General features: G+C 40.2%; 18 protein-coding genes, 2 non-coding genes and 1 pseudogene across 45 annotated transcripts; 9 read left to right on the forward strand and 12 right to left on the reverse strand.

Moving 5' to 3' along the window:
* The first annotated feature begins 28,951 nt into the window (after positions 1-28,951).
* Positions 28,952-110,907, forward strand: cntn3a.1 (contactin 3a, tandem duplicate 1). 2 transcript variants are annotated; one of them, XM_086278973.1, is made up of 24 exons: positions 28,952-29,487; positions 39,238-39,381; positions 52,895-53,027; positions 53,643-53,723; positions 56,047-56,222; positions 67,545-67,640; positions 79,652-79,855; positions 80,179-80,281; positions 80,845-81,029; positions 83,441-83,580; positions 87,176-87,305; positions 89,311-89,461; positions 93,929-94,056; positions 96,370-96,545; positions 100,817-100,934; positions 102,343-102,501; positions 102,686-102,835; positions 103,697-103,767; positions 104,273-104,507; positions 105,835-105,950; positions 106,211-106,397; positions 107,473-107,585; positions 108,556-108,724; positions 109,529-110,907. In XM_086278973.1, the coding sequence occupies exons 2-24, from the start codon at positions 39,327-39,329 to the stop codon at positions 109,618-109,620; spliced, it is 3,168 nt and encodes a 1,055-aa protein (XP_086135099.1). In that variant the 5' UTR covers positions 28,952-29,487; positions 39,238-39,326; the 3' UTR covers positions 109,621-110,907. The 2 variants fall into 2 exon arrangements, with proteins under 2 accessions (XP_086135099.1, XP_086135100.1); XM_086278974.1 differs by lacking the exon at positions 53,643-53,723.
* A 1,902-nt stretch (positions 110,908-112,809) lies between these two features.
* On the reverse strand, positions 112,810-162,395 carry LOC147304978 (band 4.1-like protein 1). 5 transcript variants are annotated; one of them, XM_086276404.1, is made up of 24 exons: positions 162,074-162,395; positions 146,398-146,486; positions 145,966-146,115; positions 133,276-133,380; positions 132,303-132,345; positions 132,087-132,162; positions 129,151-129,369; positions 128,954-129,041; positions 128,706-128,858; positions 127,492-127,589; positions 124,613-124,788; positions 124,128-124,354; positions 123,466-123,504; positions 122,344-122,373; positions 121,764-121,919; positions 120,326-121,393; positions 119,100-119,150; positions 118,288-118,695; positions 117,177-117,398; positions 117,029-117,088; positions 116,758-116,847; positions 116,562-116,642; positions 115,762-115,878; positions 112,810-115,653 (listed from the first exon to the last, which is right to left on the reverse strand). In XM_086276404.1, the coding sequence occupies exons 2-24, from the start codon at positions 146,467-146,469 to the stop codon at positions 115,648-115,650; spliced, it is 3,735 nt and encodes a 1,244-aa protein (XP_086132530.1). In that variant the 5' UTR covers positions 146,470-146,486; positions 162,074-162,395; the 3' UTR covers positions 112,810-115,647. The 5 variants fall into 5 exon arrangements, with proteins under 5 accessions (XP_086132530.1, XP_086132531.1, XP_086132534.1 ...); XM_086276405.1 differs by lacking the exon at positions 162,074-162,395 and adding an exon at positions 153,327-153,638; XM_086276408.1 differs by lacking the exon at positions 122,344-122,373.
* On the forward strand, positions 161,629-167,498 carry LOC147304979 (uncharacterized). Of its 4 annotated transcripts, none has more exons than XR_015126556.1 (3): positions 161,629-162,280; positions 165,270-165,776; positions 165,877-167,498. XR_015126556.1 is itself a non-coding variant. In XM_086276412.1 (3 exons), the coding sequence occupies exons 2-3, from the start codon at positions 165,738-165,740 to the stop codon at positions 167,144-167,146; spliced, it is 765 nt and encodes a 254-aa protein (XP_086132538.1). In that variant the 5' UTR covers positions 161,629-162,313; positions 165,270-165,737; the 3' UTR covers positions 167,147-167,498. The 4 variants fall into 4 exon arrangements, 3 of the variants coding, with proteins under 3 accessions (XP_086132538.1, XP_086132537.1, XP_086132539.1); XM_086276412.1 differs by having other exon boundaries at positions 161,629-162,313; positions 166,421-167,498; XM_086276411.1 differs by having other exon boundaries at positions 166,421-167,498.
* Positions 167,499-173,724: 6,226 nt separating this feature from the next.
* edn3b (endothelin 3b) lies at positions 173,725-182,998 on the reverse strand. The gene is made up of 4 exons (XM_086278435.1): positions 182,572-182,998; positions 182,239-182,443; positions 179,094-179,246; positions 173,725-177,314 (listed from the first exon to the last, which is right to left on the reverse strand). Exons 1-4 carry the CDS (start codon positions 182,639-182,641, stop codon positions 177,290-177,292), a joined length of 453 nt encoding a protein of 150 aa, XP_086134561.1. The 5' UTR covers positions 182,642-182,998; the 3' UTR covers positions 173,725-177,289.
* Positions 182,999-195,314: 12,316 nt separating this feature from the next.
* Positions 195,315-200,487, forward strand: ttll9 (tubulin tyrosine ligase-like family, member 9). Of its 3 annotated transcripts, XM_086277297.1 has the most exons (14): positions 195,315-195,477; positions 195,902-195,933; positions 196,001-196,096; positions 196,251-196,362; positions 196,459-196,644; positions 196,785-196,853; positions 196,936-197,026; positions 197,184-197,224; positions 197,310-197,397; positions 197,659-197,717; positions 197,838-198,034; positions 198,436-198,549; positions 198,755-198,879; positions 198,972-199,494. In XM_086277297.1, the coding sequence occupies exons 1-14, from the start codon at positions 195,463-195,465 to the stop codon at positions 199,040-199,042; spliced, it is 1,296 nt and encodes a 431-aa protein (XP_086133423.1). In that variant the 5' UTR covers positions 195,315-195,462; the 3' UTR covers positions 199,043-199,494. The 3 variants fall into 3 exon arrangements, with proteins under 3 accessions (XP_086133423.1, XP_086133422.1, XP_086133424.1); XM_086277296.1 differs by having other exon boundaries at positions 197,659-198,034; positions 198,972-200,487; XM_086277298.1 differs by lacking the exons at positions 198,436-198,549; positions 198,972-199,494 and adding an exon at positions 198,586-198,669 and having other exon boundaries at positions 198,755-198,869.
* Positions 199,420-203,849, reverse strand: fam217ba (family with sequence similarity 217 member Ba). The gene is made up of 4 exons (XM_086277295.1): positions 202,767-203,849; positions 202,556-202,655; positions 202,345-202,409; positions 199,420-202,254 (listed from the first exon to the last, which is right to left on the reverse strand). The coding sequence occupies exons 1-4, from the start codon at positions 202,871-202,873 to the stop codon at positions 200,820-200,822; spliced, it is 1,707 nt and encodes a 568-aa protein (XP_086133421.1). The 5' UTR covers positions 202,874-203,849; the 3' UTR covers positions 199,420-200,819.
* ppp1r3da (protein phosphatase 1, regulatory subunit 3Da) lies at positions 203,162-206,621 on the forward strand. Its single transcript, XM_086277299.1, has 2 exons — positions 203,162-203,757; positions 203,997-206,621. Exon 2 carries the CDS (start codon positions 204,025-204,027, stop codon positions 204,916-204,918), a length of 894 nt encoding a protein of 297 aa, XP_086133425.1. The 5' UTR covers positions 203,162-203,757; positions 203,997-204,024; the 3' UTR covers positions 204,919-206,621.
* Positions 206,622-207,336: 715 nt separating this feature from the next.
* sycp2 (synaptonemal complex protein 2) lies at positions 207,337-224,799 on the forward strand. Of its 6 annotated transcripts, none has more exons than XM_086276702.1 (47): positions 207,337-207,477; positions 207,874-207,932; positions 208,037-208,177; positions 208,263-208,392; positions 208,480-208,586; positions 208,678-208,702; positions 208,917-209,002; positions 209,099-209,193; positions 209,327-209,361; positions 209,447-209,589; positions 209,714-209,766; positions 210,008-210,053; positions 210,262-210,360; positions 210,489-210,549; positions 210,671-210,819; positions 211,031-211,084; positions 211,463-211,549; positions 212,307-212,403; positions 212,823-212,869; positions 213,121-213,171; positions 213,628-213,691; positions 213,813-213,858; positions 213,975-214,054; positions 214,213-214,613; positions 214,727-214,854; positions 214,933-214,972; positions 215,112-215,176; positions 215,266-215,311; positions 215,421-215,455; positions 215,557-215,614; positions 215,699-215,864; positions 215,982-216,046; positions 216,131-216,319; positions 216,780-216,902; positions 216,994-217,110; positions 217,660-217,801; positions 219,089-219,375; positions 220,484-220,768; positions 220,896-220,947; positions 221,108-221,236; positions 221,684-221,859; positions 222,065-222,159; positions 222,612-222,711; positions 222,867-222,925; positions 223,635-223,713; positions 224,003-224,059; positions 224,276-224,799. In XM_086276702.1, exons 2-47 carry the CDS (start codon positions 207,909-207,911, stop codon positions 224,330-224,332), a joined length of 4,671 nt encoding a protein of 1,556 aa, XP_086132828.1. In that variant the 5' UTR covers positions 207,337-207,477; positions 207,874-207,908; the 3' UTR covers positions 224,333-224,799. The 6 variants fall into 6 exon arrangements, with proteins under 6 accessions (XP_086132828.1, XP_086132829.1, XP_086132824.1 ...); XM_086276703.1 differs by having other exon boundaries at positions 214,936-214,972; XM_086276698.1 differs by having other exon boundaries at positions 208,263-208,586.
* A 12-nt stretch (positions 224,800-224,811) lies between these two features.
* phactr3a (phosphatase and actin regulator 3a) lies at positions 224,812-259,188 on the reverse strand. 2 transcript variants are annotated; one of them, XM_086276705.1, is made up of 12 exons: positions 258,906-259,188; positions 237,220-237,384; positions 235,551-235,718; positions 234,517-234,729; positions 232,099-232,327; positions 231,602-231,852; positions 230,786-230,939; positions 226,787-226,842; positions 226,541-226,602; positions 226,301-226,441; positions 225,900-225,976; positions 224,812-225,449 (listed from the first exon to the last, which is right to left on the reverse strand). In XM_086276705.1, the coding sequence occupies exons 1-12, from the start codon at positions 259,006-259,008 to the stop codon at positions 225,434-225,436; spliced, it is 1,635 nt and encodes a 544-aa protein (XP_086132831.1). In that variant the 5' UTR covers positions 259,009-259,188; the 3' UTR covers positions 224,812-225,433. The 2 variants fall into 2 exon arrangements, with proteins under 2 accessions (XP_086132831.1, XP_086132830.1); XM_086276704.1 differs by having other exon boundaries at positions 234,517-234,732.
* A 790-nt stretch (positions 259,189-259,978) lies between these two features.
* pigt (phosphatidylinositol glycan anchor biosynthesis, class T) lies at positions 259,979-273,566 on the forward strand. Its single transcript, XM_086276474.1, has 11 exons — positions 259,979-260,453; positions 260,956-261,133; positions 262,020-262,147; positions 264,554-264,654; positions 264,813-264,987; positions 265,085-265,182; positions 265,409-265,565; positions 265,765-265,965; positions 271,040-271,205; positions 271,336-271,419; positions 271,555-273,566. Exons 1-11 carry the CDS (start codon positions 259,979-259,981, stop codon positions 271,802-271,804), a joined length of 2,013 nt encoding a protein of 670 aa, XP_086132600.1. The 3' UTR covers positions 271,805-273,566.
* Positions 273,567-273,991: 425 nt separating this feature from the next.
* Positions 273,992-284,749, reverse strand: LOC147304987 (uncharacterized). 2 transcript variants are annotated; one of them, XM_086276477.1, is made up of 14 exons: positions 284,602-284,749; positions 283,773-283,886; positions 283,459-283,596; positions 283,128-283,241; positions 282,814-282,951; positions 282,483-282,596; positions 281,643-281,756; positions 281,329-281,466; positions 280,063-280,176; positions 279,749-279,886; positions 279,058-279,171; positions 277,811-277,948; positions 274,407-274,544; positions 273,992-274,307 (listed from the first exon to the last, which is right to left on the reverse strand). In XM_086276477.1, the coding sequence occupies exons 1-14, from the start codon at positions 284,705-284,707 to the stop codon at positions 274,174-274,176; spliced, it is 1,752 nt and encodes a 583-aa protein (XP_086132603.1). In that variant the 5' UTR covers positions 284,708-284,749; the 3' UTR covers positions 273,992-274,173. The 2 variants fall into 2 exon arrangements, with proteins under 2 accessions (XP_086132603.1, XP_086132601.1); XM_086276475.1 differs by lacking the exons at positions 273,992-274,307; positions 274,407-274,544 and adding an exon at positions 277,273-277,708.
* A 7,762-nt stretch (positions 284,750-292,511) lies between these two features.
* LOC147304988 (uncharacterized) lies at positions 292,512-294,120 on the reverse strand (annotated as a pseudogene).
* On the reverse strand, positions 293,874-301,853 carry LOC147304989 (WAP four-disulfide core domain protein 2-like). Its single transcript, XM_086277904.1, has 6 exons — positions 301,799-301,853; positions 295,138-295,284; positions 294,892-295,023; positions 294,590-294,727; positions 294,254-294,391; positions 293,874-294,152 (listed from the first exon to the last, which is right to left on the reverse strand). Exons 1-6 carry the CDS (start codon positions 301,851-301,853, stop codon positions 294,130-294,132), a joined length of 633 nt encoding a protein of 210 aa, XP_086134030.1. The 3' UTR covers positions 293,874-294,129.
* Positions 301,653-304,997, reverse strand: LOC147304990 (uncharacterized). Its single transcript, XM_086276478.1, has 7 exons — positions 304,697-304,997; positions 303,880-304,011; positions 303,586-303,723; positions 302,779-302,910; positions 302,485-302,622; positions 302,006-302,143; positions 301,653-301,904 (listed from the first exon to the last, which is right to left on the reverse strand). Exons 1-7 carry the CDS (start codon positions 304,710-304,712, stop codon positions 301,888-301,890), a joined length of 711 nt encoding a protein of 236 aa, XP_086132604.1. The 5' UTR covers positions 304,713-304,997; the 3' UTR covers positions 301,653-301,887.
* A 7,214-nt stretch (positions 304,998-312,211) lies between these two features.
* LOC147304991 (uncharacterized) lies at positions 312,212-316,117 on the reverse strand. The gene is made up of 5 exons (XM_086277795.1): positions 315,948-316,117; positions 315,470-315,607; positions 315,135-315,275; positions 314,499-314,639; positions 312,212-312,732 (listed from the first exon to the last, which is right to left on the reverse strand). The coding sequence occupies exons 1-5, from the start codon at positions 316,057-316,059 to the stop codon at positions 312,584-312,586; spliced, it is 681 nt and encodes a 226-aa protein (XP_086133921.1). The 5' UTR covers positions 316,060-316,117; the 3' UTR covers positions 312,212-312,583.
* Positions 316,118-323,809: 7,692 nt separating this feature from the next.
* Positions 323,810-338,628, forward strand: ccdc30 (coiled-coil domain containing 30). Of its 5 annotated transcripts, XM_086277792.1 has the most exons (29): positions 323,810-323,887; positions 324,606-324,805; positions 325,471-325,653; positions 325,841-325,961; positions 326,155-326,345; positions 326,568-326,648; positions 326,739-326,813; positions 327,422-327,578; positions 327,835-327,906; positions 328,961-329,076; positions 329,190-329,293; positions 329,385-329,577; positions 330,533-330,631; positions 330,836-330,964; positions 331,157-331,294; positions 332,271-332,449; positions 332,694-332,961; positions 333,067-333,171; positions 333,550-333,720; positions 334,187-334,396; positions 334,797-334,954; positions 335,062-335,227; positions 335,720-335,841; positions 335,947-336,088; positions 336,210-336,346; positions 336,658-336,775; positions 336,992-337,056; positions 337,152-337,353; positions 337,908-338,628. In XM_086277792.1, the coding sequence occupies exons 2-28, from the start codon at positions 324,791-324,793 to the stop codon at positions 337,345-337,347; spliced, it is 3,711 nt and encodes a 1,236-aa protein (XP_086133918.1). In that variant the 5' UTR covers positions 323,810-323,887; positions 324,606-324,790; the 3' UTR covers positions 337,348-337,353; positions 337,908-338,628. The 5 variants fall into 5 exon arrangements, with proteins under 5 accessions (XP_086133918.1, XP_086133916.1, XP_086133919.1 ...); XM_086277790.1 differs by having other exon boundaries at positions 337,152-338,628; XM_086277791.1 differs by lacking the exon at positions 323,810-323,887 and adding an exon at positions 323,917-324,062 and having other exon boundaries at positions 337,152-338,628.
* Positions 338,629-370,926: 32,298 nt separating this feature from the next.
* LOC147304993 (TOX high mobility group box family member 2-like) lies at positions 370,927-453,750 on the forward strand. 5 transcript variants are annotated; one of them, XM_086278119.1, is made up of 9 exons: positions 370,927-371,508; positions 399,815-399,907; positions 410,477-410,536; positions 429,653-429,916; positions 445,539-445,769; positions 447,992-448,072; positions 449,864-450,262; positions 450,947-451,086; positions 451,999-453,750. In XM_086278119.1, exons 1-9 carry the CDS (start codon positions 371,404-371,406, stop codon positions 452,042-452,044), a joined length of 1,419 nt encoding a protein of 472 aa, XP_086134245.1. In that variant the 5' UTR covers positions 370,927-371,403; the 3' UTR covers positions 452,045-453,750. The 5 variants fall into 5 exon arrangements, with proteins under 5 accessions (XP_086134245.1, XP_086134246.1, XP_086134247.1 ...); XM_086278120.1 differs by having other exon boundaries at positions 452,002-453,750; XM_086278121.1 differs by lacking the exon at positions 399,815-399,907.
* A 4,952-nt stretch (positions 453,751-458,702) lies between these two features.
* Positions 458,703-470,994, reverse strand: LOC147304994 (large neutral amino acids transporter small subunit 1-like). The gene is made up of 12 exons (XM_086276750.1): positions 470,849-470,994; positions 469,655-470,091; positions 468,633-469,166; positions 468,386-468,511; positions 466,716-466,821; positions 466,585-466,629; positions 466,092-466,215; positions 465,875-465,978; positions 465,585-465,681; positions 461,393-461,542; positions 460,083-460,257; positions 458,703-459,859 (listed from the first exon to the last, which is right to left on the reverse strand). The coding sequence occupies exons 2-12, from the start codon at positions 469,716-469,718 to the stop codon at positions 459,783-459,785; spliced, it is 1,602 nt and encodes a 533-aa protein (XP_086132876.1). The 5' UTR covers positions 469,719-470,091; positions 470,849-470,994; the 3' UTR covers positions 458,703-459,782.
* Positions 470,995-472,049: 1,055 nt separating this feature from the next.
* On the reverse strand, positions 472,050-472,309 carry LOC147304995 (RNase MRP). Its single transcript, XR_015126761.1, has one exon.
* A 945-nt stretch (positions 472,310-473,254) lies between these two features.
* LOC147304996 (Nuclear RNase P) lies at positions 473,255-473,563 on the forward strand. Its single transcript, XR_015126762.1, has one exon.
* Positions 473,564-478,664: 5,101 nt separating this feature from the next.
* Positions 478,665-500,086, reverse strand: LOC147304997 (N-terminal EF-hand calcium-binding protein 1-like). Its single transcript, XM_086276364.1, has 12 exons — positions 499,676-500,086; positions 494,855-494,879; positions 489,174-489,282; positions 487,808-487,833; positions 487,431-487,528; positions 483,061-483,319; positions 482,865-482,944; positions 481,943-481,996; positions 481,731-481,843; positions 481,490-481,567; positions 481,248-481,339; positions 478,665-479,833 (listed from the first exon to the last, which is right to left on the reverse strand). Exons 1-12 carry the CDS (start codon positions 499,790-499,792, stop codon positions 479,805-479,807), a joined length of 1,080 nt encoding a protein of 359 aa, XP_086132490.1. The 5' UTR covers positions 499,793-500,086; the 3' UTR covers positions 478,665-479,804.
* Positions 500,087-501,867: the final 1,781 nt, after the last annotated feature.

Consider the following 501,867-nt stretch of genomic DNA (forward strand, 5'->3'; position numbering starts at 1 on the left):
TTTGAATTGAAAACGCTAATTTAGCGTAGTTTGCCCTGAATTCAGCTTTGACAACAAATATGATCGACTGTTTCTAGTAGAATTCCAAAGTTGTCATCTTGGACCCTCTCAGAGTACCCCCTCTGTATGCTTGCAGAGACCCCTACAGTAGGGAAACATGCAAAACGGTGCCCAAACCTTTGTGTTTTAGCTTTATTTATGTCTTACACAGCATCCCAACTCTTTAGCTGACTTAATAACTTTAGCTAAAGTGAATAGTTAGTCTAATTCATTAGTGCAGCATTACTGGATCACCTCTGTTTGAAGTGATATAATATGATATACAACTATCACTGAAACAGCAAACTTTGTAAATAAGCAAACAACACTTCTCATTCTCTAAACGTTTGGCCACAGCTGTAGATTACACTATCAGTGCTTGTTCACTCTTGACAATAATTACATTTCTAAATTCTCTTTGTGCATTTACAGGTAAACAATATCTAATATTTTATCTAAATGACTGCTTTGTCTTTGAAAAGGGTGAAGAGCCTGAGGCCGGTGACAGTCCAGTTCTACTCTAAGTACATCCTTACTGTGGCTCACAGGACAAGGCCACATTCCTGTCCTGCCAGAAGAGAAGACAAACTTCAGAGTCTTCATGCAGTTCAACCACATCTGTCATATTCCATATGACAGGGGTCTCAAACTCCAGTCCTCAAGGGTGGACTGGAGTCATGCAACTTTTCCATGCCCTCGAGGACTGGAGTTTGAGACCCCTGCCGTATGGTGTTCATGCTGTTTTCTACCCCACAGTTACAGCATGTCTGACTGCCTGTTCAGCATATGCAAAAATATATGAGTTTAAGCATGTGATGACTAAGGCCTTCCATTATGGTGTTTGTCATCACATGTCACAGACATCTGGATGATCATTTGGAATAAACTAAAAACTTGTTACTTCATCTTTTATCTTTATTATTATTATTATTGTTGTTCTTATTTTACACTTTTCATGGTTAGGCATTAGGTTTATTTGTAGTAGTCCTTTCCAACGTCTTTCCCTCTTCCATGTTACTGTGTCAGCTTGTCAGCATCTATTTGGGTTTGGAAGTGGAACGGAAAGTCAGGAAATCCAAAGTGCCATTAAAACCAGAAGAGGTTCTTATATTTCAGAAGAAGGGATTAATTCAAAAGAAATGACCTCAATGCCATATTTTATTTAGGAACACTAGAGAGCACTTTGCAAAATAACACATTCTTATAATTTCACCCTCAGATGAGCCAAGCTACGACTGTCAGGGAATGTGATGTAGGTACAGAGCATATGAGAGTGGTTAAGTTAATGTCTCTTGTCTAGATGAAGGCACAATAGGGATCAATGGCAAGGCGTAGAGATTCAGTATCTTCAGTCTTCAGTGGACACTCCATTTCTGGCACAAAACAGCTGTAAAAGATGGTCGATTTAGGAGGTGACCCGACAACTTCAGCCTGTCAAACATAGTAATGGAGCAGCATGTTTAAAAAATATATCTAATTAAGCATGCACTCAGTACCCTAAGAATTATTATGGTAGTTAAACACAGTGATAGTTGTATATCATATTATATCACTTCAAACAGAGATGATCCAGTAATGCTGCACTAATGAATTAGACTAACTATTCACTTTAGCTAAAGTTATTAAGTTAGCTAAAGAGTTGGGATGCTGTGTAAGACATAAATAAAGCTAAAACACAAAGGTTTGGACACCGTTTTGCATGTTTCCCTACTGTAGGGGTCTCTGCAAGCATACAGAGGGGCACTCTGAGAGGGTACAAGATGACAACTTTGGAATTCTACTAGAAACAGTCGATCATATTTGTTGTCAAAGCTGAATTCAGGGCAAACTACGCTAAATTAGCGTTTTTAGCTAACAGCTACAATAAGCATAAAAGTTACCTTACGGCTATCTTTTGTTAACATGACGCTTGTTCTTATACATGTCATACATTTATTACCAACCTGAGAGTTTATCTGCTGGTCATTCGACATGACGAATGACTTCTGAAGTCTTAATTCAGCTCAAGACGCTGTAGATTCCCGTCGGTAACACTTTCGGTCCACTAGTAAAACGTAGTTCTATTAATCTGCGCTTGAACCGGAACCGGATGTAAGTTCCAAAAAACTGAATTTTGGAACTGAAATTGAATTGTAGAACTGAAACTGAATGGTGAGAAGTGAAACTGAAATTATTCGAGAGCTGAATTTTTAAAGGATAAAATGCAGTTTCAAAGCAAATCAATTCATTTTCAAAATATAAATTCAATTTCAATTTAGTGATGATCATTTTCAAACCATAAATTCAATTTCAAATTAGACTAATTCAAATTCAGTTTTCAAAAGCATTTATTCAAGTTACAATTCAGATTCAATCGGAGCAATTCAAATTCAAATTGAACTTATTCAAATTCAGTTTCTGATGGCACAGATTTCTGCCCATACTAAACGTGGAACAGCAGAAAATAAGGCCAAAGTGGTTTAGTGTCAGAGTGTCTGGATATCAGTGTTTAACCTCAGAATCTCATTTTCACATACTGCTAACTTTTACCTACCTCAACCAAGTGCTTTATACATTTTTCAGCCACTTTTGTATTTCTGTACCATTATAATAAAGGACAGCTTTTTGGAAATGGTCAAATCTAGGCCGAAGAACCAGAGACAACTTGTCATACCTGGTTCCTACAATGCATCTTATTTTGAGACTTAGGCATTTCATGATTATAGAAGCAAATCCATCTGCATGATGTCACTGTTTTCTACAGGTGATAGCATCAAATGCACTCAGAGATCCATTTCATTTAAAATGAAACGTTACAATTGCTTGCAATGATTCAATATTGGCGTGCCCACTGACATCCCCCTACCACACAAGTACCCTCTCCCAATGTCCCATCAGCCACCTCTGCTGCCCATTAATCATGTCATGCGTCCTTCTCCGGCTGTACCCCAGGGATTGCTGAGGGGATCAGAGGACTGAACTGTACTTGAACTGGAAAAAAACGTAATAAAGCAGTTCAAGCAGATGAACCAAATCGTGTCTTAAGAAAATTATGTATGTGTGTGTGTGTGTGTGTGTGAGTGTGTGTGTGTGTGCGTGCGTGTGTGTGTGTGTGTGTGTGTGCGTGTGTGTGTGTGGAGGGGGACAAGAGAGACATTAAAGTGCTGTGATGCTGGCTTAACTAGCAGTACTGTCCAAATGGATATGCTTGGCTTTTAGTAATGTCATTCCTTCTGAAGTGCTTTCTTAATCCCAAAGAGTTTTTTCCTCACTGTGGCCACCCTTGCTGATTCTGTTTCACAGAGGCAAAGTGGGCACAGACATATCACATTATTTTTGCTGGTCATCGAAAGTGATCAACTGAACAGCATCAAGAATGTATGGAAGAGGATAAGGGCCACTGGGAAAAAAAAAGAAGTGAGGACGTCTTTTTTTCCCCAGAATTCTGAGAAAAAAGTCAGAATTCTGACTAAACGTCAATTTCTTGGTTTCCTGGCATGAGGTTATTGCGCTGTTGTTTCATGGATGAAAGTAAATTAATGCTCGTATTATTATTTAAATCTTTTTCTGAAGTTGGGTTAAATTTCATGATGTTTCATCTGCATTTTTGTTTGGGATTCCAGTTCAAGCGGGTTTCACTCCATACTCTTTTTTAGAGACAAGTCACAAAGGAGGGTCGGCTTACACTGGTTAAACCATGAGCTGACAGGTGGCTTGGCCTGGTTCACCAGAGACACTTTACTCCTTAAAGCTACAGTTACAATGATTTAGATAGGCCTGTTTTAAGAATTCATTTGTTCAAGCACTGAACACCTCTTAAAGTATAAGACTGTATTCCCAATTAAGATCCACAGGCATTAAAAACAGCACTTGCAAGTTGGTAATTTTAACTGTAATTTCTCATCTGATTAATAAAAAAAAAAACCATTCCTATCCATTTGAATCAAATCTCCATTGCTTCCCACTTACTTTACCTAGATCATTGTTATGGGTTGCAAATGATGATGATGATTTAGTGCTGTAAGACAGACAATGATTTGACACTGTTCCAATGCTGGATCAATAGCTTTGTTGACAGAGAATCCAGATGAGCCAGCATTGCCCTAACAGTACAGGGCCTGCTCCATTATGCTAAACCCAAGACTTGGGAGGGCAGCAGTAATTGTCTAAACAACACACCCCACATTCCTCAGTTGATACCGCATTGACATCTAACATATTGGATTCCATGCTGGAGCAATCAGGCCAAGACTGCAGTGTTGGGGCACTCGAAGATGCGACCAGGAGCCAGGATAATTAACATTTATTGATACATGACTGCTGTAAGCCTGTTTGCCCAGTGAATTAAACCAGCTCATTACAGGCTTAATGGTGGGTAGGGGGGATAAATAATAGATGCTGGTCCACTCACTGCCACTTTAGAATGCATCAGGAGACCCCCCCACTGCCTCTCCTCCCCACCATTCCTGACATCAATTTGCCCCACACAAAGTCAAGGCATCCTCCCTTGAAACCAAAACTGACATCGCCACTTTAATCCCATTCAAATGGTCTCATGTGGGCTTGGTTGGAGACTTTAATGATGGCAATTGTGCATTAAAGGTTAGATGTGCTGGATACTAAATCAGAGTTCGCACACAGGCAGGCACATTTTCAGTATATTGAGGATATGATAATTAGCAGTGTAAATTATGTTTAGGTTACATCTCATAGATTTTTTGCACCGTGGGGAGGATTTAGAGATAAAAACAAAGATGTCAAGATTGAAAAAAAAGTTATTTATAGGTGCAAACATCACAGAAAGGCTGTTCACTTGCTCTGTTGTGTGCTCACTCTCTGCTGCCTTAGCTCTGCCTGAAGAAATGAAAAAACCAATACAGCAAGGCATCCTCACAAACAGATGATGCTTTTTGTTGTGCTTCTTACCTTCTGTGCCTCTCTTGTCCTCTCCCATTGTTCTCCTCCCTGACAACATAACTTTCACCCTGCTGCTTCCTCTCCTCCCTCCTGTAACCCCACATGAAATCCTGCCTTGTCGAGCTTTAACCTGCACAGCCTTGTGCATTTCACTCACTTCAGAAGCTCATAAACATACTGAGAGCAAAGTGCGGAAGAAAGTAGCCATGCTTTAGATGAGTGTTTGATTTTCCTCTGTGTGCACACCACTGCCTGATCCAACAGTATCTTCTTTTTGGCTATGTTGCAGGCTTTTTTTTGCAGAACATTACAGGATTGACACAAAAAATATGTGGATTTTAAAGGCAGGTCCATGGCATTTTGTTGATACAAGGCAGCACAAATACATTATGCATCAGGAGTATATTTTTCTTGCAGTTTGTAAATTGAGCACGATTTATCAATATGAGATATGTTGTACTTTAATGTCTTGTGAATATATCTGCTGTGTGAACAGACTGGCTGTAATCTCATCAAAAATACAAAACTTTACACAGGGATGTTTTATAAATTATTGGAAAACAGTCTAGGAAGTTAATGATTTTTTTTCTTGTTTTATGCAAAATTACATTAAATTTAACGAACTGGGAAAAAAAGATAAGAATAAGAACCCTCCGGCAATAAGAAATCTATTGTTGTTAATAGCATTTCCAATAAGTGTGGGAAGATGAGAAGAGTTGCCTGTTCTGTAATATGTAAAGATTTCACAGATATATTCCTCTATTAGATTATAATCACATCGTTTTTTCAGTCGTTCTTTATACTCTTAGACCACTTTGTCATCAATGACAAACTAAACCATCATTTCAATCTGGAAAGTTCACCCTAAAGAAAAACTTTACAAAAGGCTTAAGAGCCCCACTATTCAGTAGCATCTATTCTTGAAACATTACCACAGCAGCCACATAGTCATTGTGATGTCAAATGTATTGACGCATGTTTGAATTGGTTGTTGCATAAGCACCAGAGGTCAGTAATAAGTGGATTTTCATTTACATAACTTATAACGTAGGAACCCTAATCTACTACTCAGGTCCTCCCTGATCAGTTGGATCCTGGACTTCCTCGCTGTTAGACCCCAGGATGTGAAGATGGGCAGCTCCACTGGCTCAGCGCTGCCTCTCAATGCTGGATCCCCTTTGGGAATGGGTCCTCAGCCCCATCTTGTACTCACCGTTCACACATGACTGCACAGACATGCGCAACTCACATGCCATGATTAAATGCACTGTCACGACCTTGAAAAACAGATGTTCTACAACTTAAACCCTAGACTTCAATGTGCCATGACAACAACCTCCAAGGTGCTTATTGAGGGCTGCAGTTAAATGACACACGCGCGCACACACACACACACACACACACACACACACACACACACACACACACACACACACTCTTACATAGAGGATGGCACACCCTTATTTTGGATTTTAGAGGAACAAGTCAGCAGCTTCAGAATCCTGACTTCATGTTAGTGGGGTCCTTTCCTCACTCATTTCATCGTCTGCACGATAATGAGTCAGTGGTCCCTGTTTAAATGAACAAATCACACTGTGCAACTTTTACTGATGCACCATTAGGAAGATACTTACAGAATGTTTGACCACCTTGTAATGCAATGGCATTGCACCTCAGCAGCAAAATTAAAATGCAGACGTAAGAACAGGACAACCTGGCCAACATGAAGTCTAGATTGTTAGCAATGGAGAAATTCTATGCCCACGAGTTCAAGAGAAAGGTTAAAAATATTGCCAGGTGCATTAGAGTCTGAACTGATGCTGTCAGCCTGAATTTTGCCATCAGGTTTGGGAACAGGGCAAGCATCTGAACTTTTGAACTATACCAACATCCTTTCAACCAACACAAACAAAATCACTAAGCTCCTACTATCATGTCACCTCTTGCTCTGTAGGTTGTCAATACTTACTATCTGCACAGCATATTAGCACTGCTGGGATTTTGAATTAGATTCTGGATTTAACACAGAGCCTGTGAAGAGAAGCCAATATTGGAGAAATATCTCTAGTCTCTGTCAGTACTCTTGCTGCAGCATTTTGGATCAAATGAAGGCTTTTCAGGGAGTTTTTGGGACATCCTGATAATAATGAATTACAGTAGTCCAGCCTAGAAGTAATAGATGCATGAACTAGTTTTTGAATGTCACTCTGAGACAGGATATTTAGAATTTTAGAGACATTGCGCAAATAAAAGTATTTGTTTGATATGTGCATTGAAGGACATATCCTGGTCAAAAATGACTCCAAGATTCCTGTTTCTGGAGGCCAAGGTAATCCCATCCAGAGTAAGAATCTGGTTATAGACCATATTTCTGAGATTTTTAGGACCAAGTACAATAACCTTAGTATTATCTAATTTAGAAGCAGAAAATTAGAGGTCACCCAGGTCTTTATATCTATAAGATATTTCTGCAAGTTAACTAATTAGTATGTTTTAGCAGACTGCACGGGCAGATAAAATTATGTGTCATCTGGATAGCAGTGAAAATATATGCTATACCTTCTGATGATGCTGCCTAAAGGAGCGCAGAACCCCGTGGAACTCCATAATTAACCTTAGTGTGTGAAGAGGACTCTCCATTTACATGAACGTATTGGAGTCTATTAGGTAGATATGATTCAAACCACTGCAGCGCAGTAGCTGTAATACCTACAGCATGTTCTAATCGCTCTAATAAAATATTATGGTCAACAGTTTTGAATGCTGCACTCTTCAAATAAGCCATTTCTCTGCAGATGATTAGCTAGCTGTTTTACGATATGTCAGTGGTACTGAAAGTAGCCGACATAATGTTACACCTGTGAGATCATTATGAGTAATGTTTTCTCTAGTGGTTAAAATCTTATTTGTGAAGAAATTCATGAAGTCATTATTGGTTAATGTTAAAGGAATGGTTGGCTCAACAGAGAGCTAACTTTTTGTCAGTCTCCAATTCAGTGATCTTGGCCTCCAGAGCTGTGAATAGACTACATTTATTACAAGTATCATTTTTGCTAAAGGAGGCCGAGGAGTAACTAAACATCTGACACAATGAACAAGAAAGTGCAAGAGGAACAGGTGAAGAGGCCGTGTTGCTAGAGAGGCAGCTACTAGCTAAGAAAAGATAGCAAATCTCTAAAGACACAGTGAATGAATACTGTGAAAACAATTAGCGGGTACTTAAAGCACGTGAAGATTGCACTATGAAATAGGATGTTATCAAAAAAATTTCAATTAGACCCTGTGCATGAGAAAACGCTAACTTCCTGTTTAAAGACTGGATGTAGGGTTGTACATTTCCGGTAGCTTTATTTTGCAGTCAATTGCTACTGCGAAGGTGGACTCAAACATCATGTCCAAAATACAAAAACGGAAAGATTACGTTGAGTTAAAAACAGCAGAGGGTGGGAACACTCACCATTGCTGTGTCATAAAAAAATCAAATGATCAATTTTGATGTTTGAAGAGCGTAGATCGATTGTTTGTTTATATCACTCAACACAAGCAGAACTGCATCACTGCATGCAGAAGACACATCGTCCACATTCAGAAGCACATCTCTGTATAGTGACAGCTGTTATGATTTAAGCAGGAAAATGTCCAGCATTCAAACTACAGGTGAAAAATAGTCAAAGCCAGATGTTTCCCCGTTATGTCGATATCAGTACACACCTACACAGCATGTCAACAAACCGTGAAAAAAAGGTTAAAAAAAAAATAAAATGAATGATTGCGGGTAAGGGTCTCTATATGTTAGTATTTACGAAGGGTATGTTGTGACTTATCTTCACAATTACAGTGGTCCCTCGCTATAACTCGGTTCATCTTTTGCAGCTTCGCTGTTTTGCGGATTCTTTTAGTGCAAGTTTGCATGTTTGTTTGTTTTTAAAGCGCCTTGTGTTCTGCATCCCGATCGGCTGTAGATCATTGTCGATCTCCTCCATGCCGTGCTCTCCTGTACAGTACAGAATCGCTACATCGATCACTAGCAGTGTGACTCTGAAGTGCTGTACTGTATGTTTGTAAGTTTTCTCCCCAACAAACGCAACAATGTCAACGAAACGTTTTACACCGTCAAAGGCACCTGCGGTAGCACCATGCACAAAAACTTGGACTTCTGGACATGCCAAAGGAAGGTAGAAGTTACCGTATTTTTTTTTTTTTTACCATACCGCGCACTGGATTATAAGGTGCATTAAGCTTAAATTAAGCAATTAAGCTTAAAGTTAAATTCATTAGTTCTAAAATCTGTCATTATTATTTATAGAAAAACAAATATACTGAGAGTTTTTTTTACGAAGGTTTGAACTTTGAGAGTGTTTAAACAAGACAGAAAAGTGTGAAACTGTTCATGCCTGTCTGAGAAAAGTGTATAAAGTGTTTAGTGACGAGTTTTACAGCCTTAAAATATTTTTAAAAAGTAAAGCTGGCTACTTCGCAGATTTTACCTATCACTGGTTATTTTTAGAACATAACACCCGCGATAAACGCGGGAAATCTATATACAAATACTGAGAAATGTCAACCCTCTCTCTCTTTTGCTCTGAGGCGCGAGGGAAAAATGATGAACATCATCTACAGATATATTCGGTAAATGCCCAAGGCATCTTGAGAAATGTAATTCGCCACTTGATTCATCAATTTGGTTGACTTCTTTTTTTGAAAACCCAACCGTAAACAAGACGCGAATATCACACCGGAAACAAAGCGCCCTACAGGAATTTCCCCACCGGAAGTAGCATATGCTGAGGTGCACATAGTCTACTGTAAGTTGTTTTAAAAACTGAGCTGAAAGATGTGTTGCACATGAATAGTGCTAATAAAAAGCCAGAGAGGGCTACAGTGACCACTGATTATTGTTAGGGGGTGTGTTTATATTAAACAAACAAAAAAAGAAGCATTTCCACAAGTTAAAATGACAACAGCCTTAATAGATGCATTTTTATAGCATTTTAACCTCCATTTTTCTATTTGCACTTGTTTCTACAGTAGAATTGCAGGGATGATTTGTTGAAGTCTCTTTGGTTGGTTTTCAACTCTACTTTGTGTTGTTGGCTTTGATTTCAACCTTTAACACTAAAAGAAAGTATTTCTTCATTAGTGTAGGGATTTGTGTGAGCTAGTGGCACTCTAGCCCAAGGTTTGCTGCTGATTATGTACCTGTGAATTTCAGTCGGTGTTACAAAGCAAAGTAATATAGCAAGTATATTATTTTCCCCATTGAGTAGTTAAATAGTATAACGTATGATTTTATTTTGAAGTAATGAGTGTGTAATTTGTACCTTTGTTGTTTTGTTTTTTAATAACTGACCCCAAAACTGATAGTTCTAGTCCCTTAATTGTCATATATTTTAAGTCCCAGCAGCCCCACAAAAGTTCTTTTTCCAGTCTTTTAAACTGTTGGGACAGGTGCAAACCCACTGGCAGCTATGACCGCAATGCCTGTAATTTCTCAAATCTTGAACCTCAGATGTTTTGAGCATTTGTAGGAGTCATATTTCAAAAGCAGACAGAGGCTCAAGCCAGTACTTTACTACTCACACTTTAGCACAAATGGTGTCTGATTTGCACTTCAATTGTTTTTGAAAACAGTGAAGGTCAGCTGATGGGATTTCAATACTCCAACCATGTTTCACGGGTGCAGATAAGAGAAGAGAACTTGTAAGAGAAGTGCTCTCATTGTCCTCATTATGTCACTCCTGCCATTGGTGGGGCTGTTGCAGGTTTGTTTGTTCTGGCTTGTAGGGGGACTCCTCTGGTTCTGCACATGAGGGTCTATGAGCATGTCAGAACTCTGAGACATTTCACCAGCCTTAAACCTGCACTGGGAATGTACTGTCAGACTCATATGAGTCATAACCAGACAGATCTAAGAGACTTCTGTAAATGTAATATTTGTGGTCTTTTTTTTAGGTTAGTATTTATCCAGGATGTGATTTGGCTTCAGCTGAATCACCATTTTCCCAATTTTTGAGTAACACGAGAATAATTCTACACAGCAAAATCTCCAGTGTTAAATTAACACTAGAGAGTGTCTATATGGGTCCACACCTCTGAGTGTTAAATAAAACACTGTTGAGTGTTAAATTAAATCCAATCCATTATTATTATTATTATTATCATGTTCTCATTGTATTTAATTTCAGACATATAATCAATATTGTATTTCTAAAACTAAAAAAAAAAGGGGGGGGGGGTGTAAATACAGTGGAACCCCGACTTACGAATACCCCATTTAACAAAAAATTCAAGTTACGAAGGCACTTAACAGCAATATTTCTGCCCGTGTTACGGCAAAATGCCCACATAACGAAATCCGCTTGTAGAGTACGCTTGGGGAGTGTGATCGTGTGTACAACGTCTCTTTATGTCTGTCTCCACGTTGGTTGAGTGTGGAGTAAGTGCATATGAGAGCATGAGGGTGGGAATGGATGTTTGTATCTGTGTGTGCCTGTATGTCTGTGTCTATATGTCAGGTTGGGTGTCAGGCGCCACCTCTCTGGGGACATCTCAGGCCCTCCAAGGTTTGGAGGCCTATCTCCCCCTACCACCACTTCCCCTGCCAGTGGCGGACCCCCTCAGACATCGGTGCGTTGGTGGTTCTTTGTGTCCGGGGATGGGCGTCCAGGTACACACCGGCTCACTCCTTGGCGGCCGCTTATCGGGGCCTGGAGCCTGGGGCTCGCTCGGGCCACTTCGGAGGTGGGGTGCCCCCGGCCTCTCGGCCTGGGGCTCGGTCACTCAGGCGCAGCTGGCTGCCGGCGGAGCTCACGGGCGCGTCACTGCAACTCCCCCTGGCTTCTGCTCCGCGGCTGCTGAGTGAGCCCTCATCTGGGACTCTCCTCAGCTCTTTCCGGGACAGTGGCGCAGCTGCCCCTCTGGTGGTCTTCCTTGGTCTCTTGTGTTCTGGGGGCCTCTGGATGTCTGGAGTTTTGATCTCCTCCACACCTGCTTCACGCCCTGGAGGACGGGGCTGTGGCCCCCCCCCCCCCCCCACACCCTCTAGCAGATTATTACATGAAGGAACCTTTTAAAAAACAAGCGCGTCCATGCTCACAGGTGTACACACGGGTGATCACACCCACAAACTACACCCTTTTTGGCTCCTACCTCAAAGCACACTGTGTTCTGTTGATCTTATGTGCTGCACAATAATGTTTAATATTTAGTATTTACTGTCATATTCCCATATATCATTGTGATGTTGTTTATTCTAGTACTCTTGTTCTCTTCTGCTTGCTTTCTTTTTTCTTTCTCAGCAGGTGATCCAGGTGATTGGTATATGCATTTTTTTTTCTCTGCCCGTTCTGTTGGTTTTTGTCTTTTGCCCTTCTCCCCCGTCCCTCTTCTCAGCTGTTTCTCTTTCCCTCTTTCTTTCTCCCCTTCTTTCCCCCAGTCAAGTCTGTCCCGTATTCAGTAAGTGAAAATAAAATAAACAATAAAAGGTGAATCAAATGGACCATTACGGCAAGGCTGGGATGGTCAGTTTGGTAAAGTAAATCCGTTGGGCATCTTTCTTTGCCTTTAGACAACAATTCTGATGGCAAAAGAGCCAAACGGGACAGGCCAAAAAAAAAAAAAAAAAAAAAAAAAAAGAAATCCGCTGGCTCTGATTGGCTGAGCCTACAATGGCCACAATGCCTTGTGCCTTGTGCATTGGAACAACAACGTATTGTTGTTGCAGTTAGCAATTAACCTATAGCCTATCGTTCACTCAAAAGGCGCGATGGGTGCTTCAACTTACAAAAATCTTCGACTTACGAAAGAAACAAACAGTAACTGGCTTCTCCTCTTTGTCAGTTTATCATATCATATGCTGTAGCTCAGCGCATAAGGCTCGAAAGAAGAGAGCGCATATTGTATTAAAATACTACATAAAACAAGCATAAATGCTACGCATACTTCCATCATTTTTATCCATTCATGCTAGTGTTCAGCTTGTTGTAGAAAATTAGCACTGCCAGATATTTCTCTCGCTCATCAACGAAAATACACATTTTCATTTCTCAAATGTCGTTCTCAAAGTTGTTTAGCGACTCTGTGACATGATGACTATCATGGCGTCGCTGTAGTTTTTGTGCTGTGTTCATGCACTTGGCTTTCTGAAGGACATTTCTGCATAGCTTGGATGGTACTTTTTTTTTTTAGAGCCAATACTGTCACTAATAAGGTTAGAAGCAGTCTTTGCTGCTATCAGCACCCAGTTATAGGAGGCATTACAGAACAGGTGGCTCTTCAGTTGCTTTGGCTTTGAAGATTCTTAACTCTGACAGGCGGAGATGACTTTTGCTGAAGTGGTGTCACCACTGTGTTTTGAACATTTTAGCCATTCCAAGCTCTGTTGGAACTGCCACGGCTGAGTCTGTGTAATATCGCCTGTGGGTGCATTTCTGACTTTTACTTTGCTCCTTTTTGCTTTCTGTCAGTGCTTCCTTTTTTGTGACCTGAAACAATTTTTTCCACTACAATTTTTTCCTACCATCTTTCCAAGTAATCCACGAAGCAAAAAATGAAAAGAAAAAGATACTTCAAAAAAAGCTCCATTCCAGCCTTTTTAATGAATATATTTGTAGTTTAGCTTTATATATCAGGCCCTCATCCAAATAAAAAAAATGCCCTGCTCCTTCCAAATAGATTTCATAGTTGACATCAACAATCATCTAAGGTTATTTACTTGCACTTGATAGGCACTTGAATTCCATGCAGTAATTATATTTCAGAAATTGATCTATTTTTATTTGCTTATAAGAGTTCTCCATAAAGAATATTCAAAGTAAAGAAAAAGCAGCATGTGCTGCACTGTATAAAGACTCTACCAAAGGCTCCAAATATGCAGATATTGTACATTAGTTATTTATGTTCAGTGCCAACTGTCAAATCCAGTGTGGGAAGTAATGTGACATTTGTAGCGCAGCGAAAATAAGGGTGTGAAGGACAGGGTGATGGAAGGCCTATAACCATTTGCCTTCAAGACAGCTAGATCACCTCTTCTCTCATAATAACAGTTAGTGCTTACATGACTAGTGTCTCTCTCCATAAACCTAACTGACTCTGGGTAGACTGAAAAAAGGAATGTAAAATTTCTTCCATCTTGTGTTCTTCCACAAAATGTTTAAGATTATAACACTGAAACTTTAACCTCCTTATTGGGTAACAAATTTCTGTTTAATACAGTTCCTGTCATTCCTATGCAACAGATGATTGCACTTCAGGCCCAGGCACAATTTATTCCTGTGAACTACAGGAGTGAACCAGATTGGATACCTATGTAGATTTCAAAGGCTTTCAGTCTTGGCATCTTACACTGTTTACCATGAAAAGATCTTAAATTTTCTATGAGAGGCTGAAGAATAGGTTAAAAGGCTACTAGAAAATATCTTTTCCCCAATTTAATTGTACTGTTATTGGGGTTTATTGATGTAGCTTACTGTAGTGCCATTGACTCTGCAGTCCCATAAAAAACTAAATACACCCCATGATTCAGTAGAACCACCTATTGCAGCAGTTACTTGAAGTAATTCTTTTTGTATGACTTTATCAGGCTCTCACATCACTGTCGAGGAATTTTGGCCCACTCTTCTTGTTGCTTCATTTCGCTGAGGTTTGGAGTTCATTTGTTAACCTATAAGGTCCCTGTACACCATTTCAATCAGGTTGAAGTCTGGACTTTGACTCGGTCATATTGCAGCATCTTGACTTGCCTTTTTAAGCCATTTTGTCGGCATTTACTTCTGTGCTTGGGATCAGGGTCCTGTTGCATGATCTAATGTGGGCTGAATTTCATCTATGGGACAGATGGCCTCACATTTGACTCGAGAATACTTTGGTATACAGAAAGGTTCATCTTTGACTTAATAGCTGTGAGGAACCCAGGTGCTTTGGCTGCAAAACAAGCCATGATTAACACCTCCTCCACCACTGGGCTTTATCAGTTAACGGTTGCTGGTGCCAGTATACTGTGTTGTGTTTTGCCCAAATATGGAACGGTGCATTATCCACTTTGGTCTTGTTTGCTGACGGGAAATAGTTCCAGAAGGTTTTGTTCATATGCAGCTTTGCAAACTTAAGCTGCGCTGCCATGGTTTTGGTCTGACATGTGCTGGAAACCCTTCCAAAAAAAAAGCCACATTTTTTTTTGGAAGAGTTGAATTTTAACATTTGACATGCTAAATGTAAGATCTGTAGAGTCTGAGATGTGGTTCTTAGGGTTTTTGCAATTTGTCTGAGCATTGTCTGACCTTAGGGTCAATTTGCTGGAAAGTTCACTCCTGGGAAGATTGTGGCATTATGTTAAGACATCTCTGAATGCTGCAAATTTAGAAAACTGCCAAAACATCAGCACCTTATTAGCAGTTCTCAATAAGATTGTTCTGCTAAATTATTCTTGATTAAGCTCATTGCTGTGAAAGACAAGGTTAAAATCCTGGAATAACTCACTTCACCTTAACAACAGAGCTTCACCTCATTTAGATGATGTGAAGACTGGCAATTTTTTGCAAGCAGGAGAACAAATGTAAATTACAAATTCTACATTAGCCATGCCTCACTGGTTTTAACTGCACAAAAGAACAGACGGAAACCGGTGGCCACTGCTGCTACTGCTGCAAAGTAATTTTCAAGAGACATGCTGGTCAATCTCTGCTGAACAGCAAAACAACATGCATCCTACAGCTTTCCATTTGAAAACTAATGGAGCTGTTGGGGCAAGATGTTTGAGACAAGTAAACCAAATGACACCAAAACAGCTGCTGAGGTGTGGCAACAATTTACATCTGCACCGCGGGTTACATGAAACAAGAACACCGAGAGTAACATACAATTTCACACTCTTAGACTCATGAACACTCGTGCCGTGTGCACATGCATAGACGCAATCCACTCAAAGGAAACACCTCCGCATCCTTCTTGGATGTTTTTATCATTCACTGTTTGATCCCACTTTCCTTGACTGTGTGTCTAACTTTAAGCCTGGCCAATTCAAGTGGCCAGGTGCAACCTCTTCAGAGTAGCTAATACAACAGCCCTCCAACACCACAATCATATGCAACAAATTATTCTGCCTTTTCACATTGCAGGACATTGAGAAAACATCAAATCAGCTATCCAATTTTTCTTCTTTGAAATGTTGTGACCAACTGTAGCAGTCACACTGACATCCAAGAGACTTTTACTTTTCCTTCTCGCTCAGGACAATTTACAATAAGATATTTCTTGCTGTGTCAGTGGAGATGGGGAGGGGTGTTTGTAAAAGATCCAGATAGGTCCTTTCAGAGTTAGCAATGGCTAAAAACAGAGCAAAAAATATGAATACCTATCCAAGTAGCAAAAACAACTGCTGGACATGTGAAAAGGCAAATGTTTGTTACATGTTAAAAAACATTGCTGTCTACATATGTTGCAGACTTCAGTTTAAATGCCTGGTTCGGATATTTTCAGAAATTCAAAAAATATTGTTCACTGTAATGTTTTTGCAAGGTCAATTTAGTGATCCCACAGCAGAGCCTTCAGGCTATTCCGCCCCATGCCTGGTTTAACTAACAGCTGATCGGACTGAATGGGGTCAAATAGGAAGGTTATTGGGATAAACACCAAATCTGTGCCTTTGCTATGCACTCAAGCACATCTTATGACTTCTTTGTGGCTCCAGCTGAAATGAAAACAAAACAGGATGCATCTGACATTTACGCCCAGACAATGATAATATGAATCCATCCCAGTAACAGTTGCCACCACAGCAACCACCACAGCTTCATCGATGCGAGCTAAAGTGTTACACAATCCCCAAACAACATCTGTTTAATTACATACCATTAAATCATTAGCTGATGTTCACGTAATGAGGTCATCAACAGGGATGTTCTGCCCAACACACACCTTTCCCCTCGACCACACACTGACTTCCCTTTCAATACAGCCTCACTTAGAGTACAGCACCACGACACAAGTGTGCCTCTTTCACCCACCACCACCACCATTTCTGTCAGCCATTCTTCTGCTCTATTGAGTCTAAAGCCACTCTCGCCCCTCTTGTTCTCAACTCAAGCAGAATCATTGGCACTGACATAATGTTCCTCAATGAGTGCTCCACCTTTAGCTGAATGTTGTAGCCTACGGGAGGATCTTTGTGCTGACCCGCGCTTGCGTTTTGATTGTCCACTCCAGTGAACCCCCACCCCCCTTCTGTTTCTTTTAGACTTTTTTGGGAAGCTTTTAAGGAACATAAACTACTTAAAAGTGCAAAATAGTTTTTAATAATATGCCGAGGTCAAAATGACTACCAGAAAGATGAAAATTAAGAATTAAGAGTATTACTGCTATTAGCGCTTCCTTTATCTAAGTCAGCCATTGAAGCAAACATTAAACCCTAAGATACAACTAACAACGACGCAAGAACGATGCTTAAAATATGATTAAGAACAAATATTTTGAGAATTACACAGCTTATTTGTACAGTCGCGTATGAACAGAACAAAAAGGTTAGAGTGTGGTGCAGTGGCATTTTTAATAACTTACCTTGTAAAGATAAACAAATAGATAAATAAATCTCAGGTACACCTTACAAATCTGCTGCAAATTTGTCCAGTGGAGATCTTTTCTCGTCATTTTTGTGACAAAATAAACTACCAGATAAGAGGCAAGTGCTTTTCCACTATTTAAATCAAATGATATTGTGATGCATATTTCTATTATATATGCAGCAGCTATAGTTTAAAGTGCATGAATAACTAATCCTTAAAAAAAACCTGAGTGTTACACACGTATTGGCCTGCTGCTTAATGTAAATTAGTACCTTCTAAAATGTAAGGGACTAATATGCATGAAATATTAAACCATGGGCAATCAGAGACACACTGTCACAGAGTCTGTTGGGGGCTTAAGTGTTCATTAGCAGTACTGGGCTTTGAGAAAGTCTCCTGCAGATTTCAAAAATTAACGCTTTGGGTCTTCTGTGATTTTTTCATAATGATGATCTTCCAAGAAAAGTCAGGCATGGCTTTGGGCAGACGTCGATATATACTAAAAGTATTATTCCACCAAATGACATACAGCCTATAATTACATATCCATCTTGAACATTGACATAGCAACATAAATAGTCACATTAAGTTTGCTAAAATCAAGGACAGAAACAATAGAACAATATGCAATGGCCTACTTATGCATAATGTGGAATTTTGGAGGTGCGTCATTGATATGGCTCTGGTTAAGAAGCATGTGGTGACTTTGACCTTTGCTAACCTTGGCTAGATGATGCTATGGCCAACTGTGTGGCCGGCTGTCTGTCTCTCACTGGGTCTGTGTCTGTAGGTGACAGGCCTGGAAATGTTGCCAGCACATTCCTTTATTCAGAGGAAGAATATCTGAAAGGGTTCACCAATGCATTTCCATGACAACATCTTTCTTGCCAAGATAAAGCAGCTGTTTTATTAATCTGAAGAATGAAGATCACACTGTGGTTTTACGGAAGCATAATCTTGCTTATGCTGACGTTGCTCGCTGTAAGAACAGCACATTTTTATTTGTGCCATTAAATGTTGTTTTGCCTGCTCTTTAATGGAAAAAAATGCTCAGGAACAGATGTATGTGTTGTCAGAAATGAGCCCATGCAGGGCCTTGGTAGCTCTGTGGTCTGGGTTCACCTGCTCACTCTGTTACTGCGTCCAGGAGGCGTGAGAGATATTTGTGACAGGTGGATTGCCATGTGGCCTGGTTGGTGGGCGCGCTTTTGTGTGCTCAAGGTGAGTTATCGCCTACCTATTTTTTTGTGTCTTTGAAGATCTGAATAGGTCAAACAGAGAAGCGGTCACCAGTGCAGCATCATGCTAGCACTGTGCGCTATTTTTAAAAAAAATATTTAATACATATGTAATCATTCATGTGGAATCATATCACTAGTAACACTTCATGGAAACCGTAAACAACACGCCATTTGTTTCCTGAAAAGAATGTGTATTTCAAAATAAAGCATATTGTGGAATGTAAAAACAACTTTCCTCTTAGAGGCAGGGAAAAACTAAGTGACATGCAAATTAGAAAAGCGAGGTGACTCATGAAAGCTAATGTGACCGTGTGTGTGTGTGCGCACATGCATGTGTGTATTTAGGAGGAAGTACACCTGTAAGCCCTGCACTCACTGGTGCAAAGCCTATTAGAACAAGCATAAGACATATCCCTCAGTCTGTGAACTGAGAACACACACACACACACATGCACATACACAAACACACCCAAACCTATTTTAGGGAGACAAGACGTTGTACAAAGCAGGCATGAATTACCATCCTGATCATACCCACGGCAGTCGTTATGTCACGCAAACTTATTGTTCTGTCTAATGCTGGGGTCACCTTCATCAAGCCAAGTCTGGATGTGGTATTAGGCTGTCTGCAATTGTGATTCTTTGTACAACTTGGAAAATGTATTTCTTGTTAACTGCGAGGAATCTGTGGGATTTTCACTGGCAGGCCCATTGTTCTGCTTACTACAGAGGGTGTGGGGCTCTGGAGATCTTGAGTTACTGTAAACGCAAATGGTGGTATTCCAGAAATCCACTTAATATTACAGTGATGCATTTCCAGGCGCAATGTTTATTTCTAATCCTTTCTAAAAGATTAGTCATTCCATTGACAGCAAACCGCTGTAACTGTCTTGCATTTAGCATCTCAGGCTCTTTTGTGCATTGTCCAATATTTGGTGCTGATTAAATATTGATTTCTATACATTTTGGAACACAGTGAAAAATGTTCTCTCGAGTTGGATTATATGGGGCGTTACTGGAGGCCACTCATCATTTTTCTGATTCCTGTAATTTGACTCGAGAGGTTAGAATATACCCTATACTCTGTTTTAACATTTCAGTTATTTCAGTATTCAGCAAGCCTTTCTTTTATGACTTGTCCCTTTAGTAGAGATGAAACTTCACTAAACTTACTTCCCAGAGCAAAAAGTCCTTTAAAGCAATCAAGGATAAGGAGAAAATAGACAATCTCCAAGAGGGTATCTCATTCTGATTTTCTTGCAATGCTTATCCAAATAGTCTGGCTTCTTATCAAATTGGATTGGTTTATTTGAATAGCAGTGACGTCCCTTTTGGTCAGCAGAAGATTATTATTGATTTAATCTAAAATTGTTAAATATAGGGCACACGGTGACAGTAGAAAGACCTTGAATTCTGACAGCATTGTCTGTTACAATACATTGGTGTCTGCCTTTTTGCACAGAGGCAAGGCTTCTGTAGACTATTAAAGTGCATTCCTCAGACAGCGATGTGACACAGAGACCAGGAGCAGTCGTAGACAAGGTGTAATTGTGCACTACTTTGTCCTTTTTATGTACATTTCTGTCACATATTGAAACTGTGGACAATATTCAGGGTTCCCAGAGTACTAAACTAAATCAACAATAAATGATATTGCTAGAAATTGCTGACCTAGAGTAGAAGATATAAGATTTCATTATCTTTAAACACATTTCTGACCAAATAGAGTTTTGTAGCTCTAATATCTCGCAAATAAACAAACAAGCTGCTCTTATTCTCACTAATATGGTGCTATGATTGCAATAGATGTTACATGTAATGATTTCTCCTGGGTGAGCAACGTAACTGATTGTGGAAAAATGAGAATTGGTTTCATCTGCTGTTTCAGCGCTCTTGTCCAAAGCTCATTAAAAGCTCTCTCCGGGTGCCAGTAGAATATTACACAGGATTTACTGCAAGCCTTCAACTTAAATATCTTAAGCCACAGCAGGGCCATGGGTCAGCTAGCTGTTTTGAAAATGATCACAGCAAAACTGGGGCTTAGCCAGGATCAAGATCTGTACAGCTGAATTTCTAATTAGAGATACCATAAGCGCATTGATGACGTGGCCTCTGCTTTCATCTGAACAGCAGGTAATGAACTCCAGAGTATCCACGAGAGCACTACAAGCTTGATGCTTGCCTTGTTGCTGTTGTTCTTTTATTCCCCTATTCCCCTATTCCACACACAAGGGCAGTCTTTGAGCCTCCGCAGATGCTCGTGAGAGCCAGGAAATCAATCCACTCAAACAGGGATAACAAGGACTTGGTTTTGGATAACTCCGGGTGTCTTATTGTGCATTATTCATTAGACAGAAGAGAGACACTTGCGACTTCTGCCATTGCAGAGCTATACTAGACAATACGAATTAGCTTAGCCATGTGACTCCCTAAATCACCAGAATATTGTAATTCCTGGTGTTTTGGGTTTTGTCCTGCTTGCTTAGTGTGAGGGCAGAGTTTCTGAGGATGTTGGAAATAAAACATCCTCTTCAGCTGCACTCCTGAAGAGTATACTGACTTAATGTGGTTAACGTAATGCAAAAAAGCCCCCAAAACAAAACAAAAAATAAAATATAACTTTGAATCTCATCAAATAGCATTATTTAACGTAATTATGTTGACTGACATAATTTCTGCTTGAATCTAGGTGTTATCACAGCAGTTTTTAATTTGCCCTGCCAATAGCTCCATTTTAAGCTCAGAGATGAGAAGAAGAAATCTAATCAAAAACAGAGCATGTAGCTAATTCACTACAACAGCAGACAAATCTATTTTGTATTCAATTTGAAGTCACCTCAGCTCATTAAGTTCAGGCTAAATACAGTGTGTGAACATATTATTCATGCTGCTCCTATACAAAATGTTCCAGGAAGTGGGTGCCCTTTGTATGCTCCAAGAGATTGGCATATATCCAAAAACATATATAGCAAATACTTACAGATCAGTAAAAACACCTCAAGGGAATCACTCACACATTTTTTATGCTCAGTAAAGGTTGAAGTTGTCATTCTGTCAGTGTCAGTTTGTTCTTTGAAATGGTATCTGTCACTTCAAATCTGTATTACTTACCTACCAGAGTGACAAAAACCTCAAGGGGATGGGTATCATGTAAATCCATATGCAAACTGAGGGCAATGTGTTTAATTTGCACACTTCAAAATTTTAAGAGAACGTCTTCATGCAGGTTCACTTTGAGTTACCATCAGTGATTTGCCACATTTCATATTTCCAGCTATCTCATGCTCCCACTATTTTACGACTAAAGTAAAATGAACTAAACTGTTAATTTGTCACTGCATCAACTGTGTTTCAACAGCTTCGGGACATTTCATTTAAAGTTCTTTAAATCACAGTTAGCTCCGCCTAGTGTTTTCTTCATGTAAGGATACAGTTTTGAAAGTAAACCTTAAAAAAACAAAAAACTTAAACAACAACTATAAAAAAACAAACAAAACTAAACTCTGATAATGATTCTATCCTTCGTGACATTTGCAATGGCAATAATTGATTAATCTTGAAGTAGTCTGGGTTGTAACCTCCTTTCACAGGGACAACTACCTCTATTTCATGGTTCAAGAACTCAGCTTTTCTAAGTGAGAAGACAGATTGGCTCAAGGTTAAATGCTTTGGCAAGATGGTCATTAGTGTGCAGCAACCGAAGGCTGGTGGCCAGAGAGAAAGCCTCTACCTCTTGATTTTCTACGAGATAACTCCCACACAGACAATTTGGCCCATGGAGCCAAGTCACAAGTCAATCTGAAAGCCCTTAAACCATTTCAAACTAACAGGACTAATTACAGAATAAGAGTCAAGTGCATTCATTGACTTATTTCTAAGTACTTGCTTGGTACTATATTAGATAACAAGTATGCCTGTCAGAAGACTAATGTTGCCAAACTAAGCTCATTTTAGTCAGGCTGCATTCATAAAGACTGCCACGGAGCTCAGGTGTACTCTTTCAGCGTGTTAACTCAATAGTTATGAGCAAATTACAAACTAATAAATAATGTGACTCCTTTAGGTTTGCTTATCACATGATCTACGTCAGGTGCATCTCAGCTATAAGTCAAGGAATCTCAGTACATGTGTCTGTGTGTTCTTCATGTTTCTCAATAACCCTTTATCCAATCCACCTGGATGAAGGGAGTTTATTTATGTGGCAGAGCAAGCTAAGTGTCAAGTTTCAGGTTGATTGAATAAGCTGGAGTCATTTTAAACTTGTGGTGCTAGGCAATGAATGGGAGATTCCAACCCTGAAATCTCCAGGGTTAAAGAATGAAGGCAAAAAAAAAGTTTCAAAAACTTCAGGTACGAGATTGGCAACTTGATGCTGGCTCCAAAAGCAAATGAATCCCCACAAACTGAAAAAGAAGATTTCATTATTAGGGGCGTGTCCTCTTTGACAGGTGCGTGCTTTCTAAAATATAAAAATCAACCATCTTTTGCTCATTTACAATATAATAAAGAAACATTCTTAATAGTGAATGTATAAGCACTACTTTTACATTTCATGTTCATTACAGCAGCACACACCTATATTATTTCCCTCACAATTGACATTTTTTCGAAAGTCAATGCAAGAGTGCACAGTCAATGTCTTTTGTAGTCCACGTGTGGTTCTTTTCCCCTCAAAATGTGTAAACACTTTGATGTTGCAAATCAATGACGCCCCCCTTGAAACAAGTCAAAGCAGCACTTAAGACTCAAAATGTGTTGGATTAGGTTTAAAGCATCAGCACGCGACGGAGGCCAAACAGCAACTGTGCTGTCTCCTGAACACGTGTTGATTGTAGTATCTGCATTTGCCCATAATCAATTTTTACTTTCAAATAAAGTGTATTTTATGCTATTGCTGCGTACACATGAAGGACACTCTCATTCTGTACCTCTGTGACTACGGACCCCTGGCGTTCACCTTTTTCACAACAAAGCCTGATATAGATCTGTGTTTCCAAGCCCATCTTTTCCTACATCTCCCAGCTGAATAATACAGTCAGCACCAGCCTATATTTTTTTGCTCCTTGTTTCTCTGCCAGAATCCCATCTGTGGACCTGTGCTTTCAACAGCATTACCCTGAATATGCTCCACGGCAATGTGTTGCAGCTGTGCATTGCTCCCTCAATGAGTGGGCGGTTATAGGACTATCTGACAGTTTGAAGGCAGCTACCTGTCAAACTCCAGGCTACAAGAACAGATGAACAGCCATGTGTGTTTTCTTGCTCTCAAACTGTACATCAGCGCATATATGTCCTAGTGTGTCCATCCAGCTTCTTCTGTTAATAAACAGTTTTATGAACAATGGGTGTCAACTCCAAAAAAACTAAAAAGTCTGAAAAGTCAAGATGAGTACACTGTGTCTTTGACTTGAACTATAAATAAGAGAATTTTATGCCTGTAACTAATGACTAGTGAGTGTTCACCATTTGTTTTCATTTTCGCAGTTTTCATGATTCATCCTCTGTAAGCTGGTCTACAGCAGAAGCAGCAGAGCAACCAATTTTCGTATCTAAGAAGCTGAAATGGGCAATTTTTCTGTTTAAAAAACACTTTAACTTTTTTTGTATAGTAAAAATTGTGTAGTTAACTGGTTGTTTCAGCACTTTGCATTACAGTGTTTTCTAGCAACCAACCTGCTGCTTCAAATGCACTCTTGCATGCTATCTGCTGCAAGTGAGTAAGTACAGGTGATCTACAAAGCACTTTTCACAGACATGCAGTCACAAAGCACTGAATAATCAAAATAATAATAAAAATAATTATTGATCCCAGATGGAAATTCATATGTCTGACATGGCTCATCTGCTATTTGTATAAGAATTAAAAAGCCTGATCACTGCGGGTTAAAGCTTTCAAAGCTAGGGATAACTACAATAAAATATAATATAAACTTAAAATACAATTAATATGAATACACACATGCAGACACATACTACACTAACTGCTAACTATTAAGCCTGTAGGGACAACAGTCCATTTTTTTTATGGTTTTACGTGTAGCCAGGTTATTTGGAAGGCAGATGTGGACTATCTGGTGAGTTTGAGTGCAGTCAGATGGAGATTTAAACATCCAAACATGAACTTCAGTCAACATCAGATGATAGCCAAAGGTTTAAAGGCCTGCGCAGACAGTTTGATTAAATGTGATTGATTAATAGAAGTCAGCTGACAAATGGAAAGCTTCTAGTACCAAAATGCTTGTCCAGTGCCTACAGCCTTTTCTATCATATCCAATTATCACTTTGTAGCTTTTACTCCATACATAACTATAGAAACTTGATGCCTTTCAGGTTTCTGCTGTCACCAGCATAAAATAAAGATGAAAATCTAAACAGATCAAGTAGGATATTCTACCCATTGTAGTAAAATGCCTTACAAGCACTGTAATGCATTACAACAACTTGGGGGTAAGTATGAGAGAGTACCTTGACACAAGGTATATGTCTTGGTTTTAGCTGTACATCCTTTGGCCTTAAGAAAAAAACTCCACTGTGTTGTCTGCATTGCTGAGCAGCTGCTTGAGATGCTGGCTGTCCTGCATTTGATTCAAACTGAGTGACATCATGCCGAGACAAGGGCAAGGAGGATTGCCCTAAGTCAGTACTGCACACCCAATCCACCATCTGTTGCAGTAATATTGTTCTAACAGAGACTTCAAATCTGCTTTCACCTCAGTAACATTTCACACAAGCACAAAAAGTCTGAACAAAATGCAATTTAACAAGATTGTGAAATAAGCAGAATTCTGAAGTAACAGCAAGAGACATAAATTAGATTACAGCCTACACACATGATTTCTTTTCTCTTTGTTGCTTTTATGTTCAAGTAACAAATGGTATGTTGTGAAACAGGCAGTACTTGCTAATGATGAAAGTACTAACTTTAACTGATCAAACACACACATCCACAAATGTGCGATAACACTAATGTACAATAATCTTTTCTGGCATCGTTGTATTTTTACTCAGTTGTATATAGCATTTGTATTCTATTTTTATTTTATTGTATATTTTATTCTATTTTATTCTACTGTACATAGCATTTTATTTTATTCTATTCTGTACAGTTGTTTACTGTATTTATTCTTATTGTATTCTAATTTTTGCTTCATAACTTTTGCACTCTCCACTTCCTGCTGTGACAAAACAAATTTCCCACGTGTCGGACGAATAAAGGTTATCTTATCTTACTGCCTTTTTTTAAAACAAGAAAACAAACAAATTAAATCTCAGAGATCAAGCAGATACAAGATACAAGAATTTAGATAAATGAAATGTTGTTTTTTTAATTGGTTTATTTGGGAAGTGAAAATTATGAAACAAATCTATACCTCACACCTTCCCAGTCATCACAATGCATAAATTGGCAAAACAGCTGCACCACTATGTTCCTGTTATTGCAAAATATACTAACAACATTAACAATACGGTACATACTAGTAAGTATCATTGCTTATGATTCAAGACAGTATTTTATTTAAGCGTTGTTTCTCTTTTGATTTGTCTGGAAGAAAAGATAGAGAATAATCTACCTTTTCCGGCTCTTCAGTCTCCTGACAGTATTGGCAAGTTTCTCATTTCAGCATCTCGTTTATGGCCTCGGGACAAACAGAATTCATGTATTTAACTGACACCTTCCAAACAACAATGAAAAGTTCATCGTTGCATAAAGATGGTGGCATTTCTCTCAACGTATTTCTCTCAGTGGAGAGCACAGGGAAATGAGTAAAACTACATGAGGTAAAATTCAGTTAGTTTTTCTTTGGAGAGAAATCATCACAGTAAAACGATTTGAAAATTTCCCTCCAGCCATGAGCATTAAAGAATTCATGAAATATTCAAGCCTAGTTGCAGATATTTGTGTTTAGAGTGGCTATACTATTAAGTGTTCCTTGGAGCTTTGATGTGCCATTATTAGCTGCGTGCATGAATGACTAAGGAATACTAAATGTTCATTCAGTAGGTTAATCCAAATATTCTTTTTTCCCCCATTGCCTTTCCAAGGCTTAGTGGGGCATTCATTAATTTTGTCTGTAATTATCATTTTACCATTGGCTCAAAAAGAAGTAGAATCTTTTAAATCCCCCTCAACATTATGAGCAGCTTGTGAGCCAGAGGCGTAGCGTTTGTAATAAGTCCTGACTGAACTTTATGAGCTGGCAGTCTTTCTAGTTTTGTATACTACAAGTAATGATGTATGATTAACTGAAAAAATCTTGGAGACAGCTTAATGTCTCCTGAAGTACATCAGAATACACTTAAAGTATATATAAAAAAGTCACTGTGAAAGATGGTCCCTTTCATGAGGTAGACTGTACACAGAAATGCACCAACAATAGTAAATGGACCTCTAAATTCTTTAAAGTGGCAGTAAGCAACTTTTCACCTGTGAGTTTTTGGTTTAAAAACATCCAGCATTACCATTCAAATAAATAGGAAGGTTTGATTTCTTTAAAAAAATGTCAGCTGAATGTTGCCTTTAAATCAGGTGAAATTCTATTTCATGTTCACTCTTGTTTGTTTTCCTGTCCCTTTCTATCACTTACCCTTTTTATCTTCTTCGCTTCTTCCAACAATTGGGTCTTTATTGTTTGACACAGTTACTCTGGTTGTTCCACCTTAAGCTATTTCAGCTACCTGGGGAAAGCTACTGGGAAACAACGAGGGCAAAAGTGAGAATTTAACTTTTCCAACGAAGTTTCTTTTCAGAGTTACATAGTGAAAATAAAAAGCAATCCACACACACACACATACACACACAGACACACACACAGAGCATCTTTTGACACAGTGCCTGACTATAATGAACTTACAGTGGGGCAAAAAAGTATTTAGTCAGCCACCGATTGTGCAAGTTCCCCCACCTAAAATGATGACAGAGGTCAGTAATTTGCACCAGAGGTACACTTCAACTGTGAGAGACAGAATGTGAAAAAAAATCCATGAATCCACATGGTAGGATTTGTAAAGAATTTATTCGTAAATCAGGGTGGAAAATAAGTATTTGGTCAATAACAAAAATACAACTCAATACTTTGTAACATAACCTTTGTTGGCAATAACAGAGGTCAAACGTTTACTATAGGTCTTTACCAGGTTTGCACACACAGTAGCTGGTATCTTGGCCCATTCCTCCATGCAGATCTTCTCGAGAGCAGTGATGTTTTGGGGCTGTCGCCGAGCAACACGGACTTTCAACTCCCGGTGCCACAATCGGTGGCTGACTAAATACTTTTTTGCCCCACTGTACCTGATGCTCTTGTACAGAACAGTTATAAGTTACTTCTGTGTTTGAGTTCTCTTTCATTAACTATTAATTGTGTGTTCTTTGTGGCCTTAGACTGTAAGTCAATAAAAAAAAGGGTTACAAGTCGTGCCTCCACTTACATTAAATAATTATATATTAGAATAATTTAATATTTCCACACTCATAAAAGCGTGCTCTTCACATGCACGCAGGTGTTTTCAGGTATTCTGACTCATCAGCAATGGCGTCATCACATTTTGCAGGTTTTAGAGTAGAAATGTTATGGCTTACTGGGATACGTATATGGAGCAGATCTGTAGCTCGCTTTATAGCAGACACACTGGCTTGTGGTACCACCAGGAAAAACATACTCAGAACTGATACTGAAATTTACTCCATTAAGGTGAGCTTATAAAGTGTGGCACTGTGCATGTTAGCTCATTCTATTAACTTTTCAGCAATGAAATCAGTTTTTACGTAATTTGCATAATTGAACTTTTTTTTTTTAAATTGGCTTCAAAGCCATTTTAAGATTTTGCGTACAATAAATGGCATCACTTTAGAAAATATGACCCATATTATGTATAATAAGTACCAACTAAACATCAGAATGAAACCATTAGCCCACGAATTTGCGGCAATAGCTTACAGGTCAATTCTGCGTAATTAGCAATTTTGGTGCTTAAGAAATACATTTTTTTAGACAATCCTCATTATCCCCCCAAATAAAATGAATGTGTGCATACATAACTCCCGTGCCTTATTGCCTTATCAGCCAGAAACAATAAAACTACAGTTACTTTATACAGATCCGTTCTGCTGTACCCGGATAGGTGATCATGACATTTTGAGGAAATGTCGAAGACCTGCAGCTTGGAAAAAAAACGCAGGCCAAACCCTCCTGCATCCACCTCTGATGTCCCGTGTGCCAGCGGCGCCGCGCGCGCAGGCAGTTGGAGTCCTCACCGTGTAGACGAGCTGGACTCGCGCATTCAAAAACCAGTTTTAAGCTGCTCGCGAACTCTTTGTGTTCCTTAAACGAATTTACCCAACAACAATTATTTCAACCTCAAAACGTTCACTACGCAAACTACCACCGCTAAGGGCTTGGTTTAAATCCGCCTGCCCGCGGTGCATGCGGGACCATCGGGATATCCTACATTAATGTACCAGTGAGGAGAGCGGAGGACCGAGGTGCTGGTAATTACTCAGACGCTGAAAACACTGGGACCGACGATGAAAAGAGTAAGCGCTTACATTTAGGGTAGTCTGCCTCAAGAAAGGAGAAAGAAAGCAGTTTGGGTGTATTTAGAGAGAGCAACACCCGCACTTTGAAGAGACCAACTAAACTGTAGTCGTCTACTCGATCTGGGGACCTGCTTGGGTGAAGGAGTGAGGAGATGCGCGGTGTATCATGGATATACGAGAAGGGATGAACGACAGCAAACACCAGAGGATATGTATTCCGGTAAGGAAATACATTTATTTACTTTATTCGGTATTCTACGGAAGCTGCAGTATTCACTATTCCCGATACAGTACTGATTATTTCTTATGCCTGTGCTACGAGGTTGTTGTTATCACCGGTCTACAACTTCCACTTCTGAAATAAACCACAGTAAAGTGGAGTAAAGCTGAATATTTTAGGTATTTACCGAAACGTGATGTCAAAGAAACTGCCTTGCTCATTTTATAATATGCATTTGTTTTTGAAGTATCCCATCAATAGTACGGAGCACACATTCACACCCACATATTAGACATTCAGCGCTCAATTGCACAAGTGACGGCATTGTGTCCATGCCATTATTGCCATGCATGAGTTAGAAAACTAACAGCTTTGAAATCCCAGCTGACTGGTGCCATTTCTCATCAGATAAAATCACATTCTGCGTCTCCTAATTGGCCATGGCCATCATTTATACCGTGCAGCTTTTTCTGTGAGGCACAAATCCAGACCATCATTCCTCGTTCATTTAAAACCTTTTGGCAGAACACATTGCCGTCAGTGATCACCAGGGGATTGGAATCAGTCCAGTCTCATCATCTCTCCTTTTCTTTGATTGCACCGCGCTCCTCGCTTGATTGGTTCGGATTGTCTAAAGTCCTTTAGCATCCGACTCTGCTGGAAATAGTTAATCTCGTGAAATCAAGCGTCCATATGTTTCATATGGATCTTCTTTGCTTGTGATTCTGCTATTAAGTAAATTAAAGTGCTTTTGCTATTAAATATATTAGAGGTGGTTTTGATTATTAACTCTTCCCTTTGTCAGTGTTTAGTGTTGCCCCTCTCTTAGGGATACCTCAGGGGATGCTTCACAATACTGTTTTTGTTTCATGTTGGCATACATTCAACTGCATGTTTGGGTATAGTTTTGTTGATTTTGTTGTTTCCACCGAACTGGAAGTGCAGTATCTCCTTTTTAAACATTTGTATTAAAGTGACTGGAATTGTAGAGTTACTACACATCTCCTTGGGGAAGTGAGCTTATGGCTGGGCAGGTTTCTGATGATGTCACCGGGACAGAAAAAGGAGGAGGGTGAACATGAAGTTCATAGTACCCCGCTGAGCCTGGTCTGGATGAGGAAAGAGGAGTCTGAGTTGGCAAAGACAAAAGTACCGCATGTGCATTCTGATTGGTTCAAGTAGGGGTTGCCTTTTTTTTTTTTTATTACTTTAACAAGTAAGCAAATCTATTTGGATGAGTCACTTGGTTTCTTTAAAATTCTGTTTCAGTTTTGTGTTTCTGCTGTTCATACTTGTCTCTGAGTTCACATGCAAAGAAGTGCAGACTATGGACATTTTACCTGCAGAGCTAAACTCTTTAGTCTTCATCTTTTATTCAGTTGTCTATGCAATAAGTAAGTGGGACACCAGCAGTGCATAAGCTAATCCGTGTGGACAATATGCTTACCTATTGCATTAAAAAGTAAAAAAACAAAACCAAAAGAACTGACTGCTTGAATTTCTTCTTATAGGAATATTAATAATGACAACTGTAATACATCAGTATTCAGTTTAGTGAAATAACGCAGAATTCTTGCATGTATACGAGAAGTTACATTGACAAGGCGCAGTTGCTCTGAGAACTGGAAGCAAAGTTTTCTGCATTATGAACCCCAATGAAGCAGCAAACAAGCGCATTAAAATGACATTTTATATACTAGTTTTAAACATGACAAATCTGTAAAAAGACAAAATTCTGTCAATCTGTGGTTGTGACAAAAATGAGCTAGACATGAACTGTGAGAAAGCTCAGAAAATTAATTAAGTAAATAGGCAAGTTTTTTCAATTGTAGTTTATTGACATAAATACATAATTGCTTATCATTAAAAAAGGAAATATATGTCCACACTGATAAAAAAAAGTGCAAGTTTGTGCTTTAAAGATATTTTCTAGACCAACACTATAATATATGCATGTGTAAAATGTTTAGAAGGGGAATTGGCCTCCTCTGGATGTGATGCAGGTCACACATGGACTGCACAAGTGTCTCCATTCCTGGAGTAGTGCATCCTGCAGCTGTGCAGTGGTCATTCATCGAAGCTACCACTGTTGAGCACATCAACACATCTTCAATAAAAGACGTATCCGGACTAACTGCTGGCTAATGAAGCGTCCGGATATGATTGTGATCCTGAAAGTCCTTCACTATTCCCACTGTGGGCAGGCAGGTATTGTCCTTTCTAAACAGCCGCAGGGCGGGGTTCTGCTGCAAGAATGTCACAAGTACAGATGGGAGCACTTCATGTTGGTACCGCTATCATGGACATGCAAACCTGCCATCATGGCAGTAGTCAGGTCAACTTAAGTCAGTCACGGCAAGTCAGCACCCATTACAGTGTTGTGTGACCACTGGCTTGTGAATATCTATCTATCTATCTATCTATCTATCTATCTATCTATCTATCTATCTATCTATCTATCTATCTATCTATCTATCTATCTATCTATCTATCTATCTATCTATCTATCTATCTATCTATCTATCTATCTATCTATCTATCTATCTATCTATCTATCTATCTATCTATCTATCTATGCTTTAAACAATGGTCCTTACGGAGACTTAAAATCTGTCTTAGAGGATCTGTCTTCCTTGCAGTAATAGCAGTTTGCCTTTTCTCCATCAAGGGCAGAAAATTACCTCCCATGATGACAGCTGAGATCAAGCAAGTGCTAAATTAGTGTATTTAAAGAACTATTAATTGGGAGGCTTTTATTATCCTAATTGGCATCCTTAATTGGTAATTTAGTAAAAGCATGTGCACTGGGATTGTCAGCTTGTGCCTAAAAACATTTATAGAGTGTTAAAATTACTTGTAAGAGAAGGCAAGGCAGGTTGATTTGTAGAGTTCATTTGCTCGAGGCAATGAAATTTTGACTCTCTGGTTATAAAACACAAGAAGGCGTTAAGATCTAAAAAAAACATGAGGTAAAATTAAAGACAGTACATAATCAGTACTTATTATCTATCTACATATCTGTTTCCCAAAACCATGTATATATCTTACTAATTTCAGACTTTTTCAATTAATTTGTTTCTATGGGTTTAACCACGTAAGCAGCAATGTTTTTAAGGGTTTTTAGAAAATGTTGAAATGGATTTAGATGCATGGCTCTATTCTCGGTTCTAAATTATTACCACACACTGGCTCATTATGCTAAAATCTGGTCTTGGAGCATGTATGCAAGCAGGGAGAACCTTTCAACATGCTCAGTTGCTCTTGTCACAGGGGAGATTGGAATGAGCGCGTTAGTGGAGCGCTCCTGGTGCGGTCTGGAGAAATGAAAAAGCTGGCATGTGTTATGTCACGCCTGCAGCTTGTGTGCTTAGATCAAAACACTATTAGTCTCTTTGTCTTGTGCCACTATTTGAGGTAGAATCTTGGCTGGGGAATACACTGGCACTTCCTTTGCCTCCTGCGGTGTGCCATTTGTGGGAAAGACGGAAAAAAATATTTGGGCATCATAAAATCTTTAGCTAAAGAAAGTTTTGTTGTTACTCATCATATGCAAATAGATTCTTCTGTGCTTCGTCAACATTGCACTTGTGTTGAATTCTTATACGTAGTACAATAATTAATACAGTGAGAAGTACAGTCACATTTAAATTGTGCAAGGGGCTACAAATACAGATATGGCACCATGTTAAAATTTAGCAAAACCCATAGTGACAATGAAAACAAAGCATAGTCAATATCTACATACCTTTATAAAAATAAAGTAAAAAAACATCTAAAATACATGTAGTGCAGTGAAAAAGTATATTTAATACTTGACAAAAGGAACCTGTGAAAAAGCTAAATGCAGTTTTGAAATAATCTTTTCATTAATAAGTAGGTTAAAAGATCTAAAAAAAAAGTGACACATCAACACACGAAGTCACCGACGTCTGTCAGCTAGGAAAAGGTTACAGAGCCATTTCTAGCCATTACTCACACATGAAGAAAACTAGAGAAAAAGTAGTGAGCCTTCCCAGCAGTAGCCAGCCTACCAAAAATTTAGTATTACATGACTCATCCAGGAGATCACAAAAGAACCCAGAACAACATCTAAAGAACTGCAGCCATACTTGCCTCAGTTAAAGTCGTGACTCAATAATCAGAAAAAATGGGAAATATGGAATTCATGGGAGAATTCCAAGGAAAACAAACACTGCTGACCAAAAAGAACACAAAAAATCCTGATAACCTCGAGACTGTTGGGTAAATATTCTCTGGACTAATGAGACAAGAAGGTTTGAGTCCCCTTACACCTGATGTAAAACTAACACATCATCATTATATAATAAGAACATCATAGTAACAGCCATTTATAGTGGTGGTAGTGTGATGGCCTGGCTGCTTTGTTGCTTCAGGATCTGGATGACTTGATGGTACCATGAATTCTGCTCTCTACCAGAAAATCCTGAAGGAGAATGTCCGGCCATCAGTTTTTGCCCTAAAGGTCAAGCTTATTTGGATTATGCAGCAGGACAATGATCCGAAGTACACCAGCAAGTCCACCTCTGGATGACTAAAAAACAAAACCAAAAAAAAAAAAAAAAAAAAAAAAAAGAAGGTTTTGGAGTGGCAGAGTCAAAGTCTGGACTTCAACCTAGTTGAAATGCTTTGGCATGGCCTTGAACAGGCCATTCATGCTTGAAAACCCTCTGATGTGGCTGAATTATAACAAAGAAGAGTGGGCCAAAATTCCTCCACAGTGATGTGAAATACACACTGCCAGTTATCATAAAAGCTTTATTGCAGTTCTTGCTGCCAAGGGTGGCACAACCAGGTAGAAGGTTTTGGAGGCATTTACTATTTCACATAGAGCCAGGTAGGTTTGGACAGCTTTTTTTTTCTCTAATAAATTGAATTATCATTTTAAAACTGCATTTTGTATTTACTTGGGTTATCTTTGTCCAATATTAAAACTTGCTGGATAATGTGAGGCACTTAAATGTAACAAATATGCAAAAAGAAATCAAGAAGGGGCCAAAGACTTATTCACCGCACTACTATCTACTCCATTATTAGTGGCACTTGTCTGGGAGGTGCTTGTTAAACTTTGATTTGTGTGTGGTGAATCCAAGAATGCAGGACATAGAAATAATTTCACATTTGCTACTACTACCAGTCTCAAGTTGAGCATCACCACAAAATAAATTTTGAATGACCGGAGGCACTCGGAGCTGTGAGATGAGCCACACGTGCAAGGAAAACACTGATCGAGCTGGTGTCTGCAGATTAAGTGAAGCCACAGCTCAGGTGATTAAAGATGCAGCATTGTATGCCATTCCTCCTGGTCTTGTCTCATTCCTGCAGAGTGTGGGAGTCTGGCCTCATTCATGATTCAGAGCTTGGGGGCCGGGAGGGGCTGGAGGGAGTGCATGTGCGTGTGTGTGGGGGATGCTCTTGCTTCTTAGTGTGAATTTTATCTTCATCTGGACTCTCCAACCACAAAAGGGACCCAGAGTAACCTTCTATTAATATATTTTTAAGCCCTAAAAACTGATGACAGCTGAAAGATCGGGTGTAGGGGAGAGGGTCGAATCAGTTGCCATCACTGTCAAAGTGTGCGGTTTACTGAACTGTAGTCTATGGTTTATAAGCTCCAGCTGGTGCTGTCAGAGAACAAGAGGATGAGTGGTGTCACTTTGACAACGCTGAAATTTGGAGGAGTGCTTTGTCTCTACAAATCTGAAGCTTCCCTGGAAGCAGCTGCGTATCCTCAAAAGTAAAACGAAACACTCGGTTTTGCATTCAAAGTTCTTTCTGCTGTTCTCTCATAAGCTCCTTTAAGTCAGAGAAGATTTCAAGTTTAACTCATTAGCTGATTGACAGAAACCAAACAAGCGCGATTTAGTCACTGAAGTAAATTTTTAAGCAAAGATGCCAAATATTTGATGGGCGTAGCTTCTTAAATGTGGGTATTAGCTGATTTTCCTGTCTTATATGCGCAAATAAATTCCGTTTCCTTGGGTTTTAAAACAGACAAGTTCACTGGGTGGGTGGATGCTTGAGCATTTGGCTGCTGATAAGACTGCTGGTTTGACATACCATATGCCAGAGACACACTAAGGAAAACGATGGTTGGAGCTCATTAAAATTATTGTGGCCATGTGTAATGAACTTGCTAACTGTCTTTGAAATGGTTGCCTTGAAGACAGGGATCTGGACTTTGCCCACTTGCAGTCAGTTGCCATCTTCAAAGTGATTTTGGTTCTTTAAGATGGTGCTACCACAGCAATAAGGTACTCAGTCTGCTATCAGTTTCAGGGGTCAAGTTGGCAATTATTGCAATCCGCTTGTCATAATATGACAATTAACTGTGATAAATAAGTAAAAGACACAAATCTGTTGCTGTCTATATATGGCAAGAATCACACCAACTACTTACATTAAGAGTCCAACCAGAAGCTCATAGTTAAATAAAACAGAGATTCAGAAATTCCTCCACAAATAGTGACATAGTTGCTGTAAGCTGGCAGTTTAACTGTATGATAACATAGGTGCTCAGCAACATTGCTTTAACGTAGGGAAATACAACCAGCTGGCAGATAGCTGAGCCAAGTCGTTGATGAATTATGCTCATTAGTGCGGATTGATTGCAATGTGTTGTCTTAGTCACACAATGATTGGAGAAAGGTTGTCTCCCACCCAGCAACCACTTTCAATTGCCTTGCTATGATATACAGTGATGTAGCTGACTAAAGAAAATCTTGGTGAAGTCATGCCTAAGTTGGTTGATTGGTTACAGAAAAAAAGAAGCTTTTTGTCTGTATTTAACTAAATCTGCCACATTGCAGATTAATTAAATGTAGAGCCTTACTCTTTTAGCTTAAATTAAATAATTTACAAAATCCAGTGTTGTATATTAAAGAATTTCCACATAGTTATTTTATTTCAGTCATAACAACAAACTCAACATATTCTGGCTCATATTTGTATATATTACCAAAAATATAATAATGCAGACTCAATTCTGGATCGCAGTACAATAATTTTGAGTAAAACTGTTAATCAGCCTCATGTCCTGAGCCGTAACAGTTCCTGTTGTGTATCGTTTTCCATTTGATGGCAAACCGTCCAGCTTGGTTTGAACGCGGCTGCTACTCTAGTCTCTTGAGCCTTCAAAGCTGTGTAGAACAAATTTAGACCAAACAGCAAAATATGTCAATTCAGATATTTTCAGTCTCAAAGCTTCAAAACTTTGCAGGGTTTTCTCTTTATCAAAGTAACATGGACGATTTGGTTGGATGAGCTCTTGTCAACCAGCCGACCTGAAAGCTTCAGGCTAATAACTTGACGAGTGACAAGAAGAAGACAGCGCTGTTAGTGAGTGTTTGCGTGTCATCTCACTGCTTGAGAGAAGAAATAACAGGGTCCCCCAGCTGGTACTGGTATAAGGTTATTGTGGCAAATGAGTATGCAAACCATTTCAAATATTCTGATTGGATTTGTACTGAAAAACTGGTTAAGGCATTAGTCAAAAAGAAAGAAACCATACAAATGTGTGTTCTTCATTACATGCAGTGCACCTGTTTTATTCTCCTTTACTTTCATCTGCATATGTGCAGTGAGAGGCTGACTTTGCGGCTGCGTTCCATTTAAGTGTTGTTGAGTTTGTGCAAATTGGGTCAGGAAATGTTTAGGCCAGGACTGTCATTCCAGGCCTTGATCATAATCCATTTTTCAAACACGGGCTTTTTTTCCAACAACATGAAAGAGGTTGAAACTTGAAAGGCAAAGTTTGAAAGCCTTCCTTATCATTAACTTTCATCTGATAAAGCAAACAAATGAGAGAATCAATTTGTGATGAAAGTAAGTCATTGGCCTTGTCGCTACCACTTAAGGTCACGAGGCTAATCGATTTGCACTGAATAGGAAGTCAAATGCTGGCCACGACTCAACTCCCCTAGACATCATCTTAGTGCTGAGCTTCTTTGGATCAAAAGGCTTTCTTTTGTCCCTCCACTAACCCTGTTGTCTGATGTCTCGTGTCTCGAGGCTTGCAGCCTAATAGAGATCAAAAGATTGGTGTTAGAGGCCAGCAGATAGTAGCTTTTTTGAATGGGGCCTCTCAGTAGTTCACACATTCCGGTCATGTTCAGTTGTGTTGCTGTCAGGGCAGGATAAATTAATTTTAGATGACCAGACTGTAAAACGTTTAATGGCTGACAAAACAATTACTTGAACATTTTTTAAAAAAACATGAAGTGTTTGTCGAAATGCGAGTGTCAAATTGCAGTGACAGTTCAATCTGCAGCCCGTGGTGACACACACGTTTACTTTAGTAGTCAAATTAAAACTGTACACATGCACGTTACATTAGATGTCGCCCGGACATTGAAGTAGCAATGCGCAAGTGTGCGGCTGGAATTTTTAACGACTCCTATTTTTTCAATTAAAGACATAATGTTGAGTAATTTATTCAGCACATTTCTCACAATTATTCACTCAAAGGAGGCACATTCCAAAAATATCCAGGAGCCCTTGGAGGGATTTGAAGTGTCTCTGTTTTATTAATGAAAGCCAACATTTACTCCTGACATTTGCATCGTAATAACTGCGAGATAAGTTGGAACTAAGATGACTCTCTAAACCCAATCTCCATAATGAGATTTATAGGGGAAAAGTGTTGCCTTTAATGGTTAAGTACATGCAGAAGGAGGAATAGTGTAGGCAAATGTGTCAGGGACGCAGTTGATATATTCACATAAGCATCAGTATGCTCTATCATGCTTTTCAGCGGCGCAAGGATAGAAGGCGCGCATATAACTGAGAAAGCGTAATCGTTCAGTTGTCTCTGCTTTTTTGGCACGCGGCTCCTGATAGACTACACTGTATGTTCTTATTAATTCCCCCCTCTCATTTATTTCAGCATGCTTATGGTTTGGAGTCAGAGGAAGCTTTACCATCAGTCAGTTAAATGTTCCAGGGAGAGTCGGTTTGAACAAAGGCAATGGCTAATTTCCCCCCTTCATCCTTTTTCACTCCATACGCAGCCTCACGTACGCAAACATTTATCTGCTGCTTTATCAGAAAGGATCTTGGCTATCACCATGTTAGGGATGTATGTGTATTTAAACAAATAAACAGGCTGCATCATTGTTTATCAGTGACGGGAGGAGTGCAACTTATTCTCATATCACAACTTGTTTGGGACTTCATTTAAGTAAGAAGGAGAGATAAATTACAGTTTAGCCTTTGAGAAAATCAATTGCAAGTCTCCCAGGGGGACTGAAAATGTTTTTGTACTGTGTACAGTCAGCGCTTTGTGTCAGACGTACATAATCCCCCTCGTTCAGGCAGAATCCAGGAGCCAGGACGCTACTTTATTACGTGCTAGGGATGTGTCTGACAACCAGTGTGCTTTTTGTTTTGTCTCAGTAAGTTTGAGCACAAGTGAGCAATCCCTTTATGTTTCTCTCGCAGCCATGATCCCTATTATGAAACGTTGAGCACACTTAAGCAAACTCTGCAACAGTGGAAGCCTTTTGTGCACCACAAGATCTGCAGCTAAAACAAAAAGCACCTGCCAAATATTACCTGTTACCTAAAATACGTTTTCTACATGTTAACATTAACTTCTTGTTTTATATGTCACAAACATGGACAGTAATGGTTCTCATGAAATCCATCCAACTCTTTTGAATCGAGATTAGAGATTTTGAATGTTTAATGGTTTCCTCCCCTTTGCTTTCTTTCTTCTTCTTTTTTTTTTGACAGAACAACAGTGAAAGTGCTGGAAAGGACAAAGCTGTGATTCTACACACCTGTGATTGGAAGTGAGCTTTTATTGACCTGAGACCATTAAAATGAAGTTGCTATGGAAACTGATAGTGCTGCTGTCATTGGTGGAACGCCTGGCAGGTAAGCCTCCCAAACGTGTATTCTTGTCTTGATGCCTATGGTCTATGTTGAATTCAGAACAGATGGCTCTTAAAATTAAAAGAGAAAAATAAAAGATTTTTTTAAGGAAAAGAGTGCCCAAAGCTTTGAACAATTTTACAAATGTTAGGAAATGTTCATGTTGCTGTTCCTTTCATTGGCAGCTCAAGGCAAGAAAATCGACAATCTCTCAGTTGTGCATAGCAACTATTTCTCTCTTTCTCTTTTTCTTTTGTTTTTTCCCAGGCATTGCATCCTGTTGCAAAAAACAATCAGCCAGGTTTCCATCTCTGAAAGGCAGCCTCTTTCTATCAGTTGAGCGTGCAGTCATTCATTTTAAATAGCGCCTCAATTGTTACCTAAATGAGATCGCGCCGGTCGTAGTACTGGAATCTTGCTTTGTGATCTTGCTTTTAATGAGAAACCTAATTTTCCTCCCTTACAAATTTTTCGGGGTCAAATGGTAGCTCTCTGCAGAATGTCAGAGTTTGAAACTGAGAGCAAGATGAATAAGGGCTTTGTTGCATGAGCACAGTATCTTGAGGAATGAGTAATCTTTCATGTTGCCTTGCTCAAAATAGCAGCCCCTCCTCACAGCTGGGACCTAAAATAATTAGTGTGCGTGCATGTGTTTGTGACTGTCACTGTGTGAATTTACGTGCACACGCGGGTCTTTTGTTTTTTTCTTTTTCAAAAGCGCGACGGCATGTCGGCACCTAAAATTGCCTACATGGCAATTAGCACCACTTATCACTAATTCCAATACACATCAGTGGACGTCTAATGAGGCTTTCCTCGGGGAGCTGTGACTTGCTATGGGATTACAATCTATACCACAATTCTGGACTGCATATTATGGCCTACTTAGGCATTCTCTTAAATATACAGACAAGACAGTGTCTTTGACATCGATGGAAACCCTGGAAGAGTTTTGATGTCAGACAAACTGCCTACAGGAGACAATTTAGGGCTGCAGTCTGCGCAGTCACAAAATTTGCTCTTGCAATCACGAGCTGCAGAACCCACATTCAGACGTTGCTATTCAAAGCAATTTAACGCTTAACAAAGGAGCAGAGGGCAAATCGTTTCTGAAAAGCATTGTGTTGCACACCCCTTGCTTCAGTCCTGAGCCTGACATTCACAGTTGGTAACACAGAGTAACTGAGCATTAATATTCAGTGTGGAGTTACATTACATTGTTCTGCTTACGATAGAAAAGCATGGTGCAATGTAAGTACAGACCTCCAAAGCCTCTGTGTTCTACAGAAGACATGATCATTCTTTCAGCATGCAGACTTGAAATACTTGGTAGAGACAGTACTTGGTAGGTTATTTATCCAGACTCTGTGTTCTTTTTAAGAGTAAGCATTGGCTGTGTGGGAGAGCAGTAGGGCCAAGGGGAAGTTATTCCCATAGTGAGTTTATCTGAAGTTAACCGCCTCTCCCCCTATTGCTCTCTGAAGGTTTCAATGTCTGGTTGCATGGGTGTGCACTATATACAGGAGTGAGTGAGTAAGACAGAGAGCAAGAGAGCAATCATGATGCAGTTTGCCCACATAGATGCAGCTAACCTTCATACTAGGGATACACCAGTCCAATATTTGGATTGGTCTGATCCTCAGAAAACACATTTGCATCGTCTATGGGGCTAAACTGAATTCTAGGATTTCAGTGTTTACGAAGCTATGCTAAGTAAAACCACAAGCACTGCATGTGGTTGCTAAAGGCAGAGCTATCATATCATAGGGACGGGGTCAGCAGTTGAGGGTATTTCACACCTGCAGTACTGACAGGTTTTTGACTTGATGCCAAACTTTGGTCAAGTGAGCGCAGTGAGATTAGGAGTAAGGAAATGAGGAACTAGCATGATCATGAATGGCAGCGGCCTGCATTAACCTAATGACTCTCACACTGAGCTCTAACATGTGAATAATATATATTTTCAAATTGTATTTATTTTTGTTTAATTAATCAATCAGATGGTTTTCATTACATGTTCATTGCACAATTTTCCTTAAGAGAAAGAAGTTAATGCTGTAAAAGGTTTCCACAGGTGACCCTGTTAAAGGATGAGTTATATTTGCAGCTGCCTCTGTCTCTGGATCACGGAGTGGACTTTTTTTCACTCAGTCTGCTTTTGGTGTGGTGCCGCTGAGCTATTGGTAGGCTGTCCGCTCTGCATCGCTCTCTGTGTGATTACTGTGCAGATTTCATGAGGAGCACGAGCATGTTGCCTCAGCTTCTGGTCTGACATCTGAGGTGGGGGTGTCAGTTGCTCCTGTGGAATGGTCTTTTAGGTCAAAAATACCCATACAGCGTACACTATGTCCTCCACCATGTCCACCTGTTTTTTCCACAGTTTTTTTGTAATTTGTTGCATCTGCTCTGTCACGTTCCTGGGTCTGTTGATCCAGCGTTTTGAGTTTTAGTTTATTTGGATGTTATGTTTAAGTTCTTTAGGCTAGCTAAGTTCATTTGTTTATTAGTTTTGTTTATTAGTTTCTCTTTGTGTTTTCTACCCCTGTGTTTAAGTTTCCCTCTCCCTGTTTCCCTCTTCTGTTGTCAAAGTTTATATTGTCTTGTCTGCGTCTCATGTTTCCTGTTTTATTTTGAAGGTCTGTGTCCTATGTCAGTGTAGTCAGCTTTGCTTCCTTTTTCTGGTTATGTCAGACTAGTGTCTGCTGTTTCCCCATGTGTTTCCACTTCCCCTAATCACCCTTGTGTGTATTTAGTCTGTGTGTTTCTGCTCATTCTTTGTCAGGTCATCTGTTGTTCACGCCATGTTTCTAGGTTTCATGTCCAGGTTTTTCATGTTGTTTGTTTATTTCTCCCAGTTTAGGTTAATGTTAGTTTTCTTTCAGTTTGCCTTGCCCTTTGGACTTGGGCGTTTCAGAATGGCTCTAGCACTCCACCTATGCAGGTTATGTTGAAGTACTACAGACACACAGTTTGAGCTGAATGAACGAAATTTATTGCATGTATGTAACATGCCAAGATGGACGAAAGAGTCCATGGAGACCCCATGATCCAAACCCAACACGAAGTCCAACATTTTGAATTGAAAATGGCAATTTTTGCAATTTCCAGGCATTGTACTTTTGTGAACTCCTCCTAGGGATCAACTTCAACTTCATATTCGGTCAGACTAAACTACAGACCTGGGCCACATTAAACTGCTTTTCAATTTTCACCACGTGGCACCATAGCGAATTTCGATAATTTGCCATGATATTTTAATTTGTTCATATTCCCACATGCATTGTCCAATCTGGACCAAGCTTCTCAGGTTTGCGGCTCTGCTCCTGAAGACATTTCAACTGCAATATTTTACAGTGTTCACAGCATCACCTAGTGGGAACAGGAAATGTCATGTTTTACACTTTGGGGTAATGTTTCAAGGCGGATGATCCCAACAGCCTCAAATTTGTCCAGGAAAGCCTTAATGAGTTGGTCTTAGGTTACATTCAAAACTGTGAGCCTTCGTCGAAAGGCGTGGCCCTAGCGGCATGGTGAATTTTGATGTTTTACCATGAAGCACAAAATTGCTAGAACTGAAAGAAATGTTGGCCAATCTCCCCCAAACTTCACAGGCATGAGTCCCACCCTGAACAGATTCATATGACCATTGCCAGAGTGGTTAGAGCGCCACCTAGTGGGAGCACTTACTGCTCCACTTAGATTGAGCCCCTCCACCAAAAAAAACAGTGAACCTTTATGATGCTTCAGTGTGAAAACCGTGAGGTTTCATTGAACGGCGCACCGTGGTTGCCATGTAAATCACCATGAAATAGGACATAGGTTTTGAAGGACTTGGAAAGCTCTAAAACTCATGAATCTTGACACAGACCTCCAATGTGATGAAGGCTTTCATGTTTTATGGTCGCTTTCAAATTTGGCAGCCTTATGTAAGAAATGAAGACGTAAAAATTAGTCTATTGGAACCACATACTAAACTTAACAGGAAATCATGTATTTAAAATTTAATTAGCAAATTTGGCGACATTTTTCTCCATTTTAAGGCCTCAATCTTTCACGAAGAAGTCCCCCTAGAGATTTCATCAGATCAACATGATATTGTGCGGAACCTGAAGACCTTGGTCATGTTAAATTGTGAAGCTTTTGGGGTTTTGTAAAATGGTGTGGTCATGGCCGCCATGAACTACTAAACTGCTGTAACTCAAAGGCACATTGTCCAATGTCTCCCAAACTTCACAGGCAGGATGAGAATCGAGCCCCGAACACATTGATATGCCATTTCTCAGCAATAGTTAGGACACCAGCTAGTGCGAAGTGGAAATGCACAGTAGGTTATGATCATCATTCGATCTAGATGAACGTTTAACTGGTGATTCCACAAATGGCATGCATCAGTGTGACATGTTGGTAAATGGTATTCTCCATTGTCACCTAGTGGGCATAGGAGATGTTGGGCAGGGCTCGACTCCACCGCAATGCGACGGCCCTCTCTGCTTTCAGCTTTAATTTAAAATTGCTTTTATTTGAAGTTCAAATAAATCACATGTAAAATTATCCATGTACTATGTTAAATAATATGTAATTAATAGTCAAAATGATCGTTTTTATGGTTTAAGCCTTACTTTGTCCCCTTGTATCATATTGATACTCAGCGTTGACAGATACCCAAAGCCAAAGATTACACCTGATGAAGCTGGATTGTTGTATCACTACTTAACACAGCAAGCAACTTCAAACACTGGGTCAAAGGTTTTTATGTGACTCTGTGGTTCTGCCATACTGTCTTAAAACAGTCAGTGGAGCATCATAAAAATTTATTACTCATGTTTTATTGAGAAATTCCATTTTTATTATGAAGTAAGTCATTACACGTAAAGCCTTGAAGGAAAAGATTGAATTTCTGCTTAATTAAAAACGAAATTCTGAAATATTCAAATGAATCAAAGGGGTAGTGTACAGCAATCTGGTCATTAGGGAAAAAAAATACTCGTGTGTCTTTTGTCATTTGCTGTGGATAGCAGCTTGCCAAAAATGATCTTCTATTGATGCAAAATATTAATTTGAACACTTTATTCAAAGTTCTACAAATTTACAAGCATCTGCCTAAAAATAATTGGCAGGAGTACAATCCTAGAAAGATCTATAGTCGGCATTGAAGGAGAACAATTTTAGCAAAGCTGGATACAAAAACACATAATCCCATTAAGCTGAAAGGTTTAACCAGCAATCAAATGTTTGTTTGTTTTTTCTCTTCACAATAACTGAGAAATAACATTGGAAGAATCTGCCTTACGTGTCTTCACCTTTTAAGAAGTCATATATTTTGACTTTCATTGTCACAGCCAAAATGCACAGCCAGTAGCTTGGCAAAGCAGTGGTGTCACTGAGGCTTGCACACGATTTTCTTTAGTTTATATGTTGTGGAAACCTGTAAGAAACCAGTGAAAACAACAGTTATGAGGGATTGTGTTTCAAATTGAGGGACCAGGTTTGAATGAACACATAATTACCTTGGGGCATCTTGGAGTCCTACCTGATATAAGAGTAACCACAGACAAATACTCTCTGATCAGCAGGTTAGTTGATAAAGTTGGCTAATTTGGGCTCACAGATCATTTGGGCATTTCAGCCATGCTAAAATCAGAGTTTTAGCTGTTTATAATCCCTGTTTGACAGCCAAAGCATGATGTGGTATACAAACACCAAACAGGTTTCAGTGCACCAACTTAAAGGCTCACCCAAAAATCAGTTTTATTACTTGTTTTTCATAGTTGAGAATAGTAAACTAATGCCCGACACAGGTTGCTTAAATATAATCAGGATTTTGCAGACTGCATATTGATATGTTTACTTTTCAAAGCATATCATTATAAACATATTTATGATTTTTAGCAAAACTGCGCTCCCCTAATTGTGTAACGGGGGATCCATTTGCTCTGCTTGCTGCATAGCTAAGCTAAGTAGAAGGGAAAAAAAAAACTTTTATTAAGAAAAAACAAAAGGGAAAATAAGAAACACACACACAAACACACACACACACACACACACACACACACACACACACACACACACATTAATGTTGCTTACCTCGTTTATATGCATTTGTTTCATTTGAACATACTTTGTTGGGAGTCTTTGCTGGGATTTTTCCTAAGCTCTTTGTTTCACTGTGCACTTTGACAAGTGTGCAAAGCCCCTTCTCTTGACACAACAAGCAGAGGACGACTGGTAAAATTAAGATAACAATACTGATTGCTCCAAGTGCTGTAAATACTGCTCTTTACTGCATTTAGCAACAAATGACAAGTGCAAAACTGATCTGATACAAAAATTAAACAACAGCCAGTGTGTTTGCAATTGCCATTTTATTTGCCAATAGGATAGTGGCAGTCAACAAAAGCTCACATAATGAAAATGTTTGACTGAAATATGGATTTGTATTCCCAACAAAACTTTTTAGTGTAGATTGGGTTCTTTAAGATTTTTTAAGATAAACCTGAATTTTGTTTTTCGTTACAGCCAGCTATTACTCTAAATTGAAAACATGTTTTAAAATACACATTTTACTGACTCCAAATGGCTTAGTGACGCAAGTGAAAATGAAACTTTTAGCTAGCAGTCTAATACAAAGTAATGGAACATCTTTCACTTTCCTTTGTACCCTCATGTATGAATCTAAGACGTGAGTGGAGTTTCAAATATTGACTCACTCACTGATTCATCAGTACATGGCAAAGCCTTTAGGAATCCTCAAGCAAGATCTCAGAGTGTCTTTGAAGTTTTCTATACAGATATGTAAAGATGTGGACTGTTCCTCCCTGTGAATATTCCTCCCATCAAGAATAATAAATAACAATTTTGAGAATCTATCCATCCATTCATTTTCAAGTCACAGCAGCAAGAGACTTAACAGGGTATTCAAAGAATCCCCCAAACACCTGTTTCTAGCTTTGTTTCGGGAACCCTAAATGTTCTGTGGGTCATACTCTGGGGTCTTCTCCCAGCTGGATGTGCTCAGCAAGCCTCCAATGGAAAGTACCCTATCCTAATCAGCTTCCTATACTACCTGGAAAAAAAGCAGCGTCTTTACTGTAAACTCCCTTTGGAAAGCTGGTACCCGCAACATTATGGAATAAAATCAATTTGAACCCAAAGGTCACGATCTTAGGTCAGGAACATAAAAGCGATCCTTGGCCCAGGAGCCTGTTGAATACTTGAAGTCAGAGCATATCCTTAGTCACCATCATGAAGAGAGAGAAGTTAAAAACCTGACAATCTATCATCCATTGGAAATGTACCTGACTTTGTACCACTTTGGTTACACAAGGAGTGGGGTAGGGCTGTTCGATATAACAATATATATCGGATGACGATATAAAAACATCTATCGTTTCATTTATGCTATCGTCTGTTTCGTGGTGTCGCAAAATAAACTGTTTACAGCAATATTTTTTCATCTTTTTGATGGTCACTGTAGTGGCTATATTAATTTCCTAAAGTTCTCTCTTTCTCTTATTCTCTTATATTTTATATAACCACACTACTTATGCGTTGTCATTAGCAACAACGACGGTAACACCATCGCGTGTCCGCTTGTTTATGTTCCACATAAACCTTTCACAATAAAGCTCAAGATCCTGTTGAGACTTTTTCAAAATAAACTGAATCACATGAAAGAGCAGATTATTTACAGATGAGAAGTAAAAAAAGAGCCGCCAGGTGCTAAAAAATAAACCTTAGACTCAAACGTTAGAACAGGCTTTTCCCCGCAGCACGTCTTTACAACTTATGTCTAAAAATGTATCGTTTCATGCATCGGTTAAAACACTCGACTCCAGCTACATGACGCCCAGCTGGAAACACTTCACGCAAGTCGAGCTGCCCGAGATTCACAGAATTTACAGAAAATGTTACATTTTTGTGATTTATATCGTTATCAGGGCGATAGAATTGTTATATCGGGATATGAGATTTTGGTCATATCGCACAGGGTGGATATAGTTGTAGCACTCCTCACAAAACTTCCCACAGTGTAAAAGAGCCCACTGTTCCATGGCTGCTGCTTCTCCTGAGCCCACAGCTTGACAGTCAGTTGAAGCCTCCTTTGCATCACCCTGGAATAAAACTTTAGTGAGGCTAAGCTGTATGACTCCCTGATAACTGGATCACATCAACCCTCCCTCTTTTTACATGCATCTTATAAATACATTACCAGTAATATATATCTGCGATGGAAGAAAAACAGTAGCTTGGAGAACTGCTGTGAGCAGACATTGACTTTACTTTTTGCGTCACAGCATGTCAGCATTCCTGTGCATGAATGTAAACAGCTTATGTTTGTTACCTTGTGTAGCAGCAAAGATGCAATTGTACTTATTTTCTTAAATTATCATCAAATTAGTTTTTATTTGAAAGAATGAATGAAAATGATTGTTTTCCCCAGTCATTTATTTTCAGGGATTTCTTTGTCATAACTGACTCATATAGCGTAGTTTAATTAGAGCGTATGCAATCATAAACAAGACAAATACAATATTTTACACTATATTCCTATATAGAAAAGAAATAGTAAAAACGTATATGATTTACTCATGAAAGTGGCCACTTTGTCATTACTTTCATATATTGTTTTAGTAAGTTTCCAAAACATACAAGTTTCATTATATAATTCTTCAAGGGATCTTATACCTGTTTTCACACAAGACAGATACAAACTTTATAAGATTTATATATATCTTTTCCATATGGGTTATCACTGTATATTAGGTTTTTAGTCTGTAGAGAAAGAAAGAAATCTATACTACATTGACGAAAATTAAAACCAAAAATGGTCAGGCATTCGTGGCTGTGGTTAAAAACATTCTACACATTTATAATAAATATCCCTATTACTATATCTTGACATCTGATGGTTGACAAATGACCTTCTTACTCATGTACAGGAGGAAACTTGATTAAACTAGATGAAAATATCCTTCTCAAAACAATATATACCTGTCTTTATGTAGACATTCAATATACAACAGAGAACAACAAAGAAATAACTTTAATTTGTTACTCCCGTATATGGGCTTGGACCTAATCAATTCTGTTTCCCCAGTGTACACAGCTCTGGAAACACTTGGTGCAATTGGTGATATTGCATTTGAGATGCAGTAGCTTTGATTTGCTAGAAGATGTGGTGACATGGTTGGAACATTCATGTCACATTTCTCTTACAAAGACAGTGTAAGTGAAAATGCAGCACAGCACAGCACACCCCAGCTGATAGTCACAGCAGTATTGGCTGGCACATTTTTTTATTAGCTCTGTTAACTCCTGTTTTTCTTTTTATGTATTTGCAGTATTTCTCTGTAAGTTTGTAGCACTTGAATCACAAGACTGTGTTAATTTTCCCTCTCTTTTCTAGTGAAGTTTCTAATTATTTTATTCTTTATAGTTCAATATTTCGGTTTTTCATGAATTAAAAAAAAGACTACCACATTTTTCAAGCCTTTGAATAAGATTTGATCAAACTCATACTGTGCTTGAAATAACCTGAACCAAACTGAGTAGCATTTGCTGTTCCTAAATGACAGACCTTAAAGATGTACCTTATCGGCCTGGACAGCGGGGAAGATGCCTTAAAAAGCAAGATTGGCTTTTTTTCATTTTTTTTTTTATTTGATGCATAAAACCCTGAGCTGAAACTAATGGATTTGGGGCCTCACAAACGGCCGATACCTCCCCCACAGCTGACTCCCCATATGCCTATTTATTCATGCTGAGGTAAGCTGGAGGAATTCATTTGCTGTCAGCTAGTATTGAATTTGAGATTAGTTTTTATTTCAGCCTCTGAAACAGCTCTCTCTGCCTTCCACTTTTGCTCCGATGCTGAGTCTTGTGTTGTCTGAGGAGTCTTAGAAAACACGCGCGTATCACCATCTGGCAGCAGGTGACAGATATGAGCAAAGCCGGCTTATTTCATAATGACCTCCAGCTTTATCCTGCGGCATTCCCCAGCCAACTTCCTGTTAGGATTCTGGATCACTGCGCTTCTCTGATAGAGAACTTTTATCTTTTTACTTTCTGTATTTTATGGGTCTTGGTGTTGGACCTGCTATCAGATTTTGACAGCCTGGTTTTAGCATGACTTTGACTTTTTTTTTATGTCTTACAAGGCGTAACAGTCTGTCAACCAGAGTGTCAGTACTGATTTTAAATTGAAAACTTTCTGTTGTCCAGATGTCTTTGCAATATGTATCTGTTCTCTTTTTAGGCCAGCAAGTATACCTCCAAAATAACGCCTTCCTGGGAAGAAAAGAAATTTCTCACTGATTTCTTGGGCCTGTGGATTTCAGACTGGTGTAGCGTGTAGAACCTTAATGTTCGATTACCAGAAAGCAAGCTTGACAGTCATTCTGCATTCCCTACCGCATCTTGCTTTCATTCCCGTTAAGGCAACGAAAGAGTTTCAGGGAGTTTGCATCAGTTTGAACTGATCCCCCTAGGCACAGCCCCAGGAACTCAATCCCTTCTCATTATTCTTATTCACCCTTTTAATAACAGTTGCCATGGTGCTGGCAACGATCAGGTAAGTTTAGCACCATAACCAAACATACAGTACTGTGCAAAAGTCTGGAGGCACCCTCCAATTCTTTGTATTGTAGTCCCAAAGAGCCAGACCTTCTTTCAATTTTTAAACTGGTGTTAAACAAGTTCTCTGGCCTTTGTGAAGGTCTTTCAGAGTTTTCCTTTGTTGCTTTTTCACTCATTTTCAGTCCAGTCCTTGTACCTGAAATGATTCAGAAGAATAATTTTGTTTGTTTATTAAATCACTTAACACTGACCTCTGAATCAATCAAAGAGAAAAAGGCATCCAACTCAATTTATGAACCAATGCTATGTCCACACATAACAGACAACTGAGCAAAGAATATTTTTTAAATGGTATCTTTAGCAACTTTAATACTAGCAGCCTGTCACAAAAACAGTTGAATGTATAAAAAATGCTAAAGATAACACAGTTTGACAGACATAAAATATTTTTTTACACGAACAAGGTGATTTTCAAAGAGCTATTGGTCGAAATTTTGTCATATCTCGCCATGGTGTGCAAAGTGTACTTTAAAAAAAATGAGGAAACTGGATAAGTGGAGGACAGAAAAAGAAGTGGCATACTTAAAAAAACAACAACCCAAAAACCCCAAACATCTACAGCAGATGAACAGTATTTGGAAATCATGTCCTTAAGAAATAGGACAATAAATTCCGCCCCATCGGTTGATCCATCTACTGTTCACTGAAGCCTTAACAGAAATGGTCTCAGTGGAAAGGTGACAGTTGAGAGGCGATTCTTAAGGAAGCGAAACCAGGAGAAACAGGTGAGATGTTACATGGGAACTAAACTGAAAATCAGTCGCAACAGGTTTGATTAAATTATGAATCAAATTTGAAAAATTTGATTCAAATCGTTGTCAACATGTAGGGAGGTGAGGAGAGAGGTACGACAGTGAGTGCCTGCAGCCATCTGTGACACATGGTGGAGGCTCTGTTATGATATGGGGCTGCATTTCAGCCAGTGTTGTTGAGGATCTTGTCATAATTGATGGGATTAGGAAAAAAGTGTCAACACACTAACAGTGGAGTAAAAGCGGACTTGGATAGAAAAACACAAAGAAGAACACTGGGCTGGCCTCCCCAGAGCCTAGACCTGAACATTATTGAAACAGTATAGGATCATCGTGACTGAGAAGAGAACAAAAAGCATCCAAAGAAGAAGAAATCTGGAAAGATATTCCTGAAGACTGTTTATGCAAGTTACAAGAAAGTTTGCTTAAGAGATTTCATGCTATATTTAAAAATGCAGTTGGCTTTCAAGCTCCAAGGATGTTTGCACATGCTTTAGTAAATTACTTCATCCATTTCCCATTTTCCTTGCAAATTCAAAGAAATGTGAGGTGGCTTAAGACATATGTTGAAGATAAATGTTTATCTTATTGAAATCAGAATCATAATACTTTATTAATCCTTAAGGAAATTATGTGGTTACGATTGTTACAAGACAATACAAACAGTAACAGACTGAAGTAAATTAAATAATAAAATATATTACAAAGTTACAAAATATAAGAAATAGCTGTACTATACACAAATAGCACAATTATAAATATTCAGAATATTACAGATATTAAAAATGTGGGATTTTACTCTTAAATGTAAACTGCTAAACTTTCTTATCCTTTATAGTCACTTTAATAAGCCAAATGATTCATCTCATGTTTGTCTTCCTTTCAAGTTCCCGTGCAATTTTATTTTAATAAAGGCTGCACAATAAGGATCTTCTAGTAATCATTCATCTCTCCTTTCTGCTTTGAGGGACATGCTACATGTAACAAAGATTATAATTAGACAGCCTTTTGTTCTGTGTAACTTTCTTGAAGGGTTATGCTTGCAGAAAGGAACAATGAGGTCCCTTGTCAAACATCTCCACCCTTTCAGAGAGTTATTTTGAATCTTGAGTACTCCCAGGACTCCAGAGACGCGAGGATGATACCTGTCTCTCATACAGATTAGTTGCCCTAATGATGAAATATTCCAACTTCTGTGCCATTACTGAAATGCAAATGCTTTGTGGTAAACACAAATGAATTCCCCTTCCACCTTAAAAAGAAATGTTTATTGTAATGAAGCACTGACTACCACAGGAATCACTCTTATGCTTTTGATGAATAACATGTAATCTCTGTTGTACCTTAGTAATTAACCAGGAAACGAATGTCACACATGCTCCTGTCCTTGTTGTCTATGTTTTTTGTTCTTGTATTAAATTTTTTTTTAATCAAGGTTCTCTATTATCACTCCAGGAATTTAAATACACTGTTGTAATTAATATATATGTATTGGGTGTTTCGTCCATATAAAGCAACACATAAGGAATGAGTATTGTAACAGTTCTCCACCATCAACACAGTGCATTAGTGCACAAATACTTTAAAGTGTAATTCAAGGTGATGTGTAAAAGCACACTCACACCCTCAAATATTTCCTCCCTCTCAACTTTGGAAATCAGAGAGTCTTTTACTTTAAGTTACGAGGGTACAATTTGACATGTCAAATGAGAGAGAAAGATTCAAATTAAGTGTTTGTTATGGCATTTTACTTCAGATCTTTTATTGGCTGACATCCCCTGGGAAGGCTGCAATAGGTTTGAAGGGTTTAAATTAAATTTAAGTGTGGTGGCAGTGTGGTTTGTTTTTGACAAGTCTGTACCTTCAGATGTTTGCATTAAAGTTTTATGAAGGTTACCAGCTGATTATGCAGTACTGCAGGGATCAAGCAAGTTCTACTCACATGATCGAAAGATCCATGCATGAAATGCGTACTGTTTATGCTTCTCCTGCGTAGAATTTTCCTCCCTCGCTCCCTCGCTAGGACTTCAATATCCACTTGCTTGCAGAAAAAAAAAAACCCTGTGCAAAGTGGTTTTCAGTTTAGCAGGACATCAAAGCTGATCTAGTTTTGTTGGTTCTTCACCCAGGAAGCGGAGTCCTGCTGAGGCCCATGTTTACCAAACAACCTGGCAGTGTGGTGTTTCCCATTCGTTCTGGCGAAAGTCGCAGGGAGGTGGTGTTTAGCTGTGAGGCCCAGGGACACCCACCTCCTTTCTACAGGTAACAGCTGCAGACATGGCTTTATGCATGCTTCCCAAGTAATATTCCAGAGACGGAAAAGGTAGCCAGAAATTTTCTTAAAAACTGTACAGTATGGATATTTTTTTTATTTTTATAAACTGTGACCACTGTGATTTGTAGATGCTTGCCTCCTGCAATAACACATTTGTGTCTCTCTCAGTCACAGCCAGTACAGGCTTATTACAGTTTCCTAAGCTTCATCTCCCCTAATTCCAGTAAATTCCAGTAACTGAGTTGGACCGCTTGTATTTTTGTGCTGTTTGTGCCTGTTGGAGCCTTTTTAATAGAATCTAATAGAAAAACCATTTCTATGTTCCACTTTGGGTAAGTGAAATTCTATTAATCTGTTACTTAGCCCTAATTAAGAGGTCCTTGCATCACAGCCATACAGTTTATAAATGCAGCTTGTTAACCAAGCACACGAGTGTTGGCTGCTCTATTTTGTCATTCAAATAGTTCACTTCAAAAGCAACATAACATTAATAATAAGGCTTATATTAATCTATGGTAAAAGGATTTATCGCCTTAATAAAACTGATTTGATGTCATTGCTCATTCTTTGTAAATTATTAATTATTAATTAACTGCCCTTAGTTGCAGGTGTTTTGTATATTTGCTCTGGGGTGGCTGTAGCTCAGGAGGTAGACTGAAGGTAGAAGCTACAATCTGCAGAAGGTTTGTGGTTGTAGTCTGCATGCCAAATATCCTTGAGATACTGATTCCAACTTGCTCTCCAATGCATCCACTGGTGTGTGAATGTGTGTGAATGTTAGACAAAAAAACACTTGAGCATAGAAAAAGTGCTTGTATGATTGAGTGAATAAGGCATGTTGTGTAAAGCGCTTTGGGAGCTTCAGGAGAATAGGAAAGCACTATATAAGAATCAGTCCATTTACCATTGACAGCTTGACATTGATCTATACAGTTCAGTGAAAGAGCTTCCTGTCGTTGCTATCCCTGACCAGTGAAAAGATCAAGAGAGTCAAGCACCACCTCTCTGATGTCATTGTTGAGACTGGGTGATAGAGCGACACATTAATGGAGTTTCTTTCACACAATAGGAATAATATGACAGAAACTGTCTTTCTGCTGTAGGCTTTCTTTACAGTCCCACTGGTAAAGATGCACAGACACTGCCACGGGGCATCTGATCTGAGGTTATCACTATGATAAACATGATGCAAATCACTTGACGGATTGAGGTGCAGTAAACAGTTGCTGCAGGTTGTCTTTGTTCAGTACACATACCCTGTGTAGCTGAGGAGTCCCAGTGCTAAAAAAAAAATTAATGCACAGTTCTAAAATGTTGACAAATTAAAATAAATGAGAAGCAATGATTTACTTTAAAGTGCATCAAGTGCATAAGCTATTAATTTATAATCTATCAAATGGGGCTACATAGCTGTTTTCTGGCAGGGTAATTAAATACAAATCGCAAAAACCAAGCATTTAATGTGTAATAGCTCAAAATGATCCCTCATACATAAGCATATGCGGGCGTTAATGTAGCTTGAAAATCCTTGGTGTTATGCCTAATGGATACAAATTGAAATGAATGTACAAGATGTTATCACTTGGATCGGCTGGAATACTTAATAAGCAATTGGTCATTTTAGTTTTTAAACGAAAACTTGTTTACGAGTTCAGATCTGCAAATTGTTCTGCCCTTCTTAGTTTAAGTTCTGAGGGCACGCCTGGATTCACATAAAATCAAATTTTGTTTTAATTAGTTCTTTAATTATAGCAGGTGCCACCAACTGTGGCAGTTGGTACACCACATCAGTAACTGATTTCCAGATTGATGACAGCTGCTGTGATATCTCTTTTGATGATGGGGCTGATATTTAGACAGACATATCGGGGGCATTGTTACGGCCTGTTATTGTCGTGTGCCAGCTAGCGGTGGTTTTGATTTAGCGTGAGGTTTAAGATGCCACATGTTGAAAGTTTGTTTCAAGGTATCAAGGACAAATTAACTTGTCTATAACTACCAAGCTATCACGATGTCACGTGGCCCCTAAATTTGTGTCATCTCGACTTCTGTTCTAGCTGCAAAACAAATCGTTTAATCAGTCCAGCCAACATATCTGCTGGTGAACGCCGCACTGCTGCATATGGCCCCGTTCCCTCGCTCCTTCAGTGGTGTCCCTCTCTCCGTTTGCCTTAATCCTTAACACTGTCCGTAGCAAGAAAGTCTAAAATAGAAACCTCAAACTTCCTTCTTTCTGCGAGCTGTGATCATCTAATCAAATCTGCAATTCTGCATTATTAGAATTTTTTAATACCTATTTTTTCTCAGTTATTCTCCTGACTCTAAGTGCCCTGTGTACACTAGCATTGGCTGACTATAAGGCAAAAACCATCATCATCAACTCTTAAACTGACCACATTTATCTAAATGTAAAAGTAGCTATGAAACAGAGTGGAACAATTTTATCCTTTGGGTCTGTTTTTTTTTTTTGCAAAACATCGATTGTAGAACATTTAGGGGATACTCTTAATGGAAACTTAACCTTGAAGTCTTTGCAATCATTGAGGAGGTAATGGTCATGTGATGCATCATGAACTCGACAGGTTTCTTAGTACATAAACCTTAATTATGCAAATCAACTTAAGTCGCCCAAAGATTTTAAATATTGAAAGTCGATCATGTTCCTTGTGGAATAAATGGAATAGAAAAAAAATGATCATGAAGCATTTGAACTGAAAGACATAGAAATAAACAGCTGTTTGAAATAACTGTTGATGATTGCTTCTCATTTAAGTATATTTATTCAGGTTTCCTGCAGCAAACATCAGTCACTGTCATTTCTTTTAATATTTATTTAATCCAGTATGAATTAAATGGATGCATATGGCTTTGTTTCTGAATCCCTAACAGTCTGTGACTTTATCATAATCTTATCACCAGACACTCTTCTTATGTGCATGACATTATTATGCAGATCAAATTATTTTACAAAGGGTTTTGTGATGCGTCGTGCGCTTGCATTCACAGGTGGAAGCTAAACGACTCTTTCATCACGCCCAGACCGGGGTCTCGTTACTCTCTCATGGGAGGAAACTTACACATCGCACATCTTAATAAACAGGAGGACGTCGGCATCTACCAGTGCATGGCATCGAACTCTTTCGGCACCATCGTGAGCAGAGAGGCCAGCCTTCATGTTGCATGTAAGTATATTCGCAGTTTTTTTTCGTGTCCGGATTTGCCAGTCGTTTCACTCAGTGGAGGTTGGATCTGAAGACTACAATTTGGATTCTGCCCAAACATTGCAGCTGAATCTGGCAATCAGGATTTGCTGTGAGTAATGTAGGTGCTATTTTCACAGTTAATAAGAGAACGTAGATTGAAAAAGGTAATTTAGCCGGTCCTGCTTGTTGATCCTATAACACCCTTGTGAGTATGGCATATATACTGTGAGTAGAAGTGCACTCCTTGGTAGAGTACTTTTATAAGAAAGCTGCAGGATACCGGGTGCAACTTTGGCATGGTTACGTCCAACAAAGCCTTTAATTCAGCATTTGTCAACAGTTTATATTCTTTAGTCTTTTATTGTTTCTCTTCTGTTGTGTTAAGGTCACTCAGATTTGACTTCACTTCATTTGAGTTTAGTTCAGTCTATTCTGCCTTAGAAAAGTAAAAGCTTCATTGAACATCAGACCCTGCGGTTCACTGAAAAGTATAATGCCCCAGTAGAGTTCTCTGGAAATTGTTTGTTGGCAGACCTGAGCTTTTTTAACAAAAACAGCCAGCAACAAGAGACAGCAGGCTCATAATGTTGAAATTATTAATTGAAAACCCAAATGAATGGGCCATTTTTTTTATGTCCTTTCATGATTGAATCCTTTGACCCTGATTAAAGCTCCAGTGCTAGTGTTTACTCTGCTAGGTGTTTCTAAACTTCTCACACTGCTGTGATGAAGACTGCAGTCGCGTTGTGGGCTTTGACAGATCCCTTATAGCTGATTCTTTACGGCTTTTATCCATCACATTTTATAAGACCACAGTCTAAGGCATCTCTCGTGGCAAGGTGAACTTGAGTCCTCCACTCTTGATGGGCAGCCCATATCAAATGACAACCCTGATATCTGGGAACAGATGGTGCGGCTAGATTGGATTCTGATGTCTGTTTCTCTGCCACAGTAGACACAGTGATGATCCTTGGCGGGAGAGCACCAGAGATATTCATCTTGCAACTATTTGGCAATTCTTTGTCGCAAAGCAGCATTAAATCTTCAGCATATAGAGCAAATCTGTGTGCTGAGTTGCCAGTGGGCTGTTGATCATATTCACATTTCCTATCAATTTTTGGGGACAGGCTTGAACTGTATGTCATTGTTATTGGTCTCATCCATCGCCCGGGCCTGACCTGAGACCTGCTGCTTTTGTCAACGGATGAGGACAAGCATCAGTGGTGATGTGTCGTACATCTTATTTATTGCTCTTGGTTTAACTTAATTAAGTGTGCTGTGTGATTGAGTGGGTTTCAGGTCAAGGGAATCATTCACAGAGGAGCAGTCTGTTATGAAAGTCAGCATCATGTCATTTGTAACAGACTGTGACTCAGAATTGCTGAAAATGCTTTCTCAGAAATCAAGGGGATTGCACTCCTTCTTCTAATAACTTCAGCAGACAAAGACCAGGTAATGGCGTGAACAGAGTGAATATAAAGATAAACGTTGCACACAGAGCTTTAAGGCACTGCCGCTGAAACAAATCCAGAACAGTGACGGCAGAGTTCTCCTAATTGAATATTTTGCTCTCTTTAACAATGCAATCAGTCTTTGTTGTTGGTGAACAAGATTAAAGTCTTAGATTTGCACCATCTAATGGTTCTAATATCATCAAATTTGTATTTCATGGAAGTTTATTGCATATATAATAATTGAGCTGGCCTACATTTTTAATCCTTTGAAAGATGGATGATGTAACAGTTTCTGTTACCATCTGGTAGGGGCTTAAATCTCTAAAAGTAGAAAAGGGTCCTGATCCTGTTGACAATACACAGTTCACGTTTAAAAGGTTCTGCTTGCCTGCTGGGAGTGCTGGAAGGAATAATTTAGTTGGTGATCGAGCCAGATTAAGTTTCTTAATCCCCAAGGGATGTTTTTTTTTTATGTAAGTGAAAGGATTTCCACTGATGCAAGATGCAACGTTATATAACAGATTGCAAGGCCTGCAAACGAAGCAAAGTGTATTGAATGTGTGTCCTGAAGACGGAACATGGTGCTGCCTAGATTCTTTGCTGCTTATAGAGCCACAAGGGTAACACAGTGTTTAATGAAGGGTGAAATAGCTGTATTTATGACCGCAATCTAGGATGTATTTCCCTTGTATCTCGGTGCCTGTGATTTCTGAGCAGATTCACGTCTGTAATTGCATACGACATGATTATTTTAATGCCTCCTTCATGGAGATAACCCTGACCGGAGTTGTCTTTAGGTTGTCCATCAGGGCAATATCTTTTGAGTCTTTCAGGGAATTTCTTCAAGTTTTATCATAAAGTTTAATTTGTACTCAAGTATGAAGTTCCTAGATTTTGTGGCCAAAGCTCAAGGTCTCTGTGACCCCACTTTATCCTATTCTTAGAAGCACTTGCAGCGAATTTCATCACATCTGTGACAGATGTTTCCTTAAACTCAAGCATGAATTGATTAAGATAAGATAAGATAAGATAAGATAAGATAGAACTTTATTAATCCCTCGGGTGGGTTCCTCTGGGAAATTCGACTTCCAAAAAGCACAGCAACGACCGAAGTTACAGTTACAGAATTGTTATATATATATATATATACACACACACACACACACACACACACACACACACACACACACACACACACACACACACATATATAAATACAGAGACAAATATAAATAAAATATACAAAGGGGATAAATAGAATAAATAGGAATAAAAAATAAAAATACAAGTGAATTGCACATTTCAAGTATTGAGTCTATTGCACTGTTGACTATTTACAAAAAGTATTGCACAAGGTATTGTACAGTGAGGTGAAGAGGCACTACAGCTTAGTTGTTCCCCCCTCCTTTGTCCTCCTGTTTCCCCTCCCTCTCCCCTCCAGAGAGGAGTTAAACAGTCTGATGGCGTGTGGGACAAAGGAGTTTTTAAGTCTGTTAGTTCTTGTCTTGGGGAGAAGCAACCTGTCACTGAACAGACTCTTCTGATTGTTTATGGCCGTGTGCAGAGGATGCCCAGCATTGTTCATAATGTCCATCAGTTTCTTTAATGTCCTTTTCTCTGCCACTGTCACCAGAGTGTCCAGCTTCATGCCGACCACAGAGCTAGCCCTCCTGATCAGTTTCTCCAGCCTGGATGAGTCCTTCTTTGCTGTGCTGCTCCCCCAGCACACCACAGCATAGAAAAGTACTCCAGCAACCACCGACTGGTAAAACATCCTCAGGAGCTTCCTGCAGATGTTAAAAGACCTCAGCCTCCTGAGGAAGTACAGTCGGCTTTGGGCTTTTTTATACAGGTGCTCTGTGTTGCATGACCAGTCCAGTTTATTGTCCACCCACAGCCCGAGGTACTTGTACTTGTTGACCACCTCCACCTCCTCCCCCTCTATCTGAACCGGCAGTGGACCTTCTCTGGACCTCCCGAAGTCCACAACCAGTTCCTTAGTCTTTGAGGTGTTGAGTTGCAGGTGGTTTGTGTGACTCCATGCGACAAAGTTCCTCACCAGACTTCTGTACTCCTCTTCCTGATCATCCCAGATACACCCCATGATGGCCGTGTCATCTGCAAACTTCTGAATATGGCATAATTCAGAGTTGTAGCAGAAGTCAGAGGTGTACAGGGTGAAGAGAAGAGGGGACAGCACAGTTCCCTGTGGTGCTCCTGTGCTGCTGACCACAGTGTCAGACGTGATGTCCTTCAGCCTGACGTACTGTGGTCTGTCGGTGAGGTAGTCGGAGATCCAAGCCACCAGGCAGGGGTCCACCTCCATCCTGTTCAGTTTTTCTTGAAGCATACAGGGCCGGATGGTATTAAAGGCACTGGAAAAGTCAAGAAACAGTATCCTGACCGTGCCTTTTCCCCCATCCAGGTGTGATTAGAATGGGGTTCTCGGAGATCAAGGTGTCTGTCAAGTTATTTAAGTATGTGCAGCTTCCTCGCTTGAAATAGACTGATGCGTTTACCCAAAGGTCACCTTCCCCTGTGCTTATACAAACCAGCAATCTCACACATACAATCACTAAGCCTAAATAACGGAGCCACATGTAAATGGCAGCCCACCTGTGGCATAAAGGCAATGCTACGTAAGCTAGCGGCGCAGTGATTTTGAGCAGTCTTCTCAAACAGTCTTAGTTAACAATGACTTTCCTTACAGCCTGTCTTCCTGGGCTTTGCACCATTTCTGCACCATTCTGTGCAGCAGTAACAGCTTATCTTAGCAGTGTAAATCTTAGCAATTTATTGATGCTGTATAGCTCTCCTTTTTTATGGTCTGGGCACAAAGCAGACCTTCGCTTCCACCTGGCTTGCTTTCCTGTCTGACCTTAAAAAAAAGCCGCCAAGAATGAATTTTCTAATTACTTTTTCACACAGACGTGTAATTGAATATGTCGATGGAGTGAATAGCCTTAATAGTTCAATGTCACTGTGACATCATACTGTTCTGCAAAACTGTGACCATAATTTCATATTTATGAGGCAACTAGTTACACTAATCACTACATGTTTTCTCTGCCAGTATAACTGGAAACCCATGGAACAGTTTCATACTTTCTCACAGTCCTTTCTTTGTGCTGCCACTTTTCAAAAAAAGTGAGGACACAGTCTCACAGCTTCTCACAGCTTCTCTGAGCTTCTAAGATTTCCGTGTCTTTCTTTTGTTTGCTCCTCTTATTTCCATCAGCTCTGTGGCTTCTTCACTGCTTTTGACAAGGGTGAAAATTAAGACTTTCTTTTTTTTTTTCTTTTTTTTTTTCTTTTTGCAGAAGAAAGGCCATGTGCACTTAACAGTTGTACTTGTCAAGAGACACCAGCGGTGAGAAATAGGCTCCTTTGATGTTTATCACTCCTTAAATGTCATGCATCACACGCTGTTAGGGTTTTACTCAATGATTCTTCTCTGAGAACAGAGATTGGAGGGGAGGCAAGAAAAGACGCAGACAAAATGAGAGAAGATGACGGTTTCACAGCAGTGGTCATCGCAGTTAGTTATTTATTTGGTTTCCTCATTGGTAACTTGCAATTCATCGTCTGCAAGATAGTTGAACACTTATTATGTAGCAACTAGATAGAAAGAATTTATACTGATGAGTAACCCATCTTTCTACAGTTGAAATAATTTTTTAGTCGCTCTGTTTTTTCATTCTTCAACAGAAAATCATACAGTATAAAACTATTTACTGTAGTGTGAAGCTGTAATTACATAGCATATTATTTATTGCATCAAAAACAACTAAATGTTAATGGCAGTGCTAAAAAGTAAATAAATGGGCTGAGAAATGGTAACACAGTATAATATTTTTATAGCTTGACATCAAACTTATTACCTGGCTAGACTCATACATGATAGTGATGCCAAACTCCACTGAATGTACTAATCTGGAACTTTAACCAGGAAATACTAATCCGCCCTTTTTCAATCTTTTCTCCAACATTAACAAGATTTAAAAAAAAACAGTCATCTTGGCAAGGCACATCATTATGTTATGGCTTTGCATCACATATACTATTGTGTTAGCTAATAGGATTTTATCTTACCTCGACATTTCATCTTAGTCTTCCAGAAGTTTAAAGATGCTCTTTGTTGTCAAAATGCAAAATGGGTGACACATTTGCTGCCAGCATCACATGTGACATTTGTTACTGCAATCCTAAATCCAGGTGTGAGGTGGTAGGTGCAATTTCTCTGACAATAAAAACTCTGTTATGCCTTTTGTCTAATGGCTGGGGAAAAAAATTGAGCTGCAGTTCTGACAGAGTAGTTTCACTTTTTGGTTTCTCTATAATTTCCTCTTGTTCATTACAATGGGTCACATTGAAAGAGTTAGCCCAAAAATGCAAATTCATATCCAATTTCATGGATCTGAAAACACTCCAAATAGCCTGAACCCTGCCACGGAGAAGCAAAAGGAGGTGCAGTGTGATGGGCTTGATAAGATGATGCACGTGGTGCCGAACAGCTTGGGTTGTCAGGCATTGTTGGCTTTTAGTGCGTCTAGCTCATTTATGCCCCGCTATACACCAAAGGAATACTGATCAGGACAGACTCACTCCCAGTGTGAGCTGAGCACCTCTGTTTTTTTTTCCTAATGTATGAGCCCAGAAATTTTTGAAACATAGTATTATAAATAAATAGAATATATTTATATATCCACCATACTTGCAACAGTTACAGCCTTGCAACTATTTTCTTAACAATGTGAATGCAGTAAGTAGTTCTTTTTTTAGCGTTGTGTAGCCGGTAAATTAAATCACAGTTAGATTGACAAGAAAAGTGACACACTAGTGCGTTTCGAACATTTCACATCTTCTTTCAGAAAAAGAAATTTAAACTGCTTTACAAAGGAGAAAGAGTTTTGCACCTACATTTTATAGTGATCGGGACATTACCATAAAATGTTATTTTTAATTTTCATCATTACTTTTAGAGAATTTAGGGGGGAAAAGTTCCTAAAGGTACATTATTACTTGCTGTGCTCTAATAAAGCCCTACGACGTGGGAGAATAAAGATTTCGAAAAGTTGTATTATAGGAACTATAAGGAAAACGGCTCATTTTGTTTAATATCATTGCAAGTCCACAGGGTGTTATAATTTTTATAATTATAATATTTCTTATCTTTAATAATGTGTGATTCCTCACACTATTAACTGCATCAAATCATTCAAAGTATTTGCAAATGAAGTTGCTGTGATACACTGTCCAGTCCAGCAGTGGTAGTGGCTCTGGCAGGGCATCCAACATCCATTAATTGTACCTTTATCCTCTGAATGATCAGCTGGAGCATATCCTAGCTGACAATGGATGAAAGGCAGGGTGAAGTCAATTACACAGAGACAGACTCACACCTCTGGCCTAAATAGAGCCTAACCTACTGAGCATGTCTGGAAGAATCAACACCCAGAAACACAGGGTACGTGAGTACGTGCAAACAGCACACATAGAGCAGGTTTAAAAGCTCCTGCTCCTGCTGTGAGGCTATCAGAGCAGGTCTAGCTTTAAATGTCATCAGATAGTTGGTTACCTTTCTCACTATAATAATGTAGGAAGTTTAGGTAGATGTAAAAGTTTTGCTCCTTGCTTTTCAGCTTGCTAGCGCTGTCGTCTTAAGAATGATAATCATCCCTACGAGAACCATGGGTGTAAATCATAAAAACTGTTATATCTATCAGGATCCTTCTTTTGCTCGCGGTCAGTCGTTCTTACACTGTGCCATGTTTTGGTATTTAGTATTTATTTATTTATTGTCATTGTCAAGAACAATGAAATTGCGTTTGGGGCTTCCATACAACCCCAAAAAAAGAAGAAAATAATAAATACCCCTTAAAACCCAAGTGTACATATTTAACCCAGTGTGACTCCAATGCAATAAGACAATCCTTAGCAATAATGTTCGTAGAAATTCAGACAAAGACCTGAGAAACATGACAAAATACAACAATGCAACCCATTCAATATTATTGTACTGTGAGATATGATATCAGATATGATAGTTATCTATTTAAGAAAGAGGGGGGGGGGCAGGAGGGGGAAGAGAATAAAGATATGATGCACCAATGCAGACCAGTTCATTGCTATTAAGAAGTTGGATATGGTTATTGTCCGTGAGAGGGGGGCAGAGAGTTCAGGAGCCTCACAGCCTGTGGATACAGGCTGTTGGCCAGTCTGGATGTTCTGGCCTGTATAGACCTGTACCTTCTCCCTGAGGGCAGCAGATGGAAAAGGTGGCGCGCAGGGTGATGTTGGTCCCGCAGGATACTGTGCACCCTCCTCAGACAGCGAGTGGGGAAGATATTACTGATCTCTGGCAGACTTGTTCCAATAATTCTGCCAGCTTCTTTCACCACCCGCTGGAGTGCTTGCTGATCGGCCTTGGTGCAGCTGGGGAACCACACTAGAAATCCATACGTCAGAACGCTGCTGATGGCACAGTTGTAGAAGTTCAACATCAGAGATCTGGGAATGTGTGCGCTCCGCAGTCTCCTCAGGTAGTAGAGGCGCTGTTGGGCCTTCCGTACAACTGAGGTGATATGGTTGCCCCAGGACAGGTCCTCGGTCACAGTTACCCCCAAGAATTTAAAACTGCTCACCCTCTCCACCGCCTCACTGCCAATGAAGAGAGGCAGATGGTTGTTATGGCCCCTCTTCCGGAAATCTACAATGATCTCCTTGGTCTTTTTGGTGTTTAAGACCAAGTTATTGTCGTGGCACCATGACTCTAGTTGTTGCACCTCTGTCCTATAGTTTGTCTCATCATTGTTGGATATAAGTCCGAGCACTGTAGTGTCATCTGCAAACTTAACAATGAGATTGGACGCGCAGGAGGAAATACAGTCATGGGTGAAGAGAGTGTATAGCAGAGGGCTCAGAACACACCCCTGAGGGGCACCGGTGTTGACCACAAGGGTGGAAGAGGTGTTCTTACCCACTCTGACACTCTGTCTACGGTTAGTGAGGAAGTCCACAATCCAGTTGCACAGAGAGGAGTTAAGTCCCAGTTGGTGGAGTTTGGGACGGAGTTTGTATGGCCGGATGGTATTAAAAGCCGAGCTGTAGTCTACAAAGAGGAGCCGTGCATAGGTGTTCCTGTGTTCCAAGTGCTTCAGTAATGTGTGCAGCACTGTGGCGATCGCATCCTCGGTTGACCGGTTCTCCCTGTATGCAAACTGGTGCGAGTCCAGGGATGGTGGAAAAGCAGCTCTGATGTGTTTAATGACCAGTTTCTCCAGGCATTTGGCGGGAATGGGGGTGAGTGCCACAGGTCTGAAATCGTTCAGACATGTGACATTTGACTGTTTTGGGATGGGAACGATGGTTGCTGCTTTGAAACAGGATGGTACCAGTGAACAGGACAACGAGGTGTTATATATAGAGGTGAAGACGTCCGCCAGGTCCGCAGCACAGTCTTTTAGCACCCGGCCCAGCACTCCATCCGGCCCGGCCGCCTTCCTGGTGTTAATGCTCCGGAACACACGCCTCAGCTCATGAGTGCTCAGGACCGGAGCAGGGTCGGTTGAGGGGAGAGGGGACAGGACAGGGTCGGTGTTCTCCCTGTCAAAACGGGCATAAAAGAGATTTAGATCCTCAGCCAGAGTAGAACTGTCGGCTGAGGGTGATGGTGTTCTCCTTTTGTAGTCCGTGATAGCCCTGATGCCCTCCCAGACCTGCCTTGGGTTTGTGTTGTTCTCAAACCTGGCCTCGATACGCCTCCTGTGCTGCTGCTTGGCAGTCTTGATGCCTCTTCTCAGGTTGGCCCTGGCAGCACTGTATGCCTCCTGGTCCCCGGATTTGAAAGCGTTGTTCCTTGTTCGAATAAGTTGTTAAACTCCGTGTGTCATCCAGGGTGGATTATTAGGGAACACACGGAATCGTTTCCAAGTTGTTACATTGTCCACACAGAAACAGATGTAGTCCAAGACAGTGGAGGTGTAACTGTCCAATGCGACACGATTGTCAGTGTCCTGCACCTTGAATACATCCCAGTCTGTGCAGTGGAAACAGTCCTGAAGCATCGGAATAGCATCCTGCGGCCATGTTCTCACGGTTTTGGTTGTAATCCCAGTGCTCTTGATCTTTTGTGTGTATATTGGGTGTAGCAGAAGGGAGAGATGGTCTGACAGAACACTTTGAAAATGTCTGCTGTGAAAAAAGGCTTCATGTCTGCACTCATGTAGGTGTTGAACTCCACATGACTTTCATGTCCTGTTCATGATGGATTGTAATCACGTCCATTTAAAAAAATCACTACATCACTAAAATTTTCATTTGTCCAGTTCCTGCACTAAAAAAAACCCCTAATAACTCTTGTGTGCATTCCTACATCCTGAAACAAGATTAACTAACCTTGAGTCTCCTAAACAAATGCCTTTGCTAATGCAACAGGCATGTTTTCATTCTGACACTAGCCATTATCTCATTGTATAGTCTGAGAAAAAAGCATGCCTGTGAAGTTGTGTTGTTCAGATTCTACTAAATCTCAATATATTCAGTGAAGCCGATAAAATTAGATGAAACTTGTATTTTCGGATCAGCCAGAAACGGTCATTTTTCCAGGCTTACCAGTGTTTTAAATTGCAATGGTCTTAAAAGTTTCGTTTCTGTTCAGTGTGAAATAGATAATAGATGTGAAGAAGAAGAGATTCAGTGAAATTATATCTTATAGTTATTATTTTGTTATGGATTTTTACAGTGATTACTAGCATGAATTATTATTTTTATATAATATGACAGTGTGTACTGCCTAATATAATATAATATAATATAATATAATATAATATAATATAATATAATATAATATAATATAATATAATATAATATAATATTTTCTAGATTGCCTCAGCAGCTTGTGGTAGTATTTATGTCTTGGATGACCAGAAAGAACCTAAATGTTGCTGCATGTAATTGTCAACCATAGCTCATCCTGAGTTTAAGATGGTCACGAAGCATCCATTAAACCTGTCTGTTCCAAATGAAAAAAAAAAGTTATGATCTGCTAATTAATTTGTGAAAGCCATACAGGAGATTTTCATAAAATCATTTGTGAACCGAAACAAAAGCTCTCAGTTGTGATAACATTCTGCTGGATGCAATTTTTCCATTAGTCACAAGGTCTGAAAAGATCACGCTCTGCTTTTATTTTGCGAACGCTCATCCTACTGTGCTCGCACACAGGAGGTGTCAGTTTTGCATTCTTTCGCCCTGTTTTTGAATTCAGTCTTGATTATGTCATTATATGGCAGCTGCGTATTTGGCTGCTATGCCTGCGATATCTCCAAGAGCCGCAGCAGGCAAGAAAAGGCAAAGTGTTCAAGGATTGCTGTCTCTATTTGCTTTCTCTCAGCAGGTTGTCAACAAGTAATCGGCCTCCATACAAATGATGTTTCAGTCTTAGTCATTTAATTGTTGCTGGTCTGTGTGCAGTGGATGAAACACAGAAAGTGATAACAATACGCCGTTCCAATTAAATTCACTCATGTGTGACTTATACTTGAAGAATTGCTTTCTGCTCCAGTCAGAAGTGTTTAGGACTTTATAGAACCATGTCTGCATTTATGCAAAACTACCACCAGTATTTCACAGCAGGCATGCATATCATATAACACCGTTAAACTCTGGTCACTTGCCGTGCGCTAACTAGATATGAAATTATTGAGCAACCACATATATGAGTTGCAGTGCATTTCTTTATTTTAGCTCTATAAACACCCAGACTTGTTGTGTTTGTGTGCTTATGGCTTTCATGAAAAATGAAATGATTACTTTTGCTTTATTGCTTTTGTGTTGTGGTAAACAGACTTGGAGAATTTCAAGACTCAGAGAAGAAGTCCAGTGAGGGTTCGTGAAGGTCAAGGAGTGGTCTTGCTCTGTGGCCCTCCCCCCCACTCTGGAGGTAAGATGGACTGCTCTCAATGTTTTTTCCATTTCATTTCATTTTCTTTAAATATCCTTTAATATCCTCCTTACATAAATCTGGTTTTTTTTTCTTTTTTTTTACTAGAAACGTAGAAATACTGTGGTATCATCTCTCTGATTCCTTATCTTCTCCTTTACTTGAACAAAGTGGAAGTAGTGTTTGCGTTCTCCAGCTCAGATCCCCTGTCTGTTTGTCTGTGTTTTTAAAGTCAGCGAAGTGAGTTATTTTTACTTTGGGACACTCTGGTCTGTCAGCCTGATTTTCAATGGGGGCGAGGAAAATCTTTGGCATACAGACTGGAGAGGCTGACTGCGGCTGGGGTCCCGCCAGGCTGAGTAATTGAGCCTCTCTCTGAAGATACCTTGCTGGCTTCACATCATCTGCTTTCATCTATGACATTATCAATGCGAGCTAGCATCCAGTGCTATTAACTCCTACACACCGGTCTTAAGATTGACTTTTGCCAGTAAGGCTGAATGTAATTATCCACTGCGTGGATGTAATGTTAGTGCACATGACAGAGGGTTTTACTGTAAATATAATAGTATTGTCCTGCTGCCAGTCACAGGTTAGTTAAAAATTAAATTGTGAAACAGAGGAGAGGTTTCAGGCTTACTTCGCAATACACATTAAGTCAGCTGATCAAGTTGTTTCACTAACTCATCTACATGAGGCATTTCGTAGCAGGTATAGAAGATGTGGCAGTTGTCTGGCTTGAAATGTAATCTCCACATTTTGACTTTTTTCTCAAAGTAGTATTTCAACTTTAATCTCGAAATTTCAACTCTATTCCCCAAATGAACACTGTTTATGGCCCTAATACTCTGTAGTACAAGTACGCCAAGTTTTACATCCAGATGAAGTTGCAAGTCCTTAATTTTGGGACTGGAATGAAAGACGTTGTTAAGGTGTTGGTTTTTAGACGATAACCCTCATTTATGCTACTGGGGCGTTAAACCTGCAGAACAAACGGAGCTATTTTGTCTCATTCATTTGCAAACTGAAGAGAAGGCCTATATTTGTTGTGCTATGTTTTGTGTTTGAAATGAGATGTCTCACCTTGTCGTAACAAGACAAGTTAAAATAATGAGCCATATGCACACAACTGGCAGACTTGAAATGTAATAGCTCTTTTACAGACAAGTACTCTAAGGTGTCCACAAGCCAAAATACACATTCTGAACAGCAGCATTGTCTGGAGTGTTGAGCTGTAATAGCAGTGTCATGACGGTGTCCAAAAATATTTTGGAAAAAACTGGGCACAGAAATCTTAATCCAGTAGTTTATGCATTATGTAGAAGACAGCAGCGCTTGTTTAATCAGGAAGATATGCATATTTGTCTCGAGTTTCAGCTACAGCACCACCTGTAGTAAAATCACCTGCCCAATGTCTCACTGTGAGTGCTTTGACTACCTTTTGTGGGCAGTCTTCTCTTTGGGTAAGAGGACAAAAATGAGGTTTTAATTAATCCTGACTGACGTCTCCTTGTACTGATTGTATGTACAGTCACCTAATCAAAAAGACATTTACATTCATTTACTTAAAAAAAGGTATCGATATGAGTCACATACAGAAGTATAGACTTCAAGCTTTAATTCATGGGGCTTTACAAAAAACTTGCATTAGCTATTTAGGAATTACAGTCATTTTTGGTTACAGACCACATTCATACAAATTCAAATTTAATTGGACTATTGCCTGACAAGCAATTTCATGGCCAGGTGAGGTCTGGTCCCTTTCACTGGTATTTCATGACAAATGAGCACATTCAAAGTATTGAATTTGTATTTTATAACTTTTCACTGTAATTTTAAATATTAGACCTAAAGAGCTGGCAGAACAAGTGAGGGAGGCAATTATTTGGCTTAAAAGAAACCCCACAAGATGGGAAAATAAAACTTTGGGAGTGACTAAATCAACAGAATGTTTTACATTCTTAAAAATAATAAACAAACCTCAGTAACATCTAAAAGCCTTAGGTAGCACAGAATAGGAAGTCCAGATTAGTATTAAATCAGTTCATCCATCTATCTATCTATCTATCTATCTATCTATCTATCTATCTATCTATCTATCTATCTATCTATCTATCTATCTATCTATCTATCTATCTATATATATCTATCTATATATATATATATATATATATATATATATATATATATATATATGTATATAAAATTATGTCTGCACTGAAAGTCTGCACTTGAACCATACAATAATTATAATACATAATCCAGCTTTATTTACATTAACAGCAGCTGAGAGTTTCACTCTCACAATATGCGAGATACGTGAGAAATCTTACAATATGTGCACCTTTTAAAAGCTTTTGGAACTTGGTAATTTTTCTTCGCATGCGTAGAGTGTTACTCTTTTAGTTTCACAGCTTTTGTAAAAAAATAGATATATGTATGTTATGCCTTATTTTTATTACGAGTGAAGAAATACATTGTTTTTACTTTTAACTAACAGATGGTGAAATCAGCAGGGGTTTCTGTACTGTACTCTGTACTACTTCTGTACTCATCTTTGTGACTCCGCTCCCATTTATCACCAGGGTACCATTTCATTTGAATTAGAATCCGAAATATAACATCTCTGATTATAAACTCCTCTGCATGACATTCAGAAGGTTCTCTAGTCTTCTGATGTTTCACTTTGGCAGTCTATTTCACTCCAGCTGCTTTGTTGTGACTGTGATCTCGGATCTTGTGACAACATAATTTTTCATAGATGTTTGCTAAGATGAGTGCCAGCATGTTTGGCTAAAAAAAATTACTAAATCATTGGAGATATGGTGGTGGTGATGTGGGGGGTTCCTTCAGGCAAATGTAAATAGATTTATTCTGTGATTCTATTCAATAATTCATGTTGATATTGTATGTCAATTTTTCCCACATGCAATCTTTTTTAGATAAACTCCACACGCCTTTCTTACTCTTTCCTACGTGACGCCCATCATTTGGGACTGGAGTCCTGAAGCGATTGTTGTCAGTGTGTTACATTGTACCAAGCCCATATCTGTCACATCCAGTCTCATACAGAGTCTTTACCTACTTTTAAAAAGGAATGATAAGTAGATGCACAGCAATGGCATGACCCATTTTTTTAAATTAAGCTAAATGCAGTCTACCTACCTACCTACCTACAAATTCCCTTTGCATGGGCCCCAGCCATACAGCCCTAGGAATCCGCTGATGATGATCTGGCAACCCTCAGTCACCAGGGGAAATGTGTATTCCCTAAGGGGTTGGTGACCAGTTGCTGGAGGCTGATGGCAGCTGCCATGTGAAATAGGTTGCAAAAAGGGGCTAAACAGAGGTACAAGACGGAGCACCACTACACAAAAACTTGTTTGCCTCGGCATACTGCAACATGTAGTTGAATGATAATTGTGGCAAACAAGAGAAACTACTTTCTGGTGCAGCCTCCGAGAGCCTCAGTCTATAAATGGCATGGATAAATAACAAAGCAACATAGCTCACGAAATAATTAGCAGTCACTAAGTGAGAGATAGTAAGGCTTTTATGTACAACAGTTAACAAGCCAAGTACTGGGATACACTAACCACTAATGCATTAACACAACACATAACATGAGGCTTTCAGGCAAGCTGCCCACTCTAAATCACAGCTACCCTGAATAGTGTGGTGTGGGCTATCATTTAATGAAGTGAGTGACGACATGGAGCAAGCCTGAGTACTGGGGCAGCAGTCTATTCAGTCTGGGTGGAAGGTTGGATGAAGGAAGGAGTAGGCGGAACAACTGGCTGAATAGGAACCAAGTGGAGACACCAATTCAGCACACACGCTATTTTTTTTACTGAACAAAACAGGCTTTATTAGAATAATTGGTGAAGAAGTGCACACACCCAAGGCTGCACCAGCTAAAGTAATTATCGTGGTTTTATAAACATGTCAAATGGATGAGCACATTTTTTATGTTAACATTTGTTTTGCCTATTTATTAATTCCTCAACAACTAACTGCAACAAAGAACCTGCTGGATAAAAGCCATTAAACATTTCTTGAAAAGTTTCTATTTTGAATATAATAATACTCCAAAATAATGTTGAAGTAACTCGTAACTCTTGCTAGAACAGGCATCTTTCAAGTAAACAGAAATTAATTTTTTGGTTTTCTGATAAATTTCTAAACTGCTGCTGAATGAAATAAACACAATCAAATAGAATGCGGGACATGTCTTGTGATAATGTGAAACAGAGGGATCTCCAAAAAATCCAATTTTCATATTAAGTGCTTTCAGACTGTCACAACATAATTTTATAGTGGTGCAATTGCTATACTTGGTCAAATTCATTTCAGCTGGGCCAGTTTGTTTCTCTGCTGTTTTCTTTGCATTTGTCCAAACCAGTAATGTACAAATAGACTGATAGCCGTTCTAGAGGCCTTGCCCAGTGCCTGTTATACTCTATTTTCTGGCAACGTTTTGTCAAATTCAGCTGTCATCATGGATAATAGCGATTGACGGAGATGTTAAGATGTGCTATAGGATGAATCACCTTCAGTTTTATGACATATTCGCTGAAAGGGTAGCTCACAGTATGCATGAATGCTTACACATTCATACATATCCACACACGCCCACACATTCTCGTCTTGGTTCGGCTGCTCATTTTCACTGCATGGCTATATTGTACCTGATCTAGCTGTTCAAATTAGATTAGGTTCACTGGAGAAATTTGGTTTGATCTTGTCAAATATATATATATATAAAAAAAGATTATTTAGAATAAAAGAAACAAAAACTTGAAAATTGGTAAGGTCTGAAAAATGAATATGCAAAGACATATAATGGGATGCTCTATGGCTCTGTGGCTGTATTGTTTTTCATCTGATACAGAAAATCCTGACTGGCATTTAAATAGACTGCCATAGTGTTGGAAAGTAAGGCATGTTCTCATAAAGGGTGACAGGACATAATTCACGATCAGCAAAAAATGTGGTCTTGGACACGGATCTGCCTCATCTCTCCTGTAAAGGATTTCAATGCCCCATGCATGATTCAGGAAGCCATTATTTCACTTTAACGACGCCTCGAAACCCTTCAGACCGCAGCAGGAAGTAGTGTGGTGCAGCCAGGATGTTCTAAAGCTGAAAGAGAGTGTTGATGCACGTTTCGAAATGATCGAAATATTGTCAAGTGTCCAAGAGCGGCTCCGACATAATTCTTTCCCTGTGCTGTACTGTATTAGCATTAGACGTCACTCTGTATCATCTTTTGCTTTGAGACAGTTTGAATGGCTGTTCTGGTTAGTCCAGGACCTAATGCATCTGACCTCCTTTCCCTAATGGAAATGGGCCTTTCAGATTTGCTCAAGGCTGAAATCACTTGTTTTGTCAACCCAGTGCATCTCGTCCAAAACAGAGGGGGCTCGCTGGCTAGTAACAGCCCACATTGCTTGCAGGGATTTTTCCCGTGTGCATGACCTAAGCCTTTTCAGTGAGCTTTTGTATTATGAATACAGAGAGGAAGCCATGGTTGATGGTTGTTTCTGTTGAGGTAAAAGATTTGTGAGAGTAAACTTTGACACAAAGTTGAGCATGTACTTTTCTTTGATATAATACACACTTGTGCAAAAACCCACTCTTGATTCAGTATGTCCTTGGCCTGTCATGTTCCATTTCTCTTTCCTCTTCTCAGATCATTAAGGGGGAATTGATGCTGCCTGTTCATTATACAAAGGCTAAATGGAAACAAAATGAAAATCTGCCACTCACTGTCAGTCATGATTGCATTATTCCATTACTGCCCATCCATAGTAGGCTCTTAAGTCAAATCATAAGATACAGCCAATGGTGCTTTGCAATTTCTATTTCCTGCTTCCTTTTCTCACCATAAATCTTTAACTAACCAATTAGTAATCTCTTATTTGCTGTTCACTGTGTCACGCTTTGCATCTACAGAGGGTATTGTTTCAAAAACAGACATTAAATATACATGGAAATGCCTGGATGAGAGCTGGCATGTATTATTTATGAGAGAGGAGGATATTTCAATGATTCCCTTTGCGGTTTGAATGGATAGAGCTAGAATTTATGTTTGGTAAGTCATAGAGGCTAGGAGATGCCTTAAAAGTGAAGTGCTATGGCTATAATTAAATGATTAGTTCAATGTTATGGGAAATACACCTCTTTGCTTTCTGGCAAAGAGTTATGAGAGAAGAACAATCCCACTCTTAAATATAAGCGTACAGTCAGAAGGTTGTTAGCTTAGCTTTGCTAAATAATTCAAAATACAAGTTCAATTCAATTCTATTCAGTTCAATTTTATTTTTATTTATATAGCACCAAATCACAACAGCAGTCGCCTCAATTGTAAGGTAAAGACCCTGTAATATTAGAGAGAAACCTCAACAATCAAACAACCCCCTCCGAATAAGCACTTGGCGACAGTGGGAAGGAAAAACTCCCTTTTAAGAGGAAGAAACCTACAGAAGAACCAGTTGGGGGCAGTACTTGTTTTTGTCTGAATCAAGTTTTTTAAAAATATGCACCTGTCCATATTTCTGTTATTCACTAATTACTGACTATTTCATGTATTTAATTTTTTGAAACATGAGGTAATATGTATGGTGGTAACAAATTCCATGTACATTATACAGTATGCTCAAAAGGTAAATCCAAAGAAGAAGCCACACACCAAGGCCAAAAAAAGAGGGCGCTTACACACATGATTTTACATACTGTAAAAATTATTTCTCATATTGGAGTTCTGGGCATCACTGACACATTCTTGGAGAGAAAGGTGTGATGGAAATATGTGGTCCAAGTTTCAATCTGCAGTTGTGTTGATCACAAGGTCAGGCTGTCCTTTACTCCTCCAATGCATATAAAAATCTGCTCTGTGCTTGGTAAAAAGGGAACACCTTCACATGCTCATTATACAGGAACTCAAACAAAAACTCACTTACAGGGTCACAGGAAAGAGGCTGGCATAATTACAGGGAATATAAAACAGACTAAGTTAGTGTAAACATTTCTAGAAAGGTGTTAGTTAGGAATGTTCTCAGAGGTACTCTGACCAAAGAAGCGACAGATACTACTTTAAAAGTGCCTACAACACACAGTATGAAAACAGATGTGCATTTTTTATAAAGTGCTGAAAGTTGTTTTATGTCTTTGCTTATATTTATTTACCTACATATTAATAGAAATTGGCTCAGCTTTCATCAGTTTCTGTGATGATTGTCTTTGCTGGTTTTCCAACTCCTTAAAAAACTCTTAAGCTTAAAACTCTTGAAATTCTTCCCTTCTCCTGGCAGTTTTTCACCTTAATAACTCTCTTAAGGGCTAAGATGCCATTATCTTTACCTGGATTTCCTAGCTGTGTACAGGGATTTTTTGAAAATGTCATAATTTTAGGATTTTTCTTTGCATTTTACCACTCAGCTCTCAGATTAGGGCCCTACAGGTTGCATCTGGCGAGACGTCAGGCCAGTTTCCTGTGACTAGGAGTTAAAGAAGAGAATGCAGGTGACCAGGGTAGTACGAATAAAATAATCAAAGCTGTTACACACGTTGTCAAGATTATGATCTCTGTATCACTTTGTGATCTGCAAGGTTAGCAGTAATATGCCAAAGCCCACACATCCTCTTGACCCCTAATGAGCAGAAGTGAAGAATACTGAGTCAGTAGATGAGTGTCCGACTCACATCTCAATTATTCCCTGTACTGTAGTGCAGAATCATCACTTAGACAAGTTTTTACCAACAGCCAAGATTGCTTTTGGGACAGGGATGCAATATGGTCCAGAGCAATCTATCCTAGTGTCAATATGTCAAAACACCATCATTCCTTTTTTATAATGTTGCTGATTGTTAGTGCAAAGCCTCTCTGACTGCACTCCATTTGGTTGATAGTACTGGGAGGCTTTTCCAGAAGCTTGTTATCAAATCAAATCAAATCAAATCACTTTTTATTGTCACATCACATGTGCAGGCACACTAGCACAGCACATGCGAGTGAAATTCTTGTGTGCGAGCCCCACAAGCAACAGAGATGTGCAAACACAACAACACAAACGAGCAAAATACAAGAATGGCCAACCTGAAACTAATAAATATATGTACAATATATAATAGTGTATGCATTTCTGGATGTGTATACTAAATATTTTCCTACGTGTGTGTGTGTGTGTGTGTGTGTGTGTGTGTGTGTGTGTGTGTGTGTGTGTGTGTGTGTGTGTATACACATTTTTACAAATTAAATAGTAAAAAAATAAAATAAAATAATAATAATAATAATAATAAAATATATAAAATATACAGAGTTGAATATGTGCAAAACAAGTGGCATTTATATACAGTGTGGAGTGCATAATGTTGAAGTTCCAGTAGTGAAGCTGAGGTGTCTATGACGTGTTCAGCAGTCTGATGGCCTGATGGAAAAAGCTGTCTCTCAGTCTGCTGGTACGGGACCGGATGCTGCAGAACCTCCTTCCTGATGGAAGTAGTCTGAACAGTTTATGGCTGGGGTGACTGGAGTCCTTGATGATCCTCCCCGCTTTCCTCAGGCACCGCTTCCTGTAGATGTCTTGGAGGGAGGGAAGCTCACCTCCAATTATCCGTTCAGAGCACCGCACTACTCGCTGGAGAGCTTTGCAGTTGTAGGCGGTGCTGTTGCCATACCAGGTGGTGATGCATCCAGTGAGGATGCTCTCAATGGCACAGCGATAGAAGGTCCTGAGGATGCGGGGGCTCATGCCGAATCTTTTCAGTCTCCTGAGAAAGAAGAGGCGCTGCTGCGCCTTCTTCACTGTTTTGTTTGTGTGTACTGACCACGTAAGATCCTCAGCCAGATGTACTCCAAGGAACCGGAAGCTGCTCACTCTCTCCACAGCAGCGCCGTTGATGGTGATGGGGGTGTGTACTTCTCTGCACCTCCGGAAGTCCACTATCAACTCCTTTGTCTTTGCGACGTTGAGGGTGAGATGGTTGTCTTGACACCAGTGGGTCAGGGCGCTGACCTCCTCCCTGTAAGCCGTCTCATCACCGTTGGTGATAAGACCCACCACTGTAGTGTCGTCCGCAAACTTCACAATGATGTTGGAGCTGTTAGTGGCTGTGCAGTCGTAGGTGTAGAGTGAGTACAGGAGAGGGCTCAGTACACACCCCTGTGGAGCACCAGTGTTCAGTGTGATGGGGGATGAGGTGATGCTGCCCAGTCTGACCACCTGGCGTCTGTCAGACAGGAAGCTAAGGATCCAGCTGCAGAGGGAGCTGCTCAGTCCTAGATCCTGCAGTTTCCTGTCCAGCTTCGAGGGAACGATGGTATTGAATGCTGAGCTGTAATCTACAAACAGCATCCTCACATACGTGTCTCTCTTCTCCAGGTGTGACAGGGCAGTGTGTAGTGTCAGGGCTATGGCATCATCAGTGGACCTGTTGTGGCGGTATGCAAACTGTAGAGGGTCCAGTGAGTCGGGTAGTGCAGAGCAGATGAAGTCCCTGACCAGCTTCTCGAAGCATTTGCTTACGATGGGGGTCAGGGCTACAGGTCGCCAGTCGTTCAATGAGGAGATGGTGGAGGATTTGGGTACAGGGACGATGGTGGCCATTTTGAAGCAGGCTGGGACTACAGACAGAGAGAGGGAAAGGTTGAAGATGTGCGTGAACACTCCAGCCAGCTGAGCCGCGCATGACCTGAGGACGCGGCCGGGAATCCCGTCCGGACCAGTAGCTTTGCGTGCGTTCACCTTCCTGAAGCACCTCCGCACATCCTCCTCAGACACAGTGTGCGCACTGACGTCATCCGCGGTGCGCACACTGTCCGGTCTCATGGTGTTCGCTGTGTCGAATCTAGCGTAGAATACGTTTAGATCCTCACACAGAGAGGCCGTGGTCTGCGGTGTGCTGGTTTTCCCTCTAAAGTCTGTGATCGTGTTTAGTCCCTGCCACATACTCCGAGGGTTGTCAAACTGTTGTTCCACCCTGTCCCTGTACTCACGTTTGGCTGCTTTGATCGTCTTCCGGAGTTGGTAATGTGCGTGTTTGTAGTCCGATGTGTTCGCGGAGGCAAAGGCGGTGTTCCGTGCCGCCAGTGCCGCGCGAACATCTCCGTTAATCCAGGGTTTTTGATTTGGGAAGGATTTGACTGTTCTGGATGGGACGACATCTTCCACGCATTTCCTGATAAATCCACAGACTGAGTCTGTGTATTCATCAATGTCTCTGGCGGCCACGTGAAACATTTCCCAGTCCGCGTGATCAAAACAGTCCCGCAGCGCAGACTCCGATTGGTCCGTCCAACAGTGCACCGCCCTCCGGGTTGGAGCTTCCTGTTTCAGCTTCTGCCTGTAGGCGGGCAGGAGCAGGATGGAGCAGTGATCTGATTGGCCGAATGGGGCGCGGGGGAGGGCTTTGTACGCATCCCGGAAAGAGGTGTAACAGTGGTCGAGTTGCCGGTTTCCACGTGTGTTGAAAAGGATGTGTTGATGGAGTTTTGGTGAGACTTTCTTCAGGTTTCCCTTATTAAAGTCTCCGGCTGTGATAAACGCTGCCTCTGGGTGTGCGGTTTCCTCGCTGCTGATCGCGCTGTACAGTTCCCTGAGTGCACGGTCAGTGTCGGCTTGTGGGGGAATGTAAACAGCCGTAATAATCACTGCTGTAAATTCCCTCGGTAGCCAGAATGGCCGGCACTTAATCATCAGGTACTCCAGGTCCGGTGAGCAGAAGGATTTGACCGGGTGCACGTTCGCATAATCACACCAGCTGTTGTTGATCATGAAACACACACCACCGCCTCTGCTTTTCCCAGTAAGATCCTGTGACCTGTCCGCGCGGTGCACAGAGTCCGGTACTTTGTCCGATAGCCAGGTTTCTGTGAGGCAGATCACGCAGCAGTCCCGCATCTCTCGCTGGAATGAGATCCGTGCCCGAAGCTCGCACAGCTTGTTCTCCAGAGACTGCATATTAGCCAGTAATAAACTGGGTAACGGTGGTCTGTAAGTGCGCCGTCTCAGTCGAACCAGAACGCCAGATCTTCTCCCTCTGCGTCGGCGTTTGCGGCCTCCAGGGCCAGAGAACAAAGGCGTCTCAGGTGAGATGAATGGGGGGTCTGCAAACGGAGCGTCCGTGTTGCAAAACTTGAACTCCGGAAAGTTATAAGAAAGACCGTCTTTTATGTCCAGTAAGGTTTGTCGGTCGTACACAAGGAGACAAGTGCTGCTCGTGAAAAAATAAAGGAAAAGTAAAATTAAACACAGAAGAAAGCCGTTGCTTGGGGGAGCTCGCGACGAGGCTGCCATACTCGGCGCCATGTTATCATGGATGATGAATAGTAGACGAGGTGGCACAATACCAAATAACCAAATCTGTAATAAATTGGTTTTATTGGGCGTTGAACTGTTTTTTTATGCAGGAGGTGCAGCTTAAAGTTTGATTTAGGGCCTTCCGTAGCTACATAACAACCACAAGGGGAGATGCTTTTTTTTCTGTGTACATCCACTGTTGCTTAATTGAATTCTTATTGGATTATAAATCCCAGAAAGAAAAGGTTAGTCAAATAAAGAACAGGAAATAAAAATTAAACAGCATACGTAAAATTAAGGATGGTCCACTTACAGTTGAATTTTACTTTAAGCTGGGTTTAAATCGGGAAAACTCACTTATTATGTGTTATTATGGATTCCTATGACAGAATTCTTACTCTCTGAATAGCAAATTATTCATATTCACAGCATCATGACTTCAGATTAGTGGACGTATGAAACTTTTACCATATTGAGGACATTTATTCAACAGTGAGTAAGAGTAATTGCGCTTCAATTATAAATTGTGTTTTTAATCAAGGAAGGCTGGTGCTCAGTCCAATCCACTAATTGCTTTATCCCTGAAGGCATCCACTTACCCTCTGAAGTGACGAGGCTGCTGATGAAGCACACATTATCTGTATATGGGTGTAGGCGATGCTCAAACACAGCATGTGTTTTTCATCTGCTGCTTTTTGATTGCGTTCACAGAACTTAGCTTCACATGGATCTTCAATGAGCACCCCTCGTATGTCACCCAGGACACGCGGCGATTTGTGTCCCAGAAGACGGGCAATCTCTACATCACGAAAGTGGAACCCTCTGATGTGGGGAATTACACCTGTGTAGTCACCAACACGGTCACCAAAAGCAGCGTTGAAGGTCCACCAACACCTCTGGTCCTGCGCGTTGATGGTATGAAAGAAGCTATTTACTAAAAATACACACAGGGACTGTGTTTTGAGACATGTAAAATTGAGAAAGGCTTTTTTGTTTTTTTATTAAATTATAATTGACTTTCATTAAAACTTGGCAATTTTCACAGCCAAGTCTGAGAGTGTTTTCAGAGTGTTTTGATATTCTCTGATCTGATTGTTGAAAAGATGGAAACACTATTGTCAAAGTCAGATGAATTTATTTTTATACATTCCAGGCACGGCAACCTCTTTGCACTGTGCATTTCATGATGTTATTTTAGAAAGTGGTAAATGAATCTGTTTTTCTCTCTGTAACTGCAGGTGTGATGGGCGAATATGAGCCAAAGATTGAAGTGCAGTTTCCTGAAGTTGTCCCCGTTGCTAAGAGCTCCACTGTCAAACTGGAATGTTTTGCACTTGGAAAGTACGTCCCGCTGTGAATTGTTACGCCACTTTCATAACTACACACTGAGCTGTTTGCTTTGCCATTGTAAGCTGCATGGTAAGAGCAAAAAAAAAATACTCTTCTTGTTTCACAGACTGTAAAGAAAAGAAACACTCACAACTTCATGTTTCATGTTATTTCTACTTAAAAGCACTTTATTGCTAATATTCATTATTCTTTCTCATATATTAAGTGAAGGTAGATCTCAATAATATACCAAAATACTCATTGGCCATTTTTAGTTTTGCAGCTCTAATATTTGAAAGTTGCTTTCAAAGACATTTGTGAAATGCATAAATTTGTATAATTGAAATTGTGCAAATTCAATAATTGTAGAAAGATTTTTAAATTCTACACGTAATATTTGTACAAGCCTTCTTCATTTTTCTGTCACAAAAAGGTGGCTCCATATCCATATAAGTCAAATAAACAATCAACAACCAATGAATATATTAGCATGGACTGTCACCAGTTTATTATGTTAAACACCAGTGTTGATATATGTTGTTTTTGCGTGTGTGTGTGTATTTTTGTGGTTTTAGCCCTGTGCCAACAATCAGCTGGAAAAAAGTGGATGGAGCCTCCTTTACCAGGAAGGTGGACATAAATAAAGCCAGTGGAGTTTTAGAAATCCCTTACTTCCAGCAGGAGGATGCCGGGATGTACGAATGTGTGGCAGAGAACAGCAGAGGAAAAAACTCGGTGAAAGGAAAGCTGTCTTATTACGGTGAGCAGGAGCGCGGTTTGCCTGTGTTTGATCTCAAACTTACCTTACTTCACACCTCTCAGAGATTAAAAAAATATCTCATGCCTTCAACCTGTCAGTCTTCTTCCTCATATGTCATGTAGTTTCAGAGACTTTTACCAAATCCTTTACCCACTGAGTCATAACCTTATTTAAACCTCTTCAGAGGTTCACTGCTCTGAAGTATGATTGAAAATCTTTCGAACAGGAGTGCACCATTGGCGTGGAGTGTAACAGAAAGTTTTATATGTTGTCATGCAATCTGTGGTTTTTATTAGAGCCTGTATACAACTGCATCATATAGTGGGATGTGGTAGTAAATTAACCTATTACCAGTAGTACAGTTCAGACAAGCTCCTTATTGAGCCAGCAGGTAAGACGGGGCACACAGATTTATACCACCTTTCAGAGAGGCGTGATTTTTCCTTCACCACACTGGACTTATGGACCATATTCTGAAAAAGCTTTTAGCAGTCCTTGATTAAGTATTTTTATGGTTTTTCTCTCCATTATTTTGCAGTTTATGCATGGATGATATCTGCCCACGAGTCCCAATAGGGATGTGCTTGAGTGAAATCATCAAATCCAGATTTTTCTTTCCTGTGAAGGAGGATGTCTTTGATATGATAATAGGGGTTTTTTTTTTTTTGCAGGAGCTGTGGGTTAGATGAAATGCTCACAGTACCTGTTGGTAGGCTGAGGACTGAATATGCATTACTCCAAGCAGTAGCATGGCTGACAATGCTTAAAATAAGTAAAATGATCAAGTGTTATGGTCATGTTCTAAACAAGGTAGTGATTTTTCAGCAACTTATAGCTAGAGCGCTGGCCTCTGTGCCTCATCTCAGCTACAGTTGTGGGGAAGTCATGTTTCTCTTTGTAAGATTTAAGTCGTGTCTCATCTCAAAGCCCCACAGATTGACCAGCTGCCAGGTGATAAAAATCAGTAATCTCATTTTAAAGTCCCATAGACAGGGGCTTGTGGGACATCCATCAACTCTGCAGAAGAATAGAAGAATCAATACGGGGATGTGGAGCTAGTGACAACAAAACAGAACGAGCACAGTAACAATAAGGGTCGGCCTCTCTCCTTTCATTCCCCGCTTAATTGTCCTTCTGCAGTTCCAGGGGGTTTTAAGTAATCAGATCATGGTTTACTGCATTCGAATGGGCTCAGTCTCAATCAGATTGACTTTGTGTAGAAGTCACTTGCATGGCTTCTTCCATTCCATTATGTTATCTCAGACAACCTCATTTGTAATGTTGTTAACAGGCTGTCATGCACTCCTGTTTCTATAGTCACACATTTTCAGTACTTTGCACATTTACCATACTAAATGTACTTCCCTCTATCAAAATGATCATTAAAATAACCATTTGATAACAAAATATTATCGGATCTCTACTGAACAGGAAATGCACCCATAGCTACTCATATTGCTTTACAAAGAGTTGTATTCACAGACACAATAGTCCATAAAAGCAGCCATCCTTTCTTCCATATAAAGATTTGTTGTTTGTTTGTCTTTTATGTTATTAAACAGCAGAATTTTTTTATATGGCAGTAACCCCACCCCTATGCTAAGGTTCATAAAATGCGGTACAACTAATTTATATTGATTGTCTTATTAAATAATCACATTTTGATCTGAAATGACACCATTTATAAAACACTGTATTTTAAATGGAAAATGATTGGCTGAAGTTGCTGTACGTGGGTGAGGAGCTCCTTTGCAAAAAAACCTCCTTGGCACTGAATGTGCTATAGGTGCTAATACTTTATGATATTATTATTATTACATTATTAAAGTAGCACACCTAATCAAGCCTGACTGACTCTCATTGACCCTGGCAGGGTGTCATGCATTTGCGTGGGTGCTTCCTGGGGTCCATAAATCTTATATAAGGTGCTGGCTATTTGTGCGGCAGGAAAACCACCATTATGTCTTTAAATTGATATGACAAGTGTCAAAAAGTCACTTGCCTATGTTACCAACTGCACTGCGGAAAGCAAAGAAGCAGAGAGCCATTGTTAGTGTCAGTGGACCCGCATCTTTTTAAACTTCTACACTTTACCGTGGATGGTCTCACCTATTCACTATTGATTTTTCTCTGTGCTAACCTTATAAAGCATTACTTATTTATATATTTTCCATGTCGAGGTCAGCTTCAAGTTAATTAGGAGTACATTTATGATTTGTGCCCTTGAATGCTTTTTAAAGAAGTAATTGCCGTGCTTGGCTAATTCATAGATTTTTTTTTTCAAATTCCGCTGCTTGAGGTAATGCTAAGGCATGTGTTTAGGTATAAAGTGTTAATTAAAAAAAAATATATATATATATATATATGTGTGTGTGTGTGTGTGTGTGTGTGTGTGTATTTTGACTTTCTAGCTGCACCTCACTTTACTGAAAAGCCTCAGGATGTACAGAAGACCATTGATGAGACTCTGGTGTGGGAATGCAAGGCCAGTGGCAAACCAAAACCCTCGTACCGCTGGCTGAAGAATGGAGAGCCTCTGGACCCCATGGAGGTAAAATGGATTTCTTCCTAAACTGAGATTTCTTACATTGCTGCAAAGACACATAAAAAAGCCAATTCCCTCCTCTGTGCAGCACTGGCCCCCACAAAAAAGCACAACAAAAATAGAAAGAAACAAATGAAAAATAAATTAAAATAATACAAAATGGGTAAAAAAAAAAAAAAAAGAAAGAAAAGGATCTTACCTTTGATCACAAAATCAGTCTGAAACAAAGAAGCATCACCTTTTCAGACTGAATTGTCAAATTAACTTTGGCTGAATTGTCAAACACTGAAGATTCTTTGAAACAAGATAATCAAATGATAACTCTACTTTCATGCCAGAAAATCAGTTTAAAATTGTGGTTGTGCAAATCACTTGCTGGCCAAACTCCTCTGCTGTTTCAGGTGGTTGGTTGTAAGACTTTGCAACATAGCAGCAAAAAACAGAACAGTTTAGCTATCCTGCTTTTTTATTTTTTCATCTACACGTTTTAACCACACACATAATAAACATGCACTGTGTGCTTACTTTTCTCCTTAGATTTGGTTCCATAAAAGATGCATTTAATTACCAGCATAAAAACATACTAATTTGTCCTCTCCACCTCTAATCAATACCAAGTAGTACGAAGGTGTGCTTTGAAAACAAGCACATTAAGACTACTGAAAGACTGAAGTATATAGGCTAGTAGTTAAATGGTATTGTTATTGTTAGCAGCATAGCAATATTTCTTTTTCCGTCAACAGCCCTTAACCAGTTCATTGGGTGGAGATGAACGTAATTTAATGTGTAAGATGAAAGATGATAAGATCACAGCAGATTCCTGCAGTAACACGCAGTGCATCTTGGTTAAAGGATGCACTGCGTGTTACTGCGCTGTTTTGCTGGGATTCACTTTGCTTCGAAGCAAATAATGCTTCCAACTCATAGGCTTGTACTTGGCAAGAACATGTCAATTTGAAATGCCTCTATTTGCTTGGGACTAAATTTGGCATCAAACGTGTGTGTGTATGTGCCGGGGGTGGGTGTTTGTATGTGTTTTGCAAAGGAGCCAAAGTGATGCCATTTTCTGCCTGTCATCAACTGGGGACTTTGTCGACAATTTAGCGCTCAATCTCACTCTTATCTGCAACTCTCAATTTGATCATTAAGTCTCTCCTCTCTGGGGAGGGTGAGAAATGCCTTATCATCCAAAGTGCATTTCACATTTAGGCAATTTGCCTTGTTTTGTGTTATTGTGCTGCTGGAGTGAGTGTGCTTTCTGCCTAAAAAGACCAGCTCTAGAGAATCACAGTCACCGATTGTGTCAGAATTTGGGCTGGGTGTAATGGGCTCAAAACTGGACAGTTCCTATTTAGTTTGGACATGCTTTTAAAGGGGGGGCTGGTGGGGTTTTGTTGTCTGGAACTGAGATAGGTACCCCAAATATGTGACACTTTAATTTAAGAGCTTAATGTCAACACACAAGCACCAAGGAAGATTACGTTTTTGCCATTATGACACCAAAGTATTAATCTGCAAAGTCTGTATGAGGAGCAGCTTAAGTCTGAATCTGTAAAAATAGGCAATATTATTTGAAACATTTTATCTCTGAGCCATTTCAAGTTTTATTTAATTTGAAGGCCCACACATGCTTAACCACAGGAAGCCCTTATCATTCCACATGTGCATTTGCAGCATTGATTAGTAAATAACTGTAAAACTTCCTTTGGCAGGTAGCCAAGGTAACATATTCTCTGTACATGTGGCTATATTAATGAGGTGGGGTGTTACCATTTTCAAAATGCCACCGTCAACCGCGGCAACAGTAAATCAATTTCCAAACCCAAAGGTCAGCAGTGTAGAAGGAGAGGGAGCAGGAGGGGAAGGCCAAGGGGGCCATTTGTTATTCCTCATTAGAATGGATCAGTTCTCTCTCCCTCCTCTCTGTCTCAGCATCCTCGGCGCTTTCTTTCTCTTTCTTAAGCTATCTTTCAAGCTTTTTCCTCCCTCTCCACCTCATTTTCCGTCTGTTCCAAGGGAATTAAATGGCGCAGAGGAGAGCTGTCACTTCAAAATGTCACCCCGGCAAAACAAGAACCCACTCATGCTTGTACTTTTTTCACTACACTACCAGCTCCGCCTTTTAGTTACATACACGAGAGATGGTTTCTCTGCCTACGACCCTCAAAACCTGCTACGTGCCTTCCGCAGTTCTAATGGTGTAGTTGCATACCTGCGACAGTCTAGCTACTATAGGTGAGCGATAGGATCACTACAAGATACAGAGAAAGCAGCAACAAGGTGCCCATGACTTAACTTTTCAGAGCTCAGTTTGATAAAGTGTTCATATCAGACAGGAGTCAAGCATAATTAAAGATGCTGATAAAGTAGACAATGCCACAATTTGTCTTCAGTGCTAAGGAGATTGTGATAGAGCTACCACTAAGTGTCAGGGTACAGAATAGTGCAGAATGGCACCAACCTGTGCTTTTATGGGTTCATAAGTGCACAGCCCTGGGCTTGTGCACTGTGTAACCTGAAAAGAACCATCTATCATCTATTCAAAATCCTCCCTCTCTTTGTGGTCCTCTCCCTCTCTCTTTATCATTTTCTTTTTTCCTTGAATACACATACATGCACCCAGCCGTAGCCAAATTTATGGGACTGCTTATTTTCCACCTGGAAACTGCTGGATGCATCAACACCCAGGACATCCTCTGGCGGTGGTTTTAGTTGCTAGGTCAGCCATGTCTCTTATCTTGTTACTAGTCGTCAGAAAGAACTCTATTTGAAAGTCCTCTGCGGTGTCACAGACTGACGTTAAGGGACAGTCCTTGTCTTTTCAAGTGCCAGTGCTGTAATGATTCCAGACGACAGACAGACTGACGGCAGGACCCTCTGGACTACTTTGTCAGAGGCATTAAAAGGTCCAGCTACACTCTATGGAAAGATCAAGGGCAAGAACAATGAGTGCTGCCACAATTAAATTGGGGTAACTATAAAACGGGAGAAACAAGAGGTGCCAAACCTTGTAAAGGTCAAACGAGCAGTGGAAAGTGAAGAACTTTGTATCAGTTTTATTACGAAGGTGTTTTTGAAGGTATATGTATTCATTTTAAAACAATTAATAGCATTGTATATCTATATCTATATATATTTATAAACTAGGTCCTGAGTATTTGGTGGAGTAAAAAAAGAGTCAGCAGCAAGTTTGATGTGCTTGATTTTAATTATTGTTCTGTAATGAATATTAATTAAATCTCTCAATATAGCTCTGCCCACTGTAAATCTTTTCAGTCTAGCACTTTTACTGTATCATATACTTATTAAAATACTAATTTTACCGTTAGAGACGTGCTGTCAAGTTCTCCTCGGTTTCAGTAAAACACCAGTTGAAGTGCAGAGTACGTGGAGTACCAGAATACCATCTACAAAGATGGTGGTCCTGATTAGATGCGAACCTTGGAGTGTACTGGGGCATATTTTGCACCTGAGGCAAGAACCTTCAGTTGCTTCCTCGAATATTCTCTAAACTTGTTTGTTGTCTGGCTGTTGAGCAGTTTTCATTTCAGATCATTTTAAGTATTTGATGCATGCATGTGTGTCTTTCTGTCTCCAACAGGACAGAGTTCAGGTGAATAATGGAGTTCTGACAATCAGCAGCTTGAACCTGGCTGACATTGGCATGTTCCAGTGCGTGGCAGAGAACAAGCACGGTCGAATCTTTACCAATGCCGAGCTGAGAGTTGTAGGTAAGACCAAAGATAGAAAGCTGTTCATTTGTCTAAATTAACAAAACAGAATTTAACCCAAGGCTATATCTCTTATACCTGCTAGAATAAAAATGCTAAATACATTTTTCCAGTAACATTCTCCTTTTTTACTCTTTCAGAAAAGTCTTTGCAATACAATAAATATGAGTTTTCTTCACTCTGTGAAGGAGACTGAGGAAAAAACACAATTATTTCTGAAGTTCTGTTGCCAGTAGTACTCTAGCTCTGTGCACATGACCTTATTTGATGCTTGTCCATGCCTAGCAAGGCCGAAGTGACTGACATGTTTACTGGACTGAGTGTTTGTGTATACCAGGATAAAACAACTATATGTTGAATAGTTATATATTATGTTATTCAAATATCATCAGGCAGAGTTTTCAGCTAGATCGTCAAGAGGCACATGATAAAATGGCTTGTTTCAGACAGATGATGACCTTAGAGGGTGCACTGATACCAAGCATAACATAAATAAGAACAACTTTTTACTGTCAATTATGCAAATATGCTCATTATGCACAGTTTCCAGAATATTACCAGAAAACCTCCACTTCTTGTGAAGTTCATGGATCACATGCGTTTGTGTTTTTGATGTATGGTTACTTTCGGTAGATGCAGTGTAATTATGGAAGATGAGGCATGTCTCAAAGTACAGCTGCAGTAGCTGACACAATATGCAGTGTATACTGTAGAGTTGGAGTAAAAGGCTTTTGGTTTGGAGAAATTGTCAAAAGGCAGGCACATAATTGGCAACAGGAATTCAGGTTGATGCAATAACATTTGTAAAACTCTCAGGAGCAATGCCACGGCTCGACAGATGAGGTTTAAACGCTTTCTGTTCAGAAACATATCTAACGCTGACAGTCAGCTGAACATAAAGTAACTGCAAGAATGCAGACAGGGTTGATGATGTAAAGGTCACAGAGCCGCTCGGCTTAAATGTTTGGTGCGAAGGTCTAAAATTACTGTAGCAGTAAAACAGTCACCACACAAGAGCTTGGCCACTAATTGTCAGCGATTACTAATACCTAATGCCAATAACTTGTTGTATTGTCACAGAAAGTTAACTGGATTTGCATATTGCATCAGAAATATAATGAATAATTAATAAATAGTTTCAGTTATAAGACATCTAAATATGTTGGAAACTTGAGTAGGTGGATTTGTTTATAATTAACTATGTTAAGCTTGCCTGGCTAATTAAATTCAATTATTATTAATGCTTTTTCTCTTTTCTCAAGTAGAGAATATGACAGACATTGGTCTACGCGACCTGCTTTTAAGTTACCCATTATAAACAGATTGTACTGAAAGTCCCGAGGTCATATAAACCACCCATGTAAACAGAGAAAACGAGGAAGACAGAAACTCTTGGCTTGCTTTTCACACAGAGTGTCAAGAAATAATTGTGAGGGGGCAATATGTGCATAGGTGCAAGCGTACATTGTTGTATAGTGCTGCATACGCACGTGCACCGGCATATGTTGGCAGGTGCTCAGCCATGTCACTGGCGCCAGGCTGTGTATTCACTTTGAAGAGCTTTCTGCTGAGTAGTTTCGCATACAAAACAGCTCCGGACGACGGCGCCTTAGTAATTAAGGCCTAAAGCAACAGCAGCAAAGCCTCCCTCTTGTTTTACATTCGCTCGTTTTGCTTCAGAGTCCCGCGGTTTTATCTTTAATGCATAATGTCGTCCCAAGGAAATCTGGAAAATCACTTTCTTTTCAAATAAAATGTCCCACGTCTGTTCTCCTGCATTTACGGATGCATTACAGTGGATATGTGTGTGTTGAAAGAAAAGGATGTGAGAGCTGACCTGCCTAATGGATTTAGTGACCTGCGTGTTTTAGGAAGCTCAGGCACTCTAGCTCTTCCACCTTGCTCATCGGTCTCTTTTTCTCCCTTTCCTTTTTTTTACGCCTCTCTTGTCTCCCTCACAGTATTCACATGCCTTTCCACTTTTCTTTTCTTTTTTGTCCACCAGCAATTGCTCCAGACTTCTCCCAGAACTTGTTGAAGGCCCAAACTTTGGCCCGACAGGGTGGCGACGTTCTAATCGAATGCAAGCCCAGGATGTCTCCTCGAGGCATGATTTCATGGCGGAAGGGAAAGGAAGCCCTGAGAGAGAGCCACAGGTAACAGGTTTCTTTGTGTTGAGCTGTAAGTGTATTGAGTGGGGGATCACTATTGTTTAGCTTTTCTGCTTTACTTGCAGAATTGTTTTTTATCGATGTATTCAATTTTTCCCTACTTGATATTCAAGTGACAAATAGCAAAGAGTAAAATCACAGTGTGACACAATGCAATTTGAATTGCATAGTGTGCTCTCTCCCTGCTTTCTGTGTTTCCTTCCTGAACTCTGTTGTAGTCTTCAGGCTGTGCTCAAAGCTGAGTTTCTGCACTGTTTACTTAAGGTAATTGGGCATTCCTAGACTGCGGCACTTGGATCGATGCACTGATCCATCAGCTCATTAGCTGCATGTAAGGCCTGGAGGGTCATTAGAGCACAAGTTAGACGATGAGCCAGACCACCAGCGAGACACGGAAGGAGTGAATCCCCAAAAGGACGGATCAATTGACGGCTGCTGGACATACATTCTTTTATGATAATGTTGGTGACACAAGGGAAACCAGCTATACAACTTGTTTTATTAAAAGTCAGGTTAAGTACAGATCAATGTGATGCCGCTGTGTGCTGGAGAGCATAAGGCAAAAGGAAAAACAAATGTTAATCAGACAAGAAGGAAAAACAAGTCTTCCCCTTGAGACATAATACTGGCTAAGGTAGAAGTAGGAAGTAAAGTTAGTGACTGATGGAGATTTCTACTGTTTGCTCACACAATGCAGCAAATGGATGCATGCAGACATTCACTTTTCCTCAATAATGTGTTTTTTGGGGCAAATATTTTAGGTGTACTGCTTTAATCTGCCATTGTATGATAGTAAATCACTCGCTCTCTGTTTGACAACATCTGTATTTTGAACAGCAGTGCACCAGCAGTAGGTAAAGCTCGCCTGCTGGCAAATCCAGTGATGTAGCAGGGGTTCACATTTCTCTCTTGACATGGGATTAATTGTTCACCTGGCCCAGCAGCTTTTCCACATCTAACCTCTGGGATACCCACTGACACTGCAGTGGGGGGTGCCGGAGGTTTTGTCATGTCTCGGCTCTCTGCTGCAAGAGTGTAGGTTTGGAAATCATGGGGTTCGATTTCTTCACTTCAGAGAAATATTTTATTTGCAGCAGCAAATGGTTGCAAATGGCTGATAAATATTGGGACCAGCTTGCAGATTTATCACCCTCTTAAGTATTGAAGGAAATTGCATCCATATTGCATTATCAATTGTACCTATAAAGGCCAGATTTGCCCTGTGGGATTTAACGTTAGAGCCTTGCCCTGAAGTGGGAAAGATGCATGCAAGACGTTAGGTTCTGACATTATTGCAACATCTCTTGCAAGCCTATTCCCTTGTTCCTGGCTCATTAGCATTTACTTTGCTCCACATCGAAATGGGGGCTGTTACCAATGCTATTACAGCAGTGGCACAACACTAATCCATCCCACTGGCTCAACTAAAGTACCCATAATTCCTTCTAATCTTCCAGGGATAATGTTTTCAAGGATCTGGAGTAGGAGAAAACAAATCAACTAAGAACAATGCGGGATCTGATTAATGAAATCATGCAGGGGTGATACCTACTCCAGCTCGCGTTCCTAGTATTCACAGTATAACGAAATAATTTTATAACAGGGTTTCTGTGCACTTATGTGGAGAACTTTGAGGTCAACGATAAAGTGCTTACCTTAATTTAATTTCAGCGCTGACCACTGCCAGCTATTGCAAAACGGATATAGGAAATAGCTCTCAGGAATATTACCTTTAGATTGAACCACGGTGCTTAAGATCGTTATGCTAAACGGTAGTATATGTATCACTTTATCATGTAATGGCAATCAATTTATAATCCTAGTACTCAAAGAGCTTTCCAGCTGTGTTTCCAGAATGTGCTTCACTTGTGAGTGACACAAGTAGTACCCAAGTATACTGCAAGTTCGTAGTAATACGCTGAGTTAATTATGCAGCGCTTTTTAAGTTGGCTAAAGTAATGTTTTTCATTTACAGCCTCTTGATTTTTGTTGCACCATGGAGAAACAGTGCAGGCTTTTAGATCACAGCCAGAAGCTCACTTTAACACCAGCAAGAAAGGTTGAAGTAAAGTGTCTGTTTACTATATCACACTGCTCAAGCTTTTATTTGCCCCACAAATTTCCCCAGTGCCTTAATTGCTCCAGGGCAACCTTTTAAAGGAAGGGGAACCAAGCAAAAGCATTTCAGGCTGATAATTCTCCTTACATCTTTATCCCACACCTTTACTTTGTAGCTTTGGTGAAGACGAGGCCTGACATTGTCTGCTGCACTGTTTAATGGCAAGTGTTATCCGTGTGACATCTCATATCCATAACTCTTTGTTATAGCCCATTACAAAGGAAAGCCCTCAGTTCAGTTTGGAGAGTACACCCCCAGCTCCGTGGGGAATGGGCACCGTTGAAGGGGCTAATGTATTTTAACTCCTTCAGCCTTTGATGCGACACAGGTCATTTTAAAACATTTTAACGGATCCACGTTGCCTTAAAGGGACCTTTTAAAAATCAGCGTTTAAGCTCCCGTTTCATACCAGTTATTTCTGAAAACCTGGCCTCTAACCGTTACTCCATAATGTGCAGTTCAGTTGATGATGTGGGAGCTTCTAGTGTGGGTTTGCAGGGCAAGACATTTATTGACAGAATCAGAATCAGAATCAGAATTAAGACAAGACAGACAATACGCTAACTAAAGCGTATTGTCTGTCTTGTCTTAATTCTGATTCTGATTCTGTCAATAAATGTCTTGCCCTGCAAACCCACACTAGAAGGATAATTGATTTGTAAGGATACAAATATGGTCAGAAGATTGTTGAAAGGCAGTATCAAAAATTGTTGGGAGATAATTTAATCAAATTGTCATGACCTTTCCGACCGAAGAAATAAACCGAAGACAGATTTTCCACTGCGGTTCGGCTTTGTAAAAGAGATGACGCCGAAGGATTTTCTCCTTTGCATCCATCAAAAATGTCAATAACGCATTTTGCCTTCGAGCGCTGAGTGTTTGTTCGGCGTTGTAGTCTCTTCCTTTGACAAATTAGTTTTCAACGCAGAAATCCTGACACATGGCAATAATCATGTCTTCCGTTTTGTCAGTTAAACCATCTCATCCCAATCTAAGTGTAACATCTGTTTCACATTAGGAAATTTTAATTTGTGCTCATGAGGCTTAATGAGTTTGTAATAACTTTGACAACACCCGAACAAATTAGTTCAACCAGCAGTGGCTGTCTTGCACGACCGAGAAAGTTGAGTTTTTTTTATTGTCTTTTTTTTTTTTTTTTTTACAGTTTGCTATTTTATTGAAGACTGCAGGGACTTTTTCTATATAGCTTCCCCTCTGGGATGATCAGGGCTGGTGGAGACAGTGTGGACATTTCAGCAAGTCACATTCAGAGTGACAACTGAGAGATAGCTTTTTGTAACAAGTAGTTTGTCATGCTTCTGTGCTTAATTTCCTTCTCTCTACAAAGTACAACAGATAATGAGCGACAATTATAAATAAATAATGTAAGTTTACGCCTTCATTTTCTGTGGAAATCAAGATAAGTGAAAAACAGCAGATATCCTCTTTCTCTAATCATGGCAAACTAAGTGTCTTGAGTAAGCAAGGCATGTGATAAATTACATCTAGTAATTAAAGGAAAATCAGAGATGGCAGTGGAAATGTGTTTTTTAAAACCCAGCAGAAAGGTTAGATGCTAACTGTAGGTGCTTTGCGACATATCAAACCAATCTCGTGTGAGTGATATATGATAATGCCATGATGAAATATGGGTTTTGAAATGAATGGTTGTGTTGCCCTGCATGCTGAACACATGAATAAATCCTTTTAGCTTTTAATCTGAGCATTTGTTCTCCAGCTTGTGGCCAATTTTTTCTTTTTTTTCACCAAGGCAAAAGGGTGCATTTTTGGCATCACATTAAATAGAATTAATCAAACCCTTTTATTTCATTATTTTGTACCTCAATCACTTGCGCGGCCGTACTTTTCTAAAGTGTTTGGTTGCATAAGGCGTTAGTGGATCTCAACAAACAAGTTTCCCACTTACATGGTTTTTTTCTCCCTCTTTTATCCTCCGTCCTTGACTACATTCAAACACACCGTAATGTGGCAAGATGAATTTCGTTAATTTCGTTTTTCCCCATTTCTCAGCTTTCCATGCTTGTTATATGCCAATAAGAGCAGAGAAAATATTTCTTGATTTCTTTGATTTCTGTTTACAGTTGGTTGGTTTATAGTCAAAAATTAAAAGCATCTACTACTACCAAAACAGCAAATAGCCACCCCACAATAACAGCGACAGGTCGTGCAGGCACTGTTAATGCTAGGTTCCTGCTTATGTAAAAGCACTGAAAGGCTAACAAATTAATCAGATAATGAACTTGATGTTTTTATGCATTTCAAATATACAGCATGTAAAAATGTGTAATTAACTTTTGTTTTACCCTTTACAGAGTTATGGTGTTGGATAATGGAAGCCTGCGGATCTCCAATGTTAGTAAATCGGATGCTGGAATGTACACATGTGTAGCCAGAAACCAGTTTGGAGTAGCGAGTAGTGCTGGCAGCCTTTTGGTAAAAGGTAAATAATTGTTCCCTATGCCTAAGCACACGAACAGTGTCTATGTCCCCCCCCAACAAGTATTTCATTAATGAGTTTGTTAGCTTTTGTTTGTTGAACCTGTTTGTATTTGTATTTTCTTCAGTTTTTTCCATCTAGCCTTTGCACTAAAGTAAAGCATTTACTTTATGGAAAAACCTCAAGCGAATAGACGTCTGCTTTAAAGCTGTGAGACACAGTGTTACTCTTTAGATGAGCACTGAGCATCACTGCAAAGCTGAGGACCAAACAGCAAGGCAGAATTCCTGGTGAACTGTATACAGTCCAATTAGCTGATTGACGGTGGCTGGAGGAATTGGAACATGAGGCCCATTGAATTCTTGCACCATTATGTTTAATTCATACTTTTTTTGCAGAGTGGCACGTAGCCATGTTTAGTTTGTTGAAGATTCCTTTCCCTTTATTTCGGGCACTTTTGCCGAGCAAGGAATTTTCTGGGTCTTTCTAAAAAGCAGAGTCAACAACACTGCTCTATTAAAATGCCTTTTGGTGATTCCTCTTCACAAGTACTTTAAATTGCAAATTGCTTTGCAAAGAAGCCCAATTTTGCTGTCTTTTTCCCCCCACAGCCTCTTTACACATAGCAATGAATGCAGTATATATATGTGTGTGTATGTGTGTGTGTGTGCATGTGTGTGCCTGTATGTGTTTTCTGTCTGTGAAAGAAATTTTATTCACAAAAAATGCAGATTTATGATATTAATCAGTAATTATTCTATAGTAATGCTTAATTAGTTAATTAATATATGTCCAGATAATTTGTTTTGTGTTTTGGTTTGGTCATTTTTAGGGTTTTTTTTTTGACAACCAATGAAAATACATGAAATGGCAATTTTATAGATCCTCTGCTATATTTAAAATCTCGGTGTATTCAGTTATGGAAAGCAGAACATGCTCCAGTTCCTTACATTTGTTATTTCTGAAACATTCAATTAGTACAAAGTTGGAATCATTTTTATTTTTATAAAAAAAGAGTCTCTCCTTCTCTGCTTTACAGAGGTTCATGCTGAGCTTCAGTTCATTGTTTGGCTGTCAGTCAATCCACTAATCACTCTGCATTACCTTCCCAGCACCAAGCAGCTGAAAAACACTGTTAGTTACCAGTTAAGGATCCAGTCCTGATGACTGAAAATGAATCCTGGACTTTATCATCTGCCCACAAATACAACTGCGCATTAATAAATCTTTGTGTGTAATTGCTGGATGGGTAAACAAGCAGCCTAATTAATTTGCCATATCAATATGAAAGGTGTTCCATCTGTGTGTGCTTTCTATCCTCCTGTCTCCTTAATTGCAGATAATTGGCTTTCACTTGGCTGCTCAGTGGTAAATCATTCCTAAGATTTTACCAGGAGCTGATGGCTGATGTTCCACTTCTGGGTTATTTTGACTCTATTGAGCCTCAGTCGTGCTGTTTAGGCTTCAGCACCTCATAATGTTGATATTCAGACGGATCTCTGTATTTCCTATGCTAATTCGAGCCGAGACGTTGAATTAATTTCTAAACTTATCAACCTTCCTCATGAGCGTTTGAGAATATACTGATTTTCGATACGTTTACACACTCTCGATTACCATGTGCAGAGCACACCGATGGAAACGAGGCGGCCGGTTTATGATTTTCCTTCCATTTGTAACAGGAAATAAACGTGACACTTCGGAAATCGGAAGCAGAAAGTTTTGCTTCACCTATTTTGCATCGAGAGCCAAGCTTTCCCAAGAATCACCTGGAATATACTTTCATGACCATTCGGTTCTCCTAAGGGGGTGAAGATAAACAAACAGCCTTGTTTTGACAGAGAGAATATAGACCTTTACTCCTCCTGACATGCTGCACTGGCTTGCCTGTCCATTAGATGCTTATGACATGAATGCATAATTCCCATTCAGCCTGGTTTATGGTCCTCTCTACACCGCACTGAACCACACTCTGAACTGCACCACAATCCCTGCCGCTGAATGAGACGGCAAGCTGAGACGACCAAAGATTATGTTGATGCGCATCACACCGGGGATGAAATAGGATGGCTTTTTGTCTCACATAAACAGAGCTAAATTGCAGACTCAGAGCTGACCTGCCATAATGGTGTTTGAGTTTTCTTTGCACTTGTTTATTTTACTTCTTCTCTGTTGGTTATTGATATTTAAGACCATGGTCCTGTTTTTGACACAGGGATCTAAATTATTTGAAGTATAAATACATCAAATAGGAAGGAGGTATAGGGAAACTAGCAGGTATACATGGAATGGTAAACTGGTTCTCTGTGTTTACAGACGCAACTGTGATTACCAGTCCAGCAGGTCATCTGGATGTGACTGTAGGTGAGAGCATTGTCCTGCCCTGTCAGGTATCGCACGACCCAACTCTTGACCTCAAGTTCACCTGGTTTTTCAACGAGCAGCTCATTCACTTTGGAAGCCACGGAGCTTATTTTGAAAAAGTTGGTGGGGTAAGTACAACTCCGGGTCTGAAGGGAGGTCCAGGCTGTGGCTGGAGGGTAGAAAATGATGGAAGCACGAGCTATCGGCTAGAGGCTGAACACGAACATCCCCTTTAGATCACAATCATAATGTGAGCTTCAGAAGCCACGCACACATATACACACAATTATCTGATTTGAGTTGTTTAAATGATGTTTGACGTTCATTACAGAAGCACTACAAAACAGATGAAGCACAGATTTCCTGCCTAGATGTTTTAAACTCTTCTGAGATGTAAAACAAGTACTTTTATGTCATCCCCTTCTTTTTATGTTTTCTTTTGACAGCAGTGACTTTGTAAAACTAAAATCAAAAGCATACCAGCAGAGGGGGAGTTTAAAGAAAGGCCACTTGGGAAGCATTTCACTCTCTATATAAGAACAACATTCTCTACATACTAATTTTTTTATTACAGATGAAAAGCTACAGATAATTGAACCTGGAAATATTTGGACATTGACACGGTTTGGGTCATTTTAGGTCTGTGGTGAAATAAAAAAGATTTAACTGAAGTGAGCACAGACTTTTAGCTTTTATTCAGAAATATCAGTGAAATGTTTAGGTTCAAAATTAATTCAGCTGTGCTTATCTTCTGTTGCATCTTATTGTAAGCATGCGTCACACTGCTTCCACTGTGTTTCACATAGTATCATGTGTGTTTTGGAGTCTTCTCCATACTTTGTTCATCTGTTCATAAGATTACCTTAGACTTGAGAGAGCATCTTTGTAATGTTATGGGTTTACAGCAAGCCTTTTCAATTCTAGTACTACCTTTTACCTGGTGAACGGAATAATGAAGGAGTCGTTAACATTTCCAGCATCTGAGTTGTACAAATGTGTTTGCTTCCTTGAAAAAAAAGTTAGACGCATATTGAAGAATCTTTCCTCCAAATTCAATATGACTAATCTGAAATTTAAGACAAAAATCTTTACGTTTAGCCATATTCAGCTAGCTAAATTTAGTTGTGGTGGTGTCCAAGTCTACGTATATCCACCTGACTGTGTATAGAGTAATGTGGGAAAAGGGAAGTAGTTTGTGATCCATTAAAAGTAACACATTTTTTAGCAACTGTATTCCAGCTTCAGCTTTCACATTTATGATGAATCATGCAGCCTTGATTGTTTTTTTGTGTCTTTTTAATTATTATAACAGAACAGGAGGACGCTATTTTGCTTGTTCTGCTTGTTAATAACACCTCCTACATTGACAAAAGCAGCAACCAAGAAACTCATAATGCATTGCTCAGCCATGTGCTACGTGTGATCATCATCTTTTAATAAGGAAAAGCAATTATAAGGCCCGGGCTTCTTGTTTTTCTATTTCGTTTTTTGCTTTTGTTTGTTTGTTTGTTTATTTGTTTTTGGCATGATCATAAACGACAAGAAACTTTGCGGTTCAATATAGCAAACAAATCAGACTCTTGCATACACCGAATATGCTGACATGTTGTGAATAGTCACGTTACTAACTTACCTCATGTGTTTTGCATAAATGTGACTTTGTGGATATGCTTTATTTATTTATTAATTTTTTTGCAAAGCTGTCTGCCTTTTAATATTCATTGAGTCCTCCGTGAACTCGAAGAGAGTGAAGCCTCCACATAGAATAAAAGCGAGTCGTGACCTTATCCGTAAAATAAAAGCTTTACAACTGTAGATACTTTAAGATCCAAGTGCTGTTCCACTATGTTTGAATTTCAGTATTTGATTTCTACTTTCTGATGCCCTCGCTGACATTTTTTCAGCAAGGCTCAGAGTGAACTGAAAAATGTCAACTGCAAGTCGCTGAATGAGTTAACTGTAAAGTTTTATGTCACACTGTGAGTTTTGTTAACTTGCCAACATTTTACAGCTCAAAGAAAAGCTGTGCTACTTGCGTCTTATAAAGGCAATCGCTTTAAATGAATGGATGTTACTGATAAATTGTGTCACTCATGGAAAAAAGAAAAAGAAATGTTAGCTAAAATGAAAAAAAAAACATCAGACATCACCCTGTTGTGGGGTTTGACACGGTTTTTATTAATATCTGTAGATTTCAACCTGCAGAACCTCTGAAACAGCTTTTATAAAATCAGTTCATGATTTCCAGATTCCCTTGTAAACCTCTCTGACTTTTAAGGTGCATATTATTCTTTCTATTGACACAAAGTTACGGCCAGACTGAATTTTTCTGATTTTGAATCAAACACAAATTGAAGTGCAGATATTCAGTTTTAATTAGAAGAAGAAGAAAGTATGTACATTATTGTGCCCCGTGGGGAAATTGCTCTCTGCATTTAACCCATTCACTCAGTGAAGCAGTGGGCAGCCATTGGGCGCCCGGGGAGCAGTGTGTAGGGACGGTACCTTGCTCAGGGGTACCTCAGGGTAGCTGTTAAGGGGAATCGAACCCCCGACCTTCCGATCATGGGGCAACCACTCTACCTACTGAGCTATCCCTGCCCTATTCAAGGGGTTTATTAAAAGGTAAACATTTAATATGCAGTTTAGCGTTTCTGACGATCAAAAGTAACTGGACCATTGATTGTTCCTTTGATTGATGACAAGCAGATAAAAGGTCTGCTGGCTCAAAATATTGTATTTGCACTTGGTCCTTCCAATATGAGGTCCAATTAGAAGCCAGTGCAAGTGAAGGAGGACTCAATGGGCTGAAACAAACAAACAAAAGTAAAAAAAATAAATAACCTAAATAAATTTAAAAGGAGTAAAAACTTTAAATGTGGCACATTCATGAAAATAATAAATGCACTGGGAAGAAAACATCTAAAATCTCTGCAAATAGATGATGACCCATATTTCCCAATGACTAAGCTGGTCACCTCAACACAATAGATCACGCAGAAAACAAAACTGAAGGCAGAGAGAACCACGAGCATTGGCTGTGGTAACAGTATTTTATGTATGTCACGCTGTGAAACAGCTTGCGAGTCAATTGTCCAGTCTCTGAAGGTCAGGGACAATATTTTTACTCAGTTGTATATAGTATTTGTATTTGTATTCTATTTTTATCTTATTGTATATTTATTTTATTTTATTCTACTGTTTATAGTATTTTATTTTATTCTATTCTGTACAGTTGTATACTGTATTTATTCTTATTGTATTCTAATTTTTGCCTCATAACTTTTGCACTGTCCACTTCCTGCTGTGACAAAACAAATTTCCCACGTGTGGGACTAATAAAGGTTATCTTATCTTATCTTATCTTAATTTATGAAAATGGTAGTAATTCAAAAACAAACAGTCAATACAATAGTTTCATTAAATGTCTTAGATTAAACTACACAGGCCTTAAGGACACTTTGAAGGTTTGATTTAAGAACCACTGTGGGGGTATATAGAGGTTAAAAAAAGCAGAGTTATTGTCCAAATACTTATGGACCTAAATGGAAATGAATGCTCCTAGCTGCAGCTTTCACAGCCATTTCAGGCACAAAATAAGACCTCCTCCTGGTGTAGCTCTGAATATCTGAGCCTGTGCTTCCATTTCTGTTGCTGGAACAAATACTTTTTAAAAAAAAAAATTATTAAATCAAATAGAAGTGAAAACCTGCTGAGACATGATTAGTAATCAAACCTCAGACTACAAGCAAAACCAGAAATCTTGCTTTGTATTTATCTTTTGTATCCATGACTACACTTTTTATGAGTTTTTCTAGCAGTCTCACTTGATATTGCAAGCAAGGTTATCTCACAATAACATTTTGCATACTGAGAGATCTGTGGCCTAATATATTCTTGCCTATGTTATTTTAATAATGGGTATCAAAGAGTGGATGACTTGGAGCAACTGAATTTTTATCTCTTTAAAATGTCCCTGATTATACATCAAAGTAGTTACCAAGTATCATCCTGTTTCACAGTTCCCTACTTTCACAGATAAGACATCAACTTAACATTAGCTCCAACTTTAAGCTCCAACTTTAAAGTTCAAAGCATTTGGCATTGAATGGTTGTCTGCAGAGTAAATGGAATCAGAGAGAATAAAAGGGACGAAGCTGAAAGAAGCTTTTTAATACCTCACAAAGACCTGTGCTCATAAATGATGAAATTATGAAAAGCAGCACTCAGTCATTTGGTGTGTCCCTGGATTCATGTTGTACCTTTTTCCTTCATAATGCAAGGAACTGCCAAAATAAATCACGACAAGCTCTTTTCCTTGATTTTGCAACTTTATAACACAAGATTCTGTGTTATTCCCTTTTTTGTTTTGTTTCTCCCCTGACATCTGGACCAGCAGCGATCGGATGGTGACATTATGATCCGGAATATTCAACTGAGGCATGCTGGGAAGTATACCTGTGCTGTTCAGACCAAGGTGGACAGTATTTCTATTGCCACTGATGTGGTTGTGAGAGGTAAGGGAAAAAAGCAGAAGATCAAACCCAGATATGTTTATTTAATAACTTTTTTCTTTCAGAATTTCCAAACCTGAACCAGGGCATGCAATGCCCTTATCATTGTTATTGTCTAACATTTAAACAATGTGCGTATGGACTTATGTAGTAGTATTGTGTTAGATCCAAAGTACAAAGTCGTTGTATTTTCTTGTATTCTTGCATACTTCCCAGTAATGATTTTGTCTGAACTATTGAGAAAAGTGAACCTCTTTTGGTCGTGTTTGCAGCGAGAGTCTGGGGCTGCTCAGGCCAAAGCTAAAGCGTCACATTTAGATAAATGGAGCTCGTTCATCAGTTCTCCCTCTTACCGCTGCTGAGACAGACCAGCTCTGATTACGATCGCAGCTTTGGGATAACACAGCTGGCTCTGTGACTGTGGCAGCAGCCGTGGATGTGCTTTGGTTATTATTTTGGCTGTGACACATTATGGTTTTTTTTAATGGGGCCAACAGTGACAGTTTAGTAGTTAATTGTAGCAGCTGGACATATTCATATAGTGCCACCATAGACTGAACCACAGCAGCAGCCGAGGTCTGAAGAAAAACCGCATGCATCCACGGCTTCACCTGTCACAGCCAGGCGGAGCAGCTGCAGCTGTGCTCTTAACTGGGGCTATACTGTGGAAGATCGGCCTCTTAAAATGAGAAATGAGCACTACATGCGTCGCGTAAAGAGTCACATTATCTCCTTATTCCTTAGTATTTGCAGATGGTTTTCTTGTAGCTGGCAGTAAATTCTAAGTGGACTGGAAGAGCTCACCAAATGTTCCTGTGGAGCAGAAGGAAATATAAAATGTTCACTGACCTCCATTTCGGAGACACCAGAGAAAAGGAGAAGATAATAGCAATAGTTCACTTGAGTAGCAAACAGCTACACTCACATTAAAGTGAACACATGTATTACAGCTGATTCATGAGTCGACTCATTAGAGATTGAAACAAACTTTCCTTTTTATTGTCTATGTTAACGTACCAAAAATGAAATAAAAGATTGCAAATAATTACTTCTTGTGTGTATAATTAAAGCATTTTTTCCTTTTTTTCTCCCTTTTTCTATCCTATTTATTAAATTGTGCATGCTCTAATTTATCTCTGCAATCCCTGGCAGAGATTCTGGTGGCAGCGCAGCCACAAAAACATCTTGTTAAATGTAGAAAGTCTACATTTTCCAGAAAAAAAAATCAATGTTCTGTTTTTATATTTTTGATACGCATTCATTATTGTGAGTGTTGATTTTGGACTCGGTGTAATTCAGTATTGCACTCGAGCTCCACAAACGCTGTCTACTCAGTCTCTCATATCACCTATAATCTTGAGCTGCTATGTATCAATATATTTGAGTAACCTGTGACTTACTGTCTTTTTAGGTCCTCCAGGCCCCCCTGTGGACTGTCAGGTGACTAAGATGACAGAGACCACTGCCTCTCTGTCCTGGGGTCCTGGCACGGACAACCACAGCCCTATCCTAAGCTATACCATCCAGGCCAGAACGCCCTTCTCTCTCGGGTGGCAGGCTGTTACCACAGGTTTGCTTATTTAAATGTGTTTGTGTGGCTAGAAAGTTTAGTGAAAGGTTAAAAAATGAGAGATGGGGTAACTGGTAGCTGTCCTTTCCAAACTCCACACATAAAATGCAGATAACTAAAACTTCACCCTCTTGGCTAATTATCAGTGAAATCAATGAAAGGTTACTTCTGTGATGTTTTTCAGTTCCTGAGCTGCTGGGGGGGAAGCAGCTGTCAGCCACTGTCACTGACTTGAGCTCCTGGGTGGACTACGAGTTCAGAGTCTTGGCGATCAACAGCATCGGAACAGGAGAGCCCAGCAAACCCTCCAAAAAGGCCCGCACCAAAGACACGCGTATGTATCAGAAGCTCCTTGCATTTTTTCTGATGCCAACATTGGGAAAAGTGGTTTCAGGATCATTCTCATCATGTACTGAATACTTAAAAAAAACCTTATTGTCCTATTTTATTTCAGTAAACTTTCTGCTTCTGCAAGATAAGCATGACAGAACTAATAAAATTACTGATGCCTGGAAGCTTTAGTACAACAGTATTGAAAAGGAAAAAGAACTCCACTTTAGCACACTAAACAGCAGGGCTGGACTGACACATCAACACACTTTTTGCCAAAGTTTAAACAATAAAGTAGTTCAACAAAAGTTTAACTTTTTGGAAGGTTTGAGTTCCGTTACATCTGGATAAAACTATAACAGAATTGCATTAAAAGAACATCATACCCGCAGTCAAACAAGGTGGTGGTAGTGTGATGGTCTGGGGCTGCTTTGCTGCTTTACCTGGACAACTTGCCGTAATTGATGGAAACATGAATTTTGCTCTCTAATAGAAAATCCTGAAGGAGAATGTCCAGACATCAGTTCATACCTTGAAGTTAAAGCTCACTTAGGTTACGTAGCAGGACAATGATCACAAACAAACTGACAAGTTCACCTCTGAATAGCTCAAAAAAAGAAGTCTTTGGAATGACGTGGTCAAAGTCTGCACTCAAATCAGATTGAGTTGCTTTGGCATGATCTCAAACAGGTGCAATGTCAAACTTGTGAAGTACTCTTATAAGTCTGTATTTAAGGAATTTGCAACTTTTTTGAACACGTTCGATATCAAAACCTGTTTCCATGCTATGTTATTTCATGGTGAGAAACAGAATACTGGGTGTATGTGTTGGACATGACTATCTAACCCTGTTCGAATCTGTTAGTTCCCAGGTTAACTCCAGCAAGGGTGAGTGGTGGTGGTGGAGGACGTTCAGAGCTGGTCATCACTTGGGAGGTAAGCATGTATTTAAATGCATTTAGGAAAATGTTATTTAGAGTTTGTTGCTGTTGTCGTTGTTAACATCTGAATGTAAAGTAAAGGTCAAAGTAAGAGTGAGGTTGCAGAGGGCAGTCAGACATCAGCTAAAACAAAAGAATTAAAAACAACAATGTTTTCATTTTTGTTATTTCCCTAATTTACATGCGCTGGTTTTATCTCAGCTCATTGTAAGTCTCTACTGCTGTTTTGCTCCCCTCCATTGCCCTTCGCTTGACTTTTTGCTCAAAAACTTTCTAGCTTGTAAACAGAATAGAAAAGAGGGTGAGGTGTGGCCTGTGGTGTGACATCCTGTGGTCTTGAATTTTGCTTATTGTGCCTTTAACCAGACAGGATGATCATTTCGTGCAAAGTCTTGCATGTACAGTAATGCCCTCAGCTTCTTTTAGGTTTTAATATCTTCGGGATCATTCATGCATTTCTCTCTTGAGTCATTGCTCTGAGTCATCTTGTACCTTCTTAGCCTGTTCCCGAGGAGATGCAGAGCGGCCCGGGCTTTGGATATGTGGTGGCTTTCCGCCCACTCGGGGCGCAGGGCTGGATGCAGGCTGCTGTCACGTCCCCAGATGCTTCTAGATATGTCTTCAAGAATGAGAGCATCCCTCCCTTCTCCCCTTATCAAGTCAAAGTCGGGGTTTACAACAACAAGGGAGAAGGCCCTTTCAGTCCTGTGACCACTATCTACTCAGCAGAGGAAGGTGTGCACTCCTAAAGCACAAACACTGTGTCAGTGATCAGAAGCACAAATACTACATTTTCTGACAGACTTTAGTCTTTTTGTCACATTTTAATATAATATAATTTGAATATAATTCCAAGGATGTTATTGCTTAAAATAAACACTGTACTTCATAACACTGGTTTCTGGTCCTAAACATAGACTGTATATAAAAGATGGAATGATCTTCCTAGTCTAAAACACTGTTGAAGCAAGTTTCCTGTTTTCATAAAGAAGTTTAAAGTAAAATAACCTCAGTTAACACTTTCCTAATAAATCTATGGCCTCATTCATTAAATTCAAGCCTTTATGAATACAGGTTCATGCTAATGTAGTAAATCATGGCTCCATTGGAGGAGAAATACAATAAGGCAAGGAACGATTTAGGGCATGACTACTTGACTGTCCGATATGTATCTGGAAGCTCTGCTCTTTATCTGTAATATCTGTTTTAAAAAAAACAGGGCTGATCAAATCACACTCTCACAGTCCCTGATCCTGAGTCCTGAGACGGCTGGTAATTTACCTTCATGCATCTTTAGCCTAATTGCACATTTTGTCATGAATATTTAATGTAACAGGACACTACACCAACTATTGAGATTTGAGCATCATTACTGGTCTTTAACATCATTTCGGCTGATAGACCATTACCTCCAACAGCCATCCCTAGTCTTAGTTGGTGTGTAACTTTGGCACCTACACCCATACACATACACAAACACCAGAATAAGGTCATTTTTATCTATAAAAGGCGGCCAGAAATAACTGAAATGTAATTATGTTTTCGCACCCAAAGTTTGTCAGTCACACAGTTAAAGAAGAAAAATCCTTTCCTCTGTGCTTTTCTTTTCTCTCTTCTCCTTCCCATCAACCCAACAACCGGTCGTGGCAGATGGCTGCCCCTCCCTGAGCCTGGTTGCGCTGGAGGTCTCATTCTGCTAAAACAGAGTTCTTCCTCCCAAGCGTCGCCAAGTGATTGCTCATAGGGGATAATCAGATCATTGGTTTTCTCTTTCTATTATTATAGGATGTTTACCTTACAGTATAAATCGACTGCAGATGGCCGGAACCGGACCTACATAAATGAAATGGAGATGTATGACAATAAATCAAGGAGGAAATGCTAATGATGTTTACATGAGAGCATTTCCCATATTATTACATTAACGTTGGTATTATGGTCTGTTAAAACCACAGGGTAAATTTATCGCTTCTGTATATTCATTAAGCCACACAGTGTCTATAGGCTTAATAAATCCATGTCTTCCTCTCTTTCCCCGGTGCCCCTGGTGTCTGTGTTTCAGAGCCCAGCAGAGCTCCAGGGAGGCTCAGGGCTCGGAGCGTATCAGCGTCCGAGGTAGAGGTCACCTGGAAGCCACTGCCCTGGAGCAACAACCGCAGACGCATCCTAGGCTATGAGGTCAAACCCACACAAGCCCACACAATAGGTCTTGTACAAACATGTTGGACAGCACCAGCAACACGAATAACTAGTGGCAATGTATCTGTTTTTGATTTTTGCAGAATAGCATTGTGACCTTTTTGCATTAGTGTTTATATTATTCATTTATGAAGTAAACTGCAGTATATGAGGGCCCTCTGGCTTTCATGCCCACAGAGAATATTGAGTAACAAAATAGATGCAAGCGTAATCCGTGTATTCTATGTGTGTGTGTTTAGTTGCAGTACTGGAGTGAGAAGCAAAAGCAAGAGGCAGCTACGGTGATCAGGACAGCAGGGAATAAAACTTCAGTACTCATCAGGGATCTGGAAGGCAGCAGTACCTATTACGTGTGTCTGCGGGCTTACAACAGCGCTGGAGTGGGCCCACAGAGCAACATAGTCAATGTCACAACCAAGAAACCGCGTAAGGACTAAGATACTGAAGGCGAATGACAGTCTTCTTTTGTGTATTGTTTTTCTTGTTTTTGTTTTCTTCTTCCTTTTCTTTTGGCTGTAGCTGCGTGGTCCATTCAGTGTATTGGATTTCACCAGTAACTGAAGAAGGAACCATTCACTGCAAAACAATGTGGCGCTTTCATTTGTGTCGCTGTTTTTTCACCGAATTGTGTTTTATGTTGTCGAGACTTGAAATGCGTTAAAGGCTTTTCTCTCACATAAAAAAAAACATTGTTCCAAACATCTAAATATTTTTGGTGGGTTTTACGGTTTTCTTCTCGCGCACATGGATACGCTGCTTCGTGTCCTGGCATCTTACTGATGCAAAGAGCGTGAAAGTAACAGACGTCAAAGCAGGTGTCGGCGTAAGTTTCTGCCACACCGTGTTATTTATGTTATTATGTTATGACATCTATACTTGAGTCCCTGTTTGCCGTTTGCAGCAGTGCATCTCATGTCATGTGAATGCAAACGTTTGAGAAAGAAGCAAGAAAATCTGAAGTTGTGGATAATGGTTTAAAGCGTTAATTGTCAGACATATGTCTTTAATCTTATGCTCACATGCGCAAATAATATAAATCGCCGTATTCTCGTTATAACATGATACAAATCTTTCATGGCTTTTTGTTACTTCCCCATTAACTTAAAAAAAATAAATAAATGGTAAATGGCCTGTATTTATATAGCGCCTTACTAGTCCCTAAGGACCCCAAAGCGCTTTACATATCCAGTCATCCACCCATTCACACACACATTCACACACTGGTGATGGTAAGCTACATTGTAGCCACAGCCACCCTGGGGCGCACTGACAGAGGCGAGGCTGCCGGACACTGGCGCCACCGGGCCCTCTGACCACCACCAGTAGGCAACGGGTGAAGTGTCTTGGATTGTTCTCACTGCTCACTCCTAACAGTGGGATGATAAACTGATAATGAGAAATCTCCTTCATGCTGAGTTGGTTCGTGACTGTTTATCGACTTGACAGCCTCTTTTTTTCTTCTCCCTCTTCCCCTTACCCTGCTCCCTGTGTCCTCACTCAGCACCCAGTCAAGCCCCAGTTAAAATTATGTGGAACACTTCCAACTCCAAGGTCATCCTGAAATGGGACCAAGTGCACGCCCTGGAGAATGAGTCAGAAGTCACAGGATATAAGGTAAAGTTTTACACTTCCACGGTAGACTGCCTCAGCAAGAATCAATTCAAAGCTGACAAGTAAAGGGTTTTATAGATAGTAACATAACAGAGAATGATAGACTGTTACTTGGTCCATTTGCTTCATTAGAGCACGCTGTTATTTATGAACACACTGGTTGTGCTGATGAACTTCTCAGAGTGTTATTAATAAATGGGAGCCTCATTTTATCCCCTGCATTGGTGTAATATTCTGCAGCATTTCAGTTTAACCTCGGAAGTCCTACACAAATTGCCTCCTCGCCTTAAACCAGCGGTCCTGTGATAACCCAAACACCCACAGCACCCATTATTTTTAGCCACATAGTTTAAACTGTACAACTGTTCTGAGCGAGTCATCTCAGGAAAAGCATGTACGAAGTAAAATCTTATTGGCGTTCATCTTCCCGTATTGTGACATTTAACTTGCCACTGCAGCATCAAGTGCACAATAGATATAATAACTGCTTCAGGGTTTTTATCTTCATCTGTCTTTCCAAGTGTCACTTGGCTTGTAAATGTAAATAAATAGGAGCACGAATTTGCAGCCTCCTACGCTAAACAGGCGGAAAGTGTGAAGACTTGGTCTTAGTCGCATTATTCCCGTTACAAGTGAAGTGAAAGTGGAGAGCTTAGCGTGCGTTAAAATGGGCAGATGCATCCAAACCGCAGCTGAAAAGTCAGGACTGAAGATTTCTGGCAGTTCTGCCTTATCTCTACTGAGCCCTCTCCTCCAGTGACCCGGCACAGTCATGTGCAGATATCTAAAGCAAGAGTCTCGTTCTTGTTAACTTTCAGATACTGCTCACTCCAACTCGCCGAGCTGCAGCTCACACTTAGATTTTCCTGTCAGCGCGCTAGGAAGGAAAAATAAAACACTCATATGTCTCATTGTGAGTGCCTTCATGCCACGCCACACTCTGTTATCATCGTTCGCACTCTGTTTCCTTCAGGTGATGTACAGCCAGGACAAACACAGTCGTCCCAACGTGGTGGAGACCAACAACACCTCTTTGGAGTTGTCGCTGCCGGTCAACCAAGGCTATGTAATCCAAATTAAACCTTTCAGTGAGGGAGGTGAAGGGATCAGCAGCCGCCAGATTACCATCCCCAAGATAGCAGGTAGGACAGTCCTGAAACATTTCTTTCTCTCTTTTTGTGAGAATGAATATATTCAAGCTGGGGTTGAGACATACAGAAAAAGGCCCTTGCATATACCTGTGCACGCTCAAGAAAGAATTATATCCACTTTAGCTTTTCAGCACCCTTTTCTGAGTGGAAGTAATTTAGGTCCTCTAGTTTCGCTGCAGAGAAACACTGTGACAGCACTTCTTTTGATCAAGCTGTGCGAGTCTAACAATGCACATACTGCAAGCCTGGCACTTGTACAAACACACCCTGCAGCTGCATTAAATAGATAAATTGTTATCCGAGAAACTCTTTTAGGAAGCTTTTTTTTCCAAATTAATTGATGTAATATTAGTCTTCAAATAAGTAATTTCCTCTTTCACATTACCTCTAAAATAGTCTCTTATCCGCAGACCGGGAGACATACTATCAACAACATAATGGTCTCCAGCATTCTCCAAGTATGGCCAGGAGGTTGTTTGAGAGTGGATGTGCCATTTGGATCAAACTATGTGTGTTGCTGTTGCCTGCCTCAGTAGTCCAGCTCTTTGAAACTCGGGTCGCCCCCATAACGGAATATGTTATACTAGTGCCATCTATTGATAAGTGCACGCACTCGCATCTCGCATCAGTTCTTTGTACTTCAATGTAGAGCCGTTCTGCTCTGTGATAATTTATCACGTAAAAGTCTGCACTCAATGACCTTCTAACGTTTTTTCATGCGTTTCTAGACCACGCCAGACTTTTTAAATGCAAGACCAAGCGCCTGTTGGATTTTGATTTGATTGTGTTTTTCAGACGCCATAGCCGCGGGAGCAGCCTCGGAGTTCTCGGCCTTCCCCACGGTCAATCTTGCAGCCCTAATCATCACAGCCAGAACGCTGCTATGACAAATGTCTGCAGGAACCAGGCTCTGCAGCTGCTTATTAAGAGGAGAAAAAGCAGGTCAAAGACAACAACAGGCTGACAGCCACATTCCCACCTGCTCCCTTTCCTGCACTACTGTGTCTTTCCTCTTCTTTCTACAAATATCGCTTTGTGGGGAAGATTCTTTTCCTCCACCTTTCTAAAGTGGTTACTGAAAGGAACTGGCTCTTTCATAAGTTGCTTTTATGGAACTGAAAGGACACTGTGGCTCGACTGCAGTCTCTTTGAATACGTTTTTTTTTTTTTTTCACTCGCCTTCTTTCTAACCAGTGGATGTTCTCGTATGGTTTTCATCTTGGAGGCCACAATAGAATGTGTGTATATGTTCTTGCTTAAGAGGCTGTGCAGGTTTTATTAAACAGATGTGTATGTTCCACTGGACTCTTCTCGGTTGATGGGATTTAAACATGACAGAGAGTGAAGGAGTTCTAAAGCAAGTGAGTATCATTAAGCTTAATTTGAGACAGGAAGTGGTTGAAGCCATTTCCCTGCTGTCTTTGAAAAACCTCCTGCGTTCTAATGAGGAAAAAACAACTGTTAGTCATCCCCTGCTAAAAAGCAGGGAGCTAAGTCTCATTGCTTTATGACAACCAGAATCTGAGACCTTTGTAACTTTTACCTGTATTTTATTCATGCTTTTATGTCACATCAAAACCTCAGCTGCCATGAAACTGAGTGGAACCAAAGGTACAGAGCCTACAAGGTTCAGTTATACCTGTTGTATTGTGAGAAAATGCTGCGTGTCCATCCCAGTATTACTTCCACTGTAAACAGCAGATCTTTGTTGACTAATTGATGTCTCATCTTCTTCTTTCATCTATGAAAAGTGTGCAACAAAGGCACGCCGAATAATGTCAGCTGCGTTGTCGCACATGTCGCGTATGTATGAAATCCTCAGGTCCCAAATTGAGCCTTAAGTCCTATGGTTATATCCCACGTTGTTATTATTCAAAAGAGGTTTTATTTATACTCCTTTTCTTTATCCGCGTTGTATTTTGGCTCAGTCATGCTCTAATTTAGATCATGTTTTTTAGGCGGTTTTAGGACATAACAGGCCTTTGTCTTCTGTCCTTCATAATGAGCATTGTAATACAATAAGTGGCAGATATTTACTGACGTTTCCAGCTTATTACAAAGTAGCGGGAGTACTTTACTGTCAGCCGCTGTTAGGCATGAAATCAGTCAGTGTGTGTACCTTGCTTAGGGTGTCTGAAACGGAACAACCTGCTTTTAATAAACATAAAGTCATTTTCCTTGTTTCTTTTATTGATGTCTGAAGTGGAGAGTTTGCATACTTCAAAATCTAAGTGCTGGGTTTTTCCATCAGACTACCCATATGGGTATAATTTTCACATTTCTAACAGAGCCTTATAAAATTAAAACAAAAAAACAAAAAAACAAAAACCAGCCTAACCCACTTATTGCTTCTCTATGGAATTTTCAACTCTATCACCGCTCTGGAAAAGTGTGAAAGTTCAGGTTTTCATTTGATCTATTTTCCAAGCAGAAAATCTGATATTTAATTTGTTATTTAATTTGTTATGAGGTCAAACAAAAAAAGTTGTCCAGATGAACAGGTTCTACTTTCTGCATCACACCAAAATCTATCAGTTCCTGTTATTCATCAGCCTGTGGGATCACCTACAGTCACATGACTGATTGAATTTCATACATCTATTCATGCATGCAGTTAAATGAAATGTAATTGTTTCATTTGTGAATACAGATTTCTATAAACTGGTTGAAACTGTGCAGCATTAAGCTTAACCAAACACAACCTGTAATGGTGTATCTGAACTGCACGAGCTTCATGGACTCTTTTTCTTCAGAGTTTCTTGCTCACATCAGGTCAGTATTGCTTTATATTTAGGAAGCTTGCCAAAAGGAGTTCTGTTTAAAGGTATATTGGGATGAACAAACACCCTAGGCAAGCTCTTCAATAAAAGAATGGTGTTTTATTGAAGAGGCTTGCATTGCACAAGAACAATGGTGTTCTTGTGCAATGCAAGCCTTTATCAGAGTGTTAGGTTTATTTTCTAGTGTTGTTCCACTAATAAAAGTTAGGTTGGAAACCTCCACTTGTTATGTTCCACCAAGTGGAATCTGAAACTTAGATGAGATGCTGGCAACCACATCTGTCAAAGCTGAATAAAAGAGTAGCAAAAAAAATAACAAAAACAAAAAAAGGAACTTAAAAAAGTTCTTAAGCTCCATTCATTTTCTATTTGCATTCTCTTGACATTTGTATGTTTACATGAACAATTTTACTGACAATTTCCATCCTGTTATGTACAGTGTACCCATCTAATCATGGCGGCTTCCAGCATGTGCCATGTGACAAACATCAAGTCATCTCAGCCTGGTTTCTTACATATGAAAGTGAGTTCACTGTACTCAAACGGCCTCCAGTCACCGATGTTACGTTCCCCCGGGGGGGGGGGGGGGTCTAGGCGGTGAGGGGGAAGTAACAAAAAGTGACCGGGTCAGAAAAAGGAGTCAAGGAGGCAAAAGGGTTAAATTAAAGTGCTTTATTAAAGTTTCTATTAATACTAACTAAAAGAGACGGACAAGCCGCTATCACCATTTAAGAAACAAACAACTCTCAGGTGTTGGTCAATAAAGCACAAAGTAAGACAAAAAGAGGAGCTCACTAGCTGAAAACCACCAAAAACACACACACAGCTCACTAGCTGCAAACACCACAAACACTCAGCTCACTAGCTGTAACCACACTCTGGCACTCTGGCCCAGAGCTCACCTTTCCCTGGGCTTAAATCTCCTTAACTACTGACGAGAGTCAGCTGCACAAAAGGGAAAGGTGACACCTCAGGCAGAAGAGGTAGTGGGACACGCCCACACAGGCACCTTCAGGAGGAGGCCCTGCTAGGGCCGTAACACCGATTCCCAAATAAATAGAGCACCTGAAATAGGAGATTCACATTATGAATGTGCAGCCGAGAGATCTATACCATTTTATCATGTCAACATGGATGTGAAGGTCTGAAGGCAAAAGGGGATCCAACCTGGTATAAGCAAGGTATATGTATGTGTGTTGGGTGAGTAAAAAACAAAGAGAATATATTTTATGTTAGAGTGTGTGTGTGTGTGTGTGTGTGTGTGTGTGTGTGTGTGTGTGTGTGTGTGTGTGCGCGCGCGCAAGCATGTTCCTGAAACTGTTTTATGGATAACTTTCCCAGATTTCCAAATACAGGTGTTTTTTGCAGAAACTAAAATTTGAATTGTATCTCCTCATTAAACTCCTCACTAAAACTTAGAAACTACTTAAATGCAAAAAAGGTAAATATGCAATATTCACTGCCTGAAAAAGAAACGCATGCCTGAACCGTGTCTTTCTAATCATTTACAGCACTAGTATAGTATTAGAGACACAGATCAAACAGAGGGATTGTCATTTATCTTGTTCTCCTTGTTTTTTTTCTCTTGTCTTTATTCATTTTCAAATGAATGCAAGTACAATGTACAGCAAGGATACAGCACTAAGCAGTGGAAAGCAGCAGAGCAGAAGAGATGAAGCTGCAGAGGAGGAGGAGGAGAAGAAGGAGAACTCTGTACAGAAGGACAAGGTTAGGTTTAAGGGTCTGCCAGAGGTCAATCAGACTTCGGCACCAGGTGTCTCAGCCACAGTCGAGGGTCTGCGATTATTCACAGTCTGGTTATTACAGTCTGGTCATTGTCACATGTCCGTGAGTGGGCCTTTTCTGGACAGAGAGAGGTAAGTCAGACCATGCTGGTCGATCCAGTGAAGGATGGTGAGAAGGACTTCAGCTGGGTATGCTTGATGTTGCAGCTAAGCTGGCTTCTTTTAGGTAACCGGTGCCCCCTAGTGTACATCAAGCCCATTTCCATTAACTACTATACATCTTCACGATCCACTAAACAGCACCAAATATACAGTACAAGGTATGCGTGGTTGCATTATTCTTTTTTCCACCTTTCAGTTTGACACCCACATCCATGACTAAGCATCACTTTGGAACCAAAATAAGGAACACAAAAGGAGTTACACTAGACACGTGAACATAGACGGTATAGTTTAGTGTCTGAAAGCCTGTTAATTTCCTCATAAACCTTGAGTGGCAGCTTTTGACATTTCTTTTATCAATTGTTTGAATTTTCTGCTGCATGTATTGGTCTATATATAAAATATGAGTTCTGAAAAAGATACAGAAGTTATATATTGTTTTTAACGCTAAAGACAGTATACTTAAAGGGAAACCATGTCATACCAAAAAATGTGTGCATTTGACCTTCTGACACTTTGTAATTAAAAGTTGCTCATATAAAGTTATTTCATACAAAACCAGGGTTTGTACAGTTTGACTGCTACCTCAGTTGGCACGTTACATCTCTACAGCATCCTTCTAACATCCATGTACCAAATCACACACAACTAAAAGTCCAAAGATGCGTCTCCTACTGTGTATCTTATTTCTAACATGGTACTTTACACGAAAGAGCGTCGGCAGAGCTCTGATGCATAATGCCATTTCAGCTTGGTTGCAGAACGTAAGCTCACATTATGTGGGCCACATTATGTTCATTCACTGGCAAATAAGTAGAAAACGGCTAGGTTAGGACCAGATGAACATCACCAGCGGTTTGAGAAGAGATGAGAATGTAAGAGGGCTGCAACAGAATAATCGAGTGTGCTGTCATAACTGTGTACTGTGTACTTGACATTTCCCACTTTTTTTCCACCCTCGCCAACACGCGTCATTTCTCTTCAAGATTTTAGATTATTAACAATTCAGTCTCTGCAGCTTTGTAATTTCTCAGGGTGTTCCCGTCATTGACAGAATCATCGCTCCTTATGATGAGTTAATATCCACTGAAGTCATTTACAGTCCATTCATCCAAAAGAAATCATCATCATGCAAAAGTTATCTCAGACACTACTTTTACTGATGCAGGAGCCCGTTCTGTGACTTGAACAAGGAATGTAAGCCTACTCTATGTACTTACTTACTTACTACACACACAACGGCCAATGAGGATTTAAATCCAGGTGAGTTCTGAGCGCGTATCTAAAGGCTGGGAGAGGAGAGAGACTGGGCTCATTCTGAAACATCAGCATGCTCAGAAACTACATTGCCACTGTTTGAATAAATACAACAGGTACACTGTGTATCAACAGCTCCTAATGTCAAGACATAAATGCAGATATGCATACTTACCACCCACACGTCGAGGTGAGATATGTTTAAAGGAAGTCAAATATTACTAGATAGCTAACACTGGTCCTCGCTAAATACTCGAATAAACGCCTCCAGAGGACCGCAGTCGTCTCTAATCAGTGCATCTTCATCATTCAGTGCGATGGGATGATATTTGTTTATTTGACTAGCTATGAAAACTAAACAGTTTTCACTAAACCCTGCGATTGACTGGATACTTTAACAGTACTGGAGCTACATGTACTAGATTCTATTACTCAGTGACACAATGTGAACACATTTTTTTTTTTTTTTAGCACACAGCAGGAATTACATGATGAGAGTATAAGCCACTCATATCTAAATAAAACCCTTTCCCAATGAATTCCCTGTGTTCTCTGTTTTTGTTTAGAAATACCAAAGCGAGTGATTTGAACATATAGACCCTGAGATTTTTTGCAGGGAATTTACTTGAATTATGTCTGAAATTTTTCCACATGTTTGGAATTCTTGTGGCATGTTATCAACCATGTAAAATTAATAAATGTTTTTTTTTTTCTTTTTCTCTTACTTGTGAAGCCTGACTGCAAAAAAAAGTCACTCTGTTGAACATGATGACGATTTCTATAATGAAACGTTCAAATACAAATTAAATCGTTTGAAGAGTCCTGTTTCAGGTTTGTGTGTGAACTTGTATAAGAGGCTCTGGCAGAGCGCCTCAGGCAGTAGTCCTTAATCGACTGGGATGGTGGGCGGCAATTTCAAGTCGGGCACTGACGCTTCTTGTCCAAAGGGGGGCACTCTCGTCTCAGGAAATCAGGACTGCAGCAAAGAAAGGAGACGTGGATGTTAAATCCCTTAACCTCAAAAGAGTTTAGAGGATGTAAAAATCTCATCCATTGTTGCATGGCGTCAAGATGCCAGCTGTACCTCTGATGCACCGTGTCGGTCCTCAGTGGATGATTCTGTTTCCCTGACAACAACTGCCTTAGTCACCTGCATGTCTGGATGCTGCTGCTTGGCCTCCTGTATGGCAATAGCCAGAGCCTGAAAGGAAAGAGTGAAGTGTGTGTCCTGAATGAAATGAATTGCTTAAACCCCTCCACCCAAGTACCTTATGGAACTTTTCTGTATCTTACAAAAGCAGAACACAGGTTCAGATACCAATTTGTGTCTGAAGGTTCTCAGTAATCCAGGTCATCGTAGTCAAAGGAGCTTGCAAAGAAAAGCGTCAGGACAGTCCAGACGCTTTTCTTTGCAAGCTCCTTTGAATACTGATTTGTGCTCGCAAAGGGAGCTGGAATTACAATTCATTTTAAAAATTGGTCTTTAGATACCCAAATGCTCATTTTATATTTTATCTAGTCAGTAAATGTATTTGCCCACTTAAAGAATCTAACATTTTAGCCTTAGGCTTTGTGAGTTCTTATATAAAAATCAGCTAAAAAGTTGATTTGCTGTAATAAAATCACAAAACACACTTAAAAACTGTCTAGCAACTCAGAAGGGCCCGTCTTTAACCAAAAAGCTTTTATAGCTGATGAACAATGAGGGATGCATACACTATGAAAACGTAGCCAGGAAGTTAGCTACTCCTCTGCTTCAGTCATGTACAAATTGATTAGTCTCTTGCACTGTTCTCAGGCGAGCTAATCACACCACTTTAATATAAAGACTGAACCGTACTGGGGTGCCAAGGTAACAAAGCTCATTTGTCAATTTCTGCTCACCTGTTCCTGGTCTACATCATCATCTCCTGTGATTATGATCCTCTTCTCGATCCTGGTCTCTGAGTATCCTCCTTTCACTGTCTGCAGCATACAGACAACAGCTTTTCTTTTAACAGCCTTAACATTTAAAGGAGATGAGCGGCACTAAATTATAAATTAAATGTGCACTTTGTGAGTTTTACTTGAGCTTCTCTACCTTTGTAACATGAGTGGTAGCTGAGGTAACATTTTCAGAGACGAGGATGGGAGAGCCTGATGTCTCTCTGCCAAGACTGCCTTTGTGCACCTGAGGAGGCATGAGGCAAATATTACAAAGACACATGAACCATATTTTATGACATTCAGTCAGATGTGTGTTCCTGAATTCGTGTCTTTGGGCTTTGTAAGTAGGTTTGAACCCTGGAGAACAAGAAGGAGTGTGCTGCAGATTGAGTTAAAATTGGAGAGGTCCCCCTGTCTGTACTCACAGGAGAAACGCTCTGTCTTGTAGAGTAAGAAACTTCACTTAGTCCAGTGATGCCGTGATCCTGAAACAGACAGATTGATTGGATTATGTCCAGATATTTTACAGGTCTACCTTTCTGTACATTTTTAGCAGTGAAATATGAAGTTAACCTGATCCGTGAACTCCACGATGGTCGTGGTGACCTCTGACCCATTGGGTTGAGTCTCCGTCCTGATGTCCGTCTTTCTGACTGTTGGCGTGGGCCTGATATCGCTGCCCTCCCTGCTCAGTGGTGCGGCGGCAGAGACACGACTGCCTTCTCTGTGTGACTGATCTCGGTCCACTGATGAAGACACGGGGACTGATCTCTTTGGTTTTTTGGGAACTACAGGCTTAAGAGAAGGAATGTTTATATTATTAAGAGTGTGTATAGTTCGTAGTGTTGTTCTGAGACTCTGTGCAGAAACGGAGGTTTTTAAAAGGCTTGAAAGCCCCCTGTTTGCGAAAAGGAACATAATTTAATCAGAACAGAAAGCAAAAGACAACCTGAGAGTCTGAAGTTTGGAAGCTTAAGAGATATCTTACTTTAGTAAAAAGTTAAACATAAAAAACGAGGAAAAGAACAAAGTGGGTTTTCTTTCGTTTACCTTCTTTAAAACTTCAAACTAAAAGCACATCCCTTTCCTGCATATTTCATGACAGTCACTTCATCTGCTCATTTGTGGATTTTAGTGCATTAGAGGTGTCAGAAGCTTGAATACTTTTAGCCGCCCAGCTTTTTTACAACTCAAATCATGAACCCATAATTTTCTGTTTTGTTACATTCCCTCTGACCACCCACTGCACAGGCAAACCACAGCCTTGTGAATAAACTTGCATGAATTCACCTACAACTACCTTGTCATCACACTTTGTTGGGAAACTTGGGAAAGACGCAGAGCGTGGATGTGGTTGGTGTTATGGGAAAAGTGCTGGGGAGGAGAGGAATTCAGCTCTTTTCTTCCTGTTATTTCCATTGCATTCACGCTTGGCTTTATTTATTTCTCAAGTGCCCGGTTACAAACATGCAGAGAGATAAAACTGTAGAGTAATGATTTCATGCTACTTGCTTTCAGATCAAATTAACACCCATTCTTTCCTGCACTGGCATCTGAATTTAAAAAGGAGCCAAGATGCATATTTTCAGCTGCCTAAAAATAGCGCAGTGTGAAAACAAAACAAACCAAAGAAGTAGACACTTCTCAGTGGTTCTACACAGCTGATCTGAAAACTTTGATCTACCTGGACATCGGACCGTTTGACTTCTGGTCGGACTTCTTCAGCCTGGATTTGTTTGGCTGGAGGACTGCTGCTGGTTCTTCTGGACAGAGGAGCCGATACTAAGGGAGGAGGTGGCTCAGAGGGTTGCTGCTGTTGCTGCTGGAGCATGTCGATGCCAAAGCGCAGACCCCCATCAGGTGACAGATCCCTCTCTCCCAGCTCCGACATACCCCTGGAGAACTCTTCCATGCCTGTGTACAGGTCCGTGAGGACGGTGAAATCTACTTCAGCTTCCAGGCTGGATGTAGAGCTGACTGTGATGCTGGAACATTTTCGTTCAATGCCCAGGTGGGTTTCCTTCAAGTACAGGATCTCGTGGTCCTGATCATCCTCTGATACAGAGCCCAGGCGCCTCTCCCATGGTTCCCTCTATAGAGGAGACAGATGATAATTCGATGTGGTTTATCTCCTGCACTTTTAGACAATGTACAGCATGTAAAGTACATACATTAGCTTCTCTACTCTGATCTCTGATCACAATTAAACATGGAAACATGCTTATTGAACATTTAACAGCGGCACAAAATATTAGATATCAGATTTAGGCATGATGTCGAGCTGGCACTTTAAAATATTCAGTTTCCCCGTTTGATTAAATATGAATTTATGGGCTGTGCTTTTGTGCGTTTATCTCCACGCTTTGGATACAAAAACAAACACGCCTCAAAGAGCAGCTTGAATAAAATCTGTCAAATATCTAATTGTAGTTTATTTACTCTTTTCCCAAGGTGTGACTACATAATAAATATGAGAGGAGCCGAGGGATGACTCACTGAAGCTTCACTGAGAGGCTCCTCATGGATAGCAGGGGTGGGAGGTGTCTCCTATGGAAAAGGCAAACAAACAAAGAGCAAACAACGATATGAAAGCATGCGTGAATTCACCGAAATGCAGCCAGAAGTTATACCGTCTCCCTATAGCTAATGTGTGTAAGCATATCCAAAAATAAAAGTTAGAAAAAGTTTTCTTTGAAACTGCTTTGACGTCGAGTTCTGCTTTTTGCACATGATGAAAGAATTGATATCTGGAGAGCCCGAGTTTGCAGTGTTCTTCCTTCACCGCTATTAAGCATGTCGCTTTAGCACTGTTGAGTTCTTATCTGTAAGCAAACATGTCTAAGTCATTCATAAACTTTGGGGCTTTTCCTAAACCTGCACGATAAACACACAATGTGAGAGATCCCCCAAACTCCAAAGCCTTTAAGCTGCAGTCAAAAGCATGCAAACTGGGTATATTTCACAGGCTGACATCATTAAAAATGACTGCAAGTGCAATGGTAATGCCATGCACTGAAAGGTTTGATTTTTCAAAATTCCCTTTCAGGGAAAAGGTATTCATATTTTTAAATGCGGCATATGAAAGCCTGAACCCTGAAGAGGTTTGGCAGCTCTGCAGCCAGTGATTACATCTAATCGTCTTTTTCATTTTTCTGCTTTGCTGCAGAGGTGCCAAGGTAGAACATTTGGTTCAAATGGCCTCCTCAGCCATTTACACAAAGGATTCAAATTATGTAGAAAAAGAGGTTTCAAAGAAAAAAATGGTGGAAAAAGGTCTTGCGCTCCTTGCAACAGCAGTCACCCTCGCTCTGAGTGTTGGAAGGAGAGACCAGGTATTAACGTGACAAGTTAAGGTGGGATAGAAGGGACGCCTGAAGCTTAAGCAATGGGAAGTTTGCTTAAAGGCCCACAGCGTTCTGAAATGGCCAAGCAGATGTCAAGATTTGCGGAGGGGAAGAAGGGAAAGCAAAATGCCCCCTAGGCCATGGACGTGAACTGAGTCGGTCAATGAGGCGATGCGAAGGAACGTGAACTTTTGCTTTCTCATACACAGCCACATGAATTCTGAAGTTTATGCGTGTGTGTGATTTTTTATTTTTTTTGGAAGGTTTGTTTTTAGATGGCAAAAACAATTTGCACCACATCGCCTGAAGCTCATGCAATGCTTTACTTTCCGATGACTGACAAACAGGTTGGGGGGGGAAGGGGGGCAGATGGTTTACCGCTTGCTTCCTCTTGGCTGTTTCTTGGTTGGGCGTCCTGTGGTGGATGTGGCTGTTGTCCATGTTGCTCAGTCTGTCTCGGGACCACTGTGTTTTCAGGGGGAGAGTGCGTGGGGGAGCTGCTGGAAATTTGGCGCTAAACTCTGAGGTGATTTGAGAATTTTCTTCAAATGCAACGCTTCCTCTCGTCCACTGGCCTGCAGAGTCCCTGCAGTCCCTGAGCTCCTGTTGTCCGAAAAACTCATTCCTAATCTGCTGATGTGTTTGACTTTGCTGCTGATACAACGCTGTAGATTCACCCTGGTATTTGGTGTCCATTGTGTTTTCCTTGACAACATCTGTGGCAGACAGTGGTACAGCATTATCATCCAGTCTCCTTCCTGACTCACAGGAAGATTTTGTCATCTGTACATCCCCGGCAGCACCAAAGACGCCTCTGTCAGGCTGGCTGTGCGTTTGAGGGTTTAAATCTTTGTTCTCTTTATTTATAGACTTCTTTGATCTCTGCGGCTTGAGAGGAACTATTTTTGTTACTTCTGTGTGTGAGTTCCCCGTTTTGTTGCAATCCTTTTCTCCCACAGGGCTTGGGTCTTTTATTTTCCAAGCCTCACTGTATCTTGAAGCACTGCCCTTTGGGACAGAATCCCAAGCCACTGGAGTTTCAAAGTTCTTGGGCCTCTCTCGATGCTCAAAGTGGCCATGTCTTAAATCCTTCTTCAGTTCTCTTGCCTGTTTCTCAGGTGGAGACTCATATCCATTTTCCTGAATGGCTCTCCGAATTTGAACAGATTCATGATGCCCATTAGCTGCTACTGTACCAGCCATGGGGTTCATATCTCTTAGTCCTGCTGCAATAAACTCAGTTTCCCGCTTTGGAGATGTTCCATGTCGACTTCTTCCAGAGTCTGGGCGTGTCTGGCAATTGTTCATATTCGCTTCAGTCCAAGATGTCACTGCAAATGTGTCTCTACCCTCTGAAGAGGTCTTACTCTTTTCCACGTAAGAGTAAGAGTCCAGTGTTCCTTCATAAGCATCCTGCTTGTCAATCAATTTGGCGTCAGTGGTCGCCTATGTTAACATAGAGTAGACAGTTTCATTAGCCTAACTAGATAAACGGCTCTTCCATTCATTACTGTTACCCCACATTGCTATTGTAAAGAAGAATTGTAAAAAAAAAAAAAAAAACAACACACACACACACACAAAAAAAAAAAAATCCCAAAGAAAAACAACTGGGGGGTATCACTGTGTAAATTTTAAAGCATTTTTAGGTTTTTTTTTCTGTGAATTGGTTTAATGGAATCCAAATTTTGGCATACTCTGTGAAGATATATATATGTTGGCCTAGGACCAATACAACCTGTTTAGAAAATGGTAATATATATATTTCAACAATGATAGTATGTGCCATAACTTGGAAACAGAATGTCATTCTTACTGGTTTCCGCTCCGGAGTCCCTCCAGGAGGAGTAGCTGAAGAGATGCGTTTCTCTCTCTGGGCCATTTTGCTGTTAGGCTGCCTCAAAGCCCTCTTCAGCTCGTTGATGCTGGCCTGGTGCTTTTGTATAACGTCTTCTGGTTTGTCCAAGAACTGCTACTCACACAGTGAAAGGAAAAACAGAAAAAAAAAAAAAGACAGCATAAATAGAAAGCTTCTAAGTCTATTTCTGGTTCACAGCACAATGAAGTCGATTTGGATTTAACTGGAAAATGAACAATCGTAACCAAGCTCTGTCTGATCAGGTAGGTAGCATGACGGATTGTTTTCTTTATGAAGTAAAAACTGTACCACGTGGATGGCCAATAAAGGCTTTAGATATGACCAGAAAATGTACAAAGCGCATAAAAGATTATGTGCTCTGTAGGAAAATATATCTGTTTTCAGGAGCTCCACTGCTGACTCCTGTTTTCAAACTGCGAGTGGTACAGTTATGAATACAAAAAACAAAACAAACAAACACTGAACACCTGATGAGAGTCACACACGTCTCATGCCAAAAAGAGATGACAAGCTGTACCTCCTGTTTAGGCCGAAGGGTGACCAGTTCCTTGTCCAACAGATGAGGTGGGGCAAGCGACATGAAGTGAAAGGTTTTTTTTCGAGCAAAGCGGAAGGGTTAGGAGTTTGGGGGGGTGGAGGTGGGGAAAGAGAGCAGATGCGTGCAGAGACAAAGAGGTAAAATGCTGCAGGTGAGTCAAAAAAGGCAGGCAGCCAGACTGACAAACAGAAACAGTTGACACCACTGAGGCTTTGGACTGTGATTGTTAAGCCACTTAATGTTCTGCCAAGAAGAGAGAGACAATCCATTTCAGTGTCAGCCAACTGGTAATTAATGAAGACATTTATTGACTGAACTTAAGGGTTTGGAGGAGGATTATTCCCATACTTCTTGATCCAAAGATTTGATGGGAAGGCATTACAAAACCACAAACAAAGAGTCCATTAAGCCACTAATGTGATGCCAATATTTCCTGCAGTAGTCAAGAAAACAGCACCACAACTACCTGCACAGGACTTTTACAAAACAAATAAGAGCATAGAGAAAGATGGCTTTTAAATAAATATATTTCTAAATTAAACAAAGATGTAGATTTTGGGGCAGTTTAATTGGTGGATCGGTAGATTTGCAAAGTGGGGAAACACCGATTCACTGAATCGTCTACAGTGCCTAAAGGCCATCTGTTTATCCTGCTGGTGACAAACAATCCCTCTAATGTCATACGGGGACACTGTTGCAGAGGCATGCTGGTGAAACTGTGCTGCAAGTCGAGAAAAATAAGTCAGTTCTTCAATAGACGTCTTACTCTTTTTAGCATCAAAATGCTTATTACAGTTTAATCATTCTTTCCAGTGAAACAACTATTTCCAGCAGGAAAATACGAAATAAAACAAAAAGCTTGATTAAATCTATATATAATATTTCTCGTCTTTTCTTGAAAATCAATTCATGCATTTTCCACGGATTATACCTACCGAAATCCTGGAAACCATGAAATCAAAAGAAATAACATTTCTTTTACAGACAAACAACACAGGCATAAGACAGGTCGTGCTTAACAAACACAGTGCACGAGCACATGACCTTGAACGACCAAAAAAAAAGCACGTATACAGACACCAAAGTCCAATACCAAAATACCTCTGGCTTTGAGTCTACAGGCGAGCCTGCTTCCTCACCCTGAAGGAAAGCACAAGGCACAGGACAGAAATGTAAGAAGAGGTTAGCTAAGATTGTTAAGTTTACGGTGATACAAAGAGAATGTTACTGGTTAAAGGCAGGGTGCTCGGTTAGAGACGTTTTATGTACTACAAAGAGGTCGAGTTAGATTTGAGGAGATGATTTAAGAAAAATGATGAGAAAAGAAGGTGCATACTGAGAAGTCTCATAACCGGAAGAGCGGGAATCAGGTTAATTAAGCCAAGGAGAGAAAAATAGGAAAGGTGATTACATTCTTAAATAAAAAAGGAACGAGGAAAGAGAAGATGAGTTAATGTGAGATATTTTTCAGTTGTGATGCACAGTGTGCTGTTTACCTTTCCCAATGAATCAGATTAATTGCTTTTTGTTTATTTCTCTGCAGTGTCCTCAAAACTGCGATGTAGCTTTTACATTTACAGCATCCTATTTAACAGATGTGTTGATTTCATTTGCACTGCTGATTGATCGGTTGTGGCTAAATAGAAACTCTCTTCTTCTTAACAATGACATGTAATTTGTTTGTACAGCTTTGAACTATGAAAATCAGAGCATGAATGAAGTCGGATTTCTGTGCATTTCAAGTCTGTCCTCTCATCTGGTACCTTCAGCTCCAAAGTCTTGGTCGGTGGTGAGATATTGGCACCCAGTGTCGGCTTCTGATCGTCTTCCTGATCTGTGTAGTGGTCCTGATCTTGGTCTTGATAATGATATTGATCGTGGTCCAGGTCTAGGCTGCCCTCTTGGTCCAGATCTTCTCTAGACATGAACTGTGTGCGCTCACTGGAGCTTCGTTGGGACAGCTGGTCCATACTGTCACCAAGAGCCGAGGCTGGTTGAAAGCAAGTGGAGGGTAACCATAAAACACCAGGAGTTTTTAGGTTAAGCTTTTGAATGCGCTGCGCATAAAATGATATCTAAATCTAATGTTAATTCTTGTTTTTGACAAGGAACGTCTGGCCCCTTTCACTTTGAGGGCTGCAACACAAAATCAACAAACATTCTTGCTGAAATATTTTTACTCTGTGGAGAGAACAAACTGCCTCACGGCAAATGTCCATACCGACAGTGAAAGAGTCTGGGTTCTTACCTCCGTCAATGCTTCGAGGCAGCAGGTACCTCTTGCTAACAGAACGATCGAACTGTGGAGCGGGCCTGTCAATCAGAGCGCTAGCCTGTCTGGTCTGGGCTTGGGTCCGCCCGCTGTAGCGGAACTTGGAGCCAATCACCAGGAAGCCCTTGGGAGGTGGCTCTGGGGAAACCAACCTGCAGGAAGGTTCAGTTCACTTAAAAATGAATATATGTGGCACATATTCGATAGGGCTTTGCGGAACCATTATTTATTGATTTCTCTGGAAATTTACTGGAATTAACTAAAGAATCTCCTGCCTCCACCTGTGTCTTGCTACCCAATTAGCACTCTGTGCTTTATTTAGTCCTGCCCTTCTCTCAGTCTTTTATCAGTTTGTCTGACTGACATCCAGTCTGACCTCGTTGTGTTTCCCGTTTTCCCAACATTCGTATGTTTTCATGAGTTTTCATGATTTCATCAAAGCCCACCTGTGTTTCATTAACAGCATGTCTAAAGTCTTTAAATCATAACTTTTGACTCTCATAACAGTTTCTCTTCATCTAAGCTAATCATATCCTGTCTGATGAGTTTACCTATACTTATCATGGGCATTTTTGTTGTGGTAATTTTGGACTTTCTAGTGATTTCTTTAAAGTGTTCTGTTTCTAGGATGGAATGATTGCACTGGATACATCTTTAACCCTTTAACACTAAGTGTATTATGAGTTACAATGTTACATGAATCTTAATGAATTTCTGAGACCTCTACGTCATCAGTCTTTTTTTTTTCCTGAAAAACCTGAAATTGCAGACTAAATTTAAGCAATAGATTGTAAAAGAAAATACTGGTTGTAGAAAAAAGCAATGCAAATTAATGCAGAAACTCAATGCAAATTGATACATATTTTTTTAAATCAGAAAGTAAAAAAAAATAGAATTTTCCAGCAATTATTTTATAGTTCAGATTTTAAAAACCTAGAATTAGGTGCACAAGTCTGAAATTGCTTTGGATTTTATCTAATCCAAACAGGCTCAAAAGTATACATAAATCCACACAAATATTTGATTAAATGTTTCTCAGCAAGTTGTACCTCAACCAGATGATTTTGGTAGCCATCAACAAGTTTCTGACATAATCCAGGCTGGATATCTGACCTTGGCACAGTTGATAGAATTCACGTAAATTGGTTGGTTTCCTGACACAGACATGGCCTTTAAGCATAGTGCACAAATCATCAATAGGATTGAGGTAAGGTCTTTATGAAGGCCATTCCAGAAGCATGATGGACCATTTCTAAACAATTGCAGATTTCAGGATCTTCCATTTAGACACTTGCACGTGCGTACAAGTTATTGAGATGTGTCCCCCACTTTGCATGCGAGATCTGGAAGAAGACCCAAACTGCCACCCTCAGATGAGAGGAAATTGGTTAGGATGTTCAGAAACTACCAAAGCTCAAGCTTGCCATGAACTGGATACCACTGTAACGCCACCATCACTGTCCACAGTTTTTCATCTCTATGGACTGAGAGGGTGGTGACAAAGAGAGACGCTCCAGCTCCTAAATTGACAACAAAAACTCAACAGAAATTTGCAGCTGCCCACATGGACAAATGCCTTCTTTTTATGGTCAGACAAGGATTGAACTATCTGGCCAAAATGACAAGACATATCTTTGGAGGAGTAAAGGTGAGGCTTGCAAATCTGAGAACACTGCACCAGCTGTTAAGCATGGTGGCAGTAGCATCATGCTCTGGGGCTGTTTTGCCACCAGTGGTAATGGTATGTGGTACAAAGTGAATGTCAAAAATGAAGAAGGAGGATTACCTCCAAAGTTTTCAACTTAATCTCAACAGCTAGATGATCAAAACTTGGAAAAAACAAGAAAATGATCCCAAACTAGTTTTGGAACTGATAAAGTAGGCTAACATTAAACCTCTGGAATCCCCTTTCCAATGCACTGACCACAACCATATTATAAAGTTGTTTACTACTCTCGCTCTGTGTGTGTGTGTGTGTGTGTGTGTGTGTGTGTGTGTGTGTGTGTGTGTGTGTGTGTGTGTGTGTGTGTGTGTGTGTGTGTGTGTGTGTGTGTGCCTGGACACCAACCAGTGTAAATGAACTCTACCAGTTCTGCCATGAACAGTGCTCAGTATTCCGCCAGAGTTATACAAGAAGATGTTGATGGCTACCAAAAGCATCTGGTTTAGGTGCTGCTTGCTAAGAGACATTTAACCAATTATCTATATATTTGAGCCTGCATGTATACTTTTAATCCTATCTGGATTAGAGAAAATCTAAAATAAATGTAAACCTGGGAACCAAATACTTGGGGTTTTTTTTTTTTTTTCATTTTATTCATTTAAGATATATGCTGTTCTTGAAAAAAGAACAGTTCATTAAACGGTCAAAATTACCATGAAATTAATGCCCATCATGAGTGCATTTAAAATTATGACCACAACTGTACCATGCAGACAAGAAAGCTCTCTCTTCTATCATATATTTGCTGACTCTAGGAACTAACAAAGTTTTAAAAAATCAGTGTAAACCCTTAAAAATATCCAATTTTTCAGTACAAATCCTACAAATAAGGTCCGTGTTCACACTGTATGACCTATATCAAATTACTTTCCTATGATTCATTTTGATGTATTTGCTGCAAGACTTGTTTTCTTCTTCCTACCTCCAAACCATCAAAGAAATTTTCCAAACTCTTTTGAGAGCATTTTTTTTATCACTCATCTACAGACTCTTTAAGAAAACTGTTACAATCAATAGTTAGAAAATCAACACTTTAGGGATACTCTAGGTCTACTGTGCCAAGGTTCATGCAGGTCAGAGTGAGCACAGTGCAGAAAACGTGCTGTTTGTATCGGTGAGCATTAAGGCCTACCTGAAGAAGGTGTGGTGCTCAATGCAGACCTTCCACAATCGCTTCGAGGCCCGATGGTTGGGCAGCTTGAAGCCTATGGTGCTCTCAAACTGTTCATACTGAGTGATGAGGGACATGAGTGGAGGTGGTGAAAGGAGGAGGCGGCGGGGAGGTGAAGAAGAAAAAGAGAGTGAGGGAAGCAAGTGAAGTGGAAGATGGAGGGAGGGCGGCAGGGTGAAATGTGTTTACTCTGCAGCAATGGAAAAATCAGTGTTTTCTGTTTACTCGCCTTGTGTCTCCTGCTACCATGACGGGTAGATTTTCCATCTCTAACCAACCTATAAATTAGTTGTTCATGCACTCAGTCCATCAGACATTCAGTTGTGTGAACAGGGAGGAAAATGCTTTCAGATCAATAGGTTATTAGCAATATAACAGGTCCTTAAACATTGGGAGGAGTCCATTCACAAAAGGAAGCACTTTAGTTCCACACAAAAACACTATGGGGACAGATAAGAATAAAAGTGGTTTTAAACCACAATGATGACCCTCCAGGCAAATTTAAAGTGACAGCTGACTTAAGAGGATACATCTGCAGAACAAAGTGTATGCACAGAATGGACTTGGTATTCACTATGAAGATGTCAAAGTCAGTTTAACTGTGGATATAAAGCACTGCAGATACCCTCAAGGCCAAAGAATGAAGGGAAATCATAATAACTTTAGGGAGTTGAAAAACCAGAGCGAGCATAACGTGACTGCTACACTTGTAAGTAAAATCCTTTATGAAAATGCAAATCCTCCCGACTGGCTAATCACACTCGAAAGTCGAGAAAGAGAGAAGGACAAGAATAAAAACATGACCTATCAGCCAAATCTTTAAGAACGGCATCTCTAAAGTCTATAAATAATGCCTGATAAAATACTCTCTGCAGTTGTCACATGGTGTGCAGCAAGATACATCTCAGAAGTAACACTTTTATCAAACCATGAAATGACTATTTGCGCTGCTTTGGACGAGTCAAGAGAGGCGGTGATATAATTTTAACAACTGTGAAACCATGAAATAGAAATGTGAAGCTAGCTCTTTACCAAACGACTCTTTATTTCACTCGCCTCAGTTCTGGCAAAGTGACAAGGAGCTGCTCTGGTGGGGTTGTGCATGCAGTACTTGTGAACTCCAGCTCTTCCAAGCAAACTACTAAAGAACAGATAACAAAACGTTTTTTATTAACCTCTCCAGGGCGGATCTTGATGTAAAAGTTGCTTCTCTTATAGGAGATTTTCAGGATTTTTGGCCAGGCGAACCGATTGATCCTGAGGCGGTCACGGTAGATGAGCAGACCGTTGGCACTGACACCGAGCATTATGTCGATTCCCTCTGAATCCTATTAAACAAATTCACAGAGTATCAAAGAGCCAGAAGAAGAGGTACTGACAGATAAAAAAAGACTGAGAAACAATAAAGAGAGCATCCCTGTACCTTAGCGTGGTGCAGGTCAACTCCATACATCGAGAGCTTCTTGGCATTTTCTAGAAAGTTCATCTCTGCTTCTGCTGGACTCATTCCCCTACAGTGCAAATGCCACAACCGATCCTTCACTTCTTATTATTCATATTAATTCCTCAGATCGCAAACAAGAGCATTGAGTTTACTAATGAAGTCATATTTTCTATGACCTGTAGTTATGGTGTAGTTCCATCACTCTCTCCTCAAGCTCGCGCGTCTGGTTGGGGGCAAAGTGGAAATCGCTGACGTAGTCTGGACCATGTTCCTCGGGCTCATAGTCTCCCAGTTCCGCCTGGACTGTGTAGGAGCCCAGAAGGGCGTGCGTGACAAATGAGCATGGGAGACGACCAGACAGGATGTCATCCCTCAGCTGCAGGCACAAATAGTACCTAAAAAAAAACAGAGGCAGAGATGCTGGTAATACTTCTCTTCAAGATCTAAGTGTCAGCCTAACTGGAACATCTGAAGGTCAAGGTCAGGTCAAGGTCAAGGTCAGATTTATTTATATAGCACATTTCCAACAGCCGATGCTGCACAAAGTGCTTAACAATAACAATAAAATTAAAAACTACAGTGTAATACAATAATAACAATAGAAACAATAAAATAGAAGAATTGAAACAATACTAACTAATTCAGATAAATCCAAAATGCTTGGGTCATAATGTGTTAAAAGCCAGAGCGTAAAAGTGTGTCTTTAGTAAAGATTTAAATTGCTCAAGAGTTTGAGCAGATCTAATATTAAAGGGGAGACTATTCCAAAGTCTGGGACCTGCCACAGAGAAGGATCTATCACCACGAGATTTGAGGTTAGTCCGTGGAATGGACAACAATAGTTTTGAACTAGATCTCGTGGGTTTTCCTGGAGCATAGGCAGAGAGGAGCTCTGACAAGTAGGGGGGGGCTCGGGCGTTGAGTGACTTAAAAACAAAAAGTAAGAGTTTAAATTGGATCCTGTAGGGGACAGGGAGCCAGTGTAAAGAGGCTAAAATTGGGGTTATATGCTCTCTCCGTTTGGTACCGGTTAGCAGGCGAGCAGCAGCATTTTGAACCATCTGAAGGCGATGGATGGTGGCATGATCTAGGCCATAATACAATGAATTGCAGTAGTCCAATCTGCAAGTAAGAAAAAGGTGGATGATACGCTCGAAGACGTCAGCCGGAAGGTATGGCTTTATCCTGGCTAGCTGTCTTAGCTGAAAAAAACAGGACTGAACTACTGCACTCACCTGCTTATTCAATTTAAAAGAACCATCAATGTAAACTCCGAGGTTTTTTACATGTGTTTTACAATACGAGGAGAGGGTACCCAACGTGCTGTCGATATGATTGAAATTGCCAAAAATGACAACCTCAGTTTTGTTTTCGTTTAGCTGTAAAAAATTTAATGATAACCACTGTTTAACGTCGTCAAGGCAGCGTAATAAGAGCTGCGGTTGATCTGATCCTGATTTTAAAGGTAGATAAATCTGTAGATCATCCGCAAAGCAATGAAATGAAATGCTGTACCGCGAGAAGATGGAGCCCAATGGCAGCAAATAGAGTGCGAAGAGGGCGGGACCCAAAATAGAGCCTTGAGGAACGCCGTATTTAAGAGGAGCTAATTTGGAGTTGTGGGGGCCCATATTGACATAAAAGAACCTTTCTGTCAAGTAGGAGCGAAACCACTGAAGGGCAGATCCTTTTAGGCCAGCATGCGATTCTAGCCGTGATAACAGGATGTCGTGGTCAACCGTGTCAAAAGCTGCTGACAAGTCCAACAGTAAAAGGGCAGCAGGGCTGCCAGAATCCATAGTTAAGAGAATATCGTTAAAAATCCTTAAAAGTGCTGTCTCAGTGCTATGTAATGATTTAAAACCAGATTGAAATTTTTCTGAGATCATATTAGAATCAAGGTGTGCCTGCAACTGTAGATAGACCACTTTCTCCAAAACTTTAGATAGAAAAGGAAGCTTTGAGATGGGCCTGTAATTAGACAGAACAGTTGGGTCCAGGTTTTGTTTTTTAAGAAGAGGCTGAACTACAGCTTGTTTGAAGCATAGTGGGACGCAGCCTGTAGTAAGGGACGTATTAATCAATTTCAGAATAAAAGGGCCAACAATATTAAAAGTGTTTTTGAGCAGACTCGGGGGAAGAGAATCAGAGGGGCAGTGTGATGATCTTAGGCCACTAACTATCGCGGTCAGGTCCTTAAGGGAGACGGGATCAAACTGCTCTAAGACAGCTGAACACACAGGTGGAGGGCTTTGAACTGAGACAACAGACAACGAAACAAGGGCCCTAATCGATAAGATCTTGTTATTGAAAAATGCCAAAAAATCATCGCACATACTTGGTGAAGAAGTAACTCCAGGATTATCACATAAACTAAAAAAGCGATTAAGAATGTTAAAAAGTACCTGAGGCCTATGACTGTTTGCTGATACTAAGTTTGAGACAAATTGTGTTTTTGCAGTTTTTACAGCTTCTTGATAAGCAGAGAGACAAGTCCTTAAAATCTGTAAGGAAACATACAATCTGTCCTTTTTCCATCTCCTTTCAGCGCGTCTGTAGTCGCGTCTGAGGGAGCGGGTGTAATCGTTCAACCACGGTTCTGATGAATTCTTAGCGCGCACAGTTCTGAATGGTGCAATAGAGTCCAAGATATAAGTGCAAGTAGAATGAAGAATAGCCGAAAGGTCCTCAACATTTTTACAATTGGAGTTCAATATTCCAGAGTCCATAAAGGCAGCAGAAAAGGCAGGTGCTGTTAGTACATTAAGCGCTCGCTTTTTGCGCAGTGGGGCGTTCGACTTGTCCATCGAGCAGCGCAGTGTTAGAGTGAACAACACAGGAAGATGATCGGAAATGCGTAATTCGGATATATCCGTGATGTACACTTCCAACCCGTGGGAAAGCACCAAGTCCAGTGTGTGAAGGAATCGAGTACTGTAATGAGTCTCAGCCTCAATTCTTTGATAGCAGGCTACTATAGTCCTATTAAACAATTTAGGTCAAAGGTTCAAGAGAAGTTAACAATGACCAGAACACTATTTTTTGAGTGCAGTGGTTGATATAGTTGATGGTTGATTTGACAAGCAAGCTTAACAGAAGCAGTCAGACCTACCTGGTAATGTCTTCAATGAGCACAGATGGGTCTGGAGGGTAGAACTTGACAGCAAACCCGAAATTCCAGGGACCAACTGTGGACGAAGCCCCAGCAAAGGTTGTTTAGTGAAGGATTTCTGTGCCTCTGCTGTTTTTTGCGCGGACTTGTTCGACTGTGTGTGCGTGTGCATGTGTGTGCATGTGTGTACAGTATGCGTGCATCTGCTGCACTTACTCCGGATTTGCTTCTTAATCTCTTTAGAGGGATCCAGCCAATTCTGATAAAGAAAGAAAGAGACAATCCCCTTTGAGAAATTCCATCTCCATATTCATGTTTAACAGCCCTTTAAAGAACTGGACCTCGCTGATTGCTCTCCCTTTTATAACTCTGTTCCCTTGTTGGATTCAACTGTATTCATGAAACTCGATGAAGGCTTCTATAAACACAGAAAGCATTAATATTAAGGCTGATAAATGCCAGTTGAATTCAGTTCTGTCTGCTTAATGCCACTAGAGCTTTCATGGTGGACTGCAGACCCTCTGCACTATTTTTCAAAGGCCATACTATCTAATCACATTCTAAAATATTAAAGGCCATGTGTGCCACTTTCAGGCTGTAAGTGGTTAAGCAAAGTTAAAAGGGCAGCCAGAGGTTCACTGCTTTATAACACCTGGAAAAACCATTGAAGCAGGAGTTAAATGGACTAAAGGACTGGCTGACATTTCTTCTGAAGTCAGTGACAAAAACCCAAACAAAACAGTGAATACTCCATAAAAAGCAACCACAAAAAAAACACTTGAAAACTATCCACAAAAAAGCCCAAATTAAACCCCCAAATTAACGGTCACTGTGGTAATGAAAATGTAATTAAATGACATTAAAGCTCAGTATAATAGCTTGACAATAGCAGAAGACTGTGGAGAAACCAGAAATGGGGGGGTTTCTATTTAAAGTTAGTCTTTCTATCAAAAATCACCAGCTCAAACTTTAGGAAATAAAGTGTGTAATAAACACCCAGTGTACACGTGCATGTGTGTGTGTATGAAGTCTGCATTTCATTTAACTGCAGCTGCATCTGGCAATCATTACAGAGTTTCAGTTACACATGTAAAACTGTAAAAGTGAATAAATAAACGCACAAGTAAGATGTCCTGCTGTGCCCATCTATGCATATCTGTGTGGGTGGGTGTGTGTTTGTGTGTCTGACCTTGGTGTTGTCTGTGTCCTGGAAAGTCAAGCCAAAGTAGTCCCTCTCCAGCAGGTTCAGATGGCCACACACCATGTCCAACAGAGTCTGGCCCTTGGCAAATTTCTGTTGCGCGCGCACACACACACACACACACACACACACACACACACACACACACACACACACACACACACACACACACACACAAGAACACATAGTAAGTGGGACAGCATAAAGGTGCAGGCCCAAGTTGTATGAGCAGCAAATACTGCAAAAGACAAAAGGAAGAGGATAAATGGTAAATGGCCTGTATTTGTATAGCGCCTTACTAGTCCCTAAAGACCCCAAAGCGCTTTACACAACCAGTCATGCACCCATTCACACACACATTTACACGTGTGTGTGTGTAAAAACAAACAAACACACAAAAGTGTAAAAACACAGTTTTTTTTAAAGATGTGGAAGACTAAGGTGGCATCTGCTGGTTAGAGTTTGAAGAGACAGCTGAACTGGAGGACAAAATTAGATATATGTTTTGCGAGTGTGTTGTGAGTTGCCCAATGTGAGCAATTTGGGGAGCAGACATGTCAGCCATCTCTTGAATATAACAGAACTTGTGGTGCTTAAGGAGCCAAAAAAGTCACAAAAACTAAGTATCAGTATTTCTTTCCAGAAATCATGACCTGGTTACTCTGCAGCCAAAAGCTCCAAAACTGGTGCACCCACGCGCAAACAATATAGACAGATAAATTGCACTACAGGCCAGAGTAAAACACATAAATGTTACTTTGGATCCCATATCATTTGCACATGTTACTGATATGATTGCATCAGGAATCCTTTACTGCACAGCCCAACTTGTTCTCCAATCAATATCTAAACTACGATTCAGAAAGTGTAAGCAAAATGTACAGTCTGTAAAACTGTAATGAGACATTTGTGATTCTAAAAAAGATAAGCACTTGAGAATCTGTTAAAAGTAGATATCATTTAATGCAACATCTTTGTCCTTGTTTCATTACACTAAGGAGTCACTTTGGTCAGCCTTGTGTGTTTTTAAAGTGCTATATAAATAAACGATGATGATGATAATGATAAGGAGTCTGAATTATCAGTGACATAAAATCCACCCCAACTGTGGTCTGAGAGACGCTCCCTGCCTGTCCTCCCCTCTGCTGAGTGGGAGGAGCTCCTGTATAGTCTTTATGCCTTTATAAGGGAAGGAAGAGCGTTTCACATCAGTGGCGTTACACCAGACCACACCTATTTTCTATCCAGCCCTTCGGGGCTGAAATCAGGGCCTCTGCGGGTTGCACAGACGGCCTTGGCAAAAACGCCTTTTTCACACACATGCACGGACATGTGCACACATACACACACTAACGAATGCACAAACACACACCAGCTTCATCTCCTAGGGAAACCTGGCTCCTAAAGCAACCAAGCAGCTGTTACCATGGAAACAGAAGTAATAGCGCGGGTGCCCTCACACGTTCTCTATCTCTGGTTACTACAAGGCCACCACGAACCTTAGCTCGGCTCTTGTGAAAAAAAAACTGGCAGTGCCATCAGGCCAACTTTTAAAAAATTAAGAAGGGGAATGAATTAACCATTGGAAGCTAATCTGCCTCTCTGCCAGTCAAATAAATAATAATTTAGATCTTGCTGCACTGAGGCTGCCATGGCTGAAGCAGAAAGAATAATGCTGATTGTAGCACCAAGGATTGACGTACACACGATGTAGTTATAGAACAGGGTTTATTCTGGTCTTGGCAACCCGTAAGAACTGCTCACGGACAAACAATAAACAAAACATCACATTAAAATGTGCTCTTTTACTTAGTGCCAATCAATCAAAAGTCCTTAATTACAGAAAATAAAACATTTAAAACACACAAACCTAGGAGGTGCTAAATAGTCCTTTATGGCCTTATTGCCTTATCCTCCATTTTCTTTCTCAATTATTTCTACTCTTTGAACGATATTTTCTCCATGTGTGGAGCTAACTGTGAACTGCAGCATGCAGACACCATGTGCGCTAGCAAAAGAAAAAGTGTCTAGGAGGAGACCCAAACAGCAAAACTGTACCCTACACAGTTCACCACCAGAGGGTGCAAAAGAACAAAATCCAGACATACAGCTTAACAAACATCAAATGCAAAAGACCGTCACACTCCCACCAATCACTTGTGATTTTAAAGAATAAAGTATTGCCTATGAACTAACGAACGGCTTTTGAATGAACTATCATGAATTATCCTTTAAGCAGAGTGCGGTGGAGAATCTTCTTCCGCTTCCATCAGAATGACTGTTTTCTGAATGGGTCTTTCCAGGTGCACAGGTTTGGAGGTACGTTTTCCTGCTCTATCCAGGGTTGGATCACTCAGCAGCAATTTCACCTTCCTCATTTTTCCATCCTTTCCAGGATACACTTCATTGATCCTTGCCAACTTCTACTGGTTGCGTGGAGTTATCTCATCCTTCAGGAGGACACCATCATTGATCTTAGCATTTCTGTGCTCTTTGGTCCACTTCTGTCTGCCTTGAAGATTTAACAAATACTCCTTTTTCCACCTTGTCCAGAAAGTGTTGGCAAGTAACACGACACCATCTCTTATGGAGATAAAGATCCTCTTTCACAAACCTTCCTGGAGGTGGAGAGATGATTGTGGACTTTATGGTTAGTATGTGATTCGGCGTTAAAGGTTCTGGGTTTGATGGATCACATAGTTGGTCAGTAGTCAATGGTCTGCTATTAATCACTGCCATGACTTCATACAGGAATGTCCTCAAAGAGGAGCTGTCGAGTTGTTTGGCTGATTGTTCCAGAATGGACATGAGAACACTTCTTATGGGGCGAATTTGTCTTTCCCAGACACCACCCATGTGACTAGATGCTGGGGTGTTCATGAGAAACTCGCAGTCCAGTTTCCCTAGCTTGGCTTGATCTATTTCCTTAAATGCTCCAATAAACTCATTTCTAGTGCCGACAAAATTCGTGCCTGGATCGCATCTTATCTGGTGAACTGTACCTCTGATGGCTATGAATGCACGTAAGGAGTTGATGAGGGAATCTGTAGAGAGATCGTCAAGCATTTCAAGATGCACTGCTCTGGAGCACATGCAAGTGATTAGCAAACCATAACGCTTTATCTCCTTGCGGCCTTCTTTGACATAAAAAGGACCAAAGCAGTCCATCCCACAGTAGGTGAATGGTGGTGTGGTCTCCATCCGATCCTCTGGGAGGTCTGCCATCTTCTGCTGCTCTGTGCGCCTTCTGAACCTTCTGCATTTTACACATTTATAGATGTAAGATGACACAATCTTGCTGCATCCAAGAATCCAGAATCTTTTAGCTCAAAGTTCATTCATGGTGATCCCTCGTCCTTGATGGTATGTCTTCTTGTGATAATGTTTGACCAGTAATGCCGACACGTGACTGCCTCTTGGCAGGATCGCAGGATGCTTGACATTGGGGTGCAAAGCTGCATGTGTTAAGCGTCCGCCTACCCGAAGAATGCCTTGGTCATCAAGAAATTGACATAACTTGTTTAACTTGTTAACCTTGTCTTTCATCTGCATCACATCATGGTGTTGCAAGGTTTTTATTTGCTGAGCAAAGGCTGTTTCTTGAACCATCTCTATGATTGTTAACTCTGCTTCCTTTCTCTCTTGTAGGCTACTGATGTCGTGTGATCTATTCTTGTGATCCTTTGCTCCTTTCACATACCGCTTGAGTCTAGCAATTGCCTTAATCATTCTCAACCAGTTGGAAAACTTGTGTAGGCGATCTAACAAGGACCTTTGTTCCTCCACTTGTATCTTGTGGACTTGAACCTTCTTAACCTCCAGGTCACTGGTTGATAACTCTCCCACTTTAATTTCACGGTTTGCAACAAACACATGAAATCTTCTGGCTTCATTGCTGAGGTATCCGAGTACCACCTTCGAGTCAGTCCAATACCTTTCTTCTGAAATTTCCATTTCCAATTCCTTTTTCAGCATGTCACCAGTGCGCACAGCAACAACGGCCGCCGACAACTCAAGCCGAGGTATAGTTGTGACTTTGGTTGGTGGAACTCTTGAGCTTCCCATCACCAATGAGCAGTGGACTTCACCAGTTGTGCTTACTGCTCTGAGGTAAGTGCACATTCCATATCCAGATGCATTTGCATCAGAAAAATGATGAAGTTTGTAGTGCTGTGCCTTGAAGTTCGAAAGAATGTAGCATCTGTGAACCTTTATGTCTGCAAGGTTTCCCAGGTCACGCAACCAAGACTCCCACTGAGGTCGAAGTCTGTCAGGTAAGTTATCATCTAAGCTGAGTTTATCTCGACACATTTGTTGGGTTTGATCTCGGTTTGCGGGAATAAAGTCTCTGGAATATGTTACTGGTAGGGAAATGGTCTTATTTGAGTAGAACCCTCTGACTTGTAGACCTGCGAGCTTGCGACAGGCCACAACTGTGTTTCTTGAAGACATGGTAGTGAGCTTTAGCTGAGTCGATTCACCTTTGATATGCAGAGCTTGTGCCGTTTCTTCAAGAATAAAGGTTGTATCGCTCTGTGTATCAAGGAGCGCGTACACAAGAATTTCATGCTCTGGCTCACCTTTGATTGACACCCGTACTGGAATAATGGAAGATGTGTGAGTGTCGTCGACATTCTGCGTGACTCTGTTAGAAGTTGCTTCACTTGTTGTTGGTGTGACACTGTTGTCTTGTGAGACATCCGAGTTCGTTTGTCTTGTCCTGTCACTGTTCTTGGTTTGATTTCTCCTTGTTTTCTCTTCCTTAGTGCGATTGTCATGAAGACATGTTGGATGTCTTTTATTACATGTGTCACAGGTTTCTCTGCTTTCACAATCCTTGGAGCGATGACCAGAGTTCAGACAGCCAAAACACAACTTCTTGTCTTGAGCAAACTTTAGTCTCTCAACAATGCTCACATTTATGAACCTTCTACACTTAAGTAGGCTGTGACCCGACCTTTCACAGTACATGCAACTAGCACTAACAGTCCTTTCATTTGAGTTAGTTGCTAGCACCTTTGCTCCATTGCCTCTGTTCCTTGTTGTTTTTGCCCCTTCAGTTTCACTTGGCTTCAGAGCAAAGAGAGAATTTATGGGATTACAGGCAATTATGGCTTCCCGTGAGATGAAATCTACAAATTGGCTGAAGCTTGGAAAGGTGTGAGTCTCTTCTTGCACTTCTGTAACCTTTCTGTTCCACCTTGAAGTCAGCCAATCTGGAAGTTTTGCAAGCATTTTTTGGTTTTCATTGCAGTCATTGAGCACTTCAAGCCCTGTCATTTGTGACATGGCTGTCTTACAGCAGCAAAGGAAGTCAGCAAATGCTTGAAGTTCCATACTGCCTTTAGAGCTTGTCTTAGGCCATGCGTCAAGTTTGTCTCTGAAGGCCTTTGCTATGAGGAAGGGATTGCCATACCTCTCTTCGAGAACTGTATAGTATGCAGACTCTGTGCCAAGCGGGAAGTAGCCTTCTATTGCCTTCCTTGCAGGTCCACTTATACATTTCCTCAGGTAATAAGTCTTCTCTTCAACTGGTATATTTTTCCTGTCGATCAGAGTCTGAAAGGAAATTTTCCAATCATTATATCTGATAGGGTCGCCGCTGAATATTGTTGGCTCTGGTACCGGAAGACGACTTGCATTAAGAAACACTGCAAATGCTTTGACCAGATATTCTGTGCTCACTTCTCGTTGCGGTGTCACATTTTGTGGCGAGGAACACCGTTTCATATGCTGGTCATTGTTTTCAGACTTGACTTCACTTTTCTTGTCAGATCTGTGGTGAAGTAGGTTGTATATTTCTTCATCTGAACATTCACTTTGTTCATACACCCGCTGTCGAGCCTTTGCTGCATTCAGCTTTTTTACAGTCTCAAGTCGCTCTACTTCTCTGCGCTTAGCTTCAAGAGCCTTTTGTCTTTGTGCTATTTCTGTTTCTTGCCTTTGAATTTCCTTCGTATGGATTTCTTCCTTAACAAAACATCAAATGCAAAAGACCGTTACACTGATTAACAGGCAGAGGGTGCTGTCAGTGAGATTTATTTATTTTATTTTTTTTGGGGGGGGGGGGGGGGGGGGGGGGATAGAGGGGCGGCGGCTAGTGCATATATTTGATTTCCCAACAAAATGAAATTGCGACACCTCAGGTGGTCCCCCCAAGCATGGCGATCAATTCAGATGCTCTTGATGAGATTTTGTTGTCGTTCCAATTGGATCCAATCACATCTCTGTAGCTAGTTCTGTGGCCTTTCTGTGTTAGCAGCCATTTAGCTTAATCCTAGAGATCCCCTTTGCTGATTGCTTCACCCATGCAAACAGCACGAAGAGCAACATGTTTGGGTGAATGGGTTAATGGCTGGCAAGGAGAAAGAAAATCCATTGAACTGTGGAATCAAAAAGCTGAAGGGAAATGGTAAAGATGTGGCCAGAGTTGGTATAGCTTCAGCTATCGCTACTGATTTTTACAATGCTCTGTTTGTTTTCTGTCTTAAGAAGAATAGACTTTTCCAGTAAAACACCACTACCATTTATTAGCATAAAATGACATTTAAAATTATGTGTGGTTCTAAGAAATGGCAAATAGATGCTCTATTAATGTGATTTTCAGTATTGTAGTGCAAAATTTGTGCCAACAAAGGTCATGAAATCAACTGGCAGAACAGTAAAAGAGAAGTTAATGTAACAGCCTCACAGGAAAAACATGTTACTATAGCTTTTTTATTTGTCATGTAAAACAAAGTTTTTATAACACAGTCATTTAAAGTGTATACTTAATGTTAAGCGAGCAGCATGGCAGTGCGCTGGTAGTCCATAGGTGCTGCAGAGAGCTTTTGTTGTAGCTGTGTGCTATCATTAGTGGGCAGTGGTGAAAATATGTGGACCATGCGTTCCCCATATGTGGAATAGTCTTCTAATCAGGTGAAACTTCTGTGAGCTGAAGTGAAACTGAGTGTTGAAAGTAAGGAACGTGTCTACTCCAGTCACGGTTTCACAGGGAAACATAAAAAAAAATAAAATAAAAAAAACTTTTATGTATTTTCCATGCTTCCTTCTCTTGATGGTACACTTCACTGTCATTCCCTTTTATTTTCCACACAACTTTTTACCCAGTCAGCATTCTGCTTAAGCATGGTGTCATTGCCATGGGGCTACATGCTCTGTGCTAAATTTCCTTTGTAGAGCTTTACAAACAGACACCAGCTCTTAACTATATATTGTGCATTATGCAATTGATGGGCGACTGATGGGTAGAGGCTAACACAAGTGACTAAATAACTAGGTTTCACCTCAGCTAACGCCAGTCAGTGTATCCAATCAGTCCAAATTTTCTGATAAATAGCGTGGTTGCTGTGTGGCTAATAGTACTAACAGCCGATGCAAGGCATCATAGATTCTCAGGTTTTGATTAGTGTTGTATTTTACTGCTTGGGTTGTCGGCTGTTTCCACGTTATAACCACTAGCAAATCTACAGTAATAACTAAACACTTTGTGTGGGCATTAGCTAAAAGTTACAACTTAATATCATGTTAGCAAAAAAATGATTTGTGCAGTATGTGCACCATTAATCAATATTTTCCTACTATCAACTAACTACTCCCTTCCATCTGCCATGTTTTTCTGTATGACTCACTTCTCAGAGTTTTCTAATCTTGTTTTTCTTACTTGAGTGGGCATTCGCATGAATTTTCCCATTTGGATGCTCATTTTTCCAACTATTCCAGTGGAAGTGTTTTCGTGCCGCACAGCCAAGATTATAAAACTGTTTGAAAAGTGCCAAATATTATAAAAAGTAATTTTTGCACCTTAAGATCCTGGAAGGAGGGTGGAGTGAGTGCAACAAAATAATATAGATTGAAAGTATTTGAAAGTCTTTCAAGTTCAAGCAAGTGGTAAAACACTGCGGGTTACTACAAAGTCACACATGTGTGACACAGACTTCTCTTTTCTCCCCCACAAGGTATGAACAAAAACTGCTAAAGACAGGATTCAGACATTTTTTCAGCTCCATCACGAATACAGATAATCATTTCCAGTTCTCTGGTTATGCACCCTTATAGAGCACTTCAGTGAAAACATCACTCGCCAACTTTCTCTTACTGCATTCTGTGGTCCCCCCACATTTTATCGCACTGAAATTGCTCTAACAATCACCAAGGAATCTATACGGCTGAACTGGGAAGCAAAGAGCACAATTAAATATTATTCATCCATTTCCTTCCACTTATCCAATTTCAGTTTGGGGGGAGGCTGGAGATTATTCCAGATGTCATAGGTCGAGTCCATCCTAAACAGGCCACTTGTGCATATCTATCTATTTTACCATCATCAGTTAACATAACATGTTTGTCTTTGGCAGGAAGGCGAAGAAACCGGAGTACTCTGAGTGAACCAATGCAGGCACAGAGAGAACACAAGCAAGATTTTTTTTTTGCTTACATACAGAAAAGTCTTTAACCAGCCTCGAACCCAGGATCTTCTCTTTGTGAGGAAACAGTGTATCTGCTGCACCATCACGCTGCCAGCAGTTATGTAACCTAATTCAGCATGTAACATTTTGTTGTAACAAACACATGTACACAATTCTTGTTTGTGAATATAACAGCTTATTTGAACAAATATCACATGTGAGAACTTTCAAACATGCAAAGTGAATTTCCACAATTCACCCTCAACCTTACTGCCAAAATATACAAAATATTATATAGTAATTATTTTTTAACTTTAATTGTTATTTTTATTAGGCCCTCAGATGGGTCAGTGATTGTCAGCAACATTAATTTTCATGCATTTTTATTTTTTGTACAGTGTCAGATTTTTTTTTTTTTTCAAAAATTGATATTTGAGGTCCTACCTCCCAAAAATGCCACCTTCTCACAATACTTTAAAAGTATTATATAGTAATATTTTTTCCCACTTTAACCTGCTGAGACTTGAATTTTTTCATGGCATGCATTTTTAATTTCTCTTTGCTATTTGGGCTGATTGGGACCTGAATGTAAGAACAAAGAATTATCTTTTTACCTGATGTAGTTTCTGAGAAGAAGATATCAGGCCTTTGCAGAGCAAAATTTAGTATTGTGGTCTAGACAACCCACAATGTGATGTCCACATATGTGGATGCCAGGTCGTAGGAGGTTAAATCACACAGTTGTTTAAGACTACTTCAGCCGGAAATATAAATAGCAACTATTAATTATAGTTTTTAGATTATACCCCTTTTAAAGAAGAGGGTCTCCAGCTGAGATACAGGAGAAGGTGCAAATGGACAGACTGTGGTCTTTGCATATAGGTTTCCCACATGGTGCTGTCAGCACTTCTCTTTCTAACCATGCAAAAGTCACACTGCCTTAACATTGCAGCACCCTGCAGATTTGAACTGATTCCTTTTTTAGCCTGTAAATACCATCCAAAGTTTCTACCTCTGAAGCCTCCTCGATGTCAGCCTCAGAGTCCTCAGAAGAGGATGAGGTGCCATCTTCACACTCATAGTGCACGATCACTTCCAGAGCCTCCTGTGTGCTGTAAAGTCTACCCATCTCTAAAATGACTGTTCCTGCACTACTGCTCATACTTCTAAGCAAGGCTGCTGTGCAGCTGCATAAATTACCTGAGCAAGAACCAAAGTAAAGTCCAATTTTGTTTTGGTTCTTGCTGCTGTGATATCTTTGAAGCTCTGAAAGGTTACTCATCATTTACTGTTACTGAATTAGTTAATAATGCAGAGTGTGGTAAGAGAAAAGGTGGATGTGGGTGACATCCACCCACAGTTCACTCCAACCTGTCTAGAAGAGCAAGTGAGGGGCTGTGTCATGCTGCATGTTAGAAGAAACGATGGAGAATACACTGCAGATGAGCTTTCAGCTTTCCTAAAGGGGGCAGAGCTTGATCCTACTGTCATGAATATTTTATTTGGTTTGACCGAGTCAACCACATGAACCTCACATTCATGAGCTGATGGTTCTTTTTGGAGTTGCTCTTTTCCGAAAACTCTGAACTATAGGTGTACAGTTTATACCAGACGTTTCTGAAGTTAGAAACGTCTGGTTCACCCCCAACCGGCCACCCCTCCCTGAGACCAAAGCACTTGCTCATAGGAGGTCATATTATGTTGGGGGGTTTTGTGTTTTCTTTGTGTTATTGTATGGTCTTTACCTTATGATACAGGCAGCCTTGAGGCTACTGTTGTTGTGATTTGGCGTTATAAAAAATTGAATTGAATTGAAGTGATTTGGATGAGAGTTTAGTTTTGCTAATGTGAACAAGAACTACATTTCTACAGTGGAAGTATGGGATAATTGAATGGAAGACTTTTTAAAAATATTGCAGTCATTCAGATAATGCAAAAACAAGGCAAATCTGAGCAGCATGAGCTCTTGAAATGTCAGCAGAGACTGCACCGAGTACAGGAAAGCAATCCCTGAGCAGCTTTTCAAACTCACAATCTCATGCAGTTGACCGTGAAAATTAACAGTATTTGTTGGGTTGGAACAGCAGAGAGTATTCTGTATAGCGGAATTTTAAGTGGTTAAAATCTGAGTAAAACTGGATTTTTATTCCAAAACCTAGCTGTTTGAGATGGCTTTGAGATCTTGAAGGCAGTGAAGTGTTATAAGCGGGTGGTGGAGTTCTTGCTTTAATAGTACAGCTTTGGTTAAAGCAGAACTATATAACTGAGCTTAGTCAACATCACTATGAATAGGAAGTTAAAATTGCTTCCCTTTTATTTCTCTGTTTTTTTTATTTTTTATTATCACGGTCGGTTTGCTTGGTGGACATCGTGACTCTAATTACAGAAGAAGTCTCCCAGCATTCATCATTCTGTCCCTGTTTGCCTTTTATGCACCGCTAACACACAGATACACACACTCCTATCCATATAACAATACAACCAGCACCCTCAGTATCTATCTCCTCTCCATCTTTTTTATACACTTCCCACCCCACTCTTCATCTTTTCCTCCTCCTCTTTCCTTCTCCCATTCCATTTTCTCCCCGGTCAAACATAAGAGCGCTCATTTGTCACCTGCATGGATTTCCTGTCAAAGCCCACTACCTCTAGTGTCACAGCCCAGATGACCTGAAGAAATGTGTGTGTGTGCGTATGCATGCACGTAACTAAGACAGAAGGAAAGATGGACGGGTTAAGCTGGAGTTAAATCTATGTGTGCGTGTGCCACACCGGGATTTCTGACAGATTTCTCTGCTCGTTGGCTCTCTTAAGTAAAATATGTGAGGTCAGGTGGGAGGCAGTAAGCTTTAAAAGGAATGCAGTTGACATGACTGAGGGTGACAGGAACCTCGTTCCCAGCCACAACACACTCGATCAGCAGCAGGTGCCAGTGGGGCTCCAAACAGCTTTGTGATTCCTGCCCAGGGCTTCCCGCTGGTGTAAAACACCTCCTCTGACACCCTTCAGAAGTCAGTTTAGTCAGCGAGCAGATTAATTTTCTGCAACACTTGATCATGACAAGTATGTGAAATTCAAATAGATGGGGATCCACTGAGTTAGAATCATCTATTTACCAACACATAAGGCTACTGAGTCACGATTTACGGAAGCCTTGTCCCCCACAATGCGGAGCTTGTCTCACCTCCATCCATCCGTCTCCTCCTTCTCTCAGCGAGAATAGCAACAGTGCTGCATTTCCTGACTCAGTAGCACGTATTACCAAGGGAGACTAAATCCTATGGAGGTGTAACGTAGTGTGGTCTGCTGAGTCAAGAGCTCTTTTTCAACACTAGCTTTTTAAATATATATAAAAATATAATTTGCACAGCAAAAATCACGCATGCACGTGTGTTTTCAAGCACGGCAAAACAGCCACACTGCATGTCAACGGCGCTGCAAAGCAACCTTTTAAAATGGCGTTTTTCTGATCCGTTTTCTGCATATTTTGAAGAATTACTGCTGGTGAAACACATACTTAAGAGTTTAGGAAGGAAGCAGTGTCTTTCACTGTGAAGGTGAAAAGATGAGTTTAAAAGATAATAACTTTGTACCTATCAAATAATACCTGAGAGCACCGCAACAGCAAGGTCATATGTAGCAGTAAATAGCCCATCAAAGTAAAGTACTCTGGACTTAAGTAAAATAGAAAGAATTTAGAGTAGAGAGGAGGGTGGGAGCATTTTCATTTGTGATAATCACCAATAAGCAAAAATGGCAGAAATGAAGTAACAGGAGTGTGATACATTCCAGTAGAGCAAGGTCACTACTATTAAGGGCAGGTATGAGAACCCTCTTTGCTACTATGACAAATCTGCATTAAGAGTCAACAACAACAGCTTAGCCAAAATACGGGAATCGTTGCATTTGAAGGCAGACTGTGTAGTCAGACAGTCAGACTGCTACGCTGTATGTTAAAGCAAGGACAACATCAGATAATGTCATTACCAATCTCGTTATCTCTTCCTACAAATCTGATGCTTTTAGTTGATCTGTTCCATAAAGGAAAGGCTGAGTCATTTGTAAGTGAGATGCTTCATGTGCGTCTTGATTTTTTTCCACCGTGTTTTTGTTCATTACTAAATTATTGTTTTGCTTCTATTGATACACCAACCAAAGCTGAGTAAAGAAAGATTTTTTACCATTTAGGCTTCTTTTTAATTTGATTTGCTTGGTTTTTCTCCCCCTGATGTATCATTTTCTTCTCAGTAATAAAAATTAAGTAGCATACCTCAACTGCGGTTTCATAGTCAGAGCCGTCAAGTAGGGTGACTTTGACAGGGACAGTCTTGGGCCGCTTGGAGCTTTTCTGGGGGGATTTGGAGGCTTTGCTGGGGGTCTTCTCTGAGTTATCGTCCATATCCCCCTGGTCCTCTGGAACCTGGGAGAGGGAGAATCCTATCTCTCAGTGAGTGAGCTTAAAATTTGCATTTTGTCTTTTATTTAACTGTTTGAATTTTTAGTCTTGCCCTTAAAAAAAGACTTAAATTATTTGATCATATGAGGCAGTCATCAAATGCATGTCGTGTGAGCCGCTGCTCTAAGATGTTAAGTTAGTGGCACGGGCAGGATGGGCTCACTGCCTTGCATATCAACGAGAAAGCCGGAAGGCCCCTGAGTGATTGAGAGGCTTGAATAAAATGATCTACAGCTGTGCTCCCACCTGATTGGTTCTCCTGGCGTCACCCTCCATCGCAGTCTTCATTTCCCCAGCCAAAGCCTTCTCTGTTGTCATAGAAATGGATTACAGTCCTGCAACCACACATAAACATGTTCTGTCAACATCAAATCTCTTCATGCTCCAAAAACTAGTGTGAAGTGTTCACTGCTATTAAAAGCCCAAACTGCCTATAGAGTCCTGATGGATTTCACTCATGACATGTAAGCAAAACTGCACAGAGCATTCTGAATCTTCACTTAAGCTGGACTTTGGTGTAATGAACAACCACAGGCATCCATTTCAACTTCCTGTGCAGCTGACAGCTACTATGTTTGGTATCTTTAATTATCCTTTACGGCTGCAGAGAATGACCATTGTTTTTAATGTGTATGGTTATTGGATTGTGTGCAGAGAGATCTTGACGGGGAGGAGAAAAAATAAAAAAGGGGCAGCTCAGTCAGTGCTGGCTCACAGCCTCCCACAGGAGCACTCTGCATGAAGAGCGTTTGGCTTCAGGACGCTCCTTCTCATGCTAGCAAAGGAGATAGCATAAATTACATCAACCAGAGAGTCCCGCAGCAACACACAGGACAACAGACACACTGTGATAGGAGAATGAGAAAGAAAATAAGGTGAAAGGAGGGAAAGAGGACACTGATATCGGTCTGACGATGAGACAGGACAAAGTAGCAAAGAAAAAAGGTTATGAGGCAAAAGAGACCAGAAAGAGGAAAAGAGATGAGTTAACATACAAGACTGCTGCTACAATATCCGGGAGAGCTACAGACAGATGGAGCTTGTCATTTGAAGGTGACCAGTGCTATACCCAGTTTGACTCCTGCACAGTGCTTTTTCTCCACGTGACGTACAGGAAAATGGCTCATATTCAGATTGGGTGTTACAGATAAGAAGAATGAATTAGGTAAGATAAAGCCCTGAGGGAGACTATAGCTTTTCTCTGAAAGGTGAGGACGGGGTCATGGGTTTATGTGAGCTTTAGATTCAGGGTAAAATTTGAAGATTAAATTGGAAAATTTCTACAGAAATACGAGCTGTTCAAGTTCTTAAGCTGAGCTAATTTGGACTGCGACGGGCCAGTATCAGTGCCGAGTTTTAACAATGTCCCTCTTTACCCCTGTCCTCAAACATACATGATGATAATTGCCGAGTTATTAGGGATGACCCTTTATATACTTTATCTTGAAGTACTGCGCTGGAATTTTTCAATCTCAAGATGGCAGTTGCAAGCAAGGAGTGCATACATTACTCTGTAATGTAACAATTCCCACTTAAGAAACTCCAGAATATGCAGCAGTTAATATTCATTACTAGTATAGTTATAGGAGAGTAAATAAAAATAGGGATTAGTGAAAAAGAGGCATGTGAAGCACTGATAAATAGTATAAAGGTGCAGAAGAGAAGTATATTTGGTCCTATAATGGCCAGCAAAGTGTTTGCAAACCATTAAAGTGGTGGTAGTATTACAGTACAGTAGCATTTTTTTCTTGAAAAAAAAAGAAAAAAAAAAAAAAGAGGTGGGGGAACTAATTTGCATTTTTTCCCTCAACCAGCTGCCTGATGACACTTCTGTGTTTACAATTCTGGAGTCTCGAACACAGCACATCTCAGCTTTCATGATAGGTCAGTCTCACGCTGCATAATCACGCCAGATCAAAGAGGAGTGCAGTCTGGCTCTTGGACGGCTGCAGATGTCACACGCTCTATGCAGTGAATCTCCACAACTTTCAAGGGCCTGCAGGTTTTTAATTAGTTTATTTAATGAATAATAATATAATTGGTTACAAAATGTACTCTCATTAGGGCAGCATTTTCACTCATAGCAGGAAGGTTTTGATTTCAAACTTGTTCTCGGTGAGTTCCAGCTTTATTTCCACGGTCCGGTCCAAAGACACTTCTGTAAGCTCACTGCGCTTCTAAACTGGTTCGAAGTATAAGTGTGGGTCATCTCTTCGTGTTAACCTTGTTGTGAGCAAGGTTAACACAACACAACTTTAATATAGCTAATGGGTAACAACATCATTGTTCAGATTTACGTATTTTCTACAATATTTGTGAAATTTGCCTTGTAAAACTTATATTAATGCAAAGCCTTGACGTCAGAGTCAGACATAAATACACATAGCGGGCAGATAAATAACAAAACAAAAAATTCTGTTCAGACAGTGCAGGCAGGAAATATGGGACAGAAAGGTGGATGACATGTAACAAACACCTCCAAATCAAATAGGAGGCTTCAGGGTTATTTGATGAGCTTCTTAGACATTTCTTATTAGAAATACAATCTTCTTTAAAAAAAAGATTCAATTGCTGTTTTGTACTCAGAAACAAACTGAAGACGATTCAAATCCCCAAGTCCATTGTTTTACTCTCACATCTATTTCTAATGTAATCCAACTTGTACATCCACTCACGTGAGCCAATCAGATCTGCCCACTGTAATACACGCACTCAGTGTGAATGTCATCCCCATGAGGCAGCTGTCAGAACAATGTGTCTGTGAATCACAAGCGAGCTTGAGAGGAATCCTAATAGATCAGTGTCAGAGACTTTAGGCCGCTCATTTCACACACATCATGATTGTGAGGCCAATCAATTTTTTCATTTGGGTCACTTTATGATTCAATCACTGCAAGTCCACATCAGTTCTGGTCTCTGCACACCTAATCATCTGTGTGAGTGAGATGATGGAGGCTGAGATGTGTGTGAGGTGTGAGCCGTTGCTGTTTCTTACACACAAAAATCCAATGACAGTCAGCATCTTCACACAGACTCCTTTTAAAGGTCTTTCTCTGCAAAATCATCTGGGGCTCTTTGGTCCTTGAACTTCAAACAGCGAGCATCAGGGAACGTCTTTGTGAACTATGACAGTATGTCGCAGGTGAAGCTCAGAAGCTCAGAAAACATTGTTCAGGACTGAGGGCCTCCAAAAATAGTTACATTTACATAACTTGTGTCTTTACAGAAATACCTTTTATTATTTATAATTTGTGGTATTTATACTTTAACATTTACTGGACAGCATGTGACTGAATTAATCTGAAAGAAAACAGAAAATCAGTGAATATGGAAAAGTGCTTATGTTGGTTATATAACTAATGTACTGTACGCTAGTACTCACAGATATCACTGTTCTGCAGATTTTAGCATTTGTTTGAGTCAGACAACTAAAATAATCCCAGACAGCTCTTCCTCTCTGCTTCCACAGTTATCTATTAAACTCGCATTATGTGGGCACTGTGGTACACGTCTGTGGAAGTGGGTGTGATGCAGATGTTTTTCTTGGCTAACCAAACAACTGCACCTACAACTAACTAAGGTTGCAGAGGCCCAAAGTGCTGTACTACTGATCTTGTCAGATACTGACATGCCTCATTATCTTCACCATTTTTCTTTTCATGCGGAAAAGAAAGTTTTCACATGACTCTGAGCAGTTCTACACCCTTACTGCTTTCATAGGAACTGAGAGGGTAAGAGGCAGCCAGGAGCTGCTAATTAAAATGATCATTAACGAATGTGAACACATCTATAAAAGTAGATGTTTTGGCAGAGGTCAGAGCATGATATGCTTATGTAATACATATTGGACAATACAACCACCAGCTGCAAGGAAAAATTTTGTATTTGCCAAATGGGTGCTTGTGGTTCCTAGAGGTTGCTGGCTCTTATTGAGTGAAATCACATCAATAGAAGGTACAGTGTCAAAAACCTCCTGGTGTCTGAATTGTAGTGCTTCATGTTTGTTTACAAATACTCACTAACTACTGTGCTTGTACTTGTAGTAAAACTTGAAAATGTGCAGCGCAAGACAGAAATAGAGAAATGTTGCCGTAAAGTATGTTGCACCTTTGTAATACTAGTCATGATCCACATGCTGTCAGATGGTCATGCACCACAGAAGCCCCACCCACACTAGGCCTGTGTGGGTGGGGCCTTATTTGCTTGATCCTACACCATCACCATGAAGTCACATGATCAATACGGTGTACAAAAACACAAGTATGTCTTGTTTGGAATGGTTACCAGGATAAAAACCTCTTCTCTCTAAAACAGGGGTGGGCAACTCCAGGCCTCGAGGACCTGCAGGTTTTAGATGTGTCCTTGAACCAACACAGCTGATTTAAATGACTAAATTAGCTCCTCAACATGTCCTGCAGTTCTCCAGAGGCCTGGTAACGAACTAATCATGTGATTCAGGTGTGTTGACCCAAGGTGAGATCTAAAACCTGCAGGACACCGGCCCTCGAGGCCGGGAATTGCCCACCCCTGCTCTAAAAAGAACATGGCAGTATGGCTTAGGTTTGGAACATCTGGAACAATGAAAGTGGTGGAAATGTCTGGACATAATCTAAGGAGCTTGGAAAGAAAGCGACTGAACATCTTCAAGTTTCTTGAAGATGTTTCACCCCTCATCTGAGAAGCTTCTTTAGTCCTAAAACCAAATGTTGGAGAGTCCCAGGTATTTAAACCTAAGTGGGAGCTGTCCCTTAGGGGGGTCGTTGACCCACTATTGATTATGTGCTGCATCACATGAGTCAAAGCGTGAAAAAAAGCATGGATCATTATCAGCAGAGGTTTCGGGTAAAAGCACTGTGAGACCTTGCCTCATTCAATTGTGCCCAAAAATCGACAGAGGAGACAGATGGTTTGAAAGAAGAGTTAAAGAGGCCATCTATGTCTACTGTGAGCAGCAATCTTTGAATAGAAGGGGTTTCTTACAATACCATCTGTCTGCCATCTACAATCCAGTTTGCCTCCCCAGGCACCTCAAACACCACTCACATCTCGCTTCAGGTGATCTCAACAGGTCACATGATAAGGTGAAGCAAGGTCTCACAATTGTTTTATCCCAAACCTCTGCTGATAGAAGGGTCATGATGTGGGCTTTGTTGTTGTTGCAGCCACAGAACATGAGCATGTTGCTGAGCATGTTGCTGTTGAACTATTAATTCCTCTGTATACTATTCTAGATGAATCTGACACCTGAAGTTTGGCTAAACTTTGGTGATGCAACAGTACAATGAAACCAAGCACAACTACAAATCTGCCAAAGGATGTAAGTGTTGCAACGGACCAATCAAAATTCAGACCTCAGCCTAAATCAAATGCTGTGGTGGACCTTAAGAGAGCTGTGCATAAATGGATGTCTGCGAACTTCCGTTAACTGAAGTAACATTGTGGGCCAAAATTCCTCCACAATTTAAGCAACTGATAAAAAAAACAAAACATGATTGCTTCAAGTTTTTGCTGTCAAAGTTCTGTAAAAACTCTCTGTTTCATGACCACGTTTGCTATTTGCAAGGCAGGCAGTGTAAACTGGATTGTATATCATTATAAAAGTGATGAAAGTCAGAATAAACCTGTCAACCAAACACTAAAAAGAATGAGGTGCTTTTACCTTCAGCTCCACAGCTCTGCAGGTAACATAAGTATAAAATGGTAAAATGATCTCCATGGGTTTGTCACTAATAATGACTTTTTTTACACTGCTAGTAGTAACTTGAGTTTTTGCTATAATAAACACATCAAATCCATCTCACACTTCCTTTCATTCCCTTTCTCTTGAGAGTGTCGTGTAAAAAGAAAATAATCTTAAAAATGTCTAAAATGAGTCTTCTGATGTTTCTGTCTTTAGTCGCCTGGCGAAGACAAGTTTCAAAAGCAAGTAGAAAACCCTTTAGCAGCAAGTTTGCAGAGGTTTGTTTATGCACAGCTCTCTTAAGGTCCCATCACAGCATTTCAATTAGGCTGAGGTCTGGACTTTGACTGGGTCATTGCAACACTTTGATTCTTTTCTTTTTGAGCCACTCTGTTGCAGATTTGCTGCTGTGCTTGTTATCACTGCCCTGTTGCATGACCTGGTTTCAGCCGGTCTAGCTGTCAGTTTCATCATTACGTGTTTGCACTGATACGCTATGTTTGGGTTTCTCCTAACGTAGAGCTGCACATTTTGGTCTCTTCTGTCTAAATGGCATTGTTCCAGAAGTCTTGTGGTTTTTTCAGATGCAACTTTGCAAACCTAAGATTAGCTGCCAGGATCTTTTTAGAGGGAAGAAGCTTTTTCCTGGCAAATCTTCCAGCCTTTTTCTAATTGTACTGTTATGAACTTTAACAGGTAACATAAATATGTAACAATATTTATTTTAATGACCATTAAAGGTGAATAATGTCAGTAAGAATTGTTGACCTTCATAAAGGTACAGTATATTATTAGGTATTTGCCTTAAAACATTAGCTATGGGATGTTTTGATTCAGTTTAGTTGCATACTATTTGCATTTTACTGTTGTCAATACAAAGTGAGTCTGATTTATAGACCTTATGTATTTGATTTGATAGCTTCATCCTTATCCTCTGATAAGGATGAAGCTACATCTTTATCCGGCTGACTCGTAACTGTTAACTCTAAGTAAAATTTCAAATAATTTGGGAACCATAACTCAGTTTCAGTAATACCTCCAAGGGTAGCTCTTACGGCATTAGATGTTATATATGGTCCAAGACAGTTGACTTTAATTGTTCTTGCTTCTGCATTTCTGTGTTATTTTTTGTGGTTTTTTTTCTTCTTTTGTTGTTTCTTTTTTAAATCACATTTGACATGTCTGTGAAATACTTTTTCTTTTTGGCTAACAAATTAAAGATGAGAAACATCTAACATCTATGATTAAGTGTAGCGCTGACTGCCAAAAAGAAAGGATCTTATCTTCAAATGAAATATGCTTTGTCTGCACAAGAAACACTGCCAGCTTAAATGTGTTCCAAAACACAGCACGTATCAATAAGATTAGCTGCATTTAGCTTATCAGTCAGTTATTGAAATTCTTTTCTTTCACAAGACAGACAAGCAAAATTCACACAGTCAAACTCACGATCTTCACAGTCCCACGTACACATACACAGACAGAATTCACTCACCATGTCTTTGTATCTCTGGAGACTACTTCCTCTGTGCTACATTCCAGTCCACACAGGAATCATTACTGAGCACCTCAAATGTGTTAGCGAATGCTTGGATCAACTGCAAGCGTTTCAAACTCACTCAGCTGAAAAAAGTCTCAAACTGCAGAGTATTAACTTCATGCCAACAAAAAGAAGCAAAAAGCAGACAACGTGACAGTCCGAGCACTCATCATCTGCAGCAGGGCAGCTCAGATAAATTGCCAGATAGTAAAACACATGATGGCTGATCATCTAGGGCAAAATGATGTCCACAATGCGCCATTTACTGCAACCTGACTGAGTTCATTTGTCTTCATGCCAGTTTTTCAAAAAGCTTGTCAATTTAGAAGTGCCCCAAAACTGATGTCTTCAGGCAGGCATTAGTTGCCCACAGGCCCATCCTTCACTTGCAGATGGGCAGAAGAAATTTGTCAAATATAGCGTCTCAAAAATATGTCACAGCAGAGCAGGGGAAGCACAGGAATGACAGCTTGTGGATTCCTTTCACTTCTCAAGCACAGTATGCTGTCAGGAAATTGTGCATGTGCTAACAGCGTCAAGTGTTTGCCTTCCTCCAGAGTATACTGGGGAAAAAATAAGTCTAGTGTGTGAACAAATCAGTGACAAAAGCAGCAAACAGTGTCATCAGCACTTCTTTTGCTTACAATATCAAAGCTCTGCAAGAAACTTGTTTTGGGATTTGGGATTTTTTTTTCTTTTGCAACAAAGAAGCTCAAGGAAGTTTCACAATCCTGTACTAAAAAAAAACACATTTTTAAATTCATGCTTGTGGTTTTAACCAAAACAATAGACTGTGATAAGAAATACTTCCAAAAACATAAGGTTTGCCTGTGACAGCGGATTGAATGCCGCCAACGGCTCTGTTTTTCAAGTTTTAGACCAAGGTAGCATTTAAATATGTAGCTCAGACCTGCCTACTTGAATAAGTAAAGAGGCCTAGTCGCCCACTTCAATTTAATCAAATCTGGTGTCGCTGTCTCTGGAAGAAATGCACCATCCTCTCAAGCATTTCTTGCAACATCCCCCGAGGGGTTCAGACTTTACTTCTTTGAACTGACGGCCTTATTTGCAAATGTAATGTGTTTCCATACCGACCAGTGATTTAGCGGCATGAAAAAAAATTGACCACAGATGCTTAAAAGGTTGTCTAAACAGAAAAAAAAAAAACTCCAGCATTGTAGCATGTGGCCTGCAGCCTACACAGAAACTGACCTTGAATTTCATCGGTGGTACTTAAAAGCATTTAAAGATGTCCTTCTAGAATACATATGAAAACATTTGCATAGATACTAGAAAGATTAATAGAAATTATATAAATGAAAGGCAGGGATGGGCAACACTTCAATTAATTGAATTCACTGATTGTTAGATATGAGTTATTAACTCATTTTTTAATACATCAATTTAGAGTTGAGATGAAATATTATTTTGCTAAAACAAATACAACCTGTCTGTTTGTGCAGTGTTTTAGGAGAAACATTTTCTCGCCTATTAATATGAATTCAGGTCTCTTCTTTTGTTCAAGTGTGCAAGAAATCCTCAGGGAGTAAACTGGATTGTGCTGCTAGCTTAATGGTTTTCTGGCACTTTTTTGGAGGTAATCCCCCCCCCCAAAAAAAAAACAAAAAAAAAACAACAACAGCAAACCACTCAGTGCTTATTATTAGATGTCACCCGTGCAGAGGGACCGGTAATTCACCATGGTGACACACCTGCAGCTAATAGCGTGAGGATTCTTGGAAAATAAAAGTGACACCCCACTGTTACTTCTCTGTTGGGTTTATGGACTTCGTATTTAATTTAGGTGATGTCCATGTTAGTGGTCTGGCTGTAAGGAAACATGAGTTCATACATCTTTCTTTTTTCTTTTTACATATTTAGATCTGGAAATCATTACTTAGCCACAAGAAGCTCGGTAATTTTTACCGTGTAGAAAATGCCTCCAGCTGCTAGACCATTTATAAAATAAAATACGTTTTGCATGCTTTAAAAAAAAAAAAAAAACTCTCTATGCTTCCTCGTGTAGTGTATAATGAACAGTGTACCCACAATATAACTGCCTTTTATGTTAACAATGTGCATCTACACACTCACTTGTAAAAAATATGCACTGTAGTAGCATAAACTAAAGTACTGTATCTACACAGGAATCCAGAGAAGCCACCCACTGTATTACCCAATCACCGTTCATTCCTCACTGAGCTTCGCCTTTTTTTTTTTTTTTCAAGCTGCTCCCTCCACATCTCGGCTTTATAATCAGTGGCTCTCTTCTAATGGCATACACAGCCAGTTCATCAAACCTTAAGGGCAGAGGCTGGCTCTGGGAAACCAGGTATAGGACAGTGGGGGTTGGGAAAGAGGGAGTGGCAAGATGTCCTTGTTCAGGAGAAACCACATACACACATTCTCCAAACCTTTGGCACTCAGCAGTCTTGGAGGCAGATTGCGTAGCACGACTGTTAAGTCTGCTGCAAATCATGTCACACCACAGCCGAGATAAATGATACGACATCCAAATCAATGAGGCAGCAAGTTCATCCTCCCAGAGAGAAAGCAAGCCCAGAGGGAGTGATGCTACCTGCATCTACATAGCATAAGCACTCTCTTTTGGAAAGAGTTAACAAAGGGAATTACAGGGTTTAGCACAGATGCTGTGCTTCAGTGCAGAGTTCCACTTTCTCGAGCTGATGCAAAAAGACAGACTGTGTGATTGGAAACTCATCTGTGTGTGCTTCATTATCACTTGGAGTCAAAGAAGGTGGCGAATGTGCGTAGCAAAATTATTAGAGCAGGGGGTTTGGGGCGGGTCACTGTAAAGTTAATCCTCGCTGATTAAAACAAATCAAGCAGGGAAATCTCTCAAAATGAGCTGTCAAAATGCATCATTTGATTTATGCGATGACTAGCTTAGAGATTAATCAGTTTACATGAGTAAAACAGGCACCGCCTACCATTCAACACTAATATGTACTCTTATGTATACTCAGTAAAGGAGGTCAATGTACTTAACATAACTTGGGAATAGTTTTAAGGTCAAACGCTGTTTGAATTCCTAGAACAGGAATAAAATATTTCTTGCTAACCTAGAAATTCTTACTGCTAACCTACTAGATAAACATTATTTTGAGAAAAAAAAAACATGACTGAACAGATGCTTATGTAGGTGACACCTACTGTTAGGCATGTTGACATCCCATTGATTCATACAAATTGTCCAAACAATCAAGCATGCTGCCCTGGTTCACATTCACAACAAGACAGAGAAAGGAAGATTGCAGACTCTACGTATCATTTTTATGTAGCTTTCTACAGAATGTGTAGAGTATGAAATAGCTCGTTTTTAGCAGCATATCATTTACTCCCTCTAAATGCTGGATCTCTCAACTGATAACACACCTCCACTGAAGATATACAGTTATGTGGAAAATAAAGCTTTCACAGCCCTCTATGCAGTCCTATGAAAAACTAAGTACACCCCATGATTTAGTAGCTTTTAGAACCACATTTGGCAGCAATAACTTGAAGTAGTCACTTGAGAGGCTGCCAGTTTAGCTCACTAGGTTGAGCAGGTGACCCATCTGCTGTAAGGCTAATACAAAGAACTGGGTTCAAATCTGACCTGATCCCATTTGCTGTGTACCTCCCCTTGTTATCTCTCCCTAGCTTTCCTATCTTCTCTGCACTTAACAGACGCCAAAATATACGCAAACAATAATTTTCCTGTCTTTATCAGTCTCGCACATCATTTTGGAAGTATTTTGTCCCCCTCTCCCTTACAACATTGCTTCAGTTCATTGAGGTTTGTGGGCATTTGTTTATGCACAGCTCTCCTGGACCTTGACTGGACCATTAAATACTGGATCATTGTCCTCCTCCGTGAAGCGATACAAGCCAAGCTTTAGCTGTTGAACAGATGGCCTCACTTCTGGCTCTGGAACATTTTGGTCTACAGAGTTGTTCTTGGTCAACTTAAGTTGCCCAATTCATGTGGCTGCAAAATAAGTCCGAATCATCAAACCTCTAACACCATGCTTGACAGCTGGTATGAGGTGTTTGTGCTGATACACAGGCGCCTTGTTTGGTTTTCACCAAAAACGGCGCCTGTGCGTTCTGCCCAAACATCTCTACTTTGGTCTCGTCTGTTCAAAGGACATTCTTCCAAAATCTTGTGGTTTGTCCAGATGCAAGTTTACAAACCTAAGCAGAACTTCCATGTTTTTTTTAGAGAAAAGAGGCTCTTGGCAAATCTTCCAAGCAAGACATAGTTGTTAGTCTTTTTCTCTTTTTCTATTTGTGCTGTCATTAATTTTTTTACGTTAACATGCTAACAGAGGCCTGCAGAACCTAAATTGCGGCTCTTCTGTTTTATGCAGTTCCTATAAAACTGCATGATCTAACTGTCTGGAGCGAATTTGCTGGGATGTCTGCTTCTGGGAAGACTGCAGCACTGTGTTAGTGCCCACCTCAAGAGGTCAGGACCAAAGAACAGTTTTTATAGAGATGTTCACACTTGCTGATATATCAGTTTTATAAAGTGCCATGCCAGGGTGCTACTTACCCTCTGAATTCCTATGAAAGCAGTAGGGGTGTGCTTAGTTTTTCCACATAATTGAATGGAGTCTTGTGAAAACTTTCATTTTCACATGACTATATGTTGTATGCAGATCTGCAGGAACGTACTTGGTTTTTGTTTTATACTTAAAGTCTAATTGCCAAAATGCAAACTGGATCTTCATCTTTCTATTATTATTTTTTTAAAATACCTTTTTTAGTAAACAATGGCTGGTTGACAAAATTGGAAGTCTGCGCCTCAGTATCCATTATTCCAGATATTGACTGCTTTCACCAGAAATACTGACTGTTGCTCCTAGAGGGATAGGTCAGCAGAGAAGCTGATTGTTTTCCCAGGTTGCTGAGTGCATGACTTCATATGCTGTAGGTATTCCTGTGAGTATGTTCATTATGTTTACCTTCCGTATAATTAAGCAGTGTGGGCATCGTGATAACTACAGTTCTGAATAAAGTAATTATTTAATTATGTGCAACTTAATCCATACGCATGTAGCCTCTTCACCACCCAAATTAAATCTTTTCCCCATTTCATGTATTCACATGTATTTTAGCAACCTTTACTAAAAAGGTTAAACGGATAAAAACAAGACACAGCTTCATTCTTCACTGTCACAGGAAAATGACAGGCACGCTGTACACAGCACAATCTTTTTTTTCCTAATTGACCACAAAGGAGCGTGTCTCCACTAACGATAGTTAACACTGAGGCATCAGGCGTGCCTGTTTAAAATTCAGTTACCATGGGAACCCTAGCCTAACATCGTCTGTCAAGCGTATCAAAATAAGATAAAGAAAATGACAAAAAAATGAGAGAACAGCCTGTAGGCATTATTTTGCTAGTTGACACATACACAATGCGTGAGAGGGAAGAAGAGGTGAACCATCACATGGCACTGAGCTCAAGATTGTGACAGCTCGAGTAGAGGTAGGCATGCTGAAGTGGTGGGTGGAAGAGGATGACCAACAGTTTCAAGTTGGATGTCAGGCTTGTAGTCTGCATTCAAATGCCTGTCGTGAACACAGGAGGTCAGCCGAACAAGATGTAGATATATGGCAGTGTATCGCTTTGGAGGGATTATGTTTGTGTTTGATCATACAAGACACAGAAATAAGTTAGACTAGTGTTTAATCGCGTTACACCCTTGGGGAAGAGAATATTTTTGCTTTACAAATCTGATCTAACCATATCAAATGTGATATACAACGCGGCTGTTAAAGTGATTATTTTATGGCTTTCAATACACTGTAAATGGCAACATGGTATTCTCAGTACATGTCATAGGTCTTCAAGCTTCTCATCTGATCATACCTCAAAATAAATGTCTGTCTTTATGAGTAGTTTGAAAATTCACTTTCATGATTATAATAAAGCTGTACAGCACTTTTTCAGCCCAAGCAAAATCGAGCAAGCCACTCTACTTTTAAGATTAAACTTGAAGCTTTTGTTATTGATGAAGCGTATGGTTAGAGCTGGATCAGGTGATCCTAAAACCCCCCTACAGGCCTAGGTTGCTGTGAACATCACATGTTTCACTGAGCATTTCTTCTTCACCTCTTTTCACTCTCTTTGTCTTCATACCCCACTCTGTACTTAATCATTATTACTAAACTCTGGCTCTCTGCAAGTGTTTCTTTTGTCTCGTCTCCCTCCCCTCACTCCTAGCAGGTCATAGCCCCTCCCTAAGCCTGGTTCTGCCAGAGGTTTCTTCCTGTTAAAAGGGAGTTTTTCCTTCCCACTGTCACCAGGTGCTTGCTCATTGTAGATCTTTACCTTACAATATAAATCACTTTGGGGTGACTTGTTGCGACTTGGTGCTATATAGATAAAATTGAACTGAACTGAATTACCTTTACAGTGTCTGTTAGGTTTTAGAAGTTACAATGCTTTACCTCAGAAAATGCATTTATGCAGGTTCTAAGATTATTATGATGATTATTGATTTTTTTGTACCTGTGTCAAACTGTGCAACCAATTGTTAAAGGAGGGATCTCCAAAAGAAAAACAAATGATGTGATGTCTTCCTAGATCGGGCATTGTCTACTGTCGCACATCATTTGTGATGATAATACAGTGACAGCTTATTACATGCTGCTTGTTATCCATAATATGTCTTTGAAAGCTCCTGTTACTTCGAAGCAATATGAGTTTATCCTGTGGAGAATTCCCCGTTGGCTGTGAAAAGACCACTGGCTATGCTTCAATGAGCTATTACAAATCGATCATAGGATGACTTAAAATAGGACTCAAGGGAGAATTGCATCAATGTGTGCTAGTCTAAACAAGCACTCTTGCTGAATTTAGGTGCATAAAAAGACACATACGAAGGTGTTTCCCGTCAGTCTATCACATGATGACCTAAAAGGATGTGTGTGTGTGTGTGTGTGTGTGCGTGCGTGCGTGTTTGTGCGTGCGTGCGTGCGTGCGTGCGTGCGTGCGTGTGTGTGTATTGATTGGTGACAGACTGCACAGAAGCTGCACATTAACCAGAAAGTGTGAGACTTGCATATAACCTTGCAAGTCTCACACTCTTAGTTTAGGAGTTCGCTTGAATATCTGCTACCTGTCACACATTAGAGGAAGTTGCTCTGTGGAAAATGTACCATGTAATTCTCTTACTGTACTGCTTGCAGTCAAACTTCTAGCAGCACCATGACAAAAACCTATATAACCGTTATTCAATATTTTTTTCCTGTAAGTGTTCACCTAAACATACATCTACACAAAGAGGCATTGCTCTAAATGAGGGACGCGAGGAGCACCACTATGACTGCGTATAGTTACGATTGTTATATGCACCAGGGAGACCAAAAGTGGATCAGGTGAAAGGAAAATGAGATTGGAGGATGCATGAAGGGACAGAGGTGTGATGGACAGATGGATGGATTTTAGATCTATTTTTCCCCCCTTCTTCACTCTGCCTTCTCAGTTTCTGAAATTCTGAGTCTCGGAGATACTGTAGCCTGCGGTGTGGCTGCAAACAAGCCAGAGACACAAGGACTGGCAGTCTGTTTGAGTATGTGGGTGAACAGAAGGAGGCATTACTTATGATGATAACTTTTTGGAAGTGTTAAAATAAAGCTTGCGTTGTGGTTATTTTATGTTTTTGTGTGTATTTTGCTTTCCTTTCTTTTTTACTGTTTGCCTCGGTGAATTCTCTTTGTTGTTCCTCTGCTTGGCAAACTTTTACTGTAGCAGCTGAGCTATTAAGTTCTCTATGAAAAGGAGACGGGAAGGGGGAGGGGTGATGTAATAACTCATTGTTTTAATCAATCTTTAGCTCTGATGTGCAGTTTACAGATTCACCTTGCGAAAGTGAGCAAATTTTAAAACCCAAATTTTCAAAATAATGGCATAAAAATGGACAATTACCCCCTACACCTGTTGCCTTTTTCTGAAAACGCAATTTGAATCAGTGCCACTTTGCACCTTTTTTCTTTATTCATTGTTATAAATGTGCCGTTTCAATCGAAAAAAGTAACAACTGCCGTCCTTCTACTTTCCGAGCATTTTCATTAAATAGCCCACTTTTAAACAGTGCAGTTGACATATTCAGGAGACCTTTCCCTTGCCTCGGCGCCCACGCCTGCCCCCTCTGCCACACCCGCGACAATACACTTCAATTAGCTCATTATCTTGAGCATCAGCTGTTAGCTCCATAGACATAGAGAAATAATAATCCTCTCTCTCACACACACACACACACACACACCGGCATTTCCAAGAATAGGTCTGAACAATTGTACGTGGGTTGTATGTTTTTAGCGAGGGAGCTGACCAGACGTTATATGATTCAGTAAGCCGATAAAGGTGTACTTGCTTCTTGCTGGGCCTTGATATGCATGGAATAAAGGGTGCCCTCATTCCATGCAGCTTATTAAACCAGCCTGCCGACCATATTGGTCGTATTAAGGCTAATGTGGCAACACCCTCTTCATCCGCCCATGACACTTGAGGAACAAAAGCAGTGTCTTTACGGAGCACGCAGGACGCGTATTCGCGCAAAGCTATAATCACCGGTGTGTGTGATGCTTCTCGCCTCCAATGTCACTTCGTAATACCCGGTAAATGCAGCATGCACCTGTTCCGCTGTCATCCGCGTCGTATGAGACAAACAAATAAACATGCATACCTGTCCTGTCAGAGCTGGGTGTCAGGCTTCAGCCCAGATTCTGATCATTGAGATGAAGGGAACTGGAAGACGGACGCCGCCACCGCCCCGGAGAGCCTTTTTCTCTGCCTCGGGAGATGCAGCCCTGCAGGCTGGGACGGAAGATAGGCACAAGCCGGCAGGGATGGCTAGCAGTCGGAACGGCTAGGAGGACAGAGGAGAGGCGGTGTAAGCAAGGGAACTCCTAACGTCGTGCGTAATGTGAGGACCGCTCTGCTCGTGACACGCAGCGTGTCTTATCACTTGCTTTACTGGTTTTCGGGTCATCTTATCCCGCTGTAAGGCTCAGTAATGGGGGGTGGGGGGCTGCTGGCTGGAAAAGAATTAATTCTATAGCCTAATTTCACTGTAATCTAATAAATTACAAAAGCCATTAGTAAATTTGGAAGATTATAAAAGAATTGAGTGCAGTTAATATAGATGCTTACTGCATTATAGGGAGGAATTATATGCGTGTTGTCTAGTCATATGTTATCACACTTAACGATCACTTAAAAGCTGGAAATACCAACACTATGGGTCAGTTTAGGCTTAATAAGAAACGGATTCAATTCTTCCCTTCAGCAGCTGAAAAAAGTTAATGGCCCAAGCCCTCCAGTTTTGTTTTGTTTTTTAAATAAGTCAATAACAGATAATAATAAAGAAAAAGAAACCAAGTTGAATATTGTTCAAAGTCAGTAACATAGTAAATGCTGCTGTTTCCTTTCAAAAATCATATTCGTTCGACTTAATTGGACTTAGCGTTTTTATGCTGGTCGTCCACGCCCAATCTGCAGTGACTCTGTGGCCCATCAGAGGGCGCCTCTGTTTGAGCCACTGTGTTAAGATTAGTTTGAGATCAGGTTTAAGTGTAAAGGCAATACTGATGGGAAGCAATCTTCACAAGATGATCCCAGAATTTTCTCTGGCAGGCGTCATTCCACTGAAGAGAGCTGCCTTTCCTTTTTCATCATTACCTGCAAATACAGCTCCCTTAATCTTTGCATGATACAATTACAAACATATGTGACAAGGTTTAACCCCTCATATTATTTTATATTCAGGAGTTTTTCAAAGCCCATATCTCACAAGGTTAAGTAAAAACTGCCACACTGTTCTGTGCAAAGCAAGCACTGTGCTGAATGGATGGAGGCTCTGTGGGTGATGTATTGCAATGGTGAGTCATAGGAACCTTCTGTGCTGAACGCCCTCTTTGGCTTCATGCACAAGTGTGTTCTGTTGAAATGCAAATATGCATACAGGAAAATCAATTCCTTTCACGCTTCGCTGGGTCTGCTTCAGCTGGTTACAGGATATGCATAAAGGAGGGGTAAGATTTCTGGAGGAAAAACTAATGCTATAGGATATGTCTTGATGCTTCATTGCCAAGTTTGTCTGTGGTCTCTACAGTGACCAAGTACCCGCATCAACATTTATTGGCTATCAGAGGATTATTTACCTGTCTTTATAATAAGCTTAAGTCATGCAGAGTGGTTAGGATAATATTCCTCCACTTGGTGGCAGTCATTTACCAGCTTTACTCTTGTCACAGCCGCCACAATGGTTGGAATTTACTATAAAAATTTAAACGCTCCCCTATAAACAAGGTGCATATAAAACAGATCAAACTCCTAAAACTATTTCATTTGCTCTGCACCTGCAGTTTTTCTGTAAAACCACACGTATTCTGGCATGTGCCATGCTTTAATGGCCTGGTTGCGCACTCTTACTCACCGTTTTCTCTGGAAGTTACCGCGTCCCAACATTCCTTTATATGACATTCCCTGATTGACAAATCAAAAGGTATAAATGAGAAATATAAAATCCTTTCATGACCATGTCCCTGTACAGTTATATGTATTATATATTTACTGGATTGTTTTAATATTAGGCAGCCAACTTTACGAGTTTCTTTTGTGAAAATATAATACACACAGCTCAGTATATTTTTCTTCAAAGAAAAAACTGCAAACAAAAATGTAAACCTCAAAATGTTTCTTGCAATCTTGTAAATACACACTTTCCAACCAGTATTAATATAATAACTGCACATGTCTGTCTTCACATTATAAAAGTTGCATTATCCATGTAATTCAATAAACCGACAAATGGAAACATTTATTGTATTTTAGTAATATAAAAAATGATTATGGGCCAATATCCAACTTTAAAGCAAATACATTTTTAACATAACTTTTATTTTCATTGTACTGCAGTTTAAGTTCCTGTCACTGCTGCATTGACCTACTGGTGACAGTAGACCCTGAAATGAAAATAAGTTAAAAACGGGAGCCAGCGATTATTCTAGTGGGGTTTTTTTTTCTTCTTTCTTTCTCCAGAGCTCTCAGACTCATGTATCTCACAGGGGACAATCCCACAGTGAATTGCCAGTAATTTAAAAGGTTAAATTACAAACAAAAAAAGACTACACTATGGCTCATTCCCATATGGCTCCATTTTGGCAATAATGTGCTTCTACTGAGGGCCATTTTTTTGTTAAAGGGCTTTCTCAGGTCATACATGTGAACTGTACATGTAAGCTCAAAGGCTGATTGCATAAGTATTTGTATACATGCTGAATAATACATCATAAACTCTTTAATAAGCATTTATGGATTAAGCTAATATAAATGTCCTCATATAACTCTGAAACTGCTACTACAATAACAAATGTTTTCTTCCTTTTTTAGTTTATTGAAGTAATGTGGTAACAGAAAGGAGGATTCAGCTTAGGCTCGCAGTGCTCCAAACATCTGCTGTTCCTACAATATGTTACTGAAAACATCTTGAGCAGAAATAGCCTCGAATCCGTGCTCTTTGCCAAGTTTGACCCAAGTGAGGATTTGATAAATAACTAGACCAGAAAATGGAAAATGGGAAATTTCAACTGTGTCACGTAACCACAGAGCAGTCCTCACATTCAGCCTCAATGACAGGGATTGAGATAGTTCAGGAATGCAGCAATTAAAGTAAGTGTGAGAAGCAGATGCTTGGCATGTGTTGGCATCTGAAAACGCTGAAAGATAAATTATTCGTGATAAGGCATTTGGTGGGTGAATCAAAATGTATGGTTGCTTGAAGCAATGCTGTGTTTTGGACACAGCTGGTCTTCACCTAAAAGTCTGTCTGGTGTGTATTCTTTACCATTGTTAATACCCTTGCATATTGTTTTCTGCAGCATGGGAAGGAAACAGGATGAGAAGCCATCTGAAAGATCCTGAAGAAGGGGTGAACAAAATCACAGTAAAGCCATGAAACTAAATTAAGTGCACTCCTTTTTTCATACTTTCCAAAGAACTTCACAAACTGATTTTTCCCCAGCATGCATTCTTTAAAAAAAACAAATAATTTAAATATACTGAAGTGGTGCATGTCTATATTCTCCATATGTTAACATAGACTCATGTTTTAAGTCAAATCAGACAGCTCTACAGGCTATACCTTGTACAAAAAAGAAGAAGAAGAAAAAAGACTGTAACATCACTGTTTTTTAAACATTTTTGCATTTACAGAGTGTCTTTTTCTGCTTTGCTAGATTCTGGGTGAACTAAAAAAGAAAATGGTTATGAAGGAATAAAAGCAAAACTCTAGCGCAGGTGCACAGGGCATTGCTGTTCCCATAAAATTCCCCGTGGGTGTGAGAGTCATGAGCTTATTCTCTTCATCTCTCTGCCGATCCACAATGGTGAGTGAATTTACAATCTTGGTTGCTGTGGTTTACACATATCGAGTGAAAAGGGAAGTTGCACTAACTCTTCCACTCATTCTGTCTTCATCTTGTTCAGCTTTGATCACTGCCTTCAAACACTGAAAGGAAAAAAAGGATTTAATTGATTTTCTATAACCCAGAAATAACAGAGCTCTTGTTTTCTTTAATATGATCTAAATCTAGCTCATTGCTGGACACAGTAATAAATAAGGTTTTATACAGTGAGATGGTTGTCATGATTTTTTGTTTGTCTGCAGTTTGTTTGACTTGTGACCAAATAAACACTGAGAAGATTTCTGTCAGCATCTCTTGTTTAAAAGCAAACATGCTTTTACAAGCTTTCAAAGTAAACTAGTGTTGTTGTTTTTTTGTTTTGTTTTGTTGTTTTTTTGATGTACTGATCATCATTGAGATTCTGGGCTTTGGTATTGTGTTTGCTTTCCAAGTATTCTAAAATACTGTTTGGGAAATTTATGCACATTTTTGTATGTTTAATTATATTAGAACTATTTATGTACATAAACATATAATTAAAATAATAATAATTGTCTTTATGTAAGAAATCAACTTGGGAAGTTTAAATTTTATTAGCTTTTGATTTAAATTTAAATTTCACCCAGTGCTTCCTGCAGAAGTTCTCTGATGACTCTGCAATAGTCGGCCTCATCACTGATGGGGACGACAAGGAGTACAGAGGACTGACTCAAGACTTTGTGGACTGGTGCCAGCTGAACTACCTCCAGATCAACGCCAGTAAAACCAAGGAACTGGTGGTAGACTTCCGCAGGCACAAGCATTCTCCACTGCAACCACTGAACATCCAAGGTATGGACATTGAGGCTGTGGACAGCTACAGGTACCTTGGTGTTCATCTGAACAATAGACTGGACTGGACTCATATGGACTGGACTCATAACTCAGACGCCCTCTACAGGAAAGGGCAGAGCAGGCTGTACCTGCTGCGGAGACTCAGGTCGTTTGGAGTGGAGGGCCCACTCCTGAAGAAATTCTATGACTCTGTTGTGGCTTCTGCTATCTTTTATGGCGTGGTCTGCTGGGGCGGCAGCATCTCTGCTGGGGACAGGAAGAGACTGAACAGGGTGATCCGAAGGGCCAGCTCTGTTCTAGGATGCCCTCTGGACCCAGTGGAGGTGGTGAGTGACAGGAGAACGGCGGCTAAGCTGTCATCCCTGATGGACAACATCTCCCACCCCATGCAGCAGACTGTGACAGCACTGAGCAGCTCCTTCAGTGGGAGACTGCGGCACCCACGGTGTGGGACGGAGAGATTTCGCAGGTCTTTCCTCCCCACTGCTGTCAGACTCCATAATAAAGACTTTAACTGATCAAGCACACACATCCATACATATGCAATAATACTAAGTGCAATAATCCTTTCTGTCATCGTTGTATTTTACTCAGTTGTATATAGTATTTGTATTTGTATTCTATTTTTATCTTATTGTATATTTATTTTATTTTATTCTACTGTATATAGTATTTTATTTTATTCTATTCTGTACAGTTGTGTACTGTATTTATTCTTATTGTATTCTAATTTTTGCCTCATAACTTTTGCACTGTCCACTTCCTGCTGTGACAAAACAAATTTCCCACGTGTGGGACTAATAAAGGTTATCTTATCTTATCTTATCTTAAATGTGATTAAATGGTGCTTTTCAATAAAAATGTGTAAAATCATAAAATACTTATTTTTATTTAAACCCCTTTAACTTAAAACAGCTGCTTCTTGTACTATGACCCTGAAAACTTTAGTAGTGTTTCTATGTTGTCTCTGTGGGGAGTTTGTTCATGTGTTATTCAGACATTAATTTATATGACAAAAACCCAAATATCACATTTTAAAATGACTTTTGGTGGCAGTTTTCTCCAGTTTGGAAGTTTCCAAACTGCTCTCTATTAAAAATGTTTGACTCTAACATGTCAATGAAATGACACAATAACTTTGTACTTACAATAATTAGGGGAAATGATTTGTTCTGCTTTTTTTTTAACCCATCCATCTATAGGGTCTCGCTTTGGTAAACGTGGAAAACATTATACCTGCTAAACATCAGCTTGTTAGAATGCTCAGTATGGCTCAAACATCCCGGGGCCTTGACACACAACCTGTTATTGAGATCTGGAAGGTGTTCATTTAAACCGATCTGCAAGCTGCAACAACCTTACCATATCACGCTGCAGACAAACATCTGTATTGTCTGGAGAAGCATAAATCTGCCATTTGGTTTGATCACTGTTGCTCAGATTTACACAGCAAAGAAGGAAGAAAAAGCCAAATTGCTCCACTGCGCCATGGAATGATGTTGTTGTTGTGTCACGGATAGACAGCTTGGAAACTATGTGACAAGTTGAAATCAGTCAAGTTGGTAATCTTGATGTCAAGAAGTGTGAAACGTTTTGATGTGCAATACACGGCTGCACATAATCACTTCACTTCTGATGGGAAAATTCATCCTTGAGGCTTGACTGTAGGTGCCAATATAAAGTCTGACTCAAAAATTCAAAAGACAAACAAATCAATCATGCATGTGTCATTAGTGATGCACATATAGGTATGTTACCAATACCTACCCAGTCATGCACTCTAACCATGTCTGGCAATTGCTTGTGATGGATTAATGTGTAGCTACTGTAGTCGATCAAGATGGATTCAGCTATATGTAGAATCAATCCCAAGTAGTATATTACAAAATATACTGCTGAAATATTAATACAGTTAAGTAACAAGTGCAATATTTCCATATGAAATGTTGTAAAGCTAATGTAAAAAGTTAGCCAAATTGAAAATTATTGTGCAAGCCTAAAGTACAGCACTCGCATTAGGCTTTAAAACTTGGATAAATGTACTTTATTAAATTAGTTTTAATTAATCGTAAGAGTTGTGGGGAGGCATGAAGAGGTTCGTGAGGGACCAGGGCAATGAGTTTGCACTAAATCCTGAGAAAACCCACACAGAAAAGTATGACGCTACTGCAAGTGCATTAACTAAATGATTAATGTTGCAAATTTCCAAAGGTGTTGAAAGCAGAAATAAACCCTTGAGGCTAAAATTACAGGCCACATCATTTTTACTGCACTTAATGTGCATTTGCACATAACCACATACAGTACTCAGTATGTCCCATCAATGTCACTCAGAGTGAAAACTGCAGGTCTGCAGCCAGCTCGCCGCTTTTGGCTTTTATTAAGAAAAACAGTAAAAATTAATAAATAAATAAAGTCTTTCTCTGCAATAATTATAGTTATCATTCTTTGACAAAATTGTGAAAACCCCTATGAAATTAACCACATTGGAATGAAAATGGGGATCAGTGAAATGGAACAATCATTTCTCCGATCAGTACTGTAGGTGTTAACTCTACATCGTAAAATGTCGTGTTCTAAAAATTGAGTTGTCAGAGGGGAGCAGTAATCAAGCCCAGAGGCCAATAGTTTGTTCATTCATGTTATTAAATTCCTGAAGGAATCTTCACACATAATTACATCTACGTGCACCTGGTGTGGTGCTACAGCCTGTACTCATACACTGCACTTCTTGGCTCCCTGTGGGTACATCATCAAATAAAGCTCTGACAGACAGCTTTATTCTGATAAATGAGAAAGTAATCATCCTCCAAAGCGGCCTGCTTTTTTACAGGTACAAACATTTAGCATTTTTACTCAAGCTAGTAAACATGTTTTCACTTTGAGGTGTTATTTAGGCCAATTAATGAGATGCTTGCTTCAGTTATGTAAGTTCTGCAGGTATCTGCAGTGATCACTGATCAGAGCGCATTTTATTTAATCCAAAAGCAAAAAGTGAAAATAAAAAACACAGAAAGGACCAAAATCGATGGTATTTCTGAAAGATAATTAACTTCATTGTTCAATAGTGCAGTTTAACGTCCATGGTTAAATAAACAAATTCACACTAAAGTGAACAGACTGAAGACTCCTGCTGCTTCTGTTGTGCCCATTTCTCTTTCACACAACAGACACTTTCTCTTCTGTGACATCGACTAATAATTTGGAAAACAGAAGACAATTTATTTAACAGCAGGCTGCAAAGCAGTTCTTTGGAAATATTCCTTTTATTATTTTTTTAACAACAAGTATTTAGAAATATAATAAAAGTCAATTTATGAGAAGTTCAGTGAAGCACACACACACAATCTAATTGATCATGACTACAAAGCGCAAGATTTTTTTATACATCAGCCTTCCCTAGGTGAGCTTGAGCCCACTCAAATTGATAAAATAAAGATTTCTCATATTTGACACAACCAGAAGTAAGTTGATTTATTTAGGAAACTTTTCAATTTGAACAAAAACAAAAAAGCCAGAAAAACTGTAGTTAGCATATAAGCTAACTATACATGTACAAAACAGGTTTAATCACCAAACAACGGATTGCTTCATTAGTTTGTTTATAATAATGTTACTAAAGCAACAGTTGAATGTTGAGGTCATCCACTGGGAACAACAGTTCAATTGGGAACACTCCTCACATTCCTCAGTAGAACAAACCAGTGTTTGCATGTTACTTTCTTCCTCGAGGTGAGATTTGACTCTCAGCTGCATAAGAAGTCAAATGTTATGAAAGACTTTTCCTCCCATGATTTACCTTGCGGTTTAAAAAAGAAAGGAAAATTCTACATAATCATGCCCTCTGGGTAGCAGTATATTTTTCTTAAGACGTATGAGAAAAACTTCCTCATCCTTGAATACCAAGAGATCATATTCTGTATGTGTGATGTATGTTCTCTTTAAGTAAATCAAGTGCTGGTTTCAGTTTACTGCCAGTTGTTTAAAGACATTCTCTTTAGTGTAGATTTGCACCACAGCTGGATCTTACATATTAATAAATTCATTGTTATTCAGATGCTACGCTTTAATATGTTCACTTGGCTCTCTGCTAATATCCTGCAGTTTGGCGCTGGGCAGACAGTCTACATTTTTAGAGCTTCTTCCCTAAATTTGTTATTTTTACACTGCTGCGGAGGCAGTAAACCAAAACAATAAAGCTAACTAAAATACTAAGGTCTGATGTCGCTGCAGCTGCTCTGAATTATTTCGCTTGTAGTTAGATTTCATGGACAGTGCCATTTTGTGAAGATATTTGTCCTTGTTCTAGATTAATAACACATTGCTCAGTTTTAATATTTTAATAGGGAAATGACTGCTTATAGGCCATGAATCTCTCTGTCCCCCAACTGGCCAGATGTTGTTTAAAGGAGCTTAAATGTACACTCAAAGATAGAAAAAGGGTAAATAAAAAGTATTTAAATGCTTTGGGTTGTTGGTTTTTGTTCTTTGTATTTTAATTTCTGATTTCCGCAGTGCAAATAAATTGCAGGTACTGGTTGTCTGCAGCATGGTAATGTTCCCCTTGTCTTTCAAGTTGAAACACAAACCTTTGTTGTAAAGGCCTGACTGACTTTGTTCCCCAGTGTTATGTATGTATTTACCATCCATAATGTACAGTTGCATGTTATGGAACAAGATTAAAGTTCACAGTTCACATTAGCAAAAAAGTGCGCGACAAAAGGTCAGACACACAGAAAATGTTGGCTGTTAGTACTCAGTGGTCTTTAAAACAACTGGAGAATCACAATCGATTTTTTTTTTTTAATATAGAAATTAAAGTTAAGTTGCGGCGTTGAGGTGTTGGCTGCACCATGTCTCTACAGAAAAGCTTCATTGGACCTTAGCAAAAATCCACTGAACAAAACATATTCCTGCACTTGGTGTTTTAATATTGGTGATGACGAGGGCGATTAAAATCTCCCACAGCTGTCCTTTTAGCTTAGGATCTGGTGACTGCAAAAGCCAAAGGTTATTTCATATGAATTTTTATATGCATACATATATATAGTTAGGTAACTGCTTTTAATTGCATGCCACATGTATTATTATATTATTATCATTTAATTTTATGTCTTGTACATTTTTTTTTTATTATTTTATTTATGATTGTTATGGCCCTGTCCATAATCTGTTTTGGTGGCTGTTGTTGTCTGTGCCTTTAAGTCTTTGCAGGTCCCGGAGTGGATGAGCTGACGGCTGCTGATTGGTCCCCTGGCCATGTGATCTTCATTCAAATCCCGGACGAGTCCCCATATGTTACACCCCGGCCTAGGCAACCGGCGTGCAACGTATGAAAATAGAAATAAGAAAAAAAACACACGAGAAAAAAACTAAAGCTCTCCACCAAAATCCCAAAATGAAGGTGTCTCAAACGAAAATATTAACAAACCCATTCACAGCTATTTACAACAGACTATTTATTTACAACAAAACACCAAACTATTTACAACACGGGGGGAGATCGCGACCATGACCAACTGACACACAGGGCTTAAATACATAGAAGGAGCAATCAGGGAATGGACCACAGGAGGGAAACACAGCTGGGGCAAATTAGACCTGACGAGACAAGGAAACGTAAACTGACAACACCGAAACGTAACAATGATTAACAACAAAACTAAACTGGCACATAGCAATAACATTAGATTAGATTTTCACAGGATGAATTCAATCAATGTTTAGATATTTTAAAGGGGTCAAACAAAAAACATACAAATACTTGATGAAAGTTTAAAACTCTGAGTTAAATTTCAGGTGGCACATAAGAACTTTGTAAGCGCTGAGCTTTGTACCAGTTTACAGAGATGACTTACAATCTTTAGAACCCCAATACCTTATAAGTATCATTTGGAATACAGTGTGACTCATAAACATGCCAGGAGGCCTTTATGTCAGGCATGATTCAGTAGACCACTTCATCATAAATCAAGGAATTGATTCCAAATGTTTCACACTTTGGCTTCAACCTCTTTTATGCTGGCTTCATCTTAGAGTGATTTTTCAGATCTAGAAACATCAGGTTGAGATTTAAGTGGAACGCAAAAAACTTTAAAAAATAAATAAATAAAAGAAATAAAGAAATAAAGCCCCCTCAGTGTGAAGTATCAAGAAAGAATGTAGTTTTAAACTTGCTCTGGAAAGTAGAGAAGCATTTCGTCATTTTTTAAAATATTATACGTGCTTTTTTTAATTACACAAATACATTCAGATACTTCCTTTGTTACACGTTGCTAGGACTGGGTTGAACACCCTTTTTGCCTTCAGAACTGCTTTCATTCTTCATGGCATAGATTCAACAAGGTGCTGGAAACATTCCTCAGAGATTTTGGCCCATGTTAAAATGATAGCATCACACAGTGGATGCAGATCTGTTGGCTGTACATCCATGATGCCAGTCTCTCATTCCAACATATCCCATAGATGCTCTGTTGGACTGAGCTATGTGTGAGACTGTGGGGGTCATTTGGGTACAGTGAAAGGGATGAACATGGTCAACAACAAGCTCACTAGGCTTGGCATTTAAACAATGCTCAGTTGGTACTAAGGAGTTCAAAGTATGCCAAAAAAAGATCCATACTTTCATGTTGTTTACACCAAATTCTGACCCTACCATCTGAATGTTGCACCTTTAAGTGAGACTCATCAGGCCAGGCAATGTTTGTCCAAGGTTTTTCAGTCCAATTTCGATGATCCCATTTGAATTGTGGCTCAGTTTCCCAATCTTAGCTGACAGAAATGGCACCTGGTGCCATTCTGCTGCTGTAGCCCATCTGCTTTAACTTTCCTTGTATTGTGTTGTGCTCTTCTGCATACCTTGTAACAAGTGTTGATTTGAGTTACTGTTGCCTTTTTTACAGCTTAACACAGTCTGGTTATTCTCCTTTGACCTCTGGCATTAATAATTCATTTTTCAGCAGCAGTTGAAATACTCTGATATACCGATGTTGGCATCCAAATGGTGCCTGCTCATAACATTATTACTATTATAATAATAATAATAAATATGCTGTCGTCTCATGAACAATGAAATAACAGCATTTTAAAAAGCTGGTTATTATTTAATCAAAGCATAAAAGACTTTAATGCATATTCACATCACAATACATTACATTTTGTTTACAAACAACTGTAAAATGACAACAAATATCATGTTCGATGTGGAAGGTGGGCTCCATTAGACTCAGTTAGTGTGCATTTGAGCAACATAATATCATAATTATCATATCATATTTGATAAGATGCCGTACTTTTCTACATGTAACTGAATCAGAATAGGTGAAGCAATATTGACGTGCGTTTTGTGAAGCATTTCTTTTTTCTTTTCTTTCCTTAATGAGCTTCTGTATGTTGTTTACATGATCAAAATAAATTGAACATAAACAAACAATAAATGTAATTAAACATCCTGATGATTTTATCATATCTGGATAATCTGTTGTGAAAGGAGCAATCTTTATTATCAGTGATTAGGACCGGTAAGTTCACTCTACGACACACCGGGCTCATTTATTTAATGAGCCAGAACACAAACAGCAAACTGTAAACCACACAGGGGCCCTGGACCTGCTGTTGAATAGTTAGGATGTCTGCTCGGAAATATTTCCCATGGTATACTGTGGGAATAAGACCTTGCTCACTGTAGGTTTACACTGAGGCTCCAGGGTAGGCTTATTTAGGGTGGACTTAGAGTGACATTCCAAGACGATAGGTGGTATTAGTGTTTCAGAGGGTCCATATGACCTCAGTCTGTCTACAAGGGAAAGGTGTTGTGTGATAGAAATTTCACACAAAATAATGCCTTAATGGATAAAATGTAAAACAAAAATGTAAAAACAACAACAACAGCAAAAAGTGACCATGGTCGCGATTTTTAAAAATATGTTATCACAAGGCAAATTATCTCACAATCTCAGGATAGCCAACATGTTTTCTTATAATGAAAAGACATTTTCCTCCTGTTCTTGAGAAAACAAAGACTCAAATTAATTAGAAAATTATCTCGTGATCACATGGAGAAATATTTTCTTTTGCATAGATTACAAGGACATTATCCTATTATCTGGATAACTTTGTTATTTCAAGATATCAAGATTGAAAGAAAGCGTCACAAACCACAGCTTATATCAGCTTCTCACAGTATCTGCTGAAAAACTTTGTAACTCCTGGTATTCGCTTTATTTATTGCTCATCTTTTTTTTAGCACAAGGGAAAAAAGCAGGTAATGAAACTTGTATAATTAATAATATCAAGTTTTAGATTTTAAATGTATTAAATACTGTACAATGGTGGACTGGCTTAGAGAGATAAAATATTTGTATACATGTGGCGGCAGTTCCCATCTCACAATCTGAGCATGAGTTGGGCTACAGCGTAGATATCATAAATTCAACTCAGCACATGTGATCGCTACGAGTGAGTAATTTTTGGTGAAAAGAGTTAAAGCACTGTGATTGACCTTGTGCAGACAATAAACAGACAATAAACCCTGAGGCTACTCAGCTGTGCTGTTCTCAGTACTTCCCCACATCAAACCACTTTTCTAGACCAGAGAAGCTCCATTTCTGATGAAAGAATTTCACTTCACCGGGTCTGGGTACTTATTGTACATTTACGCAGTCTGAGGCAGTTGTATGTGTGTAATGAAGTATTTGTATGGTGTGAGGACCAAATACACAGAAAGAGAATTTAAAGAAAAAGCAGGATTTACATAATGGTGAAAAAGAAGTGCGAAATTTTGTCACACCATATAAAAAGGTTCACTTATATAACTGAAAGGATTTACATGTAAATGACTCTGTTTACTGCTCCTCATATCTCCTGAAATCTTGTCCAAAGATTAAGAGTCACACCTGTTTTAATAAAAAGCGTACAACAAGTAAATAGCATGAAAATAGTCACTATTACTGGCTAACAGATTATATAAAGTTACCAGTCTTACAGGAAGAAAAGTTATTTCATCTCTATAATAAACCACTGTTACTGCCAGTGTTAATGATGTTTTGTCATACTGTTAAAGGAAATCCTGGCTCCCACCTCTATTTCGAGTAAGCTTCTTTTTTATTGACCTGCTATGTTTAACGGTTGATTAAGGAATGGGAATACGAGCTTTTAAATGTAAATACAATTCACACACACTCACACACTGTACATACAACACAAAGTGAGGAGATTTTTGAAAGTCTATGTGTAATTTGGAAAATGTATGCATAGTTTTGACTCTGTGCATCCAATATGTTACATATCATATGCTTGATTTCAACACTGGATTCTTTAACAAAACTAAACTATAAAACTATAGACACGGTCTTGTTCTCCTCACATTAAAAAGTAGCTCTTTAAGTGTAACAATACTACTTTTTTCCCCACAATCAATATTATCACATTGCTTAATGTTCACGGCCTCTCATCCTTTTTCTTATCTTTCTTGCACACAGATGCCAATTGTGACAAGTTTAATTTAGGAGCTGCATTCCTGAACCTGTGACTACACATGAAATATGTGAAAAACACTGTAATGCTAGTTTAAGCTCGAGGGCCTAATATAAGTCAGTTATTAGAGCTTCCTCATTTTAAACTCCATAAATTAAGCAACAGACACTAACATTTACTCCTGTAATTTTCCTGTTTGATTTTCTAGAGCAGTCTGCGTAATCTGACTTGGCTTTAGTTTATACTAACCGCAGTTTTTCTGCTGTGAGAATATTTTTGTTACTTTTACTCTAAATTCTGAAAGGTGCAAACATTTTAGAGAATAAATAAGCAAAGTTTGCTTGCTCAGAATCTGTTAGAGGACACTGAATAAATGTATTTATTGCTCAGCTGAAGGTTAATGATATAATAAGATGCATCGCATAGTTGTTTTTTACATGAATCCTAGCTATACACCATAAAGCAGTTCACTGGCTCTGAAGTTGCTATTAATCTGAGTTTGCTGTGGAACTGAGATGAAAGCTTGATGAACATCAATAATGGTTTTAACAAATAATATAATTAAATGCCCTCCATACAGGCTACATAATATTATAAACCAAAACTCAGTAATATGCCTCATAACACAAGTGGTATTCTCCATTGTGGAATGGTGTTTTAATGGCAAAGTATCAGGCAAAACATCAAAATATCATGGCTTCACCCTGCTTTACATAGCTCCTCCTGGCGCTTTTCCCTCTACAGCATTTTTGCAAAAATGCCTCCGTCTTCCTATATACATTGATATGATCTCATTATTTTTAAAGACTGAGTCAAAGGCAGTTCATAAAACTACATATGAACGCAAAGGGTGGGTCTAAACGAGCTTTGCATAACAAAAGGTCACCAGCTAGTATGCTGTGGTTAAAGTTCTCCTCATGAGGCTCTCAGATGGGATCGAAAGGGGATAGGCTCCGCGGTCTGTATCACATTTGCTGAAGTTTCTGAGTTCTTGAAACCAACTTGCTCCAAGAGTTATGATGCTGAGGAATGTCGGCAGTGTTAAACTCCAAAGTTCTTTCCCTGTGCGTACCTGGGAAGGCAAAGTGCCAAACGGAAAGAAATGAAGGGTCCATTCACCCAAGAAGAAGAGAAGAAGATGGAGGTGCATCAAACTGTCATCCAAGTCCAGGAATTTTATGACGACTTCAGGTTGGGAGGATCTGTATGGAGCTTTGAAGAGAACATATCAGACTAAATTAGTAATACTGAAGAAGCAAATATTGCAATTCAGTGCTGCAGATCCATAAAGTTAGGAGACTCAAAAGAGACTGTGTCATTGTGGCTTCACTTCATGGTCCCCAGTGTGGGATTATACAGTAATACAAATTGCCCTTATTTAGACAAATGTGCTGTATCCAGAAGCACACAGTACAGTAAAATCAGATACTTGACAGATTTATTCACCAACCTCTTTCTTCCCATTTTAAACAAATGCCCAATTTACTAAAAATATACTACAAGTTTCTGCTTAAAATAAGTAGGAAGAGTCAAACACTTGTGTATATGTTTTGTGTCTATTTTATAAATTAGCACACTGTCCATTGATCACAGCATATTTAAACACCAGGAATCTATTCAAGCTACAGTTTGTTAGAGAAAAGTGCTTGCTCTGGATTTGTGGTGGCCCACTACAATCCTAATTTAGATTTGTAAATGTCACAGCATTTTCCTTTCAGTATGAGAACCTCCCTCATGCTTGAAAGTTAACTTTTGACTGTCCAGGCTTGTCAAACTGAAGGAAATTTCAGCTCCCTAACAATTACGGGCAGTTCCAAGAAGCAGCTGATAGCACTTGTTTGTGCAGCCTATGAAACTTATGAACAGCTATTACCCTGCACTTATGTGGCGATTTAAAGTGCTGCATGCTGCTGAAGTTCAGGCTTTTCGCCCAGTGATTTATCATGGGATGTTTTCCGCACAGCTATTGAACAAACTGCTATTCATCAGAGCTGACTTGAAATTGTGTTAGCTGGTCTTGAATCATCAGCAGGAGAAAATCGATTTCTATCACTACGTAAAAAACAAACGTAAGGTAAGCCCAAAATAAATTAAATGTCAATGACGAACCACTGGAAGAAAAAGTTACCTATTCTGTCTGATAACAGGCTAGACGATGTGCCTATCAGTTATATTTATAAGAAAAAAAGTACCAGTCACACCACTGCTCTAGAGAAACCATCCATCTATTTTCTTCCATCTAATTCAGGGTTGAGAGGGGGGCTGGAGCCTGGAGGGGGCTGGAGGTGTCATAGCTTGAGAGGCGGGGTACACCTGGACACGTCGCCAATCTCTAACACAGAGAGACTGACAACTACTCACATTCACATCTAGGATCAATTTCGAATTCCCAGTTAACCTAACTCCAATAATTGCACGTCGGAGAACCCATAGACCCGGGGAGAACATGCAAACTCCACACAGAAAGGCCCCAGTCAGAGGGTGGAGTTAAGCCCAGGGTCTTTTTGCTGTGAGGCAACTGTGCTAACCACCTTGCCAACATGCTAGAAGATGTCCACCTAGAAGAACCTAACTCAATACTGGTTTTCTTGTTAGGTAGTGCAAGCCATTGCTGAAAACATATTTTACACGAAGCGAAAAGTCTGGGTGTTTTTCTCAAACTGTGTCCATGTGAGAATAGCACAGCTGTCCAAAGCAACTGTGCGGACATATTTTTTGTCCTGTGGGCTCTAAAGGCAGCACCGTACAGATAAACCAGAGTAATTCAAGTGCAGGATCTGGCTTGTCAGAAAGTAGAACTGCTGACAATGTCAACATTTCTGTCTGGGCATTTTCTGAAGTTCATGTTAAATTTATTATAAGCGTCTTGTCAGCACAAGGTTTACTTCTGTCACTCTTTAGGCTCATTTATGGATGCAATCAAAATTCACAAAAGTAGAGAGAGAAAAAGGATTGTCTCAATATCATTTTTACAGAAATAATCAGACTGACCTTGACAGACAAAAATCACGACACTCCGGGTCTGCATCGGTCACAACACAACGGCAGCGCGGTGTCTCTGCCCCCTCGTGTTGGGACGGCTGAACACCACGTCGTTTTCGCTGACGTCCTCTGTAGTTCGACATTCCGTACGGCACAGTGCGCCTTAGAAGGACAGAGAGAGGCCTTTTTTCAGCATTTAGCAACAGATGAGCAAAACAAAGCAAAAATAGTAAATGGAGCAGATACATCAGGACCTTCACACTGTCAGTGCTCAAACCCTACGCAGAAAAAAATTTGTTTTAAGTTTTAATTATTCATTTTAAAGCAATTTTTAAACAACTACATTTTTCTGTTCTCCAGTGAACCAGGGAACATTTGTTCTTTTGACAATGGAAAATGCAGCCAGAAAGGTCAGTGAAACTGAATAAAAAACAAACCTGACATATGACTTCGATATATCACATTTATAATGTCAGCATCCATCACCATATTGTCTATTCTGGCCCTAATCCTCGCATCTGGATAACATTTAGATTCCAAGTGCCAGGTAGGCATCACTTCTTTTCTTTCTCTTTCCACTCATCTCTTTTCAACCATGTGTGATTGATTCTGTGAAAAATAAGGATCTATATAGAGGCCTTTATATCTTTAGGACCTACGAGGTTCTGGGGAAGGGGGGGGGGGGGGGGGGGTCTGCTGACAATGTCAACATTTTATTGTCTGGGCATTTCTGTATGACAAATAAAAGATTCGTTGAATTGACAGATAAAAGCCTTTCTTTTGTAGATTTGACAGATTATGTCAGACTGCCTGCTGCTTATAACTGACTGAGTACCTACAGTGTTGCTGGCATCTTGCTGGGCTGCCTTTACTGTGTCTTTTTCCACTGGAACTTCAGCCTGTGTAATTAACTTCAGGGTGAAATGCATTTGAACCTAATACCTGTTCAATCTAAAGTCGGGGCTGTGAGTCAGAGATCACGCTCAATGTAGCGAAATGCTGTTGTCAGCTGGGGCAGTTATTCCAAAGTGAAAGAAGGGATTTGAGGAAAGCTTTACTTTAAACACTCTTACAATGTGTAGGATCTTTTTGATCAAACTTGTACACACAAATACTTCAAAGTTAGTCTTGTAAGCAAGAACAAAAGGATGGAACATTTGGGATTTCTCCTCTAACTAAGGGTTTGCTATGTTTTTGTTTCAAAAGCATCGAATCCTTTTGGGAATCTTCTGTTTCAGTGCAGTGCTCCAACCATGTAAGAACAAGTTTTCAACACGCACATAATGCACCTAATACTTGCTGCAATAGAGTTACTGGTATTATTTTCACCTTTGTGTGTGTGCGTGTGCGTGTGCAGACCTTCCCTAAGTGTGGGGCCCGCCCCCTAGGGGGGGCGCAGAGCCATTGCAGGGGGAGCGCGGCATGAAAAGGGAAACAACAAAACAACGCTTGGACACTGCTAGCACGGGGCGCCCACACAAACGCAAAGCAGGAGATGAAGCATCGCTGAATATGTTTCCAAACCAACTTCATTCTAAGCCAAAGACTAGAAAATATGGTGAAGCATATCTTCTCTTTGGTTTCACCTGCACAAGTGCCAAGGTAGGTCTCCCCTGCAGAATTGGTTTTCCCTGCCTCGAGAGCATGCGCTGGGCTCTTCAAATCACGGACAAACAGTATCCCACATTCTTGATTTTTAGTTCACAAACACTTGTTGTAATAAATACCTACTCCTGACATTTTGGCGATATTAGCTCTTTATACAGTAAAGTTACAGTGGGATACAAACAATATCAGGCCGTACCTGCCACGATTTGTTCCCTCGGTTCAAATCATGGACAAACAGTATCCCACAGTTGTTCATGTTTTTAAACCCATTTTGCACAGAGAGGCATTTTTTGAAAAATGTATTGATAGCAATGTTGAATATTATTACACAGGACAAAAAAACAACTACAAAAAAAGTTTGGGAACCACTGGTGTAAAGTGTCTGATCTCGCAACAGTATCAAATTCTGCACATCAAATTCAGATTTCCTTTTAAGTTAGGCCAAGCACCACATTTAGTAAGATTTTCATAACTTTTTATAACTTTTAAATAATCCTGCTCAGGAACGGACAAACAGTCAAACCAATCTAGTCACAAATCCTCTTTGGCTGAAGTCTTACAGATAAATATTCTTCTCAGTTAGTTAGCTGGCTTTTTATTTCCAGCTATAGGACTCATCATCTAACTTGTGGCTGCCACTTGCAGTTTGAGTTCAGCTAAAGATCTGTAAAGTAAGGTAAAGGCAGATGCCCAAACACCTGCCAAAGTTCTAAAACCTTTTTGTTATGTCAGTTTCTCCTATAGTGGGTGTGTCCTTACACACATATTTCAACCTCTGACCATGTCTTCACGTCAGATTTTTTCAACAAAAAAAAAAAAATCTGAAACTAAACCAAATCCTTGGTAGACGTATAGCATCTTAGACTGCCCCTTTTTGTATTTGTAGTTGAGATGTTTGCTGCTGACAGCAAACATCAACTCGACTCCTTTTTTTCTCCTGCCATAACTTTGACAACTTGTCTAAGAAACACCCCTTATCAAGTGTTTTTCACCAGTTAATAGCAGTAGTAAAGGCTATAGCTATATAAAGCTAAATACATAACTTAATTAACATAGAATCAAATAATCATTAAAGATGTAACAATACTTACTTAATTGTTCCCACACAATCTGTTACTACCCAATCCTAAATATATCTGTCAAACCATTTCAGCCAGCGCAATGAAGAAATCTGTCATTGCATTTTATCAATAGACAGACTTAGGCTATGACTCATGGCGTGCACGGAAAACACAATAAATGCACTAACTTTGGTAAATAATATCCTCCACCTGCCTGATTCCAAACTCTTGCAGGAACACTGGCAATCTGTTGGGCCTGCCATCACTTGAATCTGGTGCCTCGGGGTGGGTAACTGGGTGTAACTGCAATGTGTGGTGCCTCTAGTGCACGGCTCCTATTTCAGTTGCAAAAAAAAGCCACGTGCCAATCTTCGTCTGAAAGACTAAATTGCTACTTCTTATAACTCCTGACAAACGAGGAGACGTTGTGCAACCTCTGGGATTCTTGCACAAAAGCGGATTGAACTTAATAAAGCGTGCCTTACTCGGGGGTGTTGATCCAGATGATATCCAAGTGGCAGTAGTAGACGCACTCTTTATCCTTGTAGGAATAGCAGGTGCAGCGCTTTTGTCTGGACTTTGCTTCTGTTGTCTCAGACAGCTGTGAGTCAGCGGAACCCCGGGAGCCAGACACCTTTGAGTCCAATTGGACCATGCCGCGGGACGCCAAGATACCGTTATTAGAAGCAGCTATGTTTAAAAAAACAAAACAATAAAAAATAATAGTAAACAGCTAAATCAGAAGTTCTTCATAAATAAAAAAGGTACTGAGTGCATTCATAAACAACCTTAAAAAATAAATATATCTTATTGCCTACCTTGCAAGACAATAACTGCCAGTATCTTGAAAAGCACGACTCTTGCGAGGATGGACAGCATCTTTGCCATGTCTCAATATATTCCACAAAATAAAGCAAACGCCTGACGAGGAAGCAAATTAATCTCCAACCATCATCGATCCATTAACTTTGGCGCGTGTCCGTGTGCAGTTCATGTGGTCCGCAGATGAAAAAACAAGTGTCGGAGGACGTCGTCTTTCATTCTAATGACTTCACCTGCAATTTTTACACTGAGGTGAAGGGAACGTGTTTATTCTAATCCAAGCTTCAGACTGCCGCAGTCGCAAAACAAGTGCGGTCTTTGGAGCGAGGCGAGGAACAAACCCTTGAAGTCGCTTTGCCTTTTAAGACATGCGGGACTTCGGAGGGTACACGCCCACACCTCTCCTAGCACCCACCCTCTGTCAGATGCAGCAGCAGTGTATGTATTTACATATATGCCTATTCATACTTATTTATTTAATGCTTTTACTCGTTTTTACTGGACACCTTTATGAATAAATCAATGAATGAATATTAATACTCTTGAATAGTAATGCTCTTATAACCCATAAAAAGGTATTGCTCAGTGATGGATAAAAGAGACAAACGTGGTCTTGATAGTGAAATAAGTCCTTCAGCTGCACTAATCAGTGCTGTCCTGTTGCCACCCACTGACTGGCGCATATTATCCATAAGTTGAGGGTATGAACTCAACACACAGAGACCCCACCCCAACTAGGAGACTGAAGCCAGGAGCTTTCTTGGTGTGCTGCCCAGAACCACTTATCACTTTTTGCTATTTTCAAGTTTATAGTACAGCTGATTTAAACAAACCCACTTCTAGGCCATCTTGGTGTTGCTGCCACACAGGAAGTGTATTTCCCCCTTTATAGGCCTTTTAATTTTATGGGTAGAGCTTGTTACTAAGTCAGCTGTAAACACTTTTTTAATATATAAATATCATTAAAGTCAGTGTTTTAATTCATTCAAGCCTATTTATGATTTCATTTTAGTGTATTTAACGTGTGTGTGGTTAGCATTGTCACCTCACAACTAGAAGATCATGGGCTCAAATCCACCTGCCACCCAAGGATTGAGTTCCTATGTTCTAAGTTGTTTCTGACTTTCTCCCACAGTCCAAAGACACACATGTTAAGTTGACTGACAATTCTAAATTGTCCGTAGATGTGAGCGTGAAGGATTGTCTGTCTTTCAGTGTTTACACTGCAATAGACTGGAGACCTGTGTAGGTTGCAATTTTTTTTTACACAGCTTTCCTTCTGTGCATTTTTGCAAAAAAGGAGTTACAGTAAAAAGATTTGCCTTTGAATGTAGCAATTTCCTCTCAACTTCCAGACCAGATAAAAGGTTTATGCTAGAGTTGCTGGTGTTTGGCGTGCAAATAAAGTAAACTTAGCAGTTTGCAAACGACCTGGGACCCCATACAAAACTGGATCAGTTACGTGGCCACCACCTATCAAGAACACAAGCCAGAATGAAGAGACTTGGAAGAGACAGCCAAAGCAACAAAGGTGTTTTACACAGGACAGGAATGTTGTTGACTGATCCAATTAATCATCAGAACTTGTCTGGTGATGAATGTAAGACAAACATATCAAGCATTTAGTGACTGATTTACAACCAAATCGAAAATATCAGTCATATTTCAGTGAGAGCCAGTTCCAGCCCAGCTCTGAACAATGAGGGAGGAATAAGTTACATTTCTAAGTCATGAAGTAGTAATAGACACATGGAACTAACACTGAAAATTCAAGCAGCAGCATAAATCATTAAATGGCGCCGGTGAGGTCGGCTGCCGTGCTGGATGCTCTGCCCTAACTTCTCCACTTTTTGCAGTTTTTCGTCACTTTTTGCTATATCTGCGATAATCTTGCATGGGCATCATGCAAAACACACAAATCCGCTACAGTAGAGACACTTTGGTTTCTATTGGTCTGCAGTACACGAACATTTCACCATGTTTAACTCCGGACCCAACCTGGCCAAAGGAGATCCTGAGAGAGAACAAAGGACGCGACCCTAAGCGACGGCCTCGAGGTAAAAGAGCCGGCATCAGGAACAGGCTACGGGCTCGCGCACACCGCGCACCCATGCCCAGTATCCTGCTAGCCAATGTTCAATCCATCGAGAACAAGCTTGATGACCTCAGAGCCAGAATCAAGTTCCAGAGAGACATTCGGGACTGCAACCTCCTCTGCTTCACCGAGACTTGGCTGAACCCAGCGATACCAGACCACGCCGTGCAGCCGACGGGGTTCTTTTCGGTTTACCGCATGGACAGGACAATGGAGTCGGGGAAGAAAAGAGGTGGTGGAGTGTGTTTGATGGTGAACAACAGATGGTGCGACAGCACAAACATCTCCCCACTCACACGCTCTTGCTCGCCCAATCTGGAGCTTTTGATCGTTAAGTGTCGCCCTTTCTATCTCCCTCGGGAATTCACTGCGGTCATTGCCTGCACTGTTTACATTCCGCCTCACGCGGACTCGGACACTGCCTTATGTGAGCTACATGAGGCTCTCACACATCAACAAACACTTCACCGAGATGCCGCACTCATTGTTATGGGAGATTTTAACAGAGTGAATCTCAAACGGACATTTCACAACCTTCACCAGCACATCAACTGCCCCACCTGGGGCACGAGGACATTAGACCACTGCTACACCCCGTTCAAGAACTGTTACAAGGCTCAACCCCTGCCGGCATTTGGAAAATCGGACCATTCCGCCATCTTCCTCATACCTGCTTACAAACAAAGGCTAAAGCAGCAACCACCAATCAGGAGGGAGGTCGCTCGCTGGACGGACCAATCGGTGGCCGCGCTGCAGGACGCACTGGATGACGCAGACTGGGACATGTTTCGGCGCAGCTCTGATGACATCAACATGTTTACGGAAGCGGTTGTGGGATTTATCGGGAAACTAGCGGACGACACAGCAGAAAGAACTATCATCCGAACGTTTCCCAACCAGAAGCCGTGGGTGGATAAAAACATCCGCGACGCTCTGAGATCACGCACCGCTGCCTACAATGAAGGGCTTGTCTCCGGTAATATGGACCTATACAAGGCTGCGTCCTACAACGTGCGCAGCGCGGTCCGAAAGGCAAAGCGGAGCTACGGGGAAAAACTAGAGTCACAGCTACGACAGTGCGACTCTAGGAGCCTGTGGAAAGGACTGCGGACTATAACGGACTATAAACGACCAGCTTCTTCAATGATGAATGCCGATGCTTCACTGGCTGATGAGCTGAACACGTTTTATGCTCGCTTCGACGCCGCAGCAATTAAAACAACAAACGGCTGCGCGCGCTCGGAGTGCACCAGTGAAGAAAATGCATTCGTCATCACAGAGCATGCCGTGAGGAACACCTTCAGGAGGGTGAACACCAGGAAGGCAGCAGGACCAGATGCAATCCCTGGCCGGGTCCTTAGAGCCTGCGCTGATCAACTAGCACCGGTGTTCACGGAGATCTTCAACCTCTCCCTGGCCCAAGCTGTGGTTCCCACGTGCTTCAAACGGTCCATTATTGTCCCTGTTCCAAAGAAACAACAGCCCGCTTGCCACAATGACTACCGTCCAGTAGCACTGACTTCAATTGTGATGAAGTGTTTTGAAAGACTGATGAGAGATCACATCACTTCTTCACTTCCTCCCACCATCGACTCACTTCAGTTTGCTTACCGGACTAATCGTTTCACAGACGATGCCATATCTCACCTGCTCCACACATCCCTGAGTCACCTGGACACTGGCAGAGGGAATTATGTTAGGATGCTGTTCGTGGACTACAGTTCAGCATTCAACACAATAATTCCCTCTAAGCTTTTCACCAAGTTGACGGATCTAGGACTCAGCTCATCACTGTGTCAGTGGATCCTCAACTTCCTCACAGACAGACCCCAATCAGTGAGGGTAGGAAAACAAGTCTCCCCCTCCATCTCACTCAGCACTGGAGTGCCTCAGGGCTGTGTTTTAAGCCCCCTGCTGTACTCACTGTACACTTATGACTGTGTAGCCACATCCAACACCACCTCCATTGTCAAGTTTGCTGACGACACTGCTGTTGTGGGCCTGATCTCCGACAACATCGAGACGGCCTACCTGGAGGAGATTAGGAACCTGGAGACCTGGTGCCAGGAGAATAACCTCCTCCTAAACATCAGCAAGACTAAGGAGCTGATCGTGGACTTCACTACAAAGCAGGCGAGGAATTACAAACCCCTCATTAGGGCTGGGCCATATTATACCGTTCACGGTAATACCGGTATAATGTTAGGCAACGATAGGAAAATGAAATATCGCGATAGAATGGGAGTAAAACGCGCATGCGCAGTGCCTTTGTTTTCATACGCACATGGCCGATTGTTGGTTTGTAAAAATGGTGCAACTTCCGTGATGTGGAACTGGTTTGGTGTTTGTCCGTCAGATACACAACAAAGCACATTTTTTTGCAGAACATGCAAGCGGCCGTTGTTATTGTCGTATTTGTCGGACTAAGATGCTCTTAAATCTGGGAGTAATCTGGGTCCCAAACTCCGTATATTTGACTTCAGGTCAAACAACACTGCAGCATCACTGAGAGTTGAAAACTGTCTAAATTCTTTGATCTTTAATAAAACGATCAGCATTGCTGCTTTACCAGGTGTAACTATAAAGTTTAACTTCCAGGCATCCATGAAAACAAAAGTTATTACATTTAACGGAGTTAGAAGTTAGCAGGAAGCTAGCGGAAGTTAGCTCGCTAGTTTCGCTAGTTACCTAAGCATGATATAGCATGTTCTGACTGAGAGATTTCTGAAAAAATTCAAACGTACAGCTCTGCTATCACTTCCAACATAAATGAAGACAGGAAACTAAACAGCAGTGACGTTTGTAGGGTTACTGAAGTTGGGCTAGCTGGTATATAATGATGTGCTACGTGATCGCTAGCGACACAGCTATGTTAGCATAACATAAACAGTGAAGCTGGAGGACGAACACTAACACTTTTCCACTTATAAAAGTTAACGTGAAGGTTCCTCATGGTTAGAGACAAATGCAATCGCATGGCAGGATGCTGTAAACGGACCAAACTTCAGTCAGGAGAACAACTGAGATAATCCATCCACAATACGAGGTTAGTCATTAATATACTGCAACAACATGGGAATAGAGCAGCTGCCAGAGAATTCAACATTAATGAATCAATGGTACAGAAGTGGAGGAAGCAAGAAGAATGAGTTTAATAAAGTTTGATTTATCTGACTGCTTTGTTTCGCTTAATGTGCCTTATAATCCCGTGTACCTTATGGTCCGAAAAATGCGTACTGCACACTGCAGTTTAATGTTGCAAAGCACCTCTTTTTAACTTCAGTGGATATTATACATGGTTATGCTCAGGATATGTCAGCCCATTTCTACTGGAAATGCCTTTTGGTTAAACTTTCAGCAAGGAATTTGCATTTGCACTGTTACATTTTTATAAAGCTTTAATGTACATAAAAACCAGCTTCTTGTTTACGTGAAAATAAATGGAAGGTTGTCTTTTTGCGCTAGTAATGTTGTGGAGTTGTATTTTGTCTCGCATCAATTATATCGTCAGTTATATCGTTATCGCAAATTTTCAAATATATATCGTGATAAATATTTTTGGCCATATCGCCCTGCTCTACCCCTCATCATCAGTGGCACGCCAGTGGAGAGAGTGGACAGTTTCCGATACCTGGGTGTCCACATCACTCAGGACCTGTCATGGTCCTGTCACATCAACACCCTGGTTAAGAAAGCCCGTCAGCGTCTCTTCTTCCTCAGAAGACTTAGAGACTTCCATCTGCCACTGAAGGTGCTCAAGAACTTCTACTCCTGCACCATCGAGAGCGTCCTGACGTCAAACATCTGCACCTGGTTTGGGAACAGCACCAAGCAGGACAGACGAGATCTGCAAAGGGTGGTGTGCTCAGCAGAACGCATCATTCAATCAGAGCTCCCTGTCCTGCTGTCCATCTACACCAAGCGGTGCAAGTCCAAAGCTAGGAAGATTATGATGGACCTCTCCCATCCCAACAATGGACTCTTCTCACTGTTGAGGTCTGGGAAGCGCTTCCGCTCCCTTAAGGCCAAAACAGAGAGAATGAGGAGGAGCTTCTTCCCCCAGGCTATTCGGGCCCTGAACCAGGTGTAGGACTGGACTCTCCCAAACACGTCACTATAAGACTGGACTCTCACACACGTCACCACACGCACCACCACACATTTCCTATAATCCTATAATTCCTATAATTTATAATCCTTATCTTTATAATCTCTTCTGCTATTTGCACATTCTTTACTGTAAATTCCTAAGTTAATTTGTAAATTTTTGTAGTAAATTGTAAATATTGTAAAACTTTTCTTCTGTCATTTAATGGTCGGGCATTGTACAGCTACAAGCATTTCACCCCCATGTCATACTGTGTATGGTTGTGTGTGTGTGTGACAAATAAAATTTGAATTTGAATTTGAAATCAAGAAAGCAGCCGGGGGGGGGGGGGGGGGGGGGGGGGGGGGCGCGCATTACTGATGTACATCACATACAGAAATAGTCAGTTAAGATGTTGGATGCTGAAAAATTGCAAACCCAACCAAATCAACCCCACAGACCACAAAGGGTTTGTGAATGAGGGTGCTCAAGTGAATAAAAACAAACATATCTCGCTGAGGCTCCAACTCCAATTTCCTTTCAACTGGCTTTCCATCTTGAGGCAGCGATCATTCATGAGCAAACCTGCTAATATCTTCATAGTTTCTTAAACATTACGGTGTGTATCAATGTTGTTTTGTATTGTTCAGTTTCTTTCTATCATATAAACAATACACAGATGATTCATTTAGGAAAAAGAGAAAAAAAAAAGGAAATACAAAATAAAGCAAAACACACTCCAGTATCACTTCACCTGTTCTGAATCAGATTACATATCAAAAAGGAGCGCAAAGAAATGCTCATTTCTCAAATATGGAAGTGCTTTTTTCCTATTTGCAGAAATAGCTGTCTAAAAATAAACTATAAGATAAAGTGTAGATTATGATTAGGCTTGATTTAAAAGTTCTTCCTGGAATTGGTGTCATTAAACCTAGAAAATGCATCCACATTTATATGAACACTACTGAAAAACTTACTTAGATACATTGGTGTAATGATCCAAAGTATATAATGTTTACCTTCTAATTCTCTGGATAGTCTGCATTAAGTATTCTGGATTAGAACTTTCCTACTGAAGCATCCAAGCAAACTTAAATCTGTCTGACTCTTGAGTGCCCTCTGGTTCCTTCCCAAATTCCCCAAGGCTAAGGTTTTGTGCCATATCCCAGTTCTCTGGCACAATCCCCAAGCTGGGAAACAGAAAGAATTCCAGATTAATTAAGACCATATTCTGTTTTCTTTTTCCTGACCAGTGTTATGGAGACAGAAAGCTATCAGAAAACTGAATATGTGGTTTAGGAGTCACATAATGTACCCATGATTTCAAGGTATCATTTTGGGTTTTCTGTGAAGGATCTCTGCAATCTGGGTGGATGAATCTGATGTTGCACTCTGGCTTCATGATGCTGATTATGTACCAAGAACTAGGCAGTCAAAACAGAATAAGCATGTTACAAAATCTCCTTGGATACCTTGGTTTGGCATAGCTGATCATGGATATTAAACTGAAGCTGTGGAGTGTGAAACCTAATAGCAGGCCTTATTTAATTAAACTTTTCTAATTTTACTCATGAAACATAACAGTCTATTACCAATACCATTCTAAAAATCCACCCCGAACCTACCCCGTTTTCCCAATTGGAAATTTCTGTTATTTCCCAAATTGTTGTAGCAATTGTAAATAATACATCTATTTTCTCTTCGCTTTGACTCAAGAAATCATGCATATAGTTACATATTATAACACGTGTATTCTTATGTTCACTTTCAGCCTGCCAAAAGTGTTTATTATAGCTGTGCTTTTGGCAGAGGGAATCTCTTTGCAGCACATTCTAGCCTGACCTGGGAGACATGAGGGAGCATAATACATTAAAGAAGCATTCCAGCTAACACTTTGTCCTGTTTTTCTTGCCCTCCTATGTTTTATTAGAAAACATTTTGTGTGTGCTAAATCTGGGGATTTCCACGCTCATTATCCTGTGGAGCTCCTAAGGTAAGGAGTGGAAAAAACAATAAACAGGTGGTATTAAGATGGATAGGGATATAAGCCTATTGAAATGAATCTGATGAACTCATGTAAAATGAGCGGTGGTTAGCACTATCATCTCACAACAGGGAGGTTCTTTTATAGATTTAAGGGCCTTTCAAGGGTTTCTCCCAGATATCCCTGGAGCGCTCTGGTTTTGCACCCACAGTCCAAAGACATGCATGTTATGTTAACTGGTGAATCTTTAGCCATATGTGTGAGAAAACTGACAAGTAATTTGTGACAATCCTTAAAACTCCCTGAAAAGCCTTCAGCTGATCCAAAATGCTGCAGCGGGAATACTGACAGGAACTAGAAATAGAGAGAATATTTCTCCCATATTGGCTTCTCTTCATTGGCTCCCTGTTAAATTCAGAATCAAGTTTAAGAATCAAGTCTAAGAGGGGTCTTGAATCCCCATCTTATCCAAAAGACCTCATAGTACCACGTTACTCTAGAAGAGCACTTCAGGCTCAAACTGGTGGTTTACTTTGGGTTCCTAGATTCTTTAAAAGTAGAATGGGAGGTAGAGCCTTCATTGTTCTGTGGAACCATCTCCCAGTTTGAATTTGGGAGAAAGACGCCCTCTTTACTTTTAAGATTAGACCTAAAACCTTCCTTTTGGCGAATGCTTAGACCTGGATAAGGTGACCCTGAATCCTCCCTTAGTTATGTTGCTATAACCCTAGGCTACGAGGGGCTTCCATTGATCTACTGTTTCTTGTTCACTCACCTTTTTCTCTCTATGTGCTTATCCTGCCCTCACGACACGTGACCATGTGAAGCTAGACAGCAAGCGAACAAAATAGAGGAGATCTTCCACACAAGGCTTGCTTTTCTTGCTTTTAATGAAGATCCTTTAAAGCCTTATCTCTCTCAAGGCTTCTCCTTGCTATTTCTTATTTGTAATTGAAATATACAGAAAATGAAAATAAATTGCTAGCTAATACACATCTTAATGACAAACTTAGCCTAGCTTAACACGTGCGTTACATTAGCATCGCAGTTCACTCCAGGTAAACACATATAAAGGTTGTTTCTGAACATATTAATACTCCAAAGACGAACGTTTCCCAAGGTACAAGCGTGTAGGGCACTCTTAGCGTGTACATGAACTCGTTCACTCTTTTAATACTGCCGAAGCACTTTTCACAGCATTAACGGAGAAAACACGTCAAAGATATGCGAATAATCAGAGCGCTCCCTCACTCCCGTTTCCGCACGTACAATACAAAGATTGCTTGTGATAACGATGTCTCACCCTGAGCAAATTTCGAACCCAGACATTTTAACTGTTTTTAGCATGAGTTACTTATAATATTTCTTAACTTTGAACTTATTTATTACTTTGCTTATGTAACTTAATCAGACTATGCATTAACTATTGACTTCTGACCAAAAGGCATAACAGTGCTTATGTACTCTGCATTTAATTATTAGCTATTATTAATGTCTTGTTCACTTCCACGGGGTAATTTTTGTCCTGTGTCTCTCCCATCACCTCTGACCGGTCATGGTGACTTACTTAAGATGTTTCGTCTGGATGCAGACAAGGGTTTCAACCAATTTTTGTAAGACTCTGCAGAAATATGTATGGCTGTGCTGAACTTTCCATGAACGGAACATCCTTCCAAGGTGAGGATTATAACACTAAACACAGCAAGATAGCGCTCAAATGAGTAGCAGCTGATCCCGTCTACCCCAGAGGTTTCCTGCTTTGCGGTATTGTTGTTGAAGAGCATATGGTTTACCATGACTGATGACTAGCACTTGCTGGAAATTGTATGACCTCCGTGATGCTTCACATTAAGTTGGCGGTATTGTGAGTATGCAAAACCCACAGAGTGGTTGAATCAATATTGTCAAACTAAAACAGTCACAGAGGGCCTGTGAAAGAATGACCTAAATTTGAGATGACAGTTTAAATTGGAAAATAAAGTTAGAATTTAACTTTATATCCACAGAAGACACAGGGTGCACATTTAAAAGAGAGAAACCCATGTGGATTCACCCCCAAATACAATTTGCATTCCAAGACACTTGTGATGGAGCTGTTTTTTTTCTTGTTGCATAAAGACTTAAACATAAGCGGTTAGCCAAAATTACAGGCAACATGCATACAGCTACTATTGGAGACTGATAGAAAGTCTCTCTACAGTGAGTGCCAAACCAAAACTGTTGCACAGACACAAATGCAGGAAATGTGTCTCAGAATAAAAGCTTGCTGAAACACTGCCCTCTGATTGGCATCTACTGCTTAACTTATTATCAGGGATAAGGAAACAAAGTTTTTTGCACACACTGGGTTTTGAAAAGCAAGGAGAAAGAGTAAAGCTTGGATGTTTCTTAAGAAACACAAAGAACTAAAACGGACAACAGAACACTATAATTTAGTGTTGTTTAAAAACAGTAAGGTTGCTGGTTGTAGGAAAAATGTAAAAAGGCATTAGAAGTAACCTAAAGCAGGAAACATTGAAATCTTAGATGGCTCAAGTTTCATACAGCTTTCAGTATCTGCGCTTACTTTTCACAGAGGAAGGTTGAAAACGCTAAATCACGTTAGGATTTCTGTTTAAGCAATTTGTCAGTTTTCAGTCATCCTACATGTAATTGCGGTATAATCACACTCTCATTTAATTATTACACATGGCATGCACAGTCGGTCGGGGGTGCTCCAAATATTTATTGCCATTTGGAGACCAAATTAATACGTGCATGTTTTTACTTCTGTGCCTCAGCCAAGCAGATGAAGGTTAAAAGAAAACTGATGCCATTTTATAGCCATCTGTTTTGGATTTGAAACATAAAAATTTGCCATTTGAGCAGATTTGATCTGGCCTTCATCTTTGTGATAAAAAAAGGACCCAATAATTACAATAAAACTCATAATGGCTCACAGTCTAATGTGTTCCTTAAATCATTCATTGCGTTTTGTAACAGCTGTCATTTCAATGAGGCTTTGAGGCTGGGTTTTGGTTTAGCTTGAGTGCCATTCATTTTACAATTTGAGAGGTTATCAACATTCATCTTAAAGTCTTCTTAAATAGCCTGATCAAATTTTATTTACATATACATATAAGCCAGAGTCTAAAGTATGGATGATTGTTTGAGGTAACAAGTAATGTGCCAGTTTATTTAACTTTTCACAGAAATGTGAGTCCAGCATAAGCTCCCCTCACTTTGTTGACAGTACGCTGAAAAACAACAAATGTCAATGTTTTTGCAAACTGGCTATAGCTTAAAAAGAGATACTTTCCACGTACTGTAACCCCAACCCACCACGGATTTTTTTTAAATGAACATTAACAATAAGCAAAGGATCAATGAGACTGTGGCAGCGGTGTGGACTCTGGCTCAGCTGCAATGGAGGGGTGGTACGGTAAGATCACGGGGCTGTGCCGGGAGGACGGAGAGGACAGGTGAGATGGATTACAACTAATGAACTCGGCCCCTTTCTAGTGCCCGGACTCAGGAACGAGCGGTGTGCTTTCTGTGGGAAGGAGCTGGAAAATATATTCGGTGCCGAAGCAGTGGGGATGCTATATTTAAAAATAAAGGTGCTCAGAGTGTGTCACTTTGAGAACTTTTATTTTTAAAGGTGTGGGTGTTGAACACAGTGTGGGTCCTGATCATATCACAGAGACATTAAAAAAAATTCGAGGAAAGTAATGACCACTTAAATGAGCAGGCTTCGATCACAAAGAAAAATATGCATAATAGATACAATCCATGAATCCTCTGCTTGGTGTTTTGCTCTCTAATATTGTAGGTCTTTACTTTGCAGTGTATATGCACGATGAGGTGACTGTTATTGTTGGTTAGCGTTATATAAATTAAATCGAACTGAACTGAGCTCAATTAACCATTGACAGAGCATTGTGTTCTGTCAATTTAAGAAGCAAGGGATTAAAGATCAATCCATAGTGATGACAGTTCACTAAGTGCAATTCCTGTCTCTGGTTTTTATTAATGGCAGGATTATATATACACTAATAATAATAATAATAATAATATAGCAGTATTAGCTTCCATTTATATATTTGTTGACAGATAGATAATACAAATATGTAAATAATGCAATTACACATTAATTCATTTAATTTAGCAGGGAAAAATAAATATTAAATGCTGTTAAACAAAATACTATTATTGATTAGCATATGCTACAAATGCATCATTTGGCCCACTCATTGGAGTTTTGGCGCCACTAAGTGGTGAATTGATAGAACAGATTCCTAATAATAAAGATAATAATGATTACTGTTTCCATCATTCTTTAGAAGCTTTTGTATGCCTGTTATTTTTAATATGTTCTCCATATTATCGGGTTAACAAGCAGCTCATGAGACCCTGTCATAGATGCTGGTGCATGATTGTGATTTAAATGAGCTGGATGAAAACCTCACATTATTATAACGTTTGTGAGCGTTTTATGTCTCGTTACATGTCTCGCGCTTCTGCTTGAAAAATAAGTCTCCGTCTTCTACGGGAAGTACACTAGGACATTCTTCCGACAGTACGGGGCAAGGTTGCCATGGTAGCAGTTGTTAAACACTGTTGAACAGTAGCTAACTTTTGCTATTGTAGCCAGTATGCGTTACTTTCACGTGTTTTTAAAAATACTTTTGTAATGATAGTAATTTCGACAATTCCCTCTGTTTTTCGCGGTCAGGGCATCCATGTCAAAGTATAAGGTAAAAAGAAAGAAGCGACATTGTTCCCATAACAAAGATGTGGATGTGGCATTGCCTAGCTGCTAGAGTTATAACTTACTTACGGGATACACATGCTAATAATTTAATAATCAAAGCAGAAGAGTGCTGTTCAGCGTAGTATTCAGTTGTCTGAAAAACACACTCGTTGACCTTGGGTTATCCCAACTTTGTGGTGTTAAAACTGAAATAAAATAGTAACACATGAGAGCCACAAATTAGGAGGAAGTTGGGGTTAAGCAGCAATTTGCCAATTCTGAAAAATTGCTTATTGACAACATTTTTCAACATCTTACAACTTCACACTCAATTACCAATTAAGCTGGAAGTTGTCAAGTGTTTGTAAAGCTAACTTTTTTCACTCCTCACAGCCACTGAGTTCTTTTTGCTTCCTTTACCTTTACAGGCATATGGATACAAAGGCTCATATGAAGAGCGGTAAGTGTTGTTCGTAATTTGATTGTACATTTAAAAATACATGTACTGTGATGCAATGTTTCCTCAGGGAAGGAAGAAGCTGTGTGCGCTACAAATGTGGCCTGCCTTGTAACACCATACAGGATGTCTTGCACCAAAGACCAAACTGGATTGAAGTTAAAGAGTGAGTAGATTGATATTTTAGAAAGACTCTGTGGAATTATGTGCAGGATTGCATATATAGAAGGAAATCAGGAACATTCCCCAGAGAATGCTACACCAGGGATGGATGGCAGCGGTGTCTTTGATCCTGCAGCTTTCTTTTCTCCTCCTCACAGTGATGGTGAGTGGGACTTCAACTGGTGTGATGTGGGATGGCTGAGGGAGAATTTTGATCATACATACATGGAGGAGCACGTAAGGATAAACCACTTTCGCAACCATTATGAGGTGAGTTATCATCAGCCTGTGGTTTCATGTAACTGTTAAATGGACATTTTAGTGGTAAACAAGTCATTTCCTTTGTTTCTATGTTTTGCACTACAGCTGACTCGCAAAAATCTTATGGTGAAAAACCTCAAGAGATACCAGAAACAGCTTGAAAGGGAGGTTGGTCGCATAGAAGCATCCAACTGTGATTTTTTCCCTTGCACTTTTGCAATGCCCAGTGAGTATCATCTCTTTGTAGAGGAATTCAATCGAAGCCCTGGCAACACCTGGATCATGAAGCCGGTTAGTTAAAAAACAAGCAAAGAAAAAAACAAGTAACCAGGTGCAAAAACAACAAAAAAAAGTTTTTATGACCTCAGAAAGTAAAAATAAGTTATAACCATGCTGCTCCGATACCATGAAAATATATCTCTTTTGTCTAGGTTGGAAAATCTCAAGGCAAAGGCATTTTTCTGTTTCGAAAACTGAAAGACATAATAGAGTGGAAGAAGGTGGGGTTATGTAAAGAACTGGTTGTAAGTTAAACTGCTAAAAGGAGACATTTTGAGAGTCTGATTGATAATACTCACACAGGATGGTTCCCGCTCAGAGGAACAGAAGGACGGAGTTCAAGTGAAAAGCTATGTGGCACAGCGCTATATAGAGAACCCTTATTTAATCAATGGTAATGAGCATGCTAAAATAATACAATTTAATATAATTAATTTACAGTTTCATTTAACATACAATGAAAATTGACAATACTTTGTTTAGCAATGTTGACTGTTGTCGATGAGAAAATATCCTTGCTTCATTACCTTTTATGCTTTTTTCCCCAACAGGCAGAAAGTTTGATATGAGGGTCTATGTGCTGGTCACATCAGTATGTACTGATCCCTGTAGCTTGCATAGTTTTATATAAAATGAAAAATCTGCTGCATGTTAAAATCAGTTTGTCTCTCTTTCAGTATGTACCCCTGAAAGCCTGGCTGTATCGAGACGGCTTTGCGCGCTTCTCAGGCATTCGCTTTTCCCTCAGCAGTATTGATGACAAGTGTATCCCTTTTTCTACTATTGTTGTTGGGTTTTTTTTGCATTAAATTGAATGCTGATACATTTACTAATATACATTTAGCCCTGGGTTATCAGCATAATAAATTTAGGCTCTGTCTAATGAATTGTCATGTAAAAATAAATTTTAAATAGCTCAGTTTGGCCACATTTCCGAGACTGTCACATCCTAATTTTTTTTTTTTTTTTGCTTTTGTCCATGTTGAATCCCATCAGTAAAGTTTTCTCCTTAGCACCTATTTTCAGATATGCATCTCACCAATGTGTCTGTTCAAAAAACAGCACCTGACTATGATCACGAGAAGGTGTGTAATTCAGGAACCTCAAAGAAAAAGAGCTCATGTTACTTTTATGTTCTGAAACATGTCTGTTTTAAACAGCTTTTATCTCTTTATTGCTGCATTGTTTCATCCAATGATAAGCAGGGATGCAAGTGGCAGATGCAACAGCTTCGAAGATACCTGACTGCAAAACACGGCAGAGAGATGGTAGAAACCCTGTTTAAAGAGATGGACAACATCTTTGTCCGCAGTCTGCAGAGTGTACAAAAGGTCATTATTAATGACAAACACTGCTTTGAGCTCTATGGTTATGACATACTACTGGATCAGAACCTCAAACCGTAAGTCTATAAACACATGCCAACACAGTGCACTATCATATTTACGTGTATTTCTAAACATACACTACTAAACCATGCATGTCTATGCTTAAGAATTTTTGGGTTTCTCAATGGCCTGAAATAACTTGTATTACATATTTATAAAATAAAACTGAAATAAATACCTAAGGTAGGAGAATTCACTAGAAATGCATGAATAACCACAAACGAAATGCTCAGCATATCTGATAAGCTGAGAGCTGGGCTGTGCTAAATTACAGCGCACGGATTAATTAAAGCACCTCTGTCCACTGCAAATACTAGCCATCCTTAATGAACTGTCTGCTGTACTCGTGGATTGGCCCACAGTGGCATGAAAGTAAATGTTTGCTGAACATAATCAACCCTTCATCTTTCCACAGGTGGTTAATTGAGGTGAATGCCTCTCCATCACACACGCCCAGCTGTCAGGAGGATTACGAGATGAAATGCAGACTGCTGGAAGACACTTTGAATGTTGTGGATATGGAGGGAAGGTAAAGACCTCATATGTTTTTCCGTTTTGTCATTAGGGAGCAGAGTTTGAGGACTTCCCCTCCCTGCAGTCATTTTATATGGTCTGAGCCTGGATTATAGCACATTTAAAAGTTAAGAATGTGAGTGTGAAGAAGCACTTTTGAAAAGCTTACTTCCATTTCCTTTTTTTGCATACTGTGTTCTAATGGACTGTTTTCTCCTTAGGCTCACTGGGAAGGAGAAAAGAGTGGGTGGCTATGATCTCATGTGGAATGATGGTCCTGTCTACAGAGAGGATGCCAACCTACAAACATTTGGCAGCTCAGGTTTCACAGCCAACACACACCTAGGTAGCCTAAATGTGCTGCTCCTGGTTTTTTTTTTTCCTTTTCTTTTCGAGGCAACAGTAATTCCCATTCTAAGAACCTCTTCTTTGTTGCAGGGTGTGTAAACGACAGAGAGAAACAGCTTCGCCAGCTTCTAAAACCATTTCCATGCCAAAGGAAGGCATAATCAGATTGAGATTTTCTACTACAATGCTGCTACTCCAGTACTTAGTGTTAAAGATTGAATAATCAGGGTGGCATTGAGGGGTCTAATTAAGCGGCCAGCTATGGGGAAATACATCTCTAATGCTTTATACAGTTATCTGTGCAGATCTGATGCTTAAAATCTACTACAAACCATGTAACAACCCTACATTACATTCAACAAGAAATACACCAGTACAGAGGGTTTTTCTTTTGAATCCAATACTGTAATCAATGTGCTTGAATGGCAGCGTGTGTTTGCATGTTTGCATGCACAATGTCAATGACAAAAACACTTGTGAATCTGGCACCATTTCTTCAGGTGCTTCAAAGAATGACCAACAGACCAGTGCCGCTTGTGTGCAAAACATTTATTTCTATGCCTTACAAATACTCGCATTCAACATTGAGAAAATACTGTACATACCACAATCTTTCTGCGTGCATGTCGATGTAATGTACACATTTAGAACAACACTGCCACTCCAGGCCCCTTATCTATGGCTTTGATAGTTTACATAGATATTTAAGTTAAGAGGTGCAGTCAGAATAAGTAGCACATTTACAGTGGTGTCGTGTTTTCATGAATCAAGTGCACATAGTAATCACAAGAAACAGATAAAATACTCATGTAAACACAGTGTCCTACAGACATCAAGTATGGGATATGGAGGTGATATGTAGAACATTACAGCTTAGTAGCTATGATCCTCTGAACTTCCATTGAATCCTGGGAATGACACAAAGTTACATTCAGCTCTTTTTCTTTGCGTTTTTGTTTTTGTGCGTGACAGTGTAAACAGCAATGATGATGGGGGGAAAAAAGAAGAAGAAGAAGAAGAAGAAGAAGAAGAAGAAAGTACAAGTCAACCACAGCACTTCTGATAAATATAACTATGGCATATAAAATTTGGAAAAATATGCATTTACATTCGTAGCAAACATTACACCGTCTTCAATGATAGAAAGAGCTCAGCTCTATGCAAAATACAGTATATTATCATAACTACAATTCAAGCTGTTCAAACATGAAAAGCCCTTGTAACCAAAAATTTAAAACCATATCACAAATATATCTGGAACAGACCACATTACTGCAGTACCCCACCACTTACTTTGCCTCCTTTTCACCTAAACTTGCTTTAACTTAAAATGTGTCTTAAAACATGGAGGCACCAAAGGAACAATAAAAAGCAACATTGAGGAAAAAAAAAATAAGAACATTGAAAACAAATACATTCCAACATTCAAAAATTGCACTGAAACAGCTATGGTCGTATTTGATGGTTGAAACATAGTGACCTCTGTTTATCTTCACTGTGAATTACTTATGCTGAAAACTGGCCAGCGGGACAGTAAATGCTTATTTTAACATTAGAGGATTACTGAGCAATGACTGTGCAGTGCAATAGTTTTACTTATTTATTTATTGTACACAAAAGCTTTACTTTTTTGAATAATAGCAGTGTTCAGGCTCATAGTGAGCCATATAACTATAACTGTACATTCGGAATTAAATGCAGCGTATATAGTTCTGCTCTATTTAAATGTCGAGTTATCTTTGCTGTTTATTTTCTGTATTCTAGCTGCACGATTGCTGATGGTTTCGACCTTTAAAGGCTGTACACCACTTACTGATTTAGCTGTACAACAGTTAGAACATGTTAGTATTACACAGTTTACACAGAAAGCAAGCATAGATTCAAGCTCCTGTACCGAGTAACCTCTAAGGAAAGCACTATATTGCAAGTCTACAGGGGTTACTTTGCGACAAAGTGCACATTTTTCATTTTGCCGCACTGCTTACTACTGACTGGGGCTTTGGGGAGAGAGGACAGGTCTTTAGCAGCTCTTTTCATGGCTGTTTTAGAGGCCTGGCCTACTGCCTCTGTCTTCTGCCAGTCCCTCTCCTCTTTCTTGGATGTCATGGTCTCTCTCTTACTTGCAGCAAAAGCACGTTTCTCTGCACCGGTTGCTTTCATGCCACCAGCCTCCTTTTTAACATCTGTCTCAGAGTTAGCTCTGACACGGCTTTTCCTCGCCTGACCTCTGCTGTTTGGGTTAGTGCCAGATTCCTGGGGTAGCTTACGGGCATTGCCTGCAGCCTGCATTTGCCTGTGGTGACTCTTTCCAGCTGAGGGGCTAACTGGGGTGTGAGCCCCTCCCACACTTCCACCTTGCCCTCCTGGGCTCCTACCTTCTGTGGAGGGAGCTCGGGTCTCACTGCTGCTCCTTTTTGTCGGTGCACTGGGTCTGGCTCTGCGCTCAAGCAGTGGGCTGAGTCGTGAGTGGCGCTGGTAGACATAAGCAGAGCAGCTTCCATTGCACAATGGGTAGCGAATGTGACAGTGAGGACAGACTGGAAGGCGGGAGACTTGGTGCTGGGTTGAGGCAGGTGATGGGGGGTTGTTGACAGGTGCAAATGGGAATGCTCGCTGGGTGTGCCGCAGCCCTTTTGGGGAGTTGAGTCGGGATGGTGGAGCTGTGTGAGGCCTAGGTTGATGAGCTGTAGTAGCAGAGGAGAAGCCCTGTGGCCTTGGGCGGCTCCCAGGCAGACGGCTGCTCTCTGCTTGCACCGTTTGAATCTGGAGCCACTCCAGCTGGAGGAGCTTCTCCAGGTACTTCTCTAAGGACCCTACTGGCTTAGGCCGGGGGGCACCACGACCCTCTGTATGCAGAAACACTGCCAGCTGTCTCAGACTCCAACTGTTAAAGGGAGGAGGAAGAAAGTCTGGGTAACTGTAGCTGGGTTTCTCATTCTCATCTTCATCACCCACTGCCCCATGGGGTCCCGGAAAGTCTGGGGGAAAGTCGCTAGAGTTGATGATCTCTGCCCGGAGGTTGAGATGGGGAGGGGTACAGGGAGTGCATGGGGAGGGCAGAACTGGAAGCCTCTCAGAGTCCGACAGATCACTTGCACTGTCTGTGTCATCATCTTTGTGGTTGTAGTGCTGCTGGAGTGCCTCGGGGGTGGGAGCTGGGGAGTGCATCAGGGGCTGAGCCGGCACTTGCCGTACTCCTGATATCGGAGAGAGAGGCAGCGAGAGGGCTCGCCGATTTTTTCCCATCCCCCCACGGTTTTGCTGGAGCTCGCTGGTGCATTGGGACACACGTTGATTTTCTCGCTTTTCCTCCTTCCTGTGTGCATAAGATTGCTTGCGGAGCTGAGGTCTCAAATCCCCTTCTTCTTCGGGGCTGTAAGGAGACAGACGGGGAAAAGCTGTTGGGGATTTAGGGATTTACAAAGTAATCGCAAAGCATGCACACCCCCAACTCCACTCTTACCTGGACACTTTGCTTGTATTGCGTGTAGTGCAAGGCTTAACTCTGGCACCTTTTGATTGTGCACCCTGTAAAACAATCTCTCATTACTTCTGCTTTTTGTACACAGGTAGGAACTCATGAGGCAACACTATCTTGCTATCAAATAATAAAAATAATAATGACGTTGTATACATTTACATCCCTTTAATTTATCAGGCTATCATTTACATACTCTGTGCACTGTTGTCACCGTGTCCTTATCTTGACCTGGTCCTGGGAGACCATTTTTCATTTGGCCCACAGATTTCTTCGTCTTGTTACCCTTCTTTGAACTGCAAAAACACAACACGGGTTTGTTAGGATCGCCTTCGCGTCAAGGATACAAATAAAACGAAAAAAAAGAAAAAAAACGTGCAATACCCGTCAGCGTAAACGAGGCCTACCTGGTTACTGTCCCGCTATTTTCGGTATTTTTCACCCGAATCTTCTCTTTGGAAACGACGCGTTTCAGTGTCGTGGATGCTGTGCGCTCCTGCATGATGGGCCCCATGTTGCAGCACAGTGGGGGATGATTGTTGCTTTCGAGTCCGACGCAGTTAGATCACACGGTAGCTAAAGAACCCAACCGACATCTCGGATCACATATTCCAGTCTGATAATTAGGCTAAAAACACCCATTTTCTCAAAAATGCTGCAGTGCATCGTGCGTAGATGTCAAGCGTCCCCTGTATCCGCAGGTTGAAACGCGTCCTCCTAATCTCCGTCGTATGGCCCCGCTGCTCGATCGCAGATCAGCTTTTATTTGAATCGCTTGCTGACAGCTGGCGCGTCTCCTTCCCCGATGTCGTCCTCATCACCATTAAAAATGCGAGACGGTGACACGGCGCAAACGCTTTGTTTGGCTCGCCGTCCCAGTCAGATAGGTTTGTTTACCTGCTGCTGACTGGCTCGCCTGTTCGTGTCGAAGCGAGCGTCAGCGGTGCATCATGGGAGTTGCAGTTAAAAGCGCGCTGGCTTCATTTTAAAGCGTTTGCTGAAGCCCCTTTTTTGCAGAGTCTTGCTTGCAGTCGATAAGCAAATGGAGTGCACAAGATGGGATCCGATGAGGACCGTGTCCCAGAGAAGGAGTTAAACAGCGTGAACTCGCACCCGCTTCATTTAAAGTACTCAATCACCCATGCGACGTCATTCTGGTCCGTGTGTAGTTTCCTGTTAACTGCGAGCACGTCAGCTGATCTGTATATACCTCACGTTGAATGCATGTATGGGATGTTGGAGAGCGATGAAGGCAGTTAGCAGTTACAAATCAGGCTACGCGGTTGCAACCAATAACAGGCACTACACGCAGCACTGATAATACTACTCTACATGGAGGATCGAGATTGGGCTGCTTCCTACAGCTTATACGTGACTGACTCTTCGCATCTTCACATGGTGAGGTGATGTCAACGTCTGATTGCAGCAAGTGATGTTAAAGGCAGTTTCAGGAATACTGCAGTCATTTAGAGAGGCAGAAAAAGACCGTATGCATGCATGCGGGCACGTACTCCCCGAGTACACGCCCACTCTCTACTGTTTAAACGTCAAAGTTGCTCTGTTGAAAGTTGCTTCATGGCTTGTTGCATTTAGTAAGCTGACGCTGAAGCTTATGCTTTTACTTCCCAACTTTACAGGTGAACTGAACCCCTGCTCTCACCACACATGGATAAAGGGTGGTTTATTGGACTTGAGAGGATTCCTCCAGCACAGTCTGAACAGAGGAGGTCATGTGTTACTATTAACCTGACTGAAATGCTCCGGGCTGACAAGCCTAATGTGCAGAAGAAGCCAGTTCCAATCCGTCCCCCGAGCCCCAGAGTTTCGTTCCCAAAACAACAGTTTCACCGCAGTCTCTCCTGTGAACCTACGCCTAAACCCATCATCCGTCAGCGGTCGCACTCGCTGCCTTCTGCCACTGACAAGAAGAAGCAGTGCAGAAGTGTTGGCGTACGGTTTGTTGACTCTTTGGGACTGGACCTGGAAGACGTCAAGATTTTTAAATCGGGAGAGGATCCACTTGTGCCCCATCATGTTACCTTTAGACTGTTGATGAGTGCAGAGATGGCAGATGGAAGGCATATGGAGATTTCTTTGCCATACCTGAAGCCAGCATTTGCCCAGCAACCTGGAGACCATCCAGGATTCCTGCATCGTCTCCATGAGCAGAAAGTTTGTCTTGAAAGAGTCTTGTGTTTTGAGTTGGGGGTCATCGGAATCACCCAAGTCCTCAATTTGGACTTTGAGAAAGATGTGACGGCTCGTTATTCTTTTACAGGATGGAAGAGTTGTGCAGAAGCTAAGGCCTCTTGGGTGTCCAGCATCACTAAGAACTGTGAGGGCAGAATGGGCCAAATCAGCTGCGATACATTTCGTTTTCATCTGCCTGTACCTCCATTCCTGCAACCAGAAGCAGTGTTAGAGTTTGCCATTCAGTACAAAGTCTGTGGTGCTGAGTACTGGGACAACAACGATGGAAAGAATTATAAATTAATTTGCAAGAACTACAAGCTCGCTGTGCCCAAAGAATGCGAGGATAGCATGGTGCACTTCACTTAGTTAGTATGCACACAAAAGGGAGAAGAGTTTGAGCATTAGAACACTTAATGATTACATGTAGCAATATCTATACAAAAAACACTCGGTAAACACATCTGTCAAGGCCGTTTGGGGTCATTTTTGCAATTTTTAACCAATCTGCATAAAAAATACGTTTTTGAGCGTGCTATAGCTTGCCATAAAATCCTTTGGGATTTGTCTTTTTGGGGGGTATTTTATGTGTAATGTTAATGGCAATAAGATAAAATGCACTGATGGAGGCATAACCACACACAGGAAACTGTTGATGCTCTTAGTAGTGCTGGCATAATAGCAGTTTGAATAAAACACACACACACACAAGTGCACTTACACCTGGTGCCAGCTTTACTGCCACTTGTATTTTTGTTTGTAAAAATTGCACTGAATTGTTATATTTTCCTAATAAACGTTGCACTTCAGTGTGGGAACATCCCATACAAAATTTTTGGGTTAAAATGAAATTAATGGACTTCACAGTCCAGGCTTTCTACCAGCTGGATGTTGGTCTTCTGGACCAGTTTGCTGAGTTTTTAGGATCTGTATTTGGAAGTCAAATGTTGTCAAAACATGCCATAGATACAGTGTACATGTTTCTCATGTGCTAAGCCATACTCTTGAAATGCAGGAGTCCTGCATCTCAAATGGGCTTGAAGATGCCTTTCTAAAAAAAAGCTGTTATGTATATTCCTAATTACAGAATACTCGAACAAACATATTTTGTAAATATTTCAGCTATAAGAGAATAAATGACTTTACTCTCAAGGGAAATGTAATGTTTTATATTTGCAAAAGTGGCAGATTCTAAGTAGCAGTAGGCCTACCACACTGTGAAAATACCCACTACCAGCTAAAATCCTGTATTCTAAATCTTACTTAGGTGTGAATATGCAAGTATTATCGCAGGAAACATGCTTCCTGATTGTGTTTTCCTTTTATATGTGTTGTTGTTGTTGAATTGCTGTTGCCCTGATACCTGTGTGTATTGCATTTCACTGCTGTAATGTTGGCAGCACGGTGGCACGGTGGTTAGCACTGTTGCCGCACAGCAAGAAGGTCCTGAGTTCAATTCCACCATCAGGCCGGGGTCTTTCTGTGTGGAGTTTGCATGTTCTCCCCGTGTTTGCGTGGGTTCTCTCTGGGTACTCCGGCTTCCTCCCACCGTCCAAAGACATGCAGCTTGTGGGGATAGGTTAATTGATTAATCTAAATTGTCACTAGGTGTGAATGGTTGTCTGTCCCTATGTGTTGGCCCTGCGACAGACTGGCGACCTGTCCAGGGTGTACCCCGCCTTTCGCCCTATGACAGCTGGGATAGGCTCCAGCGTCCCCCCGCGACCCTGAAAAGGATAAGCGGAAGCGAATGGATGGATGCTGTAATGTTGAAAATGGGGCTAAGTTTAATTGCTGCTGCGTAGTTTATTGCAGAACAATGGGTTCTATAGGAAGATGTTAGTAGGGTTCCCCAAAAATTGATTCTGTTCATCTAGACGTAGCGTTTTCAGTTAGTAGTGTTGTTGTCTTGTCAGAAAAACAACCATGTTTTTAGCTTTGTAAGTTTTTTTTTCTTTTTTAAAGGTGTTTAAATACACTATGAGGACAAAAGTATTGGGTCGCATGTCTCACTCTTTGAATTCATGTGTATAAAACCAAGCATCTATAGCCATGTGTTCAAGCTTAGCAAACATTTGTAAAATAATTGATAGGTTTGAAGAGCTCAATTTGAATTTGAGCGTTGTATTGTAATAGAATGCCACATTTTTAAAGAGTCATTTCCTGGAAATTTTTCCCACCTAGATATTCCAACATTAACCGTAAGAGGTATTTTTGAAAAGTGGAAGTATTTAGAAACCACAGCCACCCACGAAGTGGCAGACCATATAAAGTTACACACCGGGGTTGCTGAGACTTGAGGCACATGGTCCCTAAAAGCTGGCAACGCTCTGCTGACTCAGTAAGTGCAGAACTCCAAAACTCCTCTCGCACTAACATAACACCAGGCGCTTCTTGATATGGGTTTCATGGCCAAGCATCTCCTGTAGGTGTAGTTTATCAGGAAGATATCAAGTTAAAAATCACATGGGGAGGATAGTATAACTGGACAGAACGGCAAGATCCTGAAAAGTAACTGATAAATAAAGCAGTCAGACAACTGTAGTAGAAAAGAAAGTTTAAAAATGTGAACAAAATTAAGTACAAATACTTACAGTTTACCCTTTAATATTACTTACTATACCGCAAAACAGAAAAAAAAAATCTAAACATGGTTCTCTTGTCCCTGGTGAATAAGCAGATCTATTTCAAATCAATCAGACTAAAGAGCTGCTGAGCAACAGTGCCTGTATACAGGATTTTTTAAAAATGTATTTAATGTTGTCTTACTGTATTATGAACGGAGTCGACAGTTCCGGCTGGACGTAAACCCTCTCGCGCGTGCGCAAAGAATGCAAAGACTTCGCGCGCGTTGTGGGGATCAACTGAAAAACTTAAAATAAGAAGCAACCTGTCATGTCCTCTTTTTGTGCCAAATTTGACAGCACAGTAAGTAGAACTGTGTATATAATATTATCTCCCTAAGGTATGTAGTAATCCCGGGCTAGCTGATGGTTATGGTCTGAATTTATTGTTGGCTCGGAGAAAGTTTAGCTTCTATTAGCATCAAAGTTAAGCTAGCTAACTTCAATAAAGCCTGATGAGGTCATAAAGGTTAGCAGCATATCTCATGACATAGCTCAGATTGCATGTACTGCAATACATTTATATAAAGCATCTCATGTAGGCTCATGTGAAGATAACAGATAACTTAGTGTTTAGCTTTTTGATGGCAAATTAATTAAACTTCTGAAAATTACATGTCAATACATAATTTATATAAAGTGAGGCCTTTTAAGATAGGCCTATGATTGGTAGGTTTATGTCTGCTGTTTTTGTTTACAGTCAATTTAAAGAGGCTAAAACCTTTTCTCACAAGGATGGCACCTGCACAGAACACGCAGGTGGGAATGCATACACTTTCTCCCTTTGTAAATATTCCTATCACTTAATTAATCAATATTCAGGCCTAATGGTGAAAAGTAAATTGTATACTTCAACCTTTTAGTTGGAGCACATAATCAGTGAGGCGGTAAAGTCCGGAGATGTCCGAGCACTGGATGTGTTCTTGCAGAGGGAGATTTATGAAGAGACTCCCATGAAATGCTCTCAACAGTTTCTCAGCAAATTGGATAAACTTATCTGCAGGGTGAGATAAAACTCAAAACACCCAGTTACACAATATGATGCTGCGTTATCAGTGGAATTAATGAAACCATATTTATGTTCCATAGGGTTTGGCTCAAAAAGACCCCAAATTGGCCAGTCTGGGATTTGCCAGTCTTTACAAGTGTGGAAAACACCTAATACTACCTGGTGGTGACCAAGGACTTTTGGGGTTAATAGCACAGGGTCTAATAAAAAAGATGAGTACACACGTAATAATACATAAAGGTACATACTATGTGGGTTCTGTAAACTTATGTAGTCTGATTGAACCCTTTTTTGTGCAGATGGTGGAGTGGTTTGAAAAATGCAGACAACTGTGGATTCAGTGTGGGCTGCAGTGGGATGAGAACTTAATAAACCTCTCTGAAGACTTTTTAAATGCTTTAATGGTGAGCTAACTTCTAATAAGAAACACACTTTGTAAAGTCAACTGTTTCAGTATTCTTAATTTGGTTTGTTTTTACTTTCTCTATGTTAAAGGTGGTTCATCAGGCATGCGAAGAGGGTATGGATTTACATATCTCTATGTACTGTAGATAATGACATCTTTTTATACTGTTTAAAAAAGTGAATGGAGACATATTTAAGTGTAAGATGGATAAGAGTTTCTAACTTAAAAGAGGTTTCTAATAAGTTTACAGCAATTTAATGATGACTCTGTATACAAGAAGAAAGTATTGACTTTGTCTGCTATACCATGTTTTATTTTATTTTTGCAGGGACATACAAAATCACTGAGTCCTTTCTGTATCCTATTGGCCAGTTGGCTGTTGACCCTAGAATCAACGTCCTGATCCAGAAAGAGGTGTACAATAGTTTATCTAATTTTTTTAGAGTAACACTGAACCTGAAAGACCTCTGTTTGGTACAGTTGATTAACTGCCTAATAATGTTTTAACAGGCAATTCGGAAATTCAACTTAATTCTGGATAAAATCCCAGTGGAACTTAAAAAAGACACGAAGATCCTAATGTCACAAGAGGCCTCTGATATCATGTATGTCACTGTAGTTTTCTTAAATGATTATTAACATTAAATGTAATACAATTGGAAACATGAATGATCACAATCAAGAATGAATTACCACATTTACTAATTATTAAGAAGTAGATTGCTCATTTGATTACAGGATCAAACTGGCTGATCATATAATGGATGTTGGTGGTAAGCTTTCTTTATACATTTCTCTTTACCCAGAATTACTATTAAAAATAAAATATGTAAAACACTGTTTCTGTTTCCCCCTCAGACTATGACTTTCAGTCATCCTTGATGGAGGCATTGTGCAGAATGGCCACAACTGACCAGAGGAAGGAACTTGCATATAAATGGTTCAGAATGAGCCTTGTGGCCAGTGCATTTGCCAAAATACGTGATTCTGAATTTGAGACGGTAACATTAGTCTGTTTTGGTTTATTTTATATTTGCTTTTGATTTTTGATGTACTGGTGCTGTTGCTGATGTTGTTTATGCTGAAAGGCTGCATAAAATTGAATGCAAGTGTGTGTGATTTCAGGCTTGTCGTACATTTCTAAACATGGTGAATGGGATGCAGGGAGACAAGAGAAGGTACATACATAACAGAGCTCAGTGCTATACAACACATGTGGTTTCATTTGTAACTTTCATTCTAAACCTGAGTTAATATGAATTTTCATATGTTTGTCTATTTCTCTAAGAATATTGCATTTTACAAATTCTTTTGCCAAGCTCTTTTAATAAAAATCTCTAATTACATTCTGTATTTGGGCCATATTGACTGGAAAGATTTACTGAAAGTTCTGATGACACAATTCTTTGTGCACTGTAGGGTGTATTCCTACCCTTGTTTGGAAGCTTATCTGGACAGCAGTGAGGTCAGTATCAACAGGGATTCTGTTCTAAAATGTGAAAAACAAAACTGAATTTGAAACAACTCAGTTATTAATTGTCTGAACACACATAAGGTATCTCTCACCACACAGTCCTAGTCTGTTTAATCTAATAACAGCTTATGTCCAAATTCATGCTGTATTGTTAATACTATAAGTTGCTGTTATAATAAGGTTGTGGTTATGTTGTCAGTTGCTGATGCCCTCGGATGAGAAACTTGAGGAATTCTGGATTGACTTCAACCTCGGCAGCCACAGCATCTCTTTTTACTTCTCCTTGGCTGATGAAGAGGTACAGATACCTCAAATCAGTAATATACACACATATACAATATACATAGTAATATACACATTAAAAAATCTCAACTTTTGCTTAGCGCAGTCAACATCTGCTTAACAAACTTTGGTTTACCCTCAAAGGATAGCCACTGGGAAACTATATGTCTCAATGAGCATGAAGTCCAAAGCTACACTGTAAAAGGTAATGTATACACAAAGGCCAATGCATATGTGCCTGCTCGCATTCACTGAATTTTTATTTGCATGCGACTTTGCCATTTCGTATAAGTATTTTCTCTAATAAAAAATTTCTTAATGTCCAGAGGAGGGTAAGAGGCAGGTCTTGCAGATCAAGCTGTCAGAGGTGGTCATTGTTGGTGCAGCTGAAGGATCCACTCTTACGATCCATTTCAGCTCCTCGCTGGACATCCTGCAGGCTGTGCAAAATGTCTATGGACACAGCAAAAATAAAGTAGAGTCTATCTGTCTTTACTGAATTTTCTTGCTACACCACAATAGATACATGACAAGTAAATTCTAAGGTATACATTAATGTTAAAAAGACTTTCACAACAAGTGGAAAAGTCTATATTTTCCACTGATAGAATGGGGCTCCAAACAGAAGCTAAACTGTGGTCATGATGAATTTAAGTATTTGGATTAAGACTTTCTTCTTCCGTCAGGGCTCATCTGTAGTGAAAGCTACAGCTAGATCTTTAATGGAGAACAACACTCAGGTAAACATTGGTTTGTCAACGTAATGCTCTTATTGTACTTCTGTAATAATTAGTTGTCATCTCAGATTCCAGTGTTTATTAAACTGTCAATATTTGAGCTGGAGTTGGGTTTAAATGGTAAATTGACTGGTTCCTATAGCGCTTTTGTCCTCTGATTCTCAAAGCGCTTTATGCTTCAGTGCTTTCTGTATCTTCTCCAAGGACATTTGGTAGTGTAATATATTGAAATGTATAATATTTATTATTAATTTAAATCGAAATTATAATGGGTGCAAGCTTTTGTGTGTGGGTTTTTTTATTCATGTGGTTTTATTGTATCAGAAATCTTTTGTTAATGTCTAAAAAGATTTTTCATCCTGTATGTTCATCTTTTTTTAGGTTGTTCCAGAGAGCCAGGTGTCTCTTGGTGAAAGTGAAAAAAGTACTGTCAACTACGTTTTACCTGCTACAGCTGCACCAGCACAGGTAGAGATTTAAATTTTAAATTACAGACAGTTTAGACTAGACAGGAAAATGGAGTGGGAGCAGGGGCATACCATGATTGATATCAACATAAAGTTAAGTCAGTGAAGGCAGTGTTTTAGCTTACTTTACAGAAGTGTGCATATTTTTCCTGGTATTTCTGGGTATGAACAAAATTCTGCTTTATAAATTAAACCCCACTGAAAACGGTTAAAATACTAGCTGCTTCTAGAGATATGCAGGAAAATCCCTGTAATGTGTATAATATTATTTAATGTAGCAATGCAACACATACAGCACATGCAACTACCTGCAAAATAAGAAGGAAAGCAGAAAAAGATCAGTTCAGAGAAAACGAATGAGTCAAAACACAAGTTGGAAGTTAACGAAGATTGATACAACAAACAATTCCTCAGCTAAAGTCAGTATTTGCAAATATTTATCCATTTATTAATATAAATGTTAACAGCTACACTCTAACATCTTTTTTAAGGCTGGCATCAGTTATATAATGAAAGTGTAAGACAACTCTTGGTTGTGATACTTCAATAGAAAGGCACACCTGAAACTTAACAGCAGAGGGAGCACACAAGCCACCAAATAAATATTGAGCAGTATTTTCCTCACCATGGATTAAACACTAAATTCCTCTTAAACACAGAAGTTATTCTGTAAAGACTTCTGTGTTATTATTGATGTGAAATAAAATCTACAAAACAGACCATCATAAAGATTTATAGACATCTGATTTTCCCTCCAGGTGGTCACCCCAGCCAAGATGAAGATTTCTGAGGCCACTGCCTTTTTTAGCAGCGGCGGAGCTGGAAGTGTGCATCGTTCCTTCTCTCTTGCATCAAGTAGGTGACAGTACAAAGTGTGAAGAACTGCAGCCACACCAATTCCAGCAATTGTACTAAGTTACAGGCTTTATTTTATTGGTGAGAGAAATAAATGGGCTACATCACAAGAATAAACATAATCACAAAAACAACTAAATATACAAGTTGTGAAAGAAGACAAAAAGAACACCCTATACAAGTAATTTTTGCTTTTTTTTAATAGACTGTATTATAACTCTTTAGAGTATGGATAGAGTAAACATGTAAAGATACTAGAGCTGAATCAGATTCCTCATGTCCTTTGGGGTTAGTTTAGTTCGTATGTAAATACTAAGTAGTTATTATGTGTCCAGTTGTTTCATTTGTGCTCAGTTGTATCATTCTCAACCACTGAATAAATCCTGAATGAGTATGATATTTTTTGTCCTCCTTTTTAGACACTCCAGCCAATGGCATTGGAACAGAAAAGTCACCTCTTGAAGTGGTTAGTTCACATATCACCACTGTTAAGAACTGCAGTCATAGCAGCTACTCTTTAATGTATTCAGTATTAAGTTTTAGTTATACTCTGATTATATTGCTTTATACTGTAAGTCCTTGCATACCGCACAAATAGTGTAAAGTAAATGTTCATGTTTTTGTAATGTGTACTGTTTAGCCAAGTTAGGAGTAGTTATACACCAGGTCCAGGAAATTCAGTTATTCAGTTACTATCGATGTGATGCATCTCTACAGAGCACAGCCTCTAAACCGGCCATCGAGAATAAAGGTGACAAATACAAAAAGGTACAGTCTATCTATAAATGATTTAATTTTTTAATTTTTTTTTTTACTACTGTTGCTACTTTTGCATGATCTTTTTAACCTTTTTGATTAAAGGAGACCATAATATGATCCAGCTGTGTAAAAAGGGGTTTTGCTTTTCACGTTTCTTAATAATTCGATGTTTTAACTACCTAGACTTATCTAGACCTCCTCTGGTCACCTAACCATTGAATTTCCATCAGGGTACTGGTTTGTTCTTTTTTTTGTTTGTTTGGTTAATGCTCATAGCCTGATGTAAAGACATAATTTCCACACAGTCAGAATAAAGTGATGTAAAAATCGTTGCTGTTGGGTTCTTAACAATGCAGTCAGTGCAGCAATTATAAGCAACAGAGGATTTAGTATGAGGCACAAAGTAAATAACTGTGTTCTGCTAAATATGAAATATCATACAGTTTCATTTGCTGTCATTTGCAGAGCATACCACTGAAAGATGCTGTGAACATGGTTCTGGCTGAACAAGGAGGAGAAAAATCCAGAGGTATGATATAAATATATTTTCATTGTTTTTTGCTTAACTCAGAAATAAACTGTATTATCTTTGTTACATACAGCTTTATTTGTTTAAAGACTCAACCCATTACTGGCCTTTTCACTTGCAGAGGAGAATTTTGTGCCTGACACCCAACCCCAAACTGGGAGTAACATGCAAGTATCATGAAGAACCTCCAGTCTGTTTGCATAGCTGCATAGCCAGTGTTCTGATTGATATCTGTATGTAATGGGTCTATCTGAGTATATTTATGTTTTTATTTAAATTACAGGGCTTCTAATTGGCACAAATTTTCAGTTTCAAAAATGCTGATGATGCCAACACAGAAAACGAGTTCCCTGCCAAGATCTGGTAAACTAAGGCGGCAAAAAATATCTTCAGTATCGCTAAAATTATGAAACTGTCATTGTACATTACAGCTAGTAAAATATACAAAAAACAAGCTAGTTAAATGTTAATGCCATTAACAATTATCAGGGTTTTGATTACAGTTATTTTCCTCTCTTTAGAACCTTGTTCAGCTATGCTGCGTCCTCAGGAGCGCTCCTTATCATCGAAGTGGTCAGTTTCAGCCTCGACCTCAGTCTGCCAAAAGCAACTGCATATCCAGCTCAGCGAGCGACTGCAGCAGGTCCTTAAGGAGAGGAACAAAGACTCTCCACCTCCTGAAGCATCTGATATCAGAAGGGACTCGAATGAAACAAATGCAGAAGACCAGTATGTTTCCTCATTATGTACTTCCAAGCCGCAACATGCCCAGAGCAATGGCCGTGCAAAAAGGAAGAGCAAGGGCCAGACGTCACTGGAGACTAGTGCTGTTCTCCAGACCTCCACAACTAAAACTCTAAAGGAGAAAAAAACACTCAAATCTGAAACTGAAAGTAAGAGGGCTCAATTAGACAAAGAAAAGGTATGACTTCTGTGAAGTTTATGCAGCTTAATGTCAAGTCCAAAATTCTTGTTAAGAATTAAGGTTTTTTTTGTTTCTTTGGTTTTTTTATTCCTTCAAATTTCTGCTCTCAGAGAGACTCAGAGGCTGCAGGCAGCATGGTGAAGCTCATCTCTAGCCGCTATAAGGATAATGGCCAATCTAAAGAAAAACACACTTCTGAAAAGCTCACTCAGAACTGGTTTCCTTCTCTTGTCAACAGGTATGAACATTTAGGGCTGTAATTTTTCCATTTTAAATTTCCACTTCAATAATGTCATTAATGGAGTTGTTTTTGTAGTAGAACAATCTTCAATATGAGCTGGTTATCAACTGGAAAAGTAAGTGATCAATATTTGAATTATGTCTAGGATTAATTTGAGTAATTTTTAAAATATAGTTTTTAAAAAAAACATTGAAAGCACTTTTCTGTATTTATTTTACTAAAGATAATTTATTGATTCATTTGATGTATTTTAGAGAGAAACATCCAGAAACCCAATTACATCCTACAGCAGAACCAAAACAAACTCTGTGAGGCGGAGGTAATCTAAGTCGATTAAAACATTTCAAAGATATTTGAAGATAGATTTGTCTTTCAGTGAATGTAATAGTTTTTTCCCCTGTTGTATAGAGATGACGTTTTTGCATTCAGGACCAATACACCCCTCAGTTCTGAGGTAAGTGTTACTAATGTGAGTCAGTTTTATGTATTGACATGTATCAGCATGAGAACTTAGAAAATTCAGGATTAAAGTTAACAGTCTTGTTTCACTTATTTCATTTTAGAAGGAGAACATAAACACCTGTGGCATACAGAGCAAGTAGGCCCCATTGAGAATGTTCTGTGACTTTTATTTGTCTTAAATATTAATATTTTGTTACAAATCTTTCTTAAATCTATACTTCCCATATTGTTTGACAGTGGCATCCACTCCTCGGTACTCCTCAGCACAACCAAGAAAGAGCAGCCTGTGGCGAAAGTAGGCATTCATTGTATGTTTGTGGAAACATTTTCTTCATGCTTGTGTACTCATGTCTGTCCTCTGCTGTATTCTGTGTTACAGAAGAAGGGGCATGTAAAAAAGCACCTGTTTAGTGACACAGACACAGAAAATGCCACAACAGATCTCAGCTGGCTGAGAGAGTCAGCCACAAAGTCCAAGCCCAAGGTTATCAAATACTCCAGGCAGGCGCCCATCAAACCTAGACCTGTCCCACACCATGCTTCTGGTAGGCCATTAAAGTTACATTCAGACTCAAAGTCTGAAAATTGTTGCATCACGACTGTATGCCAATAAAATTATTTGAAAACATCAGTAATTGCATACAGGTTTTGTTTAATTACAGTTGAATCTCCAGATTTAGTCCCAACCTTTCCAAGAGCTGGATTGGGTAATAACAAACCAACTCAGGTAAGGAATGATTAATGTTTTTGTAAATTGTGTGCTACAAGCTGCACTATTTTAAGTAACCACAGTGTGTCACTGTTGTATCAGAAAAACGGGCGCATGAAAAGGGACCTTGGTCAGCCAAAGGAGAGAGTAAAGCTAGCAGCAGCACCTAGCAGACAACATGCAGCTACTAAGAGGCCCAAGAGAGTTGCAGCCGCCTCTACCAGAAGCTACAAAGAGCCAGATACTGATGACAGTCAGCCAGAAGAACCTGAGGATCCTCCTGCTACCAAGGCAGGAGACAGACTTCTTTTTCTTAAGCATTGTTACTGCTTTTTGTTTTTGTTTTTTTAAACGGTTAACAGGTACCACTTTGCTTTTTTAAGTAATCCTATTGGCAACAGTGTCAAGAGTAAACAAAAGATGAAGCAGACATGTTTATTAAAACATTTTGTAAATATATATAGTGTAAAAAGGCAAACTTCATCCTGCCTCCACACATTATATTGAATATCAAAATGCCTTTTTTCATGGACTTTTTCATGGCCGTCCTTTCAATACTCTAAAGGTATACAATTTTAAGCTCAGGTGTAGAAAATATATTGCTCAGTCACAGTGTTAATAAACTACTCACTAAACCATAGTGAGTTTTAAAAATACACATTTCATCTGGTGAAAAGACAAAAAAACAAACTTTCAAGCCAGTGCAACAATAATAATGTATATTTTGTACCTTTCTTTTCTTTATAAATAGTACTCATTCTCTGCGAAAACCGTGGAAGTTCATGCAACTCAAAAAAAGAAGAAAAAGACTGACAGCACCCAGCAAATGGAAAACAATATAAACCCATGCGCAAAGAAGCCAGCCACTTCCAAGGTCATTTGTGTTTAATGTCATCTTTACTAAGTGGTTATGTGAGAAATGGCTGGAGCAATATCATATTTATTTTTCTTCTGAATTTCAACAGAAATATTTTATAGACCAGCAGAGGAAGCATGAGAAAACCTCTGAGCGAGCAGCTGCTACCTACAGGAGAAAACGCAACAACAACCAGTCAGATTTTAAAAAACCTTCTGTACTTAAGGTAGGACATCAGTTCTGCACAGAAATGTTCTTATTACTTGTTGTCTTCAACTCACAGCTTTATATCTTTGCAGATACTAAGTGTTTATACACTTATATGTTATAGATGGGTAATTCAGAATTTACACAGCACATGTATCACGAACAAGTGGTAAATTTAAATGAAAAACGATGACATCCATGGGCTAACAGCTTCTCAGTTACAAGGTAGAACTTCCCTGAACCATGCCCTGCTTTACCCCTTTGACTCAACAGGGGAAAGCAATTTATAAAGACGTTAAACTATCAGCTGAGACCAGAAACTCACTAGAAAAACCCCAGATTTTTTTTTTTATCAGACCTGGCAGCTATGTTTATCATATTTATACAGTCTTTGATCTGAATATATTTCAGTAGTTTATTATTTAACGTCAAAAGGAGAAATTTAATTTTTTTTGGCTGTATTTAGCTGAGAATATGCTGTGGTCTTAAATCTTCACCTGCAGATTGTGTTTCTGAATGGATTTCACAGTATAATATGTTGTCATAAATAACATACTTTGTTCTCCAGCAGAGGCCTGAAAATGTTCCTCAAGAAACTTCAAAATTGAAAAAGACAAATGCCCAAGAACAGATGAGTTCATTGAAGGATTCCTGGGTTACTTGCCAGACCTCTTTCTGTCCATCCCCTCCTCTCATGGAAAAGATGAGATGTAAGATACAATAAAAAACGACTCTCTAGCGTCAGAGTTAGATAAGAGCCATTTGATCCCTCTGACAGCTGCTAATGTCTATTTAATGTTTAATGTTTGATCAAATGGTTTGTTAATTCCATCACAGTGGTGACATGTATCATGACCCCAATTCCCCCCTGACAACCTTAGACACTGTCAATAAAAACAGAATGCAGTGATTTGTAAATCATATTAACCCATATTTTGTTCACAATAGAACACAGAAAATAACATATTAAATGTTTAAACGGAGATATTTTACTATTTCATGAAAAATAATAGCTCATTTTGGATTTGATGGAAGCAATAAAAGGCTGGTAAACTAAGTGTGCTTAAAATGAAACCACTGGAGAAAGATTATGCACTTAATTAGATTGATTGGCACAGGTTAGTAACGTGATTTGGGGGTAAAAAGTGCATTTCTCAGAAGTAAAGATGACAGGTTCACCTGAAATTCATTTCAAAATGAACTTGAATTTTTTCTTAAAATGATACATTTTTCACTTCTTTCTATTCTGAATTAAATATGGGTTTATGGTAAAATGGTAAATGGCCTGTATTTATATAGCGCTTTACTAGTCCCTAAGGACCCCAAAGCGCTTTACATATCCAGTCATCCACCCATTCACACACACATTCACACACTGGTGATGGCAAGCTACATTGTAGCCACAGCCACAGATGATTTGAAAAGTTTATGAACTTTTCAAATCATTGGATTATGTTGTTATTTTTCACTGCATCGCAATTTTTTCAGAATTCAGGTTGTACTTAATAGTCATTTTAACATTGAAAAAAAAAAGTTTTCCTTTAGTGACACATATTTTTTCTTCAGCAGAAGAGTGGATGGTAATCTTTGATTTTCATTATTGTGTAGAAACATTGACTCTCAAAAGGTGAGATCGTCAGAAATGCTAACTTAACGTATTACTCCGAGTCATAATGATGAGTCTCGTTATCTTTCTTAACATTTATATTTGTAAAAAATTATACTCTTCACACAAAACCCCCTTTTTGTAACGCTGGTTCTTTATCAGCTGTTAGATATTTGTATAAACCCCTGTGAAACAATTTGGTGCCGGCAATGTGTGTTTCCATGGCAGTGAAACCTTTTCACTCTAAACACTTTATGTAAAGCATTGCATAAAGAAACCTTTTGCTCTCCAACCTCTATGTAGAGGAACTTGTGTATATTGACCTTCTACTCTTTGTCCAACTTCTGAAGCCAGCTGTTTGAACATCTGTGCTTATTTTGGATCCCCGCAGCTGCTGATAGGTCAGTCCCAACCTTGGATTTGACCTGCTCCCCTCTTCTCACCCCGCGGGGATCCCCGCTGCCTGCCTCCCCTAAGCCTTCTTGCCAAGACACCCCCTCGCCAGTCCTGCTGCTACCCAAACCTAAAGTCAGAAGTAAAGAAATGTGCAAGTCTTCTTTCTACACTGCAGAAAAGAATCATGGCTCATCCAAGACTCATTCTAAGCAGTCTGTCCCTTCTCTCACTTCACTTGGAGGACAAATCCCTGCACCTCCGACTGAACTTAGTGCAGCAAAGGTACATCACCTTTCTGACATATTATGGCACTGTGGTAAGGTATCTGTCAAGGGTTAAAACAGAAAGAAAGTGTTTTAGGGTAGAAAAATACTTGTTTCACATTCACCCTAAAAAACGGCACAGTGCAAAATATATGAGTATGGGTTTTTTCTAATTTGTTGAGTTGAAAGCACATTTTTTTTATTTCTGAACATTGCTTCAGCAAATAGTGGAGTATTCCAGTGTGGGTGGTGTTCTGTTATTAAAGAAAATAAATAACAAAGTAAGATGGAAAGGGTAGTCACACCTAACTCAGCAAAAAGGCCAGAAGGGAAAGAGTGAGGAGGCCTTATTGATTTAATTTTGTCTTTGCTCCTCTTTGTATAAAGTTAGTCCAGTATACTGCACATCTGTAGCGATCTGCCGTGGGCTGAGTTGTTAAATTCATCTGGACTCACCATAAAGATGTTTATACACTCATTTTGGCATCTTTGTCAGGTCTTTAAGCTATTCATGCACTAACTCTGCATAGATGTTATTGATGTCAGTCAACAGTCTTGTGAGAATCAGTAGCACAACTTGAATCGTAGTGTGAGTTATTATTTCACTGAAGTAAAAACGTAGGCCACTGACTTAAGCATGACTTAAGCTGAAATTCCCAGACTGTCCGAGAAAAATGTGGATAGGGATGACTGAAAATATAACTCCCTCCCCTTAAAAACCTTATTTTGAACCTTGTCCTTTATAAGCAACTGGAAAGTTTGATTTGCAAACTGCTAAATTCTACTCCAGACAGTTATTTTCTCTAACATGAGATGGCTACGGCTAAACGAAGCCATTCTTATGAGTTAGCCATGTGAGGAATTCCTAATAAATAGATCTTTTAATTATGGGGAAATGCACATGATGATTGAAATGACCTACTTAATGCCGTACAGAGCAGATAATGGCTTTGCAGCACTTAATCTGTGCTTCTTCATGCATTGTGTGAAATGTCTTTTTCATTTATTGTCACTTATCTATGGCAGACATGATCATTAGCTAACCACAAAACGAGTTACCATATTTTTTTTTTTTGACATTATTTCTCATCACTTTCTGCCGCCTTCAATCTTCTATTTGTTTCCAGATTAGTACAATCGAACAGCATCTTTCTTCAGCACCTCATTCTCCTTTGTCCACTCGACCCCTGCTGACATCCACACTCCTTGAGCTGGACAAACCACCCTTGCCTTCTCCTGCTCAGTCACCATTTCCAAATGACACAATTAGCCATTGCCACTGCTGTAGTTTGAGTAATGTGTCTTCAGTATCCCAGATTTCACTAAGCTCATCATCTATTAACTCATCAGTACTCACCAGCAAAGTTAAGGACGGTCCCACTGTTGCCCTGGCTCTATCTGTTAAAGCAGAGGTATTGGCTCTTTACTGATTTTTGGTTTCTTTTTTTGATTAATGTAACTTTACAGCTGAAGAACAAAAAAAACTTTAAGAACACTAAATCACTCAAACTAACTAACTCATTACTGTCCTCCTGATAGATGACGCCACTGTCAGACCAAGACTCAAAACTCGCACAGTCTCATGTTTCAGGTAAAATAAACGTTTAACTTGTTTTTTGGGGGGGTTTGCCATAAATTTCCTGGTTGCTACAGTTTAATTCCACCGTTAGGTCCACTCTGCACCAAATTAAAGTTGCGCTTCATTATAAAATGGCATCCTATCTAATTGTCACATCTGATTTTTGAAACAGGGCCCAGCCGCAAGCGCCACATTTCCTTGTCTAGTGATTCAGAGGACGAGGAGACAGAAGAGAGTATGAGAAGCAAGATGAGAGGGAATCACTCTCCTCATTTGAAGCCACGGAAATTATTCAAGTCGGGTTAGATATATTCAGAGTCTCTTACATAGATAAGCACAGGAAAACCTTAACTACACATGCCTTAATCAGACAAGCTAATATGTGTTTCAACTTTGGCACAGGAAGTTTCTTCATGTGTTTTTTTTTTTAGATCAGGATTTTACTACATCCAAATCTAATCTAAGGTGATCTATCTGAATGTATTTTTTGGAACTATTTTGTTAAATTGACGTTGTTAAATTATATGTGATGTAAAAGAGATACACAGGAAGTCAAAATATTCCTTGCAGCACAGTCAAAACATCTTTGTTTTTTTATATATGATTTAGGATGTAGTGAGGATATTTAAGATATCAGTGGCATCTTTAAAAGATCTGGTAAAAAAAAACTATGAAACATTCTTGAATCAGAATTTGACTCTAATGTTGTCCTTTCTAATATGTTAATGTTCCTGTTTGTTACCTACAGTTGAGGTGCCTGCTGTGGATGAGTTGAGCCAGGTGAAGTCTTCCTCTGGTCATTGGGAGGGTGAAGTAACAGATGGAGACGTGGACATTGATGAAGGTTTAGATTTGCCAGAAATTGCTGTAAACCCAAGAAACATGTGTCAGCAGTTGAGCTCGGAGCTCAAGAAGAAGTTCCAGGTTGGAAATGTGTCCAGACATACAACATAGTTAGAGAATAGTGCTGCACACTACATTGCATCTGTGCTGTGTTCACAATTTAAAGGAACACTTAATGTTGTGAGAAATCTAGTATGTGGTAAACATGTATTTGAGACAGCAGTGTGTACTGCTGTTGAATGATTACTTACAAAACTGCTACATAACCATATATGTTCATGTTCAGAAACGTTACAGCATGATGGAGCTTTACAACAAGCAGTCTTTGAAGACCGTCCAGCAACACGTCTCTTCCATTAATATGCAAATTACCAAATGCAGGTCAGTTAGTTTGTCAGTGTGTAAATGAACTATAAGTCTGATCTTTTCGGTTAATATGCAACATTTGTTATCGCCAACCTTTAATTAATTTGATGGCCGATAGCACACTAACAGAGAAGTCCTGAAAGGCAAGTGAGAATCTATAGTGATCATTTTATTTTAACCTAAATTATTTTCTCTTGTGTGTTCATAACTGGAGAATATGAAAAAGAAAGATTTGGCAGAATAATCTATTCAAAAAAAAATGTGTATCTGGGCTTCTTCACACAGGGGTCCTTAGCAAATGTGAAATCTAGTTAGAAGTCAGTTTGCTGTGTTAATAAATCCTTTTTATGTTTTATTGGCTACAACCCTACAGTGGTCTTTCATGAGTGTGATAGGACACTGTAATCTTTGTTTGTATTTCCTTGTAGATTTCTACTTTTCTGGTTAATTGTCTGTCCTCTCTACAGGACTCAGAGGCTTAAACAGATTCAGAAGGTCCTCCTGGAGGAGATACACAAATTGGAGCAGGATGACACTGTGCTGAAAAACATGGATAATGACCTCACTGTAGGTTATTCTGACTCTGTCTGCCACATAGAGAAAATGCAGAAAGCGATATTAAAAACAAAATATCCAGCCATACAATGTTCTGTTGAATAATACCTGCCGCCAGGATGATCTGTTGTAGATTTGACCAGTGCCAATGGTTTTTCCTTATACAGATGTACTGGAAAAAACAGATGACGGCTTTCCATTCTTACCAGAAGCAGGAAATCACAAGGTGAAATTAAAGCGTGTGTTTGTGTGTGTTTGAGTACTAAAAGAGTCTTATAATTCTGTTTTCCACACTCTGATCAATGGTGTCCTTTCAGGTTTAAAGAAGAATACACAGAATTATCAAATTTTTCTGTTGGAAGAAAGATTAAAACTTTTGATTTGAAAAAAGCTTTTTTCATTAAGCTTGAAATCATCAACTAAATACACGTCCTATACATCCTATTCTTCCTACTATCATTTAGCTGGGGTTATCGTAAGCATTCCCTCCATAGTTACACTGCTAGTAGCTGAAAATAAAAATAAAGCACCCCCATTTATCAACTTCCCCCATATGGTAATTAACACACATAATCTATACAGTCGTTTCAGATATGTCTGACTTCGTCACTCAGTGAGTATATGAGAAACCAATATCAGTATTATTCCTTTGATAAACATATATTTTATTAATTGCCATTTATGCCCTCTGTTTTAAAAAAATTCCATATGCAGTTTATTATGCTGCTAACTCCTCGAATCTGAGAAGGGATTGTATTAAATGGGTCCTTTAGCCACAATACTCTGCAGTCCATACTTGTGTCACTAATTTGTTGTTTGTTCTTTGTTATCTTGGTAGTTCCATCCTGAGTGACACGATAGCCACGAAAATATTTAAAAATGTGTAAAAGAAATCACATATACAGCTCCATGGTTGTCTGTCTCCTTATTTCCAGAAATGAGCTCCTGAAGAGAGCGCTTCAGAGTAACATGTGCAACAGCTTGGAGTATGAGGAGAGAATATTCACATCTGAGGTGTGATCCTCATGCATAGACTTCACAGTATATCTAATATTTGCTTCATTGTGTTGCTTGAGTGCAGTCTGTAGCTGTAACTCAAAATTCAGCTTTGAATAATCAGTGTTTATGTGTTTTAATTTAGAAGAGGTCATCTGCCTGTCAAGCTGTCTATCAAATATGACTTTTGCTGAGTGGCCTTTGTGACATTTTGCTATCTCTTTTATTCTCCCCCTGTGTGTCCTGACTGTGTCATATTCTTTATTACCACTCCCAAAAACCCTGCTGCTGTTTGTGCTGTTTTCAGATGTGCACAATCAGAAAAGACATGAAGTCAGTTCAGGACAAATTCCTCAGTGAGATGGTGAGTATGAACAGGTGAAACTTCAGGAAACAGAGAAGAGCTGGGCTTGCATTGTGTGTCTTTAATGTTGTGTCCATCACTCTGTCAAAAGAACAATGGTTCTGTGAAAGCTTGTGCATAAGCACGTACCATTGAAAGAAAAGTATGACTCAGATGATGTTGTGTAAGATCTCAAATTAAGCGTCTTTCTCGAATGTTTCTTTGTGTCCTTTATAGCTGGAGGGAGAGCTCCAGAGAGTCAAGAAAGGACTGCATGCTTTGTTCTTCCCCTGATGAGGGAGCCGGGTTTGAGTTCAACACTGTCCCGGAACGCAATAAAGCAGGTTGTGTGTTTCGTGCTGTCCTAGGCAGTTCTGCTGTGCTCAGTCAAAGTATTTTCATGCAATGTTTGTTTTTCTGGATTCTGCTTTGATTCCATGCAGATGTCTTTGGTTTATTCTAATGGTGCTTTGTTCCAGTGTTTGGGATTTGATTGGAAATATTGTGTTCTGGTGTTATTTTATGGCTTTTATAAATTGAATAAGTTTTGGTGTTATTGTAAGCTCTCCCATGCTATTCATTGACTTGACTCTATTTTTAACCCTAATTCTTGATTTATTCATTGAAGCTTGTTAAGTACTAGAAATGGTCAAGTAAACTTTCAAGATCTTAATTGTATTGATTGTTTTTTAATAACTCCTCTACCATATTGTTAAATGAAAATAAAGTTGTTTTAAAAATAAATGAGGCAGCACAGTTTAAAAAAAAGGCCTTGTATTTTGAAGACAAGTAAGTGCTTACAAAGGTATTTCTCTTTTCAGTGAAGACGTCGACGGTCCCATTCTGATTGACATACTGTATGTACAGTTAATATCAAATTCAACCCCCAATGCCACCTCCCCCACGCTGCACAGTCTTTACACAGTCTTGACACATTATTCATCAGTTAAGAAAAGGTGAAGCTGGTCACATGCACAACTTCTTCCCACTACACAGATTCACACAATCTTGTCAGGAGTCCATGAATTAGTACAAAAAAAAGAAAAAAAAACAATGACTGAATGACAAGATTGTTTTGTTTTTGTTTTTTTAATACTCTGCTCTTGTCCTGAGAGTCAGAGGCTCCACCAAAGTCTCTTCCACCTGCCAGTTTCCACGTTTGGCACTCAGCAGTCTCCAGGACACGCCAGTGCTAACATTACCATCATCATCTCTCCCATACCCGTGACTTCATACTGATAATATGATGGTCAAGGGTGGCGGAAGATTCTTTAAAAAAGGCGCGCCGAAGACAGAAAGGCTCCGGGCTCTTTGAACTGTCGCCACTGAGCAGCTTCTAGCAGCTTCAGGAAATGTCAAAGCTCAGCATTTCTTCACAGAAGAAACTCCACACTTTCACGGTCGGTGGAACCTGGAGAGACAAATAGAAAGAAAGGGAATAGAAATAAATGGTGAGAGCAAGAGGGTGCCTTTGTTACCAGATGCCCTTCTGTTATTGCAGCCATTAATCAGTTCTGTGGCTCTATTTTTAGCACAGCCATTTACAGTGCTGAGAAGCCAGGCACCTACACTCCTACCTTCCCTCTAGGTCACTGTTACAACTCACGAGGTCTCGTGCTTTTCAAACATGATTAAGCCAAGGACACGGTGGCCTTTCATCATGCTTTGCTACCTGGTAGTGAGAACTCTCTGGAGGACAACCTCCCCCTCCCCATTATAGCACTCCCATCTATCTTTAGCTCCTGCATGCACCTCTGTATGCTCAAGGAGAGCTAAATTTAGACTGCTGCAGCTTAGAATAGAGCATCAACCCATGCATGCATGTTCTTCCAAACACAGGCAGGCGTTTCCAAATGCTGACCTCGTTAGATGTTTGCTTGAGGCATGCACTTCCATCTCGGTGCTCTTAAACTCGTTCAGCTCTTTCCGGATTGCAGCCTGTTGGGAAGAGGAAAAAAAATGCATCAGTGCATCAAGCAGCAAAGCAACAACAGGAAGAAAGAAATATATATATTTGTGTATAAAATCAGGCTAAAAAGTTTAAAGAGGACAGGGGATTTTGTGAGATAAGCTGATAACAGCAACTTGCAATGCTGGATAGCCTGAGTAATAGGTCAATGGGGAATTTGGGAAAAGATGTTGGGTATTTGTTTAATCCAACTGACTTACATAGTGAAATTGATTTTGGCGATAAGTCCTGAGTGAGTGGTGGCAATAAGACATAGAGATCAACGTGATGTGACTGCACTATCCAATACATACCTTGTCTGCTGCTGACAGACGAGTCCAGGGCTTGTCTGCTCTCCTGTCGTAGTCCTGAGCTTTAGCTACCTCCACATAGTCACTGAAGCGGATGAGGATCTTTCTGTCCCGCAGTTCATCTACCGTGGGCCGCTGGTTGAGCTGGAAGAGACAAGGTGCCAAACATTTGTCACCGTCTGTTGTTTACATTGAAGTAACCAGAGCATCAGAACAGTGTATTTAATAGAAACGGAGTCTCACCTTTCTGTTTAGCCGCTGTTTGATCTCCCTCCTCTCCTCTTGTTCTGTCTGGTCGTTTCTCTCTAAGAAAGTAAAAACAGCTCCTTTTAAAAATTCATAATTAAATTTTTAAAAAATGAAGAAAAAAGTGTACTCATGCGTTGTTTACTGCGCTGATTAATGCATGATGTATATGGCATGCCTCTCTGTGAGATACTTCGCTGTGAGTGAAATATTCGGGAGTAGTTTTGCGGTGTTTGAACTCACGTTTCAAAATGTTCCGACTCTCCAGCTCCTCCACATTCGGTCTCTGGCTCAGCCTCCTGCGGAGAAACACCAAAACCACGTTTTGAACCATCGTATCTTCAGATAACCTGTCCGGTCCTCTTTAAACGGGCTGCAGCTTCTTCGCTGTGCGCGTTCTCGAGAGGAATCCCCTATGTTTCCATCTCGCATCCAAACCGCGGCTGTGAGACTTCAGCGGAGGCGCTCCCCACATCTGGAACAATCAGCGAAGCTAATTCTCCTTTTTTGTTGTTGTTATTATTATTTTGAGAAGTCTGCTAATTATTTCTCGGGTACTGTGTGCTGCATCTCAGATGCGGTAGTATCTGCTGCACAACGCCGCAGCAGTGAAGGCTCTCCTCTCTACTACTCGCTACACGCGCTTTTCAACTGGGTCGTGATGAGCTGCTGGTGCGCGACTCCCCCCAGTCTCCCTGGTTACTGCATGCCGAATTAATGGAGGCGGGGCATAGCGGGCTCTCGCTAAAGGCATCCCCAGCCTCCTCCTGATGTGCGCTGGACTACTGCCACAGTCATCTCTCACCCTCTTTGTTGCACCAGTTGAATTCAGTTTTTCCTATTTTGTTTTTGTTTTTTAAATGAGGAAATATTGTTATAAAAAACATAATTTACTTTGTGATATAATACAATCTCTCAGTGGTGGTGCTCAAATGACTGAATTTAGGCTCCCACATGCTGACCCATCACCATCAAAGAGCCCAAAAGGTCTTCAAAGTTCAATATCTTTTGCTGCTGCTGACATTTATTATTTATACAAAGGGCTCAGCTTCAGACAGCGTGCGGCACACATCACAGTGCACCTCTACAGGTGGAAAGGACAGAGAGGGTAGAGCACAGCAGGGCTCTCTTTATCCTTTTGACCAAACCAATATTTGGACTCTTTATAGTTCTTGTTCTGTAACAGATCAAAGTTAAGTCACATAGAACGAGCTGAATGAGGTTTTGTATGTTTATCGCTGGATAGACGGGCACATAGCAGCCAATTAAATTGTTGTATTCTAAAAGTCTGTTAATACAATAGAAAACCACATCTGTGAGAGAGCTGTTTTCACCATCCATGCACAAACTATGCAGGTCTCTGTTGCACTGTGTAATGAGCATTAAGCTCAAACTCATTTTCTTGACATGCCTTTTAATTAAGGGACACAAAACTGGCAGAAAAAAAAGATAGCGGAAAAATCTGGTGTGTGATTTTTATTTTTTCAGATGCTCTCTGTGTTTTTACTCAACGCTGCATAGGATAATGAGTACATTCAAGCAACAAGTCTTTGTTAATTAACATGTGTGACCAGACACAGCGCGTGGAGTCGCATGAGGAATTATTCAATAGCTTGGCTCCCTTGGTGAGGTCTCCTCTGAGACGTGTGATTAGAAATGGAACAAAAAGCAGAAGGGTGTCTACAATGATTACAGCATTTTGTTCCATCAGAATATGAGGATCCCATCTTTATAAACATATACATGCACACATATGTATTTATTAAGCCTTACTTAATTTTTTTATGTATATTTGTGTGAATGCCAATATCTTAAAACCTCATTGGGGGGAAACAGCCCAACGTGCTGCTTTTCTTTGCCTCATGACTCTTCGATAAACAAAGACAAAGTGTTCCCACAGCTCCGAGGATATTACATTTTAAACACATGGAACAGGAATATCGCTTCCAATGCCCTAGTGGATGCCACCAGCCACACTATTATTGACCTGATCGCCTTGTTGCTTAGCAACGATACTTGGTATCCTTAAGACAATACAGTCTTCCTGCACAAATTCTGTCTTCTGCCTAGTAACACAGGGGAGGGGATTTCACTACTCCAGAAAGAGCCCTATGCGCTTTATGCAGAAGCTGTGGCTATTTTTAGAAACAGCCCCTTAATTATATTTTTTTGGTCTTTGTGGGTGAGTTGAATAAATAACACATTACTGTCAAGATTGGATGCTATTTTGGTGGGCAAATGAGATTTCCTTGTGAGATGTATGAATCACGAAAGCTACATTACCCCTCTGCTCTCAAGTGAGGAGATTTTATATTTTGGGGAACCCTGAATATCCACACTCTGACTCATAACTGTAACGCTACATCACCCACCGCTTTCTGAACGAGAAGAAGTAAGATGTTTAAAAGGGATCCCCCAGAATACTGCAATGACGCATAAACGCCCATCGGTTTAGGGATCTCCATTAGACACTTGAGTTGAGATGTTCGCAGGAAAATGAGTTAAAATAGAAAACCAAACTATGCCTGCCGGGGGAGGAATACAAAAAAAATCAAAACAATAGAAACGCCCACGTGTGGTTGATGGAGGCGCTCGATCTTTTGTTTCAGCTGCCAACTGCAACAAGGAGACGAAATTGGCCATTCCAAGCTTCCTTCATGTTTCAAGTACAGTAGCAAACCCCCCACCCCCTCCTGCTATTATTTCTGCTGCTATAACTCCCCGACATTTATGGAGAGGAGGGAGCTCATGGGGAGATGCATTATTGAACAGTGTCAGGAGCTAAGATTGGAAACAGCACAGTATGACTGCAGCACAAGTGCCAGGTGGTGCGATTCTAAAGATAGAAAGGTCATTTATCACTGACAGGATGGATGATCATTCAGCATGAGTACAGAGAGGTAGATTTTTTTTCTCTGCCGCTTAACTCATATGAATTGTATTGAACCCAGATCATTCTACAAACCTGGGCAGTGCAGAGGTTCACCCAAATAAGACTGCTTTGGGTATCCCCACTGATGCTCCTTTGATTTATGGCTGTCTAAATTCTTTACAAAATGAAATCAAGAAGGAGTAGTTCAGCAAAAGCCAGTGCTCTGTATATACGTCTTTATGTAACAACCGCTGTGCTACAAGTGGAACTTCTCTGTCTTGAAATATAGACCCTGAAGCGCTTATGTAAGCTACAGCCATGCTCCATCCTCACCTTTGAGTAGAGTGTTTTTGCTCAAGAATGCTTTAAACCTGTTTTCCTCTCCCCCAAATAATAATATATTTTCCTCCAGTAAATCTAAGAAAATGAGGAGGCGGGAGTATTATTAGTTCTCCCGCAGACAGACTGTAGATCTTGTTCTTTAGAAAGTGTGGTTGGCACTCTGCGCTTGGCTGGGAGTTATTGCATAGTGGGTTATGCAACACTGTGCCGTGCCCCTGTTTGATACGGCTGTGTTAAAGAGCCCCAGTCTTGTGACACGAGACCTCCGCTGTTAGTCTTTGAACATCAAGTTTCTCACTTACATTAGAAAAGAAAAGAAAAAAAAAATTAATGTCCTGGCAGCGCTTTTGTACAGAGACATTTCCTGGAAGAACTGTCTGTCTGTACCCGTTGTATTCCAGAAAGCTGAAGAGTGGCAAGTTTTTAAAGGCATCTAAGAATTTCTGGTACATTTTTTATTCTGCGGAATATATTAAATTGTTTTATTCAGTTTGGCCTTGTTTGAATAGATGTACTATTACCACAATGGGTAACTTCTAAGTTTAAAACTAAGAACATAACAAAACATTCCAAAACTAAGAACTGACCTTTAGTAAGAAAAAAAAAAGAACTACACATAAGCAATCTGAGCAGATTGTGCAAGATAAATCAAGTCTGTGCAAAAGACTCGGATAATCCAGTTAGAGCCATTGTTTATCTCACACCTCCACCTACTCTTAGCTGTTGTGTAACCCAGGCAATTAAGAATATACGTTTACCCTGGAAAGACACTGCCCAGATGTTTTTTGGGCTTACAGTGCATTGTTACATAATGAATTACATGGAGACTACACGACACTAATATGGAACCATGGCTTTAAAACCCCCCAGCAAAGTTGATGTTACTGAGTTAAAAGATATCTTCACAAGGCAACCTACATAACCTAAACGGCTTTTTCTAAAATGACCAAGGTTTTGTTGCAGGTATTATGACAAATTAATCACTAATACTCCACAGACAGCAGTCAAAAGAATATTTCATAGCTTACTTGGCGAGTTTCATCTCAATCTGCTGGCGAATTTCCTGGCGCTCCTGATCACTCCTTGCTGGGAAGATATTCCTGTCTTCCAGCTCCTGCTTGCTGGGCCTGTTTCGTAGTTTGAAAGCCAGCAACTCCTTCCTTAGCCTGCGAGGAAGTGTGCCTACAACCACGCATGCAAGCATTAAAACACAGAGCGCTGTCACTTATTTTTAAACTTTGGAGAACTTTGTAAGGGATTTCTTCCTATTCATATCCTAACAATGGCTGCCAATGGCTACTTTATCTCATCCAAACCTCCACACTAACAGATAATTGTTTACAGTGGCGTTTGGAAATATTTGGGCAGAAACTTGTTGGGTGTTTTGCTGTGTAGTATAAGACAGTGGATTACACATGGTAAAGTTCATACTTGAAAATTAAGTGTTCAGGTATTTCTTATCACCAATAACCAAGCCCTCATGTCTCCTTATCATGCACAACATGTGAATAAGAACAAGTGGAACAGGACAGTGTGGATTAGAAAAAAAAGAGAAATGAATTCAAACTTGTGCATCTAATTCTTGTTTTTAAAGCGATTAAAGATGTATACTGTACAATCACTCCACTCTAGAAAAGAACAATTAAATGAAATCATTAAAAGCCTGAAATGAGCAAAACATTTGTGCCCATAATGAGTGTAAGCTTACTCAAAAATCCTAAAATTGATGCAAATGCAAGACTTTCATCCCGTTGAGTGTAAATGTTTCATTTGTAAAACAAATGCACCCTGTTCAAAACCAGAATGTGCAAACTCTGCATGCACTTTTACATTGGCCAACCCACCAGAGATAACAGACTCGTTCCAGCCGTCCAAGTCGGTGGGGAGGCCTGAGGTGTTGGAGAAGCACTGGTCCAGCCGCACATTCTCCTTGTTCTCCTCTGCCTCCTTCTTGGGCCAGTCAGACCCTCCAAACCCCACACAACTTCCCCCCAGAGACGATGTGTGTTGGTTGTCCGAGCTGCAGGAGCGAGAGAGCCGTCCGTCGGAGCACCACATCCGTGGGGGTGAGCCCTGCTCACACCCATCGTGGACACTGAGGAACATGATGCGGATGTGGACAGTGGATTTAAAGGCAACATTTTAGTTGAGGAAATTATAGGCCATTATAATTTACAAAATACTATCACAGTATATTAGACGCAGACTATATTACGATGAAGTCATAAATTGACGTAGTAGAATAGTGATAAACCAACAAAAGAGCTCTGTAGCAATCCAGTGGCAATGGTAAAAGGCAAAATCACATGTAAACAGCTGTATGGGTTCACTTCAGACTCACCTCTCCTGTCTGTTCTTAGAAGCGAAAGCTCTTTGCAGTTCCTCCATTATGCAGCTAGGGGGCATGGGAGGGTGTATCATATTGCCTAGATGTGGGGACCCTGAGGGGTTGGCCAGAGGCCCTCTTAGTGGCAGGGTCATTGAGGCCAGACTTTCTGTGGCCCTGGGTAGAGGCTCCTTGGGGAGGTAGGAGTTGGGCAGATGAATAGGGAGTGATAGAGGACCTGAATCTGACAAATGAAGATGAGCAGGTTAATTAATGTCTTCTTATCTATCTTTAGCATATTATTTTATTTCTCTATTATTTGTTTATTTCTTGACATCTGCTAAATATGACAAGAGAATGGCGTGTGTGAAGGAAATGAGGTTTTTGCAAGGATTTCGTGCAAAGAAATGAGATTGATATTTGTGCTCTGCAGTTTTTATTGAACCACACAGTGATGTGAAAAAGAAAGTACACTCTCTTTCAGTGCTAAGGTTTAATTTATCAAGACATAATAAAAAATTCATATGGTCCTTAGCAGGCAGGTATAGTGTGTTATTATTCATTTACCAAAAGCTGCACAATACATGCATAAATCCAGAAGCAGTGTGTGAAAAACACTTTTACTGATTAATATAAGTAGCAGCTAGGTTTTGCTAGTCACATGCATTTGATTAACTGACCATCAGTAAATGTGAGCACCTCTCTTGTATGGAATTATATTTTATGACAAAAGTATAAGTTTGAATTCAGTACGCCTTACTACTTAATTTAAAGATCTAGGACTATTACTTTTAACGCAGTATTTTATAACTGTGGTACTGGTACTTTTACTTAAGGAAAGGAAACAGTTCCTCCACCACTGAGTGGTGTTGATGGTGGAGGAAACACTGTCAAGCACATCTTCCAAAAATAGTCCATTGGTGTTTAATTGCATTGCACTGTGTTGACTCTAAAGGGTACATTCACATCACATTTACACTTATTAAAAATAAATGTCTTTGCTTGTTATCTTGCTTCAATTGTATTTACCAGCATACAGTTCAGATAGAGATATGCTTTATACAGCTCTTACAGTGCTGCAAAAAAGTATTTGCACCCTTTCTTATTTTCATAATTTTCTGGATATTTGTTGCACTTGAATGTTTCAGATCACCAAACAATTTTTATATTTTAATATTAGACAAATATAACTTAAGTAAATACTAAAAATATGAGCCATACCCTGACCTGCTGAATCGAGAAATCACTTAAATAGAACATGTCTGACAAAGTGAGGTTGGCTAAAAGACTTCAAAAAGCAACCCATCATGCTGTGATCTGGAAACAGATGAGAAAGTAATTGACATCCATCAGACTGAAAAGGGTTACAATGTTATTTCTAAGGCTTTGGGATTCCATTGAGAGGCATGATCCACAAATGGAGAAAACCTGGAACAGTGGAGAACCTTCCCAGGAGTGACTAGCCTACCAAAATTACTTCAAAAGCCCATCGACAACTTATGCGGAAGGTCACAAAACAACCCACAACAACATCTGAAGACCTGCAGGCCTCACTTGCCTTAGTTAATGTCAGTATTCACGATTCAACAATAAGAAAATAGGCAAAACTGGCAAAAGTGTGCTGAGGAAAAAACCAGTGCTGCCCAAAAAGAACACAAAGGCTCGTCTCACATTTGCTGAAAACATCTCGATGATCCCCTAGGACTTTTGGGAAAATATTCTCTGGGCTGATGAGACAAAAGCTGAACTTTTTGAATTATTTTTTCAGTAAAATCTGGTGTGAACCTATGACAGCATTTCATAAAAAGAACATCATAACAGTATTCAAACATGGGGGTGGTAGAGTGATGGTCTGGGGCGGCTTTGCTGCTTCAGGACCTGGATGACTTGTTCTAATGGATGGAACCATGAACTCTGTTCTGTACAGGAAATCCTGAAGGAGAATATCCAGCCATCGGTTCATGCCCTGAGGCTAAAACACTTTGGGCTATGCAGCAGGACAATGACCTGAAACACACCAGTGTACCTCTGGATGGCTCAAAAAACACTGACCTAGTCAAAGTCCAGATTTAAATCAGATTGAGATGCTTTGGCATGACCTTAAACAAGCCACCCAAAAACCCTCCAACGTGGCTAAATGCTCCACTCCACCGTGAGAGACTAGTAGTTGTCGCAAATGCTCGATTGCTGCAGTTCTTGCAACAAAGGTTGTTTAGGGGGCAATTACTTTTTCACACAGGCTGGATCGCCTTTCTCCCTTAATAAATTAAATTATCCTTTAAAAACTGCATTTTGTATTTGCTCAGGGTATATTTGTCTAATATTAAAATGTATTTGATCATCTAAAACAAATTCTGAAATCAAGAAGAGGGTAAATATGTTTTCACGCCACTACATGTGGATGAAAATGACAGTTATTTACTCAGCACTCACCATCTCCAGTACTCAGCTGGGGCAAAAGTTTTGGAGGTACTTGTGGTGGGGAAGTTCCTGGAGGAATCTCTTCCTCTGATCTCTCTTCCATCTGTTCTCCCATGTCTTGCAGTCCCTCAGGTAAATCCCCTGCAGGGTGCACCTCCTCATTTCCCTCCTCCTCCTGTAGTCGCACATTTTCCTCCACCCGATCACAGTCTTGGAAAGGAGCGGCTACTGAAGAACATTAAAGAAGGAGGAAAAAAGGCATTTATTCAAATAGTCTCAATCAAAGAGTTTCACAGCACATAATCTATAAAATGTCATTTTGATTGATTCCAAAAGCTGGAGACAGCTCGTTTATGGACTTTTGTTACAGAGAAATCATACTTAATATGTGTGGTGAAACCATGCAAACTCTCATTTACTTTGGCTAAATACAAAGTAAATGAAAATTCCTCAGTTTCCGCCTGATTTAAAAACTTGACACTTAAAATCTGCCAAAGCCTCTCTTTAAAAAATTAACAAAATGTACTTATTTGCTGCACCAGTTCCAAACACATCCAAGCATTCACAAATTCCCTAGTTTTGTAATTATTCCAGCCGAGCATGACGATTAAAATCCCTTTGCCTTTGCTGCCCTCTACTGGTACAAAGTGCCAAAAACGGGTTCATAAACAAGCATCTCAGTTTCATTTGAGAAAGCCAGCACAGTGGATTACACTTGCATTGCAAAATGTTTACATCCAACTCAAGGCTTTCCTTATGATATCTTGCAATACATAAACCAATAATTTAATTCTAAAGTCAACATACATTTGTGAGCTTTTGCGAGAAAGTAACAAAATAAAGTTCCTCTCTTCCTTTCGTTTTTCCCTCCAAACAGGATTTTATCAAATTGCGGCAACATCATACCATATTGATCTTTTGATGCTGGGTTAAAGACATCCAGCCACGTCCACTTCACAAATCCATTTCCCCCTCATCTGTTGCTTTTGCAGTTCCATAATATCCATTGATTAGTTTTCATTGAGTACAGCAGGAGATTGTCCTACCTGAAGGGGGATGCTCCTCCTCAGGACCAAGGTATTCCACACTGCTTACTGTGAGGTTTGGATTCAATGGTCCCCCAAATCCTCCAAGTAAGACCGCACCATCGGAGCAGCAGCCTTGGGTGGTGGAGTTTGGGTCGTGGCATAGAAGGCCACTCGATAATGCTACATCTGTGAATGGAGAATGAAACTGAATGTAGTTCATTTGTTGGTGAGAGTAGTTCACCCATAAGAATACACACACGTGATATAAAGCTAGATAGAATTCGTTTTTAAGTTCTTCCAAATTAGCTTTGAATTTATAGAATAACCAATCAGATTGCAGCTCTTAACTGGACATTGTGTCCAGATAAGAACAGTTATCAGAGAGCAGTTATCAGCAGGATGGGCTGAAAAACACTGCTGCACACCTCTGATGTGACCAACTGTGATTTCCTTAAATGACATTCACTCTTTCTGTCACCTTCATTCAACATCAGTCTCCATTACAGCAAGGCCATCACATTTAGTCTTGTCTTCAGCAAATATTATGCTGCTTTTAAAAGTAGACACACAAGGTGACTCGGGATAAATCAATATTAAGGTCCGTATACTTTGAGTGGATCCTAACATTATGATCGCATCTAAAAAAAAAAAAATTAATAAAATTAATAGAAAATAAACATTAAATGCATTTTTGCAGCAGCAGCAATCTGATATCGTAGCCATTACATTTTAGCCTCGAAATTTGAAGATGGTTGTCATGCAGCTATTAATTTGCCCTATACAGATTTTGCTCACTCTGCTTATATTTTAAAACAAAATACAATGTTTATAATTAACTTTTTTTAAGGAAACAGAAAAAGAAGTTTAAAATAGTTAAATAAAATTAAAAGTGGGTATCAATTTTTTTAAAATTTAGAAATAATAAATCAAAATATAATAAATATTAAATATTGTTTAATAAATGAAATTTTATACATTTTGTATTTAGCTTTTGGGATTGTTGTAAGACCGGGATGTCTACATGACTGTAAGTGATTTGCTTTCATAAAGTGTTTATAATTGTAATGTCTGCCCATGAACTTTTAACTGGCCGCTGATAAATTTTTGTCCGTGTTATTAAAAAGAGACTTGAACAAATATTGAGAGTAATAAAAACTAAACTAAAATGAATGATTTTAAAAGATAGAAACTATAACTCTACTAACAAATCAATATATTCAATTATGAAAAAGTTTAAAATCCTTTCTCTTGTACAGCAGGCAAAATATTCCAGCCAGATGGCTACAAGTCTTTGGGGACTCTGGTAATATGTTTTCTAATAACAACATCTGATGTTTACCACTGTGACTAACTGAAATGTAAAAGTAAAAAATATGATGTAAAAAACAGGAGATTATTGATGCGAAACACTGAAACATAGTTTAAAACATTCAACTTTGATATGTGATGCAATGCAAGAAAAAATATTCTAATTGACATTATGTCACACCTACAGCTTTGCTCTTATAACAATCATCTGATTCAGTGAGAGTAAGATTAAAAGACATGTATCAGGTCTTTCCTTAGTATGAACCATGTTGTGCTTCTCATCTATGTGGCTTAAATAAAAAAAATAAAAAATTATGCATTTTTTGCAGGTTTCATCGTGTACGAAACCTGGAAATACAAACACATGTTCTCATCTTACCTGTGGAACTCTGCTTGAGCTTCTCGTTTTTCTTTTTCCTCCACTTCCAGGGCTTGAAGATGCGCCCCAGGGTGGCCAGCTTGCTGTTACGTCGGATTGGCGGTGTGTGCACCCCAGTCACCAAGCAACCGGTCCTCAGCACCCTCTGCTGGTCCACCACATCTACTGCATGATGACAGAGGGTGGAGAGGTTTTACAGCAAGCGAAATGAGTTGAGGACAGAGTGGGTGGGGATTTGAAGGTGAATGAAACAGAAAAAAAGAAGGCAAAGAAAAGTCAAAGGGGAAAAGGGGTGGAGGTGAGAGATGAAACAGAGAGAGAGAGGGAAAGAGAGGAGCAAGGGCCCAATTAGTATGCTCACCTTAGTGAATAAACCATGATAGAGTCCAAGTGCTGTGAACAGATTGAATTAGAAAGACTAATTTGATCAAGGCACGCTCCCTGATGGCTGCTATTTCCCTGTGAATCCCCTCCCACCCAGCCGTACGTCATGCATCAAAATAAATCTCTCTCACAGTCCAAGATATGGCAAAATATGAAAGCACAGAGACACAGACAGCCTCACAAAACTACAAAAGAAGCATTTCCCCAAAGACCAACAGGTGTGCCAGTTTTGCTCTTTTCCCAAAAACAACAATAGTATCAGATGCCTTTTAACCACTCCTGTGCTTCATGTTGATATGTCACTTGTTGTATCTCACACTGTATGTATATACCTGCAAAATGTTCCATAATGTCCAAAATACAGCTGAGATGCAGTATATTATGTTTTTTGTTACTACCCAAAATACAGGCTTCTCCTAATTTAATTACATGTAAAATTTCCATGTAATTCTATTATACAAGTACAGTGTAAAATTTTACATTTTATAAGATATGGTCAAGTGAAATGAACTTGATTGGTGTACATTTGGTAGCACTGTTGCCTCATCTGGCCGTGGCCTTTCTGGGTGGAGTTCTCTCTAAGCACTCCAGCTTCCTCATGCAGTTAGTAGGATTGGGTCAATTGGTGTTTTTCTAAATTGACCAATAGGTGTGACTGTGAGTGTGAATGGTTTCTTTCTCTCTGTGTCAGCTCTGAGTCAGATTGGCGATCTGTCCAGGGTGTACCCCGCCTCTCACCCTATGGTAGCTGGGATATGCTCCAGCACCCCTCGCAACCCTGATAAGGAGAAAATGAATGAGAATGGATGGATGGTGTACATTTAATTTATACCAAGCACATTTTCCTTTGATTTTATATATTTCAGTTGCATTTTAAAAAAATGCTTCATTTGTATTTTGTACATCTGTATTTTGTCTTGATCGTCCTATAAAGACATGATACTTTAATACTATGTAGACTCTTGTCTGTTTACATTGTGTCTGAGGCTGGTGAACCATGTGCTTGTGTGTTTGTGTTGAGTTCTGCAAGCAAAAAATGATACTGAATGAAACAAACAAACAAACATCTAATTTTTAAAAGATAAAAAAAAAAAACAGTTTTAGAAACAAATTAAAACATATGGTAGCAATAGACACGGTCCATGACTGTAACGATTTATTTATTGTGGTAAATGAGTTGTCCCTATTGACTGTGGCGCTCTGCGCATCCTTCTTAAAGGAAGTTTGTATTTTGAATGAACGGCGGCGGCTATGACTCATGTCTGGAAAAGTGTGGGTCTACAGATTCATGTGCGCATATTGCTGCTGGCTTGCCTGCAATTTTTTACAAAGAGAGCCAAGAAAGCAGAAATATGCTATATGTGCTACGTGTTTAAGAGCTACATGCGTCATTGTGACAAAAATGAAGCAATATCTGCCTTCGCAATGCCGGGAGCGTTGTTCAAACAATCAGCTGAGGAGGAGGCAAGGATTTGTGATAAAGGAGGTTTGGGAGGAAGAGGGGGGATTTGGAGAGTGGCTCAGGGTGTGATGTGGAGTACAGTGATGGAGGAGGGTGGATACAGCTGACTCTGTTTCAACCCTCTTTTTTTTTTTGCAGCCCTTGCTTCTTTCTTGAAGCACATGGGTAGGGAGAAGAAAGTGAAAAGCAGGCAGTGGTTGGGGGAAGGAAAATAGAAGAGGAGAGGCAAAATAAGGAGAATAAGAAGCAAGAGAAGACCAATAAAAAAAGAAAAAGAAGAGAAGGAGGTTAGAAAAACAGTAAAAGAACAAATTTAAAAACTGAACACTGACAGAACAGGGGTCGTAAAAAGGCAATGGTGAGGGACATATGAAAGAAGCAAATTTCTAGTTTGGCATCTTGTCCCTAAAAGTTCCTGGAAACAGGTCAGTTGACCATCCATCTCGGCGTCTCATCATCACCACTGTCACACATGCAGCGTTGCAAATGTGGTGCCGCACGCAAAATCCAGGTCAAGCTGGAAGGAAATGCACCCAGTCGCTCAGAGAGAGAGAAAAAAAGCTTAAGAGGAGAGGGGGAGTAGGAGGGGTATGTCTGCGTTAGGGGGAGAGTGTGTGTGTGTTTGAGGAGAGAGAAGAGAAGGGGAGAGGAGGTGGGGTCAGGCCCGCTGCTGTTGCTATGGCGACCACATCCAGATGCTGCCGCAGCAGTGGGTGCCGGGTGGACGGGGGAGGAGCGAGTCAGGCCGAAGCAGAGGAGAGGAGGAGAGAGAAGAGGGGAGAGGAGCCCCCTATACAGACACTGCCACATCTAAAGCCAGTGGCGGCACCCAGTGCATTGTGGGTAGATGGTGAAGCCACATGGAGGACGAGATGTGTCTGCATTTTGAAAGAGGGAAGGAGATGAGGGGAGGAGGAGAGAGGGGTGGTGGGGGGTGGGGATTCCAGGGAGAAGAAGAGGCGAAAAGAAGAGATGGGAGGGGGGAGAGGGGGGTCTGTTGCTATACGGAAGAGCTTGCAGTAGAACCCGGCCTCGTCCAATCACAGAGCAGCTATTTATAATGCATATCAAGTAACTGTTCATTTTTCATAGAGGGGGTGGTTATTCAGGGAAAATGACAGGAGTCTGGCGAAAGCGCGAGAATTAGGTGAAAACACATGCGTGCACGTTGAGATTTCCTTTATCCGCTGAATGGGAATGCATCGAAATGTGTGTCAGATAAGCATGAATGGACGACATGCACCGTGTGGGGATGATGCGCAATTTTAATTACTATGCTAATGTAAATAGGATTTATTAAATCCATGTGTCATGCTCATGCAGGGGACCAGTCAGTCGTTTGCTGTGCGCCTGCCTGCAACTTCAACGCAAGGCTGCACACAGTGTAATTCCAATCATGTGCCGGCATCTCATAAACCTCCTGACCTTAGGAGTACAGGTAAATATAACCTACAAATGGTAGACTCTAAACAGCATCAGTGAAGTCTGAACTCAGAAATGATTTAGGAGTGGGAAAAGGAAGGCAATATGATAATGTCACTTGGAAAGGAAACTAAAAAACAGCGCTTTAGTGTGCCACTGGGGACTACACCCCACTTAACCAGTTTGTCAGCACATTCTGGAGCAAAAGATATCACCCACCCACCCACCCACCCACACACACACACACACACACACACACACACACACACACACACACACACACACACACACACACACACACACACACACACATCTCTATGTGTACACACATATAGAGTCCCTAGTTGAGAAGAACCAATTATTTTAAAATAGAAAGTAAAAAATTAAAGTGCAACTATAAATAAATCCCAAACATTTAATGTTATGCTCTCACACTGATAACCACGAAGCAAAAGAGCATCAGTGAGCAATAAATACAACTCTGAAGCTTTTTGTGAGCTATTGAATGAAACTGATTCATTCTGGGTAGTAAGATAATATCAATGACATAGTTTCGGCAGTGAGGTTACATGAGGCAAAGCCTTGCTTTGCTAAATACACCCGATCTGCTCACTCAGTGACACTGACACTGACACAAATCAAAATAGAAGTGCACTGCACAATTAAGGCAACAGTAACTAAGAATCAAACTGTGCCAATAATAGTTTGTGTTAATTCACTGCGTTACAGCTAAGACTGCTTATTTTACAGGCAGGTGTTTAAACCTGGAATGCCAATGCTGAAAAGGCCTTGAAGTGAGGGAGAAAATACGGTTTGTCCATCATGTTACAATTTTAAGTTACAACTCAAACAGCAAAATGTGTGTGTCTAATATTTGGGACACAATGTTGGTCCACACTACATCAGAATCAGAATTTTTTTTACCATGTATCCATCAGAAGATAGATACACTGTGCTCATAATTGGATATACGTGGTCAGCAACAATAACCAGGTCAGCTGTGACATTTAAATGATGCCCATTTTTGACCCAAAGTATGTCAAGATAATATCCCCGAACCCATTACACAACCACCACTAGCCTGAACCGTTCATTCAAGAAAGATAGATCCATGCTTTCATGTTGCTGACGGTAAATGCTGACACTACCATCTGAATGTTGCAGCAGAACTCGAGGCTCATCAGACCAGGCAACAAAAGGTATCCGGTAAGGTCATCTGCTGCTGTAACATATCTGCAGCAGATGTGCTAAGGGTTCACTGCGTTGTGCATTCAGGGATGCTGTTCTGCATACCTTGGTTGTAAGTGGTTATTTTTGTTATATTTGCCTTCCTATAACCTCAAAGCAGTCTAGTCATTCTCCTTTGACCGCCAACATCAACAAGAACTTTTCACCCCGAGAACTGCTGCTCACTAGAATTTTTTTTCCTCTGTAAATCCCAGACATGGTTGTGCATGAAAATCCCAGTAGATCAGCAGCTTCTGAAACACTCAGACTAACCTGACTAGAACCAACAACATTCAAAGTCGCTTAAATCAAGTTTCTTCCCCATTTCTGATTCTCAATTATAACTTAAACAGGTTGTCTTGACCATGTCTACATGCATAAATGCTCCTGCCATGTGATTGGCTGTTTAAATACTTGCACTAATGAGAAGCTAAACACGTGTGCTTAAAAAAGAGTCCTTTGAGTGTACAATACAATGACTAAAGGCCCAATACCTGCCCCACCAAATGCTATTTTAATTAGAAAAACTTGATAGTCTGCATTTTAGTATGTTGGCATGTTTATGATTGAAACATTATGACTCTCATTAGTACACTGCTCAAAATACTGTGAACATCTCAGAACCAAATCTTTAGCATTGGTTGTCACCACACAGCTATAATATATGTGAGCTTCACTGGCCTTATCACATACATCAAACCTCCCCCTTGGTGTCTATCATCCCTGCAGACCATACAGAGTCTCATTGTGAACGGACAGTGTGCCCTTGAATGGAGCACCTCCTTACCACGCCAGCTAACCTCATCGCTTTACCCCCCTGGCTTTACAACTGTGCTGCCATCTGTTTGTAGCCCCTCTGCCTCAGGGGCCCGGCCACAGTCAGGGCACACAGCTATCATCTCGCAGGGAGAAAGTGAGGAGCAGAAGGGCTGAAGCAACATACAATGACCAGAGTGTGAATGAGAGGGAAAGGCTGAGACCAAGAATGGCAGCGGTCAGCTATACTTAAAGAGGAAAAAAGGAAAGAATTATGAACATGTCCAGAAGATGACTCTATTCATGCTTCCCCAGGCATGCCACAGACAGATTAAAGCCTTATTTCTTAGCTCTCTTTATTCTAAGAAACATATTTTGCGTCTACATTGACCCCTGACTCAAAGGAAATGGCACAATGTGCAGATTTACAACATTAGTATCCTCCTGATTGACCTACAGCAGTACTAAATAATACATTTAGAAATGATCAAAACAGCATTCTTGTTTTGCCGATAGCTTCAACAGTGAGCACATTTTGCACCCCGACCACCACTAAGGACACAGAGGTCATGTCTTTGTTATCTTCTTTCCTTGTTTGCCCTTTTTCATTTTTCATACAATACACTTCATTAGACATGACAGAGTCATCATTTCCGTAATGAAAGCCATATCTAAGAAGCAGTATTCTCATTTTTACCAACTAATAAATTTTTAGCATGTTTATGCTCTACTGATTGATCCATTTTAACCCTGGTAAATAAGTTCTGGCCTAAAGGTTTAATTAGATAAAAGCGTCAGTCTGACGCGTATGTGGTGTACTGTAACTTGTTTGGGAATATAACGTGTCTGGGGAAACGGGGTATCGTGGTGCAAAGCTGCAAAGGTCAAGTCTCTAGATCATCAAAGCAATTATAGCCAAAGTGTGAAACACCAGCGTGTGGGCATCAAGCGAGCGAAATGATGTCAGTGAGTCCGGGAGCCAATAGAAAATGCCCGAGGCCCTTCTTTATTACCATATGTTAGAGCTGAGAATGGGGACTGGTGGGTGGCTTTGCTTGTAAGCCGTTGCTGCATCATCAACAAGGAACTAAGAGTTTAGTTTATTTTCACTTTCTGATGAAAGGCTGCTCCTCTGTTTTCACTGTTTCTACTTCCATCTGTTTAGATTTACACGAGCGCTATCTGGCGCACAGATGTTAGACCGGGCACAAACGTACTGGCATTTTGGTGCTGATTGCTGTAAGGTTCCCTGTCGCGTCTGATTACCAGTGAGTATATGCTAATATCTGTGTGACATTATATTATTAAAAAAAAACCCTTTAAATAAAGGTGCATTCCCTCAGTGTTAGGACTACTAAGCATAAACTCTGTCATATATCGTCTTTTAATTGTCCCACAGGAACCTTTGTCAAGTGTGAAAATAAAGACTCCTAGTGACATCATCAGGGTTATGTGGATTCAGCTTGGAGCCTCAAAAGCGATGTGTGTCAGTGATGCCTAGTTCATTTTAACAGTATCTGAGACTCTGCTGTGTAGCTGAGCATTTCCAATAAAATCAGTGTACACAGGGCTGAAAACTTTACTAAAATATTGTATCACTATAACACGCCTTTGAAACTGTGTCCCATGTTCTGAGAACACAAGCAAATGACACAACATACACTGACAATCATCAAGCTTGAACATATTTGTTGTCACTGAGGAGTAAAGTTAGAGAGAATGTAGAAACTGCAACCCAAAAAAACAAACCAGGCTATCTTTGACTGTGAAAACCTCCATGTATCTATCGCATCCACCCAGTGGGCTGGAAATGTCCCTGCTAAAAGTGTGTTTCCTGTTGCCCACACAACAGGGGGAGCCTCAGAAAATTTCATGCCAACCTTCACTCCAGAGAACTACCAAATAAAGGAAGAGAACCCATCCAGGCATGCTTCACATTCATATTTAAGTTTTGGGCCACGTTCCCTATATCGATCCCAAGAAACGTCACTTCAGTGTTCAGAAAGCTTCCCTCCAATCACGTAATGGAAGTCTTGGTTCACCCTTTGCACCTTGGGCTGCTCCTTCAGTCTACCACATTAATCTAACAAACTGGGAGATTCATATTGACTCCTTTAGCTCCTTTTACATCTTCATAAGTGCTGCTTGGAAAAGACTTTCCTCTTCACAGGGTGATTATTTAATTATAAAATTAAACTTCCCCTTCCTGCTGAATGCCTCAAATTCTCAGGCAGCCTTGCGTTTAGAAAGACTCGTGTTTAAAAAGATCACAGTTTCAGTACAGAGTGCGTCTCTCAAGTGCTTTACGCAAACTTGAACAATAACTTGAGTAATCGCTTACTCAATGATGTAACACTTTTCGCCACAAAAGTTTTTGCACAGGTGTGTCAGAGGAGGTGCAGTTAGTTAGCAACTCAAGCAGCAGACACAGGCGGGTGAACTTTATTGCCATTATTTCCACAGATTTGGGCTCTGTTCATGAAAATGTAATACAAAGCATGTCGAGTGTGTCATTGAGATGGAGAAGGAGAGCCCAAAGTTTTTCTGTCTGCACTTGCTGTTAGCCCGTCTCCGCTGGGCTCTCATTGCTCTGCTGGGAGGAGAGCACAAGCATGAAAGACAATGGGAGGTGCACAGAGGAACAGCACAATTCACCACTGTTAGCACTGTAATTTCCAAACACGTCCCACAGCAAGGATACACCTTGCATTCGGATCCCCTCGTGTGTGTGTGGGATGGTTTGGGCTTAAATGGAAAGCAGAACAGGGAACCACAGTATACAATAGTTTGCCCAAAGCAGCAACTTTTCAAGGGAAGCACAAAACCAAATTAAACATACAACACTTCCTACCATGTTATTGATGGGAAAGCAGGTTTACATCCCATGTCCTGGACTTCATAAAGGGTTTTGCAGGCAAAGGATCAACAGTAGAAAAACAGCACTTTTTTGTGACGACAGATTGTGCAGACACGAGTCAATGCGCTAACTGTCCTGTAGCCCCATTTGCCATGGACATATGGACTACTTAAACAGGCCAGACATGTTCACATTTTTCATTATTCCAAGAAATAGCCATGTCAACAATCATCTCATGCATGTTATGGAAAACTATTCAAGGGCACAAGATTCAATAAATGCATTGCCTTTTGGTTGTGAAGAGAGAGATGAGGGTATGAAATATGCACATTAAAATAATAATTAAACAGCAACCCTATAACCTTAGCAGATTAAACCTCTACTCCTTTCTTGGTTTTTGAGAAGATTTCATGGGTTGTTTTGTTTTGCAGGCTCACCATATAGAAAGATAGTTTCTAAATTTCCTATGATATAATACAAGAAGAAAAAAGCAGCATGGTTGTAGCAAAAAGTAATCAAATCTGCAGTACAGTCTGGTCAGAGAGTTGTATGGGACTGGCAGCATAGGAAAATTGTCAACAAAAGATTTTGTCCAGTTACTGAAACACATTCATTAGTGTGATCACACAAGCTTCACAGCAGTTGCTCTGTGCCACAGGGACGCTGTGGTGGTGTAAAAAAGGCATTACTGTATCTGGTAGCTAAAAAAGGTGTGGGCTCAATGACGAATCTGTGTTTATTAAGAAATTGCTAGAAGCCACTCAGTTATCAATAACAGCCAAGTCACCGTACTGGGCTGGCCACAGTTCTAATAGTAGTTTTAATGGGATTGGATTTGAGCTTTTGGCTTGCAAACTGTAGATGTATCCGATGATTACATTAAGTGGAATTTGTGCCTCAAACTGCACAATGTGCTTTCCTCATTAATGTGTCGCTGCAAAAAGTATATATATAAAATTTTAAAAAAGAGGAAAGAAAGAAAAACTGGTAAAAAAAACAAAAACATGCTGGGCTTCTTTCCCAGCAGATCAAGGGCTCAGTTGAGTCAAAGCATTTGAGATCCAGGACAGACTTATCAGCACACAGAACACGGCTCTGCTCAGTTCAGCAGCCTGCCGCAATGCAAAGACTGGCTCTGTCCGTGGTGCTGAAACTCACCCTGGTGTAATACATCAGAGTCAAGTTTGAGATCTCTCGCCATTTGTCTTTTTGCATCATACTGTTTGACAGTTTGAATTCTTAGTCTGAAAATTAGTCACCGCTATCCCGTCAAAATCACTAACACTGTAACAAAAGTAGAAAGCCTTGTTTTCAGCTGTCACTCAACAAATGATTTCCATTTTTTTTTCTTATTTAATCAGTTTGCCAGAATAAACGCCTGCCAGTTGACTAACCGATTAAACCTTTCTGCGTCATAGATGGAAATGACAGTTTTGCGAGACTCATCAGTCAATAATGACAACAATTATGATCACGCATAAGCGCTAAACTATAAACTGCTCATGCTGCTTTGGGCTGCTGATATTTTCATTCATGATGACGATTGGCTAGAAAATGTGTAACCATGGGCTTTGGAAATTTCTAGAAGGTAGACGTTTAAGGCGTGACGTCTACTGTCACTATCAGCTAGATTACATGTCATCGTAGTTACGTCTACATTTAGATGGCTTCCCAATGCGAGGGTGCAGACCTGAGCGGCTTCTCAAGTAGTTAATTTACACACTCCAAAAAGTTGTCACAGTACGGAATAGAAAATAGTAAATATGTTGGATTTTGACTGCGTGACGAGTGTCACTTATATATACGGCTTTGCTCAAAGTCACAGGGTGCAGTTTCTGAACTTCAAACCTTTTCAAAATAACCAAAACTTGAATTTACCTCAATCCCTGACAGATAACCTCAGTATAAATAAATGTGTGAAACTTTTTGTTCACTGGAACTCAAAGCAGAGTATAAATGGGATCTTCTTTAGCTTTAGCCCAATTTAAAACAAATTATAAAGACTAATCATTGACTTATGAAACTTTCATTTTGTGTTTCATCTGGTATGTTTATGTGTTTGTATTAAAGCCCATCACAGAAACAAGGTAAAGTTCAACACCGTGGTATTAAAAAGTGACAAACGGAAAAGCGAGTAACCTGTGAACCAAAGTACCAAAGTGGATAAACATACAGTCAGACTCTCTAACCTCCACTCGCTTTTTTTATACTCACTCACTGTCTGACTGACAGCACAATGAAATGCTTTAATTCATTTTCTTTTTATGACTGTATTCCTTCTAGTACAGTTATCTGATCTGGCTATGCATTTAATTTACCATCTCCTGAGTGGCCCTGGCAGAGAGTGTTCAATAATGCTGTACTGTAAGTGGCTATCAAACAGCCTCAAACCACTTTCCCTCCTCTCTGTGGTGGTTCAATGTCTGTCACTTTGCCATAACATCATACCTCCATTGTGTTAGGTACACGAGCTTTACCTACTTTTAGTTTATCTTTGTACTTCCCTACTCCATCACATGTGCTTAGTTTCTTCCTGCTTTCTGTGCTTCTCTGTCACAGACAAGAGCTTTTTTGTGTTGTTGACGGGGCCCAGGACTCGCCTCTTCTCACTTCACTGATCTCAGACTGAGTCTGGCAAATTTGATAGGGAAGAAAGAAGCTGGGGATATGAGCAGGTGTGACGGGTGCAATGCATGACTTTATGTCTGCGTGTGTGTAAGAGAGAGAGGGGGCTCTGATGTGAATGCTGCCAATTCAGTGATGCTGAAACAAGCCAGACAAGACTTTATAGAGCAGCTTTCTTTTTTGTGTCATCCAGTGTTACTTAAAAGGGACACCCTAACAATTTAATCACTCACTTCCTGACATGGCTGACAACAGTGTGAGACAGACTTTTAAAAGAACAGATCTGACTGATGAGTAGTCCAATAGATCTTCACTTTTATCCTCTATCAGGGGTGACGCATGTCCACGTTACTACTACTGATCATTCCTCAAAGCAGAGAAGTTTCAAGTTCACCACATCAATCAATTATCAATTGATGAGACAATATAAACATTTATAAAGCCTTAAACCCGACACTCCTCTTATTTTGTGTCTTTAATATAAATGTTTTTAGGTTTTCAATGGCTTCTCACACTAAACAATCAACTTTATATTTGCCATTGTGGGCTCTGGGAAGCAACAATGAGAATGATTTTTAGTGTTTTGTTAAATTTTATTCATTTAAAAAAATGATTGAAAAATAGATTAAGATCAGTGATGAGAACCATTAGCCGCAGTCCTGAAGAAAGATGAAACCTAAATTACATTTTTGATTTTCGAGCTTGATAACTGAACATACTGGCAAAGAGTTTCCAGACAAGTAACTGTAACTAGATTTAATAAATTCTGTCAAAAGCTTTTGAAGTTCAACAGCTCAGTTACTTCTTAAAACAGAATAATTGCTACGATGCCTTCCAGTCAGGTTTTAGACAGAACCACAGCACTGAAACCGCTCTGACCAAAGTGTTTAATGACATATGTCTGAATACAGACAGCGGAAAAATGTCAGTCTTAGTTTTACTGGATCTCAGTGCAGCATTTGATACAGTTGACCACAACATATTACTCAAACGACTGGAGAACTGGACAGGTCTTTCAGGAACTGTACTAAACTGGTTCAAAAAATACTTAGAAAACAGGAAATACTTTGTATCAATAGGTAACTTCACATCTGAGCAGACAAGTATCACATGTGGAGTTCCCCAAGGTTCCATCTTGGGACCCCTTCTGTTTCACATCTACATGCTCCCACTGGCACAGATTATAAACAACAACAAAATAAACTATCACAGCTATGCAGATGACACAAAAATATATATCACAATGTCACCAGGAGACCGAGGCCCTGTACAGGCTCTTGGTAAATGCATTGAGGAAATTAATGACTGGTTGTGCCACAATTTTCTCCAGCTAAACAAAAACAAAACTGAAGTAATAGTCTTTGGCGCCAAAGAAAAACGATTACAGGTCACCAGAGAACTTCAATCTATACATCTAAAAATCACAAACCAGGCGAGAAATTTGGGTGTAGTGATGGATGCAGACCTAAACTTAGAAAAACACATTAAGACAATAACAAAGTCAGCTTACTACCCCTTCAAGAATATTTCAAGGATAAAAGATCTGATGTCTCAACAGGACCTACCTGTCCGTCAGAGGATAGACTTTAAAGTTCTGATGCTGGTCTATAAAGCTCTGAATGGTTTAGGACCAAAATACATCAATGACCTCCTGACCCAGTATGAACCATCCAGATCCCTCAGGTCATCTGGATCCGGTCTTTTATCAGTTCCCAGAGTCAGAACCAGACACGGAGAAGCTGCATTCAGCTTTTATGCTCCTTATATCTGGAACAAACTCCCAGAAAGCCTCAGATCAGCTGAAACACTCAGTTTATTTAAATCCAGGTTGAAGACTCACCTGTTCTCAGCTGCATTTGAATAAAGCACCAAATCCACACTTTTAAGCTTAAATTTCAAAACTTACTTTTAACTACTGATTTTATCTACTGTTCTGATTTTATCTGTTCTGATTTTATATACTGTTTTGTTTGTTTGTTTGTTTGTTTGTTAATTAGTTAGTTAGTTTATTTGCTTGTTTTAATCAATTTTAAATCATGCTTTTTATTTGTTCTTGTTTCTAATGTCTCTGTAAAGCACTTTGAATCACCTTGTTGTTGAATTGTGCTATACAAATAAACTTGCCTTGCCTTGCCTTGCCTTGAAGTCTTTGCAAGTTCATTTTTATGTTTGTCGAAATGAACATTTAACTAAAAGGAACAGTTCAATTAACTAAATTGGCTTAAACATCTGAGGTAATTATCAATGAGGAAAATGATAGAGGAAAAAAAATCTGGCATATCAGCATTCTTGGTTTAACTGCATCACTTTAGGGTCTGTATAGGGTCTGTATAGGATCTGTGGAACGCTGTAGAGGTCTTCCAGCCAGAGCCACACAGTCACTGCCTGCAACTGGTCTCTTACAGCCTATCCATCATCTCGCTGTGGCCAGTTTGCAATTAGGATAACATCTTGGCTTTCTTTCAATAAAAGCTGCCACCTCCTCCTTTCTTTCTCTCTCCTCCATCTCCTCTCTGCCTCACTAGTTTAGCCTCCTTCTCCTTTTCTCCCCGGCATTTTTTTTCCTTTTTCTGCTTTCTTGCGAAATGTATTTCCACTGCTCCACAGAGTCGATGCCAAAAGGAGTTCTCTCTCTTAAATTTTTTACCCTTCACAACATAGTGCATGCAACTTCCTGAACTCAATTTAACCCCGGCCTTTAGAGGCTTAATAGCTCCATCACATGCTGCCTTTACCCTGGGGTCTCTGATAGGTGCACGGGGCTTTTCGACTCTTTGTTCTCAAAAGGGTGACTGTCTTTTCTAGCACACACTGTGATTTTTTTTCTTTCCACGTCTGCGCAAACCTGCTACATCTTCTGCAAATGAATGCATACATGGATTGAATTGCCAAAAAAAACCACACAGGCGCACGGGTGTCAGCCGTAGCAACACATGGCCCAAACAACAGCCGCACTAACACATGGCTCAAACATTGTCAAATGCCTAATCTGCTCCCGCATCCACAGGGAGCATGCATGATGTAGGACTTCTGCTGCTGTCGTCATTTAATGCGCTCCATTTTCGGGGGGAACTGGGAGACTGTAAAGGCATCTATGGAGAGCAGAGCTCAACAAAGCATCTGCATGCAACATATCTCCTTAGCTCACCACTCAGCAGTTGTGGATCCTAAATGTGACAGAATTGTTAGCACAGTGTTCATTTTGGTTCCAAATGAAGAAAGGACTTTTTTTTCTTTTACATAAGGCTAACATGACTTTTTTGTGGCCTGATTTGGTTTGAAGGAGAAAAAGCAATGAATTTAGTTGGTATACTGTGATGACTTGGTATAAGCATGAGATCCCATCATCACCGTTTTTTAACACGAAGAGACTAAATGACTAATAGACTTCTCAGTTTTTTAAGCGGCAGTGTTGAGTGATATGATACCTAGGGATGGGAATTGAGAACCGGTTCTTGGTAGCCATTATGGACATTACTTTTATTTTTATCTTACACATGGACAAGAGCGTGATGGTAAAGTGTAAACTGCATCTAGGACAGAAACAGCTGCATTATGTTGCTAACATAACGTCAGCACTTCGCAAGCACCTGCACAGACAGCATGCTAACACTAAGCTAGCCAAACAGCAAGCTAAGACTAAGCTAGCCAAGAACCCAGAGTGCTGATAAAGCTCAGTAAAGGCTGACCCCAGCCCAGCAACCAGGCCCTGAACTTTAACAGGTAATAAACTCATGTTTCAGTAGAATCACTGTGGCAATTGTTTTAAAGTGTCTTTTTGCTGGTTTTCATCTTTGCTTTTTGCTGTCAGCTTTGTGTTCTACTAAGAGAAAGATCATGTGTGTGTCCTTGTTGGGATAGGGATTTGTGTTGAGTTACTTTCTTGAGTAATGACCCCAACACTGATCACAACAAAGAGGGGAAATACCTGCGCAAATATCAGACCACACAGCATACATTAATGTGAACAGATGTAATGTCTTTGATATTCTGCTTAGAGATTGTGTTGACTCTCAAAGCCGAGCTAATGATATCCCAAAGAGAATCGATAGGTGACTCTGATAACGGAGTCGCAATCGCTAAATTCTTATGAATTCCCATCCTTAATGATACCCAATACTAAATGTTAATGATAGTAATTCATGATAGTAAGAATCATTATTTTAATTTTAAAACTGGTGGAAAAGATTTGAATATTTGAAGCCCATGGTTTCTACAGTGACTGTGCTGAGAGCCTGAGAGTTTTCTGTGTTTAAGGCAGCAAAGCTTTTTTTCCCCCCTCCATAGGGATTTATAGTGAAATCTTTGTCAGGGCCACAGGTCTTCGGATTTCTGATGTACAAAGTTTCTTTCAACAGGTGGATGTTGCCACTGTAAGTAAAAAACAGCTCCCGACTTTGATGTTCCCACATCTGATCTTTACTTTATGCTCAGTGCAGTCTGGTTGGAATTTTCCCGTGGTTTTATTTACACAGATTTGATGCCATTAGATCCATGTCAGTTGAATTATTATTTGACAAAGATGGATCTCAAGAACCGCTATCATTCTGTAGATGTTTCTTTGAAAATCTAATTATGTCTCATTCTTTGAATGGATTTACTTTGCCAAATGGATCATCATGGCCTTGCCGTATCGGTCCATTTGATCGACCTTTGTTGTTATTATTTATTTTATTTTATTTTCAGTTGTTACAGACGGGACAGACATGACTGAGGGATAGGAAAGGGAGAAAGAAAGATGAAGGAAAAGAAAAACAGAAGGGAAGAGGGACAGTGAGAAAGGGCACTTAAAAAGAGAAAGAAGAGAAAAAAATCTCCTGAATCACCTGTTGAGAGAAAAAGAAGAGAAAACAAGCAAAAAAAAACAAAACAGAGCAACATACTAAACACAACACCATCACGTTAATCTACCTAAGTGTAAACAGCAGTAAATACTAAATATTCAATGTTGTTGTATAGCAAGCAGGACCGACAGCGCACAATGTGCTTGGAAATAGCAGCCAATAAAGGTGTAGTTTATGTCTATGAACAGTGAACACCCGTGTGCACACCTGTGTGGATCAGCGCGCTTGTATTCAAAAGGTTTCCCCGTGTAATGGTCTGCTAGAGGATGTAGAGAGCCATAGCCCTGTCCCCCAGGGCATGAAGCAGGCATGGAGGAGATCCAGGCCCCAGAGTGCGAGAGCCCAAGGAGGACCACCGGAGGGGCATCCGTGCCACCCTCCTGGGAAGAGCTGAGGAGAGCCCCAGATGAGGGGTCACCCAGTAGCCACGGAGCAGAAGCCAGAGGGGGCTGCAGTGGCGTGCCCGCCGGCTCTGCCCCCTTTGCCCCAGAAGAGGCCTGACCGAGCAACAGGCACCAGGCCCCGCCAAGTAGTCACCAGGAGTGAGTTGGTACATACCTGAGCGCCCAGCCCCGGACACCAAGAACCACCAACACACCAACCCCTGAGGGCATCAGTTACCGGCAGGGAGTGTGGTGAGGGGAGATAGGCCTTTGGAGGGCCTGGGAGTTCCCAGAGAGGTGGAGTGTAAGACCCGACCTGACATATAGACACAGACAAACAGGCACACACAGACACAAACATGCATTCCCACCCTCATGCACACTCAGCACTCACCCAACGTAGGGATAGACATACATGGACACTGTACACACAATCACACTCCCCAAACAAACTCTATACCCCAGGTCCAGGTACCCTCGCCCCTGGAGGGGGAAACAGCACCTAGACCCAGGAGATGTCACCCTTTCCCCCGGGGTGGAGGCAAGCAGACCGCCCTAGGCTCCGCAGCAACAGGGAGGCCCCGCATCCCAGATCCCAATCGGATGGCCAACACCTCCTCCCAGCCCCCCCCGCCCCGATGGCCAGCAGAGAACAGGGGTGTGTGTACCCGTTAGTTTTCATTGTACTCAAGACAAATTCTTCCCTTTTTATTGTTTTTAAAACAAAATTGTGGAATGTTAACTTTTCTTTTTGTACAGCCAAATGATGCTTGACCCTTTCCCCTGAGCTCATTTCACTTGTATTTGGCATGTTGCAGTTGCCTATGACTAACTTGTTCTGAAGTAATTTATAGAAAATGAAAAGCCAGTTACGCTCAAGTTCACACAAGTGCCCCTAGCAGAGTAGTTCATCACATTAACAGTGGACATGATCCATTAGGTTTGACAATCAGAAATGTCTGAACATTTTACACACAAAGGATAAGTTAGCCTTGAGGGCGTTCTGCCTGAAAACTTCAGAACTTGGCATGTTAGCATGTTACTGTGACAATACATATATATATATATATATATATATATATATATATATATATATATATATACATATATGACATGTGGGCACTAACAGTGCACCCCTGGCTCCTGGGTGAAAGTCTGACTCAATATTTGTTGAGATTCATATGTTTCTGAATATGACAAATACCTTTTATGGCAACCAGAACGCTCCTCTCAACTTGACATTAGATGTACTTTTTCTCTTGGCCTCTGAAGGGACCTCTGTGCATCGTGGAGGGAAGAATGAATAGCTCTCCAGTGGCTACTACTAACAGGTAGCCTTGACTGACTCACAGTCCCTTAAGGCTCACCGTGATGAATGAGTTGTGACTTCAGCGTGAATTACAGCTTTCCTGGCTGAGTCTGATAAAGTTGCAGGTTCTAAACGAAGTGCAAATCTATATACAATATGTTCTCATTGTTCATCCAGATCTCTAAAATTGTTTATGTCAGCCATACGTGTGCATGTAGCTTGATAGATCCTCGGGTTTTACAGTTTTCAACTTGACCGCAGCTAAAAAACAAACAAATAAACAAACAAAAATCAAAAATGAGAGACCAGTATTGAGCTGCATGTGTATGATGAAGTTTATGTCCTGTTTAAATTAAAAGTCTCCAAAAAAACCATCCACATGAATAAAAACTCGAGGCTGTGTTTTGCATACTGGCGACCTATCTAAGCACAGACAGCATGGTGTCACGGGCTAAACTGTAACAGAGGGATCGTTTTCTGTTTTCTCACTTCACGGTCACCGTCGCTCTCTCTTTTGTTTTAACCACTTAACACGTACGACCCGCAGCAGAATACAACAACTTCACACCCTTTTCTCTGCACTCTTGAGGATGTTGACAATCACTCGGTGGGGAAAAAATAGACTCACAGGAAGACAGAATGTGTGGCTGTAATGGCATCACATACCGCTGAACGCCTGCCTCTTAATCTGTCTTAAATGAAAACTGCAATTTCAAACAGTTTAATTTACAGTTAATTACTCGGAATAGAAAATAATTATAAAACTGCCCCAGATACTGGTGGAGTTTTGCTCATCACAAAACCTGTCAACACGGGCAAGCCCAACAACTCGTCCCAACAACTTGATGAACTGCTAGATAGTTACTGTGTGCAGTGTAATTATCTGTTTAGAGCCAGCGCCAGTTGAAGGCCACACCAAATGCTGTGCCACATCCAGCGTTTCTTTATCTCCCTCTTCCACAGCATCAAGATACTTGACTGCCTCATTACAGTTGAACGAAAACCATTCTTCAAATGTGCCGCCTGCCAGCACCGGGTTGTCTCCTTTTAAGAGTGCCTTTTAAACTTCTAAGGAGTCCATGTTCTTGCATCTTTAACCCTCTCTTCACCTGAAAATGTCAAAGTTCCTTTTTTTAAATTGAAGCAGGGCTGTTTCTTAAGGTAGGGTCATATATATCTCTGTTTGTTACGTAATTACAGTTTCTTTATTCCGCCGCAACTCGCTGAAATCTGAAACTGGGTCTTAAACCATTGTTATGTAAGGAATTCCTGTGGCACAAATACCTTTTTGTTTACATTATTACTTTCAAACAATGTTGTGTTAATTGCGGGAACATTATATAAGACCTGCTGACTCATAATTTCCCATATTTGCTCACCAAGCCCTGAATATAAGAGGGATTATGTACGACACAGCGCTCGGGTTTGGGGTGAGTCATTGTCATGGCTAAATATCAGCTTCCGCAGGGTTTGACATATCTTCTTGTTCATTAGGCAGGTCCCCGCCTTTTACCTGAATTCTTCAGTTGTTCTTTTTTTTTGACAGATCTGAGAGGATTATTCTTGTACCAGTAAGACCAGGAGAGAATGATAAAACAAAACGAGAGAAAAAAAACACAGATCAGCAGGTACTTATTGGATAAGTCGTCATGTGAGCGGAGAACAGAAGTGGTCTTGAGCAATGTGGTCTATAGCTGCAGGTGGGGAGGGGTTGCAAGTGAAAGTGATTTCATCATGAATTATTACAGTCTTTTGCCAAAGATGGTGTTTAGTGAAGGGGCAGTTGGCCATCTTTATAAAGTGTTGCAACTAATCAATGAAATGTCAAACAAACTGAGAAATTATTTAAAAGATTAAAAATATCTGAATATATTTTTTTATTTTTAGAATTTACTGTGGATATATGACGTGATTTCTTCATGAGGAGGATATTCTTCTTTTCTGTGTTTTGTAACTTTGTGAACTGAATTTAACAGTCTGAAGATAACTACTTTGGAAACTGTAATGTGCATTGTATTCTATGTAATAAAAAAGTAATAAAAAAGTGAAACTTAATCAATAATAGAAATAGTCTCTAACTGCAGATTTATGTGCACTATAAATCTGCTTGTGCTGATATTTGTGTGATTCAACTCATCTCCACTGTTTCTCCAGCTTTGCGTCTTTCTACAGGGGAAAAGAATTATTTTGAGGAACGAAGCCATAGGGATAACCCTGCTTGGACAAGCTCCCTGTCCGCAAAGCGTCAAGGTGTCCTCTCCACACCATTACCTTGGTCGACATTCTGCAATGACTAAGTGGAACTTAGAGCGAAAGTGACATTTTATTAGCAGGGGAATCTAAGGGCTCCTTGTCCAAATGAACTGATTAAACGTGTTTATACTGCTGCTCCTGTTCCTGGACTTATGTTCCTGTAACTCTAAATCATTCTTGTAAATCTGCTGTTCAAAGAGGTTGCCTTAATTTAGATAAACTCCCAACAGAGCAATGCAATGTCACTCTCTGCGCCTTATTAAAAGACAGTAGGATTTGCATTGTTGGACACTTGCAATGTGAACGATCGACTTGCCCTTCTCTGAGAGGGTGAGTCTGTATTGTAGTATTACTGCAGCCTCATTCAAAAGGAAACACTACTCTGATTTTCTGAGATGGTCAGCTGTAACTGTTGTCTCTATTGACTCTCCTCCCAGTATTGAGTAAGTGTATGAACACATTGTAAGCCTCTGCAGCTGCGAGATCTACTGTATTGGGAGGAGAAAAAAAAGGCAGTCTTTGCCAAAGGATTACTTTGGCAAAGACTAGTGCCCCAGACATTAGTGCAGTGGTGATCCACGCAGAGAAGGGGTGGGCGATGCTGTGTACTTTGGGCCACCAGACACCGATATTGTCTTTGCTGTTACAACTTTATTTACTCCGTCTTTCATGTAGCAAACTCGTGTCTGAAACTGTGATGCAGTTGTGCATACTCCAGGGATGTAGGCTGACGTTCAGCGTTCCCTGACAGCTTTAGCTCTCATCACTGGCCTGGCTGATCCGCCAAACTGCTGCGTTGTTTATTCAGGTGTGTCAAAGACCCAGTGTGACATCATCACATTCACCTACGTGTGAATTAAATCATCCCTGGGAGGGTTGAATTCAGCAAGGCTCCATTATAAACGTGCTATGGCCAGTTGATGAGTGCAGGCAGGTGTGATTTTGGAAATGTGAAAAAGCGAGTCTCGTTAGTGATAAGTTGAAAGGTGAACTACTCTGCTTTTTTTTCTGAATCATTCAGTCAAGCATTCATGTGCGTAAAACTCGCCATGTGTGGGTGTAAGCAATGACTCTTTCTAAACCCACACAGTATGACCATAAATAGTCTCACTTACGTAAAAAAAAGAAAATAAAATAAATCAGTGTATTTCAGGTGAATGCATAGGCTACTAGTTCTTCCAGCACAATAACAACCAAATTCACTTCCAGGAGCTCACCAGAGGAGAGCACGGCATGAGTGCTCCCTGGTGTTCTGTCATTAATGAAAGTTTAATTCATTATCCTCTTCCATAAAGCAGAAAGATGAGTAACATTAGATGACTAACCCACAGAGAAACAAACAAGGACACCATATTGGAAAGATCACCTGAAGGATCAATAACTGGCCAGTCCGATTGTACCAGTACAAGGCTGTGATGATAAGTTGGGTACATTTCCACCTATAGCCTATATCACGTGGATTGCCGGCTATTGATCGCAGCAGTGATCAGTTCGGTATGGGGTGGGGATTCAGTGCTGTCAATACAGGGACAGAGCTCTAGGCATAGGCCTACAATAAGAGAAGCATGTGCTTTTTTTTCTTTCTTTTTTAATGCAACACGTCAAAACATGAATCCCTCCATGGATCTCTCTTAATAACAACGCTATAGCAGTGGATCAGACAGGACAACACATTCGTTAAGCTTGGATCATGGACCACACATGCATGCAGATTTTGTGATGCTAAATAGCATGGGTTCACTATAAAGGGGCTGGGATAGCATGGAAGGGAATAGATAGGCAATAGAGTAAAAGTTGCACACGGTAATATCACATTAAACGGCCAACACGCGGATTCCCAAATACTACTTGCATCCATATCAGCCAAAAGGGCTACAGGCGTCTTTGTAAGGCGCAAATCTGGTGGGGAATGCAGCCATTCACAGACGCTGAGATGGCATTCGTCTTCAACATGCAGCTCCACGATTCAGCGTTACAGTCATATTCTACATCCAGTGTCGGGAGCATATGCGCTAATTGTGCCTTAGTGTTCTGACATCCCACTAAGCAAACAAGGAGGTCTGCAACGCCAAAGAAGCGGCAACCTTAGAAAAATAAAATAAAAATAAAAATAAAAACTCGCATATGGAGCGGATGAATGTAGACAAAATAACGCCTATCTTACCTGTGCCGTGAGCCAACTCGATGCCCGGTTCGGTGAGTATGTTCGGGTCACTTTGAGATCTGCCTCGATGCAGACAGCCGTCTAGTCCATCCGATGTAGCCATGGGGAGGCAGCGCAGGAATCCTAAATAAAATATTAAAAACCCAACCGGAGGCAGGCAAGGTCAGGAGGAAAGCAACGAGCGAGAGTAGATTTAATTCGCTCTGACAACAGCCGCTTTGAGTACCTAACAGGGAGCCATGGCTGAGCCGAAATTCCGTGTGTGTTTGTGTATGTGCGTGTATGTGCGTGTGTGTGTGTGCGTGTGAGTCTGGGCTGTGTGCGCGATGATGTGTGGATGAGGGAGGGGTGATTTGCCCCCGATGATGCCAACGGGTTGATGATGCCCATCCCTGTCCAGCAACGCGACCAAATATTCAACAGAGCACCATGCTTATTCGCACACCGATAACCTGAATTTATGGCCTTTATTAATTATTAATGTAGCTTTTTTATGAGTTTTGGCAACACACCAGTAGCACCATTTATTCAGGGTCTATAAGGTTTAATATATTTGCAAGCAGCATTGGTAATGCTGTAAAATGACAGATTAAGATGGGCAGACGTTTGATAGGCTAAATTAATTGAGAATTTTCAGGCCTGTAATTGTTTAATTGGTTACAATTCACAAATTGACATATGACACATTATGTGCATTTACTGTAGTTTACATTTATCTATGGATTCATTTATTGTCTTCACATGGATATAAATATAATTTATCTAATCTACATATAAATTATAATTTGATTTGCCATACCGCTTCCATACCGCCTTCACATGTAACTGATCGCTTTTAAAATGTATTTCTTTATTTTATTTTAGAATTTGCTTAAAATAAATCAGAAACATATTACATATTAGCATGTATTATATATATATATATATATATATATATATATATATATATATATATATATATATATATATATATATATATATATATATATATATATATAAAATTTATTTTTATGTTTTTATTTTTAAGAAAATATTTTGGCTTAAAACAAAGCAGCCTCGTGTCAGTGCCAAGAATGACTCCATATGGAAGCAGCTCATTGGCTGATTCTACTCATGACGCGTTAACGCGGAAGTCAACCACCGCCTCGAGAAAAATGGCTGCTCACAGGTGCAGCTGCTGGTCTTGGCTGCTTATTCTTTTTAGTTTGTCCGTGTTTGTTGTCGCAGACATTCATGAAACGACGCCAGTTAATGACCACCACGGTGGGGTTGACCATAATGCACAAACAGCGGAACAAACGGCTGACCAGCCCGCGGTGGAGGAGAGACGGTGGGAAGCAACCGAGGTTAAAGAAGCCGCTACGGTTGATGCTGCAGCCGACATTCAGGGCACTTCTGCACCTGAAACAGTGGTACCTTCGTCGGTACCACAGCCTAAAGACGACTTCCAAGAAGAGCTGGTCATCAGACCTCTGCACTCCGGAGATATTTATGCCAGCTTCCAGTTCCGCACCCTGTGGGACACAGACTTCATGAGAGAAAACAAAGGTAAGCTAACTGCTAGTAGGGAGATAACACTCTGTTAGGCACGAATAAGAAAATACACACATGTAAATGTTTTATCTTCTTATAGAAGTAACTTTTGAATATACTTGAGTCTGTCGAATAGCTGACAGAAAAGCTGTAAATGTATAAAATGATAAGCATTTAAATGTTTCGGAATGAGGGTTCATTTTTTGCTTCTCGATGCTCCTATAATCTGTCAGATTGAAACATTAAAAATACCACGTGATAGGGCATCTGCATTTTCCGTCAGTTGACTTTCTTTTATAAATCACCATATTTTTGTTCATTTATTGATATCCCCTTCCTGTTAAAATCTGCGTCTGTTCCTGTTTAGTTGGTTTCAGGAGTATTTATACATTATTGGAAATATTATACGAGTTTAATACACCCCACATTCATTCAATAAGATTTTCTTTCTCCTGTTCTCAAAATTACAACAATGTTTGGTCTTTCTAACTCTAAACCACGTTGTTGCATTTCTCAGTGTCCCACTACCGGCTTTTCCCCAAGTCTCTGGGCCAGGTCATTTCCAAGTTCTCAGTCAGAGAACTGCACATCTCTTTTACACAAGGTTACTGGAGGACCATGCAGTGGGGGCAACCCTTTATACCATCCCCACCTGGAGCTGAGCTCTGGGTCTGGTTCCAAGACTCAGTGACAGAGTGAGTACAACAGAGATGAAATGAATGTGTGGATTAATAAGGGGAGGGGAGACAGACCCGTACTTATATAGTGTTTTTGTACTCTGAGCATTTAAAGCCCCTTCTTACTATGAGCCTCATTCACTTATTCACAAACACATTCATTAACCTGCTTTCGTAAACATTTTTTCTATGCCTTAGCATTTTTAATCTACCATGCACACATGACACTCCAATGGTGGCATCAACGACAACTAGGAGTTCAGTATGTGGACCAAGGATACATTGACATGCAGACTAGACAAGTAGAGGTTTGAACCACCAACCTACCAGTTTTGCTCATCCATAACCGTCCTTGCTGTTTTTTGCTTTTGTGTTTTTCCTTTAGTTCTTATAATGACAGTGATGTTTCTCAAGCATTTGCCGAACTAGCAGACAGTTCAGGTAGTTTTTTTGCTGCAGTAAAAAGTTATGCAGTAAAATAACTCTCAGTAAAAACTGGCCATAAACTTGTTGCATTAAGACAGAGATAATCTGTCATCAGTCTGCGATTGAATTACATGCAATCTGTTTCAGATGATACATCAATTAAATGTGAATTTCATTGAATTTAATGCAAGTTTGCTCAGCTAACATAATCTCAGGATGGTGGTGCATGTGATGAACCCTCTTGTTCGTTATATTCCCAGAGTATCAATATTTGGTGACCCTGTATCGATACAATATCACCATACAAAGTATCGTAATGGTTTGCTGTATTGATTTTTTTCCCCCCACCCATGTAAAACTGCCAGAAATTCTACTCCCACAACTTTTGACTACAGTTTGTTTTGATATAGTTGCTGCCTAACCTACCTTTGCTAAATCATGTTAACATTTCCACATGCCTTTTTTCTGCCTTTCCCAGTGTCGATGCTACATGGAAGGAGCTAACCAATGTTTTGTCAGGCATCTTCTGTGCATCACTGAACTTCATTGACTCCACCAACACTGTTCAGCCCAGTGCCTCCTTCAAACCCCTGGGACTAGGCAACGGTACAGTCAGTCTCCTTTTTGCATCTCTAGTAATGAACCTCTGCAAAAGCTAATTGTGTCATCAGCCACCATTGAACTGTCTAATATCACGTTATTATACAGAATTAGTGCTAGAGAAAATCCTCTTGCAGTAATCCTCTTCTCAACTTGTTCCATCACTGGTCAGTTATGATTCATACAACTTTAACAGCATCAGCTGCGATAAAGTGCTTCAGATTACTGGAGATCAGTCTGTCATTTTTACCTTGTGTCTGTCAGAGTCACAAACACTGTGGTAGCTTGAATATTTTGCTCAAAACTTTGTTAACCTCACTCATGACTGTTCAAAGTGCTCTTAGAGGAATTCTGAAAGGTTGGCAACCTCTAGGAAGATTCTCATTTGTTCCAAACGACCATGTGTAGCAAATTTCTTTCAATTTCAATTGAGTCTCAGAGATTTAGTGCAATAACCTTCTTCCTCATCTAACCTAGACATGTGCTCTGTTTTTAGTTTTGTTTTTTAAACTATTGTTTCTAGTAGAGCAGGGCGATATGGCCAAAAATATTAATCACGATATAGATTTGAAAATTTGCGATAACGATATAACTGACGATATAATTGATGCAAGACAAAATACAACTCCACAACTTTACTAGCGCAAAAAAAACCCCATCCATTTATTTTCACTTAAACAAGCAGCTGTTTTTTATGTGCATTAAAGCTGTATAAAAAATTTAACAGTGCAAATGCAAATTCCCTGTTGAAAGTTTAACCAAAAGGCATTTCCAGTAGAAATGGGCTGACATATCCTGAGCATAACCATATATAATATCCACTGAAGTTAAAAAGAGATGCTTTGCAACATTAAACTGCAGTGTGCCAAATAAAAAAGTCAAATACGTATTTTTCGGACCATAAGGTGCACGGGATTATAAGACACATTAAGCGAAACAAAGCAGTCAGATAAATCAAACTTTATTCAACTCATCTTCTTCTTCCTCCACTTCTGTACCATTGATTCATTAATGCTGTATTCTATCACAGCTGCTCTATTCCCATGTTGTTGCAGTATGTTAACGACTAACCTTCTATTGTGGATGGATTATCTCAGTTGTTCTCCTGACTGAAGTCCGTCAGGTCCGTTTACAGCATCCTGCCATGCGATTGCATTTGTCTCTAACCATCAGGAACCTTCACGAGTGGAAAAGTGTTAGCGTTCATCCTCCAGCTTCACTGTTTATGTTATGCTAACATAGCTGTGTCGCTAGCGATCACCTAGCACATCATTAAATACCACCTAGCCCAACTTCAGTAACCTTACAAACCTCACTGCTGTGTAGCTTCCTGTCTTCATTTATGTTGGAAATGATAGCAGAGCTGTACGTTTGAATTTTTTCAGAAATCTCTCAGTCAGAACATGCTATATCATGCTTAGGTAACTAGCAAAACTAGCGAGCTAACTTCCGCTAACTTCCTGCTAACTTCTAACTCCGTTAAATGTAATAAATTCTGTTTTCATGGATGCCTGGATGTTAAACTTCATAGTTACACCTGGTAAAGCAGCAATTCTGATCGTTTTATTAAAGATGAAAGAATTTAGACAGTTTTTAACTCTTAGTGATGCTGCAGTGTTCGTTTGACTTTGGGACCTGAAGGGAGCGGAGTTTAGGACACAGATTACTCCCAGATTTACGAGCACCTTAGTCCGACAAATACGGCAAAAACGACGGCCCGCTTCCATGTTCTACAAAAAAAATGTGCTTTGGTGGGTATCTGATGGACAAACGCCAAACCAGTTCCACACCACTGAAGTTGCACCATTTTTTACAAACCAATTGTGGTTCATCCGTTTCACTCAACGATCCGCTTTCTCCCTTCTCATTCTCTGTTGCCGCCATGCTTTTTCTGCCATGTGCGAAAACAAAGGCACTGCGCATGCGCGTTTTACCCATATTCTATCGCGATATTTTATTTTCTTATCGTTGCCTAGCATTGTACCGGTATTACTGTCAACGGTATAATATGGCCCAGCCCTAGTTTCTAGTGATTTTACACCTCATGTTACTGCAAATGGTCGACTTTACAGGTGATATGATTGTCAGGCTTGTCAGGTGTGCTGCACCCCGTTAGAAACTTGGTTTAGTTGTGTTTTGTTGTTGTTGTTGTTGTTGTTGTTGGGGAATAAGTAAACAGATGAACACTTTTTACACAGGTCCTGTTTGCATTAAAGAAACCTTTTGCAATAAAATGAGTGCTTTACCTGTACTCAGGTACCTCTTTTTTTAATATATATATTAGATTTTATTTGGGCATGTGATATTCTTATTCTGAGGTGCATGTTAGACAGTTGAATACCCATTACAGCACTGCAGATGCCCCAGGACTCACTGTACTGCATATGCAATATTTGTGTGTGTGTGTTAAAGTGACAGACCACAGCTTCCTTCGCTATGCCACCCTCCCACGAGAAATTGTTTGCACAGAGAATTTGACACCCTGGAAGAAACTCTTGCCATGTGGATCCAAGGTAAATGTCCCTCTCTCTCTCTCTCTCTCTCTCTCCCCCTCTCCCCCCCCCCCCCCCCCCCCCTTTTACATGTGCATTTTTCTTCCTAAAAAAAGCGCGGGACATCAATGCCATCTGTTAGCGTATTAAGTTTTCTCCTCACTATGTTTTCCGAACAGGCTGGTCTCGCTGTCCTTTTGAAGTCAGAGAAACTCTTCCACAGCAGTTTTCATTCCCAGGCAGTGCACATCAGGTCCGTGTGTCAGGACTGGCAGTGCAAAACCACATCCTGGGAGCTGAGACAGACGTTGAATTCAGTCTTTGACCTGCACAACTCTGGACAGACCAAACGAGGTGAGCGAAAGCACGTTTTTTTTTGTTCTCTGTCCCATATTTGGGTTTTGGTAACATTCCCCTGGCTTTTGTTAATTCAAGCTGTCTCTTCCCTCAGAGTGGTCTTTGTTCAAGATGTTCTCTCGGACCCTGACAGAAGCTTGTCCGTTGGCCTCCTCCAGTAAATTATATATCGACATCACAGACAACCCTCAGGTTAGCTTTTCCTTTAATATAAAATATGCAAATCTAAATCATTAGATAATTCAAACCTTAGAATACAAAACATCGAATTGTGACAGCTATATGAACATAGAGGTGTTGCTGATCTAGTGGATTATCTGTTGATAAACGGCACTACTTGTATGTATAGATAATGTCAAATTTATTATTGAAGCTCTGTAAGAGTTATGATTGGAACAAACCTGTTTTTATTTTGCAGGGGGAGCAGTTTGAGCTCAGCCCAGCCACTTCCCTGCTGAGCCAGGCAGTGGTGCTGGGAGACAGACGGACCTTCTCTGTGTACGATCTGACCCAAGAAACCACCTTTGGCACTGTGCGCTCCCTCAACCTGCTGATTCGATGGAAGTCCAATGAGGGTGAGCCAGAAGAGTAGAGACTGTATAATGTATAAAGCTGTGTATAATAGTCAGAATATTGTCTTGAAGAATGTATGATGAAACAAGAACAAGATAATAAAATGCACACACTTCACACAATTTTAAGGCATTTTTTTGATTGTCACATTTGTTTTACACCCAGTGAATTATTAAAATCAGTCTGACTTTCTGTCCTCAGGTGAAATGCTGCGTCCCTTGCTCCATGCTGAGCGTTATGTGGCTGGATACGGGCTGCAGACAGGAGAGATTCACACATTAATGTACAACAACCACCCATACAGGTCTTTCCCTGTACTGCTGCTGGACTCGGTACCTTGGTATCTTCGTCTCTACATCCACACGCTCAGTGTGACGAGCAAGGGAAAGGACAACAAGCCCAGTGAGTATTTTTAGAAAGCAGTAAAGGATGTGTGCACTGTTCATTTGCAATCAGAATAATAAATTTACATTGTCCCAAAAACAATTTACCTTTTGAAAGATGACCAATATCCTGTACAGTGAGTACACAGTGTAGTACAGGATATTGGTCCGGTACAATGTCCTTAACTTCACTTAAGGCCACTGTGGAAATAAGAATATCATGGAGCAGCTGACTTATGAATTATTAATTCAATCAAAAATGTATGTCTTATATGGCCTTCACATGTACAGTTTGGTCCACATATGAGCCTCATCCATCCATCCATCTTCATCCGCTTTATCCGGGGCCGAGTCGCGGGGGTAGGAGCCTAAGCAGAGAAGCCCAGACCTCCCTCTCCCCAGCCACCTCCTCCAGCTTATCCGGGGGAACACCAAGGCGTTACTAGGCCAGCCGAGAGATATAATCTCTCCAGCGTGTCCTGGGTCTGCCCCGGGGCCTCCTCCCGGTGGGACATGCCTGGAACACCAACCCCAGGAGGCACCCAGGAGGCATCCTTGTCAGATGCCCGAACCACCTCAGCTGGCTCCTTTCGATGTGGAGGAGCAGCAGCTCTACTCTGAGTCCCTCCTGGATGGCCGAACTTCTCACCCTATCTCTAAGGGAGAGGCCAGCCACCCTTCGGAGGAAGCTAATTTCCGCCGCTTGTATCCGTGATCTCGTTCTTTCGGTCACTACCCACAGCTCGTGGCCATAGGTGAGGGTAGGGACGTAGATTGACCGGTAAATTGAGAGCTTCGCTTTTACAATCAGCTCCCTCTTCACCACGACGGACCGGTGCAGCGTCCGCATCACTGCAGCCTCCGCACCAATCCGTCTGTCGATCTCCGGCTCCCTTCTCCCATCACTCGCGAACAAGACCCCGAGGTACTTGACCTCCTCCACTTGGGGCAGGAACTCATCCCCGAGTGGGCACTCCACCCTTTTCCGGCTGAGAACCATGGCCTCAGATTTGGAGGTGCTGATCCTCATTCCCGCTGCTTTACACTCGGCTGCGAACCGTTGCAGTGCGAGCTGGAGGCCTTCACCCGATGAAGCCAACAGAACCACATCATCCGCGAAAAGCAGAGATGAGATTCTGAGGCCACCGAAGTGAAAGCCCTCCGCCACTTGGCTGCGCCTAGAAATCCTGTCCATAAAAATTATGAACAGAATCGGTGACAAAGGGCAGTCCTGGCGGAGCCCATCACCCACCGGGTGCGAACCAAGCTCTTGCAACGGTTGTATAGGGATCGAATGGCCTGTAGCAATTGGCCAGACACCCCATACTCCCGCAGCACCTCCCATAGGACACCCCGAGGGACACGGTCAAATGCCTTCTCCAAGTCCACAAAACACATGTAGACTGGTTCGGCAAACTCCCATGCACCCTCAAGTATCCTTGAGGGGATAAAGAGCTGGTCCAGTGTTCCGCGACCAGAACGAAAACCGCATTGTTCCTCCTGTATCCGAGGCTTGACTAGCAGACTAACTCTCCTTTCCAGCACCCTGGCATAGACTTTCCCAGGGAGGCTGAGGAGTGAGATCCCCCTGTAGTTGGAACACACCCTCCAGTCCCCCTTCTTAAAGATGGGGACCACCACCCCGGTCTGCCACTCCAGGGGTACTGCCCCTGATTTCCACGCAACATTGTAGAGGCGTGTCAACCAGGACAGCCCTAAAACGTCCAGAGCCTTCAGGACCTCTGGGCGGACCTCATCAATACCAGGGGCTCTGCCACCAAGGAGTTGTTTAACTGCCTCAGTGACCTCGCCTCCAGAAATTGGCGGGTCATTCCCCTCATCCCCAGACTTTGCTTCCTCCTCGGAAGACATGTCAGTGGGATTAAGGAGGTCCTCGAAGTATTCCTTCCACCGCCTGACAATTTTGTCAGTCGAAGTCATCAGCGCTCCGCCAGCACTATACACAGTGCAGGTAGAGCACCGCTTTCCCCTGCTGAGATGCTTGACAGTTTGCCAGAATCTCTTCAAGGCAGTCCGAAAGTCTTTTTCCATGGCCTCTACGAACTCCGTCCACACCTGAGTTTTTGCTTCAGCCACTGCCCGAGCCGCATTCCGCTTGGCCTGTCGATACCTGTCGGCTGCCTCCGGAGTCCCACAGACTCAATGTCCCCAGTCTCCCTCGGAATGCTGTTGAAGCTCTGCCGGAGGTGTGCGTTGAAGATCTCGCGGACTGGGGCCTCTGCTAGACGTTCCCAGCACACCCTCACTACGCGTTTAGGTGTACCAGGTCTGTCCAGCATCCTCCCCCACCACCTGATCCAACTCACCACCAGGTGGTGATCAGTTGACAGCTCAACCCCTCTCTTTACCCGAGTGTTCAGAACATATGGTCGCAGGTCTGGTGATACGATTACAAAATCAATCATCGACCTGCGGCCTAGAGCATCCTGGTGCCACGTGCACTTATGGGCACTCTTATGTTCGAACAAGGGGTTCATTATGGCCAAAGTGTGATTTGCACAGAAGTCCAATAACAAAACACCACTCGGGTTCAGATCAGAGAGGCCGTTCCTCCCAATCACGCCCCTCCAGGTCTCGCTGTCATTACCCACGTGAGCATTGAAGTTTCCCAGCAGGACAACAGAGTCTCCAGGTGGAGCACCTTCCAGCACCCCACCCAGGGACTCTAAGAAGGCAGGGTACTCTGAACTGCTACTCGGCGCATAAGTGCAGATGACAGTCAGGACCCGTTACCCGACCCTAAGGTGCAGGGAACAAACCCTCTCATCCACCAGGGAAAACCCCAACGTACCGGCAGCAAGCCGAGGGGATATTAGAATACCCACCCCAGCCCGCCGCCTCTCACCAGGGGCAACTCCAGACTGAGAGTCCAGCCCCTCTCCAGGAGACTGGTTCCAGAGCCCAAGCCATGCGTAGAGGTGAGCCCGACTATATCTAGCCGGTACCTCTCAACCTCACGCGCTAACTCAGGCTCCTTCCCCACCAGAGAGGTGACATTCCATGTCCCAATTGCCAGTCTTGGCAGCCGGGGATCAGTCCGCCAGGGCCTCCGCTCCTGGCCGCTGCCCGGCACACAATGGACCCGACCCCTCCTGCGGGTGGTGGGCCTGCGGGAGGATGGGCCCATGTCCCCTTTTCGGGCTGTGCCCGGCTGGGCCCCATGGACTAAGGCCCGGCCACCAGACACTCGCCCGTCGGGCACCCTCCCCGGGCCTGGCTCCAGGGCGGGGCCCCGGTAACCCTATCCCGGGCAGGGTAAACTGTTCCCTCAATGTTTTCTTCATAAGGGTCTTCTGAATCGCTCTTTGTCTGGTCCCTCACCCAGGACCAATTTGCCACAGGAGACCCTACCAGGGGGCAAAAGCCCCCAGACAACATCGACCTTGGGATCCCTGGGACACACAAACCCCTCCACCACGATAAGGTCGCGATTCACGGAGAGGACCTCAACCAGTCTACAAAAAAATCTTATTAGCCTTTGCGCTGTTTAGCATTAGCATATCACAAATTCAACTAGAAGACTATCACTCAGCCACCTCCCCGCAACCTATTTAACAAGCCTGCTTTGGTAGAATAGATCTGATATAAAGGTAAAGCAATACATCTTTATTTTTTTGTTTCTATGTCTGCAAGTCTTACTGCAGGGGTGCCCAATCCCGGTCCTCGAGAGCTACCGTCCTGCAGCTTTTAGATGCATCCTTGTTCCCACACACCTGAATCAAATGAATGGCTTGTTATCAGGCCTTTGCCAAACATGATGGCATGCTGAAGAGGTAATCACACCATTTGATTCAGCTGTGTTGGAGTAGGGATGCATCTAAAAGCTGCAGGACGGTAGCTCTCGAGGACCGGGATTGGGCAGCCCTGTCTTACTGGGACTGTTTCATGGATCTGAATATGACCACTGAATCATTTCTTAGGAGGTTTAATTAAATAAAAGAAGAAAAGTAGATCTTACATCATGTTGTTTAGTTGATTCTTGCAGCTTTGTCTATTGCCATGAAACACCTGCACATAAAAATGAAAGTTGCACTTACAGCTCAAAGAAACAGTCCATGAGTGCATCTTTTCAGTTTAGTGGCTTTCTGAAGGTGCTGTCCCCTGCCTCTGACCCCCATACCTTGATTCAAACATCAACATGATGATGCTAATTATGTTCTTTAAAAGCACAAATTGCCAGTGGCAAATGAATACACAGCCTTCTCTTTACACTTTGTAGAGGTGCACGATAGTCAGACTCCCACTTGAGCTGAACTTGTGTGCCTTCAACTTGATTTCATTTTCATTTTTGTTGCCTTCTGTTAGTTAGCTTAAATGTCCTGTGGACATGTGAGCATCTTTGCAGGCTTTGATTTTTGATGTTGACTTCTTCAACGATGGATATTATTATTCAGTCTTTTACTTAACCCTGTAAAATCTGAACCATGAAATAATTGCCAGAAAAATCTAATTTTCTTGAAGCTGGAGTTTTTATTGAACCTGTCATGAATTATGAGTTTTGACTTGTATGATTTTTGCTACACCAGCATTTCTGTGCAATTTATTGATGACTATTCATCTTCAGCAAAAATGTGTAAAGGGTTTAAGGTTAAAGAAATCACACTAATGATGTAAAGGTCTCAAAAACTCATGTTTCAAATATGATACATTTGACCTTACAGGGGTAAGTCGGTCATGCTGTTCACAGCCCACTGTAAGATACTTGACTTCCCACATTAACCCACAGGAATGGTTAGTAAGGGTTCATGCAGCTGCCTCTTTTTGCCACAAGATGGAGAACATGAGTCATGTTTTCTGTAAGAAACAGTTATCAAATACATATGTTGGTGTTCATTTCTAACTTGAATAACATGCTGTTATTGATTAAATATTGTCCCATTATGTAATTTATATAAACCAGTGATCTGTGTCTAAACTAGGGATTCACTGACTGTAAAAACTCTGGGTTGATAGCTGTTTAAAATACAATTTTCTTGACAGCAGATGCCAGAGCCTTTGTGTTTGTGCAGTTCTAGTTTGAACATTTAATCAGTGTATTATTGGTCACTTGTTTTTTTTTCTTCCTCTGCTAGGCTACATCCACTACGAGCCATCTAAGGACCGTGTGAAGCCCCACCTGCTGGAGATGCTGATCCAGCTTCCTCCAAACTCTGTGACTGAGGTTACAGTGCAGTTTGAGAGGGCTCTGCTCAAATGGACTGAATACCCACCCGATCCCAACCACGGTTTCTATGTCGGGTATGCACGTAGGATTGCATGTGTGACATGTGTTGCTTCTCAAATGATTTTTGCTTTTTATTTTTTAGGATTTTAAATTAATTTCAGACTTTTATTGTCTAAAGTCCTTGTCCTTGTCTTTAACATTTAGATCTTCAGTTATTAGTTCTCTTGTACCTAGCACTGTCGCCATGCATACAAACAGCACTCGGGAACGACCACTTTTCAGCAGCTTGTAAGTACACAGCCCCATCTCCCACCCACCTTGATGAAAATGACATTTATTGTGTTTTATTCACGGACTGTTTGAGTTTCTGCACAGACACGTTTATCTAGAAAATGGGATGATCAAATTTTCCTCTCTCACCAGTTTTCCCTGTAAAGAAGAGTCCAGCTACTTTGTCCGCATCTACACAGAGCCTCTGCTTGTCAATCTGCCCACTCCAGACTTCAGCATGCCTTACAATGTCATCTGCCTCACATGCACTGTAGTGGCTGTGGGCTACGGCTCTCTATACAACTTACTAACGCGGAGCTTCCAGATCGAAGAGCCCAACCCAGGACTGGCCAAGCGGATCGCTAACGTCATCCGAAGGATGAGGGGCGTCCCGCCACTCTGAGGCTTTGTGAGCATGCCAAGTGGCATCTTTTAGAAAGGAAGTTTTCCTTTTGTTGAACTACTGGAAAATATATAATATACAGGGAAGAACTGGGACAAATACTGCTATGAATGTTTTAAAACCTGTCAACTTGAGGATTTTGTTGTTGAATTGAATAAGATGGATACATTTGTGTTTTAAAGCAATTTCTTGCTGCCTAAGGACAAAAAAAGTAGACGGGAAGTTGAAGATTTGTTCTTGTTTGATAAATATGAGGAACCAAAGCTGAGCAATGGGCTGCAGTGTTTTAATACCCCTTCGTTTTGGGGGATTTGGGGTAGGGTTTTTTTTTTTGTTTGTTTGTTTTTCTGGATTTTTAAAACTATAACCCATTACAACATAATGCCACACTGTCATTAAGGCATACTGATACTTTGAGGAAACAGTGATTTCATATCTCACTGCACTCTGAAGCCTCTGGACTCAGAAATATAATCGCTTTTGGTCTCTAAGTGGTCTTAAGACTTATTTGGCATCTCCGCCACTATGAGATACACCAAGTCAAAGTCACTTCAGGATGTCCTAACGTTTTTCTTTTTAGGCTGCTTATCTTAATTGAAACTTCATTCATGACAGCGCATTAAAAACTCTAAAACTCATTCCAGTATGATGTCGTATATTGTGTGAAACGAATTCTAAAAAGTATAGACTTAAAAGTGATAAAATGAACTTTTTTCATGTTTCTACACAGGATATCAATCGTTGTCAAGTAAAACCGAGCTGCCCTTTACCAAATATTTATTTGGCACTGATTTTGGTTACAGTTTTGAATGTTGAATGCAATTGTCTGAGCATAATAAAAACCTTTTATTTGTTGAATTATTAAGTCATCAGTTTTAAGCACTTTCGTTGTCTTACAACAAATACACTATGGACAAAACTACAGAGCCACACTTCCTCTTCTCTAAATTCAGGTGCTTTCACTCCTGTTGCTGCAGGTAACAGCCAAGCAGTCTGCCTTTATTTGTTAAAGGTTGTTCTAAAGAGCTCACTAAATTTGAGTATGGTAGTGTAATAGGATGCCACCACCGCAACAAGTCAGTTCATGAAATTTTTTCCCTCTTAAGATATTTAATGATCAGGTGAAGTGGTGATATAGCAAAGTGGAGGCATCTAGGAGCCACAACAACTTGGCCACAAATTGTTGGACATGTAGATCTTCAGAGGGGTTTCACCAAGGGCTGAGGTGATACAGTCTAAAAGTCACCAAAACTGCTGACTCAACTGCAGAACTCCAAACACCGCTGGGATTAACATCAGCACTAAAACTGTGCCTGGAGCTTTGTGGTCCTGGGTTCTATGGCTGAGCAGCTCCTGTAGATGTTAAATACTAAATAAAATACTGCCATGCATTTACTTTTGTTTAAGCCTTTTACACACATTTTTGTTTGTTTTCCTTCCTAGAAAAATATTTCTGTAAAACAGTGAGCTCCATTTGAATATTTGACTATGTTCTGTATTGTTATTACTGTCACTGCCTTTTCAATAAACTGCCAAACATCATTTTTCAAATTACTAGACATGAAAGTTCCCAACTCTAAATTAAACAGGAGTTGGAACATTATTACTTCCTATTGAGTGCCCACATTTTTGTGTAAACATAGTTGGCCTCACTGATGACAGACTCTGAAGGAACAAACACAGAGGTCTCTCTGTATTTGCCAGGTCAGCAGTTCTTACCCCTGTGTGTTTGCCAACAGTGTGGAACAAAAACAAAGCGAAAAGCAGCTTTCCACATGTAGAATTTGATGTTCATATGTGATCTGCTACAAACTGCAAGTTTTCTCCTCGGACATGATATAGTAAAGGAACTTGTCACTGATTGTTGCAACTTTCTTTGGTCAAACTAGTAATTTATAAAAAAAACTAAAATGTTCTTTAAATAACAAACAGCAAAATACATTTTGAGACACAAGTGCGCAACAATGCTGAAAACTAAGAACGTTTTCATTGTCCATCTGAATCATTTTGTGTTCTGCCAGGAAACACTTTCCATTCTTGCTACATTTCATCATTTGTTTTTGCAGGGAAACGGACTCAAAAAACCCGACAGGCTTGTGAATTCCAGGATCTATTAAAAACACATTTATAGCAAGGTTATACAGGATTGGGCTATTTTTATTGGTCATACAAAAACAACAAAAACAATGCATCATACTCTAAGGCTTTAATTAGAAATGGAACAGATATACTGTTTTTCACACTGAAGTAAGAATACACGCGGTAAAAAAAAGAGGACAAGGAATAAATGCAAACAGGCCACTTTTTCTTTGTGGGAAAAATGTGTCCGTTTAAAAAGGAGAGATGTTTAATGTAGATGATGGACTTCCTTAGCAGGGCTCACTGCATGCATGACCACAGGTAGTCCTGCAGCACTTTTGATCTCCTGGACACTGACCATCGTGATAGCAGTACTCAGCACACATGGGGGTGGTCTCAGGCAGGGGGCAGCCGCCAGGCTTCACTGATCACAGCGAAGTCAAAAAAAATATGATTAGTTATAAAATACCTTTAAACACTTGGGATGTACATGGGGGTGTTTTCTACTTTGTTGATCTCTCACCTACGTACGGTGCCATGCACTCATGTCCACACCCGTTGGAGCAGCACTTTTCCTTGTCGGGGCAGTCACTGTCATTAGAGCAAAATTCAGCACACCGTCCGTAGCCCAGGCGCCTGCGAGGACACACTCCTGGCTTTACTGAAAGAAAAGAGAAATCAGTATAGACAAAGAGATAGAACGGGAGAGTGTGGTACACGGGCCTTTTGACTGACTTTTAGACAGCTGAGACTTGAAAGAAAAGAGCAGAAAAGCATTACGGATCAGCCGTGCCAAAGGAGACATGAGTTATGATTTTGAGTGGTTACCAATTTGGTTGCTAAACAAACAAGCATGCGCATTTCAAAAAGAATCCGTAAGCAGTCAGATAATGCGTTGAAGAAATTTGAGTCAAAAGAAACTTGCCTGTTATTTTGCAACAAGCGCTCGCTGAAAGAACAGTGTCAAAGTGCGCTAATGCGCAAAATGCTAAAACCAATGCGCAAATTGTCCACCAGTGTTTGTCCATGTTCACTTCTTGCTCAAAACATGTACTGCTGTGTGCAAAAAATACTGTACACTAGTCCATAGCCACATGCTGAGCAGGCCACTTAGAGGATGCTGGGTCCTTGTGCCTGTAGAGTTACAGATAAAATATGGCATGTACTGTGGTATGAATCTTCTAATGTTGTTTACATGTTAGTAATAAAACTAGACAGCTGAAAAATGTTATGATGAACAATAGTTTTTGTCATGTGACCTAATTTTACCTTCACTTTATTTTAGTGCTTCCAGCAAATGAATCAATTTCTCCTCCAACAGTATCTGACATGTGCGAAGCGGTTTATTTTCTTTTTAACCAGTGAACCAGCCCGCATTTCCATCTAGCATTATTAGACTCCATAGACAAAAAAACAAAAACAATATGCGGTTGGATTATTTACACACTTCAGAAACAAATTTGATACAATAGATCAGATGAGGAGTTTTAAAGTAATTTCAGAGTTGTTTTTTTTTAAAGAGACTGGCACCAGTTTGTGAAGTTAAATGAATTCTTGCTCATATATTAGAGAAGGAAGTTATGCTTCTGGTGTCCCCCAGGGGTCAGTGTTGGGCCCTAGATTGTTTAAATCACACATCAATTACATACATAAGGTGTCCACAATATTAATAATGATTCTGTTTAAGACTAATAATTTATGCTCTGGTGATGATTTACAGCATTTACTGGATGAGATGACTTTATGACTCTACAAAATAACTATTGTTTAGCGTGTTAGCTTAAGGGTGATGTGGAGGATGGCCTCTCTGTTCAGTTTAGTTGGGTGTGTGCTTGGCGTGTACACCACTGTGCAGACCACACAGTCCATTGCAGAATATTTTACTTCCCACAGAAATTCTACAAGAAGTGTTGGTAAGTCTCAAGCAGCTACTTCTTCTTTTCTCCACAAGGTGGAGAACATGTCTTAGTCTTCCAATCTAACTTGTTTATTAGTTTTTGTTCCAACATTACATGCTGTTATTGACTGAATATTGTCACATAGTATCATATTTATGTAAATTAGTAGGCTGTGCTAAAACTAGGGATGCACTGATAAAATGAAATGATAAACAAAGTAAAGAATAAATAAATGAAGATTTGGCTTGATAAAAACAAATCATTACATTTGATTAAAACTGAAATATTTTTTATTTGGAAATAGGACTGAAAGATGTCAACGATTGATTTTAACTGGTTGTTTCAACAGAGCTTTCCAAATTGAGTGTGTGAAATCCTACATATGGCCACTCTGACAAACTCATTTTTCTGCAGTTTTTGTGTGCTCACAAACTGTGAAATGTTCATGCTATTTACTTCTGATTTTCCGCTTTTAGCACTTAAATTCCTCCCCTGCACAGAATGGGGAGCAATAATGGAAACAGCCGTGTGTTTTGCTTTAGCAGCAGGTATCATTTATACAAATCTATGACATTGTTAAACATCCTCAGCACAAAATTACCCTTAATAATGTTGGATGCTGTTAACTGCTGCCAATTACAGAAGAAAAAATGTTACATTTGCTTTGAATGTGTTAATAATGTATTTTATCTGTGGTGTAAAGGTGCACCATAGTCAGTCTCCCACTTAAGCTTTCTTTCTTGTTGCCTCCTATTAATTAGCTTGTTAGCTTGAGGCTGCTGTGGAGGAGGGCGCACAGCTTGACGGGCCAAAATCCATATCACTCACAGCCTAATTTAAGATACTTTACTTCCCAGAGGAATCACACGAGAACGGTATAGTAAGGGTTGATGCCGCTGCTTCCTTTCACCACAAAGTGACGAACATGAGTCATGTTTTCTGTAAGAAAGGAGGTTGTCAGATACATATTTTCGTGTTCCTATCTTGACTTGTTTCTTAGCTTATGCTCAAACGTTATATGCGACTATAAATGGAATATCATCATATTATATCTGTTTATGTAAACCAATGGGCAGTGTCTAAACCAGGCATGCACTGACTATAAAAACTCGATAGCTGTGCTTAAAATACCATTTTTGTTGATAGCAGTGTTGGTGTTTTTATTTTATTTTTATTTTTGCAGCTCTAGTTTGAACATAGATTTGTTTTCTGGAAGTTTGAAACTGTAACTCCATTAAATCATAGTGCATGATGTTACTGTGAGGAAACTGTAATAAAATACAAATCAGGTTGTTCTGATTTGATATCTCACTGCCCTCTGAAGCCTCTGAGCTCACATGGAGAGATTATTGCTTCTTTTCAATCTCCCTACTAGGAACAATCAGATACAGAGATAAATTATGTCAGAGTGAATTCAACATGGTTTCTTTTTTGTTTTTAAATGCAAACTTTGTCCAAAACACGATACCCAAATACTCTCACAAACAAACAAATACAAAGAAAGATACCTAAAAGTAATGAATATTATCTTTAATGGGACAGGAAATCACTTGTTTTGAAGTAGATTTAAGTAAAAGCAGCAGGTCTGGAGCCACACTCCCTGTTCTCTGAATTGAGGTGTTTTTTTCAGTCCCGTTGTCACAGACGCATATAATCAAGTGCCTAGCCACGCAGTCTGCCTTTACAAAAACATTTGTCATCATCAGAAAAAGAAAGTCTTAATAATATTACAGAAAGAAAAAAAGTATTGCATTAAAGAGAAGGCCACAGTAAATTTGTAAAGATGTTTAATGTAGATTGACTTGGTACTTTCTAATCAGCGGGGCTCATTGCACGCATGACCGCAGGATGTCCTGCAGCACTTCTGCTCTCCTGGACACTGACCAGCACACATGGAGGTGGTTTCAGGCAGGGGGCAGCAGCCAGCCTTCACAGATACACCAAACCCAAAAATATGATTAGTTACAAAATACCGTTAACCACTTGGTGAATTATTTAAAGGGTCTTGGCTGCTTTGTGCATCTATTACCTTTGTAGGGAGCCATGCACTCATGTCCGCATCCATTGGAGCAACACTTCTCAAAAAAGGGACAATCTCTGTCATTAAAGCAAGATTCAAGGCAACGTCCGTGGCCCAAGTGTCTGTGAGGACACACTCCTGGCTTTACTGAAATGAAAGAGAAATGAGTATAGACCAAGAACTCCAGAGAGTGTGGTGGGTTGTCCCTCTGAAAGATATCCTTTGACCTTATTGAACCCTGAATTGCAGTAAATTAATAAAAATCTCTTCTAAGAGTTTCTGGAAATTGTGAAACATTTGATTGTGTTTTAGGCTGTGGCCACCCTGTTTCTCTGAAGGATGCTTACTGCACTTCCTTCTTCTCGACTAAGGTATGAGTCTCATGGAGATCCAGTTGATTAATCTCTCATTTCAAGTTAGATTCCACCCAACGTGTACACTCCAGTTCCCAAATATCAGGCAAAACTTATACAGTCTCACACAAAATGACAGCAGTAAGTCTCTGGTCTGCAGTACACAAAGAAACACATGGTCATAAAGAAGACTAACAAGCTTTTTTTTAAAGTTCTCACTCTTTCATGTTTCATACAATCTCAAGGAAATGTGTATGAAATTAAACATTTTCTCTTTTTTGTGCACAATTGTTAGAGACAGCCTTTTCTGACTTCTACCTATTGTAGATGACATGATAACAGATAACCTGTAGATCAGCGGTCCCCAACCCCTGGGCCACAGACTGGTACAGGCCCGTGAGTCGTTTGGTTCCGGGCTGCGAGAGTTGAAGCTCGGTTGTGAAATTTATAGTTTTTTTAGGGTTTCGTTATTTTTTATCGTTTTTATCATTAAATCGGTTTCCCTGGCTCTTTTCCAGTGTGTTATGAATAAATTTTCTTTTTTGGGTACTGGTACTGGTTTTATTTTGTTGTATTTATCCGCGGCACCTTAAAGGCTGGTCCGTGAAAATACTGTCAGACATAAACCGGTCCGTGGGGCAAAAAAGGTTGGGGGCCGCTGCTTTAGATAACTGCCACTTTGTTCGTATCTCACCTATGTCTGGTACCATGCACTCATGTCCGCATCCATTGTAGCAACACTTCAGAATAAAGGGACAGTCTCTGTCATCAAAGCAAGATCTAGCACAATTTGTATGTGCAAACTTTATTTTTAAACTACTTGTCATTTTATTAACTGAGAAGATTTAACCAAATATTTAATCCACACCCTTTTCAGAAGACATTAAACATAGTGACACGTACTGGGAGCAGGAGGGACGCAGACTTCTTCACCATCATAGACACAGCATATGTGGTCTCTAGGACAGTCCTCATACCCCTTACGTGACAGAGCAAGATTAAGATGGCGTGAACATTCTGGGGTTGAAAGAAGCAGAAAAGCAAAAAAGGACATGGATGAGCTGTGAGGAATAAGAGTTATGATGCTTTGCAGTCGCCAAATTGGCTGTTTGACAAAATCAAACATGCACATTTCAGAAAGGATCCGTAAGCAGGCAGATTATAAATTGAGCACATCTGAGCCCCCCCCCCCCCCCCCCCCCCCCCCCCAAAAAAAACCAAAACAAAAAACTTGCCTGTTAATTTGCAGTAAGTTCTAGCAGAACAAACAAAAAACTGACAAAGTCGATCAGTGTTTGTCCACGTTCATCTTTTGCTCAAAGGAATGTGCTCCTGTGTGGTTGGTTTTTGTTCTTCAGTACCCAACTTACCCCCAAGCAAAAAAAGGAGATTAACACAAGTTTTCACCTTCTCAAATTTCGTGCAGTCCCAAGTATACATATATTAAATTATTAATCTTAATATATATATTTTCCTATATTTAATTATGTCTGCACAAATTAATGGTCAGTGACAGCCTCTTTGCAACTTGCAACATGATATGTGTTGCAGCAGTTGATATCCTGTGGATAACTGTCACTTTGTTCAATCTCACCTGACAATGGAGCCATGCACTCATGTCCACATCCGTTGGAGCAGCACTTCTCATTATTGGGGCAGTCTCTGTCATTAGAGCAAATTTCAGCACAATGTCCAAAGTCTAAGCGCCGACGAGGACACACTCCTGGCTTTGCTGGAAGGAAAGAGAAATTAGTGCAGACAAAGAACTCTAATCAGAAAGTGCAGTAAATGTGGATTTTACTGGAATTTATTTAATTTTTAGACTCTCTCTCATTCTACTGACTGAGAAGACTCAATGAAAAATTTACCACACCCTATTAAGAAGAAATTAAACATTGTGACACGTACTGGAAACAGGAGGGACACAGACTTCTTCACCATCATAGACACAGCATATGTGGTCTCTAGGACAGTCCTCATACCCCTTATGTGACAGAGCAAGATTAAGATGGCGTGGACATTCTGGGTTTGAAAGAAGCAGAAAAGCAAAAAAGGACATGGATGAGCTGTGAGGAATAAGAGTTGTGATGCTTTGCAGTCGCCAAATTGGCTGTTTGACAAAATCAAACATGCACATTTCAGAAAGGATCCGTAAGCAGGCAGATTATAAATTGAGCACATCTGAGCCCCCCCCCCCCCCCCCCCCCCCAAAAAAAAAAAAAAAACTTGACTGTTAATTTGCAGTAAGTTCTAGCAGAACAAACAAAAAACTGACAAAGTCGATCAGTGTTTGTCCACGTTCATCTTTTGCTCAAAGGAATGTGCTCCTGTGTGCAAAAATACTGTCTGTGTACTAGTGCACAACCACAGGCTGAGAAGGCCAGTTAGTGGATGCCGGGTCTTTGTGCTCACAGATTTGCAGTCTCTCTAATAACATGTCATTTAAGACACACTTTCATTTTCAACCATGCTCCAATAGTGGCGTGTATGGTACATAGCTTGTGTTTAATATTAGTAATGAAACCAGACAACTGAAAAATGTTATAATGAGCAGCAGTGTTTGTGTTTGATCTCACTTTCCTTTCACTTTACTTTAGTGCTGTGTTTCATTTTTGTGGTCAAAGATTGCATGCTGTTATATTGTCTGCATGCATTGACCCTGCCAGTCACTATCACAGTATTTTGTTGTGCAGCAGCTATTCCTGAAGTGCAGCAAATTCCTCTCTCCTCTTCCTCTTCTGTTTTTCTTGAATTCTGTTTCACGGAATGATGCTATTGGACCTCTTTCTTCCTGCTAAGGAATGAGTTTCCTGGAGAAGTCTAGTTTAAATTCATATTACCACCCCACATTTACACTCTAATTCCCATATATCAGACAAGACTTGTGCTGTCTGATACTGCATCATTACAAGAGTCTTAATGGTTTTTGTTGTTCAGTACCCAACTTACCCCCAAGCAAAAAAAGGAGATTAACACAAGTTTTCACCTTCTCAAATTTCGTGCAGTCCCAAGTATACATATATTAAATTATTAATCTTAGTATATATATTTTCCTATATTTAATTATGTCTGCACAAATTAATGGTCAGTGACAGCCTTTTTGCAACTTGCAACGTGATATGTGTTGCAGCAGTTGATATCCTGTGGATAACTGTCATGTTGTTTATATCTCACCTATGACAGGAGCCATGCACTCATGTCCACATCCGTTGGAGCAGCACTTCTCATTATTGGGGCAGTCTCTGTCATTAGAGCAAATTTCAGCACAATGTCCAAAGTCTAAGCGCCGACGAGGACACACTCCTGGCTTTGCTGGAAGGAAAGAGAAATTAGTGCAGACAAAGAACTCTAATCAGAAAGTGCAGTAAATGTGGATTTTACTGGAATTTATTTAATTTTTAGACTCTCTCTCATTCTACTGACTGAGAAGACTCAATGAAAAATTTACCACACCCTATTAAGAAGAAATTAAACATTGTGACACGTACTGGAAACAGGAGGGACACAGACTTCTTCACCATCATAGACACAGCATATGTGGTCTCTAGGACAGTCCTCATACCCCTTACGTGACAGAGCAAGATTAAGATGGCGTGGACATTCTGGGTTTGAAAGAAGCAGAAAAGCAAAAAAGGACATGGATGAGCTGTGAGGAATAAGAGTTGTGATGCTTTGCAGTCGCCAAATTGGCTGTTTGACAAAATCAAACATGCACATTTCAGAAAGGATCCATAAGCAGGCAGATTATAAATTGAGCACATCTGAGCCCCCCCCCCCAAAGAAAATTTGCCTGTTAATTTGCAGTAAGTTCTAGCAGAACAAACAAAAAACTGACAAAGTCGATCAGTGTTTGTCCACGTTCATCTTTTGCTCAAAGGAATGTGCTCCTGTGTGCAAAAATACTGTCTGTGTACTAGTGCACAACCACAGGCTGAGAAGGCCAGTTAGTGGATGCCGGGTCTTTGTGCTCACAGATTTGCAGTCTCTCTAATAACATGTCATTTAAGACACACTTTCATTTTCAACCATGCTCCAATAGTGGCGTGTATGGTACATAGCTTGTGTTTAATATTAGTAATGAAACCAGACAACTGAAAAATGTTATAATGAGCAGTCCATGTCCAAAGTCTAAGCGCCGGCGAGGACACACTCCTGGCTTTGCTGGAAGGAAAGAGAAATTAGTGCAGACAAAGAACTCTAACCAGAGAGGGTGGTAAATGTGGATTTAACTTGAAGAAATTTTATTATCTGTCATTTTATTAACTGAGAAGGTTTAACCAAAGATTTGCCACACACACCAAGAAGAAATTAAACATAGTGACACATACTGGGAGCAGGAGGGACGCAGACTTCTTCACCATCACAGATACAGCATATGTGGCCTCTAGGACAGCCATTACACCCCTTACGTGACAGAGCAAGATTAAGATGGCTTGGGCATTCTGGTTTTGGAGGAAGCAGTAAAGTAGAAAAGGACATGGATGAGCTGTGGTAAATGAAGTCAGTCTTATAAAGCTGTCTGATTGCCAGTTTGGCTGTTTAACAAAACAAAACAAACATGCACATTTTAGAAAGAAACCGTGAGCAGTAGATTATAAGCTGAACAAATCTGAGTCAAAAGAAACTTGGTTGTTAAAATGTCACTTTGTTCAATCTCACCTGACAATGGAGCCATGCACTCATGTCCACATCCGTTGGAGCAGCACTTCTCATTATTGGGGCAGTCTCTGTCTTTAGAGCAAGATTTAGTACAACGCCTGTTGTGCAAGCGCCGGCGAGGACACACTCCTGGCTTTGCTGGAAGGAAAGAGAAATTAGTGCAGACAAAGAACTCTAATCAGAAAGTGCAGTAAATGTGGATTTTACTGGAATTTATTTGATTTTTAGACTCTCTCTCATTCTACTGACTGAGAAGACTCAATGAAAAATTTACCACACCCTCTTAAGAAGAAATTAAACATTGTGACACATACTGGAAACAGGAGGGACGCAGACTTCTTCACCATCACAGATACAGCATATGTGGCCTCTAGGACAGCCATTACACCCCTTACGTGACAGAGCAAGATTAAGATGGCTTGGGCATTCTGGTTTTGGAGGAAGCAGTAAAGTAGAAAAGGACATGGATGAGCTGTGGTAAATGAAGTCAGTCTTATAAAGCTGTCTGATTGCCAGTTTGGCTGTTTAACAAAACAAAACAAACATGCACATTTTAGAAAGAAACCGTGAGCAGTAGATTATAAGCTGAACAAATCTGAGTCAAAAGAAACTTGGTTGTTAAAATGTCACTTTGTTCAATCTCACCTGACAATGGAGCCATGCACTCATGTCCACATCCGTTGGAGCAGCACTTCTCATTATTAGGACAGTCTCTGTCATTAGAGCAAATTTCAGCACAATGTCCAAAGTCTAAGCGCCGACGAGGACACACTCCTGGCTTTGCTGGAAGGAAAGAGAAATTAGTGCAGACAAAGAACTCTAATCAGAAAGTGCAGTAAATGTGGATTTTACTGGAATTTATTTGATTTTTAGACTCTCTCTCATTCTACTGACTGAGAAGACTCAATGAAAAATTTACCACACCCTCTTAAGAAGAAATTAAACATTGTGACACATACTGGAAACAGGAGGGACACAGACTTCTTCACCATCGTAGACACAGCATATGTGGTCTCTAGGACAGTCCTCATACCCCTTACGTGACAGAGCAAGATTAAGATGGCGTGGACATTCTGGGTTTGAAAGAAGCAGAAAAGCAAAAAAGGACATGGATGAGCTGTGAGGAATAAGAGTTGTGATGCTTTGCAGTCGCCAAATTGGCTGTTTGACAAAATCAAACATGCACATTTCAGAAAGGATCCGTAAGCAGGCAGTGTTTGTGTTTGATCTCACTTTCCTTTCACTTTACTTTAGTGCTGTGTTTCATTTTTGTGGTCAAAGATTGCATGCTGTTATATTGTCTGCATGCATTGACCCTGCCAGTCACTATCACAGTATTTTGTTGTGCAGCAGCTATTCCTGAAGTGCAGCAAATTCCTCTCTCCTCTTCCTCTTCTGTTTTTCTTGAATTCTGTTTCACGGAATGAGGGTGGTAAATGTGGATTTAACTTGAAGAAACTTTTTTATCTCTCATTTTATAAACTGAGAATGTTTGACCAAAAATTTACTCCACACCCTCTCTCAAGAAGTCTGTCTCTAGGACAGTGCTCACACCCCTTACATGACTGATCAAGCTTAAGATGGCGTGGGCATTCTGGTTTTAGAAGAAGCAGTGAAGCAGAAAAGGATATGAATGAGGTGTGGTAATTGGGCCAAAAGTTATGATGCTGTGTGGCCCCCAAACAGACCATATAAGTAACTAACAAACATGCACATTTCAGAAAGAATTGTTAAGAAGACAGTTATGAGCTGAACACGTCTAAGTAAAAAAGAAAAACCCAAACTCACCTGTGAAAATGCCACCAGTTTTCACTGTGGAAAAAACAGTGCCAAAGTGCACCAATGCACAAAGTGCTACAATCAATACACAAACTGTAGAACAGCCTTTGTCCATGTTCACCTCTTGCTCAAAAGAATGTGCACAACCACTGACTGAGTGGCCAGTTGAATGATGCTGGATCGTTGTGCTTGTAGTCTTATATTCTCTCTGATAAGGTGTCATATCAGAAACATTTTGTTTTTTACGTTCCTTGTTGCTGAAATGATAATATGAATCTTGTGTTTGCATCTTAGTAAAACATCTACACAGTATTTAATATCTTCTTCATATAGCAAGACAACAACGACATGCTCATGAAGAACATTAAGAAGATTTTTCCCACAATTGACTTTCTTATATTGCTATATCTTGTTGGTACCTACGATTTATAAAAGTATCAAATGAATCACATATTTCTCCTTGTTCTCTCATATATAATTGTTACTATCTTGTTCAGTCCCCTGCTTCCTTGTGTACACTGTGTCCTTGTTTATTTTTTGATTGTTCCTGTTCTTCAGATGAAGCTATGAAGTTATCTAAATCACATTTAACAACGAGTATTTATTGTACGCATATCCATTATTTCTGATACCAGAATTTTGTTCAGTCTCACCTAATGTATATGACATTATTGTTTTGTAGGATAACAAATTAATATTTTGACTCTAAACAAATCCATATACCTGCATTTGAATTTTTTTTTTCATTTCTTGTCTGTTTAGCCTTTCTACCAAGTTCCAGACAGGCTTTTTGCAAATTTGTCACTTTTTTCTTCTTTTATCTGTTGTAGATGATACCAACGAAACATCACTATGTCATATCTGTGACAGTAGGAACAGTGAGAAATTCGTGAGATTGTCTGCACAATTACAATTTGTTTCTGCATGAGCTGACACACAGCTTAGTGTGTGTTAGATTTCAGATCTTCAGATAAGTCTCACTGAGCTCCTTCTGCCTGAGTATGAGATTGGGTCCCCTGACTCTGATAAAATGGTGCCAGCACACAAAATTTACTGCTGTCTCGTGATGTAACACCCAACATGTTTTTATTGCATTTGTAGATCAATTGTAAAAAGTATTCCAAACTAATTAGAAGTAAGGAAATAGCTCTAATGAAAAGCCATCATGAGACAAAATGAATACATTAAGTAAGTCAGTAAAATTGTATTTATATAGCACCTTTCAAGATAAATATCACAAATGATTCAGAAAAAATTTCGAAAACATAAAAACAAAAAGTAGTCTCTTTAAATTTTTGGCCTTGTATGCTGTGGCATCAGCAGGCCCTGAACACGTCCTGGATGGCCGGCCTCTGCCTCAGTTGGCCTCCTTATTCCCTTTGCTGGGAAACCCAGCATTTCTCCAACTGCTCCATATGATAATTATGTGAATAACAAAATATTCACATAATTGGCGATCGTGGCTCAAAGAGTTGGCAGTTCGTCTTGTAACCGGAAGGTTGCTGGTTCGAGCCCCGGCTCAGGCAGTCTCGGTCGTTGTGTCCTTGGGCAAGACACTTCACCTGCCGCCTACTGGTGATGGCCAGAGGGGCCGATGGCGCGATATGGCAGCCCCGCTTTTGTCAGCCTGCCCCAGGGCAGCTGTGGCTACAACTGTAGCTTGCCTTCACCAGTGTGTGAATGTGAGAGTGAATGAATAGTGGCATTGTAAAGCGCTTTGGGTGCCTTGAAAAGCGCTATATAAATCCAATCCATTATTATAGGTTGCTACGTGTTTCAAAATGGATCAGACCAAGTGGTATGGGCAACTCATGGCTGGGCCTAGAACCAGCTCAAAGCATCAAAGCTGCTTAAAAGCCATAAACACCTTTCTGACAACCATATGGGAATTTTTTTTAAAAAGTCTTCACTTATCCCATGTGAACTAACACCTGTTTGAAACAATCCAGATATTTGACAGGAAAAAAAACATACATAATTTTCAGTCATGGCACAAGAAAAAAATGATCTAGAGTGCATTCAGATCAGGGATCAGTTTGTCTCGTTTACAGTGGACAGGACCATTCATGTGGCTTTGCTTGCTGTGCTGTGTCCTGCTCTTTCTTTATTCTTTCCACATCTGCTCAGTTGTTCCTTCAGCCCCTTGGCTCTTCACTATTTTCCTGTGCTCCCTCTTTCTTTCTTTTTTAACAAAATTAATCTGTAGTCCTTACCGTCTCATGACGAGAGTTGGCAAAAGTACAGACATCCTGTACTGAAGTAGAATTACAGATACTATTGTTAAAAAATACTCCAGTAAAAGTTGAAGTACTGATTCAGCTTCTTCACTCAAGTAAAAGTGTAAAAGTGAAAAAGTACCAGCTGTGAAATGCACTCAAAACAAGAAAGTAAAAGTAGCTCTTTGAAGAACCTTTCTACCACCCATTTTTATGGCATGCCAACAGAACCTTGCTCTACATTAATGTAATGATGAAATAATATTATTTTATGGGAATACAAACTTTATGTTAGTCTGTATTTTAATTCTAAAGAATGCACTCAGCTTGAATCAGTAAAGTAAGACATTAGCAAAGAAGAAAAAAATAGCTCTATTTTCTTTTGGCTACCACGTAGAGGGTGCCTTTACCTGTAAACAGGAAAATGAGTAGGGAAGAGGTTAAACTGGGATTCAGTAGGTGGAGGAATCAGTTGTAGTGGCTCAGTTCACAATAACTTCTATTGAGAGCTCCAGTTAATTTTCTTAGTGTACGGGCTGTAATCAGCTGGCCTACTGAGGTTCACTCCTCTTTGTGGATTTACACACCTTAATTTAACAGATGTTTCATGAGTTGTCCTGGCTGATTTCAATCCTCTAGACTGCTGTCTTTATATTAGACACTATAAAGTTGGTATGAAGGTGCAATTTGGTGAATAAATCTCAGCATCATCAACTTAACTTCAGATTCACCTCTAGGCAAGGCAAGGCAAGGCAAGTTTATTTATATAGCACAATTCAACAACAAGGTAATTCAAAGTGCTTTACAGAGACATTAAAAAACAAAAACAACAAAAGCATGATTTAAAATTGATTTAAAAAAAAACAGTAGATAAAATCAGAACAATAGATAAAATCAGTAGTTAAAATATAAGTTTTGAAATTTAAGCTTAAAAGTGTGGATTTGGTGCTTTATTCAAACGCAGCTGAGAATAGGTGAGTCTTCAACCTGGATTTAAACAAAATGAGTGTTTCAGCTGATCTGAGGCTTTCTGGGAGTTTGTTCCAGATATATGGAGCATAAAAGCTGAATGCAGCTTCTCCGTGTCTGGTTCTGACTCTGGGAACTGATAAAAAAACGGATCCAGATGACCTGAGGGATCTGGAAGGTTCATACTGGGTCAGGAGGTCACTGTTGTATTTTGGTCCTAAACCATTCAGAGCTTTATAGACCAGCATCAGAACTTTAAAGTCTATCCTCTGACGGACAGGTAGGTCCTGTTGAGACATCAGATCTTTTATCCTTGAAATATTCTTGAAGGGGTAGTAAGCTGATTTTGTTATTGTCTTAATGTGTTTTTCTAAGTTTAGGTCTGCATCCATCACTACACCCAAATTTCTCGCCTGGTTTGTGGTTTTTAGGTGTATAGATTGAAGTTCTCTGGTGATCTGTAATCGTTTTTCTTTGGCACCAAAGACTATTACTTCAGTTCTGTTTTTGTTTAGCTGGAGAAAATTGTGGCACAACCAGTCATTAATTTCCTCAATGCATTTACCAAGAGCCTGTACAGGGCCTCGATCTCCTGGTGACATTGTGATATATATTTTTGTGTCATCTGCATAGCTATGATAGTTTATTTTGTTGTTCTTTATAATCTGTGCCAGTGGGAGCATGTAAATGTTAAACAGAGGGGGTCCCAAGATGGAACCTTGGGGAACTCCACATGTGATGCTTGTCTGCTCAGATGTGAAGTTACCTATTGATACAAAGTATTTCCTGTTTTCTAAGTATGTTTTGAACCAGTTTAGTACAGTTCCTGAAAGACCTGCCCAGTTCTCCAGTCGTTTGAGTAATATGTTGTGGTCAACTGTATCAAATGCTGCACTGAGATCCAGTAAAACTAAGACTGACATTTTTCCACTGTCTGTATTCAGACATATGTCATTAAACACTTTGGTCAGAGCGGTTTCAGTGCTGTGGTTCTGTCTAAAACCTGACTCGAAGGCATCATAGCAGTTATTCTGTTTTAAGAAGTAACTGAGCTGCTGAGAAACTGCTTTTTCAATGATCTTACTTAAAAATGGGAGATTTGAGATCAGCCTGTAGTTGTTCATTTGTGTCTTGTCAAGATTGTCCTTTTTCAGTATAGGTTTAATTACAGCAGTTTTTAGTGGTTCTGGAAACACACCTGATATTAAAGAAAAGTTGACGATCTGTAACAGGTCTGACTCCAAAGTCTTTGAGACCTTTTTGAAAAAACGTGTTGGCAGGACATCTAAACAGCAGGAGGAGGAGTTCAGTTGACCTAAGATGTCCTCCAGGTCTTTGCTGTTAATAGGGTGAAACTGTTTCATGGTGTTTAAACAGTTTTTCGGTGGACACGGTACATATCCTGAATATGCTGTTGATGTACCAATTGCTTGTCTAATCTTTTGGATTTTGTCTGTGAAGAATTTGGCGAAGTCATTGCAGGCCATGTCAAATGAAGTTCAGCTGTCACTGACACAGGAGGGTTTGTTAGCCTGTCAACTGTAGAAAATAAGACCCGAGCATTATGACTGTTTTTGGTGATGATGTCAGAGAAGTAGGACCTCCTTGCACTCCTCAGTTGTAAATTATAATTGCGAAGTTTCTCTTTATAGATTGACATCTATAAAGAGAAACTTCACAATTATAACTGGAATGAACCTGGAGGAGGATAAGCAGAAGCGAATGGATGGATGGATGAACCTGGAGGTTTGTTTTTCTCCATCTGTGCTCAGCTTTCCTACAATCTCTTTTTTCATTTTTCACCAGTGTGGAGTTTCTCCAGGGAGACTTTTTCCTTCCAGAGATAACCTTCACCTTAATGGGAGCAATAGTGTCCATTACATTTAACATTTTAGCATTGAAGCTATTGACGAGCTCATTGACTGAACCTCTGGACAGGCCAGGTGTTAAGGGGAAGACATGGTTAAATATCTCACTACTGTATTCAGTTATACACCGTTTTGTGATCACTGTTGTTGATATATTTGTGTGGGCTGAAATTTTACTTTCAAAGAAAACACAGTAATGATCAGACAGGCCCACATCAGACACAGTAACCTTCGAAATGCTCAGGCCCTTGGAGATCAGTAGGTCAAGAGTGTGTCCTCTATTATGTGTGGCCTCTGTTACATGCTGAGTCAGCCCAAAGTTGCCCAGAATGTTACTCAGGTCTTTAGTCCCTTTGTCCTGAGGGTTGTCCACATGGATGTTAAAATCCCCAACAATAATTACACAGTCAACACAGATCACAGACAGCAGTTCACTGAGATCATTAAAAAAGGCTGTGCCGTATTTGCGAGGCTGGGCAATGTAACTTCGATTGCTCTGTTGAAGGCGGGGCTCGATGGCGAACCTTTGGTTGCTCTGGTGGGGGGTTCATGGGGGACAAAAAGGGATTGGGCTGGGGGGTAGATCTGAGCCCAGCATTGACCCGCTCCATCATCTCCTCAGTGAATTTCAGGTGTGGCGAGGAGGTCGAAAGGGAGCGGGAGGAGGCTGATGGCCTGTCAGGGGTTTGGGGGACTAGGGAAGGTCATGGTCCCTGGTCCTGGTTGTTGGTGTTGTTGAGAGAGTTGGAGGCAAATAGGGACCCCTCTGATGTCTCTCCTTTCTGAAGCTCATCCCAGGTGGGGGCAGATGAGGCTCCTCCTCAAGGTTTCTGCTGGGCTTTGTCTGTTCTTGGAGTACTGTTTGTTCCTCTTTATGAGATAACTCCTTGTTTATCTCAGCCTTGGCACCAAGCACAGATGGATGACGTATGGAATAAAACAAGTTGGAGGTGAACAGTTTCACCCCTGACTTGTTAAAATTAAATCCATTTGCTTTAAACAGATGCCTGCATTCCCAAAAAATATTAAAATTGTTGATAAAATGCACTGAGTGGTCAGTACATGCTGATATAAGCCATTTATTCAGTGCAAACAACCTGCCGAATCGCTCGTCTCCTCCTCTGACGAGCGGTACAGGTCTGATAGGTTTGTAGCTTAAACCTATTCGCTGGAACGTTCAAGACAATTTACTACACAGCAAAAGCAAGACACGAGTAGGCAAAGTTCTTTTGAATTAATTGATTATGATAAAGATATATTTTGTGGTAACTACCTCTGCCTGGCGTTCTTTTCATTTCAACCCGGATCCAACTGTTACTGTCCCCCACCCTCTTCGCCTGGCTTTCCTGTGGGGACGTAACAAAGCAGATATAACCTCTCTCCTGACCTTAAGTTGTGTTTGCATGCCAGAGTGATCTGGGAGGCACACAGAGTCTCCACAGACTACTAAGGATTAAACCTCTACCAACATGACATTGATTATAAAACTCTAAGCATAAATGACAATCAACAATATAAACCTGACAAGGTCCACTGATGAATACAGCTGCATTCAGAGAGTTTACTGTATTTAATAATCCAGTAAAGTCCGGTTTCAGAACCTCCGTCTGTTGTTTGGACACATCGTTTGACCCTGTATGCAGAACAATGTTTGTCACAGTTGGATATTCATCTGCAATTTGAAGAATTCTCTCCTTCAGGTTGTTGACCATATCCTTAGGAAAGCAGAGGACTTTAGTGTTCTTACCGCACATCCTTTGTACATCCTTTACGGCAGAGTCACCCACAATCAGAGTTTCAGGCCTAGCCTTTAGCTTTCCCTGTGGCCTTTTACTTTTCAACAGATTTTCAGACCTTACTTCGCTACTTTTAGATGGATGGTTGTCCGATATAGATCCAGGGTCCTTTGATAGTGGAGCAAATCTGTTCTGCAGTTTCACATTCAGTTGTTTTGGAGGTTTGTTGTTAACCTTCCTATTCACGGTTGTCCAGTCCTGTTTCCTCCCGTATACAGGGGTAGAAGAGCTTCTGTCTCGTAGGAAGTGAAGTCCAGTCGGTTTCAGAGATTTCAGCTCGCTGTGCCCTGCCTGTGATACGTCCTCCCCCTTCCAGGAGACATGATTTATGTCTTGGTTTTGCACCAAGACAGTCCAAGGGGGGATTATTGCTTGAGGATTTTTTATAATGCACAGAGTCTACTTTCTTGGTCATGTTATCTGTGCTCCTTAGCTGTGTACTAGCTTGCTCATCGCCATTGTTTTGAATCAAAAGCAAGGTTGTTTCATCTCCACACAGCCCATTTACCTCCACGTTTACTTCTAAGCGATGAATTTTTGTCTCCAGTACTGCAATCTTCTGCAGGAGGCTGTGGTAGTCATCTGTGTAGAGGGAAGGCATCTTGTTGCTAGTTAGCCTAGCGGTTAGCACCTTTCCAGGCTATTGAGGCTGTTCGGTGACCAGACGCTGTAATCAGGCTTTAGCTGTGTGTAGGCCACAGACACACGGAGCGCTGAAGATACGGTAACTATAAAAATGTTGCTGTTTCTGTTAAGAACGCTTTAGTCCTAATGATCTATAAGTGTCCAGAAGCTATCGCAGGTAAGCTCATATGGAAAAAAGGGAAAAAATAAGCATAAAAATCGATAAAAAACAATAAAAGAAGCAAAGCATTTAAAGAGCAACGAGAGGAAACGTCCACACTCACAAAAGGGGGGTCACACATATCAACTATATCTAGTTGATATAACCGAACTATGGCTTTAAACCTGTGACATTACAGCAAACTAACTTGTTTATCTTGCGCTAAATAGCGGAATATCAGTCTTTAACTAATATACTTAGTCTACCTCAATTTGTTTTGCATTTTTCACAATATGGCTAAGGAGCTTGGAAAGAAAAGCGTCTGGACTTCTTTAAGTTGCTTGAAGATGTTACACCTCTCATCAGGTGAGTGGGTGTTAAGGCGTCTGGGAGGTGATCTTAAAACTGTATTGGCGTCTGACAGTTGGTGTCGTAAACCACCGCCTCTGTTCAAAGATGGTCGCTCACAGTGGACATAAATGGCTTCTTTCACTCCTCTTTCAAACCATCTTTCTTCTCTGTCCCAAATGTGAACACTGGTGTCCTCGAAGGAGTGGCCTTTGTCCTTTAGATGTAGATGGACAGCTGAGTCTTGAGGTGGCTCTTCTATGTTGTGACATGCGTTTATGAAGTGGCTGTTTGGTCTCTCCAATGTAGAGGTCTAGGCATTTCTCACTACACTGTACAGCATATACTACATTGTTAAGATTGTGTTTAGGAGTTTTGTGTTTGGGATGAACCAGTTTTTGTCTGAGTGTGTTGCTGGGTCTGAAGTAAACTGTGATGTCGTGCTTGGAGAAGACTCTCCTGAGTTTTTCTGATAAAACGGTTACATAGGGGATGACAATGTTGTTGCGTTTGTCTTTCTTATCCTCCCTAGTTGGTCTCTGATCTTCTTTTCTGTGCATCTTTGCTTACTTGATGAAAGCCCAATTAGGATAATCACATGTTTTAAGAGCTTCCTTTACATGTGTGTATTTCTTCTTTTTCCCTTCAGGTTTAGAGGGAACTTTTTCTTACATTTCAAAGCAGGAAATCACTTGTTTTCCAAGCGATTCTAGTGATTGTAGATAAATGGGGAAGCCCTCTACCATTTTTTGCACTAATTTTAGTTACACTTTTTAAGGTAAATACAATTACTTGAGTGTCATAAAGTGTTGCATTTGATTTGTTGACTCATTACATTAGTGACGTGTCAATTTTAAGCACTTTCAAGCAGGTACACTATGTTGATGAAAGTATGGGGCCACACTTTCTTTCTGAATTCAGGGGTTTTCAGTCCAGTTATCGCAGGTGCATAAAATTAAGCACCTAGTCATGCAGTCTGCTTTTACAAAGATTTGTGAAAGAATGAATGCTTTTAAAATCCAGTTTGAGACACAAGTGAGAAACAGAATGATTTGATAATCCATCTGGATAATTTTGTGTTCTGACAATAAGCACTTTCCGTTCTTGCTACAGTTCAACAGGTGAGGGGCAATTTTTATTGGTATATATATAAAGAAGAAACACACGAGGCATCATGCTATAACTATGTAATTAGAAATGGAACAGATATACTATTCATAGTGAAACACAGTTTCTTCAATATTTTCACACTGAAGTAAGCTCACATGTTGTAAATAAGAGAACAAGAATAAAATGCCAACACACCGTTTTTTATTTGTAAGACAAATATGTCAGTTTGAAAAAAATCAGAGAGACATGATTATCATCAGAAACAGGAAGTGCTTATCGCACTTTGGATTCATTTGCAGAGATGGTCACAGTAAGTTTAATGATGTTTTTTTTATAGATTGGCAGCAGAGCTCACTGCAGGTGTAATCACAGGTTGTCCTGCAGCACGTCTGATGTCCTGGACCCTGACCATCACGATAGTAGTACTCGGTACACATGTGGAGGCCTCAGACAAGGTACAGATCCCAGTCTTTACAGACACACCAAAGTCAAGAATAGGCTTAGTTACACAATTCCTTAAACCACTTGAAAAGTGTTTAGGGAGTGTTTGGTACTTTGTTCATATCTCACCCGTGTAAGGCGCCATGCACTGATGACCACATCCACTGAAGCAGCACTTCTCATTATCGGGGCAGTCACTATCATTAGAGCAAAATTCGCCACACATTATGTTATCGAAGCGTCTGTGAGGACACACTCCTGGTTTCACTGAAAAGAATAAGAAAACATTAAAGAAAAACTCTCCCTCTAGATGTGATCTCATTAGATAACCCATGTGTGACATGAATGCATGGCACCATACATAGGTGCCATGCATTCGTGAAATTTCGTGAAATGCATGGGTCCCTTTTTTCACGAGGGTCGCACATGGGTTAAGTGTGCAAGAATACTTTGCTCATCTCTCACCTATGTATGGTGCCATGCAATTACGTCCACATTTGGTAGAGCAGCACTTCTGTTTACCGGGACAGTCACTGTCATTGGAGCAAAGTTCACCACACAGTCCAACAGTCAGGTGCGTGCGAGGACATACTCCTGGCTTTGCTGATAGGAAAAATAAATTAGTACAAACAAAGAACTCCAACTAGAGAGTGCAGTAAATGTAGCCTAAATATTATTTTTAAACTACTTCTTATATTTTAAAATTTTAAAAAGATTTAATTAAATACACAGCCTCTTAAGAAGAAATCAAACATTGTGAGACGTACTGAGAACAGGAGGGACGCAGACTTCATAACCATTATAGACGCAGCATGTGTGGTCTCTAGGACAGTCATTACACCCCTTACGTGACAGAGCAAGATTAAGATGCGGTGGACATTCTGGTTTGGGAGGAGGCACTAAAGCAGAAAAGGACATAGATCAGCTGTGGTAAAGTGGTAAATGAGATAAGAGTTCTGATGCTGTGTGATTGCCAGTTTGGCTGTTTAATGAAACAAACCAAACATGCTCACCTCCGACAGGAGCCATGCACTCATTTCCACATCCATTGGGGCAGCACTTCTCGTTATTGGGACAGTCATAGTCATGAGAGCAAGATTCAATGAATTCTTCACAAAGTCCAAAGTTCCAGCGTTTGCGAGGACACACTCCTGGCTTTGCTGAAAGAAATGAGAAATCAAAAGTGACCAAGAACTCTAACCAGAGTGTGCGTTAGGTTGTCCCTCTGAAAAATCTTATTGAACCCTGCAGCAAATCAATCAAAATGTCTTGAGGTCGCCGGACACTGGTACCACGACCACCACCAGTAGGCAACAGGTGAAGTGTCTTGCCCAAGTACACAACGACCAAGACTGTCCGAGCTGGGGCTTGAACCGGCAACCATCAGATCACAGGACAAACTGCCAACTCTTGAGCCACAGTAGCCCGAGGCAGTGAGGCAAAAAAGGATATGGATCAGCTGTGGTAAATCAGGTGACAGCTGAGGTGACAAACATGCACATTTCAGAAAGAAACAATACTCAAAAGAAACTCACTTATTAAAACGTCAGGTTCAGGTTCCACCCTAGAAAAAGCCGTGCCAAAGTGCACCAATGCACAAAGTGCTGCAATCAATATACAAACTGTAGACGAGCTTTTGTCCATGTTCACCTCTTTTTTTTTTTAAAAAAGACTGTCCGCAACCACTGACTGAGCAGCCAGTTAAAGGATGATGGATCACTGTGCTTGTGGTCTTATATTCTGTCTGATAAGGTTTCATATCACACACATTTAGTTTTTTTATGTTCCTTGTTGCTCAAATGATGATACAAATTTTGTGTTTACATCTTAGTCAAACCACTAGGCAGTTTTCATTATCTTTATTATCCAGCATGACAACAACCACATAGTCATGGAGAAATTAACACCACTTTATCCCAATGTTAACTTTATTTTTATACTGTTGAACCTTGTTGGTAACCAAGATTTTTAAAAGTTCTTAGAAAGAGAACTGGACAACACAATCACAATATCTTTTGTTTCTTTATGTGCTTTGTATCCTTGTTTATTTTATTTTTATTTTTTCTGTTCCTGTGGTTCAGATAGGACCAGAATGTGCCTTTAGATAAGGAGGAGTCAACTCACTATGACATTCATATAACAAAATTATCCTTAGCTGTAAAGTGTTCTTTATCGTCTTTTTATTGTTGTTTTTTCTCCTTGTTCTTCCTCAGGGTTGTATAGATATCCCTCGTTTTTGTTCACCTCTTACTAGAATTCCATTCAGTCTCTAATAGTCTAAGTGATTTTGCTGTTTTTTTAGGATAACAAATTAATGCACTATATTTGATCACATTACCATCAATGCGTTTTAAGGTTTTTTTTCTTTCATTTCTTGCACAAACTTTTCTTCTTCTATTGTTGTTGATGATTCGTCTGTTTCTATGAGACATCAGAAACATCACTGCGTGAGGTCCATTCACCATGAGAGACGTGATAGGGACAACTTAGTGAGATAATATGAGTCTGCACAACTGTATTTTCCTTCTGCATGAGCATGAGGTGATACACAGTTTAGTCTGTATTAGATTTCAGATCACTCTGCTGGGAGACTGGACGGCCAGACTATCTGATTCGGTCCCCTGATTGTGATAAAGTGGTGCCAGCACACATAATCTACTGTACTCTGTCAGGATGTACAGTACCAGCCCAAAACACAATATGTTTGTACTACATGTAAGGTTTGAGTGTTTAAGCAGTTCTTTTATGGCATAAGAAATAGTCCAAAGTGATCAAAAGTGGGGAAACATTCCTAACAAAAACAAGTAAATGTACTTATGATGAGACAAATGAACACTTATAAATAATACTTTAAGTAATGTGGTGTTCACTAGTATAAAAGGCAGAGGTCAGGTCCATCGTCAGAAAAGCAGAACACTCTCTCATAACTTCACTGAGAAGAGCTGTTTCACTGAAATGAGCTCATTTTCACAAACGCTGTATTTGTGTAAAACAGCTGTACGCTGCACAGCTGTAACCTTTTCTAAACTCTTAAAAGTAAATGGTATTGTTTAAGGTTAGCTAAATGGTTTTTTGTTTGTTTGTTGTTTGTTTGTTTTTTGTTCTTTTTAAGTGAGTGGATATATAAGATTCTTAAAACAAGCAGATTCTAGTGGATCCTTGATTATATTGAGCACACAGAGTCAGATAGACTGAAACACATTTTTGAGCAAAGGTGCAGGTCAAATTTTGTGAGAACAGAAGGATGCTTTCATCCAGTCAGCTAACACTGAAAACTCAGGTAACCAAACAGGTAAAAAGCTGGAGTACAACAACGATAAACAAACAACAAGAAGGCTTTTACAGCCTAATTTGAAAGAATTGATACAGCTGGTTAAGAAGGAGTACATAATGTAAGGTTGCTGAATAAATACCTCAGGATTACCTCTGCTCTTTGAAGCCAGGTTTTAAAAAAAATAGGCGTCCCTCACATGTATTACTGAAATGTTGAAAAAAACTGTCATGGTTCTGGGTCAGTTCTGACCCAGCATTTTGAGTTCTCATGTTTTGGTTTGATTTTGTATTTTTGGTTATTGTCTTGATCTATTGTCAGGTGATGATGATGATGATATTTAGTATGTTCCAGCTTATTCTGGGTTAGGGTTAATTCTGCCCGTGTAAAGTCCATGTTTCTTAGTCTGCGTCTTTGTTTATTGGTTCCTGTTTTATTTTGAAAGATTATGTCTTATGTCAGTGTGTCCAGCTTCGCTCCCCTGTCTCGTTAGCCCTAACCTCTCCCAGCTGTGTCTCTCTCCTGTTTCCCATTCCCTGATTACTCCCCTGTGTATATTAGCCCTGTGTTTGCCTTTGCTCAGTGTCGTGTTGTACTCTCAGATTGTGCCTGTGTGTTTCTGTTCTCAGTATTCATTGTTCAGTTCGCGTTTTGTTTTCTGCCAGCAAGAAAGCTGAGGTTTTTGAGTTGTATTCAGCCTCCGAGTCCTGCATTTGGATCCTCGCCTCCGCCTGCCCGCACACAGAGCCCTGACAAAAACAAAACAAAAGTTCCTTTAAAGGATGGAGATGGATGTGTAAACGAGTTGATCTCCACAAGAGATCAACTTTTCAAAGAACACTTTAAACAGCGAGTACTGGCATTTATCCAGGGATAAAAGTTTAAAAACGGGCGCAAACGTTGACTTAAAAGGAAAGACTCATAACAAACTGTTATTAGTCAGGGAGGACAATACAACACAGCGCAGTAAAAAGGATCCTTATCCCTCATGTTAAAAAACATTGGCCAAAATGCATTAAAAAATTAACCATATTTTTAAATTCTTAAGATCAAAGGACCAAGTAGCAAGATTTTTTTTTTATAATTTCTTAAAACTTATGTTCTTTAGCGACTGTACATTTTTTTAATAACTAATGCTTTTGATAAAAATTAATGCTTTAAGCTGATAACCTGTATTTAAGAAAAGGAACAGTCTTCTGTAATGAAACAATTTAAGACAGGTCTACCAAGCAATCGGTTTTGTTCCCCCTAAACGATGAAAAAATCATTCAAGAATGCATTATGAGAGGTATTATATTAAGATGAGAAACAGAGTCAAATATTTACATCCAGTTTCAGTAAGGAGTTCTCATAAACATTACACACACAGGCAGTCCAGGAGAGCACAGGCTTGAGCCCTAATGAGCTTGTGTTCAGACATAGTGCGCATGGACCCTTGGCTGCATTAAAGGATAATGGGGTTGATTCAGAACCACTTAAAACCTTGGCTGTCATTGTGAATGGATTTAGACGCCAATTGTTTGTAGTTGGTTTTATGGCAAAAGGCACAGACTGGAATGAAGAGTGTGAATGATTGTGGCACACAACATCGTCAGTTTAATCCTGGGGATCAAGTTGTGGTGCCGTCTCCAATTGTGGGATCTCCATTTCAGGCCTGATATACAGACCTTCATATGGTCAGAGAAGCTTTCTGATCTGAACTATTTAGTTTCAACATCAAAATGGACAAAGTCAGTTCAGCTTTGTCTTATTAACAAACTCAAACTGTATCATATAAGTGACATCCACATCTGCTCAGTTGTTCCTTCAACCCCTGGCACTTCACTATTTTCCTGTGCTCCTTCTTTCTTTCTTTTTTTATTTTTAAATTCATCTGTAGTCCTTACCATCTCATGACCAGAGTTGGCAAAAGTACAGATATTCTGTACTTAAGTAGAATTACAGATGCTATTGTTAAAAAAAAACTACTAAAAAAAAACTACTCTAGTAAAAGTTGAAGTACCGATTAAGCTTCTTTACTCAAGTAAAAGTGAGAAAAGTACCAGCTGTCAAATGGACATGCCACATATCCTGGTGATTAATACATGAACAGAATTGCCTTTCATGCATTATTTTTCAGGCTCAAATTGGTTTGTTGTTTAAAGACAGGAAATGATAACTCGCGTCAAATGCATCAAACCAAAAGTAAAAAGCATGTTTTGAAAATGTAAGGAGAAAAGGCAAAAAATTGTCAGGAAAGAACTAAATTCAAATTCAAATTTCAAATTCAAATTTTATTTGTCACGTACACAGTCATACACAGTACGATATGCAGTGAAATGCTTAGACAACTGCTTGTGACCTAAAGAAAAAAAAAAGAAAAAGGAAAAGGCTATGAATAAGATAGGAAATAAATATGTAAAATTAAAAGGGGTAAATTTAACTAGGAAGGAATAAAATATAAAAAATTAAGGTTAAAAATGAAATAACTGTACAACACAAATTAGAATGAAGGGTAAATTTAACTGGGAAAGAATAAGATAAATATATAAATTAAAGTTGAAAATAAAATAACTGTACAACAAAATACACAATACACAGTATAGAACTATATAAGAATGTATGAAGAAATATAAATATGTATATATATATACACAATAACAGCAGCTGTACAACTGGTAATGAAGAATATAGTGACCAGTGTTGTGCAATCCACATTATGTCTTGTGCAGTGCAAATGTGCTTAAAGTGATTTAAGTGATGAAGTGAAAACAATGTCCAGTGTGTGTGTAAGAACTATATGTGTGGGTCAGTACTGTGTGGTGGTGTGATTGAGAGACCGTATCGCCTGCGGGAAGAAGCTCCTCCTCAGTCTCTCTGTGTTGGTCTTCAGGGAGCGGAATCGCTTTCCTGACCTCAACAGAGAGAACAGTCTGTTGTTGGGATGGCTGAGGTCCTTCACGATCTTCCTGGCCTTGGTCCAGCACCGCCTGCTGTAGATTGAGTGCAGGTCAGGGAGCTCGGAGCGGATGGTGCGCTCAGCTGACCGCACAACCCTCTGTAGAGCTCGTCTGTCCTGCATGGTGCTGTTCCCGAACCAGGTTAAGATGTTTCCCGTCAGGATGCTCTCTATGGTGCACGAGTAAAAGTTCTTGAGCACCTTGGAGGGCAGTTGGAAGTCTCTCAAGCGTCTGAGGTGGTAGAGACGCTGACGGGCCTTTTTCACCACGGTGTTGATGTGACAGGACCATGACAGGTCCTGCGTGATGTGAACTCTGAGGTATTTGAAGCTGTCCACTCTCTCCACTGGGCACTCGTTGATGACGGGGGTCTGGTAGTTCCTCTCCTGCTTAGTGCTGAAGTCCACTATCAGCTCCTTTGTTTTACTGACGTTTACTACTCGAATAAAGTACAGATACAGTCATGTCCTCATGTCAAATCTATAATCCAAGTTTTAACAGTGCTTTAGTTTTCACATAGTCAGGTTACACTTTCAAAAACCGTCCCTGGGTCGGGGGTTTAATGGTGATTCGTGGAGCAGGCTTGCTGTGTTCCAGTGGTTTGGAGAGGCATCTGGTCACCACCACTTCAAAGAACTTTTCTCTTTTTCTTACATTTCAAAGCAGGAAATCACTTGTTTTCCAAGTGATTCTAGTGATTGTAGATAAAAGGGGAAGCCCTTTACCATTTTTTGCACTAATTTTAGTTACACTTTTTAAGGTAAATACAATTACTTGAGTGTCATAAAGTGTTGCATTTGATTTGTTGACTCATTACATTAGTGACGTGTCAATTTTAAGCACTTTCAAGCAGGTACACTATGTTGATGAAAGTATGGGGCCACACTTTCTTTCTGAATTCAGGGGTTTTCAGTCCAGTTATTGCAGGTGCATAAAATTAAGCACCTAGTCATGCAGTCTGCTTTTACAAAGATTTGTGAAAGAATGAATGCTTTTAAAATCCAGTTTGAGACACAAGTGAGAAACAGAATGTTTTGATAATCCATCTGGATAATTTTGTGCTCTGACAATAAGCACTTTCCGTTCTTGCTACATTTCAACAGGTGAGGGGCAATTTTTATTGGTATATAATTAAAGAAGAAACACACGAGGCATCATGCTATAACTATGTAATTAGAAATGGAACAGATATACTATTCATAGTGAAACACAGTTTCTTCAATATTTTCACACTGAAGTAAGCTCGCATGTTGTAAATAAGAGAACAAGAATAAAATGCCAACACACCGTTTTTTATTTGTAAGACAAATATGTCAGTTTGAAAAAAATCAGAGAGACATGATTATCATCAGAAACAGGAAGTGCTTATCGCACTAAAGAAGAAAAAAGTGATTTGGACTCATTTGCAGAGATGGTCACAGTAAGTTTAATGATGTTTTTTTATAGATTGGCAGCAGAGCTCACTGCAGGTGATCACAGGTTGTCCTGCAGCACGTCTGATGTCCTGGACCCTGACCATCACGATAGTAGTACTCGGCACACATGTGGAGGCCTCAGACAAGGTACCAGTCTTTACAGACACACCAAAGTCAAGAATAGGCTTAGTTACACAATTCCTTAAACCACTTGAAAAGTGTTTAGGGAGTGTTTGGTACTTTGTTCATATCTCACCCGTGTAAGGCGCCATGCACTGATGACCACATCCACTGAAGCAGCACTTCTCATTATTGGGGCAGTCACTATCATTAGAGCAAAATTCGCCACACATTATGTTATCGAAGCGTCTGTGAGGACACACTCCTGGTTTCACTGAAAAGAATAAGAAAACATTAAAGAAAAACTCTCCCTCTAGATATGATCTCATTAGATTACTAAACCCTCAAATGAATTAATGACCATGAGGGTGTTTGCAGTACCGAAACAACCAGGTCATCATGAAGAAATGTAACACAACTTTCCTGGAAATAAACCACCTCTTGCCCTCTCAAGTTCCACGCAGTCCCAAGCAAATGTATATCAAATTATTTATTTTTTCATTTTTTTCTCAGTTTGATTCATTAACCCATGTGTGACCCTCGTAAAAAAAGGGACCCGTTTGGGTCTTAACCCACATGGGTTAAGTGTGCAAGAATACTTTGCTCATCTCTCACCTATGTATGGTGCCATGCATTTACGTCCACATCTGGTAAAGCAGCACTTCTGTTTACCGGGACAGTCACTGTCATTAGAGCAAGATTCAACACACAGTCCAACAGTCAGGTGCCTGCGAGGACACACTCCTGGCTTTGCTGATAGGAAAAATAAATTAGTACAAACAAAGAACTCCAACTAGAGAGTGCAGTAAATGTAGCCTAAATGTTATTTTTAAAATACTTCTTATATTTTAAAAAGATTTAATTAAATACACAGCCTCTTAAGAAGAAATCAAACATTGTGAGACGTACTGAGAACAGGAGGGACGCAGACTTCATAACCATTATAGACGCAGCATGTGTGGTCTATAGGACAGTCATTACACCCCTTACGTGACAGAGCAAGATTAAGATGCGGTGGACATTCTGGTTTGGGAGGAGGCACTAAAGCAGAAAAGGACATAGATCAGCTGTGGTAAAGTGGTAAATGAGATAAGAGTTCTGATGCTGTGTGATTGCCAGTTTGGCTGTTTAATAAAACAAACCAAACATGCACATTTTAGTAATAAACAGTAAGCAGCAGATTATAAACTGAACATGTCTGAGGCAAAATAAACTTGCTTGTTAAAATATCTTCAAGTTAATTGCAAATATGTCTTTAAACGCTTAATTAGCTCCAGCCGTCTTTTCACTCATCCTCTTTCCCTGTCGTCTCAATGACATTTCTGTCTATTGACTCAAGATTTAATTTTCTTTTTCACCCTATCTGACTTCAAATTCGTGTCTTTCTGTTTTGCTCTGATTGTCACAGTGCTGGACCTCCATCTCATACTTTTTGTCCTATGTGCGTACACACACACACACACACACACACACACACACACACACACACACGTATGTATATACAACGTACATATTTAAAACTGACCTCTTGACCTCTCAAGTTTCATGAAGTTGCAAGTAAATGTTTTTTTATAGTTCAATTAAATAAGTCAGGTAGAGACATCCTTTGCAATCACTCTTTTTCTCTTCTTTCTATTGTAGATGATATAATAAATGAAATATCTTGCAGATAATTTTCACTTTGGAGTGATCTTTGCTACTTTGTTCATCTCTCACCTCCGACAGGAGCCATGCACTCACGTCCACATCCTTTGGGGCAGCACTTCCCTTTACCGCGACAGTCATAGTCATTGGAGCAAAATTCAATGCACAGTCCAACAGTCAGGTGCGTGCGAGGACATTCTCCTGGCTTTGCTGATAGGAAAAATAAATTAGTACAAACAAAGAACTCCAACTAGAGAGTGCAGTAAATGTAGCCTAAATATTATTTTTAAAATACTTCTTATATTTTAAAAAGATTTAATTAAATACACAGCCTCTTAAGAAGAAATCAAACATTGTGAGACGTACTGAGAACAGGAGGGACGCAGACTTCATAACCATTATAGACGCAGCATGTGTGGTCTCTAGGACAGTCATTACACCCCTTACGTGACAGAGCAAGATTAAGATGCGGTGGACATTCTGGTTTGGGAGGAGGCACTAAAGCAGAAAAGGACATAGATCAGCTGTGGTAAAGTGGTAAATGAGATAAGAGTTCTGATGCTGTGTGATTGCCAGTTTGGCTGTTTAATAAAACAAACCAAACATGCACATTTTAGTAATAAACAGTAAGCAGCAGATTATAAACTGAACATGTCTGAGGCAAAATAAACTTGCTTGTTAAAATATCTTCAAGTTAATTGCAAATATGTCTTTAAACGCTTAATTAGCTCCAGCCGTCTTTTCACTCATCCTCTTTCCCTGTCGTCTCAATGACATTTCTGTCTATTGACTCAAGATTTAATTTTCTTTTTCACCCTATCTGACTTCAAATTCGTGTCTTTCTGTTTTGCTCTGATTGTCACAGTGCTGGACCTCCATCTCATACTTTTTGTCCTATGTGTACACACACACACACACACACACACACACACACACACACACACACACACACATATATGTATGTATATACAACGTACATATTTAAAACTGACCTCTTGACCTGTCAAGTTTCATGAAGTTGCAAGTAAATGTTTTTTTATAGTTCAATTAAATAAGTCAGGTAGAGACATCCTTTGCAATCACTCTTTTTCTCTTCTTTCTATTGTAGATGATATAATAAATGAAATATCTTGCAGATAATTTTCACTTTGGAGTGATCTTTGCTACTTTGTTCATCTCTCACCTCCGACAGGAGCCATGCACTCACGTCCACATCCTTTGGGGCAGCACTTCTCTTTACCGCGACAGTCATAGTCATTGGAGCAAGATTCAACACACAGCCCAAAGTCCCAGCGTTTGCGAGGACACACTCCTGGCTTTGCTGAAAGAAATGAGAAATCAAAAGTGACCAAGAACTCTAACCAGAGTGTGCGTTAGGTTGTCCCTCTGAAAAATCTTATTGAACCCTGCAGCAAATGAATCAAAATGTCTTGAGGCCGCTGGCACCACCGGGCACTCTGACCACCACCAGTAGGCAACAGGTGAAGTGTCTTGCCCAAGTACACAACGACCAAGACTGTCCGAGCTGGGGCTTGAACTGGCAACCATCAGATCACAGGACAAACTTCCAACTCTTGAGCCACAGTAGCCCGAGGCAGTGAGGCAAAAAAGGATATGGATCAGCTGTGGTAAATCAGGTGACAGCTGAGGTGACAAACATGCACATTTCAGAAAGAAACAATACTCAAAAGAAACTCACTTATTAAAACGTCAGGTTTAGGTTTCACCTTAGAAAAAGCCGTGCCAAAGTGCACCAATGCACAAAGTGCTGCAATCAATATACAAACTGTAGACGAGCTTTTGTCCATGTTCACCTCTTTTTTTTTTAAAAAAAAGACTGTCCGCAACCACTGACTGAGCAGCCAGTTAAAGGATGATGGATCACTGTGCTTGTGGTCTTATATTCTGTCTGATAAGGTTTCATATCACACACATTTGGTTTTTTATGTTCCTTGTTGCTCAAATGATGATACAAATTTTGTGTTTACATCTTAGTCAAACCACTAGGCAGTTTTCATTATCTTTATTATCCAGCATGACAACAACCACATAGTCATGGAGAAATTAACACCACTTTATCCCAATGTTAACTTTATTTTTATACTGCTGAACCTTGTTGGTAACCAAGATTTTTAAAAGTTCTTAGAAAGAGAACTGGACAACACAATCACAATATCTTTTGTTTCTTTATGTGCTTTGTATCCTTGTTTATTTTATTTTTATTTTTTCTGTTCCTGTGGTTCAGATAGGACCAGAATGTGCCTTTAGATAAGGAGGAGTCAACTCACTATGACATTCATATAACAAAATTATCCTTAGCTGTAAAGTGTTCTTTATCGTCTTTTTATTGTTGTTTTTTCTCCTTGTTCTTCCTCAGGGGTGTATAGATATCCCTCGTTTTTGTTCACCTCTTACTAGAATTCCATTCAGTCTCTAATAGTCTAAGTGATTTTGCTGTTTTTTTAGGATAACAAATTAATGCACTATATTTGATCACATTACCATCAATGCGTTTTAAGGTTTTTTTTCTTTCATTTCTTGCACAAACTTTTCTTCTTCTATTGTTGTTGATGATTCGTCTGTTTCTATGAGACATCAGAAACATCACTGCGTGAGGTCCATTCACCATGAGAGACGTGATAGGGACAACTTAGTGAGATAATATGAGTCTGCACAACTGTATTTTCCTTCTGCATGAGCATGAGGTGATACACAGTTTAGTCTGTATTAGATTTCAGATCACTCTGCTGGGAGACTGGACGGCCAGACTATCTGATTCGGTCCCCTGATTGTGATAAAGTGGTGCCAGCACACATAATCTACTGTACTCTGTCAGGATGTACAGTACCAGCCCAAAACACAATATGTTTGTACTACATGTAAGGTTTGAGTGTTTAAGCAGTTCTTTTATGGCATAAGAAATAGTCCAAAGTGATCAAAAGTGGGGAAACATTCCTAACAAAAACAAGTAAATGTACTTATGATGAGACAAATGAACACTTATAAATAATACTTTAAGTAATGTGGTGTTCACTAGTATAAAAGGCAGAGGTCAGGTCCATCGTCAGAAAAGCAGAACACTCTCTCATAACTTCACTGAGAAGAGCTGTTTCACTGAAATGAGCTCATTTTCACAAACGCTGTATTTGTGTAAAACAGCTGTACGCTGCACAGCTGTAACCTTTTCTAAACTCTTAAAAGTAAATGGTCATGTTTAAGGTTAGCTAAATGGTTTTTTGTTTGTTTGTTTGTTCTTTTTAAGTGGGTGGATATATAAGATTCTTAAAACAAGCAGATTCTAGTGGATCCTTGATTATATTGAGCACACAGAGTCAGATAGACTGAAACACATTTTTGAGCAAAGGTGCAGGTCAAATTTTGTGAGAACAGAAGGATGCTTTCATCCAGTCAGCTAACACTGAAAACTCAGGTAACCAAACAGGTAAAAAGCTGGAGTACAACAACGATAAACAAACAACAAGAAGGCTTTTACAGCCTAATTTGAAAGAATTGATACAGCTGGTTAAGAAGGAGTACATAATGTAAGGTTGCTGAATAAATACCTCAGGATTACCTCTGCTCTTTGAAGCCAGGTTTTAAAAAAAATAGGCGTCCCTCACATGTATTACTGAAATGTTGAAAAAAACTGTCATGGTTCTGGGTCAGTTCTGATCCAGCATTTTGAGTTCTCATGTTTTGGTTTGATTTTGTATTTTTGGTTATTGTCTTGATCTATTGTCAGGTGATGATGATGATATTTAGTATGTTCCAGCTTATTCTGGGTTAGGTTTAATTCTGCCCGTGTAAAGTCCATGTTTCTTAGTCTGCGTCTTTGTTTATTGGTTCCTGTTTTATTTTGAAAGATTATGTCTTATGTCAGTGTGTCCAGCTTTGCTCCCCTGTCTCGTTAGCCCTAACCTCTCCCAGCTGTGTCTCTCTCCTGTTTCCCATTCCCTGATTACTCCCCTGTGTATATTAGCCCTGTGTTTGCCTTTGCTCAGTGTCGTGTTGTACTCTCAGATTGTGCTTGTGTGTTTCTGTTCTCAGTATTCATTGTTCAGTTCGCGTTTTGTTTTCTGCCAGCAAGAAAGCTGAGGTTTTTGAGTTGTATTCAGCCTCCGAGTCCTGCATTTGGATCCTCACCTCCGCCTGCCCGCACACAGAGCCCTGACAAAAACAAAACAAAAGTTCCTTTAAAGGATGGAGATGGATGTGTAAACGAGTTGATCTCCACAAGATATCAACTTTTCAAAGAACACTTTAAACAGCGAGTACTGGCATTTATCCAGGGATGAAAGTTTAAAAACGGGCGCAAACGTTGACTTAAAAGGAACGACTGATAACAAACTGTTATTAGTCAGGGAGGACAATACAACACAGCGCAGTAAAAAGGATCCTTAATCCTCACCTTAAAAAGCATAAGAAACTGTTACTAACAGTTATCTTTACAATTTATTGCACTATGTGTTTACATGTTGGATGATTTTGGCCAAAATGCATTAGAAATTGACGATATTTTTAAATTCTTAAGATCAAAGGACCAAGTAGCAAGATGTGTATATATATATATTTTTTATCATTTATTAAAACTTATCTTCTTTAGCGACTGTACATTTTTTAACTAATGCTTTTGATAAAAATTAATGCTTTAAGCTGATAACCTGTATTTGAGAAAAGGAACAGTCTTCTGTGGTGAAACAATTTAAGACAGGTCTACCAAGCAATCGGTTTTGTTCACCTTAAACGATGAAAAAATCATTCAAGAATGCATTATGAGAGGTATTATATTAAGATGAGAAACAGAGTCAAATATTTACATCCAGTTTCAGTAAGGAGTTCTCATAAACATTACACACACAGGCAGTCCAGGAGAGCACAGGCTTGAGCCCTAATGAGCTTGTGTTCAGACATAGTGCGCATGGACCCTTGGCTGCATTAAAGGATAATGGGGTTGATTCAGAACCACTTAAAACCTTGGCTGTCATTGTGAATAGGTTTAGATGCCAATTGTTTGTAGTTGGTTTTATGGCAAAAGGCACAGACTGGAATGAAGAGTGTGAATGATTGTGGCACACAACATCGTCAGTTTAATCCTGGGGATCAAGTTGTGGTGCCGTCTCCAATTGTGGGATCTCCATTTCAGGCCTGATATACAGACCTTCATATGGTCAGAAAAGCTTTCTGATCTGAACTATTTAGTTTCAACATCAAAATGGACAAAGTCAGTTCAGCTTTGTCTTATTAACAAACTCCAACTGTATCATATAAGTGACATCCACATCTGCTCAGTTGTTCCTTCAACCCCTGGCACTTCACTAGTTTCCTGTGCTCCTTCTTTCTTTCTTTTTTTATTTTTAAATTCATCTGTAGTCCTTACCATCTCATGACCAGAGTTGGCAAAAGTACAGATATTCTGTACTTAAGTAGAATTACAGATGCTATTGTTAAAAAAAAAACCTACTCCAGTAAAAGTTGAAGTACCGATTAAGCTTCTTTACTCAAGTAAAAGTGAGAAAGTACCAGCTGTCAAATGGACATGCCACATCTCCTGGTGATTAATACATGAAGAGAATTGCCTTTCATGCATTATTGTTCAGGCTCAAATTGGTTTGTTGGACAAAGTCAGTTCAGCTTTGTCTTATAAACAAACTCAAACTGTATCATATAAGTGACCAAAATTCTAGTCAGAGTGTTAAGGACATTGTGCACCCTGTTTTGTCTGTTTCTTAGTGGTTAAAGTATACCTGTTTGTTTGGTGATGTACCATTTTGCACTGACTGGGTTGAACATGATATTGATGTTGGAGATGTACAGCCAGTTAAGAAGTGATTCTATCGCAGGTCACTGGAAAAGCTTAAACAAATGGGTGCTGAAGTTTCTTTTATGCTCTGAAATGACATTGCTTTTCCATCTATCCTGGTGCCAAAGCCAGATAAAACATTTTGTATAGATTTAAAAGTCAATTCTGTAACAAACTCTTTTCTGTTCCCACGAATGGATGACTGTATTGACCAGGTTGGATCGGCCACATTTTCAAGTAAATTTGATTTGCTTAAAGGTTATTGGCAGGTGCCATTGTAGGCACGGGAACAGGAAATATCACCTTTCACCACCCCTTTAGTTCCTTATTCTCATAAAGTCATACCATTTGGTTTAAGAAATGCTCTGGCAGCATTTCAGTGATTAATGAATGAATGAATGCTTTATTGGCCATATGCAGGTTGCCCCACAGAGGAATAGGACCCTCTGTGGACGGTTACAGCTTTAGGAATAAAGCTGTAACCGGCTTAGAGGGTCACTGACAAGTAGGATGCTCATCTTCATCACATGCAAGCATTGTTTGATCAACTGGCTGATGCCAAGCTTACTATTAACTTGGCTAAATGTGAGTTTGCTAAGGTGATGGTGATCTATCTTGGCCGTGTGGTGTGACAAGGGCTTGTGGCCAATGTGACAGCAAAGGTTGCAACAATTGAGGAGCATCTTCCTTCAACAACAAAGAAGGAACTCCAAAGAGTTTGGGGTTTGGAGAGTTATTATAGAGGTTTGTTTTACTTTATTGATTTATTGATTTATATAGCACTCTCCACAATACTATAAAACAGATGAACATAAAACAGTACAGTCAAACTTACAGCAAAAATCTAATTAAAAGCTAGTCTAAATAAATTATTCTTAAGATGATGTTTAAAAGAATAAATACAATCCAGGCAACGTAAAGATGGAGGGAGAGAATTCCACAACCTGGGGGCCACCGCTCTAAAAGATCTATCACCTCTGGTTTTTTAAAACATGTTCGGGGCACTACCAACAGCCTTTGATTAGATGATCTCAGGCTGCAAGAGGGAGTGTGAGGCTCTAAAAGATCCTAAATGTAAACAGGACCGTCACAATTCAAAACTTTAAAAGTCAGTGAAGCCTGTGAACTTCAAGTTTAGTTGATTTCCAAAGGCGTTCTGCTTTCCTAAAGAGTCAAAGTAAAAACCTTTCCACTGTTGTATTCCCACTGACTGAGTTGTTGAAGTGTGCGTCCTGCATGACACATTGCCGCAGATCTCAAAATGGTGACGCGCGCCTAACAGTTTTATTACCAGCTCTCTCACTCTAGTCTAAACAACAGTGTCTCAGTAACTTTCCCCTAGAAGATGGTCCCCTGTTATCTACTTTTTCCCAGGCAAGCGTAGGTGAGAGTCTACAGCATTCTACGCCCCAAGGACATGTAGTCTAATGCCTTTATTTCAGGGCCGTGTCCACTTAATACTACACTATATGGTTATATGGCATTTTAGTTCATATAAAGCATAGAATTAAGGCACTTGAAATAATTTCATCTCAACAATGTCAGCTAGCGTTTGACAATGTAAAGCCTTTGTTGTGCTTCCCTCCTGTTTTAGCAGCTCCATATTTTGATAGTGCATTTACAATCCTGGTGGATGCCAACCAAGTGAGCACGGGGGCAGTCTTGCTGCCGTTTGTGACAATGTGTCATCAATTTTCTAAATAAATAGCCCCCAAAAGTTGGTTTTATTCATCTAGACAGAATGAACAGTATCATTCTCAGTCGGAGAAATGTTACGTCATTCAACCAATTGACTTCTTGACTTCGAGTGACTGAAATGAGAAACTTTCAGTCACTATGTAAACATACTGTTTACAAGTAGATTTGCTTCTCCCACTGAAAACGTTACGTCCAGATGAATAAAATCAAATTTTGGGGATTTCTTTACCTGGATAATTGAGCATGTAACAAGACTCATTTCTAAAGGTGTTATTGACATGAAATTCTCACCCGATGTCGTCAACAACCCATCCAATTCACACATGCAAAGACATCAACCCATATATGTCCATAAATTACATGTAATAATGAGAAATGACACAGGGGAGCATCCTTGCTGGAAATGTATTTAATACTTCATGCAAACGCCTTTCTTGGTGATGATAGCTTCAAGACGCCTCCTGTGTGGAGAAACTAGTCACATGCATTGCTCAGGTGGGATTTTAGGCAAATCGTCTACTGATAGATGACAGCAGATTTTCTTAAAATCAAGAATGTGTCATTACATTTTTCTATTCATCCTTCCTTTAGTTATAGGAAGCATGAAAAACAGCCCCACACTAGGATGTTCCCAACTCCAAACTGTTTGGGGTGAAATGCAGTGCTTTTTGAACTCCATGGTGTGTATTATGGTCTACAGAAATTTCTGTTTTGGGCTCATCTTACCACAGAATATTCTTCTTCCAATATTTCACAGGCTTGTCTAAAATGTTTTTCAGTAGACATTAAACATTCTTCAGCATGCCTGGCAGCAATGGAGTCTGGTGTGGCGAGTGTGCATACAGGGCATGGCCTGAATGCATGACCTATTGTCCTCACCACCAGGTGGAGAACATGTTTCAGTGTTTCTATCAGACTTTTATCTTATTTTTGGTTCTGTTTTTTTTGTATCTGTGTGTGCTTTTTAGCCCTTTACCAAAAATTTATTTTGCACTGATTTTAGTTACATTTTGAATGTTAAATACAAATATTTAAGCATCATAAACATTTGCATTTGATCTGTTGAACCTCACAGACTTTTGAAATCAGAGGCCTATTACAAATGTGTAGCAAATCAACAGGTGAGGGGCAATTTATATTGTTTTACATAAAGAAACAACACACAATGCATCATTCTATAACTCTTTTATTAGAAGTGGAACAGATATACTACTCATTGTGAAACACTGTTTCTTGAATACAGTGTTTTTACACTAAGGTAAGATTGCATGATGTAAATAAGAAAACAAGAAAATAATGCAAACAGACCGCTTTTTCTTTGTAAGAGACATGATTATCATCAGAAACAGAAAGTCTTAATAACGTTAACGAAAGAAAAAAGGGATTTCTAATCAGCAGAGCTCACCCTCACCCTGACCATCATGATAGTACTACTTGGCACACATGTGGAGGCCTCAAGTGACCACCGCTCGGGGGACTTTACAGATACACCAAAATAGAGAATATGATTTGTTACAAAATGCCTTTAACCACTTAAAAAGTGTTTAGGGAGTGTTAGCTACTTATCATTGTTCATATCTCACCCATGTAAGGCTCTATGCAATGACGACCACATTCACTGAAGCAGCACTTCTCATTATCGGGGCAGTCAATGTCATTAGAGCAAGATTCAGCACACCTTCTGTCATCCAACAGTCTGAGAGGACACACTCCCGGCTTCACTGAAAAAAATAAGAAAACATTAAAGACAAAGAACTTTAACCAGAGAGTGTTACACTTTCCCTCTGCAAAATATCCCATGAGGCTATTAAACCCCAGCAGTGATGGGAATAACAGCGTTACAAGTAACGGTGTTAGTAACGGCGTTACTTTTTTTAGTAACGAGTAATCTAACTAATTACTATTCCTATCGTTACAACGCCGTTACAGTTACTAACAAGAAAACGCGGTCCGTTACTATTTTTCAACAAGCAGACGGTTGAAGCTGTGTTCAGCTTACCGCATTTTATATCAATTGCACGGAAGTAGCTGACTACGTAAGTAATCTGGACGCTACAGCTTTAAGCAGCTGCGCGCGCTCCCGCGGACGGTAATCACAATCACTGTCTAGCACAACACCTGGAGCTAAGGGGGCAAAACAATTGCATGAGTGCTGCTGTTTGACTGAGGAAGAATAAAGTAGTCGTGGTGAGCCAATCACACGACCACTTAAAGACAAAGCAACAAGGTGATATATACCAGTTTTTAAATTGTGTCGATGGGCCACGTAAAACCAGAGTCATGATAAACAATATATACGCGGCGTTTTTTCCTCAATAGTTTCGTCACGTTTACTGTCTAAGGCACAGGTGTCGAACTCCAGGCCTCGGGGGCCGGTGTCCTGCAGGTTTTAGATGTGTCCTTGATCCAACACAGCTGATTTAAATGGCTAAATGACCTCCTCAACATGTCTTGCAGTTCTCCAGAGGCCTGGTAATGAACTCAGGTGTGATGACCCAGGGTGAGATCTAAAACCTGCAGGACACCGGCCCTCGAGGCCTGGAGTTCGACACCCCTGGTCTAAGGGCAGCGCTAGCAAGCACTCTCTGCTTATGAGCAAAAAAACAAACAAATTATTTTTTTGGAGTGGCACAAATAATTTGTGTGGCATCTTATTGAATGCAGAACAGCTGATTGTTCTGTAAATAGTTTGAAATGGTTATTTGAAAAATCAAGGTAAAAGGTAAATGGATGCAAATAACTTTGTTGTTTGCAAAACTTGTGCATAGGATTTTAAAACTGACAATTTATATTTGCATTTAAAGTTATGAGATATGATTCATGTTTGTGGTTGTTACAGTAAAAAATATAACTTTTCTACTCTGATTTTATGTTTTTGTCTGATTTTAGATCAGTTGTGTTAATACAGTATGTCAAAATAAAAACATAACTGTAAATTCAGACACGTGAGGTTGTGCTAAAAAGAATAATACCAAACAAGACAAAGTAAATAGTTTTTAAAGGTAAAATGTCGAGGTAAAATCAAAAGTAGTTAAAAATGGCCAATTATACCCTGGACCCCAGAGGGTTAAACGTTTTTTTAAAGTAACGCAATAGTTACTTTTCAAGTAATTAATTACTTTTAGAATATTGTAACTCAGTTACTAACTCAGTTACTTTTTTGAAGAAGTAACTAGTAACTATAATTAATTACTTTTTAAAGTAACTTGCCCAACATTGAACCCCAGTGACCACGTGGTTGTTTGCAGCATCCAAACAACCGCATGGTCATAAAGAAGAACTACTTTTCACAACATGATCCACAACTCATCATCTTTTATCTTCTCTTTTTTCTTAAAAATTTCTTAAAATAAAAATACTGTAACTAAGTTACTGCTGTAACTTTTGAATTTCCCCAGTGTGGGATTAAATAAAGTGTATGTCGAGCTGTTTTATATGATGTGATACAAAAGATATGCTGTAAACAGTCACTTTGTTCATTTCTCACCTATGTAAGGTGCCATGCATTCATGTCCACATCCATTGGAGCAGCACTTCTTTTTATCAGTGCAGTCGCTGTCTTTAGAGCAAGATTCTACACATGGTCCAAAGGTTGGGGGATGCCCGAGAGGACACACTCCTGGCTTCACTGAAAGGAAAACAAAGTCAGTATAAAGATATTTGGAAATATGGACTTGAAGCTGTAAAGCCAGAAAGAAGTGTGATCAGCTGTAGGAAATGAGGTATGAAGTCTGTGATTTGTGATTAAAAAATGAACCAAAATCTTATCTAAGAGTGTGTGACAAATATGAAACATTTTATTGTCTTTTTAAGATGATGTGTACTCAGCACTGTCGTCTGATTCAATAATCATTTCTACCCTGCGACTCATTATTTAACTTTTTTTTCACCCTAGTGATCTTTAGTTCAAGTTCTTAGCTCTCTGTTTTGCCCTGATTCTGTTTCCCAGTGGGAGGCTACTGTACCTCATACTGGTGATGAGGTACCATCATGATTAAACTGTAGTTTTAAGTCAAATTTACAATTTATTCTTCATATACATGATACAGATGATATAATAAACAGATATCCTGTAGGTCATTTTCACTTTGGGGTGGTCTTTGCTGCTTTGTTGTTTTTTCACCTATATCTGGGACCATGCACTCATGTCCACATCCGTTGGAGCAGCACTTCTCACTATCGTGGCAGTCACTGTCTGTCGAGCAAGACTCAACACATGGTCCAAGGGCTGCGGGAAGCCTGTGAGGACACAATCCTGGCTTCACTGAAAGGAAAACAAAGTCAGTCAGAAAATATGGACTTGACGCTGTAAAGTGAGAAAGAAGTGTGATCAGCAGTAGGAAATGAGGTGTGAAGTCTGTGATTTGTGGTTGCCAAATTGGTTGCTGAACAGAAAGCAAATGAGAAAAAAATCTACATATTTAGATATAATACAAAGCTACTTTGTTCATTTCTCACCTATGACTGGAGCCATGCACTCATGTCCACATCCATTGGAGCAGCACTTCTCATTATCGTGGCAATCACTGTCTTTAGAGCAAGATTCGGTACAATCTGCATGTATGTAGTACCTGACAGGACACACTCCTGGCTTTGCTATTTAAAAAAAAACAAGAACATCCATTTAGACAAGGAGCTCTCGAAAATGCAAATGTGGCTTTTATTAGAAGAAACGTAATTTTTGTACTACTTCGAGTGCTTTTATTTAATGAGATTGTTCACACACACTCTTAAGAAGACATTAAACATTGTAACACGTACTGAAAACAGGAGGGACACAGACTTTTCCACCATCATAGTTACAGCATATTTGGTCTCTACAATAGTTGTCATTCCCATACATTACAGAGCAAGATTAAGGTGCCATGGGCATTCTCCTGATTTTAGAAACAATCAATAAGTAGACAGATTGCAAACAAAGACAAAGGAAACTCACCTGTCGAAATGCCACCTCTTCTCAAAGCATGTGCGTGAAAAACAGTGCCAAAGTGCGGAAATGCACAAAGTGCTACAATCAACACATAAACTGTAGATGACAGTTTGTCCATGTTCACCTCTTGCTCCAAAGATTGTGCACAACCACTGACTGAACAGGCCAGTTAAAGGATGCCAGATCCTTGTGTGTTTAGAGTTTTATTCTCTCTAATAAGGTGTCATATCAGGCACATTTAAGGTTGATTTTTTTGTTCTTTTTGCTCACATGATGATATGAGTCTTGTGTTTACATATTAGTAATGCAACAAGACAGACTTCAGTATCTTCTTTATCCAGCATGACGACAACCACATGGTCATAAAGAAGATTAACACCGCTTCAATGTTAACTTTTTTTCATAGCAATAGACCTTGTTGGCACCCAAGGTTTATCGTTTCTTGGAAATAACATATTTTTGCTTGTACTCTGAAATCTAATTGTTAATCTCTTGTTCAGTACCATATGTCCTTGTTAATGTTTTTAAAATCATTTGTTTTTTGGGGGGTTTTTTGTTTTGTTTTTTTGTTTGTTTTTTTGCCTGTCCCATTTGGTTCTTTAGCCATCAGAATTGTTGTCTGAAGACCAACAAGGATACCCAATGGATTTACTTTGCCAAACGGATCATCATGGCCTTGCCGTATTGGTCCATTTGATCGACCTTTGTTTTTATTATTTATTATATTTTATTTTCAGATGTTACAGACGGGACAGACATGAGTGAGGGATAGGAAAGGGAGAAAGAAGAGGAAGGAAAAGAAAAACAGAAGGGGAGAGGGACAGTGAGAAAGGGGGGGAGAAAAAAAATCTCCTGGATCACCTGTTGAGAGAAGAAGAATAGAAAACAAGCAAAAAAAAAAAAAAAAACCAAAGCAACATACTAAACACAACACCATCGCATTAATCTAGCTAAGCGTAAACAGCAGTAAATACTAAATATTCAATGTTGTTGTGCAGCACGCAGGACAGACAGCGCACAATGTGCTTTGAAGTAGCAGCCAAGAAAGGTGTAATTTAAGTCTACGAGCAGTGAACACCCGTGTGCACACCTGTGTGGATCAGCGCGCTTGTATTCAAATGGTTTCCACATGTAATGGTCTGCAAGAGGATGTAGCGAGCCATAGCCCCGTCCCCCAGGGCATGAAGCAGGCATGGAGGAGATCCAGGCCCCAGACATCCAGAGGCCTCAGAGTGCGAGAGCCCAAGGAGGACCACCGGAGGGGCATCCGTGCCACCCTCATGGGAAGAGCTGAGGATCCCTTAAAATCATTTGTTATTTGTTGTTTTGTTTTTTTTAGTCTTATTTTTATCGCTAGGATTTCTTTTTATCCCTTCATTCTCTCTCAACTAATCTATACAAGTGAGATTACTATTTTTTAGATAAAAAATGAATACACTAAGATTAATCCAGTCCACATACATGCATTTTAAATATTTTCTTCCCTTTCATATCTTGTTGGTTGAGCATTTCGATTACTGCTCCAAACAGGCTTGTTGCACACTGCTCACTTTTTCTTCTTCTATCTCTTGTAGATTATTCTTCTGTCTCTATGAAACATCAAAAACATCACTATATGATATCATACCCATGAACCATGATAGTAGTGATAGGGACAAATTAATGAGATAATATCAGTCGGCACAATTGTATTTTATTTCTGCATGAGCTGACACAGTCTGTGTTAGACTTCTGATCACTCTGCTGTGAGACTGGACTGCCAGACTATCTGATTCGGTCCCCTGATTTTGATAAAGTGGTGCCAGCACACATAATCTACTGTACTGTGTCATGATGTACAGTACCACCCCGAAAACATAAAGAATGCTTAAACAAAACATGTCTAAGCATTTTTTATGCAGTAAAATGTAGCCCAAAGTAATTGAAAGTTAAGAAATGTTTCCTACAAAAACAAATAAAAGTAATCATCATAAGATAGATCATTGCAGTATACTAGTATGTTTAAATAATAATACAATTTCATTTAATATAGCACATTTCAAGATAAATATCATAGAGTCAAGTCAACTTTATTTGTATAGCACATTTGAAAGATATCAAATGTCAGCCAAAGTGCTGAAAAGAAGAACAAAGTTCTTAAAAGTTTAACAAAGTTAAAATAAAATAAAAGATTAAAATGAATTATCTCAAAACATTACCAAAAGTCCATATACACGCACACATACCTATAGAAACATATATAGCATATACATGTGCAGTATCTCAGCTGTCCTGGACAGAGATCTTGGATGTTGTTCCTGGGATCTGCTGGAGCCACTCGCCCAGCTTGAGGGTCACTGTGCCGAGTGCTGCGATTACCACTGGGACTACTTTTGCCTTCACCCTCCACATATTCTCGAGCCCTTTTTTTTAGCCCTTTGTACTTCTCAAGCTCATGTTCCTTCTTCCTCTGTTTCTCTGAATCACTACATCTATTACTACAGCCGACTTCCTCTGCTTGTCCACTTCTACTATCTTTGGTTGGTTAGCCATCACCAGTTTTTTTGTCTGTATCTGGAAGTCCCACAGGATCTTAGCTCGGTCATTCTCGCCCACCCTGTGGGGTTTGTCCTATTTTGACCTCGTCTTTACGCAGCCTGCATCTTGGGTCTTGCCTGGTGTGGTAGACCCCAGCCTCTACGGATCTTGTACTTAGAGCTTGTTACTGTGCCGCCATGGTCAGTTCCTCTGTGCTGTCTTTCAGTTCAGCTTTGTCCACCCACTGGTAGGATTTATGGATGTCAGCCACTTCTATCTACCGGTGGTACATACTGTGCAGGGGCCTTTCATTCCATGATGGTTCCTCCTCTTGGTCCTTTTCTTACTCTGCTTTCTGTTGCCTGAGGTATTCACTAAGCACGCAGTCGGTTGGGGCCATCTTCCTGATGCACTCATGGATGTTTGATATCTCATTCTGGACAGGTGTTCTGACACTCACCAGTCCTTTAACGCCTGACACAAGCTTCAGTGTGGTACTGAGGGAGATTACTGGCCGGTAGTTTGATGAGACCGGTCCTTTCTGGGGATACTTGGGGGGAATACTGGGGATCTGGCAGTTGGTTCATTTGTGCTGCCAGATGCTCATGGAGTGCAGTCAGCTTCTTCAGCCAGTAGGCATAAATCATGACCAGTTCTTTATAGTGGAGAACCTTTCTTGGATGTCTTGGATGTCTGGATCCTGGCTCAGGGGGTTGGGAAGCGTATCTGTAACCGGAAGGTCGCCAGTTCGATCCCTGGGCTCTCTGTCCTGGTCGTTGTGTCCTTTACCCTGCCTCCTACTGGTGTTGGCCAGAGGGGCTGATGGCGCGATATGGCAGCCTCGCTTCTGTCAGTCTTCCCCAAGGCAGCCGTGGCTACAACCGTAGCTTGCCTTCACCAGTGTGTGAATGCGAGAGTGAATGAATAGTGGCATTGTAAAGCGCTTTGAGTGCCTTGAAAAGCGCTATATAAATCCAATCCATTATTAATATTATTTCTGCAAGCACTCAACTTTTCAGCAAGAATACATTAAACAGCAAGTACTGGCAATTATCCAGGGAGAGGAGTTCAAGACAGCAGCTTACCTGGCTATAACAAGACACACTTTTTGTTAAAAAATATATTTTGTAAAACAAAAATACCCCATTTTGTTGAGACATCAACATTATCTTGAGGGAATAAAAATGCATTAAAAGTGTCAGAATATTTAACAGTAGTAGAAGAAGAGCGAACCATGTAGCAAACAGGAGACAGAGACACAACAAAGGACAAGTGAAAAAGAAAACTGATGATCAGAAATAAAAATGTCCTCAGAACAAATACAGTCACCAACACTTTTTTGTTATTGTAGTTCACATTTTAGGATGAATGAAAGAAATCCAGTCAATTTGTTGCCTTCTAGTGTTTATGGACTAATGAGAAACAAAGAAAACTATGACCTGAGAACAGTAAATAAAGCATGACACTGACAGGGTTTTTTATGTATTCATTCTTTCTGACTTGCCAGATTGTCAGGTACTAAATCAGTATCTTTGTGTTACAGGGTGGAAGTAGTTTTCATGTTTTTATACTGTGTGCTTTGTTGGTTTGGTTTTATAATATAGTTTTATGCATGTTTGTATATTTTTTGCATTTATTTTGAGGTTGTTACATGTACCTACCAGTGACTATTCAAAGAAATTATCCACACCTGCTCACTCTGCATAAAGATAAGAGGTGAGGACAGTCAAGGAGCTTGTACAGAAGGAGTGCAAGCCACAGCGGAGCATCAGCAGCAACAGGATGGATAGGTCAGAAGGATACTAAGAAGATGGGACTGGAATTGTCTGTGGAACCAGTGTTGGAACCCTGTAGAAGGCCTTTCCCAGTGAGACAGAACCAGTGAAAAGTGTGATTTCTGTGATGGTTGGTGCTAGAGCATCTGTTTCAAGACTGTTACACCTGTGCATATAATATATAAGTGGGGCTTCTTGTTTGTCTTTTATTGCTTTTTAAATTCCCTGGGCCTGTTTTATTGTAAATAAATTACTGCTGCTCATGTGTTTTGTACTCCTTGGCTACCTTTTATTTTAGCTCCTCTCCAGCAGATGGAAAAGGACCTCTCTCTTTCTTCTCCTTTTCCCTCTTCATTACATTTAGTCCACATCAGCATAGGTGAGCGCGAACAAGAAGAGTAGAGATTGTATTATACACTGAACAAAAATATAAACGCAACACTTTTGTTTTTGCTCCCATTCCCCATGGGATGGACGTAGAGACCTAAAATTCATTCCAGATACACAATATAACCATCCCTCCCAAACAGTGGTCACAAATCAGTCCAAATGTGTGGTAGTGGGCACATCTGCTATATTGAGATAATCCATCCCACCTCACAGGTGTGCCACATCAGGATGCTGATCTGACATCATGAGTAGTGCACAGGTGTACCTCAGACTGCCCACAACAAAAGGCCACCCTGGAAGTTTACAGTTTTTTGTTCTATTGGGGGTCTGGGGACCCAGAACTGGTCAGTATCTGGTGTGACCACCATTTGCCTCATGCAGTGCAACACATCGTCGCATGGAGTCTATCAGATTGTCAATTGTGGCCTGTGGAATGTTGGTCCACTCCACTTCAATGGCTGTGCAAGGTTGTTGGATATTCGTGGGAACTGGTACACGCTGTCGTATACGCCGGTCAAGCACATCCCGAACATGCTCAATGGGTGACATGTCCGGTGAGTATGCTGGCCATGCAAGAACTGGGACATTCTCAGCTGCCATCTGCCCTGAACAATGTGAACCATGATTCATCCGTGAAGCGCACACCTCTCCAACGTGCCAGACGTCATCGAATGTGAGCATTTGCCCACACAAGTCTGTTACGGCGACGAGCTGGAGTCAGGTCAAGACCCCGATGAGGACGACGGGCATGCAGTTGAGCGTCCCTGAGACGGTTTCTGACAGTTTGTGCAGAAATTGTTTGGTTGTGCAAACCAATTGTTCCAGCAGCTGTCTGGGTGGCTGGTCTCAGACGATCTTGGCGGTGAACCTGCTGGATGTGGAGGTCCTGGGCTGGTGTGGTTACACGAGGTCTGCGGTTGTGAGGCCGGTTGGATGTGCTGCCATATTCTCTGAAACGCCTGTGGAGACGGCTTATGGTTGAGAAATGAACATTCAATGCACGGGCGACAGATCTGGTTGACATTCCTGCTGTCAGCATGCCAATTGCACGCTCCCTCATTGCTTGTGGCATCTGTGGCATTTTGCTGTGAGACAAAACTGCACATTCCAGGGTGGCCTTTTGTTGTGGGCAGTCTGATGTACACCTGTGCACTACTCATGATGTCAGATCAGCATCCTGATGTGGCACACCTGTGAGGTGGGATGGATTATCTCAATATAGCAGATGTGCCCACTACCACACATTTGGACTGATTTGTGACCACTGTTTGGGAGGGATGGTTATATTGTGTATCTGGAATGAATTTTAGGTCTCTACGTCCATCCCATGGGGAATGGGAGCAAAAACAAAAGTGTTGCGTTTATATTTTTGTTCAGTGTATGTACGGCTGGGTAAAATAGTCTGAATATTGCCCATTTAATTTTCCCAAAGGGCCACATGAGAAACTCAGACTGTTTTGGAGAACTGCACCAAATGTTTTTTGGGGGTTTTTCTGATGCACAATGTTTTGGTGTATAGTCTGAATAACACATCTGCCTATCTGACAGCCAACCATGAGCACACATTTCTGTATTGGATCGAATTCACTAAAGGCCATTCTGGAAAATAAATAAATAAATAAATAAAATGAAGGGGTTGTCTTATATAGTTTAATTTCATCAAAAATATATGTCTCATGTAGCTTTTGCATGTACAGTGTGGCTCACACACAACCCTCAGCCAAACAGTCATCAAAAGAACTTCTTAGGCTTTATACCATTTAGTCAAGCAAAATTAGCATATCATATATTCAGCAAGAAGGCTATCATACAGCCACCTCACAGCAACCTGTTTTAACAAGCTTGATTTGGGAGCCACTGGTAGAATGAGATATTAAATATAACAAAACACGTCCTGATCTAAAGGTAAAGTAATAAATCTTTATTTTTTTTTCTTCCTTGCATTACATATATTGACCTCCAAATGAATACACAGACCTTTCTTTGCAGTCTTTAAAGTTGCATGATAACAAGTCTCCCACTTCAGCTGAACTTGTCTGTGTTTAACTCTAAACCAAGGCACAATGTACATTTCAATTCCTTTAATTTTAAATATGTTTATATTGTCTATCCTGTAAAATAGTCAGATATCTATTCATATTAATGTACAGAATTCACCTGCTTGCTGCTACTACTGCACATTCACCCAGTGTGTGTGTGTGTGTGTGTGTGTGTGTATATATATATATATATATATATATATATATATATATATATATATATATATATATATATATATATATATAATGTTCTTCCTCTACACCCCCCCCCCCCCCCCAATTTTTGCACATGTCGAGGAGCGTGTCAGGCTACATTTCACTGTGTGTTATACTTGTATAACTATGCATGTGACAAATAAAGAACCTTGAACCTTGAACTTGAGCTTTCATTTTGTAGCCTTCTGTCAGTTATGCTTGTTAGCTTAAAGGTGCTGTGAAGGTGAGCTTTGGGGTGCACATCACTGTGCATACCACATTTTCACAGGCCAAAATTGATTAAGAACCTGTAGTGATATGTGGGCAGGATTGAAATTTTGCAAATGGCTGGATTTGGACACAGCTGCACCGGGTTCATGCAGCTGCTTCTTTTCACCAGCAGGTGGAGAACATGTTTCAGTGTTCCTATTTGACATGTTTCTTAGTTCTTTTGGATGATCTACTTGAACTACTGTATAAAGTTTATTAAGTAATCATGATATCAAGTCATATCATTTATAACACTGCAGAAAACTCTGAAATGTGCGTCAAAGAAAATGTGGATGGACATACTACTAGAGTAATTTTTGATGTGCAAATACTTTAACCCTAGTCTCAAGCAATGAAGTTGTTCGATAAGGAGTCTTCGAGTTGTCAAACATTTGTCGCCCTCTACAGTTTTCGAGTATGACCTGAGAAATGAGAAATCCTTAAAGACGCTATGAACTAATATAGCTGGAAAGAGTGGGATTCTTCTGTATTCATGGTTATTGACTTGCCAGATTGCCAAGTACAAAGTCAATCTGTACGGCCGTATAATGACGATAAACGTCATTCTCTTTTCATTCTAGATCAGCAAGATCCCTAATAGCTAATCTTCTAAAAGCCTAAGTGTTGTGTTGGTGGTGACGTTTCGTGATCGATTGTCCCCTCTGCATCCTTTTAATGGTACGGTCCGTTGCCTAGGTGCTGGTAGAAGCCAATTTACACTGCCAAGCCTGTCCACAGCCGTCCGTATTTACTCTAAAAGGTTCGTAGAACTTTAACTTTGCATTATGTGCTCAGCTTTACCGCCTCGGAGAAGTTAGGGTTAAGTAGGAGTCTTAAGATATCACAGAGTCTATCTTTTGCTGCCAAGCGGCCAGTGGTAAAAGCTATGGCTACCGTTAGCGAGCTAGCGTTAGCTCAATGTGAAGTATGCCTTGGTAAGTTTGGAAAGAACTTTGCTAACTAGCATCGTGGGAAGTCACATCTGTCTGTTTTCGTTGTGTAATATCTTACTAAAACAGCTTGTCTTGGTTAACACATCTGTGATTGTTACATATCTCTGACTGGAGATCTTGCCAAAAGAAATATAAAAATCCCCGTTTGCTCCTCGTCGTCAGACATTTTGGAAAGAAAGGTTAGCCGGGAAAAAAATGTTTTTTTTAACAAAATTAAATGATCCTTGTCTATTATTGGGAAGACACTTGCATTGTTTTTATTGCAGGGAATTTTCATAGATCTCCCTGCTCCATGAAATCTTCCTAAATGTTGGAGAGGAAGCTTAGGGCTAGATGTGTTATCCTTACCATTTAAGGAAACAGCAGATAAAATAGCTCACCAGTTTGGAGTTTTGCATAGCCTCGGGTGATGCAATGTGTGTCAGCTGTTAAAATGCATGTGCCTGTAGTAGGTAGATAATCTCTAAGCTTATGACTGCCTGTCCTACCTGGCAGCACTGTTCTAAAGAATCGCGTCTTTCACAGAGCGGACATGAGATACTGGATGGATTACTCCAGCAATGTGAGTGCTGAAGTTTGAGGATCTGCTGATCTCTGGCGCATCGTTGGAGCCTGAGTTAGCAGAAATGTTGTGTGGGATCAGTACTTCGACTGATGGAGATAAAATTCATCCCTTACAGACGCTGCTGTGCCAAACTTAATTTGTAACGATGGATAATAAAGAGGTAACACAGCATTGGCTACTTTTGAGATACACTAGACCTATCTGCTATGCTCCTATGTGCTGGCCAATGTAACTTTTCTTCAACTATGAAAACACTGTACCTAAACTGGTTTTGGTGGCGAATAAATCTTGCACGCACAATCACCAAATTTCTGATCTTTTAACCATTTAGTCCGCGATAGCATAGACCAGGTGGTGCAATGTTTGACTACAACAAGTACATGAGACCTGATACCCAACCTGTGACAATATGCAAGATGTTGTTGGAGCCGTGACAGCTCCCAGAGTAGTATGCAGTTTGCATGACCGCTGGCTCCAGTTACCAGCCCTACAACGTACAGTGTTGAATTCTGCAACATGTGTTCAATGTCACATCATTGAACCGTGTGCCACTGCAAAAAGATATACCATTGTTCATTATGCTTAGTCTTGTAGTTAGCTAGCAGGAAAACTGTATAGAAAAATACTCAAAATGTAAAACCTTTTCACTCTTACTTAAATAACACTGGAGTTGAATAAACATTAGCAAACAAAGAATTATAATACCCAAAGCTGCATATGCAACGGCAAGATGACTGGAAGGAGTGTACATGTATAAATTCTTAAAAGCTGCAGGTAAACATTGCATTAAAAAATATGATAACTGGACCTTCTCCGGACCTTCAGGTGTTGACGGAGCTGGACAAGATTTCTAGGCGGCTCCAGGAGGATGGCTTATCGCCAGGGGCCAGTGGAGAAGAGAAGCAGTGCCACCTTTGGCAGCAGCTTCTCAACAGTGAGGCGAAGCTTCATGCAGCTACCCAAGAGGTGCAGACCCTACGTGTGCAGCAAGCCAATGAGATGAAGGAGGTGAGACTCTCCTTTGTTGTTTTATTTGACCAACTTTCATCATAGAGTGAGCCAATGATGTGTAATGAAACGCCCAAAAAAAGTCTAAAAAGAACGTGTCACTTTTCACATGAAGTACAATCATGAACATGTGCGGGACACATCAGTGTCACAGCTAAATTACACTGCAATTATTTTTGTCTATCAGCTGGAGAGCTATGTTGCACATATTCGTGGGCTGTTAGAAGAGCGAGAGGGCCTGGCTGCAGAATATGAAAGACACAATGAACAGCTGCAGCATGAACTTCACCAGATTCAACACCAGCTGGGTGAATTTTTCACAACTGTAGTACAATGTGTTGGGCATTTTTTCCTTTGGGCTATACCCTAGCTTTGCTTACCAGTGGAAATGTACTTTGTAATTACTATGTTGCTGTAGAGCATCATTTGTTCGTATGTGGGGTTTTTTTATAATTGTACATGACAAACTGCTGACCAGAAGAAAACCCTCCTTTCTTCTAGAGAGTCAGAGCAAGGAGTTGGCAGAGATGCTGGCTCAGGAGGACCTGGTGGAGATGGGCTTGACCAGCCCCAGTGAGATAGTGGCCTATTTACTGGTGGAGAGGGCCACACTGCTGGAAAGGTTGGAGGCTACTGAGAGGAGACTGGAAAGTCAGAGTCTCAGTGTTAACTTGAAGGAAGTTGACCACCAGGTAAAGAGCTGACCTACGTAAATCAAAGGCTTTATTTGGATGTCAGTTATCTCGTGGGACCAACGTAATTTTGAAATGTTTTGAGAGCTAATAGAGTAAAATAGTATGCCCAAAGGCTTCATGCTTGTAGTGAAAAGCAATGGTTAAAGCTAACACGTGCAAAGACTGTATGTGTATGTAAAATGCTAAGTAAGGCCTTGTCTCTTTGTGACATTTGGACAGGAGTTTATTTGCCATATGAGGGGGGATGACCTGAGACAGCAAAAGGAGGATCTCCAGAAGACCTTCAATAACGCAGTGAAGGTGAAGTGGCGTTCATTTTGCCCTGGCTGAGATCCATGTCCGAATAGTGTTTGTTGTGAGTGTGTATACAGTGGTTTTTCCTCTCAGCAGTGCTCATCCCAGAGTCCGTGGAAGAAGCTGTTTGGCCTTCGCAGGTCTGGTCAGAGCAAGCACAGTATTAACCCTGTAGGTCTCCACTTTATAGCTTATGCTAAGTAATTTAACAGTGGTATCATGATAAAGAGCCAAACTTCACCGGCTTGTTTCAGAGGGCCACTGCTTTTTGAAATGTTTTCCACATTAATAATATACCTTGTTATCTGCATGACTGCTGTGCTGCAGAGCATTTCACTAATACATCTATAAATGCATTTTTTAAGGGTGTCCCTGGTTCTTAATGGTTACAAAACATTTGACTGTCTGCGTGGACCTTTGCTGCATGTCATACCCTCCTCTCACCTCAACAATTTCCTGTCTACTGTGGCTGTCACAAAAAAAAACTGATTTAAAGAACATAATTTATCATAGGGCAGTGATGGCATAACACAGGTAACAGCATGTGCACTTTTGGTCTTCCTGGTCTCTCTGTGCAGGTGAATGCTGGGATATAAATATATACTTAATTTCCCCTGCTTTGTTCCAGGCCTGCAGAGATGATTACTCGCAGTCTGAAAATGCATGTCTCTAACAATTGCATGTTGGGTCCATGCATCTCCAGTCTACCATTCCTACCATTTTTCTTTCCTCCCCTTTCTCCTACTCCAGTTGTTAATCCCTTATTTCCTGTACATCAGGCCCACAGTGAGGAGATTTCCCAAGAGCGAAATGAGCGTCAGCGACTGGAACGGGACTTAGAAGAAGCGTCCCGGAGGCTGGCGATGGCTCATCAGGATATCCGCAGACTCACTAATGAACTGGATGCTGCCAAAAACAACAACCCAGACCCAAGCGGTATGTTGCAGTTACAGTATGGTCCTAAATTTCTGCCCTGCACACACATCCTATTAACCTTTCCAGTGTTTAAAGTCAGCATAACAGTAGCTTTGATGTCTTCCCCTAATGAAATGTCAGTTACCTGTTATTTATACCCATAGATTTTGGTAACATACCTCATCTTTGACTTTACTGAATGTTAATATGAATAGACACAAATTGGCACCAAGCATATTTGTGGTCCACAGAATTAAAAATGTGCTTTTAATCTCAGGATCTGAGTTTCAGGGAACCGTCCAAGAAGTAGAGAACCTGAGGAAGGAAGTGGAAAATCTTAAACACTCTGGTGAGACAGATTGATGGAAACTTTTCAGATGTTTTTTTTTTTTTTTTTTTAAACTATTTTTAAATTTAGGTGGACAAAAAAATCACTATGTAGATATTTTGTATCTCAGTATAAACTGTGCTTGTTTAGTTTTGCTTGTATTTAATCTGTATTCATAGGAAAAATAAGGATAATGTAAAAACTTTACTCATCTAGTAAATTGTTTATTTTTTATTCTTTTAGATTTAATACATTTTAAGACTTTAGTCACTGTTAGAGAGAAGCTACTTGTAATTCTACAACACTGGAGTAAAAAAAAAATCATTATATAAATGTTACAAATATTTCCCCTTTGCCTGATATTCAGTTCAGTGACTGCAACATAATTCGTACACCACTATGCTTGACAGTTGCTATGAGGTGTTTGTGCTGGTCTGCTGTGTTGCTTTTCACCAAACGGGGTGCCATGCATTATGGCCAGGCATCTTTACTTTAGTCTCATCTGGGCAGTTTTTTCAGAAGTTTTGCGCTGTTTGCAAACCTAAGCCGTGCCCTTTTCTTTTTTAGATAGAAGAGACTTTCTCTTGGCAGTCCTTCTAAATCACCATATCATGTTCAGCCATTTTTTTAACTGTGCTGTCATGAACTTTAACATTTAAAATGCTAAATGAGGCCTGTAGAGTCTGAGTTGTAGCTCTTGGGTTCTTTTGAATTTCTCAGAACATTGCATGGTCAGACCTCGGGGTGAATGACTGGCATTGTTTTAACACATACCTGCTCCAGAGCAGAAAAAACAGCTACTCTTGCTGCTTCCTTGTCTCAAGAGGTTTCCACAATCTGTGCCTCTGCATATTTGATTTGGCAGATTTTTATACCGCTCCTCATGCAACCCTCAGGGGATTTGTATCCTCTCCTTAGATCAAACTGGGCATCTATGACTTGTTAGACAAATATGTAAACCACTATTACTATGGCTATACTGCAAACTGCCAAAACCTTCTGCTTTTATAGGGATGATCACATTTGCTGATCACCGGCATTTTAATCTCACATTAATACATTTTTCACTCCACAGATGTGATGAAGTTGCAGCAGGCTAAAGAGCAAAATGACAAACTAGATGCTGAGAACAGAGCTCTGAGGGACAGAGTGCGTATTTTGGAGTCAGAGAAGAAAAATCTCCTTGACCAGGTTAGTATTTACAGAACATACCTATTAATTTATTATAACAAAATGAATAAAATAAGTTATGATAGAAGCTTGGCACTGACTGGTGTTGTATTTTTTTTTTTCACTTGGCAAAGAATGATGCAGCCAAAGAAGATAGAAAAGATAAAAGTGTTTGCAGTGACCAACAAAACAATCTGTCTGCTTTATCAGCTCAAGAAAAAGACCACATTCACAAACGGTAAAAACTTGAATTCCTGGATAATTACATTATGATGGGTATTCACAATCTGCTCTCTCTGGCTGTTTAATTGTAATTTATTGACGGTTAGGTGTCAAGAGGCTGTGGAAGATGGGCTTGTGCAGGTGAAAGACCTGCAGCGACAACTGCAGAGGCTACGCAAGGAACATGAAGAGCTGGAGGAGAGGAACGAGGAGCTGGAGGCCTTGCTGGGGGAAGCCCAGAATGCTAGCAAAGAGGAGAGGCATCGACATGAGGGAGAACTCGAGGGCCTGCGAAGAAGGGTACTTATCAGAACTGGTTCAAATATCAAATATCAAACTCATTTTACATTGTGGGCCACAAACAGCCTGTAAAAACAAATGTGTAAAATTACAGAAAAAGTTCTGGTAGCCCATTGTCCAGACTGTCATGTAATTATAAAACACATTTTTTGTTAATTCACAGAATTTTTTTTAACCATGGACCTGTTGTAAAAAAACAAACAAACAAACCAACAAAAAAAACATATGCTTCTATAATTGTGTGTGTGTGTGTGTGTGTGTGTGTGTGTGTGTGTGTGTTCCTGTCTAGCTGTCTTTGTGAGGACTGAAATCTGCATTCTACCATACTTGTGAGAACCAACAGTTACTTGTGAGGACACACAACCCGGTCCTCACAAATTTGAAGGCATTTAAAGGCATTTTTGAGGCTCAAAATGTGGTTTTAGTGTCAGGGTTACAATTAGGTTATGGTTAGGTTTAGGGTAAGGGGCTAGGGCAGGGGTGGGCAATTCCAGGCCTCGAGGGCCGGTGTCCTGCAGGTTTTAGATCTCACCTTGGGTCAACACACCTGAATCACATGATTAGTTTGTTACCAGGCCTCTGGAGAACTTCTGGACATGTTGAGGAGCTAATTTAGATCAGCTGTGTTGGTTCAAGGACACATCTAAAACCTGCAGGGACACCGGCCCTCGAGGCCTGAAGTTGCCCACCCCTGGGCTAGGGAAAGCATTATGTCAATGAAGGTCCTCACTAAGATAGCTGAAAGGGGTTGTGTGTGTGTGTGTGTGTGTGTGTGTGTGTCTATTTGTCTGTCTGTCTTTGCCACACCAGTTCTGGCTCCAGACCTTATGTTTGACACCCCTGCACCAGAAACTCTAAAGAAAGCTGTTTTCACAGTCATTAATTACTAATGGCAGTTTACTATAGTTTAGTTACAGATTTACCTAATGACTAATAGTCTTACATTTCTATGCAGATCACAAACCTGGAGGCAGAGATAAAGAAGCAGAAAACCCAAGAGAAAATGTTGCAGAATGGAGAAGAGGTCAAAACCACCGAATCCTACTTAAAGTTGGTAAGAAATGCCCTTTAATCATTACACAACAATGTGCGGTAAGAATGCAGTAGCCGTGGAGGTCACAAATTTAAATGAGTAACTAAGGTAAAGCTCACTACAAAGTACAAAGGGGGTGCGAGTTATGATGTGACATGAATAACTTTTTTGTTTGTTTTTATGCAGTATGTCTGTTTCTGTGTTCTTGTCCCACCATATATGAAGCACCTAAGGAACAGTGGTCAAGAGAGCCTGGCTATGCTTGAGGCTCGTCTGACTGAGGAGAAAGACTGGAGGAAACAGCTGGAGTTGGACCTCAGTGCTGCACAGGCTGCCCTGAAGAAAGAGAAAGAGGTAAAAACTAGACTTTCGCTTTGTGTGAAATACAGAACAGAAACGCCACACGTACACAGAAATTCAATTTAGGACTGATGCAAAGAGTTATGGTTGTATTTTCAGAATGTTTTTAACAATGTTACAAACTAAATGCCACACAGTTACCACGTGTATTCTTTGGGTGTTATTCTTTGGTTCTTTACACCAAAGGCTTTGCAGATAAGTGAGCGAGAGCGAAACAAACTGAGACTTGAGAACAACAGCCTTCATATAGAATGCCAACAGGGGAAAACACTCATCAAGAGTCTCACTCAAGTCAAGGTGGAAAAAACACTTCTGGAAGAAAAGGTTTGTTAATTTTTCATTTTAAACATAATGAAACGGTCACAGTCTTTCTTCAAAGGAAAATGGTTATAGACTAGAAACATTTTGGCAGAAATAGGCCTTTGGTGTAAATGGTTTAAAAAGTAAAAATACCTTGCACACAATACAGCTTTAGAGTATATGAAAACAGGTGTGTGTATAATACTAAAATATCTTGACTCCTAATTAATTAAATAAGTTTACCAATGAGTCTAATAAATCCCAGATAAAATCAAAAAGCTCAAGTGCAAGTGTGCTGTTAAGTTTGTAGGCGTCTTCACTGTGTTTAAGTGGTGAATGGACAGAAATTTTAAAAAGCACTACAGAGAGACTGGGGATTTCTTTATTTAATTATTCAAGTTTTATTTATGATTATGGATATATGGGACATTCATTGGGGGCAAGAAATGAAGGAGAAAATTTGGAAGCATAAACAGAGAAACTTGAAGCGGCTTTGGGATTTCTGAAAGACACCCTTCTCTTTCAAATCTGACTTTATGAACTAGCTCTTTACACCCTTGCAGGATGATAACCACTGTATATGCAGGCTATTATGCATATGATAAAATAACAAACTGATATTTGTGTTCTTTGTATTTACTCTATTAAAAAGAGAACATTTCTTGACTAGAATTCCACTGGTTATCATATGAAACAAAAGATTTTCCAGCTTCAAATTGACTGGTTCATGATTATTAGGTAATACAAAATTATAGCATATTAAACAAACTTCAGACTCTTAGCATTAACATAAGGTATTTCTGACACTGAAAATTAGAAGTACATTTATTAACTATTCTCCAAATAATGTACTTATTTTACAAGACTTTCGTGCAGGGCTGTACATTACGTGTCAGTATAAATATGTCAGTATGAATTTATAGCATGCATTAGTTTGACATTTACACCCCCCAACTTGAGTTTCTCATCACCTTACTGTCTTTAACTCTGTGGCTGTCAGGTCTCCCAGATGGAGCGTGCCTATAGCAGACTCCAGGGAGAGCTGCAGTGCTACAAAGACAGTAAGCAGACCCAAGAAGAGATGAAGGAAAACATGCTACACGTCAGCCAGCTGCAGGAACAAGCTGACCGGCTTACTGCTGAACTTAGCAGCCTCCAGACAGCACACAACAGCCTGAGGTTGTTTTTTTAGTTCCAGTCCTACAATAAGATAAGATATTTTATTCATTGCATATTTGGGAAATTCAAATAATATATAGTACATGTATGGTATTTATGAGATGTGGATTGAAGTGGATCATTGTTGGATGAGAACTGATATCACTGCCTCAGTTGTTACTTGTACCTTTTTTCATAGTCAGTGATGAGATAAGACTGGAACATTGTAGCTTACTTACTTTGCATATATGTGAATATTTCCCAGAGATGAGATGGCTTCTGAGCGGATGCAGACTGCAGAGCTACAGGCCAGGCTAAGCTCTAGTGTTCAGGAGAAGCTAGCAGCAGAGGGCAAACAGGAGAGATTGGAGCTGGAGATCCAGCGCCTCGTTAAGCAGCTTCAGTGGCACCAAGACCAACTATCCACCACGAAGGAAGTGCTTGGCAGCAGCCAGAAGCCTGAACTGCACATAGCTCATTTTGAACCTAGAGTCAGTCCAGTGGAAAACCGCAGAGAAGAGTGCGTGGCTCAGGTAACTGGATTGGTTTCTTTAGGTGGGTTAGGGTAAATGGGGTATTTCTTATGCCAGAACTATAGAAGATGGATATAAATGTTTTCACTGCCTTCTTTGGGGCAGGAGCTGAGTGATCTACAGAATAAGCTAGAGAAGGAGCGGCAGCAGGGTCTTGAGCACAAAATGGCCCTCGAGGCTCAGGTCAATGAAGCCCAGGCACATATTAAGGTACATATGAAAAACAAAAATCTATTCTGTAGGTTTATTATGTAACTGGCTCTTTATTGCTATAATTGTCATACTGTAGCAGCTGCATTAGCCTTTATGCTTTAAGCAGCTGACATCTTAATATTCTTATTAATTAGCAACTTCAGCAATCTTACTGAAAGACAGAAAGCCGGAATTTTATGGCAGTCTACCTCTCTTTTGTATTGTAGTAATAATAATGATAAAAGTAATAATGTTGTAATTATTTTCATCATTAACACAGAAGCTTCAGATGGCCTTCTTTCACTAATGTTCCATTAAAATTACAGAAGTTGACTATCTCTGTTCATTTGCTAAATCAGCATAAACATGAACACTGACAACAGTGTCCATCTTTAGTCCCAAGATTCGGTGCTGAAGCAGAAGACAGAAGAAGCTAAACAAATGAAGCAAGACCTGCAGAGGGCCCAGAGCCTGTTTACCTCAGCGGAGAAAGAGTTACGCTATGAGAAAGAGAAGAACTTGGACCTGAAGAGACACAACACGCTGCTGGATCAGGAAAAACTCAAGGTGAGTATTCCCTGAAACCCTCGGTTTATCACTTAATTTACTTAGCACTTCCTCATCTTCATTCCACTGTTAAGAGATGTCTAAATAGGAAGCGATTCACAGCAACATGACGGCCAAAGACCGCTGGATGATTTTAAAGTGATGATGGGAAAAATAACCACAAATGAAGTGACTACTGTGTTAGCAAATAATACTGTAGATTGACATATGAAACTGGTAACTACATAGGAGTGTTACTTGGGCGATCATAACCTGAAATCTTCGTTATCAACCAACCATCAGCAGCAAGGTGATGCGCGACATGCAGATCACTTTCTGTGTGGACAACCCTCACTTGAGCTACTAGATACTTATATTAACTTATGAACAAATGTGTAACTGCAATCAACATGTAAATGAACACTCAACATCTTTTTTTTGTTTGTTTGTTTTTTTACATCTGCTGTCCTCCCACATGTTTTCTCAGCTTAGTGCAGAAGTGAAGCAGGTCCAGACAAAGTTGGTACAGATGGAGCAGAAAGTCACTGGTCAGGCGGCCGAGTGTGAACATCAGCAGCAGAAAATCAGGCAATTGGAGCTGGAACTGGCTCGTAGCTCCGCAAACCGCAATGCCACTACTAGTCTGCAGGGGGACCTCCAGGCTGAGAGGGCACGACTCATCGCTGCTGACAAGAAGGTTAGCATAACTGTAAAGACTCTAGTCCGGTGTGAAATCTGGATCGCCTGGTTTGTCAGTGTGTCAACTGTTATTAAAGGCTCCAAGTGGTTTTATTCAACAGTTATGTTATTCTTGCTGTAGTTGTTCTTATCAGTGAAATAACCAGTGACACCATACTGAGCGCTTAATGGAATATCCAGTCTATGACATGTTTTGGTCCTAAGCAAATGAAGTTAATGCTTTTCTGAACATTGAGTAAGATGAAGAAGCGGTTGCAGTCAACATTATTTGCGAACATTGTGGAGTATTTTTTGTTTGTTTGACATCATAAGGAAATCCTGACATATTTTGTTGATGGGTGTAAAGTTAGGAGCTTGTGTTTTTGAGCAAAACCTGTGGTTCTGTTGTGGTTTGGAAGGTCCTGGAACTACAACAGCAGCTTAAGTCTGTCCAGCACCAGCTGCGTGTGGAGGAAGCTCGTGCAGGCGAGACCAACCGCTTGGAGAGGGAAAGCAGGGATCTATCTGACGCCTTGTTAGCTCTGAGAGCCCAGCAGCAGGAAGAGCACATCACCAGGTTCCACAAAGTGCAGCACAGCTGACACTGTCCTTTTTCTTCACCTGCTTTTTAAGAGCTTTGAATAGTCTTTTTTTTTTCTTCTTCTTCTTCCGGTCTCCTCTCAGGAAGCTGTTAGAACAGCGCGAGGAGGAGCTGCAGCAACAGGTTCGCTCCTTGAGGCATAAGGAGGCCTCATTGACCAGGACAAATGCAGAGCTCAGCCACCGTGTCCAGCAGCTGGACACCCGTCTATCCGTCCTGGAGGCTGAGCTTAGCAATGCTAGAGAGGAGGTGAGGAATGGTGTACCGTGCTTCCTAAGATCTGCTGTGGCACTTGAGGTCTCATTGAACTGAAAGTTTTCCCTGAAAAGTGACAGTCAAAACATACACCCATTCCAAGTTTGCTACACGCCTTAAAAGGAGTGTGTTATTAAGTGTCTTGTTTGTTTGTTTTTTAAGGCGCCCTGCTGACAGCCCAAATCAAACATTGTTTGCGCAGTATGTATCTTCTGTCACTTCCTCTGTTTTCGAGCTAAGATTTCAATCCTTTGCTGCAAACCAGAAAGTTTTTCAGAGGAATGCGTACTCAGTTTTGACAGTAAGCTGCTATACAGGGCACATTTAACCTATTAAGTACATTATTTAAGATTGCTTAATTGCTGACAGATATACAAAAAAAATCTATCATATTGCAAGAAGTTTGCTGTCAGCGCTTCACTGTGTTTAACACGATTGTACATTTTATGCACTTGTAATATCTGTTGAAATGTATATGTTCTGTAGGGAAAGGACAGCCAGGCGTCACGTCAAAAGCTGCAGGAGGAGCTGTTGGCCAGTCAGCAGGATTGTAAAGGACTGCAGGATGAGCTGCAGCAGGTTCTCCTCCAACTCGACGTGCATGTCAGGTTAGATGCATCTAACAACCATAATATAAAATAAAGTAAATGGTAATTAGGTTACATTAACCTTTTGCCTTTCTTGCTCTCAATCGCCTCTGCTCCACCAACCAGAAAGTACAATGAAAAACAGAGTCAACACAAGACCAAACTGCGTCAGGCTAAGCTGGTGTTTCTAAAGTCAACCGAACAGAGAGACAGCACCATCCAGAAACTGGAGAATGATCTCGAGCTTGCTTCCATGCTTTCTCAGAAGGTCACACATGAAGCAGAATGCTGACTCCTAAATATTCCTGAAGAGATGTGAAGCACTGTAGAAAAGTGTTCTTCAAAATCTGTTTTCATTCATTTTTCTCTTGTCTTCTGAATTGTGATAGGACAAAGAGAGGATCCAGTTAGTGATGGAAGTCAATGAGAAGCTTTTGGAGGAGAAGAGAGAACTGGTGCAGAAGATAATTGAGGCCGAGGAGATGGGCAGCAAGGCCACGAAGACCGCCTCAACAGTCCAATATAGGTATCCTCAGTCACTGTTTACACATGTACATGATGCAGAACAGTATGAATATTACTCTTTTAATTATTTCAACCAGAAGTATAAAATACTATTTGTTAACTTCATTAGTTGCATAATGCAGTGCTAAGAAATCACATTTACTTGTACATATATTGAGATGGTTGGAAAGCTTTATATTTAGTATTTAACACAACAGAATCATGTTTTTTAGTTGTTAGCCTGAATGTTTTTGTAACTAAAGATGTGAAGAATATGTTGGAAAAATTATTGTGAAGTTGTGAGTGAATGCTGTGAACATTATTGTGTTCAAGGGTTAACCTCTTAGAAGTGGAAAACAAACAACTGCAGGACGAAACCTTGAAACTCTCCAATCAAGTCAGTTCTTTAGAGCGTGCTCTGAGGAATGTCCAGTCACTCTACAGCATGGAGGTAGCTCTTTATACATCTTTATGTTGTTGCAATATTTTTCTATACTCATATTAAAAATGACAGGATTGCCATTTCACTAAATGACTGGTGTTTTTTTTTTTTTTTTTTTTTTTTTTAATAAAAGAAGAATAAAAAAACTGTAAAAATGTTTCTCATCTCACTGTATTAAAAAAAATATGTTGGCATGCTTGCTAATACATTTTAAATGATCAACAGAATGCCAGAAAAATGCTTCCCACTGATGCTCTCACTGACAGCATCCTACATACGTCTGCACTAAGGTAAGACAACTTTAAGAGAACAGCTTGCTGACCTAAAATATTGATTGATATTTGTAATTTGGGCAATTTTCATATCATCTGTGGTTTGTCATCAGTTTGACGTCAGGTTCTGGTAACAAACTGGGCGTCCTGGATGCAATCTGTCGGGTGAAGGTGGACGATGGCACCCGGACACCTTTCACCATACACCAACCTTCAGAGCAGGGATACCTGAATCTCACTTCCCCATTGATTCCTCTAGCCTCTGCCAAAGGGGCGGAGGAGAGCTCTAAAAGCAGTGACCCGGTATAAGAAATGGTACGATGTCTGTCTTCATCTACAGGGAAAAATCTGTGTAGAAGTAATGAATATATATTATATATAGAATCCAAATTATCCTTGTTAAAAGAGTAATAATGAAAGGGAGCTTCCACTACATTTCTGCTCAGGACGGTGTCTACGTTTGATGTGTTAGCAGGTTCTTCTTTGGCTGGGAGGTACATGTGTATATATCAAGTCAGATTTTGGACGAGGGAAAATTTGGGGGGTTTGTAAAAAAACAAAAAATGCCTGTGCTAGTGTCAATACGATATTTTTATTACATATTTTCAAGGGGCATTATCTAAAAGGAGATTTGACTTGGTAGCTGAAGAAGTGAATCGATTTTGTAAAAAAATCTTAAGCCGTCTAAATATTTAAAATCACATTAGTGCTTTTCATGCTAATGCAGTGAATGTCTCTTCATGAGGAATATTTGAATGGTACTAGTTTAAACTGAGCACTTTACAAGATGTTTAACTCGTGTTTACATTTGGGGAAAGTGTGGGATATTAAAGGTATGCATTTTCCCCAATTAAATTTAACCTTGGCAGTGTTCTGATGCCGGTGAGTGCGAGCGTGTGCTGGTGGATGGTGCCCGGACACTTTTCTCCACACACCAACCATCAGGGATACCCGAGTCTCTCTTCCACATTGATTCCTCTAGTCTCTACCAAAGGCACAGAGGTGATAGTAATGAATGTTTCAAAGACATTTTAAAAAGAATAAGCATTTTTACAAATGTAAAAAAATCGTACTCATTTCATATCAACCATAAAGACAGACTCAAGATAGACAAGGCGGACTCACTTTTTCGTTTAATAAGAGATTGCCATACACTGAAAGTAAATACTGGACTCTGTTCAGAGATGAGTACTTGCTACAATCAGTGCTTTATTTACTATTTATAGTTTTATTTTAGTCTGCAAAGTCACACAATTCCAGGCATTTTTTTCCTCTTTTTTTACACTTTTTTTCTGTTCTCCAAGGACCCGCTGTTTAAGGTATTTGTGCTTTAGTCACAAAGACGATCAGCAGTAAGACTTTAGCCATTTGCACATGGTATTAAATACAGGTTTTGTATCCACCGTTATACAGTGTCTTTGGTTTTGTCTTCAACGTGCCTGAAATGACGAAGTGTGAATACATCTGATAACAAAAACGACATGGGAACAATGAGATGTAGTCAATAAGAAACTTTCACTCCTGTTGTATTTGTACAAATGCATTTTTAAAAAAAGCTATTTTCATAAATAAAGACTGATAAATAAACAATGCTTTTTGTTTGTTTTTTTATTTCCCCTACATCTCAATGTGCACTGTTGTGACTTAGCGAAGGATGCAAAGCTGCTTTAATTTTACACTGATAACATTGAGTTTAACATCTCTGGAGTTGTTTTTTTGTATTTGTAATGAATGAAAATATATGAAATATTTTAGAATGAAATTACTGCTATTACCATCTGCTTTTTAATAAAGTTGCTCAGGAGAGTTTTCACTGTAATTGTTGCCTGACATGCATTAGCTTTAAATCCTCGTTGAGCAACAATATTATTATAACTGCATATTATGCATTTCACACTTCTCATCTGTGTGGGTATCAGTGTAAAAACCAAAAACAGGAAAAAAAACTCAAAAAGCATATCAATCATATTTGGATTTTTTATTGTGGTTTGCTTTATGTTTTTTTTGCTGTAACTCGACAACAAGGCGAAGTATGGTATCAAATTGATACCATAGGTGTATCTACTAGAAAATCGTTGAATCTCAGTATCTTCCCCCTTAAAGGTCAGAGGTCAAGTGTTCTGAAAATCTTGTGATTGCAAAAACTTGAGAACAAGGCGATGTAGGATTTTGAAATATAATAGGTGTGTCTACTAGGAGGCTGAGGGGGTAGCACTGGCAGATGCCAGTATTTTTATAATTTATAAAGATATAGAAATAACTTTAAGAGGGTCTCTTGGAAATTTTCCATTCAAATCAATTTAAAGCTGTTTGTCGTTTTATCATTGGAGAAGAAATTCTGTCATAATCCTTAAATTATGATATGTTTTGAACTCAGTTTTGTAAATGAGAACAAAATAATAATTTTATATTTTTATTGTTTGGATGAAAGAGTTCTAAAGTTACTGTTTAGGGTGGGTGTGGTCCTTTTCAAAACTCTTTCCCTTAAAAAAAAAAATATATAAATAAAATGCACAGAATCCTATTTAGTATTATGCATGTGTGGAGGTTTTATGTTGACATGATAGTGAATAAACTGTATTGCAATACCTGTTTTAAGTTCTTAAATCTTTCCTCCAAATAGCACTAAACAGATACCGAAATGCATGTTACACAATAAAAATGAAACTGAAAAAAAGAAAAAGTAGTTGAAACTAAAATCAAATGAACAATCTGATCTAAATAAATGATCTAAAAAGTACAAATAAAAGGAGCATTAATGTTAAATAAAGTATTAACAAGCACAACCTAAATGATGTGAAATGCTTCCCAAAGTGTTTTAACTAAGTATTATATAGCGAGGCTCTTGCGGTGTCAGCAGCTCTGTCAGCGGTTTTAGTGACATTTCGGCCATCGCAGTAACAGGAAGAGGGCTGTAAACAGGAAGCCTTAGTAGCTGGTGAGCATCCTGCAGGCCACAGATGGGCTGTAATAACAGTTAAAGAAAGGATCTGTCATAACTGGTTTACTTAATAGGAAAAAGAACCTCAGTGTTGATATGAAATATGCTGATAAAGGTTTTGACAAATGCTTTTAAAGTAATAGTGATTCCTTAAAGTGCATGGCAGTGCAGGCAGACATGCACAGGAATAGTTTGGTATTAGAGTAATAGACATGCATGAACTGTAGTACCTCTTTTATCCTCTGGGTGGCTGTCTCCATTCGAGGATCTCAGCAAACGAAACCTTTTTTTTTAAATCATCCTCCAGTCAAATAAGTTTATTAGAGAAACATAATTGCTGCTTAAGATGGATCACTTCCTAACAATAGCCAAGATTAAGTGTTTCATTAGATTGCTTTAATGTTTAGATCAAAATTAGGAAATCTGATAGTCTCATAAATCTTGTTCATAAAAATGGCATTATTCAGACAATATTTCTTGTCAGTGTCTCTGAGATGCTACACTGTGGTATAACTATGTAAATATATTCTGTGTTCCTTTGAGATGATTGACAGGCATCCCCTGAATCCTCAAACAAGGAGAGATATTATATATGGGTTATTATACGGGGTGCAGTGAGTAGAGAGGACTAATTTTACCCCCAGGAGTGGAAAGGCCGTGCAATTTACATGTCCAGCCGTCATGCCTATAGCAAGCTTAGTAGCCAGTGGGATTTCATCGGTGGGCTTTTCAAGATCTGACATTTGTTCTTACTGTCAGCTGGTTTCAAATGTTGTGTGGAATACTGGACAGTTTGAAAGGTTTGTATGCTGAATACTTTTGCACATGCATGTTTCAAACCCATAAACAAGATTAGAAATAAATATTTTCATAAATTGGTTTTATTAAAAGAAAATTGAGGTATGTTTCACTTTGCATTCTCAGCCATCCGAACCTTCTTTCATCTCCATTGCTTCCCCTTTTATTCCCTCTTCCTCTCGTCCTTGGGAATTCAATCATGGAATAGTGTTGCTGGAAACCTTTCCTCTATGTATTCATGTAACAAGGCTTGGCTGGTGGGTGTTATTGTATGTCCTTGAAATGATGTAGATGCTATCAGTTTCACTGCTGGCTGTGAATGTTGAACGTGTGAATGAGGTGGAAAAAAAGATGGTTCGGTGCGACTGTAATCGAGCAGGTGACGGTGGTGATGACTGGAGTTGTGAGAGCTTCAAATAAGGTCATCTGCCCACGTTTATGGCCGTATTATTCCTTTTCTACTGTCCTCAAACACAGGCTTATAGATGTGGCCATGTAGAACAACAGCAAATTGATATATGCACAACGTGGACAGGGGGGATTTTATTTTTTTATTTTTTTAAGGATGTCTAGCTTTCTGAAATTAAATATGGACCTGTTTCATGAACTATTAAAGAAAATGTTGATGTTGTAACAAAGATATAAAAAGCTTGTACAACCTAGGTTTCCTTTCTCCAGCATCATGACAAAATCAAATGACAAACGTGATAAATGGACATAATTCAACTCATCTTGTGCTCTTGTGCCCCAAAACAAGACTCGGAGCCACCTCTTGACCTCTAGGCCCCTCCCCTCTAAGATCTGCTACTGAATGATGTATTGCATTGTGCATTAACCTGCCATTGACCTCTCTATGCTAAACCCAATTGCCATATTATCTCCACTGTAATGTCCCACTCCCAGTGAATCAGATTTTGTCTCCCACTTTACCCCCGGGCTTAAAAAAAGAAGAAGAAGAAAAGTCTTGAATGAGCGAGAAGAATTGGGGGTTGTGGGGTGTGAGGGGTTGGACCCTGACTCACCAAAAAGTCAGGTAAAAGCACACACTGAAGAGCTCCAAATGAAAGGGGAAATTTCAGGTGAGCATGTAAAGCATCATTTTCTGATTAGAAACAGAATTTAGCTCTTTAGCGCTGGCCTCTCTGACGGACACCTGACACTAATGTCTCCAATTATTGCCAGCAGGCTTGACAAATAATTACTTTTCTTATTACGATCAATGTGTTTGACCCACGTGTCCGCTTGCTGTGCTAATACCAAGAATAATGATAATCCCTCAGATAGTGTTTTGAAGTCAAAATAATACTAATGCCTGTAATGATGAAGCATGCTCGCAAATCCCTTCCCGTCATCCCATTGTCTCCTGTGGTGAAGATGCTGGCCCCCACGGCCCCATGGGATATCTGTAATGTATTCAGCCAGGCCTTGGGAGTAAAATGAAAACAAATGTGGTGTAATAAAGGAGAGAAGATGAAGCGATTCTGTGATGATGCTCTCTACTAGCCTTATAAATCAAAATAAAAGTGGAGCAGGTCATATGTGCCCCTACCGTCAGTGGATACACCCACATCCCCCCATACACACACATATATATATATATATTGCATGTGTATGTATATACATATATATGTGTGTGTGTGTATAGGCACACATGTGTACGAAAACCTGGGGTAAGAAGAGAAGAAATCAGAGGAAAAGTCTGTGGAACATTGTTTTATTCATTTTCATTCTATTAAATCAGAATACAAGGTTGTATTTATTGTCCACACAGAAAACGAAGCCCAGTTGTTCTTGGATTTTTCTCCTTTACACTTAATCACCAAAACAAGATCGTAGCTTCTTTTTTTTAAAACCTTTACAACAAAGTATTTGTGGCCCATTGTTTTGGTCGTACGTCATTCACGACCTACAAAGAGATTTTTTCTTTTCTATTTTTTATTTTAATGTGCAAGTTTATTTTCCTGCCCTGCCCATCTTATTTTTAGATGTCTAAAGAGGTAAAATTAGCCAGTAATTCACAAGCAAAGATTAATAGAAGCGCCCGGAATCATGAATTTAATTTTGTGCAGTATAAACGTTTTGTCTGCTTCCCTATCCCGTTAATCGTCTCGTGACCTTTTGAATTTATCTTGCAATCAACCTGCAGTTTGGAAACCTCTATTACTGTAATTAAACCTGACTGGAGCTGATGGCAGCGCCGCTGTGTACCTGTAGGGGCTGCTGTGGTGTTGGTGTACTGTATCAACTGGACGGTTGATGATGGTTACAGTAGCAGCAGCAGCAGCACTCATTATACAGGAAATCCAGAAAATTAAAATGTGGGGGGAAGAAAAAAAACAAACCTCACAAACAGCTGGCCCATATTTTAATCAGATGATTGAAGACTCAAAAATGTATTGAGAGGGCGAGTATGGTTGATTTTAAAATTGCCACCCTCACAAATCCGTGGCTTCGTTTGCCAAGTTTTACAGTCCTAAATAATATTATTTTATTCTTCTTTATATTGTTTATGCAACATTCGCAAATACAACGTCCCTTTCAAACCTAGAAACTCTGACAACACATTTGAGACTTCAGCTGACAAGGGGTGCTGCTTATTACATGGATAAAGAATAGTAAACAAAGGGTACGATAAATTATTGATGCCTAATAAGTTGAGGCGACTGCACTGAGGTTCCTTTTATTATTATTATTATTTTTCTTTATTTCTGGCCAAGAATAGAGAAAGCCTCCTGAGTTGTTTATTTCCTTCCTCCTTTTCTTTCTTTTCATGTCCTTCTCATTTTACGAGCCATGAGTCAACACAGCACACGTAAATGATATTTTGACACAGAGATCCATGAATAATGTATTTGAATTTACTTTTATGCCAGAGTTAGACCCCTCTAAGCACCCTTCTCCCCCTCCTCACCTTACCTTTTTTCCCCCAATATCGGTTCCCCTCTTTTCTCCTCCTTCCTCTCAATCCACCCCTTTCCTCTTTACCCCACCCTCTGCTTCCCCCCTTCTCTTCCTCTCTTTTCACTATTCCTCCTCGTCAGAGCCCAACCTCATTTCTCCTCTAGGGGCCCCTCCCTACTCTTCTCTCCTTCTGCATGTGGTTTGCTCTCCACCTATACCTCTGCCAGACAGCAGACAGGAAACAGTATGGTATCTTTTTAACACTCAAGATCACATCAGTGTTTCCTATCCGGGTCGTGCGCAGCTGGCTGCTCACTGATAACATTTTATAATCATGAGATCGGGAATTGGGACAGACACATGTGACTTCAGTAAGCTGGACAAAGGTAAATAAAGTCAAATGAAAAAGGAAGCATAGTTCATCTAGGAAATTAAAGGAAATTCCAAGATAATTTGCTAAAAAGCGAGGATGCTGGGAAGGGGGGAATTGGCTTTAGCATGTCGCCTCGCACTACATAATGAAGGTTTGTAAGGTCAGCAAGGCCTCCAATGAAGCCAACGGCAAGCATTGATTCAGTTTCTAAATTAATCATCCATAACTTGATCTGTTCCGATAAAGTCATCAGCAGCCTGCATACTGCATGATCAGCAGCAATCATTCTTCCCTGCCACGCTGCTGATATTTAGCCTAGGGCCCACAAACTGCCAGGCACGGCTGTGTTTTAAAAGTAAATTAAAAACATTTATTCTCATGCTAAGCTCGCTTGTAGTCATGGCGAACAGAGGAAGTAAGGAGGAAGGAAGTAATGGTGAAGTTCAGGATCCTCTGTCCGTCTGATTGTTCTCTCCATCGCCATCACTCCCAGGCTGTTTCAGTTCCTCCACCCACGCATCATTATTATCATCATCTTTAAGCAAAGCCGAGCATCCATGTAGCCTTCCCGTTTTTCTATAAACTGAACCGTCACTTTGATCAGAAGCCTGTCTTAAAAGAAAACCCCCCAAAATATATTCGGTCAAAGATCAAAAGTTACATAAATACATTTGAAATACACACACATTAGTGATTCAACAGTGACTAAAAGAAAGCCCTCAGGAGAAGTTTTTTCAGATTAAACAACTGAAGATTGAATCCACCGTATATCGATAGTAGTCTTTGACATTATAAAAAAGTTTGGGGACCCCCTGATCCGCACCATAATCCAGATGGTGATACCAGTCGCTGTCTGCAGCCTGTAATCTACTTACTTTACACTACTGAGTAATACAGTCCTCATCCCTTTGGCGTGAAATCCCTCTGCTGAGAAGTGGCATCGAAGGAAGCAGGGATGAATAATCTGCATCATCCTCTTCGCCCACAGAGTGGTTCTTCATTCATAATTTACTGCCACCCCATTACATTTAATGAAAGCCACTGACCCGAAAACACAGAAGGAATGAGTTTCTACAACTATGGCATCGGGATTGTTTCCGTTACCTCGTAAACATCAGTGAGAGAATCCAGTGTCAACGCTGGGATCTGATGTCCTTTCTGCTCGTGCTCATGGGAATATGAGACTGACCAGAACTTCCAACTTCTGCTTCTGTGAAGAAGTGTAACATCATCTCAAATAGAATGAGCATTTATAGTTCCTTTTAAAAGAACAGAAGAAGTGTCATGTATTTGCGGCTGTCTGATATTCAGTTACCAAATCTGAATTGTTGCACACAGAGATGGCTTGTGAGTAATAAGCCATAGGGTGGCATAGGGTGTTTTTGACACCACAATGCAATGCTTTTACAGGGTATGCATGTGTCCATGAAAAATTATAAATTTACTGTATTAAATGCAGTTATACACGGCTCTTTTCTTCCCCCTGCTGTGACCCAGAAACTGCAGCGTTTGAAAAGTGCAAAGAAACACTAATGCATTCATTTCTTTTTAAATTGTGGCATGTGCTCACATATTTGTGTGTGTGTTTAGCTGCAGCACACAATTAGGGTACCTTTTGTGCTGGCCGTACATTTTCCTGAGCTCAAGCCTGTTTTAGATGGCATCCCTTTGTTCTTCTGTATGATTACATTGTGACAAACAATGGAAACAGCTTAGTCCACAATAACAAGTAAATAACAAGTTAGTGTATCGCCCTTTTCCTGTAACACCCTGCCCTGAAAACAAAAGTAAGAGTAAGTAGGAGCATTTTAAATGGTGTGAGCTATTTGATGAATTTTAAAGAGAATACATCAATTTTTTTTTTAAGTAGACCCAAAATAATAGTTATAAATATTAGTTATATAACTACCCTTTTCCCCCATGTTTTTCCTTTTATTTCTTGGAAAATGTGACCAGTTTTCACATTAAATATACAGTATAGCCTGTTTAATCACAGCTAAATGCATTAGTCACTGTGCTGGCCCCAGGCATTTGGGGTGCATTCACAGCGCATCATTTGCTGTGATATCTAAAGCTACAATATCCCTTTAAGCTAGTTTAACTGTCTGTATTTCTTGTTGCTGTTAAATGCATATTTAACAGACTTTCTAGTTTCTTCTGCACAGTTATTCATATCAAGCTTTTCCAGAGATAAGCGAGTCTTACACACACACACACACACACACACACACACACACACACACACACACACACACACCACCCAACACAGCCATCCCCCAGACAAGAGTTAAAAAGTAGAACAAAAGGAAGAAGCTCCAATCTTGTCAAAACTATACCCATCCTGTATATTGCAAACCTTGGTGTGACTTCAGCTCACCACATGAGTCATCTGGGATTGTGAGTCATATTTTACCTGAGTACAAGAAGAGCCTTACCGCACTCCTACAGACAGGAAAACTTTTCACAGTAGTTACCACTGCAGCATGCCTGTGACTGTTGACGCACTAAAACTGGGGCAATAGCTTCTTTTTTTTAATGTGGTGCAGCCTAAAATTTCAACAGAAGTGATTAGATCCGGTTTAAACTGATGTTGGAAGGTAAACATCCCCTTCAGCTGTGAAAACAACCATGACTGACGTGTAGCAGTTGACCTTTCAAAATATATTTCAAAATTTTCATTCGTTTTTTTTTTTTAATCCCAGATGTGCAAAATCCCAAAAGTTGATAGGCTTTTTAGATCGTTACAGGCATATATAGAAACAGCGTCAATGACCTAAATTAAATCATTGTTGCATACAAATTCATAAAACCAAAATAGTTGCATGTGAAATCTCAAACAGTCAAATGTAAACATGCAGGAACAAAAAGCCCTACACTCGCGCTTCATCAGCCAAACTTCATATGAAGTTGCAACCTCTCTTTGAAATGGATGCATCTGTGCCATTATATGGATATAATTGTGGCCACTTTCATCCTGAGCGCAATTAGTATCTCTTCTGTGAAGTTATCAGTCAGATAAAGCACAAGAGCAGACAGAACCTTTATCACTTTAATCATTCCTCTGTTTTTTCCCCCCATCGCTGGAGTGGACTGAGTTTCCTGCAGCTGAATGTCAACAACTCAAAATGTCCTTCAGTCCTATTTCACATCATTAGTGCTCTTCTTTCAGATGATGTTGTGACACCATCAACCTGTGCTGTATATTAGTGTATTTAGAAAGAGTGTGCACTGTGTCTGTTGTATTTCCTGAAACAGCGGTCACGTTGTCTGATCACCATGAAAACACACAGTATATGAAGTAAACTAAGTTAATCTCAGCACAGTTACCAGAATCAGACTTAGTGATGCAGGGAAGATAGGATAATATACCACACTGTGCAAAAGTCTTGAGCAAAAGTCTTGCTAGGAAAACTGGAAATAGGTGCAGCATTTTTTTTTTTTTGAAACATGTGCAAACATAAATGGAATTACATAAATAAATAAATAAATAAATAAATAAATACATGGAAACATTGTAAGAAGCTAAGAAGCTTAGAAGTCAGTATTTGGCATAACCACCTTCATTCTTCAACACAGCCTGAACTTTCTTAGGTAAACTTTCATGTAATTTCTTTAAGTAGTCTTCAGGAATAGTTCTTCGGGCTTCCTGAAAGACATTCAAAGCTCTTCTTTGGATATTTACTGCCTTTTGTTTTGTTCTCTGTCAAAATGACTTCTGTCATGAGTTCAATCTATGACTGATGGAGACAGTCTACCATTATGTTTGTTTTTTGTTTTTTTCAGTCCAGATATATGGTAGTTGTTTCGGGATTACTGACATGCTGAAAAATTAAGCCATTGTCAATCAGATGCTTTCCAGGTGGTACTGCATGGTGGATCGAAATCTAACTTTGCTGCATTCACAATCTCTTTATTTTTGACAAGATCCTCAACACCACTGGCTGAAATGCAACTACTAACCATGACAGAGCCTCCGCCGTGTTTTACAATGATGATGGTTGTAGACACACACTGTTGTACTTCTCTCCTGACCTCCTCCATATACATACTAATTTGGATTCATCACTCCATAAGACCTGTTGCTAATTTACCATCCAGTACCACAACTGTTTCTCATTGTTTCCTTCCTTAAGAATGGCTTCTTGACAGCCACCTTGAGATCATTTCTGATGAGGCTTCAGTGAACAGGAGATGGCCTGCAATGTGTTCTATTGTCTTCCAATTGTCCAGTTTCCTTGTATTTTTTAAGGATGCACCTGCTGAGATAGGCCAAGTTTTCATCTAAGAGCTCTTTGGGATTCAAAAATATTTCCAAAAATACTCGCTGATGCTTGTCAAACTGTGTAATCTTCGGCACTTTCTGTGGGGAACAAATAATGCATTTTACAAATGGTAGTAACAGCCTAAAAGTAGAATTTAGAGTTAATTTTATGCTAATTTATCTGTTATGTGTTGACACAATGCTGGTTTAACCCTTAAGCTAGGTGCCTTTTTTATACTTGAGTGATTCATTCAAAAAACATTCCCATTGAAATGGTCAAAAGAGTGAAAAAGCATTTCCAAAGGAAACCTGGAGAACTACAGCTCAAGAACACTTTAACTAATTCCAAGGAAGGCGTATTTATCTGTATTTATTGATTAATTAATAGAAAAACATCTGGACCTGATTAATGTTAAGGCATCAGTAACAATACAATAATAGAATGTAATATTCTAAAAGAGCATGCTTGGCATAAAAAAATACCTTTGTTTTTAAAAGATGTGCAGATAATACTGCCATGCTTAAGTAAAAGTCACAGATAATCGTATTCCTGCCTCTTAAGTATTCACTCTCTCATTTTGCAATCTTTGCCCTCCTACAATCACGCATAAAGAAACTTTTTGCTTATGCTGGAGCTACACTGAAGCTGAGTGAATTAAAGCTACAGTTTGACTCCCCACCCCCGTATACCTCCTAATAAAACTGATTTGCTTTGGCATGTATTGTTTTGAAAAATAAATCAGTCGACTCGTTCCACTTCATGCGCTCGTGACATCATTTGTTTCCCCTCTTAACTCAATTATTGTCACTTAGTTCATCTGTGGGCCAACAATGACCTGTAGCTACAGCATGCAAGGCCCTTCCCACTCTCTGCAGCACGACACAAACGAGTAGGTAACAGTTAATGCCTTGAGCCTGTAAGTTTGTCAGAGTTAAATGCAGCTGGGAGTATTACTCGCCTTATTTTTCTGTCACCCAATCCTCTTTTGCCCGCCTTGAAAATAAGCTTTAAGGTAATTGTGTCATTGTGTCATAAAGCACAGGAAAAATGGTAATCCATTAAATTGTATTCTGTGTTCTTTGCTCCTGTTGTAGTGCAGAGCGACACCAACGGATTTTGGAAAGGTGAATTATGAATAATTACCTTTGATCTGCAAAGCCTGACGAGTAATAACGTTTAATACTATAGCCGATCAATGAAACGAAGTCTTTGGCCTTTTCTTCTTTCAGTTTTGCAGAAGGTGCCAGCATGTTTATTATCACACTTACAAAGTGAAGTTGTATTTTACATCAGCTGTACTACCGGGGTCTTTACTTTGGTTTACTTCAGTTTAACCTTTTAACCTTTGCTGCCTGACACTCACATCAGTAGCTGAAATGTTGAGTTGTTACTAGTTTGGATGCCAAACACTGAATTCTATGGCTGGTAAATAATTTAGCCTTAAACATGAGAAGGACCAGATGTTACTGAACGCACACATTTGAAAAGGTCTTTGTTGTGTCAATTAGTTGATTAAGTATCATCTACTCCCCTGCAGTAGGGAAACTTGATCTGTTTTTAAACGGATTCATATTACAGGGGCAGTAGAGAGCAAGAGAACGGCAGCATTTTCAATTACATGTCACCTTATTTGACTGACGGTGAGCCACCATTTGATCAGGCTTTTACTTTAATTGCTTGCATTTCATTGAGCAGAAGCATTTATGGTAGAATTTAATCAGCAAGGATTCAGCTACATGCTCAGAAAAAAAGTAAAAATGGCACGCAGCTATGATCGGGCCCTTTTACCTTTTGTGCTAGGGTGCTACACAGCTAGTAGCAGGCAGGGTGGGTGGGGGGGTCATGTAGATGTCTTCAGGCTTGGGCTTTTATCAATGTTACACAGAGGTGTAATATGCTTGCCTACTAAGTCAGATGATCGAATGAGCAAATCAAGGCAATGTCCCTGCTCGGCCAAGATTCAATTGTGGCCGGGTCCTTTGAGGCATGTCATCCACAGTCAAATCAGATGACTTCCTGTTAACTGTAGGGGGGTACTGTGACAGTGACTGAGTATTGATGTGTGTAGGCTGAAATGATCACCAAGCACAGACAATGTGAATAATGTGCGCTGTATTGCAACCACAACTTTATGCTTAATGGTGCATGTTCCCAGTTTCAAGAGTATCTAGACCCTGACATAATTTTTCTGCTTCATGGTTAAAAATTCATAATTTGCTGTGCTATGTTTTACATGAATGCAATCAGCGGCTACAGCAAAGTTTAGAACTTTTGCCAGTAGGGTACACTATAATTTAAACTGAATATTAAAATTGAAAGTTAGTGTAAAACTAAAAATACCGTAACCCCGCTGCTAGGGGAAAAAAACACAAACTCTTTAGATTTGGATCATTTGAATCATCATCATCAAGTTTCTAAGGGCACACTGTACAACCATGTGCTTCCTGTTTAGTGGGTGGTTCCTCAGAGGAATTTTTTGTAGGTCAAGGTTACTTATGGTTACTGAATTTTGCTTCAGGGGCACCTTCAAGCTGGGGGCCAGGGGGGGCACTGACCCCCACCCAGGAAAAAATGCTGGAACCCAACAGTGGCCCACCCTGGCAAGACTGCCCCATGCTGGTAATAATTTTAACAAACATGACCAAAAGAGAAGACATCGTGCAATGAGTTCAGGCATTTACTTATTATTTATAAAAGATAATTATCAATTCAAAATGTTATTTGTTTTTCATATGTACCCATTTTCAGTGATGTCAGCTTTAAAAGCAGGAAATTAACTAGGCATACAATTCTTTTCTTTCACTCATTTTTGCCATATTTTTAAGTAACATATATTTGACAAAAGCATCATAAACATGGAAATTCTGTTTTCAGTGTGCCACCACAGTTATTTCAGGGTTGGTCCCCATATGGCCACCCCTGAGAAAAAATTCTGGAGGTGCGCCTGTTTTGCGCATGTAGCAGAAACATAGTGCAAGGAATCATTTTTTGAAATTAAAAGGAGAAGGTAAACAGTCATTTTGCCACACTTCTGTAAGAGACAGAAAACATGCAAAATGATGGATAATTACAAAATGTTTTGTTTTTTGAAACAACAGTAATCATACGATGGGGCCTGTAAAATTTTAGCTCTCCTCATTGTTAGTTTTTGGTTTATTTTGGCTCAAAACGCTTAATTTAACATACAAAAAAATCATTTTACATGCCAAAGACATCCATCAGTGATAAAGTGTGTGAAATCAATATTCTTCAGCACTAAAATATGGAATTACCTTTGTTAATATTAATTAATGACAACAAAATTTAACTGCTGGAAATTATCAACATGGTTCATACCAATCGCATCTAAAGCATTCAAAGAAAACTCAAAGTCCTCTCTGAGAACTGAAACCCTCTTTTTTTGTTTGTTTTTTAAATGTTTCTTCCCACACAAAATCTCTTGGATGCCGACAGTAGATGTGATCATATGCGGAACAGAAGACAACGCTGGTAGAGAACAAGGACACACGGGTGAGCTGTATGCAGAGTGTGACTGAGAAACAGCGATGGAAAAGAAAGCCTGATCCAAGCCTTATGATGACTGCTTCAGCCCAGCAGGAAGTCTTTATCCTCCTAAATATTTAGTAAGCACCTGATTCTCAGCTGATAGTCCAGACCTAGCCATATTAGGTCAGGGGCATCACAAGACTTGATCCTCCACCAGCTGCCAGAAGGACACACTTCAACAGCTCCTCTCTTTTTCTGTCAACTACTCAGGTACACCTGCAGGGAGGAGATTTTATTTTTTATTAAACTATTTTCTGTACAGAACCAGATTATCCCTGAAACTCATGGAAGATATGTCACCTGTAGATTTGCAAAAGAACAAAAGGAAATCCTTGGTTTGCTGATCAAACAAATTTTAATCCAAAGCACTACAGATAATAACTCTGCCTAAGTTCTATCAGTAAAGCAGGAAAAAGACATTCCAGCATAACAGTGGACACACGGTGGTTAAAAAGGGACGCGTTATACCACAGATGTTAATTGGATTTTTAAAGGTCAGGTCTCCAAAGTTGCATTAAAAACACTTACTTCAAGTGGTAATCAGGTTTTGAGATTTATGACTGAGATTCAAGCAACATGTGGTGCAGTTTTGATCTGAGCCTCTTTCTTCCAAAGAAGTAGTCCCCGCTGAGAGCACTCAGTGAATTATTCAGCGTTGCTGGGACAGGTCCTTTACTGTTGAATTTTTACAATGCAGTGTTTTAAAGACACCAAAAACATCAACTCAATTAGTTCACCCCTACACTGGAAACTGGGACTCTTTCCTGAATGTAGCCGATCAGGCTGAGCAACTGCAGATGTGCGCTATGACAGAGCCGCGTCTCTTCCCAAGAGTGGGAAGTCTGAGGACCAAAAAACAACAGAGAGAGAGAGAGAGAAGTAAACTAATGGAAAACAAAAAGGTGACCATGCAAACATTGTTTAACGATGGTGTGAGCTAGGCAGTCAGCCAGAAGTTCTGCATGATAGCTAGATTCATTATATCTGGCAACACAGCAAAGCTTAACATCATGAAACACTCTGCCCTGAGTTTCAGAAACCAAGCCATCAAGAATGTTACCAAGCATGCAGTCAAAGTGAGCTCATGAAATGGCAACTAAAAGTTATTAACAAACTGCCTGAGGTGCCGCCAACTTTGTGGTAGAAACTATTCAGCTTTGGAGCACACTTCTCACTTTTTATCACTTTTACCAGCAGGGTAGCCAGTTTGGTATGAATTGATTGATTTTATTTGTGATATAATAAGGCACAACCACACATAACTTTCTACCATTTACCAGGGTTAGAGTCTTATGTCTGAAAATGTTATATTATATTACACTGTAATAAATCTGCTTAGGTTTAGGCAAAAATTATCTAAAGGCAGGATCAGTTAAAATGAAGTCTTTTACAACATTAAATGCATGTGAAGAATCTCTGTTTTCTAGGAGTGAAAATCAAATTTTGCTTACAGTCATTCACACAACCGCTATAGGCCATTTAATTTTGAAATATGTATCCTTTATTTGTCCAGGTAAAAAAAAGTCTGATTGATATTAAAACTCTCTTTTTCAAGAGAGATCAGGAAGGGGAAAAAAGGGCAGCAGAAATTATTAATACAACAATAGGTTTTAATAAGCTGCTTGGTCAAGCGACCTGTGGGATTTTTTTTCTACTTCTTTTGAGGACCTTCATTTTCAAAGGGCTCAAAGTAGGGCAGCTTCAAGAGCTGAGAAGGAGAGCAATTGTAACCCAATTAAAATGGAAAATTTTCATTTTTTTATATATAATATTTATTTTTAGTTGAAATATTTTTGAACTATTCAAACAGGAAAATTATATTTAAAGAAATAGGCTGTAAAAAACCATAGGGAAGTCTGGTAAAGTAATACTATAAGCAGTTCTCCAGTGCAGGTGTTACCAAACTAAGGGGGGACTTGTTTTTAACATTATTTTGTATCTAGGGAATAACAATTAGTCAAATAAAAATGTAAACTTTTTTTTGTCTTTTTGCCTTGAGCACAATGCTGCAAACCTCATTTAACCAGCGTGAAAGTTGGGGGTTAAAAAAATATCAGTATATTGTGTAGTGTAAGTATTGTAGGGTCTTGTAGGGCACTATTGTTGCTTGTGTTTGAAAGATTAGTTTTATATATTTACATATAAATCTGAATTAAACTGAGCTGAATTGACTTGGCTAAAGAAAATAATAATAATACACTCGCACTGACACCATAATGCAGTAAATGAATGCCTTTTTAGTTGTTTTTCTTCTTCACTCTCTCTCACATATTCCATGATGTAACTACATTTAAGTATTACAGAATAGCAGAATCACTATACAGTGATGCCATTGTTAAGGTGTCCTGTGTATAGTAAAAGTACTGTGTGATTCCCACCGCTACGAACAGAATCACACTATAATTGTAGACTACTGGTGAGACTGCACTGACATCACCGGGTGTTGTTGTTTATGTGGTGTGACCTTGATAAGCGCTACAGCTTTGCTCAGTTATTTTTAATATCACTTCAAAAATGCATGAGAGCTATTGATTATAATAGGAAGGGTGCCCACAGAGACTAGTTATAAATATGGCCCAGAATGTTGTGCTACACCCCTGCTCAGCCTCACCGACCCATTGATGCACTGTTTAGACCAGTGACAGCCCTCTCATTTATTAGGCACCTGTGTTCTCATGTTGTTGGGTTCCAACTTTACTAAAACATGCTAAGATCTTACCAGTGCGGTGTAATTCCATCAACCAGTCAAATACATGCAGGGCACAAAATTCTGGTAGATGACTTTTCAATTTCAAACCAATCTGTCTGCTGTGTTTTGCAGTCACTGTAACATGATACTTGCCAGTGGCAAATTTCAGGAGCTGTAAAATACCATCTACAAACCTTTGTCTTTAATATAGAAATGATTCAGTCCTCAGACTGGTGAACATATTAATGATATCTCTCAGCTGGCTTGGATTCATCAGCACAGAAATCTGCTGCAAATGGTTGATGTCAGGATCATGTTTTAAACTTATTACAGTTTATTCAGTTTTGGACACTACACCCTCAAATCTATCCAGTTATCTCCAAAAATGAACAGGAATTGATGGTAAAACTGCAGGAGACCAGTAAAGATAAACCCTTCCTTCTGCCTACTTTCACTCACGTTGTCTCTAAGGGAGAAACTGGGGGGGGAATGCATGGTTTCATTCATCCTATATGCATAATGCCTTGCGTGGGTGTTCACCTAACAGATGGACACCCTGATCTAAATTATAATCAGGTTATCCAGTGAGAAGATGAACTACTCATCACTGATGGACATGCAATTTGCATAAAAGTGCACACTACCTTAACCTCTTAAGCCCCAAGCCTAACTGATCTCCTGCCTTTTGCCCCCGTATCAGGGGTCGTTGGGGCTTAAGAGGTTAAACACCCCCATCGCCTTTGACATGCGCCTTTACCTCGTGTTTTTAGGAAAGCGTATCACCAAAATCACACAAGACAAGACAACAGGCAGGTGAAAAAGAGAGAGAGACAGAGAGGAAGAGAGAGAAAATAATTTACAAGTGTTTTAAGGAAGCAGTTCGTTTCTCTTGTGCCATTTGCTTTTTCATAAATACCACAGCTCTGAGTGCTGTTAATGCTTTGTGAATCACTTTGTTCTTGTTTGCCAGACAGTGTTCAGAAACAGCCTCTGGGGCTTGTCTACAGTCAAACAGGCTTTTCTTTCGCTTTCTCTGTTTTCTGTCATTTTTAAGTGATTGTAGACAAGGGTGAGGAATGTCAGCAACAAGCACCCGCACAGAAGTGTGTGTGTATGTGTCATGTGTTGATGCTGGTCTGTTCTGGCACATGTAAGAGCTGTCACTTTCCTTTTCAATCACAACATCTTAAAAGTTTCCAAACTTGCAGGAAGAGGTAAAAAAAAATCTCATCTCTGACCAGAGTATTCAGAAATCTTGACAAAATGTTACTTCAAAACTGAACAAAAAGAAATTACAAAGTTGATGCCGGAACCTGTTAATATTCATTAAAAACATGCATCACAAAATAAAAAATGACAAAGAAAAAAAATGCTTTTTTTGTTTTATTTTCTTAGTTTCCTGTGCTTGCTCTTTTGTATCATAATGGCTGCATTTTCACAATGTTCCCCACCATCTGTGGGAATGTGATACCTTTCTATAGCTGAGTGAAAGAAGGGTGGGGGGAGGAAGTGGTGTTCTCTAATCCCAGAATCCCTCACATCGAATCATGCAAATTTGGTGCACTTTGAAGCGAATCCAGCTCCTACCATATGCAGAGTGAAAACAACAATCTATTATGCATGCATTGCACCAAGCTTATGGTAATGTTATTTCACTGCTATTCCTATAAAGTCAAATTTGCAGATGCACCACATATCTAAAGTTTCTTTTAAAATAATATTTGTCTCATTGCGGTGTGTATTTGTGAATAACAAGTGTTCGGAGGTAGCTGCTGAGATCTGCTCGCGTGATGCTTGGAAATTCGATGGGTGATATTTTCTTCTCCCAGTCTGTGTTTGAGAGGTTGTGTGTATGTGTGTGGGGTTTTTTTTCCCCTCTGTTCACGCAGGAGTACATTCTGGATTCAAGTTATGCTCTTCAGCTACAATAGCACAATTAAAAACTTCTTGCAATACAGTGCCATTTGTTTTTCAAGGTTGCTGTCTCTTCTGAGCTCCAATGAGCTTAGCATTCATTACCTCCTTGTCTTGTGATCATCAGACCAAGTTATCCAATCAGACCAAAAATGAAGCTAGAAATCTGCATCGACCACATATACAATTTTAATGACAAGGTATGTATTTAAGCTCCCAGGCTGCTCATCGCAACATGCTGCTTTCGGCAGTCTTACATTTTTATTCCGCAAGCCAAAAAACTGTCAGAGTGCTTTGTTGCTCTCTGTCTACGGTTGGATTGAGAACACAACATCAGTGATATTTCCATTTGTTCAATGGATAATTAGGGCCCACGACATGCCAAGAATCATTTTCCATCTTGGCTCATCCTAATTTGGGGGAGGAATCATGCAAAGTGTAATTGGCAAGACGAGATGTGACTGGTGTCTCCCATGCGGATCCATCCTTTGTTACAACATGCAGTTCCTAATGAAGAGACCAGCAACTTTCTTAATTATGTTGTGTTGAAGGAAATCATATGCATGAGCTTTCGTGTGGAACTAAAACTTGTGTTGTTACCTGGCAATCAATTTATAGATAGATAGATAGATAGATAGATAGATAGATAGATAGATAGATAGATAGATAGATAGATAGATAGATAGATAGATAGATAGATAGATAGATAGATAGATAGATAGATAGATAGATAGATAGATAGATAGATAGATAGATAGATAGATAGATAGATAGATAGATAGATAGATAGATAGATAGGTAGATCTATCTATCTATCTATCTATCTGGTTTTAGGTCACATTTCATCTTTTTTTCTCTCTTTCTCTGAGCTTATCTAACTTTACTAAAAGCAACATCAGCAGGTTTGAGACTGCCTGGGTCAGTGTGGGTGGTTGCTTAAGAAAGGATTGCATACCACTGAAAGGACACACACACACATATAGGCAGACAAGCACACTTTGCGGTGTACCTGTGGCAGTACTGTTATGAAAAATGACAGGGTGTCAAACAGTTTCTTGTTGATTATGAAACCTTTTCACAAACTGAAACAATGGCATCCTGCAGTTCTGCATGTGCCCAAACTTTGTACATACACAGTGAGTTCTGAATGTCAGTGAATGTCTCTACACAAGCACTGCATATTGATTTGGTTTGAAATGTTTTCATTTTTCTTCCAGTGTTGGGGTTACTTTAAAAAAACAAATCAGTTTCTCTGACTGAAAAATATCTTCATATTTCAAACTGTCTGACGGTTCTAGCGTGATTCAGCTCTTTATCCAAGTTTAGAATAAAAGATATTGTTAAACCACTAAATCTTAAAAGGTTTTTTTTTTATGTCTACATCATTTATGAAAATAAGCCCAACTTATTTGGCATGCTAATAAAAATTTGTTGGCATAAACAGTATCGTAATTTGGCATTACGGTACTTTTTTTTATCTTTATAAGTTTTGGGGGGGGGGTTAAGCTCTCTGGCTTTGAGCAAAGAATAGCTGCACAGCATTGGTTTGAAATGACTGGGCCACCAACGGATCAAAGTGATTTACATGTTATAGGTTACATAGAGCTCTGGTGTGTAGAAAGCATATAGGAAAACACTGGAAAACAACAGCCACACTCGCACATCCATTATGCACTCAAAGCCCTATGGCATAAGTGTACACCTTATAAATCCGCAGGATTTGGGGAATAAAATTGTTAACCTACTGTTGAGAGTGAGTGTAGCTCTGCAGGGGCAGCTGCATATCATGCAGGATGAGAGGAGGGACGTGGGGTGGCTTTATCACTCAAACTGGCCTCATGGAGCCCGGTACTCTCTGCCAGCCAGACTCCAAGTTATTCTATGCCAGTGGAGCATTGATTTTCCACACTGTTAGCTCACATTATTCCCCCTTTCCTCAGAGGAAAATTGCTGGGAAGAAAAAAAAGGACTCCCTGTGATCGATTGGTCCACTGCGCTACTGTATTCAGGTTACAAACTGAGGGAGATGAGGGAGGGGGGAGAGCAGGGTGGAAGGGATGAACGGAGGATGAAGATGGTGTAAGGAGGGAGGTTTGCATATTAGTCTTACTGATGTAAATATGGGCTATAAAACTAGGACTGGGGAAGACTTGAAATACCTCAGTGTATAAGATTTATAAGAAGCCATTTATTATTTTGTATTTTTATAAATAACATTATATATTATTACTGAATAAAAATCATCAATTCTGCACATTTGTATGTAAAAATCAATGCGCTATTAAGTCTTTTGCCAGAAACCTTACAATGGCAGTTTTAATACACACAGTCAGTTACAACCTTGGAGCCTCCTTTAACTGGTTCCTTTTAAATGGCCTTAAATTAAAAAAAAAAAAAAAAGTTTCAACTTAAATGTATCTAATAAATTGATGTAGCTCTTGATACTCAGAGATCTTAAAATATCTGTCGCTGTAATCTTCAATGAAAAGACTTCATTTTTGGCCACAGACATGTTACATGAATTATCCAAAAATACCAGATATCAAGCCGACAAATCCAACAAGCAACGGAACTGAAGAAAAACATGGCAACAAAGCCCATCGGCTATACAGGGATGGTATTAAAATAGCTCATGCCATCAACAGCCAGTCACTCAGCCATTTATTAATAATAAATAATGCTCTGTCTTCCACTTAGCCATTGCCTCCACTGGTTTTAAATGGTATACATTTTCATTAATGTCAGTGGGTTCTTCTTTATTGTGCCATCTTGCATGTTAGGTGAGCCATTCTCCCAGCCTTTTAAGAACATTATGTTAGCAGCAATGCACATGAACTCACTTTCTCATGATGGATGGGAAGGATGAGGAGAGGTACAATGGCCCATACAGCAGCTCAGGCTTGAGCATCACAACAGGAGCTTCTTGTGGTTTTTAGCATTAAACATAGTGTTGTGTTTGACAGTTAGCCAAACACAACACTTTGGTTGAGACTGAATCTCAGTGAAAATTATTTAGTTATTTATTTATTGGACTGACGTGAGGGATGCAGTCTAATTTGCAGAGGTCTCAGCTTAAAAGTATCAAACTTTCCAAACAGTGCACTACACTGTGAGCAGATTAAAATATGCATATTAATCTATTAATAATTATTCCATGATGTTACCGCTGTGTTGGCAGGAGTCTCAGAGATAGATATCTCATAAACAAATTAAAACTAAATAAACGATTTTTATGTTTAGACAGCATTATAGGTAAATTAGAGAGCACGGAAAATGACTGTAAATGAATGTTATTGCAAAGATAGGCACAATGTCCACATGTGGTCTTGAGTAGGCTCGCCTTGCTACCACCAGGGAAACTATAAATGAAGTGTGCATTTTAATACTACAGAAAATGTATTTTATTTTATTTTTTAAAAATTAATTCTAGCTTTACTACAGTGTGTAGTTTTGACCAGATAAAAGGTCTTGCTTGGGTTACAACCATGCAAACTCAAGAACTGAATAACAAATCCAAAATGAAGTGCAAAAAAACTGCAGTTCCTTCAGTGGCCACTTGAGGCAAACAGACAGGCAGAAACGGACAGAAACAGGCAGACAGAATAAAAGATGGACTTCTGTGACGTCGCCCACTGGTTTCTGAAGTCCCGCTTGAAGCCTTTGGATGAGCATTTCCACTGTTGACGTCTTTGTTGCAAAAAACAGATTTGACGAGCAGTGCTGGGTTGAACACATTCCAAAGTATCTCATTACTGTAATCACATTACATTTTAACACACTAAACTAAATTCAGTAATAACATTCCAGTTACAAGTTCCTGTTTCTTGTGTTACAAACATTCTTCAGTTGTTTGTATGCTAGGCATGCAGAAAAACAAAACATGTAAGTGTTTTTGAGTAACAACTGTAACAATTGATTAAAGCATCGTAAAAATCAACATTTACAAAATAGACTTAATTTACCAGTTAATAGGAATATAATATTTGAGCCCCAAGACTCAATACGAAAATGTTTGTAGTTTATAGTCTTCTGGGGAGCAAAAACCTTTGTGCAGCAAAAGCTATCGCCACGTGGTGGCCTTAAGAGACGATGCAGATTTTTAGGCACTTCGTCACTAGCCTAATTTTTCCAACTGCCTTGGAAAAGTAACTAATTACCCATTCTGAAATGCTCAGCTTTACTTTAAAGTATTTTAGTTTTATGTTACTTTAATCACTAAAGAGCAAGTATCTCTGTATGTGTGCAGTGCATCCATACATTCTATGTATTTGCTTGTTAATCAGTCTTATCAACCTTAGCTAATACCTTAGTAGACCACACTCCAAATGTCCAAATGTGGTCACTCCTGCTGCCATTGACCATAAAGTTAAACTTAAAATCTCAAAAAGAGACTCAAACTAACAGGGAGGTCATTGTGTCTACAGCTATCTTTTACATTCAGCCTATGGTTAAGACTTACATAAACATTTGATGTTGTTTGATTGAGATTTCCTGTTGCAATGAATAAATCAAGTCACACATTTTCTGTCAGTGATGAGGTAGCACTTTAGTACTTGACTGAGCAGCATGTCATAAAGATTGCACTTTAAATCTTAAATATTGCTTGTATCAAGGCAGAAAGTACACATAGTTTTCTAAAAGCCAAGAGAATTAGTAAAATTGTGTCCAAGAGCATTGCTGAAGATTACCAGAAGATATCAATAGGTCTAAATGTTAAAGTCAATCGACGTGACAGGAGTAACACTAAAATATGTAATGTACCTTTAAGCTATAAGATACACACATAAAGTTAAATAAAACTTTATAGAAACATTTTTCTCATGAAAAGTTAATTTAAATAAGTTATCTTTAGGGTTCCTCGAAACATTGCCAGCTTTATCTCTGTAAGTAACCTTGTTAAGACCAAGATTGTCAGTGTATGCAAATAATTCATTAAAGTTCACACTGTTCCAGTTATTATCTCCAGACACAGCAAAAGCTAAATTTAATCTCAACTTGATCTAAAAGGCCAATAATCATTGTTTTCATATTTATCTAAATGGGATAGTCCCTTCTTTTGGGGGCCAGGATGGGTGATAAGCATTGTCACTTTAATTACATCAAAGTAAATATTTCATATTGGCCAAATCAGATCTTGTGGCTGAAACATTCTTGTAAATGGAATTTTATCTGTAGCTCGGGACCATTAGTGGCACTGAGTTCTGAGGCAGCCTAGAGGATGGTAATTAAGTCCACTCAGCCGTGACTAAACATTTTTGACATTTTTCCTAGTCTGGAATGAACTGTCAGTGTGCAGAGAGAGTAACCATCTTGTCACTTTGTGTTTGTATAAGAATAGCAGAAAGCTGGGTGCTGCGCTGCGAGTCCAGAGTTTCATATCCGACATTTTTCATTATCTGAAAAAAAGAGGGAATGAAATGCAGAAAAAGGGAAAAAATTGCAGTGCCTTAAACATGGGTTTTTCTGTCTTTTCCCCTCTGTGTGTGCGTGTATGTGCACGTGTGCATGTCTGTATGCGAGCGTGCGTGTGTCTGTGTGCGAGACCGAGATAGAGTGAGAAGAAGAGACAGACTGTAACCCATTTCTAATTCTAACTTGCTTCATTTCAAAACAGTGCTGAGGGAGGAGCAGCCTAAAATACTGTATGTGTAAAAATTCTGAAAAATGTTTTGAGCTCAGTCAATGCAAAGAAAAGTAGGGCACATTTGACTTTGCTTTGCATCATGGTTTGCTGATGGATCAAAGCTGTCAGTATAGCCCAGTTTCTCATGGGTGCTTTTGTTAGATTTTCTCTGTATTCATTTGGACCTTCAAGGTGTAAGTTAGCCTGTGTACGTGTGTCCGTGTGTGTGTTTATGCGTGAGTACATTCATTAACTGAAACTAAGAAACTAAGGTCGATTTCAACAAAGTTACTGCATATTGTGGCACATTTTGCATCTCATTTCAGAAAGGTACCAGGGTGCTAATATGTTTCTCCTCTTGTGCTTGCAGATATAATGAGTTACAGTGGTATCGAAGACAAAATCCAGAGATAACAAGGTGACTTTGAACTTGCCTCTGAAGATATTCCACTGGCATCCTTAAGAAGAAGAAGAAAACAAGCAATGCCTTAATAGCCAATACAAGCATTCCATCAACTTTGGTATGCTTGAGTAAATTGAATACCCCTGCTTTGCCTTTTGTTCTAGAAAATGCATCAAATTGATTGAAAGAAGCAATTACGGTTCCAGGGAGCAGTATTGATTTTATGAAAGTGTGCAATTACTTTAATTGGAATAACCGTGTCTCGATTAGATGTTTGTAGTAGACTATGTTCAAAAAAATGTCTGCATTGCATACAGTTGTTTTGATTTTGAGCAAATTCCATTTCCAGTGCAATCCAGCCTTTGTGCCTGATTAGCCTGGTTATTTTTACATATAAGCATTTTTCTTGGGATTCAAAAGACATTCAGTCAACACGAGTTCAATGGTAATGAAAGTCAGTGGGAACATAAGTGAAAATTCTTTTCATTGTCATATAAGTACAATACTGGATATGATTTTTTGCATCACAGCAGAAGCACACTGTGCTGTGAAAGTCCCGTATGAGCAAATGAGAGCTGTGTTTTATCCCTCGGTGTGTTGGTTGCCAGGTACGATAGCAATGCATCTTCTGTTCCAGCAATGCTAAGTTAGAAGCAGTAAAAAAGGGGGGAAATGAACAGTGAAGTCAAGCCTTAAATCTGGCTGCATACCATGTGACCTGACATGGAGCAACCAAATGAAAGAGAGAGACTGAGAGAAAGAGGGAAAAAAAGTGAAAGAGTGAGAGTGAGACAGAGAGAGAGAGAGAGGAGGGAGAGAGCAGAACCCCCATAAAACCATCACTGCTTTCAGTTCAAATAGGTCCTATCATCTCCATGACAACAGTCGTAATGGTAACATGGAAATATATTAATGTAAAACCATGGCAACGTTCTCCAATTGAATTAAGCAGCACCTGTGCACATTACAGAAGAAGATAAAAGACAAAAGGAGCCAGTTCCTGCTTGCCAAGCAGCTGTGGCTTTCAGACCTTAAAAACCCATCTACATTTCCTGAACACATTTGTTTTCCAATGTTTCTCTGCAGCAAATTACCGTAGCGTTGAGCAGTTTTTAAGGCTTTTCTGCCCTATTTGTGCAAACAGATGAGAAACTGGATAATTGTGTTTCTTTTTTTTTCTTTCTTTTTTTTTAAACCATAGAGTATAAGCCCAGCTCCTCTGCCAGAGTGCTGTAGCGGGATTAAGAGTATATGTTGTTTTGTTTTTTGTGGGAGGTTTTTCCACCATTAAATCACATAATGGTGGGGCAATCATTCGGATAGGTATAAGGGCACGGTGTTTGTGCACAAGGAGACATGTTAGACGCACAAACTCGGTACACTGTGCTCCCTTTCATTCAAAACACAGAGTGTGAGAGAGTGAAAGTGCTTGTGTTCTGCCATCTTTTCTGTGAGCTGAGCTAAAAAGAGAAAACATTATCTACATCACCATGCCATCAAATCTGATGGATTTTATCCCATCCCACCCCTCCACCCTACTCCCCCTCCCTCTTTCTTCTCCCTCCTCCTAGCCTCTCTGTTCACTGGTAATGGCAATGTAGCATTCTCTCACCCTTGAAAATATGAGTCTCTGTGTTTGTTTGTGTCTGCAAAAAAAGGAATAAAGAAGGGGTGAGGCTGGTGAGGATACACAGCCTAAGTGAAATTACTCTTAAAAGGATATTGTTGTTCCCTGAGTGTTGAACAGTGTGTTCAACAGCCATATTTTATTCATGCAAGCAGTCAAGTCCAACAGAGAGACCCATACAGTACACGTACTTTGACTCAACTCTGTCTGTCTTTGGAAGAAAATCTTCATCCTGTTGCGAGGTAGCGTCGATAAAACTCTAATCTACAATCTCTCAAGGGATCCACCGACAAACTATGTTCTCCATTCTGCTTTCCAGTGTGCAACAATGCCGCTCCTACCAGGCTGACAGAGCTCCATTCTGTCATTACTAAGTGTGTTTAGACATGATAAGGCACTCAGGCCTCCCTACAGGCACCTTCGCTACAATAGGTCAAAATTACATAACAGATTCTTTCAAATCACCCAGGTGTTTAATGCTGTCAAAAAGGTATGGCGGGGTTTAATAGCACATAAACACTGAGCAAGAATATAGTCCAGATTGGCTTGCTAGCCAACACAAAGCACACCATTGTGTGTCCACTGCAATAAAACCTTGGTTTGACTTAAAGCATTGTACAGTGACGCATAATTGCAATGAGGCATCAGAATGAGCAGTAACCTTTTCAGGAATTTAACCATTTTACCATTTTTTTCTGCATATTTTGTAATTACAGTCATTTCTCTCTACGTGAATCTTCTTGCAGAGTAGGAGTAAAATATTTTTGTCCCTTTAAAAAGGCTGACGCGAGAAGGCTTTGGGAACATAGCCTTGAACTGTGAGCTAAACTGACTAACTGTTTTGTGTGCTGGGTAGAATAATAATTTAAGCTTCTTTCATTCAAATTCCTGTCAAAATTTAGCTGTGGATTTAAAATGTTCCTTTGGACAAAATGTTTTGTCTATAAAAACAAACAAGGCCAATTTAGAGTAGTCAGTGTTTCATAGGGAAGAAATATGTTACCTACAAAATACAGGATTGCTATAAACTGCTATAGTACAAATAGCTTTGTAGTTAAATTTATGGACACTTGTATGATCGTTTTAATCACTAGGAACATTTTAACTCCTGCTAACAAAAACATATCCTGCTTGACGCTAAAGCAGTCCTCCCACTCTAGTGTTTTAAGTCTGCAAAGTTACAAAGACATACTGGGTGTACTAGTTTTTCCCAATTTAAAAGCTAAAACATAGAAGAAGAGCTTGTATAATGTAGGCTAAATAAGTGAAATACTTTCCAATTATCCAGTGAATAACAGGATCTCTTTTTGATTATTTGTAATATTTCCTGATCATCCAGTAAACAAACCAATATATTCTAATTGAAATTGTCACTTCTACCACTGTTTTTATTAAAAAGCACTTTAGTTTGTAAAATGTTTTATACATAAAAAATAAATAAATAAATAAATACACGAAACAATATAAAAATCTGAAACTATTTCGACGTGTCCTTTAAATTTGTGATGTTTTTCTTATTTCAGAGCTTACAGGACCTGGATAAGGCCAGTGCAAGCATCATACTTCAACCCAGATAAAGATCAAGTATGCTTCATTTAATCAGTGGCTGGAACATGGAAACAAAAGAACTCCTTCACTACCGTGCATGATAGAGATTACCTAGAATCTGCATTAAAAATTTAGTTATTTATTGTTTTACTTACTTACTTACTTCTATAGAAATTTATGGTCGTTCCATATTATACATATACAGATCTAAATAAATTAGGGATACCAGTATCTGTTATATGAAATGAAATGATACAAATATAACATGTTAGCACACTCTGTGTAAATTAAAAAAAAATGCACTGACTGAAAAATAAAATGTGTTTATCAGTTATTATTTCTGCATGAAAAGATGCATGAATCCAAATTAGCCTATTTTTTTCTTTCTTTTTTTTCCTCCCACTTGATAAAAACATATGTAATTTGAGCACTCAAAAAGAGTCCTAATTGCTCATCTGAAAGGGACCATGATTGGATGCTTGAATTTCTTTATATAGAAATGACTCATAATATCTCCGCCTGAACGACAAACAATTTTCGATGTCAAATGATGCCGTGTGCCACGTTGATTAGGAGTAAGAATAGGTCCTGTTTCCCTGCGTGTGCACAAAACATGCACTCGCTCATATGTATCAGATAAGATATGTCCATAAAAATAAAAATCTTGATCGAATGTCGCCGACTTGCTGTGATCGCGCATACTAAACACAGGCAATCAAAATAACGCACTCTTTGTTTTTATTCAGACATTGTTGGCCCTTTTTAATGATGTGAAAGAACAGTGACGTAAGCTCCTGCAGACTTACAGTATGTTCTTACCCAGAATGAGAGCTGAAATGCTATAGGCAATTAAAAGACTCTTAAATTTCCTTGAAATTAAGTGCTAAATGAAACGTGGTCAGACTGACAAGTCTGCTCTCTTTCTCACTGAGCTTCTCTGTCTTCCTGCAGCCATTCATGCAGAGGGGGAAAAGGTATACATGTCTCTTTTACCAAATCAAGAGTCAATGCATGTAAGCCCTGTGGTGATTTTCCTTAATTATGCTTCAGGCTGATTTGCAAGGTGGATGACACAATGAGGACATGATGTCAGTCAAGTAATATCTCAGCATTTTCCTCGCTGCTAGTTCAGATTTACAGGCACTGTGTCTGTTATTGAGTGAGCATTTTCCTTGTATGAAGTAAGTCAGGAAAAACCACACATGGACTTAATCTTTTAGTGGTTCAGATTTTAAAGGCTTAAAGTCCAGCAACAGACTGTGGGAGCTGACCTCTGGGGAAACTAGGTCATGACCTCCTTGTCTGCAGAGCTGCACTGTGGACAATATACCACCACCTCTAATCTCTTCTGTTTCATAATGCATGGTTAAAGTTATATTCGCGACAGATGGAAAATTACCCATCATTCTTTTGTAAATGAATTATTAACATCTTACTTTATCTAATGTTTGTAAACTTAGATCAGGTTGTTGACACACTGCTGGTTAATAATCCAGGTTGGTGCAACCTGACAAAAGGGGTCAAAGGTCAGCACTCCTGGACAAACTGTTTCCCCTTAGGTTTTCCTCAGGTGACAGAGTTACAAATAATAGTTAAACTCACGGCACCAGGGAAAGTAATTGTTTATATTCCTACTCCTTTCTTTTAAAAGAAGAGTAATGACACGGGTCCATTAACAATTTATGAAATGATTCTCAGTAAACTAACAACCTTTTGAATGTATCCCTTAGCCCTGAGATGAATTTAACTGGACGTGCCCTGAAGGCATTCATGAATTTGCTGTTATTTATTATGGAGTGATGGCAAGGCAGGTATGGGAGTAGGTAATGTGTTCTTTGGAAGAAGCTGTATATACTGTAAGGTTTATTTAATGCTCATAAATGACAGAATAATCCTTCCTGGTTAATGTAGGGGAAGTTTTTTTTTAATATTGTTTGTGTCAATAACATGGATACATATCTTAACAAATCTACCATTAGGTACGTAGTTTTCATGAACAGAACTAACTAGTACAAGTAAAGCATGCACTACTCTGGGTTTGTCATATATACACAAGTTCATATGAAACCAAAACCAGAACAATCTTTCCTACACAAAATGGCATGTAGGTCATTCCTTGTTATTTCAGTTTCCTTATATCTAAATGATTTAAAAAAAAAAATCCAACAACCTCAAATTAACTTTTTTAAAAGAAAAAGAAAAAAAATAAGAAATTAGAAGTCATGCTCTCATGTGGTATAATTCATTCAGCTGCATGCAAATGAATGTTTATTTCTAATCTTATTACATAAAAGAATTATAATAATTTAAATTCCCCTGAAAAATACATGTAGTCACACGGGCAAAGTGCTAATGTGCTGCTTTATTTAAAATAAGGTGAGGGGCTACCTGCTAAGAAACGTGTGAGTTTATATCATGTAAATTTGTTTTAGATTCAATGCAAAATAATCACTGGAAAAAATTTTTTAAACACACTTCTTTTAGATCACCTACATTTACCCCCACACGGCTTTCTGTGTGACAAAAACATTGTGCAATTTCCTTCTTTTGTGTGTCGCTTTATGTAGCAGTTATAAGCAAGTCAATGTAAAAAATAAACTAATAAGGATAAAAAATGAGATAATTCAATAATACTAAAAAGCTGGTTAAGAATCAGAATGTAATAAGTAACAACAGATAGATTACTTGGTTTGCTAACACAATGAGGCTGAAGAGGTGAAAAAACACACACTGTATAACCATTACCATAACTTTTTGTGCCTTTTATTCCAGCTTTACCTCTGACTTACTACCTAACTACTATACTGCCTGCTCCTTTATATATTATTTTCTTGTTAGTGCATATCGCAACTATTGTCCTCTTTGCCACGTTTTGTTGCACTCTGCAGTGTGCTAAGAGTTTTGTAACTGAAATTCATCAGCAGCTGTGTATGCATGATTGTTGACAGAGAAGCTAGATTGCCAAATTCCAGATAAATTGCATATTGTTCGACTCTGTGACTTTGTTTATGAATTCTAGTTTTAATTAGTAGAGGCTATCACTGACACGTGTAGCTTCACTTTACTGTATGTTTTACACTAATTTTGAAACTCCTTTAACAATGCATGAACCCGCTTAGATGTTTAAAATGGATATGATACTTTCGAAACTGTGAAAAGTCTGATGCAGAAGGGGGGAGGGAGGGTATTCAGCAACTGCTCAAAGTGAGAACAAAGAGAACAATTTCAAATTTGAAGTTATCTTGTCCCAAGTTGAAATCTTGTCACAGTCTCCTTGAGAATAAACTGATATTGAGCATAGCTACATATTGAGTCCTAGCCACTATAAATATTACACAGGTTCACTTTCCCCTGCCCAAGCTGGGTCTGAACAGTTCTTTCAGTAAAGAAGTAGCTCAGAAAGGTGTAACACAGCTAAAGAGTGACTTTGCAAAGACACTGTTCTTTTTCATAACGGCAACTTTGTAAGTCATATTTTAATGACTTCAAGTGTTGGAGGCTTGCCTGAATATTTTCTACAGTAACTTGGAAACAGGTTTTCAGCATCCACATTTTTTGGCTATTTAGCTGTCCAAGGTCACTGAAATATCACACGCTGAATCTGTTTTGAGATGATTTTCAGTTTAAATTAGCACGGTCCTCAGCAGTTCTTTTGTTGTTCCACGCTTTACCCAAATCAGGCATCATTTCTGCAGAATGAACCGAAAGCCAAATTATCTTATCTACCTTTCATCTTCCAAATTTTTTCATCTGCATCACATTTTATTTGAGATTAAAGTAGGGCTGTGTCTTTGTGCAGCACTAATTGCCATAGAGCTTCGGTAATTAAAGGACAATAAAGCCTTAGTAGTAATTAGTTTCTCTTGTTTGGTTGCTAGCCCATCAATTGTGCTTCAATAATACTGATCATTAGCATGCGCCTGGGCAGTGAGGGATGCTGGGAAAGGAGCCCTGCACACACAGCACTCCACATTCCATTCCCATGAAGCCATGGCACAGAGCCATGTGGTTAACCCTTTGTGTGCCGGGCCGTGGCAGGACGTGCCTACCAGTGTAGGGCCCTCACTGTTAAATAAAGAGGTTGCACTGCAGCATAATAGACCTGCTGGAATAATGACCGGCTTTTTGAATTTCAGAAGGTTGGGAACATAAGAACTGCAGCAGTGGGCAGATGCTGCTGTCACGGTTTGTGTGAAAACAATTACACCCTTCCTCTGTGTTACATGCGCCCTTATTCACATGCAGGTTCACCTAATGAAAGCCTGTCTGCAGCACTATAAAGACTGATAAAGAGTCCAGATTATCACTGTTTTAATGCAGATGCATCCCAAAAAGGATCAAATTAGGTATCTTTAAAGTGAACAGCAAAGCAAGAGGACTGAAGAACATTTCTGTGCAGGCACGGTGTATGGATTGTGCTGTAAACTGTGGCATAGTAATAACGCCAGGCAGCAGAAAATGTGCTCTGTTCTGTACTTTGCCTTGACATGATTGAAAGACAATGGTCCCATGGATAGGCCATTTCAACATCAAATGTGCATGCACATCACAGGGCAAGGGTGTGCTATCCATCACATTCAGTGAGCTGTCAGATACAGCTCTCACAAGCCTAGCTAGTCTCCATACACATTTGCAACTGTGTGGCAATACAAGATTAAACCTCCTTGTACTTATTCCACTCTCAGCACTCCATATCTTATACACCTACAAGGCAGCATCTTTGTATTGCATTGTTGTCTACTTTTTAATGTTTCTGGGTATATTTTTGCAAAACACTATATAGACCCTACATAGATAAACATTTTAATCCCTGTTTCAACACCGAAAACTGTATAAAACTTTAATAAAAAACGAATACAGTAAATCAGAAGATGGGCATACATGTACATTCGTACTGCTTTGGAGGGTGATGGGTCTTTATATAGGCTATAATGGAGGCTATAATGGAGTGATATATATATTGTAAAGCTCAAGGAGCTTTACAATGTCTAAAGCAGATGAAAAATGAAAATACACAAAAAACATGATCGAACTACAGAAAGACTGCAATCTCCTCCCTTCCGCCTTGGCACAATAACCCAAATGGAAGCCTTTATGAAGCTCTGATGGAAGCAGAGTGCGCTTTATAATGCACGTTCGTGCACACTACTACATTTCCAGCTAATCAGAAGCGCGCAGTTGCAGAAAGGAGAGCGGTTGCCAAGGCAGCCACCAATCTCCCCTCCCCCTTCTCCCTCCGTTCCTCTTTCCCGTTTATTATCGGCAGAGGTCGCATGGCAGAGGGAAGTCCAACCACTTCTGTACTGGAACCAATGCAAGAATATGCACCTCCATAACAAAGCCTGTATGGAGTCCTGAGAGCGGCGGGACAGGACAGGCTGCAGGTTTGCGGGCTGCTGTTCAGCTTTTAGAAATACCCAGTAAGACAGGATCTAAGTTGGATGTTTGCATTGTTTTGCCAGCACGTGTGTTATCTGTGAATTTGTACTCTCGCTTTTGAGTGAGTGACTGAGTGAGTGAGTGAGTGTTTCGCATCCCGGTGCGGGGCTCTGAGGAGGACTGCGCATCACTTAGAGTTGGTGCCGAAGTTCGGCCGCGAACGGATAGGAGGGAAGAGTGCGCCGAGTAAAACTCCCTCACTTCTTTTCGTCTCTCCCGCTTTGGCGCTGTGTTTGCCAGGACAATAGTACGTCAAAGACGCTGAAAGTGATTTCATGCCTTCAGTCTCGCACAGTCTGAGATGGACGTGAGATTTTATCCTGCGCCCCCGGCAAATGTGGGTTCATGCTCCCTACCGACTGATCCAAGTTGCCTGAGCTCGTTGGACTATTATCACACAAACAAGGTAAATAACTATTTGTGTAGTCTCGTGCACTGAAACGATGTCTCACCTGTCTGTCTGCACGTTCACGCAATAAAAATGCGTGTTTTGGAGGCGTTTTATACAGAGGCGCCCACTTGCTCCGAACGCACCTGGGTCAGGGTGCACTGGTTTTAATCTAGTGCGGTGCAAGACTGTCACAATTTATATTACTTACTTTAGAGTTAAACTTGTAATCTTTTCTGTTTTCGTGTTTTTTTTTAATGTGCGGCACAACTTTTCTTTTTTCTTTTGCAAGCATGTTTATTGTGTTGTTTTCTCGGTGAAACTGCAGTTGAATTTTGCGCAAAGCTAACATTAAGTGTCCCACCCGATGTGGAATACCAGGGACTGTATAGAATCCATACTGCCCCGCTCTGCTCTCTGAATCCAACATTATCTTCCCTCTCAATGATTTCTTATGGCTTACATGGTTTTTCCGCTGGGAGTTCAGCGATTAAATGGATCCGTGCCAGTAATGTACCGTTAATTACTTTGCAACGAGAAACCACAGTCTGGCTTGTACAAGTATCCCTCTTCTCTCCTTCAGTTTTGACACCCGCGCCTTTAGCCTTGTGAACTGCACTGACCCGAGTGAGGGAGCAGGTGGCATTTAAACAACATTATGAATATTTTGCTGTTTGACATTTTCCAAAACTACGAAGCAGAGAAATAAATCAGCCCATGAAAGAAAGACTTAGCAGTGTAAAAACAACAACAAAAAAAGACTAAACAAAAAAACAAACAAATCCAGAAGCTGGAAAAACACTAGAACTCCAAATGTATTCAACTGAAAAGCTGCCATGAGAGATAAAAACACCACAAAGGAAGAAGAGATTACAGGTGACGTACTAATAAGTACCGCAAAGTGAACGTATGGCCCGTGGAAGTACTAGCAAAAATTTTTTAAACTGCCTAATTTACAGCTTCCGCTAGTGTTAACAGCATCTCAGCCATCTGCAATCACTGAATAAGAGTTTGTTGTTTTCACTCACCGTGCTTGGAATATTACAAATCACCAGGCTCAGGATGCTGACCTGCTGCTGTATACTTCTTATAAGGCAACGGTGCTTTGGAGCTCTTTGGCTTTCTCAAATAAAACACGGCTTTCAGGTATGACAATGAGGGAAATCATGCAAAAGACAGTTGGGGATGTTTTACTTTCACTGTGTGGGCAATGGAAAATCTTTGTAACTGACAGGGACATTCCAGTAATCAAGTGTAGATACATAGATACAAAAAATAAACAAAAAACAGCACAACAGTAATCTTTGTTAAGGTTTGATCACACAACGCCCAAGTGTCAAAGACAGATAAAGCGAACTGGACTTGGTTTTTATAAGCGCCTCCCATTTGATCACAAATAAGGTCCATATAAAGCTTTTATCGATACACCTGTGACACAAAAATGGGCCCATATAACTGTCTCCTCTGCACAGGCTATCTTTTTTTGTAGGTCAAATGAATTGAGATCATCCACCATGCGGATAATCCTAAGAATATGCTGATATCCAGGCACTGCATGAATCTCGGAAACAAAGCCAGTTGATATTAAACGATATAAAGAGCTTTCGCAGAGGAGAAACCAACTATTGTCACTTAGACATAAAGTGTGGTGGCCCTCGAAAATACAAGTGTTCATTTGAATTATTGAAATCCCCCTCACTGCCTTTACTTGGGTTTCTTTCCACCAGGGGAGGAATAATTTGTTATCATCACATGTGTAACACTAACTACCTTCACTAGCAATGCAAATGAGGCAGGCCCCAGCAGGGATCATTTGGTGTCCTGTTGACACAGTGCACAAGGTCAAGTTCCTTTCCTCAAGCACTTGTCAAAGCGACTGCGGCATAAAACAGACATCAGATTTGTTGTGTAGGTACTTTATCTACAGATCACATCGCCTGCTGCTAACCATCTCTGACAAAATTGGTTGGCCAGTTTCAAATCCCATCCCGTGTCTCTTTCTTAAGCTACGCACAGAGCCAAAAAAAAGGCTAATCATAGCATTGAGGTCAATTGTTTTGAAGGGCTTACTTTGCATATTCACGCGGGTATTTTGGTTTGTAGTTGAATTTGTTGGTGGATTTGTTGGCTTTCGGTTTAGCTCAAATATATTCAGTTGGGATTATTATTATTGGAAAAGATTCAAAATAATTTGAATAAAAAGAAACACCAGATGCGATTTAGCATTATTTTTCTATGGCTGCTTTTTTTCCCTTTTTTTTTTTTTTAAAGCAATTTACAGTCTGAGAAAACATTTCTCCTTTTATCGCTGTGAAATTAATGGTGTTAATCTGAGTCACGCACGAGTTTAATTGGATAAAATGAGCATGTGTTTGTATTTTAGCTGTTTATTTGCAAACCTCTTTTTTTGTGTGCTGCTGTTGCTGCTGACTCAATTTGGATACTGTGTGCGGACACGAGCTGAGTTTAACTTTCTGTGACTTCCAGGGCACACGTGCTCCTGTCATGCTTTCGACCTTTGTGATGTTGCTCATTTGGAGCCGTCGTTGGTTTCATTCATGTTTCAGTGCATGTTCTAGGTCAGGTGTTTCTTAGTCTTTCTGTAACATCTTCCAATATGACAGTGCATAAATCACTTCTGTTAAATTGGCAGTGTTGTCCGCATTTTGCAGGTAGGAAAAGTTTTCCAAGGTTTTGGAGCAGTTATCTTTAGTTATCCATTAAAAAACATGAATCATCTGCTAACCAAATCAGTTTGTGGTAAGGCTGTGTTTACTGATCCATTGTTCAGTGGAAAAAAACAGAGGGTATAAAAGCAAAAAAAAATGCACCGAGAAGGTACTTTAAGTGCAGATTGAGGTGATTCACAAAGGTCTATAAATAACCTTGAAGATATCTAGCTCAGTACTTTCAATACTCCCTTTATTTCACTGTGAGAGTCTGTGTTATTACTGGGGTGAACTCCCACAGCCAGGGAGAAATCACACAAAATAATACCATTACAAAAGCTTTGTGCTCTGATGGTGATATGAAACTGTACCGTGTTTTTAATGCTGTCAGCTTCCTGACAGACTGCAAGGCACAGACATTACTCATATATGCTGTGCACAAATTTGCAGTGTAGTAAGCACCGAAAGTAAACAGATACATCTTGTCGTATACAACATGTCCAACTGTAATTGTACTGCGGCTATTCGTTTGTCCAGCACTTTTGGTTTGCTCTGTGAAATGGGAACACAGTGTCTGCTCCTTTATTTGAATACCTTAATCAAACATTGCTGACTGCTGCTGCTTCTGCTGCCGCTGCTGCTGCTGTAGCTGGAGTGAGGTGCTGCCTACAATATAGCAATAGAGTGCAGAGATAGTAAGGCCTGTGTTTATACACTCAGGCCCCACCCAGCTCATATATCCTCCCAACAACTGATATCTGGTTAGATAGAGCAGAACTGAAGAGCAGGCTTTGTTAGTTGGTGGTCTCCCCTGCCTCAGATAAGCTGGGGAATGATGTGCTCCATTTGAATGCCTTATCTCAGTTTTATTTTTTATTATAGGACTACCTTGTCTGTGCTGTGCAAAGGTTTGATTACTTTGCATTAACATAGTCAGCGAGCTTCCATCAACTGATCATCCTCAACTGAAACAAGCTCTTGAATAAACACTGTTTATGAATTTACGGTTCATTTTGCCTCAATCTACTAGGGGCTATTTTTAATAACTTAAGTACTTAAAGATGGCTGACAAATTAGCCAGTGCCTGTAATGCTGGCTGTAGTGCCTGCTCATGTTGAGCAGTGTTTTCACTGTTGTAATAAACTCTGTGGTATGTGACAGAGAGGCAGAAAGGGAGAATCAAAGGATGAGCGTGAGTCAAATGGGTTGAAGTAATCAGTGGCCCAGTGTGGGGACACTGTGAGTGTGTGTGTGTGTGTGTGCCCGTGCATGCTAACTCGGGGCCATTCAAGCGTTTTGCTGACTACAGAATCACAATCACAATTGCTTTCATAGCCCTGTGCAGAGGAAGGCCATGCATACCACAGTAAGGGCCGGTGACACACAGCGAACAGGGGCAGAGCAAAAACAGCTACTAAATCATATTCTCCCTGCCCCGACACACAGAGGAGGTTTTAATAGGGATTCCAACCATCTGAAATCATTTCAATAAAACTGGAATTGGCTCTGACAGTGGCTGAGTCACAGGACCCAGAGTATGGCACAGATATTTCTTGCCATATGATCTTTTTGTTTCATAAGCGACTTTGCTGGACAAGTCTTCTTCCCAAATAAACGCAAGATGCCTGCATTGGTTGTTTTCTGCTTTTTTTGCCAGCTGTGTTTTGGATGGATTTTGACAGATTAAGGAAATGAGACACACGATGATACACGGCTTTAAAATGCCGCATGTTTCTTGGTTTGGCCCTTAAAATGTAGTCGTTGTGTTTGATCTAGGTTATGAGTGTCACAGTATGATTGTGTGAGTGGTGAGGGTGGGGGTGTGGGGGTTCCCTGTGCTAATTATTGGCAATGGCAGCACTAAGCTACTTTCTCGTTGGTGGGCACCAGTGCATCCCCCTCAGCGTCTGTTACAATAATTAAGACCAGCCGCCCCGCTGCAGTGTGCTTACATTTGTCTGCCCGGGCCTTCCCATGGGGCAATGCGATGGCATTCTTATTCTTATGGCAGAAGAAGGAGAAAGAAAAAGAAACAGAGCCAGCACCTGCTGCAGAGTAGGCCCCTGGGTGTTTAGTTAAATGTTGATTATGTTTGTTAATGGCTGAAAACACATTTAGAAGATGCGTAGGGTGGGGGAGTGCTCTATTTGTCTATCTGTATTGGTGACAGAGTTCATTGTGGGTTTATATTTAATAAACTTGCAGCTGTTTCAGCTGGAAAAGCTACACTGAAAAAAATGTAAAGGAGTGCAAAAATGTGCCTTGAAATGATTAAAGAGTTACGTATTTAATCAGTTAAGTCGTGCATCCAGAAAACAATCCCTCTGTTCTCTGGTTGTGTGAAAAAGGACTTGTCTTCCTTCTTTTACATCACTGTAAATGTGACGTTGTGTAAATGTTGCTTTTTGACTTTGGCTGACTGTGGCGTGGGTCTCTCACTAATCACAGGGTTGGCAGTTCAATTTCCCGCTCCTCCTGTCTTTATATCTTTGTATTTTGGGGCAAGACAGTTAAATCTTTGTTGTTCCCCGTGTTCTCGCCAAGACGTAATTGGCTGAAATAATGAATTAATAGCTTGATTAACCACAATTTAAAGCGCGTGTGTATTTACTTAATCATTGCATGTAAGTGCATATGTAAATACTCTACATATTTACTGTGTGTATCTAATGTACAGATCTACAGTCTTGGATACATTTACTGTTAATATGTACAGTCATATAAACAAAATGTCCATTATGTGATTTATGTATGTACTGTGCTGTATGTGCTGCATGTATGTGCTCTGCCTATGTATGCATGGAGGAGGCTGAAAGCTGGACAAACACTCTCAGTTGTCTCAGCTTCCTGAGGTATGTCCTGTGCAAACACCATAGGCCATGATATAAGTGCCTTGCCAGGGGTTTAAGGCTCTTTCCCTCCCTTGTTTTGACTCAGTATTCTTTACAAATATTACCAGCCTGGCGTCAGTACCATGATCTTATTGTGGTCTGAAGGGAGAGTGTCCAAACTCAGATTACCTCAGATTATTGTACATGCAGACTGAAATGATCAGAAAGTCTCTAAAGTAAAGCTTGAATTTTGAGATATTTCGACCTCAATGCGGGGCTCATCTGCGTGGATTTATCTCACTCATGGGAGGAAAAATAATCTGTAAGAATGTTTGTTCTTCCAGGGTTGCCATTCACTAGCAGATCTTTGGCTTGCATAATTTGAGCGACTGTTGTCTTTCACGACTTCACTGGCATGCAGTCATTTGGACTGTTAGAGGTTTCCACTTGAGCAAGACCGGGTTGATAAACCCATGTGATCATGTCTTTACTTTCTTTCCTCTTTTCCCCCGACTGTGACTACTTCTTCTTGTCCCTTGTCTGTCAGAAGCATGTGTTTATTATGTGTGACATATTTAGCAGGCAGATATAATTGCCTGTGCAAGGCTGTAATCGTCTGCGTCCAATTCAGTAAGCAGACCATAGAGCCACCGAGGTAATCAAACTGTGGCTCATTCTTCCTCTTCAAGAGCTAATGATGAGCTCCACGATCGTTTACAATGGACAGAAAACGAAGCACAACAGAAAGTACAGAGGTAATAGTTTTTTAGTGGCTTTTTTTTCAGCGCTTTTCGTTTAGGTAATGGGATGGGATTTTCCTAAAATAGAGAAAAAGGGAAAAGTTTCTATAGAGTGATGGAAAAAGAAATGGCTAGAGATAGACGTTTAAGAAATAAGAGGGTAGGCAGATCAGAGGAAGCTTGTGGATTGTGAAAAGGGAGGGAAGGCTAAAGAAAGAGGCCCTGTCTTTGTGTTGTCGACCTATTTAGTCTCATGCTGGCCGTGAGCCATGCTGATGAGTGATGTCGCTAAGAAAAACAAACAGAGGATAGAAAAGTAGGATTTTGGAAATTATGACATATGGTCAGTGGTGTTGCTGCTATTGGGGACTGTCTGCATGTTCGCTAGGCTTCAGCAACCTCATAGCAGCTCAGCAAACTTGTTAACACACAGGAAAGGGAAACTTGAGCGGATCTTTTTATAGAATTGTTAATAACACAGTAGACAGTAGTGAAAAACCATAGCCTAAAGCAGCACTTACTGGCACAACCCACGTGAACCAAGCAAGAATATGTGTATGCATATGCCTGCATGCTTTTATGTACATTGCTGGTGGAACATGTAGTCAGGGTTTTTCACATGCAAGTAAAGAATTCAACATTTTGCCCAAAAGTAGCAGGGGTAGTGTACCTTGTACTTAAACTACATAAACTTAAGCTCATTTTGCACTGAATGCTAGCCAGTCAATGTTATCTTATCTTATTATCAGATCATTACTAGTGATATACAAGCAGGGTCAGCACAGTGGTGCAGTGGTAAGCACTGTGGCCTCACAGCATGAAGGTGCTGGGTTTAAATACACTGTCCTGCTGTGGTCTTTCTGTTTCAAGTTTGCATATGCTCTCTGTATGTGCACGAGTTCTCTCCAGGTGTTTCGGCTTCCTCCCGCAGTCCAGAGACATGCATGCTGGTGTAAATGTGAGTGTGCTAGCCGTGTGATAGACTGGTGACCCATACAGGGTGAACCCCGCCTCTCCGTCTATGGCAGCTGGGAAAGGGATTTAAGTGTTGTTGGCTCAGAGGGTGTGCTAATTTTAACCACTTTATATATTCTTGGGTAGTTTGATGCCTAAGAGTATATAATTTTTTTTAACTCATAAAGCTACTTCCTTTAAAGTTAAAACGAAAAAGCCAGTTCACGTATTGAAAACCAAGTTTAAAGGCCTACAAGGGATGGTGTAATAGTTTTACACTAATGATGGGGAATTTGATGATTTCAATTGTGGGTCAACCTAAATGTTAATAAAAACCTCTTTGCCCTATGCTTTTCTTAATGAAATGCCTTTCCTCATTATTTAGTTTTGTAATTTTGTGAGTATTGTATTTTAGTGTCTTGCATCTAACACAATAAATAAGTGTTTTTCTTTGGGTCAAGGACCTTTTAGCTCTAATTGATTTCTTTTTTTAAACCCTGAGATATCACGTGCCTTGGTTGGGCTTTTGCACTTTAATATATTTGTTGCTGCACTTAAAAAGCAACAAGTGCAGTGTGGTTACGAACTTTGCAAAGCGAGTGTCACAACGAGAAACAAGTGTTTGTGGCAGCGGGGCAGGAAAAGCAAGTGAAACTGAGAGATGGTCATGTTTTATTAAGCCTGATAATGCAGCCTAATCTGTGGCTTGGGTTACACATTGCTTTGTGGGTAATTAGAGATCATGTCGTATGCCTGGCCTGCTGAATAATTGCACTCCGCCCTAATCCCCTCCTATCCGCCTTTCACCCGGCACCTCGCTGCTTCTCTCTCTTCATTCTCTCCCTCACGCTCCTAAAATCCTACATGCTTCCATAAGAGCTGCCGTCTTGTCAAGGAAATGCACAAATAAGCAAACATAGCAGCCATATTTCAGGTAGCTAGTCATCCGAAAGTTACCTTGCTGTAAGAGACTTGAAAATGTGCTTATGTGCTTAGAATTCAATAGGAGGAAGTCAACAGTAGAGCACTTTGTGGTTTGCTTTGTGGAACTTGTTAGATGAATGACTAATGCCTCCTGGCAAGTGCCCCAGGTTTACTATTACCAAAACAATGGCACTTGATACAGAGCACCGTAGCCCTGGTTTTCATGCAGACAGGAGCTGCTGTTTTCTTTTGAATCCTAAATGCAGAATGCTCATTCATGCAACATCCCTTGAACACAGAGACGCACACCAAGGAAATTTTCAACGGACACGGTGGCTTGTTGGAAAAAAATCCCACAAATTTCTTTTCACGTGTTGTCCCCAGTTTTCTCATTGTTAAAAACTTAGAAGTGTTTTCCCCCCACTATCTAGATCTATTGCCATTTGTAGAACTGAAACAGTGTTTTGATATGCGCACAGTTAAATAATTGCTGGTCTTACACAGAGCTTGACAGAGCCGTCATTAAACGCTGTACATATTTCAGGTAGAAAGTCGCGGATTCTGTTATTGGTATAGATCAAAAGCATCTACTGCCCCCACCGTACACTCAAGAAACCGTACAGGGGTAAAGACAGGAAGAACTGCAGCTTTAAACTATAAACTCTGAGATGAATTCATACAGTGTTTCCCCTGCAATTTTTTTTTTCACGCCTTGTGGTTTGAGCTCAAAATCCCCATTACATTTAAGAATACATGAAAGTAACAAAATAAAACCCACTGTATAGAAACTAAATGCATTTATCGCCTCTGTATCTCAGACAAAACCTCATCCTACAGTATGCGCTCAATGAGTGACTAAAGAAAGTGTGCTAAAAACTCGTCAAATCTTTTCGCTGTGAGTAGAAATGACAGTATAATCACCCCCAAATAAGTCACAGTACTTTAGTAATGTGTGGTTACCCACATGTGTTGCACTCGAGTTATTAATATGCACAGCCACAATAGGAGGGCTCACTAATAATCATTTATCCAGGTCAGGCCAGTCCATTCACACACACACAGACGCTGGGGTGTCAAATACTGCTGTTTTGTCACAGCTTTCTGCATCTCACAGATATACACAAGGTGTTAGTGTTCTGATGCACCGGGTTACTTCCAGCTTTTCAGGACCCTTGGCATCACATTCAAGACACTGTTTAGGCTTAAGCTTAAATTTTCAAACACCAGGGTTAACGTTGCATATTTTAACTGAAACCACAGTCTCTTTGCAAAGCCCAAACAAGTACTTTTAATGCCTAAACCCTACCCGCGAGTGAAAGCAAAAGAAAAAAAAATCTAGTGAAAACAAAGCGAAAGAACGCGTAAATGCAAATCGGAGAAACTGAGAAACCAACACTTTACAACAGGACTGCAATCTCCCTGCAGTCCAGTGTGTCAAGACACGTTAAAGGACACGTTATTCAATTCAATTTATATTGTGCCAAAGCACGATAAAACCGTACCAATTAGATGACCCCCTTTGAGCAAGCATTTGGTGACACTGGGAATGAAAACCTCCCTTTTAACAGGAAGAAACCTCCGGCATTCGAGGGGAAGGAGACGGGACAAAAGACAAAGTCTGGAAGAGAGAAAGAGATTTACGATAACTAATGATTAAATGCAAAGTGATTTATAAACACAAAGTGAGTGAAAAGAGGTGAATGAAGACGAAATGCTATTTAACTGTGAAATTAAGTAAACATGAGATACATTGAATCTAGACTTATGAAGCCAGGGGTCAAACCAAAGCACGTTTGTGTCTGAAAGAACTTTGACCTTGACTTTAGACTCAGTTACAGGATCATTTAGATATTCCCTGACTATACAAACATCCATTTTAAATCGTTGTAATTTTCTAACCTGTGCTATGGGCGAAGTTAGAGATTGTATTGGTTCTCAGTCTTGCTGGAGTTTTAACGTCAATATACCCCGTGCTAGTGATAATTCTTTAATATTTTTAGTATCCTCCCACGAGCCTCAAAGCATCAGATTATTCTTCTGTTTGTCAGTATTATTTATTTAAAGGCTAACATGGTGTTTGATGCCTAAAGTGTGGGATCGTGATGCCAGTCTCACAGAATCATTTGATACATTTTGGATGAAACTGTTCACAAAGACTGCCAATATGGGCAATGATTAGGAATGGATAAGTTCCAAAATTAAGACACGTAAGGCCAAGTTGATACCAGGACCACACGCAGATACATGCACGGGGTCAGATAGACTCGTACTTGCTCACTTTTTCTTCTGAAGCCCCACCATGTGCATGCTCGTGGACACACACACGCACGTTTCCCACATAGCTTCAAGGCATTTCATTTCCTCTCCTCCTGAGACAACATCACAATATAATGGGACATGGTGTCACATGACAAGAGCAAGTACATGTAGCGATCAAATCGCTCTTTCAGTCTCACTATAGCTTGAAGGGCAGAACGGTCAGTCGTTACATAAACTAGGGTTGGTTCAATTACAGAAAAATGTGCTTTGTGTCCTTGTCATAAGGAGAGTGATGAAGCACATAAAAAAAAATCCCAGTTTATTGTTGATGTTCCTTCATGGCTTTGGAAAAATTACCTCACTTTCTATATTCACATCCACAGAAACATACAGTATGGAGACACACGTATTTAATTTAGGTTTGCCTGCACTACTGAAGTGTCTGCATGGAAACACACCTGCACTGCTACCTTAAAGAGTGACCAGCTGATATTCAGTGTATAAGGAATATGTGCACAAATGGTAATTCCCGTCAGTGAGTAAAGCTTTCCATCCAGAGGAAAGGACAAACTAATACTCAAGAGTGAAATACCAAATGTCCTATATAAGGAAATGAGTGCCTTGAGAAATATAAACTCACCGACATTTGACCTTTTCCCTCCCTTATGAGGCATCCCAAGAAATAATCAAAGACTATCGGGGTTGTGCATTTTCTATGTAGTTTGTAATTTTTCAGTGCTTAACTCACATCATGCTAAACTAAAGTAAGTCTCAAATTGTAGCAAAACAAAAAAGTGTCTTTATTCCGTTAAGCTCACAATCATCTCTTCTGTCTCTGGATGATTGTCCTTTCTTTTTTCTCTCAGGTGTATAGCAGAAGTTCATTCTTCACATATTCAACCTTGTTGTGGCTGACAGTTGCTCCAGGTATTCACTGTGTGTTGCCATCTCACAGTTTTCAGACACACCGGTAATTAAGTCATCTTGAAGCCTTGAGAGTGCGACTATGGCGTACTGAGCTGAGACCAATCTGCCACTAATTGTCCCGAGTTTTAATTTCTAATGGAATAAAGGCCAGAGGGAATGACGCTTAACGAGACGCAGTTAATGTGCGCGCGCGCGTGTGTGTGTGTGTGACTGTGCGCTCTGTTTACTGTAACTGCTATTGCTCTAGTAAATAGAGGAACAAGAGTGAGAAAAGCAAGATGTTTCCTTTTGATTTTGTTGTCTCATTTTGTTGTTTATTCTACATAGCCCTCAGGATATCACTGTCAGTTCTGTGCTTTTACGTTTGCATGTGAGGAATGCTAAATGTGACATTATTGAGTGTGCTTTCACAGCAGAGGCTAAGATAGCCGCACAAGTTGAGGAGCGCCCTTCTTAGTAGCTGTAACAGTGGAGACCCCTTTAAAAGTGAGAAATGCTTTCTTGCCTTGGCATTCAAGTTATTGCTCAGAAAGCATGGGTGTGCATTGGAACTGGAAAGGTTGTTTACATAGCCTTGGGAGTGTTTGTGTCATGATTTAGATTCCAGGCATTTCAACATCCAAATAAATCAGTTTAGCCTTCTGAGGACGAGTAAACCTCCAAAAGAAGAAATGGGCCAGCTGTGTTTAAAACCTGTTAGGTGGGTTTATCTCTAAAGCGATCTTCTTTTCAGTTACAGGTGGAGGAAGTACCAGAACACTTGGTGATAAAGATATTCTATCTTTTATTTACAACTTAAGATTGCATTTACCACAATTCTATGTTTGTTCTATTTTAAATATGTTTCATATGGACGTTTATCCATTATATCCATGATTCTGATGACAGAACATGCCTCCAAATACAAAAACAGCCGTCATGTCCTGTCAGATTTTACACAAGTGAAAAGTCTGTCACCAACAACATCCAGAAATATACATCAGATCTGGCCCGAGGATGCATGCCTACATGATTATTTTATTTTCAAACACTTTGGTGACTTCACAGTAATTTTTCTACCTTATCGCTTTTTAGTGGGGTTTGCTTTTGCAACTGACTCAAGGCCCTTCCTCTTATTGTTTCAATATGTCTGAGCATTGTTTGAATGAGGTCAAGCATTACCGATCTGGCCTGGGGCCAGCTTGACTTCAGCTGATTTAATTGAATCTACGACATGAGTCAAACTCAAACAAGCAGAGACTGCTTTGCCATGACAGCCTCATTACTCCACATTAAGAAGTCATTTCACAATGCATTGTGACTTTGGGCTTTGACAAATGGTGAAAAGGGATGAAATCAAATAAGTGAGTACATTTTGGAGGACTACTCTTGAAATGCTCTGGCTGGAAATACGCCAGTACTGTACATATATTAGGAGAGAGCGCCCCAAAAAAGAGTCTCTCTGCTGTTTTGTATAAGTTAATGTGAATGCCTTCTGGGTTAAAGTGTTCCCATGTTTGCCATCTGCAGTAATGGAATGACATTCAATGCCATTTTCCCTCTTAAATGGAATTTTTGTCAAAGCGTTATGAATTCAACCTGCCTTGTCACTCAAGCCGCAGACATTGCTGAGAGGGGAGAAAATATGCGAATGAAACCTTTCACTGCAGATTTTACTGTTAGCTGTGAGCAGACCAAATAATGACGCCTTTATCACGTCTACGGCACAACAAACAAAGAAAGCTTTCTTGTGACATACCAGAAGATATGATATCAGGCAGTATAATGACATACATTATGTATATAACGCATACACAACATTCATAGCATCTCTGCAGTGTACTACTTACATTTCTGCATTTCATCATCTCGAACCTCGACTAAATTTCTCAATTAAGCATGCATTCTTTGAGAGCAATTGGCAGCTTGGCTAAAGCTTGTAGGGGGGGGAAAAAAGAAAAAAAAGAAAAACATAGAGCAAGCTCAACATGCCAGGGCCTCCCTTCACAATAGGGAAGGAAATGTTGAGACTGCAAGGGCTGTGGAGTGGAGATATGGCAGTGTTTGCTTAGGGCTAGGTATCGGGCACAAAAACAAACATGGCTGCCCTTAATGAGTCTGTTTGCCTGCCAAAGGTAAAGACAGCTGTTGTCTCTTGCCACAATGGAACAGACCACAGTCCCACGGAGCACAGAGGAACACGCCGCGTCCCCATAGTAACACTCACCTTATGTTTACTCAAAAGTCAACTTATGAAGTCTTCTTTACAGATAAATAGTGAGTAAAATGTAAATGATGAGCCCATACGGCACTTTCATGAGGTCTGGCTGTGAAATGGAATGGTCTATTAAGTCATTAGGGCGGTAAAAGCGAATTTGCTTGTGGGAGTGTGAAACGGCTGTGCAGAGAGTTTAGGCTCGTTATAGCTCACAGTAGTAACGAGTGAGAGTTGGGAAAGTGTGACTTTCATTGTTTAATAAAGCAGAGCACATGTTATTGGACTGTTGAAAAGAGCCATGCTTTTTTAGTTTTTTTTTTGCATCTGTCTTTCAGGACTAGAGAAAATCTCTCAAAAATCTCTTCTGGTGTCAAGTGGCTTCTCAAAAAGACGCTAATGCAGGGATATAGGCAAAGTGGGGCATACTGAAACCTCAAAAAGCACTTTTCTCCCCTGTGAGAAACATTAATACATTCTCGCTGTACCTGTCTAACTAAATCAGCACCAACAGCTTGCTGTACTCCAGGGCTAATTTTAGAATTAAGAACATGAGTGAGATGACTGCACAAGCATTTTGTTAAGAAAAGAGAAGCCACTGTGAACATTAAAGTTCCAACCGTCAATTGCATCACAGCTTCTGTTGAACCAAAGCCCTTCCAGCCCCCCACCACCACCACTTTCCTGGCATTGTTTGCTGTGAATGTTTTAGTCGCTGATTGGACGGCAGCTTTTTCCATTGTTACGCTGGCCCCCTGACAAAACCAATGACAATATCATAGATAAATAAAAGTGTTCAATACTATATGGGTAAGTATGATAAATTGACTTTTTTTTAAAGCTCAGCCAAGCTTGTTAGTCAACCTCAGGTACACATAACATTACAAGAACACAGGAAATAACTGAGAGGTAGCATACCTAAAAATAGTCATGCAAAAGGGTAATAACATAATAAAAAATAATTAGAAATTATGTTGTAGCATTAATATTTATGTCTGTATGTGTCAATATTACACCTGAGTTCTAAAATATGACAAATGCATATGTCTTTCCGAAATTTCAAGCTTTAAAAAAACATTATGAATAGACTTTCATCATTTAAGCAGGTTTAGATGAATTTCCATCTTAAGCAAGAGTTAACCTTGATGACTGGAAATCATATCCATGGTTTACATGTTCGCCATTTCCCAGAATGGTAGATTGCAGTTAATTACTCTACAATTATATTGTGGCCGCCAGATAACTGTCAATGACAGCTGAAAAGCACATTTCCTGTTTGACTGTTTCAAAGAAATGCAGCATAACTTAACCAAGGAAGTATTGTGACTAGGCTGAAAATGTACCTGACCACAAGTGGGTTGCTTCAAGTCCTGAGTAGTAACTATAAGTGACTGGCACTTTCTGCCCTACATATTTGCATGAATGCCCCACATTATTTGTGGCCTTTGGTGTTCTTTGCTCTGCAAGGCAATGCTATTGTATAGAACATGTAGTTTCAGGAGACCGTGGTGCTAGACATGTTATAGAACAGCTATAGTACCGTATCCGGCATTTGGTCATGAGGGCAAAATGAATTCACAGACAGTTGAGAAAATTTGAGAGCTTTTCTTCTACCAGCAACAAGTGCCAGAAATTACACTTAATTTTTATTTGGTTCTCCTTTCAAGGGGACTAAGGAAGCACTCAGAACTAAATGAATAATGAATGAAGTTCAAGAGTAAAAGAAATCCCACTGCTCTGCCTTACAGCTGCTATCAGTCTGTCTGCGGTGAATCGTTAAGACATATATTTTGCCGTTGCTTATTTTTCTGGAGCTCGTTTCAGGGTTTAGATCTGGGATATTTGGCGTTCTGGTTCTCTCCATGGCTAAAGTCTCCCCCTGTTTGTTTGCAGTGGTGTTGTTCAATTAAACTGCAGGTTTTTTTTAAGAGATTTGGTTTTCAAGTGACTCCCCAGAGAGACAGCAAAGGAAATGGCTGAACACATCAGACACATTCGTCTTCTCTGCTTAGTTACTTTCTAGGGGGAAGATGGTGATACCTATTTCCTCTGCCTAATGTGTTTGCTTTACACCATATGCCAAGTGTCAACATCCAGCTTCTTGACAGTCATTTTTCATTTACAGCAACTAGCCAGGTTGAATAACCTAAGGCATTGCACTGTTTTTGTGTTTCGCTTTTATCAGCCGCGTGTTTTTAAGGTAGCAAACTTCTAACATGGTTAAGGTTAAATGTGGTCTAGTCAGAGATTATTGCTTAATAGCCTTGGCTGGTTGTTGATTGAGAATAAAAAGCCAATTATCATAATAGGATATGGGACATAATGACAGAATTAAATGAGTGTGACAGACACACAATAGGCCTGCTCTGTCATCGCCTTAGCCCAGCACGCTTATTAGAATTAATCTGGCCTGATTAAAAATGCAAATGGCTCAAAGTCATTGATGGAGTTTACATGTTGTTTATAACATTTAAATGATTTAATTACATGGAAAATGAAATGGTGGGATGTGCGATTGATTTTTGTTCTTTCCTTTTTCTTTTTTTTTTGGTTGAATATTCTCTCATGCCAGGAAGAGAAGGTAATGATATTAGTGCTCTCTGTTTCTCTGTTTCTGTCTCCATCTCTGCCTTTCAGAAACTGCTGGTTTGGTTCATCGAACCAAGAAAAGCTGCTTTATTGTTATCACCGAAAACATTTTATCTTTGTCTTAGAAGCACCTACTGTGTTGTGTGGGCAGAGACCTTCAAAAATTTAAAGTGTTTCCTCCTACAATGCATCATTTTAAAAGACCACTATATGATTTATAGCCAAGAAGTGACACGCATTCTTTTGTTTCCTGATGCTATTTTTTTTTAATAAACAGCAGTGTAGATTAGCCACCTGAGATCTTCAAAGACAGATTTTAATAGTCTAAAGGTGCAATGACATGCTGTACAGCCTGTGGCAACTTGTTAATGTACGTGGCATGCTTTGACATTTAAGTTTTGATTCCAGGAAGGTGTTTTCCCCCAAATAATTATTTGTAACATAACATGTAAAGACAGGAAACATACTAATTTATCCCAAAACCTTAGGATAAACACCTCTGTTTCTGTACAGTAATATGGTATGTGTTGATTGTGCAGTTATTCAAATTAATAGATTGTTTATCTCATGTACAATTTTGAGTGTGATAGAAAATTGAATGAACATGATCGGGCAATATTGAAAATTTGACAATAAAACACAAAGAAAAGGCAAATCGATGCCTGAGCATCATAACCTTTCCCTGCAAGTTTTCTTGACTAGTCTGGATGAGTAACACTAATTAAAAAAACTGATTTATACAGCAAAATCCAAACGTTAGGCACAGCAGAAGGTCAACAGCTTGTCCCTTGAAGTGGATCATCAGCTGCTGTTTGGAAATACTTTAGATTTGTTGCAAGTGATGTCAACCGAGAGCAAATGACATGCAGAGTCCATAGGTCTTTGTGTGAACTGCAAAGCAACACATCTAACTCATTCAGCTACCTGAAGTTACACCACAAACTGTATAATGAATGCGTGCAAGGCCAAGAAAAACAATGCGGTGGTTGCTAAGGTGAATCATCAAACGTGAGCTGAGATGTTCATAAAAGCCTGTACAGCACGTCAGGGTATCGATCCATTTCAGAAATACCAAATGACCACTAACCATTCGCATGTGGCCAGAAATAAATTCTCAGAGAGCAACAAAGGCTTTGAGAAAATGGTCAACTGAATGGATGAAAGATATGTTATCCACTCATGCAGTTATTTTCTTAAAGTGGCTTTAGGGATAGCTCAGTAGGTAAAGTGGTCGCCCCATGATCGGAAGGTCGGCGGTTCAAATCCACTTAACGGCTACCCTGAGGTACCCCTGAGCAAGGTACCGTCCCTACACACTGCTCCCCGGGCGCCTGCTTAGTGGGCTGCCCACTGCTTCACTGAGTGAATGGGTCAAATGCAGAGAAAAACAAGTAATTTCCCCATGGGGATCAATAAAGTATCCATTATTATTATTAGAAGTTTTGCTCACGTCCATCATGCAGGTACACATGAAGGTGAATAAACAGGTTAACTTAGGCCTGACTAACACCTTATTTGTCTTTAAAGATTTATTTCTTAATTTAGCACAAGTAAAGGTGAAGGCGGTTGCCTGTTGATTTCTTGTTACGTTTTGGTGCAATTTTTTTCTTCCAAGATGCATCGGATTTTGTTGCATAAGGATTTAAAAAGCAACGTAGTGTTTACATGACACAATAAAAACACTTTTGTCAGTAGAAATCAGTGAATAACAAATAACCGTGATCTCAATATTGATAAGCTTGCAGTCCGGCTGTCAGGGTGTACATGTTGGAGTGTAAGCAGCAAGCCTGAAGGTAGCAAGCCTACCTTCTTGCCAGTAAAGGTTTCAGAAGACAGTATTTTCAGACTGTGTGCAGTTTGCACACTACCAGTACAGGTTAATAGTTTAGCTTACTTGAAATATGCTTGGTTTTTTGCACCTTTCACTTGTGGTTAAAAAAGCAACAGAAAAACCCTGCTAGCATGGGTTGGACGTCTTGTAGGGGAAGGAAATTGACTTTTTCTTTGCTGGTTTGGTTTTTGTTTTCTTTTTCAGACAGGTTACCTGAAACCAGGGTTTTTGTTGTTAATGTTGCGTTTTTTGTGTGTTTTAAAAAAAAAAAAAAAATATATATATATATATATATATATATGCACTTGTCAGCCACAACATTAAAACCACCAACAGATGAAGTGAATACATTTTTTTTCTTGTGAAACACTGCGCCCTGGCATTCATGTGGATACTACTTTTGATCCGTACCACCCACCTAAAGTCAGGTTTTAACAGCACTGTTTAATCCTGACTTTAGACTTGGTTTAATCCCAGCCAAGGTGTCAGATCTCTCTTCCAATGGATCAAACCTCCACAGAATGCACCAGAAAAAAGAGTTGCATCCAACCTCCAACCACCATGCCCATATGGGTTAGAGTTGCTCTGTGAGGGGGGATCCTCTGAAAGCAACTTTTTTTTCTGTTTGGATGCAAATCACCTAAACCACTAAAAAGGCACATGGTTTTAACGTTGTGGCTGATTTGTGTACACGCCTTTACTGAGGGTTTTATTAGGGTATTTATAGTCATATCAATTCACAGCTGTTATGGAAAAGTTTTACTTGATTCAGTGTGTTTTTCTTCCAATAATAAAATTTCTGTGAGTGGGAAAGAAGGTTTTTTTTTTAAAATGTTATTCATATGAGGGGGCCACATGTTCAGTTTTGATGTTGATGGGTAGAGTTGTTTCCACAGCTCTGTTTCCCCACCGACCTTGCCAAATGTCATCAGCAATGCCGTTTTTGAATGCCTAATGTAGATGTCAACATTAAGCTGTAAGCAGATGTGAAGTTGTGAATTGTAGCTTCTTTTTTTTTCGTTTAAAGACTTTCCATAAGAAGACATACAGACCTAAAACTTCGTGTTGACAGAACAGGATCAATTCCAACTGTGTGTCCGAACATCAGCTCAGCGTGTTGAAATGGAAAGTATGCTATCGATCTGTGTGCATTAGAGCTCTACTGTAACACGAGCAGTGAGTGGCAGAACAAAAGAGGCACTGTGTGTGTCACACAAGAGGAGACGTGAAGTACAAAGAAGGCCGCTAACTTCAGGCTGTCTGTTGGCATTTCATTGTTTACCATCTTGAGTCTGACCGGTATATAACGTATATTTGTGTTTCGTGGAGGAAATTTAGTCGCTCACGTGCATCTGGATCTGATTTCGAATGGTTTGAACTTTAATTGCCTTGGAGAGAGAAAAGTTATTCAGGTGGGTGGTATCAAAATGCTTCAAAAAGTATGACATGATATGGGCTGACTTAAGAAAATACAGAAGAAAGCCAAAAAAAGACTGCTGTGATAAAGGTCAGGCAGCGCAGTTTACATCCTGAAAATCACATTAACAAACACCCCCTGCACGTTCACAGTTCGAAAAAGCTGCTCACCTAAATTCATTGCAACTTAAATGTTATTCACAGCATCAGTTATATTCTTTCGAAATGTTATCCCAAAGCGCATTTGTTGTTGGTGTCAAAGTCACCATTGCAGCCTGCTTGTCTAACAGCATACTGAAACCACGTGCCCATATGGATAAGAGCTACAGAAAACAGTCTCGCTGTAACTGATGCTCCTGTGATCTGAGCTGTCACAAAGTTTACGTTTGACTTTTTGGTGATCTCCTTTAACATAATGCAGACACAAAACAGCTTCATTCACCTGGTTTCAATTAGTTAAAAATCTACAGTATTTAAAAAACAAACACCCAGTTTCTCATAGTCACTTGCCTCCAAAAACAATGGATCAACCCTGAAAGGTTGTTGATGTAGCACTTTTCTCCTTGTGAGAGTAACACTGACCGTTGACCACTGCTTATTCGAATGAGACCATATCAACCAAATAACTGATGGGTCGACTCTTGAGACTGCAATTTCCAACAGTTTAGACACTTTGTACACTGTAAATGTCTACAAATCACTGGATATTGTGTATTTTGGGACATGGCTGTAATCTCCATGAGCTGGTCTCACTCATAACTGGATTGTCTCATAAGGCTGGGAGCCATACATCCTGTGTTGATATTTCTCCTCTTGCAACTCTCCTAGGACCAGAACACAATTATTCCTTTGTGCCACGCAGTACAGTATATCACATGCTGCACATTTCTGCTAGAGGAAACACAGTGTTGTGTTGTTGCATATGGCAATATGATAAATAGGCCCATGCTTTAGACTATGAGGATAGAAGGTCCTCATAGTCTGAGCACAAGTGATTGGATTATATTGTAAACAAAGTGGGCTATACATTGTGTGATATAAATATTTTAATCCTAATCCTGAGACCGAAGGATTTAGGTTCTCTAGTACTTCCACGTCTGAGATCACGATCTTTAGCTGGAAAAGGGGAGTGCTCAATCCGGGTCAGGGAGGGAGGAGTTGCTTCTGCAAGTGGGGGAGTTTAAGTGTCTTGAGTGAGAGGAGTGGACAAATGGATTGGTGGTCTGTTGTGGTAAATAGAGAGCTGAGTGTGAAGGCAAAGTTATTTATTTACTAGTCAATCTACAGGCGTAACATCGCCTATGTCCACGAGCTCTGGGTACAGACTAAAAAATGAGATTTCGGATAAAAATGAGGTTCCTCCAAAGGATAGCTGGGCACTCCCTTAGAGGCATTCGGGTGGGTCTCAACGCAGAAACACTACACCTTCACACTAAAAGTAGCCAGCTGAGGTAGTTCATTTTTCTGGCTAGGGTGCCTGCTTGATGCCTCCTAGGTGAGGGGTTTTAAAGGCTTTCCTACTGGGAGTAGGCCTAGGGCAGACCCTGGACACACTGGAGAGATTATATCTCTTGGCTGATTTGGCCTCGGTGTCCCCCCAGATGATGGAGGAGGACGAGGTAGGTCTGAACATCTTTGCCTAAACTGCTGCTTCCATGACCCAAACTCAGATAAACGATAGAAAAATGAATGTATGGCAAACAAATTGAGGATAAAGACCAATATTCCTGGTTTAACTGAACAGTCTAGCACAGCACAGAGGCGATTTTTCAAAATGAATAAACTATAGGGTGTGAAAGACAAAAAAGGCAGCAGTGCATTGGATGTGAAGACAAAGATCTGTGACCACATCTGAGAAGACAGAGAAACAGTCAGTGTCAGGGCCTTTGCAGTAACTGCACTGTTCAACTGTACCTACACACGATGACAGGAAACGTGGCGGTGACAAGGAAAACCCTGAGATGCCACATGGAGGGGTAAAAATAGGCCACTTGGCACGAGAGACGGTAAAAGAGGGGGAGGAGAAGAATCAGAAAGAGAGGAAAATTGGTGCACATTCTTCTTGTAGGGACTTTCTTCTGCAAGCCCGAGATAAGAAACTTAACTGTTGGCAAGTTGTTAGATCAATCTCATTTTTCGCTTGTTCCTTTTCAGAGAGAGAGAGGCAGAAAGAAAAAAAAGATTTTGTTTCCTCTAGTTAAACAACAAAGGAACATTGAGCAGTGCTCTGTTCTGACTTTACAGTCTACACCTCCTACACCTTCACTGTTCGAAAAGCTGCCCACTTAGACACATTACAGCCTCAAATATGTCATACTTACAAATATGTCATACATACTTCTTAACAGTGTCAGTAATAGTCCTGCTAAATATTGACACAGGGAAAACCCACATTTCATGTTGGGTTCAACACTGCTTTTCACACTCAGGTCGATGACAGGGTTAGTCTGCAGTGATTCAATTGACACAAACATAGTTGCACACTGTACTAGAGCTTGACACTGGAAGAAAATAGCGTTGCTTTGTGAATTTAAAGATCCTTTAAGGGTAAAGTGACTATAAAGTGTACGATTTTACAAGAGTTTTTAATAAGGTCACCCAACAGCCACTTTCATTGTCTTGAATCGGCCCATTCAGAACTCTGCTCTATTATACGGTGCCGGCGACTTACAGATACACACAAGGTTGTCCTTTGGCTTCGGAGCAACGAACTCCTCAGGTTATGCTGGTACTGAGATCAGGCCACGCTTGTAAACGAGCCCTTGGCATAACATTTACATAGTCACTTTCAATGCAGAGGGTTGAAATTGCACAAGGGGATAATTCAGCTAAAACCCTGTCCTCCTAAACCTAAACTGCCCAAACCTAGCTGAGTAGTTTTTAGTGTTTAGTTAGAAATAGATGCAAAGTGGGAAAATAAAGCAAATCACTGAGTAAAAATAAAGTGAGCCTTTTGGGTGACTCTAACATCCTAGTGCAGATTTTTATCACTCTTTAAAAGAGGACCCTTATCTCCCAGTGTCTAATATTTCCACTCCAAGGACACCTTGTGTTTATCTGTTCAGCATCTGACAGAGCAGCAGTATTTGACGGCATGGGATAAGAACCAATGATTTTATAAAATCAACTTAGCAAGCACAGCAGTCCTTTAAAATGTGTTACATTAAATAGTAGATTGGAGATGACATTTGCTTCAGATAAACAACAGCTAAACTACTCGTAGGGGTAAATTTCCATAGGTATACGGGCAGACTGAGGGACAGACACGAAAACTGGAAAAAATGTGTTCAAATTGAGTCATCTGCGCACAGTTCATCTGCAACCTTTGACCAGCAGACGTTGCCAAGTGCAGGTGTGTCTACATTTCTACGAGTGGTCGCAGTGTGTACATGTGTCAGCTGAGCCTGTTCTCACTAGGCCGCTGTCTCTGATCGAAGTCGTAGGACCCGGTCATTCAGAGTCCGCTCTTGGCCTAGAGGAATGAAAAAGGATATCTCCTCGTGGCTGCTCCTCCTCTGCATATCTGCTCATTCATCTGGACTGTTCATTAAAGGGTAATTACCTGTAATTAGTGAATTATGTCGCTTTAATGAAGATGTTGAAAGCTGCTGGTGCCAGAAGGGTTGGCCTTAATTCTGAGTGATGTTCAAGATTAGCAGCAGACAGGAATTCAATAGCAGCACAGAGATTAATGAAATGCTAGCATGTTCTTGCCTGTGCCATAGGTGGCTTGTATTATGTTTATATTTCACATTAATTTTCAATTCCAGTGGCATCCACACCTGGCTCTAGAGGGCAAGTACATGTTGCAGACTAATAGGAACAACGATGATGAAGCTGTGTATCTAAGTACGTCTGTGTGTGGTGTCTATGAGAGCAACTGTAATGCTTTGCTCTAATGTGTGCTGTGCTGAGTGTATGTGTGTGTCTGTGTGTGTGTGTGTGTGTGTTCCCTGGCGGCGTGGTGAGTGTTTAATCTGGCCCGGTGGCGTGCCGTTGGCCCGGCTAATCACAGTGTGTCTGTAGGAGTGCGCTGAGCCAGGGGAGCACGCCGTCGCTAACAGCGCCTGACAGACTCATTAGAGAGACCTGGCACTGAGCTCGCAAGGCGCACGCACTCACACACACACACACACACACACACACACATTGAAACACTTTGAAACACACACAGTGGGAAAGGCACTCAGGCTCAACTGCACACACATCAGGCTAAATTCACACACTTACACACTTCTTTTTCTTTCTTTCTTTTTTTTTGATGTTCTTACGCTCTCATTCATATAATTATCCATAGACAAGTGTGTGCTGTCTTTCTTTCACACACACACACACACACACACACACACACGTTCTCAGTGCTCCACGTGTGAGACAAGGCAGGCAGTGACCCCTCGCAGTTGCAGCCCAAACACAAGCAAGAGCTGAGAGGGCATCTGGGAAAAGAGGAGGGAGGGGGAAATGGAGGGTGGGAAAAAAGCGAGAGGAGGCGGAGTAGCCGAGTGAAGAGCAGATAAGGGAAGGGTTGGATGCAGCAGCGTTTTCTGTCATTCATGAGGTTTAGAAAGGCAAGTAACATTTTCAGAGGCTAATTATCTGCAATCAGATTACGTGCATCAAGTGAAAAGAATTTAGCGCTGTGTGAATATAGGCCACATTTATAGCTACTGTAGATCTCAGAAGGGTTAGATGTCTCGCCTCTCTTCTCTTCAGAGTGGGAAAGTTAAAGTAAAAAATATTAATTTTAAGACAGTGGGCAGAATGACATTTGGGGAAGTTTGACAAACTGCTTTGAAAAAAAATTACTCAAGACTTCCTTCCCTTGCGCGCACAGCGAGGTTAATTGTAGCTCAGCTGCAGCAGAGCCAAGTGGAAACATTAGGTTGAATAACAGGTGAATGCAAAACAGGTCAATACGTGGTTGAGTGTGGGCCTGCCAGCTGTTCCCTCCCTCCGCTCTGCCACCGCACATATGCATTAACATGTTCATGGTTTGCGCATAAGAAACGATAGGGAGAAAAGACAAAAATGTAAACAAGCAACAAAAAAAAAGTCATCGATGTTTCTGTATTTATCTTTCAAATGAAATCAAGTGAAGCAATTGGAGTAAAGTAAATAATACAAATGCAGAGTCGCTGCATTAAAAATAAAACTGGGATTTTTCTTATTAACAAATAACAAAAGCAGACTAAACCCAACATGAATTCATTCTTCCAAGTCTTTGCTCAAAGTCAAATACAACTACGTCATCTCTGAGACTTGAAGTCCAAGCTACTGTGCGTGTGTGCCGTCATTTTCCACTGGTGGACCATTAGATAAATGCCGCTTTATTCCAGTGTTCGCTCTCTTCCTCTCCACTAAGTTCAGAAACCAAAAGTTGCTCCACATCGAATAAAACCGCGCAGTACGACCCCGACTTCCCCTTCAGTAAAAACAGGGATATAAAGCATAATGTAAACACATTAATGAACTGTGAAAAATGTGCTTACATTTGGAGAAATGCTAAATCATACTTTTGACACCTGATAACTCTCTGAGAGGAATGTCCTTCACGAAAGCAGACCCTAGTGTGTAACAAAAAAACTCCTGCCTTCTGTCTCTCTCTCTCCTGCTTGTATGTGTCAGTTCCTCTCACTTTCTCAGTAGCTGTTATCCTTCACTTTCATACACTGACATCCTTGTCTGGATTTTTAATCTGGCCTAGTAACAGACACGAGTTTTGCTGACAGTCTTGTTTCACCTAAAAGCCAAATAAAACTGTCTTTAATTTTCTCTACCACTCTACCGTATAACAGAGCAAATCTTCTCTCTCTCTCTCTCTCACACACACACACACACACACACACACACACACACACACACACACACACACACACACACACACACACACAGAGTCTTCCTCAAGCACAAGGCTATGACATTGAGGGAATGTGATGTGATGTATTGTAGTGAATAATGTATTCTGCAAGGATTGTACAGAGCGTGTGGAGCAGATGGCAGCAGGTTGATCTCGATGTGTGTGTGAGTGTGTTTAATGATGGCAGCGTGTACATGTGTGATGTGTGTGTGTGTATGTGCGCACGTGTGTGTGTGTGCTCAAACAGAATGGGGGAGGAGGAAAAGGGCGGTAGGGAGGGAGAGTGGGGGTTGTTGCATATGTGTGTCTATGTGAGCCTCCTTTGTGAGATAAAACATGCAAATGGTGGATTATTTTAATGCAGTTTTTTTCTAGAGCCCTGAGCCTTAATCCCTAAAGCAGTTGAAATGAAAATTGTATATGTTTTCTTTCAAACTCTCTCACTCCCTCCTTTTTTTTTTGGTGTTTTTTTTTTTTTGTTTTTATACATTTTTTTAATTCCCTGATAGGAATTTACAACTACCAGCTGTCTAGGAACAGGATCCTTTGCGCATTAATTTCTCTGACGTAGTTACAGCCAGAGACTTACAGCTGGAGAGCATGGAATTGACTAAAGCTAGTCAGGCCTGACCTGATCTGTTATATAGTGGAAATAACATGGGTGTGATTTTTCTCCGATCGTGCGGTGATAAAAATGTTGAATGCAATAATAGAGCATAACACGGTTTGTCACTCCACGTGAACAGATATAAAGCATGTGCTTTTATAAACACTTGCTAACACTTACATATACGTACGCCATTGCAACTGGTGTTTTAGATGGTGTCTGCTAGCCTGCTTTTCTGATATGTCGCTGCTAACAGCTAACATGCTTTTTTTTAGCATCACCCACACCACAGATGCAAAAACAGAGAAAAAGCCACGAACCTGGTTGTTGCAATTTCTCTGAAAATGTTTTTATCAATTAATCATTGCTATCCGGGGGAAGAGTTTTGCTGAAATATCAAAGCTGAATCAGAGCATACGAGACAGCAAGCAGAAAAAAGCTTGACATTCTTGGCTCTTTAATTGCGGGGACAGTGAGCATAATTGAGTAAATGTATTTAAGTATTTGAGTGAGCTGATTCTGGCTCTCTGGGATGGTTGATATTGTACTTAGGAAGAATGTTGCCCAAGGCAATTCATTAGTGGTAAATAATTGAGAGGCTCGGATAGTGCTAAGGTGAAATGCCTGTTATTATTTCATGGAGTTTGTGTTCTTAGGGCTCTTCAGTTTAAGACTATTAAAAATGCACAAGCCTTCCCACAAATTACTCACTCGAAAGATTCACAATGGGTGCTAATGACTAACCATCCATCTTCCATTGTTTTCAAGCTCTGCGGAGCTGTGTCGCCGCATCATTATCAATTCTATTTCTGCTTTTGCTAAAGTTCTTTCATTTCTTAGACGCTGTTTTGTTACTCTTGTGCTTTTCACTCATTTAGTTTCAGGTAATTAAGGCACATCAACTGCAGCAGGATGCATGCAGAGACATTTTGTCTCTATCCCTAAATGGTAGCATCCTATAACCAATCAATAGATGGATGAAATTGAGCCATATGAACAGGCTATACACAGTTTAGGCAACTGCAGATTTGGAAAATAAACAAAATTGGCACAATTTCAGTGTTTCAGTGCATCTGCACCTATCTTTAGATGTGGTCGTGTGAATTTCACCTGTGCTCGTAGGAACTTGGTGTTCAGCTAAGTTTTTCTTTGCTGAAAGTTTTTCTGAAATGTTCCTTTGAAGCCGGCTGTTTTTTGGTTTTTTTTTTTTTTTTTTACCCCTCTGTGTTATTTGTGTCTGTGCATACTTGAGAACCCATGGACTCTTATCTGGTAAAAATTGTCACCTTTGCGTGTTGGTTTTCTGGTGATGCAACTTAAAGGCCACTGAGGTTTTATTTAACATATTATACACCCACACATCACCACGTGACAACCAAGAAATGGTTGAGAATCTGAAGGCCTAATCAGTTATTCACAGAAGTCTGAGCTCTTTGCAGTAAGAGAATGATATGTATAGCCTTTGGTTTGTGGTCTGGACACGAAATACAATTGTCCCTTAATAAATCGGCTGTTTTATCTATTTGTATTTTATAGTGTTTAGCAAGTTGGTAAAACCTGTGGTTGAATGTTTCTTTTAGCTATATGAGCAGCGTAACTTTTTATGGGTTATGAATGAAGAAATAAATGCTCTTGACACGCTGGTAGATACGTTCACAGCCAGGCGAGGATGAATCCTCATAATACCAGATATATGTGAGTCCCAACGCTGCTAAATTTCTCCACTTTTTTTTAAAATTTCACATTATTTTGCATGTCAAAGTGGACCTGTTGCTTCACTTGCTGCCTCCATTCTGCTGTTGGTGTCCCTTCACCTATAGTATAGTACAGTACAAGTATGATCAAATGTAGGAATTTTAACAGCGACTTTTTGCCATATATTTTTATGCCTCTGATTTCTGATGCATAACGAGTCTTGCATCTTCCCAGTTCTTGATTGCATTAGCTGAGGCCATATTTCTAATGTAAATTACATTAGCTCACGTTCACAGTTGTTCATAACCCAGTTACAGCTGTGAGCTGTGTGCACTGTATGTGAAGAGAGTGTAAACTGCGCTCTTGCCACATTCCTTTGGTGCACCAAAACTTGTCTCGCTGCCAGCTTTCACTCCTCACTGTCTTGCCGGGGTTTTTGTGTACATGCTTGTCAGCGTGTGAAAGAGAGCAGGGAGGTTGGCATGGGGAGGAGGCGTGTTCGAGGTGGAGGGTATGTCAGCTCATTAACCTCCATTCTTCCCGTAGCACAGCGCTGCATGTCACTGTGTAATTCTCATGTCGTTACTCCTCCCCCTCCACGCGTGCGCGGCGTACTAGAGGAAGAGCAGGGCAACCGGAGAAAGGGAGAAGGAGAGAAAGGTTCGCGACAGAGGGCGGGAGGGCTTGACATGTTCCCTTTACAAATGCCCTGCTTGTACCTTGCAATCTAAAGCCCTGTCGTCTCCTTTCCTTCTCTGCTTTTGTCTTCTCTTTCTCTTCTTTTTTTCCTGTTCGCTGTCTCTCTCTTTCTCTCGCTCTCTCTAACCACAGGCCCGGTACAGTGTGGGTGAGCGAGGGGTTAGGCTCCACACTGCCCCCTCTCTGGCCATCAATCCATCTAGGAAAAGACTACCCACTGCTGTGGTGAGATAGCCAAGCCCCCTTATTTTTTCCCTAGCCGGTTGATTTGGAAAAGTGTACCTCAAGGTTCTATCCTGGGCCCTGGTCAGTTCTGGAGGCTTTATGCTGAGATGAAATTGCTCTCCGTATTTATGTCGAGCTCCCTATGAGAACCTTCACATATATATTTTATACACAAATGTGTGAACACATATGTATCATTTATAGTGTCTCTATTCAAAGGCAACCATTTTACTGGAATCTATAAATCATGTCAGGAGTTTCTTAATTACGGTATGTGTGAAAACATGAAGAAGGTGCGAAATACGCCTCGGTAGTTGTTATGATCAAGTCACATGGTGATGTGTTATGTTATGATCAGGTCGCATCCAGAGAGACACATTAACTCTAAATAAAGTGCCTTTGACATGTTTAGAGTTTAACTTTACTTTTTATTTAAAGATCTCATGAGGCTCTTTATAACAAAAGCTGTCTTTTTGACAGAATATACCAAAGTTCTTTCTAACAGACCTTGTTTTTTTAATGCATAGCTTCATTTCATATGAAATGTTATCTGTTTACTTAACTCTGAGCTAATAAGTTGTTAGATATTGTTGCTGATAATCAATATTACTTCCCTATCTAGTCAAGTCAACGTGCTGTGTGTTAACCTGTCTATGTTGCGTTGCTTGTGCTATTCTAAAAGGTTGCTTGAAAGCGAACACAACACCACCTTATTGTCAGGTGTTCTCTTTGTTTATTTGTTTTTTGTGCTAAATGTTTAAATCTGTGGCAACCACCATGAAAATAGATTGGTGCCTTTCCTACGCTCGTAATGATTTATTTTAGTCACTGACTGAACAGTCAAACTTTAGACTTTTTTTTTCTCCCTTTGCTCTTTATACTTCATTCTATGCAGAGGCAAGAGAACAGTAGATCGCAATGAGATAACCAATTATATGCTAGAGGAAACCAGACTTTTTTTTTTCCTGCAGCAGTTATCTGATGTTGTGGTGAGCAGAAGCAAAGGGCTGGGGTAATGTGACATTCACTCTGCCCTTTATCTTCTCTCATCACTGTTTACCCCAGTCAGTTAAAAGTGGCTTGTGCTCTGCATCCTCTCCTGCTGCCAGAGAAACCTCACTGACAAAGACTCACCTAGTGACATGCACATACTGTACGGACACGCATACTGTGCACACACATGCACAAACGTGCAAATACACAGTCACACCACCACAGACAGCGAATGTCAGGTAGTCTGGTGGGATAACTACTTTCCTCTCGTTGTTAAGTATAGCAGTACAGTACTACAGCACCTGCTAGCTGCTAGTTGCATGTGATGCTGTTGTGCTTGATGCTAGGAAGGTGTTTCCCAGGACTGGTTAGCCGACAGGCCGTTGAAGGCTACCACAGTAAGCTGAGGGAGGCCGTGTGGGTGGCACCTTGGTCTGACATTTGAATTCTTCTGTTATACCTCTGCACATGCGCTTGCACGTGGCTCATTTCATGGCTGTGACCTCTTTTGCACTCTGATACATATACTGAACAGACAGACAGATACTAATCAAGGTTCATACAAGGGGTGGAAATCATTGAAAAGGATAAATGTTTAACGTATTGCTTTAAGGTTATTTTTCTCAAAACTGGTTGGAACTGCAGTTGAACTGCTTGCATAAGAAATCTATAAATACTAACCGCGTACTTTTCTAGATAGAAAAATCATATAAATAACTTGTGAGAGCCTAAATAATTTTGTCTTTCAGCTAAAATGAAGACTGCTGGAGTTGGAACTGCCACTCCGAGTCTGAGCATGTTGTTACAGGTTGATCTGCCGGTCTTTTTCATGTTTACCCTCTGATGGAGCATTTAGTGGGACATGACAACGTGCTTGAAGTCGAAAAACAACTACTACACATCATGGTTGAAATAACGACCACATCTTTTAGTAGCTCCTGTAAAGTCTGCAAAAAAAAAATTCTTTTGTTTGTTTGTTTTTTTACAGGAGAGACCGCTAGCTTCTTCAGCAACTGAAAAGGATAGCAAGCATTAGTTAGCCAGGTAGTTGACTTGCTAACTGCTTGACTTGTTGTACACTCGTCGTCCCCCATAATACAGTTGTGGTTTACATACACTCATGATCAGGATGAACGTCCTGGTAATTTTTGGCTTTTAATGAGTTCTTGATGATTTCTAACTGTTCCTTTGATTGTACAGTACAGAATAATTGTGGACAGTATACATCTTTATTGACTATAAATTAGATTTTTTTTCTCAACCACAGAGGGTTAATGTATACATATAGCCCCCATACTATACGGCTAATTTTCCCAAGGCCCCAACCTCAACCCTGTTGAAGATTTGTAGACTGGGTCTGTGACAGGAAACCAACTAATTTAAATGAACTCTGCCAAGAAGAGCGGTCAAATTTCCAGTCGGAATTATGACAGAAGCTTGTTGATGTATACCAAAAGCATACGGTCGAGGTACAACTTGCTAAGGGACATTTGACCAAATATTAGTAGGGGTGTATATATGTATGTGAGCCTGCATGTATACTTGTAGAATTAAGAGAAAATCTAAAATGAGTTTGAACTTGTGCATGTCATTAAAGATGTGCACTGTACAATAATACCATTCTAGAAAAAGAAGAGTTCAAAGACATCATTCAAAGCCCAAAATTGCCATGACACTCATGCTCACAATGAGTGTATGCAAACCACAACGGTGCACAAACAAACCATACGTTGACCATGACGTTGACACAGTACAAACATGCTTCCTCGAACAAGGTGGTCCTTTGAGCGAATGCTTGCGGGTTTGTTTATAAAGAAAATCAGTTGGCTTTTGAGCTACAAACTTGCACCAAAGGACATAGTAAACAATAATACTCATGTAGACTGGGAAGTGAATTGATGCTGAGTAAGTACTAAGACTCAGAAAGTGCCTGGACAGTTGATTAAAAGAAGGATGGATCCATGCTTTCATGATCACACCAAATTCTGTGCCAACCACCGCTGGAGGCAACAAACCAGGCAATATTTGTCTACTCTTCTATTGTCAAATGGTCCGTGCAAATTGTAGCTACAGTTTCCTATTCTTAGGTGACCGTGTGGTCTTCTGCTGCTGTAGGCCATCTGCTTCAAAGTTGAGTATGTTTCTGAAATAATCAGACCATGTTCAAAGTCACTTAAATCACCTTTCATCCCAATTCTGATGCTCAGTTTGAACTTCAGCTGGTCATTTTGACCACATCTACATGTCTAAATGCTTTGAGTTGCTGCCGTGTGATCGGCTGATAGGATATTTGTGTTAATGAGCAGTTGAACAGATGTAGTGGGTGAGTGTATGTAGCAACATTATCTCTATTTTGTTCTTCCTTGACTCCTGGAGGAATGATTTTCTCTGAAAGAAAGCACCACAGATGAGAGGCGTGAGAGAGAATAAGCAAAAAACCAAAACAATAAGAAAAATGTGACACACTCATGATGGATACCTTTTGGCCACGACGGATCATTGCATAGGTTTAAATCTCGCTAATTCTGTGACACAGAAACTCTGCGGCTGGTGCACAGAAAGAGAGAGACGCAGAGGCTGGGGTGTTAGCACGAACGTATGGTAACGTAGGATATACCGAAGAGAAAGCTGAATCATGGTTAACCTCATTTCCCATACAGTAAGAATGAGTTAGCCTTCTCTAACAGTAAGCATAAGCTGAATAGCTGAATGTACGTAACATTTCTTTTTCTAACCTTAAAAAAACTACTTTATAGTTTTGCTAACCCTACGAAACATTACAAAAAGCATTGGCAATGACCCTAATGAGGTAACCAGATAAATTAAGCTTCCTGTATGTATAAAATGAGCAAAACATCTTAAAAATAGGAAATTCCCCAGTGCTTATGCTTAGCTCATTATGAACTTTTTTAAGATACAACAGTGGAAATGCAAGCACGAGGTACTGTAAGCTTCTATTTGACACAGCACGGTTATCTTATGTTTGGTTTTGCCTTGTGTACCTGCATTTGGAACAAAAAAAAAAGATCTTATCTGACTTTTGAAAACAGAAAACAGGAAAAAAAGAAGCAAAACATAAAATTTCATTATATTCTCAAAATCTGTCAACCTGATATTTCCATTAGAAGGTGTGAACTACATTATCATCGCCGTTGAGATTTTTATCGTGCCGTAAACTCACCAAGTCACAGTGAACCCAAGTTCAGGGTGGAAACAAAGCCTTATTTAGCATCAACCGACCTGTCTCCCCACCCACCTCCACCCCCACCCTACCCCACCCTCCCCACTCCCCCCACACCCCTTCCTCCCCGCGCAGTCTCAATCTCCCTTCCCACCTCTCACCACCTTTGCTGCTAACTGTTATTTCTGTTTTGTGGTTGCTCCAGTACAACTGCAGAGTAGATGAATGGGAGCTTTGTGTGTGTCTGTGTGTGCGTGTGTGTGTGTGTGTTTGTACGTGTGTGAGTGTTTAAGTTGCTTCTGGTGGGAAGGGTTCATTGTGTTTCACTAGCACGTGTTGTTTGACTAGTTATGAGTTGATGGATTGCTTAATCAGTAACAATAAAGCCAAATATTTCTTAAACGGCAGCCGTGGGAGAGGTAAGCAAACATGTCTTGTGATGCTTCTGAAACTCTCCTTTGAGGAATGCAACACTAGAACAATTCGTGCTCTCCAGTCCTGTAAACAAATACTATGTAAGATGGCACCAAGCCAGATATAACTCCCAAAAAAATTCCATCAAAATCAGCTGAGATATACAAGAAGCTGCTTGTTGTGTCAATATCTGACCATGCTCTGTGTGCTCCACTGACCAGAGCACAGTGTGTTCAGATAAACATAGCCTGAGCTTTGCATATGAAAATGAACCATGCAGGTGATAAAGGTGAGGGTACATAAGATGCGCGGCGTTGTGGATGTGACCCTAGTGGTGCTGCAGCTCACTCTGCACATGCACGTGTGGGTGTAGTGTGTTTAGTGTGTGTGTCTGTGTGCGCAGGATCAAACTCTCACACCCAGGAAGAGGCCCTGTTTCCCTTATCTAACGACAACAGAGCATGTGTCGCCATGGCCACAGGCTGTGCTTTTTATGGGCTTTGTGTGTCTTTGTGTGTATGTGTGTGTGTGTGTGCCATGTTCATTGTTTGCCTATGTTCATTGTTTGCTTGGGGCGTGGCGCAACACCAGAATTGTTACTATAGTGTCTTTTCTCTTCGCTGTTTCTCTCTCCTCCTCCTATGTAACTCTGAAAATCTACAGCACTTTCTTTCTTTCTTTCTTTCTGTCTTTCCTCTGCATCTGTTTCCCTCTACTTTTTTAGTCTTTCTGTCTGTCATCCTTTGTGGCTTTGAACCAGCACTGACAAGTCGGGCAACATCAAATCCAGAGCCACATTGTCTCAGGTTCAGGTTCCTACGGCTTAATTGAACAGAGGACTGGTGAGAGAGAGGGAGAGAGAGAGAGAGAGAGGAAGAGAGAGAGAGGGGGAGAGGGATGTAAAAAAGAAATAAAGAGAAGAGGGGGAAGATGAGGAAGAAGGGTGCTCAAACAGGCATACATATTGCATGAGCCCTCACCACCACCACCACCACACCCCTTTCTTCACAGAATAGCTGTGTACTGTTCTGGGCTTATTAATTCCACTCGGTGAGAGAATTATTTTTAGAGACTTGGTGTACTGGCAAAGGCTTTTAAAGTCACAAATATTACATATTCTGCTTATAGATTCTCTTATATTAACTGAAAAAGTAAAAAAAAAAAAGTTGTTTCGGGTTGTTCTTTAACATGATAATGTATGGGGGGGGGGGGTTCTATACAGTTTTTCCTTTCTGAATGCTTTTACATACATTACAAAGGTCTGTAGGGTGTTGATTGCATAAACGTGCAAAGTTGCCGCCGATATCTGATTGTATCTGCGGCCACTGGCGTTGTGCTGTGATATTTAATAAGGTGGTAAACCCCAGTGGGCGTAATGTTCTATGATAATGCAGTTCTCCTGTCATAATGAAAGAAATAATAGGGAAATCTCTCATGTTTGTCTATACTGTATAATTGGTTTGTTCTTATCTATACTTATACATATTTTAACAACATTAAAACTTTACAGCTGACATAGATCGTTCTAATGTTGTAAATCTATAAGTTTATTAAGTTTTGAGCAGTTTATTCTGTACCCATGGTTAGTAATGTATAATTTGATATAATGCATTGCATATGAAAGCTTAGTATGTCAGCTGAATGAGACATTTTCCCTTTAAAGTGTAGCTGGAAAAAGAGACAAGTAGCATAAAATTCCTCAAACTAATTATATCCCAGTATTTATTTATTTATTTATATTCTTGTGACTGACCGGTGACACATGACCTATATATGTTGCTCATTTCTACTATGTGGGCTAAATGTTTAGTACTAAATAAAAGTTACATGCCATATGTGACGGGGGTTTCCTACTCTTTTTGACAAATGTACTGCCTCACACCATTTTCTGGAAGTGTCATTAACTTTCACTGGGAAGCCAGTTCAGATAATGCCATATGCTATTTAGCATATCCATGACATCACTGCACCGTATTTGCATTCTAGCTAGTTCAGCCAGCTGTTTGCGTCTCTCCTACTCTCTGTGCTGACATATACTGTATTTTCATACAGGCAAATTTCCAATAAAGCTCTTCTCATTTACATATTTCTGCTTATGAGACAATGGAACAAGTGTGAAATAATGACAGGAAGGTGACCAATTAAGACTCCCTCGTTAACAGGCAGCCGATTCCAAGATGCACTTCTGCACTGCTGAAATCCTGAGTTTTATAACCTTGACATCCTCTGACAAAAATTACCATATACTTATGTTACAGATAATGCCAATTTGGATATATTTACATGCAAAGTGATCACTTGAAAGGAAGTAAAATGGCTCAGCTGCGGTGCGGACGGTTGAATGTGCTACTGCCACTCAGCGAGCGCAAAGAGTTGTGCCTGCGGCAGAAAAGCAAGAGCTCGTGCTCATGGGGCAGCCCTGCAGCCCAGTAGTAACATAAATGTACTTATGTACTTTTCACAATTCCTGCAGCCCATAGAGACAGGCTTGTAATAAAATGCTTAATGAACCGAACTTGAAATAAACGCAGCCGCTAATATTAGCAGGCATGTGATTGTGTATTTGACATAATTACGTCCAGTTGTGTAAATTCAGCCAAATTGTTGTGATGCTTTGTAGCTTTTGACATTTTTCATTACTACAAGGTGATTTGTCTCTCTAATCACTGAGCAGTTTGGGCGTTACACAGACACCCAGAGCAGTTGAACTCCACCCCACCCTCTTCACAAACAGATGTTTCCTAGAAGTCTCGTGTTGTCCGTCAATCAAACGCGATCCTCGGCGGACTCTGTAATTCTGCCTCCAATTCCGTCAGCAGCTGTCTCAAAAATATAAGATAAAAGATCCCAGCATTGTATTGCCCCATTACCACTGTGTAAATATTACATGTTTTCCCTGGATATGCTAGTTAGCATTACTTCCACCTTGTGGCTTCATTATTTTTGAAACGCTCGATGATTGCACGGCATGACCTAGTTCTGGGACTCTGTCTCTCCGTCTCTCTCTGTCACTGTCTTTACTTTCTCACTTCTCTACCTAATTTACTCATTCTGTGTGTCTCTCTTTTTTTATGCCCTCTCTACAGCTCCACCTCATTTTCTTTTCACACTGAACCTGTCTACCTCCTTTTTTTTTGTCATTTATTCATTGTCTTTCTCCATTTACTGCCTCAGCATTGCCTTCATCCTTTCAGGCTGCCTCTGTTCTGCCTCTGTGTTACTCATCCTCCTTCTCTCCCATGTATGCATTCTTTATTTCTCAATTTGTCTCTCTTCCACAGCCTATTATTATTTTTCTCTGTTCTCACCCCCTCTCCTTCCCCCCTCTCTCGCTCTCTCTACCCCTCCCTTCTTCTCCATGTTTTTATTCCTCTCTACCAGCACCACGTGTGCCACGGAGGGAAACATCGCGAGCAGTGGTCCCTGCTGAACAATTACCATGCAAAGCAATCCAAATAGAGATGTTTGCCGAAAACAACATGTGTGTAATTACTGCTTAATGAGGCCCTTGTCTCAGGCAGAATGCCCAATTAGACTGCCGATGAGAAAGTGATGCCAAGGCCCGGTGAAGAAAGAGAGAAAAGATGGGGCAAAGAGGAGTAGGCAGGGAGACAGAGAAGTGGAAGTAAGGAGGTTGCAACATGGAGAAAAGGGTGTCGAGGATGAGAAACACGGGGGTAAAATGGAGCAAGGGGAACATGAGAAACTGTGAAAAAAGGAAGGATGTGGAAAGAAAGATGGAGAGACTGAGGGGAAAGGGGAAAGATGAAGAGAAAGGGGAATGAGAGAATTTCTGCGGTGTATATGTGGAGTAATGGCAGAGTTGATAGCATTGAGCCGAGGATAAATTGGCATATTAAGTGGGAGAGTGAGGAACTGCTAAGGAGAGCTATCAAAAGGAGCAAGAGGAAAGAGCTTTACATTGCAGTCTGTGGGCAGCCATGTTGAAGCACAAAATGGTTGACCTTTCTGGGCAGTTTGAGCCTTTTTTTGGTGAATATTGCATTATAGATGTAATTGGTGGAAATAAACATTATCTCACTTCATTTGTTCCTTCAGAGCAGGGCAGAAACAAACGCCGTCGAGGATTCGCTCTCGAAGAATTCACGTGGCAGAGTTAGCTGTAATGAGAGCCGTGGCAGCGTTCGCGGGGTTGAAAATGCCATTGTTCGCAGTCGCTTTTTATCCGAGAGAATCTTATTCTGAAGAAGCTCTCGGAATGGCTTTATGTCACCAGTGATATCAAAGTGGATTTCAATGGAATGAAATTGCTCAGTTAGGCGATGACAAGAGGCTTTCATGTGCGGAGTGAAGAGTTTATTGCAGCTATGTCACCAAGGTCAACATTAGTTTGGCCCTCTCAGCGAGCGGCAGTCACTTCCCGCCGCAGTTCGGTCAGATGATAGACACCGGCATGCTTGATTAAGCAAATTAGCAGCTTTAGCATGTGGCATTGAACAATTATCAGTTTAATGTGAAGATGAGATGTCAGGGTTTTTATTTTCCAGCTGCTGGTGCAGTGATGTTGGATTAATCATGTCAGGTGTGAACGAGGCTTAAATGCACCTCTTGTGTCAGTTTCATGTTTTCGTATGAATTTAATCATTAGAATAACCAAGTGAATCCTCGCCTGGGTTTCCACAGTATGCATCGTTAGCCAAGCATTGCCCCGAGGCAGGAACTCATTCCCCCGTCCTTTCTCCTACAATAATGTACAGTAATTTCTCTTTCTCACCACTCACACGCTCATTTGCTTCGACTTTTTCCTGTCTACAAGCGCAGATATTAGATTTCCCCCTCAGGAATTCTGCCCATTTCCGTCCATTAGTCTACTTATTTGGTCACTGTTTTTGAGCAGGTATGATCCATTTGCGTCCACTCATATCCAGTGCGTGTCTATTTTTCAAGGCTTTGGCCGCTTTCGTTGCCGACACAAAGCAGACCACCCGAAATGAAAAGGGCCTCCCATATCTTCACATCTGAGGAATTTGACAGTGTAGTTTGATCGTGTTTTTTCTCCTGTCTGTTCCCGAGTCAACTGCGCAGTCATATTGCAAAGAACGGCCTCCATCAACAAACAAAAAAAGGGAGCTTTATTTGGCACATTGAGTTTCTACGTGTACGTGTGTTCACGTGCAACACTACCCGCTCCAGTCAAGGTTTTTTCTATTTGCCGCAAGTGCGCGGTGACAAACCTTGATGCCTTTGGAAGCCAAGAGCATTTCACAACGATGCTCTCCTTAACGTGGTCACAGCTTTTCAGTCACCTTGGCAGCACACAGGTTCCGTTACCGAGCCGTTTGTGGCGGCTGAATCTTATTTCCGCTTGAGCTAAAAACAGAATCCGTCTGTGGTTTTTTTCTTTATTCGTAGCGATGGGGAATTTAGCTCAGTAACATGCTAGACATGAAGGCTAGCATGTTGCATGAAACTCTGAAATGGTGACCCAGTGTTGCTTCCCAGCATCCCCGTGGGTCAAAAGTAATTTGTTGTTATGTGAGTCCTAACCCCATGACAAGCAATGTTTTGGCACCTGCAGCAAGCGATCCTTCATTGCCTGATTAGCTCAAATCTAAAGACGCAGCATGCCCTCATTGTGCTACACACACACACCAACACACATGTACAAGCCTCTAAGCCACGCACACTTTACTACAGTAAGCACTCACAGATTCACCCGCACTCATTCTCTTTCTCGCACACACACAGCACAGCCCAGAGGGAAAAGCCCATCTCTCATCACTTTGCTCATGTAGCCTAATTACCGGCCCGCTGACGAAACAGTAATTACCCATGCTGCCATGCCACCACGAGGTTTAACCAAAGTGACAAAGTCATTAGTCTCACACTTCAGGCCACCCATAAAGAGCTTTTCCTCTTTAGTACCTCTTTCACAGACCCACCACCCTTTTTAAAAAAAAAAAAAACAACCTCTTCTTGCATACAATGTTTATTTCTTTTTTTCTTTTTTCTGTTCACAGTTTGATGGTGACAACATGTACATGAATGACAATAACCAAGAGTTTCGGTCACCAAACCAGGTAAGATCGCCCACGTCTTTTCCTGTAAGCCCTGCAGACTTAAATAAATAAATGTCTGAGTAAGCTGATGTCACCCTTTAACAAGAAGAGTTTATGGATTGTTATGTTTGGGTGTAGACTGGAAAATGTGAAATGTACACATTTCTCAGTGAAGAAAAGTGGAAAATGGACAAACAAACCATGTGGTTAGCATGAGAGGAAAACACAAGTCAAAAGTGATGTGTCGCCTTTTTACCGCCACTGTTGTGGGCACATTTCCAAGTTATGCTCTTGTCTCTGTGGAAATTCTGAACATTAATAAAAAATGACTATGTCCACCAGTTTCTTTCTCATAGGCCTGCATCAGAAATGTTTCCATCATTTGATGTGACAGTCAGTGTGTTTCACAAGGTTTCAGATCAGATTTAAATATTAAATATATGATTGGAAGGTTTGATTCTTAATAACTTAAAAGTTACATTTTTTTTTTATATCTATTTAACATCAGATGGATTAATCCATAAGCCCTCACAGTTTCGGCAACATGTCAGCCCACTGAACCAGACAAAGCAGCAGTAATAGTTTACAATAACAAGCTAGTTGGATCTCTGGTCCCACTCTGGAGCATCATGGTCCCAGTCGCACATAGACTCAGTGAATAAGACAGGATCGGTGCTGAGTGCTCCCAGCTGGTAGATGGGAACACATGGCTGGACATATGGCAGAATTCAGAGCTCCAGGATTTGTTGATCCAGCAGCAAGGTCTTCATGTCCTGACAAAACACGATGAGGTGGAAGCTCCACATCAATTAGCGCTTTTCCAAACAAGTCAGGCCAAGGACAGCAGGATCCATACACACCTTCAATCACACACAGACATAGACACGCACACACTGTTTCATATAAACATACTCGTTTACTGTAAAAGGAAGTGACACGTTTTCTGACACAAAGTAATTCACAAGTTATAAGCTCACGTGCAAGAAGCTGTGTAGTTTCAGTCGTGTGAAAATCGTGCACTTTCTAATATGGGCAAAGCGCCGGTAACTGTGAAAGCACACTGAAATAATGCATTGCCCCCATAAGGATCAGCATAACCATCATGACTATTAAACCACTATCCCAAGATTAAGGGTCAGTTCACCCACTTTGCAAAACATATCTTTTTGCCTATTCCTTTATGATGCAGAGAGGCATTTTCCCGGATTTTTAAAAAGAGGAAGGCGCAATGAGGTCTAACAATTCGGACAGGATCCCACCACAATCTAGCTGCTGCTGGTAAAGATACACATGATACACTGATTGGCTTGCTTGAGGTGGAGGACTAGGTGCACAAAAGAGTCCACATGGGATAATAAAAGATGAGCAGTGAGATTTATAGTACACAGAGTGGAGACAGATTGATTTGAAGTAGACGGGCGAAAAGATGATTGGACTAGAGCAGTGATGTCAGCATTGAGTTTTACAACACGGGAAAGGGGAAGCGATGTGAAGAATAGACTAGCAGCCAAACACCTGGGAAATGGATAGATGTTCAAGATACATCTAAAACTTTTTCCTGGGTATTCCAGATAATCTAAGATTGATGCTTTAATCTGTTTTTCAAAGTTTGCTTTAAATTTTTTTTTAATCTTGTTTTGTAAATTGTGTAACTGACCCTTTAAAAGTTAATGTATTTATAACACCAACCCCTCCCAAAACATGCCTCTACTCTGACAGCCCTTTGAAGAAGTAAAGATCCGGCAAAATGCCCTCACTTTCTAAAAATGTGCTTAGTCTCACGATGTAACATTTAAATTGGGCCTTTTGATGAACAAGAACATATGTACGTGCTCTTAAACACACCCACATATATACCCATAAACCCGTACACACATGTTCTCATAAAAAACCCTCACACATGCATTCACACGCCATCATCCTATAGCCGTAAGATTGCCTTTCCTTTGATGTTGGGATTGAGTAACTATAGTGAGAGGTCGAGCAGGAGCTTTAGCAGCTTATTGTCTACTTACGGCGCACATCGGAGACCTCGACGTCCATCGTTGTTAGCTACATTTCCAAATCTGCCCTAATTATGTCACTTATATGCATTTGCTTGTGCTAATTGGGATAAATGTCCAGCTTTGTAGTTTCCCAGCTGCAGCGGTCATATGTCAATCACCAACACCCACTCCAGGTCTGCAGTGTTGTGTCAACAAATACCTTCTTAGTGGATAAGGCAATTTGGGCTTTTCAAAACATGTCAGTTGCAGCTCTGTCGGTGCTGTCAAATAGACTCTTACACACCAGTTCTGAATAGCACTCTGAACACAGAGTTCACTGTTTGGTGCCTGATCCTTTAATAGAGAACATTAAACGTGAGATTTCAAAGAGGATGTGCACCTTTTGCTCAGGAGCTAATGGTTGCAAAGGGTTTTTAGCACATTTAATAAACTATATTATGCTAAAAAAAACCCAATAAAGGTGTGACCATTGTGTGAATTTTCTCTTTCCCTTGCACTCTCTCTTTTTTTTAAACAACCATCCACTACTATTTGCTGCTTTTGTCACCTAATAGATAATATCTTTAGGTCTTGGATTGATGATCAAGTAATACAAGCACAAAAAACATGATACATTGAGCTTTTTTGGGCTATTTTCTTACTAATAACAAAAATAATCATAAAAATGAACCCCTGCTGAGAACTACCTGACTGGCATTTTTCAATAGGGAAGTTTTCTTTAGTCTAACTACATAAAAGCTTCCCTTAACAATTTTGCGAGGGCTGTCCAAATCATTATATTTTAGCTGAGTTGTGTAGTATTTTATTCGTATACTGAGATTTCAGAAGAGGTTAACCCATGTATTTCTTCAAAGCCATAACATTCAGGGAATGTGTCTGCATTTTCTTTTTGCAAAATTCGTTCTGACCGCTCGCTGTGTATACAAGTCAATCATTTCCCAATTGACGCTTATGCATTAGCTGTGCGGCGGTTTGTTACATGTGGTTTTCTTTTGAAGTGAAATCAGGCAAATTAGAGGTTCAAGTATATGATACCGTATTTCCCGGACTACAAAGCGCACCTAAATATTAGCCGCACAAGCTAAAATCAGGGGAAAATCCTGTTTTGTACATACATTAGCCGCACCTGACCAAAAGCCGCAGGTGTTTCAATGTTGACTTATCATATGTAAGAGAATATGCACAAAGGGAATTGTCAGGAAAGAGATGGCTGTTTGGAGACATCACTTTTATTAATATTTTGAAAAACAAGTTATGGGTACATATTTGCACATGTAGTACATAATAATAACCTACAGCACACCAGAACAATAGATTCGGCCTACCTTTTAGGCTCAGGTGCAGTGACACAGCTTTAACAAGAAGAAAAGTCAGTCATTCACCACCATCTTTCTCTTCTTCCTACGCACTAAAACCACCAAAGTCCTCTTCTCCAGTGTCGGATACAAACAGGCTCATGATGGCTTCGTCATCCACTCTTCTTCTCTCCTTCGTTGTCACTTTCAAAACCAAAGAAATCCTCATTGTCAGTGTCAGAGTCGAACACCCTCAGAAGGGCCGTGGCGGTGTCCTCCTCTCCATCATGCAGCAGTCCAGCCCTTCAAAATCCGTTGGTGATCGTGGATGTTTTCACACTTTTCCACGCTGTCAGAATCCACCGGTGGAGTTGGGCATAACTTGCTTTTTGGGCATAACTTGCAAGTTTATCGCTGCTCATCATCCACGACTCCCGCTGAACGCGTAGCGCTACTTTGAAGTTTGTTTTTCGCGCTACTTCGTACGGCACTACGTTGCCTGGCGGACGGACATGTGACTAACATACCACTCTTGAACCCCGATCCTTCCGCCAGGCAACGTAGTGCCGTACAACAGCGGAACACACAAAACAAATCGTCTTACGATATGACAAAAATCACGGACAATCCATAGAAAAGCCGCACCTGACTAAAAGCCGCAGGGTTCAGAATCAGAATCAGAATCAGAATACTTTATTGATCCCTGGGGGAAATTATTTTTTGTTACAGTGCTCCATTTTAAACCAACATTAAGACAAGACAGACAATACGCTAACTAAGAATAGTACAATATATACATATATATACATACATACATACATACATACATAAGTCACTTATAAATAAATATTTGGAAAAGAAACATGTGTAGTTGTAGCAGCAAACAGTGTGTTAAGTGGATGCGTTGTACAGGGAGATGGCCACAGGCAGGAATGATTTCCTGTGTCGTTCAGTGGTGCTTTTCGGTAATCTCAGTCTCTCACTGAACGAGCTCCTGTGACTGACCAACATGTCATGGAGTGGGTGGGAGGTGTTATCCAACATTGTCTTTATCTTGGACAGCATCCGCCTCTCCGACACCACCTCAAAGCTTGTGCAAAAAGTAGCGGCTTATAGCCCGACATTTACGGTAAATTTATATGATTTTCTGCGTCGGGTTGTAGCGGTGATTACTGTGTAATAAAGAAACCCAGATTAAATATATTCAGTATATTCGTAAACAATAATCACCAATCATAAGGAGTATATAACTTTTTAAAATGCTTTCCCTACTTTCTAAGATTAAACCAATCCCCAGCTGTGTGTGTAAAAAAAATATGGGCTTCCTGTTACTTCTTTTCTATTTATTCTGTGTGAATAGCACAGTAGAGACTGATATTCTTTGGTCTTGTCGACAATGCTCAGAAATACTCGACCCTCACAATTGGTAAAGCTTTTTGTGAAAGAAGCCCATAAGCTTTAATGCAGGTTTTAACACTGCAGTAAGATACCCAGCCAAGCCTTTACATGATGTGCGCCTGTGAAAAAGGTGCATGTAGCCAGAACAGAGACTCCTTTGTTTGCATGTCTGGGGTCTTCCACGGCGTACACACTGAGGTAACAGTCCAACACAGCCAGAAGATTGCATTACACATAACATCTCTGTGCTTTTTAAAAGTGAAAACCACAAATCAGAAACAGTTTTGATGGGGCAGCTCAATGTACACCTGGACACAGTCCACTCAAGCAAGATGTTTTCAAGGCTTTAAATACTGTATGGTCTCTGTACAAAATATGCATGCATACTGCACACATGGGCAGTTTGATGGAATTAATATTTTCCATGTGGTTTTTCCTGATGCGATTTCAGCTTATAAGCAAAAGTGTGGGTGGGTTATTATGTTTACTGGCTTTGCTTGTATCTGCCCACACACACAAAGCTAAGTCGATAGTTTGTAGAAATAAAGATTATGAAATATCTCAATTATCCCAATTAACTAAAACATGTTTGTGTAAGCAATAAAGAGTTTTAAATCACTTTCCTGACTCCAGACCTCCAGCGTGCCATATGTCACATTTCTTCTTTTTTTTTCTTTCAGTTAAACACACGGACGTCTAGTGTGCGCTTATTGACTGCTAACTCCCCAGCTATAAAAACAATGAGCCAATCAGCCAATTTTCTGACTGGGGTAAAAAAAGTGAATATTGTTTACAGAAATTCCTAAATCAGCACTTTTTTTTTCCTTCCCAGAAATGTGAAAGTGTTGTTTTGAACAATAATTACTGCAACTTCTGTGTTAACTGAAAGTGACAAAAATATGACAATCTCTGCTGGAGGCAAAATAAACCCCAACTCAGAAAGAAAAACTGTTGAATTTCAGTCTTAATAATATAATGAAAATGGCAGCGTGCTAATATCAGCCTTGTATATGTAAAATAATGCTGGTTGCACTGTATATTTTTGCAGCACTGTAACAGCGGCATGGGAACGATCACAGCCAAACCAAAATGGCTTCCTTCACCCACGCCAACACAAATTCTAATTTTGTATAAAGAGAAGTGCTCGTGATTTGGATTCATATCAGCCCGATCAGTCTGCAGGATTTCACTGACTTTTACGTTCGTATATATTTCTCTAGATTTTTTGCACACCTCCCCTCGCCCTAAAGTGTAATAAGAGTCTGTGTGAAGAAGTCCATGTGTGTATATGTGCGTGCTGAGGATGAAGCCAAAAAACTGAAGATAGGAAGGAAAATTTATTTAGACAAATATTAGAGAAGGAAAAAATGAGCCAGTGGCATGGGGTCGAGGGGGGCATACTTGTTGCATTGTATCCCATTGCAGAAGACAAAGCTTTGGGGCCACTAGTCCTTGGAGAAGCAGCAAGTTTCAGCCTGTTTATGCCATTGCATTTTTGGCTTCAAGGTGTCTCGCTGAGCTGCGCGTCTCTATTGATTTGGCTGACTTTAGGAGAACAGTGGCTGATGGTCGAGATCAGAATAGAAATCTAACTTGTTGGATGCAGACTTGATCTTTTTTCTCTTCATTCTTCTTTTTCAGGCTATAGTTCAGTCTGTTTATTTTTGTATATTTCTTAAGTCTGCCACTCCACCCAGCGCCTTTGTCCCGAAACTGTATTGCTTTCACACATGTGGATTTGACTAAGCTTCATATGCACAAACTAGTACGTCGGCAGTCGCTTTGGATGCACTTCAGTTCAGCTGAGTGAAAATTTGTTGGCTTTATGGTTTGGTCAATAAGGAATTTGTTAAAGAGTTATTATACATCGCATTTCAAACCACTTTTCTTTTGTATAGAAAATTTATTTTCCTTAAAAAATAAAAGTGCTTTGTCTACCTTAAAACTGAAGTTAAATGCTACATTTGTTTATTACTTGTAATGCAAAAGTCAATCAAATGAGTAAATTTACCTTAGCACAGAACGTAAGTTTAGTACATGAATAACTTTTTTTTTTAAAGAAGAACCTTTTCACAGGACTCTATGCAATCCTATTGACGACTAAGTACACCCTTACTGCGTTCATCTAAAGTGAGAAGGTAAGTAGCAGCCAGATGTTGAAATCAACTGCACTTGATTAACTGATAATCAGCAAGCAATGCTGCAGTTATCATGTTAAACGCTAAAATTCAATACATTTGGAAAAAAACAGAACAAGTATGGCTTGTTTGGAAGGTTTGCCAGGAGAAAGTGTTTTGTCTGTAAAAAATGAAAAAGAAACCAACAGAAAAACATGACAGCATGGCTTAGATTTGCATCCGAACAAATTACGAGACTTATGGAACAACGCCCTTTTGGCAGAAGAGACCAAAGTGAAGGTGTTTGACCAGAGTTCACAGCTCCCCATTTGGCAAAAACCAAAGACACCATATTAGCACAAACACCTCACGCAAACTGTCAAGCATGGTGGTGGAGGGGTGATGATTTGGGCATGCTTTGCAGTCATTGGACTGGGGCATTTTACAATTAATGTGTTAACCGTGAATTGCTCTGTATACTAAATTATTCTCAAGTCAAATGTGAGGCCATCTGTCTGACAGCTGAGGCTTTGCTGAAACTGGGTCATGCAATAGGACAATGATAGCAAGCACAGCAGCAATTCTGCAACAGAATGACTGAATAGAGAGAGTTGTGCATCAACTAACACCTGTAAACCTCAATAAAAACTAGGATACGGTGTAAAGAAGAGTGGGCCAAAATTCCTCCACAAAGGTGTGACTGTGATAAAGTCTTACAGAAAACAATTAGTTCAAGCTATTGCTGCTAAACGTGTTCCTACAACCCACTGAATTGTGGGGTGTACCTAGTTTTAAACAGGACTATTTATAGTCCTGTTTAAAACCTTCTCTTTCATATTAATGTATATGAGGTTTGGTGTCTGATATGTGGATTTTATTCTTGCGGATACATTTTAGCCTTACTCATAAAATGCACACTTGCTCTTTTGCTGTATTGCCAGCAGCTACATTCACATCAGGATCAGTGCTGACCAATAAAAGAAGTATTTGAAGTACCGTAAAAGGACAGAGTGTGGGGAACGGTTAAAGTGGACATTTCTTCATTTTGATCAGGGAGAAGATGGAAATTCTCTGAGATAAATGTATAAAGGATGAATAGCAAAACCTCATCAAGTAGCAAAGGAAGGCTTTCTGAGTGAAATTAGTCCAAATGCATTGCTTGCTAGGAAGTATGCATATCGCTTCTCTGAGAGAGCTTAAAGGATTAACATTTTAGCAAATGTGCTCATTCACTTTCTTGGCTAGAGTCAGATGAGAAGATTGATACCGTTATAACTTCTGCTGAGTAAATGTGAAGCCAGACAGTAAGTCTAGCTTTTTCAAATGAAATCAAAAGCAGTCTGGCACATAACCCCCATAAACAACATTTAAAAAAAAATAACTTTAATTATCACGTTAAATAAATGAACTATATCTTAACAATTAGTTAATTGAGCTTTGAGTCTGAGGTGCTGCCAGGTTTTATTTCCAGTATTCTCCCAGATTAAAAAAGTGGATAGCTCTCTTAAAAACATCTAACATGATGATATTTTGTCAATCAGTCAGTCGAGCTCCAGATGTTGTTTGCTCGGTATAGATCCAGCGCTCCCTCGCTCTATTTTCTCTACCTCTATATTTCTTTCTCTCTCTCTCTCCTTCTTTCTCTCTGAGTCAGAGATACCTCAGTACACCCTGGCACCGAACACCCAATGTGGGCGATGCTGATGTGAAAAGGCACCGTTACTTAATAGTGACTCACAGTGCACCATTATACCCCCACCACCATGACTGCAAACTCTTCTCACTTCGCAACGCTCTATCTCCCCACCAAGCTTCCCCTTATACTTCAGTCTTTCTATCGTCCATCCTTGCGTTCTTCCCCAGCAAGATGAAAAACAGGGGGACATTTGAGACAAAGGATGAAAAAATAAAAATTGAGGGTCTGAAAACGCCAACACGCATCTCACTTCTTCTTTAAAAGCTGCACAGAGCCGCTGGCAAGGTCGGCAGAACGAAGTAGAGATACATATTGCGCGGCGTGTATTTAAATTTCAAGAGAGCGTACAATTCAGGCGGAAAACAGCTATGAACCAGCGCTGAGGCGTCGATATCTGAAAACAATGCTGGAGAAACATCAGAGGAACATCCTCACAACATCCACACCCATGCTAGGAGGGATTGTAAGATACAGTTGGAACCAGGAATTGTTAGTTCTTTATGTAGGTCAGTACATGTCAGCCAATAAGTCCAATTACCATTGCTCTCTGAAATAGAATGGGCAGTGACCTCTACTCTGCTGTCATAGGACTGAAATGGATGGAAGGATGCCTCTGATATAAGTGATATATATTTTCATTCAGAATAATAATAAAAAAAGATAAACAGAGTCTAGAGTAGATGACAGGATGACAAATGGTTCGAGAAAAGGAGTCCAAAGTGATGTGAGAAAGTCAACATTTTCATTGTTGGAATATGAAGAGTTTAATCTATCATCTTTTGATATCGGAGGCTTTAAAGCACGTCTAAACGATCCACTGTCACACTCTTTTTAGTGTACTCCCTCAAATAGTACAGTACATACCCCGCAGAAAGGCAGCACTCCCCGAAAACAGCAACTTATCAGCAGCAAGAGTGCACTCAATGATTCATACACTCTTTTAAGAGAACTTGAAACCTTGGCTCTATTTTGGTCCCGGCCTCTCTCCTCCTCTCTCTCAGTATATGCAGCACAACGGAGCACAGGGATTTAGTGGGACTAAGTAGTTTGATATTTCTATTGGTTTTCTGCATGTATTTCCACTCTCTCTTCCCTTTTCTCCTAGTGATCTTTCTCATCATATGGAGACCAAGGTCATGGCTGATTGAAATATAATAGAAGTGTAGACATCTGGCCTAATACTGTGGGAAGTTAAATCTATTTTAATGGCCCCTGCCGCAGTGGATTCTCTCTGATGCACTCTTGCGCTTCACTGACAGTAAATCACAATGTTCTCTTATTGCCCTGACTGGAATGAGGGCATAGAGAAAGAACAATGAGGGATCCACATCATTTGTTTTCACCCCTCCCTTGCTTTTTCCTCTCCTCTGTGCTCCTCCTCTTCTCCCCTCTCCACTCCGTTTGCGACTCATAAAGCAAGGGGCTTAAAGAGAGTGACATCATGAAAATAAAAATAAAGGGGATTATGGGCAAGCTATTGTGCCATATGTGATTACTGGGGCTTCCATGTTCCCTAGGGGAAGATGAGTGACTACGAGACAACATATTTTATTTATTTATACAATTCGCTCTAATGAATAAGAATAGGAAATGTGGCTGAGCCCACTGTATTGTGCCCTTTGTCAGGAAAAAAAAATGAAGAAAAAGAACTGCAGCCCTGGTCCAAACATTAAAGAATTTTCTGCTTCTCTCTGTTGCAGTACAAAGATCACCCTTCATCTTTAACTGAGTTGTTTTTTCCCTTAAATCGAACTGACATAAATGTGCAGCGCATGGCCCTTTTTCACACCTTTTCAAAATACTTCCTTTGCGGCCGTGTTTTTAGAGTTCACGTACAATCTAGTACAGGTCCACCCACATCTGCAATGGAGAGTCAGGTCCTTTTTACCCACCTAAATGAGATCCATTTTGATGTGACATTTGAGAGAATTACCAGTGCATAGGGGAGCAGGGAGGAGGTTAGCTCACTCTTTAGCGATTGGTTGAAGCTTACCACAGCCCACCTGTCCTTTAGTGACGGACGCTACCTATGACCCTGAGCTACTATTGGATGCGGTGAAATAGCCCCCCCCACACACACTTCACTTATCCCAGTTCTTTCTTTCTGTCAGTCAACCTGGTGGGTCTGCTATTCCATTCTCCTTCCATTGTACTTCGCTGTCTGCTTTTCTTGATACATCACCCAAATGGAGTTCCTTGGCGTTTAAAAGCCAGGTCAGATAGCCTCTGTAGACCCCGCAGACTGCCGCTGTAATGTTCACTTGTGTGGCACGCTTTAGCTCAAACACACATTGATGATGAGTTTGATTTCTGCCCTTTCTCAGTGCTGCAAGTTTCATCTTTGAAGGTGAATTTTAAAGATTTAGCATTGCCACCCGTCTATCTCGACCACACAGGGTGGACGTGAAAGCCGTTATATATGCATGGCCAGCTGTTGTTTGTCACCAAAACCGTGCTGCTCTGTCATTTTTAACAAAGAAGCATATGGCTGAATGACTTTCCATAGGATGCTTTATACTCATTCAAAGTTATCGAGTTTTGTAATGTATGTGTGTTCTGTTAAAAATAAAAATAAGGGAACACTTGCACAATTTTAACTTTTACTTTTGGTGTATTTTTGAATCCAAGTCTCAAAGTGTTGATGATTATGGTTTCCGCCGACCATTGTCAGTTAAGATCTTAAACTTGAGTATTTCATTCATCGAGTGTTTCCTTAATTGCAGTAAGTGGATAATATCAAAAGAAAGACAGCTAAAACGCTAATAGCAAAGTCCATCCAAGACAAGCCGCTCTTGGCTTTGGACAGTTCACCTCTCTTCAGCCATGACAGGCTCTCTGCGTACTGTGCAACATTTTCATTTTCCTGTATTTGATTAACATGTTATTGTTCCCGCAAGAGCCGTCTTCCACTAAACACCTACAAATAATTCCATCGCCGAGCTAATGACTTCATCTCCTCTTCTCAGCCATTTGGGTAAAGAAAACTTTAAGTTAAGCCAACTAACACATTTATGTTTAATGATAAGTTAATTACTGAAGATTGCTTGACAAACTGGAACGGTGTTTGGCTGCGGAATTTTTAACCTGCAAGTTTACACATAAAAGTGAAATTTTCAGTGTTGAGATTGCCATGTATACTGAGAGTTTAACAGCATCTGCTGTGTGCATAAACTGAGCAAACACAAGTTTAACAGGCTTTCAGGTAAAAACATTGCATAAGGCAGTGACTATTTTGCTGAAAAAAATAATTCATTACTGTTCTGCTAACTCTAAAGGGGGAAGCGCAATATCTTGAAACAATACAAGCAAGAATCAAATAAAATTTAAAAAAATACTTTGACCTTGAGAGCTGTTGAAGGGATCGATCTGTTTGATTATAGCTTTCCACTGAACCCCTAAGCACTGTTGTTTTAGTATAAAAACTACCATTAGCTAACTAAAAGAGAAGTTAGCCGAATTCAAAGCATGAGTAGACTCACAAAAAAACCCTTTAGATGTATTCCCTTTGTACTGGTCATCTCCATCAGAACTCCATAAAAATTTGAGTTGTGCAGCTTGCAACTATGGGAAGGTGTTGTTGTCTGTGACAACTTGCAGTTATAAAGCCTATCTCTGAAGATATTACATGCATGGTTTGTTGTCTTCGCAAGTAATGGTGCAGCTCCTGAGATGAGCTAATAGAGGGTATCAGCCGCACTTTAGATAGAAAAGATTCATCTTAACCCGACCATCATTCACGGATTAGAACCCGAGGTCCAAAATGCCGTAGAGCAGGTTACAAAGACAAGCCATTTTCATATATTCATTACCTCTCCAACTTCAAAAGTCTGCTCCTGATCTCAGTAAATGTAATAAAGCACATTGTTTTCTAACGCTGATATGTATGAATCTACCATAGCGGAATACTTCTTTAATATTTGCAACTGGCAACATTTTTTGTCCTATTAAAAATAGAAATGTTTAATATTATCTTGCATTAAATATTGAATTTAAGCAGCAAGTGTCCAGAAAAAGATAAGTAGAAGACAGATTTAATACTGGCATGCTAAACTGTATTGTTATGTTTAATTGGATCCCATATGTCTAAAGAAGAAAATGTGAGACTGAGGATGCTGTGCAAATTAATTAAATTTTTTAAAAACTACATTACAACATTGTTGTAAATGCTGTGGATAAATGTTTAAGATCTGAACTCCTAATTACTTTGTTAATGTTACACTGGCAGCAATAATAAACAGTCTAACAGAATGTAGAGGACCATTCTGGTTCCTGAATTATTTTAGTAAGGGAAAAACACCCAGTTTTTTTCATAAATCACACCCTGTTTATGAGTGTGTGCTGGACGACTGCTGTATTCCTAGTGAGTTTCTGTGGGTGTACCCATAACCATAGCAAACCTTTTCGAAGTCAGACCATAAAACCTACCATCAGTTAGGCTCGATGGTCACTCCAAGTTTTTTGCATTTTGTATTCTGGATAAGTTTCCTCCCAGATGAATGTAGAGGCCAGATTTATAACTAGTCCGGTACCCCTTTACATCAACAGATAGGTTTAACCTCCAACATTAGCGGTCTGGTGGTTTGTGTGAACAGAGTGGCCACGGATAGAGTCAAATGGCTGGCTTGAATTATTGTTTCATTCTGCCTCTGTTCACTATATATATTATAAGAGTCTGGATCGACATGAATGGAAACTGCAACTCAACTGGTTGGAGAAGACATACAACCACAAGGCAGTAATTCTAGTTGTTTTCCAAAAAAAACAAGGAGTGGTTTAAGCATGATGATAGGTACTTAAGAGCCACAAGTCGCATCTGTGAACTTAGTTATAGAATGTGAAAAATAGGTGTTTTGATGTCAAGTCACAAGTGATGTACAAAAGAGATTTGGTACCATCATGTTTAACTCAAAGAATAAAGATAGATTAGAAAAGAACCAATAGAATCCAAAGTAATGTCCTTGTCTTCAAAAATGACGGATTTGCTGAAATTTCACCTCTACAGAGGAGGGTGAAGGTTAGAGAGAGAGAGATGGCTGAATCAACATTTGGTGTTTCTTTTTGACCTGTCTCTCTTTTATCCACTCCTCTCCTTGTCCTGAAAGACAGTATATTTATGAATTATTTATCCATGTTGGAAAATGTTAAACTTGTGATGTCCTTGTCCTGTGTCTTATCTCCAAGGGCATCATAAGAAGCTGTAAAGAAAAAATAAAACATTTAAAAAGCAATGGAAGGCACAGTCATAAAATAGCCTTGACAGAATTCAAATCTTGGTACAGGCGTACAGTATATATGACAACAGCAATGTTTCTTCTTACGAAGAAGAAATGTCCCAAATGCAAGATGTGTTTTTCACTGTAAAATTGTACCAATCCTGAGTTGTTTAAATCCCCTAAATCTCTGATCACAGTTCTAGAGATCGTATAGTAGCAGTATTAACTATTCAGCATCATTTTGGCTATTCAGTATCAGTGTGGTGTCTGGCACATTACTCATCCTGATATGAACAATCATACAGTGAATTTCTTTCTAAAAGTTAATTAATTGGCGATAGTTTAACCTCTATGCCTCTTATGTACCTTTTGAGGGGGGTTGAGGATGACAGCTACTCATTAATACCAAACAAGCCTCAAATTCCATCCTTACATGAAGATTGAGACTTTAATGATACATTGGCAGGGCAGGACAATATCAACAGTAAGCGCGTTAATGACACTTTGTTTGGTTTTTGCACTTTTTGCATTAGAATGTAGCTACTGGTACTTACTTTGGTGTTCATCCACCCATTTTCTTCTGCTTACCCAGCTCAGGGTTGTAGGTGGGGCTGGTGCCAGTCTCAACTCTCATACACCCTGGACAGTCTGTCACAGGGTTTAGACACAAAGGTAGACGGCCATTAATACCCATATACAATTTAGAATCACTGATCAACCAAACCCATGTTTTTGGACTGTGCATGAAAACCACCTGGAGAGAATCCAAGCTTAGTGGAAACTTGCAAACTCCAAAGAGAAAGGCCTCCTGAATTTGAACCCAGGACTTTCTTTCTGTGAGACAACAACGGTAATGACCACAACACCATGCTGCTCTTTCTTAGATGTCACATCATGTCAGAACCTGTTCTCTGGTGACCTCTCCAGCCTTAGTTTTGTGCTTGGATGCTCAGACCATTACCACCATGCTGTATATGTAGCCATAAGTCACAACATTATTATCCTATACAGGGAGTGCAGAATTATTAGGCAAGTTGTATTTTTGAGGAATAATTTTATTATTGAACAACAACCATGTTCTCAATGAACCCAAAAAACTCATTAATATCAAAGCTGAATGTTTTTGGAAGTAGTTTTTAGTTTGTTTTTAGTTTTAGCTATTTTAGGGGGATATCTGTGTGTGCAGGTGACTATTACTGTGCATAATTATTAGGCAACTTAACAAAAAACAAATATATACCCATTTCAATTATTTATTTTTACCAGTGAAACCAATATAACATCTCCACATTCACAAATATACATTTCTGACATTCAAAAACAAAACAAAAACAAATCAGTGACCAATATAGCCACCTTTCTTTGCAAGGACACTCAAAAGCCTGCCATCCATGGATTCTGTCAGTGTTTTGATCTGTTCACCATCAACATTGCGTGCAGCAGCAACCACAGCCTCCCAGACACTGTTCAGAGAGGTGTACTGTTTTCCCTCCTTGTAAATCTCACATTTGATGATGGACCACAGGTTCTCAATGGGGTTCAGATCAGGTGAACAAGGTGGCCATGTCATTAGTTTTTTCTTCTTTTATACCCTTTCTTGCCAGCCACGCTGTGGAGTACTTGGACGCGTGTGATGGAGCATTGTTCTGCATGAAAATCATGTTTTTCTTGAAGGATGCAGACTTCTTCCTGTACCACTGCTTGAAGAAGGTGTCTTCCAGAAACTGGCAGTAGGACTGGGAGTTGAGCTTGACTCCATCCTCAACCCGAAAGGGCCCCACAAGCTCATCTTTGATGATACCAGCCCAAACCAGTACTCCACCTCCACCTTGCTGGCGTCTGAGTTGGACTGGAGCTCTCTGCCCTTTACCAATCCAGCCACGGGCCCATCCATCTGGCCCATCAAGACTCACTCTCATTTCATCAGTCCATAAAACCTTAGAAAAACCAGTCTTGAGATATTTCTTGGCCCAGTCTTGACGTTTCAGCTTGTGTGTCTTGTTCAGTGGTGGTCGTCTTTCAGCCTTTCTTACCTTGGCCATGTCTCTGAGTATTGCACACCTTGTGCTTTTGGGCACTCCAGTGATGTTGCAGCTCTGAAATATGGCCAAACTGGTGGCAAGTGGCATCTTGGCAGCTGCACGCTTGACTTTTCTCAGTTCATGGGCAGTTATTTTGCGCCTTGGTTTTTCCACACGCTTCTTGCGACCCTGTTGACTATTTTGAATGAAACGCTTGATTGTTCGATGATCACGCTTCAGAAGCTTTGCAATTTTGAGACTGCTGCATCCCTCTGCAAGATATCTCACTATTTTTGACTTTTCTGCGCCTGTCAAGTCCTTCTTTTGACCCATTTTGCCAAAGGAAAGGACGTTGCCTAATAATTATGCACACCTGATATAGGGTGTTGATGTCATTAGACCACACCCCTTCTCATTACAGAGATGCACATCACCTAATATGCTTAATTGGTAGTAGGCTTTCGAGCCTATACAGCTTGGAGTAAGACAACATGCATGAAGAGGATGATGTGGACAAAATACTCATTTGCCTAATAATTCCGCACTCCCTGTATGGAGTACAAAATGGAGCCCAACTGATTTATTCGTGTGCTACTATTAGCTATTTTGCAGATTATTGTATTTATAACAGCTGTTAAATTAAAAATTAAACATTATAATGAAGACACAGGAGAAACACCCTTCAACCATGTTATGGTTGGACAAACCATTGCATCTTGTTAAATGTAGAGGTACTCATATAGTGTCTTTCCACTGCAAGTGTCAGTGTTCCAGTCACATATTCATCCACACAGCACTTTTATCTGTGCCTAATATCTTTCTAACATTTTCACACACTCCGATGGATACATAAGGAGTAACTTGGGATTTGGTATCTTGCTCAAGGATACTTCGGCCTGCGAACCAGAGTTGAAGAATCGATCCACCAATCTTCCAACTTGTAGACTACTGTATATACAGCTGCCCCGAGTAGAGTTGACCAGAGCATAAACAAGTAAATAAATAACTATGCGTAATAAATATTAGGGAAATCTGTTTGTGTTTCGTGTATCAGAAAGAAAAAAATATCGGCTGATGTATCAGAATATCGACTTTTTAAATCACCAAATATCGGTATCAGTATTAAATATTCCATATGCATTAGGCTCTAGTGGAAGGTGCTAGAGTCATTTTATAAGTGGGGCTACACTGGCAGTCTGACCCTGGGAGTTGAATTCACACTGCTCAGCTTCATGAATGTTGAAAACCAAAAAACCAACGAGAACGCTCTCGGTCATGCCCTTGGCCTGATAGACCACCAAAGGGTTCGACTCTTCCACTAAAAACTGCTGTTTGATCTCTTGATGCAGTCCTGTTGTTCTCAAAGTTCTTCTTGAACGCTATATTTCAAAAGCCGAAAAAAGAAAAGTTTATGCTCCACACTCTCCAATTTTTAATTAATCAAGAACAATTTTTTTAAGAAAGATCCAAGAATTTCAGTGAAATAAAGGTTAGCACAATAACAGAAACAGCTGTGACTCAGTGGGGTCTCATGAATCGGGCTTCTTTGCACATACCCTCACAACGTTGGGTCCTGAGCAGGCTGGATCAACACTTTGGGGATTGTTGTGCAGGGAGGGCTTTTACCCTGGGGTGCTGAGCTTAGGTGTGTTTTTTTTAATCGTCGAAGTGGGTGATAAATGTCACAGTAACATTGCCAAGACCCAAGGTTTCTTAGCAGAGCATTGCATTGAAACAAGACAGTCAGTGTCATTCACTTTACCTGTCTGCAGCTTTAATGCTGTCGCTGATCAGTGTGCAGTCAAGTCAGTTTTGTTTGTATTCTTAGTAAATTTAATCGGCAGCATTTGTCTGTTAAGCGTAATAAAAAATGACAACAATAATAAATGTTAGACAAGGAACAGACATTTGCACAACTTTTATCATGGGAAAAGAAATTGTCAGCGATAATATTTCTAAGCAAGTGCCAAACAATGCGAGCGAGTGTCGTGAGAAAGAGAAAATAGCACATCATCCCCTGATGGTAAACATACTCCCTTTTATTATTATTATTTTCTCCCTAATGATAGTTCACATTATGAGACTTTTATCCTATCTTCAAGCACCAGTTCTGCTAGTGGGGACATTGTAGCTGTTCCTCAACATTTCTTGCCATTTGTTTGCTAAAAGTATTTGTTTGCAAGATGAATTGCTGCACTGGCAGGCGAGATGACAGCCTACACGAAGATGATATTGAATTGATTTCTGAAATGTTGCAGAACGGACTAGTTGATGTGTACCACGAGACATGAATAATAAAAATTCTATTAAAAAGCTCTTGAATGGCTGACAGTGGAATATTATTTGTGATGATTAATTTTCTTCAGTCATTATAAAGGGGAGTTGGCATCAGATTGCCTCTGACAAAATTGCTTTTCACTCCCTGGTGAATACCCTCTGTATGCTTTTTGAGAGCACAAAACCATATTTCTCAGCGCAATATTATGTCAAGATAGGCCCTGGAAAAGACATTTCTCATGTATCACCTTATTAGTGCCGTAAAATCTGTGCTGTTTTAACTGCTGGGGTCATTTGGCATATTCTGCATACATTTCACAATGACTCTGAGGTTTGACTAGTCCAGTTTTTTCCTTCCATTTCTAAAAATATGATTGGCATTATAATTACAAGCTTATAAAATAGCCTCTAAGTGACTGTCTGTCAGTGGCGTTTTTCAACGTAATGAATTTGATTAACTGTATCTTAAAGGCGTGCAGGCTGACAGTTTGTTTCTTCAAAGCTGTCAGGATTTCTGAATTATTCTGTGCAACATCTGTTGTCTAACTCTAATTAATTTGCGGCGTACATTTGCGTTGAATGATTTCTTTAACTTTTGCAAGTGCGACAAAAATTTGCATTTCTAATTAATTTTATTTTCAGCAAAACACACTGAATCGACTGCCGCAGTTCAGCGGTGTCTGGAAGTGTCTGCACAAACAACACGGAAACAACAGAAATCAGCAGGTGCATTTAAAAGCTAATTATGAAGCTTTTTATTTACTCAGGATCAGGAGCGTCTTTTGTTAGCTGTTTCCTTCCCCGGATGATTACTCAAGTTTGTTTTGCCATTCAAATGCTTTCTAATAGCACTGGAAGGGTTTTATTGATATTGTAACTAACTATGACACTGCTTTGACATGCAGGTACATAAGCGCTCCGGGGCGGAAGGATCGCCCATAGACAAGACCTGTCCTTGCATTTTTCTTTGTGTTTGTTGATAGACTGTGTGCTAGGGGGAAAAAAACGAAAGTCTTATTGCGACTTTGTTCCCAAAATAAGTAAACGAACCTGTCTTCCCCTTTCCTCTTCATGCTCTTCTAAAAAACAGATTGCTTTTCTTCTGCTTTTTCAGAGCTACTCCAGTCAGGGCAGAGGCGGCAGTGGTGGCGGAGGAGGAGGAGCTGGGGATGAGGACTACGAGATCCCCCCCATCACACCGCCGAACCACGCCGACCCTTCTTTGCTCCACCTCATGGAGCACGAGTCAGGTTACCCCTTTCACTCCCTGCCACACAATGGCTTGCTCAACACCTACTCCTACCCCGAGCTGCCCGCACTCATGATGTCCAACATGCTGGGTCAGGAAACTCACCTCCTGTCTGGGCCTATGCACTCGGTGAGTACTTTTTTTTTTTTGTCCACCTTTTTAGCTGTGGCACTTTCTGCTCATGCAAGTCAAGCGCTGTGCCAGGCTATTAGTCTTTGTGGTCAGAGGATTGGAAGGTATCCAGCAAGTCAGCATAGAGAGCATTTCGTCTGAAGGTTTTACATGTTCTAGTCCTTTTAAGATTTTATGTGCTGCATCGAACAATATAAACATATATAAACTGTAAGGCCACAAAATAACCAACTCTTCTGCATGCTGATCATGTTTTTTCGTAATGGGAAAGCATTCTTCTATTAGAGTCATAATTAACTTGGTTCGAGGCCAAGGAAGCAGCGCTGAAGTCTGAGCAAGGCCAAAGTCTAAGCATAAATACAGAGAGCTGCTGTTTCCTTAACACCGAGACCACTGCAGCAGAACTTCTTTAATATCTGCACAGCTGCGCAAGTCAAAGATTTCATTGCCTCGAAAATGAGCCAAGAAGGGATGGAGAAACTCATTGTGGCGCGTTTTCTTTCGTTACAATCAGCAAATCCAAAAAGGAGAGGGGTAAGGATGAGTGGGTGGGGGAGGAGGGAGGGGATCCCTTGTCAGCTACTTTTTTATTTCAAAAGGACGCCAAGGACCTCCATTCTTCCCCTCAGTTAAAGGGACTTTCTCCCGTGTTAAACATGCTTCAGACTGAACATGTAAACACCCCCGGCGAACACATTCAAATGCTTTAATCATAGGATCGAATCAAATGAATTATAGATGGCCCGCGTGGTGAATTATTCAGCGTTATATACTTTCATCTGACATAAATATTACTTTTTTTTTCTCCGTGGCCTCCGTCATGAATATTTATGCTTTAATGTGAGCATCCGTGGCATTTATCCCCCGTTAATCAGGTCTTATGTGATTTTCAGAATCAAACCGCATAAGATGCAGACTCTTATTTTTTTTCCGTGGGTGGTAGCTGAGGCCTCCATTAAAGCCAGTCTTCAGGATTAGGTCACAATCCACTGGCTACTTTGCTGAATGTGCTCGGGTGCAGGAGGACGATGCCGCTGGCTCGAACGTCTGTCTGCTTTTTAGCGCGAGTGAACGCTCGAAACAAAGTGTTGATTAAGCTTTTAACATGAGAGCGCATACCCTGCGTCAAATGCGTGTGCACGGCACGTTTAAAGTTTATGTTATGTCCGTGTATGTATGTTCAATAAAGCCTCCAACCCCCTTTTTTTGGCCGGCAACAATTTCGAAGCAAACAAAGAGGGAGTACCTGCCTCTTAAACCGCTTTTGTTTCACCTTTGCAATTATTTATTTTCAAATAGCCCTTCAGGGTAATGTTCCATTTTCTTATTTCACACCCCCTTTTCTCATAAATGAACCGTCATTGTAATAAATCACCGCACAAACAGAGACTTGCACACACTGTGAAAGGTCCAGAGATTTATGTAACACATTCATGTTTCCCACTTCCACATTTTAGTACTACTCTAGCAGAGGCTGGCTAATAATAGCTGCTATTAATATTTCTTGTTGCCTAGCAACCCCAGCAAGTAATAGCTTACTCTGGAAAAATAGATGACCGATAAGGAAGAAGGAGGAGGGGTGGTGGTGGTGGTGGTGGGGTTGGAATGGGAAGGGGGGGATTCAATTCATTTATTATCTCCTGGGACAAGAGGAGCTTATTTCTGAGGCTGAGGAATAGGAAAGTAGGCTGTATATGAGAAATATTTTAACGCAATTGGAGATGACGTTATTTTCATTTTGCTTCCATTAGGGATGTTTCATTTGATGTTTCCCCAGCAAAGTCAATTAACCTTAATTTCATACTGATAAAGGTATAATAAGGAAGATTGAATTTATGTCTGCTGCATGCTTAAAGAATAATAAGGGTGGATAGAAATAAGCTCTCAGTGTAACCAGGGGCAGCAATGAAGAGACAAGCCTTTACCTTTGTTGTATTGTATTGACAAAAACCTTACAATAAACTCACAAAATTGAAGGAGATAACTGGGAAAAACCAAAACGCTAATCATTCAACAGCCTTCTTTCACCACCGCCGCCGAAGCAAATAAAAAGTCGACAGCATTACCTTAAGGATACGCTTCTCTTCAGTAACAGCTATCCTTCACTGCACATTTAAAACCTCCTACAAGTACAAGCTCAGCTGGAGCAACAGATACGCTTCATCTCGAGGGATGTTGTTGCTGTTTTTTGTACAACATTTAGCCTAAGGCTAATGCTCTGTAAACTTCTCGCTGCTTTGGGATTCGCTTTTTCAGCTCACATCGATCCTACAGCAAACAGAGTTAAATCATTACAGGATTGAGAGCAGTGGATTGACCATCACAGTGCTGCATGGGCACATACAGTAATTTTGCATCAGTTTGTCCTTGTAGCTGTAGTCTGTATTAATAATCTTGAGCTTTCTGACCGCGCGGAAGTCATTTCTCTTCAAAAGCCCTGTTTTTTTTTTTCTTCCTTTAGTCAGACAAATTTCTTTTTTCCATCTAATTGTGATTCCACAGGCAGCTGAACTATTACAGTAGCTGGTGAATCAACGAGATGCGCAGTGGATGTAGGGAACAAAAAAAAAAAATCTGTCAAATAGATGCATTGAATGTTTCAGATTCACTGATGTATGTTTTTGTTTTGTTTTGGGTTTTTTTCCATTTTTATTTTCATCTGTCAAATCCAGCACTTAGTTGAGATCCAGAAGTTGATCCTTTTTGCTGCGGTTGCGTGTTGTTCATCATAGCAGTTCTCAACTGCCAGTTTTGACCCATTTCTTAGACTTAAAATTACACCTTTTACAGGAACTCCAACAAGAAGCAGCATCAACACTGCTGTTATAAAAGACAGAGCTGTCTATCAGCGAAGCTCCTACATTCTCAAAACTCCTCCTCACACCGCTGACCTAGTCTGTCAGCTTCTCTGAACCGAGCCAAGTCTTGGATGACTGGATACTGTGAAATGTAACATGCTGTCGTGCGAATGCTCATTGCTGAGGGAGAATCCCTGTCTCATCCTCAGCTGCCAGCATTTCTGCCATCCCGGCACTTGGTGGAGAGGTGGCACCCAGGGGTCTCGTGTTCAACAAGCGCCCTGATCATTCAGGTCTGGCTGATGGCACAGTGGCGCAGGGGAGAAGGAGGGGCTGGGGAGGCGGGGGGGTTGCAGGCAAGGTCAGTCTCTTATAAAAAAATTAAAGCAAGAGGGACCCTCGCTGGGAGGCGGTAATGAGAGGTCGAGGAGGAGTTTGTACAGCGGCCCCAACGTGGAGCCTTGAGGGGGGGCCACTGTGTTTAAATATTCAAACAGAGCATGAGGCCCTGTCTCATTACTAGTGTAATGAGGCCAGTTACAGAGCAGGAAAACCCCTGCCACCAAAAAGAAGAAAAAAAAACACTGGCCAATTTCACAAGTTTCTTACACACATCCAGCCACATGACTCCAGCCAGGAATTGTGTAGAGCTTTGATAAATATGTGGTTCTAGTTTAATATCTCTGGCACAGCGATGTGTGACTGACAGGCCAGTTTTAACCCTCTGCTGACAGGTTGATGTTGATATCACGGACAAGTTGTCAGTCGGAGTTGTTTTGGTTGGTTGGTCGGTTCATTTTTGGTGGCTTGTGCATAGAAAACTACAGCAAGCTCAGCATTCACTTTCATATTTAGCCATCTTGATTGAACATAAGCATTAATTTTAAGATGCATCCAATAAAAGGTCTTACTTTAGTGCAGTTAAAGGTGTCTTCACATCATAAGTAGATCGTGTTTGCACCCTGCTACTATTTGTGCAGCATGTGGGTGCTCGGTATATATGTGTGTGTTGACCATGTGCGTGTATATTTATAGATATATGTGCGTGTGTCTTTGTTTGCCTTTGTCTCCAGAAAAAGTAGAAGAGTAAGCTGCAAGGTTAGGTTGGCTTGGCTTAATTTGATTTTGTTTAATCTGGAGAAAGAAATTCACTTGCACCGCTTGGCATTTGCGACAAGGAACGGCTACGGAAAGGCCACAACTGTTTTAGGGCGGTGACATAAAAATCGTATTGACAGCTGTGGTTATGGAGAGTGCATGGATGTAAGATGAAGCTATCGAGCTATCGAAGAGATCAAAGTGAGTTAAAATAAAAGTGCACACGGTCATGTTTGAGATATTTAGGATATTCGGAGATGCTGAGTTTACAGAAAGTGTTCATAGTAGAATCTGTTTGTTGAGTACTTAGGGTGAAGTGCAAGGTGTCAGTCTTTCCTTTGTCCGCTATTTAAGTAGATTTATCTAAAATATTTTCTCAATATTTGGAGTTGGGTTTGACATGACATGCTCAGTGAAGCTGGATTTTTTTTCCTTTTAAATTGAAACAGCCATCTTTTTTCCATCGTAGGTTTTTTAAGACATATCTCATATGACCCGCTTGCTCTGCTGCCTTTCACTGGAATAGATATGACATCTTGGTGACGTTCCCAGATAAATCACTTTTGGAACAGTAGAAATATTTTCTGTTGCGGCTTTCTATTTCACAAAAAAAAAAAAAAAAAAAAATTGAGAGAGGAAAAAAGAAAGAAAAAAAGACAGATGCCCTTCAGTGCTACACTCCACAACAGGGGTGAACAATGTGTCTTGTAGCTGTCAAAAGAAATGACGGCAAGATAATTGGTGGGGCATTCCCGTTTCGTTTAAACCGAGACAAGTAGGCTTCAAAATAGAATCGGGCTTTTTAAAAAAGTAAAGCTTTGTTTTGCGCTGCTCATTATGCAGGGTTCAAAATGGAGTAATGAAGACGGGCATTAACGGATTGAGCTTTAAAAACAAATGCACATTCATTGGGGCTCATGAATATTCATGCCGCTAATTCAAATAACCTTAGGCAACTGTTACATCTAATGAATATTTAAAACAGCTTGGTCACAGAGATTTGAACACTGCATTATATCTGACTTTCTAGGATCATCGTGTACAAGAGTAAACAATTAGTAATGCCAAAAACAGATTCCAGCGGTGATGAAAATACGTCTGGGAAACAGTGTCCCGTGTTGTCACATTAGTTACAGGCCGTTGGCACTCCGAAGGCGAGCGCGATGCCATGCGACGGTGTGAAAAATTGTAAATAATCATAATAATTGGTGAAATGATTTGTTGATTAATCGGGGAGCCTAATCAACAAAATTATTAAGTGGAGCAATTTTGAAATCATAATCAGTTATCACGCAAAAATGCTGCAAATGTGAGATTGTGTTGATTTTCACCTGTTGTGCTTGGGAATCGAACAGGTTCAATGTATTATTCGGACACCGAACCAGTCATCAGATAAAAAAAGTGATATGTTTATTTAGATATGTATGATAAAGAGAGAAAAGTCTTTGTTTTGGGGGGTTTAATCATCATAAAACAAATTAAAATGATCATAAACCTTTCGAGCTCGCTCAGTCAGGAAGGTAGAGTTAGCAGAGCGCGGGGAAAAAAGCTGCACCTGGCACAGTGGGCCCTTGGGCGACACGAGGGTTGACTAAACATGTTTATGTTTACCGCCTGGCGCCCTTACATGTTACAAGGCAGAGAATCCCATGCTGGCCACTTAAAAGAGGGCCTTCCTATGAAGGGATCAGTGTGGTGACTCGTCCTCGCCACCACCGCGACGCTAATTAGGCCCACCGCAAAGCCAGCCTGTGGGGATAATGTCCCATTATTAGAGTCATTTGTTTCAATTAACCGCTCTGTGATTCTACAATAGCACTGCGCAGCCCAGCGCAAAGAAGCCATTACTCTCGCCCAGGGAACCAATGAGGTCTGGGACGAGAGTGTTTGTAAGAAGGTTACGGATACCTGCCGCTGCCAGCAGTCGTGCTGTCGTGCTCCGCATTTAGCCCAGTCTCTGATGAGTTGTTTGAGCCCTGGGAGAGTGGAAAAAACTCCTTATTCAAATCTTTTTCTAGAGCTTTTAAAGACTGTTTCTGACTATGCTGCTTCTGAAAACGTGTGATTTTTGCTTCTGTGCATTTGACTGAGAACTGATTGAAGATTTGTTGAAGGATTGTTGACTTAAGCATAAACCGCTGAAAACTATAGGCTGTTCACGTACCCCTTTACAAGCTGAGAGCTTTGTGGTTGACTGAATTACTATTCTGCTACTGTATACTTATGGTCTTTAAGTCATTTTTAGACTGCAATCAAGTTACTTTCAGAACACGAGGCTCTCTTTTTCTTTCCATTTCATGCATTACTCTTGTTAGTCTTGTTACTTTTGTAAATTCAAAGACTGCGTTCGTGCATTTTAATTCCACCAGTGGACAAAGAAGGCAGATTGCTTTGATAATTCCCGCTGCTTTAAATGGGAATTGTGAAATGACAATTAGTCTGGTGCCTTTGCAGCCAACAAAAAGCAAACCCTTGATAAAAGCTGTTTGTGCACTTGTATGGTGCCTGTTGTTGGTCACAGCTGGAGGCCACCACTTACAGGGTGCAAAGAGAGATTATGAGAGAGATTATGACTGTGATTTCTAGCTGGTGTAAGAGGCACAACTTTGAGAAAGTCTGTTTGTATAAATGGCTTTGATAACCATCCAAGTGATTCTTCAAGCAGCTAAACCAGGTGAATTATGTCTACAAGAATTAACTCATTCCTTGTAACATCACTCTTTTCTTGTCATTTGCATAAGATATTTTCTTTTAATCAGCCAGACGCTTTTCTGAAAAAAACACCTAGGTGTTTTCGTGCATTTAACAGCACAAGTACAAAGACACTTATCAACTCCAAATGCTTCAAAATGGAATGTTTTAGAGCACTTTTCGGTCCTTTCAGCTCTAGATAATGGAAACTTCGATTGATACCAAGAGGTTGCTGCCCTGTGATGCCTCTGTTGCCAGGCTCTCTCATTGGCTTTCTCCCCCCGCTGCGCAGATGTTTACAAAGAGACATCACCAGCTCACATTAAAGGGTTCAAGTTGTCCCCTCAGGCTGTTGCTATGGAAATAACCCTGCTACGGTCGCTCATTCATGTTTGATTAATTGTTTTTTTCCTTTCTGTGCTGTTGCCTCTACAAAGACCTCATCATGGGAACATATCATCTCGAAAACAAACAATAGGAAAAGATGAATATGTTCAAATCTGCTCTATTTGGACTTGCAGATGCACTCTCTTCCTGCTTTGACATGGCATTAGCATTGTATTAACACTGATAAAGCTCGCTTGTGAAGCCACGCAATCATACAGATATATTTTTTATTTCGTTCCCCAGACTTACCTGGACAGAAGATAAGCTTTTTTTTCTTTTGCCTTTTTCTCCTCTTAAATTGCACTGTGTAGCGCTGAGATACAGCAACCCACTGGGGCCAATTAGGATGCCAGCAGAGCCAGGAAGTGCATAGCAGATGCTTTTGCCACTATTTATTAAAATCCAATCTGCGGGGGCCCCTCCAACAGCTCGTTAAACTACCGTTAATCTAATTAGCTCTCACTTGCCACTGTTTTCACCACATTACCAAATACAAGGGCCTCGACTTTGCAATTTAGGCTGATTAAGTAGGTCCAGTGCTGTTAGGCAGAGCTTGTAGGGAGGAGCTTCTCAGAGCTGTCAGTCATTCTCCCGAGTCAGATAAATCATGCAGCTTAGTTCAGCAATGGCTTTGGATTTAAAGTATCAGCAATAGGAATGTTAGTTGAAATCAAATCCACATTGCAGCCCAAAACTGTAGAAATACTCCATCATAATGACCCTGTGTATTTGTAATGGCATGGTACCAAAACTGGATACAAATTCCATAATGGCTTCTTTATGTATATATAGATATATGTATATATCTATATATCAGGTCTATACGATTCTGCTAACATCCTTTCATGTCTCCTAGATCAAGATCACGAATGTGCACTTCCAGTTCATTATTGTTTAGGCCAGGCTGTATTTTTTATTTGATGAGTGCTGCTCTCTGGACGAGTGCCTGGTTCCACTCAGAGATCTTTGCAGCGGCTTTGACATGCAGTCCTGCTTATTGCTTACAGATGGGCAGTCTGACATAGAGCTGTAATTGCTTCCAGATGAGGAGGGCACTGCATATATTTTAAGACATATTTTAACCTATCAAGTCTTCATCCTGAGCTGGATGTGGGGAATACAGAGAAACCAAGCTAACATGGCGTTTGGTAGCGTAAGATAAGAGGAATTTGTGTTAACCTGTATCCAAAGTTGACTATGACATGTTGTGTATCATTCAACCTGTGTGGGGAAAAAAAAGTTTAACGATCATCTGGAATTTTGGATGCCAGTCCTGGTATTTACAGTCACTTTTAATTTAAAGAGGACTGACGCGTTCAGATGTGTTTACATTCTCATGTAGCCTGCCAGCATTTTCTGAGACAACGGGCCTGACTGCATCATGTGCAGGTGCACTTTCAAATGATAGCTGAAAATGATATCTAAATAATGACTAAGAGCATGTTATAAAATAAAAAAAAACAAAAAAACAGCAAAATTACAGAAACTTAACAAAGACTTGCTTATGTTTTACGTACATTTTACACAATTGCTGTTACAGATGTTTGGCACAATAGATTTTTGTACTTCTACAGCACCTATAAGAGCTCATTTTTGTCTTATTGCCCTGAGTTCCAGCTTGTGGTGAAAATTACAGGAAAAGAAATTATATATAGCATCTTGAAATCGCATTATTCTCACTGCTGGTGCTTTAACTGTGACTATTTATCTATTTATTAACCCAGAAAGGCTTAAGTGTCTGCAACCGCCACACTAAGCTGTGCAGCTCTTCACTGAGCTACTGTGAAGAGGTCCGCGTTTGTTTTGCTGAAAGATGTATTCCACTGTAGTGCAATCTAAATATATTATTGAATTTCCTTCATTGTTTATTAAATTTAAGGCTGTGGTTATTAACAGTGGATCCTACAAGCACTTGTGTGTAATAGTGGTCGGTCATGGTAATGAACTCAATGAGAATTATCTACACATTCTACTCCCATCAGGTCTGTGAATCATATTTCAGGTGTTTTCCAAAACAAACAATCAAAAAAAACAATAAACACACATTTCCTACACAAAACCAAAAGCCAGACATTCAAGGTTAGCCAATAAAGAGCCAGTTAGCAGTTGGTGAGGAGCCAAACTGAGAGGAAAACAAGGAAATGTTGGATTGAAATTCATCAGATGGACATTAGAGCAACACCAGTAATGAAAAATGTTGCTGTGCCACATTTCCTGTAAGTGTGAAAGAGGAAAGCGGTTTGCTTCAGACTCGCTGTGTTTACAGCTTGTGTCCGCTGCCCCCATGTGATCAAAAAAAAGAAAAAAAATAGTTAGTGCAGGTTGAAGAACGAACCGTTGGGTTTAATCTGCTATTACTCTGCAATCACCACTTTGAACAACAGTCACAGACAGTTTACGCAAATTGCATCTGCAATCGCTTCATCATTTGCTACTTCCCTGTGTATCAAAAACGCAGCAGTTGATTGTACAATGAAAAGTGAATTGGGGATTGCAGCCATTTATATGTCATCGTTCTGCATCATCACTGAGAAGTGTAGAGCGTAAGTGTTGGAGAACCTTTAAAATACGACAGAAAGTAGTGCGCGCATCAGGGATGTCGCATTTCTTTCCATTGTGGGAATTTGTGATGCAGATAGGTGAAGAAACAGTTTACGTTCAGATTTCCAGTAAATAGCCACATCCTCAGTTTTTCTTCATCCGGCACTTCTTGCCTCTTTCAAAGTGTACTTTATTCTGGAGATAACATTAAGGTGCTAATCTGTATCGGGAAAACAATGTTAGATGATTTGTTATTGAGACGTCGGCTTGTTAAATCTGCTTTTACAGTCCTCGGCCAAAGCTTATTTCACTACCGGCTTTCGATTGATGTTCTTAAACTGCAGATTTAAAAACCCTCTCATAGTCTGTTGCTCATTCTCCGGGCCACTGCACACTCACTGCAAAAAAAAAGCATGTAAAAATAGGTTTTTATCTTCTTCTTCTTTGAGCTACTGTGTAGATCAAACTGTGTAACACACTCAAAACCAATAGCGTTTGTGTGTGTGTGTGTGCATCTATGAAACAAGGTGTGTAGATTTTGCAAGTGCATGGCATTCATTTTGATTTAGCGCTGTGCCCAGTATTTGCTTTTGTGTAACAGTCATCATTGTATCACCTTAGAGTAGTTCCTGTTTGTTTTTATGGCCTTTCAAAGCTGATACATTATGCAGCACTCTCCACTTTGCTGTTCACTGTATATGATAATGACTATGATAAGAAGACTGTGATTGGAGAAAGACTTTTATACACTCTCATGCTATTATCGGATTTTATTGTCTAATTTTCATCTGTCTTAAGCTTTGTCAGTCACCGCGCGTGCACACAGTCCTCGTTGCGAGTCCTCTTCTTTCTATATCTTTCCACTCCTGTTTTCTTTAGATCGACTCTTCTTTTCTTTTGCATCTCACTTTCTTCACTATTCCCCAAATCCACCTCCACCCCTCTCTCTCTCTCTTTGCTGTTTTGATAGTGACGCAGTTACCAGGCTGTCAATTCTAATCTTGTCTTGCCAGTGCAGTGCTGTCCATTCAGAATCACAGCTACCCTCCTTTTCCTTATCTCTCTCTCTTCACCTACCACCCCTTCCATCTCTCTCTCTCTCTCTCTCTCTTTCCATCACTATCTCTCTCGCTCTCTCTCTCCATCACTATCTCTCTCGCTCTCAGACAACAGAAATGCTGATGGGATGAGCAAGCTAAGGCTGACTCTATAGTTCAATCTTTTCCTGGTAAACTAGAAAGCTGTGTTGGAAATAAATTTAGTCTCTGTTGCTGTGTACAGGACACGATGTTTTTTACCTAAGACATCCGCGTGCTGTTTCTGGTCGACCCCCTAATTGCAGTCTTTAAAAGCTTTTTTACCATCAGTGTATGTCTGCTCTGTGAATGTGCATTGTGTCCTCTTGCATGGAGAAAATTGGCAGGCAATTACTTAACTTTAAAAAAATGTTATTAAACGCACTCATCAGCCAATCTGTTAGGTACACCCTGCAGGTTGAACTTCCCTTTGCCTTCAGAGCTACTTTTATTCTTTATCCCAAGGGTGCTCTGTTGGATTGAAATCTGGTGACTGCGATGGCCTCTTGAGTGCAGTGAATTCACTGTCATGATCAACAAACCAGTTTTGTGACATTGTCCATTATCCTGCTGGAAGCAGCCATCAGAAGATGGGTACACTGTGGTCATAAAGGGAAGAACATAGTCAGCAACAATACTTGACAGTGACATTTAGGTGATGCTCAGCTGATATTAAGAGGCCCAGAGCATGCTGAGACAACCCTAACACCACCACCACCACCATACTGAACTGTTGATACAAGACAGAAATTAAGACTCGTCAGTGTCTTCCAGTCTTCTGCTGTCCAGGTTTGGTCTCGTCTGCTTCAAGATTCCATGCGTTGTGCTTTCAGAGATTCTGCATGCCTTGGTTGCGAAGAGTGCTTGTTTTGAATTATCAGCTTGAAGCAGTCTGGCCGTTCTCCTCCAACCTCTGACATCAACGAGGCATTTTCGCCCACCGGATATTTTTTTGGACTATTTACCGTAAACGTTAGAGATGGTTGTGTGGGAAAATCCCAGTAGATCAACAGTTTCTGAAATACTTAAATAAACCTGTCTGGTCTGGCCTGTCTGTAATGTGAATGCAGGATCTTATATGTAAATGCCAAAGACATCATGGTAAATTGTTACAGGTGGATTTGCTTTGGTACTTTTTTCCACAGTTTGTTATTTACACGTTTTACATTTTTATGTACAATTAGAAGATAAGCCAAAGGAGACCTCTGCACTGCTGCAGTGAATTTAACTGTTGTGGCTGCACTGAATCCATCCAGCACTGTAAATGTGAATACTTATTAAACAAGAAGGCCTGTGTTTAAACTAAAGTTACAGCTTCAGATTGTGAGGGGCTGAGTTTTCCCTCTCATTTCCCTTTGTGTTTCAAAATGATAAAAGATAAAAATGATGGCTAAATAAATTGGCAAATAACATGGCATCATATGTTAAGCTAGCTTTAGCACAATAACAGTGATGCAAGACAAGAAATAAATATCAGTCACGTTAAAATCTGTCTGTTGTAAGCATATAATAAAAAGAGTTTCAAGTTTTGACATTTTGCATAGAGAGTCCATCTCGCAAGAGCACAAGATACCAGTCTTCTCAGTAGCAGTATCAGAAAATAGACCAGAATGCACTGGAGCCACGAGATGTTGCATTATGAATAAGGGATGTGACTGTCTCTTTTTCTCAACTGACAACAACAGCTGTCATAATCATTACTGTTCACTGCACCTGCACGAGAGAACCCGGCAAAATAAGCTTGATATTGTGTAGTTGGCTGTGTGGTGGGTAAGTGTTTATCCAGCGTCGATAGTTTGTAGGGCCAGAAAGAAAAAACTATAGTGATGAATATGGCTGCGATCACTTTTTCACTTTCTCATTTGAAAGATATTTCGTTTTACAGAAGACTGTGTCGGTTAATGAGACTGGTCTTCTTAAATATAAAGTCAAAGCTGTGGAGTTTTCTCTTAATAGGTGTTCAGGGCTCGAGTGTGAGGAAACCAGGCAGAGCGCATTAAAACAAAAAGATTATTTAGCAGGCAAAATGACAGGCCAGTGGGCCTAGTTTAATATTCTAATACAAAGTGTTTCTCTGTGGTACTTTGTTAAGGAAGAAAAAAGATCCGATGTTAAATTGCCTTTTTTGCAGAGAAGTTTACATTAAGTTGTTTTTTTTAATACATATATATTTATATATAAAGGTAATCTCATAAATGAAGGAAACCACTTTCACAATTAGATTTAGATGAAACATGCTGAAGAAAGATGAGAACAAATTAATCATCTGAGGGGGTGATTTTTTTTTTCCTGCTTATTTTTCTGGGAGAAAATTATTAATACTGTGCAGAGTGCGCAGTTTTCACTTACTGTTGTCTCTTTAGAAGTATGTGAGCCATCTTTATTAATCTTTCAGAGTCACTGTCAGCTTTTTACTGTATATACTTGAGCTGAGAACATGAATCTCTGATTATAAAACGTGGAAATAAAGAAAGAAATGAAAGAATACGCCCTTTATTCTCCTGGTTGATTGCATTCTGCTGTGGGCTGTTGTGTGTCATCATTCTTTCCTCTGTATGAATACATGTGAATTTTCCTGGCGATTATTTAGCCTTCTTCTTCTTCTTTTTTATGTTTTGTCATTCCATTAGCTCTACCTTCAGTTTATTCTATTTTCACTTCAAAGGCTTGGGTGGAACAGATGTCGTTTCAAATGCCTGTCTTCTGCCTCATTGCCTAAAAGTGAGGGATGATTATTTTTTAATGAAACTGCACACACTCGCACGGGGGGAAAAAAAGAATATTACCTGTAAGCTGTGAAATAGACAAGCAATACTTTCACATCATCCTGAATGGGGAACATTCATTCATTTCACACCACAAAGGCCATTTTGAAGTTTTCCTTAGCTGCCAAATGTGCTTCTGGACCTTGAATTTTGATTAGTTAATTTCATGCTGTGTGGAATACAGTATGTTGTTTGGCCTCGCTAAAAACAATGCAGTTTTCAAAGGCAGTCGTTTCTTGTTTTCCAATCGACGGTGAAAGGGGAAAACACGGCCTTTGCTTAATCTAGTGATAAGTATGCACTGAATGGAAATGAACGTCTTTAAATGTCCTAAAGTTGCTGTTCGATACTCACGCGGGGACAAATCTTTTTTCACGGTTTGCACCCACACTGAGCTTTACCACTGAACCCCCTGGATGAGTGGATTATGAAAGCAAACATTCAAAGATGGTTAGAAGTTTTTTTAAAAATGCAACATGATTAAACAGGAACTTGGCCTTGGAGATGATGCGCGTTTGCCAAAATAGAGAAGAATTCGCTGTCACTTCCCTCAGAGCTCTTAACAACGTTTGAGTAACTCGGCGTAACCCGACAACCGCAACGAGTGCACATCAGCATCTTTCATTTGACTTAATACCAATGTATATCATCATATATTCCGCATGTCATTATTTCTATGATATGGATGGAAATTAGATTGTTTTTTTTCTGCCTTTATAGCAACCAGGAAATCAGGTTAACTGATGTTTCACTGCTACTAATGGCAACATCAAGCCATCACTTTTTCTTCACCGTCTCTCTCTCCCTCTCTCTCCTGGCTCCCTCTCCCGTCTCCGTTCATCTCCGTAAAGAAGGCAATTTCCATATAGAATCACATCCAGCATCAGGTGACCTGGATTTGACTCCCAGTCAAAGCCCTGCATGGAAAATGAGAATGTATTCATGTGTATTGGATCAAGTACATCACACAGATGTGAACAGTTTTGCCTCCTGAAAATGTCGAGAGATTGCAGTGTATTATTGTTGACAAACTGGGTGTGTGGAAAATTCCCTCTCTGCTGGTTTCCTGAAAACATGCCATTATTTCTGGTACACTTGAAAGAAGAATTTTTTTAAAAAAGGAGGAAAAAAGGAAAATATAAAATATCTATTAATTCTGCAGCCATTAATTTAAGCAACTAGTGACATTTTGCAAACTTACTGGGAAATGTCCCTATAACCCAAACCTGCTTAAATTAAACTGGAACTGAGATTACTGTATTTATCACATAGCTGCATTTAAATCTAAAATCCTGAAGGCACCACAAACAAGGCAAGAGGTCAAGTTCAGTGAGTTTAGTGGAGGTGTAGATGTCTGCCTTCCTCCACCTGTCAGTCAAAGTGAACACACCCTGAACTTTACACCTTAACGTTCACAAGGTTGAGTGGAACTGTAAATCCTCCCACTCAGCTAAGTGGCTAATTAGCTATAGAGACCAAAACCATCTTTTTATAGCTGTTTACCCCTTAGAGGTAAAAAGCTGATGTGGTGTTGTCGTCACACTATTAGGTAGGCTGGCATCCGGGTTGCCAGACAGGCAAAAGGTTCGACTTAATAGTTCAAGAAGGAAGTCATGTGGGATTTTCACATTTATATCAGTAGGTATCACTGGCAGTATTTTATTTATGCTGAAAAGTAAATAACACAGGAATCTAACCAGCTATTTTTTTTTCACATATCCAATTTGGGGTCACTTCAGCTGTCATAGGGTGAAAAGCAGGGTACACCCTGAGCAAGTCACCAGTCTGTTGCAGGGTTAACACAAAGAGATGCTCATATTCACAGCTATGGCCAATCTAGAATTGTTCATTAGCCTAACCCATGCCTACCTGGAGAGAAGACATGCAACGCCCACACAGAAAGGCCCCAGCTGGTCGGTGGATCCAAATCCAGGACCATGCTGTGAGGCAACAGTGCTGCTAAGCACCTGACTGTGCTTCCCACAAGAATCTGTGGGACAGTTTGGACACTAAAAGTACCGCCGTTTTTTGCACGTTTTGGTTGCTACTGAAATTTAGTCCAACTTTCTCTAAAATTGTGCAAAATTGTATGTTTGTGCATAACCTACATATACTGTACATGATGCCCTGGAAAAACTAGAGTATCTTGTCCAACCAATGCATCGGGCACATAAAACTTCTTTCTGCGGTAGCTGATATTATGAAGTGATTTATGACGGTTTCCTTGTCTCTCTTTCTCCCCATCCATTTCTTCTGTCTTCAGATAAGCAGTGAGAAGCGACCCTCAGCAGAAATGATGAAGCCCAAACCCAAACCTCAAAAGAAGAAGAAGAAGAAGGACCCCAACGAGCCACAGAAACCCGTGTCTGCATATGCGCTCTTCTTCAGAGACACCCAAGCAGCCATCAAGGGCCAAAACCCAAATGCTACCTTCGGGGACGTGTCCAAGATCGTGGCCTCCATGTGGGACAGCCTAGGCGAAGAACAGAAGCAGGTAAAAACTATTTCGTGTAGGTGCAGAAGGTTTAAAACAACATGCTGTGCAAAAGTCTAGGCACCAAAATGAGCTTTCCAGATGGGAGCACGCACAGTGTGCAATGACGCAAACACGCGTACACATTTTGATTGCGGTCGCTCCAGTAGATGGCGCATGTGCTGCAGCAGAGGCAGGCAGCCTTTCGTTGGCATTATCTGCCGTGTAATTACCAGAACATTGCTGTGAGATACAGCTCACCTTAATGAGCTAGTTCTTCTCTTTCCAAAGATAATCCATCCGTTTATCCCCACTCCCCTGACTCTCATTAAAATGATTTTCTTTCTAAATTTAATTCTACCAAAGGGAAGGAAGCGGAGGGAGGGGGAGTGTTCTCTGCAACAACAGCCATAAAACAGTCTGAGACTAACAAAGTAGGACATTTTATAGGCAGGAAATGGTCAGTATGGGAAAAATATAAACATGCTTGGGGAGATTTAAAGAGTCTAGGACTGATAATGTTATGCAGGAGGTAAATACACACATACTCACGCGCTCGCGCACCTCTGCAAAAGCAAGCAATCACATGTGAATGTGATTACTATCAAAGCCATCTATCTTAGCAGTGTAGTGTCCATAGAAAGTGAAAACGGCTTTTCCAGAAATAAAACAGAAAAATTGAAACTCATCTTTGCCAAAAAAAAAACTCCCACAAAGCGCTAGGCCAAGGTAGTGTCCCATTTCCTCTGTCCCACCAGCCTCCACAATATGTATCTTCATTGGCCCTCTGACAAGCTGGAATGTGTGAAGTTCTCATTTCCACTCTCTTTATTTATATCTCTCGCCTTCTATTTTGATCCTGCCTAGAATACAGAATTAGTGAGCTCCCTCCACTATCGACTCATCCTTGGATTGAGCTGAAGGGCATCTTGGCTATCCAGGAGGAGCAATCTATTGTTTTTTTTTCTCTATTCGACATGATCTCTAGTTTCAGTTCAGCAGTAATAGGTGGGAAGTAATACTGATGACAGATATAGACGGCCATCACTTTATTTTTCGTGGGTTTTCACCTGCAAGAGAAATCGCAGTTGTTAACTGTTAATTAAATCGTCTGTTTCATGGGATGAACAAAGTGTAATTTTAGGAAAGGATGTAAAAGAGTTCAGACAGGGCTCTGCAAAGCTCCTGTGTAGCTTCTAGACTAGCTTAGTGCTTTACCAGTGTACATCAATCACATAAAAAGATTTCAAGTTCCTGCATTGTGGCTTGTTCTCAGAAAACTTTTAAGATTATTAAAGTTTCAGGTCCTTTGCTGAATGAATAGACGTGTTTGTGCAAAACATTTAGAAAAGTATCATTTTGATATCAGTAAATGTGTTCATACCGGCTCCAGTACTGCAACAACAGTACAGTATATAAACACATTTTTTTCCTACTAAGAAGGATTTTTCTCTATCTTTTCTTTTTGTTTTGCATAATAGACATCATTTTGCCTCATTTTGCCTCATAGCCCTTATAGTTAATAGCACCATTTTCCATCATGGTGTTGCATCCTACACAGACACTCATCATTACATATATATATATATATATATATATATATATATACACACCTATATATGCTGGCAGAAAATACCTGTATAACAGCACACACGCAGAGGTCCATGTGCGCTCACAAACTCACATTCTTCATGCAAACACACTTCAGTCTGTTGGAAAACACATGACATCAGAGGCTTGTACATCCCTCTGACAATATGAAAGGCAGTTTCAAACAAAACTCACATCGTAATGTGCCAAATGACAACAACCATTCTGGTTTATCACTAATGTACTGATAGTGTTATTGTGGAGCTAAAGGGACAGAGAGAGAGAAGTTCCAGTTCATTTCTCTAGGTGGATTGGAATGGAAATGATGTGTCGCTACAATAGAGAGAGACACATTGAGATGAGGGAGTATTAGTGCTGTGATGAGGAAATAGAGGTGTTCTGTACCATTGGCTCTGATGGAAAGGGAAACATTAAGCATCTTTTTATGTGTATGTGTGTGTATGTTTGTGTGTGCGTGCATGTTCATGTGCGCAGGATGTGTTTAAGAGAGTGTTAGAGTTTGCCTTTAAAAAAAAAGTCGTGTGTGTGTGTTTATTGACAGATGTGTGTGTCTGTGTGTGTCTGCACGTTTATGAGCGAGTCAAACTCTGCTCTCACCTGAAGCCTCTTGTTTTGATTTTATTTCTTCACAGGGGTACAAGAGGAAAACCGAGGCGGCTAAGAAAGAGTACCTGAAAGCCTTGGCCGCGTACCGAGCCAGTCTGGTTTCCAAGGTAACGCTTATGACACACAGGCCCTGGCTAAGACTGATGATGGATTGGATGTAAAATACTTGCTAATGGGCTGGGAGGACCTTCTTTCGCATGAGCTGGTGGTGGTGAAAAAGAGTGTGGTTTGGGGGGGGGGGGGGGCATGTGATGCTCAAAGTACAGGCCCTATTTGGAACAATACTTGATTTCCATAGGGTGCACAGTGGGGGTAGGGGTTTGTAGTTGGTATGGTGATATAGGGTGAAGGGTTGGGGGAGGGGTCGGCCAGTCAAAGCACACATCCATAATGGCCATAATGTGTATGCGGCTTAGAGAAGACAATATAATAACTCTCTTATGCGCTATGTGGGCTATCAGATACTCTGTACTGTATGTATCTTTGGAAATAAGCAATCATTAATTTACCTGTGTCCTGCATTAGTTCCTCCTCTCGTCATCTAGAGCTGGAAGCACATCCAAATCAGCAGAGGCATTTGTGGGCTTTGCTGCTATTCCCACCTCTGACACTTTCCCGCTAATTCAGATCTATGACATCCTTTTTGCCCCATGAATGATGCCGGTTTGTATAAACCAGCAACGCAGCACAGAGAATAACGAAAGGCAAGGAGGAGGGCTGCGAATTGCATTGTTTAGTGCCGTCTTGTATTAACAACACACAATGTAGTGTGGTGAAGATTCCTTTTGTCATTCCATTTGTTCTGCAGGCAAACAGTCTCATTTCTCTGCCTGGGGTCCTGCATATATGTATGTGTGTGTGTGCACGTGTGTGTGTGGGTGTGTGTGTCCCACTCCTTTTCCCATCTATCTGTCAAGGTGTGTATTGATCATTACCTCGGCCCCTTGCTCTATTCATACAAATGGGCTCCATTACCTTCTAATCAACACTGATGGCTGGAGATGAGCAATCTGACAGCTCATCACAGGAGCCTGGAGAGGGTGGGGTGAAGATAGAGGTGGGGTGTTTTACGGGTGTTGCTCCTGCTCAGTGTGGTACTGTCCAGCCTGGGAAAGGTCAAATTCAGAGGGGTTTTTTGGTGAAGTTTACGATTTTTTTGTTTTTAATCTGTACAATCTTTGCCCATCTGTCAGCTCCTCTACATGGGTGTAGAGGTGACAACTGTCGCATGCTTAAAAGAAAAATCCAGCAGGGGTTTATTCTCATATTTTGCGCATTATGAATATTGATATAGATTATATTTTACGCACAGCCTGGAGCCTCGTAGAGATTTAGTAAACAAATCCTCAGTCAATAAAGAAAGTAATTTGTGCAAGGGTGCAAGCTTTCCACAAATAATTCAGCAGTAAATGTAACGCTTTAGGAGATAGCCTGTTTAGGTTCTAATTAGATGAAAAAGCCTACATGCTTAATAAGAAAGCTAGCTCAGCTTTGCATAAATACTAGATCAGGGGAAACAGCTGCATGGATCTGTTGATTTTTCTCATCGAAATTTTAGAAAGAAAGCAAAGAAGCAAAGATCTCAAACTATTGCTTTAAAAAATAATTCTCTGTAAGTCCAACAAAAATGTATGATGGAAAATAGCAGGATATCCCTGTGGCTGTGATAGGAAACAGATACGACCTGGTTTGCTTGCTGGCACTTTCCTGTAGCATAACAATGCGTGCAGTTTAAAAAAAATAAAACCTATTCAACAATACAGAGCATGACGGGGAAAAAAAGTTTCTCTTTAAAAGGAATGAGGGAGACGTGTTATTATCAGATGAATATTGGCTGATGAGTGCAGTGTCCTTAATGGGCCCTTTCTTGTCTTAATATGATGTATTTTCATCCACAGACATACAATGACCCTGAACCAAAAAGTGCCCAGCAGACCAGCCAGTCCTCCCACATGATGCCCCCCAAGCAGCCTCTGTACAGCGTGCCCCCTCAGCCCTCCTCACCGTACCTGGGCCCGCCGGGCTCCTTTCCCCTGTCAGACCTCCAGAGCTACGGCGGGCCACCCCGCCACACACTGGCGCAGACCCTCGGCCAGTCCCAGATGCTCCCACCCAGCATGAGTGCCTCTCCCCCAGCACCCTTCCAAATCAGCCCACCTCTGCATCCGCACGCTCAGCTCTCCCTGCATCAGAGCTCCCTGCTCAACCAGCCAATCCGAATGCAGCAGTCGCAACCAATCATCTCGCACCAAATGGGGCTCCAGGCACCTCTGCATTCCCCTCCTCTCAGCCAACAGGTTGGTCTAGCTGTTATTAAAATTCACTATGCATGCTTCTTCTACAGATGATCAACAACACACATGCTAGCAGACATCATGAGCTACTTTCAGCTTCTCGATTGTTGGGTCGCCACTCGAGTAGCTCTGCATGTTTCATTTGGCAGATATTTTCCACCAGATGCCCATTCCTTATATAACCCCAAAGGGATTTGTGTTTCCTCTAGACTCACTTCACATACAAATATACAAATATCATCACCTTTATTTACTTCCTAATTAGCTTCCATAGATATTCAGCGTCTAATGCTTCTCCCGTTGTGATTTAATGTAAAATCAACAACAGTTATTCATCGGTTACTGCTGTTTTCTAAAGAGGAAAAACTTCCAGTAAAGCCTCGCTCTCTAATAAAGAGTTCTCAATTCCTCTTTTAACGCATAAAAGACCCATTTAGTCTCAATCAAACTGTTTTCTCTTTTCCCTCTGAGTCCATAATGTTTCCATTCCAGCAGCAGGGTGTCTTGCCAAACTAAGAAGGGTGATTTCGTCAATGCAATGGGGCCAAATGTGAATGCGTAACAACTCATATAGACCAGTGGCAACATTTAGCCTTATCATGGCTCAGCAAACTCTGATGGCTGGCCATCATAAAGCTGAAGTCGTGTAACATCCTGTGCTCATCTCGCCTCTCCTGCTATCTGCAGGGTTTCTCCCATATTCAAGCTGATTACCAGAACAGTGTTGGGGGCTCACAGTCTCCCGGGGCCCCCAATCCAGTGCACGGCCAGAACCCCGACTGGGATAGCGAGTACTGCAACAGGGACTGCGGACCCAACCATTGCAGGTGAGCTCTTTGCACCGCTTACAATATTATGCTGTTAGTATATTAGTTCTTTCCTTACGGGAATTACAGAGTCAGACACACACACACACAAAAAGCTCTGTCCCTCTGTGAGTGCAATCCAAGACATTTGATTGTTGAGAATACTAAGCAGCTGTCTGACAGTTACTCATTTTCCAAATGAGTTACTCTAAACCACTTCACTTTCACACTCAGAGACTCAGACAGTATTAATCATAAACTGCAATTTCCCTGCTAAAGCAAAGCATCTCCTTGAAATTGAAATGAGTAATGCAGCAGTAGAACAATGCTATTACCAAGCTTGGAAAAAAGTGTGACATCCAATTAAGTTTCCCCGTGTTTCGCTCGGCACACGTTGCCTTATTGAATCAAGATATCCGAGCAGGCACGAGAAGAATGTTTTGTCTCACACCTGAAACGCTGCGTTGCTACTTTGAGAGGCAGCTGAGCTGGAAGTGGGCGTCTCCTGTATTTAGAGCTGATTCATCTGGATGTCAAACGGGATCACGCCTAGGTCAAATCATGTTTGACAGTCTTTGAAGTAATATTGGGTGTTTGCTTAAACCTTTACTCTCAGTGTCAAGTCATTGTAGTTTGTAGTTTTGGAGGGAGCTAAGTTGTCTCCAGTATGTCAGTAGAGATAACTGGAGAACAGACTTTGTGTTTGACATTTCAAGTAACAAGTGATCTTCAAATTTTGGCTTCACGCTTATTGATGTGCGCGCTTCATCGTCAGCTTTTATGTTTGTTCTGAAGCCGCTCTCTAATGCCAGTCCCGCCGTGACAAATGTTTAACAATCCTTCAGCATTTTCCCAGTGAAATATAGGATAACACCCCCGTATTCACACGTATATCCAGCCATACATTAACGCTGTTTTTCTTTCTTTCCTCAGCAGCAGCGGCATGGGAGCTCGAGACAAGCCTCTCTACCTCACTTGAAGTTGAAAGACCTCCAAATGTCAGACTCCAGGGAGCTTTCTAACATAACAACAACATCATCGATGTATCTGCTTCTACACCATTTTTTTTTCTCTTTCTCTCTCTCTCTCTTTTTTTTTCCTGATGGATTTCAAAAATCCCAAAGACTGCTACAGTAACTTCACCTATTTGCCAAGCACTTAGATCGGCCAGAAGCCCGAGGCACTTCTCTTGCTTTTTTTTTTCCTTATCAGTGAACTTTCCATTTTTTGAGGGGGCAGTGAGTTTTAAGCTCATGCCAACATACTGGAAATGAAGACCAAAAAAAAAAAAGAAAAGAAAAAGAAAGAAAAAAAACATCTTCTCATTTTGTCTAGATTTTTTTAAAAAAGATGATTCCACTCCTCTTTGCTCCATTACGCTGTTTGCCATGGACTGCCCTTGTTTTGGGGAGTTAAAATGCTCAAAGCATACTCCAAGTGTAGGGTCTTGGGTAGAAAAGCTAACGCAGGAAAATAGAATATAGTCACCCCATCGGGGTGGATGTTCTTCGGGACAGACTGAAACACCCGAAGTGAGTGAAAGCAAAGCGACATTTAAAATGAAGGTATAGTCACAAACGCATTTGTAAATCATCCTTGCCCTCAGTAGAGGACTTCATCCTTTCCTTTATTTATCACAGCGTGATTGTAAATATCACCAAAATGGATTCCTCTTATGTGTGTATTTAGCTGCAGTCCCTTGCCTTTTTCTTTTTTCTTTTTTTCCAATTGTTTTTTTTTTCTGTGCAGGCGGATTCAGTGAGGGAATACACACACTAAAACTCGTGTTGAAACTGTGTTCACCAGTCTCAAATCTCTCCAAAATAAAGAGGGAAATGCAAAGACTGCAAAATGCTCAATTTCCTCCACAGCTGGCAGAGCTCCGGCAGAGAGTGTCGCACTCTCTTCACATGGCCTCAGGACGCTGCAGAACTGTAGAGGTCAAAGATTGAAACCTCTCCTTTTAGCTCCTCCTACTTACTAGGTCAGTAAAGACCACACCCTCCTCCCCTACACCTGTGACCCCGCCCAGCCACCCCTTAGTCCCAGCACCACTTGTACAGGTGAATAACAAAAAAAAAAAAAAAAGTTGCTAAATGTGAAATGTTACTAAAGGTTAAAAAAGAAAAAAAAACATAACAGTGGGTTTTAAAGTTTTTGACTAGTTTTATTAGGTGTTTTAGAATTGTGTTGAACTCATCTTTATCTTTTTTTTCTGTAAAGAAAAATAATTCTTTAAGATTTTCTTTTTTTTCACTGTAGCAGGATTTTGTTTCAGAGGATTGCTCGTCAGGATAGATATTTTAATTTTGTGTATAAACCTGCCAAACATACTTCTTTTAAAGTTTTAAAGCCAGTGATGAGAGAACCCATTATGTTTTTGTTAAATATCATATGGTCATTCTATTTAATTTGGTTGCAGGTTCCACATCTATTTATAAATGAAATGAAGTAAAATTTTGGCTTATTTTAATCAGGGTGCATTATTATTATTATCATTATTATTATTATTATTATTATTACTATCAATGATCAAACTACATGATTATTAGAATAATATTTTTTCAAAAACTGCTGTTGGTGCTAATGTACCAGCATTAGATTCTTTTTTCTTTTCTTTTTTGTGTCACAATTACTTCTTTTTGTTTTCTTTTGTCTGTAATAAAATGTTTAAAGTGAAAAACAAAACAAAAAAAGGTGTGCGTCTCTGCTTGTTTTTGACTGCATGGCTGTCATTAAGTCTTAACAGATTCATTAGTGTTTTTGATGAGCTCTGCCTGATCGCTACAGCAACCTGTAAACGCAACTTTGCATTCCCCCTGCATGTGTCTGGGGTTAATTAGGAGAATTACCTTTGATGTAGCAGGAGTTGATGTAGCTGCTGTCACATGGCTCATTAGGTGAAAAGTTAAGGCTTGATAGTGTAACTTCATTTAACGTGCTTTTAACCTTTTCGCTGTTTCTATTTTTTCTTCCCCACCCCATAAAATCCAGACTAGATCAATATAAAACACCAAGCAACATTTTTTTCCTGCCCCCTGGCCATGTTTTTTTTTTGCTAAAAGGTGCCATGATGAAACTCAGAGTTGATGCAGCAGTACACGGCCTTTCAGAGAACTACCTGAGAAGAAGAAGAACAAAATCTGCCTTTTAGTTATGAATTTCACAGTTGGATTAAAGGTAAAATAGAAATGGAATCTATCAGCCTTTCGCATCAGCGCTTTCTCTACCCTTTCTACTCCCCCTCTCCCTCTCTCTTTTGCCCTCTTGCTCTCTCTTTCCATCGTGGTGATGGCGCAGTGCCCCCTAGAGCCGATTCACAAAACTATAACCTCCCAGTTTGTTAGTTCCCCTAAAGCGGGTGTCTATCAAAGCGCCCAGGGGCCAGAATGGGCCTGTGAGAGACTCCAATCTGATGCATTACACGGCTTTCGAAAATGTAAAGAACAAAAATATAAAAAATGTTTACAAGCTTATAGTTTCATAAGTTTTATGGCTTTTTCTACTGATAAAGCGCTCCCCCGTGACAAGTCAGAGTAAACAAGTAATAGATATACAATGAAATAACAGAGTGCCTGTTTTTTTTCGCCAGATGCTATAGAAATGTTTGGTTTTTACGGTAGGTTTACTGTCAAAAATCATGTTTAAAAAACGTCATTCTGTCAATTATTACAAATGTTCTGTTTTATAACTCTATGACAGTTTGTGCAATAAGCTAACAGAACATTTATTTCTTGCAGTTTAGGTCCAGAGCAACAGTTATTTCACATGCAGACAAACTGAGATGTACTGCTCAAACTGAGTTTCGTGTTCTTATATTAAAATGTCTCTGGGATTAAATGTGTAGTTAAGCTTCTTTACGCTAACAGCCAGGAGAGTTTCACTGGTCTGTCCCACTTATGATCAAAATGGGTTGTACCAAAATATAAAATGAGTTTGACATCCTTGCCCTAAACCCTCAAAATAGAAAGATACTTTAATTATAGTAAATCAGATTCCTAAAAGTGGGACGCTGATATGTTTTAACAGTGATAAAGGATATCAAAGGCTTCACTATCATTCCCTCTTCAGTTGTGCCCTTGAGCAACCCTCACCCATGGCTCATCTTCATCTGCAGCATGTTCGTCTTAGGAAAAATACTCTGCTAAAACACAGGTAAACTAGCATTTGTTAGACTAATTTAATAATTTGTGAACGGAAACGTAGAGATTAGTAATATTAATAATAAGGTTTGCACAGTTTCAAAGGCAGACGTTCTAAATGTAATATGTTTTGTTGTTTTATTGCGTGGGTGATTACCGTAGTTCGGCAGTTTCCTTTCAGTGATTCGCCATCATCTTTCTATTGATGGGCCTCTATCGCCACCTGCTGGTGAAATCTAGTATTGGCTACACAGCCCTAATGTTGATGCCAAAAGCAGATGAAAGTTTTTTTGTTTTTAGAAGCTGTAAAACGATGATCATATGTTATAACAAAAACATTTGCAATAGTCGGCTTTCTGTAGTCTAAACTAATTGTATAATATTATATACATTTTTTTTTTTTTAAAAACTGATTTTACCCACACTGTCTTCAAGATAAAGAATACACTAACACCTCGACTTCACCACATCTTCTGAAAATGCTTTGAACCCTTTCCCCACTTCCATCTTCACTTAATATATCAAAATACTCTGTATTTGTAGACGTGACTTGCGCATTCATCGGCTCCTTGCCTGTCCAATCCCCCATCACTAATATTGTGTCCAGCAGCTCTGATAAGAGCTCCATCAGCAGCCATCGGGCCGTCTCATTTCCTCTTCAGACGGATATGAAGTCCCCTGACAGCACAGCGGGTCGGCAGCGTCATTGTCTGAGAGCCAACAAACAAGACAGGACAAACAAGAAGCAATGTGCATGTGACACAGAGCACTACCAAACATTTGATGGCTGAGATGATAACGCTATTTTGAGAAACATCCTCATTTGGACGTTAGGATGTCAGGTTCAGAGAATCTTTGTTTTATCTGAAGCCGGTGCCTGAAGAGGGGCTTCGGCCGGCCTTTTGTCGACCAGCTGCTGCATTTCTACAGGAGAAAGCAATCAGATTTTAATCCTCTGACTCCTTTTGTTGGCCGTCTGCTTTACAAAAGCGCAAACAATCAAACTTTGAACAAAATAGTTTTTTTTACACGTACAGTACCTACTATGGTCACTCACAGACAACAGTTACAACAGGTACTCTCGATTATAGAATCAAAAATATGAGCTTCCTTTATTCTCAATTACATTTGCGTTATTGATTTTCACATATAGTAATACTTTACACACACAAACGCACACACACCGATGCAGCACGTTGTGCATAAAATAAAATATATCAGACCGCTTATCATCATAACTGGAATCAGTGTGTTTTTAGACACACGTGTGTGTTCAGGGCTTTAATTTAAGTAGATTCATTAAGTAAGGGGCGTGTCTTCGAGGACTGTGTTGTTCATTGGTGTGCTTTCAGAGAGCTCACCTTTAAAGATGATCACAGTGCCAACTTTGCAAGCATTTGCATTCAGCTATTCTCTTTTTAAATCTGTATGCAATCTGCATTAATAAAGAATCCGTATTAAATACTTTAAGTGGGAGAAATATTGTTGCATGCTAATTGCAAATGTACTTACATGTTTGTATTTAAACTTCACATTTCCATTAACTTATACAAATAAGATTAAAGAGGGTTCCTTTACAAAAAGAAAAAGAAGAGCTGTTTGTGTCTCACCACGGAAAGTCTGATGTTACCAGTGAGAATGTCAAAGGTCATTTTTCTCACAGACTTTCTTTTGTTCTTGTCTGAAAGCTTCTGCTGCATTAATGTTAAAGGAATAGCAACCAGTATGAATTAGTATGTTTTTTCAGACCTTTCCCTTCACTGGAAAGGGGCCTGTGAAACCTGGACTGCCAGCACAGTGAGTAGGCTGACAATACGTACATCTGTGGTAGATTTGTAAGGAGACTGTCTCTCCTTTGTGTGCAAAAGTAAGAAACCTTTTTCCCACTCCACATGATTCCAATCCCCCTTAACATTCCTCTGAAGCTCCTCCCTTCCCAAGCCTTCACTGGACCAGGAAATACGCTGGGAAAACCTCAAACCTCTCTCCAGGTACATTTCCCTCTACAGTTTGCATACCGCCACAACAGGTCCACTGATGATGCCATAGCCCTGACACTACACACTGCCCTGTCACACCTGGAGAAGAGAGACACGTATGTGAGGATGCTGTTTGTAGATTACAGCTCAGCATTCAATACCATCGTTCCCTCGAAGCTGGACAGGAAACTGCAGGATCTAGGACTGAGCAGCTCCCTCTGCAGCTGGATCCTTAGCTTCCTGTCTGACAGACGCCAGGTGGTCAGACTGGGCAGCATCACCTCATCCCCCATCACACTGAACACTGGTGCTCCACAGGGGTGTGTACTGAGCCCTCTCCTGTACTCACTCTACACCTACGACTGCACAGCCACTAACAGCTCCAACATCATTGTGAAGTTTGCGGACGACACTACAGTGGTGGGTCTTATCACCAACGGTGATGAGACGGCTTACAGGGAGGAGGTCAGCGCCCTGACCCACTGGTGTCAAGACAACCATCTCACCCTCAACGTCGCAAAGACAAAGGAGTTGATAGTGGACTTCCGGAGGTGCAGAGAAGTACACACCCCCATCACCATCAACGGCGCTGCTGTGGAGAGAGTGAGCAGCTTCCGGTTCCTTGGCGTACACCTGGCTGAGGATCTTACGTGGTCAGTACACACAAACAAAACAGTGAAGAAGGCCCAGCAGCGCCTCTTCTTTCTCAGGAGACTGAAAAGATTCGGCATGAGCCCCCGCATCCTCAGGACCTTCTATCACTGTGCCATTGAGAGCATCCTCACTGGATGCATCACCACCTGGTATGGCAACAGCACCGCCTACAACTGCAAAGCTCTCCAGCGAGTAGTGCGGTGCTCTGAACGGATAATTGGAGGTGAGCTTCCCTCCCTCCAAGACATCTACAGGAAGCGGTGCCTGAGGAAAGCGGGGAGGATCATCAAGGACTCCAGTCACCCCAGCCATAAACTGTTCAGACTGCTTCCATCAGGAAGGAGGTTCTGCAGCATCCGGTCCCGTACCAGCAGACTGAGAGACAGCTTTTTCCATCAGGCCATCAGACTGCTGAACACGTCATAGACACCTCAGCTTCACTACTGGAACTTCAACATTATGCACTCCACACTGTATATAAATGCCACTTGTTTTGCACATATTCAACTCTGTATATTTTATTATTATTATTTTATTTTATTTTTTTACTATTTAATTTGTAAAAATGTGTATACACACACACACACACACACACACACACGTAGGAAAATATTTAGTATACACATCCAGGAATGCATACACTATTATATATTGTACATATATTTATTAGTTTCAGGTTGGCCATTCTTGTATTTTGCTCGTTTGTGTTGTTGTGTTTGCACATCTCTGTTGCTTGTGGGGCTCGCACACAAGAATTTCACTCGCATGTGCTGTGTCAGTGTGCCTGCACATGTGATGTGACAATAAAAAGTGATTTGATTTGATTTGATTTCCTACAAAAATTACAAGCAAAGCCAGCATCTCTAAAGTTGCAACATTCATTTTGGTCATACAGTGACAAAAAGAAATAGAATATCAGCACTGGCACGGCTGGCACAGACATCAAATACGTTCAGTACAAACACTAAGGCTAACTACGAACACTACTACGATATCTGAGCATATCTACGCTGTCTCACAACAATGGCGCACAAGCGGAGATGCTGGTATCGTTTTCATCGAGTATCGTCACACGTGGCGCCGATGAGGTATCAGAATGAAATGATACAAGAAACAGACCTGATTCACAGTGCAGCTCAAGCAGACATCACAGACACTCTTTCATCTCCCTTTAGCTTGTGCTTTACGACAGCGCTACAAGTTCATCTTACCAATAAATAAAAAACAATATCAAGTAAAATGTGAGAATGAATTACTATTTAACACAAACATTAGTACCATATGAGAAAATGAAGTAAGTGCTTTGTTAGACAACCTCTTCCTCTTCCAAATCTGACCTTAGTTATAAACTCTAAGTGACGTTATTATAGCAACTATAGCAAAATCCTTTATTTTAACACAATATAAACTATAAATATAAACCCTAAACTATAATATACTATGTCTAGTTTGGTTGTTAGTGGTATTAGACATATATTTTCCCGCCTAAGCTATTCATTTGTACACTTCAGGAGAAAAATATACCTGTATGTCACAGGCCACTGCAGCTCCTGATTGTGTACTTGCAGTACACAAGTAATTATATGCCTGCAGCAGTCATACACTTACAGATGGCTTTCCATTAGCTAACATGGAACATCAGAGCATGTTTGACCATTTAAGGAGATATGCTGAAATATTAAAATCAATTCATAATAAGGAGTGTAAAATGCCCGGTGGTCTTCTTTGCAGAAAAGTTGCAGTATTCATAAAATATTCATAAAACAAATCCTCCATTTGTCAGGCCACTCTTGCGAATATTGAATATGTTCACAGTTACCTGCCTGGTCAGATAAAGTTAAAACAAAAAAAGTCCGATCACATGTGGATGATTGTAAACATTACAGGAATGTCCAGACAAAAATATTGACCCAGTCTTTCATCTTGCTCGGTTTGTCCAGCATTATTCAGCCGCCCCATGTTGCTCCTTCTCTTCAGGAACAGACATGAAGATCTTCTGACAGAACATGGTGAAGATTTCTGAGGAGAAACAACTTGTCACGTTAGCCACGTCTGTTTTCTCTTTGCTAGGCTACTACAGGTCAAATATCGGTCTTTTGCCTGAGTCCTCCGGACCAACTATGTAAACAAAGGAAATGTACCGGTGCCCACAGCAGAACTTGAGCAGATAATCTCACAGGAATTTCACAACAAACCACCTTTGCCTCACTCTAAAAAAAACAAATGAAAATCTCCAACTCACCCAGCATCTTCTTGACCACATGGGGTTTTTTCCACTTGTAGCCCAGTAGGTACGCTGGGACGCCTGTGAGAATAATGCCGCTGCCTAGCAGACACTCGAAGGGAGCTGCCCAAAAGGACACGACGATCATGAAGACGCAGCTCAACACAAAAGTAACGGGGATGAAGAGAGAAATCTGCAGAGAGAAAATACAAAATACATAACAGATGAAGATGTGTTTCGATTTACATTAGACGTGAGCAGATAAGATACAGTTTATAATTGTTGAGTGAAGATGTCTCACACACTGAAAAAGAAGAAAATATCATATTTGGACTTTGGAATAATGCAACTATAGCTAACGATTAGACTAATGTATAATGATTTTGATGACAATACTTCCCAAGTTTAGATTTTAGATCCTGTAACTTCTTCACTGATATCTGTTTTCTGCCACTTTGTTTCCATTAAACAACAAGAGGAGACAAATAATTACTAAAGTTTTTATATTAAGACATTTTCAGTACCGATTACTTTACAGATCAGACAATAATGCAAAAAAAAAAAATCAATCAAATCAATACAAATTCAAACTATAAGACTGTGTATGCAAAGTTGAATGATGCCTGACTTCATCTAAAGATCTGATTTTGAAACAATGATATGTGCTATAGTTGATACTAAATACATTTGTACTCTTACTTAAGTATTTTTCTCATACTGGCTTACCCTTTTTCCTTAAGCGTCCCCAACAATTTGATCACAATGAAGAAATTATTATTGGCTAAACTGTTATGTTAAGAGCTCCATACTGTTATTGCATTCAGTTATCAGTTAAACTGCTTGAGCTGACGGTTTGTTTTTCTTTTTTCTGGGTTGAAACTGACATTTTTTATGAATGGTTTACATATAAATAGCTCTCTCTCTCTCTCTCTCTCTCTCTCTTTTAATATGTTTATAGATGATTTTATAAAATAACTGAGCTGAAAGCAGTGTGGGCCAAAGAGAAGATGAAAGACTGGTCAGCCAAGGTAATTTTCCCATGATGAAATAGAAACAAAGGATCATGTATTCCTCCAAATACCCCTCCCTCCTGTCTTGGAAAAACAGTATGTTTCCAGTTCCACCTAATAACAAGAGTAGCGATACAATGGTGCTTTCACTAAAAAAAATAAAATAGCAGATGCTTTATGAAACTAGAAGACATGTTGATGTTTTGCCAGACAAGGAAGGTAGGGCTAGGGTCACCTTTCAGTGAGACTCATATCCATCAAAATGGATCTTCTCTGCAACAGGCACTGAGCAGCTACTTTAACCCCTAAGACGTTCACCTTAATGGGCCTTCTGAGGTCGGGTTTGGTAAAGCGCAGCCAGATCATGCCAGCGATGGCCATCCCAACACACATCCAGGTGAAGAAGCTGAAGAGATTGATGACAGAGAAGATGTCCTGGGAGATGGCATACATCATCGATAGGAAACACTAATACAATGAAAAAAGGAGTAAAGATTGCATTAGTTTGCTGGAAACATTAGATTATAGATAGTAGATGGATAATAGATTATAAACACACACAAGGCTTCTGAATCCTCCTTAGTGATTTTCTTGAATAGAGCAGTTATTTAAGGCAGGTAGGTGTCACAGTACTGGGTCTGTGACCCAGGGTTTTGTGTTTGTTGGTTAATTTTTATTCTTTGATTATTGTTATTCATTGTTTTGGTTCTCTTTATTGTGTTCTGCTTGTGTTATATTCTTAGGTCCTAGGATTTAGGTTTCTGTTACTTTGCCTTCCCCGTGTTCCTCGTCTAGTCACTCATCTCCATGTTCTTTCTGTCTCCTCAGTCAGTTATGTCTCTATGTTTCAGTGTCAAGCAATGTTCCCTCTAATTTTTCATGTGTCTGAGCGAACACACAAACTCCCTGAGCGGTCCCTTGGACCACTGTGAGCAACATTAGACGTGTGCACTGTGGTCACGCCAGCATCAAATCCATCCAAGTTACATGGTTTATTAAAATAATCAAATTACAGCATTTACATTTATGTTAGACTACTTTTAATTAACTGCTTTAGCCCACCTACAATGAAAATTTAAAAAAAATCTTGTGTAGTATGTTAACACTATTGGAAGTAAAAATAACTTGGACTCCAATTTTGAAAACACAACTTTCTATTTTTATTTTTTTTATTTTTTTTTTGTATTATGAGTATGAGTCTGTGGTCTGGGAGAGTCCTGTAACTCTCTGTCTGCAAAATACAGTATAGAATGATCAATGTTGGGCAATTAATTATATAGTTACTTCTTCAAAAAAGTAACTGAGTTATGCAAACGACAAGGTTTTTTGCAGCTGCTTACCTAAAAATGCAGGCAAGGCGTTTTTTAAACAAACATCTCAAACTATTTACAGAACAATCAGCTGTTCTGCATCAAATTTGATGCCACACAAATTATTTGTGCCACTCCAAAAATAATTTCTGTCCACTATGAGATAAAGGAGAACAACAGCCTGATACCTGCAGGCCTGACAACTGGAGATGTATCACTGCTGTAACACCTGTAACATTCAGCAGTCACCTCATTGTTCTGACACACACAACAAAACTATTGACTACACTACACACTAACTACACAAGATTTGCGCTAAACGTCGCAAATCTCTCACATCTCAAAACACTCCTAAAACTACCCCCTTCCTAAACATCTGTTGCCATATCACTTGGTACATTTTTCGACCAATAGGAAAGGGTGGGGTTTTTTGGTTTCGGCTTTTCTCACAGGGAGAGTGCTTTCGAGCGTTTTCCTTATAAAACGCCGTTTTTACCGTTTCTTCGGGCAGTAAATATAAACAACGACAGTATTCAGGAAGAAAACCAAACATTGCATATTTTTATCATAACTCCGGTTTTACATGGCCGATCAACACAATTTAAAAACTGGTATAAGGTCCACAGTTTCCCGTTAATTGTTCCGTCTGTCCTGCTCACATCTCCAATGGTTGTACACGTTATTAACGTGGCTTCACTTCACATCAGCCACGCCGCTTTGCTAGCTAAAACACCGGTGTCGGCACATAAGAACGCTGTTAGCCTGTCAACGATGTTGATTAGCTGCGTATATACGAATGTGAATCGCATCATTGGCTGGACTATGGGATAAGGTGGCATCGTTCTAATCCCATACGGGAGCAGCCAGTCACTTACTGACTAACACTGCAAAACTGAATTGTTAAAGTTTTCATTTTAATTTCAATTCAGGTTAGTTTTTTTTTGTGCGCAACGCGTGCCAGCAGTGCGCACGCGCGCAGTTTATAGGGAACATTGGTGTCAAGTCTACATCTTTGTGAATGTCTCTGGTTTCCTGTTTTATTTTTATAGGTCTTATGTCCTGTGTTCAGTGTTTAAAGCTTTGCTTCCCCTTTATCTCGTCATGTTTGATTAGTCCCAGCTGTGCTCTCCATTCCCGTGTTACTCCGTAGCCCTGTGTTTTCCTTTGCCCTTTGTCGCAGCGTAGACCCTCACTGCTGTGTGTTTCTCTCATGGCTCTGTTTAGATCTCTAGTTCTCAGTTCCTGGTCTGTTTTCTTTTGGTCTAATTTAAGTTCCAGTTTCCCAGTGTTTTTCAGTTCTTAGTTCTCATGTTCAGGGTTTTGGTTTGTTTTTTGAAAGTTTATTTAATGGAGGTTTTTCCAATAATAAAGCTGCCATTTTCAGTTAACTTCCCATGGGTAGTCTAAGGAGCTTGGAAAGACAAGCGTCTGGACTTCTTTGAGTTTTCACACACTTTCACACCTTGGCTCATGTGATTAGGTAGAGGATCATCAGGGGGTCCTTTGTCCCCTCTTTGGGGGGAAACTCCCACTGGGTTTATATCTGGGACGCCCCACCATTGACCCTTAGAACTGAAGAAGCTTCTTGGATGAGAGGTGAAACGTCTTCAAGCAACTCAAAGAAGTCCAGACGCTTTTCTTTCCAAGCTCCTTAGACTACGATGATCTGGATGACTGAGAACCTTCACAGACATATTCCCATGGGTAGTTTGTGTGCTTTTTTGCTACTGTTCACCACCACAGCGAATTTTAAACCAAACAATCAACATGTGATTGATGCAGACCTTAATTTGAGAAGACTGCATTAACTCTTTAAGAACTGGAGCCATTTTTAGACATAGTTCCAATTTCAAAGGCTCAAAATGAACTGAACAAGTTAATATCACTTTTAATGTAAGGGTTGATTTTAGTCAGTGTGTTAGTCACCTGAAGTTTAGAACACGTGGACATCACCAGACCTTGTGCTTTCTCCACTGAGATTGTCTACCAGTGCTTCATTGCAGCATTCAGGTTTTTATTTAATAATGAAAAAACACGCTTTGTTGGGTCGACATTAGGTGACTGACTTGGCCTTTGAAGTATATCCCGTTTCTTTGCCTTGAGAAACTCCTGACTTGGTTTTACAGTTTTTGGGTCATTATCCACTTGCACCATGAAGCGCTGTCTGATCAGTTTTGCAGCTTTGGCTGAATCTAAACAGAAAGTGTAGCCCTGGACACTTCACAATTCACCCTGCTGTTTCTATCAGCACTCACATCATTAATAAACACCAGTGACTTAGTTCTCCTAGCAGCAATACATGCCAATACCCTAACAGTGCCTCCACCTCCATGTTTGACAGATGATGTGGTATTCTTCACATCATGAGCTGTTTCTCTTTTTCTCCATACTTTTCTCTTCCCTTCACTCTGGTAGAAGCTTATCTTGGTTTCATTTGCCCCCCCCAAATTTTTTTCTCAGAACTGTGCAGTCTCTTTTAGATGTTTTCTGGTAATAATCTAATCTGACCTCCCTGTTCTTGAGTGTAACCAGTGGTTTGCACCTTTCTCTAAACCCTCTGTATATACTTTCTTGAAGCCGTCTTGATTGTAGACCCTAACAATAATGCATCTACCTCTTTGAGACTATTCTTGACTTGGTCAGATGGTTTGAAGTTGTTTTGATATTTAAAATGACAATAAAGAGCTAAATAAGAGCTCGAAAATAAAAATGCACCACTTGGAATCAACCACAGATACTAGATCTGCTTAGTTTGTCATGAAGTAACATTCAAACTGCTTGTCAGCCAATTACTTTTGAGCCTCTGAAAATGAGGCACTGTGTATAAAAACTGTTGTAAAGTCCAATTCACTGAATCAAAGCTGCAAGTCTGCACTTCAATCACATCTTGACTGTCTGATTTAAAAGCTACTGTGGTGGTGCACAGAGGCAAGATCATAAAAAATGCACAAAAATCCAACAAATTATGGACTTAACTGTAACTCTTCACTGAAATAGTTTTCTCGAACAAAAATAACTCTACAAATGCTTCACAAATGTTTTGTATCATCAAAACAGATTTATATACACTTCCGTATAATACCTCAAAAATGGGGACACTTTTGAGGTTTTTAGCAATGATCATACATGATTTAACACACTAACCTAATCTTATTGGTAGCCAGCTGGTAAAATGTCACTGAAAGTATCAGGTTTCTTACTGTGAATATGAGGGATGGCACTGGTGTGAACAGGTCTGTGTGGACCAACCCCAGAGCAGCAGGGAGTTGACCCTCTCGAGCTCCAGCATAGAACAAACTAGAAGAGAAATTTCTTAAATCATTATTTATTCCAAAAATACGGAGACTTTAATTTCTTAAGCCCCATGCCCACCTGATCTCCTGCCTTTTGCCCCCCTATCAGGGTGCGTTGGGGCTTAAGAGGTTAAACTATTAATACTAAATGTATAAAATGCTGTCTTATGTTTCATTGTACACATGCAAACACACACCGCGCTGAAGTAAAGAGTGATCCATTGACTGCACCAAAGCAGGACAGTCCCACAAAGACAGGAATGAGCCAGGACATCACACCAAGATGGTACTCCCCAAAACTCTGCAGAACAGAAAGAAAAAGCAGATGAGGAGAATTTGTGACCACAAACAACCAATATGCATGTCCCAGTTGAGGATGAAACACATCATATTAAAGAAAAGCAGTACACTCACCACAGCAACAGCCTCTGACTCAATCATGACTTGAGGAGAGATGGTGGTGAAGTAGGCCAGGTTGGTTAGAACATATACCACCGTGACTATAGGCATGGATATGATGATGGACAGGGGCAAGTTCCTATGGGGTGAAAGGTTGAAGGTCATTTGAGGAAAAAAACAACACCGTGTAACACTGTATGTTCTGGTAATATCAGACTGTGTTATGAGATGGGACTGAATTCATGCAGGGTATGCAGTGAGGAACACGACTGCATAATTTTACTGGATTTTATAAATCATTATTATCACATTTTTTTGTAAAATGTAATATTTTAGTTCATATTTAGTTCATAGTTCAGATTATGTCAGTATCGCTTGGATACTTTATCTCTGTGGACTGATGATAGACAAGCTCAGTCCTGGATGAGAGCAACCATGCTCTTGGCAGATATTTGCAAGACAGTCTGTGCCATCATCACCAAAACAACCGTCATTACATTTAAGTCACCTCTCTGGGTTGATCATCTCCTCCGTTACATAATTCAGGTAATTCCTGGGGGGGTGAATAGCAAAGAGGTCATAAATCTTTCAAGCAAAAACAAACAGAAGCTAAAAATAATTCAATTTTATGACCCTCACCAGCCTCCAAAAGCAAAGAGACCGCTGTACAGAGCCAGGACAATATTCCCAACTCCCAGTTTGCTCCCTTCAAACGCCTTTTCTGGGGTCAGATATGGCACATCACCTGGTCACATACAGAAAGAAGAAGAAAACATCTGAAAGGGAAGCAGTTCTCCCACTGCCAGGTGTAGCGCCTGGAGGAGTTATGTGCTTAGACATTGAATAGATTCTTTTTGTGCTGCCGACACATTTTGTCTCTTGTACCAGGCCGGCCTGTTGATGCCTGCCCTTTGACATGCTTGTCAATGTACCATGGTAATAACAGAAGCAAAACGCAATATTGTGTCAGGACAATTCACTATTTATGCACAATAAACAAAGGAGCATCTCCTCTGGGGTACAGAATCACGATCAGTTGACATTTAAATATGAGAAGAAAAATGTTCTCATAAGTAAACTTCAATTCATTTACACAATACACTGCAGTCAATGAATCCAATGTGTGTGTGTGTGTGTGTGTGTGTGTGTGTGTGTGTGTGTGTGTGTGTGTGTGTGTGTGTGTGTGTGTGTGTGTGCGTGCGTGTGTGAGACAGAGAGAGAGAGCCTGGCATTTTGGTGTCTCTCTCCCTCTACCTGTCGCTTTCAGATGGTAATGACCCTCCTTATTATTTTCCAACTCTGTTCTCTTGCTGGTCTGCTGAAAAAGTGTGACAACAGCCGGCAAGCTTCACTGCCTAGTTTCCATGGTAACAGAGTATGGCGCACAAAGGTGGTAGGCGTGGCCTTGTGTAAGGAGGGGAGCAGCAGATGCAGCGTGGAGCAAGTGTGGCCACGCTGTCTTCCCGCGCTCTTGTATTGTGAATGGCACAGCTCGGACGGATTAACGTGCGTTGCTTTTACAGTCTTAGACGGCACACGTGAACCCACACGCTTAGGGCTATCATATAGAAAAATGTTACTACAATGCCAATATTTCAGGCAGTAAATTACTGTCTGTATAGTCACCTTATTTTCTGTACATTTTCATTTCATTGCAGTTTCATTTGCACGATCAAAACCATCCTGGCACGTTCTGATGCCCATGTTCATGTCTGCTCAGGCTCAATCACGTGGCTCTAGACAGACAAGCTCTGTGTTCCGACTCAGTAAGTGTGCTAACAAGCTGAAAGCAAAGCAGTCTGCTTCGTTAGGCTCATTAGCGCTCGTTAACAACTTGTTTACCATTGGAGATAAAAGAAGTAAACCTCACATAGATGTCGTGTAAAGACGAGAATCATAATAATTGATGCTACTATATAGTTTGCAAAAAGCCACATAATGCAATGGCATTTACTTTACAGGCATGCTGTTAGTTCCATAATTACTCCAACTAAAATATTGAAAACAAAGGAGCTGTGTTTCCAACACAATGAAGGGAAGCTGCATGTTTACGAGCAGATCTGAAATGACAGGTTCAAAGTGAGGACACTTTTTGAGCATTTTTTACTGACTATTAAAGTAGGTTAAATATTGTTGAGGATTTAGATTTTATTACACTCACAAAACCTGTTTTTCCAGCTTTGACCTGAAGCTTATTTTACTTCTCTGTTAAAAATTAATAAGTCTTGTGATGAAGGCATAAGATTTGTTCTCAACAGCCTGCAGTCATGCAGCTGACTTGGTTTGTTCTGTGGTATTTTGCCACTCACCTGTGGAAATCTGAATGAAGCCAAAGAGGATGATGATGATCAAGGCTATCAATTTGGAAGCGGTGAACAAGTCCTGGACCTTGGTTGCTGCTTTCACACTGATACAGTTTACAAATGTCAGGGAGGCTACAAGCAGCGGGGAGACACAAAACACACTACAATCAAGAATCTGGTGAATGACCAGCTGCAATGAAGTGTCTAAAATGTGTATTTGACCTAAGAAAGCCCACCAACATCATGTACTCACTAAGACATAGGCAGGCAATGAGCTTGGCTGCGCTGTCGGGCACGACGCAGTTGGGGTAGAGAGGTTTCAGAAGGTAGGTCGCAAACACCAGTGACACCACATACTGCGACGACGGCCGGATGATGAGCATCTCCACCCACAGCTTCAGAAAGGCAGCCAGTTCGCCATATACCTCCAGGATGTAAGTGTAGTCTCCTCCTGACTTGACAATAGTTGTACCCAGCTCTGCGTAGCACAGAGCACCCATGGTGGATATCACTCCACAGGCGGACCAAACGATCAGAGAGAGCCCAGCAGAGCCGGTCTCTTTGACAACACCTGTGGGAGTGACAAAAATGCCCGAGCCGATGATGGTGCCGATGATCATTCCGACACCGTTGAAGAGGGTGATGCTGCGTTTGAGTTCAATCTTCTCCCCCTTGCCTGGCAGGCTGTTGGTGGAACCTGTGGCAGCAGGCGGAGAACCCACGGGGTCAGATGGAGATGCTGGCTGCTCCACAATGAGACCATCTTGCTCAGGCTCTGCTCCAGTCGCTGGTGGTGAGAGGACAGCAGAAGGGGAGACAGTCAAATTACAGAGTCTGGCTCATTTTCAGACAAATGAAAAGAATTTACAAGCTTTCTCGCTGAGTTGTTTTAGGCACTGGTTACTTTGAAAAACTATGATTAATAAAAACAAACAAACTCTTGTGTTACTAAAGGAAGAATTCATATAATTTTTTAAAAATAGACATTTTTGGAAATCAGCACCTATGAGATTTTCCTTCTGAACCTGCTGTCCTTATTGAACTCTTTCTATCCGTGTAAACACACACTGCATCTGATAGTTGTGTTTTCATACCCACGTTCCTAATATGTGCCATTTGTCCACACCTGTCACCTGCTACCATGAAAGCATCTCCTCAGCATCAACTCTACAATTCTACTCTTGCATCATCAATGTTGCATCAGAGCGCATGGTGGAATAATGCAGCGCTGCACCATGTGGCAGTTAGAGGTGCGTGAGCATGCACTGTACCTACCCCCCATCTTCTCCTTAGCGACGCTCTCTCGGCTGCCTCTCGATTTCAGCTCCGGCTCAGCCATCTTCCCTCTCAGTCTGAGACCCCTTGTCTTGTCTGCTTCCTCCTGCAGCCCTTTTTCTTCCTTTCTTTATGTCCTCTTCCTCTTTCTGTTGATTTACACTCTGTCGGTCTCTCTCTCCCGGACACACACACACACGCGCGCGCGCGCGCAGGTCTCTCTACTTCCTGATTCGTCCTCTCTCACTCACATGTGCCCACACTGCTTCCGTCACTCAGACTACAATTCATCTGTGCCTGATCCTCTCTGTCTCTCTCGCTCCCTCTCTCCCTCCCATCCTATATCAAGCACACAGCAGGGAGGAGCTGAACCTTTGTGATGCTGCTGCTGCTGCTGCTGCGTGAGCCTACGCCCATTCCAGGGAATGATGGGATACCTAAGAGGGGGAAGTAGGTTGTGAGAAGGCACCATTTGGAAGGAATACCATGTGACGCTGTAATCTTTTTGTGTACTGCCTAATCCTGCAGTATACAGTATGCCTATGTGTGTCACTGGGTGCTTTCATGTCAGAGGCGATTAGAATAAATGCTGTAGAGCTGGTTTCCCTCCCTACTGGGGACCAAATGGAAAAAAACAAACTGTCTTTATTCTGCCTGAAAGGTGAGATCACAAAGAAAATGGAGATCCATTGGCCATTTTGAGTGCAGACAGTGTATAATAACAATGACGAAGCTCGTTTATGTTCCTGTATTCTTTTATGGGTTACAAGGTGTTTAAACTGGACCATACTCAACAAAAATTACAATATCATAATTACTCATCAGGAGTGACTTTTACAATCAATTGGGGAAAGGATTTGGCCTGAAGTTATTGGTGCTTGTAGGGTATGCATGTTTTATCAGAAAGAAGAAGAAATTGGGATTCTAAAGTACATGTAAATAAAATTTAAGTGCGATGATTTGCATAATATTTAAACTCCATATTTAATTGGGAAGGTGTTATTTTGAATCGTTATATCAAAAAATACACTTATGTTCAAAGTCATTGTAAGGCATATTTAAAATAATGTTTGTTAACATAAAATTGCTTCTCGTGGGTGCATGTAGCGCTGCTAAGCATCTCCCTTGCATTCATTTTTTTGGCAATAATTCACAAAAAAGCTCTTTATAGTCAGTTATTGCCTAAATATTCACCTTTGGCTGCCATCCTTGTTTTGACCTTATGTGGAGTGGTTTCACTTAGACTCCATTCTTCTTCGCAACACTGCTCAAACTCCATCAGACTGAACAGAGATCTGCTGTGAACAACACCTTTAATGTTCAGTGACAAGTTCTCCGGCCTGAGGTCTGGCCTCAGACAAACAGCTCTATGTTAGTTAAAAAAAAATATTCAGGGGGGCTGACGAGGAAAGTGTGAAAAATATTTTTTTGGGAAAATCACAAACTATCAAAAGAGGGAGCACCTGGCTGATATCAGCATCTGCACAGAAGTCTGCATCTGTGCTTGAATGGGAGCATTAGTTCACATTGCATGAGTAACGAACCAAATAACATACAGATTTTAGGGCATCAGTGCCTTTTTCAGAGAAGGCCTTGCTTAATTCACCAGCATTTCTGCTTAAATATGGGAGTATTTCTCACAAGCTTTTCTTTTTCTAAAGTAGGTTGTAAATATCAAATCCTGCAACCTAAAGCCCCCCCAATACCTATATGCAGAAAGTACCCCATACAATAAAACGTTTTACAACTATGTCTGATTATATGGAAATAAATCCGACTCTCAGATTGATTTGCCTAATATATGCCTGGATTTATTGTATGAGCCCTGTGCTCGGCGCTAATGAGTTGCATGTCCAATATTTCACCGCAAGGTGGAGCCCTAAACACAATTCAAAACCTGAGATATATTTTTCTTCTTTCTGAAGATGAACCTGGTCAAACTCACGGTGCTTAAACAGGATTTGTCTGTTTTTTAAAAGCTCAGGGAAACTTACTGAGGAACTTACAGGAACATCTTAACGATGTGTTTGATCAAATAAATAAATATGGCCAACACTACAAAATAAATAAATCAGAAATCCTTACACCCTAGACCTGGCATATTTGTTGTTAAAATAAATCACTTCAGACTGTTTTAATCTATAAAAACTATATTGTTTTATAAGCTTTTCTTATATTTTAAATGGTAGAAATGCTAAACAGGAGGGAATGTCTAAATGAACAGTAATTAGGAACCTTACCGTAAGGAAACTGCAGCCTTACCATTTTTCATTCATGTTTATAAGGACCTATTATTATATTGACTGCACCTGTTGCTCCAAACCGCAAAAGTACGTGAAGTAAAAGTGGGCCCATATATTCACAGACATGCTTGGACGAAGTGAACTATAAAAGAAGCATTCGGAGAATGAGCCCCGTTCTGTTAAGGCGTTACTAGCAGCTCTCTTGCATAACTATCAACGCTGACAAATTCGACCTGCGATCACCGAGCTCAGTTCAGCAGAACATCTCAGCTCACTAGTGGTGGAGCGCAGATCGATCCTGGTTTCCAGCCAGGGCACTTTCTGCCAGGTGTCCGGGGACTTTCCCCTGGGCGAAGAGAGGAGAAACCAGGTTCCCTGTATGTAGCCCAGAGTGCAAGCCTTCTGAATGCCCGGATGTCATCAGCAGGAAGCGGCGCATAAATAGAGGGGCAGGCGGCACATGTTCAACATCGCGGTGTCTCAAAAAATATGAACAGTTGTATCAGTGTTAACAACTATTTTACAAAATGAGAGTGAATATGTCTCAGCTGTTCTGTCCCAGAAAGAGCGTCTCCTCTTGTTTGTAAGGAGCTCAATTTGAACGGATCAAAGCCGCGGGGCATCATGGGAAATGTTAAAGGCGCAGTAATAGGTAAATATCAAGGGGCCAGAGGGGGTGTTTTTTTTTTTTACACTAGACGCTGTACCCACGTCTAGTGTATCACTTTTAAATAATTCAGTAAACGCAGTAATGTCCCCGGGGGGCTGGAGGGACACTAACATCCCTTTTAGCTTTTCAGAAAATGCCATTATAATTGCTGTAAATTATTCAAAACACCACATCTAAGACAATAAACTCCACACAAACGCCGTGTGTTACGCACACATGCATAAATTCAGAGCTGACTTAATTTACTAATTTGTATTATGATAATTTAAGAAGAAATAATTTGCATTTTTATCCCTTGTTATTTTTCCCGTTTTCAGTGGAATTATCATTTATATTAGCGCACTGACAGTGTCTTTATAAATAGCAGTACGTTGTTTATAAAGGTATTTTAATGAGGCCAGGTCTAATATCATTATGCTGTCTCTGAAGAAGCCATTTGATTCGTCTGCGGTGGTCTCTTTCCCAGCATGCCTTGTTTCCCAGCATGCCTCAGCACCATTTTTCCCATCGTTTCAATGGACAGGTCATTTCGGATGCAAAATTAGCGAATATAATTTATTCTTACAATAAAGCAACACTTTATGTCATACACGGCTTTTATTTAGGGAGGAGTCCTCGCACCGTAACAAAGGCTACCGTCAGATTCGTCCCTATATAAATAACATCCAGTGTTGCTTACGTCTTCCGGTGGGAGGAAGCTCATTGTAGAGGTCACGTGCAGAGTGCTCGTCACTCCTCCAGTTACCTCGGGGAAGGTCTGAGACAAGAGCCAATAGCTGCTCTTGCAGGGCATCACCTGATTCGGGTGAGCGAGTGAACAGAAATAGTGGTGCCGACGCGAGCACGTCTCACAGGAGAAGCCAGGTGGAGCAGTTTATCAGCTCCTCCGGTGGATGTGGTGCTCGCTGGCTTGGAATCACTCGCGGCTGGCGAATGAGTGCGATGTATGAGGTGGAGTACAGCTCCAGAACCCAATTCAGACTACTCTCCTTCCACCTTTTCTTCTCAACTCTTCTTTTATTCTGTTTCAAAGCTCTGAAACCCAGAGAGTAAGCATCCTGCGTGGCAAAAGCGTGTAAACGTGCTTTAAACTATTATCCAATCCAAAGTTAGGATCATTGCCCGCACGAAAACAGTATGAAGCACGTCATATGTTTATGGCTGATAGATTTGCATTTGGTGTAGCTGGTCCAATAAATCCATTTTAGCAACTTTATTATAATATTACATTTACAGTATTTTCCCACTAAAAATATAAAGAGGAAAACTCAAATGTAAATGCCTCAGCAATATATTAAAAAAGTAAAATTTCAAGTGACTTGTCAGTAACATTTATAAACACAGTGTGAACTTGTTTATCATTTTAGGAATATCCAGTGGATACAAACTAAACCGTTTGAGCAATATTAATTGCTTGTGTTCCCGCTGTTGTAAGAACATCAGAAGGTCTTAAGGGGCCAAACAGCTGTGAAAAATAATCATTATAATTCTTCCTTACTCTACAGTTCAGCCTAGTAGGTAATGCTTCATTAAGGCATTTAAAAACACACAGGCTGGAAGAAAATATCACGCCTTATCTATAGCATGACTAACAATTCCATTAAAATCTCCTGGATTTATCTAAGACAAGTGATGTAATGTTACAAGCAGTGAATATTATCATTACCATATTACAGTAGACTGGAGTCCTGTCCATTGTGTACTCGCTTTTCCTGCTATCATAGGCTACAGTCCCCAAAACACTGATAGAGGAAGTGATTATTTTAAGAAAACGGTGGCGAATGAGCCTAAAGAGTGTCTTTTAACTTAACAGGATGTAGAAAAAAAAAAACATCATTCACAGAGCAAGAACATTTTGACTGTATGTGAAGAAGTCTGCAGAGCAGGACTTTGTTGGGGGCTGGTCTAGAAAGCTGCGTCTTAATTTGAAAGCTGTATTTCAGAGTTGCATTGATGCAACTGCATGCATGCAGCTGCATCAATATTTTCCCCAAAATCTTGCAGATCATTAAGTTGTTTGTTGGGAAATTTGTGTTGTTTTTTTCCTTGGAGCTCTCTCGTTGATGCCATTTTTGTCCAGTCTTTTTCTTATTGTTGAATCATGAACTCTGATCTTAACTGAAGCGAGGCCCGCAGTTCTTCCATTGTTCTGGGTTCTTTTGTGGGCTCCTGGATGAGTTGTTGACACGCTCTTGGAGTCATTTTGGTAGGACGGTCACTCCGGGGAAGGGTCACCATTGTTCCAAGTTTCCTCCATTTGTTGATAACGGCTCTCGCTGTGGTTCACTGGAGTCCCAAAGCCTTTAAAATGGCTTTGTAACCTTTTCCAGACCGGCAGATCCATGGCTTTGTTTCTTATCTGTTTTTCAGTTTCATGAGCTCATTTCTCAGACATGTTGGTGTCTAGGGGATTTCTTGTTTGACCAGGTCACTCAGCTTGCACCCCCCCCCCCCCCCCCCCCCCCCCCCACACACACACAAAAAAAAAAAAAAAAATCCCAGTTAATTCATGATATAACAAGATTTTACTTTTTCACACAGGCAGGCAGGTTTGGATAGCTTTCAACCCTTAATGAATGAAATCCTCATTTAGAAACTGCATAATGTATTTACCTGGGTTATCTTTCTCTAATATAAAATTAATTTTGATGAAGCATGTAAGTGTGACAAATATGCAAAAATCGAAGGAAACTCATCTCTTTTTTTAATCAGTGTAATATCCTCCTGTCTCTCTTACAGTTTGCTTTGTGTGATGGCCTACGAATCTGAGTCTATCATTTCTTTTTTATGTTGTTTTCCATGTTTTTCTTGGATTGCTTTCATTTATTTTTGTCTTTGCTATTTTTACAGCCCTTCATTGTTACTTTGATGCTTCCGGCTTTCTTCTCACTTACAGCTATCTCCTATGTGTAATCTTATTTCACAGGCTGCTTCACTCTGGTCTGAATTATGCTTTTTTTAATCATTACATCTTTTTTCTCTCGCGTGCTCTCTTGTGCATTTTCCTCTACGTATCCTTTTGTTGTCCTCCAAGCATCCTGCCTACACTCCATCCTACACGTCCTATACTGCAGATACCTCTTTTTATTGTTGCTACTATATAAATTAGGAGAAGCATTAATAGCTTCATGGTGAATGCACTTTTAAATGACCCAAAGTGAAGCAGAACATCAGAACAATTGGGTCTTAAAAAAATTGCCCCAAAGTTAAAAACAAACTCACATGCAGTACAATGTAGATGTATGAATCTACATTATGTATGTTGCATTTAGAGCACAGTTGTTATTTTTGGCATTTCTGTACGGACCTCATTCAAAACAGGAAAAAGACAGCACCGTAAAATAGAGATGTCCACAAACATTTGGATATTTCCTCTATCTCATAATGTTTCATTCGAAAACTTTCATGTCCTGTTTCTTTACTCATTTATTTTCCTCCTGTCTTCATCACTAATTTTTCCCATATTTTATGGTGCAAATTAAACATCCCTCTAACACTTCAGAGCACAACCACCTCCAGCTGCCATCACCCGCTGGCTTTCCTCTCTGTTTCACATTTCTCTTCATGATGCTTTTCATGAGCCCTCCTCCACCAAAAGCTCTCACATTTCCCTCCGATAACCCCGCTCAGCCTCTGGAAGATAATGATGTTCCAAATTGGATTTACTTTGCCGCCCCCTTTCTTCTTCTCTTCAGTGCTGTACTGTGTTTTTACCATTTTTTCTCCTAGTTTTTCATATAATATGTCTGTGAGCGAGTGGGCTTTTCACTGCGGTGCTCTGGGCTCTCGCTTCCTCTTGAACTGCTCCATTACTGTGAGGGTGCTCTTGTATATTTTGTCTAGGCAAACTGTCCAGCTTGTGACTCAGTATATAATTAACACACTGTGATGCTGCCTCTATTTCCACCCCAAAAAATACAATCACAAATATCTGAAGGTCATTTTTCAGTGATGTGAAGCTTTGTTAGACAGATGTAATTATATGCTTCCAGGATTGTCTCCACTGGCATCTCTGTGGTTGCAAAGCCCTTTAGCAACCCAATATACACACTCCGCTGCTCGCAGGGAAGATTAATGATTATGATGTATAAAATGAAATAGCTCTGACTTAAACCTAATCACGTTGTGTTTTGCAGCTCCACAGCACTGAAAAGAGAAAAAAAAATCCAAAAAGCTACATGGCTTTTGTGTTTATGAGCCACTATCCTCCTCCGTCTTTGTTTGTGTCATCTGCTTCTAATGTAAATGTGTGACCAATGAAAGTAGGCAGTAGAGCCCATCTGATAAGACAGATCAAACGCCTTCTAATTCCAGAAATATATCATCTGCCCTGGGCTGTCAGTAATCCCTCCTTGATCAGCCGTCACTAAGCAGGCCTGGAAACAGCAACATGATATGTAACTGTATCCATTTCTGTATTCTCTCCTTCCTTCTGTTATGCTACAGCTTAGCAGATGTCTGCCCACTGGTCTGTGAGCATATGCGTGTCGAATATGAAGGACTCAGAGATCAGGGTTTCTACTTGACTTTGCTTTCTTTCAGCCTCAACGCTTCTTGACAGTTGACCCTGATTTTCCTCTGCCAGTCTGTCCCAGTCTCTTCACGTACTCCGCCTTGTCCCTTCTCGTCATGTCTCCTTAGCCTGTTTATCCTTCTTCATCTGGTGCTCAACAGTTTTCCCCACTAATTTTTTAATGATATGCATGCACAGACACTTGCGAATAAGCTCCTAATTGATCAAATGACTGTGTAGTGACACTCGGGCACATTAGCGTCATAGACGGTCTGCTAATGGTTGCCAAACATCACAAACAGAATTCATTTACAGGCAATTAATGCACTTCCCGACTTACCTAATTTTGCGTCTGCAGTACTGTCTAATAGATATTTGTTATCTTTTGCACAATTCACACATGGAAATTTTTAAAAGACCATTAATGTGCTTTATATAGGTTTCTGTGGAGACTGAAATCCATGCTGCCTGAGTTTATGTCTGAATTCATGCCTTACAGACACAGTGGAACATATATATAGGCCACATAGCTGGTGGTTGTTCTGTCCCTTGCATCTTGCAGAAGTCCTGCAGTCACCGGGGAGAAAAATAGCAGCAGGGAAGGACTGTGGCGTGAGCTCTGAAGTGAAAGAACGATTTCTTTCCAGCTGTAAAGGACCTCCTGCCGTCACCGTCTTCCTTTCCTATAGTTTAAATCAAAAAAGGAACCTTTGCTTTTTCTCAGGAAGCAGACATTGGGTTTCATCCCATCCACCAGCAGGGCATAAGATTTATATTTTATTATAATCATGTGAGAAACTCAGACTTAATGTACAAAGTACTTCATTTCTTACAAATGATCTGACTAATGCTATAATGAGAGACAACGTGCTACAATGAACCTTCTCAAAGCCAACCTGTGGATAATAAGTGTAATGCAGTAAAACAGTGTCAGCTCTCAAAGGAAATCCTCCAGTGTGAGGTTTATTGTACATATCTTAAGCTTAATGATGATTAGCTCTCGAACACAAAGTGCAAAAGAATCCACAACTTAAAAAGCTTATTTGCTGTACGAGTCCAATGCGACCTGCTACGCGCTCTGACGAATGAAAATAGACGGTGAATGCGAGCTATTAGCTGCTTGGTGCAAAGTTGGGGCTTAAACTTCCCAGGTTCTTTCAGGTTGTGCGCCGGGGGAGGGATTTTAAAGAGTAAGAATGAGCTAATTGCCCCAGTTTCAGTGTGAGGTGGGCTTGAAATTGCTCCGCTGCTTTGTAGACGTTTCTCAAAGGTTCTAGCTGCTGATATGACAAGCTTACATTTAAAAGATATTTCAGTCTGTCAGTCTTACTCAGGCGGGGAGAATGTAAATAATTTCCTCTTTTTTCCTGTTTCTTTGATGGCTTTCTCATATGAATTCTAATGAAATGTAATGCTGAAAGTCTTTTTTTTTCCATTTTAAGAGCAAAGAAGAAGCTTTTATTTGCTTCTTAGGCTGTATAACACAATGGAAGGACACCTTGAGATAAAAATATATAGTGCTCGATACATGGAGTGTGCAATAACAAGCATATTGACCCTTAAGAAATGACGCCTGTCTCCATGTCAGCAACATGTCAAACTTTAATTCATGCCGAAAACAAACATAGCATCCACATAACTGTACAATCTACACAAAGGAAATGAGAAACACTTTAAATGAAAGATCCAGCACATTCGTTCCTCACATTATCAAAATGTAACGTACCGAATGTCTGAATATACATTTACCAGTGATTTACAACAACTACCTACAACCTACAGCTTTCAATAATTACTGTACACGGTTCAATACACAGAACAGATCCTGCCTAATTTCTGTACTCAAAATATAAACTTATATTTGTTTGTACTGTACCATTAAACTCTTCAGATTACATACTGCAAATGTAAAATAATGGCTTTTGTTTTATATCTAGAGTACTGCTCCTCGGTGCAGCTCGACGCCTGTTATTTCTATATTTTCAATAAACAATCTACTATAAGTATCAGTTCTTCACAATAAGGTCCATTTTTTTCTAAAGTGCAGGAGTGACACAGATGATCAGATTTCTAGATGCAGACTGTGACTGATAATTAACTATTTAATGGCTTGTCTACACCATAAGCAAAATGAGCGCTTGGTAGCAAAAGCTTTGAGGGAGACAGCAAAGCACGATACCAGAGAGAGAGAACAAAAGGGGAGGTTAACCCTACCACGATGTCTGTTTTCATCTGTATTGAGGGACAGGTGTTGAGCATTGATGGGTAGGATCAGTTATTGGTCATTGTTGACAATTATAGCTACTCTAATATGAAGCTTTGAGTGGAAAAAAAGAAAACTAGCACTGAGAAATAAGACATCATGCAAATATATTCTTTTTTCTCTTTTTTTAAATATTTGTTAGTCTATTAAATCAGCAGCAGGAAATGTGCCCGCACTGTGAAATGACCATCAGCACAGATCCTGATCACACAATAAAACGTTGCATCGCCTCAGTTCTTTCTCCCCAAGGTTTAGGTTTGTTTCACTGTGGACTGATTTAACTGACCTGCCGTCTTTTTTGTTAGAACCTTGCAGCATAGCTTCGCTGAAACAATCCTGGTCATGCCATTAGGAAAAAGTTAATATCAAATAACGAACAAAAAGAAGAAGAAGAAGACGCGATTGTACAATCGCCTTGTTCTCCTGCTTTCAGGGTGTATGTTAACAGCAGCTCCGCTCCATCAGTTGTTGTTCATAATCCACCAAGAGGCTGTCAAATGAAGCAATAATTAGACGTCAGTGTTTTATGGCCTCTGCACGAGCTAAACGCATAAGCGATGGCAACAGAAAGAGAAGCTTACAATTCATGATCTAATATGGCATGGGGTAATTTACATATTAAAGCACCAATGATTGGTTTTATTGCCATCGGAGGGCAGCAGAAACAAGCTGCAAACACAATAACAACGTGGCCAACTTGTTAACGAATAATTGGCTGCCAGCACATGCAGAGTAATAATTTGTAGTCCTGTTTCAGTTCGGTTAAGGGTAGCATTGACTCTGTTTTCACCTCTGTTAAACCTGTGCAGGATACAGACAGTGATTATGTGAGATTTCTTTTAAGGAAAACATGGATAAATAAAATAGGAACTACAATGTTGGATGGTGATCATTATCAGACTTCTTTCAAATACTTCAATACTTAATGAGATACATTGTTGACAAATATTATTACACATGAATTACCTTAACTCTACAATTTCCTACAAAAAGAAGAATTAAGCTGATGGACAGAAAGCCTGCATTAACTATGTGGACCTAAGTATCAATATTTTTACATAAGTCAGTGCTTATTTTTTAGATTTAAAATTTAACTAAGAATAATTGACGATTAAGAATAATTATCAATTGCTAAGCTTAATTGGTTCATGAATCAGTTCTTAAAATGATTCATTAATGGCTCAGTCACACTAGAGAAAAACCTGAGGTTTCCCAGTGATTGCACTTCATTTTTTTCATATTTAGAAACTGATTGCAAATACTTGCAGTGGACCGTAGACTGCAGGGTGACAGGGTGACAGCATCAGGTCACCTTGAGGGAGGCCGTCTGTCTCCAAACAACTGCTGCCCAACTTGGACTGACTGCAATCACTCTCAGACAGATTGGCAACGGCTTGCAAATAATTGCTGTCTAGATTTCCAACAAGCTTCCATCAGTCTGAGTCAGTCTGCACCAATAAAAACAACTCATCTTCAACATGCATCTTTGCAATAGGGGACTTGTAGTAGTAGTTAATGTTAATTTCTCTTTAATGTGACATCTGGTTGTGTAGATAGCGACAGACTGAAACAGAACTGCCAATTTATCACAGTTAATCGCTGTATTATCACAAATTGCATGCAACTGTCAAGTCGTTCCCATTCAATTGCAAATTTAATTGCAGACTGACTCTACCTCATTGCTTTTTTTTCCCACTATCTTGACACAACAAAGTTGCTTTGAAGACAGCAGTTGAGCTAGTCCCTGTCTATAAAGCGACGAAAATCACAAGTTGATTGCAGATGGTTGCAGTAATTTTTAATTCCTCTAATGTGACTGTGCCATAAATAATTTGTGATTTCTGTTTATTAAATGAGCAGCTTTCAATGAGCTGCAATAATCAATTTGTTGTTTTGTTGTGTACCTGGGAGAAGCATGGTTGAGACCATTTCTGGCTCTTCCAGCGAGTCAATAACGCAGCCCTGGAAGGTCTTACTGATGGACGACTGCAGGTAGCTGACAGCAAGAAGGGATGAAAAGGATGAGACTGCCAATTTGCACCCAACAAGGCAGGAACACTTTAAAGTGAGTTTGTGAGCAGCTCAGTGTGCTGATCGAATTTCACTTGAGCACTGAAATTCGCAAAAGACATCCTCGAGTTCCTACCTCATCCAGGAGAGACGGTCCTGCCAAAATTCATACATGATGAAGCATGATCTGTCTGGCAAGTTCTGGACTGACACGCTAGAAATGAAAGGAGACAGAGTGAGAGAGGGAGAGAGAGAGAGAGAAAAGAGGGCAGTGGGGTTATCCCATGTCTGGGAAAATTGAAGCAATTTAAAGCAGCTGCATCAAATCACAGAGAGATCCTGAGGCAAACGGCACAGAGGCAGATAAAAGGACATACTGCAGGTTGTTTGGCTGGATGGTAGTGGCATCTGTGTAGATTTTGAGAGCTTGCTGAAACTGCTCCACGTCTCTCTCCTTCACAGACATTTGTCTCTGGACCAGAAGTATGTTCTAGCGGAAATATTAAAGTGGCATCAGTGTTTTACATGCATATACATATAGTATCTATGTGTATATAGTAAATCTGTATTTGGCACACACTAGACTCACTGATTTATATGTCCCTGCCAATGTGTCTTCTTTGAGAGGTTCAAGATGTGGACTCTGAAAATGGGGTCATAAATATTTCAGTCAGCCACGAGCAGAACGAGAACCAGCAGCAGAAATGGCTCAGCCTCCAGTTACAGCCTGTCACAAACCATTGGCTTCCACAAGGAAGAGATCACCATGTTCATATTAACCCTCCTCCAGCCCTCACTTGTACTAAATTCTTGTCTGCAAACCCAAGATAAGAAAATGAACATGTTAACAGGCTATTTTAACATCCCCGAAGCACTGACATCTGTCCTACCTATATTATCACATGACAATTTAAATTCTAAATGAACTCTCACACCTCCAATCAAAATAATGGCTTCCTATTGCAAACTATAAGTAATTCCAAACCTTTGTACTTAAGCACCATTGGCTGTGAATTTAATCAGTGTTCTCCCTGATTGGAGCCCAACACAGTATATATGTATTCTCAGGCTGATGTATTATGCATGCTTTCCATTGTGGGTGCAGAGTCGCTCGGGTCTGCGCTTTCTACAAACTGACTCCTCTGTCAACAAGTATCTTATGCTTCAAGCAGAATTCTTGATTTGCAAACACACAGTAGGCCTTGAATGGTGTGCTCAACATTTCTATATGTAACAGCTAAGCCTGTGGTGAACTTTGATCCTCCCAAAAGCAGACAAAGCCTTAATGCATCTTACACTCTCTCTACCCAGCTTAGCTTCATACAGTTTATTGTTCTCTTAGGTTCAAAGCAAACCGATAAATCAAGATTTAGTGGAACATTTTATTTGCTTTCCCTCTGAGTTGATTCTGCTGTCAAAAATAAAATGCTAAAAATACACCCATGACACAAGACATCAAGCACATCTTTTGAAAAATGGAAGAAAGTGACAAAAACTTCCTTTACACAAACCTCACACTCCATCTTGTCTATGAGCTGCTCCAGCTGGTTGATCTGGGAGCCCCAGTGGTTGTCTGGCTCCACACTGACCCCTGATACCAGAAACATAACTTCAGCCCAGCCCACGGAGATGATTCAATCTTAATTTTTTAATCAAACTTTATGAGAATGACCTCACGCATCCTATTCCCATTTCCCTGAAAAGTACCTGTGGTGAGCATGCCAGAGTAAGGGTCTGTTGGGGAGAGACACATGTTCTTCTGGATGCGTCGACCAGGCCTTTTGGCCATCCTCTGGATGGGCAGGTCAGCGGGCTTCTTCACTATCCTCCGTCCTGTGCAGCCCTGGTCGTGAACAGCCTCCATAGCACAATCCAGCGATGACTGAAGGGACTGCAGCTGGGTGGTGGTTTCCCTCAGCAGGAAGCGTGTCACAAACTGACCCAACACTGACGAGCCCTGATACTCCTTCAAATACAAACGAAGAAAAGGAATCAGCTGTGATAGAAGTATCATTTGTGAAACAACTGTTACCGTAGTCCAACAATTTTTTATTTGGTCTGCTCCACTGTTGTAATAGCTGGTTCAGCCAATTCAGTTTTTATCTGAACTGGTAAGCATTGAAAATTGCTTCTTTAACTATAGAATGCAATTTCTAGAGAAACAGCACTGAGCCTGTTTTTCTGCAGGGCGTGGTTTGTGGCTTGCTGCTAAAAAAGTTAGAGGTACACAGTTTGGCCAGAAAAGCTGAAGGGAGAAAGCATCTCAAAAATTGTCCGGCAATTTTATTAGGCCACAGCACTACCTAATAAAGTGGCCACACATGCACTTAGTAAAAGTGGCAGCAGTGAATGTAAGAAAATAGGCCATAGGTGTACCTAATAAAGTCAGAAGAGGTGTACTTAATAATGTGGCAAAAGGGGTACCCTATAAAGTGGCTGGCCATAATGATCAGGTTAGGCTATAACCTAATAAAAATAGGTTGCCGGGTAAACTATTCGTCTGAGAAAGACTTGAGTCTGTGCTTGAAAACACATGAAATATTTCTAACCATCACAGAGAGACATGATATTCAAAGTCTTATCCAATCACAGTGAGAGACGAGATTTACATTAGCCTGTCAAACGATAATAGACCAACGAAGCAACTCATCAAGTGTCCCTGCAGTGAGTAACCATGGCGATGGCATGAGTCTGAGTAACCAGAGGAATCTGCGTTAATCTGTGCCGAGTTTCACGCAGCACTACTCGATCAATTAGTCCACTCTAACTCTCTCAGTCAGTGGCTCCAAATTTTAGTAGTTACACATTCGCTGAACAAGCAAAAGCTCCCCAGTTTGCAAACCCCTAAAAGATTTGTGTCAGGAAGTGTATCCAGTGTAGAAATCTGCAAATATATGGAGCTACACGCTGTAACGATCGCTTGTGAAAAAGAAGCAGCCAAAAGCAGCGTTTGGGGATTTTTTTTGCAACTATGTTTTTAAATGATTAATAAGCTCTCACCCACCACTGAGCCAGTTTAGTGTGAGAGCTGTGTTTCTATGACAAACCAGATCCGTGCTGAGTAATATGAAAACATCATTTAGCCAACAACAACATATAGTGGGATGTGTTGCTTTGCAGCTATCTCACCAATAATGTAGCCTGGGGCTGATTTTCAGACATCTCTCTGAGCACTGTGAGCTTCAGGGCAGTGTCTGCTGCATTTTAGAAATCTATAAATCTTTTCAAGCTCACTTTTTGAACACAATGACCCTCAACACACTGACCATCGCACTGTGCCATTTCCAAATTGAGTTCAGGAGAAGTGACAGCGAGACGTGATAAATGTTGGCCAGTCTTGTTCAAATCCGTGTTTCTGTACGCGTGATTTATCGGCAGAAGACGAGCTGTGCTGCACAAGTAACCTCTGTCTTTTTTTCTGTTTTTTCTTTTTGATGAGCAGACAGATGAGCTGCAACGCCAGAGTGGATGTGTTCTTTTCACCCCAGGAGATGGTAAAAATGATAAAAATAGCTATACAATTAGTAATATGTTTGGTGTAGCAATTTATTAAGTAACCCTCGTTGTAGGGAGGGCTGAAAAACGCCTCACCTTTTCAGGGAAAAGAAAGCTTTTTGACCAACTTGAAATATGAAAAATGCATGAGCTATAAGCACGTGTGATGCAGAGAAGAGAGATGAAAAGCCAGAAAGCAAGGCTGTGCTGAAGATGAGAGATGTAGAGAGAGAGAAAGCCGAATATCCTCCCGAGTGAATAATAAACCTGGACACTGAAAGAGGAAGAGCAAAAGAAAGAAATGCAGTCATGTGGTTGTGGTGCATTTGCGCGACGTCACGTCAGTTGGACAGCTGCTTGGTTTGTCAGCCTTAGTTACTGTCATCTACACTCCACTACTGCCCAAGCACAGTCATCAGTCACTGCAGAAGCTCCAGTGAAAATAACCTCCTGTAACCGCAGAAAGCAGCCTCATTATAAGTCTGAGTCCACATCCATTTATACTCCACCTGATTCTCATCGTTTGCCAAATACAAAATAAATATTCACCAGTCGGCTTAACAGAAAGGGCTACTCGAGATCAGTACAGACTGAGCTAAGCTATCGATTAAGTCTTAGTGGAAGTTCTCTGATGCTGTTCTCCAGTGTGCCCGCCTAACACAACAGGATTACAGCCCTACTTGTCAGGGCAGGACAATTAAATCCCCACTACATCTCTTGCAATATTAAGCGTGCTGTTCTGCTCGAGCAGGTCTCAAAATAAGATTTTATAACGCTCTAATTAGCATGTTTCACAGTCCAAGGCTACTGTTTCTGTGAGATACTGTTTCTCTTTATCTGAAGGCAACATTCTACTTTGGGGTAGAAGGATGTGAATGAGCCAATATAATGCCGTACTGGTTGCTAGATATGAAATAATGGTGTTCAAAACAAAAACAATGAAGAAATAATGTGCATTTTAATGCTGCAGCTCACTGATGTGTTTGTAAAAAACCTAGACAGGTGGATGAACACACAGCAAGCATTATAATTCATATTTAACTGTTTCACAGTATCTTTGCCTGTGTGCTCTGTTAATTAGTTAGTTTACAACTCATTGCATGTTTTCATAATTAAATTGATTATTTTAGCCATTTTAAAACTGTCATTTTAAGCCATCTGAGCCAATCATGTGTCAAGGATGTTGTTTTTTATTTAAACTTACTGCCCTTCAATTTGTAAAATCCAGGTCACAGTAGCATATGTGATTTGGCTCTGCCATTTCTTTCTTTGCCTCCTCCATATGTGTCTTCTCCGCCTCCAGTATTTCTGCACTTGCTTCAGCATCTTTTCCTGACATTCATTATCTTGATGGTCCATCATATTCTCATTGCAGATCTTTCCTTCCATTCCTCACTTGTCGATTTTCCTATTTCAGATTTTTATTTTGTCGCTTCATTTTTTTGTAGACTGTCTCCTTCCACCTTCTTCTTTTTTATTTATTTAGGCTGTATTTAGTCTTAGCTTCATTCTTCTGCACCACATTTTCTCTCTCTGCTATCTCTTGTCAGAGGTTCTCCTCCTGAGAGCTGCATTTTGCCATCAAAGCCTTTCAGTGAGCCTGGCAGAGAGACGCTCCTTCTCATGTACCAGTTCCTGTATTTTACAGTCCCTATGCCTGAGCTGGTCCTTCACTTCCTTTACCTCCTGCTGGTATTTGCTTGATAGATTTTCTCTGTGTGCCTCCAGCTGTCTGCACAAATAAGTGCACACATTAATATTCCCATCAGCCTCAGCTTTACTTTCTGTTTTATACTAGTTAGACATTTCAGCCATAGTAATATATGTACGGCACCGGCCACTTTATTAGATACGCCGTTCAACTGTTCATTATTGCAAATATTTAACCAGACAATCACATGCATGCAACTCGCTGCATTTAGGCATGCATTCTGATGCAAAGCGAGCATCAAAATGGAGAAAAAGGCGAGTAAAGTGACTTTGATTATAGCATAATTATTGGTGCCAGACAGGCTATTTCAGAAACAGCTGATTTACCTGAGAGCTTGACAGTCACCAGCTCTCAACCCAACAGAGCACCTTTGTGATGTGTTGTAACAGGAAACAAGTATCATGGATTCAGTTCTTTACATCATTAATATTTATATATTCATCTGTGTGGCCATCTTTAATAAGTCCACCAACTCTAATTTGACCATCTGCAAATGAGGTCAAAATGTTGAGGTTGCATGAAAACTGCTTTACTCCCACCTTGCTGGTTAGTTACCCAGGTGATTTACAACAGCAACAGCTGCCATGTTTATCAAGCCTTGTAAGAGAAAGCATCTTTTAAAGGTCTTTGAGCTCATGTTTGAAAATGTACTGCCAGAGTCACTCACGATGGGAAATATTCACTGCAACAGCACACTGATCGCAAAGACTGTGGCAGCGTTTTAAACTGACAGCTGAGACAGTAACAGGAAAGTTTTAACACATCAAAGGATCGAGGATGCTTATGGATTACTGGAAAGATATTGTGCTGTTTATATGTCTTGGCATGCAAAAATCCACACAGCACAGGGGTGAAAGGAACCATAACCAACCTCTTTAGTTTTATCCATGGCCTTCAGAATGGCCACATTCAGCTTTTCCAGAGCAGACAGGACGTTGACGTATTCTCCCAGGTGTGGAGTGAAGTACTCTGGAATGGGAGAAGAACTGTTACTTATTATCATCTGGTTCGTGTTGGACTAGCACAACACAAGTAGTGCTTTTCACAAGAGGATCAGTATCTGGCAACAAATCAGTCAGCAACACTGATGCACACACATCTTTGAGTTATTGTCACTATCAGACCAACATCAACAGCTAAAAGCATCAAAACTCCCCCTGTTCATGATACACACAGTTAAAGTGATCTAATGCACCACATGAATTTTAAAGTAAAGTCGGTAAAATAAAATAAATAAAAGATAGTTACCGGAGAGTTTGTCTATGTCCAGGTTGCTGTGAGGGAGTCACAAAGAGACAAAAGAACCATGTTAATGAAACTTGTCTATCACGCTAAGGCCTCAACTCTTCCTGTCAAAGACCACAAAGACTCTTTTTTAATGGAGTTTGCATGTTTTTCCCATTCGCCTGAGTTCACTCCAGGTACTCTGACTTCTTCCTACATTGTAAAGTATGGTAGGAGCTGATGTTAATTCAAATAGTAGTTGGTCTCATCGTGTGCAAGTCCTTTGATGCGCTGGCATCTTATACATTCTATACATGGAGTTAGCCACCTCTTGCCCAATGCCGGGTGGAGCAGGGATACAACCTCCAAAACTCTAGCTGGATAAGCAGTTACGAGGCTTGGCCTATACTGCAAAGGGGATGATCCCCACTGACTGACTTAAGGTAACTATCTTGTTTCTGTTGTTTCTTCTACTGAGACAGACACATACTCTACAGGAAGCTTTTTGAAGGACCAACTGTTTTTGTTGAATGGTTCTGGTTACCATCTTGGTGAGCAGTTGGAGCTTTGGCACAGGGTGTAAACATGGTGACACTTCACTTAAGATGCTTAGTTTAAAAGCCCTCGGTGTGTGACTCTTACAGTTTGCGCAAAATCACTTTTCCTCTTAGTCATCTCTTAACCACAGACACGATAAACATACCTGTAGATTCTGACAATCTAAGATAATTAATACTGAACAAAAATAGATTAACTGCCCACTGTTAGTAAATGTTATAAAAACACCAGGAATAAAGCAAAATACTCCTCATATTTATATATAGCTGTCCATAGATTCGTAACTATGCTGAAAACAGAAAAAGCTGTTATCTCCTTCAGTCACCTTTCATGGATGGTTATCTGATTGTGTAACCTTATAAAACATTTTGTTTTGTTATAATTTGTTATAAATTTGATAATTTAGCGTTTCATTGCGATGCTGTGCAACCCTCTTGCTAACAGTATAGCAATGAAGTTGAGTAGCATAGATTAAACCACCTGAAATGTATTCACTGTGACTGGTTGGCATATAAGTGATGCCAACAGCACAGAGCTTCCATCACTATTGTTCTCTCAGACACAAAAAAAAGGTTTCTTGGGTGTTTTTATACCAACAGGCATTTTACAGGTGAATGTTTATATATCTTACAGACATATCTTTGCTAATGAGCTAATCAAGCAGGCTGCTGCAAGCCCTCTGGCTTTCACACAAGAATTAAGGCTTTATGAAATATTAGCATCATATTATTTGAAGTGCAGTATTGACATTTCACTGCCAGACAGCAGGAAAGCAGGAGGGGCTACAGATGGCAGCAGAATTGGAGGACATCCAAAAGGAAGATCAGCTTACTCTGTCTGCTGCCTGTCGATGGAGTAATACAGCTCCTGCATCTGCTCATCAGTGAGGATGCCATCGGTGAAATATGACTGGAACTCCTCCAAGTTCAGCTTCCCATCATCTGAAAGGAGAGATGCTTGTGAAAGTTACACCTAGCTGAAGCCTCAGTGTTTCAGCATCTGAATGAAGAGTTTGCCCATAATCGAGTGTAAAGGAACAAAGACACTTTGTCTCTGTGATGCAAACACATTACTGATGAACTCAGAGGTGTTACTGCAAAAAAAATACTTCTGATGAACCGCCCTAGTCCTAAATTCTGTCTTGGTTTACAGTAATGTAACCCTAAAAAGATGGTAAAACTTCCCCTCAACCATTGTTACAATAAATCATCATTCTTTTAATACTGATAAGAGCTGGATTTCCAACTCTCCAGAGTAATAATGATCTAACTGAGCACCAGATTTTCTGTTCAAAAGTTGACTATTAACACCGTCTGATTTCTTCACTGAAACGAGAGAAGAAAATTGGCAAGCCAATGTACCCGCTGTTTCAATTTCTGCAACAGTTCATTTCCATCACTCCAGTTTCTGGACAATCATCACATGAGCACAGTTTGTAACCAGTCTGATACCAACATGTTCAGCATCTGATGCCTTGTGCCGCACAGCTTGCAGGGTCCAGACCTAACCAGTAACAAGAGGTAAACGCAAAGCTCACAAACACGCCACCACCAACGTCTTTCTGTAGGCGCTGAAACCTTCAGAGACCCACATGCCAGCCCTCGCTCACAGCCCTGAGCCAGAAGTAAATCATGTCATATTTTGACTTCGCATCAGCTCGCGCTGTGGATAATTCTGGACACGATTCACTTGCGGGAAAGTCCTCCCAGCAAAATGTATCATCACTGAACATTTGTTGCAGTGTGGCTGTGGAGAAAGAATCGCAGTGAATTTCTCAAACTTTCCCTGTTTAAAAAAAAAAAATCTCCACAAGATGTGGGAGTAAACACAATCTGTTGCACCTCTGACTCACTCTCCAGCCTTCTCCATCGGAGTTGCTTTGGGTTTGAGATTCACACCACATTAAGGCGGCCGAGTGCAGTGCAGCTCAGATGGCGCATTATGCAAGTGCAGCTTTAAAGATCAAAGTGGCAGTGGTATAACGGCTGATCTCCTGGCTATCCGCAGTGTTTATCTAGCAAACTAATAGAGTATATTCATGTACTTCATCTACAGGACTCCTGACCTGCCCTCAGTTTCACTATTTAATGGGCAAAAATGAGATCTAAAGATACTAAGTAATTATAACTGATAGCTCTTTTAGTTGTCCCCCCAAAAAGGATAATAATCAAAGGAAAGGATGGGAGAAAGTACTGGATTGGTGCATCTGGAATAATATTAGTTGATCATATCAGTGACACCTTCAGGTGTTTGATAATTTAAAAAACGACTACAAAATAGACTTTATAATTACAGATATTCTAAATGTACATGCATGTATTTCTCAAACTATAAATACATGCTGTAAATTCAACATAAAAACATAGCAGGCTATGACAGCAGTCTGCATATTTTCCTCCATAACACCCAGGAGCGTACACAAAATGCACAGCGGTGCACAGCGGTGCATAGCACAAACGTCTTTCTCTGAGGCTGCACACTATGAGAGCGGCCAAATTTCCTCTCAAGAGAATACTGTGAGTTATTTTATTATGAAGCTCGTGCAACACTTTTTCACACCGTTTAGGGTGGATCTATCTCATCATGAACGTGACTTTGTTGTAATGTGTCTTCATTCCACTGTTAGTTAAAGCTGGCTAATGTCACCTCTCAGACAGAGATTTAATTAAAAACTATTCCTGTTTTGCGTCAGTTTATTCCAGTTTATTTCGACAAACTAATGTCAATAAACACCTCCACAGGGAAATTTAAAGAGCTACTAAGACAGTTGCAAAATCTCATGACAGAAGCAAAGCAGCTCGCTGGCTTTAATTGTCTCACTTCACACTGACTAAAACTGCAGCTCTAACTGCAACCTAAACGACACGATCGCCCCCGTACTGAAGAGCATTTCTTTCCAGGAACACTTCCCTTGAGGAAATCCTGAACCTAAAAGGGCTAAGACTGCAGCACTGCTAAAAATTCATAAAGCCCATCGGTGCGATTCAGTTGAAAAGCAGAGGTGAGAACAGGCCGCAGATAAAAACATCCTGTATGTGTTGCCTCAAAGAGCAAGTGTATGAAATCGATTACCAATCAGCAGAGGAGCGGAAAAATGAATGCGCAGCAATATTTCCCAAAGTTCATTTCCAACCATGAATGCCAAACAATGCCAACAACAGCGGGTTTATGATATCTTTAGACTATGAATTATTGGTCATTTATTACTAAATAGACTAACTGATGGTTAATTGCAGACCTACTAGTTTATTGAATTTGTTGATAGTGATTTTTGACCACATTTGCATCTCACAAACTGAACAAGATGACAAAGGTGATGTAGCGATACAGCGAGCGCGGCATCACTTTTGCACATCCCTGCAATTCTGCTGCTGTTGGCACCTGTCTCTCTGCTCCAGCACCAAATGCCTTAACAATTAGACAACTGCAAAAGATCATGTATGTGCAGCCAAAAACTTACAAAACACCCTCAGATATCAGCCTTTTTCATATTTTTTTTAATCTACTAAATGCATTTGAAACTTGGTTTTGAAATACAAAAAGAACAAATCAACAACAAAAGGAAAAATGAATGAAAAGAAGCGTAGAGAAAAATCTCTGGGTCGAGAATACACCTCATCATATAGAGCACATCTCCATGAGTTGATTTGTTTTTTCATCTCCAGACCTAATTGCTGATTTGTGCTTTTCATGGCTGTTATTGTTTTTTTCCTGGTGATAAAAGTGAATCTCAGCAAAGTGAATCTCAGCAAACAGCCTGTAGATTAAAAGCATTTAGCATCTACTTCATATTTGTGCAGTTGCATTTTTGGTCTATTAAAAATGTAATTCCTGATTACAATAGCAAAGAGGAGTGTAGTGGGCTGGCAGACAGCCCTCATTAAAATCCACAGTACAAGAAGTATATCATGGCAGCCTACTCAGCACTGATTGGAAGGCGGCACTTTCCTCTTCAGTGCACAGCTCAGTGAGTTTGAGGAAATAAGAGCCAAGCAGAGTTTAGCTGCAAAATGAAGATAACGAACACAAGAATGCTGCAAAGTTTTCGTTCTTTCTACAAAGAGTGTGAGCGCCGGGGCGTGTCAGGCTGAAAACACAAACCACGAGGAGCAGACCTGAACCGTCACAAAATGCTGTCACAGCACTGTACATTTTTATGCTCATTAACATCATTTTCTGAAGAAAAAAAAGGCAGAATTTTTGTAGTTGCACTAGCACACTGAATTTTAATTCATATATTTAAGTGCAGACATTCAGCTTTAATTCAAGGTGTTTAACGGGGTTTTGCATTTACTTTTAAGAATTGCAGTTATTTTTATTCACAGTCCCCTATTTTTGGAGGGTCTAAACTAATTGAACATGCTAATTTTGAATTTAAGGGCTGATTTTATAACTAGAATGAAAAAGCCTCGCAGAGAATGACTGCCTGACTGCCATCACATACCATGGACATCATCAAATGCTGTGTTTCTTCCCTTGACATACTCTGCTAGGTCTTTACTGCAGCAGCCTGTAGTTGCTGCTTGTGTTTGGGTCTCTCTGTATTCATTTTGTATTTGATAACTGACCTGAACTGACTCTGCCTTTGAAGTATATCCCATTTCTTTTTCTTGAGAAACTCTTGGGTTGCTTTTGCAGTATGCTTTTGGGTTGTTATCCTTTTGGACTGTGAAGAGCTGAATGATCAGTTTTACAACATTTGAATGAATGAATCTGAGGAGAGTATAGCCCTGTACACTTCACAGTTCATCCTGCTACTTCTATCAGCAGCTACATCGTCACTTAACGCCAGTGATCCACTGGCAGTCATTCACACCACACCATAACATTGCCTACACCGTATTTGACAGATGGTGTGGTATGCTTCATGAGCTCTTTCTTTATCATTCTGGTACGAGTTAACCTTGGTTTCTTCTGTCTAAAGATTTTTTTTTCCAGAACTGTGCAGGCTTTTCTAGAAGTTTAAGTCTAAGTTCTTGACGTAGATGTTTTTTGTTTTTTGGGGGGCAACCAACCAACAGGGGGTAAAGTTGTTTTTAGTATCCAAGGAAATAATTCTGTCATCATGCACTTTACTTGTCTTCTGTGGTCTTTCAGTCTGAACTGGTCAGTTAATTGGTTCCTTGAATAAATTTACCAGATTACAGATTTGGCCGCTTCTAAAATTTTTACCTAATAGGGTTGTATTGGGGGGGGGGGGGGGGGGGGGGGGGGGGGGGAGTTAGTTACAGTGAAAAGACACTTACGACATTATGTCATGAAACTCCTCCATGAGCCTCTGGACATGGGGGATTGTGCATTAAATTGGCTGCAGTTCCCAAATAATTGATGCATATTTCTTGTTCAACCCCTTGAATAGAAGCTTAAAGTCTGCACTTCACATATTGAATATTTTATTTGTAATTCACTCTGGTAGTGAACAGAAGAACTACAAAAATTAGGTCTCTGTCCAACAAATTATGCACCTTACTGTACACTCCCACCTTTGCTGCCTTCCAGCTGCTATGCTCTTCACTTATTATCACCTAACACTCAGCCTCAAAGAAGAAAAATCCACCCGCCCTTTATTTCTATTTTCATAACAGACCCAAAGAAAAAAATTCATCTTTTATGTGCCAATTTATAATTCACAAACTGAAGGGCTGTTTTCACATCTCAGTATCTTCACACGAGCTGTGGGGCACCCCGGAAAACCTCTGCTCATGGCGGCACGTTGCATCATTAATCCTGCTCTTACGCAACACGTTCAACGTCCTCCAGAGGGAAGCGATCAGAGTCCGTAGATACTCTACACGCATTAATAACTCAACACTTTTGCATTTTACATTCCATTAAATGAAGATGCAGCGCATGAATACAAAATTGAGAACAGAAACATTTCCCTGTTTGTCAGCTGTGTTTTTCAAGCAACACTAAATTCTCTGCGTTCTCCTAGGAGACATTGATGTAGCAAATTCCCTTTGAAGTAAAGAGGTGAAACTGCATCGCTTTAATCAAGCGAAACAGGGACACGTTTACGAAGAGAAAACATTGAATTTACATTTATTGCAATTCTCAGGTGAGTTTGCACCACTCGAAGTTAAAATGTGTTTTCTACAAAGGAGAGCAGAACCAGCCAAGGCAACAGTTTTTCTATAGTTAGATCATTTGCATATGCATTACCTCACAATATGTGTTATTTATATCCATGACTATCACTGAGATGAGCAGTGGTGCTGGCAATGCACTGATATGAACAATGCTTTTAGGGGGAACTGTAGGAGTTCATCCTGTCAAATCCAATCCCATCACAAAACCAAAAAATAAATAAAAATGCAGCTGGACCTGACCCCAGTTATTCAAATCCTCTGCATCTCACAAGGATGGCGATACAATTAAATGATTAAATGGAAGAATAAGTTCCACCAAGGCCACTGTCTGAACGAAGCCACCAAAGCTACATCCTTCAACAAAATTTTAATTGAGTTTTAATTAACCGTTCAATCCAATTAGATTTGCATTTTGCTTACTCACCGTTTTTGTCTGCACGGCGTAAAATCTGCAAGAAAAGAGAAAAGTTGTGTTTAGGCGTTAAGGTCCGCAAGCACAATATTTTAACACGGGCAATTGAGATGTGTAGCACTAGGCTGACATTAACCGACACAAGGATTTTTGTATTTTGAAGCCATCCAGTGAGAAGTTAAAGATGTATGAGGCAATTTATTTGTGTGAGATGAAACTTAGCCCATTCTTCTCTTTCTGTATGAGCAGCAAAATGTTTAAGGGGAGATGTAATTTCCTCATTTCAATAACAAAAGAGACACGAAATATCTCAGGAAATGCAATACTGACATTTGTGTGGCGCCCAGAGGAGTTTCAGAGTGAAACCTTTCATGCTTTTTTTCCTCCGCAGGGGCTGTCATGCTTACAGTTTTGTGAAAAGACTGCAGAAGCAACACTCCTTTATAGTCACTATTTATACCATGAATAGTAATCCTTCTTATCTAAAGCCTTATCATCAATAACACCAAATCTTTTTTTGCTAATCAGTTACCGTGTGTGGATCAATAGAGTCCAGTGTCTGACGGATTAACCGCGTCATTACACTGGAGTGGTGAAGCTGCATCCAGCTGTCACTTTTCAAGCACATCGGAGTGTGAAGGCTTCAATACACTCTGCTGACATCGAGCATTTAAACAGAATCCCTCCTCCATTGAAGACACACTGTACTGTGCAAAAGTCCCAAGGGTCACTTCTTTTTTTTTAGCATTGAAATATGTGCAACCACACATGGAAATACAACATACAAGGAAAACACAGAGTGCAGAGTTCTAATAGCTTGAAAATCAATATTTGGTATGACCACCATTAATAATAATCAATATACCCTAAACTCTCTTAGACAAGCTTTCTCGTAGCCTTCAGGAATAGATCTCCAGGCTTTGAAAGAGCTGTTTTTAAAATTCAGTCACAGAGCAGATAATCAGTCAGCAGGCAATCTTTGGTACATCCCCGAAAAAGGTCTAGGGGGTGAGGAGAGGTAACGTAAAAGTGGAAAGAGGTCAGTTTGAAACGTTTTACTGCTGAGAGGTTAACAGAGGGAAGCATCAAGCATACAGTACTTAGCTTCAGGGAGACCCAAGGCCAACACAACAAACAAAACAGCTCTAACTTAAAGCGAAACTTAGCCAAACAAAAAGACTACACTTCAACTTCCTATCACCCAAGGAAAAACAGGGGGAAAGGGTGGATATTAAAAAAATGGCAGCTCTCCCCTATAAGCTTCCTCCAGGCACTGTAGCAGAAGGTAAACAAAGGTCAAACCAGCTGCAGTTTACAATCGACATCAAGCTAGCCAGCCAGAGTCCTAAGTGTTTCTAACAATCAACAGTTTCAACTGTATGACCATGAAGGGTTTGGACATGGTGTGTGCTGGATAGTTTACGGCAATATCTTGCATTTATTTTGAATCAGACTTAAAATCATGTTTATGTGTGATAAGAGATTTCTGAATTTGAGCAAAAGCAGGCTGTAGATTTGCAATGGCCAGATCATGAGAGGACCCAGCTACATAATAAATTATGTCATCTATATAAAATTGCATAAAATTTTATAAAATATTGTATAAAATTCTGTCTCCCTATGCTCTCTCCTTTTCTCCTCACCCCAATCGGGTATGGCAGCTACTCCCTGAGCATGCTTGTACCAGAGGTTTCTTCCTGCTAAAAGGGAGTTTTTCCTTCCCACTGTCACCAAACGCTTGCTTGTATGGGGGAAGTGTGGTTGTTGGGGTTTCTTTCTAATATTCTAGGATCTTGACCTTACAATATATGGTGTCTTGAGGGCACTGTTGTTGTGAATGGCTGCAATATAAACAGAGAACTGGACTGAATTGAGTTTTCTGAAGTGGCAGAAACAATATTGTTTTTGCAGCTCTGAATATTTAGTGGAGGATATATAGACTCAGAGATGCTTTTTCTTTGTTACACAAAAAAAGTCCAGTAGAACTGTAGGGGTGATAAAAAAGCCTTGCAAATATCTGACTTCCTAGTTATGTGCCGATTTTCAAAACAGTTTTTTTAAAAGAAGGGACGGAGGCAGACGTTTTAAAGGCTTTCCAGAGATATTTGTGTAAAAATAAATCAGATTTGGCTTTTCTAATGAGTCTAATACAATACATGTATACTTTGTACTAAAAATGTTGCCAATCAGATTGATGGTTTTTGCCAACTTCCAGACTGCATCTGAAGCATTTTCTTTAGATCAAAACCAAAGAAAATGGAACAAAATGCTTATAGATGGAATTAAAAATATGTCCTATGCTAAGCTGTCTGTTATGTGTAGACACAGGACTGGTTCATGCCTTGAGCAGGGTGCCTTTTATATGCTTAAATGAGTCACAGGTCAGTGCTGGGTGACTTAAAAAACAAACAAACTAAATTCCTCTGAAAAATGTTGGGTACAAGGACTGGACTGAAAAACCAGGAGAAATTTTGCTCAACATCACGTTTAAAAAGTTACAAGAAGGTCTGGCACATTGGCAGGAAAATATTTAAAAATGAGGGATGTCTCAAGACTTTTGCACAGCATGTACACAACAAAAACTGTACTCACAATTCAATCCAGTGACCACATAAGGGCAATGCTTGAACCCGACTACAAATCATGCATTTGCATTTATTATTGTTGAGTGTAATACCAACAAAATCATGTTGTTACATTGTGTTTTCATCAATAGGTACACTGTAGTGCCTTACATCAAAACATTAATGTAACAGGGACAAAGCATAATACAGACCTGATGTTCACTAATGATGACATGTCATTAGCTGACTGGCTAAAGGGTTACTTGTGATAAAGCTAAGATGGCATAAGGACTTGAATACAGGTCTGATGAAGTACAAGAGCTAAGATTTACGGCCCTTCTGTGGGAGGCTGGTGGAGTCGATGGTGGTGTTGTTATCCCACAGAGCCAATGAAGACATTCTAAAAGTAGCAGCATGGATGCTACTCAGTTAAAAAAAAATCAGTCACTGCGGTAAGCTGGTAAGTCACAGTGAGTCCTTAATAAACTACAGAGAGCTACATCTTCTTATCTCTATGCCATCCATTACACGGACGGCACTGAAAATAATTATTATATCAAAAAGACTAAAAAAGAGAAACCTTGGGAATGTGAAAGATTGAAGTCTGAGTCTGTTAAACCGAGTCCTTCAGTGTATCTAATTAAATAGACAAATGGTAAAAAACACAAAAAGCTCCCTGAAGCCAAACGGAGCTGTGAAGTGACTGTGCAGAAAATGAAAAGCATATTAAAAGTAACATATTACGCTAATTTCTGACATTTTCTTTTAGCCATGCATTACTAAACCTTCAAAATAATCCGTATTTCTCTTATAGTGGATCTTGATTCTGGACCTCATGACCTCATGATTCAAATGTTTGTCCATGTTAATTATGAACATACATGCCTGGAGTAGTAATCAAGTATATTAACATGGCAGAAAATAAGGAAAAGCTTACAGGATCTCTTACTACAGATGTAAGTGTGTGTAACAGCATTAATTATTTGTGTGGAAGACAGTAAATAAAAATAGGGGACTCACTGCAGGTTAATGACATGCTATTTGGAGCAGGGATGTATAGAGATCATGACAGTAAACAGAGAAAAGATGCTTTAAAATGAGATCCAACTCTTATTTCCTACAACTAGAATACATGTCATTCATAAGCCTCAACATTAGCCCACCACTTGGCTGCCACCTGGAAACACATCTGGGCACTGATTTGAGCAGTTATTTTAATGCTTAGTCTCAATGAAGTGTAATTTCAAGTGAGCCAAATCTAATCACTAATACTTTTGTTAATGCAAGTTAACACAGGTGTGTGTTAATGCAGGCTTTAACCACCTTTTCCCCACTGAAAGCTTTACTTCTGCCACTGTCTTAGATTTTCATTTCAGAATTGCTGAGTCCCATGTCTCTGTTATTATCTCTCATACTGGGTTCATTAAAGAAAACGCCTACTTGGAGGTAACGCAGTGCTGGCTCGAGAGAATGGCCGCTAACTGCGTTTAAACCAATTGTGCACTCGCTGCAGTCTGATTTCCCCGTTGCTGGCCAATGATCTGCCTTGAGGAAAGTGAATTTAATTTGCAGCCTGCTGTCAGAAAGTCTAACACTGGGAAATTATGCTGCTAATTCGCTGTCTTCTTATTTGTGGCTAACTACGGAGTCATTGTGGCACAAAACACAAAGCATTTCTTTGTTGGGGCACATTTATGTAGTAGGATATTGTAATTTCCAGAGTTAAGAATTAAAAATGTAGGATCTTTTTACTTGTGAAAGGCATTTTTATTATTATTTTCAGAGTGAGGGGAAAATCATATCATGCAGTAATAACATATTTGATCTAGTGCATGACCCTTAATATTTTGTTAGAAATTTGAAATAAAAAGGCTGCACTGCATTTCTTAGCAGGTAAAAGGTCAGTCCCATCAAAGAAAATATGTCAGATTGCTTCGTCCGGGATATCTGTGTTTTGTAATTGACGCAATGATGTGCATGCATTCACCTTTCTTACATAATAGTGCTGCTGCCAAACTCACACGTGAATAGTAGACTGGCATTAACTCAGTATGAACCAAAGAGAAGAATGAAGAACAGTGGATTACTCATCCTGCGCTTTTGTTAAACGACCCCAGAAGGTGGACACGAGCAGAACACGTTCAAATGCAATCACACACAAGACTACTGAGAAAAATACGTTTTAAAAAAGATGTATTATTAAGAAATGACATATGTGTTTCTTTAAAAAAAAAAATCTTCCAAATATAAAAACACACTATGTACTTACATCCTGAAATAATGAGATCCCTTGATTGTGCTTGTGGTCAAGCTCCTGCCGCTTTCTCAAGTGTTCGTGCTTGGCAGACTGAAGACACATGGTGATGAGCTCTGTGCAGGCCAGCATCTTGCTGCTTCTCTTCAAAATTTGATGCTTTTTCGTCTTCTTCTTGTTGATGTCTTATGGAGAGGTTGCCCTTGCCAGGGAGGATGATGATGCTGGTCCTGTGATCCAGTCAGGGATGAGCTAAACCCTGCCTGCTGCCCTCTGCCTGCAGCCCGCCGCCTGCGCGTCTACGGCAGCAGAAAAACTCCGCCTCTACACGACCCCGAAGCAGCGATTCATAAAAGTCCGAGGAATGCATCATCTCCACCTGCTGGTGAGAGTGCACAGACGCTGTCACGTTATAGGCTGGCTGAAGGAGGATAAAGAGAGAAAAAAAAAAAAAAAAAAAGGAGCTCCTGATATATTGATTTATTACTCGCACTGTGATCAGTGATGCGTTTAAGAGAAGTGAAGAAGAGAGTCCAGGCAGGGTGGAGAGTACTGTCGTGGTAGAGGTGGGGTATCTGTGACAGACGGATGGCAGCAAGAGCTTTTCACTCTTGCTGAGACCTGCTAGATGTGTGGTTTGGTGGAGACGGTGGCTCTAAAAAAAAAAAAAGACAGAAGGCAGAGGTGGAGGCGGCAGTCAATGTTTCCATTGGGGGTGACCGGGATGGAGAGGATGGTAAATGGTAAATGGCCTGTATTTATATAGCGCTTTACTAGTCCCTAAGGACCCCAAAGCGCTTTACATATCCAGTCATCCACCCATTCACGCACACATTCACACACTGGTGATGGCAAGCTACATTGTAGCCACAGCCACCCTGGGGCGCACTGACAGAGGCGAGGCTGCCGGACACTGGCGCCACCGGGCCCTCTGACCACCACCAGTAGGCAACGGGTGAGGTGTCTTGCCCAAGGACACAACGACCGAGACTGTCCAAGCCGGGGCTCGAACCGGCAACCTTCCGATTTCAAGGCGAACTCCCAACTCTTGAGCCACGAGATGAGTAAGATGGGACAGCTCAGGTTGAGCGGTTTGGAGAGAAAGTTCGAGAGGCAAGGTTGAGATGGTTGGGACCATCTTAACTAAAACTAAACTTAAAACTAAATCTGAAAAACAGTTAGTTAACTAAAAAATTGGAAAACAAAAACTAACTAAACTCACATGAAATTACAGAGGAAATCTGCTTAGTTAGTAATTGTTTTTTCTAATGACAACTTGCCTGATGAGGCATTGATGGAGGTGTTTACTGAGACTTTGGATATCTACAAGAAGCTGTCAGCAGTTAATGGACTCTATATTGTTGTTTATTATGAAATATTCTCTATGTGGTTCTTAGTTTGTTTAGTCTTTACTTTTTCATCTTATATTTCCTTATTATTTTGAACCTTTGTTTCTTAGTTGAATTTGCTGTTAGTATGAGAGCTTATTAGTTCCTTTCATCACTTTGTCCCCATTTCAGGTTTATTACCGTCTGTGTTTACAGTCTGTCTACAGAGTCTCCATTTGGGTCATCTCATTCAACAGTTTACGACTATAATCAGTATGAATTGAATGCTCCAATTATGTTTTTAAATAAACCTTTTAAGTGGCAGTGCAGTGCCGTTGTAAAGTAAGAAATGCCACAATTATTTGTGCTGTTTATGCTCTAGGTAGCCCTTAACACACTTTTAATGCAATCAGCCAAAATTATAATATTTCCAAAGCCTTAAATACACCAAAACCTTTCCTATAGCCAAACCATTGTTTTTATTTGTGTTCTGTAAAGTCTCTTTATAGTCACAATGGAGATAATAACACTAGCGCCCAGAGTATAAACACCCCAAAATACAAGTATTTAAAGGAAAATGCAATACATTTGCAAGTAGAGCAAATAATTTGTGAACATTTATTTTCTCTAACCTTCATCTGTTCTGTACTGTGCTCTACTGTATAAACTGTTTCTGTGTGAGTACATTACAGTATCACAGAGACAGCTTTTGCTATGTTTTTTTTTTTAAAAACCTATAAAACTGTATGTGTTATGAACATTCATAAAGAAACGTTAATCATACAATGTCCTCATTTCTCTGTTAAAGTAAAACACAAAGAGCCAAAAGAACCTGATAGTGTGGTTTATTATAGGAGATGGCATTGCTTTCTATATTGG

Source organism: Aulonocara sp. 'chitande type north' Nkhata Bay, linkage group LG20 (genome assembly GCF_057382095.1).
Source record: "Aulonocara sp. 'chitande type north' Nkhata Bay isolate Kocher_YH1m ecotype deep benthic linkage group LG20, A_spYH_male_GT1.1, whole genome shotgun sequence".
In the NCBI taxonomy this organism is placed as follows: Eukaryota; Metazoa; Chordata; class Actinopteri; order Cichliformes; family Cichlidae; genus Aulonocara; species Aulonocara sp. 'chitande type north' Nkhata Bay.

Excerpts from the sequence above, each read along its gene's own strand:
- edn3b (XM_086278435.1), bottom strand. The coding sequence starts at position 182,641 with ATGGCAAAGATGCTGTCCATCCTCGCAAGAGTCGTGCTTTTCAAGATA. Across the intron at positions 179,247-182,238 it reads ATCTGGATCAACACCCCCGA|GCGCACTGTGCCGTACGGAA; the intron begins GTAAGGCACGCT and ends TGTCCTTCTAAG. Across the intron at positions 177,315-179,093 it reads CGTGATTTTTGTCTGTCAAG|CTCCATACAGATCCTCCCAA; the intron begins GTCAGTCTGATT and ends TTCTCTTCAAAG.
- sycp2 (XM_086276698.1), top strand. The coding sequence starts at position 207,909 with ATGGCACCTGCACAGAACACGCAG. Across the intron at positions 213,172-213,627 it reads AAGGTGACAAATACAAAAAG|AGCATACCACTGAAAGATGC; the intron begins GTACAGTCTATC and ends TGTCATTTGCAG. Across the intron at positions 215,615-215,698 it reads AAGAGCAGCCTGTGGCGAAA|AAGAAGGGGCATGTAAAAAA; the intron begins GTAGGCATTCAT and ends TCTGTGTTACAG.
- LOC147304978 (XM_086276404.1), bottom strand. The coding sequence starts at position 146,469 with ATGACAACAGAGAAGGCTTTGGCTGGGGAAATGAAGACTGCGATGGAG. Across the intron at positions 132,163-132,302 it reads GATTAAGAAGCAAATCCGGA|TTGGTCCCTGGAATTTCGGG; the intron begins GTAAGTGCAGCA and ends CTTCGTCCACAG. Across the intron at positions 128,859-128,953 it reads TTGACCTGCACCACGCTAAG|GATTCAGAGGGAATCGACAT; the intron begins GTACAGGGATGC and ends TTTGTTTAATAG.
- LOC147304994 (XM_086276750.1), bottom strand. The coding sequence starts at position 469,718 with ATGGCTGAGCCGGAGCTGAAATCGAGAGGCAGCCGAGAGAGCGTCGCT. Across the intron at positions 465,979-466,091 it reads AGTCAGAGGCTGTTGCTGTG|AGTTTTGGGGAGTACCATCT; the intron begins GTGAGTGTACTG and ends TCTGTTCTGCAG. Across the intron at positions 461,543-465,584 it reads TGCCATCCCTCATATTCACA|TGTTTCCTATCGATGATGTA; the intron begins GTAAGAAACCTG and ends TCATTGTATTAG.
- pigt (XM_086276474.1), top strand. The coding sequence starts at position 259,979 with ATGACTCCATATGGAAGCAGCTCATTGGCTGATTCTACTCATGACGCG. Across the intron at positions 264,988-265,084 it reads CTCTGGACAGACCAAACGAG|AGTGGTCTTTGTTCAAGATG; the intron begins GTGAGCGAAAGC and ends CTCTTCCCTCAG. Across the intron at positions 271,206-271,335 it reads AACCACGGTTTCTATGTCGG|ATCTTCAGTTATTAGTTCTC; the intron begins GTATGCACGTAG and ends TTTAACATTTAG.
- LOC147304987 (XM_086276477.1), bottom strand. The coding sequence starts at position 284,707 with ATGGACAAAGGCTGTTCTACAGTTTGTGTATTGATTGTAGCACTTTGT. Across the intron at positions 283,242-283,458 it reads GTGCATGGCTCCATTGTCAG|AATGCCCAAGCCATCTTAAT; the intron begins GTGAGATTGAAC and ends CTCCAAAACCAG. Across the intron at positions 281,757-282,482 it reads CTGCGTCCCTCCTGCTCCCA|AATGTCCACGCCATCTTAAT; the intron begins GTATGTGTCACT and ends TTTCAAACCCAG.
- LOC147304989 (XM_086277904.1), bottom strand. The coding sequence starts at position 301,853 with ATGGTCAGGGTCCAGGACATCAGACGTGCTGCAGGACAACCTGTGATC. Across the intron at positions 295,285-301,798 it reads ACAACCTGTGATCACCTGCA|CAAAGCCAGGAGTGTGTCCT; the intron begins GTGAGCTCTGCT and ends CATTTCTTTCAG. Across the intron at positions 294,392-294,589 it reads TTGCATGGCACCATACATAG|TGAAACCAGGAGTGTGTCCT; the intron begins GTGAGAGATGAG and ends TATTCTTTTCAG.
- ccdc30 (XM_086277790.1), top strand. Across the intron at positions 332,962-333,066 it reads GAGAAGAGTGCGTGGCTCAG|GAGCTGAGTGATCTACAGAA; the intron begins GTAACTGGATTG and ends TCTTTGGGGCAG. Across the intron at positions 334,397-334,796 it reads TCATCGCTGCTGACAAGAAG|GTCCTGGAACTACAACAGCA; the intron begins GTTAGCATAACT and ends GTGGTTTGGAAG.
- ppp1r3da (XM_086277299.1), top strand. The coding sequence starts at position 204,025 with ATGGATAAAGGGTGGTTTATTGGACTTGAGAGGATTCCTCCAGCACAG.
- LOC147304993 (XM_086278119.1), top strand. The coding sequence starts at position 371,404 with ATGGACGTGAGATTTTATCCTGCGCCCCCGGCAAATGTGGGTTCATGC. Across the intron at positions 371,509-399,814 it reads ACTATTATCACACAAACAAG|GCCCGGTACAGTGTGGGTGA; the intron begins GTAAATAACTAT and ends CTCTAACCACAG. Across the intron at positions 450,263-450,946 it reads CCCCTCCTCTCAGCCAACAG|GGTTTCTCCCATATTCAAGC; the intron begins GTTGGTCTAGCT and ends TGCTATCTGCAG.
- LOC147304991 (XM_086277795.1), bottom strand. The coding sequence starts at position 316,059 with ATGGACAAACTGTCATCTACAGTTTATGTGTTGATTGTAGCACTTTGT. Across the intron at positions 315,608-315,947 it reads AAGAGGTGGCATTTCGACAG|CAAAGCCAGGAGTGTGTCCT; the intron begins GTGAGTTTCCTT and ends TTTTTTAAATAG. Across the intron at positions 314,640-315,134 it reads GTGCATGGTCCCAGATATAG|TGAAGCCAGGAGTGTGTCCT; the intron begins GTGAAAAAACAA and ends TTTTCCTTTCAG.
- phactr3a (XM_086276704.1), bottom strand. The coding sequence starts at position 259,008 with ATGGCTACATCGGATGGACTAGACGGCTGTCTGCATCGAGGCAGATCT. Across the intron at positions 237,385-258,905 it reads CGAGTTGGCTCACGGCACAG|TAGATGTGGTGGACCAGCAG; the intron begins GTAAGATAGGCG and ends GTCATCATGCAG. Across the intron at positions 226,603-226,786 it reads GAGTCGGAACATTTTGAAAC|AGAGAAACGACCAGACAGAA; the intron begins GTGAGTTCAAAC and ends TTACTTTCTTAG.
- LOC147304979 (XM_086276412.1), top strand. The coding sequence starts at position 165,738 with ATGAGCTTATTCTCTTCATCTCTCTGCCGATCCACAATG. Across the intron at positions 165,777-166,420 it reads CTCTCTGCCGATCCACAATG|TGCTTCCTGCAGAAGTTCTC; the intron begins GTGAGTGAATTT and ends AATTTCACCCAG.
- ttll9 (XM_086277296.1), top strand. Across the intron at positions 196,097-196,250 it reads AACTGGATTGAAGTTAAAGA|TGATGGTGAGTGGGACTTCA; the intron begins GTGAGTAGATTG and ends TCCTCCTCACAG. Across the intron at positions 198,880-198,971 it reads CACAGCCAACACACACCTAG|GGTGTGTAAACGACAGAGAG; the intron begins GTAGCCTAAATG and ends TCTTTGTTGCAG.
- cntn3a.1 (XM_086278973.1), top strand. The coding sequence starts at position 39,327 with ATGAAGTTGCTATGGAAACTGATAGTGCTGCTGTCATTGGTGGAACGC. Across the intron at positions 100,935-102,342 it reads CACTGATGTGGTTGTGAGAG|GTCCTCCAGGCCCCCCTGTG; the intron begins GTAAGGGAAAAA and ends CTGTCTTTTTAG. Across the intron at positions 103,768-104,272 it reads AGCTGGTCATCACTTGGGAG|CCTGTTCCCGAGGAGATGCA; the intron begins GTAAGCATGTAT and ends GTACCTTCTTAG.
- LOC147304990 (XM_086276478.1), bottom strand. Across the intron at positions 302,623-302,778 it reads CTGCGTCCCTCCTGTTCTCA|CAAAGCCAGGAGTGTGTCCT; the intron begins GTACGTCTCACA and ends TTTTCCTATCAG. Across the intron at positions 302,144-302,484 it reads ATGCATGGCACCATACATAG|TGAAACCAGGAGTGTGTCCT; the intron begins GTGAGAGATGAG and ends TATTCTTTTCAG.
- LOC147304997 (XM_086276364.1), bottom strand. The coding sequence starts at position 499,792 with ATGCTGGCCTGCACAGAGCTCATCACCATGTGTCTTCAGTCTGCCAAG. Across the intron at positions 489,283-494,854 it reads ACGCCGTGCAGACAAAAACG|ATGATGGGAAGCTGAACTTG; the intron begins GTGAGTAAGCAA and ends CTCTCCTTTCAG. Across the intron at positions 483,320-487,430 it reads CCATGGATAAAACTAAAGAG|GAGTATCAGGGCTCGTCAGT; the intron begins GTTGGTTATGGT and ends TTGTATTTGAAG.
- fam217ba (XM_086277295.1), bottom strand. The coding sequence starts at position 202,873 with ATGGGGCCCATCATGCAGGAGCGCACAGCATCCACGACACTGAAACGC. Across the intron at positions 202,656-202,766 it reads AATAGCGGGACAGTAACCAG|TTCAAAGAAGGGTAACAAGA; the intron begins GTAGGCCTCGTT and ends GTGTTTTTGCAG. Across the intron at positions 202,255-202,344 it reads AATACAAGCAAAGTGTCCAG|CCCCGAAGAAGAAGGGGATT; the intron begins GTAAGAGTGGAG and ends GTCTCCTTACAG.